We start from the raw sequence: 506,960 nt of genomic DNA, 5'->3' as shown, positions 1-506,960 counted from the left end.
CACTTTTGTCAGTTTTCCCAACACTTTTGAAAGTGAGAAAATTGTGTCTAAGAAAAGAAAAACAAATATATATGTGTATGTATACATCCACACACATAGTTATATACACTCATTATTTATGGCAAAGTTTGAATTGTTAACAGAAAAATCACTTTTTTTTTTGGGGGGGGGGGAAGAGCAGACAGGGGAGAGGGGCAAAGGAACAGAAAGAATCTTGAGCAGGCTCCGTGCTCCGCGCAGAGCCCCACACAGGGTTCGATCCCATGACCTTGGGATCGTGACCTGAGCTGAAATCAAGAATCAGACACTCAACTGACTGAGCCACACGGGTGCCCCCCAAAATAACAGTTTTAAAGTGCTTTAGCAAATTGCCATCATCACTAAAATAAGTCAGAAGATGTTATTTAAGCTAGAAACATGAGCACAGAATAGTTGTTAAATATTGAAATAGAAGCAGAAAAAGTTGTTAAGTGTCTGAAAATTATTGATTAGAACAACAGATCTAGGAAGTTCAGAAGTTTCTGGGCTGCCTAAGTTAACTCAAAGAAATGGACATGCCAGTATTCTGAAAAATTCACCCGATTCTGAGAGCAGGAATCGGGAAGTATTTCCACCTTTCCTCCTGGTTTCTTACATTCTGTGCCATTTTCTCGTTATTACCTTGTAAGCCCCCACTGATGAATAATGAGATGGATTTCTTTGTAACTTCCATTTAAAGGGCTCTTTCTATGTCACAGGGCGCTATTCTTAGAACGTTTATTATTTAATCTGTCTTCCTCTAAATTACTGTTATCCCTATGTTAGAGGTGAATAAATGGAGGCTGAGTGTGGCTAGGTAGTTTGTCTGTGGCTGCCTGTCTAGCTATGCTGTGCTGCTGCTTTTTTTTTTTTTTCCTCATTGGAATTCCTGTCTTTGTATTTGGATCTTATAGCTAACAACTGTTTTTTCTACAAAAATCAGATCTCTCCAAGGAAATAATCATTTCCTTTATGGTTCATTGATTGATTGACATATCAGGGTATCCTTTGCCTCATATCTTTGGAATCAGGAAGAGTTGTAACTGATTATTTTCTCTAGCAGTTCAAGGTAATACCATGGGGGGGGGGGGGATTTGTAGCCCAGTAGCTCAAACCAGTGGCGGATGTTACCTGCTGAAGCCCAGGAGGACTGTCACCCAGAAAAGGACCAGAGGTAATGGCTTGCACTGCCATCTGGAAAAGTTGCCAGATGGAAAAGTTGCACTGCCATCTGTTGGTGTCCAGGGACCTGAGCCTCAGGGACATGTAGTGTTCCTGGTCCTGACGGCAGCCCTTCCCTTCTGTGTCTCTTCAGATTGTGTCTAGCCAGCCAGTGGGGAAACTGGTAAGCAGAAGGTTCCTAAGGTCACCGGCCCACTATTTCAGCAGCTGTCTTGGTGCTAAGTTGGGGAGCCCTGAGCATCGGAATCCCCAAAACTTGTTGAAATGCGGATTCCGGGACCCACTGAAGCGGAGTCTCAGGCCAACGTCCGGGAGTATTGTTAGTGACGTCCCCAGGTGATCTTTACACTGACCACAGTTTGAGAACCAACAATCCCCTTCTTTTATAGAAAACTGCCTAGAACTTGAAAATGATTGGACATTATTAGTCAGCTACTTACTAATGAAATAGGACTTGAGTTTGGGTGTCTTGAATGCTAGTCAAGTGTTTTTTCTATCACCCATCTCTGGTTTAGGCAAAGATTCAGCAAATAGGTGTCAGGGACTAGTTCATGCCTCATGGTCTCCAAATTTCCCATCTCCTGGCCTTTTTGGTTGGTTGGGTTAGTATTGCATGTGCTGTGAATGCACACGAAGCCTGTACCGTTTCCACCATGATGCTCAGACATTGATACAGAGGCTCTGAATTTAGGACCTTGAGCAGATTGTGGGAAGAGGCAGCCTTTCGTTTTGAAAACAGGAAAAAGTAGAATGCTTAGGAGACCTAGATGGAGCCTTTCCTACTCTTCCTAAAATCACTTTCAAAAATGAGTAACTGGCTGTATTTTTCTTTGTTCTGTAAAGAATGGAGTGAAAAATAGAATTGCCCAGTTAACTGCAGGTTGTCAACTTCCCTTTGTAGTATTAAGAACACTCATCATCTGTAGTAATCTTACATCATTAGTCTTTGGGGCTGCACCTTGTCTCTTCCCATTTCCTGAGATCTGCTTGACTCATGATGTTCCTCAAATTTGGCAGCCTGATGGGTAGGAACAATGATCAGCGTTCCTGCTGTTGCCATAGCCAGGCATGCATACAAGCTCTCTTACGGAATGAGAGAGCATAACCACGTGGTTAAGGGACCTGGGCTCCGGAGCCACGCGGACCTGGTGTCAGCTGTGGCTTCATCTGTACACGGCGATGGCGGCCCTGGAGCAGCCTCGGGGCCATTTCTGCTGCTGTAAGTGGGGATGAGGACACCTGCCTTGTAAAGTTGGGGAGAGGTTCGAGTGCCCAGCATAGTACCTGGTACATAGTTGATTGTCCCTTGGATGTTATTAGTGATTAATTATTCTCGTATAGTTCTCACAAACTTGGCTCTTTCTCATTAAAACATTAAATCCTTTGTGCCCTTGCAACCCTTCTATTTATTGGGGGGTGGGGTAGGCTGAGAGACGAGTTATGTTGTCAAAACTGAGGTTTCAGCATTCCAAAAGGATTGTCAGTTTCTGGTGGGGACGTGTTCACAGTCCTGAGGTTGCTGAGCTCATCAAGTTATCACAGAGAGCCTGAGTTTTGGAAAGCACGGTGTAGAGGTGTTAGGCGCAGCTAGGTAGACTTGGTACATTTTATCCTGCTTGTCAGGTTGTTCAGATTGACTGTGAGTTGGTGAAATATTGCTCTTTCGCAATTTGATTTAAAAATGCAGGAAATAAAAACATAGCATCCAAAAGAAAACCTCAGCTTAAAGAATCCATCAGTTTGAGGGTAGCCATTTTCCTCCATCAGTCTGTTGCTGACCTGCTGTGGTCCAGAGAGTCAACGGGATCGGATGATTAAATGCTATTGTTCCTGTGAATGGGCAACTTAGAGTTTATTCTTCCTGTTAGAAACTATTCCTCATGGGAAATTCCTTATAAAATTTTAAATAGTAAGTCAGCTAGGACTGGGTGAGAGGATGCTGGGCCCCAAAGCTCAGGATGTACGAAAGACTATGCCAAGACCCCAGGATTCTGAGATTTGGCAGCAAGATGTGATGAGCTCAGCGTGATCCTGTTTTAAATGTTCCCAACAACGTTCATCTTTGCATTTCATTTGCTCCTTCTGCACTTGAGAAATCTGCTTCAGAAAAAAGTTATGCTCTTTTAAAATAATGTTTCACAGAAGATCTACAAGGTAGCATTCAATAAATTTCTCTTTTAACTAATTTCGCCTGAAAGCCAAGAGAAAAATATGTGTTTTAATGTAGACTCCACGACATGAATTCTTTCATGCATTTTTCCTTTGTGAATAATGTCTTTCTCTGTGGTTTTACTTCTACCCACGGCTGTGCCTTGGGAACGTCTGCGTCCCATTTGGTTCATCTGGGCGGTGATACTGAGCATTCTGTCCAGATTGCTTGCAGTTCTGGACAAATTCTGAGAACATGCTTTCCTCAGATACTCTATTAGAACATTCTTCCCTTGGCTTGCCATGGAAAGAGATTATAAAAATGCAGATTATAAAGTGGAGAACTACTTTTAATCATTTTCTGGTGATATTTATCGTAAAGACTGGATTGTCATGTATCAGTTTATAGATATGATACCTGGTTTACAGTTTGTTAGGAAAAGCCATGATTTGCAGAGCAGAAAATTGAAAATAACTATGGCTTTAGTAAAAGAGAAGTTTCTTCTTTTTTCTGTTGTAGTGTCTTTTCTTACATGTAGGAAGCCCCCAACGGGCCGTTCCTTCGCTAACAGGGTCCTCAGGGGCTCAAGTGTCCATCCTTCTGCTCTCCCATCTTTGATAGCACGTCTTGGAAAGCACGCCTTGTTCAGGTAGTCGTCTCATGGATGTCTAGAAGGAAAAGGAGAGGAAAAGATGTCCCCGCTTTTTTAGGGATCCTTCCTGTAAGACCACTCCCAACAACTTGGCTCACATCTTCTTGGACAGAACACAGGCACACTCATGGTCACTCTCAGCTGCAAGGGAGGTGAAAGAGTGGAGCCCTTCAGCTGGGCTCACCGCCATATCTAGTGACGCAGTCCTCTGCTGGTCAGTGGTTAGGCAGCCACCAGTCTCTGCCCCACAGATCAATGTTCTAGTTAAGAGAAAAGTGTGATATAATTAGAGGTAAAAGTATTAGCCTCCCAATGAAAAATTGCAAAGCTTATAAGATGCTTATTGAATTTATTCAATCTCCATTTAGACTTTGTGATTATTTCTAGTTACAATCAGAACCAGAAGTATTAATGTCAGAAAACAAAACTAAGATGACTTTCCAGTGTGAAGCCATATGTCCTGTGTGGAGTTTATCCCCATGACACAGAAGCCTTAACTATCAGAATCCACCTGCTTATCATGGAGAAACTTGGAGTAATTGGGCCAAACAGAATCTGGCATCCTCAAGATAGGAGCTAAAAATTGGTTAATTGAAAAAAATACATATTTTATTTCAAAAATGAGAATATTCACTTTCCGATCTCTTCATTAAGGGCTGAGGCCTCTTTTGAGGGTGGTTCCTTCATTGGTGTTAACACTGTTTTGGGGCATTAATCGTATCAAATGCACTGGACAGTTTCCAATTTTGGTTTTTAGAAATGGAACAAGAACTAAGACATTTATTAAGCAGTCTAAACCCCAGCTTCTTCCTGAAAAAAATTTTTTTTTTTTACTGTTTTATCCAGGAATTCTTCCGGATGTTTTACTAATTTTATTTTTGCTAATTATTACTATTGGCTGTTTTTTTTTTTTTGTAATTACCTCCCCACCCTAGATTCAATAGCCCTTTCTTTGTAAGGGACTACTTGCTACCAGTTCTTTGCAAAACATTCAACTTAGTCCTTACAGAAATAAATATTTTTCATCTCACCTCTGTCATTACTATTTAACCAAATTCTATAATTCCAGTAATGAGTCTAAGTGGTTCAAATTGTTTAGGAACAAGTAGAGTCAGATCTCAGTCAGCTTGAAAGTTGCCTACCGGAAGCCAGAGCTGTGCTGGAGGGTCGTGCTGCTGGCCTCGGTGCACATGGGCTCCACTGTCAGCCACTGTGTTTATTGGGAGAATGGGGAGACTTGTTAAATCTTAGGAAATCTGTTCTGTGGGGGCCAGTTAAGAGAGGTTCTATTACACTATAAGTTTGTAAGATTTCTTGAAACTTTGAACTCCCTCCTGTTTGTTGACTGGTGAATCCTTGCCAGGCTCCTTACATTCAGAAAAAGGTTGCACAGGTTAGAGAATATGGGTACTGTCTCGACTTATTCTCAATTCACCTTTTACCCCCTCACATTCTCTAGCTTGCTTCCCCTTTCTCTCCTACCTCCGTGACTTAATTCTTCAACTTTCCTCCATCAGGTGCCTCCACCCACCCTCGCACTTCATTTCTGCTATTTTAAAAGGTCAAGATCAAATGTCACCTTTCCCGCGAAGCTGTGTCAGATTCCCTAGCTGGGAGGAAATTCTTTACTCTTTGAGTTTCCATACTGGTTTTGGTTTAGCTTTTTTTTTTTTTCTTTTCAGCTTTTGTATTAGTTACTTTTTCCTTCTTGTATTATTCTGATTTGCATACAGTCATTCCCACCATCTGCTTAGATATGGCTTCTAGATTGAGCATTAATTTTCTGCTTCTCACAATGCCTTGCATGAAGGAGATACGCATTTTATATTTATTTGAATGACTGAATGAATATGGAAAACATTAGTAAAAGCTTCAGAATTTCACAGTGTAAATTAGGGTGAAAATTCTGTTGACTCTCAAACTATACACAACCGTATGTTTCTTTCATGAAAATAGATTTTTAAGTTCTAAAAATGAAGAAAAGAAAAAGCACTGTTTACAAATACTATAAACTCTTAGAATATCTTTTTAGTTCAGTAGAGAAAGAGCAAAAAAAAAAAACCCAGTATTTTAGAAATGATTTGAAAATATACCTAGCACCAACGTGAATCAGAGACACTAATCTAAACTTTCAAGATCCATTGCTTCCTAGGAATCTTACTTGGGATATTCTTTTTGGGCACTAGAGTGTAGGTGTCAGCTTTTTGAAGATAGAACCGTGAATTCTGAGAATCATACAAGCTGTGACTCCAGCAAGTGTGGAAGAACCAAAAGAACCCAGTTCATGTCACCCATGCTGCGTGAGAAGCACAAATCAACAGGTAACCTGTCAGCTTCCTTCCAGTTCTTGTTTCTTGGTACCCACATTGAGCAGCAGCAGGCACTGAAGAATCTGACTTCAACTGAAATAAACAAGGCACTGCTTTGCACAAAAAGAAAGCAGGGGGCAGTGGTAAAGGCTGAAAAGAAACGTAATAGTTTGCCTTAATGAGGACTGGGGAAAATGCTTTTTCTACTGGGGGATGAAGTCTGTAACTGCAACGCTTTAAATGTCTTATACCTGTATCTTGTCCACAGCTGATAACGCACACCTCCATCTGCAAGGTGAGGACACCACAGCTCCCGTGCAGTGTTTTGAGTTTTGACCCAAATGGGGAAACTGGAAGTGTAGAGTGTGAAACAAAACTGATAGAGCCAATGTGTATAGCATTTGCTCTGTGTGATTTAAAGATTGGAAATTGTTTAGAATATGGGGGCCGGGACTAGCCAATGTGCTGAACAGTCGGGACAGCTGATCCTCCCCCCTGATTGACTCCTGGGAGGGAAGAGAGAGTGGTGGGAGAGCCGTGGCGTCACAGGGAGCTCATGGAACTGTCGTGTGTAGTGGTCGGGTCACTTGTGGTCAGTGGCAGGAGACAGCTCAGCAAGGCTTGTGAGGCAAAGCAGAAGATCTTGGGGATTTTCTCCCCCGCTTCTCCCAGCGGTCGCCTTGGGAACAGCAGTTCCTGCCCTTGCTTGTTGGGCTCTCTGGCCCTGGGGTGCTCCCTGGCAAGCTCTAGACAGCACAGAACTCCGTACTTGTGAGGGGCTGCGAAAACGGGTGAGCGTGCTGACCCCCCGCAGGTCCCTCTGCTTTCTGCCACTTCAGACCCCCAGGCCAACGCTCTGCAGTCTCAAAGACGTCTCTTCCTAACGCTGCCTCTCTGACCAGGGCTTGTTTTTGCAGTGCAGAGTGAGTGACTATGATCACTCCTCACTGCAAAATTTAGGAATATTAAAGGCAAAAAAAAAAAAAAAAGGCCCAAGAGAAATGGGCTGGAAACAGCCCAAAATGCCCAACAATAAGAGAATAGGTTAAAACATTGTGGTTTATTTAGGCAATGAAATGTTGCTAAGCAATAAAAAGTAACAGAATGCTGATAAATACAACAACAACATCATGAATAAATGTCAAAAACATTAAATTGGCATACTGGACGATTGTACTTATATGAAGTTATGAAGTTCAATACCAGGCAAAACTCATCTCCAGTGACAGAAGTCCATAATGTTAATCTTTTAGAGTGTTCACTGGCTTATCTTGATCTAGGCTGTGGTAACAAGTGTGTGCATATGGAAAACGTCTTAAAAATTATGTTATATGTATATCATATAAAACATGTTAAGTTTACGTAATATCAATATGATGGACATTAGCGAGAGGAAGAATAAAGAATGTAAAAAATGATATATTGTTATTGAGGTGGGGAATGCAGACATTTTTTTTTCCTTTTAGGTAAGAAAGGATAAAAAGGAAACAAAAAAAGGGGACAAATTGGAAGAATAAATTAAGATGACAGAAATGCATCCAAATAATATCAATAAAAGTAAATGCACTAAACTCACAAGTGAAGGATAAACTTGAAAGGTTAAATTAAAAAAATCCAATATATGTGGTTTAAAGTTTTAAATGAAAGGATGAAAAATGAATATGATTAAAATAAAACCGATTAATGTAGAATAAAATTGACTTTAAGAAAAAAAAATTTAGAGATGAAATAGGTCACCACAATGATAGAGGATTAAACTCGTCAAGATGTGGTAATTTTAAACATCCGTGCACCTAATAAAATACCCTCAAAATGTTTGAAGTCCAAAGGGGCAGAACTACAAGGATAAATTGATAAAAACGACATCGCAGGAGTAGTTTTTAAGACATGCTCTTGATTTTTGATAGATTAAGCTGCCAACTCAAAAAGATACAGGAAATCTGAATAGCGATTGATAGCCTTGATCTAATGGATATATACAGAATTCTGCAGCCAAGAATTAGAGAAGGGAAGCCTGGTGGCTCAGTCGGTTTAAGCGTCTGGCTCTTGGTTTCGGCTCAGGTCATGATCTCGCGGTTTCCTGAGTTCAAGTGGCGCATCAGGCTCTGAGCCTGCTTGAGATTCTCTCTCTCTCCCTCTCTCCCTGCCCCTTCCCCACTCGAGCTGTCTCTGTCTCTCTCAAAATAAATAAACTTTAAAAATAAGAAAGAATTAGAGAAAGCACATTTCCCCCTCAATCCACACGAAGGATTCACATTTGGTGAAGTATTAGGCAACCAAGAAAGCTTCAATAAATTTCAAAGATCAATCCACGTAGACCAATAACTCATACTACTCTATAATTGAACTGAAGTTTAAAAACAAAAAGATATCTTTGTATGTTAAAAGACACACTTCTAAAAAACCCACAAGTTAAAGTGGGCACCGCAGTGGAAATTTGCTGAATGATAATGAAAGTTCTACACATAAAGACTGGTAGGCTGCAGCAAAAGTGAAAGTTCTCTTACGTTTTATCTTTGGGAGAAATTTTTAGCTTTAAATTGTCCAAAAGAGGAAGACTTCACAATTAATGAGTCGTGCCTCTCCTTTAAGAAGTTAAAAAATAACGACAGAATAAACCAAAATTAAGTTTGAAGAGAAAATAAAAAACAAGAGCAGGAGTCAATGAAATAGAATCAAAGGTGTTACAATATAGAATATCAACAAAGCAAAAATTGTGGGGTTTTTTTGGAAAATAATGGCAGCAACTTTCTGCCAAAAATGATCAACTGAAAAAGCAAAAGGACACAAATGCTGTAACGAATGTGGAGGGGATTTAAGTAGATCTAAAACAGAAATGAAAGGAATACTACTAAATACTATCAACCATTCTAGACTAGCAAATTTGAAAGCATAAATAAAATGGACAAATTCTTGGAAAAATATAATTTATTAGAACTGACCTCAAAAGTAATCAACTTCAATAGCTATTAAAGAAATTGAAGAAGTGATTATAATCTTCCTACAAAGAAAACACAAGACAGATGGCTTTATAGGCAATCTAACAGACATTTCAAGGATAATCCCAGTTTTATTCAAACTCTTGTAATTATATTACAAGAGGGAAGAATAGCAATTCATTCTATGAGGCAAGTATAACCATGGCACCAAAACCAAAGCAAGCCAGTATGAGAAGGGAAAAGTTCATTTCTCTCATGAACATAGGCAAAAGTTCTAAATGACGTTATTAGCAAATCAGACAGTGTATTAAAAAAACTATGTGCTTATCTTAGTAGATGTAGAAAATGTCCTTAAAGTATTCTATTACAACTAATGTTAAAATCTCTTGGTGCGTTAGAAGGGAAATTCCTTAACTGGTAAGGCATATGTGTAAAAAATCTGGAGCACCATCATTCTAAATGGGGAAACACGTATATATTCCCTTACAATTAAGGAATGCCACGGGGAGCCCTGCTGTTACCACTTGTATTCCAGTTTTATTACAGATCTATATGGGGGCGCCTGCATGGCTCAGTCCGTTGTGCTTGACTCTTGAGTTTAGCACAGGTCATGATCTCACAGTTTGTGAGTTCCACCCCTGCATTGGGCTCTGCGCTGACAGTGCAGAGCCTGCTTGGGATTCTCTCTCTCCCTTTCTCTCTGCCCCTCTGCTGCTCCCTCTTCCTCTCTCTCTCTCTCTCTCTCTCTCTCTCTCTCTCTCATTCTCTCACTGTCAAAAATAAACTTTAAAAAATATATACCAAAAATATATATTAAATATATATATTTTTAAAAAGATCCTGTATAGTGCAGGGGTACCTGGGTTGAGTGTCCGACTCTTGATTTCAGTTCAGGTCATGACTTTAGGGTTGTGGTATTGAGCTCCTTGTTGGGCTCCATGCTGAGTGTGGAGCCTGCTTAGGGTTCTCTCTCCATCTCTGTCTCTCTCTTTCTCTGCCCCTCTTCCCTGCTTGCTTGCTCGCTCTTTCTCGTTCTCAAAAAAAAAAAAAAAAAAGATGCTATGTAGTGCAATAAGAAAAATATACTAGAACCCTAGAGATTAGAAAGGAGAAATAAAAGTATTATTTGCAGTGTTTAGCAAGGTGGCTGGATTCAAAATCAGTTGCATTTCTTTACATTACAAGCAACTAAAAATGCATTTAAAGAGAAGACCTAATTGACAATAGTGATGGAAAATATAATGTACTGAGTAGTAAATCTAACTAAAAACCTATGCTATCTCCACAGGGAAAATCAAAAATGTTTATTATGAAGGCATATTTTTAAGGACATAAAAGTGTAGAGGAATACCATGTGAATAGATAAGGAGACTTACGTGGCAGATTGTATTTTCCAAAGATAGCCCTAGTAGTATCTCCTAGCCTACTTTTTTCTTTTTTTCATAAAAAGTGAATTTGATATTTCTCCCCTGTGAACCTGGGTCTATGATTCTGCGGTAGAAGTGATACAATACATAATAACTTCCAAGATTAGTGTCACTTCTTTTCACACTGATGGATAGGTTTAATAAATAATTCTAGTCAAAATTTCAACAGGGTGATTCTGATAGGATTTGACGAAGTTATTCTGAAGTAAGTCTCTATGGAAGAATAAATATCTGAGATAGCCAGAACATTTTTGAAGAGGAATATAGCAGGAAGAGAGGATTTATCTTACCCAGGCATCAGAACTTAATATGAAATTATGATAATTAAAACTGCCTGATATTGGTTCAGGGATAATCAAAGTATATTTATAGATGTTTGATATCTGACTAAAGTGGCATGGGGGATCATGGAAAAAGGAGGGACAGTGTGATTATAGGACTTAAAAAAGTTATCCATATGGGAAAAAGTGAAGTTGGATTCCTTCTTCACAACTTATGTAGAGGTAAGTTCCAAATGGTTAGAGACTGATATGCCAAAGACAAAATGTTAACACTCTTAGTAGAAAAAATTGATGTATCTTAGACCTTGGGCTAGGAAAGCTTTCTTCAAAAAAAATTTTTTTAAAGAAAAAGCATTGACTGTAATAGACAAGATTGACAAATTTTAGTATATAAAAAATCAAGAAATCTGTTAACAACAAAAACAAACACCATAAAGAAATTGAAAAGATAACTTATAAACTGGGGGGAAATATTTGCATCATATGATACTGATATGGATTAATATCAATCATATATATATACATATATATATATATTTACAATTCAATAAATAAAACAATCCATTGGAAAAATAGGCAAGATTCATGAGCAGCCATTTCAAAGAAAAGGAAACTCCTGTGGCCAATACACGCATTAAAATGTTTTCAATATCATTTTCATTTAGGGAGATAGAAGTCAAGAATACAACCAGACTGATGAAAAGTAAAAGGTCTGACAAAAACAAATGTCATAGAGGCTATAAATCCACAGGAGTGTTTTATACATTGCTGGGGAAGTGTAATTAATCACAGTCACTTTGCAAAAATAATTTGGCATTGCTTCGTAGGGTTGGACATTAACAAATAAAAACCTAGCAGTTTTACTCCAAGGTATGTACCCAAGAAATAGTCTTGAATATGGGCATTAAGAGATGTGTAAAAAGTGTTAGTAGCAGTGTTCTTTACAATAATAAAAACCTGGAGACCTTCCAGAGTCCATCAATGGGACAGTCAATGAATAAACAGTTCACAAAATTCCATTTACACAATGAACTGTTATGCAGCAGTGGAAGTGAATGAACAATAATATCCAGCAATCTGGATGGGTCTGAGTAGTAGCATTTTTTTTCAGTTGTGGTAAAAAAGCACATAATATGAGATCTAACAAATTTTTAAATGTAAAATACAGTTTTGTTAAATATAAGCTCCGTTGTACAGCAGATCTCCAGGACCATTTCATCTTGAAACTTCATTACCATTAGACAGCAACTCCCCGTTGCCCTCTTCCCCCCAGACCCTGGCAGCCACCATTTTGCTTTCTGCTTCTGTGTGTTTGACTATTCTAGATACTTCAGTTACGTGAATCATGCAGTATTTGTTCTGTGATGGGCTTATTTTCCTTAGAACAATGTTCTCAAGTGCATCCATGTTGTCTCATAGTGCTGTTCTAAGAGGTGTGAGGTGATGTCTCATTGTGGTTTTGATTTGTATTTTTCTGGTGATGAGTGATGTTGAGCATCTTTTCATGTAATTGTTGGCCATTTGTATGTCTTCTTTAGGAAAATATCTAATCATGTCCTCTGCCCATTTTATAATCAGTGTTTGCTATTGAGTTGTATGAGCTCCTTAGATGTTTTGGATATAGACCCCTTATCAGGTATATGTTTACAAATATTTTCTCCTAGTAGGTAAGGTGTGTTTTCATCTTGCTGATGATTGTTTATTTTACTGTGCAGAAGCTTTTTACTTGGATGCAGTCCCACTTACTGAATTTTGCTTTTGTTGCTTGTACTTGTGATGTCATTTCCAAAAAATTTCCAGGACCAAGGTTGAGGAGCTTTCTCTAAGAGCTTTATGGTTTCAGGTCTTACATTTAAGTCTTTAATCCATTTTGAGTTAGTTTTTGCGAGTGGTACAAAGTAGGAGACCAACTTAATTCTTTTGCACGTGGTTATCCAGTTTTCCCGTCACCATGTGTTGAAATCATATTTATTCTAGTGTCTATGACGGGCATGACCCAAACTTTGCTGATCGTGCACCCTTCCCCTTGTCCACAGGGACTGGCCAGGGGTTTGGGGTGAAATTTGATATTTGATATGTGTCCTGAGAGTGGAGGTTTCTCTTTTCATTTTGAACTATAAACTGCAAACGTAGTCACTAGTCACTGGGAACATTTTATTTCATTGACTCTGTGCAATCTGTTCTTTTAGGTTACCTTTTAAACTGTATAATGTCGTGTGGTGAGTTTTAAAGTTCACATGTTACAAATGCACAGAATGAAACTTGGTAATACATGTTCATATGGTTTGTAAGTCTCTGATATACTATTCAGTTGAAGGCCAGTTTCATTTCAGTCTCCTGAGTAGCACAGGAGAAAAGCATTATTTAATGTAAAGCTTGAAAACAAACTGAGAAATAGTTTGGTAGAAGAAGAAAGATGGAAATTGTATGCTTCTTAAAAAAAAAAAGGTTCCCACTGCCAACATGTTTTTAATTGAAAAAATAAAAAATAAAAAGCCTGCTGTCATAATTGAAAAAGAACCTCTCAGATTCCATTGTTCTTGGAGCATACCTGGAATCCTGAGCACCATTGCCTCAAATGTCAATAAAAAAAATTGCCGCGCACTAGGCTGCTGCGCATTTTCGCAGGCTTAGGTGTTTATCAGTGCAACACACATTCATGAGACACTTACTGTGCTCTGGGCCTGGGCCATCCAGGTGTGAAACACGGAGCTCCCGGTGAAGCAGCTCACAGCCCTCAGGGCACAGACACATACACACAGGAATTGCCAGTTGATACGGCAAATAGAACAGCTGTGGGCTCTGAGGATCCAGTGGAAGAAGTGCTGAACTTTACCTGGCTCTCGACCTCTAATGCTGCAAATGGCACTTACTGGGTAGTTAATGTTGACTCCAGCAGGGATCTTAAAGCTAGCTCAGCTCACCATTGCATTTGGGTTATTTCTGAAATTAGAAAGTAGTACTATTTGAACTTATATTCAGACAAAGCCACAGGAGATAGAAAAGTACCTAAATCTCAAAGAGGAGGAGTAGACAAGAAAGAGGTTTCGCCTGGATGGCCTTGGGACTTGGAATTCTGTGGATTTGAACCCCAGGACCCTCTAGAGTAGGAGAAAGTGGACCCCCCCTCGCACAAAATACACACACACACACATCATGCAAATATATACATACACATATACATATACATATACATATACATATACATATACATATACGTATACATATACGAGTTTAGAGAAGATGCCTAGAGACAGAAGGATTGACACCAAGCCACATACACCTTCAAACGGATCACTTAGCACCGTTCAGGCTCCACCATGCTTGGACTCTGATGCCCTGTGCTGGACCAGGCCATGCTCTTGTACACAATCTCCGCCACGTGACTCAGGCTCCAGGGCCACACGCAGATGCCCTTACCTGGACCCCATCATCTTGCCCTGGGCCATGACACCCACCCCAGATTGAATGTCCACTGGCCCCCACAAGTAGGCTATTTCCGATTATGCAGGGATCCTTGAACTCGTTTTACCGTTGGGGGCCATTCTATCACAGCCTCACTCTCTGAGAAGTTTGAGTCGTGTGTTATCGTTCTATGGCCCCAGTGAAAGCTAAAGGTCTGTCTCCCCTCTGAGTAGAGCTGATAAGAGCACAGATCAAATTAATGTGACTATTGAATTAAACAGAAAATGGCTATCCGTTTCTATTCCATATTCAGAGAACTGTAGATCTCAAGTACTCAGACAACAGTCACTAATTTCCTTCCTTCTGCTTGATTTATTGGGTGAGACATTTCATATATTTGAATTTGGTATGTGTATGTGTGTGTGTTTCATGGAGACTTCGTATGTTCTAGCATTTTAGGATGGCTAAATGTTTATTCTTCAGTCTCGGATCTTTTTTTTTTTTTTTTAGCATATCTTGTTGGTACTTTATAGAGGATAATGAAGAATAAATATTTCTCACCTGGATACCATTCTAAAATGACAGAAAACATTCGTGGCAAGGGTTTCACTTTTACTTCCGCTCACTGAGGAGCTACTTCTCATTTCTGAGAATTTGAACCCACCTTAAGATCTGTCTTCTGAACTTTCAAGGACCCTTTAGAATTTGGGGTTTGCATTTTGATTTGGTGTTATATCTGGTTTAGTTTTGGCATAAACATTCTTCAGTCCTTTGTCCTCTGTGTACTTTCCCCAAGATGTCATATCACCTCCTCTGACTTCACTTATTACCTCTAGTGGGAAGACCCAGGTCAACTTGTAAACTGGGGCTCTCATTCCTACTGTTGCTTCCTGCCATCCATTTGCCTCCATCAAGGCCTGATTTCTCACATCCTTTTTATTTTTTTAAGCTTATTTATTTATTGATGGGGAAGCAGGGAGAGCAGGGAGAGAGAAGAGAGAATCCCAAGCAGGACCTGAGCTGTCAGTGTGGATCCCAACATGGGGCTTGATCCCACACACCATGAGATCATGATCTGAGCGGAAATCAAGAGCCGGACATTTAACTGACTGAGTCACCCAGGGATCCGTCACATCCTTTTAAAGCTAAGTAGCTGCCTCTCCCAGATGCGTTATTCCTCCAGATTCCATGCCATCCTGTAACTGGTTTGCTAAAGTTGACAGCCTCAGTCACTGACAAATAGTCACAGCAGGATGTGCAGAAACCACAGAGAATCACTAAATGGAATTTACAGAGTTGTTAGGTCATCTTGCCCACAGATTATTTTACAGACGTTATGCAAATTGAAAAATAATGAACAGAAAAAAAGATGGAGTTGGAAAAGGAATGAAATATGCTTCTAGAAGTTCATGTTTGTCTCCTCTTCTAAAATGTTTCCACATCTTCAGGAGACAACAATTTTGTGCTCTCATATCCACCGACCTTGTCAAAATTGCCGCATCACTGAGTGTGTTTCGTAACAGCTAGCTCCCAGAACACTCTCCAGAATGGGCCCTTCTTCACTCTCTACGTCCACTTCTTCAAGGACCTCAGATCATTAGATTCAGAAAGCTAACCCGACCTCATTCTGTGGGTCACTAAAGTAAAAGGTGCCTCAGTACCTGGTTATATAATCAAATATATAATGATGCTAAGTATTTCAAGCTCTCCAAAATGAGGACCAAACTGTATCCACCTAGCTCTCATAAAAATGGTGTAATCCCTTTTCTTTCGTTCAGTGATAATGCACGGAGGAAGGAATTCATGTCATCTCTAATGCCAGATTTGCGTAAACAGTGAGGCTGGATCATTTAAATTCAGCTTCTCTTCGACTGATCCACTGAACACAGATGAGTGTGTGAGATGAACATTTCAACCAGACTGAAACTTAGGCTGCCTTCGGTCAGTCTGCAGAGAATCTGTGGTAGGCTGTGTGGGTACCACCACGATCCCTGCTCATCAGCAGAGGCTCCTCGCATCGCAGTGGTGGGACATGACTGCAGAACCACGTTGGAATGTTTTCAGGAGGACTCAAGAGCATGATGCTTCACAGGGAGGGTGCAGTGGTCCAGAAAAGAGGCTTTTCCACATTTGAGAAAGGATAGGGTGGCACTTGGTGAAAGACATTGTTCAAGAAAGGAATGATCAGCATTTTCCTTGTCATAATGATGTCAATACCGATGACCAATTTTTAAAAACTCATTATTATCGTATGTTGGGAAGACGGGAGGAGGAAGTGAATATGGATGGACGTGTGTGAAGGAAAACAGCATCAGCTGTGGATTGCTGATCGAGTATTTTGTGAACAATGTAAAGTCACATTCCCCAGGAGTGTCAGAGGAGGGTCATACAGATTGATGAGAAAATGCTTTAGCATTTCAAAACAACTCAAGCAGTTGTCATTTTCTTTGCCTCTGAGTTTGAATAATTTTTTTTTCCTTCACGTGTACAAGACAGACAGCACGCTGTAGAAAGGTAAGAGATAATGTTTGAAATAGGTGAATCCAGAAGTAACAGAATAGGCGTATTATTTAGGAATATGGCTTAAGAAAAACAGCCAGAAGATTTGAGAATGATTGTTTCTGGGGACCAGCAAAGCCAGGGGAGGAGGCACAGGGTAGAGGAAGTTTCTGAAATGCCTTTCTGGCCGTAGTGTATAATTACGGAAAAAGGTTTAGAGATGCGTTCCATCATCGACAAAGGTGCTTGCCCACGTATGTCCCGTGGGTGGCTTTATGTCCCGTGGGTGGGCGGGAGGTACTGAGAGCCCTTCCAGGGGCGAGAAGCACAGCCTCCAGTGCAGCAGGGAGGCCACAGACACCGTGGTGACCGGGGGCGGGGGGGGGGGGGGCCTGCAGGCACAGGTGTTAACAGGGCCTGACTGTGGGAATTTAACTTGTGTCAGGAGACAGGGCTGTGTCCGTGAAGTGGGCCTTTGCCCTGGATGGGGTGCTGGGGACTTCGTGACAGGAGGAGGGACGGTGGAGAGAAGCTGAGTTGGTGCAGAAGCCGCAGCCGCTTGTGTTACCTGGAAGAAGCGTTTGGCGATTGTTGTGGTTTGTGCAGACGCTCGGTTTCGTCTGCGCCTGGAGAGGACTCCAGCGTGGCCTTGTATGTCTGTGTCCCAGGCTGCTCTCAGCAGTTTCTTGAGGATCCCTGGTTTCTTTATAGGGAACGAGATCTAGAAACAAGTCGTGGGGGTGGATAGGTTTATGCACAGCTGTTGGCCTGTCACTGCCTCCAGACCCTTTCAGTGGACAGAGCCAGGGAACATTTTTATTTTATTTTATTTTATTTTATTTTATTTTATTTTATTTTATTTTATTTTATTTTATTTTATTTTATTTTACTTTATTTTATTTTACTTTACTTTACTTTATTTTATTTTATTTTATTTTATTTTATATTTTTTCATTTCATTTCATTTATTTTACTGTACCTTTTTACTTTTTATTTAAATTTTAGTTAACATACAGCACAATATTGGTTTCAAGAGTAGAATTCAGTGATTCATCCCTTACATACAACACCCAGTGCTCATCACAACACCTGTCCTCCTTTTTGGAAAAAAAAAAGTTTATTTATTTATTTGGAGAGAGAAAGAGAGAGAGAGAGAGTGTGAGAGTGGGGGAAAGGCAGAGAGAGGGAGAGAATCCCAAGCAGGCTCTGAGCTGTCAGCACAGAGCCCAATCCCGGGCTCAAACTCACAAGTCGTGAGATCATGACCTGAGCCATAACCCAGTCTGAAGCTTAACTGACTGAGCCACCCAGGTGCTCCATAAGTGCCCTCCTTAATCCCCATCGCCCATCTTGCCCCCCCCCACCCACCTCCCTCCATCAACCCTCAGATTGTTCTCTATTGTTAAAGGTCTCTTGTGGTTTGTTTCCCTCTCTCATCCCCCACCCCCCATATGTTGATCTGTTTTGTTTCTTAAATTTTACATATGAGTGGAATCATATGGTGTTTGTCTTTCTCTGATTGACTTATTTTGCTTAGCATAATACATTCTAGCTACATCCACGTCATAGCAATGGTAAGATTTCATTCTTTTTGATGGCTGAGTAATGTTCCTGTGTGTGTGTGTGTGTGTGTGTGTGTGTGTGTGTGTGTGTGTGTATACCTTCTTTATCCATTCATCAGTCAGTGGACATTTGGGCTCTCTCCATAGTTTGGCTATTGTCGATAATGTTGATTATGCTGCTGTAAACATCAGGTTGCATGTACCCTTTTGAATCTATATTTTTGTATCCTTTGGGTAAATACCTAGTAGTGCAATTGCTGGATTTTAGGATGGTTCTATTTTTAGTTTTTGGAGGAAACTCCATACTATTCTCCAGAGTGGCTGCACCAGTTTGCATTTAGGGAACATATATTTTAAGTTCATGAGTTTACACTGACAACTTTACTATTAGCTTAGGAACACAGAGTTCTTCTCCTTTCCCCATTCCTGATTTGTATTTCTCTTCTTCATCGTGAGAACCCTGGTTCCCTACAACATCAGAGTAAATATATCTACTTACTTCCTCTGTCTTACAACTTGAACAAAGTTTCAGAATAATGTGAGTGCCATGACCAATAATAAATTGATCCTACTTTACTATGAAGTTCGATTTTTTTTTTGCAATTATTTTGGGGTTTATAATAATAGCCCTAGTATCAAAGTTTACAGTCAGGTTATATATTTAATGTACACTTAGGTTAATTTTTTTGTTTGTAGTAGTTTTTGATATTTTTCATCCTTTTAATTTTTTCCTTTGAATATGTAAAAATACACACAACTCAAAAGTCAAAGTCAAAGAAGTACGTAGACTCAAAGAAGTTTCCTTCCTCTCCATACACCCCCACCCACTTTCTTACCAACTCCACATATACATATTGTCATTGGTTTACAATTTATCTCTCCTATTTCTGCAAAAAAGGAAATATATATACATATATATTTTATATACATACATATGTATATTTAAATTATCCCTTCTCTCTTAACAGAAAGGGCAGTATGTTGTACATACTCTTTTATACTTTTTTCATTTAAAATATTTCCTGGGAGTGACTGGGTGGCTTAATCAGTTAAGTGTCTGACTCTTGATTTCTGTTCAGGTCATGATCTCATGGTTTGTAAGTTCACACCCCACGTTAAGCTCTGCACTGACAGTGCAGACCCTGATTGGGGTTCTCTCTCTCTGCCCCTCATGCTCTCTCTCTCTTTCTCTCTCTCTCTCTCTCTCTCTCTCTCTCTCTCTCTCTCTCTCAATAAATAAACTTTAAAATAAAATAATAAAATAAAATATGTCCTGGAAGTCACCATATGAGTTCAGAGGGATATTCCTCATTCTTTTTAGTACTCCATTATATGGATGTATGGATGTACCATAGTGTATTCACTCAGTGTCTCATGGATAAGTACTAAGTTAATTGCAATGTTTTGCTGTTGCAAATAATGCCACCACTATTACAAATCTGTTCCTATGTTGATTTGTACTTGTAGAGGTATATGTTCAGAGTAGATTCCTAGAAGTATAATTACTGGGTCAAAGGGTAAATGCATATGTAGTTAGCTCCTTCCAAATTCCTTTGTTGGGGCATTGCCTTACCCTTCCCCCTATGGCATCCATCCTGGGAGTGTAGGGGAGGCCTATCTCCCCATCAGTGCTGTAGGAGGGGCTGCTAGGTTGTGGTCTATCTTGTCCCAGCCTCCCTGAGTTCTTCTGCAGCTGCAAGACTGTTCCTACACCTCCATCCTCTGTGTCTGTCCTCATCAGGAAGGAAATAAATAGGAGTTCACAAGACTAGAGGGGTTGCCCATTTTAATGTTAAAAGAGAATCATTTGGAGAACAGCTTGAAATGCTCTGCCTTGAATGTGACTGGAATGTGTACTCTGGGAACCCATAAAGATCTACTATAGACAAATTGTGAAGGGCCTCTATGCCGTTTGCAAAACACAAACTCAGATAAGAGTGTCTGCTCTGTGTGGGACCTGTATTCAGAGTCACATGGTTTAAATGAAGTGCTCTGAATTATACACAGCGTTATCTCCCTGAAATTGACTTTAGCAATGACTCTATCTTGCTAAGAGTCAAGTACATTCACATATATTTAATGCTCGCCTACCTTCATTCAGAACCTGATCAGGTCAATCAGTACTTACTGAAGAGTTTGTATTTTCATGGATCATGCTACAGAGTAGGCTGTACAAGATTTGGCGTGGGCACTTACCAATCCATACGATAAATAATTATCCACTTCCTTTTCCATTGAAAACTTTCTTGTCTGATTGTAAAAATAACACATTTTTCTGTGAAACGTGTACAATAAAGAGATTCATGAATATAAATACAAAGATTGCCTTTTAGGGCCAACCCAGATGTAATCACCATCTTGGTATCATTTTGATTTGCTTAATCCCCCAACAAAGTAATTCTCTAGAGGCAGGAAAAATGTCAGATTCATTTTTTTTTAATGTTTACTTATTTTTGAGAGAGACGGAGTGGGGGATGTGAGTGGGGGAGGGGCAGAGAGAGAGGGAGACAGGGAATCTGAAGCAGACTCCAGGCTCTGAGCTGTCAGGACAGAGCCCGACGCGGGGCTCGAACCCACAAACCCACAAACTGTGAGAGTATGACCTGAGCTTAAGTTGGCTGCTTAACTGACTGAGCCACCCAGGTGCCCCCAGATTCATTTTTTAAAAATGTATCCTTTATCAAACGAAAGCATACTTATTATAGAGAAAAAAGAAAATGCCACTCGTGTTCTTCCACCTAAAGACAATTCGCTGTGCTTCTTCCCAGTCTTTCTATGAATATATTTAAACTTTTATGTTCTAATCCACCGTTGATACTGTTTTAGTGACTGCATAATATTTCAAGTGTGTATGTAATAAATAAGTACTTGTGCAATGAATTGATAAATGACACTCTCAAAATCTAAAACTTAAATTTCTTTAATGTTTATTTATTTTTGAGAGAGAAAGAGTGTGAGTGGGGGAGGGAAAGAGAGAGAGGGAGACAGAGGATCCGAAGAAGGCTCCACGCTGACAGCACAGAGTCTAAGGCGGGGTTCAAATCCATACACCATGAGATCATGACCTGAGCTGAAGTCTGATGTTGAACCGACTGAGCCACCCAGGCGCCCCGTTACATGCTTTTTAAATTTGGTTCGAGAAGCAGGACTCCCCCAGCATGTAACAAGTGTAACTTTGCCAAGCAGAGCATATCTGTAGAATGAGATTGGGTAAGACTGAAGTCAGACCTCAGACCCTGGCCAGTGAGGGGAGACGACCAGACCCTGACCGCTGTTCTACAGCTGGGATGGCGTTTGCTTCACATGATCTAATCAGGCATCACCTAACCTCCTGGATGCAGCCTAGGCAATTTTCCAGCTTTTCTTAAGGTTGTGGAGAAGAGGGTATGGCAATGTTTAGTAAATGCTTTGCTACTTTATATCATAGTCTCTTTTCTGTGGCAGAATAACAGGCATTGCAGGAATTAGAACTCTCAAAAGCCCTAGTTAAATACCCCTCTCAATGGCGACTGAAAGGTGAGCGAGGCCCCCGTTCTGACTCTTGGCAGGCAGGAGATGCCTGGCAGCAGAGAATCAAAGAACTGTGAAAGTTACGGTATGTTACCGCCTTCTCTTTTTTGTTTTAATTGAAATTTTTGTTGAGAAATTGTAGATTCAAATGCAGTTGTAAGAAATTATACAGAGGGGCGCCTGGGTGGCTCAGTGGATTAAGCGTCCGACTCTTGGTTTCAGCTCAGGTCATGATCTCAGGGGTTGGTGAGTTCAGCCCCACCTTGGGCTGTGCGCTGACAGCACAGAGCCTGCTTGGGATATTCTCTCTGTCTCAAAATAAATAAATAAATTAAAAAAAAAAAGATAGTACGGAGAAATTTCATATATTCTTTACCCAGTTTCCCCCCATGGTAACATCTTACACCATATAGTACAGTAACACAACCAGGATATTGACATTGGTATAATTTACTACATCATTCAGCTTTTCCCAGTTTTACTGGTACTCATTTGTGTGGGGAGTGCACATGTGTATCGTTCTATTGTACTAAGCTGTATAAGATGCGTGAGTATATATTAATGCAAGAATATTGCATTAGGTTCTACACAACTTTATCATCTATGTGGGTTTTCATAATACCATGACGGTCAACATACTACACAGTTCGACGTGATGAGGAACCTTCCCATTGCCTGTTACAACCTACAGAGCCACTTTCTCCCACATTGCTTCCTATTTTTAACCCCTGGCAACCTCTAACCTATTTTAAAGTTTCTGAATTTCTTATATTTTGTCATTTCAAGAATGTTATATAAATGGAATATGTTCATTATGTAACTTTTGGGATTGGATATTTTTTTTTACTCAGAATGATTTCCTGAAAATTCACCCAAGTTTTTTTTTTTTTTTAATGTTTATTTCTGAGACAGAGCATGAGTGAGGGAGAGGCAGAGAGAGAAAGAGGGAGACACAGAATGCAAAGCAGGCTCCAGGCTCTGAACTGTCAGCACAGACCCCAATGCAGGGCTCAAACTCGTCAACCGCGAGATCGTGACCCCAGCCAAAGTCGGACGCTCAACCAACTGAGCCACCCAGGCACCCTTTCACCCAAGTTTTAAAGTGTCATTTATGTAGTTTTATCCTTTTTATTGCTGAGTAATGTTCCATGACAGGGATGTATCAGCTACCTAGGTCTCTTATTTTATTTGGACTGATCATAAATGATATGATGTTCTAAATTTTGGGTTCCCTATTTTATTGTTAGCATATGGAAGTGCTGTTAGTTTTAAAGTGTTGGTCTTATTTATTGCAAGCTTGCTGAACTCACTTATTCTAGAAAAATTGGTAGGTTTTGGGGGGTTTGCTACATAGACAATCATGTCATCTGCAGTTAGCAATAGTTTTATTTCTTCCTTTCTAATCTCTATGCCCTCTGATTTTTTTCTCTTACCGTATTGCAGTGGTTAGAACATCTAGTATTATGCTGTCTAGCAGCATAGGGAGCAGACTTCCTCAGATTTTCCCCAAGTTTAGGGGAAAACATTCAGTTCTTCTAGCTACAGGTTTTTGCAGATGATCTTTATTACTGAGGTAATTTCCCTTTATTCCTTCTTTTTTAATTTTTTAATGTTTATTTACTTTTGAGAGAGAGAGAGAGAGAGAGAGAGAGCAGGGGAGAGTTAGAGAGAGAGGGAGACACAGAATCTGAAGCAGGCTCCAGGCTCTGAGTTGTCAGCAGAGAGCCTGATGTGGGGCTTGAACCCACAAACTGTGAGATCATGACGTGAGCCGAAGTTGGATGCTCAACCAACTGATCCACCGAGGTGCCCTATTTCCTTTTATTCCTAGCTTGCTAAGGACTTTTATTGTGAGTGGGTGTTAAATTTTGTCGAATGCTTTTTCTGTGTCAATCAATATGATCGCATGATTTTCCTCCTTTAACTTGTTGATACATTGAGCTATATGGATTTGATTTTCAAATAAGAAGCAACTTTGGACAAGTAAGGGAGTAGACTATGGAAGACTTAGCCAAGTCTCATAAATGAAAGCCAGGGTGTTTAGATTTGAGTCTAGTGCATAGCATTTTTCAAAGTATGTTCTGTGACATATGGTAATAGAGGAGACATAGAAATGTAATTTCATGGTCCATACTGGTTTGAGAAACTAGGTTAAACTAAATTTAATAGGCTTCTTTATTTTTGGACTTGTCAAAGCCTTTACTATGCTGCATTGAGTGATTTCTGTGTTTCAAAAAGGGGAATAAAGTGTGTAAAGTTTCCCAATCCAGTTTATCCACAAAATCCACATTTTCTGTAATGTCTGTGATAATTGGAGGTTGCACTTTGGGAAACATTGCCATAGGAAATAATTTTTCCAATGAAAGTTCCTGACCTGGGGAAGAAAGTCAGTATGCTGTGGTGGCTCTTACACATGGAATTTTAGGCAGGTTTCCTAGAAGCTGAAGGATCAGTTCATTATCTGTTGAGGGGGGAAATAATCGGAGTTCCACCTGGTTGGGGGAAGGGTTGGGGTGGACACTGAGATGTGGAGGTGAAGACCATGGGCTCTATAGTCAAGGATCTTGGTTCAAATCCTGGTTTTGCTCACCTAGAAGGAACAGGAACCATTGGACCAGTTACTTGCCCACTTTGTGCCTCAGTTTTCTCAAATACAATATGAGAATAGTAACAATTCCTATTGAGGATTTTAGAAAGGTTTTATGATGAAACATGTAAAGTGTTAGAGAAGTAGCAGGGACATCGTCACCATCCAATAGTTGTTACCTGTGATGTTTGTAGTTGGAGGATTAAGTGAGATGATCAGAAAAGCACCATTACTCACAAAGTTGTTGTTAGGAAGGTAGGCTCAAGGGCAGCTGTCAGGTGAGTTAGGGGCGGGTGAGTCCGTGGTCCCACATTGGATGCTTTGAGGACCAGCATGGTGAGAATATTTAAAATTTAAAAATATTTTCTTGGACTGTTCATTATTTGGTGACTGAATATGAGGGATTAAAAAAGAAGACTCAAAGGTGACATCAAGGCTGAGCCTTGGTGATAGGGAAGTGCATTCTGTAGTTGCCGGGAATTAAGTATGTTTTAAATATTAATGGGTATGAGCACTGGGTGTTGTATGGAAACCAATTTGACAATAAATTTCATATTAAAAAAATAAATATTAATGGGTAAGCCAGATGATTTTGGCATTCTAGTTAAAAAATAATAGATATTTTAATATTCGTTTTAACACGTACAGGAAAATAAAGAGTTGCAGTCTGTTTATGCAAAAATCTGGTATCTAATCAATGTTGTTAGGAGCTATCTGATTACACAGTTACACTACAAGGAGAATTATGTCCATGATGCAACTTTGGACTTTGAGAACATCTCAGCTTTTTATTTAGGGCACGGAAGTGGTAGAATGGCTCCTCAGAGGAAATTAAGAGAGAGAAAGGCATGCTGGTGCACAAAATGAAGGAGAAAAACAATGCAAGAAGGAAGAATTGAAAAGGTCCTTAGAGAAATCAATAAGCATAACTTAAAGAATGGAAGAATAGGAAAATGTGGTTGCAATAGCAGAGAGTTAAGCCAATGGGCAGCTTGGTAAAATGACTTAAAATAAGCCAAATATATAAGATTTAACACACTGTACACATAATTATGGACTTGACTCTGAGTTAGAATATAGCCCAAATTTGTTTTCATTTTATTTCGCATTTTTTGGTATAGTGCCTTTGGATCCTAACCTTTGGGAACCAAAGAGCCTAGAATACCATTACCAGAAGGTAGCAAGTCTAAAAACATTTGAACAGGAAATATTTTAATGAATTAATGTTTTAGTTAGTAAATTAAATGTGTGTGTATGCATTTGTGTATTGCTTAGCTTTAATTAAAAATTTCCCTTATTTCTATATCTGCTTTTTCATTCTTTCCCCCAAAATCTTCTTTTCCATTAGCCCTCAGGATATCACAGCACTCAACACCATGAGTGAATTTTCTGAGATAATACTGTTTATTTTCTGTGCCAAATACTAAGGCTTGGAATAAACCAGAGTCACTGCTTTTGGGAAGAAAAAAGAAAATCAGTTAATTTGTATTTGGCTGTTGTGGTCAACAGAATAATGAGTCCTCAAAGATGTCCCTGTCCTAATCCCTGGAACCTGTGAGTATGTTTTGTTTTGTTTTGTTTTGGTTTGTTTTGTTTTGGTTTGGTTTGGTTTGGTTTTTCATGGCAAAAGGGACTTGGCAGATATGATTAAAGTCAAGGACTCTGAGTTAGGGAGATTGTTCTGAATTGTACAGGTAGTCTCAGTACAATCCCAGGCTCCTTAAAGTGGAAGAGGAAGGCAGAGAGGTGAGTGGGAGGAGGTGAGACTAGGGAAGAGGTCAGAGGTGTGGTGTTGCTGCCTGTGAAGACGGAGCTGGGGCTCTGCTGGCCCATTCACGGCTGCCTCCGGCACAGACATGTCAGACTTCCAGACAGACTCTGGCAGGGAGGCTGCTTCACACCTCCCGCCTACAAAGCCCTCACACCTGCCCACCACTGCCGGAGGATAACAATAAACATAAATTTAGAGACAGTGCGACGTCAGTGGGTAGATATGAAATCCTACTTCTCTTTTGATTTCCAGATCTCATGCAAGTGCCTTTCATTGGCAAAATTGAACTTGGAATCCTGTTGGCATGGGTCTGGTAGATGCAGTCCTGGTGTTCCAGCCCCTGAAAGAGAAGGGGTAATATGGAAGAAGACTGTGGTGCTGCTTGACCAGGACATGAGCTGGCACATGTGGTCAACCACAGCATCCTGTCTCCTCCCAGGTCAGAATGAGAGCCCGGTGGGGAGGACACTCATAATATCAAGGTCCTGATGGCCATCTTGGCACTTTTCTTCCCTCTTTAAATTCTGAAAACAAACTTTCAGCGTAAGAGTTGATCTGATTACAGTTATGATTGTTGTTTGTTGAACACATGCTACATGCTAGGTGTTGCCCTCAGACCGGGGATACAGCTAGGCTGAATGAATACCCAGCTTTGCCTGAGACTGTTCTGGTCTTAGCACTGGAAGTCTGGTGTCCTGGGAAACTGCTTGGTCCTGGACAAACCAGGAGGGCTGGGCACCTTGGACACAACAGTGAACCAGGTAGTCTTTGTGCTCAAGGAACTCACATTCAAGCTGGGAGGTCCAGAGACAGACACAAAGCTGAAAAAAAATAAACAAGAGGCACAATTTGACATACAGAGTGGCATCAATTTAGAAGGAATGTGAAATATTTATTTATATACTGGTTCATCTGCTCATTTTGAAAAAGGAGATGGCTTCTTCTTTATCTAGAGGATGAAAGAGAGGGCCACCCCAGGACATCATTTTGCTTCCAGAAGGATCACTGCTTACCTCCTTAGAGTGGGTATGCATAAAGCGGAGAGGTTCCCATTGCTCTGAGGTAAAAGAATGGAAGGACTGTCCGTCTGGCTTACCTAGCCTGCCCTTCACAGAACCTGGTGGCCTCGGGGACAGGGTTTTCAACCTTCCAAAGAGGCCACATGGACCAGGAAGAAGTGGATGGTGACTCTAGCCCTGCCCCTTTGAGAGTCAGCAGGGTCAGAAGCTTTCTGATGGGTAGGGGTAATCCTGGTTGAGGGCTGAGTAGAAAAGACAACACAGCTTCCCAAGTGAGCTGACCAGGAGCGATGGTGGGCTAGACCCAGCCCCAGGACCTGGGAGCTCTCGCACTCGGTGGTCTTGGTCACTGCTGGGTCAATGGTAACCAGCTTGTCCAAGACTGAAGCGATCCGGGACATGAGACTTTAAACCCACAGCCAACTAGGGTGGCTTTCCAGATGAACATAGAGTTTATCATCCAAACTAAGACACTGGAAAGTGAAATGGAAGGCTATTGATAAGGTGTATGTTGGAGACATCCAGGGAGCCTGAGAGGTGCAGTCCCATCCACGTTAGACTATATCTGTTCCTGGTTCCAATTCCAGAAACTGTGGTGTATTGTGTGGCCAAGGCAGGAGACCTTCCCTTATCCAGGACCCTGCGATGGTGACGAACTAAGGGGACAATGATTGTGCTGAAAATGCTAACTAAACAGCTCAAATATAAGCTACATTACCCAACTACAGACAAAACCTTCCTCGGGGCACCAGCAATGGAGGAGACAGCTATCATGACCATAAGAAAAGTTAGAAATTTGCAACAGAAATATCCAGCAAGTATCTATTTTAATTTAGGCACATATATGTTTTGCGCTGTTTGGGAAAGTAAAAATTCCTTTAAATGAGTTTGGATGTAGCTGATACCAACAGTGCAAGAAGCCAAACAAGCTTTTCAACACTTTGTGTCTTGGAGGGGCCCCAGTTGGGCCCCGCTAAGGGTGGGGTGCACTTGGCCCTGTAACACGAGGTTGGTGTTTGTTTGCCTGTCTGGGTGTCCCACTGAGGCTCGGCAGTCTGTGCTGCCACCAACGTGCTTGTGACTGTGGGCCCCGCAGCTAGTCCGGGATGGATTGGGGTTTGAACGCAAGTCCTCTGCAAAGCCCATACTCTTTTGTTAATGGGGGTAATTCTCACGCTCTCTCACTAACCATAATGCAGAGAGAACGTTATCAAAAAGGAAATAGAGGAGAAAGGAATGGAGTCTGTCCGGATGGCTGGAGGGCAGAGATAGTAGATGCGTACAAGTCCTTGTCCATCCACGGAGCATGGTTGTCTGCCACTTCCTGGGGTCACTTAGAACGGATTCCCAAAGAGGAACTCGGTTGTTAGCAGGCTCTAATGCTTGAGGTCAGGAGTCCTGAAAATGTTTGTGCAAGTATTTATTGCCTTGAAACCTTGAGACCGTCAGCAGAGGGAAGGATATAAATGGAGCAGGAAGATAGAGGACAGTAGACAAAGGAGCCCCGAGTTCAGCCCGCTGAGCCCCTGCTGGTGCTAAAACCAGCTGAGAAGCACGGTGCACGCTCTTGCTCCAGGTACTGTTTTTCAGAATGACTCATTTATTGGCTTCTTTTTATGGGCATATGTGTGTTGAAAAAAGTTCTCTACTTAGGTTACCATAGGTATTTTACATGTCAGAATATAGATCTGGATAGCCATGGGAGAGCAGCAGTGTCCCTCCTATGGAGTCACCACAGTTCATTAATTGAACCAGTCTGCTGGAGATGGCAATATTGATGTTTCTCAACTTATATTAAGAAAAATAATGCTACAATAAACACTTATACATTTAAAAGCCAGATCTTTGCTAGATTGGCTGAATTTTTCATCCTTAGGATAAATATCTTGAGGAAGCTTGGCTGGGTCAGAGGATTTAACAAGTCAAATTTTTTATATACGCTGCTTAACTCTTGCCTATAGAAAATGCTTACCCGTTTACACTGACCCAACAGCATCTGGCTATCAGTGTTTCCTCTCACTCTTGTTAACAACAGTCACTATCGTTCCCTTCATTTATGTTTGCACATGTGATGTGCAAAAATTAGTATGCCATTGTTTACTGTTTGTTGATCATAACTGGTGAGATTAAATACTTTTTTACATTTTTCTGTTTGTATCTGCTCTTGTGTGCATTGATGTTTAATGTCTATTGCCTGTTTTTCTATGGGTATTTGTGGGCTTTTCTTGGTCACTGATATGTAAGCACTTTACACTTAGAAAATATTACTGTTGTGTCTCATTAGTGTATAATGTTTACCATGTCGGAGTTGTAAATTTTTATGTAGAAAAAATTTCCCTGACTTTGGTATAAGATATATACACCTTAATATGTATGTATCTTGATATATTTTATATGTATGTGTGTGATGTCCAACTCAAGAATCCATCTCTGTCCTCAGGCTTATAAAATATATCCTCTACTTTTTAGAATATTTTTCTTTCTTTTTCTTATTTATTTATTTATTTATTTATTTATTTATTTATTTATTTTTGAGAGAGAGAGAGAGAGAGCGAGTGAGTGCACAAGCCAGAGAGGTGCAGAGAGTGGGAAAGAGAATCCCAAGCAGGCTCCATTCTCTCAGTGCAGAACCAACATGGGGCTCAACTCAGGAACCATGAGATCATGACTGAAATCAAGAGTCAGTCACCTGACTGACCCACCCAGGCACCCCTAGAATAATTTTCTTATTCAAATTATTAATAGATTTGAAATGTATTCTGCTGTAACAGGTGAGCAAATTGATCAGGGTTCTTAGTTGTAACTTCCCCAAGGACTTCCTTCTAAGCTGAGAAGGAAGCAACTTACTGAAAGGGTATAGGACTCAGAGCAGGCCGCAGAATGAATGGGGCAGGGGAGAAGCTTGCTGAGCGCCCCTGGGCTTACCGCACTTCCTCCAGGGCCACCCACCAGACCTGGTGAGCACCTCCATCCCTGCAGCAGATGCTTGGGCTGGGGTCCTGTTCCCTGCTAGTGTGCACACCAGCACACCCGCTCCACTGTGTGCAGCTGGCTCTGGATTGGTGGGGCCCCGAGCCTGCAGACCTCGGGCCAGAATGGACCTCGTAGCCCTGGTGCTTTCTTGTTGCAACTCCCCAGGCTTCAGATTGGAATTCTTTTTATTTTTATTTCTTGAGAGAGAGAGAGAGAGAGAGAGAGAGAGAGAGAAATTATATGTGCACATGCACACATGTGCACACAGATGCATGCACACAAGCAGGGGAAGAACAAAGGGAGAGAGAGAGAGAAAGGGAGAATCCCAAGCAGGCTTCATGCACAGCCCCGAACGAGTAGGAAGAAACCATAGGGCTCGAACCCATGAACTGTGAGATCATGACCTGAGCAGAAATCAAGAGTCCCATGGTTAGCTGACTGAGCCACCCAGGTGCCCCAAATTTGAGTTCTTAGGGTATAAATGTAGTTGGCAGAGCGTAGGTCCTACACCCAGATGCAAGCGGTAGGACTCTCAAGCGGGTGTATACAGGTTGTGCAGCCCAGGGAAGGACCAAAGTCTACAAGGAGCTGACTTCAGCTTTTCCCACTGGTAAGTCAGTTTCTCTAATAGCATCTGGTAGACAATCCATTCTTTCTCTGATGAGCTGAAATGTCGTCGTTATCGTATGCTGAAAACCTGTACTTCTTTTTTTAACCTGCAGTTAACTCCGGGTTTATAAGAAAGAGGCTGACAGCATGACTTACAGAACAACCATTCACTCTCTGTTCATTGCTGAAAAATCTTTTGCCATGTGACCTAATTACACTTTACTTAATGCAACTTTAATTAATTATGAGAAAACATTTTTACACATACATGAAATATCTACCCAATCCTCATCAACTAGAACACTGGGTGACATAGGAAATTAGATGTTAATGTTGAAAAGAAGATAAAACATTCACAGGAGACAAAGCCAGTTTAAGGAAGAGAGTATTTTATATTCTGTAATTATTTGAAGCATCCAAGAGAGTGAGGTTTCTTCTTTTCCATAAGTATGTACGCGCCTCTTCCTTTGCTTGGTAGTACTCTCGATATTCTTCCTGAATGAGGCTTCCTCTGGCTTCTTGGGCAAGCTGACTTTCTGCCACAGATATAATTACTTCTTTCACTAGCTCACCCTTTAGCAGGAGAGAATTCAGATGAAAAAGTACTGTATTTGTGGTATGTATGATTTCCTGCTTCTTATTTCAAGCCCGATTGTATTAGACTGGCGACGTGGTTTCTACAGATAGTCTTCCTGTAATGTGGCCAAATACAGGAACGTAACAGATTCCCTCCTGTCCTGTAGAGGTAAACTTGTTTTGAAATCGTTGAAGGGATCCTGGTTTCCATTCAGATCGGCCATCTGGGCCACATAAGGTCACTAAGCCGTATTTATTTTTTAGGTCAGCAACACCTTTAATTCCTAACATTTGTATAAATGCAAGCATGCCATTTGTTCTAGTTGAATAAGTACCAACATTCTCCAGTGACAGGGTCTTTGGCTAGAGGTGCTCAGTGGGATGCCTTGCAGAGTGTTGTGTTTCTGGGTTTGTTCATGGCATCTGCCTTATTCCCAGGATCTATGTTGGTGAACACATTTTCCTTATTTTCCATTTTCTTATGGTTTGACGTGGCTGCCATTTACGACCATGGCAATAATGTCTTCTTAGTGGAGAAGTAAAGGGGGGAGATTTTCCAATGTGTAGACCATGATGAATTCATGGCCCACAGGTGATTAATCCACTGGAGAAATACAGGGCGTTAGAGGTGGTGTGGAGGAGGGTGTTGGCCCAACAAGGCCCCAAGAGGAAAATTCTCTCAGATTTTCTTAGCTTCCCAGCATTTGGCCAGGACCATGCATTCAGCCACCGTTTCACGGCATCAGTGTTCTTCGTTCGTCTAGTCACATTCGAATCTCTACCCCTGAAAATCTGTCATTCTTTGGGTCTGCTTTCGAACTATCAATTCTTACAGGATAAAACACTTTGTTTTAACATTGTAAGCTTTATCATACATTTTAATACCTGGTATGCAAAGTGCCTTGCTTCATTTTTCTTATTGCTAAAAATGCAATTTGCTCTTATGCATTTAAAGCTTTTGCTCATCAAGATCACCTTTATTCTGTGAACACTCATACACACAGACCATGCTAGATGCTGAGGAAAAGCACCTCACTGCCTCCACGGCCTCCACAATCTCTTGTAGAGTGGGGTCTCTTTCACAGACTGACCTACTCAGAGATGGAAGAGATTAGAAAACTTCAGGTTAATTGACATTGTTTTTTCAATGTGTTTTCCCCAAATTGGATCTCGTTATACAGGAACATAATATATTACCTTTTATTCAAGACTTATGTTACTTCATTAGATATGATATATAGATTTTGTATAATTGCTACGTATTCTTGAGGCACACTCATATATATATATATATATATATACACACACATATACATATGTACATATATGTGTACTTTTTGCTAGACAAAATAAAGCTGTTGAGTCTTATAAAACGATTTTGCTAGACCCTTTATTTATTGTTTTATCAGTTTTTGATTCTTTTGTATTCTCTAGGTTGACCATCTACAAGTAATAATAAAGTCAAAATAATTCCTCAGTATTTACAATTCTTATTCTTTTTTTTCAACCTATAATATCAGTTGGAACTTCCAGGACAATGTTAGATATTGGCAGTGACGGTGGTCATTCTTGTCGTACTTAGGAATTGAACTGAGCTGCTTCTAGGGTTTTACCATCAACTCTGGCATTAGTTTCTAACCAGTTTTCCTTATTATGCTAATTAAATTCTAAAACTGCTCTGAGTTTTGCTTTGTTTTGTTTTGTTTTTAATCAGGAAAGGATATTTAAAGCTATCAAGCACCTTTTGGCATTTGCTGGATTAAGTTATATTTTCTTATGTTAATCATAATTGCCATTTGTTTATTGAGAACCCAAGACATTGTTCTGTAGTATCTCTTGCTTCCTCATGGTGCTTTTAACTCATTCTTCTCTTCCCTGTATTTCCTAGACACTACTAACTCCTTCTAGAGGCTGGGCTGGATTCAGGTTCAGCTGCTTTGGTGAGACATCTTTTCAGGTGGTGCTGTTTTCTTCTTGCTTTATCCCCAAATCCCCTGCTATCTATCTGGTTATACCACTTTAGTGAGGTTAGGGCTGATCAGGTATTATTAATCAGCAGTATATTTTATTATAAAAAGTTCCCATTAACTTTTCACCCAATGGCTTTAGTATCCAGTAACAATTGTCGCAATCTATTATTTTAATAGGAGTGACAAAATAGCAATTAAAAATAATATCTATTATTGTTTTTTCCACTTAGTAGCTGACATTTTTCTATAAAAAGAAACTTAGGTCGCCCTGAAATGCAATTTGTGCAGGAAAAGAAGGATAAACGCTTGCTTTTCCCTTTACTTACCATGTGTTAGAATAATGAGTTGGCGCCCTGGTGACCTCAGACAGGCAGGAGGTAGTTAATGTAATACTCCATCCAGTGATGTGATGACTTTAGCTGTGTTTCCTATTTCTGTCAACAAATGGTAATGTTAAAGAGTATTTTTACTCTTAAACTGTTGAAAGCTCCTTAATAAGGGTCACTAGAAACCACTGCAGGGAGGAATTTTGTTCATCTCTGTGAGCAGTAGATAATCTTCATTCTGTCCCACAAATTTGCCCTGTCTTCACCTCCATTTGTTCTCCTGGTTGGAACACTTAGGACAGCTGTTCTCTGGAGGTGTAAGCAGTTTCGTTTGTCCCAGGATGTTTTTATTGCTTATTTTGGGATTCATTGTTGATCATGTGGTCTTTTAACATCTCCCCTAATTGCTCAGTAAGATTATGTAGCTTCACATCAAGGAGGGCAATATTGCATTCCTGGTGCCAAGATACTGGGATGCCTATATACCCCAGGAGCAGATACAAGGCTAATTCTTAGGTTCTTTATGTTACAAAATTCCAAGATCCCCAAGAAGGATAAAGAAACCAGAAGTGATGGACCCTACAGAGAAACAAGAAAAGCTGCCTCCATTTTTACTTTCTTAATAATAGCAGTAACTTTATGATGGGATATGGGTGAAAGTGAGGATGATGATGGTGATAATGATGCTGGTGATGATGATGGTGTGTGCGTGTTTGCACGTGGGTGATGAATTAGGAAGCAATTATAAAAGATAGAGAAATTTAGGAAAAGTACCTAGCCTGTATAAATCTGGATTTATATGTCTGGGTGTAGGCAAAACCAATTTTCAAGCCCATATGTGTAAGTGGTGTCCAATGTTGCAGTGAGCTCTGACATTCGGTGTGATGTGAATCATTTGGGTAGACAGTGACTGTTTTAGCTGATATGTTTGAGGTTCCGTTCAGGGCCCATTGAATCATTTTGAGAAAGAGTTGGCCCCAGTCAGGAACATTTATCTTTGAGTTTGTCCTGCGAACATCTTTGTGCCCTTTGGATCAAGGCTTCTTTTTGTCTTATTAATTGGAGAAATAGATGAGGCAAAAGAAAAGACCACACACTGGAAACAGGATGGCTTCTGGATTGTGATCAGTGTAGAGACCACGTACTATGAAATTTCATAGGTAGAGTCCATTGCTTCACCTGCTTTCAACAAATATTGATCTAACAGATATGTGCCAGGCACCATGCAAGGCTCAATGCTTAGGCTCAACAACACCTCATCCTCAACTTGAAGGGCCTTATTAGGCTCTCAGAAGAAATGCAGCAAATAAATGGACAGTTACAAAGGATGTGATGAGTGCTTCAGTAAGGATTATCTGTGAACTCACAGAAGGAAGACTTACCCCGGCATGGTCAACCCCGTAAGGGATGTCTGATCTGAGGCCTCCCTGTGGGAGGGGGTAAGAGAAGTCAAAGCAAAGGTACCCCATGTGCAAAGCCCCTGCCCTGTCAGAAGGTGTTCCCCAAAATGTACGATACTAGGTGGGTCTGGAGTGGAGGATAGGGGTAAGCGAAGTGTAAGACATGAGGTTGGAAAGATGATAGAGATCAATCTTATCCAGCCTGGTAAGTCAGTAAGAAGTTTGGATATTCTTTTGAGGATGGTGAGGTATCCAAGAGAGTGACACGAGTCGGGTGTTTTAGAGGGATTCGTCTGTCCCACAGTACACGCTCAAAAATCATTTGTGCAATGACAGGCAGCTGTATTTTCTTCTTCCATGCTTTCAGACATGCGTGTGGTCCACAGAAGAGGCCAGCCCTGCATGTGTGATGCACAGGGAGACGTGCGGGGCTGGCTGGCCCCCAGGAGTGCCTTTTCCTCTGCAGACGCCAGCCTCCCTGCCCAGTATTTCTGGGAATTACACGAACTCCAGTCCAACCACAGTCCCTTGTGGTGGTTTAACCAACAGGAAATCTCCATCACTTAGCAAATCAGAAGAGCAAATAAAACTCACCCTGTTTCCCTCTGGAACAACTTAGAACCAACTGCATTTTGAAGTCAGAGAAGCTGTTAAACTTGCAGGAAGAGTTGTTAGCAAATGCCAACTTGTGCGGTTTCTGTGTCAGAGTGGGAGATTCAAACACAAAACCAAAAAGAGTATCTAGAAGGTAGGATGGAAACACACCTAGATAGGGGCAGCGATAAGAAGCCTCCTGCACTTCAGAGGCTTCTGAATATGAAGTGCTTTGATTGGCAGGAAAACAAATGGGGAAGAAAAGGCAAAGTAATTAACTGAAAGTTTTCGTGTGTAGTTTCAGGTTAGAACAGAGGATGAGAAACACATCGTTCCCCACGGTAGAAGTTTAGGGGGGTGGGGAGGAGAAGGACAGAACTCCACCCGAGTGTGGAGTCAACCTGAGGAGCTGCAATGGTAAGGATGCTTCCGGAAGCAGGTGCACTTCTTGGCTAGTTTTAATCCTTCAAAAAGCACTGCTTGGTGAGATAATTAATGCTTTGCTTCAGCCACACCTGAAGGAGCTTTGGCGAAGAGAAGAGGCCAAGAGCTCTGGGCCCAGGGACAGAGCCCCAGCTGTTTCTCCAGTGCCCACCACTCGAGGAGAGCAGCAGACTGCCAGTGGAGAGCAGGGGCGAGGCAAGGAGGGCACGACAAACAGGAAGCCCTTAACCAGAGACACGTCGGGAAAGGAGAGTTAGAGCGAGCAGAACTCACATCTCAAGGTAAGTAACCTCCTAGAAACAAGAGTCGCTGTGGCCGAGTTCACACTTTCAAGGTTAATCTTGTGCAGCGGAACGGAGGCCGTGGGTGACATGATGTAAGTAGCTTCGGCAGGAAAGGAGCTACGGAAAAAGCTGTAATTGGCTAGATGGCTGATGCTCCATGAACCTGTAAATTCAATGATGGGCACAGTGCAGGACGAGGGTGTCATTGAGGTCCTTTCTCTCAGTGTGTTTCTAGAAGAATTGTATTTGTAGTAGGTTCTGATAGCATGGTTCTTGAGAATCAGAAAATTGAGCTACTTTTACCGATGTCTGCACCATTGGGCTTAACCTTCCTTCCTTCAAGCAAGACTAAACAAGGATGAACTTAAGCAATCAATGCTGCTCTCTAAGTATTTATTACCCTCGGTAGGGGTTGGTGAACTTGTTCCGTCAAGGGTCACATAGTTACTATTTTCAGCTTCGTAGGCCACGCGGTCTCTTTGCAGCTACTCATCAGAGCGCAAAAACGGCCATGGACGATGTGTAAGCAAGTGAGCAAGGCCAAGTCCAACCAGACTATTGATAAAGGTCAGACAGTAGGCTGGACTCAGCCCCTGAGCCATAGTCGGCAGAACCCTGCCCTGGAGGGTCTCTACTGAAGGCAACCAGAGGTCTCTGCTTTGAATGGAAGTGAGTCCTTAACAGACGGTCCCTCGACAGTGACTAACTCCTGGGGCGGCTCTGTGACTTGCCGAAGTCCTAAGGGCATGGTGGGCTGAGGAAGCCACGCGTCCCTTGTTGGAAAGATTCTCTTACGGAGATGCTTTGAGGCAGGGAGCGGAGCCCTAGACTATAACACTCCTGTCGAAATCTTGTCGGCACTCTGGGCCTCCCGACAACAAGAACATCCCAACATCTCAGCCAGAGACGCACAAACCTCACATCCGGGAACAAAAGGGAGGGAACAAAGGACCCCACATGCTCAAAACTCTTCTGAGCCTCAGTCCCTTCTTCTCAAAGTCTGGCACAGGCTTTGTGTTGGGCAGACCCCTTGCTCTCCAGCATTGTCAGTAGGTGTCCAAGCAAGTGTGGAATGACAGCAGAGGGGAGCGGCTTCCCCGCCACCCACGTCAGGTGTTCCTGCAGGAGATGGGGTGGGTTACCTGCGTGGGGAGTTGAGGAGAGACTAGAATCCTCCCAATGATCAGAAAAGGCACAGACGTCGGCGAAAGCAGAACATACTGCAGATGGCGGAAGCAACGAGGCTGCGGAGACAGAGAAGCATCTGCCCCTGTCGACAGTCTGAGAGAAGGAAACCACATTATCTGAAGGTGGTCACCCCGCCCGGGTCACCCAGGAGCATGCAGTGGAAGGCGGACTTGTGAGATGAACTCATACTTATGTGGTTAGCTGGGACATGTGCGACAGGGGAGGAATCTGGTAATATTTTGATTAATGACTTCCTTGAGGATGAAGCTCTTTTATACAGAACAGCTCTATTAGAAAGAAAACCTCAAGCCAAAATTCCTTCATAAATCATGCAAAAAATGGCTCGCTACACCACAAAAATAGCTCAAGCACAGTCTCTATTTGTCTTTGGTTAGATGCTGATGAATAGGGCTCGTCCTTAGCCAGCTTGTAACGGCCGAACTCGGCCACAGGTCTTTCTGCGCCTTTCATTCGGATCCGTAGCCTCCGGGCCCCCGACTTTAGTCACCTCAGAGTGCAAGCGCCCGTCCGCTCTCTCCGCCTCTTGACCAAGTTGGCTTTGGACGCCTTGGGAACGAAGGGGTTACTGCAGGCTATTGTCAGTTCATCCCCCTTTTCTCCTAATGCTCCCAAAGCCCTGATTCTTTGCTGCCGGGGGGCAGGGGGTGGGTGGGGGTGGAATTCACTGAGGGTTGTAGGAGCCCGTGAGGGTGGATGATGCTATGTTACATCTAATGTCTCGTAGGATCCCCGGTCAGTAGGTTGTTGCACACATCTGCTGTGTCCCTTTGTCCCTCTTACCTCTCTACCTGCTCCTGTACTAACCTTACCCAATCCTGACCACACACACACCATGTATGTATGTGTATATGTATATAGATAGCATTAATACAAATAATGTTTTGACATTTGGTTAATAAGCACTTAGTGATTCCTTACATCATAAATCACGTATCTGACCACTGGACTACATTCTGTATCATCTATTTCCACCTGTTGGAAAGTTCTGGCACAGGTGTGCGACAGGGCTCTATTCTCAGCATGTCCCGTGAGGCTCAGTGTGCGTTTGTGGCCCAGGGTGGTTGAGGGGCCACGTGATTTCAATGAATGCAAGGCCAACAGCAAAATGTGGTGGTTTCTGTAACTGGAAAGACCTGAGGTGAATCTGGATTCTTGCTGTTCTTATTGAAGTGAAATCCGTACAACATAAAATTTAAGGGCACAATTGAGTGGCATTTAGTACATTCACCATGTGCTGCAAATACTGTCTTTATCAAGTTCTAACACATTTTTATCATCCCTGAAGAAAACCCCATACCTTACGCCGTCACTCCCCATTTCCTCTCCTTTAAGCCCCAGACAATCATCAATCTGGTTTCTTTCTTTACAAATCTACCTATTCTGGGTATTTTATATAAATGTAATCTTATAATTTGAGCCTCTTTGTATCTGCCTTCTTTCACTTAGCATGATGTTCTCAAGGTTCATTCATGTCACAACAGGAGTCAGTATTTCATTCCTTTTCATGACTGGGTAATATTCCATTGTGTGGATATACCACAATTAGCTTATCCATTCTTCTGTTGAGGGACATTTGGGTCGTTTCCACTTTCCAGCTTTTGTGAATAGAGTTGCTATGAAGTTTGGTGTACAAGTATTTGAGTACTTGTTTTCTGTTTTTTGGGGGGCATAAACCCAGGCGTGAAATTGCTGGGTCGTACGGTTATTGTGTTTTAACTTTTTGAGGAACAGCCAAACTGTTTTCCACGGCAGCTGCGCCATTTTACATGCCTACCAGCTGTGCACAGGGAGCTCACAGCTCTACATCCTTGTCGACACTATTATTTTCCTTAGTTTTGATTATAACCATCCTAGTGGGTGGAATGTGGTATCTCTGCGGTTTTCATCTGCATTTTTCTAATGACTTGTGACGCTGAGCATCTTTTCATGTGTTTGTCATCCGCTTCTGTATCCTCTTTGGAGAAATGTGTATTCAAGTTTTTGCCTGTTCTTAAATTGGGTTCTTTGTCTTTTTGTTGTTGAGTTGTAAGAGTCTTTTATATATTCTGGATCCTAGACCCTCATCAGAAGTATGATTTGCAGAATTTTTTCCCATTCTTTAGGTTGTCTTTTCACGTTATTAATAGTAAGAGATACTAAGTATTTTGAACGGGATAGACCATGCAGTGCCTGTCGCGAGATCATTCTAGGTACTGTGTGTGTGTGTGAAGGGACACAGGTCTGTGGCAGCACTTGGTGGGTGCAAGAGGGGAGCAGTTAGGAGGACACTTTCTTGAGGGCTTCGGGAATTCTCGGGACTGGGTCTAACTTAGGTTTTATAGCTTTATTTTCTGTCAGTACCTATCAAGAGGAAGTTCTGTAATTAATATTTGATAGATGGAATTAATTTTCTTGACTCAGATATAAATCCTCAATGCTCTTGCCATCTCAATCCATTCTCCACAGGCATCCGGGCTATCTTTCAAAAATGCAAAACTGTCCACATCACTTCCCTCTACGAGATATTTAGTGACTCTGTGTTGCTGTCAGAGTTGTGATTATTTATGCCTTAGACATGCGTCCCAGGGACTGTGCTTGGTGCTGGAGTTACAGATGTAAGCTGGATGCCGTGGCTTCTGATGGCCAGGTTTGAACTCCTCCCTGGGTGTCCAAGATACGTTCAATCTAGACCTGACATAGTTTTTGTCCCTTTCCCACCCCCTAGACCACAGTCACACCATTTCCTGAAAATGTCCTATGTTGTCACACCTTTATCTCCTTCTCTTCCTTCTCTACTTGTAAAGTGTGAGGTTGGAAAGCCCAGAACTGGTGCTTTTTTTTTTTTTTTTCCTATGAAACCTTTCTGAATCTATTAGAATGAATTGTTCCCTCTCTGGGCTGTCATAAAACTTGTTCAAATTTGACTTCTATAGAATTATCAGGTTTTATTATAATAGACTACCTCTGCAATCTGTCTGAGCCAATATATTACTGTGTGACTTGAGGGCAGAGACCAAGTCTTTCTCATACTTGCATTTCCAGGGTCTAAGCAGGGTACCTGTCACAGCTCACTAATATTTTGGACAGATTGGTTTCTCTTTTTTTTAATTACTTGCAAAACAGAGATACCTCATCTGACTTCATCGCACAGCTGTTATGGGTGCAAATAATACCGTAGATGTGAAAGGTTTTGGGAAATAGAACGCTATGTAAATATAAGGTGGCAGTACACAGTACTATATGTATTCAGCAGAGTTTTGTGCTGCTGATTTCTTGCTTCTTGAAAAAGTTCCCACGTGAGATACTCATGCTGAGCAGTGGACACCTACTGATAGACTTTGGGACTGAATCCAGAGGTTCAGAGTTGACCTTAGGCAACATGGTCTTTAGTGATTCATGCTCCCCCTTCTTGCCAATTCTTACCCACCTTCTATTTTGACCCTCATCAGGGGCCAAATGCATTCATATAATTCCTCTCATTATAGAGGCAATAATGCATTTTTTTTGATACTGACATGGTGATAGGTTCCTAACAAGTTCTTAAGAAACCAAACTGATATTTTACATGAAAGGGAAGGGAACAATGATGAACTTAAAAACTCAGTCACATTTTGATATTGTACAGAATTCTATAAGATGTAACCCTTGGGGAAAACTGGGTCAAGCCTACCTGGATCCTCTCTGTACTATCTTTGCAAATTACTGTGACTCTATAACGATTTGAAAATAAAAAGTTAAAAAAAACACCCACAGTGGTAGATTTGTGTCTCTCCTGAGCCACGATACTTTTGTATCTTTAGGGCCTTCCGTGGTCCCTTGGTGACCTCCAAAGCAAATGCCCGAGGTCAAAGAAGAGGTAGAAGTGAAGGGAAGGCCAAACCCAGCAGCAGTCCACACGGGTGGAGCCTTCTAGCTTTGGGAGCCCGAGGGCCCTCCCCCTGCCCGCAGTCTCTGCTCCAATGTCAAGTTCTCAGTAAAGACTTCCTGGGCCTTCCTGTCTAAAAGGGTAACGCTCCCACCCGCCTTGCCTTATCCCCACTTTCCTGCTTTGTTTTCCCTCAAGCACTCGCCACCTATAACTTACATATTCTACTTTTTTATTTCAGTTTCTGTCTCCTCCCACTAGAATGTAAGTTCCATGATGGCAAGGACTTTATTTTTTTATTTATTTATTTTTTTAAATTTACTGTTGTATCCTTATTGCCTAGAGCAGAGTTTGGCAAAGAGAAAGCCCTCAGCCACTCTCTGATTTGTTCAATGAATGAATCTTTGTACAAATTAAAAGCTTGAAAATAAGCTATTTCCCCGAGAGAGAAGTGATTCAAATCTGCTCATCCCTTGTACGAGAGCAAACCTGACTTTGAAGCTAAGACCTTTTTCCTGTGTTAACACTTCAGAAAAAGAAGACACTAGTGATAATATCTGAGAGGAAGGAAGCAGTGTATCGTGCTGGGCCTCTGCATGTAACATTATAAAAATTGTCTTTTTTTTTTAATAGACCAGCCTCCCAAACGGTTTCCAGAGATGGATTATCTTGCTTTCTTCTTGGCTATTGTTCACATATACAGAGGTAAAGATAATGTCTTCATTTAAAAAATTTACTTCTTTTTTAGTCTTATAGCATGACATGTTTAGAATTTATAATGCTCTTTATTCGGCTCAGATAATTTCTCACTTGGTTCAGGAAACCTACAAGTTACAAATACCTCTTATCAGTGGTGGAAACCTTTTTAGACTAAGTTAGAAACTGTTAGCCTTTAGAAACTGTTAGCCATTTGCTATCTTGCTAGGTCTTAGAAAGCTTAGAATAAGCTTTAGGGATCTATTTGGTGTTTTAATCATCAAGCCTAACTGAATAAATGTGATGTTGTGTGTTTCAGCTCTATGTGAAGAGATGTTCTGGGACACGACTGTTAAACTGGCTGAGAATATGAGTCTAGAATGCGTGTACTCATCACTGGACACCTTAACCCAGATGGAGTGGTTCAAGATCAATACCACGGACAGAGAGTCCATAGCCATATTCAGCCCTGCCTATGGTGTGATTATAAGGACACCCTATGCTGATAGGGTTTACTTCTTAAATTCTACCATGGCTCCTAATGATATGACCTTGACCTTCCATAATGTCTCTGAGGCTGATGTTGGGTACTACTCCTGTTTACTTCATACTTTCCCATATGGCCATTGGGAAAAGGTGATCCGGGTGGTTGCATCAGGTAAGTGGGCATTTTATTTACCCGTTTACCCATCTACAGCATTTGATTCCTAAAGCCCAAGTAGAAGCTATGAAATGCTTTATCATGTTTTCATGGTATTTTCCAATTTCACTTCTAGATCTTATGATATCGTTGCTCTAAAGAAATTCTGTGAATTAATTTCATCTTTGTTCATGTGCTATCATTTCTGAGTAGAATAAAACCTCACAGATTTGGGTGTATTCGGGGAAAAGCTCAGGTTTTGTACTGTCTCAGCCATGACTCAAGCCTAGATTTAACTGATGTTGGCAACGTTTGGGTTCGGCAGCCGGGCACCTCCCCTTCTGCACTTCTTTCCAGCAATGGGATGCGGCTTCCTTCCACCAGGCACTCCAAGGTGGCTTCAAACCCTTTCTGTAACACCAAATCTAGACTTGTTAGTGAATCTGAGCAGAGTTCATACGCTGGCGTCATTTTGAGCTTCATGCAAATTCCACAAGAGAGGACCCGTCAGAAATTGTGAAGTGTCATTTCAGAAAGAATCGAGCGATCTCTTGGATATTTTCTGCTGTGTCTGTCAGGGTCTGTGGCTTGGTGCATGGTGAGTTGATCCTTCGAGTAATAGCCACATGGATTGGGTGTGCTATATGAGAAAAACGTGGGTTTCATAGCCTTTGCTTTCTCTATGACCTTATGTTAGCTGTTCGATCCCTCTGAATCTCAGGCTTCTGAATAGCAAACTGAGTTCATAATACCATTCTCTTTGTTGAGTGCCTTAGGGTTCATATGGTTAAAGAACTTGGCCTATGGTAGTCAGGGAATGGTAGGTATTATTATTGTAACTATGATTATTTCCTGTGTTTTTGATACAAAATAACTATGAAATTTTCAGATGCCAGCAATAGTCTAGGGAAGGAAATAGTTTGGAACTGTGTGTTTCTTGTCTGGGGTCTCTAAAATTATATCCCAAGTGGACATTCAGCAGAACACATTATGTGACATCTGCTAGAGTGCTTTCTTTTTAAGGGATGCATATTACAAAAGAACAATTTATGATATTGTGTAAGGGATAGCAAATGGTCGGAAGGTAAGAAAGTTTCCCATGTGATAGTTTTTTTTCTCTGTAGCTGTAGCTAAGCTTAAAAATGGTTTCGTGTGCACGAGTGAAGCTTACAGAGTGTCTATTAGCAAAATCTCTTTAGTGAAAGACTTGCCACTGAACTCCTCATTCGCTTAGCAGTCGGGTGTGAAGTCCTGCCGGCCAGTTTTTAGTGCATCCACCACTTTTGATTAGCCGTGCAATGAGAGAGTTGGAGTAGCTCTACTCTCAAAGGAAAGGGAGCTACTGGGTACCCGTCTGGAGCCACCGAGGCCAGAACGAGATGGGATCCCCCCACCCTGCGTGTGGCAAGCTTTTGCAGTTCGGGTCCCAGATCAGGTATTCCAATTTCTGTCAAGGAATCATCAATGCAAAACAGGTAGACTAGAGGCGCCCGGGTGGCTCAACGGTTAAGTGTCTGACTTTGGCTCAGGTGGTGATCTCAGGGTTTGTGAGTTCGAGCCCCACATCGGGCTCACTGCTGTCAGCACAGAGCCTGCTTCGAATCCTCTGTCTCTCCCTCTCTCTCTCTCTCTCTCTAAGTAAATAAACATTAAAAAAGAAAAAGGTAGAACAATCGTCACCAAGCACGGGGAGGTGGGGAAATAGGGAGCAGTTGTCAGAGGATACAAAGTTGCAGGTACGTAGGACAACTCCACCTAGAGATCTAAGGTGCCCATGAAGATGGCAGTTAATAATATTGGACTGAATACTGGACATTTCCTAAGACAGTAGATTTCAGATGCTCTCACCACAGAAAATGGTAACTGTGTGAGAAGATACGTAAATTAGTTTGATTATAGCAGTCGTTGCATGCTGTTCACATATGTTCATCCAATCACTGTGTCGCGTGCCTTAAATATATAGAATAGTAATTTGAAAAGAAAAACACCAACAGCCAGTTTGGCCTCTTCTGAAAGTTGAGGACAGAGGCCAGAGCTCAGATGTGGAGAACTAAGTTGTGATTGCCAGACCAAGATAGGGTTTTTAGTGTCTGTCATGTGTGAACAGTTTTGGCAATACTTTCCCACTTTTATCATCCAGATATATCGCTCCTGTTATTTTTGCGAGGTTAGGAAAAGGCAAGTCTTTGCCTTCTCGGGCTTTTTCAAACATAATGCTAGGATTCTCAGTCAATCACTGGTGAAAGAAAGGAGTGCCCACCTATCCACCTGGTTGAATTCTTCATGATGGTTTCCTTTTTTTTTTTTTTTTTAATGTTTATTTATTTTGAGAGAGAGAAACAGGGAGGGAGGGAGAGAGAGAATGACAGAGAATGAGGGATAGAGAGAGAGAGAGAGAGAGAGAGAGAGAAGCACAAGCAGGGAAAGGGCAGAGAGAGAGAGAATCCTGAGCAGGCCGTCAGCATGGAACTCAACACAGGGCTTGAACTCATGAATCATGAGATTCATGACCTGAGCTGACATCAAGAGTCGGATGCTTAACCGACTGAGCCACCCAGGCGCCTCTTCACTTTTTTTAAACTAAAAATGATAGTGAATTTAAAAAATATAGTAGCCGTATTTCAAAGTTAACCTTATATGTACTTAAAGTCTTCCGTGTGCGTTTTATTAACATCATATCAGGAACTACAAGTATTGCACGCATGTGTAATATAAAGAGAGAGTTGTTGATCTACCTAACAATACAAGGTTGGACTTGGAATCCAGAAATCCCAACTTGTATAATAGGTTGTAAGAACTTCAGAAGGATAAAGGAATTGAACCACATGCTTTCTTTAAAAATTTTTTTTAATGTTTGTTTATTTATTATTATTTTTTTCAACGTTTATTTATTTTTGGGACAGAGAGAGACAGAGCATGAACGGGGGAGGGGCAGAGAGAGAGGGAGACACAGAATCGGAAACAGGCTCCAGGCTCCGAGCCATCAGCCCGGAGCCTGATGCGGGGCTCGAACTCACGGACCGTGAGATCGTGACCTGGCTGAAGTCAGACGCTTAACCGACTGTGCCACCCAGGCGCCCCTGTTTATTTTTGAGAGAGGCAGACAGAGTGCAGCAGGGGAGGGGCAGAGAGAGAGGGAGACACAGAACTGGAAGCAGGCTCCAGGCTCTGAGCTGTCAGCACAGAGCCCGACGCAGGGCTCGAACTCAGAAGCTTCGATATCATGACCTGAGCGGAAGTCGGATGCTTAACCAACCAACTGAGCCATCCAGGCGCCCCGAACCACATGCTTTGTGTATATACTAATTTCTTCTCTTTGCTGATCGCTTGCTGTCTATGAGGAATTTGGCCGATATCTTCTCATTTAACCCCACTGCATACTTGGATGTGGACATAACCTTGATTTTACAGGCGAGGACTTGAAAGGTGGTGAGGTCTAATATCTGCCCAAGTTCTCAGACTTTGTAGTGTCCCACTGGATAAAGTTGTAGTGAGAGGACAGAAGATGATGGTTTGGGGGGTCATGGAGCCCTCTGGGCCCTCCAATGAGGAGACATCAACCATGGTACATCCTTGCTGCCCCAGCCCCCACCTGGGGCTTTCAGCCCAGAGCTGAAGAGCAAATTGGACATCTTATCTGGATAAATGGTACTGTTAATGCCAATTTGTGTTAAAATGTGTGTTAACTTCACAACCAGCATTTCTCAACTGGTAACTGACTTAGAGAATTTAATGGTAAGAATGGCTGTATTTATTTTACTGCTTCAAGGGAAAAGATGCTGAGGCGGCTGGGGAGGTAACCTTTCGAAGGCATCCCTTTCATAGCAGAGTTGGTGGTGGAGGTGGGATCAAGCAGAAAATCGCTGCACGCTGTGTGTCTCTGGCCTTGCTGGTCCATTCAAGAGAATGTAGTTACCTTTATGGAAATGCCCCCCCCACCGAAAGGGTGGCCCTCCCCCAGTACTCCACCACCTAACTTGCATTGGGTGCTTCCTGGGTAGAAAGCAAATGCCCTCTGCTTTAATGCTCATGAGACACCATGGCAGAGGTCGTGTGTTCCCGTCATGCAGCCGGAGAAAGTGTGGCTCCGGGTCACTCACCACCTCGAGGTTGCTGAGCATCAGGTGGAAGCAGCTGATGTCTGTGAGGTGCCAGGAATGAGATGAAAAGGAGCTTGAGTCCAGCAGGGTGATGAGGAGGCTCAAGAATCAAGTGCCGGGCCCTGACGACTTGGAAGGATTTTTTGTAAGAGGGAGAGACGGGTGAGGGAAGGAGGAAAAACGGAGAGGGGGGTATCTTAGGAGTACTGACAGCACGGAGATGGCACCAGGGGAGTTGAACACCCAGGTAGGAAGAAGGCAGGCCCCTGTTTGACCAAGTACAGAGCCCCAGCGGGAGGTGGCTCCCGCCCTGGGCTGGCCACCCCTCACTGCTAGAGGAAGAAACAGGGATGCCCGCACCAGCAAAGGGGCTCAGTGTGTGATGCGCTGGGGTCCCAAGTAAGGTTTTGTCTCATAGGTTCTAAGTTGAAAAAGAGACTTGAAGCCCCCGGAGCAGCAGAATGTCAGGCAGAGCCCAGGAAGTTTGGTCAGCCCAGGTCTTGCTGTGCCTAATGGAGTCTGAACTTCATTCTGTAATGTAGACCATGGGAAGCTACTGAACATTTTTCACAGGGAGACACATAATAAACCAGTTCTTTTTTTTTTTTCACCACCTGCAAGATTAAGTTAGTTGTAGCTTCTAGGAGGGGAGGAGTGTAAGGTCAGGTGAACAAGTAGTATTCTACTGATTGGAACACTTACCCATTGCCCGTAGGAGTGTGGATTAGTATATCTATTGTATTATGAGTGTTGGTAATATTCAGGTTCTCCTGAGAAACAGAACCTACAGGATGCATATGTAGATAGAGATTTTTTGACATGGAATTGGCTCCTGTGATTATGGAGACTGGCAAGACGGAGTCCGCAGGGTGGGCCAGCAGGCTGGGGCACCAGGAGAGAGAATGGTTTGGGTGAAGTCAGAAGGCAGTCTGCTGGAGATTTCCCTCTTACCTGGGGAAGTGAGTCTTTATGTTCTATTCAGGCCTTCAACTGATTGGATGATGCCCACCCACATTATAAAAGGGAATCTGTTTACTCAGAGTTCACCAATTTAAACGTTAATCTCATCCCAAAACACCCTACAAATTGACGCATGAAATGTACTATCACATCTACTTCAGAAAATGATACAGCATTAGCTAAAGAATCCCATGTCCTATGATCTGATAATTCCACTCTGTTAGATGTCCTAGGGATTGTCCACATACAGGAGAGATGCCTGCAATGTTTGTAGTGGCAGTGATTGTAATAGCAAAAAAAGTGCATGATCACTATACTAAACTCACCAACGGAGATGAATCTTGGGAATATCTTGTTGAAAAAACAAGCAAGTAACAGCAAGTTACATAAGATACGATTTCTTTCCTGTAAAGTTTAGAAACATGCAAAAATGAACAAAATGTTACTTACAGATATAAACATGCATGGTAGTGCTGTAAGGAAAAGCAGACCTCAAAAACATGGACAGCAAGGGGCAGAACTGGTAAGGGCCACACACGTCCTCAAAATTCAGAGTTAAGAGGTTTTTCTTACACAGGTGTTTTATTTCGCACTTCTCTCAAAAATTTTTTTGGAAATTTCTTTATATCTATTGAATTTCTAATATAAACAGTAGAAAAGGATGCGACAGCAATTTTTGAACAGTTCAAAGATAATTAAGTTACGGAGGAGATCCTCATTCTGTTTGGTATGGAGGTCAGGAAGAGGGAAAACAATGTTTCCAAATTTTTATGATTGAGGGACTGAAAAATAATCATTTCTTTAAAAAGATGGGGAATTAGGAGACCGACTTTGCTTGGAAGAGGGGGAAAAGGTCTGGTTTCAGATGCACAGAGTTGTAAAGTAGGCTGTGACCAGCTAACAGTTGAAATCATGGAATGGCAAACCAGAAGGAAGCTTCGGATTGAAAATACCAATTTTGGAGTCATTTGGATGCTCAGCCGGCACATGTGAAGAAGACGGTGACTGAAGCAAGTCCTAATGGTTGCCATGGCTTTCAGGGCTGACTACGTTGAAGTGAGGGGAAGCATTCATGCTAAGAATAGAGTGGCCATGGGGAGAGGAAGGAAAGGAGGGGCAGGGAGAAGGGAGATGCCAGGTAGGTGAGTTATTGTGCAAGCACAGCACAGGTTTAACTGCCTTCATTCGCATTTATAGGCAGGGTTCATTTTCTAGTGCTTAGTGTTGGCTGTATCCCCTGGTTTTCGCTCTGACTTCCCACGCTCCAGCCCCTATCTCAACTTGGGCACAGTGATGTGCCTTACTCTCTCCTTTTAAGGGTTACATTTTTTCCTGGGCTATGGAGACTCTCTGTGTGTCGCCCACGCTGTCTTCAAAGGCTCTGTCTCTGTTCCCTTCAAGGCCAGGTGTCCACTCAGGACCTCGAAGCGGACAGAACAGCCACACTTGTCTTGCATTCTCACACAATGTTTCGGCTAGCGGCGCTAGAGGGGAGAAGGGGCTCTTTTAATAATGGGGACCCCAGAACCCATGGCAGTAACAAGAAATTCCTAATGTGAGAGATTCTAAAGACTGTGCCAGCCTCTATTCCGATTGGCCTTAGGCCAACCCAGAATCATCATCAATATATCTTTCCTCTGGCTACTTGTCTGTTTTCTAACGTTGGGGTGGTGTCAGGATTTAATTGTATTTACAGCTGGAAAGGGGAAGTGTCCCAGACTTGGCTTGTGTGAATGTGTGTGCTGACTTGTGGGACTGAGTTTATTTATTCTTTAGCTCACGCATCAAGTCTTTATTGAGAACCTACCATACTCGTGTTAATGTCTGTGGTTTAGAAGCTAGAAAGACATGGAACTTAGCTCTAAGTAGTATGCAGAGTACTAGGGGAGATAAAAGCTATGTTTGGCAAATTAAAGAGTGAGTGCCAATGTAGTTCAGAAGATAGAATTTACTTTTTGCCAGGAAATTCAGGATAGAGTCCCTGAAAAGGGAGCATCTGAAGTTAACCTTGAAGGCGTTAAGTTAGAACATTTGAACATGGAGGTAGGAGGAATAACATTTCAGGAAAACTGTTTTAAATATTATCTACAAAATAGATATCTTTGGCTCTACTTTGACTACTTTGCAAGGTAGTTTTCATTTTCTGAAAAAGACTCTAACAGCAATACCAGCAACAATAACAGTAACAGCCAAACCTTTCAAATTGAGCCAACATGATCGACTCTGATCAATAATTAGCACAGTTTATTCTGATTTACAATTTGTGGCTTGGTTTATTTCCACATGTTGACTTAATGCTTCGAAAGGCTTAGGAACCTACATATACGATGCAATTATATTTTATAGCCTATCCTAAGATATTTGCACACTTGGATTTCAGCTTTGGTTTTATCGATCCCAAATTCAGGAGGCAGGACGAAAATGTATGAAAGCAGCACTAGCTTGTTTATTAGTGACAGGTGCAGAGTGGTAGAGGGAAGGCTTGGTCTGAAGGTTACTTTTGCTTGTCAAAGAAGGTTCCAGACAGGGCTGAGCAGGCCACGGGAGGAGAGGCTTTCTTGCTCTCCTGTGACAAGGGTCACCAGGGCTTGCCAGCATGTTTTGTCCTAGAGTGGACTGTGAATTCTCCCAGAGAGCTTTGCCCATCAAATGCATGTCTATCACTTTGAAGCTGGTGGTTTTGTTTTTTTAATGGGATAGAGAAATTAAAAAAAAAAAGTTTCAAATCTACTCCTTAAAGAATTAAGACATGAAGTCTCTCTTAAGGTCCATTCTTACAAGCTCAGAAATAAATTATCGAAGTTTTCTTGGATACATGTACACACACACACACACACACACATAGGGAATAAAAAATGTTTCTATAAACTGTTACATTTCAGCAGTTTTTCAGTTAGGAAAGAAAAAAAAATATTCAATAGTACCTGTAAGAAATAGTCAACTGATGAAACAGAAACATTTTAAAGGCTTAGAAATCTCCCTCCTTAATAAAATAAAATAAAATAAAATAAAATAAAATAAAATAAAATAAAATATAGAGAAGCAGATGATAAAGAACATTTTTAAGACTCGCAAAAGCAAGTTATGGTCACTGAACTTCTCAAGGGTGAAATTAATGGGAATCTGAAAGTGGAATACTTACCGGAACCCATGCCGACGTTGCTTTTGTTGATTTTCTTTCCATTTGTTAAGCCAGGGAAGACCATGCTTGGGAGCACATATCACCATCCGATGCAACTTGGGCTTCTGGGGAAAAGCTTTGTATCAAAAATCAAAAAGAGAGGGGTGGGGGGAAAGGTAGGGTGGAAGAAAAGCCAAACCCTGAAAACAAGACAATGCTGGATTGATAAACAATTAGATTTGACAATTGAATGGCTGAAAAAGTGTAAGATACAGGCCCAGGCGCACGTTTGGGATTTGTGAGAACACTGTCTTCTGTTTGTCCATCTCAACGCAGAGGCCTCTCTCCTCCTCTGCCCAGTCTTTTAATTTTATTTTTATCTTAGAGAGTGAGAGCATGCGAGAGAGCACCTGAGTGAGGGAGAAGGGCAGAGAGAAGGGGAGAGAGAATCGCAAGCAAGGCTTCATGCTCAGTACAGAGCCTGACACGGCGCTCGATCCCATGACCCTGGGATCATGACCTGAGCCAAAATCAAGAGTCGGGCACCCCCTGTATGCCGGGTCTTTGACACGTGTCCTCTGTAGCAACGTCCAGAAGAAAACTGTTACTTTAGGCGTACTGGAAAATGTACTCAGGCAATCCAGAGCAGGGGAGTGAAACTGGCTGTGATCTTCGCAGCTGTTTATGACATCAACTCCACCCTTCTTTGGGTAGATATTTTTATTTCCAAGATGACCGTAGGGCAGGGGCGGGTATTTGGCTGAACTGCCTGAAGGGAATGAGCTACAGCTGAAGTTTAGGAACAACTTTGCCCCGCGGCTCTCGAAGACTTTATTAGTGGAGGCGGAGGTTGTTGAGGGCTCTGGTTCCCCTTCTTTAACTTCCAGCGATCTGGACAGCTCTCCCCTGTCTACCACCGCTGCTGGCTCCCCAGCACCGAAGGCGGTAACACTGCAGAATCTGGACTGCGTTTCCTCTTCAGAGTGGGTGCCGGTGGGTGTGGGTGCCGGCGTCGGGCGGGGACTGTGGTTCATGTGTGAGTAAGAGCTGTCCAAGTAACTGGAACACTTTCAGCCCACACATGTCGGTCGAGACTCGTCCCCTGCCCTGAACCATCTCAGCTTCTGTATTCTTTCTTAAAATTCCTCTCATCGAAGGTTGAAGGCCATAGAAATCAAGCCTTGTTCTCCAGCACTTTCTCCCCGAAACTTCTCTAGGATTAGCGGGTTTGTGTCAGTGAACCTTCCAAGAGACCTTACGGGAATTTGCCCGTTGACAGATCACAGTACGTACCGACTGAGAGGAAAATGATATTTTTGCATCTCGTAAGATAAAAATGTTGGATTTTTAGATATTTAAAAGCAAAACAAAAAGAAAAGAGGTCCGGGAAGAGGAAGAAGAGTAAAACTCTGAGCTGAGCAGAGGCTTGGGGGCTCCTCTGTCTTTCCCTGTGAGCGAATGCTAACCTGTGCCAGGTTTTTTGTTTTGTTTTGTTTTGTTTTGTTTTGTTTTTTTGAGCATTGAGAAAAGAACACTGGGTTTCCAAGCTATGCTCTCTGTTGCAGGTTTTTGTTTTTGTTTGGTTTTATAGGATTGGAGGTTGCAGGCAAGATGGCTTTTCCTTTCTTAAGAGAAAATTTGTGAAGACGTTTAAGGTTTTGAAACCATTAAGAATTTTAAGACTATCAAGTCAATCCTTCAGGGATCAGTGCAAAATTACTCCCCCAGGCAATCTCTCTTCCACTTACCCACCAGAGTTTTAATTAAATAACTCAGCTGATGGGGCTTTAGGCACTTCCCATGAGAGATCATTCACATTCCAATAAATCACTGTGAGAAAATTTCCCCTGACTTCAGCTATTTAACCAACTCACATTTTCAAAAGCAGTCTTCTTCACAGTGTGCCCAGAGAGAAAGGCCCCTGTCCCATTGAAGATTCTTACAAAAAGTTTTCTAAGGATGGAGCTCTGATATGTAATATTCACATTTAATAGTGCTGTAAATAGCTCGCATGCGTCATACCTGCTGATTTTAGTTGGATGATGATTGTGGCCAATACGAATGAAGTCTGGGCATGAGTTCTGTGAGCATTTATGTGCACTACTTAGCTGGGAGAATACTTAAGAAACGTAATGTTCTCATTTCAGCAGACCAGCTCTTAAGAACACGTTTGTCCCCTTTCTTGGCAGGCAACATGAAATGCTGCATGCTACCAACACTGACATCTCCAGAATAGTTTAGGGAAGGAGTGTGTGTGTGTGTGTGTGTGTGTGTGTGTGTGTGTGTGTGTGTATTCTTTGTGTATAGGACAGTTTCCTTCCTGGCATATAAAGAACCCAGACCTTCAGAAAGTTTTAGGTCATCCACTTAATTCATTCCACTAATGGATAGAGTACATTTACTTCTTTTTAAACTGGATGCTACAATTGGAAGGATATCATTTTTAATCTGAAGAATAGCCAAGGAATTCAACTAGTATCTCTGAGACAGAGCTTGGGGACATTAGAGTGTGTCCCCAGATGAGACCATTATGTCTGTCCCATTGGCTTATGACATCATAGGTCTCAAAATATCTCTTTATCGTATTACAAGAAACACAGTTGCTCATGTAAATAAGTAAATAAAGAACATTTATTTAACAGTTAAATACTATGTTACTTCTATTTTTCTTAAATCCTAGAAATGGTTCCTAAAAAAATAAACATTAAATGAGATGGAAAAATTTATAGTCACTGGCATTGTGTTTGAGTTGATACCGTTTTTGAATTTTTATTCTTAACACCAATCTGACTTACGTTTTCAGTGAAAATAGCAGAGTTGAAGCAAAGGGCAAATTATTAAAATTTGTTGCTCATATGACACTTTGAGATATTAAAATCTCTGTTATTGGATGAATATTTGATGATGGTAATTTTAAAAATTGTGTAAACCCTTTCTAAATCTATTAAATAGAGATTTACTGTATGCTATGAGGAGAAGAAATGAGTAAGGTCTTTGTTTTCGAGACACTTATAATCTAACAGGGGACGTATGTATATACATTATGGTGACTCAGTCACCCTAATGCAATGTGGAACTTGTTAAGTGGCATAGAACAATATTTAGGGAGTTGAGAGGTGGCAGAGATGACTGCCAATTTGGGGGTACCATGAAAGCATCCGCACCAGACTGGAAATCCAGGTATGATTCTAGAAGGATAATGTGCCATAAAAATCATCACATAATGAAAATGGTCTTTGCATTTGGAGCATACGAAAAATGCTTTTGGCCACAGGCTTAGGGCAAGGAAAGTTCAGGTTTTGGACTTCACTTGGTGGCTAGTAAAGTTTTCAAGTAGTGGAAGGCATATGTCAGTCATGATTGCAGTCATGATTTGGAACCATTACTCTGGCAACTGCATATGGGATGATTTAGAGGCAGGAAAAAAGCAAAAGGAAAGACTAGAAAATAGGCAAGACAGAGAGAAAGGGATCCTGCGGTCCTGACATAAAGCAGGGGCACCACCAGCAGTGTATGGCCAACCAATGAAATCTTCACAACCACCCCCCGCCCCCATGCCTCAAGTTCCGTCTTCCCACGGCCTGTCTCTTTCATTCAATAAATATTTATTGGATGTCCACTATGTGCTGGGGGCTGTGTGGGATTGAGGGGACATAGGGGGAATGTTCTAGTCTCTGAAATCAAGGCTCATGTAGAATGCCACGTGATGCTTCCTACAAGGCAGGTGCATAGGACAGGTGTTGGTGATGTCAGGATGGTGGTGGAGCTGTTATGTGTGTGTTAGAAGATGGCAGTTGACAGGGAAAGGGGGTCCTTCAGGAGGCTTCAGAGGGCAAAAGATGCTCGAGCTTACTCATGAGGGAAGATGAGAAACTTCTAGGTTGATGAATGGTTGTGCTGTTAGCAGGGTGGCATTCTTGCTTGAGGGAAACCGTGCTAATGGCTCCAAAAAAAAGTGAGACTGGTGTGCTAGGGAACTGCAGGATGCTGAGTAAAATGGGTGTGTAAATTCGTTGAAATGGGCAGTGGAGCCAGGTGGTGAGTTAGGAGGGACAGATAGCAGAGACAGAGAATTTCACGTATGATCAGCCAGGGCTCCAGATTGTGGCTGACTTGGAATTATATTTGCCTAACGAGACCTCATTATTATTCAGGATGAATTTTCCTTGAAGTGGGGTTGGGGTGAGAGCTAAAGTCCCCTAGTTGCATTTTGATGTCACTACTGCCACCATTTTAAGGTGTTTTGACTTTATTCTTTAGGTAATGGGGAGCCATTAGGTGAATGGTTTGCAATCTAGCAAGAGAACTCCAGAGGATTCTAAGGGGGGACTGGAAGCAAGGCAAAAGAGAGGAGAGACTAGTAGGGAGGCTGTTATGGGCTGAGCTGTGTCCCCCCAGATTCATATGTTGAAGTCCAGACTCTCAGTGCCTCAGAATGTGACTATATTTGGAAATGGGGTCTTCAAAGAGGTAACTGAATTAAAATGAAGTCATTAGAATGGGTCCCAACCTAATGTGACTGGTATCCTTGGAAGGAGAGAAGATTAGGAGACAGACACACCCAGAGGCAAGAGCATGTGAAGACACAGGGAGAAAAGGGCCATCTGCAGGCAAGGAGAGCAGCCTCACGGAATCAACCCTGCCAACATCTTGGTCTTGGACTTCCAGATGCATGTTGCTGAAGCCCCCCAGTCTGTGAGCAAACAAATACAGAGGCCGTAGTAATAGGTCAGACCATAGAGGAAGAGGAATTCAACTAAGGCAGTGGTATTGGGGATGAAGCAGAGAGGGGATATATTCTTCCAATGCAGTTTTCATTATTCTCATTGACCCCCTCCCAAAGATTCAGAATTTATATTTAAAAACTACTACAGTGGCCAGGACTTTGGCTCAGAAATTGCTGGAGCCCTGTTCCCCTTGCCTGCTTGGTTTATTAGGACTTTGTTCATTAGCCACTCCTGGTTCTCGCAGTCTTTCCACACTCATTTGTTCTTCTCGATACACACCCTTATCATCTCCTCCAGGATCGGCACACGTAGTTTTTCTATCATCTATGCCTGATATTCTAATATCAAAGTGGCTCTATTTCTACCATTTGTTTTTTTCCTGCTGCCTATTATCCATCTCATCCCTTTACATTCTTATGCTCTTGGTTCGCTTTGACTATGTGCTGCTCATAGCTCTTTATACACCATTTCTGGGAGTTCTCTGAGACTAGAATGAAGGGGTCTTCATTCACAGAGGAGGTGAGTCCTGGTGTTAGAGTAGGCAGTTAGGTTCTAACAGGGTACCTAGAGGTCAGCAACGAGGAAGTCATGGTCAGCTATCAGGAAAGTCAGAGACCTACCCTGGCAGCATACTGCAAGAAGCTGGATCAAACCAGATAGGCCCAAGATGGCGGGTTCTCTGACAGGAAATCCCTGACCAAATCAGAAGAACAAGCTAGGAACTCTGCTTCTCACCCCGAGGATTAAATCTTCCACCCCCTAGTTAACAACCGTCAATAAAAGATAGAAACCCAACCCCCTGGGCATGCAGTTCGCTCCTTCTCCTGAGCTCACCTGCTCTCATATCCCACGAGTGTACTTTTCACTTTAATCAACTTCTCCTGCTTGTGTGACTCATCCGCTGTGCTGTGTATCTGTCCTTGAATTCCTTCTCATGACAAGACCAAACACCTTCAGTGACTCCTTTGACTCTGGCTAGGTTGAGGCCCCAGAGGCCAGGGTCTTCACAGGTCATCCAAGGACACTGGATTGCTTTAAATTTGGGCTCTTTGGAGAACCAATGCTCTAGGAACTAAGACTAAAGATCCACATGGGAACTGACTTTGTTTACAGCTCTACTCAAGGATTTTCCTTCTTTGTTTTCATCTCCCCGAGGTGCAGGTGGGGTCAGGTTTACTTCTAGTTCATTTGTGCCCTGAGACATCTCAACAGGAGGAGGGGCTTCTCTTCACTTCCCCACCTCAGGTAGACCCTGTGCTGTATTGTGGGAGGCTCGATATCAGAGTTCAAGTTTGCTTAGCTTGACAAAGTGTGTCCAGGGCAAAAGTGGCTTGCTTCCAGGTTCTTATTTCTCACTGAAGTTTTTCCTATTGATTCCTATGTTGTCAGATATTTGATGCTTGTAATATTTTTCAAATAGTTCATCCTACATAGTTGTTTTTAATAGGAATTTTAGTGTTAATAATGGAGCCTGATATTTCATTAGAAATGGAAGTATCCACATTTCTAAAACATAAATCTACTCTTTCCCATCTGGAAAGATCACCAAATCTGCCTCTCATTTGAGTCAATAATCCCACTTCTCAAAAATATGAGTCATCCTTTATACTTTCTTTTCTCTCATTTGTGTATTATTAAGTACTATAAAGTATTATAAAGTACTATTATCTCTCACCTCTCTCTATGTTTTTAAAAAAATTATTCATCATCTAGGTGTTTTTACCTGAAAGTCTGATCTGAGTAACGCAGCCCATCATCTTCCTAGAAATACAATATCTGTTGCCCTAGTTTTTTGGACTCTCTTCTGGACCTGGCAGAACTGTGCTTCCAGTTGTCTGGTGCTTTGAGTGCAGTGAAGAGGTGCCTGACCTCCTTCCTTCCTACCTCCAGATGCAGAGGGAGTCAGTCTTCTCAGGCTCCAGGTTCTGGGAATTGGCTCAGACGACAGACTGTAGAGCAGGAGAGTTGAGAACTGGATAGGATTTCATTATAGACTGGGAGTTGCGTATGAAGTAGAAGAAGGATTCAAGAATGGTACCAAGTTTTTACTTGGGGTCCTGGGTGGCTAGTGATGTCACTTACTGAATGGGGGAGAATGAGGTGAGAAAAAGGTCTGGAGTGACATCCTAGGGGGCTCTCTAGTAGACAGAAGGGTTTTTGAGCCAGAGCCCAAGAGAGCAACTGTGTTGGAGATGTAAACATGGTGAAGTCGTGGGTGTACGTGAGTGTGCTCGGAGAGTGTCGGCTAATGATCTTTCACATACATGACCAGTGATCGTTGAATGCTCATTACTTGGCAGCTCTGGGCAGGGGTCTAAAGGCTTTACATGGATTCTTTCATTTACTCCTCACAGTACCTTTATTGAGTACAGAGTGATATTAAGACAGAATCATAAAAATAAAACAAAGTGAGGGACAAACCATGGCGAGTGTAAGGAGGCAAAGCACTTAGCACATAAGGGTGACTTGGTAACATGGCCTTATGTGTACGTGAGAAATGAGGGGTGGAAGGGGCATTATTAGACCCCGAGATGCCTCACTGTCCACACCAGAGTTTGCAAATTAGTGGCCCCAGAGACTCATCCCATCTGACCAGGAGGTTTTCTGTAAATTGAAAATACTCATAAACATCTGGATGGACCATCAATATTGACCTGAATTTTCTGTGCAGCAGCATTTTCTAGGCTGAGTCGCAGCTGCCTTTTGGCGGCTCCTGCATTCTCGAGTTCCTCACAATCCCCACTCTTCCCTACTGTTATACCTTCTGGCTTCAGGAGTTTCCGTTGTCTTCCTGGACGCTGCAAATTTGCAACCCTCATCTACTCCTTACTCCGATTAAAAATGCTATTCAGGGCCGTCTAAACTCTGGTCCTGGCACACATTCCAAACTTGTCCCTTTGTGTATTCTTCTTTCAGCCAAACTGGGTTAAGTTTTAGTTCCGTCGGCATCTTCCGCATTCCTGAACCTCGTGTCTCTGCTTGTGCCTTTTCTTCCGTTAAGTGCTCTCTCACTCCATACACTGCTTATTCTTCAAGGATCAGCTAAAGAAACCTTGTCTCATGCCTAAAATGAGAAACAGTGTCTCCCTCTCTACTCTCCCAGAAGTGTGTGTGGCTACCTTTTAAGTGGAGATAAGTTGTTCTTCTTGTATTCCGCCTGGTGGTTGCCATGTCAGTTTCTCCACTGACCACCCTCCCTCCCCAGACCCTCAGTTGAAGACAGGTCATATGCCATTACCCTCCCCATGATCCCAACGGTATTGGGCATTAAGTGCTCTGCTGTAAGAGACTTGGCACCATAAGAGAGCAAAAGAACAGGGATAAAGGGAGGGAAGTGATACTTTCATAAAAAAATCATCAGCATTAACCACCAATTAGTATTTGGAAAGCAACTAATTCCAGATACAATTAGGTGAAACAGAACAACCCCTTATGAGTACCTTCCAGGAAGTGTAAAGTCCTTTCCTGACTAGTAACAGATGTATAGCCCATCACATGTAAAGCATAGCTTGAAGTATTTGGGGGGGTGTAGGTTTATTTCTCTAGATAGTTTAATTATTTATATGTAACTTCATTCTAAAAAATAAGTATAGCAGGACTTTTTCCCTAAATATACTCTTCCCATGGGGCATTAATTGAAATGTAGCTACCACTTTTCCTCATAGTTCATAGCTTATTGGGACACCTTGGTCATTGATCCCACTCATTTGTTACTTCATCACCCAGGATGTGGTTTGAAAGGTTTTGTTGTGAATACGTTTGCCCAGTATTTACGAATATTCAGAGTATAGCACATCCATGTTTATGGAAACATAAATCACAAGAGCCCGAAGGTGGAAACAACCCAGGTTTCCACCAAGGGATGAATGGGTCCACAAAATGTTGTACATAACATAGTGGACTGTGATCTAGCTTCAAAAAGGAATGAACAGTCCTACACATGTGACAACATGGATGAGCCTTGAGGACATTATTCTAAGTGAAATAAGCCAGTCACAGAAGTACAAATACTGTATGATTCCTTTTATATGAGGCACCGAGAGTCATCAGATTCATAGAAACAGAAAGCAGAAGGGTGGTGGTCAGGAAGTTGGGGCCGGGGAATGGAGAGTTGTGTGATGGACATAGAATTTCTATTTCCCAAGATGAAAAGAGTTCTGGAGATTGGTTGTGCAATGATATGCACAGACTTAACACTACCGAGGGGTGCACTTAAAAATGGCTAAAATGGTAAATTTTATGTTATGTATATTGTGCCAAAAATAAAAATTTGACATCTATATAAATATGTATAAAATAGTGACTTTAGTCACAGGCTTAATTCATGGGAGATTTCACTGTTAACAATTTTCTATTTAGAGAAATTCCTGCTATCAATTTGTCTTCATGGCAGTAAGAAAAAAGATGTTTTTTGTTGACAGAGAACTTTGAGTTCTGGTTCTGCCCTTCTAACTAGTCTTGAACCATTTGGAAAGTCCCTTCATTGTCTGAGCTTCAGTTTACTCATATATAGAGTGGGAATAATAATACACCCCTTGGGGGCAGGCTTGAGAATGAATGGGGTAATGTATGCAAGGGCCGATGTATGTGCCTAGCACATAGCAGGGACTCAGGATGTGGTGGTCCTCTTGAGTTCCCTTTCCACCTTCCTTAAGGCACTGGACATTCTCAACTCAGTGTGAAACTTGAGGAGTATTTCCACAAACACATATTAAGCAGCTACCACTTGCCAGGCACTCCATTAGGAACTGGCGAGTGAGATGATATTTCTCCTGCCCGTGTCTCTCATATAAACTAGTAGGGGGAGAGAAGTAGATATTACATCACAGTATGAAAAATGCTCTGATGGGGAGACTTGCCCACAGGAGGCTATTAGAGCCCTTGGGATGAGCATTGTCGTCCTCATTGTTCAACTTGGAGAAGGAGGCAGGGCATCTGACACTAAAGGAGGAACAGGAATTGGCCCCAGAAGTAGGGTAGGCATGTCCTCTCCCTCAGGAATAGCATGCTGCATGGGTCCAGAGCAAAGAGAGTGCATGGCGTATCTGAAATGGGAGGCTGTTATCCTGAAAGGTAAGGTACAACGGGTGAAAGTGGAGAGGCAAGCAGGGGCCAAACACTGAGTGGTGTTCTGCCAGGGACTGCAAGATATTGGCAGGTTTGATAGGAGAGAGAGATCAGACTGATTGCACAAGGAAAGTGGTTGGTATGGAGCAAGACTGGAGGGAGGTTGGGCGGAGGTGCTTTTACTAGAGCAAGCAGGAGCAACTGTCATTGGACTAGGATAGGGCACTGGGGACGGGTGGCACATGTTTGAGAGATACTGAGAAGGTAGAATTGACAAGATTCAGCAACTGACTGGATGAGTGGGTAAGGGAAGACAAGTTAAAAACGGCACTGGTTTCTAAAGAGTGGGGAGAATGGGAAGGAGCCACTTTGGAGAAGGGAAGATGGCCCTGGGGTGTGTGTGACTAAGAAGTGAAGAAAAAGTATTGAACACCTAAATAAGTTATGTCCATTCGTTCTCCTTTGCCACAAGATGTATCTACTTAGGATATTCTAGGAGGTGAGTTCTTTTTCTTTGCATTGCCCATCCTAGTCTACACCTGGTGACGCACCAGGTGCTTGTATCGGTACCTGCCCCCCGTTTTCTAGACAGGAGCGAGTCTCAGTGACTTTCATTGCTTTACCTACCTAGGGCCCCCTTTTTGGGGGTGCCATTGGACAGATACCTGTCCTGAAGGAGAGCAGCCATTTGTAAATAGCAGATGCACATTTTGTCAAACAAGTGGGCTTGTGGTTACCTGCACAGCAACTTGGGTACAGCTTCCTCTTCCTCATGAGATAATTTTGTCCAGGTCCGGGTTAAGTATTCATCATTTCTTCAAAGTCACATGTTGCCTGTCTATTCTAATAGAAACATTTGGAAATTCCCTCATAGTTTCCTTCCTAAAGATAGAGCCAAATCACTCCTTAGATGTCCTTGTCATTCGCTCTTTTCATTCTCTGAAACACTTTTGTTGTGGATGCTGTTTCCAAATGCTGTAAGTTTCTCTCACTTGCTTTCTCTCTTTGATGTATTTAAAAACTTTTCAGCATTTATTTTGGAGTCCTTTGCAAGATGTTTTTCAAATACTCTTTTGGCCTAGTTACTTATTTGTACCTCTGGGCTTTCTCACTCTCCCCAGCTGAAGGGTCCTTTGTGGTTTTTTTTGGTGATACCTTCATCCGACCCTGGCCCTTTGACTTTGCCAGCGTAGCCATGAGGGTTTTATTTTAAGCACCTAGCCTTTTAGATCTGCAGCATATATTTTCCCTGGACTTTCAAAAAGGTGTTTTTCAGAAGTCTTGGGGTTTCTTTTGGGATTTTTACCTTTTCAACTGTATCTTTTATTTTTTTAACCAGAATATTTGCATTTTATTATCGTTTCCATTTGTAATTATGCAAGATTTCCAACGATTTTTTTTTGACATTGCTTTCTAGTTAGAATCGCCTTTAGTTATTTTGCTCATGAAAGGTGCCTCAAAGTGCATACCATATGTGTCTATCTATGCCATTCTACAGTGCAATCATTTCAACACAGTTTTATTTCTTGGGGGACTCAAGAACCAGTTGTATGTGCAATCCAAATGTAGCGGGTCCACAGCTTTTTTAGAGGGGGAATTCACGATTGAGTACAGACAAATTTAAGGAGTGCACCGGTTTAATTTTTCAGTCTGCTCCATTTTACATGTTTCCCTCTTAATTTTACAGTATTTGCCAGAAGGTCTCCAGAGCAACCCAAGATGCTAGTGTCCACCTTATACAAACCTGAAATACCTGTAGCAGTTGTGTCTTTAGACATGATTTCTGTGTATGCCGTCCTTTATAAATGATAGTGTATCTACCCTCTAGAAATACATGTTTTTAGTCTGATGGCACAATACTCCATTGGTTTTTATTGATGAGTCTCTTTCCACCCTGAATCAGATGTGTCACTTCTATCAAGCTTGTCCCTTTCTTGCATGTTTTCCATCAATCTACTTAATTTTTTAGGCCTCTAGGATTTGTGGGGGTGCAGTTACAGATTTCTGTTGGTCAGTTCCCACATACGGAGTGTGAGAGAGACTTCACTAGGAAAGAGCAAATTTTTGAAGGGCAGAGCTGATGGGGCAAGATGGCATAAAAGATAATCACTTCTTTCTTAAGTTAATTATTTATTTTGAGAAAGGCAGAGATAGCATAAGTGAGGCAGAGAGAGAGAGGGAGAGAGAGAATCCCAAGCAGGTTCTGTGCTGCCAGCACATAGCCCAGTGTGGGGCTTACACTCACGAAAGCACGAGATCATGACCTGAGCCAAAACCAAGAGTCAGACGCTTAACCAAGAGTCAGACGTTCAACCAACGCCACCCGGGCGCCCCAAAGGAAGATACTTTGTAGCAATTGGCTGAGAGGAGACTTGGGCTGGGGTTCTCATCAGTCAAAACCACGTTCCCCTGATTTACCTGCCCTGCCTCCTCCAGCCTCGTTTTCCATAGCCCAACCCTTCTCTCCAACACGATGCTTTATTGTGCTCTCTCATGACCATATTTCCTCCTCGGTGACACTCAGTTGGATTCTGCTTTCACCACTTTAAACCTGTGTGGGGTGGACTTGGGTGGGCCGTGGGGGGCTCTGCTCACAGGCATGTTTTAGCACTACATGGCCTCCAAATGGCCTGGGTCTGTTTCCTGGCTTTATTCCTTGGATTAGTAGAGAGAGGACTCTAAGATTCTGTTGAATCGAACAGTGGTCACTTCAGCACGAATTGTTCCTTTTACCCTACTCTGGGTTTAGTAAGGCCTTTCTTCTTGACACTGAAATTATCTTTTATCCCTTGATATGTCTCTGTCCTGTAGTGAAAAATACAATTCATCGTTCTTACTTAGACTAAACATTTTGCACCAGATTTGCTGTATCTCCAGTGCTCTTGCAAAAACCTCTGAACATTTATTTTTCCAGCTTTATATATGCCTTCGTGCTCCAGTTAGTAAGTAGTAACTGGCCATTTATTATGGGGAATTTCTGATGTTTGACATAATTGGTCATAATGGGTAATAAAAACCGAGGGTTCTCAGTCTTCCCTTACGTGTTTATACAAAGACAGAGATGGGATCTTGTTTTTCAGTTACACATACGCACACATACACTCACAAAAACATGCCACCCCATCCAAATGAAAACAAAAAACCTGGAGAAAAGGAGTCTCTAGGGTAATAAGGGAATAATAGGGAACACCGTGGAAGCAGATTATGCCAAAAAGCACTGGATAAAGTTTGGAGCGTGAGGGTCCAATAACGTTTGTGTCTTAAACTGTGATTGACAATTACTTAAATTGACTAATGAGCAGACAGGTCACATAAGGTCATATTCAAAAGATAAGGTAAAGCGAGGAAGGCTTCATGAGTCTCCCCACCAGGCACACGTTATGTCTGATGGGTCCACAGTGGCTCAGCCTGGAGGGGGCATTGCCGGCTTCTTAATGAAGTTGGGGTGGGAAGGTGAAAGGCTCGGTGTCCTCCTATATAATATGCTAAGAAGCCTCCCTGCCCCAGAGATGCTCACAATCCAGGGGCACAGCAAGACGTGTGACTTCTCACAGAGACGTCCGGAGTGGAGAACAACAAGGTGAAAACTGGACCTTTGCGGCCAAGTTGGAGAAGGCTTCAGAAGATCGCCTTCCCGGAGGTCTTCAGGGTGAATACGAGTTTCAGGGATCCCAGCAGGCAGAACAGTCCACACAAAGACACGGAGGAGGGGATGTGAGTGGGGAACACATGGGGCCTTGAGTGGCCCGGTGAGGGTGGAGATCACAGGTGGTGGATGGACGTGGTGATGGGGTGATGAGGGCAGAGAGAGGTTGCAGCAGCGTGTGTTTGCGAGAAGCCCACGGAGCTGGACGGCTAGTGGCGCAGAGGGTCACGGTCAGACTTACAGCTCCAATTCCCATAACTCTCTGCACGAAGGCTGAATGCATTTTAAGACAGCGGCGACTGGTTGTATGTGTTTGGAGAAAGGAAGGGCAAGCACACACAGCTGGTTTTCCCTGCAAGGGAGACGACGCTTTCGTGCAAAGGGCTCCGGAATTAGCAGCTGGGAGCGGTCAGGGAAGCAGCCGTGAGGTGCTGGAGGGTGTATGGCTACTGCTCGGGAGCGGAGCAGGCTTTGGTTCTTCAGTTCAGAAACTGAATCACGTTTCTGGGTTCAAATACTGACTCTGTTTTCTCTACCATGACCTTTGTTACCTTCTCTTTAAAATGAGAGGGGCGCCTGGGTGGCTCAGTTGGTTAAGCGTCTGACTCTTTAGTTCTGGTTCAGGTCACGGTCTCCCGGTTCGTGAGTTTGAGCCCCGCATCAGCACAGAGCCTGCCTGGGATTCTCTCTCTCTTTTTCTCTCTGTCCCTCCCCCACTCATGCGCGAGCTCACTCTTTCTCTCTCTCAAAATAAATAAATAAACTTAAAAATAAATAAATAAATAAAATGAGAATAATAGTAGTGCCTAAAATATAGGGTAATTTTGAGATTCAGTGACACCTTTTCTGGCAAGTGTTTGTCACATCTCATATCAAACTATAAATGCCTAGTGTGTATTAAATATTATTATTGTTAATTGGCCAAAATAACCACGTAAGGAAGAATGAACCAAAGTTGTTTTCTTTTGAAGAATTAGAAGTAATACTATATACTATATATATATAGTTATATATATATACTATATATATTACTATATATATATTACTATATATATATTACTATATATATATTATATAGTAATTATATAGTAATATATATTATATAGTAATTTTATAGTAATACATATATAGTAATACCATATATAGAGAGAGAGAGAGAGAGAAAGAGAGAGAGAGGGAGAAATATGGATGACATATCATTAAGAAAGTAAAAAGGAGAACAGTGAAGATTTTTCAGTTCTGAAAATGAAGAAAGGAGAAGCATCAGTGGGGACAGGAAGTGATTCTGCGTTATGAAACGGGCTGGGGCCTTCTTTTATCTTGTATCTGAGAGGACAGGCGAAAGTAACAGGAAGTATGTCTTCTCTGGAAAACTCCCAAGTTGCAGAACACTTTCACAGAACCACTGGAGGGAGATCATTTGTGGTGGATCTTCTGAGAGAGGCAAAACAGTTACAATCCCTTCAGTTCTGCCCATTTCCTGTGCTGGGTTGGAACCAATGCGGAGGGGCTGAGAACAAAAGCGGATGAAGGTAAGGGAGGAGTTCATGTTCCTCAAGGAAACGAATGGAGTCTTTTGTGAAAAAACTTAATTTTTAAAATCCTTCCAGTGCGGTGTCCGGAACCATTCAGCAGACTACCTGTCTTCTTACCAGTACTTACGCATCAGTCATGATAAACAATTCTTTTTGTTAGACTGAATAATCCTGCCCTGAATTGTTCGGTAAAAAGAGACGAAAATATGCTTTGCTGACTGCCACTTATTTCGCACAGAGATAATACGCTTTTGTCTTTTCGGAGTTTATTCTTAAAACTTAGATAATCTTCTTGCCCTGTGTTCTTTCAAACAGTGGAGTCATTAGCTTTCTTTTGCTACCAGACATTGTTTGAAGGGTTTTATCTCCCTTCCAGACGATCCTTTAAATATTGTGCTAAAAATGAAATGTTTTGTCTGATGTGATAAAATTCCCTGGCTCACGGTTTCTTTTGCAGTATTTTAGATATTCTTTGTTGCCGTGTAAAAGGTCAATTTTTTTCTCCTATGTTTGAGAAAAACACTCCCCAACAGCTTTTCTGGAATGTTCAAATTGCTCGGGTTTCTCCCACATTCTTCCTCACCTTGAGCATAGTGGAAACCGAGAGGCCTCAGCCAGTTCTTGGTTGTCCTTGAGAACCGAAGCGGCTAATTAGCTGAGATGATATCCAACGCTCATTCGAGGCATTGAGCCCCTCCGCCAAAACATTTACCAGTTCAAGTTTTAACCCTTCTCTGTGTTTCACATTTTCTCTCGCTTTTGCTCTCTTCTCCGGTTTTGGATCCTCCGGCAGCTACACGATTTCTCAAATGCGCCTTCACTTTTCACTTTCAAGGCTTTGGGCAGACTTTCCGTTTCCTCCCGCCTGGCCCGCCTCCCCCCCCCCCCCCCCCATGTTTGCTTGTGTGTCCCTGCAGAGTGCAGCATACAGTGTCACCGCCCTGCCCCAAACATCCAGTCTACAAAACCTAGCATAAGCGAATGGGCCCACGTTCCAGGCCTTCCAGTCTCCATTTCTGTCTCCAGTGAGTTCCCTGCTCCCATCAGGTGCCCTCAGGGGTACTAGATGGTTGCGCATCTCCGTGGCTCCGCCCCACATCCAAGTAAGACGTGGCTTCTCTGCCTGAAGGTAGCTTCTCAGGCTGTGTCCTCTCCCAGAGGTCACAGCCCCCTGCACATTGTCATGATCTGCCCCACCCACGGCTTCCTTGCTGGTTCCTAAGCTCTGTGAGGAGAGGGACACATCTGTCTTACTTCCCTCTGTATCCCACATCTTTTCCAGTCCCTCTCATAGATTAGACCCTTACTATTTTTATGTGGAATTAGTGATCAAAGCAAGTGAGTTTTTGTAAGTTCCTTCAGGGCAGGGATAGGTCTTTTTATTTATTTTTTATTTCTTAAGAGAGAGAGAGAGAAAACAGGGAAGGGGGAGAGGGAGAGGGAGAGAGAGAATCTCAGGCAGGCTCCGCGCCCAACAGAGCTGATGTGGGGCTCTATCTCATGACCCTTAGATCATGACCTGAGCGGACATTGAGTCAGATGCTTAACCGACTGAGCCACCCAGGCGCCCCAGGGCAGTCATAGGGCTTGCTCACCTTTATATCTCGTAAATATTGCTTCACAAATCTTTTTACAGTAGACTCTTAAGTGTTGCTTTGCTTAATAAACTCACCTCGGTGTTTAAAACTGTCTTGGAAAGTTGTTTAAGGATTATCGTTAAGTTGAAAAAAATGTATTTTGTGAAAGTGACTGATACCCCCTTAGTCAGAAAAAAATGCCATTATGGTATGACTGAGTGGATAAAATTTAAAATATATACTGTGATATTTTGGAGGTTGGAATTATGAGTAATTTTTCTTTTCTTCCTTTGGCTTACCTGAATTTCCTAAATTTTCCACACTGGAAAAAAAAAACAATCTGCAAATACTCTGTAATGTATGGGACTTTCTTGGGGTGCCCTTCTTTCCCTGTGTGTGGTTTGGTCTGGTGCAGTGTAGACCCCATCTGATATTGCCTTGGACAGTCAGGCTTAGTGAGGGGTTGACTCACTCTCAAGGTTTGAATTCAGGGACTCTTGGCAATGATGGCATTCGTTTTCTTCTTTTCTGAGCGAATTCAAGCCACCCATATTTTCCCTTGTCAAACCTTCCTCCTGTTATCTCAAAGCATACGAATCAATGGATCGATTGAGTAGAACCCAAGACTGATCATTTTCTTTTTTTTTTTTTTTATTTTTTTTTCAACGTTTATTTATTTTTGGGACAGAGAGAGACAGAGCATGAACGGGGGAGGGCAGAAAGAGAGGGAGACACAGAATCGGAAACAGGCTCCAGGCTCTGAGCCATCAGCCCAGAGCCTGACGCGGGGCTCGAACTCCCGGACCGCGAGATCATGACCTGGCTGAAGTCGGACGCTTAACCGACTGCTCCACCCAGGCGCCCCAAGACTGATCATTTTCAATAACGCTTTTCCCCAACAAGTTGGACGAGGAATTAAAGCTATGTTTGTATACAAAACCCAGAACGTAGCCATGTTCCGGGTGATGAGAGATGAAAGTGACCATTTGGGAAAGTGAACTCAAAATTACCAAGACATATTGGGTGAGAAAACACATAAATCCTTCTGTTCTACTTTTTAAAAATCAATAGCCATATGATGGTGTGTCTTAGGAGTGGCCCTATGAATGAAGAGGAAAATACAGATTAAAATATGGGAATAAAGTGAGGGGGGTCTAACCTAGTCTGAGAAGAAGTTATCTGGAAAATCTTAGTAGAAGAATCCACACCTGACTCCAAAGGTCAGGGCAGTGGGCAGCAGGGATGGAAGGAGGGATGGTGGTGAGAGAGAGAGAAAGAGACAGAGAGACAGAGAAACAGAGAGACAGAGAGAGAGAGAGAGGGAGAGAGGAAAGAGAGAGAAACCCAGTCTAGAGCTCAGAGGCAAGTCCGAGGGTGTCATAAGAGGAAGCTCAGTATGGAGGCAAGCAGTGCACCAAGTTGAAGCCTGGTGAAACTGGGAAGGAGTTTGAATGTTATCACGAAGGATTTGGGGGTGCATTCAAGAATTTTCAGCTAGGGACTTACAGGGCCGGATATGTGTTTTACAAAGACTGCTCTGGCTTTATGACAGGGAGGAATAGAAGTGAGGTGGGAATGAGTAGGGAGAACTATTTCCAGGCTGTTGCTTCAATCCAGGGGAGAGGTGACAATAAGAACCTGCAGAGGGGAGTGCAGAGAAGTGGGCAGATGTAAGGCGTTCGGGGGAAAGGGTGACCGACCCTGGAGGCGAGTGAGATGAGAGGGGTGGGCGGTGGAGGAAGTGAAGCCTGGCATCTGATCACCATGAGGGAGCACGTGGGGATGGGTGTACCGGGCAGAGGTCCTCAGAAGGCTCCCACGTTGCAGAGGCTCGGCATTCGCATGCACAAAGTCATACTGTCCTATTTCAGCATCTCTCCGAGCAAAATGGATGAGAACGTAGTGAATGCTTATTGGGTACCCATATTGACTAGAAAAATCTTCTCTGGTATTCTCATGTACAAAAGGCACTAAAAGCATGGTCCATGCCCTTGGGTATGTTTATACTTCAGTTGATGAACTCTTTACTCATTATGGAAGATGAAGCGAGGTCTCAGTAGAAAATATTATTTTGTGGTTCGATTCTTATCTAGAAGTCAAGAAAATACACTCTAGTGTTAGTCTATGAATCAAACATATCATTGTTTCTAGTTGAGATGATAAATGTTTTCAGTTATAGCTTTCTGGAAAACATTTGATTTCATGCAGATAACTCTGACAGCCTATTTTTTTGCCTTTTATTTTTAACTTTTAAAGAAGATAGATTTCATTTTCAGAGTTGAAATAATATTTGGGGAGAGGGAAAGCTGGGATGGATGAGTGGTCAACGTCATATTAAATTTTTCTCTAGAGCTAAAGTATTCTTACATTCTTTTAAGTTTATTCATTTATTTTATTAAAAATTTTCAAATGTTTTATTTATTTTTCAGAGAGAGACAGAGAGAGACAGAGAGAGGATGAGTGGGGGAAGGGCAGAGAGAGAGGGGAGACACAGAATCTGAAGCAGTTTCCAGGCTCCAAGTTTTCAGCACAGAGCCTGATGTGGGGCTCAAACCCACAAACTGCTGAGATCATGACCTGAGCTGAAGTCTGACGCTTAACTGACTGAGCCACCCAGGAGCCCTTATTATTTATTTTTGAGAGAGAGTGCATGCACGTGCACAGGGAAGGGACAGAGAGAGAGAGAGGGAGGCAGAGAATCCCAAGCAGCCTCCGCACTGTCAGCACAGAGCCCAACGGGGGGCTCAACTCGTGAACCGTGAGATTGTGACCTGAGCCGAAATCAAGAATCAGATGCCCAAAGACCTGACCCACCCAGGTGCCCCTAGAGGATTCTTAGATCCTACTCACAATTGGTTTTGTTTTATCTTACATGATTTTATAATAACTATGTACTAAATTAATGTTTTCCTGAAATAGGCAGTGAGGTTTTTGGTTTTATTTGTGATGTGTCATAAGCAACTCACCGATTACCGTTTTGGTGGTTCTCTGTGGTTGCTCAAGGCACCAGTGATTTATTTATATGCATCACTTAGATGCCTCATTTAAGCTTGAGAGTAAATTATTTTTGCTGTTGAATACAATGGAACCCATTGGCAGGCAGAAAAGATGCTTTATTTTCCTGTTCGTCCACACAATATACCTCTGAATTGAAATAGTTGAAGTGTGATAAACCTCCCCTTGATTAAAGCATATTAGGACATATTAGTAATCGCCACCACTGCCTCTGACACATCCTGTGATTAGACCCAGATCCCCAAATTTTATGGCTTTTTGTTTTGTTTTCTTTTAAGAGGCAAACCCATAAATGTGATAAATGTAATTCCAAGATAATGGAGTTAGGAAGCCATTACGGAAGGCAATTTTAGAGGAAAATGGAGAGTGTAAAATGATGACTTTAAAATATTTAAAATTATGGGGGTGGAAATTAAATTGCAGACTTTGGAGAGAAGTGTGTACTGTGCAGGGGAAATGGAAATCATCCCTAATTTAGAGAAAGGATTTACAGCAAGATAAAAAGCCAGAGAGAATGGCAACTGTGGAGTTTAAATATTTTTAAAGTAACCATTGCAATTAGTCTCTGCATTAAAAAAATGGCAGCAGCAATAGGACATACAAATTCCTAAGAAGCATATTTATCTGAGTTCTTTCTGACCTTGCTTCAAACCACGTATTTGGGAACTAAGCATAATCTGAAAAAGAATTTTCTTTTTTTCTATTTCATCTTTGCTTTTAGTGTTTACATGTTTAATGTTGTCCTCAGATGAATTCTGGCAAGTGGAGATCTCCAGCACAAGAGAAAGCACCCAGGGGTCTCTGGTCGGTGACGTTAACATTGGATTCATTTGTTAGATTAAAATACATCATATAGGCTCTTTGGCCATTTACTGAGATGTCTACACATTTCTGTATATTTGTACTCACTCCACTACTAATATATTAAACAAGTAGCAGTGATTCTGAATCCCATCAGATCCAGTGTTCTCTTTCGTAATAAGTACTTTATAAATCTGACTATTTTGAAATTCTATTCATAGATGAGGAAAACTACCTACAGAGACAATTTCAAAACATAAATATAATGCTCTAAGTGTAACTTAAGGGACAAATAGCAAGAAAGCACTTTACAGTAAGGTAGCCTGTATTTTAATTTATAAATGTTGAAGCACCAGTATGTGAGAGGACAAATGTGTTCGCCTCCATTTAGGAGTCACCATGAAGCATGAGTCCACATTTCTTGAAGACTTGGTCACCCGGAGTAGCCTTGTCAAAAATGATACCATATTCAAAATGAACAGCTACTAGTGAAGTTCTAATACCTCAAAGTGAAATCTTCCCTCGATTTAAACTGAACAAGAATAGAATTCCTAAAAAGGTCAGGCTAAGCTAAAATAGTTCAGAAATATTTTGTGCACATTTTCTTATACCGATTTACTTTCAGGTGAGGCAGAACCTCTTGAATTATTAATTGTAATTCCTTTGAGGATAATTAGGTTTTGGCCCAGGACTCAAAACATTGTCTTACATATAGTAGGTCATCAGCTGATAGTTATTTGTGTATTAGTTTCTTCAGGGCATTTCCGTTTTATTGGGGGTCACAGAATAACAGCTGAATGCATCTGAAATGGTCTCGGTTGTCATTCTCAATTAGAAGAAGGGCCAAAAGTCGAATCTGTCTTGCCCTTCCTTCTTTTTCCAATTTCTTTCAGTAGAAATGCTTTTCTAAAAGAGCGATATACAGGACCCGGCAGCACTACTGAAATCTGACGCCCCTCAGCGAGGAAACGAGACCGAGAGAGCTCTTACCAGAAATTGTCAACCACAGGTTCAACTCAAAATCAGAAAAGAAATGTTTTTCCCTGGGTCCAGGAACACCAATATATTGATGTAGGGTGTACATTGTGAGCTTCATTTCTTGTAGTAACAATGAACTTGAATTAAGCTCCCCTGGTTATTCCCGTCATTGACAATGGCATTAATATGAGGTGGAAGGAGACCTCATCAGACTCCCCGGCTGTCTAGGGGACACAGTTGCTCTCAAGGCTTATTAGCAGGTGCACACATAGCACACCAAGAGCCTCATGGCATGTATTGGATGGAATATTGTTGTAGAAAGGCAGGATTTCAGAACCAGAGGACTCTCACCTCCTGCCCTGATATTTATAGATCAAACTCTTGGACAGTTTTATAAATAATGGACACTTTTGATCGTTGTTCTGAAATAATGCCAAGAAAATATAGTCACAATGAGGCTGCTTTCCCAAGTTGGGAAGTGTCTCTAACAGCAGTGAGGTGTTTCCCTCAACTCACTTCATTTCCAAAAACTTCATTAAGAGTGATACGAATTCATTGGCATTGGTAGACAATGCCAATTTCTTCTTCCTACACTTTGATGAGAGACCTTCCTTCTTCCCCTTCTCTTCCTGTCTATAATCTGCCAGCTCTCTTAGCTTGTCTGAGATTTCTTCTCTTTCCCTTGGGCCAGTCCCTTGTGTGATGATGTATAGGCTGAGCATTTGACTAGGACACCTGAGCCCTGGGAGAAGCACTCTGTTCACAGCATCTCCGCCTGCCCATGAGATCTGTGCTGGCAAAGGCACCAAGACCACGTCTTTCTCAACTGCTGATGGCACTCATCCCATGCTTGAAATTTAATAGTAAATGACAGATCACTGTAAGAGCTAGATACTGGTTTACCAATTCTGCTGTGAGGTGTTCTAGTTTTTTAAAAATATTTGCACTGTAATACATAAACATAAATTAATGAGATTCTTCGTTAATTGCTTTCTAAAGTTTTCTACTTTAGAAGATAAAGTTTGTTTCCTTTTCTAGTTGTGGCCAAGCTAGTCCTTTTCCTATTTTGAGAAATGAGAAACTTCAAATGGCAAAATGATCCGATCTATGACCTGTGACAATAATAAATCCTTTAAGCATATTTATCTCCTCAATCAAGGACTTGTTTTGTTTTCAAAGCTCTGCCAATCTATTCTCTAAAATGTTCCAAGTCCCTTTTTCTTTCTACAATATCCTTGATATTCTCCAGATCTCTCCTTTTTCCCCACGGAGGGGGGGCTTGGGTGGAGGGCCAGCTCCCCCATCATAGGGTGTAGGCAGTTGGGCTGGGTCCAGAAGAGAGAACGATGCCCTGGGGCTCCAGGAACAGGTAGGATAGGCTCCTGGGACACATTGTAGACAATCTGCAGCTGCGGAGGAGCAACCCAGGATGTGTGCTGGAGCTGCATGATCAGGTTGCTGTGGCCTTGGACCTCGGCAGACATTGACTGGGGCTTCAGATTCCTTGAGGGAAGTGCACGTCACTGCCACAGGGCCCCGATGGGATGTACCACCATGCTGTGACTCTGAGGGGTGGGGTGTTAGAGGCGTGTGGGGAATTGGGCTTTGTTTAATAGGTGGCTTGTGGCCTGAACCAGACGTCTTGCTGACGAGTCTGGGGTGAGGCGCTTCCAGGACTCAGGGCAGGTGGGCGTTTCTCTCCCAGAGCTCCCTGTCCCCCTCAGAATTCCTGAGATCCGGCTCATGGCAGTGGCCACAGCAGCAGCGTCTGGGGCCTGATTCAGGTGTTCTCTGACCCACCCCTGATGCTCAGTGACTCCGAGTTCATCTTCTCCCTGCCCCTCCATCAGGATACACCTGTACTCCCCACACACTGGAAGCCACCAACTGCACCCTGCTGTCTTCCTGGGAAATTCCCCACTACACGCGCACACACACACACACACATACACACACACACACACACACACACAAATTGCTTTTGGAAAGGTCATGGGGTGGAGGCAAGGAGGGTGCCCTAACGGACCCAGGTCAGATGTTGCAGGAGGATGCTGGGCCAGCCACGATGGCACATCCCCAGAGGAGCACGCACCAGCACCTGGTTGCTAGTGCTAAAGGTCTCTGCCCCCCGAGGTGAGTGTCATTTAGGTCTGGCAGTATCTTATTCTAGTTGTAAGAAACCAGCGAATTTAACTGTTAAAAAATTATTGTTTTCTAGGATTAATCTGTATGCATTTCCTCTGACTTGGAGCACCCACCAGGGGCACCTGGGTGGCTCAGTTGGTTGAATGCCTGACTTCGGCTCAGGTCATGATCTCACAGTTTGTGGGTTCAAGCCCCACACCAGGCTCTGTGCTGACAGCTCAGAGCCTGGAGCCTGCTTCAGATTCTGTGTCTCCCTCTCTCTGCCTCTTCCCTACTTGTGTGTGCTCTGTCTCTTAAAAATAAATAAACATTAAATTTTTTTTTTTAAAAAGAGCACACACTGAATGCTAAATGAATACATTATTATCTCCTTCTGTCGCCATACCTATTTTTTATTTGTATGCCCCAAATTTTCTTTTCTTTTATTATTTTTAAAAAATATTTATTTATTTTGAGGGAGAGGGAGAAGAGAGAGAAAGAGGGAGAGAGAGAGAGCAAGCAGGGGAGGGGCAAGAGAGAGGGAGAGAGAATCCTAAGCAGGCTCCACGCTGTCAGCACAGAGTCTGATGTGGGGCTTGAGCTCATAAACTGTGAGATCATGATCTGAGCCTAAATCAAGAGTTGGACGCTCAACTGACTGAGCTACCCAGGCACCCCCCAAATGCCTCTTAAATCACAATAAATTGGGGCACCTGGGTAGCCCAATCAGTTAAGTGTCCAACTTCAGCTCAGGTCATGATCTCACAGTTCATGAGTTCAAGCCCTGTGTTGGGCTCTGGGCTGATAGCTTGGAGCCTGGATCCTGCTTAGGATTCTGGGTCTCCCTCTCTCTCTGCCCTCCCTCCCTGACTCATGCCTCATCTGTCTTTCTTGCTTTCAAAAATAAATAAACGTTAAAAAAGTTAAAAAAGAAAAACAAAGAAATCCCAGCAAACTGACATGGGCACTATGTGTTCCCTCCCTCATTCTACCAGCTCTTTGTGTCTCTGTTCTGGACTGTTTGCTTATCTGGCAAATCCCATGATTATAGCAATCCCTGTCAAGAGCCACATACACACTGGTTTTTCGGTACTGTCCCATTTTTCACTTTAACTTCATTATAGTTTGAACTAAAAAATTTCAGCCTCTCCTACCTTAGAGGTTGGGAGAAATATTGTTGATCTTGCTGTGGTGTGAAAAGCACCTGGAGCTCTTTGGAGAGAAGATATTAAAGCCGTAAATATTGCAGTGCTGGCTGGTGCTCAAGGCTTGTGCCCGGAGGAACAGGTCCTGGGGGTGCTTGTGTTTGGCAAACGTGGGAATAAAGACCCAAACTCATGTAGAATCTGGACTGGAAAATATGACTTTTAGGCTCCTGGAATCATCCACTGAATTTATAATATGGTATCATCTTCAGAGACAGGTTCTCAATTTCTTCCACAGTATTTATTGAGCAGCTGAAGGTACCTGGCTTTGTGCTGAGATCAGATGTATTGAAGACATGCCATCTTCAAGGCATTGAGAGTTTCCCAGGGCAGGGAGAAATGACAGCAAATAAAAGACAACACAATAGAAGGTATAGAGGTAAAACAGAAGAGGGAGTGGTTAGCCTACCTTAGGATGGGTCAGAAAATATTTCCTCCAAGGAAGTGGTGTCACAGTTGAGTTTTATGGGATAAGTCGTGATTTTCCTGGACTGGAGTGAAAGGAGTATATTAGGCAATCCAGAAGAGGAGATGGCTGATGTAAGATCATAAATGTGAGTCCTGTTTTGAGGGACACTAGAGTATATAGTAGATTCTAGTAGGAGATGAGACTGGGGGCAAAGGCAGGGGTAAAATCATAAAGGATTTAAGTGAAGAATGTGGAGTTTGTCCTATAGCGGCAATGGGAAACCTCTGAACCTTTTAAAGCAGAGATGTGGCATGACCAGAGTTGAATTGTAGCTCCATAGTTTTGGATGCAGTGTGCGTTGGTGGGAGAAAGGGCAAGAATCAGAGTTGGGCAGCTATTTTGATGGCCCAGATAAAGAAACATAGGGAAATACATAGTGAGTGAGTCTTGTATTTTCATTCTATTTGGTTTCAAAGTCATTCTGGGGGCACCTGGGTGGCTCAGTCGGTTAAGCATCTGACTTCGGCCCAGGTCATGATCTCACGGTCCGTGAGTTCCAGCCCCATATCAGGCTCTGTGCGGACAGCTCAGAGCCTAGAGCCTGCTTCGGATTCTATGTCTCCCTCTCTCTCTCTCTGCCTCTCCCCAAGTCGCTCTCTGTCTCTCTCTCAAAAAATAAATAAACATTCAAAGTCATTCTGTTGTGCAGATTTCTCTGCTACAATTCTTAACCTCCTACAGATGAGATAAATGTATCAGCAAATATTTATTGATCATCGAATATGTGCAAGATATAATTTAAGGTGTTTCCAGAGATTAAACAGTTCATGACATGGTACAATTACCTTGAGAACTTTTGGAGCATGGGGGACTAACAAGCTACAAATGAATATTTTAAAAATTATTTCTGCCTCCAAGGAGCTCGGCATAATTGAGAGAAGCAAGATAGAAAACACGGCAGTTCCTATTTTGTGAGTGTAGTGATTTGTTATGCACAGTTAGACGTGGGAAGAGTAAGAGCTGTGGGACCCGTGGCCTAGGGCTGCTGTGGGCTGGTGGGGCAGATGCTGTGAGACAGGCTGGCCAGCAGGGCCTTGAAGGAAAGATGGAGTAAGAGAGAGCACTGTTACCACAGAAGTTCTGGACGCCACCTCCGGGTGCTCTGGTATAAGTTCAAATTCTAGGTTCCAAGTAACATCGGTAAATTTCCGGAACTGTGTCTGCTTTAGGTTGTGTTCCTCAGGAGTCCCGGAGAGGAGGATAAATGTGAAAGGGATGTGTTGGGAAGTGTTCCCAGGAAAGTCCATTAGGGGAGCCGGAACTGGACAGAAAGGAGACCAGGCAAAGTCCAGGGATGTTAACTTGAGCTCACCGGGCAGAGGCTCTGAAGACCCCCACCCCTGTCAATCACTGGGCAAGGGCCCCTCTGGGTATGTAGGTCCCAGGCCTGCACTGAGCCTCACCAAGCATAGCAGCAGGTGATAGCTCTTCAGGAGGCAGCGTTGGTGTGCCCCCAAAGCAGAGGAATCCCAGGGGGTGTACATGGAACCCTGAAAGCATTTGTCAGTGTCCATGCCAAGTACCCCCGCTCTCAACCTCCCAGAGTGCCCTACATTGTGGGGCTATTGCTCAGAGAGACTCAAGCAAAGGACCTGGTCTTTCAGTTCTCCCCATTCATCACTGGCCTTTATCCCTTAACAGGCACAACAACACATCGGTTGCCTGAGAGTATAAGCCCCTCTCCCCCAGAAATCCTAGCCTTTCTTAACCACAGTCAGGACAGCATAAGATATTTTGGTAAGTAAAATCGGGCTCATATTCAGATGTTTTCAAAAGAGAACTGTAAGAGTGAATTTTGAGCTCACTTTCTCTGAATGCTGTCGCTATTGAGATTTCTGAAATGTGGGGACTAGGGTGTCACACCTTCCCCTTTCCTTATATAGAACGTCTTCTGTCTCATAGGTCATGTCTTTGTCTGCAGAACTGACAGAAATTGCTTTCCAGTGTTTTAGAGTAATTTTAATTGGTTAGGAATCACAGTGGTAAAAATTATGAAACCCAATTTTGCGAGCAGTGTGTTTAAAAGCTTGTTTTTGCAATTCACTTAATTTTATCATATCTTTCCTTTCTGTGGAGGTTGAAGCAGGTATGTTCTCATATATGTGTTTCTGTAATGTGTCTATGATGCGTGGTGGGGGTTCCCCCCATTTTTAGCATTTTTAGCCTTGTATCAATTGCTTCGTAGTCATTTTTCGTATGTCATTCATCAGAAATCCTGCTTACGTGTTCTCCACAAAACCAACCGGACCAACCGGAAATATAAATGAAACGTAATGAGGGCGATACTGTAAGAAACAGTGACATGGGCAGAAAGCGTAGAAAGAAGGAAGTCGGACATGGAGTCGATGCTTTAAATGCACAAAGCTCATTTAGCTACTCGAATATCTTGTGTTTGGTCTTCCCTGCAGATTTTCTTTGGGCAAATAACTGTATTTGGTTGAGACCCTTTGACAAACCTCGCTGAGCCCAGAGTCAGCCAACAGCACGGCTTTTATTTAGTTGGCTGGGAACCAAACTCACACCTTTCCATCCCAGAGTTTCTGGGGACGTGGGGCTCTGTTCGTGCAATGACTTGGTTATGTGTCTCTCCACCAACTCGGACCTTCACCTTCTTTGTCTTTACATCAATAGGATTTTTGTTGAAGAAGTGAATGAGTGAGTGAATGAGTGAACGAGTGAATGGCCAAAGAGGTAACATTTCATTGCCTCCTGTGTGTAATCTGTCTTCCTGCTCAAGTCTCCCACCCACCCCTGCCCTTGAAGACACCGCCCCTGCTCCTGTGCTCCTGGGGAGCATGGTGGCCTGTGACAAGGCTGGCTCCCGGCGCCTCTCAGTCATTTCTGCCACAGCCGGTCTGTTCCTGGCCACTCGCCTGTGGGAACCTGCTTCCTTTCCTTTCACTCGGAAAGCAATCTAATGGACGATTTCACACTAATGTGCCGGTGCCTGCCAGGAGCTGAGGTTGTTATGTGCATTTTAACAAGGACAAGTAAAGAAATTGATTTCTAATTATAGGACTGAAGGCATCATAAAATAAGATATTTAGGAACAAGGGTTTCCAGGGCGGCTCTTTCGACTCTGTGGAATCCTGCCCGGTTGCAGGTAGGAGGGAAGGCTCCATCAGGTGGAGCACCTCATCGGGACAGGGGTAGGGTGGCCGCCGTGGTTTAGGGGCAGGTGCCTGAGCCTCCTCCCAGGAAGGGCTCCCTTCTCTGCCCCCTGCCGCCGGGCGACCTACCTCGGGGTCCTCGGCTTTGGGGACTAACTGTGTCAGCACATGTCATGCCTTCAATGCTGGCACACAGTAAAGTCTCATTTGAGGTATATATTTTGCCTTTAAAATATGTTGAAGGGGCACCTGGATGGCTCAGTTGGTTAATCATGTGACAGTTGGTTTCGGCTCAGCGTGGTGGGTTCGAGCCCCTCACTGGGCTCTGCACTGACATGGCAGAGCATGCTTGGGACTCTCTGTCTCCCTCTCTCTGCCCCTCTCCTGCTTACTCTGTATCTCTCTCTCAAAAATAAAATAAAATAAAATAAAATAAAATAAAATAAAATAAAATACTTTAAAAAATATGTTGAAAATGTTCCAAGTATGTGAAACAAAATGCTTAATGTAGTCCTTAGTGACAATTCACTAACACAATCTATTCTCTATCTAGCAGGACATGATTAGGGTTGATGTTAATCTTTTGATTCTTTTCCTGTAAAACTCTGCCGTGCAGAAAGTCTTACATTAAATTTCCAAGTCAGTGAGGTCACCTGCTAACCTTTTGGTAGAAAACAAGCCAATGCTCCTGGGCTGTATTGTCATCTTTTGGTTTTAAAAGACCTCCGAACTATACTGTTTAAAATTCTTATACACCCATGAGTCATTTATTTTTCTGCTTGGGAGGAACTGCGGAGATGCTCAGAAGTAAAACTTTTTCGTGTACTTCAACAAACCTCATGGCAGTGACTTCAAAAAAGCGTAGTTCTCATGGTGTCATGACAGAGAGATTGAAATTTACTTTTTCATGATTAAAGCCTGTGAGCAAAATTTACATATGAGGGTCCATGGTGACCCTTTAGACAGACATTCTCAATCTTCAGGTTGGTGGTGGGGGGTGGTTTCCATGAAGCTACTGGGGGGATAGCCTGAGGTCGGGCGGCAGGTGGGGTGGTGCTTTGGCTTCAGCAGGTGCTTTGAATCCCAAAGGGATTTGAATCCCAAATCCATCCAGGCTGGAGTTGCAAGTGTTTCTTTCTTTGGTGCCCAGACAGGGGCCTCACAGCTTCCCTTTGGACGCCCTGCAAACCCGCCCTCAATATGTATCTTCTGGGCTGAATCTCTGATTTGCCGCCCAGGACATGTTTGCCCAATTCTAGTTCCTTCTTTCGTTGAAACAATTAGCCTTGCTTGGCCTGACTCCAGGACAGGTTTGTCAGGTTGTGTTTTTATCTCTCAGCACAGCTTTCATTCTTTATCGGTGCTTTTCAGCCAAGCAATCTCTTAGCTTATTTTTATCTCCTTCGCTTCCTCTACCTTTTATCTGCACTTTAAATGAAGGACAGGAAATGGCAATAGTGTGGAGGGGGCTTGTGAAGATCGCGAATTTCCCTCACTGGGTGGCCTTGCTGCTTCTGATAGGTCCTGGTAAGATCCAGATGATTGTATCGGAAATGCCAGCCTGATGAAGTCATTTCCCCCCTCCCCACCTCGCCCCACCCCCGTGTTAGTTTGCTAGAACTGTCCAGACAAGAGACTGCAGGCTGGGTGGTTTGAGCAGCAGAAGTGGTCTGGAGCTGGAAGCCGGAGACCGTGTTGTCTGCAGCGGTGGCTCCTTCTGAGGCTGGCGGGGGGTGGGGAGTCTGCCCCGGGCCTCTCTCCTCACTTCTGGGGGTCTCCTGCCATCGTTGGCATTCCTCAGTTTGTGGACACCGTACCTTGATCTCCGCCTTCATCTCCAAACGATATTCTCCCTGTGTGCATGCCCATGTGCAATCGGCCCTTTTAGAAGGACACCTGTCATGTGGAACGAGGGGCCCGCCCCGCTGTGGTGTGACCTCATCTTAACTAATTACCTCTGCAGTGACCCCGTTCCCAAATAAGATCACATGCTGAGGTGCTGCAGTCAGGATGGCAATCTATGAATTTTTTCTGGGGGTGGGGTGGGGGGAGACACAGTTCAACCCTTCCCCCCGCCCCGCCCCAAACATCACCTGGGTGCATTTCCAGCTTTTTAGAGAAATGCCATCCCCACGACTCTCGTTGCCGTCTGCACTTGAAACGATCGCGGGGCGGGGAGTTTCGGGGCGGTCAGGGGTGTCCTGGGCCAGCCTGGTCCAGGCTGATGGCTCCTGTTTCTTTTCTGCCTGGAGCTGCTCGACAGGGCAGCTCAACGCCCACCACGTCTGCCTTTGCGGGTTTTTGTCTGTCACGGGGCAGAGCTGTGAGGGGGGCAGAGCCCCACTTGGGAACCTCAGCCCCTCTCCTGCCCCGCCTGCCCCGTGAGCTGCCAAAGTGCCATTTCTCTGCTCTCCGGACCTCTCTGCCTGCTTCAGCTGGGACTTTGCGTGTCTATTTCTTTTGCCAATTTCCCCCCACCCCCAATTTTTCTTTATTTAAAAAAATGTATTTATGTATTATTGAGGTAAAATATAACACGCTATTCATTTCAGGTGTACGACCCAGCGATTTGATAGATATATGAAGAAATGATGACTTCAGTAAGTCTAGTTAGCAGCTGTCACCCTACACAGTAATAAAATTTTATATTTTCTTTGAGGAGAACTTTGAGGATGTAATCCCTTAACGAGTGCTTGCAGATTTTTTAGATCTTTGTCTCAGATCACTTTAAATACTTCCTTAGTCATCAAGTAGTAGACATTTTACTTTGCACCTAATTTTTTTTTTAAGTTTATATATTTTGAGAGAGAGAGAGAGAGAGAGACAGAGAACACAAGCAGGGGAAGAACAGAGAGAGCGGGAGAGAGAGAGGATCCCAAGCAGGCTCCACACTGTCGGCACAGCGTCCAATGTGGGTTTCAACCTCACAAACTGAGATCGTGATCTGAGCAGAAATCAAGAGTTGGACGCTTAGCCTACTGAGCCACCCAGGCGCCCCTTATGTTGCATTTAAATGGATCCTTTATATTTGAGAGTTTGTAGAAAACTTCTCTATTGAGGACATGCGTGGTCTAGGCACAGTTGGGAATATGTGAAGCTACCACTGTTACCACTTCTAATTAGCTCAAGTAATGGTAGTGCTCCTGCAGATAGCTTGGGGCAATTCTGGCTGTTTAATTTTTAGCCTATTTTAAACATCATAAGAGCAAGTTATTGTCTTGTGCTTTAGAACCCTGGAGAGAGGTCTGACGGAGAGCAGGGGCTGTGGATTTGGACTCTGCACATACGACGCGGTTGAAAATTGCAAGGAGGGGGATCACCAGGGGCAGAGAGTGGAGGGGGACAAGTGTTGGAATCTTGGGGGAGAACAACGTTTTAAAAGGCCAGCAGAGAAAAAAGGACCCTGAATAAGTCTATGGAGGAAGGTCAGAAAGGAGAGAGGACAACAGAAATGTGCAGGGTCACAGAAGGCAAAGAGTGTCCAGGAGGACATAGCATCTAGGACTCAGGGTCAGGAACAGGCGTGGCTTGCACTGTTGGAGGATGTGGCTTGATGTGTGGAACCAGGAGAAATGAGGCAGAGTCGGGAGCAGTGAATTCCTTCCGGAAATTTGAATGAATACAGGTGAAGAGAGGAGGATTGGACAGCACCACAGTTTCCAAACTTGGTTTTCAGGGATCGGGGAGATCCTATTGGGAGCTGAGGAGTTTCGTGTTTGTCCTCTTTCCATGGATTGCTTGCCAAGGGGTCATTTGACATGTTTCTCTGCTCTTTGTAGTTCTGTAAATTGGTGGTTAGGTGTAGAGGCTTGAGCAGAGTCAGACTGGATTATTTGGGGGAGGCGACTGCCCCCAGTGCGGCATCATGGAGACATGAATGGTCTTTTGTGAATTTGCAGACATTGATGGTCATTGCCTGGAACAGTTAATTCATTCAGGGATTACACATATGATTTCGAGCACATTTCTCACTATGAGAGGTTTTATGGAGGTAACTTCCCCTCCCCCCAGTCAGTAGGTACACCCTGCATATCGGCTGCAAGATGAAATTATAAGTCAGTTTCTTTATTCAAAAATTATATACCGACTTCTCTGCTCTATGCTAAGTACTGTTCTAGGTCCCAAGTATAGAGTGGTGTATAAAGGTCTATACCAAAGGTCTGGGCTTCTGAAGCTTATAGTGAACAGAGTAAGGGTCTTGTGAAATTGATGAGTGATATTGTAGTGCTGTTCAAACTGCACACAGGGCCACTACCTACTGAGGGTGGTGAAGGAGAAGAGATTAGCGGCCGCAGATGTGATGGTGGCCTGGGGCAGTCGTACGAGGCACCAGCATACCCTGAAGTATCTGGGTACCCAGGCATCGAGTGGTACTTGGAAAAGGTGATGAAGCACTGAGATAAATTGAAAAATAATCTATCCTGTCAGAAAAATCATATACACAGTACAGAGAATCTCTCATCATATTATTTTGTGATTAAATCACATAAAAACAACACACAGATCAATTTATTAGAACAGACGAAATCCTGTGCCCTGATAACAGCCAGCGCTGGTGAGAGTGTGACAGGAAGGGAGGTCTCATTCGTTGCTGGTGGGCATGTAAGATGGGGCAGCCACATTGGAAGTCAGCTTGTCAGTGTCTTACCATACAATCCAGCAATCAGGCTTCTTGACATTTGCCCAGAGGAATTTAAAACTGATGTCCACACAAACTCCTGCACATGGTTGTTTACAGCAGCTTTATTCATAGTTGCCCAAACTCAGAAGCAACTAAGATGTCCTTCAGGAGGTGAATGGATAAGTAAACTGTGGGCCCTCCAGACGATGGAATAGTCTTCAATCCCAAAAGGAAATGAGCTATCAAACCATGAAAACACATGGAAGAATCTTAACTTTTTTTTTAATATCCATTTATTTTTGAGAGAGAGAGAGAGAGAGAGAGCAAGAGTAAGGGATGGGTGGAGAGAGAGGGAGACACAGAATCCAGAATCTGAAGCAGGTTTCAGGTTCTGACCTGTCAGTACAGAGCCCAATGCCAGGCTCGAACCCACAAACCGTGAGGTCATGACCTGAGCCGAAGTTGGATGCTTAAAGGACTGAGCCACCCAGGTGCCCCAGCATGTGGGGAAATCTTAAATGCTTATTACTCTGTGAAAGAAACCAATCTGAAAAGGCTACATTCCATATGGTTCCAACTATATGACATTCTAGAAAAGGCTAAACTATGGAGGCAGTAAAACGATCAGTGGTAGCCAAAGGTTGAGGGGAGGGAGGGTTAAATAGAGCACAGAGGATTTTTAGAGATGTGAAAATACTCCAGATGACATAATGGTGGACATGTGTCCTTATACATTTGTCCAAACTCACAGGATGTACAACACCGAAAGTGAACTCCAGTATAAACTATGGACTCTAGGTGATTATGATGTGACAACATAGGTTCATATTTGGTAAAAAATGTATCATTCTGGTAGGGGATGTTGATAATGGGGATGTGGCGTGTGGGAGGAGGGAGGAAGTATATTGGAAATCTCTACCTTTCTCTCAGTTTTATTGTAACCCTAACCCTGCTCTAAAAAGTAATCTTTTAAACAGAACAAACTGTGGTCTATTCTCGGTTTATGCTGAGAATTAATACATAACCAAATAGAAATATAAAGTTAACTGGTGTTCATTATTTTCATTTCTATTATTAAGATTTGAATCTTCCCTATTAACGACAGCATTTTGATCCCTATTTCAAGTAGACGTGCTTTCTACTTCCAAGCACATCAGGACACCAGGGTCCTCTTGTGTGCGGGGTTTTCGGGTAATTGTTTTCAGGGTCATTTCCTGTCACCTTACATGTGCCATGCTGGAAGATTAGGTGACAAGCAGCAAAGAGCACAGGAGACAAGGGGAGTTCTGCAGACCTCTTGTGAGTCTCAGTTTTCACCTGCCACCAACCAGCGACTCCGGTGGCCAGGACAGGTTAGCTGGAGGTTACTCGGTGCTTCAGCACCACCTGCCTCTGAGCAGGGCCTGTGAGACTGAGCCCCGTCCATGTCTACTGACAGGTGGGTCTTTACATAGAGCCTGGGCTCTGGAAACTTCCGGGCTCCTTCAATGACAGCTCCACCAGCCCCTGAGACCTGGCTAGTCAACAGCGGAGATGGCCTTCATTGCTCTGTGGATTTGTCCTTTGTACAAGTGTAGACACCCCTCAGGGCGGATCCCCCTTTGTACCCAAGTCAGCATTACAAGGGTCGCTTCCTGAGAACAGCTGTGGTCACACGGGCAGATGAAGCTCCCGAGATGGGTGGAGGGAGGTGCCACAAAGGAAGACAACCAGATGGCAGGCGTGTCTGCACGGAAGACAGATAATATAAGAGCTCAGGGCTGGCCTGCCTCTGTTTCCCCATGGTCTCGCACGCCTCACAGAAAAATGTGTCCCTTTTTCTTTCTTTTCATTTCTTTTATGTTCTTGACATTTTCCAGCACCATGTGCTTGTCCGTTTATTTATATTATCTCTCATTTCTTTCTCTTTTCTCGTCACTTCTTGTCCATCTTAATTTCATTTTAGTTTCTCGTTTGTTTGCTTTAAGCTTTTATTTCCTTATTTTTCCCATTTCTTTTTTTAAAAACTAAAAAAAAACTTTTTTAACGTTTACTCAGTTTTGAGAGAGTGCAAGCAGGGGAGGGGCAGAGAGCTAGGGGGACACAGAATCCGAAGCAGCTCCAGGCTCTGAGCTGTCAGTACAGGGCCCGATGCGGGGCTCGAACTCACGGACTGTGAGATCATGACCCGAGCCAAACTCGGATGCTTAACCAACTGTACCACCCAGGCGCCCCTTGTTTTTCCCATTGCTTGTGAATTTTCTCCCATTTCTTCTGCCCCGCCCCCCCCCCCCCATTCTTGTGGTGGCTTTTTACTTAGAGATAACATGCTTCTTACTGTGTGCTTATTATGTGGGTAAAGTGTTAACTTTGATAAACAGTTGTATGATTACAAATTGAAAAACTGGAATGCTGTGTGGTTTTCTCTTTTCAACAACATTTTGACACATGGAACCACTTGTTGAAGAAAAGAAGCTGCCTTTTGGTGGAAATGAAACTGTTATAGACATAGTATTCTAGTTTCATATGGACAGCAAATCTTGCTGTGTTTTAGATTCAGTATCTTCTTTCAAGTGTGGTTTCTCCTCTCCTTTCCTGTTCCTCTTCTTTTCTTTTGTTTCTTTTTTGAGAGAGAGTGAGGGCAAGTGAGGGAGAGGGGCAGAGGGAGAGAGAGAGAACCCTAAGCAGGCTCCACACTCTGTGTGGAGCCCAATATGGGGCTCAATCCCATGACCTGGGATTAGAAATCAAAAATCAAGAGTCAGATGCTCAAGCAACTGAGCCACCCAGGTGCCCCCACTTCCTTTTCTTCCTCCCCTCCCCTCCCTTCTCCCCTCTCCTCTCTCCTCCTCTCCTCCCCTCCCCTCCCTTCCCCTCCCCTCCCCTCTCCTCCCCTCTCCTCTCCTCTCCTTTCCTCTCGTCTCTTACAACTGGTAGTCAAGAAGGTGGCCCAGAACTACTGATTTGGATATCTGGTGAATATTTGCTGAGTGCTCTGCTGGGTTTTTCAGCTGTGGTGGAAGGAAGAAATATTGAAGGACTTCCTTGGTACCCAGGAATCTAAATAACATGTGGACCCTTACTCTATGTATGCATAAGACATATCTGGAAAATATATATATTATATTTATATATCTGAAAAAAAACTTTATGCATGTATTTATTCAATGGTCATCTTTTCAATGACCATTAAAAATCTTAGCATGACTACAATCTGGATACAATGTTTGAGTCAGCAGCCCAGCATTTCTGCAGAATAGTCTTGTGAAATTCAGCCTCTTGATAAGATCGCTGCCGAGGAAAGCACTAGTGGTTTTTATTATGTTTCTTGTTATATGGTTAACCATGTAAAACTTAAGGGACTATGTGTGAACAAGAATATCCTCCTTTTTATTTATTTACTAGCCTCTTTCAAAAGTCTTTTTCTTACAAAAAATGTGTCCTAAAGATATCATTTATAGCTGATGAACCTGTTAAATAACATCGCCATTCCTTCCGATAGAACTTTAAGGGTAGGTTGCACCTTCACACCCCAAAATCTGAGGTCCTAAGTGTAATCATTTGCTTCTTGTTTTCAGATGATTTCGAGATAGCTGTGCCCTCAGATAGCCACATGGTCTCAGAACCTGGAAAAAATATCACACTCTCCTGTGAGCTTCCAACAAAGTGGCCAGTACAACAAATTACCTGGGAAAAGATCCAGCCCCACCAGATTGACCTCTTGACCAGCTGCAACTTGTCCCAAGGGAAAATCTATGCTTCAAAGTGCCAAAGATGGGTGTCGAGTGACTGTAGTCCGGGAATGACCAGCACCTTCATCACCATGCCCCAGGCCGTGGTCTCTGACTCAGGGCTCTACCGCTGTGGTTTCAGTGCCGGAACGGGAGAAAATGAAACCTTTGTGAGGAGGTTGACTGTAACTGATGGTAAGTACGTGATGCATGTCTTCGAGTGTTAAAACTGGAGAAGGCCAACCACTGGATTGGTTTCTGTTGTCTTTGTCATGACTGTTGTTCAAAATATTAAAAAAAAAATTTTTTTTGCATTTATTCATGTTTGAGAGACAGAGATAGAGCATGAGTGGGAGAGGAGAGCTAGAGAGGGAGACACAGAATCCGAAGCAGGCTCCAGGCTCTGAGCGGTCAGCACAGAGCCCGACGCGGGGCTCGAACTCACGGACCGTGAGACCATGACCTGAGCCGAAGTCGGACACTCAACTGACTGAGCCACCCAGTCGCCCCCAAAATATTTTTTAATGATTGAGTTTCGGTAAATGTCAGTTTTTGAATCTTAGTATTTGCTTCTTCTTTACCTTGTGAATCCATCAATTACATATTTAACGATTACAAACCTTTCCAATTTCTCGATCTGCCACATTCCTGACATTAAAAGAAAAATTTAGTAAGTCTGAAAAGTACTGCAAGTCTCAGTTTGTATAACTTTTATGTTTTTCCAACTGCATTACAACTTCATAATGGTGGTGACTACGTTTCTAAATCCTCGTGTGTCCTCCACAGTAAGAAAATGGTGTTGGATTGGTATTTGCTGAGTCAGTGTTGAGTGGAATTTAATAAATGTTTGACAATGTTACTACTTTGCCAGCTCAGGGCTTTAATTCCTTCCGTTGTTTTCAGCCCCCAGAGCAGCAACAGACTAGCCTTAGGACCTCTTCCTCTAAATCGTATTTCTTTTGTATTAGTAATTTGTCTCCTGTGTCGTAATGAGGCCCTCATTTTTTAAGCTGCAGGCCCCACAAAACCTGTGTGAGAGTAAGAAAAAGTGACTTTTCACTTCCTGAAGTACAAATACAGAGAGGCCTACATAGAAGTCTGGATGGAGGGCAGCGTTTACCTCCTCTCAGGCTCTCTCAGTTATGCCTCTGGGCGAGTTTCATAGCAGAGGAACATGTCAGAAAAAATTATTTTTGCTGGTGACAGAAATTGTATTTCACCTTTCCTTTCCTTTCCTTCCTCCCTCCCTCCTTCCTTTCCTTCCTTCCTTTCCCTTCCTTCCTTCCTTCCTTCCTTCCTTCCTTCTTCCCTCCCTGCCTCCTTCCTTCCCTCCCCTTCCCTTCCCTTCCCTTCCCTTCCCTTCCCTTCCCTTCCCTTCCCTTCCCACTCCCTTTCTTTCATGTGCTTCCAGCCAGCTCATGTGCCTTGGCTTGTGTGGAGACTTTTAGAGCCAAGGTTCCCTGGGATTTATTTGGCTGTCCCTTTATAGACTCTGCTTATACTGCAGACTGCTGTTTATTCCTGCGTTGGAAAAGAAGAAGAACAGAGTTTGTACACACAGCAGCCTCCAGTGCTGCCACTACAGCAGCTGTGTGTGCCGAGGAGGACATTTGCCAAAGGACAGCACTTTCTCATAATCACCTTGGACCACGTGGAAACTTCTTTGCTTCTCTGATGACAGTGAGGGCTGTGGGCAAGGCAGAGCTTGTTCTTAGAACCTCATGCAGGAGCACCTGGGTGGCTCTGTCTGTTGAGCGTCTGACTCTTGATTTCTGGTCGGGTCATGATCTCACCATCCGTGAGATCGAGCCCTGTGTCAGGCTCTGTGTTGGTAATGCTGAGTCTGCTTGGGATTCTGTCCCACTTTCTCTCTCTGTGCCTCACCATCGCCCCGTCCCCCACCCCCTCTCTCAAAAGAAACATTAACAAAAGAGAACTTGATGCAAAAGAGGGTTGATGGAATATGTGGGGGAGAAATGTTAACAGTTTCTTCATTTTAAATGTTGACTCCATTCCTTCAGGCACAAATACAAAATATTTCTTACCTTAAAAAAACTTGTATTACAGAAATGTTTTTTAAACCTGAAGAAGAAACACACACACACACACACACACACACACACACACACAATCATTACTCTTCTCTCAGAGACTAAGGCAAGGAAAAGTTCTATTCAGAAAAATATCATAAAGAACATTTCTCAAACACATAGGAAATAAGATCTTCTCTGCCATATGTTGAAAAAAATAATTATAAACATCTTAAATCATAGAAAAAATAGAGGTAATACACTTTAGGAGATACAGTTATTTCACTTTTACTAATTAATAAAAATGTCTTTCACTCATCCAAACATGACTAAGTTTCTTGCACAGAACAATAACATAAGCGATCAACGGTGTTGAAAATGAAGGTGACTGAAAGTCATGGCCAATATTGTTAGTGTCCACGTGTTTTGAACACTTGCAAAATGGCTGTTTGACATTCACTTGGCAGGTTAAAAGAATATCAACAGGGCTCATTAGTAAAAAGTTAAAATTGATGGAAAATGCCAGCTGATGACCCTATATTTTGGTTTAATTTGATTTTAAAATAAATGTAAGTAAAGATTGAAAATTTTAAAAAAATCGGATGGAAAGCCAAATAGCTCACTTACATCTGCTCTGATGTGATTTGATTATTTCAAGTCTTGAGGCTGTTTGGTCAAAAATCAATGTAGGGATTAAAGCAGAGAGACAGGTATAAGATGTGGTGCAGATTTAATTTATTTCAACTGTCAAGGGAAAGGTGATTGTGACACAAATTTTATAAACTGCTATGCATCCTTTTGTTGGCTCCCATCAACTTCTTTTATAGGATGCAAAGGAGAGATTTTCATGACTGTCATATTCTACACACACACACGCACACACACACACGCAGGGCTCTCCCCTGATTTTCGTGTGTGTGTGTTCATCTTCAGACAAGCACCGAGTACTCAGAGGTCAGACACAATGCCAGCCAGTGTGCCATATATACAGTTCTTTTTTAAGTTTTTTTTTATTTTGTAAGTTTTTATTTATTATTTTTTTTAACTTGTTTTATTTTTTATTTTTAAAAATTTACATCCAAATTAGCTAGCATATAGTGCACCAATGATTTCAGGAGTAGATTCCTTAATGCCCCTTCCCTATTTAGCCCATCCCCCCTCCCACACCCGCTCTAGTAACCCTGTTTGTTCTTCATATTTATGAGTCTCTTGTGTTTTGTCCCCCTCCCTGTTTTTATATTATTTTTGTTTCCCTTCCCTTATGTTCATCTGTTTTGTCTCTTAAAGTCCTCATATGAGTGAAGTCATATGATTTTTGTCTTTCTCTGACTGACTAATTTCACTTAGCATAATACCCTCCAGTTCCATCCATGTAGTTGCCAGTGGCAAAATTTCCTTCTTTTCAATTGACAAGTAATACTCCATTGTGTATATATACCACATCTTCTTTATCCATTCATCCATCAATGGACATTTGGGCTCTTTCCATAATTCTGCTATTGTCGATAGTGCTGCTATAAACATGGGGGTGCATGTGCCCCTTTGAAACAGCACACCTGTATCCCTTGGATAAATACCTGGGAGTGCAATTGCTGGGTCGTAGGGTAGTTGTATTTTTAATTTTGGGGGGAACCTCCATACTGTGTTCCAGAGTGGCTGCACCAGCTTTCATTCCCACAGTTCTTTTTCTAAATGCCCATTTATTTATTTTTTGAGAGAGAGAGAGAGAGAGAGAGAGAGAGAGAGAAAGGGAGAGAGTCCCAAGTAGGCTCTGCAGCAGCTGCACAGAGCCTGACACGGGGCTCAACCTCACAAACCATGAGATCATGATCTGGGCTGAAATCAAGAGTCAGATGCTTAACCGACTGAGTCATGCTGATGTCCCATCCAGTTCTTGATATATTTTGAACAGAGGGAGAACATGGCAGAAGCATGGGCTGAACCCGAATTTCCTATTGACTATTCTTTACTAAGTGGAAATAAATGTTTGTGTCCTGTCCTTTGCACTCAGGACCTGGGAAGTAGTTTGAAATATCTCCAGACTGGCTTTTCTGAATTTAAAACTTGTCTAGAGCATGGGGCAAGGAACAGGAGGAAATGTGTGTTTACTGATGGTGACCAAGATTATTTTGGGCCCTTTATATCTTCTAGATTGTCATTAGTCACGAGAAAAGCATTTTAGTTTCACCAAAAGAATTTGTGAAGCTGTTTAATATTAACCAAGTGATGTTCAGCCTACTATTGTTTCAGCCGAGCTTATTGGTTATAAAAAGAATGAGGATCAAAGAAATGACATGAGCTCTCTCAGAAGGTTTCCGGAGGAGACAAGTTTTGAACAAACTTCTGTTCGCCACTGCCGAACAGTGTTGTTACTCGTGGGTTTGTCCAATCCTCCTCTGCCAATGAGGCCACTCAGCGGAACCACCAAGTTTCAACTGATGATCAGAGCAGAGAACAGAGACAAAACAGGGTATAGGAAGTAACACAAAATATGCACAGGAACGGGGGAGGAGGGACGAGGAAGTTGTGTGTGCGTGACTGCAACCAAGTGACTAGGTTGGTACAGAGATTTTGAGTTGGGGGTTAATATCATTAGTATCAATTAGGTGATAACTTGGTGTGATTCTGGGTCTCATGTAAGAGCAATGACAGCCATTATTGATTCTTGACCAAAATAGCAAAAAATGATATTCAAGGAAGTGTAAGTGAAATCACTGAGTACAGAATCAAAAAGAGAAATGTGAGACAGAGGAAACCAGCTGCCACTCAGGGCACGAATATTTACGTTCTCGTACTGAGCTACCACAAGCTGGGTCTTTGGGCACAAAAAGGAGCCCACTCCAAGCAGACAGATTTCAAATGGTGCCTCTCTGGGCAGGCAAATTAGGAAAAGGTACCCCTTCCTCCAGGCTGGTTAAGACCCCAAAGCTGGTACGCAGGCTTGGTGGGGGGCCACAGGCCCCTTATGCTTCTTGGCTGGGACAAGGCGGCCTGGACAAGGGCAGAGGGCTAGTCTGGTTGGAATGTCAGCTTGTACCTTCCATGGCCTTGCTAGTCATTCACACTTTCTTACTTTCCCTCTTCCCAACCAACCTACTAATTTTCACCTCATTTACCTCCTTTCCGTTAGGATTTCTGTCAGATCTCTTCCATGTTCACAACTTTTCCACATTAGCCCCAAATGGCTTCCCTGCTGTTGAACTATGAAACATTTTGAATTTCTCAAACTTTTATAACTCTGGAATTTATACCTTTGAGTCACTCAATAATTGCACCTGTTTGCGACGGGTCCAGACACTTAGGTTAGGAAATTACTTGAGGTTTGGGATTATGGCATCTTTGTCAAAATATCTTTCCAGAAGATTTTCAATAAATGTTCTTGACTGATTCTTTGTATGTTAATATTTTTATATATTCTAGTATATGTCTCTATATTTTAACATATTCTAAAACATGTCCATTTTATTTTCAAGTTTTGTAGCTAGATTATTTCTAGCTACACTGAATCATTTGAGGTTTAATTGCTGATCAGAGAAACCTAAACTCTGAGGAGATCCGTTGCAATACTCGAGGAGAAAACTTGCATGAAATTTGTTTACATTTATGTCTTTCAAAAAATCTATTTCCTTTAATAGGAAAGTTTAGTTTTCTTGTTTTGCATGTTTTGTATAAATGGCGCATAATTGCGTCACTGGACCTGGTGGGTGTGGCTTGCAAATGAAAATGACAGAAACGTTCACTGGGAAATCATGGGGCCACAGCCAAGGGAATCCTCCCACGTTTCTTCAGTGAGGTGGAGGGTTGACAAAGAGGCAGGAGCATAGAGGAATAGGTACTGTAGGTTACAAATCTTGCCTGCACACAGCTTGGTGGAGTTTCCTGACTGTGGGACTCTGTTCCCAAGTTGGCTGCAAGAACAAGGAGGAAGAGAAATAAACTTGGTTTATTTCTTTGGCCTTTACTTTCTGCTAAAAGACAACCAGTTTGCTCCCAGGTGATTTGATTCCTGAACAGTTTCGGCTTGTAGACAAGAGAATTTTTTTTTAGGGGTCCATTTATCCAGAACCTTCTGTCCATCCCTGTGAATTCATGATAGATGTGAATACTGTAGGCACGGGGGTTGTCTGAGCCGAGATGTCCTGGAATGCCAGATACGTTTATTTCCATGACATAGTGTTATGAACTTCAGCTTTTGAATATCTTCACCTACATAGAAAATAACATTTCTGACAGTTCCTTTATATAATTAGAACCACAGCAAAAGAATTCAAGAGCACTGGTGTCACTGCTCACAAGTTAAAATAGCCTCTGCTGAAATGGATCAACTCCAATTTTCAGCTCAGTTAAGTTTTTAAAATTCTGGATGATAGCTGGATATCCAGACAAGACATACTGTTTCCAGCATCACAAGTGAGATGATTGCTCAATCATGGCCTATTATGTCTCTGTGTCTTTATGGATACCTCTGCCCAAGTCAGTTCTTTTAGGAGACATTGCATTAAAAAAAAAAAAAGGTAGATAACAAGTTAGTTTGTTTTGTAAACCCCAGGTATTGATTTATTCATCATTCCTAATGCACAAAATCCTGGAATGTTTGCCTGCAGTCGTTTTTTTGTATACATACCATATTTGTATAGATAAACAAGATAGCAAATTTGAATAATAATAATGACAAGTTAGCATCAGAGAGAAAGAAATGCCGAAAGACCTCATGTTAAGTTGATCTGATGACACTGTTACACAGAAGCATTGTTGGGTGTATGCTCCTACCTCATGCACGTTTACTTGCTTTACACGACTATAAACAATGTAAATTAGAAAGTACCTAATCCTAGGAACTACTTTTCTTTAAGTGATCTTTATCCTCACCTGAATTTCAAGCAATTTTCACAAAGTTTCCCTCTCCCTAGCAACTTAGAGCACAGAGAAGAATTCAAGTTCAGACAAACGTACTGATTTTCTTCCTACTTAAAATCCCTGTCCAGAGACCTGCCTAATGACTCTTAACTGCAAAACAGCCATTTATACACTTATGTCACGCGTGGGATTTTTTTTTTTTTTAAGCATCTGGGAATTGTGAACAGCTTGTGGTTGTCCCTGAGAGCCTTATTAGGGACTGAACATAGATGATTGTGTGAAGTTTTCCCCAAAGGCAAATGGAAAATTACTTAAAATTTAAAAAATAAATAAATAAAGGTCTTCATGTGAGACCAATGGCATTTCATTCGTAATAGTGATTCCAGCTTTAAGTGTTATGATTCAATTAGTCAGGTAACTACTAGCAACTTCCACTGAAGTATTTCAAAGATGCACTGAGCTGACTCTTGACAAATATTGACATACACTAGGTGACCGAATAGGTTTGCAGAGGACTGTGTTATTTGAAAGGCCAGGAAATGGAGAATACACATAGATCTGTCATTTGTAGAGACACATCTTTGATCCTCAACTGATATCTTAGAAGTTATTTACACTCCAGTGATTCAGAGACTTTTTAAAATTGAAATATAGTAGACATACAGCATTCTATTAGTTTCAGGTGTACATCATATTGGTCCAACGATTATACACATTATGAAATGCTCATGACAGTAAGTGTAGGTACCCTCAGTCACCATGCAAAATTATTATATTATTATTGACTATATTCCCTATGCTGCACATTTCTTTGCATGACATTTATTTTATAATTGGAAGTTTGTACCTCTTAATCCCTTTCACCTATTTCACTCATCCCCCACCAACCTTCCCTCCGGTAACCACCAGTTTGTTCTCTGTATTTATCTATTTCTGTTGTTTGTTTGTTTTGTGTTTTAGATTCCACATGTAAGTAGAATCATATGGTATTAATCTTTTTCTGATTCATGCATATAAATATATATATAGTTTTATATATATATATATATATATATATATATAGTTTTGTTTTGAGTTTATTTATTTTGAGAGAGAGAGAACGCCAGTAGGGTAGGGACAGAGACAAAAGGGAGAGAGAATCCTAAGCAGGCTCCACGCTGTCAGCAGAGAGTCTGATGCAGGGCTCAAACTCGTGAACCGCGAGATCATGACCTGAGCCCAAATCAAGAGTCAGACACTCAACCGACTGAGCCATCCAGGCACCCCTGATTCAGGAATTTTTAAGAGGAATGTTTCCAACAGAGATATTTTTGGATACCTTTTTAAAAATAAATATATTGCAGTATCATTGACTACTCTAAAATTTATTTCTGGAGTTAATTCAAAATAGTTCACTTTCACTAGAACTCAAAAGTAACTGCAATGTTCAAAATCTTTTAAATGTAGGAGTAGCATTTTATTTGATTAACCCAGAAGAAGAGATTCTGCCTTTCGTGGATACAAGGTTGAAATGTTAATGCTCTCAATTGGATTGATGGGGACTGAGAAATGGCTTTAGAGGAGATGAATAGTGAGTGAACTGAAAAATCCTTATTATCACTATGACAGACATGGCAAGTCCCGAGGAGATACTGAGACGAGGAGACCACATTAACAAAAGGTGGGATGTTTTCTGTGGCTTCCAGCTGAAGAAGTTCAAGGATACAATGCATTTGCACATGACCCTCAAATGGGTACCACATAGGAGACAAGTTCACAAATACAGAAAAATACAGGCTTGCAAAGTATAATTATTGTTTGTTATGAATAATAATGATGTTAATGTGCCTTTAGTTTTTCATGACTTAGAGCACTGGATAAATCCTTCACTTTTTAAGTCTGTGTGTGCATGTACATTTGTAAGTTAAGGTGTCTATGAGCATTTGGCAGCCGGAACAGTGTGCAATCTGCCATCTGTAAACATTCAGTAAATACATGTGATGTGTGGGCAGTTTTACACTCATGAAACACACACACACACACACACACACACACACACACACGCCAAGTCCCAAGTACTTTAATCAGAACAGGTGGTTTTGGTTTTATGTTGACTACTGTCTTCTCTTCCTGATTCAGTAAAGGTTATCAGTTGTGCCATCCAGGCATGCAATTCCTACTTTAATCAATGGCTATTTTTTAAAAAAGAGGGATCAGAGGGGTAATGAAACTAGATCATAAAGCTGCAGGTTTTTAAATTATTACTATAGCTTTTGTTTCTTATAGCCAAGCATTGGCTTTCATATATTTGTAGAGTGCCTACTAAACATTTTCATCTTATTTACTTTTATTTTTTAAGTTTATTTATTTATTTTGAGAGAGAGAGCAGGTGTGTGCCCATGAGCAGGGGGAAGGGTAGAGAGAGAGGCAGAGAATCCCATAGAGGCACCATGCTGTCAGCGCAGAGCTCAACACAGACTCATACGCCGTGAGCTCTCACAAGCCATGAGATCATGACCTGAGCCAAAATCAAGAGTCAGATGCTCAACCCAGGCACCTCAATAAACATTTTTTTAAAATAAAATGAGTTAAAATTGAATATTTGGAGGTAAATATTCAGCCCAAAGCTTGCAGTCTCTTTTGTATTCTGAAAAGATCTGTACAACATTTATAACACATTTATATATAGGTCTTTATAAATACCATATAGTTTGAATTTTAAAGATTTCTGAAGATCCAAGGGAAAAATTGTAGCAGTTATAGGAATTAAATGTGACAGGCTTGTCTTGGCTACTATATGACAAACTCATGGAGGTGCTTATATGTGTCATTCTAAGAATTTACTGGTAATTATTCATTCAGTTGCCACAACAACTCTGTTGTTATCTGCATTTTACGATTGAGGAAAGTGACGCATGGCGAGATTGAGTAACTTATTCAAAGCTCCAGAGCTAGTGAGCAGAGGGGCTAGGGTCCGGAGCTGGGGAGGAGGACTTCAGAGTTCTTGTAGTTAACAGCAGCGCTATATCATTGCCCCAAGTGAAAGAAAAAAGTCAGCACTGTCATCAAAAGACGCATCACAGAAGAAGCTGCCCATGGAGAGTTCCACAGCCTTGTCTCCCCCACGCCCCCTGTTACCTACAATAGATTTCAAACTGAACCAACATATAGAGTGAGTGTAGGCAAAGGAATGGGAGTCTGGTCTCCCACAATGTTGTTCCAGCTCTGTGTGCTTAGTTAGTCTGGCACAGGTGCTATGTGGGGTTCTCTACTGACTTGTCCCCTCTTCTGAGGCCTGTGGGTGTTAGGGAATGGTGTGAGGGAGGGTTCCTGCACAGTCACATGAGGGACGAGCAAAGTCAGGTAGCGGGTATTTGGGTCTGGAGGGGAGTGCTAGTGTCTGCTGAAGTCAGGTGCACACCAGGAACAGATGAGGGCGACTTGAGGAGTAACCTCTGGACGAAGGAGAGTCAGGGTTCTTGCTGGAGAGAGGTGGTGGCAGCTCAGCTCTCACGTGGCTTCTTGGCTTTGGCAGAGCGACTGCCCCCGAGGTCTATACCAGAGCTGCCCACTAGACTCTCCCCTTGTGGGGAAGCACGCTCCCTTGAGCAGCTTCCTGGGAATCTGCTCTACATTTTCAAGGGCAAACTTCTTCCATTTTACCCTCCTCCCTCCTGTTCCTTCCTCTCGAATCCTCCTCTCGCTCTTGTTCTTGTAAAGACCATTGAACCCAGAGCTGGAGTTATAAGGCATCAGAATTCTAGTTCCTCACCCTCAAGGACAGAGAAGGCTTAATCTCCAAAACCCCCCAAGAAAATCAAAAGTTTATTTTATATATTAAAATATTCCAAATAGTTGCATTCGCTCATATTTATGGACCTTAATATCAAACAGCCAAATATGTAAAACATTGAAATGGTATATCTACTGTGTTTACTGCATGACAGAAATGTTTATCTGGATTTCAATAGAGCATTTGAAAACTTTCCTGTTCTATCCTTGTGGATACACATAATAGTGACACTGTAATATAGAGTTACACTTGGTTAAACAACAGTAATAACGACAGTGTGCTGGGGAATTATAATTAAAAGCAAAATATCTTCACTCCCCAGAAAACAAAGGTAGAAGAGAAAGAAAACAATTTTGTTATTAAATAAGCATTATACCAGAATTGTGATGTGCATCTCAGGCAATCTGCCAAGAGAGTGCAGAGACAGAAATCTCACCTTTCATGGGCCCCACAGATACGACCCGTTACAGATGTGCTTTCAAGGTAAACAGTAACTAGTCCTCAGTTAAAAGGACCTGACAGCACCATTTGTCACACACAGTTCAACCTAAATTCACCTGGTAAGTGGGGTGACCATCTTTGTTGGCTAATTGGTTTTATCCAAAGGAAAAATGAACTTCTTACACCAGTACACGAGAAGGTACTTGTGCACCTTGGAGAAAGGTGTCTGTGGAATGTAGGCTCCTACCCTCCCACAGAATTAGGAGGTAAGAGCACTGTCTTCCTTGATGATTGCATTCCGAAGCCATGGCTTTGAGTTACCACAGCAGAAGAACGCAGAGCCAGATCAGGAAAAGTAAAAGGCACATGGGGCAAAGTCAGAATGACTAACTGATTTCCCAGAGAGAAAAAGCAGGTGTTTGACATAAGCCACATTGTTTGTATAAATAATTCAGACACAGTAAACCACCCTAACCACAGTCAGGGAATGGTAGAAACCCTCCAAAACTCCGAGTCCCCACACACTAGCCAATGGCCAACCTTGTACACAAGCCTTTCTAAGGATAGCGGTCTCTGGCCCGCTCCATTAACTCTTTTCTGTACACTTAATTCACTAAGAAAGTGAGCAAGATTGGTGCAGTTCTTGACATTATGACTTATGACACATCAACACAGTCTTCTTTAAATAATATGTGTCCACGAAAATTGAGGTTCATGAAATACAAGAAACGTAACATAAGACTAAGAAACATTTGGGTGAAAGGATGAGACATCTAATATGATAGAGTAAGCCATGAAAGTTTTCCCAGTAAGTGTCCCAAACCAAAGATGTTCGCCATCCCTATGCCTCGCATGCTGACTTAGATTCCCTTGCCATACACCAATCACTGTAGAGTGCTATGGTCCTCAGTACATATGGCGTCATGCACATAAAGACACCAGATAATGGAGCTAATGCAGTCATCCTATCTCGATTAGGTAAACTTTACGGCCCATCTTAGACTATGTGTATCTCAACTGATGTAAAAAGTTTAAGTTCTTGAGTCATTTGGGAACTATTTTCCATCAAAAGAGGCAAACTCAGTCTAGTATAGCAAAAATTGTACATTGGGTTGGAAACTTGCTTCTCTTGTTCGTTTGCTCCAGGACAATGATTTAGATTCTCTTACATTTCTGTTTGTGTTCTCTTATGTTTCTGTTTCTTATGTTGATTTTTTAGATTTTCTTTATGTGCTATAAGTCTCTCAGTTAAAATCTGATAATGCTTTTATTTTGAGAAAGAGTCATTACTCTTCACTCAGAAGAAGGATTAGAGGCTGATGTCATGGTTCTTCAGTCCTCTGAAAATAATTTATTCGCTAGGATCTTCCTGCTATAAAACAGGGGAAGGCTTCTGAAATGCGAAGAGTATAAAATTGATTTGCACAAAGAAAGTTGACCTTTGAAAACTTGGAATAATATTACCATATCAGTATCCACTCGATGTATATTTCAGCCATACAAGAAAGTTCAACAAACTTTGGGCCGCCATTAAATCCAGTGGTCCTCCAAAGCTATAATTATCTTGTACATGTTTATCAATGCTACCTCTGCCTTTTCCAAGGAAGGTGCATCTAGCTGCAGGAGCAAGCATCCTGCTCCACATGACTAGTTCAACATGAAAAGAATACAAGTGAGTTATTTTTTAAACCCTAATTTGAATGGACATATACAAAATATATTATTAATAATTTATATATTATGTAGTACTTAAATATATAAAGCTCGTCTATATGTTTTATTGAAGCCCCATAGCCACCCTTGGGGTTGATTTTATCATCACTTTGCAATTGCCAAAAATGTGCCTGCGAGATTGTCTTATGATGAGGTCTTCCAGGCAAAAGAATTAGCAGGTAGGACTAGGCCCCAAGTCTTCCTTCCTCGATGCGTTTTTGCAACAAATCAATGTAAGTTGGGTACTTACATTATATGGTGATTACGAATTAGGATTGACCTTATAATAGTGTCAGCTCACATATATCTACCCAGTGAGAATTCACCCATGATGTATCCTCATGTCTACACAGAATGAAGTCTAATAGTTTTGCTTTTCTTTTTAATGAGGTTAGAAAGCAGAATAACTTTTTTGTTTGTTTTAATTTTTATTCATTTATTTTGCGAAAGAGGAAGAGAGAACGCCCATGCGTGTGTGAGTGGGGGAGGGGCAGCGAGAGATTCTCAAGCAAGCTCCATGCTGGCAGCACAGAGGCCAATGTGGGGCTTGAACTCACGTATCATGAGATCATGACCGAAGCTGAAACCAAGAGTCGACGCTTAATCGACTGAGCCACCCAGGTGCTCCAGAAAGCAAGAATAACTTTAACTGGTGTCTACCATGACCTACCCCAGGCTGGCTAGAGGCTCAGGGTCTGTGAGTTTTTCCTAGCAGGTTGTTTAGTCCAGATATTTAGGTTCTGAGTCACTTGGCTTCCTCACTTCCTAACCCACCTCAAACTGTAATAAAAGATAAACAATAGACATTAATGCCTGCTCTTGCCGCCTGGCTCTAAGGGAAGGACCTGGCGTCATTTCTACCATGAGCCTTTCTAAAGGTTTATAACTCAGCCATAAATACTTGTCATTGGCAGGAACGTAGCCTGGAGGGTGGCAGTCTCGGAGTAAATTATTCATTTATATATCTCGCTGACATGCTTTAAATTGTTTTAACTGTATTTATCTTTTTTGATGGGAGGGAAAATAATGGCTTTATGGTTCACGACACTTTTGTCCTCCTATGAATCAAGACAGCATTGGGATGAAAATGAAAAAAAAAATCAGCAAAACAGTGGCTGCTGAGAATACACATAATTCTTTCTTTAAGAGAGGGGCTTGAGGGCTGACATTACTCAGCCCAACATCTATTAGCAGAATTTAGGCAAAAGTGAATGTTATGAACTATTGATTGATTCCCTGAAGCATCCACACCCATTGCTTTTCCTTTTTGTTTTGGTTTTTAGTCACTCAGGGCCCAGCAAGTCGTGTGGCTATACCGGCCTGGTTCCAAGTACTGGGTGTTCATGTTAGCACAGCAGCGGGTCAGGGAAAGAAGTAAAAAGCAGGGTTGACTACAGGCGGGGAGGCTCTACACTGCAGCGTCTCTGGATCTCTGGAGCGTGAGTGAGTTTGCACCTGGCTCCCATGCTCTTACCCTTGTTTCGTACAGGGAAATCTTCATTCTGGTGTGTTTTTTAATTGTCCAGGGCCTTCCAAAACAATATAAGCTCCATCAATCAAGTATGTGGTATAATAAGAAATGTGGTCTCTGCCCCTGGTTCTTTTCACAGAACTCCCAAACTCTTGTTAATTTCCTAAGTGATACGGGTACCAGGAACATCTTTTGCTATAACACTTGGTCACTGTCCCCAATTCCTGACACAAGAGCTTCTTGAATCTCCAGAGCAATGAGTGTCCATTTGCAAGTTAATGAGGCTACTGGTGGCTGGAAACACAGAACGACCTTCGGCATGGAGGGTTGGAGCCAGAGGGATCAGCCACATGATTGGAGGGTTGGAATTTAAAGCCCTTTTCCCCCTGAAAAAGTGAAGCGGTGCTGGGGGTTGGATTAATCACCAATGATCAATGATTTAATTGCTTATGCCTGTCCAGTGGAACCTCCATCAAATCCCTAAATGACAGGGTTCAGAGAGCTTCTGAGTTAGCGAACACATGCAGGGTCCCGGGAGGGTGGTCCATCCCTAGAGGCATGGAAGTTCTATCTGTATTCCAGTAACTTGCCTTGTTCGTCTCTTCCATTTGGCCATCTCTAAGTTGTATCTTTTCTAATAAACCAGTAGTAGGAAATAAAGTGCTTCTCTGAGTTCTGTGAGTCGTTACAGCAAATTGTCCAACCTAAGGAGGGGATCACGGGAATCTTGGATTCATGGCTGGTTGGTCCATCAGAAGTAGGGAGACCTGGATTTGTGGTTGGAGACTGAAGCGGGAAGCTGGGGGCAGTGAGGTTCTGTGGGGTCTGTGCCAACTCAGGGAAAATTAGTGTCAGCAGTGCTGTGAGCAGAGATACAGTTTTGTTCTCGTTGATGTTTTCCCTTTAGGAACCAAATCCCTTTTTACACACCATTTCATCTGTCATGCCAAGTGTATACTCTGGCTTGAGATACTGTGTGTGAAAAGATGGAGTAAACAGATCTGACTCCAACACGTCAAGCACTACTAGAAGAGGTTAAAAGGAGGTAACATATTTCACATTAAAGGATGCATTTGAAGTTTAGATTTATAATTGAATGGTGTGAAACACATGACTAGTACCTTTCAATGGTTTCTACTTAATTCATTTAATTGGAGTTTAATAAGGAATGCCATCTTAATTCTGAGGATTCTGAATACGCTTCTACAAAAAAAGTTCTCCACATCTTATACTTTAAATATCACCAGTGGGGTGCCTGGGTGGCTCAGCTGGTTAAGCGTCAGACTCTTGGTTTCAGCTCAGGTCATGATCTCACTGTGAGTTCAAGCCCTGTGTCGAACTCTATGCTGACAGCAGAGGGCCTGGTTGGGATTCTCTCTCCCTCTCTCTCTCTGCCCCTTCCCAGCACTCTCTCTCTCTCAAAGTAAATAAATAAAAAAAGGTTAAAAATAATATCATCACTAAAATTTGTCTGATGATTTTTGTTTTCAGCATGCAGACATTTACATTTTTCTACTATTTTTTTTTCCGTTTAATAAAAGCAATACATCACTTAGAAAGTTTGGAAAATGCCAAAAAACCTAAAGAAATAATTGCTTTTTTAAAAATATGAGTTACCGTCAAATTGGCTAACATACAGTGTGTATAGTGTGCTCTTGGTTTTGAAGGTAGGTTCCCATGGTTCATCGCTTATGTACAACACCCAGTGCTCATCCCAACAAGTGCCCTCCTCAATGCCCATCACCCATTTCCCCTTTTCTCCCACCCCCTCATCAACCCTCAGTTTGTTCTCTGTATTTAAGAGTCTCTTATGGTTTGCCTCCCTCCCTCTCTGTTTGTAACTATATTTTTTTCCCCTTCCCTTCCCCCATGGTCTTCTGTTAAGTTTCTCAAGATCCACATATGAATGAAAACATATGGTATCTGTCTTTAGGAAATAATTGCTTTTAATGCCACTCCCTGGAGATCATCACTTAAAAAAATTTTTTTTAACGTTTTTTATTTATTTTTGAGACAGAGAGAGACAGAGCATGAACGGGGGAGGGGCAGAGAGAGAGAGAGAGACACAGAATCAGAAGCAGGCTCCAGGCTCTGAGCCATCAGCCAGGAGCCCGACGCAGGGCTTGAACTCACGGACCGCGAGATCATGACCTGAGCTGAAGTCGGACGCTTAACCGACTGAGCCACCCAGGTGCCCCTAAAATTTTGGCATTTGTAACTTTGCAGACCTTTTCCCCCTAAGTCCTACACTTGGCCGAGAGAGTTTAACATGCATCATTGTGAATTATGGTTTTGAAATTTTACTTAACTTTATACCCCTAGTCAGCAGTTTTCCATTTCATTCAAATTTCTCACACACATCATCCGAATGTCTGTAGCCGAGCTTTACAGGGTGGGCTCCAGATCAGAAACACGGGCATCACAGGAGAGCTGCATCTGCGAGGACCCACCCAGACCCACTGGGGCAGAGTTTTGGAGGGGGGATGCCCAGTCATCTGCGGGTTAGCAAGCCCCCAAATGATGCCCATGCAGAAGGAGTTTGAGGACTGCAGTTGTGTGGTCTGGCTCTCAGTCTACTTGGGGGAAATGAGGATTTTCTTTTGGCAGTTGTAAATGTTTTACAGAACGCTTTGTTCACATTTCAGAGCATTTCTTTAGAATACAGTAATTAATCAGATGTGTAAGCACCTAGTGAAAGGGCGTGACACATGCAGACCGAATTCCTTCTGGATGCAGGTTGTGGTAGTTCCCCGTCCTCCAAATAGAGCTTGAGATGTTCTATCTGACCACAGTTTTCCTCTTACACAAACTTGTTCTTTTAGTGCTTTTTCTTAGTTATTTGTATCTTTCGTATTGTCTTCTATAGCTTTTCATTTTTTTTAAATGTTTATTTATTTTTGAGAGAGACAGAGACAGAATGTGAGTGGCTTAGGGGCAGAGAGAGAGGGAGACACAGAATCTGAAGCAGGCTCTGAGCTGTCAGCGCAGAGCCCGATGCGGGGCTCGAAGTCACGAAATGCAAGGTCATGACCTGAGCTGAAGTCGGACTGAGCCACCCAGGTGCCCCTAAATAGCATTGTCAAAGTGGTTACACAGTTTTCCCACAATCCTGTCCGTGAATATTTTAATCATAACTTTCGTTTTCTCACCGCGATTGCCTATTTGATTTAACCTTAGCACCTGTGATACTCAAATTACGTCAGTACAGCGGGTGTAATCCCTTTATAGTCCTGTGTTACAATGCAAAATAATTTCAGGTATTTTGTTCATTTGGTTTTTATAATGTACCAAGAACTGAAAAAGCTCTTAAAAATTTATTTGACGGGGAGAACATGTCATTGTTCCTTTCGTGAGGGCGGTTCAATGTATTTTTGTTCTGAATAAATTTAGCTTTTCCTCTTTCCATCATAGTTGGACAAAAGCCATTCTTAGACTGGGTGTATGTGCAAAGTCTGTAAGGTTCACACAGTTTGCTACTTTTATTCACCTTACGGTTTCATGAAAATAATATTTATGAGTTGACTTGGTTTCTCTTTGCAGGAAAGCTTACAAAAGAATGTGTGGATGTGGACTCTGAGCCCCTATCATGAAAAAATTGCAGCTACATAGTGGGTCAGGAAGGAAGAAATAATCCGAGGGAAAGATCAGGAAGACTCTAATGAAAAGCATGATTTGCAGGTTGGCATAGGATGGCAGATGGCACGGAGTCTCGGGTGGAGCACCGGGCTTTACTTTCAAGGTTGGAGGGAAGTCGTGCTGTTTGCCAGAGCTGGCCCCTTCCTGCAAGAAGGGAGACCGGCAGGTGCGCTGTCCCAAAGAGACGTGGCGGTGAGGACAGCTCCCGGGTTCCGATTCACTCCCATTCTGGGCAACAGCAGATATTGATGGGGTTTCTTCTCCTGGGAAGGAGCTCTGTGGGAGGCAGTGGGTGAGATGTATTATGGGCAGGAGAACATTTTAAAGATAAGATGCTCTCTGACCTCGTTGGAGATCTTGCTCCAGAGTGACGTTTCTCTAGTGGTTTATTGCTTAGTTGAATGCGACCTCATTAGAGTCTCACCACAGTTCTGGGATGTGATTAGAACTGTTGTCATTGTCATGGCTTGACAAATGAGGAAAGGCAAACACAGAAGGTTAAGGAATTGGCTGGAGGTCACACAGCTGAGGAGTAGCAGAGCCAGGAAGAGAGCTGCAGGTTCCTGGACCGTGTTGTCTGTGCTTAACACTGAGCTGGAGTAACATAGTTTTTCAGAGTACTTCTTATCATTAACTCCAACTGAATGAAACTATTTCTTAAATTCTGCTTATAAAATGACACTGTCGTGTGAATGTACTTAATATATCAGTCTTAAGAAGTATCTTCATTTGTGTACTCTTTTGATAGTTTTCTTTTTCTACAGAAGATTTTGTGTTTGTGACTGGGAGCGCATTAGACTGAAGTGATATCTGTCTCAAACATACACTCTTTCTATTCTCATTCTTTTTTTAGTTTTTATTTTTAATTGAAGTATGGTTGACATACAATATTACATGAGTTTCAGGTATATGGTAGAGTGATTCAATAATTATGTACCTTAGGAAATGGTCATCATAACAAGTCTGATTACCACCTGTCACCATTGAGAGTTATGAAATATTATTAACTATATTACATACACTGTACTTTTCATCCTTGTGACTTACTTATTTTATAACCCGAAGTCTGTAACTCTTAAATCCCATCACCTTATTTATTCTTGTTCTTCTTAAGGTGCTAAACTCAGCTGAAACAAGGAACTAATAAAACTCTGTGAGGAGCCAGAAATATTTAGGAGACTCTAAAATAAAATTGTCTCTTCCTCTTATCTCATACTGCTTTTTCATTGGACTCTTTGTTCTGAATTGTTACTCTATTTGATTAATGGACCCTTTCCTCATTTTCCCACCTTCCTTTTTTTTTTCTGACTTGAGCTGAATTCCTAATTCCTACTGTATATATTTTTTTTCCTCCTAGGTAAAATGGATAACCAATATACCCTCTTTGTGGCTGGAGGAACAGTTTTATCATTGCTGTTTGTAATCCTAATGACCGCCGTCATTGTCATTTCTTATAGAAGGTGAGTATTGCAACCCATCTGGAATCCAGTTTCCCCTGAGTAATTCTGATCTAAGGGGCTCTCTGTTAATAACCCAGTAGTTGGCCAAGCTGTCTTAGCCCTCACATACACAAGTATTTTTCTTACACAGAGGAGGAGAAGTAGTTGTGGGTAATATCAGGGGAGAAAGCTAGAATAGTTCACTTAAGAATTAGTAGGAGCTGCTCCCATATTAACAAGGCCTTCATATCCTGGGGAGGCAATTGCCTGGTGCCTCTGCTCTGTCTCCCGTGCCATCTATCTTACTCCTCCTGCAAGGAAAAGAGGCTGTGGGGCAAGGGGTGCTGCGTGTGTGCGTGAACGCACGTGTGTTATGGAGAGGGGAGAGGAAGAGAAGGAGCGATTCTGAGAAGGGGAGGAACAAGGTTGCGCAGCAATGATACCTTCGTGTATTCATTCATCAAGCAGCTATTTCGACAGTGGCAAACAAGACATGACGGGGTGCACACTCCAATAAACAGACAACATAGTTTTAGATGGTTGTAAATTCTCTGAAACGAGCAATGTAGATACTATTCCTGAAAAATTATTGAAGAAGAGAGGTGTTGGAAGGGGCTAACTTAGAGAGAGTATTTGGCCATTGACCTCGACTAAAGTTTCCTACCTTTTACTGTCTTGCAGCACACCTGGGGGTTTTCTAGGATATTCTTGGTTGACGCTTTCTTCCTTTTCTTGCTATCTTACGTTCACCAACTCACTTGTCTATGTGTTTGTTGCAATCTTAGCTGTAATCATATTGAGTTGGAATTACTCTTAATTCTTACGTTCCAACTAAAGTGTTCTCTTCTTAGGGGAGGGAAGGAATACATCTATCTCCGCTCTTCTCCTCTACCCCAGCAATATTACCAAGCACACACACACGCACACATGCTTGCACATGCGTGTGTATTAGTAGGATGTCAGGTAGGTTTCTCTGTCTCGGCTCCATATCCCGGCCTTACCTCTTTGGAGGGTTGTATCACTGCTCACTTGATATTAGTGAATGCTCTCTGGCTGCTCCCTGGCTCCGGGTGTGTCCTGTCTTTCTAACACATCTTTTCCTGGTTGCTCTTCTAACAGCTGGACTGATCATGTCTTTCCTGTTTAAAAGTCACTAACCCTGTATCAGAGGTACCTGTTTTTCTGATCCCCATCTAATTAGTGGGACTCCAACCTAATGTTCATTCATATTTTCTACTTTACTACCCCTGATGTTGACAAATTTTGTCAAAACTGCAAGTCTTGAAAAAAATTAAAAAAAAATTTTTTTAAATGTTTATTTACTTTTGAGAGAGAGAGAAAGAGACAGAGGCATGAGCAGGGTAGGAACAGAGAGAGAGAGGGAGAAACAGAATGTGAAGCAGGCTTCAGGCTCCGAGCTGTCAGCACAGAGCCCGACGCGGGGCTCGAACTCACGGACTGCAAGATCATGACCTGAGCCAAAGTCAGATGCTTAACCGACTGAGCCACCCAGGCGTCCCTAAAAAATATTTTTAGAGACAGAGCATGTGTGAGTGAGGGGGAGGTGGGCAGAGAGGAAGGGGGAGAGAGAATCTTAAATAGGCTCCGTGCTCGGCATGGAGCCCAACTCGGGGCTGGGGATCACGACCTGAGCCAAAATCAAGAGTCAGATGCTAAACCGGCTGAGTCACCCAGACTCTCCAAACTGCAAGTCTCATTATGTGAACGCACCTGACGCTCTTTCTATTTGATATGCCAACAAAATGCTGTTTCCCCATGTTTGGCCTTACCCCTGTGGATCATTCCAGGCATGGGACACATGTCTCCTTTGGGAGGTCTGTCCTGGCTCTCCCTCCCTGCAAAGAGACATGATGTCACCATGCGGAATCACATTATATTCTTCTCTGCTGCACCTCACAGCCTGCTTTGTAGCTTAATCAATTTTGTGTCTGTCCTCCCTTCTGTTCATAATGACAGGGACTGCGTTTTGTTCATTTCTTAGCGTTTGATAGCAGTTAGCACTAATCTTTCCAAATAGTGGGTGGTCAATATGTGTTTGTCTAATTAAATTGAATCATGAAACTGCCATTTTCCCTTTCTCTCCATCATGGGCTGCCCTCAAGTCTTTTTCCCTGGCCAGAAATTAGCAAATTGAGGGAAGGAACCCAGGATGTCAGTGACACTGAGGATTTTTCTAGTGCTTCACCCTGGTTGATGAAAAATGCGCTGAGGGCCGCTCTGACAGCAGGAGCATCCGGGAACACGGGCCACATGGTAGGACAGAGTGAGTGACAGCATGGATCTCCGGAGGGTCACAGATGTTGGACATGATGGATTTAGCTTCATGAAAATGCATCACTTTTACATGAATAGCTAAATTGAACTGTAGAATATATTGTCCCACTTGGTCAAATGTGATAAAAAGATTAGTGGGCTTGAATGCATTATCATGGTCGCACATCACAAAGGAAAATGTATGTATTCTTTCTACCTTGTTGCCCGTACCTGTGGTTGTTACTTGGAATGGAAAGGTTTTGAAAAATGCCCCAAGGGCTTAAACAATGGCCTTCAGAACTCTGTCTTAGTGACCGTTTAAAATAATCCTGCCGCTCCAGATGTGCTGACCTGGGGAGAAGCCAGAGGAAATCGCAGTGTGCCTGAACGAAACTGAGTCCTTCCCCCGCACCCAGCACCTTGTAGCCTGTGTGTATGGGGGTACGGGGGCTTTTCCCACACCTCTCTGCTCCCAGTTTGTGTTGCTTCCAGTTAGAGATCAGAATGGTAACATTACAAAGTGAATGTGTTTGGTGGCTGTGCACAGCACTGGTTAGGCTGGGCAGGAGCCAAAAGATAGTCTATACATCGACACCTGTGTTTACAGGAAGAAATTTAGTGTTCAGTGAGCAAAACGTTAGACACTTGTTTTTACTTTTGTTGTCCACTTTGATGTTCCCGACAAATAGGCTACTTCGCTTTGCCTGAGACTCTCCTGGTTTCAGCGCTGAAAATCCCTCATCCCAGGGAAATTCTTTAGCGTCAAGCCAACTAGAATGGTTGGTCATCCTAGAACAAACCACAGTGTTTACTGCCTTTATTTCACACAAGAGGGGACTGAACTTTATAGATGCAAACAATTAGTGAATTGCTGAGCACGAGTTAAACACAGACCATCTGACTCTAAGCTTCGTGTTCTCTCTCCTTCATGATATTGTATACTCTAGGCTTATGTCAACAACATATATATTTGGACCTCTTTGGGAAAATTAACTCTGTATTATGATATAGCAAGCCTTGTGAAGCATGATTTAACAAAATATCCAAGGTGATAGCTTTGTTCCCTTATTTGTAAAAAGAGGGTAGTAATAGCATCTGTATCACAGGTTTCTTTTGAGGAGTAAGTGACTTATATGAAAGACCCAGAAACATGACTTTCACATAATAAACTTACACATCAAAAAATTAAATAAATTAATTGTATAAAAGAGACTTCATAAGTAAGCAAATGCACACAGACTAAGATAAGTTTGTGATTACATTGACACATTAGGAGGATTTCATAGCAGCTAGGAGAGAACAACATCCGTCATCTGAACAACCTTTCCTTGGAGAGAGACTAGCTTGGCTGGTTTTTAAACTTTCCATGAAGGCATTACAACTTCATCTTTTTGCATAAAGGTGAAAAGCCGTCCTTTTTTGCATCTGAGCCACCTCCTTTATGGTCTGATAAGAATTTTTTCTTTAGGGAGATGAAAAAAAAGATAGTCTTCATCTCCCCATAGTAACTATTTTCATACAGTTGGATAGAGTAATTTCAGGCACTGCATTCAATTATAGTAGCCTTCTTTTCTTCTTCTCTTGAATTTTCTCTTCAAAGACTCCTCCTGAAGTTAGGTTTTTATAGTTTTCATTGGAACGGTGGAGAGTTTATGGACTGGCATGGCTCCAGATGGCCCGCTGAAGTGCAGTGACACGATTCCAGAAACACCAGAGCCTAATAGTCATGAGGGAAGCCTGTTGGATTCGAATTCTAACACTACCACTAACCAACCATGTGATTTGGTTCAAACTGCCTCAGTTTCCCACTCTGTTACATATAGGGTTTTTGGTGAAAGCTAAATAAAATAATCCATAGAGGAGGCTTAGTAAAACACCTGGAAGTTTCTATAAAGCTTAACTCGATTATCCCTGGCATCTGAGAAGTTACGCTGTTGGCATTTAAAATAAAGTTTTTAATTGTGGGAAATCTCTAAGCCCAGGATTATTTGGAGGAGTCAGTAAGCTATTTGTGTAATAATTCCCTATGAACCATTCTTTAGTAAGCTCAGTGAGATTAATTACAAATGCATACTGGCTGGATATGCATTTAGATGCCCTCACCATCTGTGGAAGATAAAAAATGAAAAATTGGGTCAAGGAAATTTTGAGTAGGTATGTGTAAACCAACCATAGATGCTGCTTCAACATATTAATAAGGGCATGTGGGCTGGGCTACGGGTAAGGTATAATACTCTACTGTATGCAATAATACTTGTGTTGGAGTATAATATGTTAATGCTTCTATTGAATATGTATTTTCAGGAGAAGGAGACAGAAAAGAGGACTGTTTAAAGAGCACAGAAATAAGGATGCACAGAACAAGGTACGTTTTCTCAGAACTGTCATTTCCCCTGCTTTTGTGCATCATAAATGTCCTGTAGAGTCAGTCCGTTTTGCAGTCAACAACCTTGTTGTGCTTTCAGTACCCTGGCCATGGACTTGCCTGTAATTCCAGTATCAACCCTTTGAAGAGACACTTGTTTTCTGACCTATTTTCCTATTATTAATGCCCTTTGAAACAGTTTGTTTTATATCAGTACAAATAAAGGTACAATCACAGCGATATCATAAGAACCAACAGTGTGCATTACCAATATCTGCTATTAGTTTCCTAAGGCTGCCACAGCATAATTATCCCAGAGGAGGCTACTTAACCAACAGAAATCTATTCTCTTGTGGTTTGGGGGGTTTGAAGTCCAAAATCGAGGTCTCTGCAGGATCTGTTCCCTCTGGGGATGAGAGTCTGTTCCACGCTTCTCTCCTGGCTTCTGGTGGTTGTTGGCAGCCCTCGGCATTCCTTGGCTTATGGACTCATCACTTCAATCTCTGCTTCTGTCTTCACGTGATATTCTTCAATGCATGTGCGTGCACATGCGTATCTGTCTTCCCTTTTATAAGGACATCGGTGGTATTGGACTAAGGGCCCAGCTTACTTCAGTATGACTTCGTCTTAACTAATCACATCCTCCACAACCCTACTTCCAAATAAGGTCACATTTATGAAGGCCTGGGAAGGGCATAAACTTTGGGGGGATACCATCTGACCTAGCATAGGGCATAATAATATTTTTATATTGTAAGGTTATTGTGAGGATTACATTATACCATGTAAAATACCTGAGGCGTAGAAAGCACATTAGAAAGATGCAGTGCTATGGTTTTCATTATCATTATTATGGTTTTTATTGATTTACTAACTGAAGGATGCTCAGATTTCTGACAGGCTGCAGAATTTTCACTCCACCTTCCCCTACAGATAAAAGGGATGCTTATTTTCATGTTCATTGTCTCCACTACTTGTCAGATATTCTCTTTAACATATATTATTCTGCTTACAAAATTTTACACTAAAACATTTCTCCAAGTGTTATCTGAAATTACATCCCTTTCTCTTTAATTTAATTATTTGCCATTGAATTCTACATGGCCAAAACATCAAGTAATGAAAAGTTTCTGACAATCTAATATGTGTGCTTCCGATTTCTTCGTTACCTATTTATCTATTGGTTGAAATTTTCCTCTTAGTTACTCTCTGCACAACAAAAAATGTTTCTGGATAATTCATGGCCGCCTTTTTGACACTAAGTGGAAAGACTGAGGAAGTCCTGTCTTGTGTCATCTGCCACTCTAGCAAGCAATTAAATAGTGCTCTGTCATACACAATTGCGGAGTCCCTCCTTTGTCCTTAGCTGATGTCCACTCAAGCCAACTTAAAGCCAAATTTATTGCTGTGAATTTCAGAGGAGCAAAAGAGCTTTGCAACTTCCTGCATTAAGTGTTCAACTTGTTCAGACTTCTGTAGAGTAATGATATTTTGAACGATGGTTAGGAAGATAATAAGTTGGATTGTGATCGAGGAAAAAGCTAGACCTGCCTGATTGTTTTGGGCCTGTAGGCATGCTATGTAAGGAACAATCGCACTGCAACATTCCCTCTGCTTTCTCCTTGCACCCGTTGGAACCAGTCTCAATTTCCAAACTTCTCACCAAAAGACCGCTCGTTCTTCTCTTCCTTCTCTTTCTCTCAATTTCTCTCTCTTACCCATGCCTACATATTTTCTGCCAAGTCAAAGTGACTTGATTAGGGTAGAGAATATTAATGATTATATAACATCATTTTGGAAGTAATGCCACTTTATTTTGTTAATTTCTTATATTGCGTTTAGTTGCTTATTTTCAAGACATGACACTGTGTACTTTAAAAGTATTGTTTATTAAAGCGTTGATTCAACAGAAATTATTGAGTGTCCACTATGGGAGATGCTATATTAGACTTCACATAAAAATGAGAATAATTGTTCTTATCAAAACAGCCTAGGACACTGAGAAAGAGCTCTAAGTCTAAACGGGTATTTCATAATCTATAAAATATAGCAAATGATGATCTAGATTAGTCTCCTGTTGCCTTTCACTCTGAGCCATGCAGGTCAAGAATGTGATTTCTCATAGAAGTTCAGTACAAGGAAGAGACTGCTTTATGAAGTTAATCATAATAGATATTTGACTTAAATTGTGGTTGATTTAAGAGATTTGTTTTGGGTATCTTTGTCAGCTGCTGAAATGCCGTGAATCATTGACATTCTGTCTGTCTTTCTAGGCAACCAACAACTACAGAAATCCCATCTCTACCAATCAGTCATCGGATTGTGCAAGAGAAGATATTTATGTCAACTACCCAGCCTTCTCTCATAGACCGAAGACTAGAATCTAAGCTTTTTCCTGGATCTGAGCAAAACTTATGGTGACTGTTACGTACATGGATCTTAATATAATTTCTTCCCACTACTCAGTGCCTATCCAGGATACCAGTTAGCTACATTTATTTAACTTGATAGGAAAGATACTTTATTACCTAGAGAACATTCTTAACAGAAATGTTTCAGAAAACCTGACTCTAATTAGCTTAGACATGAAGGGAAACTTACTGAATCATCTAATGGAACCATCCAGGGGAGATGAAGCTTCAGGCAAGGGTTATTCACCAAGGTTTAAATGTCTTGTCTAGAATTAAGTATGGGCATACACCTGCTTCTGGATTCCCTTTTGTGGTATTGGATCCACTTTATTGGTGTTAGCCTCTTATTCAGGCATTTCCCTTGTGTTTCTAAAAATCCTTGGCAATTCACAATCCTTGTTTCTGCCTGGTGGAGAGGTTACTTCTCTGATAGAGCAAACAGATTTGGTTATTTGTGCAGCATTAAACAGGCAACATGGCCAAAAGAGATGGAATCAAGGGTTTAAGTCAAGGGTTCACCTCTAGACCCAGGAGTGAGGCCAAAGCACATTACTGGGAAATTCAGAGTATCATTAGACGAGGGAGACAGGGCCCGGAAGCTGAACTGGTTACCAACAAATGTGAACAGCAGTGCCGTTCTGAGACATCTCTTGTTAACCTACTAAAAAGAGAATATGTGGATGGGTGTGAGTTAGCTCTCCCTCTCCTCACTTTAAAATCTGCTATATCAGCAGAGTTCAGAGGAGTACTTGGTAGCAGAACAGATGAATGGTCAAGAGGAAGATAAATGTGACAGGGAAATCTCTTCCCTTTGTATTATCAAATAAAGTAATCTCTGATCCTGCATAGAATTCTTGCCCCTCTCCCTGGCCTAGCTTTAAGAGCAAGTGTAGCAGAAAGTCCAATAGTAACTTAATGTTTTTGAATTTTTCCACTGTTGAGAATTATTTTAAAAAAATTTTTTTAAATGTCCACTTATTTTTGAGAGGTGAGGGGAGGGGCAGAGAGAGGGAGGCACAGAATCTGAAGCAGCCTCCAGGCTCTGAGCTGTCAGCACAGAGCCCCATGCAAGGCTCAAACTCACAGGATGTGAGATCATGACCAGAGCCACCCAGGTGCCCCAAGAATTATTTTTAATATGTATATCCTCTCAGAAGAGTCAGGCATCTAGGCATGATTGATTTTTTTAAATAACTATGTGAAATCTGAATATGAGAAAAAGAATGTTAGCTGAGTGTGGTTTGGGTTGTAGGGTAGAAACGTGGGGGGAGGAAATACTAGAGTGCTATAAGGAAGGAGGAACAGGGAACAAAGAATGGAAACATACAGACAGAAACTTGTCTTGCTTCATAGTTTGGCCAAAGACAACCCTAGTGATGTCACTACAGAGCCATTAGTGGCCTTATGCCATTGTCCAAATTCTAGGCGAAGGCCAACAATGAAAAGTATTTATGAAACTAAATAATGATCATGGCCACCTTGAAAGCGCAATGGTCGTTACCAAAGACACCGATCACTCATGTCTCAAATGTATTTATTACTCATCTCTAAAAGATTCGTCACAAAACTGCATCGAAGGATCAAAGTTGTAGACTTTTTTGTGATAATTTTAAGTGAACCCAAACCAAACTCTCTCTGTTATCTAGGCAGATTCTAAACTGTAATTTACAGTTTTAAGCAAGTCAGTCGGTGTTTTATGATTATACCTTAACTCCTCTGCATGCTAGATAGTGCAATAACTCTGTGAATTACAGAAATTGAGTGCTCTAACTGTTTCAGAAGGGAAGAAGTAAAAATGACTGCTTCTCAATTGTACTTACATCCATGTATTTAGCTGTTATTTTTATTTTGTTTGCTTAAAGATCTTTATATCTAGATTCATGAGGTATTTCCAGAAATATATAACACAGTCGGAAGGAAGTTTACAAGGAGACAATTCTACTATTTTGTTAACTATATCAGATGTATAAACGTTTCCATGGCTGAATCTGTCAGTTTGCATGGTGAAGAAAACTTAGCATCATTTAAAAGATAAACGATTTCTTTTTCCTAAAAGTCAAAGACAATCAAAATTACTTTCTGGAAGATTCTGATGACCAAATTCTCAATGACAGATATGAGTGAGAAGTAAAACATTTATACCATTGCAATATGAAATGTGAATGGAAATGTGAATCCCACTTTAACAGAGAAAATGATCACGGGGGTGTTAGGTGCACAGTTCAGCCAGAGACAGCCGTCCTGGTGGTTTCACTCATGGAAGACTTTTGTAGTAGGGCTTCTAGAACATTTGCAACCTGTTTTCCCATGGATGTTTTACTTTCTCCTTAATCTGTCACTCAAAATATTTATGAGGACTATATACTCTGCCCTTCTTCTTCCTGTATTCTTCCTCTGCAGAGCTCGGGATCTTTCAGGGATTTGGAACCCTTCTAAGTCCTCCTGGAATTTCTCTGGACCCCTTGCTGGTCCTGTTACACTCTTAGCTGTTCATGCCGATGAAATTCTACTCACTGATTTTCTTTCTCTGGACATCTTTACTTATTAGCAAAGCACTTTCATGGTTATCTGTTTAATAGTATTCCTAATTTGCTAGAGTTTTGTAACTCTATGTAATAAATATATAACTATACCTACTATACATATACTACATGGTATATATATAGTATACTGTGCGTGTGTGTGTGTGTACACAATGTATATATATGGTGTGTGTATGTGTATGTATGTGTGTGTGTGTGTGTGTGTATTTCCCCCTAATCTGTTGTACCTACTATTATGGTTGTCACTAAGGAAACAGATCAAAACAGATCCGCAGAATAAAAGGTCAGAATTGAATTAAATTATGTTTTAAATCTTTTTTGAAAGGTGCTACTTAGGAAGGAAAATGCTTCCTAAGATTCTTTTTTACATATATAATTTATGATATGTAATATGTTACATAAAAATCTGTGTTTCCTTTGAATGCCATTATTTGAATATTTACATGAAAGAAACTGATTAAAGGGAAGTGCTGTGTGATGACGAGGTAGGTAAGTTTGTTAAATGTCATTAGAGTAAACAGTTTGGTCAGGGTTGGGCAGGGAAAGAATGCATGCCATTAACTTACAATGACTAGGTATTGATTATATTATCATCAGAGAGACCTTGAGACATTATTTAAAAGACTTTATGCACACTGAGAAAATAGCATTGAAATTTCATTAGCTTGTAATTATGCTTATGGATGGAAGACAATGGATGAAGCTACATTCTTTAGTTATTAAATATCAAATTCATAGGATATTTTAAGTAATTCCATTTATTACTAAAATATACATATAACTTTAAAATGCATTGGTTATCAGTTTACAAGGCAGAGAAAGATAAAAATAACTTCAATAAGTTTACTTTCACTGTAAACATTCAAGTGATATTGGTTTATATAGAACTATGTTAAATAACACCTACAGTTATATTATAGTAATTTGTAGAGTCTACACTGTAATTAGAAATTGCTGTAATCAAAATGCTTCTCCTGGATTTATAATAATGTGCTATATATTCTCTGCTGCTTGTGTGAGATTTCAGCAAGATTGGAGGTATTGTACAAGTGGATGTTTATAAAGTTCAGGTCGAGGCACTAAAACTGTGAGTGCGGTATTCAGCTACTTTACACAATAGTGTAAAATGACACAAACCTGTAACACTATTATTTATCAACATTAGTTTGGCCACTAGTAGAATGTGGTGCCTAGAAAGTGTTGACCTTCACATTCAGGCTTTTGCAGAAATTAATATATTTTTCCACTAGTCTTTTCACTGGAATTATTCTCCGCCAAGTTTCTAGGCTCTTATACATTTATCTGAAAAATAAAAACCAGTGTTTTTAAAAAACTTTTCTATTGCTAGTGACCCGTATGCAGAACGGTGGCTTCTAGATTTCATCACAAAGCTTTCTAAGGGAATTTTATAAATCTTCAGGGTTGGTTTACATATTACATAGTATTCCAGATTCAAAGCACTAACTGTGTTGTAAGATGTTGTAATAAAAGACCTAATCTGGGGACGTGTGTGATAAGTGTCTGGAATCATTTCCATTTATTGACTGTTGTCCCCGTTTGAATGAAGTTAGGTCAGTCACCGTCGTTAGAACATTTGGCCCAGTGGTATGTGTAATTTCAGATTCTCTGCTTTTGTAGGGAGTGCAGTGTCCTTGACTTACTGTATTCTGTTGTTTGAAGGGATAAAGCGCCGTGTTGCACCATCATTTTTATTTTCCATCAAAGGATATTAGGGAGAAAATCCCACGGGGTAATAGAAACATGAGGAGTTAAGTGCAGAACAAATTCAGAGCACCAAGTATTGAAATAATCCCGTATTAATGCAAATATTCTGGAAGGATGGGCTCGTGGGAAATGTATGCACGTGAGGTGAGTTTGTGGAAAGGAAGGCATCTGCATCAATAAACAACGTCTAAAATTGAAAAAAAAAGATCTAGTAGTGATGGAAGCATGCTCCTCAGAAAAGTAGAGATAAAGTCATCGGTGGAAGTGAAATGTGTTGTCTCAATGGAGGGAAAATGGGAAGGGCAGGAAACAACTTGTTTTGCAAAAAACCCTCACTTTGAACCACATGCACTTAGAAAATGCACCGAATGTTGCATTGAGATAGAAGTTACATTCGTCCAGCTCACCATTTAAGTGTTCCTACCAGTTTACGGCTCCAGGGCTTTGGCTCTGGGTGAGGAGATCCTGGTGGTTGCAGCTTTCTGGATGTGTCTGTCTCTGCAGATTTGGGGGTGATGGTTTGCCTTGAAACCTCAATTCTCTGATAGATCCAAGAGAAGTCACTGGTTTGTAATCTGTCCAGCTCTTTCTTGTTGTAATCAAGGCCATTACATCTCCCAAGCCCTTTACGTGTTAGCATTAAACCCGGAAGTCCTTCACCATGTCCTTTTAATACGTGTGTTTTCTGGTGCCTTGGCTTCTGACCTGTTTCTTTGTGCTGACATTATGAGGCCTCACTAGGCTGGTCTGACACTGGAACTGGATTCAGAATCATCTGACTTTGCTCCATGTTTCTCTTTGGCCCATTTTCATAAACCACAGATCCACCTGACACAATATTTATGGAATATGCAAATTTGGCACAAATGTAGAACACAATCTGAAGATTAGTAGGAGATTATGCTCAGTTTCCTGACTATGTCCAGATCCACATCAGGCCTCATAAAAATTTTCGTTCAAAAAAAGCAAAAGGTAATAGAGAGAAATTCCATCTCAAACCATAAGAAGACAGTGACGGGTTAAGTCCTCCATCTGCAAAAATTAAGTCAAAGGAACTGTCAGTAAGACCCGTACATCACAGAATGTAGTGTGAGGCACCAGAATGAATGAGCTGTTTGGGATTCTAGAATGAATGAATAGAATGAAATGCAAATCACAGGGAAGTGTTTCCCTGGTCATGTGTATCAATATTAATTTAGGTTTTAGTCACATAAAAGATAAATGAGAATTAGAAAAATCTAAGGATAAGAGAACCCAAGGAAGGCATTAACAGCACGATCAAGAAATATGTATACATCTATATGTTCTATGTGTTGTATTTTATGTATATAATCAATCGATCGATTAATGTTTGGCTTCTACAGAAGAAAACACAACGGAAAGAAAGATAACCAAGATAAACAAAAACGGAAAGGCACCTTGAGAAGGAAGGTGCACACATCCTTACACAATGTGGACTCTTACACAATGGTCATTAGTGGAGTGTTCTCACGAATGTGTGGACGAGTAAAAGTTACAGAGAGGGAAGGAGGCAAACCTTTAAGGCAAACTCTTAAAAGCTGAGAATAAACTGAGGGTTGACGGGGAGTGGGAGGACAGGGAAAGTGGGTGATGGGCCTTGAGGAGGGCACCTGTTGGGATGAGCACTGGGTGTTGTATGGAAACCAATTGACAATAAATTTCATATTTAAAAAAAATAAAAATTAAAAAATAAAATATTTGCCAACAAAACAAAACAGAAAAAACCCAGAAACCCAAGGCAGGGCCCGTTGTTTCTTCGCTACATAGGGCCATCAATTAAAAGACTGCAAAGCTTTTCAAAGAGATCACTCAAAAGCTTCTTCTCAGATTCAGCCCTGTTTGTTTTTACATGTTAATGGAAGTAGCGTGGAACACTTCTATTAAGTTAGACTAATATCAAGCAAACAACCCCACACCCGGCTACCATCTCCTTCAGGCTAGGGAAAAGCATTAGTAAGAACCACTGGTTATTGTATGAATCACATGTTGTTTAAGCTTCAGGGAAAAGACACTATCTAGATAGGAACCAAAAAGGATGAACGTAATCTCTTTACGCAAGAGTTATCAGCAGTGACCTGAACTATTTGAGAGATCATAAAGCTCCAAATCCCACTCATAGATACAACATGAACACACACAGTTAAATATAACATATAAATATGGGGGGTGGGGAATGTGAGCTGGGGAGGAGCAGAGAGGGAGAGAGAGAATCCTAAGCAGGCTTTGTGCTTTCAGCGTGGAATCTGAAAAGGAGGCTCGATCCCACACACCATGAGATCATGACCTGATCTGAAATCAAGAGTCAGATGCTTAACTGACTGAGCCACCTAGGCGCCCAGCATTTTTTTCTTTATATTGCTGAGAGTGAGGGTTGCTTCTGGCTAGCAGCTTTAGTATTTATTGCTTTGGACACCAAGTTCTGTCTATATTTAGCTCTCTGAAATATAATTGTTAAAAAACTATAAACTTCAAAATCAGCAGGCTAACTAAAACGTTTTTGAATGGATAGTGGAACAAGAAAGGGTTTCTTAAGGGATTGGCTGACTGATTGTACCTGCTTCATGACTTGAAATGCATACTTCTTCCCTAAATAGTGAGCACCTTAAAGGAAGCCTCAACTCTTGCTCACTTTTGAATTCTTAGCTCTTAGAAGACTCAGTGAATGTTTTTTAAAGAGAATTTTGAGCTAGCGTTTTCTCTTTGGGCTACCTTATATCCCAAGCTTGCAAATATTCAGAAGAGTGTCAGGTATACAGAACACATCTGTGTTGTTCACACACATAAAGTGGGTGACTGAATATTCGTCTTCTGCTCAAGTTTGTGTCAAGGGAGGAATTGGGAATTTTAGAGAATGTGATCTAAAACATTTCTTGGGGGGGCGCCTGGGTGGCTCAGTCGGTTGAGCGGCCGACTTTGGCTCAGGTCATGATCTCACGGTCTGTGAGTTCGAGCCCCGTGTTGGGCTCTGAGCTGTCAGCACAGAGCCTGGAGCCTGTTTCAGATTCTGTGTCTCCCTCTCTCTGCCCATCCCCCATTCATGCTCTGTCTCTCTCTGTCTCAAAAATAAATAAACGTTAAAAAAAAAAGTTTTAAAACATTTCTTCGAATAGCGGAAGCTAATTTGGGAGTTATGTCAGACTACTCTGATAATTTCCTGTGATTAAAAAAAAGCAGGGTCTAACTACTGAGAGAAGAGAGACAGAGAGAAAGAGAGAGAGAGAAAGGAGGAGAAAAAGGTGGGGAAGGAGGAGAGGGGGAAGAGGGAGAGAGAAATCCAGAGATAGCTTTGAGAAAGGTATTTAGGAAGTGAGGGAGGCTGGCTTCTCTCGCCTTTCCCAACTCCCTCATTTCTTGTCATCTCATGTCTTCTGTGGACGCCAAATACCCATGTGCTGTGGCTTCCTCCTGACACTGATGTGCCTCGTGAGTAATTAAAAGTAGGCAAGAACCAAGACCCAGGCGATACTGCATACCCTTTACTCCTGTTGTGTAAATGGTAAACCCTCAGTGAGCATTTAGTGACTGACTAGCTTTCCCGATCGTATAAAGCAGCAGCCTGAAACACCTAGATATTAGGATAATTCATATTTTCATGAATGTTCAGATATTCCACCTAGGTCTTGCTCAAACATTTATGTTGATAATTTACCATATGGATATAAAAATTCGGTAAGTTTATCTAACGTTTTTCATGAGTAACTTAGAAATAAGGATAGCAGTTTTGCCATTTGGGGGGATTATTTGATTTTTTTTACATTTATTTATTTAGTTTCGGCGGGGGGAGCAAAGAGAGAGGGAGAGAGTGAATTCCAAGCAGGCTCCACACTGTCAGCAAAGAGCTGGACACGGGGCTTGAACTCATGAACCACAAGATCATGACCTGAGTTGAAATCAAGAGTCAGATGCTCAACCAACTGAGCCACCCAAGCACCCCTGGTTTTGTTCTTCTTAGTACATTACAAATATAGTGGAGTTACTATTCGTGGGCTGTGCCCTGTCACATGAATTTATTAAATATCTTCTTGGATGTCTGCTCCAAGATATACACACCTTTGCACTTTTCATGAAGACTTTCCCCAGCAAATATAGTCCTCATGATTTCAATAGTGAGAAAAAAGAGGAAGATAAATCCATCAAATTCACATCACCACCTTGTTATGAAAGTGGCACCAAAAATCCATATCTGGCTATGTTTTGTTCAGCATTCAGAAAGAAGGGGCATTTTTGTTATCACTGCCCCGCCCAAACATGTTCCAAACTTGTACTGGCTGCAGAGAACTGAGAGCTCTCCTACGGTTTTCATTGTTTCTTCAAAGGCATGACTTTGGCCAGATCCACCCCGTTTTAGCATTATGACTGCTCGATCCAGGCTTCCTCTCTCACTCTGGTGTCTCTGACCATCAAAGACAGAAGGAAGGCTTGGTACTCTCTTTAAAGACAGGACTCTACAAAAGGAAGAATACTACTAATGAATCTAGTGAACTAACAACAAATGCCTGGCTAATATTTAAAGATTAAGCTTGAGAAATAGATTCTGTAAATGTATTTCCAGACAGGTTTAAATCCAAGGGACAAAGGATTCAATATCATGGCATGGAAAAGAATAAAGCCATCAATATGGAGTGTGGTCATGACTCTACACATTTCATCTCTGACGTGAAATCTTTGTCTACCAAATGTTCATTTTCAGTAATTTTCTTTGGTTGTTAAAGGGTGAGCCCAGCGCTGGAGGTAAAGTTGTTTTCTAGCTTTGTGACACCGTGAAAGCCACTTAAAAACTCTGGATATCACTTCACTAGAAGATAAAAGTATTGATCACCAATGCCATTGTCATATTAATATTCTATGATTCCAACAAACCACGGTCGAACTAATAAAAATTATATGTTATTATAACATAAGATTAGGAAAACACTGGGAATGCATAAGTTCTCAGTAATCTTTCATTTAATAAAGGGCCTTCTTTTACTTTATTTTGAAAATAACAAACCAATGAATGAAGGAATAAGTGACATTTTAAAGGTTAGGAAACTATGATTGTCAAAATTCTGTTTAATTACATAGTTACAGTTCATCACATGATAATAAAAATGTAAGGAAATCATATAATATTATAGTGCTAACAATATTAAGTAACACATGGGTAAAAACCATTAATTTAGATGTTTAAAATCTCAATCATGCAAAGCTGTGATGTAAAGTAGTATTTTTCACCTGTTTTTTGTAGAGATGGAGGACATTTTAATATTGCACAACTGTAAGTTACCCTCCTTGTAGCCATATCAGTTGTCAATTTCTTAGAATTATGAGTAAGACATTCATAACGATTGATTGGGGTGTCTATTCAGGATTGAGATATGGAAACTATGAATTCAGAAGGAGATAATTCTTGAACTATGTATTTCATTTTACCAAGGGGAAAAATCACGCAGACAGATTTAAAAATAATGTAATTTCCTAATTTTATTATTGCCTCATTATTGTAACATTTTCTGTTCTGCCAGAAATTCACATTTAGGTTTCAGGGACAGCTATTCCTTTGCATTCGGTTCCAAAGGTGGCTCAACTAGTATTTAAGTACAGACGCCCCCAACCTATTATTTATCTGGAATAAATTGCGACCAAAAGTAAGGTATGCCAACTCATATAATTTCCAATAGAAGCAAATTTGTAATGGATATTTTATTCCTTAACAAGGGCCTAAACGTCCAAAGTTATTTTTTTATCAAAATAATCATAAACATTATATTTAATCAATGACAAATGACATCTCTTTACAGTATAAGACCTCACACAGTATATATAAGCTAATTTAAAAGAATTTATAGAAAGAAAACATAGAACACATAATTTAATATATTGTGAAGATTCATAAGGATAAGGATTTCGAAAGATGGGATAATTCTGGGTGGATCCAGGAAAAATATAACAAGTGTGGCACATGTAGAGTAGGTCAAAAGTAAAAAAAGTGCCTGTGTGTGTATGTGTGTGTGTGTATGTGCGTGTGTGTGTGTGTGTGTGCGTGTTAGGGTTTGTGTGGAGAAGGTCCAAGGGGCCTCTGCAGGTCCTGGGAGTTCTGTTTTCTGTAGTAAGGATGATACTGGCCTTTACGCTCATTTATTGTCAGGGAGTAGGTGGACTCGTTGTTGTGATTTATATACTGCCCGCTGTTACCAAAATAATATAGAGTGCATTATAACTGGAAAGAATCCGTATTCTCTACTTCAGGTCTTCACAAAAATTTAGAGCCTTCTTCCCACTGAACCCGCTGATAATAATAAGCATTGTTCTTTGAATTACGCAATAGATATGTAAATCTGAATTTGATTAACCAAATTATTTCATATTGACCTATATCATGCTAATTTTTGATTTATATTTAACATCAAGATGCTGTTGTCATTTTATTCTTCACGTTCCTTGCCTTTCAGTCCACTTGGCAGACAGTTAACGATACTGAAACACCCCAGGAGCCCTCTCACGTTGTTTTCTTTGAGAGAAAGTCTGCAGCGACTTTTGAAAGAAAATAATTGAGTCATCATCTCAATTCACCTTATTTTAGTGAATTTAGACTTTTAAATTTCAGATTCCCCAAAATAAGCAAGTCTTAAGAGGTTGTGGATCTTGAGGGTATTAGGGAAGCAATCCGATCCCAATGTGCACACAACTGCCAGGTCAGGGTAGATCCTTGCCCTACTGTGCACGATTCTGTGCACACAAAAAGGGCTGGTTTTATGCTCTCTTTAAGTGGAAAATCATCCTAAAAGCAAAGAACAGATGGAAAAAGTTCATTGTATCAACAACTAAAACTAGCCCCAAATAACTATTAAAAAATTTAAGTTTATTCATTGTTTTTAAAATTAGAATAGGGGATATAGTGTCGTAGGCATAGAAGAGAAGGTAAAATACAAACTTATTAAACAGAATTATTAGAAGGAAGCTGTAATATTTCTATTACAGATGTACTTTCCCTCGCCTTTAAATGCTTACAAGCTATTAAAATCTCAAACTAGGGAAAAGTGTATGAAAATCATGAGTAAAGTGTGGTTTTCATATTACTTAGTAATTTTAACCTAGTTCTCATTTCTCTAGACTTCAGTTAAATAGTTGTCTAATGAAGTGTATAAAGAAAAACTTGATATGCAAGCTATTTTATTATAAAAAGAGTCATTTTCCAACTTCAGTTGCGAATGGAAGATTTTTGAAGTTCACATGAAACAAAATGTAGCCCCGATGTTATCTAACAACATTGTGACAAATGCCATAAATAATTAAGCCAAAGTGCTACAGAGAGATAAAGATCCCCAAAATAATAATCACGATTACAATATGATGAATTAGTAGGAATACAAAACATATACACTTAATTAATTTATTTTTTTACTTTGACTATCACTTTAGAATAAATAAGTTTGAATCTCCAACAAGAACTGGGTGACAATGTAAGAGTCATAGAATTTATACCAATCATTCATGACCTACAAGACTAATGATTTGCCTCATAAAGCCTCTCTATTGACATTGTTGGTGATGAGTCCAAGAAGGGTTAGGAACGTCTGAAACAATTGAGGAGACACTTTAATGTTCCAGGGCCTATTTATTTAGAGGCCATGTGGCATTTCTCAACTCCCACTATGTCTAAACGGGAGACAAGATAGAGACAAGGAAACAGTGCTGGACCAGGAGCCCGGAAGCGGGCAAAACTACTCCTGTTTCTTTGCCTTTGAATAAGTGACAACATCCAGGTTTCCTCCTGAGTAGAGCGTAAACTGGGACCTTTATTCTACATGATTGATTCCAGAAACCAGCTAGCATCCTGCCCATCTAGAAAATGTGCCCAACATCTCACGATACTTCCATGAGAGTCTGTAAACTAGCTACTGCCTCAACAAGTTGTAATAATTGTAGAAATGATACACCAAAGGTTCACATTCTCAAGCAAGAAAGTAAGGATCTGTGGTAGTTTCAGGGAGAAAAAGGTGGGTTAATCTTTCAAACACATTCATGGGGAATGCACACATGTTGCTCTCCTCAGACATATTTAGCCCCCAGCCAGTGTCACTGATAACATACTTTCATTTGGAAACCCTAATGACGTTGGCCATACAAAAACGATCCTCAGGTTACTGAAGAGACATCTCAGTGTGGGGATTTTGTTACGCATTCTTTCACGTTCAATAATTTTCACTAAACCTAAGGAAGCATAGTTGGTGGTTATACGTTGTCTTTCTGTGGTCACTTCAAACATGGTGCAACTGACGTCCTCTTTCAATTGCATGCTCAGTACTGGGTGAAGCTAGTCAAAGAAGGCCAAGTCTGTGGTATGGAACCGGGGTTAGAATGTTCAGAGAGTAGAGTCTTAGTGTTACTTTGGACATTTCATTGGAGTCTTTATAATTTTATCTAAATTGCTGCCCTCCTAAACTGGTCCTGTCCTCCTCTTCCCCCTTCATGGGAAATTGCACTCTATACATTTCATAGGCTAGGAATTCATCCATGTGGCACATCACCTCGTATTATAATTATTACTGCAAATCTAGTGACCGATTTGTATCTATTTGGAGAAGACCAAGGTTGGGGGATAGTAACGTACAGTTAGTGATTGATAAAGTAATTTGAAATTGCAAGATATTGATCGACAAATGTTAATAGAATTGGAGAAAAATGTATCATTTTCACTTTGAGCAGTTTTAAGTATAATATTTGTTATAAGACCTAACGTGTTCAAGGCCTAAAGCTCAGCCCCACTGATTGTATATTGCCCTTTTATTGTGCTGTGTTATAATCATCAAAACTGGACTACAATTTTTTATAAGAATATAATTTGCTTAGCTTGTTTTCACATAGCATTAATGGTTGATTTTAGGAAGTGGCTCAAATCATCTAGGGAGTAGGGTACTCATGCTTTTTTACAAAGTTTTCTGAGATATTGGCCAAAGAATGAGGGGCAGACATCAATTTTTATGATGTGTTTTAAATATCTACTCTAAAGATACCACATGCAATAAATAAATTGGATCTGTAAAAAGTATTAACAGTGTAACATTATTTATCAGTCCACTGCTTCTATATTGGACAGAAAGTATTAGTGGTTGACCACTTTATAGGTGATAAATGATTTTCAAACATAATTGCCCAACGAAGACAGAGAAAAATTGTACAAGCTACTAGGATTAGTACTCTAGTTACTACTTGGTGAAAAAAAGTGAGGTTTATTTTTTATAAATATGTTTCACTTTATTTCACATGCTCTATCAAACAGCATCTTCCCTAGTACATAAGTAAATATACATTTCTTATTTCTTTAAGTTCAAATTGTGGCAGTGGCCAGAACTTATTGATTCATAAGTATATGCAATCTGCATAAATAACTTAGTTCTGAGTGCCTATTACTCATTCGATGAATAAGTGAAAGATGTGTTTCCCACTCCCCTCCCCCCACCAGTGTGGTCAACTATTGGGTCAAGGTTATTTTACACTTTTCCACACTTTAAATACAATGGGTGCAATAATTAAGATTTTCAGGAGAAAACTTGGGGACATAAAAACTGAATCCCCCTGTGTCATCTTTCCATGAACCGTGTGGACCCTCAGGGCTTTCTCTGCTCTCAGAAGAGCCTCGATCACTCGTGTCAAGTTCCTTCACCACTGGTCTCTTCCAACCTGATGCGGAAACTGTGATCGTCTTCATTCATGTGCCTAAGTCTGGTTGGAACCCCAGTGGGGTCGCTCTCAGAAAGAGCCAAAGGATGTCTTTGGTTCACAGCAACCCCAATTACAGGAGAGGTATAATACAATTTCTGAAGGGAGAAAAATGACTCACAAAGTAGAGAGGCCTCTTCAGTCAAAAACCTGTGAGCTCAAGTGAGTCGAATACATGTTTACGACCATTGTAATTGCTCCCGTGAAATTGGCTTCATGAAGTTCCAGGAGAGGAGAATGGTACAGTAACTTTTCTTTCATCTTTGGTTTTTGTAGAGGATTTATCTGCTTGTCATTTTTATTACAATGCACACTGCCATATGTCAAGAACAGTAGGCTAACATAAATTCTCCTCTCTGTTCATTTAGCAATTTTAACTTAGCTATGATTATAAGTATAGATGGAGGAGTACAGATGCTAGAATAAATCTCCAGAAATGTACCGTGAGAGACTTTATAGCATTATTCTCATTGTGATACGATTGGGTTAAAGGCTTGGGAAGAAGATTTCTCTCACACATGCTTTTGATGACATTATTTTCAGAATGAACTGGCCCAAGATGAGCCTGATCTTTGGTATCTCCTCAGTTAAGCTCACTGGTAACGATCCCAAGGAAATGGTGTTCTCGAAGCAATTCCATGCAGGTATTGTGTCTTCCACCAAATAGACACAAGAGCAGACTCATCTGATTAGCAGAATCCCCCCCCACCCTCGGACTCCCTGTCTGTGCTTTTCTTGCACATGAATGAAGCTGAGACATGAACCAGGACCCCAGAGGGCCTTTCCCCACAAGTCTCATGTAGTGACTGTGGTCTCTAAGCAACAGCTCAACTGAGTGAGCGGGCGAGAGGCTTGCTCTGAATGTGGCACCACTAGGAGCTGTGCTCAAATGGTCTCAGCGGGGAGTTGCTCTGGTGTGTTTTACTAAGGGCATTTCAGAAGCAAATGCCACGTGCTAAGTGATTCGGAGGCGCTTAACCCCGAAAGCTGGGATTTTAGGGAAGGCTGTATCACCAGCATGAGGAACCAGTCATCCGCTTTTCTGCTGGGTCAGCAAAATTCATGGTGCAGAGAGTTTGAGTAACTTTCTTTTTATCCCTGAAAGCTTAAGATAATTATTTTTCACAGCCACATTAACTCTTATGATTAGCATCTTGATGGGGTTTTCATACTTATCTGAGAGATTCAGAGTCTAGGTAGTTGCTCTAGGTGTAAATTTATCTAGGAGGGACCTAGAACCATTTCTATTCAATAGTCATTCTCTGAAATAGGTTGTCAATAGGCACTCAAGCTACGGAGAGAGATTTAAAAAAAAAGAAAGTCTTATTACAGACCAGCAAAACAAGTACCCCTTCAAAAGACCAACTTTAACAGTTTAAAGAATTTTGCCATTAGGAAAAAAAATGAAGTTTTTATCTTACATGATCTGGGCTCACTATTCTTTAAACTTGCCTTGGAGTATTTACAAGCTGACCATTTAGGCATGTGGCATCAGATACTTCTAGGTAGGATAAGTTTTATTTTTACTCGAGTGAACTTCAAAATTAAGGGCAAAGTATCTTTGTTGACACTAATTAAATTAGCCAAATTCTTCAGTTCCCTTTAAACCTTGTAGGTTTGTCATTAATGTCAGAGATGAAAAAAAAATTATATTTGCTCCATTTTCTCTTATAATCCCAGCCAACTCATGTCCATTAAAAAGAAAGTAAAGCCTAGCAAATTCTGCTGACATAGCACATTACAAGGGACCAATGGCTCTTTGAGAACAGCATCTATAAAATTTTAAATAATTGATATCTATAATCCTGTGCCCATTGTTCTTCTGACTGCAAACTAGCTGAGTTCTTTTTAGGTTTATATATATATATATATATATATATATATATATATTTTTTTTTTTTTTTCCCCTTCCTTGAAAAACAGTTTCTCATTTAGAGTCTTTCTTTTTCTTGAGATTAAATGGAGGCCAGTAGGTGATCACACCCAATCCTTCTCACGTAGTTCAGAGGGATGGCCAGAGAGAGAAACATCGTCAACAACAAGGGAGTACGAGGCAAAAAGACAGCGTGGTAACATGGCATGTGGGACAGCTAGACTGCTTCCTTTGTTTTCCAGGGTCCCTCCTTCTCACATATCCGTTTATACTTGTCACAGGAGCAGACTTGACTACGTAAATACTTTTGCTAATAAAAAGCCTTTTTTTTACAGCACTATTTTAAAAATAGCTATTCAACATAACAATCTTAATTTTAATGCACCAAATTACAGTTTTCAACAATGTAAGTGAGCATATCCTGTCACCCTCAGCACACATTTGATATATACTTGTTAGATATACATGGATATAGCCATATCCATATCTATGTTTGTCTACAGATGCACACACACACACACACACACCCACACAGAGTAGAGCTACAAGGCCCTGCTTAACAGTGTGTTCTAAATCTCATTTTCCCTTAATTGTCACCGGGCTTATTTATATGGAGAGTTATGATGCCATTAGTAGACCTTGCTGGATTTGTCCCCATCAAAACCTTCCAAGCCACGTAGCTTGTGGTGGGTGACATTATGTCTAGGGACAGACCCTGTCATCAGGTGGGAGGGCTGAGCCATGAGGACAGGGGTAATGCCCACCACCCAGGTACAACCCAGTGTGGGCAACTTCTCATGGTGCCCAGGCTTCTGCTACTGCCAGAACCAGGAATTTTATTTAAAGGATGATTTGGATTCTATTTTTGTAAAACATAGATCCCCCCCCACCCCCGGGCCCCCCCGCCAAGAAATTCAATAAATAAAGGACTTAGCCACAGAGTCAAGGAAGCAGAACTCCAGTGTTTAACCTTCCACTGGGATTGGGCTACACCCGGCCCATGTCAATGTTACTGCGATCGGTCTTCCAGGAGGCAGAGGGTGCAGTGACCCTGCAAGCAGGTCCGGACAGACTGTGTCTCTGGTCAGCAGGCTCTCTGAGTGTCATTGAATGAGGCTGGAGCTGTAGCTGAACCCGTAGCTGCTCGACCGGGACAAAGACTGCTGTGTCTCTTCGCTCTGCTCCGAGGCGTAGCTGGGAAACGTCTGTGCGCGTGACATCTTGGACGAACCAAAGCCGTGACCTGAAAGGAAGGAAGGAAGGAAGGGGGGTGCTTAGAAACCCGTTCAGAGAAGCCAAGGGATATACCAAAAACAGATACACACACACACACGGAGCGCCGAAGCCCGCAAATCCTCCAAAGAGAGCTCCAGGTAAGCATGCAGGTGTGGAAGACGGAGAAATGTGGTGCTGGACTCCTTTGTGGGTCACGAATGGGGTCGGTATTTGCCTCAAGTGCATCTTGTCAAAACTGCTGGAGGCCAGAGAGCTACGTAAATGTTCTAGGGATCTGAAACTTCTAGTATTCTTTAGCTATTGCAACAAAAGCAGAAAAGCTTTTCTGGAAAAAAAAAAAGAAGTTGGTTTTGATGGAGAGCCTGGAAGCTGCATGCTTTTCTTCTCTACTCACTTTCAGGATACAATAGCAAATTACACACTTTCCTAAAACCTTTTCGAGCAGGCAGATTACACTTTATCCTAACCAGTAACCATCCATTATCAGGAAAAGCCTTCCCCGTTGTAGAGTTTGGGGCCCTGGCTTATCCTGTTGGGTTTGGGAGTACCTGAACCCCCTCCGAGATACGATTAGCCTAAATGATAAGCCTTTAGGGTTACTAAAATAGCCTAAAAGTCGATTCTTCCAGAAAACATATTTAAAGAACATTCTATCCATGCTTTTGCTACTTCAGACGGGTCCAAAACAGAAATGGTTACTGAAAAGCTCATCAGAATGCTGACCATATAAGGAGAAAGTGTCTCTGGATGGCTTCAGATGGACTTTCCAGGGGCTTCTCCAACCTTTTTTCTTAACTGGGAATTAATTATTCTTCGTACTTGGGAATGACAGTTATCTAACGGATGTGCTTAGCGAGCAGAGAAGAAAACTAGATCTTGTGTGAAGGAAAAGACATATCTAGTTTGATTTGTAATGTTTCTGGTCTCTACCAGGAGGAGTCCAGAGAAGAGAGTCTGCTAACACAGAAATAGGGACCATCTCGTCTTGCTCCTCCGGAGGCACTGTCCTTTGTGAGGTCATGCACCTAATGCCAGTTTCGTCACCAGGCGTGTTTGGTGACTTGGAAAATATCCTTGCAGGTTCTGAAGCTTGGGATCCAGGGAGAAATGTAAATGAATTGGGTAATAAAAGACTAATTAAATTGGCAGAACCTCTTTGTTAAAAAATCGTGAGAGTAAAATCACTTTATTTTAAAAAATATTTTAAATTAATTTTTTAGTGCTTATTTATTCGAGAGAGAGAGAGAGAGAGAGAGCACAAGTTGGGGAGGGGCACAGACAAGGAGAGACAGAATCCCAAGCAGGCTCTGCACCATCAGAGCAGAGCCTGATGTGGGGCTCGAACTCACAAACTGTGAGATCGTGACATGAGCAGAGATCAAGAGTCGGACACTTAACTGACTGAGCCACCCAGGTGCCCCCATAAATGGCACTTTGGAGTCACCACTGGGTTGGCCTAGTTCTCTTGTAGACTGAGGCTCCCTGTGAACAGGTTGGGGTGGGGAGATGTGAGTGTTTCTTCTTGGTCTCTCCCTCTGGCCATGCCTGTGGTTCTGCCATCCAAGCCTCCTTCTGAGCTTCTGGACCTTTCTGCTCCCTCCCCCGACTCTCTCAGGGCCCCCTAACCACACTTCCTCTCTTTGTGCCCTTACACTGAGGGTGGTAATGCTGCCTGCTGTGGCCTGTCCCTCACAGTTCCTTGTTGGTTCTGTGACTTGCCTCCCAGCACCGTAAATAATAGTCCACTAAACTCTCCTAAAATCTCAGCTGGGCATGTCTTCTCTTTCCTGGAGGACCCTGATGCTGCAAAGAGGAGCACTGGATCTGGGGAGAGGCAGAAAAGGGGAGAAATTAAGGGATCTGGAGTACCCCTGGGGTACCATCAAGGGTGAGAACTCAGAGCTGAGACCAGATATGTATGCTGCTTCTGCTAACTGTGGGTGTGACCAACATAGTGAGTCTCACTGTGTCTCTTGGGTTCTCAGTTTCCTTCTCTGCAAACTCTGCATGACATTCATGGTACCATGTGGCTCAACTGATTATGAAATCAGTGAATAGTAATGGAATTCAAACATGTTAAGTGCTACCACCATAGTGAAATGATCAGATGTCACCACTGACTCCAGCGGGGTCACCTCTATTGAACAGTCAGAGAAGTTCTCCTGAAGAAGGTGGCATCTTGACATGATATTTATGCGGCAAAGTTATGGCAGAGTCATCGGATATGGAAAAAAAATCACTTAAAAGTTTTAACAATTTTGCCTCCTTATCTAACCATTGACTTATCGGATGATAATTCACAGGTCTTATGAGCGGAGATGCTGGCATTTATCAGCATAAACCAGCTGGATATTCTAATATTAATATAACATCCCTGGCCTTGGTTTTATCTCGTTATTAAAAAAAATAGAAATATTTGAAAGAGAGCAGTGCTGGAGAATACCTTTAATTCACATTACTTGTGGGCTAAAAGCTAAGGCTTAAGTTGTGAATTTGGAAGAGTCTTGGGCAAACGGCTTTTCACCCTAGAATCTTGAGCTGTAAAAATTCGATCGTGCAACTAATATTTGTGAAACATCTGCTACAACAGTTCAACACTCCAGAGGGGAGACGCGGCGATGGCAAGTGCAGTCCCTGACTTTACAAGGAGTCCACAAGCTGCTTTGGGAACGACGGCGTGGCCAAGGACAGACCACAATCAACACCACTGCCCTCTGCTCCCCGTGTTGTAAGGATTGAGTGGCACACCCCCTGGGAAAGCACCCGGGACTCAAGATACCCAGCAGATGCTAGTTTGCTCCCTTCTGTCTCCGCTGAACGGGAGCAGATTCGTGTTGGTGTTCTTGGCCAATGTCTGAGCTTTCTCCGCCACATCGGCATGCTGCCCCTCACGGTGACGGTTTTCAAATATTTCTCTCCTTCAAGGTCAATACTGCCTTCTTCATCTCTTCTATGAACAATTTCTAGTCTAATTGGAAATTAAATTGTGATTGTCTTTACTTCAACCATTTCTTTACACACACTTCACAAATGATGCTATTTAATGCTTATCACAAGAATAACATATCTCAATCAGAACCGTACATATGAAGGCTTAGTAAATGCTGTTTGATTATGGCAACAATGGGTATGAGAACAAAAGGGAGGAATGATTAAGCATTTTCTCAGTATTTATTTGAATTATGCCCTTTGGCACTGTTGATGAAAACAAAACAGAAATCAACTTTGTGGCTTAAATTAAACACTTGCTCGAATCGACTGTCCACAGCACTGAACAGAAACCCTATTTAAATGCTTCCGACACTTTCTCTCCAGATCATCCCCTGAAGACAAATAAGGTGAATATGTACCCTGGGGATGTGGGGAATTCTTTAACTTAAAAGCAACAAATATGTTAACGGTTGTTAGTCTATCCTAAAAGTCTTCCTGATTGATTGATTGATTGATGTTTATTTATTTTTGAGAGAGAGAGAGAGAAAGAGAGAGGGGAGGGGCAGACAGAGAGGGAGGCACAGAATCCTAGGTGGGCTCCAGGCTCCGAGCCATCAGCATAGAGCCCAATGCGGGGCTTGAACCCACAAACCGCAAGATGATGACCAGAGCTGAAGCTGGATGCCTAACTGACTGAGACACCCGGGTGCCCCACAAAAGTCTTTTTAAATTTTTGTTCCTATTCCATTTTATATTCATGTTTGTTTTAATAGAAAGTAATATTTTCTACCCTTATTTTCAGGTAAACTGACTATCTGGGGAAAAACAGGTATTTCCCTGACAACTGGAACTATACTCTGAGATGACAGTTCATAACATTCCCCTGCTTCCTTCTTCTGATGGTCTGTGCACAATCCCCACACTGAAAACCACTGTTCCTTCCATAATGACAGAAATATACTGGATGTTGAGACATTGAAAACATTCACTTATGGGGCGCCTGGGTGGCTCAGTCGGTTAAGTTTCCAACTTCAGCTCAGTTCATCATCTCGCGGTTCGTGGGTTTGAGACCTGTGTTGGGCTCTGTGCTGACAGCTCAGAGCCTGGCACCTGCTTCGGATTCTGTGTCCCCCCCTCTCTCTGCCCCTCTCCTGCTCAGGCTCTCTCACTCTCTCTCTCTCTCTCAAAAATAAGTAAACATTAAAAAAAAATTTTTTTTTAAAAGAAAACTTTTGCTTACTCTCACAAGCCTATATGACTTCTCCCAACTCCGGAAACTCAAGCAGCACAGGACAAGGGGGCAAGATCACTCTAGCCGTAAAAAGAAAGCTTCCCTCGAGGCCTCCTGAAAGATTCAATCCAGTAAAGGACTAGAAGGAACACAGACATAATGGAAAATGACAACTGAACCAGGGTGTGAGACCAGACTCACGTCACATCAGAGGGCAAAACAGAACGACAGCATGTTATCAATCACCTCCCCTTCCTGAGGGGGTGAGAAGTACGTTGTTGCCCGCACAGTTTCCGCTGCCGTTCCCTTTCTGGAAGCTCCTGGTTTTCTGTGCTAACGCTGACTGTATTCTTTACATAAACCATAAAGGAAATTGTTTCTTTGGGAAGTCAGAAGGGTCCCAAACATAACACTCATGCTTATTAATTGGTAAGAAATAACGGATACTTGATTTGAATTTATGTGTTTTATTGGTGTGCTGGGATCTGGGAAAGATGGAAGGGTGTTGTCCATTAAAATAAGAAAACATGGGGCGCCTGGGTGGCTCAGTCAGTTAAGTGTCCGACCTCAGCTCAGGTCACAATCTCGCGGTCCGTGAGTTCAAGCCCCGTGTTGGGCTCTGGGCTGATGGCTCAGGGCCTGGAGCCTGCTTCCGATTCTGTGTCTCCCTCTCTCTCTGCCCCTCCCCCGTTCATGCTGTGTCTCTCTCTGTCTCAAAAATAAATAAACGTTAAAAAAATTAAAAAAATAAAATAAGAAAACATTTTTTTTTTAAGGCAGAAAAATAAAAAATAAAGCAGTTGCTTCATGAGAAACAGGACAGCCCAGAGTCAAGGCATCAACAACGGGGCCCAAGTAGACACCGAGGAGATGCCATCTTCAACAAGGGGTTTCTAACCACCAGAAGGAAAAGGAGAGGACAGATGGTAGGTCAGGCCTGGACGCTGAAGGACAGAATGGAAGAATGGCTGGGGACGGGGGGGGGGTTGCAGAACAGAGGTCACTAAGAGCTCTCCCTGCAGAGAATCATGGGCCCAAAGGGTTTTTTTTTTTTTTAATGTTTATTTATTTTTGAGAGAGAGCGAGTGAGCAGAGGAGGGGCAAAGAGGGAGAGAGAGAAAGAGAGACAGAGAATCCGAAGCAGGCTCCAGGCTCCCAGCTGTCAGCACAGAGCCTGACTCAGGGCTCCTACTCACGAACCATGAGATCATGACCTGAGTCGAAGTGGGACGCTCAACTGACTAGCCACCCAGGTGCCCTGGGCCAGAAGGTTTTCATAGGTGTCTAATATCTGTATGTTCACCTGGAACTAGGCAGGAGTGGAAGCCAGACTAGAGGCAAAAGTGGTCTGGAGCTGTCGGCTAGTATCTCAATAACGACTTAGCTTATAGTAGTTATGCTTCGAAATGCCAGGGACTCACTACCAACATCTTTTCTCTTAGCTGTATTTGAATTTTACTCAATTCATTCTAATTACGGTTCAAACCAGCTTATGTTTTAGTTTAATCTTTGTGCTCTCCTGGAGGGCACTTCTGAAATTTCTGTGCAGATTCCAGGATCCTAGTACCTTCATGACCCTTGAATAGATTTGCTGGGGGTATTGAGGCTCGGGTTTGGTACATTTGAGCCAACGGGGGAATAAAAATCATGAGTTTCAGCCCATAAAGAACGTGATGTGTAGGGTGTCTGGGTGGCTCATTGGTTAAAGGTCCAACTCTTGGTTTTGGTTCGGGTCATGATCTCACAGCTTGTGGAATTGAGCCCTATGGCGGGCTCTGTGCTGACAGTGTGGAGCCTGCTTGGGATTCTCTCTTGCCCTCTCTGCCCCTCCCCCACTTGTGCCGTCTCTGTGTCTCTGTCTCTCTCAAGATAAATAAATTTAGAAAAGTGACTTGTACAAGCCATGATATAATCACCACTGTTCATTAAGTGCGTATTTCATGCAGATGTTAGAAATATTATTTTTAAAAATCCTCACATCGATTCTATAACGTGAAGTTGCATAGCCTCATTCTACCTGTGGAAAAAAACAAAACTGAAGCCTACCGGTGTCTAACGACTTGCAAAGCTGACCACTGGTAGAGCACAGAGTCAGATCAGATCTGGTAGGTAGAAACTGAAGCCAAAGCCCTGGCGACACTTTGATACATTTCCTCACAGAACTCTTTTTTTTTTTTTTTTCATTTTTTTGTCTCTCTCTCTTTTTTTTTTTAGACAGATGGATTTTTCTGTTTTTATTATTTCGTACTTTTTATTTTTTATTAAAATTTTTGAAAAACATTTCATTTGTTTTTGAGAGACAGAGAGAGAGTGTGAGCAGGGGGAGAGGCAGAGAGAGAGGGAGAGACAGAATCCGAAGCAGGTTCCAGGCTCTGAGCTGTCAGCACAGAGCCCGACGTGAGGCTCGAACTCACGAACCACAAGATCATGACCCGAGCCGAAGTCTGATGCTTAACTGACTGAGCCACCCCCACTTTTTAGTTTTAAAAATTGAGGCATGATTGAAAAATGTAGTTGCATGTATTTCAAGGGTCCAACGTGGTGCTTTGATATATGTGTGTGTCATGGAATGACCATCAAGATAGTTAACACACCCATCACCTTACACGGTTAACTCCTTGTTTGTGTGTGTGGGGAGAATGTTTAAGATTTATGTTCAGATGATGTCTTAAGGAGAAAATGGAAATTTTTATTTGCTATAATTCTTTTCTAAAACATTTAAACTAATGCAAGGAAACATTTATCCATGAGAATGAGACTTCCCTACATAATACACAGTTAGAGATTTGAGTTACAACAGAAATATTACAGAGAAAATTGCTGAATGTTACACAAGTTTACTTTGGAGGAAGTTTGCAAAATGCTTAGACTAACTATGAGGAATGTGAATGAAACTTTAAAATTTACTATCAGGTTTTCATGTCATGTAGCACAGTTTTATTCTGCAATAGACACAAGGTGAAGCTTGCATTGAATCTGAGGACTTCTGAAATGAGTTTGAGGAGATGTGTCAAAAAATTTGCTCAGCACTTGACGAAGATTTCATTTTTATTTATTTACGTTTTTGTTTAAATTCCAGTTAGTTAACATAGTTTCAGATGTACACGATAGTGACTCAACACTTCCTACAACACCCAGTGCTCATCACAGCAAGCACCCTCCTTAATCCCCATCACCTATTTAACACAGCGTCCCCCACCTCCATTCTGGTGACTGTAACTTTGTTCTCTATAGTTAACAGTCTGTTTCTTGGTTTGCCCCTCTCTCTCTCTCTTTCTTCCCCGTTGCTCATTTGTTTTGTTTCTTAAATCCCACATATGAGTTCAATCATGTGGTGTCTGTCTTTCACTGACTTTTTTGCTCAACATCATACTCTCTAGCTCCATCCATGTCATTGTAAATGTCAAGATCTCATTCTTTTTCATCTCCGAATAATATTCCGTTGTGTATGTATGTATGAATGTGTGTGTATGTGTCTATATACATATATATAGATACTATTTATATATATACACATGTGTACATGTATATATATGTACATGTGTACATATGTATATATGTATATATACACATACCACATCTCCTTCATCTATTTATTAACCAATAGACACTTGGGCTATTTCCATTATTTGGCTATTGTAGATAATTCTGCTATAAACATTGAGGTACATGTATCCCTTTGAATTAGTATTTTTGTATTCTCTGGGTAAATACCTACTAGTGTGATTACTGCATCACAGAGTTGTTCTATTTTAAACTTTTTGAGGAACCTTCATACTGTTTTCCAGAGTGACTGCACCAATTTGCATTTCCACCAAAAGTGCAAGAGGGTTCCTTTTTTTCTCCACATCCTCGCCAACATCTGTTGTTTCTTGCATTGTTGATTTTAGCCATTCTGACAGGTGTGAGGTGATAGTTCACTGTGGTTTTGATTTGTATTTCTCTGATGATGAGTGGTGTTGAGTATTTTTTCATGTATCTCTTGGTCATCTGTATGGACAAAGGTCTGATTTTTAATCGTGTTCTCTGTAGAAGTTTGCCTACAGCTTTTCTTTCTAATAACTGATCAGGTTGATTTTCCGGAGATCTGGGAAACATTCCAATAATCACAAACAGAATTTTGTCTTCTTGTATTTGTAAATATCTTCTTTGTGAGTATAAGACCACAACACCCAAATGGTCTTGGCTTTCAAACTCTTTATATCTCACCATTATGAATTATGGCCCTCATGATGCTGATATAAAAATCCAAATGGCAAATGATAGTTGATGAGATTGGGAGATGGAGAGGGGGCACGTCATGGACTGTTATACCCTATACTAAGCAGATTGGATATTTTTTTCTATAGGTGACAAGAAACTTCTGAATAATTTTAATAAGGTGAGTGATTGGATCAGGTATGTGGTTCAAAATCTCACTCGGTGGGACTGTGGAGTAGCTGTTCTCAACCCTTTTTGCACCCTAACATGTTTGATGGGTAAAATGTAGCCCTTTTCTCATAGAAAATTTCTCATGGAACGCTACTGCAAAGATAAAATGATGCTTCTGGTTTTATGTACATTTCCTAGGATTTCCTTCTAATCCTTCCCCAGTTTCTCCAACTGATCAGTATCCCTCCAGGTCCAGTAGGAGAGCTGAAAATTGCTGGTGCTGATGTAGATAAAAAAGACTGAGGCCGGAATAGTTGGGTGTGCTCAGGCGTTGATAAAATTCACTCTTATTGACAAAGATCGACACAAGTACTGGTGAGTGTAATTAAAGTCAACATTCTAAATTCTGAATTACACAATCAATAAACCATGCAGTAATTTCAGAAGTTGGAAATCTGCAACCTACACCATTGGTTAGTAGCACTTCCTGGAGAGTAGTTATTGCAATATGTCTGTCCTAGTAGCATAAATATCTGGATAAATAGTGAATAAGAGACCTGAGGTTCACAAAAACAGAGTCAAGAAGCATAGGACAAAGGAAGGATTCTGCTGACTTTTCTTATGTTTTACGAGAAACTGCTGCAAAGAAATCCGGATTACTTTTCTAGGCAGATTGAGCAATCCTTATGAGGATAACGGTGCGTTATCATTGCACCCAACAGCCAGCAACAAAAGTCATCATCTTAACCTCTTGTTAGTTTTCAATTTTTTATGAATTATTTTTATTTTACTCTCACTGTATGGGAGATGGAAATCTATTTTTATCAGCTGTTTTTCACATGAAGTTCTAATGTCAAAAGGTTAAAAAAAATGTCTGCTTAGAATAATTGCCATTTTACAGTGTCATGTGGCCCGCAGTAATTTCACTGAAAACAGGCAGAGCAGGGCAGTGATGGACAGCATAGCCTCCAAGGAGGGTCCTGACACCCACACTCAGCAGATGACATTGCGTTGGACATAGTTACACATCAGATAAGAGCGTGCCAGGCTCTGGGTGATTCTGGTCATTGAAATTTATTGAGCACGAACAATGTACCAGGAAGTGTAAGACGTTTGGCTTATGCTGATGCATTTAATCCACCTGGCGACCCTGCAGGTTCGTGCTCTTCTCACTTAGGGACACAGACACTGAGGTTGGAACTCAAGCTGCCTGGCTCAAAACTCTACATGGACCCCAGAAGGTTAACTCTACCCATAGGTAGCACAGCGGTCAAGGTAAAAGGCATGGTTTTGCAAACAAAAATGTATCAGAAAGGCAAGAGTGCAAGCAAGTCTCATAACTTTTTATTCTTTTAATTCCACTTATCTTGGCTTTCAGAAGAGCACAGGATAATCTGATATGTATTTCATATTACTTAACTGTAAGAACTGGATGGACACTGGTTTTTCCAAGGGTCTGTATCTCTTTGCACGTTTGACTTCTATTTCATAATCGTGAAACGAGAAACACTAGTTTTTCTCATTTGTTTGTTTCTATACCTAACAAGCACTTAATTGAATAGGATGCTAACTTTTAGAAAGTTATGATCAATAGACCATCTGGACTGTTCTTGGATTACATTCACGACAGTGAGTTGGCTAGTGTTACCAAGTTCACTTTACGTTCACTACTGCCTTAGGACGTAAGAATATTTTAGCGCAAACCCTTTATGTTTACATGGCGAATAACCCTAACTTCATGTAAATTAGTAAATCATGTAACAATTAAGTTTTTCTGAATCTTAGCTGAGTCAAAGACAGAAGTTTTAGGTTTGCCTAAGTCTTTATGCCTCTCTACCTGCAAGTGTCTATCATTCTATCAGATTTGGGGGAAAAATGGGTATTGGAAAATTTGACTAGTTCTTTGGAGAAACATCTTAGTTCATATTCTTATCTACACTATGTATGAAAAGAAAGATCCTGAGAGTGACAAAATAGAAAGAAATTTAGAAAAATAGTTTGAACTGGAAGATTTTTCTAAGTACAAAAGCAGCTGAAGTTAAAATAAAATAAAATAAAAGTTAAAATAAAGGTGTCATTTTTGACACCAAGACTATAAGAATCCAAGTCTGAGTTTAACTCCTTTAAAACTTGACAACATCCAGTCCTTGTGGAATCTCAATTTTAACGAGACTCAATTTTAACGAGGAAAAGGTGGTACCAATCCCTTCAATTAGTTTCATGTTAGTTAACACACCAGCCTGGATTCACACTGAGGGGTCATGGCAGGGGTGGGGGGGTGAGCTTGAAGGGGTCAGAAACTATTTCTGCCAAGAATTTTAAAGGAAATTTTATTGTTCCTTAAGACAGATCTTCCCAATGTGAGTCCATTTGCCGTTTGCTTTGGTTGGATATAGATACCAGCAGTCCGGGTTGGTAGCACTGTCATCAACAGACAGCAACTTTTCATCTTCAGGCATATATGTTTCGATCTAGAAACATCCTTTTTTTCCAGACAGCCTATTCCAAACGTAAATCCAATGAAATGATAATGCGAGACTGTCGTAGCGGGGAAGAGTGCGGCAGTGGAGACAGACAGCAGGTGTCTCGTGAGAGTTGAAGTTTGGAGTTAGAGAAGGAAGGTACTCGGAGGACACTGACAAAAGGGAAGGAGAACACTCCTGCTTCACAATTCCTTCCTTCCTTTTCTTCTTCTCCTTTTCTTCCCTCTTTCATAGCACTTTTCAAACAAATGGAAGAGAACCAACTGTTGGCACCCAAGATGAAAAGCCTCTGCCATCATTTTATTTTCAAGTTTTCAAGGTTCTTGCTTGTTATATTTTCAAGTATATGTGTAATTTCTGAGGAAAAATGATGCTGAGTTGTAAGTCATTATGAGTAGCCCTCATGAGTGGCTACAGAGTCAGAGAAGCTTGGTTTGAATGCAGACTCCGTCACCTTCCAGCCGAGTGCGCCCTGGCATGTCCCTTAGCCACGTTAGACTTTAGTTTCGTCACCTATTCGATGAGGTCATGACACCTGGCATGTAAGCATTTAATGAGATGGTGTGTTTAAAGTGATTAGCACAGGGTATCACATGTAGGGACGACACAATGAAATAGGGTATTCGTGTCACACAAATTTGGCCCTAGGAAGTTGTTACTAGGCCCTTTTATTTCCTTGAATAAAGAGGGAATGAGAAAAGTAATCTTAGAAAGTTGAAAAAGAAGTTTGGATGCATAAGAAGCGCATTCCTCCCAGTTGTGAAAGAAACGTCTGGCAGACCAGAGATGTGACACAGTACTGCTGATGCCACCAGACTTCACAAGACTTAAGACTTGAGCCCACTTACAAAAATTTAAGTGATTCCAGCAGGTTTAGGAATAAGACCGGGATGGCAAAATACTCTGCCCTTTAGAAATTTGGTGGAGAGATTGTATGGAGAACATGACCTAGGGCGTGACAGACCCCAGTCTGAATCCTGACTCTGTAACTTAAGCTTTATCTGTAAAATGGGAATAATACTGGTGACTAACTACCCCCATGTTGTGAAGACAAGGTAACTACACTAATGGGTAGACTAAATCCCAATATACTGTATTAACTTTCAATTTGCTTGCCTTTTATTTAAAATGAATTTCTGGATATTGTTTAATTTACTAAACAATTAATGGGGCACCTGGGTGGCTCAGTGACTTCGGCTCACGTCATGAACTCACGGATCGTGAGTTCCAGCCCCGCTTTGGGTTCAGTGCTGACAGCTCAGAGCCTAGAGCCTGCTTTGGATCCTGTCTCTCCCTCTCTCTGTTGCTCCCCCCACTTTCTCTCTCTGTCTCTCAGAAATAAAGATTAAAAAAATTTAAAAAAATGTATTAAACAATTGAGTTCTGATAAATACAAGAGATTTTTTTCCCCCAGAAAATGGAGGGGGGTAAGTGTGAGTTGCTCAGGGGTTCTCGGTTGGGTGAGCCCAACAGTCAGAAATCTGAGAGCTGCAGTGTTCTCTATTACCTGTAGACAGAGAGTGAGAGGAGTTGAGGAGGTAGAAAACATTTGTGCCTCTCCACCGTGGTATGTCATTGGTTGAAGAGGAGAGCATGACCCAGAAGCCAAAACTTGCCTGTGACTGAGAAGCAGTATTTCAAAACTGCACCCATCCTTGTTCCCCACACAATTTCCCTTTCCTTCTGTACTCGGGAAACGGCACCCATCAACCTAACAGCCCAGGTCAAAGCACTGGGAACCATTCCGTTCTCTTTGTTTTTCATCCTATCCTCTCCCTCCCGGTCAGTCAGCAAGTTCTGTTGCTTCTACCTCCTTGAAACCTCTTGAATCCACTCACTTCCTTCATGCTCACTCTCTCTCCCTTGAATTCGTCACCAGGTGTATGTAGCTAGCCACGCAACTGGTCTTCCTTACAATGCTGTCACCTTCCCTGACTGTGTTCTCCACCAAAGTGATTATGAACATGTGATCTCTCTCCCACATACTTTTTTAGGACAAATGCAACCCTCTAACATAGTACTCAAGGACATCAATGGGGATGACAAAGGTATGATTTGGGGGTTCTTTAATTAACTGCCACGTATAAAATCCATCAGTTCCACTGCTCCGGTAGAAATCTGTGTAAAGACGTTGTTTTTGCCTATACACATGGTTTCAAGACAAACCTTCCAGGGCTTTCTTTTAACCAGACTGTTACCCTTAAACTCTTTCTATAGACAAGTGCGAATGTATTGGAGCTTCCCCTAAGACTGTTTGTAATGTGAGCTCTGCTTCCTTCTCCAGCTTCATGTTTTCCTAGTCTCCCTTACACCCTCTGTTCTTTCTAATCCACTGCAGTTCCCTAAAAGAGCAGGTTTTCCATACCACGACGTGGGCTTCTTCCTCTACGGGAATGCCCGCTCTTACTGTCATTATCAACTCTTACTTAACAGGCTAATTCCTGTTTCTAGTTTGGAATTCATCGAAGAAGGCTTACACATTTCTCTTCACCGCCTCACCTGCCTGAGTCGGGAGCCACTCCACGGTGTTTCCTTAGCTCCACCTGCATACCTCTGTCTCCTCTCTTACGTCTATCTTTATGTCTCCTCCATGAACTTACGCTGAACTTGAGGAAAGGAGGCTTATTTACCTTTGTGTCTTTGGGGCCTTATAAAATGCCAGCTCACAGCAGGCACTCAATAAATATTAATGAATAAAACCGTGAAAAATGCACACAGCAGCTCACTCCTTGCACAGAGTAGAACACAGCAGTGTAGATAGGTCAGATACTGCCTGCACATCTTTGGTGACCAATAACTATCTGTTGAATCACAATAATTTAATTATATGGCCTGGTCCTAGCTAATGGGGAGGAAATTACAATTCTTTTTAAAATGAAAATTTAAATAGTAATAATAATAATAATATAAGGTGAAATGTGATTGTCAAATATATGCTATGGGTATAAACATGACAATAAGGAAATGATTGTTTTTGGCCGCATTGGAATGCACTGACCCCAACAAATGGACTACTTGATGAGGAAAGAAGTCCTACGCGGTGGAAGTTTGTTGCTAGACAACTGTCCGTGAATCTCTTGTAGCTTTGAATGTTTTGTAGCAGAGACACTGATAGTCTTTATTCTGGACTATCTTTTCAGGGAGATTTGTTGAGCAAACAGCTTTGAAAGCATCTCCCTCTGGAGGAAAGGGGGGGATTTATTTATCTGCAGTGAAAAAAAGATATTTCACTGTGAGATAAAGTTCAGGCTGTATTATTGCCCATTATAAAACATTGGGGTTCCCTAAACTTGTGGTTCTTCTCCTATGATGCAACCTACTTCATGTGTAGGTGCCAGCTGACCTGCTTTGTGTCTCCGTGTCAGAAGTGGGACTCAGCAAACCACCATAAATGCTGATACCCTGGCTAATGCTATTGCTGTGAATAATAAAACACCCTTAGTCTTGGACTCAGGAGTTTCACCTCTTCTGCCAACATCCACGATGCTACGGCAGGCTGACTCGCTAGCTTGCACATAGGGTAAAATATCCGACACTTCACAGTTCTTGACAATGTTAATAAATAGTGATATGTAATGATTACCATACTAAGGGTAGTGCCTTTGAATTTTTGTTGGATTTTACATTGACTCATTATTTAGTAAGATTCTGCTAAGTTTCAGTAAAATCCTTCCTTATCTGAAATATATAACATGTCTTAATGAAATAATTTATGTGATAGTGACCAAGAGGATAGTTTCATAGAGTGAGTTGAATAACTCCATCATATATGAAAAAGAAAGTGAATATGGACAATGCTGTTTTCTCTAGAGAATAGGAAATTAGATGGCCTTCTTACCACTCAAATTCTTAGGATTGAAATAATTACTAATGGAAATTTATTTCCAGTAAAGACAGTCTAGTCACCTGAGAATTGTCCAAATTATTTCTTTAAAAGGCTTATACATTTTTGCTGTTATTGTTTGGATGGGGAGGGTCTTTTCTTTAGATGACTTTTTTTTTCTTTTAAACAATTGCACCCTGTCAACTAAAGATGAAGTGGGGGAAAAAAATCAGAGAGCTAATTTGGTTTTCACAAGGAAGAAAGAAACATTTATTTTAGGACAAACACAAAGCAGAGAAAATGAATGATTCCTGTGGTTTTAGAATGAAGCTTTTATCCTGTTAGAGCCTTTGTTAAAAACAGTGAAGCATGTTTTAATTCTGAATATGGAGAATTGTTCTCAAAGATTTTCTGCCCCTTAAAATTGCTCTAAAAGACTATTGCTCCACCACAATAGGATACTTTAAAGATAGAAACTAAAGAGATTACAGGGTAAATAGCTTGCAAGCTGTGATGGTTAACATTCAGGGGATGACTCACTGGTGACTATATCTCTTATCAGAGTTCTTTTGTTAAGATAGTTTCTTTTTGTCCTCTGTGACAGCCAGTTGAACTGAACCAAGAAGATGCAGTGACAGTGTATTTTAGAATACCCCATTACTGGCTGTTGGAACGTGTGATGGAAAGCACGGAAATGGGGCCCACATAGGAAGTGTGGTGCAGGGGTTTTGAGAAGCAAGGTGAGAATCATACATGCTCTGTCTTATTGATAACTTTCAATGGCTGGCTTGCCTCATGATTCTAGAACATTCTAACTAGGATGTGTAATTCTCACGGGGTGGTTGATATGCTTCTATTGACAAAAATGTGATAATATAATAAATAAAATGCCAATGATTATGTTATTCTGATATTTACAAGCTTTTGCATGATTGGCCTCTTTAGTTTAATAACAATAATTTCCAGTGATGTTTATATATTGTATTGTATCTGTATGTTCAAATTTATGATTTAGCACAACTTTAAATCTCTGCATGGAAAAGAAATATGATATAAAAATAGCAAATTTAAGGTTCAACATCATTCCTACTCTTCATTCTTCGTGCCAATCTATGCACCCTATGGAGCTAATCCATGCACAGAGGCAGTCTGATTCTTGATTGGCGTGCACTGAGGTGTGTATTATTGGGACAATTCATCAATGGCTTGCATAATTACGCATTCTATCTGGCCTTTTGCTTTCTACAGGCAATGTCTACCTTTGAAGAACGTTCATTAGGTCTGCATATATACAAAAATATATAGTATATTTTTAAAACTATTGTCAAATATTACATGTATGTTTCTGAGCAAAAACTATAAAGCATAATAACTTGTGTTCATTCAGACACTTGACATTTGGGGTGTCGGTGTGGGGATTCACGAAGGGTACTAGCTGGTGGTTAAGATCTTTGCCTGAAATCCCATTCAGTCTCTGCGGTTGTATACGCTGGAATAAAAATGGATCTTGGACAGGTTGCAGTGAGTTCCTGAGGAAGAGGCAATTCACGCTTTCTCACAGCCAGGATCACAGAACGTAAGGGGCTGCTTGCTTTTTGATGAGAAGCAGCAACATTTTAGGTGCTTTGAAAATCCACGTCGATGAAATACTTTTGTCTAGACCTTTTTCTTCATTTCATGCATACTCTTCACCCATCGAGAAACACACATGCTGAAATAGACGGTCATTATCCTGAGGCTAAGATAACGGGCATGGACCAGATTGCGAGACCCTGGTTAAAATGAAGAAATATGTGGAACCCAACAAAAGCAGCAGAGACAGGGGGGTTTACTCACGGTGACATGAGGCCGCCTAATGCCCTATTTGTGAGAATATCATTGGCTTCTAGAATAACAGGCATTCTCTGACACCGACACTACTGCTGGTGAAACCAGAAACTCCCTTACCTGAGTGTAAAACTTCTGTCTTTTGGGGATTTTTAAACACACTTCTACTGAGCCCTTCCAACAGTCTCTCGAGGGGAGGCCAGATGGGAATTAGCACTCCCATTGCCCTGGTGACGCCTGCGGCGGGTGGGACTACCGGTGATTTCTCCCCCTGGAAGGGTCGTGACTCTTCCAGTGTTTCCTCGGGCAGTGACCACGGAGCTTTTCACGGCGTGGCCTCAAGGCGGCCTGGCAGGCCTCTCCAAGCCCAGGGGATGCCTGCAGGCCGGGATTGTCCTTCCGTGCGTAAACCCGGCTACAGCGCCCCCTGTTCACTCAAACGCTAATCCACGTGCTGCCCTGAGGTGTTTCGTGGCTATGATCCGAGTCCGCAGGAAGGAAGCGGATCTGGGTGGGCCTCGGTCAATCAGCCGAAGCGCTGAGGACTTCCTCGGGAGGACGTTTTGCTGGCGGACGCGGTCCCCAGTCCTGTCCTGGAGCCCCAGCTGCTCTTCCCGCCACGGGCTTGGGACTTGCTGAGCCTCCACGGTCACGGCAGCCGGTCCTTCGCCGCGTCTCTTCAGGCCTTTCATCCACGGACAAACCCACCCGCCTTGCGCGCGCGGCCACCCCTCTCTCCTGCTTCAGGTGTCTCGGGACACAGCGCAGCTGCTTTGCGAGCAGTCCTGCCAACCACAGCCCTTCCGGGGAAAGCGGCGGCTGCAAAAACGGCCGGTCCACTGGCTTGGGACGCACGGCCCGTGGCGGAACCTCAGGACTCGGAGGCCTCGAGGTCCCCCGGGTTCACGGTCCTCAGCACGAAGGGGAGGGTGGCCTCAGGAGGCACTTGTGTGGGACGGGCGTGGGTAGTGTTTGGTTTTGGGCCTCAGTGACTCTTCTGAGTTCTCGGTCCTGGAAAAAACGCTCCGACCTTCAGAATTCTGATTTCAGCGGGCTTGCTTAGCTCGAATATGCCTTCGTCTTAGCCTGGATCCGGAGCTCGTCATGGACTTCAGGGCACCCGGGGCGTTTCCCTGAGATGCCCATGTTGGCCGAAGACCTGCGACCGAAGCCCTGTTGCATCCAGCCCACGGCGCCTGGGGTCCTGGGCCGAACTCAGCTGTTACGGACCGGCCTGGACCGGGCTGGACCGAAGTGCGGCCCCACATTCTCTTGCTGAAACCCTAGCCCTCAGCGTGGCAGATCTGGAGTAAGGGCTTTCAGGGTGCAGTTAAGGTTGAATAAAACCATAAGGGTGAGGTCTTAAGACAGGATCGGTGCCTTTAGAAGAGGAAGAGAAGTTTCTCTGTCTCCCCACAGGCTCTGAGGACAGTCCAGGCAGCAAGAAGGGGGCCATTTGCAAACCAGGAAAACTTTCACCAAAATCCAACCATGCCGACACCTCGACCTTGGACTTCCAGCCAGTTCTGGAGGAATTCCTCCAGTTCTGGAGGAAAACTCCAGAATTTCTCTTGTTTAAACCAGTCAGTCTGTGGTATTCTGTTATGGCAGCCTGCACTAACCGAGACAAGACTGTGATCAATTTTCGAGCCATTGATTTTAGGGACAAAGAGCCTAAAGGATCATTTTATTATTATTATTATTTTCTTATCTAAGAAGAGAAATGGGTGCCTGGGTGGCTCAGTCGGTTAAGCATCTGAATTTGGCTCAGGTCACGATCTCACGGCTCATGGGTTCAAGCCCCGCACGGGGCTCTGTGCTGACAGCTCAGAGCCTCGAGCCTGCTTCACATTCTCTGTCTCTCTCTGCCCCTCCCTCACTTGTGTGAGCACGCACACTCTCTCTCTTTCCCTCAAAAATAAGTAAATAAACATTAAAAAATTTGAAATAAATAAGAATGAGTTTTTCACTAAATGAAATGGAACACACCCAAAATGATCAGCAGTACTTATCGCCGAGGGACAGTCAGTTCAAGACATAAAGGTTTGCTGAACGGCTGTACCAGCTGTATAACGGGTTTCGTGAAATAAGAAATGAGGGTGGCTCAGCTGGTTGCATGTCTGACTCCTGATTTTGGCTCAGGTCCTGATTGCAAGGTCATGGGATCGAGCCCCACGTCAGGCTGTGCCCTGAGCGTGGAACCTGCTTAAGATTTTCTCTCTCTGTCCCTCTGCTCCTCTACCCTGCTCACTTGCACTCTGTCTCTTTCTCTCAAAAAAAAAAAAAATCAATGGATTGGACCCTATAATCACTGAAATACAACCTACTGTGCAAAAACAGTTAAAATGTAACACCTTTAAATTTAATTTGAACATCCTTTGGTGTTTATCGAAGTTGTGAGTCTACTTACTGCTTCCTGGGCAAAAAGGAAGGTGTGAGAATTCTGCTGTCTGTGAATAAAGCACTGAATGCGGAATGTTTTCCCTTTGGGGTTTTCTTTATGTTCCTACTGGTCGCCATTGCTGTAACTTTTGCTCAGATACCATCCTGCGGTCTCGCTGATGGACTCTGTGTACCCCTGGCCTTCTTGTCTCCTGCTGTGTCTTATTCGTGCAGCATTCAGTGGTCAGGGACCGTTCCCACACCAGCAGCTCCGAAACAGACCTCCTCGAGAGTTGACGATTCTAAGTTAGAGTACAGGGTCTGCATGTAGACTGATCTGGCTTTCAATCCTATTCGTCTTTAACTGGCAGTCATTTGAGGGCCCCAGGGTTTGCATTTTTCAAACAGAGATAATAACAGTTATGTCAGGGCTTAGGCTAAATAGAAAGTATTTTACAAAGGGTAACACAGGGGATGTCTAGGTGGCTCCGTTGGCTCTTGGTTTCAACTCAGGTGATGATCTCATGGTTCGTGAGTTCAAGCTCCGCGTTGGGCTCCCACTGTAAGTTCGGGGTCTGCGTGGGATTTTCTCTCTCCCTCTCCCTACCCCTCCCTCGCTCTCTATCAAAATAAATATATAAACTTTAAAAGAAATTTCAACAAAGGGTAACACATGTAGAGTTCTTTGCATGATACCTCCTCCTGTAAATATCCCACACATATTAAATGCTTGTGTTTATTACTACGGAGGAAGATGCCCCGACATAACAAATCTCCAACCTTTCTGGTCACAAACCATAATCCATCCACTGCAAATCTGCTTCAAGGCTGTGTAGTAAATTCACTCATTTGCTCATGGGGATAATTTATAATGATATGTGTGGTCACAATTTTCATTGTGCACAGTTCCTATTTTTTGGAAGAGGAACATATCGCCCATGAGATATAAAGGGTAAATTCTATTGGCAGAGAGATGTATAAGAGAAGCTGCTGTCATTTGATGTCCGTATATCGGATTGGAAAGGGGTCTGGCCATGCCATATGCCTTTGGTGTCTGGAATTTGATTCTTCAATGATACAAGTAAGAAACAGTGGGTTTGGGGAACATCTCCTCATGGGTTTAGGAGCTTGTTTTATGGATTTAAAAAATCACTAAATAGAGGATGAATTAAGATGTTTGATCTGTTTCAAAAACTGGTATTACAATCAACATATTCGGCTCTGCTCTTTTTCTCTTCTGAAGTCATAGTGTTTTATTTTTGGATAGAAACGAGTATAATCATATCCATAGAAACGAGTATTTCTCATATATCCTAGGGGACATAAAATGTAGGCTAGAAAATACAATTGGGTAAGCTTTTGGCTGTGAGGATTATATTTAGTCAACAAAATAGATAAGACCAAAATAAAATTTTAACCAAATACCGAAAAGTCTTAAATTACATATGTATCTATACGTGTGTGTGTATATCTGTCTGTCTGTCTAGGTAGAAAGACTCAACCCTATGAAATTTCAGGTTTTAGGTCACTAACTATAAAATATCAGAAGTTTCAGAGTTCGACCTAACTACATGCATACAGAAGAAAAGTGTGATTATTATAAGATTTTGTCACCCGTCACTTTATTTGCTTTTATTTTTGTCTTTAAAGTTTATTTATTTATTTTGAGAGACAGGGAGAGCAAGCGGGGGAGGAGGGCAGGTAAGGGAGCGAGAACCCCAGGCAGGCTCCGAGCTGTGAGCACAGAGTCCTATGTGGCGCTCGAACCCACAAACTGCGAGATCGTGACCTGAGCTGAAACCTGGAGTGGGATGCTTAACCGACTGAGCCACCCAGCGCCCCCGTTTGCTCTTATTTCAATGATGTATTCTTGCCACTGTATTCTTGTGTCCAAGCATGACCTTAGTAGAAAGACAGTCGCAGCACCAATCGCATGAACACTACGCATGTCAGACCTCATTCCTAGCCCCAGTTCACGGCTTCAAGGCCATTTCTGGCACTTGCCTCTATCATATATTACCGTGCGTTTAAAAATCTAAATCTTTTGCTTTGAGGAGTTTCAGCTGGTAGAAGGAATGCATGTTTGTGGCCACGGGGGAACAACACAGCATGGGGGCGAATAAAAGCCAGGCTTGTCCCCTCTCCCTGCCCCCTTCCTTCAAGCCAAGGCCGAGGCATCTCTGTATTTCTGTGTGGTTTCCCGTCAGGGCACCGGATCTCACATGCTGACCGCGTGCTGATGGGTGGCCTCCCTCCCTCCCTTCTGCCTTTATTTTCTGGTTGTCTTGCTGTCCCAGGTGCCGGGACGCCCGTGGTCTGCTGCAGAGCTAGGTCTGTCCAGGTGGCCAAGGGAGCAGGGTGGGCCAGCTCACTTCCCCCTTGCATTCTTGTGGCGTCACACTTGACTACGGTGTTTGCAGAAGCGTGACTAGATGAGAGGAATCCCACTCCCCATCCCCATGCTACCTTTTTTTCCCCCGAATCGGGCCACTCTATCTCTGGCCTTCCTGTCCAGCAGTTGTGTCTTCTCGTCACTCACGAAACTGGACAAAATCAGGCCGAGCTGCTTGGAATTCAATCATTCATCGGAATCACCCAACGGACTTCCTAAACACTGACTCCTGGGCTCCACCCCTAGAATTTCTCAGTCAGTAGGTCGGGGGGCTGGGGGGATGCCCAAGAATTTGTATTTCTAACAGTTTCCCCGGTGATGCTGGTGTTGCTACTTGGGGACCACACTTTAGGTCTACGTAATTTCTAAGTTTCCTTAGGTTTTGACCATTTGTGATTGGGAACAGCAATCGTGGTCACGGTCAGTAAACTGCCAATAAAACTATGTAGTTTGGCACTTAAAATTTTTTTAATGTTTATATTTATTTTTGGGACAGAGAGAGACAGAGCATGAGTGGGGGGTGGGGGGTGCAGAGAGAGAGAGGGAGACACAGAACCAGAAGCAGGCACCAGGCTCTGAGCTGTCGGCACAGAGCCCGACACGGGGCTCGAACCCATGAACCGTGAGATCATGACCTGAGCCGAAGTCGGACGCCCAACCGACTGAGCCCCCCAGGAGCCTCGTTTGGCACTTTTGACAATGACTAAGGTGGAGGATGTTCATACTATATCCATCAGCATTCTGAGCAGTCTGCCGGGAGCTTGATGTGACTCCAATGTTGGTTCTATTTTCCATTTAAGTATATGCTGAACTTGAATGGCTAGTGTTTACATTTTAGAAATTGGTAGAGACATAAAAGCCAATTCTCATGCAATCCGATTCCTGAGTGAGCTTGTCATTCAACAAAATAATGTTATATAATAGCCTGCCTAGTGATGTGAGTCTCCAATTACCTACCTTGCCTTGTAAAATATTGATCCTTAAGGTTGAGGATAATGGGACTACAGTGATTGATAAATAGGATTTACACTGTAATTCTGGATCTCAGAGAATTCAACCAAAAAGGAATTTATTTGGGCTATGATGCCTGTTTCTAGTCAGGGCATCAGGCGCAAAATTTATGTTTCTTATCCATCATTCTGCTAGGTTCATGGGCTCTGAGGGAAATAATCCTATTTTCCTGCTTAATAAATACAGGGTAAGCTCATTAATTACACTGAGATTAATGTGGCATTTAGCGCAGATACGAAAAAGTGCACTGCATTGAGTATTTGACCTTTTACATTATTAAACCTTAAAATGGGCTAAAATTTAACATGCAGAACAAATCCAGAAATAGAATTAGCATACTTCTGAAAGTTTTTATATTTTATTCTGCTGCCTTCCAATAAGAACTTAACGGCAGCAAAATCACCTAAGAAAATACAAATAAAACTAATTTTTAAAAACTGTATGGATACCGTTAAATGCATCCTTTATTACACTAATTATAATAGAACAAGTAATTCTCTTTGTCTGCAGCTCTACTAGGTTAGAGGAGTAAAGACAGACTAGATAAAAAGCACATTTAAATGAGATTATAGATTTCAGTTAAAAATTTTGAAATACGCCCAATACATCTTGAAGGAAAAGCAAAGAATAAAGTACAGAACCTAGTATTTCTTTTTAGTGTGTACACACACACACACACACACACACACCATAGTTTCAAAAGCAAATAATTTGGGGCACCTGGGTGGCCCAGCCAGTTAAGCACCTGACTCTTGATTTTGGCTCAAGTCATGATCTCATGGTCCTGAGATTAAGCCCTCGTGGGGCTCCGCACTGGGCATGGGGCTTGTTAGGGATTCTTTCTCTTTCCCTCTGCTCCTCCCCCACTCGCACACACACCCTCTCCCTCCCTCTCTCTCTCTCTCTCAAAAGCTAAATAAATAATAATTAAGGAAAATTACTATGCAATCCTTTCTCTTAATAATAAAACGGAAAAGCCTATTTGAAAGGACAGACACAGTTCAAGTTACTTTTCTTACTGGTTTCTTCATATATTTGTATCCTAAGAAGTTTCAATTAAGCCTGCACACCCTTAGTCAAAGCTTCAGGAAAACGCGTATTGCTTGCTAACTCACCATTCTCATACATTATCATATATATGCTTTATGTTAAATCAGGATTTATTTGAGATCACCGTGGCCTACTTGGCATCTTTCTTTTGTTTCCCTATGTGTGTATGAGAGGTCTCTTAACGGTGCTATGGTTTTATGTAGTATTGAATTAAGCCTACTGAGCTGTAGAAAAAGGTTCAATCAAAATTATGGTACAACCTATTTTGCATGTGGTCCTATGTATTTTTTTTAAACTTTTTTTAATGTTTATTTATTGAGAGAGAGAGAGAGAGACAGAGTGTGAGTGGGGGGGAAGGGGGGCAGAGAGAGAGGGAGACACAGAATCCAAAGCAGGCTCCAGGCTCTGAGCTGTCAGCACAGAGCCCGATACGGGGCTCAAACTCATGAACCATGAGATCATGACCTGAGCCCAAGTTGGATGCTTAACCAACTGAGCCACCCAGATGCCTCTGGCCATGTGTATTTTTAAAGGGGCTACATCTGTTTTATTTCTCATGGATTATGCCCTCAATATCATCTCTTGGATCATCACTTCTCATCCCTTGCTTCTTTCGCGGACACCTCTCAATGACTCTGAAGAGCACCTCCATACCGTTGTCGTCCTCTCTGCATCCTCTATAAAGGACAAACTGGTGACATGAAACCACCTGTGTAAGTGCTCATGAACTTTTGTCCTCTGAGAAGAAAATACTTTCTTCGGTGATGAGTTTATAATCTCTCACCGGTATGTATACCCCTGTTAGATACACTCCAAGTACAGGAACTGCGTCTCCACTTGTGCTGTACAAATTTTGACTTCTTGATAGCACTTCATCATAATAATCATGAAATGAGTGGGTTGCAAACTGCTCTGCCCAGAGCCTCCATTTTGACAGTAAAAGGAAATTCAGCACGGCTTGCTCCAGAGTGATTCCCTGGTTTCACCTTACTTTTGGAGAAGAAATTCATTGTGCCCTTATCCTGTTGTTAAACTTCTCCATTCTTTATTTTCATCCAACCCTGCGGTTACTCCCTTTGGTAGATACCATGCACCAGAGTCAAGGTTAGAGAAAATTTATGACCCATACGTACCACCAATACCAACTGGTGAGCTGTGTTAATGTTTGAGATGGTAGAGTGTTACTGTGAACATGAAAAACCTTGGCTTGAGATTTCCTGGGGAACCTTAAGAAGTCGCTTTGCTTCTAGTTACAAGTTCTGAGGATGTAATATTACAGCATGGTGACCACAGTTACTATTGTACTCTGGAAAGTTGCTCAGAGTAGATCTTACCAAAAAATTGTGGTGTTTAATAGCAAGACAAACAAAACAAAACAAAAAACACAAATAAGAAACAGTCTAAATGTGTGACAATGGGAGTTGATTAGATCTGTTATGCTACAGACAAACTGCCTAAAACAGTATATATCGATTAAAAATGATTGTACAAGGATATTTATGATGTGGGAAATACTCATGACATATTGCTAAGGAAAGGCTGTTTAAAAAGGTAGTACGAAAGGTAGGATTCACTGAGGGGCACCTGGGTCGCTCAGTTGGTTAAGCATCCGACTTTGGCTCAGGTCACGATTTCGAGGTTCATGGGTTTAAGCCCCGCATCGGGCTCTGTGCTGGCAGCTCAGAGCCTGGAGCCTGCTTCGGATTCTGTGTCTCCTTCTCTCTCTGCCCCTCCCCTGCTCATGCTCTGTCTCTGTCTCTCTCTCAAAAATAAATAAAGTTAAAAAAAAAAAAAGGTAGGATTCACTGAATAAAAAAAAAAAAGTCAAAATAAACAAAACTAAACAAAAAGATTTGACATACCTTTATACCTGATTACCAACACAGTTATCTCTGGGAAATGAATTTAACATTTTTTTATTCTCATTTTTCATTTTATTCTTAGTGATCTTTTCTTTTTCCAAATTTCCTTCAATTCATATATTATTTTAACCAGAAGTATATGTCAATTTAAAATGTAGGTTGCTTGAATATTCTAATTATAATATTCTAATTATATAGTTCTTGGGTGATTTATAATATTCTAATTATACAGTTCAATGTATGCCAGATGCGGTTTATTGCTGAAGGAACCCTCCCCCTGCCCTTTTGTCCTTGTGGTAAGAATCCCACAAGGGACGGGAATCTTTTGATCCCAAGGGCGTTAGGATTCTCCCTTACCCAAGAAGATGAATAACGATTAATCAAATCATAGCAATTTCCTTTCTCTTTGCCACCTACTTATTTTTCCAGCCTCCCCTGCAGACAGGGATGCCCACATGTTAAAATTTCTGGCCCATGAAATAGAAGAAGTTTGCGTGGAAATTCTGGAAAGATTTCCTTCACTGTTTAAAAAATTAATAGGCCTCACCCTGAAAACATGTTTTCTCTGTTCTTCCTGCTGCATGTCTTGAAAGGGAACGTGACGCTCAGAGCTACAGCCGCCATGTTGTGAGCACGGGGTACAAGGATAGAGGTAGAAAGGAAACATGCCGAGGACAGTCGAACAGAGAGGTTTTCTTCCTCTTCTGGAGCCAAATCCTTTCTCCCTATTACAGGCATGCTGTGATTACATTTAAGGCTTGCCTGGATAGACCAGGGTAGTCTTACCCTCTCAAGATCCTTAACTTAGTCACACCTGCAAGTCACACCCTTTTGCCATGTAAGGTTGACACATTCTGTAGATTTGCATGCAACGGAGACATTTTTGGGGAGCCACTCTTCAGCCTCTCACAATAGCCTTAGACAATTAAGTGAAAATAATACCTCTGCTAATCGAATCCATATTGTGTTCCGTGGACTATCCTAAAACAAGAGTGAGTGTTTAGGAGAAGAAATATTTACTCACTCAATACTTGTATCCTTACCTGATAAATACCATAGACATTCTCACTGGACAAGTGCAGGTAACTCAGTACAGAGAAGTCAAACACGTTACCTGATCTCGTAATGCGTGCATGTGGCAGAACAGTTATTTGATCCTAAGCAAAGCCCCTAATCTTCCTCTATGCCACAGGCCACACCCACATTTTGGGACTGCAATTTCATGGGCTGCTGGGAGGGTATAATTGATCTAGATGCTTTCTGTATTCCAAGTTCTGAAGTGTGGGGTTCTTTGCAACTCCAGTATGGAAATATTTTGCCCAACGAGAAAAATTCCAAAGGCATGTCTGTTGTACCAATAAAACCATTAAAACAAACGTTTCAAAAGTCATCTATCATGTTCTTTGGAAAGAGTGTAGTGTAGGAAACAGTCGCACACCTGACTACCAGCTTCAACATATATCACCACTGTCCAGGATGAACGAACTGTTTGGATGTTAAGTCCAAGGGGCCAGGTTAAGTAACAGACTCGTGACAACGGGCCACTGTAGAAAAAGAGGGCCCCTGTTTTCTCAGAGGCCATTTTCATAAATACATTTTAAAAACCCAGCATTCTGACACTGCCATGAACCTAAAATAGAAAATGTCTGAAGAAGACAAATGAACACATGAAGCTTTCCCTCCAAATTATCAATTCCGACAAAATAAAGTAACACAGCTTTTTGTGTTACAGCAAGCTTATAAGACATGTGTACAGATAAAGGACATTGGATGAGTCATGTTTAATAATAGCACTTAATATCTTTCCCAGAAACAATGGGCAATTTCTGAAGCATAAGTGATTTCTGAAAAGAGGAACACCGCAGAGGCGAAATAAATGCGGAAATGATTTAGTTTCTTTGTTATAAGCAATTTGCAAACATAACGTGTAAGAGCAGAAACTAAATGTAATATAGAATATATTTTAAAATCTCATTTAATGAGAAGCCGCTTGGTAAGTACCTCAAGAAAAATGTGAAAATGCTTTGAAATTAAAGAAATTCGTAGATTAGGGGCTTTAGATATCATTTACTGCTTCAGTGCCAGAGAAAGGGAAAGCCAAATTGAATGGCTCCAAGTTTTGTGTTTTTATAGCACGTACAGAAATAAAGAAAAACTAAAAATAGTCAAAATAACTCCATGAAGATAAGCTGCAGTGAAAACGTTTCCTTCCTGCTGATTTCAATTTGATGCCTTAAAATTGTATGCACTGGGAACGGACTCCCGCCCCTTGAAAGACAGCTATTATAATTACTTTTATTTGCTTTTATATTAAAGTCAAATGGCTTGGAGAATCATGTTGTGTGGTTTAGAGGGGTTCCCAGCTGATGGCAGCTGAGCCTGGGAGCACTGAAGTGTGTGATAGGAGGCTTGGTCGTTAAGGGCGCCACAGAAATGATGGACATTCAGGATAGAGCCACACCTCAGATTTATGATGCTGTACCTCCCACAAATGACTGAAGCAGCCCGATTATTCAAGACATTGATTCCGCACGATAAAACCATTCCATTTAAATCTCATGGCCAAAGCTTGTTGCTAGTTTTACTTGGGCAGCTTATGGACTTGTGGGGGACACTTCCTGATCTTGGATGCCAGTGAGGAGAATATCGGACATATTGAAGCAACGCTCAAGAAGTATGTGTTCTCTCTTTTTCTATGGAGGTTGATGGAGAAACACTTTGTGCCTTTTTTTGCTTTTTTTCCAGAATGGACACTTTCAGTGATTTCAGAAAGAGAAGTGCTTTTCAAAGCCCATTCATTGCCTTTTGGGTCATAGGTCAAGTCAGAGTTAATGACTTCATTTATTTACAAAGCAAGGCTAGGTGTTCTCAGATTTAAGATATGCAATCTTCTTTCTCAGCTAGTTTCAGAATATCGCTATTGGCAAAAACGAAAACAAAAACAATTCAAAAAAGTAAGTATTTCTAATTTCGTGACAACCGAATGGATTGTGGGAAAAAAATAGAAAAGTGTATAAATGTCAAGTGAAGGAGGGTTTTTGTTTAGTTCACAACTCCAATCAATATCAATCTTGCTTACAGGTCAGTATATAATAGTAATAATTATTGTAACTATGTACTTGGATTCATGATTTTGTTTTTTAAAGTAGGCTCCACACTCAGCATAGAGTCGAACACAAGGCTTGAACTCACAACCCTGAGATCAAGACCTGAGCTGAGATCAAGAGTCAGACGCTTAACTGACTGAGCCACTCCTGCATCCCAGTGGGGTTCATGATTTTTAACATCATATTCAGTGTATAAGCCAATGACTTGCTAAAAAGGTGCTTCATTCTATTTTGCACATTAGAGAACAGAGACAATTAGTTTTCTGTCCATGACTGCATAGCTACTATTCCAACGAAGGTGGTCTGGCCTCAAAACTCATGCTCTCACCTCTTTAGCTATCAACAGTAGCAACAGGAAGGGGAAGAAGCTAAATAATAAAGAGCCTAAACATTTAGAAATGACCATAAGCAGAAATTTTCTGTCAAGCTGCATATTAATAATATCAATGAAGTAACATATGATTGTATTGTTTTGATTTATCGAAGAGATTCCAAAATTATACAAAACAGAAAACAAAAATTTTCCTGTCTCACAAAATCTGTAAGATCAACTTCCAGCATTTTAGACAACCTGAATTTTCACAGAGATTTGAAAACATAATCTAATGTGCAAAAGCTATCTATATAAATAATACAGCTATTTTTTCCCAAAGAGCTAATTTTAACTCTCATTTAGTTGTTTTTCTACAAGTAACTACATTTGCTACTCATGACCAGTCATTATGTTACAGCCTTTCTGATCATTATAATTGTCTAAATCTTGTCTAATAGGTTCCTTAGTAAAAGCTTACAAAAACAATATTCCCTGATTTTTTAAGATGTGTGTGCCATTTACAAGTGAATGTCAACTTTTCTGGGTATAAAAATTTAGTTTGTAATTTATTACTTTGAGTATCTTAACGATGTTAATTCATTTTTTTCTAAAATAAGATATTGCTGTCTAAAGTCAAATAATCTAATTCTTTTTCACATAACAACGATTTTACAAGCAAGTCATATGCTTTTTTTTTTTCCTGTCTAGAAATCCAAAGGATTTTTTCTTTTTATTTTAAGTTTAGTAATTTTAATAGAACATGGTATTGTGGGTTGATTTCTCTTTATTTCAAATTTAATTTCAAACAAATAAAATAAAAATTATTATTACTATTTCAAAATATTTGTTTCAATTTTTGGGGTCTGACCAGATAAAAAATAACATACAGTGTCTGATTGTAGTTGCAGAATTCCGAGAACAAGTTAAACGTTTAGATTTTGTGATGACAGAGATCAGGAAGTTATTGTCTGGGGGTGGTGAAATTTGACTGGAAAGATACACAAGTGAGTTTTATGAGGTGATGGGAATGTCCTGTATCTTGTTTTAGGTGGTGGTTATTTGAGTGTAATCTCAAACCTTAAAGATCTTAACATACTACCTAGGCATTTTATTGTACATAAATTATAACTCAATAAGAAATAAATTGTATGGGAAAACAAACAAAAATTAAAAAGTCAATCAATTTGTTTTATTACACGAATCTATCTAACACTTCAGAGTATAAACTGTGCTGAAAATCTAAGTCAAGAATCATCATATTTAAAAAGGAAAATTTCATGGGGGCAACAACGGCCTTATTCTATTTCACTACTGTCTGTTTTAATAAATATTTGATGAAAGAATTAACAGGAAGAAGAAATGAATATGAGATCATGAGGAGACAGTGAGGAAGTAAAAAGATACTCCACCCCCACTACGAGAGAATAAACTGTATGTAATATCATTTGTAACAAAACTAGAAAACAGTGAGACATACAAAAAGAAAGAAATATTACAGTAGTCCAAAAAAGAAATAACCTCCAGCTGGGGAACTGGGGATACAAATAGTCTTAGTAGAAGAAGTAAGGACCTCATTTACAGAGATCTGCACTAACAATTAACTCTAGTTCACTGTGGGGAATGTCAATTGGTGCAGCCACTATGGTAAGCGGCATGGAAATTCCCCCCAAAATTAAAAATAAAACTATCATAGGATTCTGCAATTCTACTTCTGAGTATTTATCTGAAGGAAACAAAACCCCTAACTCCAAAAGATAACTGCATCCCCATATCTATCACCATATTATTCGGAATAGCCAAAACATGGTGGCAACCTAAGTGTCCAGTGATAGATGAATAAAGAAGAGGTGAGATATATATATATATATATATATATATATATACACACACACAATGGAATATTATCCAGCCATCAAAAGAAAGAAATCTTGCCATTTGCAACAGCATGGATGGACCTTGAGGGTGTGACGCTAAGGGACATAAGTGATACAGAGAAAGACAAATACCATATGGTCTCACTGATATGTGGAATCTAAAGTTAAAAACTGAATACGAGCACTGGGTGTTGTATGTAAGCCAATTTGACAGTAAATTGTATTAAGAAAAATAAAAACTGAATACATACATATAAAGAACAAATTGGTGGTGGAAGGTGGGGCAAAATGTCTGAAGGTGGTCAAAACATACCAAATTCCAGTTCTAAATAAATGAGCTGTGGGACATAATGCACGGCATGGTGACTACAGTTAATAATACTGTATTATATATTTGAAAGTTGCTGGAGAGTAGCTCTTAAAGGTTCTCATCACAAGAAAACACAAATTTGTACCTATGTGTGGTTATGGATGTTAACTAGACTTATTTTGGTGATCATTGTACAGTATATATAACTATCACCTGAAACTAATATTATGTCACATGTCAACTATATCTCAATAAACAAACCAAAAAGTTTATTCATTATATTCTTTTAAAGATGAGTATATTTAAAAAGTTGAGTTATTTTTTCCTCTAGGACTGACAAACTAGAAGATTCCTACCTCTTTTTGTTTGCCTTAATGTATAATGTATAATTTTAAAGGACAATATCATTTCAAGATATTAACACCCTGAAAATACATTTTGACAACTTCACAGTTTCCTGAATGAAAATTAGAAAGCTACATTTAAGAGGAAACTCAGTAAATGAGACATAGCTGATGTTAAATGTGGTAGTTTACAGATAAATGGAACAAAAACATAAAACAAGTGATGATACATATTTTCCAAGTTATCTGTTTTATTTTTTTCACATTTGATATGGGGTCAGTGGGTAACATTATCTGACTATAGTGATGGTGGAATTTCGTTCTCATAAAAAGGATACAACTCTTTTCTCAAAGAATCTTAGAAGAATTATACCAGAGCAATGCTGATAGTTAATTTTTAAATCATGTGTCTTCTTCCTCTACATTGCTGAGAAGACCTGTTGCTTGGGGTAGGTTTTGTGCAGGTATAAATCATTCGTTTCTAACTCTTTTCTGATGAACACAAGCAATTATGCCTATCAGGAGGTAAATTAAGAATTGGAAATAATAGACTAATCTTTATGAAATGACCGAATCAACAGGTGCAATTTCCATAGCCCAGGTGAGTCAGGTCATCGCTAAGAAGAGTGGTTTCCAAGAATTTTACTAAAAAAATCCACAGGGACTCCATGATGCTTTTAATCTAAACTACTCTCTGCTCAGGATATCACCCTCAGGAAGAGTCCTGCAACCTCAAGCAGCTTAATATTCTAGGTTGCTGAAAAACAGGGTAATGAGAATAACAAGCCACTGTGACTCAGTCTCGTAGCTGGCTTGACAGCCTGGGGTTCCGGAGGTGTCTCCCTTCTCTGGAATAGTGGTTAGTCCTTAATTTGACATGGACACTTTCTAAATTCATTCATGATAGGGAATTTCCACAAGTTGCCAGGGATTTTAATCCTCCTATAAACTTTATTTCAGGAGCAAGACTGGTGTCTTTTGAAATTGATTTCTGTCATGTGTTGGGCAGAGCATGCTCTACGTTGAGGGACGTGTGCATTGACGTTCGTCAGAGCCTCTCAGGCTGACAACGTTCCGTCGAAGATGGTGCAGCCTTATGTTCTTAGAAGGCTCATATACAGGTGAAAGCCAGACAGGAATTGCTGTCATTTTTGCCAGATCCATGCGTTAGACTTACACATCTTAAAAGAAATTAATTAGAATTGAGGGGGAAGGAGAGCACTCGGCAAATGTCATCACAGACAAATTCACAGCAACAGTTTTTCCTTACGTGCTGTAGCAGAATTTGGATTAGAGAAACCGTGAATGTGGATCCCAACACTCCTAGAAAGTCAGCCATGCTTCCTCGTGAGTTTCCAGGACCTTTCACTGCAATTCTTCCATGCCTCCTATCATCCTGTTCCCAGGATCCTCTCGAAGTGACAAGAGTTGTTGGGATTCATCTCTGCCTAATCCAGTAATTGGGACTCCGGCCACAGCCAGCTTTCCCTACACTGTCCGTTGCCCAGATAATTGCTGTGACATTTCATTTCTCTTCTCTCTGAAGGAAACACTCGGGCAGAAAGCTCGTTCTTCTAGAAAGTGCCTCAGGCCCTCAGTTACAGGATGATTGTGGCTCACGGTTCGCCGGCTAGCTCCTTTCCCTACACGGTCCAAGCCAGCTTTCCACAGTTTGATTACTCAGTGAAAAAATTAGCTTGAGCAGATACATAGAGTTGTTTCTCTCTTCTTTCCCACTTGTTAGGAGGTGGTTAAAAGTAGATAAAGCTTCTCATTAAAGACCTTTACTTTGAGTGAAGCAAGACCTTCTATTTATCCTGCCTGCCAAATGGGTGAAATTCCCAAACGTGCTGTCATTGAGTGAATCCGTCTGTATAATGAACGAACTTCGTTATGCAGAAAACCTGGCACTTTGCCTAGCACACAGTCGGTGCTCTGTAAACATTTGTTCAATGAATACAAGCATTAGAGAATTGGACTCTTGTTCTCACATTAAGCAATCCCGTTCCGAGATTTTTGCCTTTATTTCCTCTTTCTCTGGCAATCGGGCAGGCTATCGTTCGTGTATCACTACTAAATTCTGCAAAATGTTTGTACATTCTGTTTCATAGTTCAAAATAAATTCTTAGCTCTATAGAAATATCCTTATATCCTCTCGCACATGTTTTAGGAGACTGAAGAATTTCTACAACCATTGTAAAACATATTCTGAATGATGTACGTGGAAGGGCTAAGATTTTTTAGGCTTAGATGACCTTGGCTATCATATGGTATGTATTTTACAAGAAAGATCTACAGTCCAGAGAGGGGAATCAACTTGTCCAAGGTTATAAAAGCAGTTAATGCCAGAACTGGAATGAAAACCCAGGTTTCTCGACACCTGGAATAATGCGATCTAACACCATATCCATCAATATGATGAATGTAGCGAGGAAGAATAAAATGTTCTTCTAGTTACTTGGCATATCTGCTCTGAAATTGAGAATAGAAGTTTCAGTCCATAATGTATGACGTCACTACTTCTGCCAATAATTCTAAACCAGAGGGGCACTTCATTTAAAGAAATGGTAAGATTGGATTTTAGAGCTGAAAAATCACAATGATGATGAAACCATATTTTACTGGATTTGAAAACAGACATCCATTTCCATATAATGACTTTCTCTTTTGCCTAATGACATTGATGGGCACCTATGCTAGGGAGATAGTGCTTACCCAGAGCACCACAAAAAATAGATACTTTTGCAGAAAGCAAGCTAAAATACACTTAGATATTTGATAGAACTATTTACAACTGAATAGTACTGGCCGCATTTGGCGGCCACTTGTAAATGAGACCCAGCTAATAGGAAAAGTGGGTAGGATCCAAGTGACCTAGAGACTTTGATTATTTTCTTAATATGTCACACTAATTTTCTTGTTTTTCTATAATTCGTATCATTTTTTATTATTTCCTGAAGGATTATTTACCAAAATGATCAAGGACCAGCAAAACCCGGCTGACCAAGTAACATGTAATTATAAGGCTCGGAAAACTGGGTGTTCTTATTCCTGATGGGGGAGATTCTCTTGCGTACCACGATCTGGCCCACAAAAGCAATGGAAGACAGCATTACTGCACATATTGCTACATGCAGACGACCAAGATCCAAATGTCCCTACAGTTTTTTAAAGGGATTTATTTATTTATTTATTAAGATGTTTATTTATTTACTTTGAAAGGAGTGGGGGGGTGGAGCAGAAGAGAGGGAGAGAGAGAATCCCAAGCAGGCTTTGTGCTATTAGGACGGAGCCCTCGCAGGACTCGATCACAAGAACTGGGAGATCATGCCTTGGGCAGAAATTTTTTAATTTTTTAATTAATTAATTTACTTTTGAATAGAGTATTTATTTATTTACTTTTAAATAGAGTGCTTTTTTAAAATGTTTATTCATTCGGAGAGAGAGAAAGAGACTCAGTGTGAGTTGGGGGGGGGGGGCAGAGAGACAGGGAAACACAGAATCCGAAGCAGGTTCCATGCTCTGAGCTGTCAGCACAGAGAACCATGTGGAGCTCAAACCCACAAACCACAAGATAGGGACCTGAGCTGAAATTATAATTATAATGTGTTAATTAAAACATACTCACTTGGGGTGTAACCTGTAGTGTGTTCGACTCTGAGGACACCTGCCCATCTAGTAAATCCACCATTGTAACAAAAGAAAGTCAGTGCTGCTCCTTCAATAACTTGCATGTGAAGTCAGAGGAGATGAGGCGTGCCTTTGCATTTTAAAAATGGCGAGTCCCTCGGACTCATATTGTGGCTCTCCTGATGTGCCCACAGCTGTGTAGGGACCTTAGTGGCACAATATCTACTGGATATTCAAGGTAAGAAGAGAAATGTTTCAAAATTTATTCTGCATGTGAAATTCAAACACGTCTTAACTGAAATGTGTGTGGTTAGCCACAGCTAGATTTGGAAAAAAACTAGTTTCAATATATTTAATCCGGTTAAACGTGACTAGTAAATTGCTACAGGTTTTGTTAAAAGAGATATTGCAAAGTACGTTTTGTGTAAAGTTTTCTTGAAATGTGATTTTTGGCAACTTTTCCAAAGCGTGTTCAGTTGCTTACCACTACAAGCACCACAATACCAAACAGATGCACAGTTAAACGTTGTTATAAAAGGGTAACTTTGGGGGATTTAATATACAGCATTGTGGCTGTGGTTAAGAATACTGTACTATATACTTGAAAGTTGTGAAGAGAATAGTCTGAAATGTTCTCACCACAAGAAAGAAAGGGTAATTGAGCGAGGTGATGGAGGCGGTAGCTAATGCTACAGTGGTAATCATTTCTCAGTGTACGTGTATCAGATCACCATGCACACCTTATAAGCACGTGCCCACTGTGCGTTACAAACACAATGTTATATCTCAATAAAAAATTTTAAAAATAAAATAAATAAGATGAAAACACGTGTACAGTTAAACTGATGGTTTCTTATCTAATATTGAGTTATTGTAAAATACAGGTAGAGTAATTTAGTTGTCTTCTTTTATTGAAGAATAATTGACATAAAATATTGTATTAATTTCAGGTGTACAACATAATGATTTGCTATTTATGTACATTATGAAGTGGTCACCACAATAAGTCCAGTCACCATCTGTCACCAACCAAAGTTGTTATAATACTATTGACTACATTCCCTATGCTGCACAGTATATCCTCATGCCATATTTATTTTATAACTGGAAGATTGTACCTCTTAATCCCTTTCGTCTATTTCTTCCATCTCCCATCCCCTCCTCTTTGGCAATCATCAGTTTGTTCTCTGTATTTATGACTCTATTTCTGTTCATTTATTTTGTTTTTTAGAGTCGACATATCAGTGAGGTCATACAGTATTTGTCTTTGTGTGACTTATTTCACTTAGTATAGCACCCTTGTGGTCCACCTAGGTTGTCACAAATATCAAGATGTCACTCGATTCTAGAGAAGGTCGGCGGCAAGATGGCGGCTTAGGAGGACGCTGGGCTCACCGCACGTCCTGCTGATCACTTAGATTCCATCTACATCTGCCTAAATAACCCAGAAAACCGCCAGAGGATTAGCAGAACGGAGTCGCCGGAGCCAAACGCAGACGAGAGGCCCACGGAAGAGGGTAGGAAGGGCGGCGAGGCGGTGCGCGCTCCACGGACTGGCGGGAGGGAGCCGGGGCGGAGGGGCGGCTCGCCGGCCAAGCACAGCCACCGAATCTGGCTTGCAAAAGCGGAGGGGCCTGACGGACTGTGTTCCCACAACAAGTGCGACTTAGCGTCTGGGAGGTCATAAGTTAACAGCTCTGCTCGGAAAGCGGGAAGGCTGGAGGACAAAGGGAGGGAGAGCTGCTGAGCCCCCTGACAACAGAGCTCAGTTTGGTGGGGAACAAAGGCGCTCGCCAGCGCCATCTCCCCCGCCCATCCCCCAGCCGAAATCCCAAAGGGAACTGGTTCCTGCCAGGGAACTTGGTCGCTCCGCGCAAACACCCAACTCTGCGCTTCTGCGGAGCCAAACCTCCGGCAGCGGATCTGACTCCCTCCCGCTGCCACAGGGCCCCTCCTGAAGTGGATCACCTAAGGAGAAGCGATCTAAGCCTGCCCCTCCTGCCCCCGAGCACCTTGCCTACCCACCCCAGCTAATACGCCAGATCCCCAGCATCACAAGCCTGGCACGGTGCAAGTAGCCCAGACGAGCCACACCACCCCACAGTGAATCCCGCCCCTAGGAGAGGGGAAGAGAAGGCACACACCAGTCTGACTGTGGCCCCAGCGGTGGGCTGGGGGCAGACATCCGGTCTGACTGCGGCCCCGCCCACCAACTCCAGTTATACACCACAGCACAGGGGAAGTGCCCTGCAGGTCCTCACCACGCCAGGGACTATCCAAAATGACCAAGCGGAAGAATTCCCCTCAGAAGAATCTCCAGGAAATAACAACAGCTAATGAGCTGATCAAAAAGGACTTAAATAACATAACAGAAAGTGAATTTAGAATAATAGTCATAAAATTAATCGCTGGGCTTGAAAACAGTATACAGGACAGCAGAGAATCTCTTGCTACAGAGATCAAGGGACTAAGGAACAGTCACGAGGAGCTGAAAAACGCTTTAAACGAAATGCATAACAAAATGGAAACCACCACAGCTCGGCTTGAAGAGGCAGAGGAGAGAATAGGTGAACTAGAAGATAAAGTTATGGAAAAAGAGGAAGCTGAGAAAAAGAGAGATAAAAAAATCCAGGAGTATGAGGGGAAAATTAGAGAATTAAGTGATACACTAAAAAGAAATAATATACGCATAATTGGTATCCCAGAGGAGGAAGAGAGAGGGAGAGGTGCTGAAGGGGTACTTGAAGAAATAATAGCTGAGAACTTCCCTGAACTGGGGAAGGAAAAAGGCATTGAAATCCAAGAGGCACAGAGAACTCCCTTCAGACGTCACTTGAATCGATCTTCTGCACGACATATCATAGTGAAACTGGCAAAATACAAGGATAAAGAGAAAATTCTGAAAGCAGCAAGGGGTAAACGTGCCCTCACATATAAAGGGAGACCTATAAGACTCGTGACTGATCTCTCTTTTGAAACTTGGCAGGCCAGAAAGAATTGGCACGAGATTTTCAGGGTGCTAGACAGAAAAAATATGCAGCCGAGAATCCTTTATCCAGCAAGTCTGTCATTTAGAATAGAAGGAGAGATAAAGGTCTTCCCAAACAAACAAAAACTGAAGGAATTTGTCACCACTAAACCAGCCCTACAAGAGATCCTAAGGGGGACCCTGTGAGACAAAGTCCCAGAGACATCACTATAAGCATCAAACATACAGACATCACAATGACTCTAAACCCGTATCTTTCTATAATAACACTGAATGTAAATGGATTAAATGCACCAACCAAAAGACATAGGTTATCAGAATGGATAAAAAAACAAGACCCATCTATTTGCTGTCTACAAGAGACTCATTTTAGACCTGAGGACACCTTTAGATTGAGAGTGAGGGGATGGAGAACTATTTATCATGCGACTGGAAGCCAAAAGAAAGCTGGAGTAGCCATACTTATATCAGACAAACTAGACTTTAAATTATAGGCTGTAACAAGAGATGAAGAAGGACATTATATAATAGTTACAGGGTCTATCCATCAGGAAGAGCTAACAATTATAAATGTCTATGCACCGAATACCGGAGCCCCCAAATATATAAAACAATTACTCATAAACATAAGCAACCTTATTGATAAGAATGTGGTAATTGCAGGGGACTTTAATACACCACTTACAGAAATAGATAGATCATCTAGACACACGGTCAATAAAGAAACAAGGGCCCTGAATGAGACATTGGATCAGATGGACTTGACAGATATATTTAGAACTCTGCATCCCAAAGCAACAGAATATACTTTCTTCTCGAGTGCACATGGAACATTCTCCAAGATAGATCATATACTGGGTCACAAAACAGCCCTTCATAAGTTTACAAGAATTGAAATTATACCATGCTTACTTTCAGACCACAATGCTATGAAGCTTGAAATCAACCACAGAAAAAAGTCTGGAAAACCTCCAAAAGCATGGAGGTTAAAGAACACCCTACTAACGAATGAGTGGGTCAACCAGGCAATTAGAGAAGAAATTAAAAAATATATGGAAACAAATGAAAATGAAAATACAACAATCCAAACGCTTTGGGACGCAGCAAAGGCAGTCCTGAGAGGAAAATACATTGCAATCCAGGCCTATCTCAAGAAACAAGAAAAATCCCAAATACAAAATCTAACAGCACACCTAAAGGAACTAGAAGCAGAACAGCAAAGGCAGCCTAAGCCCAGCAGAAGAAGAGAAATAATAAAGATCAGGGCAGAAATAAACAATATAGAAACTAAAAAAACTGTAGAGCAGATCAACGAAACCAAGAGTTGGTTTTTTGAAAAAATAAACAAAATTGACAAACCTCTAGCCAGGCTTCTCAAAAAGAAAAGGGAGATGACCCAAATAGATAAAATCATGAATGAAAATGGAATTATTACAACCAATCCCTCAGAGATACAAACAATTATCAGGGAATACTATGAAAAATTATATGCCAACAAACTGGACAACCTGGAAGAAATGGACAAATTCCTGAACAACCACACTCTTCCAAAACTCAATCAGGAGGAAATAGAAAGCTTGAACAGACCCATAACCAGCGAAGAAATTGAATCGGTTATCAAAAATCTCCCAACAAATAAGAGTCCAGGACCAGATGGCTTCCCAGGGGAGTTCTACCAGACGTTTAAAGCAGAGATAATACCTATCCTTCTCAAGCTATTCCAAGAAATAGAAAGGGAAGGAAAACTTCCAGACTCATTCTATGAAGCCAGTATTACTTTGATTCCTAAACCAGACAGAGACCCAGTAAAAAAAGAGAACTACAGGCCAATATCCCTGATGAATATGGATGCAAAAATTCTCAATAAGGTACTAGCAAATCGAATTCAACGGCATATAAAAAGAATTATTCACCATGATCAAGTGGGATTCATTCCTGGGATGCAGGGCTGGTTCAACATTCGCAAATCAATCAACGTGATACATCACATTAACAAAAAAAGAGAGAAGAACCATATGATCCTGTCAATCGATGCAGAAAAGGCCTTCGACAAAATCCAGCACCCTTTCTTAATAAAAACCCTTGAGAAAGTCGGGATAGAAGGAACATACTTAAAGATCATAAAAGCCATTTATGAAAAGCCCACAGCTAACATCATCCTCAACGGGGAAAAACTGAGAGCTTTTTCCCTGAGATCAGGAACACGACAAGGATGCCCACTCTCACCGCTGCTGTTTAACATAGTGCTGGAAGTTCTAGCATCAGCAATCAGACAACAAAAGGAAATCAAAGGCATCAAAATTGGCAAAGATGAAGTCAAGCTTTCGCTTTTTGCAGATGACATGATATTATACATGGAAAATCCGATAGACTCCACCAAAAGTCTGCTAGAACTGATACAGGAATTCAGCAAAGTTGCAGGATACAAAATCAATGTACAGAAATCAGTTGCATTCTTATACACTAACAATGAAGCAACAGAAAGACAAATAAAGAAACTGATCCCATTCACAATTGCACCAAGAAGCATAAAATACCTAGGAATAAATCTAACCAAAGATGTAAAGGATCTGTATGCTGAAAATTATAGAAAGCTTCTGAAGGAAATTGAAGAAGATTTAAAGAAATGGAAAGACATTCCCTGCTCATGGATTGGAAAAATAAATATTGTCAAAATGTCAATACTACCCAAAGCTATCTACACATTCAATGCAATCCCAATCAAAATTGCACCAGCATTCTTCTCGAAACTAGAACAAGCAATCCTAAAATTCATATGGAACCACAAAAGGCCCCGAATAGCCAAAGGAATTTTGAAGAAGAAGACCAAAGCAGGAGGCATCACAATCCCAGACTTTAGCCTCTACTACAAAGCTGTCATCATCAAGACAGCATGGTATTGGCACCAAAACAGACACATAGACCAATGGAATAGAATAGAAACCCCAGAACTAGACCCACAAACGTATGGCCAACTCATCTTTGACAAAGCAGGAAAGAACATCCAATGGAAAAAAGACAGCCTCTTTAACAAATGGTGCTGGGAGAACTGGACAGCAACATGCAGAAGGTTGAAACTAGACCACTTTCTCACACCATTCACAAAAATAAACTCAAAATGGATAAAGGACCTAAATGTGAGACAGGAAACCATCAAAACCTTAGAGGAGAAAGCAGGAAAAGACCTCTCTGACCTCAGCCGTAGCAATCTCTTACTCGACACATCCCCAAAGGCAAGGGAATTAAAAGCAAAAGTGAATTACTGGGACCTTATGAAGATAAAAAGCTTCTGCACAGCCAAGGAAACAACCAACAAAACTAAAAGGCAACCAACGGAATGGGAAAAGATATTCGCAAATGACATATCGGACAAAGGGCTAGTATCCAAAATCTATAAAGAGCTCACCAAACTCCACACCCGAAAAACAAATAACCCAGTGAAGAAATGGGCAGAAAACATGAATAGACACTTCTCTAAAGAAGACATCCGGATGGCCAACAGGCACATGAAAAGATGTTCAGCGTCGCTCCTTATCAGGGAAATACAAATCAAAACCACACTCAGGTATCACCTCACGCCAGTCAGAGTGGCCAAAATGAACAAATCAGGAGACTATAGATGCTGGAGAGGATGTGGAGAAACGGGAACCCTCTTGCACTGTTGGTGGGAATGCAAATTGGTGCAGCCGCTCTGGAAAGCAGTGTGGAGGTTCCTCAGAAAATTAAAAATAGACCTACCCTATGACCCAGCAATAGCACTGCTAGGAATTTATCCAAGGGATACAGGAGCACTGATGCATAGGGGCACTTGTACCCCAATGTTCATAGCAGCACTCTCAACAATAGCCAAATTATGGAAAGAGCCTAAATGTCCATCAACTGATGAATGGATAAAGAAATTGTGGTTTATATACACAATGGAATATTACGTGGCAATGAGAAAAAATGAAATATGGCCTTTCGTAGCAACGTGGATGGAACTGGAGAGTGTGATGCTAAGTGAAATAAGCCATACAGAGAAAGACAGATACCATATGGTTTCACTCTTATGTGGATCCTGAGAAACTTCACAGGAACCCATGGGGGAGGGGAAGGAAAAAAAAAAAAAAAAAAAAGAGGTTAGAATGGGAGAGAGCCAAAGCATAGGAGACTTAAAAACTGAGAACAAACTGAGGGTTGATGGGGGGTGGGAGGGAGGAGAGGGTGGGTGATGGGTATTGAGGAGGGCACCTTTTGGGATGAGCACTGGGTGTTGTATGGAAACCAATTTGTCAATAAATTTCATAAAAAAAAAAAAAAAAAGATGTCACTCATTCTTATGGCTGAATAATACTCATACACGCGCACACACACACACACACACACACACACACACATATATCAGTGGACATTTAGGTTGCTTCCATATTGTGGCTATTTTAAATAATGCTGGAATGAACATAGGGGCACATGTATTTTTTCCAAATTAGTATTTTGTTTTCTTCAGATAAATACTTAGAAGTAGAATTGCTGGATCGTATGTATTTCTGTTTTTAAGTATTTGAGGAACCTCCATCCTATTCTCCATCATGGCTGCACCAATTTACCACTCCCGTCAACAGTTTTTAAAAGTTCTCTTTTCTCCACATCCTTGCCCATACTTGTTATTTCTTGTCTTTTTGGTAGTAGCCATTTTGACAGTTGTGAGCTGATGTCTCATTGTGATCTTGATTTGCATTTCTCTAATGCTTAGTGATATACAGCATTTTCATGTGATTTTGGCCATCCATATGTATCCTTTGGAAAAATGTCTATTCAGGTCCTTTGCTCATTTTTAAATTGAGTTGTTTGTTTGTTTGTTCATTTATTTATTTATTTGACATTGAATTGTAGGTGTTCTTTATGTATTTTGGATGTTAACACTTATTAGATTATCATTTGCAATTGTCTTCTCCCATTCAGTGGGTTGCCTTTTCTTATTGTTGATGGTTTTCTTCACTGTATAAAAGCTTTTTAGTTTGATGTAGTCCCATTTCTTTGTTTTTGCTTTTGTTGTCCTTGCCTGAGAAGACAGATCCAAAAAACTATTGCTAAGACTAATGTCCAAGAGTTTACTGCCTGTGTTTTCTTCTCGGAGTTTTAGGTCTTATATTTAACTATTTAATCCATTTTGAGTTTATTTTTGTATATGGTGTAAGGGAGTGGTTCAGTTTCATTTTTTGCATGTAACTGTCCAATTTTCCCAACATCATTTATTGCAGAGACTGCCGTTTCCCTATTGTACATTCTTGCTTCCTTTACAGTGGATTAATTGACTATATAAGCATGGGTTTATTTCTGGACACTCTATTTTCTTTTGTTCCATTGTCTAGAATTTGTGTCAGTTTTAGTGCCAGTATTTGTTTTTGTGCCAGTACCATACTGCTTTGATTACTAAAGCTCAGTAATAGAGTTTGAAGTCTGGGAGTGTGATACCCGCAGCTTTAATCTTCTTTCTCAATATTGCTATGGCTCTTTGGGATCTTTTGTGGCTCCACACAAATTTTATGATTATTTGGTCTAGTTCTGTGAAAAATGCCATTGGTATTTTGATAGGGATTACATTGACTCTATAGATTGCTTTGGGAAGTATAGATATTTTAACAATATTAATTCTTTCAATCCATGAACATGGTATATCTTTCCATTTATTTGTATCATCACAAAATAAATGGAAATGAAATAAAATAAAATAACAACTGGTGTACAATTAAAATTGGTAACAAGTTAAAACTTATCTTGTGTTTGGTTATTACAAGATATACAGATCATAATTTAGTTTTTCTTTGTTTTTGATTCTAGTTATATCACACACACACACACACACACACACACACACACACACTTGACCAAATATAATGGTTGTATAACCACTCGGTTTAGAATGTGATTTGTAAAAATTTATGAAGCTGTACCAATTCAACGTACTCATTTTTAGGATAGAAAGATCAAAATGGAATAAAAGATAATTAAAAGAAGGGTCCTATAAGATACATAGTCTCCTTATAAAACCAGATTTCACACACACACACATATACACACATGCATACATACACACATATATGCTATGTATTATTTCCTTGACAAATATCTAACAATTTACATAAAGCCTATGGGTTAGTATGAACTACTCTAGGGAAAGAGGGATTTAGGATATGAAAGGTAAGAATTTTACCAACTTCACTGCTCACAATTGTCATATGTATTTGGACTTCTATGATCATGTTTGTAGACCAAATATCCTGGTCTTGGTTTTTATCTGACAGAATTTTCAAAAAATAGAAAAACGTTATTTATCTTTAAAGAATTAAAATAAATGTCATTACTCTCACATTCTAAGAAAATGTTTATTGGAAATGCTGTCCCTATTGAAATGAACTGAAGTAATGAGCTCTATTGTATTCTAATGAGTTGCATTATCTCTGTACTTCAGTTATCCACAGGAAAACATTTCCATTATTTTATGAGGTAGCCTTGCTAACAGTGAAAACACAGGAAAGTAGAACCATTTTTTTATGCCCCTAATTTACAAATTGGGACATATTACAGAAGAAAATGAGATAGCTACTTCTGATCAAGTAGTCTGCCTTCATTACCTGGTAGCGATTCTGTTACTGACATGGGTATGTTTAAGAGGCATTATGATCACGATTTACACATTCTGATTGCACTACTGCATATTGTTTCATGCCAACCGCTTTTGCCAGGGTTCCAAATGATCAGTTAGGACTCCTTGGATAGCTCTACTCACTGTTTAAGTGCCAAGTTTAAATGGATCATATGCTTAACATTACTTTAGCGTTGGAATCTCCACCTACTCCTTAATTTTTATTTATTACATACTGGCAGAAACTTCCATTTTATTCTTCTATTCCTCTACACAATGTAAATGGAACTGAGCCCTCTAATTTCTTCTCATTACAAGGAGTCCATTTATGCTTATAAGTTGTGACTATACTTGGTAGGAAATTACTTATGTGTCATTACTGGTGTCCGGGGTATACTATTGTTTGGGTGGGTGAGGAGAGAGGTTAGGAGATTTCTGGATTTCCGGTGATCCTGGCAAACAGACTGGCAGTGTGTGGTTCTACTACCTTGCTGCTTAACTTGTTTTGTGAAGAGAATTTCAGGGCACTCAGTGCAGCCCAGGAGAGACCCAGATTACCTTAATTTATTCTAAAAGACTGTTAGCACTTTGGAGTAGAAAAAATAGAAGAGCTAGACAAAAATACAGATTTTTTTTGAGAGTTGAGGGTTCCAAGTTTAACCCACGTTCCTTCAGTGGTTCCCGGAGGGCAGTGTCATTGGAAGGTTTCAAAATATCTTAGAGGTGACTGATGCTTCAGCAACTTCTTCAGAAACACTCTTGTGGATGCTAAGCAAAGCATCCATTAGCTCAAAAAATGAACTAGAACAAGGGTAATAGATACCCTACAAAGCAAGTTTAGCATTCAGGCTGAATATATTCAGTCTAAAATGTACATGGATGGAGCAAGGAGAATAGGGATTAATTATAACTTTTTAAGAGAAGATTTTAAAGATACTTTGATTTTTGGGGGACTGATTTGGGCTTCTCCATGCCCCCAGACACTTTAGGAACATATATTCCCTCACTTCTGCTCGTAAGGCTACCTTATGCCACAAAGTTTGAAAAAAACAGGCACTGTATCATTAGATACACAACGAAGGGTATATATACATATTTTCAGGAAATCTAAGGAAATGTCACAGGAGAAAACATCAAGCATTCAAGATTATCAACTAAAAGCTCTACGTGCTTCACTATTCCTTTGTAAAAAACTTCTTATTTTTATAGCCCTAAAGAAAAAAAAATCTCTCATATAAGAGTGCAAATTATTGTCAAGGAAGACGACCTTCTGACATCTCCTTTGAACATTATCAAGAAGACAAGCAGATGACCAGCTGGAATTTGGAAACTGCTTTCAACGTATCCTCTCTTAGTAGTTGAAAATGTTTGTAGGTATTGCAAAGACATAGTATACGCCATAATCTTTCCAACAAATGGCCACTTGTCACTCAGTGAACAGAGAAATCAGTGGAGACCTCACTAGGCTAAGAAATCCCATAGTTACTGCATATGGGTCTACAGTAGGCAGCCCATAAACATTCACATCTTTGCCCACGGACAAACAAGTAGACCTGAACACAAGAGCTTTTCCCATCCTGCACATTTCTGGAAATCTAAAACATGATCACATGGTTTTCACTTAAAATCTCAGATCTATTTTATAATTTGTCCCTACCATGGATTCAACTACATAATAAACTCTTATACGTAGCAAAAGATGTTAATTGTTTAATGGTCTATGCTGAATGTAGAGCAAGATTGGGTCCACCCAAACTTATTAATTCCTATTTATGAAACATAATCTTAATTCCTAATTATAATTTCAGAATTATATGTATTCTGCAATTATCATATTTTGTTTTCTTCAAAAGTAAAGATGTGTCCAGGTTTTCATCCTATTATTTATATAAATATACAGTCATTTATACAATTCATAATAAGATAATATATTTTCTTTTTCTAGTAATAGCACCATAAAAAAGGATGCTATCATTGGATTCAGATTATTTTTCACAAAAATGTGAAAATACGAAAAATATGTCGAACATAGATTCACAAGACAGAGGAGGTAAAGTCCAGGATTAAAGAACACTGCAGGACTTAGTATCATTTACCAAGAAGAAAACCATGAAGAACTCCCTAAATACGAATTCAAATGAACTGATACAGGGGCACATTAAACACACATGAGTACACACACACATGCACACACACACACACAACCTGTCCTATTGCTACTGCTGAATCAACTTTCACGTTTAAGCACAGATAATATTTTTTTGTTGTTGTCATCTTACAAATTAAGAACAACATAAATTGGGATGCATCTTACTTCCATGGAACAATTTCTATCACCCCAAGGCACCATAATTACAGGAATTTAATAAATGGCAGCATAGCAAAACTGAAATTTCTTCCCAGAAACATAATGCTTTTTGCACAGACGGTATCAGTTCTACAAGTGTGTGTAAGGCACTTTGTCAAATCGGTACTGGGAAGGCAAAAATACTGTCTATTTTGACGATCTAGTGAGCAAGTAAGGGTCTATATGGAAAAGATAAGATTTATTTGTTTTTGTCTGGACCTCAAAGTATTTGCAGTAAAATCCCAAGTAGAGATGGGGAAAAGACAGGGGTAGAAACAATAGCATAAAAAGAGGATAGAAGTAGGGAAATACATTCTCCTTTGGGACAGTTACATGTCTGGCATAGGATTTTTTTAGGAAGATGTGGTGAGGACTGATAGGTGAGGCCAGAGAATGATACCGTCATTCAAGAAAAGCCTGGAGATTATTTCAGAAGCAGGAAGCATCTAGTGCTTTCTCTCTTTTGACGTTTGCATTTAAACATTTCCTAAACCACCAATGATACATGACTTTTGCAAAGCATTCAAACAGAGCAGAAAGGAGCCAGTAAAATTCTTTGATCCAGGTTGCTCCCCCCCAAGATCCCTTCACTAGGGGGTGGGATTGGAAGTCCCGTCTAAAACAAAGACAATATAATATTAAAGGCAGTACTATCGGTATCCCCAGAGGGAAGCAGTCACAGTCTGTAGGCTATTTCTTCTGATATTTGCCTATATAATCCTAAATAAAAATTTTTTTCTTTTAAGCTGGCATTTATTGACTTTTCGCTTTCGGACATTACAGATATCCTTCCTATTATGGAGGATGGAGACTGAGTTCTCGTGAGTTCTCTTAACACGGATCCCCACCACTCTCCTCTCAGAAGTGTTATTTGCATTTTTGGAGCACTATTTGCTGAATGCACTGCACCCACCACCCATCCAGTTACTACTCGGGTCAGTCACGTGACTGCAGATCTGGTCTTCTCCAACTTCTGACTTAGAGTTTATCGCCTGGTTTGTAAGTTTGCTTGTCTGCAGGGTTGTAGTATGCTCTCTGCACCACCTGTTTCTTCTGGGATCTTTTTCATGCAATTTATTTGCTATGGCCTCTGTGTTTTGTTCCATGATTTCCTCAGATATCTGGGAATCACCCTGTAGTTAACTCTTGTACACATCAACCCATCCCGGCATAGAACCTGAGCTAAGTCCCAAGCCTTCCTTTATTTCAGCAAAAATTTTTTACATACACCTTGTCTTTATTTGCCATTTTAGGAAGACCTGTCCTTTCAGTTCTGTACTTGGCATATATACTCTGCAAACTATTGTTTATATGTTGGTATATATGCCAAATAACTATGTCATACACGTATTCTATTATTTTCCCTTTCTAATTGCACCCGTTTCTTTGTTACTCTATCCATAAGTTGTTAAAGGCTTTTTCAACTATAAAGACTGGACTCCTAAGTGTTTAGCAGATAGTTTCATTTGTGAGAAAGATTATTCGTTATTTTCAATTTACTTTGTTGAGGGGTCTAACTCACTCTATATCCTTTCTATTGTCTTATCTATTCTTGGATTTCTTGCAACTCTTTTGAACTGTTCTTCCAAGAATGCACACTTTCATTACTTTCTAAATGTACAGAGAAGTTATTTTTAAGAATAGTTCTTCATTTTCCCTTGGTTAATTTCCTTTCTCCTTTAATCTACCCGCACTGTCTACTTACAGATACGATGTTGAAGCATTCCTGCTTTGGCTTGTTAGTGAATGAGGCATTGGTCTCTAGAGCTTATCCTGGTTCTGAAGTGGGGGGGGGGGGCAGGGGAGGAGGAGAGATGAGGGGTAGGAAGTCATTTTGTTTGGATTTACCATCTCACACTCTCTCTGACCAAATTGGGTGGTCCTTGCTGCTTGGTTGCTTGGTTCAGGTTTTGCCTTGACTGGAAAGCTGGACAAGCCTGGAGGTTGGCTGTTCTGTAAAGCGCACCCCCCCCCCCCACCTTCCTGTTTCAGTGATGAGTGGCATTCATTCAACTGTCTCTGCTGGACCACCGCAAAGCTTGTTGTCTTTGTTTTTCTTTCTGACTCACCCCAGGGGTTTCAGCTGGCTAGTAATCTGAGACTCCAAGAAAATTAGCATAGTGTGTCAATGCACTGACCCCAGTAGCCCTACCTGCTAGGCTACTGCTGTGTCACCTGTAGGGAGGGGCCCTGACCCTCATTTTTTTTTTTTTTTTTGTGGCCCAGAGTGCACCATTTGAGGAGACACTCCGTCTCAGGACGTGTATGTTCAGGGTCGCCCCTATGACCGAAGGCCACATTTAAAAAAAAAATTAATCCCAGTATAGTTTAACATTCAGTGATATTAACATTCAGTGATATCTTAGTCCCAGGTGTACAACATAGTGATTCAACGATTCCAAAAGTTCCTCACGGCTCATGGTGATAAATACTCTTAACCCCCTTCCCCCATTTCTCTCTCCCACTTCTTGACTAGAGGAACACAGGACAGCGGTGCTTGGGGCTACCATGTCCTGACAATGACCGCAGGCCTTTAGCCTCCTAAATCTCAGTGCCGCTCCTCAGTCTACTCTTTCCCGAAGCCTGTTTGCTCAGTACCTCTCCTGTGTGAGCTGTCACGTGTCCTTAAAAGAAAATCCCACTGATGAGAGTCTTCAGGTGCATTTCAGGGAAGTCAGACCCTGTCCACAGGCTGGAAAGGTTGTCCCTGTTTTTAGTATCCTTCATCACAGTTTGGTATAAATTTTACCGTGTTTAGCACAAATTTTTAATAGCCTGAGAATTAAGGTTCTGTTTCTCATTATTACCAAAGGGAAATTTTTATTCCCTTGTTTTAATGTTGATCCTTCGTTTTAGTAGATTCTAGGCTGGGGAAATAGTCTAGGTTTTAGCCCACCCTTTTTTTTTATTGTGGTTGGGATTCTCCAACTGAATTTTTTTATATATACAATTTTTTCAATAGTCTCTTTAAAAATATTTATTTATTTTTGAGAGAGAGAAGAATGAGAGAGCAAGGGGGGGGGGCAGAGAGTGGGGACAGAAAGAGTGAAGTGGGCTCTGTGCTGAGGGCAGAGACCCCAATGTGGGGCTCAAACTTCAGGAACTGCTGAAATTTTTTTAGTGGAAGAAAAATAGGGTCAGAATTGGCCTTTACAAAAGTCACTTTGACTCTGAAGTGAAGGATACGGGGAGAATACTAGAATAGAGCAGACAAGAGAGAGACCAAGAGAAGATAGAAAGGGGCTGGGATTGGTTGGGCTGAACCTAGATGACTGAAAATGGCCAGCAGAGGATAGAATCAAAAGAAATGTGGAGGTCGATAAAGTATCGGGCAAATGCACATGGCAGTGAGCTCTTCCCAGGCAGGAATAGTATCTGGGTTGGCTTTGTATCTCCAGAGCCTAGCTGAGGTCTGGCATTCAGTTGGCATTTAATGCTTATTAAACAGTACCGAATCAACTGATTGCTGGGTAAGAAAGAACTGAACATCATTTTGCAAGGTTGGTTAAAGAGAGGGCGGTGATGTCAGAAACTTCACTAAGGATTTATAGGTGAAACAGTGCTTTGCTAAGTACTTTATGTACACAGAAATCAAAAGGTAACTTCAGCATAAATAATAGGACTTAGTGAGAATATTAGATCTCAAATTAATATAATTAATAAAAATTTTACTTCTATGAAATAAATCTGAGAATTTAAGAATGGATAATTTATTAAAAAAAATCTCTAACTCTAGAGTCTGTTAAGACTTTTTTCTTACTATTTATAAAAATAATTGTTAAGAAAAATTCATTTACAGAATAGTGATTAATATATAAGGTTACTGCTAGAATATTTCCCCTCTTTTTATTAATTTTTTTAAATGTTTATTTATTTTTAAATAAATAAGAGAGACAGAGTGTGAGTGGGGAAGGGGCAGAGAGAGAGGGAGACACAGGACCTGAAGCAGGTTCCAGGCTAACAGCAAAGAGTCAGACGCAGGGCTTGAACTCATGAACCAGTGAGATCATGACCTGAGCCGAAGTTGGCCACTTAACCAACTGAGCCACCCAGGCACCCGAATTTCCCCCTCTTTTTAAAGTACTATGAGAATTACAGTTGGAGTGAAGGACATTGATATCGTGTCTTATCGTAGATTTTATGTGAGTACATTTCTTCTGCATGGTTTGTTCACACACTTTTCTGGATCCCATACCCTTAATACTGGCTTCTGCAAGCACTGTAACTGTAGTTTTGTCTTTTCTAGAATTTCACATTAATGGAATCACATGTGGCCACTTTCCCTTAGCAAATGCCTTTGAAATTCCCATGTGTTGTGCTTATCCACTTGTGCTTATTTCTTACTTTCATTCCTTTAGTAAAAATAACGTACAGCTTCATTTTGGTGGGGATGCCATAATTTGTGGTTCATCTTGGATTTTTTTGACAAAAGATATTATCTTCAAATAATTTATCTTTTACTATCCAATGTTCATGTTTTTAAAATCTATATTTCTGTTCTGATCATGATAGAGTGCATTCTTGACTTGTTCTTAAATTTTTGGAAATGTGTTTTGTAGTCAATTTTTGGTAAAGGCTAGTTTTTAGGTGGAAAAGATTACCTGCTATCTGTAAAATACAGTTTTTCTTTTTTTTTTAATGTTTATTTTTGAGAGAGAGAGAGAGAGAGAGACAGACAGATAGAGTGCCAGCAGGGTAGGAGCAGAGAGACAGGGGGACACAGAATCCAAAGCAGACTCTAGGCTCTGAGATGTTAGCACAGAGCCCGATTTGGGGCTTAAACCCATGAACCGCAAGATCATGACCTGAGCTAAGTTGGATGCTTAACTGACCGAGCCACCCAGGTACCCCATCTTTTTTTTTTTTTTATGAAAAAGTACTGAATTTTATCAAACATTTTTCTACACATATTGAGGGCATCACATAGATTTTTGTTTCAAATTCTTAATATGAAATCATTTACTAATACTTTATTGTTAAATGATCCTTACACCTCGGGGATAAATACAATTAGGCCAAGCTGATGCATTTTGTACCCATGCTTATAAGTGAGATTGGTGAATTTTTTTCTGTTTGGCACTATCTTCATCAAAGCAATACAGTTGAGTGCTTAGCTTATTAAGTTTCCATCCCTATTCTCTTCTAAATATTTAAGGCTATCAAATTTCCTACCAACTTAGCTATGCCTCCTAAGTTTTGATGTAATGTTTTTATTATCTTACAGTTTCAATATTTTCTATGTTCCCTAATTGTGTCTTTTTTCATTCAAGATCATATAGATGGGTTTTTAAATTCCAAAAGTATAGGGTTTTTTGGCTTTTAATTATTGATTTCTATTTTTATTTCATTAAGACTGGAAAACATGAGCACACGATATAAGTATAGGCTTATGATTATTCTGTACGTGTGGTGACACGTTTGTGACCTCACATAGAGTCAGTTTTTCATTACTGTTCCATGGGCGTTTAAAAGTGATATGTTTTCTCTGAATTTTTGTTTTTGCTCAAGCTTGTTTTATGTTGCTCATTTTTCTATTTCTTCAGAAGCTTTTTCTCACATAACCTAACAATTTTTATCAAATGTCTTTTCTCAAAAAATATCATCATGACCATCAAGTTTTCCATTTATTTTGTTGTGTCGGGTTGAGCCACATGAAGTTACTATTATTTGAATGTAACTTATGAAATGGCTTACAATAGTGGTGGTTCCAATTGGTTCTACCTAATAAACAATGTGAAACCACTCTGGAGGAATATTTTCATTCCTGGTGCAACTAGATGCTCACAGAAATGCAATTCTTACTGAAGACGAGTTCGTAATCAGATATTAAAACACGCCCAATGGAATGTCTCTTCAAGACTCAGAGTCAGCAGTCACGATAAGAGAATGAACAGTGGCCATAAAACAATTCCACAGGGACTAAAATAAGTATATTCTACAAGACTAAAGACACTCTTGTGGTATGAAAGGAAAAAAATATATATAGTTAAGAGAAACTTAAGTCACAAGAAAAGAATAAGTCAGTGTGAAAAAGAGAATAGATGATATTTACAAAATAATTACAGTATTTAGATATTAAAGGCAGCAATGAATGATGGAGGTGGTAACATGGACACAACTGCAGAGTGAATCCAGAGTGAATTGTATGGTAGGAGGAAATCGCTCCAATGTAGCCCAAAGATATTATAGAGATGAAAACGTGTCTACTATTGTTAATCACACACAACATGAATATCAAGCAGAGATTAGTCATTCCTAAAGGAGATGATAGAGCAAATGAGGGTGAGGCAATATTTAAATAAATAAGTCATAATAGTCTTTCAGAACAAATGAAGGTAGGACTTGTCAGGTTGAAGAAATATATTGTGATCCAATGAGAAAAATCAAAGAGAAATCCATAGTTTGAGTCATGAGGGTAAGCTTCTTAATTCCAAATGCAAGAAGAAATTTCTAAAAGCAGAGAGAAAAGACAATTCTCTACGAAAGATGAACAGCTAGACTGACAGTTCAACAGTAATCTGATGGCTCAGGAAGGGCTGGGACAAAAGACTCTCCAGGTGGCTGAGAATTTCACCACTAGCTGGGGTGTCATTCAAGAGATGAAGCCAGAGGCAATCAGTGAAGTGAGAAAATAGTGAAACTGTCCTCAAATGGCTAAGGACTCCATAACCAACTGAAATATCATGCGAGAATAAAGATGAAATTAATTCATCTTCACAAAACATCGCGTTCTCACTAAAGATAAAAGTTCACTAAAGGAAACGAATAATGTATTGATAAAAAGAAGCATTTGAACTCAGGAAGAAGGGTTGAAGTGCAATCAGTGAAGCAGATGCGTAGATCCAATGTGCACTAGCTGTAAAAATAATAGTATTAATTATTAAATTTGAAATGTTTTCAAAAGAGGAGAGAAATAAAATAATAGATAACAGAAGCATGAAATCTGAAAGGTATTAAAAAGAGAAGTGTAGCTACATTTATACTTATACATCTGTTTTTACTTTTTGGTCAAGTGACCATATGAACAGTTTCAGTTAACTACTGAGAGAATATCCATAATTCCAAAGAAGGGGATGGAGGGACAATAAAAAAAATGTGGTTAAAAGTAGATAATGGACGCCTGGGTGGCTCAGTCGGTTGAGCCTCCGACTTCGGCTCAGGTCATGATCTCAGCGTCCCTGAGTTCAAGTCCTGCATTGAGCTCTGTGCTGACAGCTCAGAGCCTGGAGCCTCTTCACATTCTGTGTCTCCTTCTCTCTCTCTCTGCCCCTCCCTCACTTATGCGCTTTCTCTCTCTCTCTTTCTCTCTCACAAAAACAAACTTTTAAAAAAGTAGATAAGATAAGGAAGGGCAAAGAAGTAAATAATGTTACAAACCAAAATTATAAAATTAGAAAGTGGAAAAACATAATATGTACAATCAAAACAAATAAAGGTGATTGAATTTTGCTATAAAGGAACAAAAGCATACTTTAATTTGAGTTTTAAAGTCCAACCTATTTCGACCAGGAAACATCTAAAGTATAAAGACACAGAAACACTGAAAATAAATGGAAAACATGGCAAAACGGAATTTAGATAAAGAACTGCACTGCATTTGTTAATTATAAAAAAGTGATACAGCGGGAAGACGCAATATACCTGAACCCTTGATGAAACATTCCTTTGGGTATATTCTGCGATTATACTAGAATTATTAGGCTGAGCCAATAACTGCCATTGTTGTAGCTCACTATCGGGTCCTTCTTATCTAGTCCTGCTTGCCCACTACTGCCCATGGGGGCCATTTTCCCTGTGCTCCACCCACTCCAGAGGTACCTGTCTTCCTTCTGATACACCAGACTTGCTTCTGCCTGACCATGTTGTCTATGTCTGCAATTTCTTTTTCAAACTTTTACAGGCTGATCTGCTTTTGACATCTGAATCCTGAATTCAAATAACACTTCTTAAAGAGATTTAGTGGCCAAATGACTTTCTTGTCACGATTCTGATATAGCTTCTTCATAATGCTCATCAATGTCTGCAATTACCTTGCTTATTATTTTCTTTACTAGGTTATTATTGGCATATACTTTCATGTGAATAAGTGTCTTGCGTCTCTTCTGCATCTTTGTGTCCCAAACCACATAGAAATAACATAGAAAAGCAACTCAATGCATAATCGTTGAATAAGTGAACAACTTAATATCTACGCTATTATGGAATGTATTTTTTATGAGACTGGATGTATATTAGGGATGGAAACCACATCTGATTTGTTCTCTGTAAACGGGATACATCCCCAAGGCCTAGGCACAGTATGACAAACACCGATTGAACAAAATATATAAATCCCACTTCTGGAAATATTATTGTAATCAAAGATTACATACAAATGGAGACACCTGGGTGGTCAGTCCATTAAGTGTCTGACTCTTGATTTCACCTCAGGTCATGATCTCATGAGCCCCAGTAGGGCTCTGTGCTGATGGTGCAGAGTCTGCTTGGGATTCTCTCTCTCCCTCTGCCTCTGTCCCTCCCTTGCTGATGCTCTCTCTCAAAAATAAATAGATAAACATTAAAAAAAATATTACATACAAATGTGTTTACTACGGCATTGTTTAGAATAGCAAAAACACATAATGTACATGCTGAACAAGAGATCTATTGTTAAATAAATAAGAGTTTTTCAATGGAATATTACTCAGTCCTTATGTGTCACATATAGATTCTGTTCTCAGTAAAATATACAACTTAAAGATATAACAAATGAGTTAATATAAAATGCGATCTTAATTTTATAAATATATAGGTATCTTATCTTAATTTCTATTTTTCTCTATCTTGCCATCCTTATATTCTAACAAGCTAGTGGTGGCTTTCAAATTTTTTTTCAACGTTTTTATTTTATTTTTGGGACAGAGAGAGACAGAGCATGAACGGGGGAGGGGCAGAGAGAGAGGGAGACACAGAATCGGAAACAGGCTCCAGGCTCCGAGCCATCAGCCCAGAGCCTGACGCGGGGCTCGAACTCCCGGACCGCGAGATCGTGACCTGGCTGAAGTCGGACGCTTAACCGACTGCGCCACCCAGGCGCCCCGCTAGTGGTGGCTTTTAACCTTGCATCCATGTATTTCTTTGTGTCTTCAGTTTTTTCAGTAAGGATGTATTCATTTTGCAATCAAATTTTTGAATATTTATTTCAGTTATATTTTAAGTATTCATTCCTTAGAATTTTGGCAAGTTTTCAGAAATAATCCTGTCATAAGTTAAAAAAAACACTTTTCAAAGGAAGACACAAAAATAGCTTATATAAAGGAAATGAAGCTTGATTAAGAAGACATTTTACACTTTCGTGATGGAAACCACATGAACTAACAGCACAACAAGACAACTGTGCATGTCAGCATTAATGCCTGAAGAAAAGAGCTGGAAATATTCAGGAGGGAGGAAAGGGTATGAAATAAAAGAGATTTACTACTGGGAAAGTGATTTTGAAATCTCCAAAAGAAGACATATCTAAAGAAATTAAAATTGAGGGAGACACATTTGAACTTGCTGTAAAACTTAGTTAAAAAGCTTGAAAAGTAATAATGAAAAGTAATAGCAACTCTCAGGAGTTAAACCAACTAATTTACATACACAGTGTGCTTTAAATTGTTCCACGAAAGAAGCAAAGCTGTTATATGAAATTTTTAAAAGCAGTGCCCAAGCCATATACAACTTGACTTTGAACACTGTGGATTTTCCACAAATTGCTTCGATGCCTTCCATCTGGGTTGTCTCATTTAAAGCACATTTGAGAATAGCTGTTGCCCGCTTTTCAGAGGCATAATTCTTGTTAACCTTGATTATGGTTCAAAGAGAATGTAACTGGGCAGAAGGGTAGAGTTTCCGAATGTTTTATTCCACCTTGCCTTAAACTCTGTTACCCTGGGGCAGTTATGTAACTTTCCTATCCTGGTGGCACTCCAGCTAGAAAAATAAGACTGGATGGGTTGATAATCCCACTTTTGTCCTTTAGGGAAGTTATTTTTGTATTTCAGAGTCCTTATCTGCAAAATGGAACAACAATAGTACCTACTTCAGACGGTTGTTGGGAAGGTCATATATTGTGACATGGTACAAAGTGCTCAATAAATAAGTTGACAGTGATACTGCCTTTCTCCCTCTATAAAAACTGCATCCATAACAATCTACCTTCTCTAGAGTGTGTGGTTTATATGAGGTTATATATATTTATATATATATATGTACATATATATATATATATATATATATATATTTAATCCAGGTTAGTTAACACTATATGTTAACTAACTTGGGTTTATTTTTTGTTTTATTATTTTATTTTACTTTTTAAATATAATTTAGTCTCAAGTTGGTTAACATACAGTGCATACAATGTGCTCTTGGTTTCGGGGATAGATTCCGTGATTCATCGCTTACATACAACAGGTTCATCCCAACAAGTGCCTTCCTCACTGCCCATCATCCATTTTCCCCTCCCCTCGCCCCTCCCCCTATCAACCCTCAGTTTGTATTCTGTATTTAAGAGTCTATATGAGGTTATATTTGTCATACTATGTAGCATAATATCTTGTTGGTAGCAGACTATGCAATCAAATATCCCTCTTCTTCCTATAAAGAATTTTCAAACGTGCTACACTTCCTCATTTGTGCTTCAGGCCATGCATATCTCTGTTGACACCAGTGAAATGGTCTACCCCCCGTCCATTTGTTGAATGGGGGATTACAAGTGGTTACACACAGCTGAGTGCCGATGAGTTACTCAGTTAGGATGAGATCTTCAATTTCCTGACTCTTAGTGTCTCATTAACTTCAGAAGGATGGATTTAATGGTGAGACCAGGAAACAGGAATGAATGAATGAATAGCATGTTGTGATTTTCATTGTACATACTTCAGTTTATTTGACGTGCCCCTAAAGAAGCTGTAACATTAACATAGAAGCATGCTGTAAAATAAAATGGATTGTACTCTAGGACGTGTTTCATTTGGTTTTTTTTTTGGAAAAAATGTGAGGTGTGTGTGTGTGTGTGTGTGCACTTATGAATAATGTTAAACTTTATTGTCAAAAATTTAGACAACTTTAAAATATTTTACAAATGAATTCATGAATGATAAACTGTATCTCAGAGAAAAGCTTCCCCATTAATCAGGATGGTGATAATTAGAGTTCCAGATACAATCACAGGGTGTTCTGAGCCAACATCTTTTTTTGAGCAAGGACAGAATTCCACAATGGGAATGACAGGGCCCCAGACAATGGCTAGTCCTCAACTTTATATAGGAGAAGTAACTTCTGAAATTCATTGGGAAGAATGGGATTTTCTGGTGAATAAAAGAATAAGAACAATTTCTGTCATAGAATTGTGTAAGAACTCTATGAGTAAGAAAATTCTGTTTGAAAGTCATGTATCTTTTATCTTCGAGCATATATGTAAAAGACATTATCACTTCAAGTTTGGCATTGAACTTCTCCTTGTGTTGTGAATAGTTTTACGAAAATAAAAGGGAGGTTCTAAACTTCCTGTCAAACCAATTTAAGAAACCAATGCCAAAGAAAGATTTCTAAGAGACCTTCCAAACTATGCTACTCTTCCTGTATTAAGTACCGACAATGCTTATGCACAGGGCTTCAATTCTTAACGTAAATTTCTCTTATATAACCATGCTCCTAAGTTTTAGATATTGGATGTTTTAAGTTTGCAGCAGCAGACTTTCTATGAGCATCTATTCTTTGTAGGGCAGTAGGGTGAGTCTTAGAACTTCACTGAAGGTCACATGTAGGATTAAATCTACATTAACTTTGCAGTTTATTCTGTATCAAGTATCAGTTCAGTGATGCTAATTCCTGATGTTCCTCACATTTTTAAATCCTCTGATCATTATCAAATCTCAGAATACTGTAGTCTTTCTTTGGAAGATCAAGAACAATAGAGGGAAAAATGGACAAAATACGACTATTAAGCCTATAACGAGGGATAGGGTGCATTTAGTTGAAGGGCCAGAGATAGAGATGTGGTTTAAAAATACAACAGGAAACAGAGGTCTTGGAGAAAAATATATTTGAACATTTTCCCCCTATATGTTCTCCTATGTATTTCATAATTTGTGATGTGTAGCTTAATAGGTACAGTTTTCAGGAAGGCAACATATGGTGAGACAGTACTGAGCACATATGGTTGTGTGTGTGTGTGTGTGTGCGCACGCATATCTGTGTATGTGTGTACACACATGTGCGCACGCACACATATACATGACAAAGACAGCTGGGCTTCAGTCATGGTTGTATTAACCTTTCCCTGAATTAGTATTATGTGCTATGTTTATTTCCTCCTGAATAAAATGGAATATATATTTTCCCTTAATAGTCTGATTAATATTGACCTTAATATGTTGCCTCCTATATTTTAAAAATTAGTTAGGGGGTGAAGCTTGAGGGAGAAAAATCAAGTATAGAGACCAGGTTTCGGGTTTAATTTCAATTTCAATTTCAGGTTTGAATTAAAGAGAGAGAAGCAATTTATTTTAGTAAAGCCACTGGCAGATTACACTAATCCAGCATAACATCTGGTAACTCTTGAGTCTTTTATCTTTATCTATCTTTATCTACTACTTTTACGTTTCTGGTAAACAATGATTAAATGGCTGACTTGTTATACTTTACCCTGGGCGCCCTCTTTAGATTCTGTGTTGTGCTATGCCAGGAGAACTTAATTAACAGCCTAAATCTTTCCTTTCACCTTTATTCCACCCAGTAGAGTACATCCCAGGAGAGAATAAATTGAGGCATAACTGGCTTAGGCAGCCTGGTCTACCTTAGTGGGGGAAGACGTTTCTCAGAAAGGCTTCTCAGCAGTCAGGGTAGGCTAATCAGCAAGAGTAGATCTTGAGGGGGACTGGGGTGAGTGGGGAGGAGCAGGGGCACTTCCTGTGCACTGAGCTGAATAAATTCCTTCCAGGAATTTGCAATGCCTTGGCCTGAAACACAGGGTCTAATTTCCCTTGGGCTACCTGGACTGAGCCATGTGAGGCTTGGGAGAAGGGGGGCATCTGTTTGAGGGGAGATGTCTTGTTTAAACTCACTGATGGGAAGAAAAAAAATAAGTAAAGACTTAAGCCCGACATTTTATTTGTATCTCGCATTAAAAATTTAGGGTTAGGTTGAGAGATTTGGTTTTTCTAGAACTATAAGAGCTATAAAGCATTTCTTAAAGCTAGACTTTTAGAAAGTCTTTAGAACAAAACAAAATTCCTCATGCATAGCAGAAAAACTGCAATAATATTTTAAATTTTTTTTTCAACGTTTGTTTATTTTTGGGACAGAGAGAGACAGAGCATGAACGGGGGAGGGGCAGAGAGAGAGGGAGACACAGAATCAGAAACAGGCTCCAGGCTCTGAGCCATCAGCCCAGAGCCCGACGCGGGGCTCGAACTCCCGGACCGCGAGATCGTGACCTGGCTGAAGTCGGACGCTTAACCGACTGCACCACCCAGGCGCCCCTGCAATAATATTTTAAAGTAAATACTAGAATAAATTGGAGTAGGATAGCATACTTCCCTTCATCAGAGGAACTTCTTAATGGAAATTTAATTTACTTCAATATACAGACAATGGTTAATAATTATTGAATGTTTATACCTAATGTGGATTATCTCATTTAAGTGCCATGATAGAAACCATTATCCTCATTTTAGACGTGAAGAAAAAGAAGCTTAAAAAGATTAACTAAATTGCCCAAAGTCATACAACTCAGCAGTGGCAAAGCTAATATTCAAAGTCAGGTTTATTTAACTCCAAAACTCAGTATTTTAACCTACAGACAGCACTCCTTCACAATGAGCTCTAAATTTGGCTGAGCCATAGGGATAAAAATCATTTGAAGTTTCTACCTCACAAATGAACGGAGGAAGAGGGTTTATAAACAAATACATTGGTATATTAGGGTCATCTATAAGTGTCTGGGGGCACAGAAGAGGGAGTGATTGTGGCTCTAGCATTTGAGGAACATTTCACAGTGAGAACACTTTGAGCATTTTTATGGTGTCTATTTTGGGAAGCAATCACTCCATGTATCTCTAAAAACTGGTATCTAGAGGTATCTGGGTGGTTCAGTCACTTAAGTGCCTGACTCTGGATTTTGGCTCAGGTCACAATCTCATGGTTCATGGGATCAAGCCCCACATGGGGCTCTGTGCTGACAGCGTGGAGCCTGCTTGGGATTCTCTCTCTCTCCTCTCTCTCTGTCCCTCCCTGTCTTGTGTGCTCTCTCTCTCTTTCTCTCAAAATAAATAAATAAACATTTATAAAAAAAAATAAAACAAAAAAAGCCCCAAACTGATGTCTAGGGAGGCATTGGCTGTCTTTGACTTACTCTTCTAAGATAAAGGTATTCACTAAATGTTCATAAAAAAGATTTACCAGAAAGGGTTGATTCTGGAAAATGGCTCACATTTTGGGGTTGCTGCTACATCTCCACCAGTGGACTTGGGCCCCATGCGGGATGTGCGACGCACTTGGCTGCTACCAGTCGCCATGACTGCCTCACCTGCCAGTGCACACGTGGAGCACTGAACATATGCAGGCTCCTTCGTACCATTGGTGCAATTTTCTTTTCTCTTTCCTTTTTTTTCTTTTTTAACTTGCTATACAAAGCTTTTATTAACTTTGCAATTCGGAAAACCTCATATGATGAAAATTTGAACAGAAGGTCTCCGTGGAAACGATTTATAAACAACGTGAACTTGAAACTGAATGGGCAGGAAAGACAGCGGGTCATAGTCGAGTGAAGAGTGACTAAATCCTTCGATTTACCTTCCTAATCTATGTCAGAATTCTATTTACTGTTTTCTGAAGGTTATCTCTAATTCTAATTGCCTGTTTGCATCCTGTCCTTCCGAGAAATAGAAGCCGCCCATGCCCTTTCGGCGAGAGTAACATGCCTTCTGTGTAATCAGGTGCGCCACTGTGCTGATGTGGGCAGTCTGCAGCTTAATTACAGATGTAGAGAGGGCAGAGGGAGGTGGACGATTCAGAGCCGGCAGCGAATATTAATCAGTGTTAATGAAAGCACAGCTCCCAAAGTTACCGCTTTTGCAAACGGCACCCCCATCATCCTTGATGCAAACAGTGAGGGTGTTCGAGCTGCTCAAAAACGAGTCACAATATATCCCCATAGGGTTTTGTGTCCAAATAAGTGATGAAATGGATCAGGGGAGGGTTCAGGTTGGCACACGGTCCCGAAGCCCACTCCCCGGGGACCGTTTTCAGCCCACGTTCTTGACCCCACTTCCCATCAGCGTGGCTGGTGGAAAAACTTCTCCAGATGGAAAGCAGCAGGTGAAGAGACACAAACCTAGCTGCCAGGTTATGGGGACAGAGCCACCAGCCTCTCACAGCCTGTCCTGTGCTCACCAGACGAAGACCAGTGGTAGCAAGTGTCTGTGGACTCAGGGCCGTCCTAAAGCAGGAAGCGGTCAAGCCCACCATGACTTAAGCGCGCGCAAGGGGAAGAGGGGGTCCAGGATGGGCTGGCGTGGCACCCGACATGACGGTTCCTTCTGTGGAACTGTTGAGGAATGTCCTCAGAGAGGGCATGTGGGAGCCGTGCTGTCCCCTCCGTGTGTCCTCTCCAATGCGTTTCTACATTCATTGTTTTTGCATTCAACAAAGACTCAGTGCGAGCCTGCGGTGAGCCTCGTACCATCAGTGGTTTCTACCAGATTGATCTGTCATTTTCAATAAATGCTTAGCCATCTCCACAAATCCCGATTTAAAGACCTGGCTACACAGTCTGTCCTATAGATATGCGAATGGTGACTACAAGTCAAGGTGACGGCCTTTCCAAGGAAAAAAGAACCGTGACCTCCTGGTAGGGTTTTGTTTCTTTCTTTTTCCTTTTTCCTCCCTAACCCCCCTTCATCTTTAAAAAAAATTTTTTTTAACGTTTATTCATTTTTTGAGAGACAGAGAGAGACACGACATGAGTGGGAAAGGGGCAGAGAGAGGGAGACACAGAATCCCAAGCAGGCTCCAGGCTCCGAGCTGTCAGCACAGAGCCCGACGTGGGGCTCGAACTCACAAACTGTGAGATCATGACCTGAGCCGAAGTCGGACGCTCAACCGACTGTGCCACCCAGGCGCCCCTCATCCTTTTTAAATTTTTTTTTTTTTAGTGTTCCTCGTGCTCTTAATACATCTGCTAATGGCCTTAGAGCAAAAATCTTAAGTCTAGCAATATTAAACAAATGGTATTTTTTTAAGCATTGACTTTTTTAAAGTTTATTTTGAGTGGGGGGGGGGAGCAGGGGAGGGGCAGAGAGAGAGGGAGACAATCCCACAAACTGTTAGCTTATGACCTAAGCTCAAGTCAAGACTTGCATACTTAAGTGACTGAGTCACCCAGGCACCCCTTAAGCATTTACTTTTGAGTCAAGAGTTCAAAATCATGTTTCCTTCCCTGGAAGTGTATGGTCTGCCTAAGTCTAGAGACAGCATCCCTAGAATGCGTCGTGGCCCAAAAATTTTTCATTAACGCGTAAGTCAGAGAAATACAAACAGAAACTTACTTTCTAATACAAACTAATCATCCTGATTATCTGGACAAAATCAAGAACAGGAAAAGTCTTTACTCACACCCTCTGCAAGAAGACGTGACGTGACCCAACCTCTTACCAGCCATTTAGGCGTAGAGATTTTGCATAGTAGTGCCTCGTCCTTAGCTAACTTGTACTTGTTAAAGTAAGTTACTCTTTTTTCCCAAATATTAAAGTAAATGCAGGATGCCAGTATTGACATGTTGGTCTTTTTCAGTGTCTCTCGCTACTATAGTTATAGAACAGGTGACAGAAATGAAGCCAATAAAATAGAGCAAGTGAAGTTTTGAGGGTGACCGGCCATCAAAGTTATAGGTACGTCTTAACAGAATAGATTTGTTTGCACACCATGAATATTTTTTCAGTTCTAGAACATGCAGTGCTTATTAATGAATCCCAATCTACTAAGGTTTAGAGATATAAAGCTTTTCCCCCTTTGCCTTCTGAATGAAAGCCTGCTGAATTTAATTCATATTGATCTCAGCTTCACAGTTAGAATGTAGGAAATATGATGAAAAATTCTAACGGTACATTTTTATTTCTCATTGCTACCTGCAGGTTATTTGACAATGTAACACCCACCATCGTCAGATTTTTCCCTTGACTCTGGAAGATCAGACTGTATTTTCCCCTTTGTAAAGAAGTGATGCCCTTCATGGAGCACCACCAAGGAAGTGAGACACAAAATAACTACACTTTCAAATGTGGTTTATTGAAAAAAAAAATGTAGATGTGTATGAAGGGGTGCTAAGGTTCACTTTTCTATTTTTCTTTCTTGTTTCGGTAGTTTTATCCTGCCCTGAATCCATGAGCACGAAGCCTGTGTAGATTCCACACCAATAAAAAGCTATGGTCAAAAGACTCTTGTCCTTTGCTTAACTTGACTGCCTCAACAGAACAAAAGGAGAATAAAATATATCAGCTTTGTCAAAGCATCTCTAACAATTTACCTCTGTATCTATTTAGATATCATCTACTCACCTAGGATCTAGCTATCCATCTAGATGTTTATATCTCTCCGTATATGATATAACTATAAAATAAGGAGTATGTAAAATATAAAATGTATTGCTCTAAGAAGCATACAATACAAAAGTAAACCCGCAATATAGTGAAACGTAATTTACATCAAATACATTCTGTATTTATTGGACTTGCGGTAATCACCTTAGTCGACACATATTTCTTTGTTACACAAAAATGACAAACAACCAAGGAAGAATGTGGTCTTGAGACCATACAAGCAAACTACTCATCATAATTGATAAAGCATTTAAGTCCTTACCTTGCTGGAAATTAAGATCAGTGAGATAGATCCTAGAGTGTTCTAATCAGTTACTGACTGTTATATTGTAAGTCAACACTGTCCGTTGGCAAGTCTTCAGCAGCGTTTTGAGAAATTTAAATGCATTCTGGCATTGTTTTGTTGGATGCATATGAAATTATTTCTGATATTGTGTATCAGTCTCAATGTCAGCTCTTCCTTTGGAGAAAAATTCCCCACACACTACCATGCAAACAACAATCTTTCATTTGCTGGATTTATAGACCAAACTCTTGTCAAAACCCAAAGGTATCACGACATTGGCTCCAACCTTTTTCCAACTTATTTGTAGTAACATCTCACTTTCTTTTTGCTTAGAAATGTGGCCATTTGTATTTTTGCATGAAAAATACAAAAATACATGTATTTTTTATTTTACATAATAAAGTTATTATTTTACAAAAATATTTTTATTATTTTATTAAACATCAGTATTGTTAAAAACAAGACAGTAGACTCAATATGGAGTCACTTAGGCTAAACCTCATGATGCCTACCCAAGACTTAACACATAATTAGAGTTTCTGCTCTCCCAGAAACAGACTCTTAAACCAGTCAATGGGGAACTATGTGGTCAATGCTAGTGAGGGATTCTATCTTATAGACCTCTGTGGTCCCCTTAAGGAGATGACTTTGCTACACCCAGTTCATTCTTGTCCAGTATAATTTCCTTGTCCCGCTCTGTCTCCCTATAAAAGTCTTTCATTACATATAGCTCCTCAGACCTCCTTCCCAACTGCTATATGGCATGCTTTTCATTCATGAATAACTGAATAAAGCCAACACGATTTGTAAAATTTACTCGGTTGAATTTTGTTTTTTAACAATAATTACACCCATCTGTTTAGGTTTAAATAAAAATAACCTTACACTAAAAGCATATTTTCTAATTATTTCTAATCATAGGAGCAAGCAAGATTAATCTCCCAAGATCACAACTTAGCATTTGAGCAGAAGCAAAAAAGCAAGATGTGGTCTCCTCTTTGTGATCCACAAGACATTCAAGAGTCTCCTCGACCCTCTACTCCTTATCCTGTTAAAGGTTTTCTCATACAAAGAAATAACACAAAAAGATAATAACTCTCCATAAGAGGGTTCATTTAAAATATAAAATGCAAGTACCAGCAACAAATGACTAAAATTGTTCTGACAGCTTTTCCTTGCAGAACGAATCTTTCATCATTAATTCCCACTGACCAAATTCCATTAGTCTAGGTTTGAAATGCTGGAAAGCAGATATTGCTTTAAAAATGCACCATTTCAGTTTCCGCATCGCCAAAACATTTTGCTGTTGTTGTTGAAAGACTTCGTGTTATCGATAGGAGCAAAAGTTAAAGTATGAATGGAAAAACAGTCTGAATGTCCAACTATGCTGAAGGTCATACCGGTCATTTCTTCACCAGGGATTTACTGGGTGCCTATTACGTTCAAACCCATTGTGCTCAAAAACTCTTTGTTGGATGAGCTGTTTTTTAGCTGTGTTTTGTTAGCCTTATTTTTCTAAGTTCCCACTTCCTTCAGTCTTGGTAAGCTGTAAGTCAATTGCTTATAGCTGAATATTTTATCTGAAGGATAAGACTATTCATTTTAAGACAACAGGGAAAGAATAGGAAAAAAAAAAAAAGAACGCCAAATCTGAGGTTTGTGCTGCAGTCGATCAAATATCTGCTGTCTATGAATCTGATTCATCTGGTGAACCATTCCCAATCATTAGGAAAAGTACAGAAGCAAAGTATTCACACTTATCTCCTGCCTTGCACCCTCCAGAATTATTTCTGTGCCAAGGCTCTGGCTACACTTGAAGACTTTTGAGAATCGGTTTGTGTAGTGTTTTATTACAGAGCCTGAAATCAGCCCCCTGAACTGATATTCAATCCTATTAAAAAAGGATGCTAAGGAAAAAATCCTTTATAAAACAGCATGAAACAGACCCTAGGATCAGCTACTTTAAGCTTCTGATAATGTTTTGTATAATGTTCCAGTCAAGTTCCAGTTTTTATGTACAATGTTCTAGTCAGGTGCCAAATACAGTCCTCAGCCCTCAGCGACTTTTTGGAATAATTTCTACCATGAGACTGTGCAATGATAGCTTTAGAAACGCCACTATAAATCTCAGAGCCCCCACTGTGGCCAGTGACAGCTGATAAATGAAAAATGGAGGAAACGGAAGCAAGGCAATTTGCATGCCTCCTGGCCCACCTGTAGGAAGCTAATGGAGGTGCCGCTTGATTATTTTCAAGTTACTTGCCTTGCAAACTGTAGATTTCTCCAACACTGTTCTGACGGGTGATGTGATGCCAGTAGGCGCTACGAGGAAGAGATATCGATTTGGATAACGTCATTGGCTCAGTCAAGCTTGTCTGAAGCTAAAAGAAAAAGGAAATGTGTCAGGATTGATGCAAAATATTAGACTGAAATCTGCCCTTTCAGAAGTTGAGGGTTAAATGTGGGCATTATGTGACCAAATCTGTTATAGATACCTGTCTGATTTGCTGTTTAAGGTTAGCTTTTTTTAAAAAAGGTAAATGAATGACTCCAAACATATATGAAGCGAACACTTATAGGCAATTGGATCTCATTCATTGATTTAGAAGGAACAAATAGATGGTACAACCGATTCCAGGGAGAATTCAAAGGGCATACAGTTAACCAGGAGCGCAGGGAAACAGCCAGAAATAACCAGGTGTACCCACCACCAGACAAGTTTGTGTGCATTTATTGAACAAGAATTATGTGCATTACTATCAGCTTTCTGCAATTTACTGAACTATAAAATAGTTCAGCTTGGGGGCGGGGGCAAGCCCTTTCACAAACACATACTCCCAAATGGCACCAAACACAGGATACCATTAATCCTTTTCACCCATTTCTGTTTACAATTTTTCCAGACACCTCCTCTCACCCTTGCCCAAGGGATCTTTTCTCCAATGGATGTTTTTCTGCGCTCCTGCGATAGGATCTTTTACATATTAAAAACGTGTTTTCCCTGAGAAGTTCTGTGATAAAAATGTGGCAATTATGTTCTCACTTGAAACATAAATTTTAAGGGTAGCCCCAGAGATCGACACAACGTCACTCAGGTGCTCAAGCGTAGGATTTGTTCCAAGAGAATGAAACTTTACATTGCATTTTCAAGAAATAAATTCACTTTGATTGATTCACTCTAGGTTTTTAAAAACCTCCAGAAATTGTTTTATTTGTTCTTAGTGCACATTTCCCTGACACAATCTGAGCAAATGTTCGCTTTCTGATGGGCAACGGGAAATCCTCTAATCAATAAAACCTCACATTTCCTCCTGATTGAATATCTGACTCTTGGCAGAAGGGGGAGCTGCGAAGATCACGTCTGTCGGGTGTGAGCTTAGAGACCTGTTTGCTCCGTGTGGGTGCCCTTTCCCACCGCACCGCCCCGCCTCTGGCCCTTCCCATACTTTGCATCCAGGTTCCCACCCTCCACTGAAGACGTGGTCAGGAAAGGACCTGATAGGCTGTAACAGGCTCTTTAAAGCCATATAAAGCTGAGAGGTTTCTCCATTTTAATGGAAGATGAAGCCAAAGGGCGTGAACGTTTTGATGTGATTCCACATTTCAGCAGTGAGGCATTTCTACAACCGCTATGACTTGCCACCCAAGTGCCCTACTCAGTGAACTTGAAAGTCTGGCCCTGTTAAAGGTTATTTTTTTTAAAGATGGCTTTCAGTGGCAACATCGTAACCAATTTATAGAGTTTTCAAATTGTGGGATAGTTCGAAATTTTCCTTCCTATCGTGAAAACAGATATGCTAACCACACCAACAGCCTATGGTTGGTAGGTGGAGGGAGTGGGGGAGAAGCCAGGTTTCTGGGTTATAATAGGGTGGTGCTTTCTAGAACCTTTGGGATGTTTGTTGACCACACACACTTCTGGATTTTCCCCAGACCTAGCATTTGGAGAATCTCTGTGTGTGGGGCTATGACCGTTAACAAGTATCAGGATACATACTAAATATCCACTCCTGCAAGGAATAGAGGCAAAGCTCATTTTATGAAATTAGCACTGGGACAAAAGGGCTTTCACCTTTAAAGCCAATTTCTCAGTGAGGTATAAACTGAATTCCAACACATAACGTCTTTAGTTAGTGTGAGCAATGTCCATTAATAAACATCAATTAATTCATAAAGCCAATCTCATATTAATCACACTTCTGTCTACACTTTATTGTTCTAATATATTGTGATCTGTTTATTAGTATACAATACACCATCCGTGGTCAATTCACCTTCCCCAAATTACTTTTCCTTCTATTTTTTAATTCTGGGAAACATATTTCTTCCTAAATGGTCAGTCTTAAGCACCATGGAAACACAGTGAACATATTTTTCTCCTGGAAACAAGTAAGTTGAGAATTTCCTCCATAAGATTCTCATCCGAATCACCAATTGTTTCTTCACCTCATTTCTCTCCTTCTTGGTCTTCACGGTTTTCAAATCACAGGTAACCTTTAACCTTCTAGTTCTTCACTTGTTTCTTTAGTTTCTTTTTATTCTACTTCAATATCTAATTCAGAAAAGTGAAAAATCTGTGTTTGAAAACCTGAATGTCTACGTTCTCCCGATCTCTGCCAAAGGTACCTATCTTGTCCATCATACCTCAGATTTTTAATCTTCTACACATCAGAGAATCCATTCCTCAGTTGTTCTTCAAAACCAGGTATTGAGTACGCTCATGAACTATCAAGCCATTCTGGGCAATGTCTTTCAATGGAATCGTATCCCAGGTGGTATTCCATATGCATTATTTGTGTGGAGGATTGAAGATGGCTGCATTCAGATACAGGGTGATGGGCTCCCTCCTCTTAAATCTCGGCTGACCAGTGACTGATTTGATGAATAAGGCAACGCAGACATGACATTATGTCTGTTTTGGCTATGCCTTAGATGGCCTCTACCTGTCTTCTTCCCTCCACCTGTCCTGAGTTACTCTGGAAGTCTGACTACTCTGAACTGCCATGTTTGGACAAAGCCCAGGCTTACCATGCGGGCGGGCCACGTAATTCAACGTTTGAACCCTTCTTAGAGGATCCAGCCGTTCACTTTTTACAGATGGAAAAATCACAACCCCCAAAACTCAGGGATTTGCTCACGGTAAAATCCCAACTATAGACCCTCTAATAGGAAACAGTTCTCTTGATTTCTTAGTCCACTGCTTTTTGGACTTTGATGTTGATCTCTGGGGGAAAATGAGCTTCCTCTCCAACATGTTACAATATATAAGATACAGCTCTGTACTTTCAAAGCACCCACCCTGCCAAAAAGAAGCTGGTGGGTCCTGGAAACTTTGGGATTCCGGTACTGGCCACAACACCTTTTCCTGCTTTTGCCAAAATAATTATCCAGGTTACCTGATTGCCTTTTGCAATCTCCCTTTGCTATTTTGAGATTCTGCCTCCCCCTGTGATAAACATTAATGCTAATTTGTGTCCCCCTACATAAATTCATCTGTCTATTAAAAAAAACCTGCTAACCAACTTTACTTTTGGTCTGTATCTGCCCAATAATTGACTAGAAAATTTAAAGCCTTATTAGCACTCGAGGTATAGATCTCAACAATTGTGGGAGGAAAAAGGTAGCATTTATAGGTTAACATTTATGAGTCATTCCCTGTGTGCCTGGCAACGTGCAAACTGATTTCAGATGTTGTTTAATATCCACATAAATTGTCAATAATCACGCCATCTGAACTTTACAGTCAAGGAAAATGAGACTCAGAGGGATAATACAATTTTTTCATGGTGCCATAGGCAGTGAATGATGTCTCTGAGACTTCAAAGACCATGATGTTGAAGAGAAGAAAAGATGCCTTCCCTACCTTTCGAGGTCTTCTAGCTGGACTAAGAGTTAAATTTACCTGAGACAGATTTGCAGGTAAAAAACCCCAAAGTTTTATTATGTGTGCACAGAGGCCCAATAATGAAACTGAGACCCAACGAGATGATCAAGGCAGGTAGATTTTATACTTTTTAGACAAAGACACAATAAATCTGTGAGGAACTGATGGGACAAAGAGACGTTAACTTAGGAAGCTTCAATTAGTAAGGACTTCTGGGGGTGCCTGGGTGGCTCAGCCAGTTAAGCATAAGACTCTTGGTTTCAGCTCAGGTCATGATGTCACAGTTTGTGAGTTCAAGCCCTGCATCGGGCTCTGCACTGATAGTGTGGATCCTGTTTGAGATTTCTCTTTCCTTCTCTCTCTGACCCTCCCGGCTTGCTCTCTCTCTGTCTCTCTCAATAAATAAATAAATAAAATTTAAAAAAGTAAGGAATTCCAAACCAAATTTGGGCTAAGGCAGTAAATGAGTAAAAAGTAATCAGGGGGTGTTTATGCGGCCTTCTCAGCTCCCAATTTCCCATCTCTGGTGACAAGAAGGTGCCATTCTTTCCTGGAGCAGGGAGGGCGCCTTTCACACAGGAGATTTACTTCCTGCTTTCAGTGGGACAGAGGAGGGTCTGAGTGCCCTTCTTGCACAGGCTGATTTTAAGTAGCTTTAATTCAAAATCGTCAATATGCCAGAGTGGCACATTTTGGGGCAGCCTGCCCCTGGCCCCTAAATCTTGGCAGACACAAATCACTGTGAAATAAATGACAGGATCCTTTCTCCTCAGGGAGCAGATGTGAGGAGAATTGCACCAACCAGGTCAACCGCATGGCCCAGAGGCAGGGACGAGTGTGCCTCTCTCTAACGTTGAGGAGAGGGCATTACAACCAGAGCCGCTCAATCCGGAGTTGTTAGGCACACATGCTTGGCTGTCAGCACACCTGTTCTCACCCATGGACTCCACCTCTGCCTTGTCATTTGACCTCAGGCGACACGCTTAAAACATTTTTTTTTAAGATTCAAGTTTTCCTTCTCTGCGAACTGAAGTTAATATAATCTACCTCAAGTGTCGTTGTTAATATTTCATAATGTGATGCTTTTAGAGGGAAGAACACAATGTTTGCCCCATCTGAAGGGCTTGGTAGAAACTCCTGGCTCACTCTTGCCTCTACTACATGGGAGAGGTGGCTTACAACAGACGCATCTATGCGATACGTGATCAAGACGTGGAAAGATGTCCAAAATGAGCTATCAAACGAGTAACAGTGAAGACCGTCGGGTTCTTAGACAAAAGTCTGAGAGCTTAATCGAAGTACAAAATTCAAGAAATAGGAATATGTGGCACAGATGTTCAGTATGGGCAGGTGTGAGAGGCAGGACACAGGCGAGACCCAGGGGAGCAGCGCTGGTAGCAGGGTGTGGGCTGCGTGTGTGCGTGTGGGTTTGCACACATGCGTAACATAAGCCGGGAAAAGACATTGTTTTTAAATGATTATGGGTCTCCTGAGTGGCTATGTCGACATGTTCCCTGGTATGGCTGAGACCAGAGGAACTGGGTAGGGAACGACACTGTAGAGAAGAAGCACTCCAAAGCTCTGAGAGGTCAGGGGACATGAAAAGGTAACACGCGAGATCCATGTCAGAGGTCACCAAAACACGTCATGCTGCTTAACAAGGAAATGGTGAACCCAAGTGCAGTCCCAGTCGGGAACATTTAGTTTATTTGTTCTTGGAAAAGAGCTCATGAAACTTGAAAACTGTAGAGAAAAAGAAACCCCAGAGAGCTCTAGCCAGCCAAGCTCAGCACTGTTTGGATTTACTCAAACAGTCCTCTGAAGTTTGAAGGTTTACGGGCAATTGGTTTTTCACAGACTTGACTTAATTTTCAATAGGGGACAACTCACACTTAATCTTCCATTTTATTCAAGATAAATGAAAAGGAATTAGAAGATACCTTGCTGAGTTGGCACAAGACTAACAAACACGATGTCATTTAGTCATTTAATGGAAGTTGCTAGATGTCATTTAGAATTGGACTTTGCAGAATGTTATTCTGGTTATTTTGGTTTAAACTTGAACCAAAATGTATGTCATCATTATATGTTTTAAACCATGTATTGATCAAAGTACTTTCATAGAATGTAAAAAAGCCGAGCTTTAGAATAACATCAGAAATGATTACAAACATATACATAAATACTTTGAACACCATTCTTATCTGTAACCAGTAATGTCTTTAAGAATATATATATTCTTTCCTTATCTATCAATTATCTATGAATCTCTTATTTGTAAGTAGACGCATTTAGGGAGCTACTCTCTGAATATAAGAAACGTGATGTCTACATATTGAAAGATGACATTTCATGTGTAAATAAAATGTTCACTGTCTTGATTTTGTAATATCTAAATTATCTAGAGACTGTATTAAAGTTTATATAAACAATTTCCAAAGTCTGCACATAATGAAAGCTGGGATGAACTTTTAACAGCGGTTATAAAATTTTACCCACTTAAAAATAAAGCTCAGCGTTTTTCTTTTGCCACCCATCTCATGACTTAGCTAATACCTGGGCTTTTACTGCAGACCAGCTGGTATCCTAACAGTCTGAGTAGATATTATTCTTGCTCCTTCCTTCCCTCTTTCATGAAAAGGTAACTAAGACACAGCAAAGGTAAATGCCTCATACGAGGTCACACAGCTCTTTCTTTCTCTAACGTCTACCTGAATAGCCACTGTGCTGCTCTGCTTCAGCGAATACATCCATTGAATAAATAATAATTCACTGGATACTCCCAGAAATTGACAATTATGCTCACACTCCTTGCAAGTAAGCTTACGTATCTCCCCACACAATTCTTACATCCGTCTGGTGGATTCTGATTGGCCCAATACTGGCCGGCATTTTTTTCTTGCCATTTTATCCAAAGAAAAGACACTCAGATTCTTTGTGTTGTCTGTGTACATTCCATAATTATGTGTTTATACTCGGAGTCATCTCGATTGACCTTTGAAATCTATTGCTCTTCTTTAAGGAGCTCATTCTCATAATTGGCATGAGCAGATTGTATGCCCATGAAGAAATAAGGCTATCTGAGTTAAGAGAGAGAGAGAGAGAGAGAGAGAGAATCATCCTTATAGTCTCCCCATTATTCTTTGATTCTAGCAATACAAATAACAAAATTGTTTTTTTAACATGAAAATTGTACTCTTTTCTGTCAGCCAGTCATTTTCCTCACACATTATCAACTCTAATCAAGTTGATTAAATATAAAAGACTATATATATACAAGATGCATTTTCTGAACTGGCATCTAGAGCATCTACAACAAATTTTAAGGAAAAAACACGGTATAAATAAAATCTATACTATTATAATTGTTACAGCACCACTTGCTAGAAAAATTACACATTGACCCCTTACCATTTCTACCTCATTTGTGCCTTTATGCACAAATGAGTATTTTTCTGTGTCTGTGTGTTTAGAGACTGCATTTTAGTGTTTCCATTTAGTGTTCTGAGCACTGGAACAATAGTAAGTAAATGGATTAATTAGGATCACAGGTCCACTTTAGTTATCAACTATAATAATTTGTTCTAATTGGGCTTGTGTTGGTTCATTATAATCAGTGTCTGTGATCAATCAGTAAAAGAAAATTTCACATATATGCAAATGGTATTTCCCAGCAGGGAATCAGCCACTGTCAGTAATAATGAAGGCTCTTGTCTTATGATTAATAACTGACAATACTGAGCAATGGAATCATGAGTAGAACTTTGAAGAATGAATTTATTAGCCCATCTTCCTATATATTAGATATCGCACATCACTTGTGATCCCAAATCGCACTTTCAAACTTTTCCTACAATTTCTTAAACTTCAACGAATATACCTAGAAAAGAAGTTGCAAAAAGTGTTAAAATTTTTCTGTGCTCTCCTCATCAGAATATTATGCTTCCAAATTCTTCAAATTTTTCCACGTAGGAAGACGAGTTCTTTATTTTTTCACAGCAGGTAGAGATTCCTGTAAACTGTGATAAGAAGAATGCCTTCACTAGAAGGGGAACCAAACTGTCTAGGATAGAGCCCAGGCTTTGTCATTCCTTCACAAATTATAAATCAGCCCATGGTACTTATGGTCTTGAAAGATAGATGTACTTGAATTGAAGGATATATTATTTGGCGACAGCTGGGAATAACAATGGGGGGGTCTTTGCGACACTGCTTGAAACGAGTACTACGGTATTTCGCACGCTCTAACACGCCATCGGCTGAAAGACAAGACACTGTTTTAGGTAGCACCATGAAAGAATAGGTCTACCAGTTAAACTCTGACTCATATTTGACCTGAGAGATGTTGAAATATGAAAAAAGACACGTGCATCTTGGAATTGATGGAATGCAATAGTATTTCCCTATTCATGCAACTATTTAGGACAAAAAATAACCATTTCAGGGCTGGAGGTAGTCAACACTTGGGTAAGTTTTGTGACAAATCATAACTCTAAGAGGGCAGATTCCTTAATTCCTCGTCGCTATTGGAATTAGTTTTCTATGAAGCCAGCTTCGTTATCTCTCCCGGGCTCCGCACTTTGCCTTTCCCTGAGATGCCTTTGCCCTTGGTAAGATGACAGCGTCGCAAAATCTCCATCAAACACCCCCAAGCCACCCTGGGTCTTGTACATAGGTAGTGTACACAATGGGTAGTGTAACCCAATGGGTGGCGTACCCTGGCGTACCCTGCTGCTCCGGCAGAAATGTCTTTTCATCTGACAGTAGAAAAGGAAACAGGAGAATTTGTTTTTAAATGATTATTGTTCAAAAGGTTTACTGTCTTGGAACAGTCAGGTTGTTTAGTTTGTTAAGTCTGTGAGTTTAACGTGCTTCTATTCCTTATGTTTCTAGTGACAAGAGCATGTAAAATGACAAATAACAGAGAAGGAAAACCCTTTGTTTTCTAAGCAAGAAGTTTTATGTAAGACTCTATTATTCTTTTCTTTTCTATCCACCAGAGCTTAGGATGGCAGGGCTGATAGCTTTGGACAGCAGCGCACTCGGCCAGCCCTGCCCGTGGCGTCTGGGGCCTTGGAATAGGGTTGCTGTCGTGCTGGTATTTTAATAATATTGATGCTATTTGTCCTTAACACAGAGCTCTTCTGGTGACCAGGTGGCAAAAACTATTGGAAATAGGAATATTCCAGACACTTTTTTAAAGGATACACTGTAATTCTTATTATGGAAGGCTGTTCATCTACAAATAGGCTTGTAAATCACTCTCAATGTTGCAAGGTTAGAAGTTACTAATGACAATGCCCCTTTCCTTTCACTTACTCATTTTTTTGTAAGATATCAGGAAAATTCAATAAAGAAAATTATTCATGTCTTCTCAATTGCTCCTTACCTATGGGATTTTATAACACATGTAAAGCTTATGAACACAAAAACCAAATGGAAAAAAGGACTTCTTTTCATATTGTGTGTGTGTATGTGTGTGTGTGTGTGTGTGTGTGTGCGTGCACATGTGTAACAGATCTATGAAAATTAAATTATTTCAGGGCATTTGAGGCCTTGTCATTTTGGATGATTTCAGCCTCACCAGGCTGAATCACAAGGGCACATTTGTGATATGGTTTCTGATGGATGGCTTCTATCACAAAGACAAGAAAAATTTCCCTGATAATGTTGCACATGTGGGGTAGAGCACCTATAAATGCTTTTAGTAATAGCATTTCAAGAACTCTGGTAGTTCTAAGAACAAGAATGATCTCCAAGAAATGGAAACAAATTGTAGAGGTGCCATTTACTTAAACATCCAGGTTTAATAATTACCTCGGATATGTGAATCTTGGTGAATCCTTCAGAAATAGCCCTAGTTCAAAATTAGTAGTACCATGGCTCAAATATCCCAAGCACCCCCAAAAACCAAAACTGTCTTCTGAAATAAAACTGTTTGGGGGGTTAACAAGTAAAGAAGATACAGAGGATTGCTACCTCCTTGTATGACCACTTTCTGATCCCCACTTGGACAGAAGAGCGAGAAGCAGAAGGTCCACATCTAAATGCAAAAGGGGAAGTGTGTCTTCTTGTAGTGCAGAAATCATTCTTCATGGCGGCTTACCTCAGGGCCTCCCAATAAGTTGGTGATCTAAGAAATCAGTCAGGGTCCGCTGTCATGACCATACGAATGAGCTCAAGAGGTGTTTAAAGTAACGGTGACCAAAATTTTGTGATGGTGTCATCTTGTCAATCTATCTAGAAAAATTTCGATGGCATGGAAAGGCATGGAAAATGTGTGCTATTTCAAGGAGTAAAAGTAATGAGATAATCTTACTTGGGCAGTGTAAATTACTTGGTCCCACAAACTACTGGGTCACTTGAGAGAAAACTTTCTTGCTCTTCTCTTGTATTCCAGATACGTCCAAGCAACATTCTGAGCAGAGTAACCCGTTTACAAAGCTGTGAGTGGGTATTTGATGGCTAAAGTCTACTTAAAAACTTCTTGGATCTGGTTAACCGTCATTAACTCTTTCGTTACCTTTCTCAGTGAAGGAAATACAAATATACTAAAAAAATTGCTTTAATGTTTATTTTTGAGAGACAGAGAGACAGAACACGAGCTGGGGAGAGGCAGAGAGAGAGGAAGACACAGAAACTGAAACAGGCTGCAGGCTCTGGTCTATCAGCACAGAGCCAGACATGGGGCTCGAACCCACAGACCGTGAGCTCATGACCTGGGCCAAAGTCAGACACTTCACCAACTGAGTCACCCAGGTGCCCCTAAATAAAAATATTTTTTAATAACCTTACCAATTTAATGATTCTTGTTATCCAGTATTCTGGAGTGCAAATGTACTATTTTGTTCACAGTGCTGGGAAAATCTAGATATACGACTAAACAAGAATAGAAATGCTGCCTAACTTAGATTATGGAGATAGGTCAAAACATGTTTATTCTTGTGTCCCCACCAAGAAGGTAATAAACAAGGGCAAACCAAGGTTTTATACATGTGATGCCAAATGATTATATTGAATTCCCTCTGTTTCAGTTAAGAAATGGTTGTTGAGACATCATTTCTCATTCAAATGTTTTATCTATAAAACAGTAACACTGTTAAATCATCTCTCTTTGAAAGGATGGAAATGAATGCATCAGTAGCCTGAATAACAATGTTTGGGGCATTTATTGCTTATATAGCTGGTGAGCAATTTGATTTTGTAAAATCTCTTAAATTACATTAAAAATCTGTAAACATTTTCTATGTGCTCAATAATAAGCTCACATGGGCCATTTTTAGAACCGGAAGCCAATGAGGAGTGTCATCTTCCTACTTTGTGCTAGATACATAATAAATAAAGTGCATCATTTTTACAGCTGAGGTTTTGGGGTACCTTTCCAACTCCTAGGTTACACTTTTGCCTAGTTTATAGCATAGGCCTTCATTTAATTTAAATAAGCAAATGAAGAGTTAGAGGGTATTTAAGTACTATTTCAGAGTTGTTGGAACTTCTTTTTTCAAAGAGATGTGTGCATGCAGGGGCGCCCGTGTGGCTCATAGGTTAAGTGACTGACTCCTGATTTCGGCTCAGGCATGATCTCGCAGTTTGTGAGTTCCAGCCTTGCGTTGGGCTCTGTGCTGACAGCACGGAGCCTGCTTGGGATTCTCTCTCTCCCTCTCTCTCTGTTCCTCCCCTGCTAGTGCTGTCTCTATCTCTCTCAGAGTAAACAAACAAACAAACAAACATTAAAAAAAAAGAGATTTGTGCATATAAAGGCAGTCTCTTAAAATAAAAAGTAAAAATGATGCCCGGGATACCTGGCGATCTTTACATATGGTCCCAGAATTTGAGGAATCTGGGCAGTTGAGTTGTGATAGCATGCCTTCTGAAAATCACCAGCTGGGTTTACCTTGAAAAATGGACTAGATATGGAAGAGTCTTATTAGCATGAACCTTCAGAGAAAAGCATAGCTGTGCAATTGTTTTTGAAATTAAACCAAATGCTCCATTCGCATGTGTGCACCAAACTGACGGAGTCTCTGATTTTGTGATTTCTAGAAATAGTTAGTTTCTTTGGTGGAGCCGTACTGAGCCTGCAGTTTAACTCCTGTCCCACTTGTCCTTCCATCTCCAAGCACCAAGGTCCACGGTGCACCCCTCCAGCTGGAGACAGCCTGAGATCTTAGTAAGTGGACTGCTGGGTTCTAACCCCTTGACAGCAATCGCGTGGCTCCGCTCTGGGGATTTGCCTCTCAGCTGCACGGGACATTATCATGTTTATCACATACCACAGCATCAAGAGCAAATGTGAATTCAATTTTGTTTTGCAAATTTTTTGGCACAAGATCGTTAGACATACTCAGAAGGGATTTGAAAGATATTATTTAGCTATGGTTGGGAACAACAATTTAGTGTCTTCACAAACATTGCAAGTCTTATAATTATTCAAAATCACTCCTACAGATGGATCGCTGTTATAATAATGAAGCTTTCGTGGCACTTGCCGTGTGCCAGATCTGTTCTCAGCACTTTGCAGATTTTAATGCAGATACCTCATAGCGGCCAAATCAGTAGAACTGTTACGCCCTCATTTTACAGATAAAGGCAAATGAAACATTTGGAAGTTAATAACCCAGGATGCCCAAGATGGCATAGCCGGTAAAGGGTGGAATTGGGATGTGAACCCAGGACACACACTGAGTGCTTTCCCTGATAGTCAACAGTAGGGTGGTGTGAAAGAGCTCTTGGAATTTCCTTTAAGACAAAACCATTCAATGACTTTACCTGAGAGCATTTTGCCTGTTCAGAACAGCTCTACGTAAAGAACTACGACTGTTAAGTGTAGCTAACTGCTAACTGTTAACTAATAGCAAGTGACATCACAACCGTTAATTTTGGTTGCAAGCACCAGATTCGGAAATAATTTGAAATCTGGTAGTTCTAATTGCTCAGTGATTTAAGCCACTGGAAAAATGTCACATTAATTAGATAACTGTTACAATGGCTTAAATGTAACCCAAAACTTTCTACAAGACTAAATGATACCAACGTCTTATTAATGCTTCTTCAATTAAACACACAATCCTATTAATAATCCTACTAGTGTTCAAGCCTTAATGTTCATCAAGGGATGAAGTGGTGTAATTCACCCCTGTGAAAGACCAAATGTCCCGTGTAAGCCTGGTTTTCACTTGCTACACTTAGGTATTAGGAAAGTTCTTTAGAGCATATTCTAGATGAAGAGATAAAAATGTGTATGTAGCATTGAGAAAAATTAGAAATGCGCTAAGAATAACATAAGATTATACATTAAATCACTTTTTTGTTTTCTTATATTTAAAAGGTAGTTTTCTATGTGTCAAAATACTGTGTAATGGAGAATTTAAAAAATCACAATAAATATAATACTACATATAGAACTCTGTAATCTTTAACCTGGGACAGAAGTATGAGTGTTCTTCTGGTGAGTGACCCACTTGCTTCCCCAAACTCTGCCTGTCCTCTCCCAAATGAAATTTAATGCATCTCTGTAAATCCTGAAGAAAGACAGAATCGCCAACTCTTAAGATTATGGCCAACAGTCATTCCGTTGTTTGCTTTTCAGAGAAGTTGGTAGTAAAGCTTACAATTTTTTCTGTCACTTGTACGAGTTACTATTTCAGATTCTGTACTAAATTGCTCCCTAGCTAGACCAAAAACTCTAGCATGGTTCCAGAACAGGGTAACAGACAAATCATTCTGTTGGTAAACAGTGTAAGTTCCTTCTGCAAGTATTTTATTATTGGCTCTGAAACAGAGAAAGAGCTAGAAGCTTCAGAGAATCTAGGACAAATACAAAGACAAAAAGAAAGTGGAGTCCTTTCTTGTAGTAACTTAATTTTGCTGGTTATTTTGGGCCCACATCTGAATCTCTGATTGTCCAACTGTGTGCGGCAATATGCAGACAGCATTGCTTTGTATTTCATTCTCTAGGCACCGCACCCCTCCTTGAGAGAAGCATGGAGTGTAGGACTCCCTGCTAGTGGCCACAAATAACTCCTTTTTTGGCATATGCTGAATAGGGCATTAGAGGGATGAGATTCGGTAGCTGGGGTGAGCTCGGGCCTGGGTGGGGTGGACACAGGGGTGCTGATGTGAATGGGCCCACATAGACACAATGTGTATCAGACCTCAGCGACATTCAACTGTTAGGTTACCGAGGAAGGAGCCTTACCCGGGCTTTCTGTTCCATTTCTAGCATTAATCTTTCATGCTGCTCAGCTATGGCCAGTGTCGCAGAATGGACCTTCTGATAGATCATTTCTCCTTCCCTTGTTTGAAAAGTGAATAGTCCTTCTCCTGTGTCACACATTCTGTGAGAACAGAGATAGGGAAAGAGATGGGTCTTCATGTGTTCAAGTGCGTAACAGTTCTCCATGTAAAAGATGCCCTCGCCCTGCGGTTACCCTCCTCCTTGACTTTCATGGCCATTAGTGAAGCGGATTCATCCTTGACCAAAACAACCAACCAACAAGCACCCCTTTAAATGGTACATGAGATGGAACTAAGGGTAAAAACTCATGTCTAGCTGGATTTTGAAGGATGAAGTGTTCACGACACTGCACAGAAACAGACACCAAAGGCTTCAGTTACTGAAGTTCACCTGTTACCAGTTCTTACTAATGAAAGCAAATAGTCGTTTTCTTTGAGGATTTTCACATTTGTGTTATCATAACGCTGTTTCCAAGCTGTGATGGCTCTTGACATTTAAAGAACTTAAGAAAAGTCTGCAATTTTATACTCGCTGTAGTAGGAACCGAGAAGACTATACATTTTATAGTTTATGGACTTGCATACATAGGCTGAAGCTGTTATTTACACTGAGTAACCCTTAGGTAAATCTTGTGCATCTTAAGAAACAACATGGCATAAAGGAGACCCTATTTGGATATGAGAATTTTTGGTTTCAATTTTGACTGCCACTTACCAGCACTGTGAACTTGGGCAAGTTAAATAACTTGCCTATACCTCGTTTCCACAGCTCTAACATAGGAGAAATAATAGAGGCCGTCTCATAAGATCCTTATGATAGTTGGAAGACTAATCTACTATCCACCGTAGACAAATGAGTGGAGTAATTTTAGTATTTTTCTCTGATGGGCTGTTACACAGCAATTACTATGTCATTTCCGAGAGGATGTAACAACATTAAAAATTCTTATTATGAACATTCATGAGGAAAAATCAGAATTAAAATTTTCAATTACTTAATTGTAATTACCTTTCTAAAACATAACTTTATTGGAATAAAGCCACTGACACTTTATTAAGGCAATAGGATTACAGGTAAATTTTATTAACAGAGACCAATTCTAAAATGAAAAATATTTCTAATTCATATTTTAAGCCAGCTTTTAAAGATAATTGGAGGCCTCCAGAAAGACCCACTCAATATCCATATGATGTTACTACCGAGATACGGGATATTAACTGAACTGCTGTGTCGTTGGTTTTCAGATTGTAACATCAAAAGATTTGCACGAGATGCTCTCGAGGCCAAACTCTGTCTTCCAGCACCACAAAGATTTTGGATTCTTCCCTATGATTCCCCAAGGAGTTTTCAGTAGAAAAGAAATGTCTCAAGAGGCTCCAGACATTACAGAGGCTGCGAATGCCATCCCTTAGGGCCCCATAGAGCCAGCACTTAGCTTCTGTGAAAAAGATCTTAATAAAATTCACACAGCGTGAAATGGAAAGTCTGGGGGGAAAATGAAGCATTTTCACAAAGTGAAACAAATGAGCTTTCTTTGTTGATTCAGAGGAGTATACAAGTCCAACAGCCCGAGCAGGGCCACGATGGACAAGTAGTGAGCGCAGCCTGTTGGAGGGGGAGTTTTGTTCATTGTCATCTGAAAAGCAGTGCTTAGTAGCCTTCGGAAACGAGATAATGAAGACACAAACTGTCATTCCCTACTCAGTCACCGAGATGCAAAGGTCTAACACTTACCCCCTTCCTGGGACTTAACTGCCCAGTAAGAGGGTTTGAAAGCTTGCAGGTTTTCTTCAGCCTCTGAAATACAGACTCCTGTAACCTTCAGCCTTTGATCAGCAAACAAAGAATTAAAACATGCTAGCATTAAAGAGTGAAGACATTTTAGGGAAAGGTGTTCTTTCTTCAGCCTAGGTACCTAAAGCCAAGCTGGTCAAACTTCAGTAAAATTAGCTCATACTTTTGGCTTTCATCTGCAGTATCAGAATAAATAGTTTAGGTTGCCCAGGTTATTGTTTAGAACATGTTCTCTTGGGGCTGGTAAGAAACAGATATGGAGTTGTTTTTTGTTTTTGTTTTTTTTTTCGTATGTGTCTGAATAGTTTTGTGGGAGCAAGCCAGTACTGGAGAAGATGGGGCAACAGACGGAGTCATTTTGTTGGCTATTGCCTTGCTAGTGAACATGTAGGTCCACGGACCAGCATCACTGGTCTCCTTGAGAACCTGTCCAGACTACTGGATCAGAACCTGCATTTCACAGTGTCCCGGGTGACTCCTATGCATCTCATAGTTCGAGAACACCGGCCTGCAAAACTCCTTCTACAGGTCACCTGGGACCCAAACGAGAACAATTTAGAAGCCATGTTTGTGCAGCTTCAGACCATAACATGTGAGACTGAAGTTCAGAAAGGAAGCCCCATGATGAAAAGGACAGAAAACCTGAAAGAATCATTTCCTTAACTTGGGAAGAGCTAATACAGAGGTGCTCCATGCATTTGAGTATCATAACACACTCCTTAATTGCATTTATTTGGAGAAACAGTGAAAATCTGGGCAATATGTGTTTGTCTTGACTCCAAACTGATTTTGATCGAAATTATAGACAATCACAACTGTTACCTCTTTTTATACTTAACAAGGTATTTTCACAAAATGAATACTTATTCTTATCTAAAACTGAATGTTAAAGAATATCATCTCTAAGGTCCCTTTCAGCTTGAAAACAATTTTAAAATTCTAAGTATGGCTAACACACTAATTTCCAGGGTGGTGGTTTTTTTTTTTTTTTTTTCGACATTTTGACATCGTGACATAAGGGACATTATAATAGTATAGGATCCAAAAGACTAAGGGCACAAATGTCAACAGTGTGTCATTGCCTGTCATGTTCATTTATCACACATTTATCAAGTAGGTACTGTAAGTCAGGTGCCGCCCTGAGTCTGAGGATAAAAAGGATGGAAACGTATACATGGCCCATCGTCTCTGAGGCTCTACAAATAGTGGGGAAGATAAGCATTGTTTGAGGAAAACACGCTTTGGTAGGTGGTAGCAGGAAGTAATGGGCCAACAGGAAGTAATAGGGGGACCTGAACATGTTATTTTACCAAATTAGTCCTTACGTATTAAATGGGCATTAGGGCGCCTGGGTGGCTCAGTTGGTTAAGCGTCTGACTCTTGATTTCAGCTCAGGTCAAGATCTCACAGTTCATGAGTTCAAGCCCCATGTTGGGCTCTGTGCTGACAGTGCAGAACCTGCTTGGGATTCTTTCTCTCCCTCTCTCTTTCTGCCCCTCCCCCACTTGCGCTCTCTCTCTTTTTCTCTCTCAAAATAAATACACCTAAAAAAAATAAAATACAATGGGGGCAACAAGACTTGGTCACAAGATTGTTTCCATTTGCCTTTTAATTAAGTCAAACACTGCATGTAACAGTGGTCAGGAAGAAATGAATTCAGCAGGCCTGGGGTCTCTAAACCCCGCACCTTCCAAAGAAAGGCCTGTGTCAGGGTGGTCCCTTGGCCAGTTTCTGGACTGTAACCTCTGAGCCTTTGGAATATTCAGCCTGGTAAGAGTGAATTTTTATGTGCCTGAGGCCTTGGGCCAAGCTGTACCACTCTGGCCAGATGAGTTAATCCTAATAATATGCCTGTTTTGCTCTGGTGGAGGCTGGAGTCTGAGCGGCTCACATTGAACCAGTAGACTCTGCCTGCCTGTATGATGGATCCTCAGTAAAACCCTTGCACGCCAAGGCTTGCGATAGCGTCCCAGGTTAACACCGCTGCCCATGTCTTTTCCCACATCGTCACGGGGCAAACAAGCATCTGCCATGTGATGGCCCTGGACGGCGTCCTGGGAGCCTGTGCCTGGTTCCTCCTGGACTTCCTTCGTTGGTTTTAATCTGCACTTTCATTGCAGTAACCACAACTGTGAGTAGCATCGCTTTTTCTGAGTCTTGGGTCTATCTAGAGAAACGCTGAGCCCGAGGGTGGTATTGGGGACCCCTCCACTCAAGGCACCACAGGCTTCGGGTTGTCAATAGGGTTTGATGCAGTAGGGGTCTAAGAAAATCCTAGAATTTTCCCTCAATGGCTCTTCCTGAAATTCCATTTGTCCTTTCCTTATTCATCCCACCTCACCACTCACGTCCAGAATCATTTGAAATAAGGCTACTCCTGGTCTAGTCTCTGCTGTGTTAATAAATAAGGAGCAAGCAGAGCTCATGAGAATGTCTGTGTTCACAGGAAATGGGACTCTAAATGAGGTGCTCCACTATGGAAAGGTTCTCTCAATACCCCTCAAGGGGAGAAACAGCCCTAAAAGCGGGGGCCCTAGAGGCAACTGCATGTGAGAACAGGCTCACCTTGTAAGCTATTCAATGACTGCCCTCCTTTTCCTGCTTTTAAGTCTCAAAGTTAACTCTTTATGAAGGGGTGGCTTCACATTTCCAGCCCTTTTCCAAATGACAAACACAAGACATTCACCACAAGTTATTTTTGAGAGGGAGAGAGAGAGAGAGAGAGAGCATGAGCAGGGGAGGGCAGAGAGAGAGGGAGACAGAATCTGCAGCAGGTTCCAGGCTCTGAGCTGTCGGCACAAAGCACGATGTGGGGCTCGAACTCATGAACCGTGAGACCATGAACCGAACTGAAGTCAGATGCTTAACCAACCGAGCCACCCAGGCACCCCAACGTGTTAGTTTTTAAAACCGAACCCAGATACTTTAAAATACTTATCTGTGGGTCTCTAGGTAAAATATTACTACAGATGAATCTGTAAACCTCTGGCAATGTTGTCCATCTTGGCAGCCGTATGACTTTGTTCTCGCTGTAAGCTGTGCAGTATTGTAGACACATTTCATGACCAGATATTTACCCTCTGTGCACACAAAAATTTTAAACTCTCAGCAATGGAGGAGAAGAGCAAGGGCCCTTTCCTGAAAACCCCATGGTGTATCTATTCAGTATTTAAAATTTAATGTTTAATTATAGAAAGTAATGAAATTCTTCAAAGCACAGCTTTTCTGAAGAGCGGTTAAAACCAATTAACACTTTTATTCCATTAACAGTTTAATCTTTATTGTCATTTAACAATGCCAGCATTCGGCTTTTCTTTTAGCAGCTATGAAAAGGCTGAAGTTTCTCTCTAGGAGCTCTGGTGAGTCAGATGTGGATCTGTGGTAAGAAACGGCAAGTCAAATGGACACACAAAAGCAAGTCCAGAAATAGACCCAATTCATCTGGGAGGTAAATACGTGATGAACGTGATATCTCGAGTTTATGAGGGAAGCTGGACTCTCCAAGAAACTGTGTTTGGACACTTATCAGGAGGAAAAATGTTGGGTCCGTGTTTCTACCTCCACTGATGCAGGTTGCAGAGAAAGCAAGTGAAAAAAGTTAGTAGAAGAAAATGAGGAAGAATTCATATATAAAGTCAAAAGGAGGTAGGAGTTTCAGGCTATGATCCAAGCCGAAAGGTGACAAAAGAAAAAAAAAAAAAAGGATGAATCTGCCTGAAAAAAAAGTTTTCTTTTTTTCTTTTTTTATGTTTATTTTTGAGAGAGATAGCAAGTCAGAGCGTGAGCAGGAGAGGAGCAGAGACAGAGGGAGACACAGAATCCGAAGCAGGCTCCAGGCTCCGAGATGTCAGCACAGGGCCCAACGTGGGACTCTAACTCATGAACCACAAGATCATGACCTGAGCTGACGTTGGACCCTTAACTGACTGAGCCACCCAGATGCCCCCAAAAATTTTTTCCCAAAAATAAAAAAGAAATCATAAGATATCAGCAGGCAAAAAAAATAGTAGGAAATTATTTGAAACTCTCAACACTTGATAACCTCTTATCTATAAAGAAGGGATATAATGTCAGTACATTTTTCAGAGGGTTGTTTGAGCATGAAATGAATTAACATGTGTTAATCTTAAAAACAGTGTCTGTGAGTTTTTATTACCCCTTAAATAGTAGTATTATTTTCACTACTACCACCAAATACCAAAATCGATACCTAAAACATAACACTAAATGGGAAAAAAAGTGACAGCAATATGCACAGTGCAGTAACATTTTTGTAAAAGAAAGCATGTGTGTGAAGAATTTATATACACCTTCGTTTGCATATACATGAAACTCTGGATGAACGCACAAGAGAGTAACTGTGCTATTTGTTGGGGGTGAAGTGGGCGCGGTAAGTGAGGCTGTAAGTATAGGAGGACATTTTTTCACAAATGCTTCTTGACGGAAATGGTCAAATGAAAAAAAAAGTAGTGCCATTAGTTTATTGATTGGATTTAATGAGTGAAAACTAAGTTGACATTAAATTTTAAAGCAAGGGTCGGAGGACTCTCACAGGGTTTTTGTGAAGATGTTATGTTTATAACGTGCCTAGCTCAGTCTCTGTCATATAGCAAAAACACACACACGTACACACACAATCTCTTCCCAGTGTAGCACAGACATCTACATCTAATTTTCAAGACACCCAGGTTTGCAGAGTTCTGGTTTGTAATGAATTGAAATAACAGCAACAGTCACAGCCACGGTGGGAACAGTGGTGGTTAGCACTTACGGAGCACTGACTCAGGCCGGGCTTGGTGTTAAACACAGTATGTGGTTGCCTCATTGAGCCTCGACATCTCCAAGGCCCTCACTGCTTCCCATTACAGAAAACACCGACCTGAGAAAACTCAGCCCAAGGTCACTGAAATTTAAGTGGCTGAGCTGTGGTCTGAACCTAGACCTGTCATTTTGGAGGGAAGCTTATGATCATTAAGCTAGGTTTTGTTCATTCAAGATGAGAAGCAGAAAAGTGTGCATAATTCTTCATTATGAAAATTTCTGCAGTTGGAGAGAAAGAGAGAGCTCAGAATAGAACCTGGGCTAGAACATTCTGAAGGTGCTCTCTCCCCGTTTGCCTCTGTTCCTCTTCTGTCAAATCAGGTTCCCAAGAATATTTCTCAACGGTGCTCCAGTAGAATGCATGTTGAGGTAAATCAGTCCAATAATCAATAAAACAGCTGAAGTGCAGTCAAACCCGCTCTGCACTCCCAACTTCATGTCAAGTCCTTTGTAAGGAGGAAGGTATGCTAGAACATTTGCCATCCTCTCTGCCTCTTGACTGGATTACTGGCCGGCTCCAAACATTTAATGCATGTGGTGGCTGTTGGTTGATTTCACTGCTGGTACCTTAGGGATACAACGCTTTCCCTTAAACAAGCTGAAATACCCAAGACTGCAAGATCTTGATTTTAGTTCAGGATCTGTTGAAAATTAGCTTGGTGAAACACCATTTTGATCCTTTATAAAACTACGTTTTTTAAAATTTATTTAATTTTTTAAGTTTATTTTTGTCTATTTTGATAGAGATATGGAGAGCAAGAGGGAGAGAGGCAGAGAGAGAGGCAGAATCCCAAGCAGACTCTTCCCTGTCAGCACAGAGCCCGATGCAGGGCTTGAACTCACGAACCGTGAGATTATGACCTGAGTCAAAATCAAGAGTCAGATGCTTAAGTGACTGAGGCACCCAGGTGCCCCAAAACTAAATTGTTGTTGTTTTTTTTAAATGAAAGAGTTGATCTAAATGATCTCTAAGGCACAAATTTGTTAGAAAATTCTCTAAGTCCTCCACTCGTGACTGCCGCTTCTCAATCACTTTCATTAAAATATCTCCATCTTTTCACATATTTTCAAAGTTTTAATTTTATTCCATTCTGTTTACTTTTTTTACTTTCAGATTTTCTCCTTTGGTTTCTCAACGCAATACAAAAGTCAGTCGAGTGTCCCTGAAATTTTGGCTTTAGCAAATCCTTGGAAGGAGATACATATAAGATGTTCCTCCACGTCCCTTCCCTTCCCTTCTGCCTCCAAAATTTAGAAATGAACAATCCACCACGTGAAGATGATCACAATTGCTACCATTACCATTATTCTACTGTAATATGTTTATAAGATTTAGGGAAAATTTTTTTTTAAAGGTTTACAGCTAATTTTATATCCATCCTGTACACATATCTCCTGATGGCTTTAGTGGAAGTTTAACATTCTTAACCTCCAAGTGTCAATCACAAAAAGCATCCGATGAATTCCATATGCTTTGTTGACTGAAATGACTTGAAAGTGATCAATGTGATGGCTACCTGACAAGTATTGATTTTGTAGTCCCTGATAGTAAAAAATAAAGCAAAATAAAATATAAAAGAGAATAGTTCTTTTTTTAAAGGACAATCCCATGGCATTAATGTATTCTTCTGAAGGGAGTAGACCAAATTGTCAACAGGAAAAGCAAGAACTGATACCTTCTTATGTTCTCTGCTGTTGTACACTTGTTCTATTTTAAAACTCTTTTGGGGAGGCTATGGGTGTATCATCTGAAACAGCTACCAATATATACTCAAACCTATTTGTCTGGGAAAGAGCTAATAACAAAGCAAGTCAAGCAAAAACTTAAATTCTGTCATTCAGAAATTATACTTCCTTTTGAAAGTGAATTGGACTGCCAAGTGATGGTTGGGAAATTTTTACAGTTTAACATGCAAGTTACTAATATTTACTCACTGAATTAGAAGAGCTATGCTTCTTTCCACCATTTTGAGAGGTCCCAAAAATGAGATCATTATATTCCCTCAGAGCCAAACAGCCTGCAATCAGGGGTTACAAATTACATTTTTATTCTTTTTTTTGTCCCAAACATACTTAATGAAGGTAAATTTTTAATCAAATGAAAGATAATTCAGTGTCTCAAGTGACCACAGAGGAAAGTGTTTAAACCAGATAGCCAAAATAGAAAAGAAATTCAAGCCTATACCTGATTTTACATTGAGTATGTCTTGCCTTGTCTTCTTAGGTTATTTTTATGCATTCATTGACATTTTTTTGGACATCAACCAACCACATGTCAGGCACTTTATTAATTTTTGGACAATATTTTTAAAAAGCATGTTTTAAAAAAATGAGTAAATAAACATTAATTCAGGAACTGCGTTTACTCTCATTATATATATATATTTACCTTTTCATTTAAAAATGCAGCAAATGAGTAGGTGATGAAATGAAATTTATAACATACTAACACATTTTGGAGATTAAGAGCTAGTGAATTGGTTATCTTTATTGCGTTAAAATTTTCTCTAGAGGTTTTTAGTTGACAGATCACCGGTAGAGTACAATTTTTAGTCTTTTATTGTCATTATCAAAATAAGCCACCCCGTAAAATGACACAGTCATTCTAATATACCAAGGGAAAATACTGATTGGTATTACAAAAGATGTGTGTACAGGCTTAAGTTACAGCTTTTTCACTCGTATTGAAATAGAAATGAAAATTTAATATCTTGGTGAAAATGTGAATTTACTTAAATTTCAAAAATTGAAGAATTTCAAATGTAACTATGTAGATTTTTATAATAATGTCAAATGTCATCATTACAGGTTAATAAATCTTAAACCATAACCTTAACTTTAATTTTTTAATGTTTATTGGTTTATTTTGAGAGAGAGAGAGAGAGAGAGAGAGAGAGAGAAAATCCCAAGCAGGCTCCATGCTGTCAGCACACTGCCTGATGTGGAGCTAGAACTCATGAACTTTGAGATCATGACCTGAGCCAAAAGCGAGAGTGAGACGATTAGCTGACTAAGCCACCCAGGCACCCCTTAAATGTTAATTTTTAAACCACATTTAAACTTTAAAGTCAATCTCTTTAAATATCTGAACCGGGAATATAGACAATGCTATTGTAATAGTGTTGTATGGTGACAGATGGTAGCTAAATTTGTGATGAGTATAGCATAATGTAGAGAGATGTTGAATTACTAACTTGTACGCCTGAAACTAATGTAACATTGTGTGTCAACTGTACTCAAGTAAAAAAAATTAAAATAAAAAATAAATAAAAACATGAATTGAAAATATGGTGAACAGATAATCTGAATCACCTTTAAAGTAGAAGCTAAGAAATGGAACCAGTATTTCCCCATCATAAATAAAAGTATCAATCATTTTATGTTATCCCCTGGTATCTGTGACCTTCTCAGGCATAAGAATTTGGGGCTCATCAGGGTTCATACTGACGTATTCTACTTAAGAACTAACCAATCATCTCTGTGTTTCCCCTGATAAATCAGGTATAAACTTGTATTAGAGCACTTCTAACATCTCACCACTTTTATTTTTACATGCCTTCTTCCCTACTAGACTCCTAATACAAGACATGAAGTGAAAGAAAATCACATTCACTCAAAAATCTTAAAAATCTAGAGACAAAGAGAATATAATTCCTTTCACTGTTGAAATAAGTTTTCCATCTCTACCCCTGATGATCCACCTTTACCTCCGATCTACCTCAAATGGTTTCTAGATTCCTACATACATCAAGTCATGGAACAAAGCAAACCACAAAAGAGATACTGAGGGGCGCCCGGGTGGCTCAGTCGGTTGAGCGTCCCACTCTTGATTTCATCTCAGGTCATGATACCAGGGCTGTGGGAGCAAGCCTCTCGTCCAGTTCCATGTTGAGTGTGGAGCCTGCTTAGGATTCTCTTTCTCTCCCTGTGCCCCTCTCCCTCACTCATGGTTTCTCTCTCTAAGAAAAAAAAAAGTGTGTGTGTATGTGTGGGGGGATACTGATGTTGAATAGTCTAAAAAAGAGGTAAAAGAATGGAACTTCCAAAAATGAAAAAAAATACTACTTATCCTATTCTTACCCAATTTTGGTTCTCATTATTCCTGTTTTTATTTTATTTTACTTAAAAAAATTTTTTTAACATTTATTCATTTTTGAGAGTGAGAGAGACAGAGCATGAGCAGGGAAGGGGCAGAGAGAGAGGGAGACACAGAATCCTAAGTAGACTCCAGGCTCTGAGCTGTCAGCACAGGGCCCGACGTGGGGTTGAACTCATGGACTGAGAGATCATGACCTGAGTTGAAGTCGGACGCTTAACCGACTGAGCCACCCAGGCGCCCTTCAGTATTCCTGTTTTTAAAGTTAGATGGTTTGGCTATATGATTAATAAAGTTTCTTTCAAAAGTTCCTAAGCTTTGACTTAGTTCTATTTAAGGGGTAGTTTGCTTTAAACTCCATCTAGTAATAGCTGTGTCTCAAGAGATGGTTAACACCATTAAAATGTGATTTCTTATGTTGCGTTTCTTTATAATTGACTTGGGCAGTTTTACTTTCCCTGATTAGTAACTTCCATGTAAGGGTTAAGAGAGTGGAGGTGAATGGAGTCATCTTACTGCCCAGGTGTTCACAGAAGTAAAGGACGTGGACTCCAGAAGGAACCTGCAGGCCATACCAAGGTTCATTTATGTCCACTCAGATCAGTACAACTTATCATTTATTGAGCTTCAATAGTCAAAAGGCTCCTACTGGAAATTCTCAAACTGCCTCACATCCTGATCACCACTACAGAGCCAAGAGCCCACTGGTCATGGCAGGTGTATTGGAGAATTTTATGTGTCGACCTGACTAGGCTACAGGGTCCCAGGGCATTTAGTTAAACAGTATTCTGGGTCTGTGTGTGTGTGTGTGTGTGTGTGTGTGTGTGTGCGCGTGTGAGGGGGTTTATGGATGAGATTGACATTTGAATAAGTAGACTAAGGAAAACAGATTGTTCTCTCCATGGTGGGTGGGTTCGTCCAATCCATTGGAAGCCTGAGCAGAAGAAAAGGGGATAAGGGAGAATTCACTCTTTTTGCCTATTTTTGAACTGGGACATTAGTCTTCTTCTGTGCTTGGACTCGAATTTACACCACCAGCTCTCCTGAGTCCTCAGCCTACTGATTGCAGACGGCGAGACTTCCCAGCTCGACTAATACAGCAGGCATATCTCTGTCTTCTAACTGCGCCAGAGCTTCTTGTGCCTGTGGAAATCCGACATCCTGTCTCTGGGTGTTTGCAAGCGGTGAGTGGGATGCAGGCAGTTGTCCCTGATGTGTCAAAAATCATGTGGGTGGTGGAGTGAGCAAAGAATAGAGAAAACCGGACTTTTTGAGAGGAATGTATTTCTGTTTTTGTTTTTGCTTCACAACGGACGTAGCGTTTCCAATTCTTACTGCTGAGATCTGCACAGACTTTTGCTTTCTGAGTCAGTACAGAGCGAAAAGAGAAGAGAACCACTGCCCACCAGACCCAAGGTGCCACTTTCTGTTCCTCAAACACAGCCCTAGACTTAGCTAGACTTGCGTAACAAGGGCACTTTCTCCCTAATCAGCCAAGAGTTTTTATCTGCTTTGAGTACTATTATTACAGCAAAAGAAATGTGAAGTCAGTAGTCTGCTTCTGAACTTAAAGTAAGATTTGACTCTCTCTGGCATGCTTTTATAAATTTTCAAATGTCAGGTCTAGATGAGTAAGTCAGAGTTTTACTATAAATCCTGGCTAGAGAGAAACTGAGACATGACTTAAGAGGTGACCCCGTTCCTTCTGGACCTGGGTGAGGGTGGGGAAGAGAGAATAAAAAGAGGTAGAGAAAGCAGTGGGTGATGCTTCCATATCCTGATGTTGCTCATCTGAGTGGAAATCTGGAGAAGGCAGGAATTAATAAATTGGTACCTAGTTTGAGCCAACAGCCCTACACCTCTGACTCCCCACATGCCTCAGTTTGGATGCAGAACATCTAGAAAGTCTTGTGCAGAGGATTGGGGCTGAAGAAGGGGATATAAAAATCCTAAGATTAAGGAAATGCTTTGATCAGTGGATGCAGTGAAAAGTGCCAGCACATCCCCCCCAAAGGCCAAACGGATACACTTCAGCAGGTGCCAACGTGGGGCAGACCAGACCAGATGGCGCTTGATCTGAGGTTTCTTTATGACCTAAGGCCACATAAGTCTGTTGTGTGTTCCAACAGCATATACTACATAAAACAGAAGAAAGGAGAGGAAACCAGTATGTTGCCAAGATGACATAGCCAAAAATGACAAGTTCAAATGGCAAGTTCAAATGACATCCTTCTCATTGAGAAGGGGCTTATGAACAATCTTAGATAGAATATAAAAAATATGCATTGTCTTTGCTCAACTAAGTTATATTACATTCCAGAGGCAGCTATAGTTGTGAAATAGCTGCCATTGCAAATAGTGACAGCCTCACTCCCTTGTCAGAGAAATTCACTGCAAAGCTTTTCATTTCCTTTGACCTCACATTCACATAGTCTTCCGGTCAGCTCTACAGTCTCTCCGTACATTCGAGGGGAAACAACTTTCCAGGTTTCTGCCCACACCTTTTTCCAATCCCTCCGCCATATTGTTCCTGGCTTTTACAACCATTTGAGGGATGGAGTAAATTGAATGCATTTTATTTTGATAGGTGTTAATACTGAAGAGGTTCTTGTCCTTGACAGAAAATCATAAGAGCCCAAACCAAAAAAAAAATGTATTCTTAGAGGTTGAGCACGTAGGATGATTTGTGCTAGAACAGGCTCCAGTGACCCAAATGTCAGAAGATGCCAGCTGAAGAGGGGGTCACGAGGGAAGGCACATGTGAGCACCGGAATCCTTTCTAATGTTACTGTTTGCAACTGGAGTTAGGAGAGTATGAGTGAGTGAGCCAAAAGCAACCTTTCAGGCGACATGAATGCTAGGTAAGAAAGGGGAGAAAGTCTATGGGGTGCGAGAGAGGAGTGGGGAGAGAAGCAGTGAGTCAGATGGTGACAAAAATCAACAAGGATTAGGTTGAGGAAATGCTTATTCAAACGGGAGCATCTTTCAGTGGATGAGCTGGCTGTCTGTATCCTAAGGACAGAAAAGGTCCCAGGAACCAGAAAGGAAAGAGTGACGATCAGAGCAAGCAGAGGAAACAAAGCCGACTTTAAAATGTAAAAATTATTCTCAGAGTCTCATCCTCGGAGAATATTCTAGACAGACCTCTCCTTGCTCATTCTGCCCATAGTCCTGGCTGAGCGGACTGACTGCATTTCCCTGGTAACTTAAGCCTCGGGTGGGTGAGGCTCTCACATTCTCCCATTCGGTGACATAAGCTAGGAGACACGGGGGTGTGCCTCAGTGTTAGCCAGTCAATTGTGAAGTAGAGACTCAGGAGAAGGTGAGCAGATCTTGGCAAGGGTGTGTAGCCTTTTCCTGAGTTTTTATCTTGCTGTTCCCTTTTATCTAATGTTAGGTATACTTTATTTCATGTGATGGATTCCATAAAGCTTCAGACAATAGGGGCTGATTCTATACTTTATTTCTTAATTGTTAATTTATTATTTTGAGAGACAGAGAGAGACAGAGAGAGAGAGAGAGAGAGAGAGAGAGAGGGAGAGAGAGGCAGATAGAATCCTGAGCAGGCTCTGCCCTGTCAGTGTGGTGCCTGACGTGGGGCTCGATCTCACGAACCGTGAGATCGTGACCTGAGCTGAAATCAAGAGTTGGACGCTTAACCGAATAAGCCACCCGGGCGCCCCTGATTCTGTATTTTAAATAAACACTTTAGGTTGTGACTTCTGCACATCTAAGTTTGAAACTAGTGCTTTTAGAGCAAGCCCAGGGTGGTTTCTGCTCCTTCCAATGCAGGAGAGGACTACACCCGCACAGACCCTTCTCACAGGATCAGATTCTCATTAGCTCTTTCATTCATTCCACGTTTATCTATCGTTCACTGTGTGCAGTCGCTTGGCCCAGCCCAGGACAGGCTGCACAGGTGGTGGTCTGGAAAACTACACGAGTGAGATTCTGGTGCTTTTTGTTAAGTAGTTCACACTCTCTCTACACCACATCTCCACGCCTGGACCCAAATCCATTCCTTTCATATTTCCAGAAATATCTCCAATCGTTAATTCAGCACCTTCAAGAGACAGGAGCGGCTGGTGGTAGGATGGAATTAATTACTTATGTAACTGAGAGGTATTTATAGAAATAGAGTTTTGCTTTTCTGGAGGGGGCACTTTCAAGTCTGTAGAAGTGGAAGCCATGACCACGTTGATCTTGCCAGCCAGATGGCTGCCGGGGGATACTGGCTTCCTGGTGTGTCAGGAAGAGAAAAGGAGATAAGGAAATCCTAACTTGTAGACACGCCAACTGAACATTCCTTACAACTGTGGCAAGAGCTGGTCAAGACACCTGATGCAGCTAATTTAAGAACTGGCCCCTCTCCAGGCTCTTCAGCTTCTCTCCAAGAGTGGCCAGGCAGAGAGAGGGGGAAGACAGATGAGCTGGCCGCCCAGCATCTTCTCCGGGCCGCCTTCCCAGCTAGGATGAGAGGCCGTGGGAGCCCCAGGGAGACAGGACTTTACGGGAATCTTTCCTACCAGTCTCAGTCTGGCACCAACTGTTGTAAAGAATGGAATAAAAATGCCATAAGGAAAGTAGTTGAGGGAAATTTACTCTTTTACCCTTGAGACCTAATGGGAATTCAAGCAGTATGCATTTTATTTTATTTTTCTTAATAGTCAAAGCCCTTGGCTGCATACTGTAAATACCTATCATGGATCAAAGCAATCTTAGTGAAAAATATTCCTTCCAGCTTAGCTAGTTGTTAAAGCTCCATGAAGTGCTCGTTTTAAATGCCATCTTCTCCATGAACAAAAAGATCATTTGTTGCCAAGTTAGATGTGTATGATTTCATTTTTTCTTATTGCATATAAGGATGTTTATAGAATCTCAATTACATAACGTTTTGCATTGCTCTGTTATCTACCATTCTGAATGCGTGAACTGTAAAGTTATGTTTATATAATTCATACTATTTTTTTTTCCATCTAGGGATTGATTACTCCTTTCAGTTCCCAACGGTAATTTCTCTTGCAACTTTTCGTTAGGTTTTCCTGCAAATTGAAGGGGAGAAGAAATAAGCAAGGTAGAAAACAAGAGAACTGAAAAGCAATTCTCCTGTGCCTTTCCAATTTATGCCAAGGGAAGTGGTAAAGGTTTTGAGACCATGGTTAAGGGATGGAGTGGGACTAGGCTGCACATGACGGTGGGAAGGAGAACATGGAGAGATAAGAGGATGCCTTGGGAGGTACATGGCACATTGGGAAATACACCGATGAGGAGCCCAAGGGCTTGGGCTCACCTTGGATGCTTTGGAAAAGTCATCGGATCTCCGAGTCTCAGCTGCTCATCTATAAAACTATTTGCCTCATACACTTTATAAGATTGCTATGAAGAACAAATGTGAAGCTGGAACTGTCAAGCACATTGAAATGAAAAGTCTTAGCGTGATTAGGAGCGATGGTTTTACAAGAGAGCTATGATAGTTGGAGCCTGACGCTAAAACAACCTCCTTAGCCAATGTCCTCTTGTTGTGCTTCTGAGTATCCTTGGGATGCTGCTGCGTTTTCTGTTTGGAGACGGTGTTTCCTGTTCTCAAACTGTGACCCACAAGGCCCGTGACAGGCCAATCACACCCTACTGCGTGCTCTGTCAATCCGGCAATTGTCTCCAGGAGAGAATTTGCCTGTGAAAAACTGCCTCCCCTGATAAAGTGGCAGCTTTCCACGGGGGAAATCTACCTTCTGCTTCCACCAACACAGACAATATTTGAGAAGGGAGCAGAAACCGCTCTGCTATTTCACCAGCTCATGTAAAGGTCATTTTTCACCCTGCTTCTCCTGCAGTGGAAGGTTTTGATTGTATAGCTCTAGTAATGTTGCCTTTTTTGAAATTCATTTTTGTTCTCAGGGGCTGTGCTATCTTCCCCCTATACAAGTTTCATTATATTTAGTGCAGTGGAGCGTGTAGATGATGTAGTTAGAATGGCAGGCAAAACAACCCATTACTATACCTATTGTCAGCTTTCTGCATATTTAGTAGAAAATGCAAAAAAATATTTATGGTTGATCAGGATTGGAATAAATGGACAGGCTTAGCTACCGATTTCTGATTTCGGTGACTTTACGTATTTTTCTCTGGGGTGTTATTTAAAACATGGTAATTAATTTACCTTGGTGCAAGGGGTAAGAAAACAGCTTCCTTTTTTTTTTCCAGTGAAAATTTCTTATTTCTTTAGAGTTTCTGTGTTTACGCAGGGCTCATTTGAACCACTTTTACTAGTAAATAGAGCGATGATATATATATTTTGTCAGGATACTGTGTCGTCATTGTAGATGTTTTTACTGAATATTTGTTATTAATATTTTAAATTAACATAAATTTGAATTTAACTTTAGAGATATGAATGAAGTATTTTGCTGTTAATGCAAACACATGCCAAAGCAAATAATCTAATAATTCACTACCCAAATCTAGCTGAAAGAAGAGTTCTGGATTCAGGCAGGGATTTTTTTTTCAGGATGTGCTAACAATGACTTGTGTGACCTTGAATGTATTGATTTCTCTCTATTTGTACCGATATCTATTCTCTGCCCTTTGCTGATGTGTATGTCTGGCATTGTGCCCTGGGAAGCTGACTTCTACAGGCCCAGGCTTGCTTGTCTTCTGGTTTTGCCAAAGGAGGGCACTCACAGAAGAGAGTTCGAGTGAGCCTGAGGTACTTTTCCCCACCCTGCCCTTCCTGTCTTAGCACTGTGGTTTGGGCATGCTTCCATCCTCCAAGGGTCCGAGCTCTCTCTGGGGTCCGGTTTCCTTGCTCCCTCAGGTGCGAAGTAGGTAAAAGCTTCTCCCTGTTGCTCGTCTTGGGCTCCCCACCACCCCATGTTTGTTCCATAGTCATACCTACACCTCTTTAAAGAGTTCCTACACTGAATTCCCCCCAAACTCTTTGAGTGGGTAATTTCTGTATTGGGGAGTCCACACTTAATTCCTAACAAGTTATTTAATCTCTCAGGCTCTCAGTTTTTTCATTTATAAAATAAGGAAAATAATGGCAGTTCATCTAAGAAGGTTGCTATGATGAGCAATACTAAGGATGGTGACAATAATAATAATAATAATAATAAATGTAATGTTGGCATGCATCATGTACCTACTCCAAAGCTCAGTCTCTATCCACGTTATCATAACTTCTGGAATGCAAAAGTGGTCACCAACTACTTCCCATCCTATATTCACACCCTTGCCATGCGCCTTTAAAGGCCCCCCCCACCAATACTTGAGCATTGGATGTTAAGCAAGGGGAAATTTTTTACCATATAAGTTTTCAAAGGTATGCTGGCCAGGTGTGTCAACAGACGATCTTGCATGTTGCATATTAGTTAAAAGTAGAAATTAAAAAATATATTACATAATAAGAACCTAAAGAGAGGGAACTAGATAGCAGAAGAAAAATGTTTTGTGGACTATAATCTTAAGAGAAAGATAGCACAGCATTTAAACACAGCAGGCTCTGCCTGAGAAAACTTCTCAAGTCAGGTCATGGAGTGTATCTAGATGAAAGCTAGTGCCATATAATCTTGTGTTTGGGGCAGGAGGGTTAGCTCGTAGCTAAATCAAACAGAATATAACAACAGATGCTACCCAAATATTTTCTATCCTGAGCCATGAATACTTCAGGAGAATGAGCTTATGCAATAATCACGAGGCAGGGAAATTAAAGAGCTATACTTTTTCTTAAAAAAAATTTTTTTTAATGTTTATTTGTTACTGAGACAGAGAAAGACAGAGCATGAGTATGGGAGGGGCAGAGAGAGGGGGAGACACAGAATCCGAAGCAGGCTCCAGGCTCAGAGCTGTCAGTGAAGAGCTGGACGCAGGACCTGAACCCACAAACCGCAAGATCATGACATGAGCCTGAGTCGGACGCTTAACCGACTGAGCCACCCAGGCGCCCCAAGAGCTATACTTTTTTAATTGGATGTTAGATACATTCAAAAGATCAGGCTGGTCCAGTCCATGCGAAGACTCTGAGAGAAGTACTAGGAGATGGACATTTTGGGGAGAAGACATCATATGGTCATTAATGTTCTTCTACCTTTAGATCAAAAGGAAAATATGTCTAGGCTAAGACATGACGCTCACACTCAATGCTGCTGTCCTCTACATCAATGAGGAGTTGCTAGGCTGTTCGAAGACACTCATGTGAAGGTAAGAATAATAGCTTACTTAGATAATACCTTCTTTTATAAATATGGACCCAAAATTCAAAGGTGTAGGTGTGAATGGTGAAAAGCATCATTTTCTTCTCTGAAGAACATATTAAAAATGTCAATACTCTTCAGTAGTGACCCAAAGTGACACAGAGACCCAAACATGATCTCATTTTATGAGATCGAATTAAATTAAGATGTCCATTTACAAGAGGTTTGAAATAACACCATACCTTTTTTGAGGAAGCTTTCAATTCCCCCCCCACCCCCGAGTTACCATTGTATTCCAAATTCATACACACCCTTGAACTGACCCTTGCAGTCTAAAAATTCTCGCATAAATTAAGCCTTTGTGTTTAAAGACAGATCAAACAGTTTTTATCCAGGATACACATAGTTCTTACTATAGAGAATAAACCTTCAATGATCCTTTAACTTCATTCCATTCAAAAACACAGCGCGGTTTACATTATTCTTAAAACATTTTTAGGTTGTCTTTTTACACACAAGAAAAATAACTCTTTGGTGTTAATTTTTTCTATTTTTTTTTATTCTCATCAATAAATGTATGAAATTCATACTTTAAGTAAATTCATAATAATGCTTCCACTGCATTTTAAAAACTCCTTCCAAGGGAGCCAGCTTAGGGAAAGAACTAATATAATTAGCATTTTTTGATGGATGACTAGTGTCAAGACAGAGAGATGAAAATGCTTATTGCAGTTCGAGAATACACCTGCACGTGCACTTCATGCAATAAACAGCGCAGTGCGACTGGGGAACGTAACTTACCCTAGCTTTTTGGTCTTAGGCAACCAAAGCATTATTTTTCCCATTTTTATCATTTATATTGTCATAAACACATTTTTATGGGAAACCTTATGTCTATTTCTACTTTACTGTTGGCCAGATCTACAGCTAGCTAGCTACCTTGGAATGTTTGGTGAGTACTTCATCAAGGCCCTGCTACTTGAAGAGAAGAGAAGCCAAAAACAAAACAAAACAAAACAAAACAAAACAAATAAAAAAACTCTCATTCTTCAAGTAAGTATTTGACTTAGGCTACAAACATCTTCAAATAATTAAGCAGATATTTTTTTGTGTGCCTACTATGTTCCAGAAATACATATGCTTGCTGGAGACAGGAATTTCCTGACAAGGACTTTCCGTATGTATTCTACAACACTTATCGAAGTGATCTTCTGACAATGACACAGGAGGGGACACTCTTGTGTGATATCTTGGATATGTGAGCATAGGCTCTTCTTATGTATGTATGGTATGATAAAGACAAGTTTGGGAATTTGTGTGCACTCTTTGGGCTAGTGGACACAAATGATATCGAGAACAAAAACTGTGAGAAAGCCAAGGTTGAGTCTACAAGTATACTTTTGGGGCAGGTTGAATACAGGGCATTTCTTTTTATTTATTTATTTATTTATTTATTTATTTATTTATTTATTAAAAAAAAATTTTTTTCAACGTTTATTTATTTTTGGGACAGAGAGAGACAGAGCATGAAGGGGGGAGGGGCAGAGAGACAGGGAGACACAGAATCGGAAACAGGTTCCAGGCTCTGAGCCATCAGCCCAGAGCCTGACACGGGGCTCGAACTCACGGACCGCGAGATCGTGACCTGGCTGAAGTCGGACGCTTAACCGACTGTGCCACCCAGGCGCCCCAATACAGGGCATTTCTGAGAACAACAGAAAAATCCCTCCTTTCTGGCTGTTTGTCCTCTAGAGAGGAATTCACTTATCCCCCCTCTTTAGATTTTAAAGTGTTCATGTGATCAAAATTGTTATTTTTGATGAACTGCTTCACAGGAAATCTTTTGCAGCTTTGGTTTTGATTTGGAGAAATAGTGTTTTAAGGGACCATAAAAATAAAATCACCATGCTCATTTATTTCCTTCAAAAAACGTAACCCGACCACTGTGAAATCTTGTGACTATGTGAAGAAATAAATGAACTGATGAGCATTATGTCCATGTAAATTGTGGTGAAAGATGAGTGGGAGACTTTCAAGTATATGAACACATATCTGCCTATCCTTCAACTTTGATATTCTGTGCCAATGGTAATCCAGATTTAACTGATTTTAAATCTGCATTTTGTATTAACATTTGCTATTTTTCAGACACATTTAAATTTAGAAGTAACATGTAGGATCAAAGGGGAAATGTAAACATCAAATTGTTCCTGACTTAAGCACTTGTCATAATCTTACTACCTAGGAAAGTGTCGTTTCCAGTAAGAAAGCGAGAGGTAAGGATAATGAATTAAAAATTGGCCTAATATCATAATTACAAAATATTTGAACAGATCTGCACTATATAGCTATCATGGGTTCTACCTTTCAATATTCTGAAAGAGGATTCAGCATATTTTGATGTCTGAAAACAAATTTCTTAAATATAATTTTCATATTTTTCACATTGTTATTTCCACAACTCTAGTTGTAAAAGAAATATGTGTACAGGGACGCCTGGGTGGTTTAGTCAGTTGAATATCTGACTTCGGCTTAGGTCATGATCTCGCAATTGGCGTGTTCGAGTCCCACATCGGGCTCTGTGCTGACAGCTCAGTGCCTGGAGCCTGCTTCCGATTCTGTGTCTCCCACTCTCTCTGCCCCTCCCCCGCTCATGCTCTGTCTCTCTCTGTCTCAAAAATAAATAAACTTTAAAAAAGTAAAAGGAAAAGAAACATGTATACAAAACATGAGATAAAATACAAATGTAGACCTCAATGACGTATCAGAAAGCAAACACAAGTAAAACTGTCACTTAATCAAAACTTAGAACACAGTTAGCATCTTAACATTTTGCGTTCCCCAATTCCTACTACCTCCCATTCTAGACTCTGATTTAACTAGAGGTTTATGGCAATGGTTTCCTGGGTTTGTTTGTTTTTTGGTGTGTTTTTTTTAGTTTTTCCGCTAATTATGCACCCATAAACATTGTAGTTTAGTCTTGCTTATTCTCCAACTTTATTCTTTTGTGTTTGGCTGCTTTTGTTCCCTCAAAATGATATTTATTCATCCATGTAGTTGTTTATAATGTAGGCCATTCATTGTTACTGAAGTGTTCTACTATGTGATTATGCTAAATTATTTTTCCATTCTACTGCTGAATCACATTCAGGTTATTTCTATTTGGGCTCTTACCAAATATATAAATACTTGAGTCCCTGTCTCTTGATAGACACATGCAGCACTTCTGTAGAGCATATATCTGGAACTAGAATTGCCTGGTTATGGAGTGTGTGCATATTCCGATTTACCAGGTAATGACAAACTAGTGATTGTACAAATTTCCACTCCTACTATAATGGATGAGAGTTTCAGTTGCTTCACATTCTCACCAACACTTGGTATTGTCAGTCATTTAAATTTTAGCCATTATTTTCCGTGCTGAGCAGGAGTCTGCTTCAGATTCTCTCTGTCTCTCTCCCCCTCCCTCCAACCCTTTGCCCCTCATGTTCTGTCCCGCCCTCTAATATAATAAAATAAAATAAAAATTTAGCTATGGGGCACCTGGGTGGCTCAGTAGGTTAAACGTCCAACTTCAGCCCAGGTCATGATCTTGCAGTTCGTGAGTTCGAGCCCTGTGTCGGCTGGGGTCTGTGCTGATCTGTGCTGACAGTTGAGAGTCTGGAGCCTGCTTTGGATTCTGTGTCTCCCTCTCTCTCTGCCCCTCTTCTGCACTGTCTCTCTGTCTCTTTCTCTCAAAAATAAATAAACATTAAAAAAAAAGACTGACTATTCCTCAATGCTCTCCATTACCCCCTCTGATGTAAAGAAAATACATGTTTCTTCCAATGGCTAGAGATCTAGTCTTGTGCTGATGTTACACTGTCTTAAATAGTTTCGCTTTGTAATATGCCTAAATATCTGGAAAGTCATGTCTTCTCAGCCTGTTCTTCAACAATGATTTGGTTAATTCATATGAGTTTTTCCATTTTGATTTCCATATAACTTTTAGAATTAGCTTCTTAAATTTCAGATCTTACCATTTTCATTTATCTTTATTCAATACTGCATTTCTAATATATCTGGGAACAGTTTCTCTTTTCATAAAAGTTATCTTTTAGCACTTTTGTATTCTCTTTGATGAAGGTCTGCTGGGAGGAATTATCAGATTTTGGTCTGTATACAATATTTTAACTTAATATTTAATCCTAAAGAATATATTCACTAAGTGTGGATTTTTTTTAATGTTTGTTTATTTTTGAGAGAAAGAGAGAGAGAGAGAGAGAGAGAGAGAGAGAGAGAGAATGAGCGGGGAGGGGCAGATAGAGAGGGAGACACAGAATTTGAAGCATGCTCCAGGCTCTGAGCCATCAGCAAAGAGGCCGGTGTGGGGCTCAAACCCATGAACCGTGAGATCGTAACCTGAGCCAAAGTCGGATGCTTAACCCACTGAGCCACCCAGGTGCCCTACTAAGTGTGGGAATTTAAGTAGATAGTTATTTCCCTTTAGCACTTTATAGGTATTATACCATTTTTTTCTCTGGCTTTCATAATTTCTATTGAGCTATTAGCTCTAGGTTACACTGTAATCTCTGAAAACAGCTGTTTCTTTCAAGAGCAGCTTTCTTTTTATTTATCATTCTTACGTTTAGCAGAGATTCCCGACTGTATGGTATGATGTCTTCTGTTATTTTTGAAAATTCTCAGCCAATATATCTTGAAATTTTGCATCTGTCTACTTTTCTCTCTTCTTTTCTTCTAGGATTCCCAGTAAACAAAGGAATCCTATATGTTTCTCAAGTTCTCGTCAGGCTTTTGCCTCTCTGCGTTTATTTTTTCCCAGATCTTTTCTTCTGATCTTTTCGCCTATGGGTTACTAATTTTTAAAAGTATGTCTAATCTGTAGTTACACACATCTAAATAGTTCATGTTAGTTGTTGTATGAACCTGTAATTTTTTTGACGTGGCTGCCATCAAAAGTAATACTCCACGGTCCTTCAGTCTAGGTCAGAAAAGCCAGCTCCCATCTGACTCCCTCGTTTTTGAGATGTTCGCTCTTGGAACTCAGTCATCATGCTCCATGGAAGCCCATGCCACGCTGAGAAGGCTATGAGTAGGTAGTCCAGCTTACTCCTCAGAAAAGATCAAGATCCAGATGACATCAACCTCTAGACATGTGAGTGAAGAAGCCTTGGAGATGATTCCATCCTTGGCCTCTATCTGATTGCAAACGCTTGAGAGAACTGAACGAGGTGACCCCAGTCGACTCAGAATCGTGAGAGAGAGAGATGATGATAATATTAATAATACTAATGATGATAAATAATCATGACTTTTGCTGTTTTACCCCACTGTTTCAGATAGAAGAAAAGTAACTGGAACTTGGTGTTTATTAGCTCTGAAATTCTCATTTGTTCCCTTTTAAAGTAGCGTCCAGTTTAAATTCTCAACCTTGTCCTTCATCCCTTGAGGTAGTGTAAGCATCTGCGTCTTGAAGCCTGTCTAGGGTAACTTCAGGATTTGGGATCTCTTTGGGTTGGTTATTGTCCACCCTGTTCCTCCCGATTTTTCTTCATCTCTAGTTGTTGTCTCATCTCAGTCTTGTTCTGATTATTTTTTATTGTGCAATAGGCATTTTATTAAAATAACTTGAGGCCCTAAAATGCATACATAGCATCTTCCTCTTGAGAGGATTTATGTTTGTCTTCTCCAAGATCCTACTTTTGTAAACTCTGCACTTTGAATTAGAATTGTTGACAGAATGACTCGGTAGGTGAAGGGCATCTTAGCGAATGATAGTGTCACAACTTTTAGCCTAAAATAAAAACAGTCACTTAAATCTTCTGAGAAATAAATGCAATGTAAATTAACGCTTAGTTCCTGTAATTAAAATATCATAGTACTTTGAAAATCCATTAACTCTCGAATCAATTTATATGTACATGCACTAGAAGACACAGAGACGAAGGTTATAGCACCAGCGTTCCAGAGCTTCCTCAATAGAAGAGGAAGTGACTTAATTAATTAACTATAAAAATAATCTAAAATAATAAGTGCTGTAATAGAGACAGCATGCTGCACCAGAAGAGTGTGGAAACTGGTAGGCAAAGCTTTGGGCCGCAACATTGGGTTGACTGTAGAAGGAATCACCTGTACAAAGGTGTGGTCCTTGCCCCACCTCTATAAACAAAAATTTTAAAAAAGCATATATATAAATAGAGAGAGGGAGAGAGAGCGAGCGAGAGAGAGCGAGATAAATCACTCAAAAGCATAATTAAAACACTATAGCATACTGGGGAGCCAGTAGCTATTATTACTCTTAATACTTACGTCCGGCTTTAAATGATATATAAACACCATCAGTACAAGTCTTGTGCTTCCTGAGTCATGGCTCCAAAGCATGCTTTGTTGGCAAGAATTAATGCTAACATAACCACTCCTCAATGGCATGAAGCTTAAACTTTAGGTTTTGGTTACCTTCTGCTTTCAACAATTTAATTATAGTTTTCCTCTTCAAAGATTATGGAATTATTAAGACCTATGATATACTAAACCTTTATGTGTACTCCCAATGTCTTAGCTATGTCGATTTTGAGCAGACTTCAGTTTTCGTTTTTTGTCAGAGTGTAGTATATTCACACATCAGTTTGGATGGTCTTCCAGTATTCACCCAGATCAGTGTCACCTCTGGCCACACTGAACAATGAGGGGCAAACGGAGGACCAACAGATTGGATATGAAGTAAATGTGCACAGCGCATCCTACTGGGCTTATGTGAGTGGTAGAATTCATGACGAGTGCAAAAACACCAGGCAAGTTCTCCTCTATTTATGAGAGGTAAAGCTATTAACACAATAGAAACCGATTACTCACTCTTGACGTCCAGGCATAAACTATGCTTCCTTTTAAAAACTAAATAGGGGCCTCATCCCAATAGTAGAGAAACAGTTTTTTCTAACAGTTTTACTACCTTGTTATTTCCAAACCCTGTCCCATAGTTCCTTTCTTGATAAAATGTGCTCTATTGTGACTTGCAACGCACACAAGAGTTCCTGCTTTCTGAATAGAGGATTAAACAACTCAGCACCTCTCGCTGTGTGGATATTACTGATTTCCCTCAACTTTTAATCAGCCGCTGTGGGCTCTTACGGCTATACTCTTTCCGCCCATCCACCCCAACCCACTTCAGATGGCACGGAGATGTAAAAATCTGCTTCTCAGTGTCTCCAGACTCAGCGTGGACACCACGGATTCCTCTGCCCTTATTCCCATTAGCTGTACTCACGTGGATTTCTGCGACATTAGGTTGAGCAAGGCAACTTCCTACTGATTTTAAAGAGCATTGACAAAGTTATATTTCTTAAAAAACATATACTTAGGAAACATATTACTGCATAAACAATGTCTTTAGTTTTCTGTGTTCTGTGTTCTGCTCTTCCCAGAATTAGCCAATTCGTAGCTATGGTAAACAACTCACCTGCAAACATGCTTTTCAAATGCAAACCAACCAATCCAGAGCCCAGAACTCCAACAACCTCCTTTACTGGGCTCTCATACTCTGGACTCTTAGACGAATCCCTCCGGGGCTGGGTACTAGACCACATGGACAGCCCCTGTGTCTCAGAGCGCACTGACATTATTCAAATAGCCACTCCTGGTCCTCTAGGCCTGTAGGTCCCCACCTCCCTCTGCCTCCTGACCACTCCTGGTACTTCCCCATGTGCCCCCTCCCCATGCCGTGGCATGCTCCCTCCTCTTGGGAACCCTCAGTGATAAACTACCCTTACTAGGGCAATCGTCTCCTGATCTGTTGGCCCTACCATACTTAAAAATAATAAAACCTATCAAAACAATTACCATTGTAATTAATAATACAATTACCTAAGTAACTATTTTTGATGTTTACAAGTACTTATTAGGTACAATGTGAAATACATTTCCCATTTTTTCTATCACTGTGATAACATACTTTTTTATTTTTCAAAGCTTATGTTTTATTCACAGAGAAATAGATTTTAAATGGGGCTCGGTGAATACTTTTACATATTAATGTTTGTATTGCAAAAGTTTTTTGTCGTGGACTGTTACATTGTATAGGGATGAATATTCAAAAATATTACGTCAAAAATGTATTATCTACATTGGATCCCAGAAATTCTTGGAATAAAATGCCTGTGGTGCAGAAAGAGTAAGAGACAATTTTCCTTAAAATCAGAACTCGCAAGTTTATGTGAAGCAAGAAACTGAAGTTTGTTTACAATTCGCAGCTGAGAAATGGATAAAGAAGTTGTAGCAAATTCACACCACCATAAAAAGGAATGAACTCCTGGGGCACCTGGGTGGCTCGGTCAGTTAAGCATCTGACTTCAGCTTGGGTCATGATCTCATGACTTGTGGGTTCAAGCTCCAAGCTGGCTCTGTGCTGACAGCTCAGAGACGGGAGCCCGCTTCCAATTCTGTCTCCTCTCTCTCTGCTCCTCCCCCACTCACGCCCTGTCTCCCAAAAATGAATAAACGTCTAAAAAAAATGAAAAAAAAAAAAAAGAAGGCATGAACTCCTTGATATGAAACACCACAGAAGAATCTAAAGGCCATTATGCTAAGTAAAAGTAGCCAGACATCTATTTAAATGACACTGGGGAGAAAAGCACAACTACAGGGATAGAAATCAGAAGTGTTTCCGTGGGCTGGGGGTTGGGTGGATGATTTTGCTCACTTGGTATCCATTTGGAAATCAGAAATAATTCCCAAATTACTCTTAGTAAAAGGAGCAAAGTTCAAAACACTGTTCTAGGGCAGGAGTTATACATAACCAGAGAAAGACATTTTTGTCAGTTTTTCAGAGTCCGTTATCTAAAGCAACTTTGAGCAACTTGACGGTACAATCTGAGAATTTTCTTTAAATGGCAGTAAGGGTCCTGAGACAATGTAGGGACATTCCAAGGTAGACGCGTATAGGAAAGGAACAGTGTAGACACAGTGGAGTCAGCAGAAATTGTACAATTAAAGACATAAAACAAAATAAACCCTAGCTATTTGGGGTTAAGGTTTTCACCATTTCCATAGCAAAGAGGACATAGAAACATCCATATCAGAACTTGACTGTGACACACTTAAAGTCTGTCATTTATACTTATAATTAACGTTAGTTGCAAATGATCGGCCCCATAGTGCTCATCATATAGGGCCATTCTCAGCTAAATTTTTCTAGTTAATTCCTCCATGTGGAGCTTTACAGAGTAATACGGACCAGGTGGGCTTCAAACAGCAAATTCCCTCAATGATCTCATAGGTAGGAAAGAATGTTTCCTCAAGGAGGTACAGTTTCATCCGGGTGGGGCGGGGCTCGGAGGGTTGTGTATTACACTCTAATTTCCCCATAAGAGAGAAATTAGGTTTTAGCCTGCTCAGCAAAGCAGAAGGAAACAGAAACAAATCCATTTGAATAGAACTCGGATTTAGCAGCTGAAATGACTTGCTAAAGCATTCCTTTTTCTTTTGGTTAGACTTTATATTTACAAATGAATTAGTTAATTCCAGCAGAATTACTAATGGTTTTGTTTTCTAGCTCTCTGTGGAAATAAACTAGCTTCTGCCAATTGTCCTAATAGTAATACAATGAATGCAAATATAGTAGCCCCCAAAATCACCATGCACAAGTAGAACGGGCTGAGTCTTAACCCGAAAGCAAACGGAAGAAAGTCCATGGGGAATTTCAACGACAGCATGACCGGTGCAAACCCTGATTTGACTTGTTTCAAATACAATTCCTTTACAGAGCAATGAAGCATGGGTCTTTCAAGTTTAACTGTAGAGAAAGTCCTTTATTTCAAAGCTGTAAGGTTGGAAGGATTCATTCATCTGTAAAGCCAAATGCCAGAAGTTGTGTTTCCCATTCCTCATCAGGCCTGTGGTTTACCAGGTGCCCGATGGATAGTTCTGCCACGGCAAACAGGGCAAGAGGCAGGGAAATGATGCCTCCAGTGCGAACAGGTGTCAGGCCGTGTGCTGCCTTGTTTTGTAGCACCCTGGGATCTGATTTCTCATTTCTCTTTTAAAATAGAGAATTTGACTTCAGATACTGCCTTAAGGTAAAAAAAAAAAAAAAAAGACATCTCTGGGTCTAATGAATAACCGTGGCTCCCATTCACCATGTGCCCCCTGCATGGCAGATGCTGTGATAATTCCTTCATATACACATCATCTCATTTAATTCTAAAAACAACCCCATGGGCTGGACAAAATTAATCTCCAGTTTTCAGATGAGGCAACTAGTGCTCAAAGGAGTGCTCAAAGGAGTGCTTGCACAAGGGAATTTGCACAAGAGTCAATTGCCTGTGATTTCATATTCCAGTCTAAACCGCTTCATTACATGACCCTGATATGAGAAATGTGTAATGTCATAATGCCAAATTTGGTCAGATAAAAAAAGGCTTTTTCATTCTAGTGCCTTTTCCTAAGGAATAACTTTTTTCCCCCAAATTACATTTATTACACCAAAAACAACAAATAAAAACAAATAGACAAACTGAGTTTCTGTGGGACGATCTGATTAATACATACATATATTATTCATATCAAATCCTTCCTGACTCATGTACTCTTGGAGTAATTCTGTGAGCCAGTGAAAACATAATTCAACTTACCTAAGTTCTTTATATATTGACAAATATACTCATCACGTTTTGGGGGATGCCACTGCATACATAAAATATTTACATATGAAAATATTGCTAAATATTTAATGGTCAAGATGAATTACCCTGCAAAATCTACTTCTCAGCTCTTTTTATCCAACTAGGTGGTATATTGGTGTTAATAAACATCTATTTGAAACCCCCATTTTATTTTTATTTTTTCATCTGACCCAAATATATTGCTAAAAAAAACTTACATTTAGGGATTATGCATTTATGAGAAACATTAATTGACCGTAACTTCTGTTCTGAATTGGTTTTAGTTAGTTCCTGTGAAACATTTTTGAGCCTACTGGGGGTGAGCCAACCCAGAAGGTCAGGTTGTCAAGAGACTTTCCCAAGAATCGGATTATATAACAGTCAAGAGCAGGAAGAGGTCTGGGGCGTCCAAGGAAGCTCCTCAGATCCTTCTTCTGACATTGGATACGCACCATCTGCCCCAGATGTAGGAGGTTTCTGAGTGAAGAACATGACAAGCACACCTGGCATGGAGTATCAGGTTAGGAAATATCTTTATATCCCAAATATTTCATTTCTACAGTGGCATTCTCTTGGGAGCTCTGTCTCCTAAATCCATAGGTTGTAGTTTTGTTTGTCAATGGCAATGCTAAACTATGAGCATCCGGCTAAGAGATTTGGTACAGATGGAATCACTCTCCAGCAATATAATTAGTCTACTTACCGACAGGTCATTTGGCCTATTTACAAGATCAGACAGGGTGGCTTCTTTTCTTTCTGTTTCCCTGGAGGTTCCCTTGTGTTACCCAGGAAAGACTTGGACCAGGTGTTTAACTCCCTTACCTATGGTGGGATACATTGAGTCTATAAATTATTTTTATTGCTTTGCTTGGAGTATTGAGGAAGTTTAGAGGCCAGATCAGGAGTGTAATCCCTAGGTGATCCACATAGCACCGTTTCATGGTGGGTGGGTACCACGACACCGAGGCAGGCCACCATCTTGACAGCAAGATGTTATCGATTCCATTTGGAAGGTATGGGGTGTGAAAAAGGTAAATCGATTTATACAAATCCAGCACCCTCTGTGGGGAAATAATTCAACAGATACAAGAGTAGACACATGCAAATCCAGGTTTTTGTGGAGTCCAAAGTCTATATAATTTTGGAGGCCCTTTTACTTTTTTAAGAAGAACAGAAAAATATTCTACATGTGCAAAGTGACAAAAATGTCAATTACATATGTGAACGTATGTTGTGTATCCCTCCCTTTTAACAGGTCCTGAGGCCACAGTTCATTAGGTCTGTGTGAAATCTGCCCCTTAGTGAATTTACCTGTGCCAAAAGAATTGCCTTCAATGGTAACAAAGCTCTGGAAAACACATAAAATAAATAGAAGAAATGATTGTGTCTCCCAACTGTTTTTAGAGGTAAAACAGAAATAAAAATATACAAAGGTAGGTAGAGAATAAAACAAAGCATTTGTACAAGGTCTACTGCTGGCTGTTAATTATGAAAATATCTCATATGTCTGGAGCTTTTTAATTGTCACAATAACACAAATGTAGATATTATAGCTTCTGTCTAGCAAATACACGAATTAGAGCATAAAACAGTAGTGTTTCCCCCAAATTACAAACTTAATATGTGATGGGAACAAACTTTTATTTAGCTCCTGTCCCTCTCCTTCCAGTTCCCTACCTGCCACCTTCCATAGCATTGGTTTTCCGAAGTTACTGTTTTATATTGACAGAAATAAACATTTTCCGACCTCTCAGTTGCTTGCACACTTTTCTTCCCTGGCGAGGCGAAACTATTTATGAAGTTTAGATCTTATTATATTATAGTCACGGTGAATTCTGATTTTTCTTTCTTTGTCATGCTTTTCCCAAAACCAGATTAATCATGCTACATTGTTAGCTGGGTCAGTAACCACTCATGAGGCACGGACCGACACGTTTCACCCTATGTAACCTGGCATGCAAAGTGTTTCTAAATTTCTAAATTATAATTTCAATTTGAAGGTGAATGTTGTGTCTTTGGAAAGCAGTGTTTCTTAGCGTCTTTCCAATGCGTGTCATTGAGTCACGAAAAATACAATGTCGTGCTTTACAGTTAATAGGCATGCCCAAAAGGCCTTATAAAATAAGGTATATAACATTTGGCTTAATATTAATCTTACTCATATTATGCTATTGTATACCACTAATAATAGTGTTATATTAGTACACCTTATAAAATTTAGCTCAATACATTTTAAATTAAGCAGGAAAAACAAAACAAAGCAAAACATCCACTTCTCTGAGAAAACACGAAGTAGGGGATGATGGTTTCGGTATCTGTCTCCACTGGGGATTACGATAGACATGTTTAAGTGCGTCCACGGGGCAACCAATGCTGTCCGTAAGGCCTCCCTACTGGCCAAGTTCTCCATCGTCCTCATGCTGCCAGGCAACTGGAGGAACAAGATGGGCGAGCCCCACACCCTTCCTGGCAAGGTGACCTGTGCTGCGTCTCTGTTTTCGTGCCTCGTGTCTGCCCTGGGGATGCTGGCATCTCTTAGCCCCTGGGACCAAGAAGCTGCTGCTGATGTTTGGTATAGATGATGCCAGACCTTGACCTGGGGCTGCGCTGCAATGTCATTCTGCCAACTTGCCAAAGTCACCTTTGATGCCATCTTTGAGACCTATAGCTGTTCCCCCTCCCCCGGCTCCACAAGAAGGACAGAGATATGCTCTCCAAGACTCCCTACCGGGAAATCACTGACCATCTTGTAAGACCCACACCAGAGCCTCCCTGCACGGGCTCCAGGCCCCAGCCGTGCCCAGCACATAGTTTTTAATACGAGAAAAATAAAGTGAGACAAGCCTGTTATAAAAGTTAGAAAAAAAACCCATATAATTTACTAGTACTGAACTAACATATACTTTGGTAGACTGTATATATAAATACATATATAACATATTTATATATGTATTTATATTTGTATACTGGCCGGGTAATCCTTTCACCTGGAAAATCAGTTAAAAAAAAAAAGTTTGAAGGAAGAGTTAAAAATTAGTACCTTCCCATTATATTCTGCGTTGTAACTTGCATTCCTTCAAAATAGACACCATAATGTTCACTGCCTTTTTAAAAAAAGTGTTCCGACATTACATTGTTCTTTTAATAAATATGACTTAGAAGTTGCGTTTTATATAAATATTCAGAAATATGATATGCAATCATATGTAATCGTAAATATGATTTTCTCTGCTGGCAGAAAGAATGAGTAACAATTACTTGTTTGGTTCCTTTGAATTTTTCAGGATAACTTGAAAAGTAAGTACTTGAAACTAGCAGAAAACGGGTATCAGGGGCTAGTCTACACGATCCACAAAGGACTAAAAGTCAAGAAAGCCTTTTTCTTTCAGTACTTCTGAGATGAAATGATATGGTATCTTCTTTACTACTTGATTTGACAATAACGTCTGTAAAACTGGATGAAATTAATTGATATTGGGCACTACCGGTGAATGACTAAAACACATTAGGTAAATCCAAAACAGAGACAATGGCAAATGCGGACGAGAAAAAGGAGCCACAGGAATTTTCGTTCACTGCTGCTGGGAGTGCAGAATGGTACAGACACTTTGGAAGACAGTTTGGCAGTTTCTTACAAAACTAAATATACTTTTACAACATGATCCAGTGATCATGCTTCTTGGTATTTAACCAAAGGAGGTAAAAACTTACGTTCACCAAAAAATCTGCACATGGCTATTTATAGCAGATTTATTTGTAATTGCCCAAACTTGGAATCAATCAAGACGTCTCTGAGTCACTGAAAAGATAAACAAGCTGTGGTTCCTCGAGACAATGGGATATGACTCAGCACTAAAAAGAAACGAACTGTCAAGCCATGAAAAGACATGAAGGAATCTTAACTGCATATAAGATTGGGTATGGGATGGGATGAATAAGGAGAACACGGAACATTTCTAGGGTGAGGAAAACACTCTGGATGACCCCATAATGATGGATACATGTCATTACATGTTGTCCAATCCCACAGGATAATCACTATTAAGAATGAATCTTAGTGTGAACGGTGGGCTTTGGGTGATTATGATGTCTCAGTATAGACGCATCAATTGTAACAGACGTCCCCCCGGTGTTGGTGGCTGATAACAAGGAGGTTATGCACATGTGGGGGAATCTGTACCACACCTTCAGGTTTTCTATGAACCGAAAATAGCTCTAAAAATTAATATCTTTAATAAAAATGGCTAAGATAGTACATTTTATGTAATGTGCACTGTACCACAATACAAAGTAGTTGGGGGAAAAAAAGAAAGTGAATTTTTTCTGAGAGTCTTTTTTCTTAAAGACACTGGAATTAAATTTAAATTTAGGGCCCTGTGGCTTCCTACTTAAATAGATGTTATAAATTTTTCTGCTTCAGGGCTCTGAGACACTGAATTTTTAGGGAGATCACTTTACATGAAATTTTAATAAGTTTTAGAAAGAAAGCTTTCAGAAAGCTTGACATTTTGGAGGGACTAGATTAGGCTTTGTCAGGTGGAAGGAAATAAGGACAAGACAGATCCCCAAGTAGATACCATCTATTAAAAAGAGGGAAACAGAGGGGTGTCTGGATGGCTCAGTCAGTTAAGTATGTGACCCTTGGTTTCAGCTCAGGTCATGATCTCACGGTTTGTGAGTTTGAGCCTTGCACTGGGCTCCACGCTGACAGTGCAGAGCCAGCTTGGGATTCTCTCTCTCTCCCTCTCTCTCTGACCCTTCCCTGCTGGTGCACATGTACTCTCTCTCAAAATAAACAAAAACACTTAAAAAAAAAATAAAACAAAGGGGTGAAAGGGGACCAGCAAAGGAAGAGAGGAGAGTAGACAAATGGGGAGGAGAGGGGAGGGGAGAGGGAGAAGGGTGGAGGGTAGGAGGTGGGGAGGAGTGGAGGGGAACAGTGAGGGGAGCAGAGCAGGGTAATGGGGATGGGAAGAGGGCGGAGAAGAGGATGGGAGGGGAGAAGGGAGGGTGAAGTGAGGAGAGCAGAACAGAGGCATTGGAAGGGGAGGGGAGAAAGGAGTGGTAGGGAGGGAGGGGGGGCAGGAAAGTGAGGGAAGCAGAGCAGAGGCATGGGGAGGGGAGAAGAGGGATGGGGAGAGGGAGGAAGGAGAGAAGAGGAGGGAAGGAGGGAGAAGGGAAGGAGAGGAGGGGAGGAGGGGGAAGGGGAGGAGAGAAGGGAGGGGAAGGGAGGGAGCCAGGGGCAGGGAAGTGAGAACAGAGGCATGGGGAGGGGATGCGGAAGAAGGGGGCGGGGAAGGAGAGGGAGGGGAGGTTCTGGAAACTCGCTGTCGTGTGTGGGCACAATCTCACACAGGGTGGAAGACAGTTATAAGGGGTGACGCTAGGAGCAGGTGTCATTTGTGCCACATTCACACTCACCTAAGGGAACAGTATTGTTTCGATCGTATCCGGAGATGAATACACTTGTGTTTTAAGTCTTTAGACGGAAAGAAATGAAAATAATACTATTTTATCTGTTTAACTTTTCTTGTGATGTATTGTGCTGTCTCATCTTCAGAAGCTGTTGTATTATGACCCTGAACTGAGCCCCTTCACTCCTGGTAAGTGAAGAGAATATCTGACAGTTGAAAATAATACGTGAGGTTTTTGTTCTCAACTTCTCTGCCTCATCAAGTGGCATAATTGTCAGTATTATCTACGCTGTCTCATTAGTGCAGAAGCGGCGTGTCTAACAGACTTTATTTTCTGCCCTACCTGGGCACGGAGGGGATCTTACAGCTGGGGTGCTTCCCATGGGCCACCTGACACGGCCGGGCACTGTCCTTGAGCGCGGCAGGTGTGTGTTCCCAGTGCTGTGGTGAAGGGGGAGTATTCCAGGGGAACGAGGTGACAGGATTGCAGCAGGCCTACAATGACTGGGGCCGCCATGCGTGTTTGGGTAGGGCGTTACTTTGGAGATGTTTAGGTGTCTTGGGGACCCTGAGAACATTCTACATGGGAGCACACCGGAGGGAGGCGGCAGCCTGCCGGAAGAACCCTCATGATCTGCACAAGTAGCCACTCCGGAAACACAGCGGAAGTGGGTGTTCAAATTTCACATGGCTGTGAGTGTGGACACCCTGTGGGGTGTAGGGAGGCCGGGAGCCCTGTTGATTATCAACTGAAGACCCCAAGGGCAGAAGCTAGGGCTAGTCTGAGCCCGAGACCAGAGGCAAATATGTGAGGCCACAGGGTTCCCTGGTGGTTACAAGAACTCTGCTTGGATGCTGACTGGCCTTCTCACTTTTTCCTTGGCGGATGTACTCAGTCTCTTGAACAACCACATCACACCTTCTCCTGCATCGAATCCTGAATCTCTCGTTCCTCTGGCTTCATGGCCAGTTAGCCTACTTCCCATTTCATCAAGGGAAGAAACTATCAGAAGAGAGCTTCCACATGCTTCTATCATGACCCCCCAAAGGTTACCTCCATTTATACCTCCAATATCTCCATCATACCCCCCATTACACTTTCCTCTTCTTTCCCCGTGTTCACCAGATACCGTCTCTTCCCATGAACTCAAAGATACTGATTTGGAGATGTTTCCCTCCTCCTTCTGCTTCACCATTTTTTTTTTCTCTGTGTAGTATGATTCTCATCAGCATACAAATGTTTTTCATATATCCATCTTTAAAAAAAATCCCCCTTTAACCTAATAGTCTCTTCTACCTACTCTCTTATCTTCACACAGCAACTTCTGAAATCACCTGTCCTTGCTAACCCCACTTTCTCTCCAGGTCTCTGGAACCCATTCCTATCTTTTGTCCCCACTACTCCACTGAAACAGCTATTCCCAAGGCCATCAATGACCTCTGATTTGCAAAACCCACGTGTTACTTCTCAAGCTTCATTTCACTCATTCTCTCTTGCAGCATTTAACACGGTCTTAACATCATCTACTTCTGGAAGCACTTTTGCCCCAGGAGTAAGTAATGGACCCAGGTGCATGACTTTAAAAGAAATCTAGATGCCGGCGACTCCCAAATTTCTATCTTCATTCTAGGACTCTGCCCCATATCCAGGTACGTATATGCAGTCATCTTCTGAAATTCCACGTGGATGTCTGTAAGGTATCTCAAACTTTCTATGCCAAAAAACAAACTGCTGATTTTTAACCCATCTTCTACCCTTCCAAATGTATTATATGTTACAGTAAATGGCAACTATGTTTTCCTGGTTGCTTGGACCAATTCTTGAAGTCATATATGATTAGTACATTTTTCTCACTTTCCACATCTATTTGGACTAACTTCAAATCTGGCAGCTCCCCCTTTTCTTCTCTGCTAAACCTTTGGTCTATTATCTCTCATCTGGTTTCTTGTTCTAGAAACCTAATTGTTCTCCTTGCTTCTACCCTTACCTCCCTAGTCTCCATACAACACTGGGAGTAATCTCTTTTATAATATAAGTGAGATTGTGCCATGCTTGAGTACCCCAGTGCCTTCCAATTCCATCGAAAGTGAAACCAAACTCCTTAAGATGATCCAAAAGGTAGCGATAAAATATAGTGATATGTAGCCTGGCCCATAGCACTTGTCTGATATCTCCTAAAACTCTTTCACTCTGTGCTGGCCACACTTTCTGTCCCTTAAACATGCAAGTACAACACTGTCTCTGGCCAGGTTTTAAGGCCCTCAGCCAAGAATTTTATTTCTCAACAAACAAACAAAAACCCAAACAAACAAACAAAACAACAACAACAAAAACCACCTACAAAGCTTCTTCCTCACTTCCTTTGGGTATTTCCTGGAATATCACCTTATAAGAGGACTTGTTGGACCATTCTACCAAATAACACCCAACCACAGCATGCCTATCCCTTTACTATGCTTTTTATTTCTACATAACACTCACCAACACCTGATATGTTTATGCTAACTTGCTTATTTTGTTACGGTCCTGCCTAAATAGCCTATAAATGTCACGAAGACAGGGACCTTTGTTCCCGGAACTATCTCGAGCACCTAGAACAATGCCTGGCATATAATATAAACTCAATAACGACCACATTCTGTCAAATATAAAACACTAAAGATTATAAGACCCACTCTCACTTTATGTTTCATTATGGGGAAAACATGCCAATTATACTATCATGCAAAGTTTTTTTTTTCTTTAATCACTTAAAATTTCTTGTATGTGTTGAAAGAGTTGGTCTCAGTTGTGATGGATTATTGTATATTGCTGTTATACATGCATAAATAGAAAACATAAGTAAAATAAGTTAGCTAAGGGATTGCTAAAACTTTTGCACATACAGAGTTGAACTCTTATGAATCAATCCAGAGTTATCAATGCCCTTTGTTTTTTTGTTTTTTGTTTTTTCCTTTTTCACAAAAGATCATTTCATGTGCCATCAGTAGTATTAGTGATATACATTTCTTCATTAAAGGGTAAGCTGTTTTTGACTTGAAGACTTTCTTCTAAACCAAGGACACCTGTTCTACACGCTGGCTGGCGTGGACTCTATCTTCCAGAAGGTGTTCACGGCAAGTTTTCATACATCACCAAAGACTCATGTTCCTTTTTCCAATAGTCCTAAAAGGTTTCTTGACTGACTCTTTGAAGACTTGCAATTAAACTCAAGGAGTGGAACACTAACAATGCACATAACTCAAGTAGAAGTGAGGAAAACACGAGCATTTATGACCAAAGCTGTGGGCATGCAGGCCACGGCAACTACATCACCACCACGACTTGGCTGCAACGGGTGAACGATGAATTCATTCATTCATTCATTCATTCATTCACTATAAGATGTCACCATAGTAACAAAATATACCCCAATTTAAAAAAGGTGAAAATATGTGCATCTTCTGAATCAATAGATCAATAATTAATAAGCAAATCATTCAATCGTTCTAATAAAGCCTGCAGGAAAGTAGTCTCCAGTGAAATGCAAGTCTCATTGGTAGAGGTGCCTACCTACCATCAATCTGAGAAAGAGATCAAACCACAACTTCACATCTCTCTCCACTGATTTTTATCCCTTTGATTCTAGAAATAATTCCTTGATTTAATGGCTATTACTAAAGTTTAGGAACTTTCTGAAGGAGAATGAAAAAACCTAAAAGGAAGGCCAAAACTGTCATTGGGATCCCCACAGACCAATTAATGAAAAGCAATTCACACTAAGTATGTGTGGGTTCAATAAAAATGTATTGAACTTTAAAGTTAATGGAGCAAAAATTAAGATCAGAGCCTCCATTTCTTGATAAGAACAGTTTCCTAAGTCATTTAATTAATGCTTTCTCCTAGGGGAAAAAATGAGTCCCGGTATTATAGTAGCAAGAGATTTACTAAATTAGACACAGGAAAAAAAAAAAAAAAAGGCAGTTAGTTCCTAAAAAGCTTTGTCTTAGCTTTACTTCTTTGGAATTAAAGGCAGAATTTATGCAGAGATATGATTTTTAAATATCACATAAATCCCTGACACAAATTTTTAAAGAGGAGGCCTTCTTTATTCCTTATACCATGTAACTGAAACTCAATATAACATTATGATTTAAATCTTTTTATGACATCAAAAACCTCACTTATTCTCTGGGATTCTTTCAATTATTTTTCAGATACCTGATAAGAACTCTAGAAATAGAGATGGCTAAAACATAATCTCTGTCCTTAATGAGCTCACAGGGTATGAGAGACAGATCAACCAACGATTACAATATAATGTAAGAAAAGATTTAGTGAGTAGGTACTGAAATCACACAAGGGTTTTGTATTAGGAAGACAGGTTAATTTATGTTGCTTAATTTAAATAATAATAATAATACTAACTCCAAATCTCAGTGGCTTAACACAACAAAGACAGATTTTTTCACTCAAGCTATGCCTTGCGGCTCAGACATCTCAACAGTAGACTACTGAAGTTGCCATAGTACATAAAAGGCCTGGAAAATTCTCTAACAGTCACGCTGTGGACTGAAATGTGTCCCCCCATAAATTTATATGTGGAAGCCTCAACCCCCAATGTGGATGTATTTGAACTAGGACCTTTCTGGAGGTAACTGGGTTAAAAGAAAATCATAAAAGCGGGGCTCTGATCCAATAGGATGAGTGTCCTTATAAGAAGAGACACCAGAGAACTTGTTTCTTCTCCCTATCTCTCCACAGTGTGAGGACCCAGTGAGAAGGCAGCTGTCCACAAGGCACCAAATCTGCTGTCGCCTTGATCTTGGACTTCTCAAGCCTCCAGAACTGCGAGAGATAAATTTCTGTTGTTCAAGCCACCCAGTCGATTGCATTTTGTTATGGCCGCTCAAATTGACTAGTACAAGGCATCTAAATGGTTTGGCACAGAGGCATTGCATGTTGCTTCTCTTAGCAGCCCATGGTCCACAATACTATCTCACGTAGCTGCACCTAACTGCAAAGAGGCAGGTAAATAGAGGAGGGTAGGTGGATATTTGCTAAGCACGATCAGATCGTCTGCCACAGTCATCGCCTCTGGTCAGCAAAGATCCCTTTTCTCCCGTCTTCCTACACATTCAATCCTTCCCTAAGGGCGACAAACCAAAAAGCAACGCACCCAGCCATTGATTCTAGCTCTAAGTCGAGAATCTGTAGGTGATATGCAGCAGTGGCTACATCGGTTCCAGATGTGACTTCTCTTGGTTCCCAAAGAATGACCTAAAAAGAATTTTTCTGCCTCTACCCACTCTGTCCCAATGAACGGTGGTTCAAGAGGAACAGGAAGCCTACCATTGCAAACACTCCCAGTCAATAAAGAAAGAAGACCAGACAGGGAGGCTAGGTGGAACTGGCCCAGGTAATTCTGAAATGCAGTTTAGCGGATAACCTGAGAATCCTTACCCTATGGGCTCACATTGACCCTTGACCCTCATTCTGCTCTCTGTGAGGGGAGCTGGCTTCTCCTTTGTTCTCCTAGGCTCTCCTGTCTGCCCTGGGACAATGTTCCTCTTTCACTATTCTCCTTGGCCACATCAGAATTAGACACTGGGAGAATGTTCCCCTTGAGGCTTTCCATGTTCGCAGCCCTCTTCCTGCCCTGTGAGACATCTGATTATTATAAGTCTTAAAAAGTCATACATATTCTTAGTTTGGGGTGTTTTCCTCCCCTGTAAAACTCTGTCAAAATATTCCTAGGTTGACTGTATATTTAATTCTAGTTGATCACATGTACCAAGGGCAATACCCACTATTCCTGGAGTGTTTTCTGAGACCAACTTCTCAGATTTGTCATATTTTGTTTCTTCTTCCCTAAAACTCTTTCGATTTAAAGGTGCAACCTTGGCCATATCAAGTTCTTTAAGAATACCACCCACTTAATCCATTCTTTACCCTGAGCCATTCTTTTTTCTAATTAAAAGATTATACTAGGCACTGTACCCTTAAGCGGTTTTCTACCCTGACGTACCTTAATCAATGGAAAGGTTTTAGCAAAAGGTGTGGAGACTACACGCTTAATCTGCTTTTCCTTGAGGCTGTTTTAACTTGCTTTTGTCACTTAAAGACTTTCTTAGTTTTATCTCCTATTCTCCGGTAACTCAACATAATTATCTTTTCCAATTTTGCGAGGTTTTGAATTTTTCAAATCCCTTTCAATTACGCTCGCAAGTTCTCAATTTCTTCCCAAGATCCTTTCTTTACAGTACCTTGCCAGCCAGCCAACTCCATTAACATTTTGTTTTCTAACTTCTCCCCCTAGATGCTGGGAAATAGAATTAAAACGGAAATCGACTCTCAATCCAGAAATCCTCTCCACAGACACAACAGAGAAAGAAAACACTTCTTATTTGACACGCATTACACCAGAACGTGATACACATCACAGGCAGTTTGCTGAGAGACTGCAAAGCTGGAAAAACACCTGACCCTCTCTACACTCAGGCAGGGATAACCCATCACCTGCACGTTCTCAAGGTAAACAATAACTCGTTTTAAATGAGGGGACCTGCCAGCACCATTTGTCACACACAGCTCATACTACATTCGCTTGGTAATTGGAGTGACCGTCTATGTCAGCTAATTGGCTTTATCCAGAGGAAAAACAAAACCTCTCACGGCTGTATGACACCAAGTAGTTTTGCAATTGGGAGCCTGGTGCCCACTGTAGGTTCCTGCCCTTCCGTACAGGCGCTCTCTCCTTTGATGTTGACATTTCAAAGACTTGGTTCTCGAGTCCTTAAGAAAGGCACTCCTGGGTCTTAAAGCTGACAAAAGACCTATTTAGATTTCAAAAGAATTTATATATATATTTCAAAGAGAGAAAGAAGTACTGACAATGATAAGTTTTCTAAAGTAAATGCTCCAGGAAAAAGGCAGGGAGAAGAAGCTTCTCCCCATGTTTAACAGAGAGAATTAAGCGTCTTATTTCTAATTTGTATTTGTCCTTACCAATTTGGGTCTTGTTTAGAAGCTCATTAGACACGCAATCAGCTTACCAGGCAATCACAAGCTCTTCCAAGAGGCAAGAGTTTCACCAAATGGCTAGCCCTGTGTGGTTTCATTCTCCCAGTGGTCATACCATTTCCCTCTCCCCCTGCCCAACCGCCCTTTCAGTGCTACATATTTTAGGGCTATTCATTACTGCCACGCTCCTCCTGCTATCCGCTTCTATTAGGATCAAATTGACTTATCCTTAAATAACAAACAAAATCTCAGTGGTTTAACGCAACAGGAACTTCTCACTCATGCCCATCCTCTTTGGTTCCGAACTGTCCTGGGTACCCTGGGCAACACCTGCATCCAAAAATGAAGCATACATCACTCTGCTCATAGCCCTTTGTTGGAACTGGTCTTATGGATCCCCAGACTGCACTGGATGTTGAAAAATGGAGGGGAGCGTGGAATATTTGGAGAACAGTACTATCCAGGCAAAAGGTGAGCGGAACTTCAAAAAGGTTTTTGGAAAGAAAGGAGCTGGAATTTCTCAAGCTGCAGCGGAAGAGTGACGGGAGGTGGCTGACACTCAGGACGGATGGATAGCATGAGCAAAGCATAGAGGTTCTTTATTAGTTTTTTGTTTGTTTTTTTCTTTTCTTTTCTTTTTTTTTTTTTTTTTTTTTTTTGCTGCTGGAGTTGAGTAAGAAGCAGAAAGTAGGCAGAAATTTTGTTGGAAAGGCAGACACTCAAAGCTAGAAGTGATTTTTAGGCCATGCCAAGACAAAAAACAAAAAAAAAAAGGTCTTTATCTTATAGGCAGTGAGGAGTCGCTTTTAACACAGGCAAGTAAACACAGATGTAAGCTTTAGATATATCTATCTAGTGATGTTGTGGGATATCTTAATAATCAATCCTTTAACTTGCTAAATAATTTCAACGTTTATTTGTTTTTTGGCTTGCTAAATAATTTCAAACAAATAGAACAGCCAGGTGTCTTAGCCCATTTGGGGGCTCTAACAGCATAGCATCTACCGGGTGACTTATAAGCGAAAGAATTGTTTTTTTTCTCACAGTCCTGGTGACTGTAAGTTTAAGATCATGGCACAGGTGGATCTGGTGTCTGGAGAAACTTAATGGTTCATAAATGGCCATCTTCTCACTCTGTCCTCACATGGCAGAAGAGAGCTCTCTTGGGTCTCTTTTATAAGGGCAGTAATCCCATTCAGGAGGGCTCCATTCCATGAAAATTTGATAAAAATGTTTTCTGTTAGGTCCACCTTCAGTGCTGATACGGGCATGAAATGAAATAATGGACTTTGAAACAAGGACTTTGAAAGCTATCAGATGAAATACATATTATAAGGCATGATCAAATTCAACACAGCACTGTCCAAGGCAATGTAGGAAGAGTCGAAAAGGGTCCCTTCCTTTGAAGAAATCAACATTCTTCCATGAAAAATGCTAAAGCACCAGACCATGATTTTATAGTTGAGCTGCAGAGTGTAATTAAAAAACAGAGATTGTATTTTAACAAATGTGCTGAATATAAATGATTCTATCTGGGAAAGTGATCACCTCTGGGGGCAATGCACTTATCACTGTTTTGTTCAAGGTATTTTGACTGATTTCCAAAACCCTATTTAAGAGGAAATTTCAAAGTGAGTTAAGGTGTCACTTGGGATCAGTCTTGTGATTCTGGGTTCCTTTATTTTAATGACTGTGATAGACACTCCACAAGGCTCACACCACTGGGAGGCTGGTAGACTGGGAGGAAGGAAGGGCTAAAATGGTCGTTTTTCTTTTCCTTCCTTCCTTCTTTCCTCCCTCTCTCTTTCCTCTTTCTTTCTTTCTTTCTTTCTTTCTTTCTTTCTTTCTTTCTTTCGTATTTTTCAGTTTTGTTGTTGTTGTTTTTCAATTAAATAGCCACAGTCCTGTCAAAATCCCATACAAATGATAATATTTTAGCTCGTCATTAGTCAAATGAGTAAACTTACCACTGATTTGAACGTTAATTTTTTCACTTTTTAAAAATTGAGTTCACTCGTTAAAATAAAATGACCAGACTGATACATGGCCAGTCAAGGCCTCTAGTTTTTTTGGACAGATGTTAAGCCTCTGACAACAAAAGTCTGGGAAGAGAATCAAAATTATAGCTCCACTGACATATTCAAGGTAGTGTTTTCCTTGGTGTTGAATAAATTCTACATAAAGACTCTGGAGTCATCAGTATCTTTATCTGTCACAGTCACACAGTATATTATATACGTGTGATCATGGTAGTAATTAATTCATGAGGTGCATTTTAAGCTAGACCTGTATGTATTTCACTAAACTTTAAAGATTTAGAATTTTTTTTGGTTTGTTTGTTTTTTTAGCACCAGCAAGAGACTAAAGAAAAAAAAAGCAAAATTTTCATGTTGTGAAGAAAATTGAAATTGTGTCAAAATCAGATGTTTTGCAGTAGTTGTTTCTCTATTCCCTTTTAAAGTTTTAAAAAATTATAAATTTACTAAATTAAATAATTTTAATTATCATAAATAAAAGAGAACAGAGTAAACAAAGATTAAAAGGGGGGGGAAGACCTAAATATTTTTAGCAATTTATGTATTCCAAACACTTCTTACAGACATCACAAAATGCTACAATATAGGTATTCTGGTCCTTATTGTCACAAAATAAGGGTGTAAAACCCAGAGACGAAAGTCAATTTGCCACATACATAGAAGAATCCGTATTTTAACGCAAATCTAACAGTTCTATAAAAAGACATGTTCTTCCATTATAATATAACTTTACTAACACATTTCAGGTTTCATGATGCAAATCAAAAGAAATACTTCGGTGGTGAATGTTCCTTGTTTCTAGCAGCAATTACCAATAGATGTTGGAAATTTATCCTACCTTTTGGCACAATATGATTTTAGATTCTTAGAAAAGACTTTAGTGTAAAATGTAGAAAATATATCTCAACACTACCAGATATGAGATTTCTTTTTCCTCCCAACTTCACTGAGGTATAATAGACAAATAAAAAAGGTATATATTTAAGGTATACGATGCACCTCTTTTTTACTAAAACAAATTTTTCGAGCAGTTTTAGGTTCACAGCAAAAATGAGGGAAAGGTACGGATTTCCCATAATACTTCCTGCACCCGCACATGAATAGTCTCCTCCATTATCAACTCCATCACCAGAGTGGTACATTTGCTACAAGTGATGAACTCACACTGAAACCTCATAATCACCCAAAGCCCATAGTTTGCACTAGGGTTTACTTCTGGTGTTGTAGTTTCTTTTGGTTTAGACAAATGTATAATAACATGAATCCATCAATACGGTATCATCCAGAGGATTTTTAATACTTTAAAAAAGTGTTCAGCCTGTTCATCCCCTAAACCCTGGCAACCACCACTCTTTTTTACTGTGTCATTGTTCTGCTTTTCCAGAATGTCATATAGTTGGAATTATATGGTATGCAGTTTTTCAAATTAAATTTCACTTACTAATGTGCGATTTAAGGTCTCTCCATGTCTTTTCATTGCTTCTTAGTTCATTTCTTGTCAGTTCTGAAAAGTCTTCCATTGTTTGGATGTACTGCATATTTTTTAATCCATTCACCTACTGAAAGGACGTCCTGGTTGCTTCCAAGTTTTGGAAATCATGAATCAGGCTGCTTTCAACATCATGTGCAGGGTTGTGACCAGACCTCCATTTTCAACTCCTTTGGATAGTTGAAGTCAACCAAGGAGTTGACTTGTGGGTTGTACAGTAAGGGTATGTTTGGTTTTATAAGATGCAGCCCAATTGGCCTCTAACATGGTTGTACCATTTTGCTTTCCCGTCAGCAACGAAAGAGAGCTCCTGTTGCTTCACATCCTTGCCAGCATTCAGGATTTTGGTCATTTTAACAGGTGTGTAGTGATAGGTAATTGTTTTAATTTGCATGCTCCTGAGGACATATGATATGGAGCACCTTTCCAAACGCTTATTTGCCATCTGTATGTTTTTATATCTTCTTTAATGAAGTGTCTGTTAAGGTCTTTGTGTCTATTTTTCAACTGGGTTTTGTTTTCTTCTTATTAACCTTTAACAGTTCTTTGGATAACATAGTCCTTTATCAGATGTGTCCTTTGCAAATGGGTTCTCTCAGTTTGTGGCTTGTCTTCTCATTCTCTTGACATCATCTCTTGAAGAGTATAAATTTTTAGTTTTCATGAGGTCTAGCTTATCATTGTTTCTTTCATGGATCCTGCTTTTGGTGTTGTGCTTACGATGTGATATGTAATTGGGCCTACAATGTGCCTACAATGACCCAAGATCATTGAGGCGTTCTCCTATGTTATCTTCTAGGAGTTGCATGGTTTTGCATTTTATGTTTAGGTCTATGATCCATTTTTGAGTTAATTTTTTTAAAGTGTATAAATTCCATTTCTATTGTCTTGTCATGTCCATTGTCACAGATCAGTTGACTATACTTATGTGGGTCAATTTCTGAGCTATCCACTCTGATCCATTGATTTTTTTTGTACTTTTTCATTAAAATCGCAGTGTCTTAATTACTTTAGCTTTATAGGAAGTCCTGAAGCTGGGCAGTGTCAGTATGCCAACTTTGTTCTTTTTCTTCAATATTGTGTTGGCTATTGTAACTATTTTTAGGTATCTGCCTAGTGGTGGTAAACATTCATAATATTCTGCAACCATCACCACAAATGCATTCTTATAACTCTTTTCATTCTGTAATTTGAAACTCTATATCCCTTAAGCAATAACTCCCCATTCCTTCTCCCCCAGCTCCTGGCAACCACTATTCAATTTTCTGCCTCTATGATTTTGGCTACTCTAAGTACCTCATATAAGTGGAATCATATAGTAATTATCTTTTAGTGACTGGCTTAATCCACTTAGCATAATTTGCTCAAGGTTCACTTACATTGGAATAGATATCAGATTTTCTTCCTTTTTAAGGCTGAATAATACTCCATTGCATGTATATACCACATTTTTAAAATCCATATATCCATCACTGAGTAGTGGGTTGCTTCCAGATTTTAGCTGTTATGAATAATGCCCCTATCACCATACATGTACAAATATCTCTTTGACATCCTACTATCAATTCTTTTGGGTATAGACTCAGAAGTATAATTGCTGGATCATATGGTAGTTATATTTTCAATATTTTGAGGAACCTCCATACAGTTCTGTATAGCTGCTCTACCATTTTCCATTCCTATCAACAGTGCACAAGCGTTCCAATTTGTTTTTGTTTTGTTTTGTTTTGATTGGTTTGATATAGCACCCCTGATGGGTGTGAGGTGATATCTTACTGCAGTTTTCATTTGCATTTCCTAAAGACTAGTGATATTGAGTATTTTTTCATGTACTTATTGGTCATTTATATATATTCTTTGGAGAAATGTCTGTTCAAGTCTTTTGCCCATTTTAACAATTGGCTTGTTTTGTTGTTGAGTTTTAGAAGTTCTCCATATATTCTGGATTATATAATCCCTCATTGGAGGTATGATTTGTAATTATTTTCTCTCATTCTGTGAGCTGCCTTTTATTCTGTTTATATTGTCTTTTTATACACAAATTCTTCAAATTTTCATTAAATCCAATTTGTCTCTCAGAGCCCGACCTGGAGCTTGAAATCACGAGCTGTGAGATCATGATCTGAGCTGAAGTTGGATGCCTAACAGACTGAGCCACCCAGGCATCCCTCAGATGCAGGGCTTTTTAATGAACATATATTTTTATTTTTCTTGAGGAAATAACTCAGGAGCAGGATTGCTTGGTCATATGTGAAGTATATGTTTAATTTTACATAAAAATACGCCCAAATTGCTTTCCTAAATGGGTATATCATTTTACATTCCCACCAACACATATATGAGGACCTTCTTGTTAACACTTGGTATTAGCAGATTTTTTTTTAAATTTTAGCCATTATAATAAGTAGATATTTGTATCTCATTGTGGGTTTTATTTGTATTTCCCTAATGACTAATTAGGTTTGGCAACTTTTAGTGTGATTATTGGTCAAACAAATACCTCCTTTGACAAAATGTCTGCGCAAATCTTTTGCCGATTTTTTAAATTACAGGTTGTATGTTTGCTTATTACTAAATTTCGAAGTTCTCTATATTCTGGATACAAATTCTTTGTCAAATATGTGACTTCTAAATCTTTCTCTAGAACTATGTCTTATCTTTTCATTCCCTTAAAAGTGTCTTTTGCAGAGCCAAGTTTTAAATTTTGATACAGTTCAGGGGTGGCTGGGTGGCTTAGTCATTTAAGTGTCAGACTTTGGCTCAGGTCATGATCTCAGGGTTCATGGGTCTGAGCCCCACATCAGTCTCTGTGCTGGCAGCTCAGAGACTGGAGCCTGCTTCAGATTCTGGGTCTCCCTCTCTCTCTCTCTGCCTTCCCCTGCTCATGCTCTGTGTCTGAAAAATAAATAAATGTTAAAAGAAATTTTTTAGGAGCGCTGGGTGGGTCAGTTGGTTGAGCATCTAACTTCAGCTCAGGTCATGATCTCACAGTTCATGAGTGTGAGCCCCACATCGGGCTCTGTGCTGACAGCTCAGAGCCTGGAGCCTGCTTCAGATTCTGTGTCTCCCTTTCTCTCTGCCCCTCCCCAACTTATGCGTGCGTGCATCCACGCTCTCTCTCTCTCTCTCAGAAATAAACATTAATAGATAAATACATAAATAAAAAAAGATTTTTTTAAAAATTTTATACAGTTCATGGGGCGCCTGGGTGGCGCAGTCGGTTAAGCGTCCGACTTCAGCCAGGTCACGATCTCGCGGTCCGTGAGTTCGAGCCCCGCGTCAGGCTCTGGGCTGATGGCGCAGAGCCTGGAGCCTGTTTCCGATTCTGTGTCTCCCTCTCTCTCTGCCCCTCCCCCGTTCATGCTCTCTCTCTGTCCAAAAAATAAATAAACGTTGAAAAAAAAAGTTAAAAAAAATTTTTTATACAGTTCAGTTTATATATATATATATATTTATCTTATTTATATATATTATATGTTATATATATTTTATATATTTTTATATATAACATTTATATATATATTTATATTTATACATATATATATTTTTTTTAGGTCATGGTTTGGTGTTATATTGAAGAGCTCTCTGTCTTATCTTTCCTTTTAACTAATTGGTCATGCATTAGAGAAGGAAGGACCTCTCTCTGCATTCATGAACAAAATGGTTTAGGAATAAATTATGTCTACCTGTGACATCACAGAATCCTTGCTTATAGCACACATAACTGCTTCCATTAACCATCTTACCAAAGGAGTCACATTACCATAAGTATTGTTTTACATTTTTAATTGTTAAAATCTGTAACCAGATTTTCCCTAAGCTTCCAAATAAAGACAATGTTATCAAAGTTAGTTAAGACATATATTTTAAGCACCAGTTTTGTTATAGTAAGCATTATGCTGAAGAGGGAGGTTATGTTTTGAACAATAATTTTCTAAAAAAGGATTTGGGGCTTCACTTGAATTTCGTTATGCAGCCATTTGAACTCATTCTGATGTTTGCTTGTAATATTTATGAGGTTATATGAAGTGCAGATGCCACATCAGCAGTTAAAAACATAATTTTGCCTTCCACAGGATAAAATGGCACACAATCCTGAATCCTATGACTTCCTCTGCAGGTCTGGATGTCTTTTCTGGGTTTTTTTTTTTTTTTTTTGAGAAAAATAAGCTGCATGGTAAATTGGTGGTTTTTTACTCTCAAAATGCAAACTTATAATCATTATGGTACAAGAGCAATTGCTCTAAGCTGGCATGACACTGTGAATGCATCTCCCAAACGCCATGCTTCTCCAGGAACAATTCGCACCGAAAGCTTCCTGGTCTTTGTTCTCCTGTTCCCATGCCTGCCATGTACTCCCTCAAGTTCACGGTGTAGGATCATAATCATGAGGATGTGTGAGGTATGTTCCCCCAGAAAGAATGATCTAGCTCCTCTCCTGTTTATTTTTATATTTTGTTGGTACAGAAGAATTTAACAATGCATTTGAAAAAAGTCTGTCAGTGAAAAAAAGGTATATTTTGGCATATCCAATTTATTACTTTCCAGTACATGCAGTAGTATAAATAAATGGCTAAAAATGGCTACCAAATAATATGCTTTATGCAAAAAAAGCCAATAAAATAAAACCCAGAAAATGCAGATCTTCAAGGTTTGCTGGGATGACTGGCTAGGTCTCACCTGCCAATCTGTCCTTTAAATTGCCTTCATCACCCACTCTCCCTCTCCCCTCCACCCCCCCCCCCCACCCCACCCTGGGTCCTGACTCAGGGAACACAATGTCCTGCTTTTATTTCCCTGGATCAAGCATGGCCAGACTTTCTGTCCTTGGCTTTCTTTCACAAGAGTGGGATTGTCTGAAATTTACAAAATAGATGCCTAGAATAATGGTCAATAGTCCAATTATTAAAGGGCAAAGGACACCCAAATTTAGAGAAGGAAAAAAGTACAAATGAACACTATATACAAGGACAGACCTCCAATCATAAAGATAAAGACCAAAATGAAAAGAACAAAGAGAGATGTCAAAGTCCTTGATTGAAATAGAAACATCTTAAATCATCATTTTAGTGCTTGTGGTTATAGGGTCAAAAAGAGCCGTCTCTTTGCCCCATTAGAGGATGTATGAATTGATATGACTTTCCTTGAAAGCAATTTGCTCTTTTGTGAAGACGTTGAAAACATTCACGTCCTTTGACCCAGTAGGACTTTAAAAAGGCTTTGCTAAGGAAATAATCAGAGATTTGCACAACTTTTCACAGATGGTCAGTGGGGCTTTATTTAGAATAGTTTATTTTGGAAACATCTTAATGTTACATTAATGATGGCATAGCCATATGTGCAGAGGCCACACAGCCATTAGAATCTTGATTTTAAAGGACTCAGAGATGACTTCTCAGTATCATATTAGGTGAAAATGAAGGACAAACATCTTTAGTTACATCAATTTTAAAATATACTGGAAAGAAGTACATCAAGATATTCAAAGCAGTTATCTTAGGATGGAGAAACTATGAGTGAGTTTTAAGCTTTTCTTTCCAACATCTCCTTCAAGTCTGTATTAACTTTTTAATCAGACAATATAGGTATCAAAAAGAATTCTCGATATGAAGGAAAAATGGAGACTGACATAGAGAATATAGAAAGCGTACCACCTGAACAGGTTACAAAAACAGATTTCTGATCTTGTAGTACCTCTCTAGGAATAAAGGCCTAGTTGTACCTCACAGTTTCAAGACTCCCTGTCCAGAGAGTGCCTGAGGCTCTTTTTCCTTCCTTGGCCCCATTCCTTCCAGAGGAAGTATTTTATTATAAAAGTAACAAATGCTTGTTGCCAAACATCCAAACGGCATGAAAGAATATAACATAGACCGATCATAGGCTGGTTAATGTTCTATTTTCTTTTCCCACAATTTGTTTCACATGGAAAACACTGGAGCATAACTTGCAGATAATAATACCAACATTAAAAAAATAAGAATGCCAATATTTCGTAAACAATTCTGTGTGTTTTGACACACGTCAGGATATAGGACATTTTTCGTCACCCCCCCTAGATTTCCTTAGTTGCAGTCCATTCTCTCCCAACCTCAACCTCAGTGCCAGGCAACCACTGATCTGCTTTCTGTCCCTATAAATTAAGTTTTGCCTCTTGTAGGGTTTTCTGGAAATGAAAACATACATATTGCTTAGAATGTTTTTGAGATCCACCTACATTGAGTGTCCCGGGTAGGTGGTATTCTGTTGTGTAACTACATTATAATTTGTCTGTCCACTTATTGGTGGACATTTAAATTGTTTCCAGTTTTGGACTGTTACACATGAAGTTGCTCTGACCCTCCCAACACAAGTATTCATGTGTTGTTTGGGGGCAGTTGGTAGGTAACTATCAGACAAGATTGGGCATGTTCAGGGTGGTATGGCCGCAGACAGTTGATAGGTAAGTATCTAGGAGTAAAATTGCTCTGTCATATGGTGTACGTAAAAAACTGCCAAACTCGTACTTGAAGTGATGTTCTACCTTCCATTCGTATCGGCCATGACACCGAGTCAAGAGCTGTTCCTTCTCGAGTTGACAGTGTCAGGGTTTTGTCATGTTTTCTCTTTTGCTAGAGGGGAGAATATACTGGTGTCTTCTTGTGGTTTTAACCCATATTTCCTCGGGACTCATGATGATAATAAGCATCCTTTCTTGTTTGTACTGTTTATCGGCGTATCTTCTTTTATAACTGGTCCAACATTTTTTTGCCTACTTTATGAATGGATTATTTGCTTCTTATTTTGGGTTGAGAGTTCTTTAAGGATCACAAATATAAACATCGTCAGACACATGATTTATGAATTTTTTTCCCTGTCTAGTGCTTGCTTTTTCATTTTCTATAAGATGTCTTTTAAAGAGTAGATGTTAATTTTGATGAGATTATAAATATTTTTTCTTTGGATTGTGGTTTTGGTTCAGTATTTAAGAAATGTTTGCCTCTTTCCAATCAAAAAGAATGAAATCTTGCCATTTGCAACTACGTGGATGGAACTGGAGGGTATTATGCTAAGTGAAATTAGTCAGTCAGAGAAAGACAAAAATCATATGACTTCACTCATATGAGGACTTTAAGAAAACATAAGGGAAGGGAAACAAAAAGAATATAAAAACAGGGAGGGGGACAAAACAGAAGAGACTCATAAATATGGAGAACAAACTGAGGGTTGCTGGAGGGGTTGTGGGAGGAGGGATGAGCTAAATGGGTAAGGGGCACTAAGGAATCTACTCCCGAAATCATTGTTTCACTATATGCTAACTAATTTGGATGTAAATTAAAAAAAATAATAATAAAATAAAATAAAAGAAATGTTTGCCTATTTCAAGGTTACAAATATTTTCCTCTGTTTTCTGTTATAGATTTTATAATTTTAGTTTTGTTATGTAAATATATATGCATTTGGAGTTTGGTGGAGTGTATTAGCTTGAGCTGCCATAACAAATAACCATGGACAAGGGAGCTTAAAGAATAGACATTTATTTTCACATAATTCTGGAAGCTGGAAGTCCAAGATCAAGGTGTCACTATGGTCAATTTCTGGTGAGGATTCTCTTTGTTTCTTGTAGATGGCCACCTCACATGGCAGGACAGAGAAAGCAGCTTTCTGGTATCTCTTCTTATAAGGACCTTAATCTTACCATGATGCCCCACCCTCATGGTCTCATTTAAACTGAATTGTCTTCCAAAGGCCCCAAAATCTCAGCTCCAAATACCATCACACTTGGGATTAGGGCTTCAATATATGAATATTGCTGTGGGGACGGGGGAGGGGAGCACAATTCAGAATTCAGTCCATGCAAGTGAGGTAAGAGCTGAGGTTCATGTTTCTCCTAATGGGTATCTGGTTGTTCCCACCCCATTTGTTTCTTTTTCACATTAAATTAACACAGCAGATTAGCAAATAAATAAATCGGCCATATATGTAGGTGTCCATTTTGAACTCTTCATTCTTTTCTGGTGATTGTTAGGTCTATTCTTATGTCACTATCACATAGTCTTGATTATTGTGGCTTCATAACAAGGATAAAATAGGGTAGTAGAAATCCATCAGATAGGTTCTTTTCCAAATTGCTTTTGCTACTCTAGGTCTTTTGTAATTCGAAATACCTTTTAGAATCAACTTGACATTTGATTTAGAAAAGTCATTTGGGATTGTTGACATTAAAATGAATGTGCCCATTGATTTGGAGAGGACTGTTATCTTATGAATACAGCGTTTTCCAATTCACAAATGTGGTATATACCTTCATTTATTTTGGTCTTCTTTAATTTCTCTTAGTCATATTTTGTGGTTTTCAATGTATAGGTCTTGCACATATTTCGTTAAAATAACCTATACATATTTCATATTTTTATGAGATTAGAAGAGATATTTAAGACATTTCCCCTTCCAATTATGCATTGCTTATATATAAAATAAAATTGATTTTTGTATATTGACCTTATAGGCTGCAACCATGCTAAATTCACTTCTTAGTTCTAGTAGCTTTTTGTCTAGATTCCTTTAGGTTTTTTCCCTTAATGTACTTAAGGGTAAGGAAGTTTGATTTTCATTGCTCTACACTCTGATTTTCCCGCAGGCAATACTATTGGAGTGTAACTCATTCCAAAGAATTACACACGGTAAATGAGAGAGTTCTTGTATATCTGCTGACTCTTCAATGAAATAGGCACCTAGTAACCCATAAAATTATGCTCCAAGCACCAGTTAGCACAAAGACAGCCGTTCGGTATTTTCCCCTTATTTGTACTCTGAAGTCTTGCTGTACCAGACCCATTTCCGCCTCAAATTCCTGACTCATGACAGGTAACACTGATTTTTATTCTCAGACACTGAGTTTCTAATGATTTTTCCAGCATTTGAATGCCGGCTTCTCCCAAGCTTTTTGCTTGGCTCATCTCTCCCCACATTTCCAGTTTTGGCTAAGGATGTGCCTTAGCAGAGTTCTCTAAGAATAGAGATCTTCAGAGATAAGTAGAAGCTTCGTTCAGAAAGTGGAAAATAAATACATAATTTCTGACAAGCGTACGTAATCATGGTTTCTTAAATGCCCATTGCGTGACAGTACTGTGCTGTGTGCTGCTTTCCGATCACAAACTCACTCAATCTCTACAAATTTATGTAGGAGGTAGAGATGATACTACTTCTAATGCAAAGAAGAAAACTGGAAGCTGTTGACAAGTGACAGAGAACGAGAGCATCTAGTTCTCTCCGATTCCCAGGCACGGAGGAGCTTGGGTGTCAAGATGATTATTAAATATTATTATTTATTAAGAAGTTATTCTGATAAAAAGTGTAGAAAAAAAATTATCTCCTAAACCAACAAAACTAAACAAACAAGAAAACAAAAATAAAACATAAAAGCCTTGAAAACTGTGGTCCTTACCTACTCTGATATGTTTTATTTTTTGATGTATCTTAAAATTATTAAAATTATTAAAATTACATTATTAAAATGTATCTTTTAATGTATCTTAAAATTATTAAATGCCCATCGCGTGACAGTACTGTGCTGTGTGCTGCTTTCCGATCACAAACTCACTCAATCTCTACAAATTTATGTAGGAGGTAGAGATGATACTACTTCTAATGCAAAGAAGAAAACTGGAGCTGTTGACAAGTGACAGAGAACGAGAGCATCTAGTTCTCTCCGATTCCCAGGCACGGAGGAGCTTGGGTGTCAAGATGATTTTTAAATATTATTATTTATTAAGAAGTTATTCTGATAAAAAGTGTAGAAAAAAATTATCTCCTAAACCAACAAAACTAAACAAACAAGAAAACAAAAATAAAACATAAAAGCCTTGAAAACTGTGGTCCTTACCTACTCTGATATGTTTTATTTTTTAATGTATCTTAAAATTATTAAAAATTACCAAGATCATAGAAGACCAATTAATAGTGACTGTCAGATAAACCAAGTTGCACATCAGGTAGTTGGATGTTTTGGTTGAGAATATCAACTTAAACACTGTTGGAAAGCCAGTCTGTTCCCCTTAAAGACTTTGAAGAATCAAGAAAGAAACTGGCAAAAACTAATGTGAACATTTATAAATGGAGTGAAAATTCTCCATAACCGCCATAAAAGAAAAAGAAACCTTACTGTTATTCAAAATCCTGAGAAGATGCCTTCTGAAATGAGGGGATAGACAGGTAACAGTATAGAGGCTCCTCAAAAATTAAAAATGGAAATACCATATGATCTAGTAATCACACCACTGGGTATTTCCAAAGAAAATGAAACCACGAATTCAAAAAGATGTATACACCCCTATATTTAAAACACCATTACTCATAATAGCCAACATGTAGAAGCAACCAAAATGCCCATTCACAGATGAGTGGATAAAGAAGATGTGGTATGTTCCCACCTCCTGCACACTCATATATACACGATAGACTTAGCCTTTATTTATTTTTTTTTTAATTTTTTTTTCAACATTTTTTATTTATTTTTGGGACAGAGAGAGGCAGAGCACGAACAGGGGAGGGGCAGAGAGAGAGGGAGACACAGAATCCGAAACAGGCTCCAGGCTCCGGGCCATCAGCCCAGAGCCTGACGCGGGGCTCGAACTCACGGACCACGAGATCGTGACCTGGCTGAAGTCGGACGCTTAACCGACTGCGCCACCCAGGCGCCCCTAGACTTAGCCTTTAAAAAGAATGAAGTTTTGCCATTTGCAACAAGAATGGACCTAGAGGGTGTTATGCTAAGTGAAATAAGTCAGACAGAAAAAGACAAATGCCATATTATTTCTCTTATATGTGGAATCTAAAAAACAAAACAAAACAAATGAGCAAACACACAAACAAACAAACACCAAACAGACACACAAATACAGAGAACAAACTGGTGGTTGCCAGAAAGCCGTGGGACAGGGAGAATGGAAACAGATGAAGATTAACTTCTGGTTATGAAATAAAGTAAGTGAGTCATGGAAGAAAAGTACAGCACAGGGCATATAGTCAGTAACATTGTAATAACACTATATGATGACAGATGGTGACATGGTGACACCCTTATCATGGTGAGCACTGAGAATGCATGGAATTATCAAATCATTATGTTGTAACCCTGAAACCAATATAACATTGCATGTCAACTATATGTTAATAATAAATAATAAAAAAAAAAAGAAAATAGGAAAATAGGAACACCTAGGAGAAAAATCCAGAGGAGGGAATTTTGGGGGTAATGTTATTAAGTAATGAAAATAAACCATCACTTTTTTTCTATACATACATTAACTTTTATGACCAGTAAAAAAAAGTGTATCGGAAACCTTAGGTCAGTGAGTAAGTTATAATCCCTTTTTCATAACCCTATAAATTTTAAAATAGTATACATGCCCCAAAATATTCATTTTCTTAAGAGAATTATTTCCTAACAGTTATCTAAAATGTGATTACTCTTATTACTGTCAATATCTAGGCAGATTGGAAATGGACAGTTGAGTGAACTCATAACCACTAAGTAACCACAGGATTGGAGCCTCTTAGAGAAATCAGTGTGGTAGAGGGCTTAATATAACCTAGTGCAAAACTGAGTGGTAGAATTACTTCAGCTCAGCTCAGCTTATTTTCTCCTCTCCGCTTAAAATTCTAAAAAATATATGGCCTTGACCTAACCTAGATGGATATTGTCAGAACCTGACCTTGAATAAGTATTTAGTAGTTTTGTAAGAACAAAGTTATGAAATTAAGATTGCTGTATCAAGTACAATAAAACTTTGCTAAAATTATCTTATAATGTCACAGATTCATTTTCAGAATGTGATAAATCATGTCCCCAGTGTGAAGACTGATACGTTAAACATCTCTTATACAGAATCCCCAAATCTAAGTAGGTCTTGTCTTGTATATGTGACAACAATATCACAAAGGGGTAGGGGTCATTGCACAAAGATATTCACTTAGCTGGTTGAAGCTCATGTCTAAACTTCTGTCTGTAAATTGTGATTATGAAACAACCACTCATTTAAAACATTTATGGATTCCAATCATATGCTATAATTAAGAAACCAACATACTTGCTTTTGACACACTGTATTTAAAATCTGTGTTATACATTTCATATGTTACATATTTGAAAATATTTCTTCAGTCACTCTGAATTAACATTTACACTTAATTAATGTTAACATAAAAATCTGGATAAATGAGTACTGGATTAATTTATTGGCAATAATAATATCGGCAATATTAAAATGTAATATTTAAACAATTTAATATAAAACTCCTTTCAAAATTTTTTTTGCTTATAAAGAACTCACAAAAATAAGGCTAGTAGGGACATGTTGAATTTTATGGGAATCCTATTGTACTGATAATATTATTGGATACACTAAAAATATAGTATTGTAATAATATTGCAAACTATATGGCATGATAGAAATAATTATGAAATCAGTTTGAGGCCAGTGTAAAAGACTGAAATTTTTAGAATGGGGTAATTAACCTGTCATAGAATGAACACACTTTATTTAGATTATCAACACGAATCTGAGGAGGGCACCTCCTCTGAGGTTGGAATGACCACTGGGTGTTGTATGGAAACCAATTTGACAATAAATTTCATATTAAAAAAAACAAAAAAGGATCTGGAGAAATTATATATTTGGTCATTTCTACCCTTTCTAAACAGAGTGGTCATGCTGGGCAGATGGACAGAACCTTTCCTTCAGGAGTTTATTTTTCACCCACCCCCTGCTTGTGACACTTAGAGCTTACCTTCCTGACTCAAAGGTGAACCACGTTGAGTCCCGTCCATATCTCCTCAGTGAGCTGAGAGGCCACATCACCAGTTTGACCTTAGCATTGTGGATATCCCAGAGATAGATATTCTCATGAGTGATCTGCATTGTGCATTCGCCATAAATATCCAGATTTGGTGTAGGCATAAGGTATACATTGAATCTCTCTGCAGAGAAACAAAGAATGGTGCAAATTAAGTGAAAACGGGTATGAGTCTTTATGGTCGCACTGTATTAATTTGTGGAACTACCTACAGCCTTCAGAAAACATTACTGTGTCCCTTGGGAACACTGGTACATGGTGCGAAACACTACCTTTTTCCATGTGATGTGTGAGAAAATGAGTTAATTATAATATTTTTTTTCTTTTTAGAGAGAGAATGTGCAATATGGGGAGACGGATGGGGAGAGAGAGAGAGAGAGACAGAGACAGAGACAGAGACAGAGAATCCAAAGCAGGCTCCACACTCAGCACAGAGCCTGATGTAGGGCTCAATCCCATGACCCTGGGATCATGACCTGAGCCAAAATCAAGAGTTGGATGCTCAACAGACAGGGCCACCCAAGCACCCCAGTTAAACTATTCTTAATCAATAATTCATTCACTCACTCATTCTACACTTTGTGTTGCGTTGTGTTCTCTGTGGTGAGGATGAAATGGTGAAATTGTACAATGGAAACATAAGGCTAAAAGCTAAGTGAGGTCTCTGCCAAAATGATGCTTAGTGTCTGCTACTTCACACAATCTTAAATGCAAGCCATATATATAACTCCTGCGAGGAATGTCTTATTTAATTGAAGGAAGAATTTACTCAATTTTACCTTCGTGTTATGAAGCTTTTAATGCACACCTAGACTGACTCTCAAAACACATTGTATTCACAGTCACATTCAGCATATGATAATTGCAGATAGCCATTATTTACTTCTGCAGGACTTCAGATATTGTTTTGTTAAGCAAAACAAACATATATAGCCACTTTCATTCTTGGGTATTCTACAGTTGAAAATCTGACTATCAGGCAACAATCCCAAACCTTGCTTTATAACTTGTGTATCTCAAAGGCTACTGCAAAGTTCCACAGCCCTTGATCCCCATTTAAATGCATCAGATGCACTTTATAAAAAATAAGCTTAGTTCATAAGTTCCAGGCAGCAAAGAACTTGGTATGACCTATAAAATATCCCCAATTCCAAGCACCACATTCTTGGTTTATAGCAAGCAATCAATAAATAAGCATTGGTTAACTTATAGGAATGAAATAAATATATCCCATGACAAATATGCACCACAAGAATTGAGGAATTATAAAAAGAATAATGTCATGATAATAAAAAGTTTAAGAACTGCTGGCAGATACATCTTTGTGAGTTTGAATTTAATTGTGAATTGTGCTTGAAAGGCAGTGCTGTTGAATTAATGATTTTGAGAGGCATAATGGTGCAGCTGCAGTTGAGAAAGGATTGATATGTTTAAGAATGTGCCATCATCCATCATAATGCCACCATTTGAAATACTGAGTGTTTATTGGTACTGAGCTGGAATTGTCTATATAATAGAAAGAATCTTTTCTGTGGCAGGTACTTTGCAGAGAATTGCTTTGCTGATGCCAAAAAACAAAACAAAAAATTCAGATTCCAAATGGGTTAAATTTAATTTAAGCATGATAGCTTGAAATGTAGTAACCAAATGGACCATATTTATATTCAAGTGTCTAGATATTTTTGACCAGAATAATCTAATTCAATTTTTTACTTGGATTATTGACCCATAAAACTAATATGTATATGGATTTCACATTCATATCCTCCAGAAAAGAAAAACAAGATAAATTACATAGCTGAAGCAATGAAGAAAGATCATTGCCCCATTAATTATCTGCAATAAAAAGTATATATATATATATATATATATTCCATAAATCTTAAAATTCTTGTGTACAATCAAAGTCTCAATATTTTGCATTAAAATACATCAGTCACATTGCCACCACATTTCACACACCAATGGGATTACAAGTAGCAGATCAAAGGGGCCTGATCTCATGTAAGAGTATAAATGAAAGTTGGACCCAACAGAATGACTCATGCATACAGATAATGCGTGAATAGAAATCTTTTCTTTGGCCAAGACCCTTTTGATGTTCAGCTTTTACATTTGGAAGTAATCGTATGTCAGTGGCATCTGTTGAGCAGAGGTAAAATACTTTTGTTATAAAAGTGGAATGTAAAACATTCTTCTAAATTCCTTCCTTTCTATCAATTACAGAGTCTGAAGATAGCAACCAAAGAATCATTGCCAACATGCCAAGAAATAACACTTCTTGTAAAATATTGAAATAAACATCATTAACCAATTTTAGTGTTGCTTAAGGCTGCATTGACCCTTGATATTCACACCCATAGTTTGATATCTGAAAAAAAAATCATGTAAAAAAAATAACCCTGACATCATGTGTCCTCGAAATGGATGACACATGAAAAATCACCTATAACCCATGGAGTATTACAGAGGACCCAAAGAACCATTGGATTTTCACCGAAATATCTGTGTGCTCTAATGTAAGCAGATAAAACCTAGAAAAAATAAACAGAGAAAGGGTACAATCATCACAATGGACATTAAAGAAATATGGAACTGGAAAACTGAAAAATAATGAATAATTGAATTTCATACGATTCACATGATATAGGGCTCTAGATGTCAAAATTGGTGAGGTACATTTACAAAAAAATACATAGATATCAGATAACCTGCCCCAAGGGACTCCTTCCTGGGCCAGCTGTAGGTGATATCAAGCAGGTAAAATGTATTGCTGTGACCTTCTTGTCTGCCTTCCACTCCCCCAGGCTTCACACACTTTGCTACCTAGCAACTCATGGTAAGCCCTTCTTGTTAATGTCTAGAATGTGCCAACCTTCCTTTTGATACTATTTCTTTCATCCCACAAAAAGGATTATTCTAAGAAATTTTATTTTTGGTTTTTAAATATTCAAAATCTATTTCATCCTAATGGGTAATTTCCAAGGATTTGAGATTCAATTAAAAAGTATACTAATTTAATCCAGCAGAGAATGAAGGCAGCTCAAGTTATCTAGTAAATTCTTCTTCTTTGATTCCATTTTCATGGAAAAAATCTTCCCACATTTACAAGGAGTAAATCATTTTGTGTCCTTAGTAATGTAAAATATGCTGCTTCACTAAAATTTGTGATGGTTTCCACTGGAAAGACCATTTCAATGTGAAATAGCTAAAATTGCCCCCCCCCCAAAGTGACTTTTTAAACTATTTAACTTTGTGAAATAATTGTATGAGGCAGGTGTTTTAACCACCCTCTTATCATGTCACCTTCTCACATAAGAGCCTACCTTTAGGTTTTACTGCTGAGAGCGCTGGTTTTCAGACATTAAAGTGCATCAAAATTACCTGAAGGGCTTGCTTGAACATAGATTGCGGGGCACACTCCACCCTTCTCATTATTGATACAGTAGGTCCAGGCCGGGCCGTTCAATTTGCATTTCTACTTGTTTCCAGAGGATGTTGATGCCGCTGCCCTGGGGACCACACTATGAGAAATGCTGATGTGAAGAACCCATTTTAGAGTATTGCCAAGGAAGTAGTGGCATCAGAGGAACTACGAGGGATGCTTTGAAAGTGATACTATGTTCCAGTAGAACAAACCAGCACACTTAGTTCAAAGCTGTTCTTTAATTTCTGCTCAAATAGACTAATCCCATCTCTACTGACTCATGACCGATCTGGCAGGAAAGAGTTCTTATGCCAACTGGAACAAAAGAAGTGCGAAGCATAGGAAGAAAGGAGGTCTAGGAGAGTTTTCAATTCATCAAGGTATGTAAGTATATTCCAATTATTTTATTTATTATTATTATTATTATTTTTATTTGAGAGAGAGTATGTGGGGGAGGGGCAGAGGGAGAGAGAGAGAGAATCTTAAGCAGGCTCCACACTCAGCATGAAGCCTGACACAGGGCTAGGTCCCATGATCTTGGGATCATGACCTGAGCTGAAATCAAGAGTTGGATGCCCAACTGACTGAGCCACCCAGGCGCCCCTCTGACTATTTTCTTTTAAGGTAATCAACAATAACAGAACACTGTTAAGACACACTAAACAACACATTTCCAAGCACCCAAAAGAATTAGGAAATAAACTAAGCTGTTTAGTGTATGTGCTGCCGAAGCAGACACAGAAACTAGCTGTTTAAATGCAATATCCTAAACCATGGATAAAAATTCTACCAACATTAAGTCTTGTGAAGACTGCTGAATATGTGAAGAGAGAAATATTTGAAAAGGTTAAATAAAAAAAATATTAGATTAAAATGTACTCAGACATATGGAACTATAGAATTCTAGAGTGGAAAAAAAAATCCCAAACGGTGCCCATGAGATTGTATTTTGAGAAAATTTTGGTTTATATAATGGCCAACATATGAGAAAGCATAATTTAATTTTAAATGGCCCAAAACAATAGCAAGGTGAAGTATTTACAAAACGATTTGTTATGTCCAACAAAGATGCTTCTTACTATTATTGAATCTGCTATTGCATTTACAAGAGCATTTCTACTCTAGGGGTGGATTAAGAGGTCCAAAGGAATAGACTACACCCCAAAAGGCCTGGGACCAGAGTCCAGGTGGGAACCACAAGAACAGTCCAAGGGGACTACAAAACAAGGTTTGGTCGAATTGAATTGGACAAGGTCTGGCAAGAAAGGGTAGCTACACTCAGGAGAAATGGTTCTGGAAAAGGCATAGTGAGACCTCGGGTGATGTGTGAAGACTGAATGGGTCATCAGCTCTGAGAAAGACAGAAACCTTTCTTTCTCAGCCGATGAGGTTTTAAATGGATCTGGTTTGAGGCAGGAACATTCCAACTATAGCTATTAGCTTGAGCCTGACAGGTGGAAAAGAGTGGAGCATGCAGGGGCTGTAGGAAACAGAGCATCAGAGTTACATTTTGTTTTTTTAGCGTTTTATTTATTTTTATTTTTTAAATTATTTTTTTAAGTTTATTTATTTATTTTGAGAGAGAGAGAGAGAGAGAGAGAGAGAGAGAGAGAGAGCGCCTGAGTGAGTGTATGCAGGGGAGGGGCAGAGAGAGAGAATCCCAAGTAGGCTCTGGGCCATCTACATGGATTTGGATGCAGGCCTCGATTCCATGACCCTGGGATTATGACCAGAGCCCAAATCAAGATTCAGATGCTCAACTGACTGAGCCACCCAGGCACCCCAGATCAGAGATGCAAGTTTCTAACATGAAGCAAAACATCATCTAGTGAGTAATAGAATACGACAGGATGATGAACTCTTTGACCAGTTTCTTGATAATTTCCATCTCATAACATTGCAAATGGAAAATTGGTTTTAAAGGAAGAACCATACTGACAACAAACACATGTGCTCCCTTATAATTAATTGGAGTATTTTTTAAATGTTTATTTATTTTTGAGAGCAAGTACAGGTAGGGGAGGGGCAGAGAGAGAGGGGGTCAGAGGATCCAAAGCGGGCTCTGAGCTGACAGCAGAGAACCCAATGTGGGGCTTGAACTCATGAACCCAACCAAGAGATCCTGACCTGAGCTTAAGTCGGATGCTCAACCGCCGAGCCACCCAGGTGCCCTTGGAGTATTCTTTAAAATATAGGCTTTTGGAATGTAGGTATTAAATAATTTTGTGCGTCTAGCACATAGTGAACATTCAGCTCATTGTGGCTGCCCGAACACAAAATCCATCTTTTGCATGTTAGTTACTTAGACTAAATTTGGGAAATGTCTATCGGATGTCAATTCATTCCTTTTTTTTCAAAGAAGGATTCTGATAAGTTTTAATTGTTAGCTGATTGCAGGACACTCATATCCTTTCTATCCATCCCACTTCTCCTGATACTTCAGAAGGTTGGGTCAAAAAAAGGATGGAACATGGAACTAAGTACTATGCCTAAATGTTTGGAAACCAAGAAATCTGTAAATATTAACACCCACCTGGTGTTCCACAGGGAGATGTTAAATTTTACAGGAACTTCAGCGAAGCAGGTGAGTGTGAGCTCCTAATCTTTTACCTTCTCTTCCTTTTAAATTCCAAGCATAGCTCAAAAGGAGAAGCCCCGCAAAGAGAAAAGAATTCTTTAGCTCTTTGGCGACATCCCTAATTTTCTGAATTTCATTTCCAGGATCTTCCAGAGAGTAGAGGCTTATATATTTGTTGAAGTTCATTAGCGAAAATGTGTAGGTATTATTTTAATTAAATAGCTTAAAGAAAATTAATAATTACATCTAATATACATATAAAATAATTACATATATGTAAAAACTGATTTTGTCATGATTAGCAATAGCTATAAATAATTGGTTAATTCATTTATAATTCTGGATTTCACTTAGTTGTTTGTATGAGCCAGTGATTCCTCAAAGTAACACTCACTCTATATGCAACTTACTGCTCACGATAACTTTAAATATTTAAGGGAGAGAGAATTAAATTGTTTTTTTCCAAAATGTCACATGATCAGAAAGGTCACTGTTTATGGAAAGCATTTGTTTAAATTAAATTTATTACTGAAGCTGGTTCATTAAAAGATCCAAACTTTGTTGTCTCATCAAATGCGGAAACGGATCTTGTCTTGTTGGTGACCTTTATCTTCCTTCTCACATGGCCATCATGAACAGCTGTAACCCACATCTTGCAACCTGTCCTCAGACTTATCGTGGTGAGTTTGCATCTCCAAAGTCTTGTCCCCCGAACTCTCTTGAGCACTGGTACCAGCCTGGGTGGGACGACCAGATTCTACAGCTCCATCACCACAGGCAAGTTGGGGGGGTCCTTGTCCCAATCTGGCAAGCAATCCAAATTCTGTGAGTAGTTCTTTTGCTTCTCTGGTGCTTGAAGGGAGATGTGTTCCTCCTTGCTGCCCTCCTCCTGTGAAAGACCTTCAAAGACTCCTCTTCAATTAATCTTCCAGCCTGATCTTTAGAATTTCATGGTACTGTTCACCCATCAGCCACTGCTCTGGGGCTACAGAACATTTCTGAGACAGCAAGAAAGCCCCATTCTCTGCTCTATAGTTAACAATTGTTACATAACAATTCAAAGCATGAAATTTTAATATTAGCACTAAATTAATAAGCAGTTCACTAAATATTATTTAGTCCCAGGACCAGAGCCATTGGTCTAATATTAAGCATCAATGAATAAATTCATTCAGAATCTGGTATCTGAGAAACTGACCATATGCTCTGGAGTGCGGAATTTATCACTACTCATCTCAGTTTGAAATCTAGGTTCACACCATTGTTTGAGGTAGTCTGCCTTGTTTTTAACAGTTATATGAAGTGTTAAGGAATTAAACAGAACTAGATATTACCCAGAAAATAATGAGATTTTTCAATATCATTCTGAATTTCATATTCTTGTCTCCAACTTTCTGTAATATTGGGATATTGCAGTGGTCAGCCTTCAATTTCAGCAGCTTTAGAAATGGAGCCACACTGAGAAGGCAGATATCTGCACATTTAGACACATCCTGATATCTGTATAATGCAGATACACCAGGAATGAAACAAAGCATGATTTATACTCATCGAGATGTGAAGAACTCTTCAGAAATTGTGACTTCATTTTTACCACAGTGCTGAAATTTGTCAAAATGTATTTTATTACAATGTGGCAACAGTAATAAATTCAGTTGCCAGATGCCATCTGCTCAATGGCCACTGTGAATTGGAACCTCTGTATTTCTTCAATCAATTGGCAGGACTTAAAACAACAGCCGTATTTTTAAATTCCCCAGCAATTAATTTAATTCCTTCTCCCCTTCCTTCCTTCCTTCCTTCCTTCCTTCCTTCTTTCCTTCTCTCCTCTCTTCTCCTCTCCTCCCTTCTCCTCTCCTTCCTCCCCCCTCCCCTCCTCTCTTTTTCTCTTTTCACAAAAAAATGACTGTTGACTGAATATTATCTACATTTCTGAGTAAATTATGTTCACTCTAATAAATACAGTAAGTCATTTTAAAAATAAAATAAATTCAACTGCTATTATACCTTCCAGAGGTCATCTCTGTTAAAGTAATAGCGTATCTTAACATAAAAATAAATTCACATACAATTGTAATTATACTGAATATAAAGTATTGAACCCTTTGAATTGTACTCACTAGTATAAGAATTTTCAGATGCTATTAAATATTCCTTGGGGACATAGTTTTTAATGAATACATAATATTCCATTGTATGACTATGCCATATTTTATTTAAAATGATATACTTGATGAATATTAAATTTATGCCAACTTTTTACTAATATAAATTAGGCTACAGTAAAATAATCAACTTTTAGCTCAATTTGCTGAATGATTCAGTCATTTCATATTGAGTCATAGAGTTTACTTTATTCTTATATATAAATTTTGAGTCACTTTAATATCCTTAATTATTAACTTACATCAGGCCCTAACATCTGAATCATTATATTAAATGTCATAAACTCTTTCAAGAATGACCGTGCCAAATTGATTTCCAGAATTTCCTTACCGATATATATTCCAATTAAAATATCTATTTTATACATTCATTAATGTAAGTGTCCTTTGCCAGAATTTCTTAAAATTGAGTTTACTGTTACTCACGTTGGTTGTGATGATTCTACATACTAGAAATTTTCTCTACCATGTTTGCGATAACAACTTCATCTTCAGGTTTTCATTCATCTTGTTTATAATATTTATGTAAGCCCAGAAAGTGGAAAGTAGTTTTCTTTAAGTTTTCTAAAAAGTCCTTTGTTATTGAAAGAAACTTAATATTCTCCTACATTTTTCGTAGCAATTTTAGCATTTTATTTTTTATATTAACTGGTATACCGAAACATAATGAAATGTTCATATGTCACTTATGATGTCCTTTCAGTTTTGACAAAAGCACATTAAGGCATACAACTTTTCTGCTCTCCAGAATGTTCCCTTATGCCATGCCCCAGAAGCTACCACCAGTCTGATTTCTAACACTGTAGGTTATTTTGGCCTGTTCTGGTAGGTTTTTGCGAGCTAGGAACACCCAGCTTCAGCATATCACTAATTTATTCCCAGTTCGTGGCTTTCCATTTTTATTATTTCCTTTTTAATTATTTTCAGAGTTTATTTATTTATTTTAAGAGAGAGAGAGACAGAGAGAGTGAACCGGGGAGGGGTAGAGAAAGAGGGAGAGAGAAAGAATCCCAAGCAGGTCCCACAGAATCAGTGCAGAGCCCAACACAGGGCTTGAACCCACAAACCATAAGATCATGACCTGAGTCAAAATGGAGAGTGGGATGATTAACTGACTGAGCCACCCAGGTGCCCCATCTTTTTAAATTTTTTGACAATACTTTTTTGGTGACCATAGGTTTAAATTTTGATGAAGCCCAAATTATTTCTTTTTACAGTTTGCTTTCATTGTTTTATTTAAGAAATCTTGGCCTATCTCAAAGTTCCATTCATCTTAAATTGATATTTGAGTATAGTGTGAGGTGGGGGTTGAGGTTCATGATTTCCCATAGGGATATCCAGTCACTTCACTTATTAAGGAAATTTTCCTTTTCTCATTGCAATGAGCAATGAGCTTGGGAGAAAGGACTTTGGTGTCCTTGTAAAAAATTACTAATCCATATATGTATGGATCATTGTCTTTCTATTCTGTTCCATAGACTTCTTTGTCTATTGTCTGTCTTCATTGCTGTCAGTTGTAGTAAATCCCAAAATTTTCTAGAAAGGGTATCCATTCCAACTTGGTTTTGTCTTTTCAAGACAGTTTGGCTAGTCTTAGACCTTTCTGTTCCAAATGTATTTTGAAACTGTCCCATCAAGTTCTAAGAAAAATGCCTGGCTTCTAGGATTTTTACTGGCATTGTGTCAAATCTATAGGCTAATTTGGAGAGAACTGACATCTTGACAATACTGACTATTGCAATCATAAACACAGTTTACCATCCCACTTATTTATTTAGATATCTTTTAATTTCTCCCAGCAATATTTAATTTTCAGTGTAGAGGTCTGTTATATACTTTGCCAATTTTATCTCTGAGTATGTGATGGTTTTTGATGATACTGTAAATGATATTTTTCTTTTCATTTTGTAATTGCTCATTACTAATATATATGGGTGTATACATATATAATCTCTCTGTAATATTCATACATATACTCATATATACAAATTTTTGCATATTAATTTTTTATCCTGAAACATCACCGAGTTCACTTGGTTATAGCTGTTTTTCTCATCGATTCCTTAGGATTTTCCAGGTACACGACTTTAGCTCCTTATTCTTTGCCAATTTTTATGATTTTACTTTATTTTCTTGTCATATTACACAAGTCAGAACTTTAAGTAGAATATGTAGAATACTGAAAACAATTGGTGAGAGAGGATATCTTTGTCTTATTCTCAATCTTATGAGGAAAGCATTCAATATCTTTATCTTAAAAATTATATTTTCTGAATGATTTCATTGATGTCCTTCATCAGTTTGAGAAAGTCCCCTTCTATTCCTACATTTTCTGAGAGTTGTTTTCACAAATGAATATTGTATTTTATCAAATGCTTTTTAAGCATCAATTATAATAATCATATAATTTATTAATATAGTGAAACATATTGATTGATTTTGGGAAATGTTTGCATTTCTGGCACATACCAATTTTGATCACAGTGTATTATCTTATAACACTTTAGTCTTCCTTTTCTAATTTTTAGAAGGATTTTGTACTTATATGCATGAAAGATACTTGTCTGCAATTTTCTTTTCTTATATTGACTTTGCCTGGTTTTAGCATCTGGGTTACAGTAGCCTCATAAAATGAGTTGTGGAATAATCACTCCTCTGTTTTCTGAAGAAGTCTTCATAGGACTGGTATTTCTTCTCCATTAAATGCTGAATAGACTTCAACATTGCAACTATGTGGGACTAGGGGTTGTGTATAGGAAGTTGTATAATAATAACTTTAATTCTTTAATTGATGTAAGGCTCTTTAGATTTTCTATTTTTTCTTGAGTCAGTTTGGAAATTTGAATCTTTGTTAAGTGGTTCAAAATTAGATTATTTTTAACCCAACATGAGAAAGGCTACATTTTATCTAATTTTATTTTTAAAGTTTTTTAAAAATATCCATTTATTTATTTATTTGAGACAAATAAAGAGAGAGAGAGGGAGAGAGGGTGTGAGTGGGGGAGGGGCAGAGAGAAAGGGAGACACAGAATCTGAAACAGGCTCCAAGCTCTGAGCTGTCAGCATAGAGCTGGAAATGGGGCTTGAACCCACCAATTGCAAGATCTTGACCTGAGCCAAAGTCGGACAATCAACCAACTGAGCCACCCAGGTGCGCCTCTTGTTAAAGTTTTTATTTATTTATTTTTAGAGGGAGAGAGTGAGAGTGAGTGGGAAGGAGCAGAGAGAGAGACAGAGAAAGAGAGAGAGACAGAGAGAGAATCCTAAGCAGGCTCCCCACTGCCAGCATGGAGCCCAAGGTGAGGCTCAAACTCATGAGTTGTGAGATCATGACCACAGCTGAAATCAAGAGTCAGATACTTAACTGACTGAGTCACCCAGATGCCCCAAAAGGCTACATTTTAATAAAAAATAACTTGTTAAAATTTATTATCAACTTATTGTCAAATTATTAATGCTTTATTTATATGGCCTTGTTTTATTTTGTATCGTTCCTAACCATTTCCTTTATTATTTTAAAAATATTTTTATCCAGTGATGTTCAAAGATTTAAATTATATATTAGATTTTATTTATGAATGCTATAATCAGAGATAATATTATTTTTTTACTTATGGCAGATGGAAATGAAAAACATTTCCCACAACACTTTTCCCTCCAATTTTAACATCTGTTTTAATCTGAGCATTGGGAAAGATACTGTGACTACTGGAATTTTAAGTTGTGCTCAAAGAAAAATGTAGAGCTTTACAAAATCTATTAAGAAAGCAAAAAGCTGAAAATTAATGATCAAATATCCATTTCAAGAGATTTGAAAAAGAAGCTGCAAATAAACCCCAAACTGTGGAGCAACTCCTATGGCATGAGAGCAGAGATTAATACAATTTAAAACAATGAAAAGAGGTCTACCAAATAGGTACATCTCTGATGATGCCGATTAAGAAAAAAAAAAAAAAGCCAAACGTAACTTATATGAAGTAAAAAGGGACTATCATTACAGTGTGGGCAGGTATTAAGAAGATGATTTAAGGATGTTGTGATTCAACTTATTCCAATAATTCTGAAACTTTGCAAGGAATGACTAAATCATAAAATCACTGGTAGATTCTTTTGAAGCTAATTATAATCAAGTTTATACCCAAGTTTTCAAATTTTAATGCACATTAGGGTCACTGAGTTTGTTAAAATACAGACATGGGGCCAACATACCTTTGTCGGTATGGGTGGGGACCCAGAATTTTCTTACTTACAATCCACCTGATATGAATGTGATGGAGATGCTCACTGGTGTCCCAGATACATACTGAGTTTCCTGCCAAGCACCTGGTTCCCATGCTGGGTTTTACTTAACCCTCACAACAATCCTATGAGACACATACTATCATGATCATTTTCAAGAGTAGGAGGCTGAGATTTAGAGAATTTCTGTAACTTGATCCTGGCCCCAGAACTTAGAAGTGGACTAGAACTCAATGATACACTGAATTTTCTTGGCTACTTTTGTTGATCAGGTTCCATGTTGGACTTTCACACTCTATGCTACTTTGTTTTACTGTGACAGGAAAAAGAAATGGTTCATTAAAACTTGACTCTATAAAAAAGTGAAAACCTTGATTTACTCAAGGTTGAGTATATCAAGGTTTTCTTTTCTTTTGGGTGTGTACGGTTGTGTTTGTTTCCTGTCAAAGGAAGATTCATTTAATCTAATCTGTGGTCAAAGTTCAATCTTGGAGTGTCCTTGCCTCTTCATCTAGGCTGGATTGACAGTCACAGGAGTCCACAGAGGAAATGGGAGTCCCCTTATCTGGTTTGTATATATCCACATGCGCGTGAAGTTCCATCACTCTACTTTCCTGTGATATGGCAACTTCTGCTCCCAGATCCTGTCAGAAGTCCAGTGTGGGCCCACGGGAACTCGGGCACCCCTCCAGGCCACAATGAGTTTTGAGACAAGACCCTCTCTGTCTTCTTACACCTCTCTGGGCTCTGCTGACATCTCCCCACTATTCTTCCCATGCTTCTCATGAAGCCTAATATGGAAAATCAAATCCTAGCATTTACTCTTGAAGAAATATCCAGTTGATATGAGAGACATAAACATGTATCTCTGTCCACCCACACTCCCATGGAAAGGGGGCAGGTAAGGCATTTACTTCTTCCTCACCATAAAACTTATTTTCAAAGTCACAAAACTTATTTTCTTCTGGCCGGCAGCTGGGAGATACCAGTAATTCTGGACTCATCCTTCTCCCCTCAAAAGCTTCCTCTGTCACGTAACTACAAATGTTTTTGAAATTTGCATCTTTGTTCTCTGTGTGTACAGGGAATGTTTCCAGGGCCTAGGAAACAGGACAGAACTATCTTGGTGTCTCCACAGAGCAAGCATCTCACTTTGCAATGACATGGTTATGATCTGACAAATGGATCATTGTGCTGAGGCAATGTGGTGCAGAAGCACCATAGAGCATCCTTAGTTCCCCTGAAGCACTTATTGCAAAACGAGGCAGAAACACATATGGCGTTGGCCTTTATTCCCTTGTAGCGCATGTCGAGGACCGCCAAATGGGGAAAGTGGTAGTTGTAACCAGGCTTGTTAATTATATACAGTGTCTCTATCCATCTGATAGTGAAATTAAAGCAATGCAGCATAAGGCTAGGCAAACAGCGTAGCCACTGCCGGATTTGGTATCGCATTCGGGAATGTCGTCTTATCCCTTCTGGGGTGGCTCTTCCCATCACATTCGCCTTTCAGTTATAGATCGATAGTCACCTCTGCTGGCTATACTGGCATTTTCAAATGTATTTAATTTGTTGTAAGTTCCGCATGTTACACGTAGAAAGAGACACATAGGTAAACCGAGCTTGGGAAATGTTACAATATACAAAGTCAAACAAGATCTTTATTATAGAGCATCTCAAGCTTTGCTCCGTGAATGTATATTGTGACCATCATACAGACTTGGTATTAGTTTCCCTGGGCTGCCGTAGCAAAGTACCAGAAACTGGGTGGCTTAAGACATAAATTTAATATCTCATAGTTGTGGAGGCTATAAATCTGAAATCAAGGTGTTGGCAGCTCTGGGGGGGAGAATCCTTCTCACTTCCAGCTCCTGGTGTTTTGTGGCAATCTTTGACCTCCCTTGGCTTGTGGATGCATCATGACGGTTACATGACTGTCTTCTTGTGTCTTCGCATCATCTTCCCTCTGTGCACATCTGTCCTCATCCAAATTTCATCTTTTTATAAGGATATATCGTAGGTCCTATGGGATTAGGGTTTATTTTAATGACCTCATCTGAATTCGGTTATCTTTGTAAAGTCCCTGTTCCTAATAAGGTCACGTTATGAGGTACTGAGGGCTAGGACTTCGATATATCTTATTTAGGGGAGAGGGCAATTCAATCCACAACAGTGTTATACAGTAGTAGAATTTCCTGGAACTCATTTTGGGAAATACTAGGGTATGTGGATGGCATTTTAGAAGTTCAAACATAAGTATGTCCAGGTTCTTTTCCCCACGCAAAAGTTGGTTTTGCTCAGGGTTATTCTATGGACAAAAAAATAAAATAAAATAAACTTGGAAAACTTTTCATTGCTGGTTATAAATAATATGTATAAGAGTGAATATGATATTCCAGATCACTTTTTAAAAATTTTTTTAATGTTTATTTATTTCTGAGACAGAGAGAGACAGAGCATGAGCAACAGAGGGGCAGAGAGAGAGAGGGAGACACAGAACCCCAAGCAGGCTCCAGGCTCTGAGCTGTCAGCACAGAGCCCGATGTGGGGCTCGAACTCACAGACTGCGAGATTATGACCTGAGCCGAAGTCAGTTGCTCAACCAACTGAGCCACCCAGGCACCCCCCAGATAACTTTTGAAAAATTGGGGAAAGACTCTTAAAATAGGGAGAAGTGTATTGTTACTGTGGTCATTGCTTTATCATTAACTGGTCGTTTTCCACACGAGAAAAGTCCTATAAATAAATATTGGCTTTAACGATTGATGGGCATTAAGAATTTCAGACTTGCCTGGTTGATAAAGCTTCTCTGGGGGTATAAAAAATTAGTTAAAAAAAAAGAAGGTATGATCATACCTATACCACAGCATTTTCCTTTATTTTTATTTTAGCATGTACTTACTATACTTCAGGTGGAAGATTGGATAATTTTTTTCTCAGTTTACTTCCTCTCCATATTAGATCGTAGGTTCTAACTCATGGCACGGCCTCGCAGGTGGAGTGTCCTGCTGGCCTCCTGACTTGGGTTGAGCCACAGGACTTGCTCTGGCCAGTGGAATATCAGTGGACATGACACGTTCAGAGGCCTAATTCGTGTGGCAGCTTTCGGCTTTCTTTCCTGCCCTATTGTTTTTTGTTTTGAGAACGTGCCTTGGGTCGCCATTAGTGTAAGGAGGATAAGAGACATATGGAAAAGACACGGACACCGCATGAAGCCTGGAACCGATCTCAGCAGCAGCCCGCCTAAGTCAGCACAATCCTAGCCAACCCACCTGTACGTGAACGATAAAGATACACTTCCAGGTCCATGCTATTGAGATTCTGCACAACCAGTAACAGTATTATTTTGAAAAACAATTATCGATGCACCTTGTTTATAGGTTTGTCCCCCTCACTACTCTGTGAGCTTCTTAAAATTAATGACCATATTTTATATAATTCTACATTTCCTCAGCTTGGTTCTTGCATTTCATAGCCTCTGAAATGTTTGATGGGTGAATACTGAATGACTGAGTGACATACAAGCATGTCTGAGTGGAATATAAGAAGCACAGTCACTATGGCAACCCAGGTAAATAATTTAGCAACAACACTGGAATACTGCTTTGGTTCTGGGGGAAGGTTATACATATTCTTAGGCTAGAAGTAAAAGTTTGTACCAATTCTGGTCCATTCGTAAGCAGGAACCCTAGTTTCTACATAAAATCGAACCTTCAGATCTGACTCCACATTAATAGATGGCAAAGTCTAAGGTTGCTCTTCCATTTTATTCCTGATGGCGATCTCTTGCCTCAACAGCAAATGGGACATACCCTCTGAGTCCACTTTCAACAACAACTGCAGGAATTTCCCACAAGTGTGTTGCTTCTTGTTTATGATGCTTACTTCTGCTATAAAGGATGAATACATAACATCTGTTTTCTAGAATTGCTATTATGTATAGCGAATCCTTTATAAATAACAATTATTGTAACACCATACATTCTAAGGTCAGTGGAGGCAATCTTAAATAGAACCAAAAGACACGAAGATTCTAGAAGTCATAAGAATTTAAGGCTCAAAATGTCTACTTAATATGGACTTTCTTGAGGCAGTGTTATCTGAAATCTGAGAATGAGTGTGTGTGTGTGTGTGTGTGTGTGTGTGTGTGTGTGTTTACTTTCCCCTACACCACGTGGGATTCTGAGTCGATATGAAAACAGCTGACAGCACTAGATAAAGATGATTATAGCAAAGAATTTAATCAATAACCACTTTTATCTCCTCAACACACATTACACCTTTAAAAATTATTTGCACAAATGTTTATTCTTAGCTAGTCTCAGAGTAAATAAGGCTGTGCTGGGTGAAAAGTCAGAAAAACATTAGAGGAGAAGAAGCAGTTCTGAGTGTCAAAAGAAAAATGCTGTGGTCAAGACTGAGGAGTGAATCTTTCCTTGATGATAGGGTACCACAGGATCACCACCGGCCACAATAATGTCATTTCTGACATCGATTCTGGAGGCATATGTATCTCATCTCTTTGGAGACATTTCAAGTTAAATCCAAGCACATCATTGATAAAATAGTAAAATGATGTTTCTGATGAAAAATAAATTGTATAATTTAGTACTAAAATGCCTTAGGAAGAAAACCTGAATCTTTAATGACAAATCGTTCAAATCTGTACATATTAATGTCCTCAAACATGTATTAGGAAAGGAAGGATTTTGTTTATTTTAGGAAGTGTTAAATGCTTGAAGAGTCTGGAATAGGGATTGTAAGCCATGAAAGGACATTTTTTTAAAGTTTATTTATTTTGAGAGAAAGAGATAGCATGTGTGTGCAAGCAAGCAGGGGAGAGGGGTGGCAGAGAGTGAGAAAGGGAGAGAGAGAGAAAGAAAGAAAGAGAGAGAGAGAGAGAGAGAGAGAGAGAGAGAGAATCCCAAGCAGTCTCCATGCTGTCAGCACAGAGCCCAACATGGGGCTCAAAGTCACAATCTGTGAGATCATGATCTGAGCTGAATTCTAGAGTCGGATGCTTATCGACTGAGCCAACCAGGTGCCCTGAAAGGACATTTTTATTTTATTTGTTTTATGTTTGTTTGTTTGTTTGTTTATTTAGAGAGAGAGAGAGAGGATGAGAATGAGCCGGGAGGGACAGAGACAGAGCAGGGACAGAGGATCCGAAGCAGGCTCTGTGCTGTCAGTGCAGGGCTCAATGTGGGGCTCCAACTCATAAACCATGAGACGGTGACCTGAGCCTAAGTCAGACGCTTAATCAACTGAGCCACTGAGACACCCCCCGAAAGGGCAGTTTTAAAAAAGATTATTTTAAAAAGACTTTATTAGCTAGCTAAAACAATAAATACTTCCCCACACATAGTGAAATAAACACATGCATTGTCTTAAGAATACGTGTGTCCTGAACAATCTTGGGGCCCAAGGGAGGGGGTTGAAGTTGGCTGAGGAGCATTCTTTGTCTTTACCATGACAACTAGTGGTATTTATTTCAAGGGGATCCTAAAATGGAATTAGCATATCAGCATATTTGTAGGAAAGTCTGTTGATTAGGAAGTGAGAAAATCAGGGTATTCAAGTAACGAACTGTGAATCTGTGTGTGTGTGCGTGTGTGCGTGTGTGTGTGTGTTTCTCTCCCAGGCAGCAAGTGTGTGTGTACGTGTGTGTATGCATGTGTGTCTCCTGGAATTTTTTGAGCTAGCAATAGTAGAGCCTGTAATCCTGATATTCTGTCAAGATTTATGCTTTTCATCTTCTCTTGTGGCATGAATGACTATTTTAAAAAGTTTTAGCTAGCCCTCAATGGGCCAAGAGCAGAGGAAAGGTGTTATTATCTAAACTTGAGACACTTTAAAGGAAGGACATGCAGACTTGAGCCTAGAGCAGTGGCCATGTCTATGGCCTTGGGACTCAAAAAGAAAGTCATCCACGTGGAAGGTGATTTCTAGAAAAAGAAGACCTTTCCATCCATGAAGCTTCCTTTTAGCGTTGAACCCTAAAGAGTCTCAGTGACCATGAGAGTGTGTGTGTGTGTGTGTGTGTGTGTGTGTGTGTATGCTTAAGGAAGATTGCCGATTTTCTTATAGGGTATCACGTACTTAGGAGGTCACTTAAAAGAACCAAATACTACCCTCGCTAACTAAATAATTGCTCATAAATTTCTAAAATGTATTTTTAAAAGCACATATTTCCCTTTGTGTGAAGTTCGGCTTATTGAACAAAATAAAACTAAGAAACCCACTTAAGGCATTGAATGTTATTATAATTTCAATTCTTCAGTAAACACAGGAATTCTTTTTGATTTCTTTGTTTTTACTTGTACTTAAAAATACTTGTGCCTCTTTAAAATCGGATTAAGAATGAGAGTTAGTCTTTGTTTTACATCACCTCGTTAAACCATCATGATTTCATTTTCACTCATTAGGAAACTAAAATCAGAAGTGTTAGTAACCTGTCTGAGCTCAGTAAAGGGTGTAGCCCGCATTCGACCATGGCCTGAGAAGTACACTTGGAAAGCTGTGACTGCTTGTGCTATATCTCTCTGCAAATTACTCTGACATTATCATGAAATTAACAGTAAAATCATAATAAGCCAAAGAAGCACATATCCATTATCCCCAATGGAAACCATATACAACCCCAAATCTTTATTTTAAATTTTTTTAACGTTTTATTTATTTTTGAGACAGAGAGAGACAGAGCATGAACGGGGGAGGGGCAGAGAGAGAGAGGGAGACACAGAATCGGAAGCAGGCTCCAGGCTCTGAGCCATCAGCCCAGAGCCCGACGCGGGGCTCGAACTCACGGACCGCGAGATCGTGACCTGGCTGAAGTCGGACGCCTAACCGACTGCGCCACCCAGGCACCCCTCCTCTTTCTTCATTTCTAAAAATAATTATAATCATCACTAGATGACCTCATAGTGTGAAAATAGAAACTTTTCAATGTTGCTAATTTTTGATAGTGTTTTTGAAAAAGCTTGAGAGACTTGGTGAAACGTGACGCTAATTATTAAAAAGAAATTCTGTAGAGGCACCCAGGTGGCTCAGTCGGTTGAGCATCTGACTCTTGATTTCGGCTCAGGTCATGATCTCATGTTTGTGAGATCAAGCGCCCGTGTCAGACTCTGCGGGCTTTCCCTCTCTCTCTGCCCCTCCCACCCAAAATAAATAAATAAACCTTAGAAAAAAGAAATTCTGGAATGATCTGTGGTTTATAAATTAGGTAGCACAGGTACAAGTGCACAGGATACACTTAGTGATTGTGATCTTATGACTGATCATGTGCTCACAGCCATCACTGTCTTTGCAGCCCATTAAAAACCATTATTTATTGTTTGTTGCTAACCTGAAAAGATGGATTTCCCCTGTTAATTGGCCAAGAACATATGTGGGCACAACACTTTTGCCTGTGCTGGTGGTTTTCTGGAAGCTACAGAGGCGTTTCTGCAGCCCCTCTTCCAGCTTCCAATTCATATTCCAGTTTCTCTCCCACACTATCTTGGATTTATTTCGTCTCCCTGATCGGTTTCCCGAGAACTTGAGCTACATACACAACATCCACACTGTGCTACTTAAAGCATGGTGTCCATCCACCATTTAAGGAAAGAAAGAAAAAATTCTTACTAATAAACATTCATCAAGTACTACATAAAGGAACTATGGAGAAAGCGACTAAATTAGGCCCTGTGGGTGGGAGCACCACTGGTGGTTCATTTCGTGTGAGTTGCATGCTTTTACTTTAAAGATTTGGGGTTGGGGGCGCCTGGGTGGCTCAGTCGGTTAAGCGTCCGACTTCAGCTCAGGTCACGATCTCGCGGTCCGTGAGTTTGAGCCCCGCGTCGGGCTCTGTGCTGATGGCTCGGAGCCTGGAGCCTGTTTCCGATTCTGTGTCTCCCTCTCTCTCTGCCCCTCCCCCGTTCATGCTCTGTCTCTCTCTGTCCCAAAAATAAATAAACGTTGAAAAAAAATTACAAAAAAAAAGAAATGAAGAAAGAGGAGATCATTACATTATCCCAATTTCATTATTTAGAGGTGGTAGTCAAGAACATGCAGGGGGCACCTGGTTGGGTCAGTTGGTTGAGAGCCGACTTTGGCTTGGGTCATGATTTCACAGTTTGTAAGTTCGAGCCCTGGGTCAGGCTCGCTGCTGTCAGCACAAAGCCCGATTCAGATCCTCTGTTCCCCTCTTCCTCTGCCCCTCCCCCCATCCTCTCTCAAAAATAAATAAATCTCTCAAAAATAAATAAAGAGTTAAAAAAAAAAAGAACATGCAGTATAGATTCTTAAGAGACATCAAGAAATGCCTGTTAGGTTAGAGAACAGTGTAGTTAAGTAAGCAATGTGTATCACATAAACCTCAATTTTGTTATGCCTCATATTTCATCCACTGTACCTGCACATTTTCAGTATGCTATGGACTGAATTGTGCGTCCCTAAAATTCCTGTTGAAGCTCTAACCTCCAAGATGAGAGTATTTAGAGACGGAATCTTTAGAAGTAATTAAGTTTGGATGAGCTCATGAGGGAGCCCCCCACGATGAGATTAGTACCCTGATAAGAAAAGTCCTGAGAGACCTTTCTCTTTCTCTCCCCCTTAGCCATAAGGGGGCACAGCAAGAAGATGGCTGTCTGCAAGTCTAACATAGGATCCTCACAGGAAACTGACCCTTCATCTTGGATTTCTAGCCTCCAGAACTCTAATTAGTTCCTGTCGTTGAAGCCACCCAGTCTATGGCAGCCTCAGCTGAGACATGGTGTTAGCCAAAGTCCCTACAATCTATTGATAAGTAGCAAGATAAACCCATTTGTTAACAGACTCAAAACCTACAACAACTCTCAGAGGAGATAATATGGAAATGTTGTACATTCAAAAGCTAACATATATTGAGTTATTTATTAGTTACTTATTTCGATACATCACAATGGCACAGAGCCACAAGTCAGGACGCCTGGGTTGTGCCTTACTATTTTCTCCCAGTTGCCAGGCAACTTGGGAAAGCCTCTTACCAGCTCAGATGGATCAGTGTCCTTTCCTCGCATAATGATTGGTCTGAAAGATTCCTGAGGCCCCTTCCAGTCTCAGAGCTTGACAACCATGAGTGTACTTTAAATAAGGGAAGGCCACTCACACTTACCATTCTGCTCTCTCTGTACTCCAGCTGCCAGAAGGTCGGGCTCCCCAAGGCTGATGTCGTTCAGCCGTGTCCCCAGACACTCCATGCAGAGATGTTTGCACCATTCTTCAGCCTCCAGCTCTGAAAATGAGCACACGCCATCAAAGTCAGAGAGCGCTTCACAGGGACGACACAAGAAGGCTATTTCCTGAACCATTTCCCTGGGTAGGTGGGAAGAGTTCAAACTCTGCCTTAAGAAGGCAAAACAAAAGCTATATTCAAGGAGTGAAAAAAAAAATCCCCACAGTTATTTCCCATGGGCTGACATGACAACATTATAAAGTGATTTTAAATTATTTCAATGTACTTTCTCTTACTTATGAATAACAGTCAGAATAGTTATTATCTATCATATATACATATGTATATATATAAATTTTATTAAAATCTAAGCTAGTTAACATACAGTGCAGTAATGGTTTCAGGAGTAGAATTTAGTGATTCACTACTTATATATAACCTCCAGGGCTCATCCCAACAAGTGCCTTCCTTAATGTCCATCCCCCATTTAGTCCATTCCCCCACTCTGCTCCCCTCCAGCAGCCCTCAAGTTTGTTCTCTGTGTTTAAGAGTCTCTTACGGTTTGCCTCCCTGTCTGTTGTTATCTTATTTTTCCTTCCCTTCCCTTATGTTCATCTGTTTTGTTTCTTAAATTCCACATATGAGTGAAATCATAGGATATTTATCTTTAAGATCGATTTAGTTTTTGGAGGGGGAGTACTTAGAAAACTTAATTAAATATAAAATAAAAATATATAAATGAATCTTTGAAAAATGTCAGATTAAAATAAACAAGAAGATGCTTTCCTGAAAGTGACTTAGATCTGCATGGGTTGAAGGTCTGATCCTTCATTCTGAACTGCAATGAATCAAAGATCAGCACAAGAATGCGACAGCTTCTCTTTTGTAGACATCAAAAATTGTCCATCTTTGAAACAAAAATGGGATAGGATATTCAAAGTAACTTTCCCTTTTGGAAAACTCCAATTTATCTAAGATACTGGTTATCTTCCAACTTCTTTATATTTGCAAGCTTCTTCTTTGCTTGAAACATTAGAACATCTTACACCTACACAGAATCTTATAGTATCTAACACTTTCACAAACATCAGTGAATTTGATTCTTATATAAGCCCTGTGTGGGTGAGGTGGGTAAGGGTTAGTGTCGCACCTGGGTCCCATATCACTGGTTGGCACCAAGATAGAACTAAATCCCGGATCTTGTAGATACTATAATATGAAGAACTTGAGAACGGCTATGAGATTTAAGATTTGGGGCCAAGCCCGAAAATCGCTGCGCAGAAATTGGGTGGGAACTTTCCATCGACACCTGCCCGGAGAAATTTCTGACTTTTCCATGTAGCATAAATCTGCAATACAGCAGTTTAATATAGATTGCCTTCAAATCTGTTAGTCTCCGCAGATGACATTCCAACCTTTGCCTTGGCATTTTAAACTCCCCATAAAAAGTTACCTGTGACAGGTTTTCTTGACTCCAGGGGTTTGAATACCAACTGCTATGCTCAACGGTCAACCCCATCAAACCTGGGTGATGTTTCCTTCCTGTGCTTAGTCACTCTGTCTTAGCATCACAAACAGGTTTGATCAATGAGATGTCAGGCCAAATTTGTCATTTAGTTTTAGCTTTATCAAGACCACAAAATATTGTTAGAAAATAAAAAAGAGCATGTAGTCTTGCACAGGGTACCGTTCTGATGAAAATAACAGTTCCCATGCTCTAGTCATGAAAGGTGTTTTCTTTTTTTATTTTTTTTCAAGTGTATTTATTTATTCTGGGAGAAAGAGAGAGAAGACAGGGGGAGGGGCAGAGAGAGAGAGGGAGAGAGAATATCCCAAGCAGGCTCTGCACTGTCAGTGTGGAGCCCGATGTGGGGCTTGAACTCATGAAGCTGTAAGATCATGACCTGAGCTGAAATCAAGAGTTGGACGCTTAACCCCCTGAGCCACGCAGACACCCCAGGTGTTTTCTTTACATAAGGTATGCTTTGCATATGTCAGGGACCATCCTCTCAGCAGTTCTACATGCCATCTACTAAGTCACAGAGGAAGTAGATCCTCCTGTGACCCTGGCCTCTTGCTCAGGTGGAATTCAGAGGCTGGGTCTTGCTGTTTAGGCATCTCCTCAGGAACCTAGAAAATAATCCTTCCCAGTCACAAGGTTGCTAATAAAAAAAAAAAAAGGGCACTTGCTGAAGCTCATAGCTTTCCAAAAACAAAGTTTTTTTTCTAGTGAGGGAATTGCCAGCATTCCTGAGGAAAAAAAAATATAGAAGCAGCAACAGCATGTACTGGAAATGATTTTCATCAGACAGATGAGATTTGATTTATAAAGTTTATAAATGTTTTGAAAACTTTTCTAACAACAAACCAAAATCTTAAGCCAATTTCTCTATGTCTCTAGAAATCCTTAACATTTCTGTTAAGGGAGACAATATGACTATTTTCTTTTCCTTTTTACACTTTTATATCTTGAATATATCCCAGGACTCCACAATTTTAATTCATCAGTAAAATCACATGCAATTAACATCGGCATGATTCTACCTGATCCTATCTCCGGTACTCCACAGATGGAGTTGAGGATACCTAGTATGCTGTTTGGGATAAAAATAAAAATGTTAAATATGACAGACATCTTTGTGCCAGTGTTCCCTTTGAATACTAAGTCAGTGCATGCCCAGAGGTTAAAGAAATGTGTTATTCATTTCTGTTAGCTTTTTTTTCTTTGTCCTAGGATTTAATAAGACAAAGAAAACAACCATAGAGTAAAGGGCTTCTATGAAGCTAAAACTCTTCTCTCAAGTAGAACTCAATGTGGCATCTCTCTAAGAACCAGGGAGGTCTTGCAGGACAGAAATGGGAGGCATTCATGGGCTTCTGCCAGCAGGTAAAGATGTCTTTTGTGTCGAATCCTAAGAATTGCAATGCTTCAGCATTTTATTTTATTAAAAAAAATTTTTTTGTAATGTTTATTTTTGAGAGAGAGAGACAGAGTGTGAGCAGGGGAGGGGCAGAGAGAGAGGGAGACACAGAATCTGAAGCAGGTTCCAGGCTCTGAGCTGTCAGCACAGAGCCCAACACGGGGCTTGAACTTACGGACCGCGAGATCATGACCTGAGCCAAAGTTGACGCTCAACCAACTGAGCCACCCAGGCGCCCCTGCTTCAGCATTTTCATAGTGTAGTAGCATATAAAAGTAGAAACAATAAAAGTAATAGAGTACATATAGTCACATTAAAAACAACTATAAACCATTTCAGAAAGAAAGAGAGAAAACAGAGAGAGGGAGAGGGAAGGAGAGAGAGAGAGAGAGAGAGAGAGACCCTTGAAATTCAGGTATCAGGAAAAGTTCACTTTTTTTTCTAACAGACATTTACTATGAACTCACTAGAAGCCCGGCACGGTGCTGGGGTTGCATGAAAAACACAGTCTCTGTTGTGTGTGATTCTAGAGTCTGGAAGGGGGGGGGGGGGGCAGGTGCATCCAGTACGCAGGGCCCCGCAGGGCTGCAGGGCTGCTGGCTTGGCCTGTAGGACCCAAGAGCCGTGGCAAAGGCTGAGCAACTTGGCAATAATCTGATCAGGGACCTGCAGATCTAGCACGAAGAAGGGGAGGGCGTGTGTGCATGTCAGTGTGTGTGTCAGTGTGTGTGTGATGGTGTATGTGTGAATGTGTGTTTGCCGGTGTGGGGTATCTGTGAGTACATATCTGTGTGTGTCAGCGGGTGTGAGTCTGTGACTGCATTCGAGTGTGTGTGTTTCACGGTGTGTTAGTGTGGAGGGGATTTGTGACAGTAAGTGAGTGTGAAGGTGTGTCAGTGTATGCGTGAAGCTACGTGTCTGCACGTGAGGTTGTGTGCCAGCGCGCGTGTGAGTGTGTGAACGTGTTTGGGGAGTGTGCTGGAGGAACCGGGCTGGGCTGAGGAGGGTGGCCAGGGGCGGAGATGGAAAGGAGTCTCTGGGCCGTGGGAGTGACATCTCAGACGGCCCTGAGGTCACGCGGAAACGCTGAGAGACAGCGCTCTGTCGCCTCTCTTCATGCTTTGGTAGTACAGGAGCGCCCCCCAGAGGCATGGGTTCAGTTACCCAAACATGGCCGAGAGCAGATGGCCCTCCTCTGACACAGCGCCAGAAAGTCAGTGTGGCCTAGCACCGCGTCCCAACGCCTACGGTCACTCACTGCCATTTTATCATCTCACATCATCACAAGAAGGGCGAATACAGGACAAGGTCCTGGGCGAGAGACCCCATGCCCATGACTTTTATTGCAGTATATTGTTCTAATGGTTCTACTTTATTATTAGTTATTGTTGTTAATCTTGTAGTGTGCCTAATTTGTAAAGAAAACCTTATCATGGGTATGATTGTACAGGACAAAACACAGTCTAATAGGGTTTCGTTCTATTCCTGGTTTTAGGCATCCACTGGCCTCTTAGACGTACCCGCCCCCCCCCCCCCAATGGATTGTTGGGGGGGACTACTGTGGTATTTAATTCAATTAGATCAGCCCCAAACCTTTATCTCAAACATATTAAGCCTTAGAGTCTGCACACTTGATCTAATAGTTTTGCTCCAGATAAGCTGAATTTAAGTATTATACAAGCCTTTATTATTTTTTTAATCTGTTTTTGATAGTCACCTTTCAAATAATTACACCTATACTTTTTATTTGTTTGTTCTTAGGAAAACTATGTATTGATGTCCTTTAATCTTCTACGGTGTGTTAGTTTCTTTCATCCCATTATTATTTAACTAGTGTTTTCCTCTGAATTATCTTCCATTTTTTACCGTCCTCTATTTTACTTTTGTGGAACAGAGGCGATTAAATCAAATGCAATAATCTGAACCCACTGCATTTTAAAATATTTATTTTCCCACAGACTCAGGGCCTTTTGTCTTCCGTTTCATCTTCCAAACTTCCACCCGCCCATAGTGTGTAAATAATTAAGTTTCTTTATAAAGGAATAAAGGCACAGGAATGTTTTACAATCTTTTCTATGTTTTCTCTTCATGAGAGAAATGTTTGTTCCAGACAATGTCTTTTTCAGACAGCTTGCAGCTATGCTCATATTTTTAATTCAGGTAAGTAACTTTTCCTCTAGAACTGACACCCAAATCATTTTTTCATTATGATTCATGAAATGGAGATTTCCCATTAGTGAAATGAAATTAGGTAACTTCCAAAAGAAAAAAACAGAAAGATGTTTGGGGATAACCAGTCAAATGGAGAAGGGAGACTGAACTAAATGAGTGAGTTATGAGACAAATGAGTTTACTGATGGCAGGGAAAAGATCAGGGAAAGTGCAAAATGGAAATACAGTCAAGGGCGGATGTCCCTTCCCCAAGTATCTTTCCGTCCCTCCTCCAGAATTTTGGGGACAGAATAGCTGTGTATCCCTTTGAATCGGAAGTGGTCTTACCAAAGCAGACCCTTAATTAATGCCTACTGAATAAATGATTAAGAGTCAGCTTTATTACTTTCCTTAAATTTGAGCCTTAGGATAATGACTTGAAAGTTGAATGATCCAAAATAGGCTGTATTTGAAAACAGTGAAAAAATTTCCATCACATATGTGGAAAATGGCCATCAGCCAAAATCATACAGCACTAAACAAAATGAAACTTAAAAATAACACCAAATCAGTTTCATGTTAATTTACTATAAGATGCAAGGCTAGTTTTGTGTGGAAATAATAAACCACTGCACGTAGTTCTCACTGGGTTTAGCTTTGGTTAATAATCTTGGAAAAACGTAGGTAAAATAATCCTCATGTCTTTACCAAAACTAGCAATTCTTAAGTATAGCCAGTGCTTATCTTCTGTGCAGATTTGGTGTGATTGGTGATAAATGTTGTTTTTATATTTATTAAAATTTATTGTAGTTTTTATTTTATTTATTAAAGTCTTTTTTTATTTTTTTACACGCTTTGGTTGAAGCGAAGAAAAACGTCTCCCCATGCAGACTTGTGCTTAAGGAATACAAAGATCTCTTGTACTGCTATAGGAAATTTATAGACCTATTAAGATATGCAATGCTTTGTTGAGGATTTTCATTCTTGGAAATTGGCACCTACTTGTTACTTAACTGGCCTTGTTGATATTTTATGGACTTTTCCTTTCACTTTTTCTGTAATAGGAAGACAAGAAACCGGTTAAAATCTAAACACTTGTTTCAACAAATACGTGTCTCTGTTTTCAGGTCACAGTAAAGAGCTTGATTCATTGAAGTCAGATTGCTAGGATGGGTTGGTTTCAAGACTGAAGAACCTTCTAGTGTTCTTTTTCTGAGTAGAAACTGCGTGTATTTCCTTTCCCCGGAGGGGCCTCGTTTGCCCCATTCCGCATTCCCTCACACCCAATAATCTTTTAAAACTTGTTTCAAATCTGGGATCCTCAGCTCAGCCCCTTCAGATCCATGTTTGGATTGGGCACCCTTCCTCTATATTTGCACTCTGGACATACTTTCCCCAGGGCCCCTGTATATCATGACTCATCCGTCTGCCTTTCCCAATTAGCATATTTACGATATTGGAACGTGGGAGACATTGATTCAGTCCCTCTAGATCCTGGCACGACACCTGGGTATGGAAACCAATTAACAAATGTGGAATAAGTAAATAGATGTGATTTGCAGTTAATTCCCAGAAATTTCAGACAGATTCTAGAACCAAATGCAGCAGATAATTTGGGCAGTAGTCATTTGTTGCTTGTTCTGAAGTCTCTATTCATCACCACTTAAGTGAAGATTATAACTTTTGTTATTCACAGCTGGCTAATCTAGATAAAAAAGACATCTTTGATTAGGGAGGAGAAGGGAGAAATACCAAATATGGTTCTCTATTGAACTTCAATAATTCTAAAATATGTCCCATTCAAAACGTGTCTTATTTTATTAGGCTGTCTTTTTCTTTTACTGTATTAGTGGTATTTATGTCAAAATGGCAGTCTTGCATAAAGTCCTCTGATTCTGTATGTGATAAACACTTGATCAAATTTTTAGACTGAACTTAGTAAAGGTCAACTTAGAACCAAAGAAAAGGAATTATTACCTGTTTATTCCATCTTTGATGCCCACAATCATAACTTATTTTCCTTCAAATTTTTAAAAGTTTTATTTTATTTTATTATTTACTTTGAGAGAAAAAGAGAAAGAGAGCGAGAAAGAGAGAAAGAGAGAGAGAATGAGCAGAGGAGGGGCAGAGAAAGAGAATCGGAAGGAGGCTCCACACTGTCAGTGCGGAGCCCGATGCGGAGCTCAAACTCACGAACCGCGAGAACCTGAGCCCAAACCAAGAGTCTGATGCCCAACCGACTGAGCCACCCAGGTGCTCCTTATTTTCCTTAGTTTAACAGCATTTTGATACATCAGATTTCTGAATTCAGAATCGCTATTTCTCTCCTTTTGTGAACTGGGGGGAGTCAGGTGAGACTTTCAGATGCTACCAAACAGAAAATTGCTCCTGCCTATCCTTCAAAGTAACAAATGACAAATAGTGGCAAATGGCAGAATCACCAAATGGGCTGCTTTTTAGCCTGGCAGGAAGTTGTTGCAAAATGGTTTAATATGGAAGCCAGTAAATGCCATAATTCAGAGAAAATAAGAAAGAGCGGAAATTGAGACTCACAAATAGTCTGAAAATGACGATATGCCGTGTGTGTGTGTGTGTGTGTGTGTGTGTGTTGTAAAGATGGAAACAGGATGTTAAACATTCCGAGAAAGCAAGATTAGAAAGGACCTTTTGCAGCAATACTGAAGGCCAGCTTAGGAATAAGTGCATTTCTGGGATGGAAAGCCAGCATCCGGATGGAATACTTTCCAATCTGCAGAAATCTTAATGGATACCAAAAGAGTATTCGATGCACACACTTTAAGCTTCTCACAAGAACAATTAGGAAGCAGAGAACTTTTTGAGGGAGAGATGCTGTCAAGAGCTTTCATCGTACTCATGTTCTCATAAGGCCTAAAATTAATTCCCTTCTATGCAACAATCCTGAGGTGTTTGGGAAGGGTAAGCAAAACAAGAAAGAGGAGAGCTATGTGCTAGAAGATGGAAATGTTGCCAGTGCCATGGTTTTCTAAGACTACAGTCTAAACTCACATAGGGATCTAAAACTTTCTATCTACACAGCCAAATTTATTACAAAAGCATTTGGCAATAGCTCATACTGAGTATGGAACTGAATTTGGCCAGTAATCTCAATGAGCCTACAAGTGGAGTCATCCCCAGAGCTTCTAGAAAGGAACACAGCCTTGCTGACACCTTACGTTTTGCCAAGTGAGAGTGTGTTGCACTTCTGCTCTTCAGAAATGTAAGATGGTACATTTGTACTGTTTTAAGCTGCTGTGTGTGGTGATTTGTTATGTTAGCCATTGAACACCAAAACCAATACAAAGTCCAAACAGTCTATTTCTCTCTATTAAGAACACCTTCAAGCAGACAAATTAATTGAACAGGATTTTAGCCATAAAAAATGAGAAATACACACACACACACACACACACACACACACATAAATGGAAGGAACACATTGTGATTAAATCTTCTTGAAGCTTAGGAAATTGAGGATTTCTTGATTATTAAAATTGGGGTAAAGAAGTTCCAAGACAGAGAACAGAGATACCACAAGAACTAAGCAAGAAGGCAGCAGGGCAAATCATCAAGAGGGTCCAAGGGAGACTTGGAGCCACCACCAGAGAGAGGAGATCCACTTTGGATCCACAGACACTGAGAGAGGACTGGGTAGATGGGTACCTGATCTACAGGGAAGGGACGTGAAAGGGTGTGTGAGGTAAGGGAACAGAGGCCACACAGAAGGCAAACATGAGTTCAGGGCACACACTGGGTTGAGAGGGATCAGAGTAATTTTCAGGGTCAGTCTTCCAGTTTCACAGCTTCTGAGGTTCTGAGGAAGAACAAAGGTAAAAGGAAAGAGAAAGTATCGTTTAGCAACTGGGTAGTTAAGAGAAAAAGAAGTTAAGTAGAAAATGTCGGGTCTTATAAGACAAAAAGTTGCCACCACCTCAGAGAACTCACAATCCCTCCTCCTTCACCAAAGCAAACAAGCAAAATCCTTGAAACCTGCCTGGACTAACAGAGAAGAGTTGAATTAAACCAGGACTGTTAAAAAAACACCCAGTCCTAAGAACCAGCAAAGGACATACATAAGTCCATGGAGAAGGACTGCGGATTTTGAGACATGAAAATTCACACAAGTTGCAGTCACGTTAGGAAAAGCACCTCTCACCTCACACACAGAAGAAAACTGTGGGTATACACTCCAAAAAAATGGAATATATTCAAACAAGCATTTGTAGCTATAAAAAATCAGCTTGAATTAGAAATTCAAAAACAAAGCATAGAAATGAATAAAAGATAAGAGAAATAAAGAGTGGAATGAATCTAGAAAAGATGTGGAAGAAGCACTAACTCACAGGTGAAAAACAAAAGACAGAGTACTTAAGGGAGAAGAGACTCAAATAAGAATTTATTTGGAGGTGTTGACCAGAGTTAGAGAATATAACCGTCATCAAGAAAGGGGTAAAAAGAATCAGAGAGAAGTAGGGGCCATGGATAACAGGCAAAGGAACTCCCAGTGTTCCAAGAGAGTGGACACGGCGGGAAGGGGGGGGGGGGATGAGGACTGTGTAGATTTAGGACTTATTCATGAGAACCTATGATGTTTGCAAGTTTGCAGAAGTTGGAGTATGAGGGAAAGGGAGAAATTAAAATGAACACAACATTTTTTTTGGCCCATGCAACGGGGAGAATGGAGCTGTCTTCTGGTGAGACAGCGAAGATTGTGGGAGAGGCACATTTGGAAGAAAGCAAGGGCTCAGTTGTAGAAATAAGTTGAGATGCTTATAAGACATAGAAGTGGATAGATGAATGGGTGGCTGGATATACAGCCCCGGCGTTCAGAATGGAGTTCAGATCGGACGTATAAATGTGGACTGAAAGCATGTAGGTATTACTTAAAGCCATATGCCCATGTGAGACCAACAACTGTCTTGTTTGCATAGACAAAACAAGAAGCCACTTAAGGACTAAGACTTGGGCTCTCCCACGATGAGAGATCTGGGATAAGAGGAGAGAAGGAGGGTTAGAAGTAACAGACATTTAAGGAAGAAGACATGAAAAATAGCATAATATGCCGAAGCAAGGACAAAAAGGGTTTCAAGAAGCCAAGGACTTTTTAATTTTGTTGTGTTTTTAGCTTTATTGAGGTATAACTGACAAATAAAATTGTAATATATGTAAAGCGTGCAACACGATCTTTTGATATGTGTCTACATTGTGAAAAGATCCCCACAATCAAGTTAATTAATGTATCCATCCTTTTTAATTAATATATTTAATTTTGTGTGTGTGTAAGCACACTGAAGTTCTATTCTGTCAAAGAATTTCAAATATACAATATGGTATTATCAACTATGGTCACCATGCTGTACGTTAGATCCCAGAACTTATTTATCTTGTAACTGAAAATCTGTACCCTTTTAACCAACCTTCTCATTTCTCCCACTCCCCAACCCTTCGCAACCACTGTTCCACTTTATTTCTATGAGAACTTGACTTTTATTTGTTTTTAATTCCACATATAATTATGCCATGTGGGATTTGTCTTTCTTTGTCTGATTTCATTTAGCACAATACCCTCAAAGTTCATGCATGTTGTCGCAAATGGCATGATTTGCTTCTTTTTAAAGGCGAAATAATACTCCACTGTGTGTGTGTGTGTGTATGTGTGTGTGTGTGTGTGTGTGTGTGTGTGTGTGACATCTTATTTATCCATTAATCCCTTGATGGACACTTAAGTTTTTTCCATATCTTGGTTACTATGAGTAACATTGCAGTGAACATGGGAGTATAGCTATGTCTTCAAGATCATGATTTCTTTTCCTTTAGATATACAACCAGAAGTGAAATTGCTGGATCATATGGTAGTTCTACTTTTAATGTCTTGAGGAACCTTCATACTGTTTTCCATAGTGGTTGTACCAATTTACATTCCCACCAACAGTGTACAAAGGTTCCCTTTGCTCCACATCCTGGCCAGCCAGCATTTGTTATCTTTTGCCAACTGTATATATGGCCAATTAGTTTTCTTTTTTTTTTTTTTTTTTTTTTTTTTAAATTTTTTTTTTTCAACGTTTATTTATTTTTGGGACAGAGAGACAGAGCATGAACAGGCGAGGGGCAGAGAGAGAGGGAGACACAGAATCGGAAACAGGCTCCAGGCTCTGAGCCATCAGCCCAGAGCCCGACGCGGGGCTCGAACTCCCGGACCGCGAGATCGTGACCTGGCTGAAGTCGGACGCTTAACCGACTGCGCCACCCAGGCGCCCCTGGCCAATTAGTTTTCTACAAAGGTGCCAAAAATATACAATGGGGAAAAGATAGTCTCTTCAATAAATGGTGTTAGGAAAACTGGTTATCCACATGCAAACAATGAAAATGGATCCCAATCTTACACTGCACACAAAATTCAATTCCAAATGGATTCCAATTCCATTGGAATGTAAAGCCTGAGACCATGAAGCACCTAGAAGAAAACATAGAGGGTAAGCTCCTTGACATTGGTTTTGGCAATGATTTTCTGGATTTGACATCAAAAGCACAGGCAACAAAAGATAAATAAACAAGTGGAATCACATCAAACTAAAACGCTTCTGAACAGCAAACAAAACCATCAACAAAATGAAAAGGTAACCTATGGAATGGGAAAAAAATATTCACCAACCACCTATCCTATAAGGGGTTAATAGCCAAAATATCCAGGGAACTCATACAAATCAAGAGCAGCCAAACAAATAACCCAATCAAAAGATGAGCAAAGGACCTGAATGGGCATTTTTCCAAAGAAGACATCCTACAAGCCCGTGGGTACATGAAACGGTGCTCCACATCACTTCCCGTAAGAGAAATGCAAGTTAAAACCACAATAAGGTATCACATGGCCAGCTGTTTTAAATACTAGCAAAACTCAAATAAAATGAAGTTTAAAAACTGAGCACAAGATTTACCAATGTGGAGGGCATTGATTACCTTAACAAGAAGCGTTCCTGTTAGACTGATAGAAAAGAATCCTGAATAGGTACAAGAGAAAATAGCAGAGATGGGACACAGACTGGAGTCAGAGCACAGGTGGATACAGAACTCTATTCACAGGGTTTGGGTTTGTTTTTTTATAAAGGGAAGACGAGAAATGGCGTAGTAGCTGAAGGGGGAAGTGAGATCAAGAATTTTGTTTGATAACTGGTTATAGTGGCATAAAGATAGGGTATTAGTGTTTGTGCGGGTGTGTGAGAAGTTAGTAGTGCTATAGACAAGAGCTCCATGGGGATCAGATTCTGGAGGGAGGAGATGACCTAGCAGTATGAGCTTCTCGTGGTACCTTATGTGACAAGGATAAAGGGCATGTTGACATTAGTCCTGAAGGCTCCATGCTGATAGTATGGTGCACAGATAGTGCTAAAGGGAGACAGGGATGGAAGGTCTTTCTAGGGAGCACAGAATGTGCTTCTGGGCTTCCTGGTAGCTCCTGGTGATGAAGGTGGAGTCTGCGGAAAGATATACTTATTCCCAAATCAGCGAGATACTTCCTCATTACTGCAAAGTAAGGCCTACATATATGGTCTCAGGCTGAGTTCACAGACAGTCTCCTAATCCCTACTGACTGCACACTGCAGAGGGCTGTCTTCTTGATTTTTACAGGAGACTGGGCCATCAGAAGGAAGTTATTTCTTACTCAACCAGTCTAACAAAAGTTGGAGTCTTCTTCGACTTCTGTCATCTAACTCATTCCATACCTTCCATCTCATGCCATACGATCCAATCAAGCAATCAATAACTTTTGATACGTATTATGTGCAAAACACCATTTAATGTCCTGGGGATAAAGTCTCTGTTTCTCTCTGTCTTGCTCACACTTCTAGTGCAAATAGTCAACGCAGCAGCAGAAAGGATTAATTTAGGTAGTGACGGAGTCAGGCATTTGTGGTAGCTTTTTTAGCGTGGTCAATGCTTTCTTATCTATAGAGATGACATCATCAAATGGAACATTAAAGTATTTCTCACAAATGACTTCTCCCCATTTCCACTGCTACAGTTCTTTGTTTCCTTGTCACTGCTGGACTAAGATAAAAGCTTCTTCATGGACCTTCTTATAGCAATCATGTCCACATCTAATCCATATGATACACTTGGGTACATTTAACAGATGCTATCATTCTATTTCCCATCTTAAGTCTCTTCATACTTCCTAATATTTATGTATTTTATTACCCTATCTTTTTTGGAGTATGCAAAACAGCATTCTAACATGTTTCCATTGTCTCCAGCTGCTCCCTCTGTAACAATTATTAGTGCTAGTCAACAAATTCTTTCGTTCTTTTCCCTTGGGGCTTATGGTATGATGGCACCTCCTTGCATTGACATCTGGTTTAGTCGTTGGTTTGGCCAATGAATTGTGAGTAGATATTCCTTGTGACATTACTGTACGAAAGTTGTAAGAGCTAGGTGCACAATTCTTTGTTTTCTTCCCACTGATGCAATGATATAAAAGCAAGTAACAAAACAGGGCTTGCACAAGTCTAGATTCCTGATGTGCATGATTAACAGAGCCATTCTACAGATCCACAGGGTAAGTGGAAAAAGGTTTAAAGGGCGAAGGCGCTAAGATTTGGGGATTGCTATGGCTGCATACCTCACATTTCCTAATTTAAAAAAAAGGAAAGAAAGAAATAGAAGTGAGGTGATGCTATCACAAAAAAATTAAATGGTATCATTGTCTTGATGGTCAGTCTGCAAGGGATAATGAAACTGTCAAGGAATATCGGAAAGATGCTGATCCATACTATGCAGTGGTAAACTGTTTGGCTAAAATATCACCTGTGATAACTTGGTGATGACATTAGAAAATTCAGTGAAGTAGGGAGAGGACTTGGAAATAGAATATTGGCAGCAGGTGTTAATGGCTGTAGCTGCATTTGGCAAGGAATTAAGGAAATGAATTGGTCATTCTGTACATAAAAGGACTAAAAGGAAATAGACTGTATCCAAGAAACTGGAGCCTTTCCAGGTTGAAAAAGGCAATGGCTTCTCAACTCCAAGTCAACTCCAATAAGAATAAACAGTGTAAGACTTCGAGTTATATATTCTTTCTTGGAACCTCTGAATGGCTGAAAAGTCTTTGGAGTAAAGGTCTGGCCAAGAGTGTGATGTCCAGTGTATCTGTTCATTTGGAGAAATAGCTTTGGGAGAAGATACCAAGGGGCTGGTTCTTCTACCAAACCTGGCTGCTCCAGGTCTGAATGAGAAACAGCAGGAGGCCTAGAATTCAAGGGAAGCACTTCTAGAAAAGAAATGTGGACAGAAATATGGGCACATGGAACAAAGTAAGATCAAACAAATTAAAAATGGGTTATGCTTTTAAAAAGAGTTACACTATGAAAGAGATAGTAAGCTGCTCTCACAACAGTTGAGGAAAGGCGTTTGGAGCTTGTATACAACACTTGAGTTTTTAGGGCAGAAAGCTGTCTGAGAAAACTTCTTAGCTCCTAGACAGGTTATATACTACCATGTTCGCTTCAGATGTCAAGTCAAGGCAGAAAAACAGAAGTCAGGAAACTCCCAGAAAGTGAGATCATGGGTTTTGGGTAATCATGTACCGGTGATTCCCCCCAGGGAGAAACATGGGTTCCTAATCAAGTAAAAGGCCCATCCACACAGCAGTGGCCTCCGTACCTGTCTCATGCCACAGTACGCATTGGTATGGAGGCCACTGGTTTCCACCATGAAGACCGACATCTGGACCCACTGTAGGGAAAACTGTGCATCCAACTGGATGTCGGGATTGGAGGAAGCACTGGGGCTGTGTCTTTTGGGGAGGAGTGAATGCGTTTTGTTTTTAGGAAGAAAAATTCAATGGGTTTTTGGTGACCAGAAACATGAATAGTGGGATTCCTTTGCATAGTTTATTTGGTAAGCCACTTCTTTCAGGCACATAATAAAATGGCATTTTCTCCCTTTGGAGGTAGTCACCGAGTGAATTAGAAAGATTAAAATATTTTATGTAATGTTCCCTTCAAAGGCACAGAGCTTGAGCCACTCTGAGAGCATACGAAGCAAGCACTGCCTGCAATTAGGAGATGAGATGAATGTGAGGAGTATTTATGCTTACCTCTAAGAAGAGCAAGCTAGAAGTTTTGACCATTATATAACCTGGAAGTCTCATTTCATTCTAACCATACGTTCATAAAAGAAGAAAGCATGAGGGCCACTTATGTTGAAATCTAAATAATTAATGAGGCGCAGAAAAGTGATAATTGTTCCATCATTATGATTTACATGTTCTATTGATACAACCATAAGTACTCTACAGCTTATAAAGACAGCTTTTGAAAAGCCAGAGTCAAAATGACAGCATACAATAAATATTATATTGAAATTAATTCATTGAAATTAATTCATTGGGAATAAAGATAATATGTTATTCACAGAAGAGTACTTACAGAGGTGTGAAAAATTACTTTGTAGTGAAAAATTATTTAGTCGTAATGATTGGAAAACAAAATGCAGAAATCATGAAAAAAACCCAATGATTAGTTATAGTTAAAAAAACACTACAAGAATTTCAAATATTAGATCCTGTTATTAAGTAACATACCTTTTTGATGCAGAGATTTTAAATTTCGATCTTTATTTTTATATCACTTTTGTGACCTGATCCAAACATTACATTATAATTTATTGAAAAATGTGTTTGTTCACCAGTCACCCTTCAAATTAATGGGGCTTCTGAAAGGATATAAATCGGAAATAAATTTTTCACATATTGAAGAAAAAATTTTATTACATTTTTAATATAGTTGAATGGGATCTGTCCTCTTGTGTTCGGATCCCGCTAAAGCTACCACCCGAAAACAATTAAATATTCCACATTCTGATAACATTCTAAAGAGAGCTACCGTATGCATTTATACAGTGCCTAAAATTAGAGGTCTGAAAACAGGCTAGTTTCCTTCACTTGGTACAATCTCTTCCCACGGATGTGTTGCATGAAAAATAACAAGCAAAAAAATAATCTGAGCACTGATATGGCTGCCGAGAAGAGTACGATGGCAATTTCTACCATTCCATCCCTTAAGCCAAGGGAGAGGGTGTTTTTATGCATCTCTGAGTGTGTGTGTGTGGGGGGGGCAGGGTGGTAAGAGAACTTCCTAGACACTTGGGAATATCTCTAGGACACACAAGAAGTGAAGACTGCTATTTTCACTCCCAAGCTGGCAATCTGCTTAGGCACTAGATTTGCTCTTTTGCATTATTATCAATTTGATAATGGGGGAAGGGAAACTGGAAAGAGACTCAAAGTCTACACTGGTGGGAGGCCTGCATTCTCATGCCCTGGATGGCAGAAATAAAAGAATTCAGTATATCCCAAGTGGTCCCTGCTGAAGCCCAAAAGGGCTGTCTTCTGGGCGAGGGCTGGAGAATAGACCCCAGGAATAGAAAGCTCTGAATAGGGGGTGCCTAGGTGGCTCAGTGCTTAAGCATCCGACTTTGGCTCAGGTCATGATCTGGCAGTTTGTGGGTTCCATCCCCGTGTCGGGCTCTGTGCTGACAGCTCAGAGCCTGGAGCCTGCTTCAGATTCCATGTCTCCCTCTGTCTCTGCCCCTCCTCTGCTCATGCCCTGTCTCTCTCTCAAAATAAATAGACATTGAAAAAATTTAAAAATGAAAAAGTTCTGATTAGACTGCAGTGGTAGGTGCTGGGCAGAAGTCAATAGAGATGAGCGCAGGTTGGGTAGGTGACGTCTATCTGCACACACCAGGGTCTGTGAGGTGAGAAGGCCATCTTCGGGACTTCCAAAAGACCTCACGATTCCCAAGTGAGGAGAACTTGCCACACAGAAACCGTGGGCATTCAAGACAAAATGGCAGTTCTGGCAGCTAACTAAAGAGGTGTTGGTGGCTCCTCCTCTTTCCTTTTTTGCAGGACTCAACACAGCAGTGAAGTCAGAATTTGGCAGGGCGAGGAGACTATAGAACAATTACGCCCCCATCTCTCCTGAGGCTTCATGTAGGGACAGGGAAACTACCAACTGGATCTGTGTTCAAGTTTGATAGGTTTGGACTTTAAATGAGAAAGTGAATAGGCAATCACGATTTGGTGAAGGAACAGAAAAGGGCAATCTGACGAGGCACTACTGAAGGCAACACTTGGAAAGAAAATACCAAACCCCAAATTACAGACCCTTTACTATTTCTGGTTCCATACTTTGTTATCACCTTCTGGTAAAAAATGAAATGTCCTTGCTTAAAAGGATTTATTAGGGTGCCCGGGTGGCTCAGTTGGTTGAATGTCTGACTCTTGATTTCAGCTCAGGTCCTAGGGTTGATCCCAGGGTTGCGGGATCGAGCCCCATGTTGGGCTCCGCACTGAGCATGGAGCCTGCTTGGGATTCTCTCTCTCTCTCTCTCTCTCTCTCTCTCTTTCTGCCCCCTCTCCCATTACCACTCTCTCTCTAAAATAAAATTGAAAAAGGATTTAACATATAACCTATGAAGATGATTAAATGATGTTTTAAATTACTAAGAAGTTTTAGGAGATTATATATAAGAATAAATGGGATTTACCAGACAATATTATTAGGGAAATATGGTCCAATATTCAGGTATGATTTTATAAATACTCCTCTGCAGTCAATAGAAAATATATTACTGTTCCCGGGGAGAAAGGGTAGAAAAATCCCCCAATTCTTTTTAGAATTACATATCTCCAAAATTTCTCAAGTTCTATTTTTTACAATTAGCGGTGCTTCACAATGTGTTTTTGCTATCTTAATCAACCTGAAGATTATACATGGGCGATGGGATTATTATGTCTCATTGGGACCCATTTTCATATTCCAGCTGCATTTTAGGCTAGATTTTAGTCCTTAAAGACTACTGTACTCAACTGACCTGTGATTTTTAACTTCTCTTGTGGGATCTTAAAATAACTTGTAGATGTCATGGACCTGGAACAGAGCAGAACTTGCAGGATGGGATGAATGTAAAATTACTTCAGAGTTCAGCAAGATTTAGGGATTTCCCTAGGACCAAAAGAGTCAGTCAGTCCATTCAGGTTCTTAACTATGTCCCTACGGGTGAGCTGTTGTCTTCTGGAACCTGCCGGTAAAAGATGGGTTTCACCTTCATTTTTATGTTGTTAATAACTGCAGTATTTTTTTAAGTTTATTTATTTTGAGAGAGAAACAGAGAAAGAGAGAACAGGGGAGGAACAGAAAGAGGGGGAGAGAGAATCCCAAGCAGGCTCTGTGCCATCAGTGCAGAGCCCAATGCAGGGCTCAAACCCATGCAACACGAGATCATGACCTGAGCCGAAACCAAAAGTCAGAAGCCTAACCAACTGAGCCACGCAGGCACCCCAAACTGAAATATCATTTAAGGGACCTGAGAACCAAAACACTGTTCCAAAAAGATAACATGAAATCATTTCCAAATGGCTTAATTTTCTTAAAGAAAAAAAAGCATTCTTTGGTTTTCTTCATTGGCTTTGGCACTAAGATGATCATGTCACCTTGAGGGCTGGATCCATCCTACTACTTAAATTCATTTGTCTTTTCTAAGTATTTCCATGAAAGTAACTATCTTTTTTTTTTTTTTCTTAAATTTTTTTTTCAACGTTTATTTTTATTTTTGGGACAGAGAGAGACAGAGCATGAACGCGGGAGGGGCAGAGAGAGAGGGAGACACAGAATCGGAAACAGGCTCCAGGCTCTGAGCCATCAGCCCAGAGCCCGACGCGGGGCTCGAACTCACAGACCGCGAGATTGTGACCTGGCTGAAGTCGGACGCTTAACCGACTGCGCCACCCAGGCGCCCCGAAAGTAACTATCTTAACTTGAAGATCAGTTTTGTACCACTAGATTTAGCATGGCTGTTAAATCAGTATAGACTCAGCAATAGGACAGTATCATCTTGGCATGGCACCAGAGATTAATCCGCAAATCATTACCATTTTACTTATTCATGGGTCACAATGGATTTTCTTTTCTGAAGTTAAGATTGAAACTGAGTATAAAAAGTTTCACTGGAACTCTACTGCTGTAAAGTTTGCCATGCAAAGTCTAGTTTGATTAAAATGGATCAATGTGAAACCCTGTTCAAATATTTTCTACTTGTTCAATGACAATATCCATCTCAAAGCAAAGACATTAAGAGCCCCAAATAAACAAAAAGAGGCTAGAACTTGGAGAATATTATAGTTAGGATAGGAGAAAAACATTTTCAAGCAAAGAGCCCTCTTGATAAAAAAAAATGGAAATAAAGCAGTGAATTATAACAGGGGCAGGCTTTCTAGAAGTATCTAAGATACATGCACATCCCTCATTAAAATGTGAGAGTCTCAAGACAGAAGCGTGGAAGAAACAAGCATGGAGACAGAGACGAAAATACGGTCTTAGAATTCTGAACCAAAATGCCGATGAGGAGATTAAATTCTGGATTTATTTAGAAGAACTGAGGTGGAAAATAGGTTTGCCACCCCCCTTTTGATGACGATTTGTGTGTTTTTTTGGTTTTTAAGTACGCTTCATGCCCAGTGTGGAGCCCAAGTGAGGGGTTGATATCAAGACCCTGAGATCAAGACCTGAGGTAAGATCAAGAACCAAATGCTTAACCAACTGAGCCATCCCGGTGCCTCAGTTATGATTTGTTTCTGTTCCAAGTCCAAAAGCACAGCTTCTCAGAGTGGGTATAACTGAGATTTCTGATTTGGGATGGAGAAGTAAAAAAATGTCTGTAATGTTATTTACAGTGAGGAGTGATTGGGGACACTCTGTGTCACATATTTCATGTAAGCTTTCGATTTTTCCTTTCCTTTTCGGTTGTATCTGTGTTTACATTCAATGTAGAAATTAATTCAGTAAATTAAAGTTAAGTTGTCATAAACACTTTTTTAGATAGGAAAAAGTAAACCGGATGATCATTAATTATGTTACATTTTGACACTCTGTGACAAAGGTGAGCTAAATTTTAGAGCTGTTACAATTTTAGAGCAGTACCAACTGCACATAAGGGAAACTTAAATTGCTATTACGGCATGTAATGGAAAGGGGACATCACTACTTTCCACATGTGCTCCTGAGCAAGTCACTTAGGATTTCTGAACATCAATTTCTTATTTAGGAGATGCCAACAGCATCTTCTTTTCTGCTTCTTAATTAAGTCCTTATCCATATAACTGAATAAATTTTGAGATGCCATCCCTACCTCTTGGAACATTCCGCATCAACTTTGTCCCCAGTGGAATGTATAGCTCAAACATAGGAAATATCAAAGTATGGACTAATAATAAGATGTCTCCATGACAAACAGGAAAAAGAATGGATCGCTCTTCAGAATCAAGGTGAAAACTCCACAATTTGCTCAATTGTGGTTATGGGAGGGATCCTTCATAAAATTTTAGTCCCGATGAACTGATCATTTGAGAGACAAACATGAAATTATTTCCGTGATTGCGTTAAAACCAGTCTGAAAAAAAGGTCAATATCCCACCTGAGCGCACACCATCATAACACAAACAATGAGAGAATGGTCAGCCTCTTCGAGATTCACGTTAGAGTCAAAATTTACAAGGTGGTGGAAATTTTACATTTGTTAACTTCCATGTGAATGAATACTCAAAGAGACACTTGCATCGGACTCCTCTTCATATAAAAGATAGCACATCTAACAACTGATTAAAGTCTATGTCCCCAAATACAAACAACCGACACACGGCATTTGCTTCAGAAGTGCAGGAACCATGTGCAAGAGTTCACAGTGGCCTCTAAGAAGGAGGCTGGAGCCAGTGGAGGTGCCCCTTCCCGCAAAGCCACGACTCACCCACATCACTGGCACCGATGTTCTGTTGTCGCTGCTGACAAGGTTACACCAGGTTTCTGACTGCTCATCTAACAATACCTAAAATCTAGCATCTGTTCAATGGTCTCTTAGATTACAGGTCCACTAAGATTAAGGTCCCTTTTAGCCATTTTCCAAGACACTCCAAAATGCATCCCGACCGTAAAACGCCAGCAGTGTGCAAGGTCGCCATCGGGACACTCAGCCAGTCGTGGCATCTAACCACCTGCTAGCTCACGTCCATGGTGCCCTCGACTTTACCCAGGCGGCTTAACTGACCAAATGCCACTGGCAAATGTGAGCGATGTCCAGTTTCTCTGGGAATTAATTCCTAAATAAAAATGCAGAGAAATATATTGCATAGAAACACAGAACACGTTATTACGTGACATTCTTCTTTGGTAAAATGACAGCATGTGGCCTTCTTTTAAATGTGTTCCTGGTCACTTTAAATCTCTTTCTTTTTTTAATTTTTTTATTTTTTTATTTATTTTTTTTTTTTTAAGAAAGTAAGTCAACTTAGGAGGATTTTTTTTAACATTTATTTATTTTTGAGACAGAGCATGAACGAGGGAGGGTCAGAGAGAGGGAGACACAGAATCTGAAATAGGCTCCAGGCTCTGAGCGGTCAGCACAGAGCCCTACGCGGGGCTCAAACTCACGGACCACGAGATCATGACCTGAGCTGAAGTCGGCCGCCCAACCGACTGAGCCACCCAGGCGCCCCACTTTAAATCTCTTTCTTATGGGTACCTTTCACTTACTGCTTTGTGCCTCCATGGGAAGATCGCACGCATGCGGATGTGGAGAGCGATGACTGTTTTGTAAATCACCTTACACAACAGGAAAGATGGTTTCTTCTGAGGAACAGGTCAGAGAGCCCAGAGTGCACGTGGACCAGGGGGGGTGGAGGCGGGACACCAGGAGCTCAGGCTGACAGACAGCCTTCACCTCTGGGATTCAGGGGCCACGGAAGCAGACCCAGTGATTTACATGTTTACATCGTTCCACTATTCTATTGCAGGGCGAAGGAAGTTTTCCGACTGGGTGTATTTGGTTGTAATGTGTTTTCAAATGTCCATTCCAGACAAAATACCTCCCTTAAGAAAATGGGTCAGGACCATGTCGTAACCTCTAGGGGCTAGTCTTTGCCATGCACAGTGTGTTGAGGGGTAGTGTTTAATGATTGCATGCAGGCTTATTTCCATAGCTGCTGTAAAAGCAACAAACCAGGAATATTGAGAAGAACAAATTATTGGAAACCCAGTTGCCACTTAACTTTTTTCTTTATTGGAAAAAGAAAGTTATGTGTGCAAAAATTAAGCATTCTGAATCTCTCTGAACAAGCTTGTGCTATATTGTGGAATATTGGAAAAAGACAGCAGAAAAACATTTGTTTCCACCTGTATTCACAAAGAGCTGCTCCTGGGACGTCTAAGGAGCAGAGCCAAGGAGGCCGAGGGACGCCTTTATTCTGACCCGGAAATCAGTAAATAAAAGGCAACTTGGCTGAGGTGTCTTTTCCATACTGTTCTGCAGTGGGAAGAGTGTGTGCTGTAATCATAACAGCAAGAGTGCAGTGTCGTCATTGTTCCCACCATGAAAATAATATCTGTACAATATTTGCTGTGTGACCGATATTGTCCTAGGATGCCTGTATTGACTCACGTAAGCATCCCTTCATCGCCGTGAGCTAGTCTCTGCTAGTTTCCCAAATGTACAGACGGCGTAGCAGAGGCCGAAGACTTTAAGACACCTCCTGGCCACAGAGCTTGCCTGGGAAGTCCTGGAGGTAAACCCCGCAGTTCAGCCCCAGGCTACGCTTTGATGCAGAATGAGAGCACGGTTAATATTTGTTTTAGGTCTGATACACTCCCATACGTCATTCCAGAAGTATGAGATTGTAGTGAAAATCTCTCATCCTGCTGGTGGATTTATCGTTTCCCTCACGGATCGGGTCGGCTTCCCCCTTGTGATGTAACCAACATGGACCTCCTATGCTGTGACCTTTTGGTTGGGTTCATAGGGGCTGAGGACTATTCGATTCTATTTCTAATAAGTATTTTAACTTCAGAAACCTCATGACATTTATTAAACCAGCTTCCTTTGGTTGGCATTTTTCCGTTATGTTTTTCTGTACCAACCAACTTTGGCTTAGATTGTGCTGTGGTGAGAAACAACCTGCTTGCTATCTCAGAAGATTTCTAGAACAGAAATGCTTATTTCTCATTCCCGACCTTGTCGGATACAGGTCAGCCTCAGCTCTGCTCCAGGTTTTCTCCTTCTGGGACCAGGCTGGAAGGGGCAGCCTTTATCCTGGTCTCAAGGTAGCAAGGATAAAAACGGAGACAGAATCATGCAATGCTGTTAAAATTCAGATGGGGTGTATGTCACTACTCCCACGTTCCATTGACGGAGAAAGTTAATGGAAAAGGTTTAATATTCTAACAGAGAAAGGCAGGCAATAATTGGAAACAGTAACACAATCTATAACATGGCGATTCAGCCTTGCCATTTTTTTTTTTTTTTTTACCTTCTGTCACTCTGGGTCCTGACTTTTATGCGTTTATCTTGTAAGAAGTATATAACTAAATGTTAAAATCTTTGAGATTTAAAAAAAAATCAGTTTGAGATCTTAAAAAAAAACAACAGGTGGCTATTTGTATTCACTTGCAGTTTTATTGACCATTCTGTGTTTTCTATTTGTCATGACTTTTTTCTCACCTCTTTCTTTGTTCTGTTCTCTTCTAGAGACTTTCCAGACTTTATCGTGCTTCAGAATCACCTGGAGAGCTTGTTAAAGTGGATTCTTGGACTTCCATACAGAGTTTCTGACTCAGCAGGTCTGAGGTAGGACCTGAGAATTTGCATTTCTTACAAGATTCTGGAAGCTGATGCTGCTGGTCCAAAGACCACACTGTTCTGTGGTATTAATTGCATTTTCTTTATTTTCCCTCTTACCCGGGTATAAGAAGAAATATAATGATCTTAAGATGCTATAGTAATTTTTCTAGTGTTTGCACTGTATTATTTTCCCACATTCCATTTGCAACTTATTTTAAGTCTGTTTTTCAAGTCTTAAGGCAGTTATTGTTCTTAGCATTTTATATCAATGCTACTTCAAATTTACCCACTTATTTACTTATTTTTTTTAAGTTAACACTTAACTGAATTTGCCTTATGTGCCAAGGCTTTCGAAGTATTGACTTGCTTACCTCCCACAAAAGCCTCTGATGTAACTGCTGTTACTTAAAAAGTTTTCATTTTACGTGTGGAAATGGGCACAGAGAGGTGAAGTAATTTACTCTGAGTTACACAGCATGGCTGACTCCAGCACCAATGTCCTTAACCAATCCACCATATTGCCTCATCATGGCGATTTGCATCCGCCCCTTCCTGTTTTCAGTTTCCTTCTTCCTAAAGAATGTATGTATAGCACTTTCTGTGGAAGCTTAGGTTAGTAAATTTCCTTAGTTTTTTATTTCTGAAAATATCTATTTTCACTCTTGAATGAGAATGTATCTTGACAGTCCTTTTTCTCCAGAATTTTGAAGATATTTTTCTAGCATCTTCTGCCTGTTGTCGCTAATACTGAGTCATCTATTCATCCATCGTTTCTTTCTAAAAGGAGTCTGAATTTCTTTGGCCTTGCTATTAAGATTTTTTTTTTACTTCATATTTAATTTGGATATTTGCCACAATGTGTCTTTTGTTGGCTTGATGGAACTCGAGAAGACACATGTCTTTTTCATTTCTGGGATTCTTTCAAATATTATCATTTTCAGTTTGCATCTCTCCTATTAACTCGTCCTGTCACTTGGACATCCTGTCAGTATATGTTGCACATATTCTGGACATTCTGTCTTTCATATCTTAGTATCATATCTCAATAGTTTTCTCTCTTCGTATTTTGTGCTGCATTCTCGATTTCTTCAGACTTCTAATTAACTAGCAATTTCTTCAGATAACCTAATTTTATTCAATTCTTTCCATTTCAATGGCTTTTAAAGCATCTAGAAGTGCTAGCGGTTTATTTTGCATATATTCTGTTTTTATATTATGATGCGCTTCTAATGTGATACCTATTTCTTTCTTGTATTTTTTTACTTTAAATATAATTATCTCATACTTTGTAAAACTTTGTTTGCAGTTGTTGGGGTGTGAATTCGCCTTTCTTAGAATCAGCTGATTTTCCTCTTCGCGTGATTCTCCTCTTCATGTGTTTTGCACTGCTTTGTTGTAAGCTCCCCTTCAGAAAGAGTTTCTGTCCTCTGGAAATCTTGGAAGCCTGAAATTCTTAAATCTTCTCAACAAAACTACTTCAACGTTGCCTCCTTCAAAGCCATACAGCAATGAGCAATTCTGGATGAATTCTGAGTGTAGTATCAGTGTGGAATTCTTTCCTGATCCGAGTAGTTTATATTCATTCAATAAGTGTTGACTAAAAAATCTGTAAATAATTCTACATTATAGCTGTGTGGGGCGAGTCTTTGTTTGGATAACTATTCTCCACCTACATCAGACACAGCACATCTCAGTCACTGCTTTCTCAGGGCGTCACATCTGGTGCCACTCCTTTCCTCAAGGAGACAGCACTTGGGAAGCAAGATTTTTACGACGGGAATTCAAGTCTAGGGGCAGAAGGTATCCTGATTTCTCTTACCACTTCTTCAAGCTCAGAGATTGGAACTCTCATTTATGAGTATATTAAGGTCTCCGACCCACCCAGAAGTAGTAGTCCTTGTATTTTCTTGACATATACATAAAATCAACTATACATTTTTTTTAACAAGAAGGGATTTAAGAAATTTTCAGAAATTGTGTGTCCAACATGCCACTTGTCACAATGGCCAACAACAGGTAACAGGCACAGAAATGTTAATCCTATGTTCCTATTCTTGAAAAGGAAACTCATTACATGATGGTTTCTGCGTATCTAAGCTTCATGTAAGGGTCTCTCCAAAGCGGTGTCCCATGAAAGAATTCTAGGATTAGTTGTCAGGTTTTATTATTTTTAAAAATTCTAATTATTGGAGTTATACTGTACAACTAGATGCACATGGGAAGATAAGCCATCTTTTATATTGGATAAAGCTTTATATATTTTTTATTTAGGTCCTGCACATTTCTTAGGTTGTCCGCTCTTAGCAATTTTATGAGAATTTTTGTCACTGAAAATAACTTGTTTCATTTCCTTTTCAAGATATGTGTTGTTTCTAAGTGAGTCCTTAATTTCTACAGATTGATCTTTTATCAAGCCACTTTACTGAACTCATTAATTCAAATCCATTTTCAATTGATTTATTTTTGCATTTTCTAATTATACAACCATAGAGTTTGCCATGACTCAACTATTTAACAAAACAGTTATGCAGAAACATTTCCTCACTGCAATCTAAATGAATTGCCAAGTGCTGCAAATATCTACGGAGGCTGATAACTTAAGTTTCTTTGTCCTAAAAGAAGTGGGCAGTGAAAGAATGCAATGGATTTCCATGGATTTGTGGAAATCCAGTCCATGCAATGGAGGGTATCTGTCACTTTTTAGAGGAGACTTTGTTAAATGGCCATGCATTACTCCTCTTTGATAGGACATTTTTATTGTAGAAAAAAATGGCTTTGAGGAAAGCCTTGTTGTAACTACTTTTTAAATGGAATAGAGATTTATTATTTTGCTTCTCTATGATTAGATAAGCCTCTTAGGTTTCATGAGTAATAGGTGTTGAAAGAAATATCAGTGTCCTTCTCATGCCTGGGATTTGCATGGGTTTTTAGAGAGGGACATAGTCACAGACATCTCAAATGGTAGGTTGTATCACTTATAGGAAGAGAAGTCAGGCAAACTTCCTTAGAAATGATTAGGACTCAAGCATATGCCGTCCGGATGTTATGCTCTAATAATATCATATCCAGTGGGATTATGTGCTTACTAGTACAAACTGTCTCTCTCTCTTTTGGTAAAATGCATCTCATGTTCTCTCTCTTAATTTTTATATTTTTAAGATAATGTACATCTGAAATTGGCCAGGGGGTTGAAATAAAAAAAAATTTACCACTGTTCCCAAATGCATGAATAACCATTTTACTGCACATGGGAACAGAGACTGTTCTGATTATTTTCTGTAAACTATAGGTAGACACACACAGAAAATGTATCGGTGTTTAGCCAAAGACAACTTGAGTGTTCAGGATTGCTGAGTCCCCGGCACTGAGGTTAACGATGGATAATCAGCTGACACGTTTTCATACCCTCACCTCTTCTAGTTCTAGTCCTTAGTCTAGAGATATTCACAAGCCATTTATCTGCTAGACGGTCATTTATGTAAACTCTCAATAATGGATGATGAACACCTCCTTTCACTCCTCCACTGGAAAAGAGAAAGGCAAAGTACCTTTGTTTGTTTGGTTGGTAAAGAGCAAATACATCATAACCCTGGTTTGCTCCCAACTTACAAATTTCCTAAAATTCAACACAATAACATTTTGAATGCATTTCTTTTTTTTTTTTTTTCAATGTTTATTTATTTTTGGGACAGGGAGAGACAGAGCATGAATGGGGGAGGGGCAGAGAGAGGGAGACACAGAATCGGAAACAGGCTCCAGGCTCTGAGCCATCAGCCCAGAGCCCGACGCGGGGCTCGAACTCACGGACCGCGAGATCGTGACCTGGCTGAAGTCGGACGCTCAACCGACTGCGCCACCCAGGCGCCCCTGAATGTATTTCTTTTTAATAGTCATGTCACTTGTACCTATGAGGAACTAAAATGTTTATGAAGAACTGAATGTGACCATGGTTGCCCTTTCTAGGTATGTTGAGTGAAAAACAAAAGGTAAATTTTGAAAAATACTTTTCAACAAGAAAAAGAGAAAAAAAGGAGGTGCCAACTTTCATGATGAATTTAAACCTAAGCAAGTATTTGATAACCTCTTAGTCACTGTAAATCAACTCTAAAATAAGGCAGTAGATAAACAAATGAATAAAGATAAATTCATTCTGATAAAAAGTACAGCCTTCTCTAGCAGGGTCCTTTTGACATGTCCCTTCCTATGGTCAAATAAAGGACTTTCTCATCCAATTTCCACTTCATCCATTCCAATTGTCATCTCTTCTCATCCTGATGGCATGCAGTTGATCTATGGGACTTCAATTTTCAGAACAGTCTTTAAACATAGTTTATTTTTATTTAATATTTTTTTCTAAATACAGAGTCTTTAAAAGTCTATTTATTTTGAGAGATGGAGCACACAAGCGAGGGAAGAACAGTTAGGGAGAGAGAAAGAGAATCACAAAAAGGTTCTGCACTGTCAGTGAGGAGAGCTGGAGGTGGGGCTCAGACTCATGAAACTGTGAGATCACGACCCGACCTGAAGTCACGAGCCTGAGGCTTAACCGACTGAGCCACCCAGGTGCCCCTTTAAACCATGTCACTGAGGACTCTCTAATGCTTTTCATGTCTCCTTCTCATACATTCACTGCTGGGAATTCCGTGGGTGTCCTGGGAGTGCGTGGTACTTCAGCAGAGGCAGGGGGAGTACCATGTTGAAGAAACAAGGACCCAGTGTGTCTCACACACACGCAATTATAATTATCTCTCTCTCCAGTCTGAGGAGTCTAATTCAGCCTGGTGGCATCCATCCACCTTCAGATCTCATGGCTCTGTTTGCATGTTCACATAATCATGCTGTCATTTACTGGAAGGCTGCGCTTTGGGATTTCCAGTTTCCCGTAAGATAATGATGGCTGCCTTACTTCTCCACAATCTGCAACATCATGTCCCTCAACCAGGACAACAAATAAAGCCATATGTTTACAACATAACCAGGAAACAGTGATGACTATAAACTTCACTTTACAACTACATAAAAAAAAGAAGAAAAAGGACCACAGAAAAACAGGGGAAGCTTCGGAAAATCAGCTGAGAAGCTGCAGGACTGCAGGAGCCACACCTGGGGAAACCCCGTCCCTGGGGAGCGGGAAGCAGCCCTCGAGGTTTGATGATAAAGAAAAAGAAGCAAGCAAGGGTGAAGAGTAATATTCCTAAAGAAGCAATGGAAGTTAAACTTAGCAGATGGCCACGTTCAGCCCACCTCCGCCAAGTGCGGACCCAGGGCAGAAGCCCTGAACAGCCAAGCCAAGTAAGCCAGTATATTGCCCTATCCCTCCTTTCACCTGGATTTTTTTTTTTTTTTGGAAAATGCAGTATTTAAAATAAATAAAAAGCAAAGCAACACCCACACAGAGGTACTGAAGGAAGAAATTAGGAAAAGAGGTGAAATATATCAGCTGGTAAAAATGACTTTCTTAAAAAAACCTGAAAGCAGAGGAAAACTGAAACACAGTACACATATGTGCATCAAGTACCCCCAAACGGGTGACTGAACGCATAAGAAAACAAACATCTAATATCAGAATGTCAAATCTGGGAACAGATGTGGAAAAATAGACACACATGTACAATAAGAAAAATGAGTAAAATATGTATAATTGGAAATCCTGGAGAAGAAAAACAACACTATGGAACAGGGCTAATATTTATCTATGAAAACTTTTCTGGTTAAGGAAATCAGAATCTACGTATTGAAAGAACCTATTGTGTACTGGGGGAATTTGAAGAAATGATCGATTCTTAGGTATATTCTAGTAAAACTATGGATTTTAACAATAAATAGAAATTTCTTTCAGCTGTCAGGTAAAAAGACTAAGTCACTTAAAAAGGAAAGAAAGACAGCCTGGGATTAGATTTCTCAGCCACAAAACAGAAAATAAGATAATAATGGAACATTCCCAGAAGAATCAAGAAAAGAAAGTGTGAAGGGGTCTTTAAACTCCAAAGGCCCTAGAAATCCTTTTAACATTAAAAAAAAAAAAACCCAAAAAACAAAAAACAAAAAAAAAACTCAAAAAAATATTGTTCTCAGAAATCTCCTAGAGGAAAAACTTTACCCAATAAAGATAAATATCAGCAAAGAACTGACTTTGAGAATTTAGAATATTTAGTTGTATAACTATAATATAAATTCAAACTTTTCTAGTTACTCCCCAATAAGACACCCGCCTGCCAAAAATAAAGAGAAGGAAAGGACTTGTATCACAAAGAGAAAGAAACATGACCAATATAATATACACAGCGAACAAAATATAACATAATATGACCAAGTAGAGACTGATTGCATTAGACATAGCAATTATTTTAAACAATTTATTCAAAAAAAATTTAAAGTGGTTTTGTAAATGTTTATTTATTTATTTTTGAGAGAGAGAAAGAGAGAATGAGCAGAGAGAGAGAGGGAGAGAGAGAATCCCAAGCAGGCTCTGCACTGTTAGCATGTAGAGCCCGATGTGGGGCTCTATCTCATAAACCATGAGATCATGACCTGAGCTGAAATCAAGAGTTGGACGCTTAACTGACTGAGCCACCCAGGTGCCCCTAAAGAATTCATTTCATATATTAAGAGAAAAAATATTTTCAGATTTATTTGCAAAGCAGCATATGTGATAACAGGAATGTAAAACTTTACAGACACTCTGGAAAACACTCTGACAGTTTCTTAGTCCTAAGAAACCAAATACATGCTCACCATATGATTCAGAAATGGAATTCTGAGCCTTTATCCCCAGAGAAATGAAAATCTATGTTCTCATAAAACCTGCACATCATTGCTTATAACATCTTTATTTCCCATGCCCCAGAATTAAAAACAACCAAGTTGTCCTTCAATAAGTACATGGTAAACAAAAGAAAACAAACTCTGATACGTCCAAGCCATGGAATACTGCTCAGCAATAAAAAGGAATAAACTACTGATACACCAAACAACTTGAATAAATATCCAGAGAATTAAATCTTGATACATGTGGCTAATCTGGATGTGAGTATCTTTAACATCATGCTGAATGTGAATATCTACAGAATGGTGCTATTCTCAAAAGGTCACATGATTCCACTTATATAATATTCTGGAAGTGACTGATTGATATAACTGTACAGCTGGAAAACAAATGAGTGGCCACCAGTAGCTGGAGACGGTCAAGGGATATTGGTGACTGTGACTATGCAAGAGTAGCACAGAGAGGTCTTGTGCTGAAGGGCAGTTCTGTATGTAGACTGCAGTGATGATTACATGTGATAAATGACACAGAATTATATATATACACACACTGTACTCATATTAAATTCTCGTTTTGATGTTCTGTGTTTATGTAAAATATAACCATTGGGAGAAACTGGGTGACCAGTACATAGGAGCTCTCTGTATGATATTTGTAACTTCCTATAAATCTGTAATTATTTATAAATAAAAAGTTTAAAACACTATTTTAACATTGGTCCTTCCAAAGCATCCTTTTCATGTTTTCTAGGAAAAGGAAATATGTGTCAAGGATCATAAAAGAGCTGATTTTGCTTTACTTAGAAGCTGGCAATTCTACATGTTGTTCTTACATGGATCCTGGAAGATGACAAGAGATGCCTGGGTCAGAGAAAAAAAAGATTTTTACTCCAGACATAGCAATCAACATAAGCAGGTTTTGAATCGCTAGAAAATTCAGACAAAGAGTGACACCATGGGAGGAATCACATTACTCAATATTAAAGCATATGATACAGCTGCAGTAATCAATGGTGTGGTTTTAGTGGGGGAAAGATATATAAATCAAGGAAATGGAATAGAGAACACAGAAACACATGCACTTACATATGCCAAACTGATTTTTTGACAAAAATGCCCAAACAATTCAATGGAGGAAGGATAACCTTTTCCTTAAATGGTGCTGGAGCAATTAGCATCCAGAGGCAAGAAAACTTCATCCTGAGCTCCATAAAGAAGTTAGTCCAAAATGGTTCATGGACTTAAGTATAAAAAAGAAAACTACTAAGCTTACTAAAAAGTAGGAGAAAAGTCTTGAGGAATGAAGACCAAGCAAAGAGTTCTTAGATTTGACACCAAAAAAAGGACTCATAAAAGGAAAATTTTATAAATTGAACCTCAGCAAAATGCAAAACTTTTAAAGTCTATGTAAAAGTCTATGTAAAGAAGATGAAAATACAAGCCATTGGCTGGGAGAAATTTTCTGCAAACCTAGTGTCTGACAAAGGACTAATATCTAAAGTATGTAAAGAACTCTTACAACTCAACTGTTAAAAGATTTTTAAAAATTCCAGTTAGAAAGTGGGCAAAAGACATGAACAGACATTTGAACGAAGAGCAGATATGGAAGACAAAGAAGCACATAGAGGATGTGCAACATCCACTTGCCATCACAGAAGCACAAACTAAGACCACGAGGAGATAGCACTACACCCCTATCAGAATGGCTAAAATTAAAAAAAAATGGCAATAGTAAATGATGGCAAAGATGTGGAAAACCTTGACTACTTATAACTTGCTGGTGGGAATATAAAATGATACAAGACTCTGGAAAAACTCTGGCACTCCTTAGAAATCTACCATTTGAACCAGGAATCGACCTCTTGAGCATTCACCTACAATAAATAAAAATTTATGTTCACACAAAAACCTGTACATGAATATCTATAGCAACTTTATCTGCAAAGGGCCTAAATTGGAACCAAGCCCTGTGTCCTTCAGTGGCCAAATGGCTAAACATATTGTGATAAAGCCACACCATGGCATACTCAGCAGTGAAAAAGAACAAACCGTTGATACATACGTGGATGTTATCATTCTGCCCTTTTCATGAACGTATGTATATTTGAAGGAATTATGTTGAGTGAAAAAAGACAATTCTAAAAGATCACATACTGTATGATTCCATTTATGTAACAAATTGAAAGGGCAAAAGTTTAGAAATGGAGGGCAGACACCAAAAGTTAGAACAGGAATGGGATGCAGTGGGATGGAGTAGGTGTTGATACAAACATTGTCGATGGAAACACAGTTGCATGACTATGCTGGTACAGACACATGCAAAAACACATAGATGTGCACACGCACACATACACACACATGCACACACAAGTGAAAACAGTAAGAAAGTCTGAAAATTGGTGAACTGTAACAGTGTCAATATCCTGGAGGTGATAACTGTCATTTTGCAAAATATTACTACTGAGATCTGTTATTTCTTACAACTCTATATGAATGCACGTCAATAAAAATCTCAAAAAAGAATAACATTAACAGTTTACAACACACTGAGTATAAAAGAACCCATGAGTATAGTGATTACTGATACTAGAATCAGAAAACAAAGAAAATATACATACACAATGAAGAAAACTCTTGTTGAAATACTAAAGCCATCTAAAAAAAATGGAAGAATGAGAGAATCTCTGTTTTTCAGTCATAAAAATCTCTGTTTTTCAGTATAGTGATTACTGATACTAGAATCAGAAAACAAAGAAAATATACATACACAATGAAGAAAACTCTTGTTGAAATACTAAAGCCATCTAAAAAAAATGGAAGAATGAGAGAATCTCTGTTTTTCAGTTATAAAAATGATATTTGATGCAGGCAATGATCATCAATGGATTCTTAATTTATTAGGCTAATGTTTGTGAGGAAAAGAATATTAATTTTAAACAAAAACAACTTTTACAAGAGGGAAATCTGGCAAAATCCACTATATCCAAGTGATTGAAGTTATCAATCCCCACAAGGGGATAAACCCACATTGTACTTTGTAATGTGAGGCTGTGACCAACACATATCACTTATGCAGTTGTTCTTGAAAAAATGTTTAACCTGAGGAACAAAAATGCCAAATCCAGATTGGGGGCATATTGCAAATAACAAGTTCCTGTACTCTTCCAAAATGTTGACAACTTGGAAGACAAAAAACAAAAGACAAAAAAAAGAGACAGAGAGAGGCAGAAAGAAAGAATGGAAAAAGGCACGTGAAGTAGTATATATTAAAGGAGACTAACGATGAAAAACAAATGCAGTGAGTAATTGAGTGAAATCTGGAGCAAAAAATAAAACTAGCTATAGGTCCATTTGGGGAGAAGGAAACATGGAATACAGATTGTGTTACTTTATCAGTATTGAATGTGATCATGCACTATTTACATAAAAGAAGATTAATTAGGACATAAATATCAAATTATGGTATCTGCAACTTAATTTCACAAATTTAGTTAAAAGTACAGAGAGGTGAATAGAGAGGGAGAGGGAAAGAAAAATAAATATTGCAAAATATTAACCGCTGAGTTGACCTGTAAATGGGTCTTTATATTTCGATTTCTTCAACTTTTTTGAAGTTTGCAATTTTCAAAATAAAAGAATTTAGGGGTTATTAAATGCTCCCAAAGTAATAAAAAAATAGGCTGAATTTTTGCTTTCAACAGTCTGGGTGAGGGTGGTGGTAAGGGAGGAGTAAAAACATGCAGTTTCACACCTCAAATAACTGTTCTGCAGATTGTTCTGCACGTCTTCCATGTTCTTGCTTGTACACGGCAAGATGGAGGTGGCGGCTGTTGGTTGTTTGCGGATTTAGTATCCTATGTCTTTAAACACTGTTACCTTTTTTTTAAATATTTGTTTTACATTTATTTATTTTTGAGAGACAGAGAGAGACAGAGCACAAGTGGGGGAGGGGCAGAGAGAGAGGGAGACACAGAATCCGAAGCAGGCTCCAGTCTCTGAGCAGTCAGCACAGAGCCCTGTGCAGGGCTCACACTCACAAACCTTGAGATCATGACCTGAGCTGAAGTCGGACACCCAACCGACTGAGCCACCCAGGCGTCCCTAAACACTGTTATCTTTAAGGTGCTAGTTGAAATTTCAAGTCGAGAGACCACGTTTTAAAATAACAGTCATTTGGGGGTACACACACACATATGCATGCACACATTACCAAGCAATATAATTAGCATGGGCAGCGGAAATCTAGCTCACAAGGCAAATAATGATCATGATAGGTGTGAAGAAACACAATAATATATGCTTGAGTTATTGTCATGGTTTCAGCATCTCCTTCTCTGAAAATGTTGACTCCTAGGCCTTATTTCAGACTTAATGAATTTAAAACTCTGGGGGTGGCTCCAGAGTCTAAATTTCTACCTAATTCTTCCAATAATGTTAATCAGCTAAGGTCTGTGGACAACTGGCATAGGGTGTTATTGCTACTGTTCAAATCTAAAAATAAATGCAATTAAATTTCCTCATTAAATAGTTTCCTAACTGGTCTAGACAATGATTACGTGGAAAGTGTGAAACAGTCAGCACTACTTCCTACGTATTTTGTCATAAAGGCAGAGCTCAGTTTTTATAAAGATAAGCAGAAAACCTGTAGAAAGCAAGTAGCTACCATACAAGTATAAATCTGTTCCCGGGAGGCCGGCAATTATAGAAACAGGTGTAGCATCCACGGTTACGAAAGAAAGAATAACGAAGAGCATCTTGAAAGAGATGTCTGATTGCTAAATGGTTGTATTTCTTTATGCATTCTTGGAATAAGGATATAATCTGTGGTGTCTTGCTAGCCATAACAGTAAATAAAGATACTCTGTCATTTCTTTTAGCGAAGTTTAAATGTCATGATTCTACAGAGGCAGAAGCCCACCTATGATCCAGCTGCCCCTCCCTCACTCCTCGGCCCCTGCATCTTGGCTCCCAATTTGATGTTATTGCTTCTGTCACTTGGCAAGCAGGTGGTTAAGCTTCTGCTACAAGAGGGGCAGTTTTTCAGTTGCTGCTGTTCATGCAAAAGTGAACGAAGGCACTGCTCCCGGGAATCACTCTGCAGCTTTGGAAACAGAGACCCGGATGGCTCGGCAACTTGTCCAATGGCACTGAGCTGAATGCAGTGAAGAGTTCACATCTTTCTCACTCCAAAGTGCTCTTCTTACACAACTGCGCCTCTCGTGAGACAAGGATGAGATCAAAATTGCTTAACGGGGAGTCACAAACAGGTAAGAAAGCTTCAAGGCAGTGGGATTCTCTCCAGGACAGCATTTGAGAACCCATTTTGAAAAACAAATAGAGAACTGACAAGGAAAAGAGAGGGAATGCCAAACGGAGGGAATATTTTGGGCATGTGTGTGAACAGCAATTTCTCAGTCAGTTGGCAACAAGAGGACAGCACTGGGTAAGTCTAGAAAGTGTGTCTAGCAAAGGTTATTTGGATTTTATGAGGTGACACTCAAGATGGAAACACGGAATGCTTTTGAAATTTATTAGAACTATGTTGTAGGTTAATCCAGCATTTGCCCACGAAACAAACTGAGCAGAGAGGTGGGAGTCAGAAGGACCAGTTGAAATGGTCCCCTAGGGCACCTGGGTAGCTCAGTCAGTTGAGCATCCTACTTTTGATTTTGGCTCAGGTCATGATCCCAGGGTCGTGGAATCAAGCCCTGCCTCTGGCTGAGCGTGGAGTCCGCTTGGCATTCTCTCTCTCCCTCTGTTCCTCTCCCCTGCTAGCTCTTTTTCTCTCTAAAATTAAAAAAGAAAACAATCCCTACGAAAGGCCAAGGTGTTCATGGTTACTGGGAAACAGGCACGGACCTTCATCATCAACGAATGGGGTTGTGATCCAGCCACAAAAATCAGAAGAGGACAAGGGATATTGGGAGAAGGAATTTTACTCTCTCTTAGTGTAGGGACAGGAAAGAAATAGGAATATAACGAGTAGACATATTTAAGGAGATACTTCTTGGCTGCTTAGTAATGCTGATTTGTTTCATGCTTTGATGACATTCACCTTTTTTAAAAAAATTATTTCCTCTGTGTGTGTGTGTGTGTGTGTGTGTGTGTGTGTCTTCTCCCCCTCTCTCCACCCCTCCTCTCTTTCTTCCTTCTTTCATACTATGACAGCAAAGCTGAGTTGTTTCAACAGAGATTTTGTGACCTGCAAAGGCTAAAATATCTACTATCTGGCTTTTACAGAAACAGTTTGCCAACCTCTACTCTAGAGAAACATCAAAGGCAATGGGATGATTATCGATCAGGAAACTGGGAACTCTGAGTTAGTTCCTCTTCTACCAAATAGCAGTGGGCCTTAGGTAAACCATTCAACCTCTTTGAGACCAAAGCATGTGGTCAGTAAGTAACTGAATATGAGAAAAGTACAGGTCTCCTATCCTTAGAAGATCATGGAAATAAGAATTAAAAAAAAGATATTAAGATCCTTTGATATTTTGCTGAATATCTTGTTAACCCACCAAAATAAATATGTAACTTACTTTATTTATCTCCCTTTGCTAAATAGGGAGAAATCATTGTCATTTACCAAATGATTGGTGGATTCCTTCTTTTAAAACTTGTGTGTATGGGGAGAAGTTAACAAATAAAATGTTTTTTTTGTGGGGGATAAAATGTTTGTGAATCACTGTATAGTCTCTAAGGTCCCCTTAAATTTCAGAATTCTGTGAACACCAATGGACCACAGGGCTACCAAGACTGTGATCACATCTCTCTTTTGCTCACTGAATGATGACACAGTGAGAAAACATCTGGGGTGGGGCAAGTGGTTAATACGAAGATAAAATGAAGTTATGCAGGCCCATACATTTGGTACCTGCTGAACTGAATAAGGATAAAATTGTCTTTTCATTGCTTTTTAACTCTTTTTAAAAGCCTTTAATATGTAAATGTTCCTGATGAATTTTCAAAAGGGGAGACATACTCCATTGTATTTCCCAAACTCATATGACCATGAAAATTCATTTTCCTGAACATCTTATAATAATCTCTTTTCTACAGAAAATACTGCTATAAATAATGACGATATGTTAGGTAGATTTATGACAGCATCACCGTGAATGTGAAGAGTAACTTAGTTATGAGACAGATCAGGAGGGTAGACTGGGGGCAAGTTTGGGGGTGCTTTCTCCTGCAGGCTCCAGGTAACGATCTGGCCGCCGAACAGCAGATGCATGGTTTGGAGGTGAGGAGGGAGCTCTGCCATTCGAGACTTAAAAAAAACTGGTTTAAGGCCCACACATACACAAAATCTCTCCCTCTCCCCACTCTCCCAAAACTAAATCATCCCAGAACGGGACTAGCTACTACACCAAAGTTGTTTTTTTTTTTTTTTTTTTTTAACATTTTTTGAAGTTTACTTATTTATTTTGAGAAAGAGAGAGAGAGAGAGAGAGAGAGCGAGAGCGTGAGCTTGAGCAGGGGTGGGGCAGAGAGAAAGAGACAGAATCCCAAGCAGGCTCTGCACTGACAGTTCCATGCGGGGCTTGAACCTACGAACCATGAGGTCATGACCTGAGCCGAAACCAAGAGTTGGACGCTTAACCCACTAAGCTGCCCAGAAGCCCAACCACACCAAATTAAGTCACTTCACCTACTTACACCCTCACTTCTCAGGCTATGTTTTTGCCTTTTCAACCTTTTTTTTTTTTTTTTTTTTTTTTTGCCTTGATATGACTTTGAACTTCATTTAACCAGACTTCATTTGCATAAATGTATGTGCTTTACAGTTCCCGGAGCATAAAATGTGACTTACAAGTACAGCATCTTGCAGCCCTGATTGCAGGTTTCGGAAGATACTGACACTTGCAAAGAGTGACTAGGTCCCTTTAGTTTGTAGCGGTCAGTGGGCCGATGACGAGGGTGTGCACATCTTGGACGGTGGCAAGGAAGTGTCTTAGTCTGTGTTATCCCAGAAAGCAGAGCCTGAGGTGAACAACGTTGGTTAATGAGAAGACTTTTCTTTACCTTGTCCTTCAGGACACCATGGGTGAGGCTGGAATGTGGCCGAAGTGCACCTCTGGCTAGCATAGGTGTATCTTGCTAACGAGTTTGTGAACCAGGCCTGGATTGTTTCCTTCTTTAGCTGGTCGTAGGGAATCCCGCATAAGGCCACAGGTGTGGGATGAAAGAAACTACCAGAGCAAGAAAGATATATGATGTGCGGGTCTGTGCCACCCGTTCTTGTAATACCTAGTGTCATTGGTACCTGTTAGGACTTGTTCCAGAGTATTTCCATTGTAAAGTGCATTGCTGCTGTGTCCACCTCACCTTAAGATTTGGTAGATTTACTAATATGTAGCTCACGGAAGGTGGCACCTGTCCCCTAGGCACTGGGTGCCCCATGGTCCGATAATTATTCCCTACTAAGACCAGGATCATGCAAAGGGCAATTTAAAATGGAGAGCAGTTCTCCCTGAAGGTCATGAACATGTTCTACATCACTAGGTCTTTGCACTGCAGGATTCCTACTGGGGTGTGCTAGACCCCAAGCAGCATTCTTATATAACACAGACACTGACAGAATGATCAGATCTCCTGGGTCAAACAGGTCCACAGTCAGGAACGTCTACAACACAGCCGGACCCTACTCAAGAGTCCTTTCTGCTCTGGACTCCCCTGAAAACTGGCAACCTTCCAAGCAAACCAAGAAATGGCTTGGAAAAATATTCCCGAACGTGATATATATTATTTCCCCAATCCAAAGAAACCCCCCAAATACGGAACCTCTTCCTTAGTTGCTGGGGTGCTAAGTGTAACATCAGGTCCTCTGTTTCGGACTCTCTGCTGCCCCTGAGAATCTCACTGCCTTTACTTCCATCTGTATCTCATCTTAGTTAACCACAAGTGAAAGTGTGGGTAACTGCAATGCTGCCGTGTGCCACGAGTAATCCCTATGTGTTTATAGCCAGAAATCTGATCCTCCATGTTGTCAGCCAGCTGCCAGCTGGCTAAAGCCAACATAAAGATGTAATACTGAGCTGACCACAGCTATGTGCGAGTAAGTTCTCGATGTGGCAGAGCTGTCTTCTGAACTGTCAGTAGACCTGTCTTAGGCCAATCCATATGGAAAGAAACAGAGCAACAGTCAATTCCTGGTTCCCATCTCTCACTGGGGGAAGGTGGACACCATGAGCTTTCAGCACCGCCGACAATCTTTAGTACCAATCAGGATCCCATAGTATTTGAAGGCTTGATGTCAACAGGAAAGCTGTGGAACAGAGTGAGAGCCACACAGTGTGTGCACTGTAGGTTTGCACCAGGGTGACGTCAACTGCAGTCCACCTCGTACTGCAGCTACAGTCACAACTAGATCAAGAAACTGATGTCCCCGAACTGGTAGAGCCATGAAAAAGCCAAATGAGCATGCAGAAAATAGAGAAGATAACGAGGAACAGAACTGAGTATGTGGGTGGAGGTAGGTTACTTAGAAGGGAAGACATTTTAAGGAAATAAAAAATTAGCAAAAGATACATAATTGTATCAGTAATGCATGAAGCGAAGTGGTCTATTATGAATTGGGTAAGGGTGGTTAGTTTAAGCATTAAGAGCATTGGGAGCACCCAACGGGGAGATTGTGTTAGGAAGCCAGTACAAAAGGAATCGAACGAATGCAAAAGAGCCATGAGGATCTGGTTAAAGGTAGAGTCACTCTGGTACTATGCGTTGACTCTTCTCAGCATTCTGCCCTCGGAAGAGAATAAGGACAGGTGTAGCTGTGGCCAACTTAGGTTTTACTGCTGGTACAGACGCACCGTGCCAGGCCAACGGGAGAACAAAGCTGGAGAGTATGCACCTTTAACCCTGGTGGTTAGATAAGACCAAGAAAAGCCAAAGCAACTTTAAAAAGAAAAGAACGTTAGAGGGATTACCCTACCCAATTTCAAGACGTACTATAAATACAGCTCTAAGTAATTAAGACAGAGTGGTTTTGGTGTAGACAGACACAGAGATCAAGGAGGCAGAATAGACAGAATAGACATGAAAGGGCCTGGACACGGATGATGGATTTTTTTTTAAGCACTAATACATATTTCAAAAAGTAGGATAGACTATTTAACACATGGAATTAGGGGTGCCTGGGTGGCTCATCAGGTAGACATCTGACTCTCAGTTTCGGCTCAGGTCATGATCTCATGGTTCGTGAGTTCTAGCCCCACTTGGGGCTCCATGCTGATAGTGCTAATCCTGCTCGAGATGCTCTCTCTTCCTCTCTCTCTGCCCCTCCCCTGCTCACTCTCTCCATCTCTCTCAAAATAAATAAATAAGCTTAAAACACGGTATTGGAACTGCATATCTTTATGGAAAAAGTGCACCATGACTTCTTCCTCACTCCATACACAAAGGTTCCTTGAAATGGATTCTAGACCCCCCACCCTGCATACCTCCAACTACTCTTCCCCCACTCCTCTCCAGCCACACCAACCATCTTGCTGTTACCTGTCTTGTTATGAAAGACTTTCAATCCGATTCTCTCATGTTTATTCTTTTCTTGTTCTTCTAAAGCCTAAAACCACTGGTGAGCCAATGATAGCCATTTTAAATTCTCTTCTCCCTATTTAATATTTATAGTACAGGACACTTTTGTTTTCAGTAAAATAGTGGTCAAATTGTCTCATAATCATCTCTCCAACATCAACTACTCATTGTGACATATCTTCAGTTAGTATTTTTTTTTGCCAGAATTCAAGTGTGAAAATGGAACCCTGGATAGCATGGGGTGGCTAGTTAGGTGGCTTTCTCTAATCCAGCAGGGGGATGACTGTGTTTTACTGGCTAAAACATATTTAGATAGTTTCTGCTTAATTTAAAATACATTTGGAAGGATAAAAATGGAAATTTTGAGGAGTTAATTTTACTGTTTAAAACTCCCCATTCAATAAAAATTTGGGGGGTGCCTGGGTGACTCAGTTGGTTAAGTGTCTGACTTTGGCTCAGGTCATGATCTTGTGGTTCATGAGTTCAAGCCCCGCGTATGGCTCTGTGCTGACAGCTCAGAGCCTGGAGCCTGCTTCAGATTCTGTGTCCCCCTCTCTCTGCCCCATCCCTGCTTGTGCTCTGTCTCTCTCTGTTGTTCAGAAATGAATGAACATTACAAAAATTTTTTTAATAAAATAAAATAAAAATTTGGTATATAATTCTGAATAGTAGCCAAAATAACTCACAAGCTAGAAGCTGGTTGCAGGATCTGTGATCTGGGAGAAGACAGATGGAAACTCATAGGTAAAACTATATTCTGTAAGACAGAACAAACTGTATTTTCAGCAAGTCTAACTTCATGGTTAACAGTATAGGCTTTGCATAGAAACCTTTGGGTTTAAATTCTAGTTCGGTCACTTCCTAGATGTACAAACTTGGCTAACTTCTTAAACTCTCTCACCATCATTTTCTCACCGACAAAAGGGGAGTGTTTACTGCCTATGACTATTGTGAGAAAATCAAGTTAATTCAAGCCAAAGGTACAGGGATAATGACAAATAGCATGTGTCTAATACTTGTTAGTTAGCTAGTATTATTCTTGTGAGGGTGTAACACCTACACTGGGAAGAAGATCATTGATGAAAACATTCGTTCTTAACCAATCAATGAAAGCCAGAGAAACAAGAACCAGAAAGAAAGGTCAGGGTATTCATGGATTCTCTGAAGTTCATACATGGACCATGTATGGAGAATCTCCGATTTAAATCAGTCAACTTAGAAACTGCTGTTGAAGGCAGGACAGACATGGCTGAAATCAATGTAAACTGTGGTGCTCCCCAAAACTTCCAAATTGAGGGCGAGAGAAAATGGTATCTGACCAGAACAACATATATGGTTAGTCATGTCTTATAAGTAGTACTAGAACATGGGAAATATTAGATTACTCTTGCTCCTTGAATTAGCTGCATTCCAGGATTTATTTTCTTTTGCTCCAGGTGATGCTTCTTTTTGTATCTGCTGTATGGAAATGTGTAGCATGTATATAGTTATAAATTCATTGACAATATTTTTTTAAATAAATACTAAAAGGTGGCTTACTGAAATTGTACATTTTTAAATACTGAGAACCATGTCTGGAGATTTTACTTTTGAATATCCTGCTACCACATAAGAGGATGGCACCTTGTACAAGTAAAATCATTTTAGCTGTCAGAAGCTACAAGGTGACATGCCTATGAGAGCATGTGGCCCCAGGTTCCATCCCATATACAGTATTCTGACACAAGGATTTTTCAACAAGGTAACAGAATACCATAATCTTAGAATCTAGAAGGTTATTTTGGTAAATTTTAAAGGAAAAAAAAACCCACTGAACACAGGACTTTTGGAAATTTTAAAATAATCACTTTTAGGGGCGCCTGGATGGCTCAGTCGGTGGACTGACAGACTCTTGATTTCGGCTCATGTCATCATCCCAGGGTCGTGGGATTGAGCCCCCTGTCGGGCTCTGCACTGAGTGGGAAGCCTGCCTAAGATTTGCTCTCTCTTTCCCTCTGCCCTTCAACTCCACTTGTGCTCCCTCTCTCTCTCTCAAATAATACAAATTTTAAAAAATTAAAATAATCACTTTTAAAGTTCTCAAAAAGGAAATTCAGAACACAAAAAGAGTTATATATATAGAAAATATGTGAATGATTCCCAACGCCACACACCAGAACACCTAAGTGTCACCTTGTACATTACAGTTTCCCATTGTCATATGCTCACCATCAACTGGCTGGGATAATATGTTCTCCTAAAAGAAATGAACCAAATCTGGTTTTAGTGATAGAGTGTACAAGTTTTTATACTTTATTACAAGATCATCAAGGGAAATGAACATTCATTGATTAAATTACCCAATATGTAAAAGGGGTATTTAACCTCAAGGTATATATTAAATGATATATAATAATTTTAATGTATATAACTATATGTAACATACACATTATACATTTATATTTAATATAGATTATATACAGTACATATCATATGTAAAGTATATGATATACAGTGTATATTTATAGGAATATACTAATTACTTATACAATTATTTTATATTTATATATGCTTATATCTAATGTATAAGATATACTATATTATATATAATACATTCATATCACATAGTTTTATAAAATATATATAATTTACAATTATATACAATAATATATAACTTAGAAGATATATAAACATGTACTAAAAATAAATATTTGAGGGTTGTGGACAACAGCATTTACTCAATAATCATGTAGTCCAGAGAATGCTGAAGACATCAAACAAATCAACCAGCCAACGTAATGATTAAGTCATGCAACCAACATAATGATTTTCAAGCTGAGTAAATATTAGTGAGTTGTGAGAAAAAGAATTAGAGGTAAATAAGGGGTTTATACACACAAGAATGCTTTCAAGAAAGAGGCACATAGAATCTAGAAGATAACGCTGTGGTTTCTGGACGATGTGTCTGTGTGTATGCACACACTTACATTTGTTAGGGGTAGCTTTCAAGCCAGAAGGGAGGATGAAGCATTCTCCCTTCCTGTGGGTGTGGTCTAGTATCAAACACCTGATACTGTGAAGAACTGCATCTGAATAGTCTGCAATGTATCATCACCACACCGACTACTAACATGGTAGGGTGGGTCCTTCACTCAGGGATGAGACCAGCCTGAGGGGGAGGCTCCGGGATGATCTGGGTGACTCAGTGCTTGGTCTGTGCGCAAGATGATGTAGTACACATGACTCAAATGGCCAAACTAAGTCTTAGCAGTGACAGAAGATGATGGAAGCTGGTGTTTCCAGGGAAGTGCAGAAAGTTGCCATGTTATTCATTGAAGATCTCCTGGGCTCAGTCAATCATACACTGTCTACCGGTGTCTCAAACTCTAATTATAAATTATCATCAGGGGACACCTGGATGGCTCGGTCAGTTGAGTGTCAGACTTTGGTTCAGGTCATGATCTCACAGTCCATGAGTTCAAGTCCCACATCGGGCTCTGTGCTGACAGCTCACAGCCTGGAGCCTGCTTCGGATTCTGTGTCTCCCTTTCTCTCTGCCCCTTCTCCACTCATGCTGTCTCCCTCTCTCAAAATTAAATAAACATTGAAAAAAAAATTAAAATAAAATAAAATAAAATAAATTATCATCAGGATTTTCTTAGCTGGCATTTTTCTAGGGAATCCAGCAGTCTCACAGGACACTGGCTTTACTTGTTAATAACTGTATGTTCTCCAAACTCCTAGTGATCAAACTTTCTCAATCAAAGAGACAGTTAGCAAATATTTTTCCTCAGATAGTCTTTGTTTTCTGTATATTTCTTTGCTGGTGCTTGATCTAAAAGGGACACTGTCAAATGTGCTTAAATACAAAAGCTGTTTTTTCAAAGTAGACACAGCTAAAGACACCTCATTAGAACAGGAATAATCTCCCAGCAAAGAAATTCATCCAAATTCAACAATGGATGTAATATCCTAAAGGTCGAATATTTAACAATTTGGGTTAACTCCTCCAGGGTGCCAAGCTACCCAACAGTTACTTACATTTTTAAATGTTGAAAGTTACTTTGGGATATCTACTTCTTATAGTCTTAAGAAACCATCTTAAGAAAAGGCCTATAAATCTATATTTTTCCAAATAACACAAAAGTGTGCAGTAATACCCAAAGCATTTTACAGAACCATTTCACGGGAATTCAATAAGCATTTGTAATATACGATGCAATACACGCAGTCAGAGTATAAGTTGACCACTCAACAGAGAACAAAGAAATCCAAAATAATGCCTGGAGCTTTTAAAATAGAAACAAATATGATGATTAATGCTTTGTGAGACTTGGGGGACATTTCCTTGGGAGGAACTATATATCTACCCCCCCATTACTATGATTTCAATTTTTCATAGCACTTTACATGGTAACAGCAAGCCCCTTAGTCTAAATTCAGCCCTTTGGCTATATTCTAACAGTCTATTTGTGTTCTGATTTCATGAATAATAAATGACTGAATGTGAAGAAATATATAGCTTTACTCACTCATGCAAAAAGTTTTAAAGTAAAATACATTTTAACATAAATGCTACTAAAGATTTCAAAAAAAGTCTTAAAGAATTAAAACTTGACAAGGAGAGGCCATTCCTTTGTTGTTGTTGGCACTTTCATTCCAAAGAAGCATGATACACTAAAGAGAACAAGGGAGTCAAGAAACCCAGGATCCATCTTCCAGTTGCTTTTAAAACCATCTCCTCTAAAAGGATCAGGGTTTGGTTGAATTTTTCCAGCCTTTCCTGAGTCCTCACTGTTTGCATGTAGATATATGCCAGGCGGGTAGTGTGCAGCGTAAACTTGCATTACCTACTAGGTTTTCCTTAGGAATTAACACATTGCTAAATATCACTATGAAATGCAGAGCGAACTGTATATTGTGATTTCTCCCGGAAATGTGCTTAAGAGCTGGAGGTAGACTGAAGATTCAGTGCTGAAGGAGGGTGTGAGCTGGGATGCAGAGTCCTGAGGACTGGTGCGCCTCCTGGGATCAGTCCTTGAAGATGGGAATGGTGGACACTGACCCCTAATTCTACAGGGATGGGATATCAACAACCTCCTTTTTATCTATCTATCTATCTATCTATCTATCTATCTATCTATCTTAGAAAGAGAGAGACGGATGGGGGAAAGGGACAGAAGAGAGGGAGAGAGAATCTCAGGCAGGCTCCATGTTGAGCATGGGGCTGGGGCTGGATCCCACGACCCTGGGATCATGACCTGAGCTGAAATCAAGAGTTGGACACTCAACCAATTGAGCCACCCAGGCGCCCCAGCAACCTCCTTTTAACTGTATGCCTTTCTCTTTCTGCCGTGTTGACATGACATGTCTAGTTTCATTGCCACTCTCAATGCAGTCTCCCAAGAGACAGGAAGAATGCCGTCACCATTGGGCCATCCCAAACAGAAGGTGGCATAGGACAAGGAGTCTGTTGCACTTGGTGATATAAAAGAAAGATACCAACTAGTTCCTCAAGGCCAAGTCCTGATAATGTTTTTTATTCCACTTCTAAAGAAATTAATACTAAATTAAGTTTATATTGCAAATTTTTTTCAAAAAAGAATGACAGATGCATGAAGCAAAGAAAGAATGCAGGAAAAGGGCCTGTCAGACTGCCACTCTATTAATTAGATACAGTATGTGGGATGTGAAGTATGTCAGTAACAAGTTTAATATATGACCATCTAGTAGGATTAAAGAAAAAGCAACAATCATTTTTGATATCTTACTCTAAACCTCAGCAAACCATCTGAGCTCTTGTACACTGAGCAAATTACAGAAATACTGCCACTTGCTCTGTCTCTGAAGTCCACAACAGTCTTCTGTATTGCTCTAGGGGAGCCAGGCTATAAAAACCGTAAAGACGAAGCCACTGCATAGATTTGGAGCTGCCTGAATACTCTCAGAACAGCTGCTGGATTAATTTGGCAGGAACCAGGATCCTCAAACTGGCAGAACCCCAACATTCCCTCTGATTGGTAAGGAGACCTTAGAACATTTTCGCCTTTGTGAATAAATCGGAACAGAGAATCATCCTTCCAGCCAAGGGCTAGGTGCCCTCTAGTAGCTTGGATGAGCACTTAACCTTGATGTCTGTGGCTTGCATATTACTCCATGATAGCCCCAGCTGACCTGAGCCTTCCATCAACACTCACATGAAGTCTGGCTCCAGCCCACCTGAGACACTTTCCACGCGAAGGTGTGAATTACTCTCAGACCAACATCTAAGGGTCTCTCAAACCAACAAATGTAATCATTGTTTCTATATGTCTCTACAGAATTCCAATTCAGAGATACAGCCAGAGATTTAAAAGTAAAAGGGAGCCATCGTCAAAAATATGTTTAGAAAGGTTTCATTCCATAACCCTCTCGTAAAGAGGCACAACTTACCATAACATAATCAATGCACTAAAGAGTTCTGTAGTAAATAAACTTGTGCAACTTTGTTCAATCCAGCATTCTTCAGACATCTGATCATGCAATCATTTAATTATTAACCTTGAAAAAAAATTAATGGTCTACAGAAGACCATTTGGGGAAACACTACTATAATGAAAATAAATTTCTTCAAGTATTATTTATAAAGGAATGGAAGTTAAAAATTAAACCCATAGGAATCATTTCAGGAAACAGCTTTTTTTGGTATACTATGTATAAAGTTCTTTTAAAGGCGCAGAAATGATCATCGTAAATGTTCCCATTTTATGCAGTTTAAGACGTGACAGCTCTATATTTTGCATACAAATGACGGTTGTGGATAATTACCCTGAGGAGTGCTGTCCCAAGGATAAATTCCATTAAGTTACCAAGATTGCTACTTTTGCTGAGTCTCTTTATCCTCACATGCAACTGATTGGACACCCACGGTATTTGTGCTTGAAGACCACGGAAAAGTTTAGGAAGCTTAATTATTTACGAAACATCTCACAAGTATCTCACTGGGCAGTGGAAACCCCCCTCCAAAGCACCATCCATATGGCTCCAGTTTCTGGGTTAGCTGTGTCTGAAAACATTTCTTCGGTGCTTCTATCCACTTCTCTGGGTTGTCATCAGGGCTGGATCCATTCACAGTCTTTGGCTTGTTGTGCACTGAGGCTTCCTCCCTTGTCCACCCACAGCTGTCGTAGAGCTTTACTTCAGTTTGTCTCTCCCCTTCTCTGTCTCCCGTTTTGCTCCTGTGCCCTGCTTTTCTCTGTTGCTGAAATGTGAACCAGATCTTGACTTTGTGGGGCTCGACACCCTCCTGTACCTGCCCATCTCACCGCCCACGGTCGGTGGGGCTGTAAGGTGACCAACCATCTTACCATCTCCTCGGCTTGACTCTAAGCCCCTGACCTCCTCCTGCTCACCCCTGCGATTATCACAGTAACTAGACAGACCAACCTTCCTGCCTTTTCTTGGAGCATTTACCTTGCCTCTTGGGGTTGTAAATCTTTTTAAGAGCCCCATTGCTAGTTTGACACCCAAAGATAACCTGGGAGCCTCCTTTGAAATATAGCCATCAAGGAAGATAATGCCTCGTCTCCCAGTCTCTGTGGGAGAATAAAGCCCAATTTCCATGGGTGTCTTGTTCCAAGTTGTAAAATTATCTTCTGCCATGAAGATATGAGCAAGTTGACTTTTTCTTTGGTGAAGGTCAACTTTTTTCTGCTTTCTGTTCATTTTCTTGGTAGCATTTATCACCAGGTTATTAAATATTTTACTTATTTGTTGTGTTTAGTTTTAGTTTCCTCCCACTAGATTATAAGCTCTTTGTGGATTTTTCTCTGCTTGTTCATAGCTATGCCCTTAATGTCTTAAACCAAGCTTTTACCTGGTTAACACTTAACATTAAAAAAAAAGATGAATAAAGAAAGGAAGAAATGCAGAAAGGTGAATATGTTCTTTTCTCTGGTAATTATCATCAACAAAAGTAAATGTGGGTGGATTGAGTGGGAGTTTTAAGGGGAGAGGCAAAAGGACACAGATAATACCAATGTCTTTCTACTCAGAAGTGAGCGGTGGAATCAGGTGTTACCTGGTCAAGTGTGTTATTAGCTGCATCTCTGGAGCGAATCTTAACATAGGGCCGATTTTCACTTTGTCCAGGAACGGAGGGATGGTGCTGCATCTCCCTACTCCATATCTCAAAATTCACTTAGTTTTCCCCCTGAAAACACTGCTTTACCCCTGCCCTTTCAGTGAATTCATTTTCATAGAGATGATAATTATACATTAAGGTTTGGAAACAAAAATTAAACAGGTTTCAAAGTAACTGAGGCTGAGTCTATGAACATTTTCTCATTAATGTTTCAATATTGTACCTGAATACTGAGTCCTGGGCCTGGTCCAAAGGAAGCATACAATAAATGATAATAATGCTGCTAACATAGGGAGAGTTAACCTATTTGCATTTTTTTTCTGAAGCAATTACGATATTTGCTTAAAAAAATACTTGAGAAGTCTTGACCACCTTTTCCTAGCTTCAGGATTTGAACTACACATGTAGCATGCCCATTTGGCCTCACACTTATGGATAAATATTTATTGTTAATAATGCCTATAGTGAATCTCATTGCAGGGTTAGCTCGATATAGATGGGCTCCTGTGAAATTTATTCTCAAAAGCAGAGGTATCAACCAAAGCAATTTAAGGTGAGTTACCCTTCCAAGATGTGTAACCTGAGAACTTGATCAAGCCATAGATTTTATTTTCCTGACAAATTAGAAAACAAACTTACTCTCTGGCCGTAAAGCATGCTCCTCTTAGGATTTTGACTCATGAAAAATGTAATAAAGCAACTCCAACTTGTGACCTTAAAGTGAATTCTAATTTGGTCCTGACACTAATAAAGAGTTTACTGCGTTCTTAGGTCACCTACTGCACTGCTTTATAGCCTTTCAAATGGCATTTGGGGGCATTTACCAATGTGATAAGGACACAGAAAATGCTAGAAAAAAACTGAAGAAAACTAGTTTGCAGATATTGTCTAGAGTTGCCTAGCCAAATTGTTCTAAAATTTATTTCAGCCTTTAGTGTATTTTAATAATGACTTTGATAGCATTAAAAAATAAAAATTTATAAGTGATACCAAGTAGAATAGGATGCAGAAGGAGATTTAAACAGCATTGATCTTCAAAAATGTTCAGAAAGGCAGATGCGGGAAAAACCGTATTTAATAAGATTAGGTATAATCCGTGTAGCATAAAGCAAAAGAATGCGCAGAACACTATCTTCTACATCCGAGTTGGGAAGAAATTGGCTTCTAGTATGTATGATAAAATTATTCAGAAGCCAGGATTCTTATAAACTGAATAACAACTAAAGTGACATTGTGAAGGAGAAACAAACACAGTTAGGAATCAGTTAATTAAATTGAAAATATAGCCCCTAAAAAGAATCCGAGAGTAAATCTTTCATAAAAGTCATCTCTGGCAAAGCTTGGTTAATTGCATGCGGCTTAGAAATCTAACAGGATGGTCCAGTGATTAAAGGGACAGATCTCGTATTCATGAAAAGTGACACCAAACAACTTTTTGCAGAAGGATTATGATTACTTTGACATTTTCTCTGATTGCAGAAAAGCTATCTGATTTTAGATTACAAAGGCCTGAAACTTGAAAGTTTTTATCTCTTTGCTGCTAGGATTTGATATACAAGTGGCTACAAAGGCTTGTTGTATTTAGGAAATATATCAGGCAGTTGTCTTTCTCAACTAGTAGGAAACAGAAGTGGAAATTATGATGATTTACTAAATCTTTTGGTATCGGGAGAGGATGAGTGTCGGGTGGTGAAGGTGGTGAATATCTTTGCACTAATCTCTTTACGTAAGGATAGGTTCAGGAAAGGGGGAGAGAGTTTCAGAGACCAACAAATAAAACAGACTCATTTCTGAACCGTTTCAGATGAATTCACATAAGAACTTCCCAAATAATGAAATGGCATTGTTCTTTACCCTACATCAAGAATTGATAAAAAACAGGTAGCTATTGAAGGCAAAACATTACTGGTTACCATTCACTCGGGGTTTACTCTGTGCCACAGTACCCATCACATCTAATTGTCAATGGCACTATAAGTTATTTCCTTTTTCAGATGAAAACAGTAAGACTAAAATACATGTAGGATAGTAGTTAGGAGTGCAGGAGTTCTGACTCACACCCGGGCTCTAACACTTGCCAATTATGGGCATCACAACCTCTCTGTGCCTTCATTTCATGACCTCTACGATGGGAATAATAAGCCTTCTAAGAGTTTTCTGAGAATTACTAGGAGATTTAAATGAGCGCATCGTGTAAAGCACAGCGCCAGAGGCACAGCAGTATTTGCTAAATATTAGCAGCCATCATTTAGACAGACTTAGTATTTTGCCTAGTCGCAGAGCTAACGATCAACTGAATTTTGGATTCCTGTATTTCCATTGGTCTACACTGCTTTACTTTCTTAGAAGACAAAGACCTCTCCTTGGAAATACGATTATGCCCAGCCAAGTCAATATCATCTAGGCAACACAGATGTTCAATAAATTATTTAGACCTGAGTTGAACTGTACTTTCCCAGTTATGTTTTAGGTAGATTTTATCATCTGCTCCATACACTGAAACACTTCCCTGGATACAGCACATGGAAGATCCACAATCATCATCAGAGTGTATAAACAAAGTATTGTGGGAACAGGAAAACAGTGTTTCTAGCTCAGATGGGTTTATTCCACTTTCATATGGTTCAGCAGTGGACACGAGTAATTATTTTTCAGTCTTCCCACTCAGGTACATTCCTATAAATTCTAATTTTCCTGAAATTCCTAAATGAGAACTGGTCTCGAGGTTAATATATTTTTTTTTTTTAGTTCTTACATCTGTATCCCTTAAACAATAATAATTGTTGCCCCTACCAATTGTTCAAATCTCTGAATCTCAATTTTCCTTGCTCATTCTGCAAGTGCCATTCAGTGCCTGCAAGTTCCTTATCTAAGGAGGCCTTGGTGACCTGCATTAAGTCTAATTTGCCAGTGACCTCTGCCTCGCTATTTATAAACAAATTCAGTACAATTTAGTGAACCGCAGCTATGTTGTTAGAAGGAGTACATTTAAAGACAGGAGAATACAGCTCGAAGCAAATGGCAACAGGGAACTTAAACACAAAATCCTACTGCTTATTTCATAACATTTTTAGTGACACACTACAGAAAAATGCTTTTGGCTGCAGACATTAAGAGGCAGCTTTGTGATACATTCTGTCCAAGAAATTATAGTTATCAAAACAAGTCCTGCAGATGTCAATGCGATGTGCTTCCATAACACGAAGCTCGAATGCACAAGAGACAAAGGTTATCAGACTGTAGACTTAAATATAATTCTCTGGTCTCTATTTTCTCTCCTTATAGAGCTGGAGAAAGTCATAAAAATAAGGTGTGGGCTTATAAGCTAATAAGAGGGTGCATGCCTGGAAAACACAATAAGCAGACAGGACTTATTTAAACAATTCAATGAGATTTCCTATGTGGGATATTCTCAGGTACTACATGTTTCTAGCATCTAAATCTGTTGAAACTGAAAGATTCAAAAGGAAAATGAACACAAAATCTGTTACTGCATTTTGAATATTTGTATGTCATAAAATTAGATTAATATATTTCTTTGTAAATGAAATCCTCCCAAGAAGCCAGCCCAGAAAGTAGAACAGGATGAGCTTTTACTCACATTATTTTAAAGATACTTTAAGGTCACTTTCTCTCTTTCAAAATACACGGTCGGCAACAACTTCTATATTATGTGCAAGGCATCATCTTGTATTATTGAGGAATTAACTATTTCCCATCAGGAAATTTTCCAAATAATTGAAGTTCACATCCTTCACTGAAACTATTTTCATACATTTCAACCTCAGACCAGCACCTCTTAGGTTTCCAATTTACTCCGGTAACTATCTCAGTTCTAACATGTTTGAACTCCATCAAGACCACAAGTCCACTGTTGCTCCTACCCTGTTTTCACACTCAGTCACCTCCCTCACGCCCTCAGTCCCCTCCGTATCTAGTTTAACTTCTACCGTCAACCATTACAACTCTTGGGCACACAAGTCCATTTCCCTGACTCTCCCCCTTGCCTCCTCACATTGACCTGCCAAAGCAAGACAGGAAAATGCATACATTTTTTTTAACATTTATTTATTTTTGAGAGACAGAGAGAGGCAGAGCATGAGCAGGGGAGGGGGAGAGAGAGAGATGCAGAATCTGAAGCAGGCTCCAGGCTCTGAGCTGTTTGTTAGCACAGAGCCTGATGCAGGGCTTGAACTCACAAACCGCGAGACCATGACCCGAGCTGAAGTCGAACACTCAACCGACTGAGCCACCCAGGCACCCCAAAATGCATACATTTCCAAACATTGTAGATAAAGAGAAAGAGAGAAAAGAGAAGACCACACACGTACACAATATTACTAATGAGAAGAGACGTGTATACAAATGAAAGGAAATCAGAATAAGCCATATAGTAATGATAGCTAACACTGACAAGCAAGATCCAGTCACCATGTTAGGTGATTAACCATTTTACTACTTTCTAAAATTATCTGGAAGATGTCAAGGCCAAGGTTTATGGAAGGAAAGGCACTTTCTTCCAAACACATCACTAGAACATGGGGAGTCAGCATTTGAACCCAGGCACTTAAGGCCAGAGACTGTGGACTTGCCAGGTCAGATACAAAGAAATCTGAAATTCAAAGGGAGAGTACTCCAGGAAAATCAAATTGCCTGAATGCATTCAGGGAGATACATAAAGCCTGAGTGGCCATGAAGTTTGTAAACAAAATATACCTCAAAAATGTACTAAGCTAAGATGGTTTCAAAAGCAACACGGACGTAAGATTTCATTTGCTATTTAAGTTGCTCTAAAGCTTAAAAACAGAAACACTTAAAAACAAGACATTCTTTTTATGAGCACTGACAATATCCTGATGCCAAACTCTGTCTAGGAAAGTACAGGAAATTCACAGAACTGTTTCAGATTGTGAACATCCTATGTGCCACAGAACACTGAAATAAAAAGTTTATGAAGATAATGTTTCAATATGCCCAGCTGGGATTGACTCTTGAAATATAAAGATGAAGACATTAACTACTATTTGTCAAATCATTCATATGTTCCAAGCCTAGTTCTTTTGATATTAAATCTTTATTACAAACCCACGATGTCAAATTGCCATTGGCCGTCTCATTTCCCAAGGAGGAATCGGAGCATTGGGAGGATCTGAGCTCAGATAGTCTGGTTCCAGAGTATGTTCTTGACCATGGCTTTGCAGGGAATATATTAATACAGTTCATCCTATTAATTGTTTAAGGGAAAAGAGCCATGTAGTTATATTGATGGCTGCCAACCTTGAATGAATGGACATATTTTAAGAATATAACTTAGCTATCAGAAACACAGCAGACTATAACCCCGTAATAGGATAAAATGAAAAACTGGGGCCATGTTTCTCAAAGTAAATGTTTATAAATATAACAATGAGAAAAAATGGCAGTTTGCCAAAGAATATAGTGTAATTTATATAAATTTCAAAAGTATGTAAAATAATAAACCATGATTTCTAGAAATAAATATAAACACCATAAAAGTATAAATCACAAATGTTTAGTAAATGAAATATGCAAACCATTATAATAAAATTTGGGGGACTATATAATCGTAACAAAAGCACATATGACATATTTATACTGCATTTCATTCATTTATTTCTAAGTTGGTTGACACGCTCACAGGTGATTGTAATACTATTATTTATATTATCTATGTATGATATTTTAATAATACATAAAATAATAAAATCAGTGCCTACTAACCAGACAACTGTTAGAGTACAAAGATATAAAAGGAACATTTTTCATCTCTGAGAGTCCCTCACCAAGGCAAAGTCATTGATGTGAATTTTCGGTACTTTATGCTTTATCGCACTGATATATTTGTGTATGTATGTGCGTGTGTGTGTATATGTGTGTGTGTGTTTACATACATGTTCAAAATGTTGGGCTCACTTTCTGGCACACTTTGCAAACTGATCTGCATCTTTTCAAGTCAATGGACTCAAATTTACATCATCAGCTTTAATTGCTGTAAATTATCTTTTTTTTAAAATCGATGACAAACTGGTGAACAGTTAGTTCATTATTTTTTCTATTTTGTAAAAAGCACCACAGTGGGGGCGCCTGGGTGGCGCAGTCGGTTAAGCGACCGACTTCAGCCAGGTCACGATCTCGCGGTCCGTGAGTTCGAGCCCCGCGTCAGGCTCTGGGCTGATGGCTCAGAGCCTGGAGCCTGTTTCCGATTCTGTGTCTCCCTCTCTCTCTGCCCCTCCCCCGTTCATGCTCTGTCTCTCTCTGTCCCAAAAATAAATAAATGTTGAAAAAAAAATTAAAAAAAAAAAAAGCACCACAGTGATTGTTTTTATACATAGATGTATCTATTTTCCAACTTTTACCCATAGTGCTTATGATGTTGATCATCTTTGATGGTATGTCCCTGTTTCAAAGGTTACACATGGCAATCCTGAGAGGCACTCTGGCTCATTTTGATAAATTCCTGGGCTAGTGGTGCCACGATCATGACGGTGGTGTCATGGCAGGGAAATGGCAGCCAGGTCAGCCGTGGACTGACACAGGAGCTGAGCTCAGACCAGGAAGTCTTCTTAGTCATTTTCTTTGCTGGCATTTGCATGTTGTTTTCTTAATCACTTCTTAAGTGATTCCAGTTGTGTTTCTGTAACTTGTGGAAGCCAAGGTACTTTCTCTTGCCCCCGCAGCCGCAACGGTGAAGATGCTCGCATATTCCATGTTCATTACAAGACGAACAAAGTCTCCCTGGTCCAATTGACTCCTCTGGAAAACTCTCTCTTTATTTTAGCTTTTTGTGGCACCTCCTGTGTCTTTCTTATAAGCTGAGCTGTGCATTTAAGTGTTACATTGGGGCACCGGGTGGCTCAGTCGGTTAGGTGTCCGATTTTGGCTCAGGTCATGATCTCACAGTTGGTGAATTTGAGCCCCGCATCAGGCTCTGTGGTGACAGCTCAGAGCCTGGAGCCTGCTTCAGATTCTGTGTCTCTCTCTGCCCCTCCCCTGCTTGTGTTTTCTCTCTCTCTCTCTCTCTCTCTCTCTCTCTCTCTCTCAAAAATAAGTATACATTGAAAAATAAATGTTATGTTTTACTTAGTACTTACTTCTAAGTATTTTCAATACATAAAGCCAGCCTTATTTTTCAGACAGAAAGCTTATATCCCTTTGATAATCAGAAAGAAAAAAGAAATCTGAAGCTTAGAAAGAAAGAACTTTAATTTGCCCCATTTGTGTTCAAAACAAAGTCCAAACTCTCAAACTCTTCTCAGATATTTCTACTCTTCTTCCTCTGCTCCCAAACCTACTTAAAAACATGGCTGAATTTCATCATTTCTAATTTGCATTTATATACAGAATTCTTTTTTTTCTCTCCACCTACTTGTTTTAACCCATTCAAAGCCTTTCACAAATGGCATATTTTTTTTTAAGCCCAATTTGAAAGAGCTGGGTGCTAGTACCGGACTGGCATCGTAAATGATCACAGACTTGTGGTTTAAAACAACAGAAATGTGTTTTCTCACAGTTGAGAGAGGCTGAGGAAGAACCTAGGACATGCCTGATCCCTGGTTTCTGGTCCTGTTAGCAATCCCGGCATTCCCCGCATTGCTTGGTCGTGGGTGCGTCTTTTGAATCTCTGCCTTTGTCTTCGCATGACCTGCTTCTGTGTTTCCTCTGTATCTCTGTAGCCAAATATTACTCTCTTTTCTCTAATAAAAACACCTGTCATTTGGATGTAGCACCAACTCTAACCAAGTATGACCTCACCTTGACATGGTCATGTCTGCAAACACACTATCTCCAAGTAAAGTAACAAGAGCTGGGACCTGAACATATCTCTTTGGGGGACATAACTGAACCCATTACAAGCTCTTTTTATTATATCATTCTGTTTTTACGCTACCAGAGCATTTTGTATTAATACCTCTTCCTGACATGTTTATAGTAAATCTTTTACAAACGTATGGATATACAAGGGACAAGTTGGTAAAAATAAATTCAGTCTTGAGGTGTATTGCACTATTGAATATTAATCGTTTAAAGCATTTTCTAGAAAGCTGAAACAAAAAAAAACTTACATATTTTTGTTAGTTTACTGAGTGGCCACTTTAAGAAACATACTCTGTTTTTAAGTCCTTATTCAACATTTCAAATTAAAAGGTTTTGTTTTTCCTACATAAAAATATACAAACTGTTTTTCTGCTTCAAAGATTTCAAAAAGTCTGGCACCCAATTATAGATGGTTTGATTTCTTAGAAAAGAACAGTTCTGTATAACAGAGTAGCATATGGTACAATTTTAGAGTGACACATCAAAGGTAATATTCTTTATGTAAATCCTGAAAACAAAGCCAGACCACATTTTCTTAATGTACAGGAATCAGGAATGACAATGACACCTCCTTCTCTGACTCTTTTCCAGCTGACACTCTATGTTAATTGTTCATAAAACTTGGAAAGTATTTTGTCAATTCTTGCATAGACAGTAATTAGTTCTAGAAGTACTTTCCAGGGGCGCCTGGGTGGCTCAGGCGGTTAAACGTCCGACTCTCGGTTTCAGCTCAGGTCATGATCTCATGGTCTGGGAGATCGAGCCCCGCATCTGGCTCTGTGCTGCCAGCATGCAACCTGCTCGGGATTCTCTCTCTCTCTCCCTCTCTCTGTCACTCAAAATAAATAAATTAACTTAAAAAAATTAAAGTACTTCTGGAGCCTGACTGACTTCTGGGGAAATCTCCTGGGTTGGCTCATAGAAGGGAGTTAGCTAGCTCTTCATTGTGTGAAATGACGGGCAGAAAGCCACACTGAGGCAGCAGGCAGGAAGGGTAGCACGCAGGGTGCGAGAATGGAGTGACCATGTGACAGAGTGCGGGCACAGCAGACGGCCCGTGAGCTGTAGTTCCTTCCACTGTCCACAGAGTTCAAAGGTAGGCATCTAAAGGGTGACCGGTCAAACTGAAAGAGCAAACCATTGGAATCGGGGCAGAAAGAGGTACTCTAGGATTTGTATTAGATTTTATTCTCCAGACATCAATTTCCAGAGTTTATCAGTCTTAACGAGCGAGTAAACCAGGATTCATCAGTATTACACACATTACATTTAATGGCATACACTCCAATTAAACGTTAATTAGCTTATGCATTTTTCTTTCACAGTGAACCAATTCCTCTGTGTTTTCAGTGCCCTAAATCAGAGGACCTCTTTCAGGTTTGGTGTACTGGCCACATTTCATCCTAAGACGAACTCACTTCAGCCATGATTTTGGTGGCTAGGCAGGGACTGCCTTCCACTGAATCTACAGACCATTTCACTCACCTGCATTACACATTAGTGCCTGGACAGTGCAGGGAATGAAGTCATAAGATGCTGGTCGGATCACTTCTGTCTCTGACTTGTTTATCACGTCAACGTTATAACACCATGCCCACATTTTACCGAATTAATTTAGCCTTTTTATGAGAGGGTGCAACTTAAGGTTTGGTATTTTTATTCAATGTGAGTTGACAAAGAACACTAAGAATTTAGTCCCATTACACTGTCAGTGCTACACAGCATTTCTCTCTCCCTAAAGAAATAACTTCAAAATCCCAACACATTTCAGATCACATAAGGCCACTAGATTCTGTTTTTTAATGATTTCTTCCAAATCTCTTAGCAGGATAGCTAAGGACCAGATGGTTATAAACCAGCCATTCTTTTCCACAGTGACTGAGTCAGCTAGAAATAGAAGTTGTTCCAAATTCATTCAAGTTGTCATTGGTATTGAACAATCAGTAAACAGAAATGTCTCCCATTATCCCCAAAGTAAATGGACTGCTCGTAAGATGTGCTGGGCTGACATCACTTGAAACTTAAAACTGAAGGATTATGTTTATCCACAGACCATGTAACTCTGAGCAGCAGTGCTTACTATTTTTCTAATACCACACCCAAATTTCACTTCTTAAATGCAATAAAATTGATTTTATCCTTTGTACTGGATATATACCAGCTGTTACTTTGAGTTCTATAAACTATGCTTTAACAATTTAAAGTCATATTTGACAATACAACTCAACGATTATCAAAACCTACTAGGTGTTTTCCTGGCTTACTTCTATTAAGTTAGTTTTATTGCCACAAATGTGGAAAGTTGTACAACCAGCAGTGAGTACCTGAAGTAACAGAACCTTTATATGGGGACCTTCCCCTCATTCATGAGCATAAGTTGAACCCTTCCAAAATTAAATAATCTACATGGTTCAAAGGATCTCTTAATTGGGAAATAGAAATGCTTTTTAAAAATAAAAAAAAAATACTTTTGGTGAAATCATGTACACACATTGTATTTATTACATTGTATTTATAATATTGGGCTACATTTGTAGTGAGTTCCATTCATCTAACTCCAAAAACGGTATCTTTGTCTAGCATGTAAAGCTGTAACACAAAGGCATAAGTTTATTTCTGTTTACAGGTTCTGTGCCACAGGTGAGAACCAACATAGGTTTTGTAATTGCGTATATAACAAAAGTGCTAATCAAAGTAAAGACTTCGATGCATGCCTATTACCTTTCATTTTGATTTGAAGAATAATTTTTGACTGTATCCTTTTTGAACTTATTTGTGGTAAGAAGGATTATGTGAAGTGTGAGAAGCAGAAAACCACAGAGAATCCTCTGGATTAAAAATGCTTTGTTAGGGGCGCCTGGGTGGCTCAATCGGTTGAGCGTCCGACTTTGGCTCAGGCCATGACCTCATGGCTTGTCAGTGCTGACAGCTCAGAGCCTGGAGCCTGCTTCAGATTCTGAGTCTCCCTCTCTCTCTGCCCCTCCCCCACTCATAGTCTCTCTCTCTCTCTCTCTCTCTCTCTCTCTCTCAAAAATAAACATTAAAAAAAACAAAAGCTTTGTTAAAACAATCAACAATAATAATGTAAGACCCAAATGTATCTTACTGACTAATACAAACAGGTATGGGGAAAAGATATTATTTTAGAAAATAAGATTCTCTTAGAAGTAAGGATATAGAATTTGGATAATATAATGTAGACAAACTGACATCCAGGTATTTTGGGTACAAAGTAATACTTACGCAAAATTTTTAAAAATTAATTATAAGTATATGGATATATGGGGACTTGGGATTTACTCAAATATTTTTCATTTTTAATATGGGGGAATTTATTCAATTCATGGATATTTCATTATATATTTTGGATGGAAGAAATTATAAAAATAACTTCATCATATTATGGATAAATTCAGTGCTTCAAATAATTATTTTGGAAATTAACCAGGTTGTTCAGACGCTAAATACAAGTCGCCTTAAATTAGTTGGAGATAAGTTTCCAGATTCCACATACGGGCATACCACGTTTTAGTATGTTTCGCTTTACTAGCACTTTGTGTGCTAAGCTGATGTCAAGGTGTTTACAAATGGAAGGGTCATGGCAACCCTACATCATAAAGTCTACTGACATCATCTTCCCAACAGCATTTGCTCATTTTGTGTCACATTTTGGTAATTCTGGCAACATTTCCCACTTTTTTGTGATACTGTATTTGTTATGGTAACTGTGATCAGTGATCTTTGATGATATTATTGTCATTGTTCTGGAATGGCGCAAACTGTGCCCATACCAGATGGCGAAATTAACTAACAAATGCTGCGTGTGTTTCTGACTGTTCCACTGTCCCCATCTCTCTCCTTCTCCTCAGGCCTCCTCATTCCCTGAGAAACAACAGTACTGAAATTAGGCCTATTAATACACCTATAATGGCCCCTCAGTGTTCAAGTGAAAGCAGGAGTCACACATCTCTCATTTTAAATCAAAAGCTAGAAATGATTAAGCTTAGTGAGGAAAGTATATCAAAAGCTGAGACAGGCACAAGTTGTGACATTAGCCATGTTGTGAATGCAAAGGAGAAGTTCTTGAGAGAAATTAAAAGTGCTACTCTTGTGAAGCCAGGGCTAATAAAATGTAACAGTCTTCTTGCTGATACAAAGAAAGTAGTGGCGGTCTGGACAGAAGATCAAACCAGCCATGACATTCCCTTCACCCAAAGCCTAACCCAGAGCAAGGCCCAAACTCTCTTCAGTTGTTTGCAGAGAGGTGAGGAAGCTGCAGAAGAAGTTTGAAGCTAGTAGAGGTTGGCGCATAAGATTTAAAGGGAAGAAGCCATCTCTGTTATATAAAAATACAGGGTGAAACAGAAAGAGCTGATGTAGAGGCTACAGCAAGTTATTTAGGAAACTGAGTTAAGATATTTCATGAAAGTGGTGGCATGAAACAACAGGTTTTCAGTATAGATGGAAACAGCCTTCCGTTGGAAGAAGATGGCATCTAGGATTTTCATAGCTAGAGAGGAAAAGTCAATGTTTGGCTTCAAAGCTTCAAGGGACGGGCTGACTTGTTAGGAACTAATGCAGGTGATGACTTTATGTTGAAGCCAGTGCTCACCTACCATTCTGAAAATGCTAGGAACTGAAGAATTATGCTAAATCTACTCTGCCCGTGCTCTGTAAATGGAATACCAAAGCCTGGATGATGGCACCTCTGTTTACAACATGGCTTCCTGAATACTTCAAGCCCACGGTTGAGACATGTTTCTCAGAAAATAAGGTTTCTTTCAAAATAGGACTGCTCGTTGACCATGCATCTGGTCACTCAAGAGCTGTGACCAAGATGTACAGCAAGAGGAATGCTGTTTTCATGCCTGCTAACACAACATCCATTCTACAGCTGATGGATCAAGGAGTAATTTCAGCTACAGCCGCCACCGATAGCGATTCCTCTGATGGATCTGGGCAAAGTCAACTGCACACCTCTGGAAAGCATCCACCGTTCTAGATGCCAGTGAGAACATTCGTGATTCGTGGGAAGAGGCCAAAGTATGAACACAACAGGACTCTGGAAGAAGTTGACTCCAACCCATGTGGACGACTTTGAGGAGTTCAAGACGTCTGTGAGGGAAATGACTACCCATGTGGTGGACACAGCAAGAAAACTAGAATCAGAAGTGGAGCCTGAAGATGTGACTGGATTGCTACAATCTCATGGTAAAATTTCAATGGATGAGGAGTGACTGCGTATGTGTGACCAAGGAACATGGTTTATTGATATGGAATCTGCTCCTGCTGAAGATGCTGTAAAGATTGTTGAAATGACATCAAAGATTGAGAATATTCCCCATAAACTTAGTTGATAAAGCAGACGCAGGTGTTGAGAGGACTGGATCCAATTTTGAAAGAAGTTCTACTGTGGGTGAACTGCTATCAAACAGCATTGCTTGCTACAGAGAAATTGTTCATGAAAGGAAGAGTCAGCCGATATGGCAAACTTCACTGTCTTATTTTAAGAAACTGCCACAGTCACCCCAACCTTCATCAACTACCACCCTGATCCGTTGACACTGAGGCTAGACGCTCCCTCAGCAAAAAGATTACTGTACTTGCTGAAAGCTCAGATGACGGTCAGCATTTTTTGGCAAAGAAGTCTTTTTAAATTAAGGTATGTGCAATTTTTTTTAATGTGAAAGGTTGCATTTTATTTGAGTATGTTGAAGGTATGTGCATTTTTTTAGTCATAATGCTATTGCGCACTTAATAGACTACAGTTTTAGTATAAACATAGCTTTTATATGCCCTGGGAAACTAAAAAATTCATTTGACTCACTTTATTGCAACATTCACTTTATTGTGGTGGTCTGGGACCAAACCCGCAATATCCCTTAGGTATTCCTATACTGGCATAGTTGAGCTCTTTTCCCTTCTTTCTCTTTTCCTTAATGACGATAAGCAGAATCTCTTAGCCAGATACTGGGTTTCCAACATCTAAGCCATCTGCTCCTTCATTTAGTAGGCATTGACTTGAGAGTGAACATGTCCAAAAAAAAAAAAAAACAAGGATCAAGGGGTCTCTTCAAGTAATAGGCAAGCTCCAGAAATTGTTATTTGTGTTCCACAACATTCCACTCATAGAGTTATCGCAGCGGGTCTGGTGGGCCATGGCAATTCACACACACAAACACACACACACAGCACAATGATCACTTACTCCCTCTCAGGCTATCACAAACACACAACGATCTGTCATCTGGCAACTTAAACAATTTTCCCCATGGGGCTGCCAAATTAGTTTCAAAAAGTTGTTTTGAAAAAAAAATATCTCTTGGGAAAAGCTGAATGATAAATACATCATTATCACAAGACTTACATACAAATTTTGCTCATTTATTACTTCATTAATGCAACACATTTGCATTAGCACCGTGATGCTGGTGAGTCTAAGGTGAGAAGGAAAACATGGTCATGTCCTCATTGAGCTTATATAAGATGGAGAGATGGTGAACAGGGTAAGTGAAAGCCAAGGTCAGGGTGCTGTGGATGTGGAGAGCATAGGCACTGATGTGAAGGGCATGAGACACCAGTGCCAAAATGAAAGCACACGTGGAAACGTCCAGGAGAAACGGTGCGCAGGGGGCATCGTAGGCTGGGGAGGGGCTCACGCAAGGAGTCCCGTTAGAAGGAACAACACACACATGTGTCCCCTTGTCCATGTTTCTTTGTGTTCACAAAACATACAGAAGCTACATAGGCACACACTTAGGATTATTTTTGTTGTTTGTCATTACTGTTGTCAGTTACTTTTTACCGTATTAGAATATACCAAACATTTTTTTTTCCCCTCCAAGTCCCCCCTAGCCTGTCATTAACTTAAAAATATATCACAGATGACCTTAGAGATAGTATAGAGATATTTTCTACTGCAAAGATTTTTGAGGTAAGTACAGTAGTAATAAAAATATTATAGAGAGATTCTGTGTAAACTTTGCCCACTTTCCCCCAATGGTAATGTTTTGCAAAATTATAGTATAATATCACAGCCAAGATAATGACATTGATTGTGCACTGATCTTATTCAGATTTCCCCAGTTCTACTTGTACTTACTTGTGTGTGTGTAAGTTCTGTACATAATTTGCCACCTGTGTGGGTGTGTTTATGCACCATTATAATCAGGATAACTGCTCAGTGCCAACGCAAGTTCATGTTACTTTTACGACCCTTCATCCCCTTGGGCCCCCACACCTCCGATCCCATTCTTAACCTCTGACAAGGACTCTGTTCTCCATTTCTAAAATTTGTCATTTCACAGATGTTACACAAATGGATTCACAAAATACGTAATCTTTTCGGATTGACGTTCTTTCGCTTGGTTGGCATAATTCACTCAAGACTCATCCAGGTTGCTGCATTTATCAATAGTGTGTTCCTTTTTGTCGCTGAGGGGTGTTTCATGGTGTGAATGCACCACAGTTTGTTAAAAGACCTCTGGCTTCTTTCCGGCTTTTGGCTATTGTGAGCAATGCTATTATGAATATTTTTTTGTATGTGTATATGTATGTGCATGAACATAAATTTCCATTTTTTTCCCGAGATAAATGTCCAAGAAGGCAATTGCTGCATTGTGGAATCATTACATGGTTAATTTTATAAGAAGCTGCTCGCCATTTTCCGAAGTGGCTTTACCGTTTTATAATCCTGCCAACAATGGATGAGGGATCTAGTTTCTCTGCATCCTCACAAACATTTGGTGGTGTTACTTTAAAAAAAAAAAAACTTTTAGCCATTCTGACAGGGGCATAGTGACAGCTTATTGTGGTTTTATGGTTTTTGTTTTTTTCTCACTGTAGTTTTAATTTGCATTTCCCTAGTGACTAACTTACTTTATTTTTTTTTTTTTAATTTTTTTTCTCAACGTTTATTCATTTTTGGGACAGAGAGAGACAGAGCATGAACGGGGGAGGGGCAGAGAGAGAGGGAGACACAGAATCGGAAACAGGCTCCAGGCTCTGAGCCGTCAGCCCAGAGCCCGACGCGGGGCTCGAACTCACGGACCGCAAGATCGTGACCTGGCTGAAGTCGGACGCTTAACCGACTGCGCCACCCAGGCGCCCCTAGTGACTAACTTACTCTAAACACTGGATGCATGCATTCACACCTTCACCTGTTCATTTCATATAAATGAGATAGTTCTATGCTGGGTATTTTCTTCTTTTCCCTTTTTTGCTTGCATTTTTCCCCATCTTCCTTTTCCAACCACTTCATTACTATCTCTTCTCACCCCAGGTAACACGTGTTAAAACACACACTATCTCTCTCATTGTTTCTTTTACAAATGCCATTATTCAGTACGCACTTCTCTGATGACATGTTTTGCTTGAGGTACTAAAATTCATACAAGTGTCTTCAAGTTAATTGGCTTACTCAGAATTCTTCCTAGTGATTGCATAATATCTTGTGATGAGGATATACCGCAATTCGTTCAAGTATTTTCTTGATAGCCATTCATTTGTTTCTGATTTTGTTGTAATTACACATAATTTGCTTAAACCTACGACCTCACGTACTGGTGCATATATTCATACAGGATATGTTCCCAAAGAGGCTCACTGAGTCAAGGGTATGCATATTATTTAATAGCAGTTGTTGGTTTTCTCGAAAGAAAAAATTGAGGCAATTCACATTCTCAGTAGCCATCATGAGAATATACTTTTACATGCATTCGCATTAGAAATAAATCTGAGAGCTCCTTTTCATTTTGGCTTCAACCATATTGCTATTTTGATTTTCACATCTGTGACTGCTTTACCGTTGGGCTCTTTTTTTCCCCAAATAATTTTGCCATTTTATCAACAGACATGGACTACTGATCTTAATTAACATTGATCTAAAAAATAAAATCTGCTAGAAAAGATACTCAAATTCCCTGTTTATGTGTTTCAAGCAGTTTCTTTGTTTTCCACTGTCATGTGCCATGAAGTTAAGAAAATTTAAGAAGCTTGTGCCAAAGTTTCTTAAATACTTTCACTACCAGCAAGTGAAAGCCGTCAAGCAGACCGCTCTATCTACATACAAAAAAGTGATTTAAAAAACAAATAATTCAAATAAGTCATAATTTAAACTAGTTGAAAACTCCGTGCTAGGAATCCAAATAAAACCATTCTTTTAGTTTTACACTTGGATCTATCTTCAGCCTCGATGTCTGCAAATTCCTCTCCTGGATATTAAGGCCATTTCGTTCTAACGAGGGACCCTGCATCTGTCAAAACTCTTACATGAGCCATGAAACCACCACTGCCACAAAGAAAATACAAATAAAAATAATCTTAAAAAGCTTCCAGTGTCAGACTTGTGGGTTATGACTCTTGAGTCCGAATTTCAGAAACATAATTCGATATCATTCTTCATTGAAATAACAGACTTCAGCGTTGCCTAAGCATACACACAACATGGCCCAGTATAATTTCAAAAATGTAAAGCAGCACAAACATACAAACAATAGTGAAAATTATCTTTTATCTTTTCTGGAAAACCAATTTTCTGGTTGTTAGTTTCAATAGGAGACAAGAGCTAAGGGCTCAGAGAAAAGTGAACCGGTTAGACAGGAAACATGAAGGCACACGCACTTTTAGATGTGAATAACGGCAAGGTTGGGACAGGTTCCGTTATAAAATGGAATTGATATCACCAGTTACCGGACTTCTATGCGATGCCAAAAGTCAATTTTAAGTGATGAAATGAGTCCAGATGACGGGCGGAGAGAAGGATGGCAAAAGGGATTAAAAGCATCCAAGGAGAGAGAAACACTTTGATAAGTCCCAATTCACTTCAGCAAAACCGAGAGAAGCGTAGGTGAGGAGGTGTGAACCATTTTATTCGGACAAGGCGAATAAAGAATAAGAGAACCTGGTATGAATGACACCTAGAAACTTCGTAACTCCAGAAGCTTTATTTCCTTTTCAAAAAATAGTAAGGCTTCTGCTAAAGACCTATTACTTTAAATTCACGTCTTTTGAACGCTTACTGTCTTTTGCTTCCATCCACTGTAAAAGGAATGCACTCCTCCACTGAGCAAAATCTTTAAAAAGCTGTAATAAGCCAACTAATACGTTACTTAGCACAGGGATTTCAAAATGAAAAATACTGCAAGTTCGAACCATAAACTGCCTTGTGTCTCAATGATGTCAGAGTGCTTTATGAGCTGGGATGCCAAAATTCAATCTGAAATGTATTCCCCTGTAGTATTGAGAAGCCATGAAAGCAACCAATTGCTCAAGTTCTGTTCTGGAATGTCTGGGGACTTCGGCTGTGCTCTGCCACACTTTCGTGGCAGCGCAATTATTTTCCCACTGAGTGCCTACAGCCGCACCCGGCAAGGACCAGAGTACGAGTCACAAGCTTGCCCTGACAACAGCTCCCAGGCACCGTTTACTTAATTCTTCAAGCTCGCATGGAAACCTCCAGAGTCCTCTGACCACCTGGGAGCAAAATCCAGACACAGACAGATGACAAACAAGCACCCAAAACATCTGTAGAAATCAATATGTTGAGCTTCCTCCTAAAGTCTTCTACAGCCCAGTCTTACCACAAAACGCCTTCCTAGTCAGTGGTGTAACTTCATCCATCTGGGCCATTGTCTCGGGCACAGTTCAATTTCCACAAACTGTAGACAGAGGCTGCAATTGCTTACCTGACTCACAGGCAAATGTCTTGGACGTTTCATCATGAAAGATAATTGCTACTGCATGCTTCTTTGTCTCTCGAGGCAGTCTGGTTATATTTTTGATGTTGTGCAGTTCAGTTACCTTGAAAGAAAAATATTTTTCACTTAGTGTATAATGGAGGCTGTATACCAGAGTGCTGAAACAGAATAATCCGTTATTACTCTCTTAAACCAATCTCCACTGAACATTTGTACTCATTTCCAAAGAACTGTAGCCAAAAACAATACAGAATGAAAAAAAAACAAAACAAAAGATGGCTTCTCTTGCGCCCTCAGTTTTGATCTTTGCTGAATTTCATTACTCCATGAAAGCAAGGACTCTGTCTTCTTATGAAAATTGTATCTTCTGCCAACAATAGCTGGCGTGGCATATAGAAGATTCTCAGTAAATTTTTGTTAAACACTGATTGGATTTAATAACTCACCCCTCTCCTAACTCTTGACCATGGTGCAAGTTCCTGGTAAGACCATAGTGACGATGCAAATGGCACCGGTCAACTGGTAGAAAAAGTGGCTTGAAAATTTGAGGTCCTTAAATATAAGCAATGGACTCGCTTCCCTGAAAAATGCACCTGGCGTTCATAACTTCATGTACCCACTGCTACCTCACCACATTCTCTCATTAAGGCCCACCCACGATTCATGCACCCAAGTTAGCAATTCCTTATTCATTTGGCAATTAGTAAACATTAAACACACTTATTTACTCTAGCTCCAAACTTTTTATGGAGCACAAGGTCTCCTGCTACAACCTGTGCACCTTTTATTTTTCTCCACAGTCCACAGAAATGGGAAATGTCTATTCTCCCAATTGCTCTGCAGACACATGGCAATAATACTGTTGTATGAGGTAAATTTTTTAATTTGCTTCTCAGCATGCTGCATGTTGTTACTTCTTCTAACACAAAAGGTCTGACTGGTTTGTTCTCATTTTCACTTAGTTCAAATATTGAAAAATTTCCCTCGAGGTTCCTTATTTGACCCATGTATCGATTAGAAGTGTGTCGTTTAACTCCATACATCTTAGGATTCTCCAGCTATCTTGCCATTATTGATTTTTAGTTTATTGATTGATTGATCGATTTTTTGATTTTTAGTTTAACTCCACTGTGATCTGAAAGCAGATATTGTACAATTTCTATTCTTTTAAATTTGTTCAGGTATGTTTGGTGGCCCTGAATGTGGTGTCCTTTGGTGAATGTCCTGTGAGAGCAGGGAAGAATGTGTTCTGCTGTTTGATGATACTGTCTGTAGATGTCTATTATATCTAGTCGACTGATGGTGCTGCTGAGTTTAACTCTGTCCTTACTGAATTTCTGCCTGCTGGATCTGTCCATTTGTGATGGAGGGATATCGAAGACTCCAACTATGATAGTTGATGCATCTATTTCTCTTTGTAGTTCTATCAACTTTTGCCTCTGTTGTTAGGTGCACCCACATTAAAGATCTTTATGTCTTCTTGTAGGATTGACCAATTTACAATATGTAATGACCTTCTTTATTCCTGATAACTTTCCTTTTGAAGTCTTCTTTGTCTGAAATTAAAAAACTACCTCCCCTTTTCAAATTAATGTTAGCACGGCATATTTTAACGAAACTTTTAATTATATTTTTTACTAATGTTAGCCTGATATATTTTTCTATACTCATTTACTGTTAATCTATGTGTGTCTTTATATTTAAGGTGGGTTCCTTTTTGAAAACATGTTGTTAGATCTTGTTTTTGGATCCACTCTGACAATCTCTGTCTTTTAATTGGTGCATTTAAGGGCGCCTGGGTGGCTCAGTTGGTTGAGCATGTGACTCTTGATTTTGGCTCAGGTCATGATCCCAGGGTCATGGGATCGAGCCCCACATCAGGTTCCATGCTGAGCGTGATGCCTGCTGGAGAGTCTTTCTCTCTCTGCCCCTTTCCCCCTGCTTGCATGTGCTTGCTCTTTTTCAAATAAGTAAGTAAGTAAGTAAGTAAGTAAGTAAATAAGTAAATAAATAAATAAATGAAATAAAATTGGTGCATTTAGACTGTTGATGTTTAAAGTGATCATTGATGTAGTTGTAGCATCTACCATATTTGCTGCTGTTTTCTCTTTGTTGCCCTTGTTCTTTTTTCCTATTTTTGTCTTGTACTCTTTTTCTGCATTTTATTATTTTAATTGTGCATTTTATATGGTTCTATTTTTTCTCCGTTCTTATAATTTTGTCTTCATAGCCAGACATGTGTGTTGGGTAAAAAAAGGTAGGCCGTGGCTGGCCTGGTGGTGAGGTGTGGGGGGGGGGGGGGGGGGGGGCGGGGCAAGCATTCGCTAGTTCTAGGGTAAGGTCTCAGTTGTTGTTTTTTTTTTAAGGTCTCAGTTTTGGACTTAACAGGTGGACTTCACAAGTGGGTCTCAGTCCTTCCCGCCTTAGGTGGGAAGGGATGGCTAGAGTGGACAGGAACTGGGTATTTCCCTGGTCTTTGAGAAGGGTACCAGCTTTGACTTGCTTGATCAATGTTCAGTGCTTGTTTTTTTAATCACACATGCTTTAATCGCAAATGCAGGATGTTGCTGAAAAGATTTAATTCCATCCATGACTCGCAACGCCATCCTAGAAGCACTAACAATCACCAGCTAGTGTCTGAGGTGGAGAAACACGTACAGATATATTTCATGTATTTTTAAATTTTTAGTCCTCCAACTTTGAAGATGCTACCTTTGATGCTCATGAGGACATGATAGCAACAAAATAATTAAAAGCATCAATTCAAGACCAAAAATTGTACCCATGCCATGGAAACTAATGTCTGTGAAATAAAACTGTGAGGAAAGCCTGGTTATTTGTCATGTTCCCTTCTAAAACCTATAGTGACCTAGACTCAGCCTCATAAAATAACAAACCCATTTCTCAGGGTTGCTGGGTAGGCTGTCCAGAGAAGCCTTTTTATTCTCTGTCCCAATGATTTTACAGTTCTGTCACACTGCTGAAAAGTTCATTTTAAGGCATCTTTTTTAGATGTTTGTTTTTCTATTTGTAATTATCTCATTAACATTAACATGCAAAATTGGGGCACCTGGGTGGCTCAGTCAGTTAAGCGTCTGACTTCGGCTCAGGTCATGATCTCACAGTCTGTGAGTTCGAGCCCCACGTCGGGCTCTGTGCTGGGAGCCTGGAGCCTGCTTCGGATTCTGTGTCTCCCTCTCTCCTTGCCCCTTCCCCACTCATGCTCTGTTTCTGTCTCTTTCTCTCAAAAAAATAAATAAACATTGAGAAAATAAAAAAAAGTTAACATGCAAAATTAAAATCGGTAAAATAAGTGATTTTAAGCAAAATAACTGAAAAAAGATTTGCTTCATATACATGCACATACACAAAAATACATATACTATGTATGTTTTTGTATATCTACTTATATATCTATGTATCTGAAAATACTCATTTCCTCTTCCAAGAAAGAGAAATTAGACACCAATATCTCACAGTTTCAGAGGATCAATACCTTGGGGAGAAGAGTAAAAATGCTTTTATTAGAACAATGACTCACATATTATATTTAAAGTACCTTAAAGCATATTCTCAAATAAAGTTAAATTCTTGAATTTTTAAATGACTTGTTAAGTGACTCAAATAATATTTAACTTGATTTTTATCCTAACTTAGCAAATTGAAGTTATGTTTGAAAAAGATTATTTTCAAGTGCTATTAATTTTAAGTAAACAAAGGATCTTACCCAAATTAAGTAGAATCTAAAAGCAATGAAGATTATGTGTTGTCCAAGAATTCATGCAATTTCTGACAGGTGAACTTAAAAGTTATACGCTGCTATGTAAGCTACATCATGTGTAATATCTAGTTGTACAAAACAGTATCATACAAGCATTTACTATTCTGCTCAAGGGTCATCCCCAAATATTTTACTTACAAACATAAAAGAATATTAGAACAGACATCCTGAGTTCCATCTTTTTTGTCCTCTCATAGCAAAAATCAACAAAACAAATTAATGGATAGCTTAGCAAAATGCAGCCAGCACTGGGGATTCTCCAACTTCTGTGCCTTAGGCAATCTGACAGATGATGTAGTGTGAACACTGTGTTTGCTCTTCTGTAAAATTTACGTTTAGAAATTTAGAAACGTAGACAACATCCTTAAGCAGACATTGCTACAGTGGTTTCCAGAATAGTGCAAGGCTCTTGGTTGCTGACCAAGAGTGTGATGCCATGCACTTCAGCATGTGCTCTAAGACATTAAAGACAGGCCAGGAGAGCAAAATATTCATGAAGGGGATAAAATTCTGCTTCTCAGGTTGTCTTGGTTAGGAAATGCAAATATTATACTAAATTATAAAATGTTATAAAATCGTACCAGAAGGCTTTCTAAGAAGTTGGCATATCTCCAGAACTGTTCCTTTAAAACTTTTTTTAAAAATGTTTGTTTATTCTTGAGAGAGAGAGACAGAGAGACAGAGCACGAGCAGGGGAGGGGCAGAGAGAAAGAGACACAGAATCCAGAGTAGGCTCCAAGCTCTGAGCTGCCAGCACAGAGCCCAATGGGGGGCTTGAACTCATGAACTTTGAGATCATGACCTGAGCCAAAGTCAGACGATTAACCAGCTGAGCCACCCAGGCACCCCCAGAACTGTTCCTTTTTAATAAAAATACATCTTTTTTTTTTCAACGTTTATTTATTTTTGGGACAGAGAGAGACAGAGCATGAATGGGGGAGGGGCAGAGAGAGAGGGAGACACAGAATCAGAAACAGGCTCCAGGCTCTGAGCCATCAGCCCAGCGCCTGACGCGGGGCTCGAACTCCCGGACCGCGAGATCGTGACCTGGCTGAAGTCGGACGCTTAACCGACTGCGCCACCCAGGCGCCCCTTAATACATCTTAAAAAATATTTTTGAATCATAACAATTCAGGTCAAGATCTAATATATCTGCATCCCCTATCTTTACATCTCCCTCTTGGTACTGTATGGATTTACCATTCAGTGGGAACTTGGTATTTTCTGAGATAAGAACTACTTTTAAAATAATATTTTTTAATTTTTAAAAATAAAAATGTTTTTATTAGTCTAAAACCTGTCAATGTGACATAAAAATAAGCAACACATTAAAATTGTGAAATTCTAGAGTATTTCAATAATATACATCAATAAATTATTGCATCATTTAACAATATATATTTGTAAATACTGCTTATTCACATGGCTATAGAAGTACAAAATATAATTAAAGTTTAATAAAAGAGTTAATTACTTCAAATAAATATGAAATTAGCAGAATTTAACGGAAGGAAAGTTACTTCAAAAGGATTCAGGCAGTTCAGGTCTAAGTCCATAAATGACATGGTCAACAATTTAAAGGTGTTATTAAGTGATACAATTAAAACCCAAATACAAACATACATAAGTGGTGACTTTGCTTATCAGAGCTATTTCATCTTCATGTCAAGGAGTAATCCCTAAGGAATTCACAGTGATTGAGTCAGAAGGTTCAAAGATGAAACACATAACTTTTTTCTGTAGGAAAAAATTACTTTTAATTTTCTGTAGAAAAAAATTACACTTAATTTCTGTAGGAAAAAATTTATATTTTGAGTTGATTTTTGTGTATGGTGTAGAAAAGAATTCAATTTCATTCCTCTGCATGTGGATATCCAGTTTTCCTAGCATTTATTAAAGACACTGTCCTTTCCCCCTTGTGTGTTCTTGGCATTCTTCTCGAAACATAGTTGACCAGGTACCCATTATTATATACATATATATATACACACACATATGTGTGAGTATATGTATTTCTGGGCTCTCTCTGTTCTGTTCTATTGGTCTATGTGTCTGCTTCTATGCCATTACCACACTGTTGTAATTACTAAGCTTTTAATTACCATATTTTCTAATATAATTGGAAATAAATAAATACAATGTCTAAAGTTTTGTTCCTTCTCAAGACCGCTTTGGCTATTCAGGGTTTTTGTGGTTCCATATAAATTTTAGAATTTTTTTTTTCTGTTTCTGTGAAGAATGTCTTTGAAATTTTGATAGGGATTGTATTGAATCCATGTATCACTATGGATAGTATGGGCATTTTAACAATATGAATTCTTCCAACCCACGAACACAGGATATTTCCATTTGTGTCTTTTCAATTTCTTTTGTCAATGTTTTATACCTTTTAGCAACAGATCTTTCACCTATTCAGTTAAACTTATTCCCAAGTGTTTTATTCTTTTCGATGGTACTTTAAATGGGATTGTTTTCTTGATTTCCTTCCTGGAGAGATCACTGTTGCTATAAAGAAATGCAACTGATTTTTTTATGTAGATTTTGTACTCTGCAACTTAATTCATTAGTTCTTTTTTTTTTTTAATTTTTTAACGTTTATTTATTTTTGAGAGAGACAAGGGTGCCAGCAGGGGAGGGGCAGAGAGAGAGGGAGACACAGAATACAAAGCAGGCTCCAGTCTCTGAGCTGTCAGCACAGAGCCTGACGCGGGGCTCGAACTTATACACTGTAATATCATGACCTGAGCAGAAGTCAGACGCTTAACCAACTGAGCCACCCAGGCACCCCAATTCATTTATTAGCTCTAAGAGGGTTTTACTTTTTTTAAGAAAAGAGTCTTTATGATTTTATACATATAAGATCATGTCATCTGCAAACAGAAATAATTTCACTCCTTTCTTTCTGATTTTGATGCTTTTTATTTCGTTTCTTGCCTAATTGCTCATTCTAGTACTTAATAGTATGTTGAATAGAAGTGGGCATCCCAACCTTGTACTGGATCTTAGAGTAAAAGCTTTCAGTTTCCCCCCACTGATTATGATGTTAGCTGTGAGCTTTTCATAGACATCTTTATTTTGTTAAAGAAATTTCCTTCTCTACATATTTAATTGAGAGGTTTTTTAAATCGTGATTGGACGTTACACTTTGTCAAATGTTTTTTCTGCATCTATTGAGATGATTATGTTTTTGATCTTTCACTCTGTTAATGTGAGGTATCACACTGCTTGATTTGCATATATTAAACCAAATTTGTATCTTAGGGATAAATCCCACTAGGACATAGTGTGTAGTCTTTTTGATGTGTTGTTGAATTTGGTTTGCTAGTATTTTATTGAGGAGTTTTACATCTATGTTCATCAGCCTGTATCTTCCTTCCTTGTGATGTCTTTGTCTGGCTTTGGTATCATGGTGATGTTGGACTTATAAAGTGAGTTTGAAAGTATTATTTTTAATTCTGTTTATTTGTTAATTTGAGTATAGTTGACACACAACGTTACACTAGTTTCAGGTATTCAACATGGTGATTCAACAACTTTATACACTATGCTGTGCTCACTAGAAGTAGAACTACCATTTGTGAGCATACAATGCTATTACAATACGATGGCTTCTGTTCCCTACACCGTACCTTTATTCCTGTGAATGGGCATTCATTCCAAGCAGGAAGTCTGTATCTCCCACTCCCCTTCACCCATTTTTCCCATCTTCACACTCATCTCCCCTCTGGCAACCATCAATTTGTTCTCTGTATTAATATGTCTGATTCGACTTTTTGTTTGATTGTTTATTCATTTGTTTTATTTTTTAGATTCCACATGTAAATGAAATCATTATGGTCCTCACAAAAAAAGCTTCTGCACACCAAAGGAAACAATCAACAAAATGAAAAGGCAATCTACAGATTGAGAGAAAATATTTGCAAACCATGTATCATGCAAATTACCATAAGAGATTATTATCCAAAATGTACAAGGGACTCATGTAACTCAATAGCAAAACAACCCCCCAAACAATCTAATTAAAACATGTGTAAAGGATCAAGGTGAAAGAAACATACATAATGAGATTACTCTGAATTTTAAAGTATCTTTTATAGGTTTGCTGTCATGACAATTGAGATTAGATACCTGCCTATATTTAAGTGCTCAATTTCTTTCTATAAACCTAACTACATTTTGAAAAGTGAAAAAAGTTAACATTTAGACTTTTAAAAAGTAGACCAAAATGAATTAGAACATAAATTGCACTCTCCTTTTTTATTAATTTACTAATACTTCTTTTAATCCTGGTATTTTACTAATTTCCTATGGTTGTTTTAATTAAGTCATAGATGTTATTTTTGAGAATAAAATGGTACATTTTAGGAACTGGTTTAATAAAATGTCACTTTATTAAAATAGAGAATATTGATCTTTCTAGTAAGAAAAGAAGATGACGATTTTACTATTTTTAAAAAATTATTACAATTAATAAATCTCAATCTTTCCATGCTTAAATCCTCAGCTTTCATAATAAGAATTTAAATACTGGTGTCACCCTATACATTGTACGCTCCAATACCTGGGTGACAATATTTGCATAGGAATTTTACAATGGTGTCTTTCTAGTAAAATTTACATCAATTTTCCAGTAGCTATTTTCTTTGTATTTGTCTCTTGTCACTGAAAAACATGAATGCATAACACTAAAAAAATCAATGTAATTCATTTTCTAAGCTCTTCATGTCTCTGTGCTCTGATATTATGTGCTGTGATAGAGTCCTCCAATGTTTAATATTTGACCACCCCAGCATGTATATAATCAGTAATTAAAAGCTTAGTTTATGTCTTTGAAACATTTAAGGTCTCTCAAATATTAAACCACCTTATGAAATGCATCATTTAGAAAAGAGTGCTTATAGATAAAATTATACGAGAACTGGAATTTTCTATAATAGTCACGACTGGCTGTGTACACAGCATCTGATTCCAGCTCCTTCATTCTTACCAGAACCTAATTTTGTTCAGCTAGCTACCCCTGCATTCTACAGCTCAAGTGCCCTGGTGGGAGTCTCTCACCTCAAGTATCATGGTGGAACTTGCTCTTCTTGGGCTGATGGTCTATTTGCTCATGATCGGTTTAGGAAAGAGGCTATAACCTAAGTATGAGAAATAAGATGTGAACAAAAGTTTTCTGGTTGCTTCAGATTAATGTTTTCTGATACGGAGATAGCCTTGGGCTAAAATCATCCCTCTTCCCCAATGGATGCTGTCTGGATGTCATCATTCAGAAATGCTGCAGCTATCATTCTACTAGGTTAAAGATGAAGGCAATCCTAAGGCGGCAGAGCAGTGATGGGGGCAGAACAGATCCTTAATTTTCATTCTTGAACACAGGTTACTGAATCAACTAACCTTGAAGCCAGTTCCTTTTTCTGGCTCTTCTCGATATGCTCATATGCGATAATGCTCTTCTGTAAGTTGTTTGATTTGAATTTTCTGTTACTTGCAGCCAAAAACATTCTAACTAATAAAGCAGACCTACTCCTGAGCTTCCTTCATTGAACAATGGGAAATGGCCACCCCTGTCTGGTTGGCCATCACACAGTTAGTCAAAGTGATGACCAGAATCAGGGCCATGCCTCCTGTTTCTCAAAGTAGTGTGCTCTTTTCATCAATTCATGCAATAGCTATTGCTTTGAGCATCATGCCATTTATTAATGGCAAATAATTGTTAATCAAGAAGTTATTGCAAGAAGGTGAAGTCAATGACAAAAAAAGACTCAAATTGTAAGGATGACAAAAGGAATAACAGGAAAACTCATTACTTTATTACCCTTAAAGTATTTTGAGGTAGTCTATTATAAAGTGTAGAGATAATCTATTTTTAGGTCTAAGAAATGCAGAAAATCAATCCATAAGAAAATATGTACTAAAGCAGGAAAACTATGTACTTCTTTCTGTCCTCCCTTTCTCCTCCCTGCCCTCTTCCTCTCCCCCCGCCCCCAACTTCCTCCCCTTTCAACCTCTCCTCTCTCTCCCCAGGATAAATTTAGCATGTCTCATAATATGTATCACCGACTCCAAGGAACAAAAAGGCATGAAACAGCCCAGTCAGCTAGAATACCATTCTTATTGTGAGAACTGACGTTTTACAACACAGACATAACAGCAACTATACAGATCCTGTAACTTCTCTTAGCAGATGTACAAAATGAAATCTTCATTATTGCATCGGGTTGAACAGTGGCCCCTAAAAGGTATTTCCAAGTCCTAAGCCCTAGATCCTTTGAATGATCCTTGTTCGTTTCCGGAAAGAGCTCTTTGCAGAAGTAATTGAATTAGAGATTTTGGAGGAGATCATCTTGGATTCGGTGTGGGCCCTAAATCCAATGAAGTGTTCTTACACGAGAAGAGCGGAGGGGGCTTGGAAGCAAGGGCAAAGTGGCGACAGCCATGGGAAGGTGACTGATGTGACGCTGCCACAGGCAAAGAACACCTGGAGCCACCAGAGGCTGGAGAAGGCAAGCGAAGCCGCCCCCAGAGGTTTTGTTAGAGCGCAGCCTTACTGACACCTTGCTATCTGACTTCTAGCAGCCAGGACCATGAGACGATAAATTTCTGTGACTTTCACTACCAAGTTTGTGGCAGTTTGGTAGACCAGCCCTAGGAAATGAATACAACTGCACACAATTATTTGATGATAGCTACCCCTGTTTGTTATAAAGTGAGTAGTCTTAAAGATAAAAATGACTCAAAAAAAATCACAAAACATTTTGTATATACTCCAATTTCTCTAATAAGAAAATAGTTTATGTTTTTTCACATTTTTATTTATTTAGAGAGACAGAGTGGGGGAGGAACAGACAGAGAGGGAGAGAGAGAATCCTAACATGGGGCTCGATCTTGCAAACCATGAGATCATGACCTGAGCCAAAGTCGAGTTGGACGCTTCACAGACTGAGCCTGATAGTTTCTTAAAAAGCAAGGATACTAGGTCAAGATCTCACAGTTCATGGGTTCGGGCCCTGTGTGAGGCTCAGTGCTGACAGCTCAGAGCCTGGAGCCTGCTTCCAATTCTGTGTCTCCCTCTCTCTCTGCTCTTCCCCCACTGGTGCTCTGTCGAAAATAAATAAATGTTTAAAAAAATTTACAAAGCAAGGATAACTCTGCTTATCACGACCCGTCTAAAAGCATTAAATATGTGTTTTTTTTCTTTTTTTTATCGGTGCTTAATCAAATGATCATGCAGCTCCATGACGTGGCTCCCCCAGAGGTCAAGCAGATGGGAGGCGGAGGACATTCACACAAGTGCTCTTTGCCACTGAGGTCTGCCAGTGTCGGGGTCCTGGGGCAAATGCAGTGATACGGTAATAAAACATGAAAAACCATTATTTTCTAGAAAAATCATTTATTGATTTCTGAGGGGGGACCACCACTGAGGCTGACCTGATACGGAGCTGGTGAGATCCTCAACTTTCAGGTTGTTATTCCCTTTAAACTAGGGTATCAGTGAGTAGGCGTGGAGAAAATCATGCCAAAAGAGACAACTGAAAGGTCCAGATGAAAAGTTCTGACAGCTCCAGAGATTTTTGGCTTCTTCTGTGCTTGATTATAGTCTCTATGTAGCCAATAATAACTTAACTTCACTGGTTTGAACACATTATCAGGGAACAGAAAAGCATCACCATAGGGAGCCTACCATCAGCCTGAAAAATCAGTACAAATAGCATTGAAAAGACTGTTGGTGGGACTCGCTCTCTTCCTTATAGCAGAGTTAGGAGGAATCTCCTATCTGACCTTTTCAAACAAATCAAACATCTCTTTGCAGAAACTTCCTCTGTGGTCTCTAATCATAGATTTGTCAGTAATTGTCACAAAGATCTGAAAATTCACTAATATCTGAGCAAGAGGTTATATGAATTGTGCATTTTGGAACTCTGCTCTTGTTGGTGTTTTTTGGAACCAAAACATAGGAAAAGGTACCTGTTGATCAAAGAAGTTCAATGTTAGCTGTGTACATCTGACAGCTAGGAAGAGCTACCACGAATTGACCAAGACTGCGGACCTTCCGTTACGCAGCAGCAGATGGAAAGTAGTACATTACGGAGGTCCAGCACTGGTGGCATGAAAAACAACTGACAACAGCCCTGGAGGCCCTTGCTGTAAAAAAGCTGTTGCAGCTGTTCAAAGACACAAAGCCGTGTTTATGCACAAAATCTGCAGGGGCACGTCAGTCACCCTTTACAAGCGTCACAAGCTGGGATCCTCCTGAAAACAAGACTGGAAAAGTGCAAGAGAACCTGCCTGCAGGTTAAGACCCTGGATGAATAGTTGAAATTATGGCTGTCTGGATATCCCATCAAATCTGGTTCTCAGGCAAGATAATACGGATGCCAAAAGCAGTGCGATGCATCCTTATAGCCTGTCCTAAGTGGTTTTGGAATCCATAGATACATACGTAGCATAGCAAAAATTTTTTTAAAAAGGACAAATTATAATCACAGGTGACAAAATTATCTGACAGTTCACAAGGAAGTTAAATGGTAAATCTGTCCCACTCATAAGCAAAGATGTGGAAGTTCTGCCAGATAAGATTAAGAGTCGAGTTACTTTACATTGTCCGTACAGACCTACACTTTCATATCTACTATCAACAACAAAACAAGTATATGGGTTTTTCTAGTCCGTCTGTATTATTTATAAAACTTGAACAGGTATCAAACGATAAAATAGGATAAGTAAACTCAAAAGACCCAAATTATACCAATTACATTATACCCCCATAATACAACATAACTAAAATTTATAATAAATGGATGATGAAATATTCCACACTTATAAAAGTAAATAACATATTTCTAAGAACATCTGAGTTAAAAGGAAACTATCGGTTAAGTTACAAAATACATTTTAATGAAAATGGGACAGTACACATTAAAATTTGAGACACTAAAAAAGAAATACATGAAAAACATGGGCTGAAAAATACTTTTCATGAATAAAAAAGGTTAAAAACAAAGAACTCAGGCATTCAGTTTAAGAAGTTAAAAAGAGAAAGAGCATTTCAATAAATAAGGAAATAAAAAAAATAATGGCAGAAATCACTGACATGAAGAAAAAAATGACAAGTTTCACAAAAGCAAAAATAACAAGTTTCCATATGGAAAGATTAATAAAAGGGATTTGTGACAAGTTAGACGAAAGAAAAAAGAAAGAAGGTGGAGATAAGTACAGCATTGAAAAGGGAAAAACTGAACAAACAAAACATCTAAATATTAATAAGCTTGCAAACAAATGAATACTAATTTGAAAACCTAGATGAAAAGATATATATTTAGAAAAATACTAAATGTCAAAAGGTGGCAGCAAAAAAATTAGAAAACTTAAACAAAACAATACATTCATCTCCTAACAGTTCATTTCTAGACTATTTCATAATTGAGTTTTACTAAACTTGCAAGATATGATTAATCAATATCTTCTGCAAGATATTCTAGAAAAAAAAAAGCAAACATGTTTTAGCTTTCTGAGCCTGGTCTAATATTGATCCTAACATAAGATATGAAAAATTAAAGTTATTTTACTTATTAATGAAAAAAAATCCCAACATGCAAGTAAGGTTTATTTCAGGAGTAAAAGTATAATTCACATCAGAATGTACCCAAATGAATTTCTCAAAATTACAGATTATATGAGAAAAATCACATAATTATCTCAGCAGATAAAAAAATCAAACCACTGATAAAGTTCAACACATTTTATGAGAAAGTAACTCATACACTATCAAGAATAGAAAGGAATTTTCTTTGTTTAAAACATTAAAGAAGAAAAAATACTTCCTGCACAAGCATTAGACACATTCCATTTATTAGTAGAAACTTGGCAGGTATGCTTCTATCGCTGCTTTAAGGTAAATATGTCCTGGAGAATAAGGAAAGAAGAAAAAAAAAAAGAAAGAAAAAGACTAGGAAAGAAATAAATGAAACTATCAATATTTGCAGGCAATGATCACTGACATACAGATGCTAACAGAGTCAACGGAAAAACTATTAGAGACAACAAAAGCTTTCAGCAATATTGTCAATTACAGTAAACACAAAAAAACAATGCAATTTCTCTACACTAGTAATTATTAATCAGAAAATAAAATAAAATACAACAAAATACAACAAAATACAATACAATACAATACAATACAATACAATACTACCTTCACAATAACAAAAAAAAAAACCCTATGAAGTATCTAGGAATTTTTTTTTTTGAGAAAAATTTAAACCTTGAAGAGAAGCTGAGTAAAAAGAGGGCATTATATACATGTTCTTAGACAACTGCTAAAGCAACTTTAAGAAATGAGAACCAAATGTGTTGTGGAAGAAATAGCCTACCAAATGTCCCAGCAGAGCGTGATAGCACGGTAACTGTTTAAAACAAGAGGCATGTTAGGGCTACAAGAACAAATGAGTAGACAGCACAGAATAGAGAAATCGGAGAAAACTGTGTGTGTTGTGTGTAATATATGTCACCTTAGTAACTATAAAGATAAAAAAAAGTTTAATAAATGGGCGAGTGAAAACTGACCCCTGAATGTTTAAAAAAAAATGAAATTCCTAATTCCATATACAAATCTGAACACCAGATAGATGAAAGGCAAAAATACTATAATGTTAACTGAATAAAATGTAGGATAATATCTTTCACGATGTGTGGGGTGGGTTAGTATTTCTTAAGGAACGACTAAAGCCGAACTCGCGAAAAATTTGAAAACATCCAAATTTGCAAATTTCTGTTTAATGAAAGACTCCACAAAGTTATAGACAGATGACAGAGGTGAGAAATTATTTACTGTGTCTAACCCTGAAGTAATCTAATATTTAGAAGAGACAAAGAAACCTTACAAGACAGCAAGAAAAATGCAGGAACTCTGGTAGGAAAGTGGACAAACGATATGATTGGGGAATTCCTGGAAGAATAAACATCGAAAGCAAACAGGCGTGGGGAGAATTTTTCAAATTAATTGGGAATAGAAAAACACATGGTAAAACACAACTTCATATCGATTTACACGCATCAGACTCAGAGAAGTCAGTAAATAATGGAAAGTGTCCATGGGAATGCGAGAGTACAGAACCCTCACACACCCAGTAGATGTGAAGAATGGAGAGGCATTCTGGAAAGTCACAGGTAGTACATATTTAAGTATTCATATAGCCTTAACACAATGATCTCATTCTTTTTATATGTCTCAGAAAATTTCTCATGTTGGGTCATAAAAACACAGTACAAAAATCTTAGTTATGGTATTGTTTGGGATAATGAGAAGTTCTAGCAACCTAGTTTCTGTTACTAGGAGAATGGAAAAGTAAAATATAATGAGTGGAAACTATAGGGTATCACATAACAGAAGCAAGTGGCAAAATGGACACATAGAAATGCAAATGGATCTTAAAAGCCACAACGCAGCATGAATAAAAATAAGAAACACAGTTAGAATAGAATAGTACTTAAGTGAATTAACAATGTAGTACATGTTCAAGAAATCAACAGTATACATTTGTAAGAATCCCACAGTTTCCCATGAAACTTATTATAATTATAATGATGATCTTTAGAGGAGGGGAGATAAATGGGGTTAAGGATGGGAATAAAACAGATTGATCAAATATTGCAGAAAAGGATGATGATAGCAGCCATCAAGTAATACAATGAACTCAATCTGCAGCTGAGTCTTATTATACCTGAAACAGAAAGAGGAAGGAGGGAGGGAAGAAAATCCACTTCCCTCAAAAAGAAGTCAACTGAATGATGATGTGTGAAATTCTAGCAAGTCAACCGCTATTAACAATTATATGCCTATTACAATTTACCCGGGCTCTGATTTGTCTTCAGCCTGGCTGTCTATGGCTTGGTATATGATACCACTTAACATAACTAATGGGTACAATTATGTTCCTCTAGTAAAGGACACAGAGTGGAAAAGAGTATTGGTATGATCATTAATATATATCCGTCCCAAAGAATACAAAAAAGCTGAAGAACACTATGGTTATTTTTCTAAGCTTATGAGACCAGTTCTAGGTGTGCCCTATTAGTTAACTACCAATCATGTTTAGCTAAGGTTTACCTATACACCTATAGCATCTAGACATGATATCCAGCATTATTTACTCTTTTTTATTTAAAATAAAAAAAATATAGTTTCAAGTACTGAAGAACTCAATTAACAATGACTGAAATCTTGCGGATGCAAACTGTGGCCTATGGGCCAAATCTGGTCTACCGTGTATTTTTGTAAGTAGAGTCTTATCAGAACACAGCCACAGCCATTTGTTTATATATTGTCTCTGGCAGTTGGATATACTCTAAGTGCAGAGTTGAAGAATGGCAACAGAGATCTTAGAATCTGTAAAGTTTAAAATTTTTACCATCTGGCCCTTTACAAATAAAGGTTTGCTAGACACTGATTTGAACAAACAGTTCAAACTTTTCACATAAGAACTCTGAAGTAGGCAGTTATTGGTGTTGGTCCAGTGGTTTGATGATATTAGAAGAAGCATCTCAGGGCCAAATATTTGTCCTACCCTTCTCTGTTCTCTTATGCTCATTTCCTCATGGGTGCAAAATGGTGGCTGCATTTCCAGCCATCATGTTTTCAATTTAGGAGAAAGGAATAAGGGACATCGCTGGCCATAGCAGAAAATAAAATCTCTTCTGTACCTTTTATCAGGCTTAAATTTGTATTTCATTAGCCAGAAAGGGACCTTTCTAACCACAGGAAGTATGAAAAAGTGACCATCCAGTTTTCCCTATCTCTATGATGGAGATGGGAAAGGAAGAAGTGAGTTACAAATGGGTGTTGAATTAGTTAAACCCCATGCCTGAAATGTCAAGGTTTCATCATGTTTCATTTCAAATACAATGTCTTTAATGTTTATACTTCCTACACATTATGAGGGAACAGTAGCTCTCTCACTTTGCCAACCGAAAAATTCTTTCCCAAATTAAAAATACAATGAAAATGTACATGATACACTGAAGTTAGATCACAACACAGCTACTCCAGGTGTACCTGACCTATCACTGGAACTTGTTAAAAGCAGTGTTTTCTCCAGCTGGTCACAGAGGAGAAGTCTGAGAGTTAAAGCTTCAAAGAATTCGTTGTGCCACTGCTGTGTTGGGGAGGGAAAGAACCACATGTCAAGGATTTCAGGTAGTCTCTAGCACTGAGAGTGGTCCCTTCTTGACCAGCCAACAGGGTAACGGGGGCATCAGTCATGCAGCTGAAGGAAACTAAAATCACCAACCATATTAGGCACTTGGAAGCAGACTTTTCTCTAGAACCACAAGACAACTCGGTCCAACTGACTTCAGTGCCCATGAAACCCTCAACAGAAACACCAGCCATGCTACACCTGTGCCCTACAGAACTGGGGGCTCATAAATAGGTGTTTTTTCAACCACTGAATTTGTGGTAACTTGTTACGCAACAATAGAAAATGAAAACTGTGCTATAATTATTGTTAGTGATTGTACTGCAAACTTTGGGGATAATGATGAGTCCAACTATATTGGTTTTTGCAAAATGGAACTGGAATAAAAGATATAAAGGTTGACTTTTTCGACCACTATCAGAGTTGGCTGTACCAGCTGTAAGCCTAGGAGAATATCATGGCCGCCCCGAGCTTAGGGGGACAGCTTCCACTACCCCCAGACAAACCTTTTACAAAAAGATAGAAAGAATCTGGAAATTTCCAGGTATGGCAAATCATGTTAAAATATAATCTAGTACACTGGACATGTAAATCTGATTAACCTGATTAAAACAGATTCTGGAAAAGGAGAAGTAGGAGAAAATAGATGCATTTGTAAGCAAACATCATCTCTCTCATTCTCTCTGAGAACAAAAACAAATAAACAAAAAAACAACAAAACAAGGAAGCAAAAAATAGAATTTCCCTGGACACTGGTTAGCAAGAATTCAACCATTTCTTCAGGAGGTCAAGTTATGTGTGACAATGATTGTGAGTAGAGCAAATGCAACTGTTCTCATCAAGACAAGCAATTTCACCACATTTCAAAACCCACCGTTCCCTAAATGAAGAACCTGTTCTCTAATCAATAAAATCAGTTTAGTGACTGCTACTGATTCGTAATCTTGGGTTGTTAGTGGAATCTTCAAATTCTGACTTTGTTTTTTGTACAAGTGTTACATGTAAAAAGGCTTTAATATTTCTAAATATTATGCGTATTAAACTAAATACGAAACACCATTGCTACTAATAAAAGTTTCTAGGTAGACATTTATAGTGAGGTACAATATATTAATTCAAGAATGAATCCTCACTGAAATATTTTTCAACTTGTAAGCTATAAATGAATATGCATTCATTACTTGTGGTATAATATGTGATTTTCCATGAATGGCAGAAAAACAATTTGCCTTCAGTGACCATTACGCATTAAGCGTGTCTCCTGTTACATCTGTCAGATACTGCACAATTAACCAGACTCTGGGTAAAAAAAGAGATGTTTCAAAACCAAAAATGCATTGATGATATTCCGAAATAATAAAGAGAATTGGATCTAATCCATTAAATAAATGTAAAAATGCTTCAGAAATGATGGAGATAATGTCATCACAGAGTTGTGCTATTGAATATTCTTCCTCAAATTACTATCTGATTTACCACATAAAATGACTGGTTTGAAGTTACAAGTTACGTTATCAGGCAAATTAGTCTCAAAATTTTTCTAAAGTTGGTATGAATTATTTCCCTGGCTTCAAAGATACAAAATCTGAGGCAGAAATGACTGGCACAATCATAGTTATTTTACAAGTTACATAGTGTCTTACATGAAATTATCATCTCACTTTGTGAGCTATGGTATGACTTGCATTTTACGCATAGTAGAGTGAGGGAAAGATATTATTTAAGTCATCTTATGTGTTTTTTTTTTTTTAGGTGTAGTACCATTGTGGATGACTGCCTCACACACAAACGGATAGTTTTAAAAAGTCAAATAAAGACAGTAATTTTGCTAACATAAATCATATTTCTGTATACTCTAAGTCAAGTCCAGATCAGTCTTATGGATATTTTCTGAGTCTGATTCCTTCTCAGTGAACCGATATCTGTTGTGGAGTAATGAGTTATAAACAAAAACCCTGATTACTGAGTGATCTAGTTTCCATGGCATCCTTCAACTGCCCAAAGTGATACTTATTGGAGATATCTTAGATGTTGTAAAATTTTAATTGAACTTGATTCAATATAACAAAGATTAAGTTTAACTCTGAGAGTTCCCTATTAGTATTCTGAGATCACAACTTTGCTGATGCCCTCCACGTGAAGCTCTTACCACCTGGTCTCTCTTGCTAAGTTTAGAGCTGTCCATTCACGACCCACCCATCTCTGTCAGAGACAAAAATTACACAGGGGGTGCATCATGTCTTGGGCATTTCCACCTTTCTTTTCCTCCTACATAAAATGCCACGTTTCATATTCCATTTCTTTAAGTCATCTTTCAATGACTAACATGTGATCAGATAATATGAATAAACCAATAAATAAATGATCAGGGGTTCATGTGTGACTGTGTCAAGAATCAATGTGTATGTTAATAGCTTAGTCAAAAAAATTGAGACTTCTTCAAGATAAGAGATTACAGATGGATGAATGAATGAATGGATGAATAGATGAATGAACAACTGGGTAAGATGCCCTAACGCGATCAAATGATTACCACTCTGGGAACTTCCAACAGGCATTGATTTTCTGGAATCACGTAGTCCTCATCACTGGAAATTCACATAGTTCTATCTTCATTCATTCTTGTCAGGAATTTTATTTATACTTTCCTCCCTACAGACAGCACTCATATTTATTTTATTAAAATTTCTATGAACTGTTTCTTTTTCATCTGCTTAGAAAATTAAGGAAAATTTATTAGCTGATTCTATGTAAATTGCTTTAGTTCAGTTTTCTTTGAGGATAAATTTGTTTTGAATATCTGTTATGACAATTATATACAGCTACATTTCCAATCCTAATGCATTTTTAATAACTTCCTTCAGCAGCCAGTGATTTGAATTTCAAATTTCTTTCTAGCAAGAAGTAAAAAAAAGTATATACCATTTTATAGCAGTTTCATATAAAAATTGATTTATGCAGCAAGATCTCTCTCACAGTAAACATATCAAAAGTCTAAATGGGACCATTAATACTCATAAGCTTTATAATATGTATGTTCCAGATAGAGTATAGGACAAAGTTAAAGTTGGGGAAGAAGTAATTCTGTCCTTAGCTATTTTTCATAAAGCCCCTCACTAAGGTTGGAAATATATCACTCATTTGATTACTTTGATTTAGTGCTATTGAGCACTGTCGCAGATTTTGGGGCCTATCAAAATAACTGACCAAGCACAAGTTTAAAGTATTTAATAATTAACAAATAGAGCAATTGGGGAATCCATATTAGTCTACTTTAAACTATCTTGAAAATGAAGATTTTGTTTTACAATTCTGGAGATCTAATATTTGAATTGACCATTAATTACTCAAAGGAAAACAAAGATTTTTAAAGTGTCAGCCTTTTACATAAAGAGATCTCCCTTTATTTAACCAGACCATGAGAGGGAACTGAGAAGTTCACAGCTCTCCAAAAAAAGGATTCATAATTCTTCTCAGGGAAAAAACCATGGGAAGGGATGGTTCAGTTTTTGATTTTGCAGAAACAAAAGTATAGGTCAGGATAAAAATATCATGAATATGTATTTGTAACTGCTCATTTGCCTTGATGGCTAGTTGTTCGGGGCTTGGACAAATTAACACCGTCTAACCTCTGGGGTGGTGTTTTCAGGAACAGCAGGATGGTAGTTTTCACAGTTTTCTTGTCGGGAAAATAAACAATTCTTTCTTTAGAATTGTTAAAACTTTCAGTTGGGAAGTTCCAGTTAAACAGTCTTGATAATCACTATAAAGGACTTAAATACTCTTCAGGATTTTAACATTTCTTTTACTAGCATTTCCTCCTTCAAGGGCCACTTTACATAATTTTCTATCATTTTTTGAATTAGTCGTTTTTTTTTTTCCCATCAAGTGTCAACTTTTTTGATTTGTTAACTCTTGATGAACTTAGATTTGAAATCCCTGTAAAATACCCTGAATGTCACAAGACTGGTACCCAAGTCCACGTCTTTCAGAGGAAAGAGTTTCGTTTCAACTGATCAAGCTTTCACAGACACACATTAGTACACACCCACCTTAACGTCACCATCCAGTAGCTCTCCTGGGCATTTTCAGTGTAATCTGCCTGCAGTTCTAACTGTTTAAGGAAAAATATCTATCTGAATGTGCCGTAGAGACACCTAATCTAACAGGCCAAGAAGGCCTTCTCTTCACCACTGAAAACTGCTCCTGTGCACAGGGTTCCTGTCTCTGTCACAGCATGACCACTCATCTGTCGCCCAGTCTGGAAAAGACAGCAACTCGTACTCCCCTCCCGTTTCTCCTATAGCCAGTCAGTGAAGGCTTGTGATTTTTACTCAAAGTCTGCTCTTTTAGTCTTCCCCATCTTCATGAATTTCACCATCCTCTTGTCTGTTGCTCAAACCCAAACTCAGGAATCTCCACGAGTCCTAACCTTTCACGAAGACCCAACATGGAGTCCCAAAGCACATCCTGTCAGTGTCCACACATCATATCCAGAATGCATCCTTCCATCTCCAGCTCCAACAGTGACACCTGTACCCGAGTCACCGTCACATCTAGCCTAGACTGAAAGGGCTAACACCAGAGCGCCTGGGTGGCTCGGTCGTTTAAGGTTCTGACTTCAGTTTGGGAGTTTGAGCCCCAAATTGGGCTCTCTGCTGTATCACACAGTCTGCTTCAGAGCCTCCCTCTCCCTCTGCCCCTTCTCCACTCCCTATCAAAAATAAATAAACATTAAAAAATGGCTTGGGGCGCCTGGGTGGCGCAGTCGGTTAAGCGTCCGACTTCAGCCAGGTCACGATCTCGCAGTCCGGGAGTTCGAGCCCCGCGTCGGGCTCTGGGCTGATGGCTCAGAGCCTGGAGCCTGTTTCCGATTCTGTGTCTCCCTCTCTCTCTGCCCCTCGCCCATTCATGCTCTGTCTCTCTCTGTCCCAAAAATAAAATAAAAACGTTGAAAAAAAAAATTAAAAAAAAATGGCTAACATTTACTAAAACTTACTATATGCCAAGTAACTAGTTGTATACTTAGCTATAAAATTTAATTTGTTAATAATATCTTATTATACTTAATCTCATTTTATGCCTATAGTACCACTTTTTTCCTTACAATAACCCTTCTTTGGGTTATAATTGGTTATACTATTATAATCTGAATCTAAAAGAGGAGACAAATTAAGTGCGTAAACAGTTTATGCAATTTCCCACAACTGTTGAATATGCAAGCTAGATTCTAGAGTCTACAATCTTACCCAGTGCGTAATGTGGTTAAGTGGTTTTTATTCCAGCTTGATTATTGAGATATAATTGGCATATCACATTGTATACGTTTAAGGTATACAATGTGGTCCTTTGATACATGTGTACATTGTGAAATGATTACCAAAATAAGGCTAGTCAGCATCTCCCTTCCCCTCTGGTCAGAGGATAAGATGAATAAGTTCTGGAAATTTAATGTGCAGCATGGTGATAACAGTTAACGATACTGTATTATACACTTGAAAGTTGATAAAAGAGCAGATCTTAATGTTCTCATCACACACACACACACACACACACACACACACACACACACACACGAGATTAAGATTCTTGATCTTTCTCAACAATTTATTTCCCAGGGTGATCTTTCTCCTTCTTGAGGATTCTGCCTGAGTCTTGAGTGCATGGACTCTGGGTTCGCTGGCTGAAGAGCATCCTGCATTGACCAGTGGACAGGGGTTCTGACCAGGAATCCAGAGTATAGACTTTGCTCAGCCTTTCAAAATTTTATTCAAAAACTAAAGGTCACAGACTCACGTTTCACAACTTTGCAGTTTTTCACAAAGTCAGGTTTAAAAATATTGCCATGATCACAACCTTAATACAAAATACCAGTGTAACTTTAGACTCCAGATAATTTTTCACGTAGAAAGAATATGCACACTATCTTTGATACTCTATCTCCAGTAGTCTTCAAAAAAGGCATGTAAAGAACACGTACACATGAGAAAACCAAACTCCCGTGAGCTAGTAAGTGGTTGGGCAGGAACGTGAGCTTGGATTCTCTGACAGTAAATCTATACTAATATTTAGAATACCTCATAGAGAGTTAAAGAAATTCAAATGTTACGTTCTCTGATACAGTTTCAAATAGAGTAGAAATTGCTGCTAGTTACTTGTGTAACAGAGTTGGTTAGTCCATTAGTGTAGAATAATCCATTTTTAAAAGGACTTTATCGTTTAGAGAATTTTTAAGTTCACAGCAATACTGAACTCAAGGTACAGAGATTTCCCTATTCCCTCCCCCTTTAATAACATCTCACCCCAAAGTGGTACATTTGTTACAAGTGATGAATTTACTTCGATGCAACATAATCACCCCAGGTCCATACTTTATGGGAAGATTCATCCTCAGCATTGTACATTGAGTTTGGACAAATTTCTGATGACATACATCCTGCATTATGGTATCATAGAGGACAGTTTCTGTGCTAGGTCTATTTATCCCCTGCCAAGTCCTGGCAAGCACCCTATTTTTAATAAAAGGAGGAATTAGACCATATATCACATAAAATAAATTCCACAGAATCATTACATCATTCAGGGTAACTACTCTGTACTACCAACCATGAGAAATTAGATGTTTTACGGGGCTTATTGAAGCATTTCGGCAACAAACAAAACTGCTTCACAGTTCTGAGTTCTGACCGGGAATTCTGACCATCTAATTATCAAGTACTTACCTGTGTTTTGATGTTATCACCAAACACAACGCTAGGTAGCAATTTTAGTATCATTCTAGGGTTGTTTCCTACATACTTTTAATTCTTGGTAAATGGATATTTCATTCATGGAATGTGTGGCTACATCTCTACACATCAACATATTCGATGATCCTTTCCTGTTAAAGCCATCTAACAGCAAATACTATGTACATTAGCAGAGCCATTACACTGTTAATGCCAGCCTCGAAAGTTTTATCTCCTAAATATTGCCCACAGTGTAAATCAAAGTAACAAATGCACAATTAACCTGAACAGAGGGAAAATGCCTACTCAGCACCTTGGGAAATGATATGGTTGAATTATGAGTCATCTCATTTTGCAAAGTAGCAATAAAAATGAGTCTTTCATTTTGCAGAGGAACCACTGGCATTTACAGCAGATGATTAAAATAAAGGAGAAAAATAACTTTTGCATTTTATCTGAACAGGGACATTTTATCCTGGTTGTGCATTCTGCCTCTGCAGATTTCATCTATCAAAAGAAACGTCTCCATGAGTCGTTGCCAAGGGGTCCCAGTTATTCCCCAGCGATTCCAAACACAGTGACTTACCTTATGGAAGTTTCTGAAATACGCTGCCTTTTCATCTGGAAATTTCTCCAGCCTTCTGGGTCCTTTACTAGAAGCTTTCTTGAAAACCAACCAGCATCGTCTGAAAATCTGAAAGCAAATGAAGGAATCTTATTATCTACCTTTCCGCATGAGTTTTGTAATGTCAGGAATTTACCTATTCAGTTAACCCGTTGGAAATAATTTTTGTTAAATGTACTGATAGAACATTTTTTGAGTCTAAACCAGGTTATTCATCAATATCACAGCAAACTTTTAAAAACACAATATTTAATTTAAAAATGATATTTTGTGAAAAGATTTTATGGTTTGAGGTTTTCAATGCGCTGGCTTCAATCGTTTTTAATCTAATAAAATCAAATGGTGTCAATATCGCATAAAATATTTATCTCAGCGTGCCAGTGACAAACAATTTTGTTTTCCATGAGTCACGATTCATGAGATCAATGCACTTTCCTAATGCTCTATTTTCTATCTTTCAAATATCAGCACATTTAAAACTGCTTATCTTGTAGGATTCGTTTGTTTTAAAAGCCCAAACACTCATATATTAATTTAGAAAGCAGGAAGATAGGTGTTTTTATAATGGAAGCATCTGTTTTACTCTTTTATACCAGAGAGTAACCGGTATCTGTTAAATGCTTATTATGTGCAATGCATCTAAAAATTTATATACACATGTAATCCTCATTTCTACTACATGAGGTAGGTTTTCTTCATTTTAGGATAAAGACAGTGACAGTGTCAGGATTTGAACACACCTCTGTCAGAACACACATCTCTTCAGCTTTGGTAAAAAAGCAGGACTAGTAATTACACACCTACAAACCATCATTCCTAGGCTTTGCCCTTGTTTCATAGGACTAATTAATATCGGACTGTTAGCCTGTCACCTGATGCCCACTCTGTCACCCTCCCTCCCCAGGTATGTTTAAAGCAAAGTAATAAAATGAGTCTCCTTTCAGTGACTGGAGAGTTCTAGCAAGGCAAATGGGCCACAATTTTATTTTTTAGTTTTTTTAAGTTTATCTATTATTTATTTTTGAGAGAGAGAGAGAGAGAGCACAAGCGGGGGAGCGGCAGAGAGAGGGAGACACAGAATCCGAAGCAGGCTCCAGGCTCTGAGCTGTCGGTGCAAAGACCAAACGTGTGGCTTGAACTCACGTTTGATCTCACTGTGAGATCATGACCTGAGCCGAAGTAGGACGCTTAACCGACTGAGTCACCCAGGTGCCAATGGCCACAATTTTAAATTTCAACATTTAGCACAGTTTTGCTGGAGTATACATTCTCTATAGCCCTAAAGAAATGCACAGAAGAGGGGAGCCTTGGTGACTCACTTGGTTGGACATCTGACTTCGACTCAGGTCATGATCTCATGGTTCATGGGTTCGAGCCCTGCATCGGGCTCTGAGCTGACAACTCAGAGCCTCGAGCCTGCTTTGGATTCTGTGTCTCCTCTCTCTCTGCCCCTCCCCCACTCATGCTCACACACTCGTTCTCGCTCTCAAAAATGAATAAATGTTGGAAAGAGAGAAAGGAGAAAGAAAGAAATGCACAGAAGGAAGCATCAGAGACTTAGATCACTGTATTTCTCTTCTATTTTTTTATTCAAACTGTAAAGTTGCTACACTATGCTTTTCTTCTTTTTCTTCTATTCTTTTCTTTTCTTCTTCTTCTTCTTTTTTTTTTTTTAACTAATACTGGCCAGATAATATAATATTTTTTGGAGCGTGCGTTGTTCATTACTGGCTAGAAGACAGTGTTTCCCATGTTACAAGGTACTCTTTGACCAATCGTGCGGAAGATCTCTCCTCAAAACAGAATAAACAGAATATCAAGGCTCACACTTCCACTTGACTCTTGCTACCTTTTTAGCTCCTTCCTAGTAGCTTCAAAAAGCATCTGAAGGACACTCCTGAGCTTCGGCACATGTGCACGCATCTCTCCTTCTCAACCTGCCTGAGATACACCTCCTGTGTCACAGGATTTCTACCCACATACCTGGAAATAAGATGTCACATCACCCCCCTCAGATCTCCTCATATTCTTCTTACACACTTGGGGTTAGCACATTGTGTTTTAGTTACCTATGTATTTGGTGGCCCCTTACTGATCTCCACCCTCACAGTAAAATACTATAAAGCAATTGTGAATATTGATTATAATATAATATCAACATGTGGTTTATTTAGCTTCAACTCAGTTCTCCATGGGTTTATTCAGCATTATAGATTCTGTTCTTTAAACTTTAGAAAGGTCTTTATATTTTAAGTAAATTTAAGGTAATGAATTTAGAAAACACGAACATACAAGAAAAGGCAGCTTGGTATCGTGGAAGATAAGTAAAACTTTGTGTTAGTTTGCACACTTGGGAGTTCCCTGGGTGAAATCTGGTCAAGGAGAGACCCAAGAAAGAGGCAGGCCACCCCAGGTCGGTAGGTGGCAGGTTTACTGAGCAAGGGAGCTCATATACTAGGCTTATCTTGGGTGGCCACAAGGTGCTGAATCTTAAAAAGTACACAGAGAAGCCTTAATGGGGTTCAGTCACATATTCAGTCCAGATGGTCTCAACAACACATTGCCTGTTCAAGACTGTGCTTGAAATGCTTCTGCTTACAGGTACGGTGGAAGGTGCCCTCCAAGGACAGGGTAAGGTGAGGAACCTCTGACTGCTCCGGTCCAGCCCTCAGGTCAACTGGTGGTAGCATCCTCACAATGACCTCTCCCAACATGTTGGAATCCAACAGATGGATTCACATCATGGCTCTGCCATTTACTAGCTGTGCAACCTTAGACTAATCATTCCATGTCTCATAAAGAAGGGACCTCATAGGACAGAGGGAAGAGTCAACAAGATGAGCCCACATCCTAGTGCACAGTAGTTTCCTAACAAGGTCAGCTCCTTTAACTTACAAAGTAAGTGCAATTTGCCACAGAGGACAAAGCCACACATAGGGACACTTTCTTTTACTAACGACACATAGTTCTAACAAAATGCAGAATCAGAATATTCAGATCCAAATATTCTGTGGTCAGAACAATTAGAGCACCATATACAAATTTTTAAAAAATAAAAATAAACACGTTAATGATCTCTGAATCTCGGAATGCGGAACCATAACGACTGGACTTGGAATTCCAACTCGATCCCTTTTGAGAGCCATTGTAACTTCTGGGCAAGTCACTGAACCCTCTAAGCACGTATCCTTCTCTTGGCTGGTGGAAAATAATGCCTATAACATATGATTAATGTGACAGTGAACAGAAACAAAATATACAAAGTTCACGCCTCTGTAAGGCTACAGAGGAGTCATGAACTAACAGAGGGTAGTATAATGCAAAACTGATAAAAATACCCTTAGCAGCAGACTTCGTTCAGCACATCCATAACCATTATGGATATTTATATACATTATAAAAAGCATTGCTTGTAACAACATCCTTTTAAAGGTCTCAAATAATTCCAATAATTATGGTTATTATATTATATATAATATTAACAGACAAACTAAATTCTCTGTTGAGTGCAAGTGAGTTCCTGTTAATTTCACAATAGTTTGAATACTATTAACCTATATGGCTATTTACATTTATTATTACACAGCTGAATGAAAGAGGAAAAAAATGCATTCATTTACTCTCTTCCTAAAATTACTCCTTCCACAATACAGTGTGAATTTTTGCCCAGAATGAATCATTTCCCTCAGTCATTAGTATAAGTCCCACACATTTGTATTGGGATTGAGGGTATTTTACTGCAATGCCCAAGAATATCATTCTTTAGCCAGAACATCTTGATTTTAGTGCATATACTGCTATTTTTTAAATGCCTGTCTTGCAGAAGTTATTTTAACTTCTCTAGTATCTAACTTCCTTATCTATAAATTAAGACCAATATATCTCATGAAGTTGCTATTTGAGGATTTACAAAGATAACCTGCAGAAACTGTCTAGAATACGAGTTTGTCACATTGTCCACACTCTTATCTGAAACTCTTGGGTTTTGAACACCGCTACGAATTAAATTGCATCTCTCCTAAACTCTCACGTTGGATTTCACACCCTCAACGCGACGGTATTTGGAGATGGGGCCTCTGAGACGTAATCAGGTTTAGATGAGGTCATGAGGGTGGGCCCCTCAGGAGGGGGTAAGTGCTCTTATAAGAAGAAACCCCACAGAGCTTGCTTTGTCTCTCTCTCTCTCTGTGCTCCCACATACAAAGAAGGAAGTCATGTGAGCACACAGAGAACTGGTGACCATCTGAAAGATAGGGAGAGGGCTCCCCAAGAACCTGACCATGCTGGCACCTTGATTTTGGACTTCTAATCTCCAGAAGGATGGGAAAATAAGTGTCTGTTGTTTAAGCCACTCAGTCTATGGTATTTTGTCATGGCAGTCCAAGCTGACCAAGACAGATACTTTAAGATTTTGTTTTTATGAGCAGAAATGGTGGTGGTTGGTTGGTTGTGGAGGTATCTGTAGGAGTAGTGATATTGTGGAAACGAAAAAAAAGTTACATGAATCTGAGTAGAAATTTGAGGGATTAGAGCAGATCAATAAAAATATAATTGGCAAAATGAGATGTATATAGAGTTTCAATATGATTTCTATTTATTAATAGATTTAGAATCTTAGTGAGGCAGGAAACTCTCTTTGAAAGGAATTGAGACCAGATCCCTGGTAACATGGTTTCTGTTCCTTCCTATGGAACAATGCTTTCCCCTGTACCCTTTGCACTTTATTGCTCATAGCTCTCAAGCCATGATGACGTCAAATAAAGCTTTATGATATTCATGGAAATACACAAACACACTCACTGACTGCAATGCCCATCTTGTGTGACTACAGTTATTTTCCATTAAAATGTCAAAACGAGTTAAATATGAGTTGGAAAGCGTAAGTGTTTCCATTTTGGCACTCTGTATTGCTATAGAATAAATCTGGTAATGAATAATAAAAAGAGTGGATATTTTCAGTAGTATCTTGTCTATCTGCTATTACATTAAGAGATACAACCACATAAAGCTAAAAATTATTGTTAAAGACTTGATTTAATAAACTGTTTACCAAGCAGAGGCCCTTAAATTATCATTTTCTTATTTTGGAATAATTTTAGATTTACTGTTGAAAAAATGGTACAGAGAATTCCTAAAAAGACTTTACCCAGCTATCCCTAATATTCACATCCTAAATAACCATGGAATGTTTTTCAAAACTAAGAAATTAACATTGGTAAAGTACTATTACCTAAATGACAGAGTCTATTGAAAAATCACCTGTGTTTCCACCAATATCTTATTCCGTTTGGGGATCCAATCCAGGACACCACATTGCATTTAGTTGTCCTATCTCCTCAGATCCCTCTGATCTTTGATAATTTTTCAGTCTTTTTCTTTTTTTTTTTTTTTTTTTGGTTTTCATGGTCTCAAGAGTTTTGAAGACTATTGGTCAGGTATTTTGCAGTGTTAAAATTAATACACAAAAGTCTCATTTAAAATGGAGTCAGGAGGAGGGCACCTGTTGGGATGAGCGCTGGGTGTTGTATGGAAACCAATTTGACAATAAATTATATTTAATATAAAAAATAAAAATAACAATAAAAAATTCTTCCCTAAAAAAAAAAAATAAGTACATAAAATGGAGTCAGGAGGCCAGAAGGGGGAGCACTCACTCACCACCACTCTCAGTCACACACCTCTCCGGGAAGAGATGCCCCTTGCAAATGCAATACTGCTTTCACATTCCAATAGGAAGAGGAACATTTCCTTCCTTGCCAGGCAACCCAGCCCACGAGAAGTTGGTACCACCCTGGACCCTCGCTTTCCTTCAGTGGACCTTTGTCTCCCTCCCAACGTCCTCCATTTTCTTTATAAAATAATGTCTCTCTCCTTTGCTTATCGGACTTGCCTGGGGCTTTTGCTATAGCTTGCTTACTCTGAATTGCAAATCCTCTGCTATTCCCAAATAAACCCATTTGCTGGTAAAATAACTGACTGTTTTGTTTTTAAAGTGGGCAGGGAAATATCCACGTAGATCAGTGTCTGCCATGAAATAAAAGAATAAAACGAATAAAAGAACCTCTTTTAAAATGAAGTCAAAGACCAGAAGGGGGGGCTCTCACACCCTGCCACTCAGCCACCCTTCCAGGACTCCACAAAAAGAAAAGTATCTTGCATCCCCAAAGGAAGAGTCCTACACTAGCCTCCAGCAGCAGAGGAAAGGAAGATTTTCTCCTTGCCTGGCAACAACCCAGCCAGGGAGAGGCTGTCACAAGTCAGCCAATGAGGAGCCACTATACTCTGAACCCTGTTTATTCCCAGGGACTTTTTTTTATTATAACAGCCCCAGCCATTCTTCTCCTTTGTTCTCTAGACTTGCCTGGGGTTCACTCTCAAATTACAATTCCTCTGCTATTCCCCCAATAAACCCATTTTGCTGCTAAAAATAACTGGCTGTTTCATTTTCCGGGTCAACATTACAAAGTTCCTCAATTTAGTCTGTCTCAATAAGTTCTTTTTTTATATTTCAAAAGTCTAATGAAAATCTCACCGTAAAGTGATGAAAACACATAGTGTATTGGGGAAAATGATATAAATGCATCACAGCTCTTTGGACTATTTATACTTTGACTAGAGGTCTAGTTGAACCCTTAAACTTAAATCAGTAAAAGAATAATTTAATAAATGCTAATGAATGCCGAGGTTTTCCGTTTTGCTTTCTTTTCTTGTTTGATGCAGTTTTCCAAAACGTTTTGCTTTGTCATCAGAGTAAAATAATAAAAAGGGCTCCGGTGCTGAGACTTGGGAAGTATTCTGTGTCAATGTAAAGTCAAATTCAGCATGAATCAGCGTTCTAAAAACAACCTTCATGCTAGCAGCATAAATAAGCCAAAGCATGAAGAAATCACTTCTTTGTTACTCTTCATCAAACACGATTTTAATAGTGCACTGTGTTCTGCTTTAAGCCCTAGAAGTAGTGTCTTATATAATAAGTATGCTGGAGAAATTCCAGAGATGAGCAGTAAAATGATTGCTTGAGACCAGGGAATCACTCCTCTGAGGAACAAATAAATAAATAAATAAATAAAGGAGTAGGCTTTATTTTGCTTATAAATGAAAGATACTAATTCTTCAAGTACATGAAAGAGAACCACAGAAATGGAATTAGATACCTTGTTTTTATTTTTGTCCCAGGACACAAAATAGTAATAAATGCCTTTTGTTAGCAGTATGCGGGAGGGGCTGGTACAGTCTCCTTTGTCTGGTTCTTCAAGGGCATCGAAGATGCAGGGACCATTTGGCTGGTTAGCAACAGATCTCAGTGCTTGCAGGAAGATGCACTTTCCTCCTGTGTTCTGTCCCTTAGCTGATGACAGTCTTGCCTGTCCCATCATAGCTCAGGATGCTGTTTCACTCTCTCAGGGATTGGCAGATCTCACCTTCTCTTTCAGAGTTATCTCCCAAACATGCCAGTTGTCTCACCAAGCAGGCTCCTGAGGACTCTTCAGATTTTCCTTCTAGAAAATTCCATACTGTTGCCAGGACTCCACAGACCCCCAGGATCCCCAGATGTTCCATGGGCTCAGTTTTCCACTGCATTAGGCAGCTAGCCAGCTTGCCACAATTAAATACCCTCTTAATTCCTTTCTATCTGATGAAAACCCTTTTACCTCATAGCAATCTCTTTTCCTTAGTGTTTTCTCTTTCCAAGGTGATTTTACACAAAGGACATCCCTTTTCCATTTAAGACTCACTGTGAAGTAAATGGTGATTTCTTGGCTTTATTTCACAGCCATAATTATGTGTTTTTAGCTGGGACTCGTTCACAAGCGTACCTTCACCAAAAGTCGGATATAATGGACCTTTTCCACCATGTTGACCTAGTGAACTCTTCACTTCAAATAGGATTTGGTCAGAAACTCAGAAGAATTTCTGATTATAGGAACTGTCAAACCCGAGGGTCCACTGGACTAAAGGGAGTCACGGAAACTTCATCTCTAGAGATTTTAAAGCCTACAGAAGAAAGTGGCCTATGTGGGAGTGGCTTTTATTTGTATTCCCTTCGGAAAGTAAGATAAGATATGAATGATAACTTGGGGTACAGGACTCAATTACTTATTTATAACTGTGTATCAGATAAACAAATCAGCAAAACCAAATAAGCAAAGCCCATCCAGGAACAGACACTGCAACTAGAGAACTTGTAGTTCTGAGCAACTCCAAGTGGTAGTCCAGGGTCCTGGTCCTCTCGCAACATATGTACGGTACTAGCGAGAGGCACAGTTTTGTGAAAAGTGGTTAATACGTAGGATTCAGTTTAATGCACTGATAAGGTTATCTTTGGCTATCACTTCAGTATAGATATGAACTTTGGTATCTTTCAATGCTGGCCTATATTTAATTGCTGTTAAACATATACCAACACCAGAATCACTCCCAAACACTCATTCAAAAACTATTTGAGAATTTTATATTTTGTGGACATAGTAGAAAAAGGAAAGGAAGGAAGGAAGGAAGGAAGGAAGGAAGGAAGGAAGAGAGAGAGAGAGAGAGAGAGAGAGAGAAAGGATAACAACCACCAAAATTCTATTCTTAAGGAAATAAAGTTCCTGCTTTGTGCAGGATTTCTTTTTCCTATCCCAGTGGATAGACAGGTGATAGCAGATAATTACGTGAATTCGTAAGTAGTCTTTTCAATAGTGCTAAGCCCTGTGGAGGGAATCACAGCACAAGGATGGGGAGGGGAGGGGAGGCTACTCATTCAGCACTACAGAAAGAGACAGGAGTGATGCGGACATCTGGGGACTGAGCCCTGCAGTCAGATTTGTGCACGCACAAACCCCAGATGTGAGCCCTGCATCATTCGTGTTATCTAATGCAACATAAAAACATTGCTGTATACTAACATTGAGATAATGCTTAAAGAACAATATGTAAACCTCAATTTCTCTCATTTCATGTAGTTGGGATGAGCAAAGTGAATGTGCTAGTCTTTTCCGTTTCTATTATCTTGCTTCCACTTTGTCTTAATTACGCCGAAAAACAATTGTGAAATTCACAAGGGCAAAGGATGATTTCCCCAGTTCTCACCAATAGCAATTTGTGAGGAGGCCAAGTGTTTTGTCTTTTTTCTCGCCTGAATACATACAGTTCTCTTGACTGCGTTTGTCTACCAGGCCATCAATGAAATACTGGGTGAGAATACACACGTGGCTTAGAGTCACAGCCAGACATGAAATGCTTCACTGCGGTAGCAAGTTTTAGGTTGAGAGTGTGAAATTGTCATCATTATCATGAGAATGAAAGCTAGTTGTACAGCAGGCCTGCTGAGCGGTACCCCAAGCAGGTGGTGGTTTTTGGAAACAATCACAGCACTGGAAGGAATCTCACAATGATACTCTTTCAGCTTCTGCTTTCAGACAGGCCAACACTGGCACAACAGAGAACAAAAATCCTCTCCCTTTGCTCAAGATCACCGGGAAAGAACCATGTCTTCCGAGCTGTAGTTTCTCTCAAGTCAGAATATCCCTTGGCTGTATACTAACGTGTGATTTTGAAATTCATGGTCTTTTACCTTCATCCATCAGTCGTACAGGTGGAATTCAATCATCAGGAAAAACAGCATTCCATTAACAAATCCAGTTTGTATTTATTTTATGAATCCAGTTAGTACCGTGTTCAATCATGCCAAGAGGTTCAGGATCACAGAAGAGTTTTGGGATCACAATTTCAAACGGATATTTTGACCAGTAAGTAAAAGTCAAATGTCCAAATCAAAGCGCAAAATATTTCCTCTTCATCTTACTTCCCCTCCTGGGTTTCGTATTTCTTCCATTTTTAAAGCATATTTTTAGTCACACAAGCTTCAAATCTTGGTGTTGCTATTGATTCTCCCCTTCCCTTATCTAAACCGTCCCCAAATCCATCGGTAAAACCCAGAAGAGACGCCACTGTGATATTGTGAAATGACTTGAATTGAGAAAAAAAAAACACCTAGGAAAGAGAAAAGACTAAAAATAAACATGGTAGAGGACCTTAAAAATCAGAGAGAGCTTTCATTTGCTGCAGCAGGAGTCAATGACCAATTTATTAAGAGAGGGATGCAACGGAAATCATATTGAAAGGATACCAGACCAGCCTCAGGGTTAAAATGGCTATGACCATACAGAAATGTCCTCGGGTAATTAGCACATTGACACCACAGAAAGAGAGTCAGTGGAAACAAAGAAGATGAGCCCAAGATGAAAACCATTACTGGGGAAATTTACAACTTCACAATCAACTAGACAGGAGTGAAGCCACAGATGGATTCGAGCTACATCTAAGTTTTCATACCTTCGTAACTAAATGAATGATGGCATTTACGCAATTGTCAAAACACCGGAGAAATGTGTTTAGTCGTAGGTGTACTGAGTTCGATATGACATATAAACATTCGCATTAAGAAAACTGCTCTTGACAAAGTTATAAACTGCAGGCTTCCTGTAAAATGGATGCTTTCTAATCTACCTCTTAGAATAATTCCTATTAACTATATCTTCCTCATGAAAATATTATCTTCCTCCAGCCCCTTGATACAAATTTGCAGACTCATCCAATGTTGATTCCTCGCCTGCTACTCAATATTTAGTGCTTTTTCGCTTTAAAACTATAAAGTTGCTTATTCTTCAAAATATCAAATCAGCAAACAGGTTTCCACTACTTCTTTCAAACTGGTTTATCAAGTTGGTTTAAGTCTACAAACCTTCTGAATTGTCTTAAATGAAAGCTATCAACTTAAAATAAAATTATTCAATGCCCCTAATAATCCACTGTTCTTTAAAGTATCTTAAAGTTAATGTGCATCCCGGGGTGCCTGGGTGGCTGAGTCAGTTAAACATCTGATTCTTGGTTTTGACTCAGGTCATGACCTTGTGGTTCATGAGTTCGAGCCCCACATCAGGCTCTGAGCTGACAGCGTGGAGCCTCCTTGGGATTCTCTCCCTTCCTCTCTCTCTACCCCTCCCATGTCCTGTCGCTGGCTCTCTCTCTCAAAATAAGTAAATAAACTTATAAAAAAAAGTTAAGGTGCATCTTTCCAATCAAAGACTTTAACGTGCTTAATGCATGTTTATGCCTGCATTAGCAATATCTGTTAATTTTCAAATTTTAAATTTTGCATTGATAACATAAAACATCATGTATAACACATTACAAAACCTATTTTTCACTCCAATTACACGATTAAACTTTATCCATGTTGATATGCTGTATTTTTTTCCTTTTTGTTTATTTGTAGGAATTTAAAAATATATTTAATTTTAAATCCTTTATTAGGTAAATGTGTTGGAAACACATTTTGTAGCTTGGCTTTTCACTTTTTTATAGTTCCGTTTTTCACACAAGTTTTTGACATAGTCAAATTTGTCAGTTATTTCCTTTATGGCAGTATGTTTATGACTTATGCTTATTGAAAGAAATGCATAATGTTACATTTATGTGGTTACTGATTTGACTTTTATCACCCTCTCATTTTTTTGTTTCCCGTTTTAATATTTTACTATTTTCCTACTTTGTAATGGCTTAACACAATTTCTTAGAGCACCTCCCCTTTTTTGCTTTAGCAACCTCGGAAACTCTTTCCATCCCATGCCATACAAATATCCATTTAGTTGACAAAAACATTTAATCACTCATGCATAACATTTCTCCCTTAGTTTTCATCTTCTCTACTAAAAAGTAATGGAATCTTACTATAATAAGCTCTATTCTATTAGCATCCCATCTGATCCCTGCCTTCACATTGTTTTATTCCACTACAATTCCTGAATTATCCCATGATAAATGTCCCAAAGCACCGCTCTGGCCATGTTATCTCTTTGGACCAAAAAACAAATACAAATACCAAAAACAAATCTTCCAATGCTTCACCAGAGCCCATTGCTTACAAGAGAGATCTTGAATTCTGAAGCTTGCCATCCAAGAACCTTCATGAGCTAGTCACAAAGTCCAATCAAACAACTGTCAATTTTACCACTAAAATCCTCTCCTCAAACTGCCCTGGTTTACTCATTACCCCCTTGAGTAGATTTGTTTCAGTTCCTGTTTCAATCATATTCTTAATCTCAAATCCCTTAATTTTTCGATTCACACCCTTGAGAATCCTGGCTACCTCTGAATCCTATCTTGTCCTACCTTCCCCATGGAGGTTTCCTAGATCAAACCGGTGAAAAGGGATGTCCCTTTACCCCATTTTCCTTTATCATCTGTTCTTTGGTGTCTTTTGAGAATTAATCTCCCTTATTAGATTATAATCTCCTTCAGAGAAGGGGCCGTGCCTTATATATCCCTGCATTCCTCTCCCGTCCCTAAACTCATTCGGAGCAAGGTAATTACTTAAAAGTTGCTGGATTAGTAAGTCAATACCCTAAGTGGTCTCCCTTATCGATGGTTTTGCCTTCTGTGATTTGAGTTACCCAACCACAGTCCAGATGCAGGTGATCCCCTTTATGACAGACATATCATCAGGAGGTCAACAGTGGCCTAAGCAATGTCACAGTGCCTACATCGTTCACCTGACTTCAGCTCAACATGCAGGCATTTTATCATCTCACATCATCACGAGAAGAAGGGGGAGTATGTTACAATAAGGTATTTTGAGAAAGACCATATTCACATACCTTTTATTACAGTGGTTGGTTGCAATTGTTTTATTTTATTAGTTCTTGTGACTCTCTTACTGAGCCCCTTTATAAATTAAACTTTATCACAGGTGTGTTACATAAGCGAAAAAACTGGGTATATATATAGGGTTAGGTACTATCTGTGGTTTCAGCATCCACTGGGGGGGGTCTTAGAACATGTCCTTCATGGATAAGGGGGATGCCCATGGTCTTTTAAAAATTCCAAAGTGGGAACTTACTCTAGACCACACATTGGTCTAAATATTTAAAATGGATTCACTCATTTCATCCACAAAACAACACTTTTTGGCTCCACCATTACATGTGTTACACGTGATGAGGCACAGAAATGTTAAAAAGAAGAAAGACACTAACTGAGATACAGGACCAAATCCTGATACTCTCGTTTCAGAGCCTCTTTTTGTAATGACTACATTCCCTCCTCATGCATCGTGTCCTTGAGTCTTAAGCAAGGTATCAATGTATTGATTTTAAAGATGGGAAAACTGACACCAACATATGAAGACAGGTAGAATTTCTCCAGGCATAAAAGCCTGAAGGGGAGGTGGGGGGGGGGGGAAGGTTGCTAAAAACAAAGAAATGGGCTAAAAGAGAGGTGCTATACAGACACAAAATATACAGCCCAGAAATGGGCTAAAAGAGAGGTGCTATACAGAAACAAATGTCTGTTTCTATTGTTTTTGTTTGTTTGTTTGTTTTTGAAGTCACTCATGTGTGGGAAATGCCTCTTCCTCAATCTTCACTCAAACACCCCTTCCCATTGTTTTCTGTTCACCTAAATCAGAGAGAAACATATTCTAAATATCTACAAGAAAGCCTTGTTTCTCAAGAATTGGAAACCAGGCGGGGAAGGAGAATTACCCATTTATTCTGATACAATGAAAATTTCAACACACTGCATGTGTGAAAACCCAGGAGACAGTCTCTTGTCTACCAAAAAAGAAAAGAGTGAAAAGAGAGAGTTTGCAACTTTACTTTCCTCCTTCTGAAACCTCAGAAACCTAAGGTCAATACTGGGCTTGTTGGTGATCAAACACACCAAGAGATCTTTCTTCCACGTGCTTAGTTATAAATAAATTCTTAACCCCAAACAGGTCCCAAACAGGGCCCCAGAACACCCTTTTAAACAAAATGTGTACCCTTTCTTTTTAAGTACCCAAATCTTGTTTAGTAATAAAAATCAGGAGTGAAAGAAAATGTCAAGGTCTAAACTAAATGGCATTTGCTAGCATGGGCACCTTGAAGCCTGAGCCCCTAATCCCCGCTCAGTAGGGGAACAGAGGTATCTCACCTCCTGCAGAAGCTTCTCACCTCTTGGCAGGAAAAAGACTTAAAAGCTCCAAGAATTCCAAAGGCCAGGAGGAACTAGCTTAAAGGGTGACTGCTTTCAAACATCTAAAGCTGCCTTAAAATGCATGGTCTTCAGCAAGAGTTTTTACTCCGAAAGTTAATTTCATTGCAAAAAGTACACAGTTTTTCTTATTCACTTCACCTTGTTGCTGCTCTCGTTTTCTCCCAATTTGATTTTGGCCGCTGGTTCAAAAATGTATTGGCTTTCTGTTTTAAGCCACAGAATTTGATTTGGGTGTTTTGTTTAAGTATCACGTTAGTTTTATTGTTTAACCTGCCTCTCCTTTCCAGTCAACGTTCTGGACATTGTTTCAATCAGGTAACAGCAGCAATCGTAACTTTCAGTAATAATAAATAGCACCTTAAGTTCTTATTATGTTCCCCACTATTCTGAGGGACTTATAAATACTAACATAATTTAAACAAAACCAAAACCCAATGAGATAGGCAATATAATTATCCCTCCTTACAGAATGGGACGCTCAGGCAGAAAAGTTACGTAACTTAATGAAAGTTTGGCATGACACTAAATTATTGCTATTTTTTGCTAAATTGACTTCCTACCTCTGCTGTCCCTCTAAACTATTCTGTACAATGGCATAAAAATAATCGTACTAACAATTTCTTGGGGTGCCTGCGTGGTTCGTTGTGTCAAACATCTGATCTTAATTATGGCTCAGGTCATGATCTCAGGCACAGAGTCTACTTGGGATCCTCTCTCCCTCTCTCTCTCTCTCTCAAAATACATTAATAAACTTAAAAAAATTCTCAATTTCATGACACATTTGAAGGATTCTATTTGCATACTGGTAAATTCTTACTGTGCAGGCTAACAACATACAAAGCCCTTCACGCAATCCCTACCCCAGCCTCTCCAACTGTCCCTACTTCTTTTTATTCAAACCAAGCCCTCTAGGGACTCTCAACTACTTGCCAACATTCTTTAAAAAAAAAAAAAAAGCTTTACTAAGGTATCACTAACAAATAAAAAATTTTTCATTGAAGGTGTCCAACTTCATGCTTTGATCTATATGTATAAACTGTGACATGATGGTCATAATCAAGATAATTAATATACCCATCACCTCACAGTAATCGTTTTCTTCTTGTATCTTGTTGCTGTTGTGACAATACTTAAGATCTATCAGCTTCACAAATTTCAAGTATACAATGCAGTATCCTTAACTCGAGTCACTATGCTGCGCGTACAAATTTTTTTCTTTGTGCTTTCCAGATGTACTGACATCTGGACAACCTGATAACCTTTCCCATCAATGCAAGACTTAGTTTTCAAGGAAGAAGATTTTGAGCGGATCAAGCTTATCTGCTCATCATAAGGCCTTGGCTTCAAATTACATAATATGACCCATCATTCCCACATTCTAAAATGTGTACCACAGATACACCTGGCATTCATAATAACGCTACGTGCATGTGTTCTATACGGCACGAGTGCTGACAGTAACAAAATATTGGAAGTAATACCAACACCTGTTGGTGAGGAAATTATTAAACTATGACACATCTACACACTGGAATGAAACAGGTGTCTGGGTCCTGATACGAAGATATCTGTAGGAGTATGTTTAGTGTGATAAAGAAAAAAAGTAAAAATATATAGCCATATTTTCTTGGATCTCCATAAGAAACACTAGAACTCCAAAAAAAAAAAGAACTTTAAAAATTGGTTTCCACCACAGGATTGAGGAGTAGGGTCTACCAAGATGAGGACAGAAGAGAAGTTTCTCAATTTAAAAATTATGGGCCAGTAATATTCCTTTCCTCTCTGTCAAGGAATATTAAAATGTGATCCACAAGTATGAATGTTTTACAGAGATGTTTTTGCCTTTAAAAGAAAATGTATATGGACAGCCATTAAATATTTGTGGTCCCATTTGTGTTTTAAAATAGTTAACTCTGGGGGCACCTGAGTGGCTCAGTTGGTTGAGTGTCTGACTTTGGCTCAAGTCATGATCTCCAGGTCTGTGAGTTGGAGCCCCATCTTGGAGCCCTGTACTGACAGCTCAGAGCCTGGAGCCCGTTTCGGATTCTGTGTCTCCCTCTCTCTCTGCCCCTCCCCTGTTTGCACTCTGTTTCTCACAAAAATTAATAAACATTAATAAAATAAAATAAAATAAAATAAAATAAAATAGCTAACTCCGGGGGCACCTGGGTGACTCAGTTGGTTAAGTGTCGAACTCTTGGTTTTGGCTCAAGTCATGATCTCACCGTTTCCGGGATCAAGCCCCGCATCAGGCTCTGTGCTGACAACACAGAGCCTGCTTGGGATTTTCTCTCTCCCTCTTCCTGTGCCCTTCTCTCTCTTTCTCTCTCTCTCTCTCTCAAAATAAATAAACTTAAAAAAAAATAAAAAAGAATGGTTAACTCTGGCAGTGGGGTGTAGAGTAGTTTGATGAGGAAAAGCCTGAGGCAGGGTGATCCCTTAGCAGTCTTTGCTTTATTTTTTTTCAATATATGAAGTTTATTGTCAAATTGGTTTCCATACAACACCCAGTGCTCATCCCAAAAGGTGCCCTCCTCAATACCTATCACCCACCCTCCCCTCCCTCCCACCCCCCATCAACCCTCAGTTTGTTCTCAGTTTTTAAGAGTCTCTTATGCTTTGGTTCTCTTCCACTCTAACCTCTTTTTTTTTTTCCCTTCCCCTCCCCCATGGTCTTCTGTTAAGTTTCTCAGGATCCACATAAGAGTGAAACCATATGGTATCTGTCTTTCTCTGGATGGCTTATTTCACTTAGCAAAACACTCTCCAGTTCCATCCATGTTGCTACAAAGGGCCGTATTTCATTCTTTCTCATTGCCACGTAGTACTCCATTGTGTATATAAACCACAATTTCTTTATCCATTCATCAGTTGATGGATATTTAGGCTCTTTCCATAATTTGGCTATTGTTGAGAGTGCTGCTATAAACATTGGGGTACAAGTGCCCCTATGCATCAGTACTCCCGTATCCCTTGGGTAAATTCTTAGCAGTGCTATTGCTGGGTCATAGGGTAGGTCTATTTTTAATTTTTTGAGGAACCTCCACACTGTTTTCCAGAGTGGCTGCACCAATTTGCATTCCCACCAACAGTGCAAGAGGGTTCCTGTTTCTCCACATCCTCTCTAGCATCTATAGTCTCCTGATTTGTTCATTTTGGCCACTCTGAAGCAGTCTTTGCTTTAAATAACAGTTGATACACATTACGAAACTTTGAATGTCACACCGTCTCACTTAACTCTCACATCAACGCTTTGTGGTGGCTACTCCTATTATTTCCGTTTTACAGAGGATGCAACTGAGACTCAAGGAAACTACTAGTCTAGCAGGACCAAGGACAGCATTCTGTGTGGGGGAAGGGAGGGTGCCGGGGCAGAAGGAAGGAGGGGGAGGGTTGACATTTAAAAGGAAATGGAGGTGCCCAAGTCTTCCTTTCGGTTCAGGCCGTGATCTTGCGGTTTGTAGGTTCGAACCCCAAGTCAAGTTCTGTCCTGGAAGCTCAGAGCCTGCTTGGGATCCTCTCTCTCTCCCTCTCTTTCTGCCCCTCCCCTGCTTGCTCCCTCTCTCTCTCTCTCTGTGTGTCTCAAAATAAATAAACTTAAAAAAATTAAAAAGAAATGGAGAGAAGGATTTCTAAGGAGACAATAAGAAAGGTAAGAGGGTAACTAGAGAGTGAAGCATTCAATGATTGAGAGAGTAGGAACATCAAGAATGGCCTAGAAAGGGGCACATGAATCATCTAAGAATGCAGATTTTAACTACTCCTATGGAGGAAAATTAAAGATACTGTGTAGCTTGCTTAAGAGAAATGACACTAAAAATTAGACAGGTCCATGGCAATTTCTGTTGTGATCTAGATGCCATGGGACTTGCGAGAAGGCTTCTGTTTCTCCCCATTCTTTTCATATTTATCGTCCATGTGGGTTCTCATATCTCAAGATAACATTTCAATTCTCAAAATGCATTCTTCTGACGAAGAAGATACACGGGAAAAGAGACTATTTACCTAGTATCCCAATAAAATAATGACAGCCCTGTAACTTGACGGTATTTTTCATATGTCACAATCATAAAACGTCAAATTGAACATGACAGTTTTATTTTAAAATCTCTGCTTAGATACAAGTCCTTTTCAAAAATCCTTCAATCATGCCTTTGGAAAAACATAATCATACGGAAAGCTATCTAAGGAGCTTATTTTTACCAGAAGCCCTATCTCTGATACATCTTGAGCATGTTAGACTATACTGTCAATACACTTTTAAGACATATTCCTGTAAAAATCATATAAACGCAGAGAGAATTCCCTCCGCAAAGGAGATTTTTATTGGCAGCTTGGCCAGGTAATATTGACGGTGTCTTTGAAATGTGTTTACCATATAGAGGTCATAAATTATTCCTTGTTCAAAAACATAAAATCAGAACAGTCGAAGTTTCCACATTTGTGTAAAATTCACACACTCTTCTAGACATAGAGGAATAATCCAGCTCTTTTCAAAATGTGTTGCTCATAGTAAGTGCTCAATAATTAGTGGGCTGCAGATTCCTAAATTCAATTCAATCAGCTCGGGGCATTTTCACAGAGCACTTAATACACCCACTGTGCTAAGCACTGGAAAATATGATAATGTGTTAATCCTGACTTGAAGGAACTTGTAGTGTAGTGGGGCAGACCAGCATGCTTTCTCTGAAGAAAGTGCCGTGACAGTGATGCTCTCAGGGTGGTCTGTGACAACGCGGGTCACCGGACAGTCTGTAGAGGACTGGCTGAATGAAGGAAGGGAGACCCCGAGTTAACGAGGCAGTGGCAGTGGCAGAAACAGCGGTACGTCGGACATTCCGAAGTCTTCCATACGTTCAAAGTGGAATATCCCTTACGGATCATTTTATCTGTTATTACTTGAATGGGATTTAAATGCTTCTCTCTTGTATGTTAATGTGCACATTCTTTTGTCTGCACATATTTTTGATGAATTAACTGAGGATATGTGAAATGAATCCCTTGTTCATTCAATCCCCAACCAGCCAACTGATGCTGGACTGCTTTCTGAACCACCTGGTCTTTCTTATTGTCTCCTGTAAAATGAGAGAATTGAGGGGTGCCTGGGTGGCTCAGTTGGTTAAACATCCGACTTCGGCTCAGGTCATGATCTCTCAGTTGACGGGTTGGGGTCCCGCATCTGGCCGTGTGCTGACAGCTCAGAGCCTGGAACCTGCTTCAGATTCTGTGTCTCCTTCTCTCTCTGCCCTACTCCCCACTCACGCTCTCTCTCTGTCTCTCAAAAATAAATAAATATTTAATATAAAATAAAATAAAATAAAATAAAATGAGGGAATTGAGCTAAATCACTATCAAGGGTCCTTTTAAAAGTTTTTTTTTTTTTTAATGTTTATTTTTGAGAGGGAGAGAGACAGAGCATGAGCAGGGGTGGGGCAGAGAGAGAGGGAGACACAGAATCCGAAGCAGGCTCCGGGCTCTGAGCTGTCAGCATGGAGCCCGACGCAGGGTTTGAACTCACAAGCCGTGAGATCATGACCTGAGCTGAAGTCGGATGCTTAACCGACTGAGCCACCCAGGTGACCCTCAAGAGTCCTTTTAAAACAAAAACATCCTAATGTATTGTGGATACGTTTGAATACACAGGCCTCATCTCTGCCTCTTGTTCAAATTTAAGAATAAGAATAACGATGTGATAGGATTTGTAAACATAATGGCATCTGTAGTAGTTACAAAAATTTCAGATACTATAAAGGTGCAAAGAAGAAAGTTTTGCACCAACTGGAAATATTTAAATAACCAACTCTGTAGATTCTCTCTTCACGTCCATGGACAAGCAGATGGGTAGTTAGAGTTCATCTTATAAAAATGAGACATAGTGAATCTTTATTGAATAAGAGCAAAATATTCATTTTAGTCTTCTGTTTTAACAATGTATGTTTGGCAGTTTGTTAGCTGTATGTAGTCATACATATCAACGTCCATGGCATTTAGTTGGCATTCTGCTCGTAACTGACTAAATTATCTCAAGATCAACAGATTCGATGCTTACCAGATCCTTTTAGCCCAGATTCTCTCTTCCTGAGGTTATCATACCCACATGTGTTACAGCGGGCCAGATTTCGGTGCCAAGTTATTTAAGAAGCATTGGTAGTGTATTCCTTGAGTCCTCACATCCCTGAGTAGGGCCACATGTCTTCTCTAGATTCATTGACTATTTGGCTGAATTCAATTTCATGGCAAATGCTCGATTCTGTGAGACCTGTAGACACGGTGCTAATTACGCAGATACCGAGTCTGGCGCTGGTCCTTTCCCGTCTTCCCCTTGATTTTTTGGCAGCATTTAGTATTTCATCAGTATTTCTCAAGAATTCTTTCTAGGTGTTAGAATTCCTAAGATCTTTCATGTCTATGAAGGGGTATCTGTTGCATGGACATTTGGGTAATAATGTGGCCAAGCATGATGTTTTTGGGGTAACATTTCCTATCACTCGGAACTCTGTAAGTATCGATATATTATTTTCTGGAATCTAACGTTTTATAAAAAACAAAACAAAACAAAAAAACGTGAGGCTTATCTGAATGACCTCATTCTAAGTCATTTTCTTTTCTGTTTGGAAATCAGAAGCACTCCAAATATTTATTTTTAAGTATTATTTAAGACAAATTGAAATATTATGTTTAATAACAAATCATAGAAGTAATGCTCTTAAAATCAGCAACATGATGAGAATATTTATTATGTATGAAATATATATAAAATTCCTAGGAAGTTCATTAATCCAAAAGCAAAGAAAAAGTATGTAACAGTTAAAAAGATGTAAAAGAAACCAAGAAACCCACCATTATTTATGGAAATATTACTGTCTACATTTAAAAAGCCAAATGAATCCTATCAAATTATTACAATATAGAGATTTCAGCAGGTCAACCAACCATAAAATGAATAAACAGTAATCAACTGCCTTCCAATTCACCAGAAACAAGATGTAGAAAATGTAAAAATAAAATATATGTTTTATAATGGCACTGAAAATGTAAAACAGGAATTAATCTAAGAAAAGGAATTAAGACTATTATGGGGAAAATATCTAACTTTTTGGAAATACATTAAAGTCCTAAGGAAATGAGATATATGAGAAATTTAAGGATTCCTCACACTAATCTATAAATGTAATTTCAACCGAAACCCTACATGGTATTTTGCACAACTCTGCAAATCCAAAATTGTAGCAGATGCTAAAGAAGAATGAAGTAAAGGTTTTTCCCTTTTATTATTTTTTTTAATGTTTATTTATGAGAGAGAGACAGAGCACAAGAAGGGGAGGAACAGAGAGAGAGAGAGAGAGAGAGAGAGAAAGAGAGAGAGAGAGGAGAGAGACAGAATCTGAAGCAGAATCCAGGTTCTGAGCTGTTAGCACAGAGCCGGAAGCGGGGCTCTAACTCACAGACCATGAGATCAAGACCTGAGCCAAAGTCCAACGCTTAACTGACTGAGCCACCTAGGTGCCCCAGGTTTTTCCCTTTCTGATATGAAGACTTATAGGAGTGCCTGGGTGGCTCAGCTAGTTAAGTGGTTAAGTGTCCTACTTTTGACTTCAGCTCAGGTCATGATCTCACAGTTGGTGAGTTCAAACCCCGCATCAGGCTCTGTGCTGACAGCATAGAGCTTGCTTGGGATTCTCTCTCTCCCTCTCTCTCTGTGCCACCCCACTCATGCCCTCCCACCCTCAAAATAAATAAATAAACATAAAAAAAAAGACTTGTGCGGTACCCAGGTAGTGACAGATAAAGGAACAAGTAGAAGCTAGTGCGGAGATCCCAAGCTCGAATACACGCGTGTGGATTACAGCTATATGACTGAGTTGGAATTTAGAACAATGGAATAAAAACTACTCAATAAATGGTATTAGGAAAACTGGTTACTCATATGGAAAACAAAAGAACAAGTTTTATTCCAACCTCTCACGGGTCCCCCCATCCTCCTCCAGTCTCCAAGCATCTGCTGGCAATCCCACATTTCTATCAAAGTACAAAAACCAATGATTTAGGGATGCCTGGGTGGCACAGTTAGTTCAGCAACCAGAGCTTGATTTCAGCTCAGGTCATGATCTCACTGGTTTGTGAGTTCAAGCCCTGAGTTGGGCTCTGCACTGACAGCATGGATCCTGCTTGGGATTCTCTCTCTCTCTCTCTCTCTCTCTCTCTCTCTCTCTCTCTCTCTGCCCCTCCCTGCTCACTTGCACATGTGAGCAAAATAAATAAACATTTTTTAAAAAACAATAATTCAGGAATTATAAAAGGAAGATAATTTCCTTGACTTTCAAACCAAGGAAGAAATGAAGGATACAAATAGGGCAGTTTATTTTATAAGACTCTAAATTTAGCAAGGTTAGAATTCATTAGGACTTTAAGTGCTTTACTTTTCTATTAGGTACTAAAAACAAAATTATCTTGCCCATATGGAATGTATTCTTTTTTTAATTTTTTTAAATGTTTATTTATTTTTGAGAGAGAGAGACAGAGAACAAGTGGGGAAGGGGCAGAGAGACAGGGAGAGACAGAATCCAAAGCAGGCTCCAGGCTCTGAGCTGTCAGCACAGAGCCTGACATGGGGCTCGAACTCATGAACTGTGAGATCATGACCTGAGCTAAGGTCGGATGCCCAACCGACTGAGCCACCCAGATGCCCCGAAATTTGATTTTTAAAACAATTTTATTTCCATGAATATCTTAAAGCTAGAACAGTGAATGCTCATTTAAGAAAATATTGCCTAAATCATTAAGAGAACTATTACCTTCTTAGATTAGACTTTTGTATGGTTAAATACTGACCAACACAGGGAAAATTTTTTCACTTTTTTATAAAATAAAAAAATGCCCTTTTTTGATTCATCGATATTGCCTCATGTGGAATCATGAAAGTATTGCTTTCTGGACTGAAATCATGTTAAGAACTCCACCAATGCATCTTGATAAATGCTCTCCTTCCTTACGGGATTGACCATGAAGCCAGAAGAAGGGACCAGAGCTCATTGTCCAAACACAAAAGTGTGTTTTCAAGTATTACCGAATTTTAATGGAAATCTAAGAGATGTACTTTTATTTATTTATTTTTTTCAATGTTTATTTTATTTTTGGGACAGAGAGAGACAGAGCATGAACGGGGGAGGGGTAGAGAGAGGGAGACACAGAATTGGAAACAGGCTCCAGGCTCCGAGCCATCAGCCCAGAGCCTGACGCGGGGCTCGAACTCCCGGACCGAGAGATCGTGACCTGGCTGAAGTCGGACGCTTAACCGACTGCGCCACCCAGGCGCCCCAGAGATGTACTTTTAAAAGAAACAACTAAATGTGTTCCACATAGTGACAATATTTGACTGAGAATGGAAATCCTACGATACGAGTGAAAAAGGGGTGAGGGAAACGTATCAATGGCTGATGTCTCCACGAAATAGTGGAGGGAGTCCCTGAGAACAAAAGGGATGAGAGTAACATTGGGATGACAGGGAAAGATGGAGAACCAAAATGATCTGGATGTGCTGGACATCATGAGGTCGATTTGCTACTGAAAACACATATGTAATACAAGAAGTAAACAGGGAGCGAGAGAATGCCGAACTCATTACTGTGATGAGAAATTACTTCCTCTTCTACCAATGAGAAAAGTGACCAGCACAAGCAGAGGAAACATTAAATTCTCCATTTCTATTTTATCATATAATACTCTCCATTATATGATACTCTCCATTTCTATTTTATCATAAACCAAAACTCTGAATTGGAAATGACTGCGTGATTAATCTCAAATCATCGAAGATAAATTTCCACGTAATTTCTATCGACTAACTGCTTAGTAGATGATACTACAGCTTAACATATGTAAGTCTGGGACAAACAGTAGGGCCTGGATAAAAATCACATAACAAATTTTCATGTATCTATATCGCAAACAAAAAAAAATATTTCCTTACCAACTATGGTTGGAACAAAAGTACTGAGTTTATTAGTGGCCAACTAAAAAACTAAATTTGGCATCCACTTCAAAGACCTCAGCTTAAATTAATATTAAACTATGAAATCGGCAGGTTAGTCATCTTTTGTTTGTTTCAAGTTTTTATTTAAATTCTGGTTAGGTAACATATAGTGTAGAGGAGTAGAATTTAGTGATTCATCACTTACATATAACAACTGGTACTCATCAAAACTAGTGCCCTCCTTAATACCCATCCCCCTGCCCACCTCCCTCCACCAACACTCAGTTTGTTGTGTGTAGCTAAGAGTCTGTTTTATGGTTTGCTTCTCTCTTTTCACCCTCACGGTCACACATTTTGTTTCTTAAATTCCACATGTGAATGAAACCATATGGTATTTGTCTTTCTCCGACTTATTTCACTTAGCAGAGTGCACTCTAGCTCCATCCGTATCATTGCAAATGGGAAGATTGCACTCTTTTTTATGGCTGAGTAATATTCCAGTGTGTGTGTGTATGTGTGTGTGTGTGTGTGTGTGTGTGTGTGTACCTATGGTGGTATATATAATCTTCTTTATCCATTCATCAGTTGATGGACGTTTGGGCTCTGTCCATAATTTGGCTATTGTTGATAATGCTTCTATAGACATTGGGGTGCATGTGCCCCTTCTTATCAAACTCAACACCCAAAATACAAATAATCCAGTTAAGACACGTGCAGAAGGCACGAATAGACATTTTTCCAAAGAAGACACCCAGATGGCTAACAGATACATGAAAAGATGCTCAATGTCAATCATCATCAGGGAAATGCAAGTCAAAACTACAATGAGATATCACCTCATACCTGTCAAGATGGCTAAAATTAATGACACAGGAACCAACAGAGGTTGGTGAGGATGTGGAAAAAGGGGAACCTCCCTTTTATACTGTTAGTGGCAATGCAAACGAGTGCAGCCACTCTGGACGACAGCAGAGTTTCCTCAAAGAGTTAAAAATAGAACTACCCTACCATCCAGCAACCTCTTTGACATTGGCCATACCAACTCCTTAGTAAGTACATTTCCGGAGACAAGGGAAACAAAAACAAAAATGAGCTGCTGGAACTTCGTCAAGATAAAAAGCTGCACAGCAAACAAAACTAAAAGGCAACCTTCGGGATGGGCAAAGGTATTTACAAATGACATATCTGATAAAGGGTTAGTAGCCAAAATCTGTAAAGAAAACTTATCAGTAGCTTAATCCTGATAAGCACCACTGGCCTACAAAAGTACTGCCTGACAAAACTTGGCTTTCCAATGAAAATTAATCTGTGAATAACTGTGTAAGCTCTAACAGTCTAGATGGAATCTCTCTGAGCTCCCTCACAGTGACTGTAAGCTAAGAACCAACGCTCATGACCCACAACCTTCTAGAGCTGTAGTTCTCCAAGTACGGTGCACAGACCAGCAGGTTCAGAAACATTTGGGAACAAATTATAAATGAGAATCTTTGTGGGATGAAGGTCCAGCAAGATGTGTTTCAAAAAGTCCTCCAGTTGATTCTGAAGCAAATGGTTTAAGGATGTATTTTGGACTAGAGCAGATTTCTGACCAAATGGACTTAACATTCCCCTCAGCTTGACTAAACGTCAGACAGTTATCTTTTTAACTATAGACCGCCAACCTCCATTTTTAAAGAGCATTTGCTTAGAAAACTTTCAACTGAAAATTCTCTCTCAACCTCTTTGAATCATAGATCTTCTCCTAGTTTCCTGACTGCTTTACAACCAGGAGTCTTTCTCAAGGACCTGGGAGCCATCCATTTGAAATGTGGTCTTTAAGAAAGAGAGGGCCCCTATATTTAATCTCCATGGGAGGGCAGGGATCTAAGTTCATAAGCACCAATTAGCAAACACGAGTCCAACCACACCGACCAAATGCGTCTCTAACACCTTGAGTGCTTTTCTTCTAGCCCTCCCAGTGCTTAAAAATCCTTCTGTTTCTGTACCAGAGGGAAATTCAATCTCTCTCACCTCTTGAAATGATCTGGAATAACGTCTTCCTTTGTTGTTAATTCTGTCCAGTGTAATTTTTTTCTGATGCTTCTCACCCTTCCGGTTCCTGCAATCTTTAGTGACTCACTTATAGCAGCATCTGCTGTCCTGATTATCCTCTGACGACCACACCTCACCTGTTCAAGCCTAAGCACAGCTTCAGATCCAGAATCCAGACAGATTTAGATGTCGTCTTGGGCTACGTGATATTACTCAAAACAAAGTCTACCGGTCACACAAAGTGTTACTGCCACTAAGATGCAGTTAGTGTCTGCCCAACTCCTGTAATACCAAATATAATTCTTTAGTCACAAGGAACTGGGATGTACAAGAGGCAACATGCCATAGTACTTAGAAGCCAAGTGCTTTGGAATCAGAGAACGGAGCTCTGCTATTTATTAATGGTGTGATCTTTCAGTTTACTGCCTTAATTTAGTGCTCTGTGAAGTGGTAATCATATTAATAATAGCAATCAAAATGTTGAGTGCCTTTTATATGATCACATGCATAACCTTATTTTATCCTCAAAAATACCGTTATGAGGCACCATAATAATTCCAATTGGATAAATGAGTAACGGGTAATGGACTTACCCAAAGCTACTCAGCTAGAAAATACCAGAGACAAGATACAGACTTGAACCTCTGTGATTACAAATTTGGTATACTGGAGCTGCAACAATGAGATAATATATCTAAAGTGTTTAGAAAATTTTTATTACACAAAATCTTAGAGAATTGTGACATGTAAAGATAGGAGTGCCAAAACGAAATATTACCGAAGTTTAAGAGTAAGAGTTCAGTTTGGATTGTCACTGCAGAGTCCCAGGCACAGAGGAACATTAATACTAAATCTGAAAGGTTGGATATGTTGGCTTTTAAAAAACCAAGTAGCAAAAAGAGGTCTTCCCCCCTTACTAAATGTGTGCAAAAATGTAATGAAAGAAAACTTCAGGAGCACTTGGGGCAGCGAGCGTGTTTATTAGGTTGTGAAATACTCATCATGAACCCTTGCAATTATTGCTTTACACAACAGGAGCTAAGACTTGGCAAATATTTGTAGTCCTCTGCAAGTCAACATCGAATGCCTTAAATTAATGGTAGTTGAATAAATAAATGAAGATTGCAGAGGCTACCAACAGGGAACCTTCTTTGGAGAACACAATTTGGAGTCCATGGAGCCATGAAATCAATGTCTGCGATAAACGTATAAAACAGCGCTGACCAAGGGGATTAACAAGAAGAAGTCAGTACAAAAAGTCATAAGGCAATGAAAATAATCCTTGGTGGGTTGGAGAGAGGAGTAAGGGGAAAGAAACCAAGGAGGAATTCCCATTATCAAATAAAGACGAGAATGGGATTTCTGGAGCTTTCAATAATGCCCAGTGTGTTACTACAATTCAGTGTAGGCAAGAAGGAATACAATTTACTATATAATTTTCTTTCATTACAGATGGCAAGGAGAATATGCACACATGTGCACCCACACACACAAACTATGAGAGAGAGAGAGAGAGAGACAGAGAGAAAAGGGTACTAAACCAATACACCATACTCACTGAAAGATCTGACTACAAAAGAGCCAAAAACCCAGAAATGCAGGTGGCTGAAATTCCTGTCAGGTGATATGACCTTTTGATCCCTTTTATGCTGCTAGAATCATACCATTTTGCTCTTTGGACCTGTAAGGGCATCAAGAATTCACTTCTGTCTTCTCCTTTCCTGGAAAGAGGTGATATCCTTTCCTGGAAAGAGATGATAGCAAATAATATAATGTAAGCACTGCCTGGTGCTCTAAAGTGATGCTGGGTTGTTTTGTTTTGTTTTTTTGTTTTTGAAGTTTATTCATTTTTTAGAGAGAGAGAGAGAGAGATTGAGAGAGAGAGAGAGCGAGTGAGAGAGGGGCAGACAGAGGGAGACACAGAACCCGAAGCAGGCTCCAGGCTCCAAGCTGTCAGCACAGAGCCCGACGCAGGGCTCAAACTCACAAACCGTGACATCATGACCTGAGCTGAAGTCGGAAGCTCAACCGACTGAGCCACCCAGGCACCCCTGGGACAGGTATTCTTACCAGCAGTGAGAGTCAGGCTATACTTCAGGGAATCTCCTGAACAAAGGCCAAACACAGAAATCAAAAATTTTTGCACTAACTCACCTTGACTCAGAAGTTTCATATGCTATTAAGACCTACTGGGGAGTTAAGTACTTGTTTATTTCAGTTATTTCCCTCCTTATCTTCACACTAAGTATTTTAGAAAAAGTATTAGCGTTATGTTTATGATAATTGTATCTGAGAGAATATGGAAGAATGGTAAAAAGAACACCCTTCTTAGAGTAGCCTGAATGCTGGTCTGTGATATTAATAATTTCCTTTCTGTATCACAGTCTTAGTTTATGCACCTGTAAGATGAACCACTTGTCCTCGAAAAGAACTTTTATGATTTTGCCTATAACCAAGCATAAAGACCATTAATGGTGACTGTTATTTAGGTATATTAAACAGTCAGAATCACTAGTTTTTATTAGTAGAAAGTCAAGCTTAAAAAGCTCAGCATTTTTCCTTTTGAGAGTAGACTCACTTTTTATACAAATAATAGCAGCCAATGACTTTCAGTCAAGAGTATGTCTATCAAAGAAGGACTAGAGAATGTGACTCACTAGGCTAACTCTATTACAAATGCATGAAATAACCCCACTGAATGGGTGAGGGAACAGGTGTTGAATTAAGTAACTCTGGAAATGAGTGGAGACTATGAAACTAACAACAAAAAATAACTATGCATGTGCACTAAATCCAATTGATGAAGATGTTTCCCACAAGAGTACAGGTTAATTCTTTTTTTTTTTAATTTTTTTAACGTTTATTTATTTTTGAGACAGAGAGAGACAGAGCATGAACAGGGGAGGGTCAGAGAGAGGGAGACACAGAATCTGAAACAGGCTCCAGACTCTGAGCTGTCAGCACAGAGTCCAACGCGGGGCTCGAACTCACGGACTGCTGAGCCGAAGTCAGCCACTTAACCGACTGAGCCACCCAGGTGCTCCTAATTCTGAAACCATTATACATGCATACTGGAAATAAACAACGAAGTCATAGATGGTGGATGGTGGGAACCAGGTTTCTAATTATTGGAGGCTACAGATAAATGAGGACAGGAAGCTAAAACAATCCATCTGATCATGGATGAGATCTGGAGACATCAGTAGGAACTCAATTTTAGCTCAAGACAGACATAAATGGTTACATGTAGAATAATTTATAGGCAGGCATATATATGTGGGTTAGTATAGACATATATATTTTCTTGCTCTGTTAGCAACTTATTATACACATATTTCTCCACTGCATGTAAAACATTCTCCAGGATAGACCATCTACAGAGTCATAAAACAAATCATCATAAGTCTAAAAGAATTAAAATCATACAAAGTATGTTCTAAGACTACTGTGGAATGAAATTGGAAATCACTAACAAAAGAAATTCGGCAATTTCTATTATGACTCCGCAATTCCACTCATTTTTTTTAAGCTTATTTATTTTCAGAGAGAGAGCAGGAGAGGCAGAGAGAGGGAGAGGGATAATCCCAAGTAGGCTCTTTGCATGGGGCTTGATCTAGTGAACCGTGAGATCATGACCTGAGCTGAAACCAAGAGTCTGACACTTAGCTGACTGAGCCACCAGGCACCCCAGCAATTCCACTCTTAAGGATGTACCCAAGAAAAATGAAAACATATGTATCCACACAAACACTTGTCATGAATGTTGACAGTAGCATTACTCATAGTTGCCAAAAATGTGGAAACAATCCAAATGCCCATCACTTGATAAATGGATAATTAAAATATTGGATATGTATAAATGGAATATCATTCAGCAATACAAAGGAACAGAATACAGATATATGCTACAACACTGATGAACCTTGAGAACATTATGGTAAGTGAAAAAACATATCACATGAAAGAATGTTTAATAGAACACACTTTCTGGGGGCGCCTGGGTGGCGCAGTCGGTTAAGCGTCCGACTTCAGCCAGGTCACGATCTCGCGGTCCGTGAGTTCGAGCCCCGCGTCGGGCTCTGGGCTGATGGCTCAGAGCCTGGAGCTTGTTTCTGATTCTGTGTCTCCCTCTCTCTCTGCCCCTCCCCCGTTCATGCTCTGTCTCTCTCTGTCCCAAAAATAAATAAACGTTGAAAAAAAAAAATTTTTAAAAGAACACACTTTCTGCTAAAGGGTTACAATACCCAAATAGTTGGAAAGTCTGGTCTGTTTCATTGTTTTATGTTTAGTTTGCTTAATCTAACAGAATTTTCAAGTTCTCAATTTTCAATAACTAATTAACTCCATCACTTCGATTCTTATGCAGACTTGTCCAAAGTGGCTAAAATAGTAACAAAGCCACAAAATTAATGTGTTTCTCAAACACAAAGCATCTTTGGCACTCGAGGACACACACATCACTATGAGGGCTCACAGGCATGGATAAAATTTCTCATCATAGAAGTAGGTTTCTGCTCTTACACATTTGTAGACATCATCCCAATTGCTGAGAAATCAAAATGGATGTTGGAAAAACAATTGGGAGAGTAAACATGGGAACTCCATTTCCAAGTCAATATTTTGCTTTTAGGTCATGTTCACTTAATGTGTTTGCAGATTAAGTTCATGTATTTCCTACAGGTCAGATGATTGTAACCATTACTGTAAGAAAAAGAGATTTCATAGGGTTATCAGCAGCACAGATGTTATTGGTGCTGACAAAGCAGTATTTTCTTGGCTCAGTTAAAAAAACACATAAACAAAACCAAGGAAACCAAAGAGACGGGGGCAAAGACTTCAGGCAGAGAAAAAAAATGTTTTTCTTTGGTGGCAGATCAATATCTAGTGTCTGAAAAAAAAAACACATTAAAAATATTTTTAACCACGGGGCACCTGGGTGGCTCAGTCGGTTAAGCGTCCGACTTCGGCTCAGGTCATGATCTCACGGTTCTTGGGTTCAAGCCCCGCGTCGGGCTCTGTGCTGACAGCTCAGAGCCTGGAGCCTTCTTTGGATTCCTTGTCTCCCTCTCTCTCTCTCTGCCCCTCCCCCGCTCGTACTCTGCCTCTCTCTCTCTCACTCTCTCTCAAAAGTAAATAAAACATTAAAAAAATTTTTTACAATATTTTTAACCATCAAATAAAACATTTGTTTTGAAATCAAAATAGATGAGCTTGGATGAACCCACTAGATTATTTCTATGACATGTATGACACTAAACTAATGTTAGAGAGTTTAAATTTAGACTTGTTTCTTCAGATGGTAAGGCAATACATTACTTGTCAAATGAGATGTATGTTTTGTTTATTGTTTTATTTTTTACAAAATAATTGAGACCCACTTATAGCACATACATGTTAAAACATACCAATATAAAAATTCCAATATAATATTTCAATTACTATAACTTTATCTCATTCCTATCCACATTTCATAAAATAATTCTTTTAGATCAAGATGTTGGCCCTCTCCACGTACCGCTTCTGCTGTTTCTTCTGTGTCCTCGGTGGAAGATGCAGAACTTTACTGAACTAATACTCGGGATTTTATCTGTATCTGTGTCATAAAATGATAGTCATGTCTTTGCATGTCTGCTATTTTTACTAGACTAGGTCCTATTTTCAATTCAGAAAAGGTAGCTTTTTCTTGAACATGAAGGTTGATAGTAGCATTACTCATAGTTGCCAAAAATGTGGAAACAACCCAAATGCCCATCGCTTGATAAATGGATAATTAAAATGTGGATAATCCCCAGCATGCTGTGCAATGCCTAGCATGTAAAACTTTCTCTGCTGAAGTGCACTTTGTAAAACACAATGGGCACACCAAGATGCAGGAGACATAGCCCTGGCTCCTAGTACGTTTGCAAATTCCTTGCACAATTCTCTGGAATAGAAATTTAAATCATGTTGGGAACTGCTAAACTACAGAAAAGTAAGAAGTGATCAGCTTTTTCTAAAGAAGGAAACCAAAACAGTGTATACTAAAGTGAGTGTTGATGAAAATTAATCTGCGGTCTAAAGAGTTTAGAAATGCAGAACCATATATCTGTTTGTGAACCTTATGATTTGCATTAGCATGCTTGGAGATGCTGGGAAGCATTACGGTAATGAAACATCCCCTCAGTTGGAAGCCTTCCCAAACTTACTTGATCATAGATTGAGAGACTAGAAGGGGAGAGAGAGAGAGAATCTATTATTATTCTATGAAGCTAGTCTTACACAAAAGAGTTTCATTCCCACCCCCCAAATGCCAACACAGGGTAAAGTTATTTAATCAGGGTGAAGGTGAAATGAATGACATTAATACATTCCTCACTTTCAAGTTATTTCTCCATAGATTTCTCTTTGTTTCTTTTTTAGACATGTGTTTATTTTTTCAAACCCATTCTATTTTTGTGTCATCTGAGCTGTAGCAGAAACAAAGAATATTAAAAATACCTTTTATGTATTTTAGCTCATGCCTGGATCCCTCATTTATTCAGTATGTCACCGCCTTTGTGGTAATGACACCCTGAGATGGTTCAAGAAAAAAGGGAAATAAGACAAATGATTGACCAAAGCAATAAGAAAAAAGGAGGTTATCTAGCGCTATCAGAAAGCATAAGATGACAGGCTGCTGAATTTATTACCAAGTTCACCTTAGAAAATCAGAAAAAAAATGTTTATCATTCTTTTTGTATGCATTAAAAAGGTTATCTGACCACAAACATATGGGAAATTTCTCTTTAGTTACACATATTTACACAATGTTGCCATTCTAGCCTCTGTGGTCTAAAAGAAATCTAGGAAGAAATGAGAGACACAATAAATTGTACACAACTAAGCATGCTGGATGAAATAATTCCAATGTAAAAATATGTCTTATCTCATGCGTTTAAAATATTAAAATAAGGTAAGCACTTCAAAAAAAAATAGAAGACTGACATCATCCTAACCATAACAAGAGCATCCCACATACAAACAGCTGATCCGAGGGCATTAACGATTCACCATCAGTCATTTTAGCAATTTTCCACCATGTCAGCTTATTAACTGAGCAGAACTTCTAATTAGTTGGAGATTATGGACAGAAGACAAAGCTGTGTGTTGGGTTGAATGGCCTTGCCTACAAAGCCCAAAGGCAACCATTGATGATCTGCCTCTTCCAAGAAAATGAGAACTCTGGCCCTGAGTGGTTCACAGAGAGGGGGGAAACCTAGTGCATAATTACATGGTGTTGGTGGGGGGGGGGGATGTCTCCCTGCCAGCAAGAACAATGACCTGATTTTGAAATAGAAATGGACTCCAAAAAACACTAACTTAGTTCTTTGAGATGAGAGATGTGTGATAATTAAATATAACTTGCTGATCAAAAGATGTCAATCATGATTTTGTCCACAATATAAATTAATAAACTGAAATCTGTTTATTATCAACAAAGGCATCTACATGAGTTACATGGACTCTGTGTTTTCTTTTATTTATTTATTTTGAGAGAGAGAGAGCACGCACACGCACGTGCACACACATTAGCGGGGGAGGGGCAGAAAGAGAGGGAGAGAGAATCCCAAGCAGGTGCCCCATTACTCTGTGTTTTCATTTTAAATTTTCTGCATATATTACATGCTTTATTCGTTACATTTCAGGATTCACTCAACTAATTTGGATAGCAAACAAGTTTACAACACAGTAACTTGCTAAAAATTCAGAACCATCACTTTCTTCCATGTTGCAAATTTGGCACATAGAGATGTGAAAATAGATACAGCACATAAGGCAATTATTATTATTAATTTTTCAAATTAATTAATTAATTATTAATTGAATTTCTTTAGCAAAGGAAGAAGCTGCTGTAAAATATTCCCTTTTGTGGCACCTGGGTGGCTCAGTTGGTTAACTCTTCCCCTCTTGCTCAAAATAAATAAGCATTTAAATTAAAGAAAATATTCCCTCTTTTCTTTCTTCCCTCCCTCACTGTTTCCTTACTTGCCCTTTTTACTCTTTTGTATTCTTATCATATATCTGAATCAGTATTTTGATCTCAAAGTGATCAATAAAAAATATGCATAGATAAATCAATGCCAAAATAATGCATACATACGTACTTCAAGTATTTACATAGAGGAAGTAATCAGATAATTGCAAAAAGATTTCAACAAGAAAAATCTAAATTAAAAAGGATCTCTGTCTCAAAAATAAATAAAAACATTAAAATTTTTCAAAAAAAAAGGGGAGGTGTCTGTGTGGGTCAGTCGGTTAAGTGTCCAATTTCGGCTCAGGTCATGATCTCGCGGTTCGTGGGTTAGAGCCCCGTTTCGGACTCTGTGGTGACAGCTCAGAGCCTGGAGCCTGCTTTGGATTCTGTGTCTTCCTATCTCTCTGCCCCTCCCAGGCTCATGCTCTGACTCTCTCTGTTTCAAAAATAAATAAAAACATTAAAATTTTTTTTAATTAAAATCATCCTTTTTGCATATACTGACTCTTGAATGACTTTTACATAAAGCTTTAAATGTATATTCAGTAAGCTATACGCACTGACAGAGTTCAAATAAAATTAATCAGAGATAATATGTATTTTAAATCTTAAAATGGATTTAACATTTATGAAATTTAAATCTGTCAATTATTAATGTGCAATCAGAAGTAGATTTTATTAAAGAGAGTTTAGTTTTCAGGAAACAACACATGATTAACATTTTACTTACACATTGAATTTTCACTGGTTTAGTGTTTTTTTTTTTGATAAGACGATAATATTGTAGCTTTATAATACCAAGAAATATGTGGACCCTTTGGCAAGTAAGAACTGGTTTTTTAATTAATGTATTCATTTTTGAGAGAGAGAGTGCATGCTTGTGAGCAGGGGAGGAGCAGAAAGGGAGGAGAGAGAGAGAATCCCAAGCAGGCTCCATGCTGTTAGCACAGAGCCTCACCCGGGGACTGAACCCATAAACCATGAGATGAGGACCTGAGCCAAAATAAAGAGTTGGGTGTTCAACCGACTGAGCCACCCAGGCATCCCCTAGTAAGAACTGTTTATTCATTTCATTTATTCATTACTAAGCAATTTGCCCAACTAAAATCTCATTATAATGAACTCTACACTAACTTTACATTGCTTTCCTGCCCCCAGAACTTTACCATAATGTACAAATTGACAAAAATCTGTCATATTATGGTAAGATTTTCAAATTGTAGAAAAGTCTCTATGTATTTCATCAAAGAGTAATATGTAGTTTGGAACTCAAAAGGAAGTACTTGCTTCACCAACGATGGTATGGTTAGAAAAGAAAGGGTTTTTCTCTTTCTTTAGAGACTACTGATTGCTGGAAATTCCCATTTTCTGGGGTGTCGGGAACTTCCCGTTGGCACAGTATAGCAAGATGCACCAGGGAAGACTGTACCTGGAGTGTCTGTATGTACATGTGTAGTTGTGTGTCTATGTGTATACAAGTATATGTGTCTGACAAAGCTACCTATTAGCAGTCGTGCTAGAAACTGATAATAACTTTAAACTTTTGACAAAAGGACGGAAATATAGTTGCTGCCTAAAACAAGGCAACGTTCATTAAATCTTAAGAACTTGTTCTTTCTTTTAGAGACATAGTCAAAAATATTTTTTGCCATCATGTTTTCAACACAGACAAATGAAAAAAATGAGTAAATCTCTTGTTGAAATACAAAGTTTTAAAACTACAACATGCATTAAATTTTGTGAAGAACTTTTATTGCTGTATTTTAATTATAGTTATAAAAATGAAAAAATAGATCTCAAAATTCAAGTCGCTAATGCCACATACTTTACTTCACATATGTAACAAAATCGGGTGTTTGTGACGTAGGGTGAAAACAAGGTTAAAAATACACCTAGCTTTACCTTCAGGGATATATATTTACACTGGAAAATAATAAGAGATATAACACATGTAAAATACAAAACAACAAAAAGTTGGAAAGTTGGAGGAAAGTTGGGAGACACATACCAGTTCTTTAAAAAAAAATAGCCATTTTTAAGGGATAATAATCATAGCAACTATCGATTTAGACCAAATTCTCAACTTCTCAAATGGGTGCGGAGTCACAGAGAAATTGGGTGGCTTATCAAAGATGGTATCCATTGTTAATACAATAAGGACTCAGTTTAATGTTCATTACATTACAGTTTTCTTTTCCCCCAAATATCAAAACAAACTCTTCTTTGATGGCTCAAGGAGCAAAGCCTTTGGGGAGACTAGCCCAAGGCTAGGACTAAATACACTAGAAATAACTACTATGCCTAAGAAAGGGAATAACTTGGTAGGCAAGGCTTGACAGTCATGTCCTATCTTCATATGCAGAGTGAGGTTCCCGGAGCATTGAGCAAAAGCAGACCTATCTGAAAATACGGAATGCGATTTCTATAAAACAGAATGCTTTTTAAGCCAAAAGACTGTGAGTGTGTGTTGTGGGAATGGGGATGGGGGCAAGTAAAACAGTTCGTATCTACAAAAAGCAGCTTTACCGTCATTGTCAGGATCAACTCAAACATGTGACAAGTAAAACCCAACTGATATTACCAAACAAATCCCTCTTCTACTATACACCCATGCCATGCCAACCCAGCCTATTTCTTACTTTCTTAGTGTGTGTTACTATAGCTCCAGGAATTGTAGTCTACTGGACTAAAGTCCATTGAAATGCAAGTTAACAGACCAGATTCTCGTAGAGCTTTATAATTAAAGAGCTACAGTTTCAATGGTGATATTAAGGTACTTGCTCGTATATTATAATTAACACAAATTGTTTAATATTTTGCAAGGCATATTGCTAACTGTAATGTTAAATTTGAGGAAATCAGTCTGTGGTAACCATTAATGGGATCAACAGATGAAAAACCTTTAGTATGTCTGTAATATTACCATGCACCTTATCCATCGATCACTATTTCCTGTGCTATTAAATAGTAATAATGCACTAGAAAAATGACGATATGTCTATGTGTATGACTCTACCTCTCTTAATGAATATCTGCATCAGACTGAAAATCAAAGTTTTTGTGAATTTTGAAGATCTCTTACTATTTTCTCCTTGAGTACTACCTGAGGCCTTCGAGTGCTTGTTCCTAATTCTGAGGCAAGTAGCTATTAGGTCTCACCTCCCAAATGAAAGTAAGATTGACAGAGAATTGAAAAGAAAGTCGTACAGTCACAGCATTACAGATCTGTAACTTGTTCTTGATTTGGTAGAATGCATTCCAAGAAGAAAAAAAAAAAAAAGAAATATCCTAATGTGTGAGAGCAACTTGCCAAGATATGAAAGAAAATGATATGGGGGAAAGGTGGCTCAAGCCTGTCAAGAGTTATACAGACTATAAACAGATGACGCTGTAATGACAGGATATGGAAGATATGAGCGAAGTGATTTTTAATGTAAAGAAAGGAGCAAGGATGGAGTCATCGGTTTGTTCAAATCATCACATTTCTTTGATAGCAAGTTTAATTTTCCTTTTTACCTTTTTCTTTGCAAATAAGGCAGTGGTGCCAGAATTACTTGTACTCTTCCTCAGCTCACTTCCTTAACTTCACCTATGATTTGGTGACATTTATAATTTTGTCAAAATGCAAAATAATTTGAATTATCCCCAGGACAGGGGGGGAAGAAGGAGAGAAGAGGAAGACCAAAAAAAAAAAAAAAAAAAAAGGAGAGAGAAAGAGAAGAAAAAAAGCAAAACTAAACAAATTAAAACTAAAATAATCTTGGGGGTCCTGGGTGGCTCAGTTGTTAAGCGATCGGCTCTCGATTTCAGCTCAGGTTATGATCTCACGATTCGTGAGTTTGAGCCCCACATCTCAAATTCTCTCTTTCTCTCTCTTTCCTCCCCCCTCCCCGCCCCTCCACCCCCCCCCCCAAAATAAATAAGTAAACATTTAAAAAACTGAAGTAATCTTTTTTTTTTTTTTAATTTTTTAACGTTTACTTATTTTTGAGACAGAGAGAGACAGAGCGTGAGCGGGGGAGGGTCAGAGAGAGAGGGAGACACAGAATCTTAAACAGGCTCCAGGCTCTGAGCTGTCAGCACAGAGCCCGACGCGGGGCTCAAACTCACGGACTGTGAGATCCTGACCTGAGCTGAAGTCGGATGCTTAACCGACTGAGTCACTCAGGCGCCCCTGAAGTAATCTTTTAAATTACTAAAATAATGTAACTTCTGGAGTCAGAATTAGCTGTTAAGTACGTTTTTCCCAAATGGCTGACCAAACGAAGTAAATGAATCTGGCTTCCTTTCTCTTCTTTGCCAACTTAGAATCACGACACTTTTCATATGGTGCAATAAAGACAATTTCAAACATGCTCATGCCTTGTATTGTGGCCAATGTATACATATACAGATCACTTTGGGTAGAATACAAATAGTGACATTCACTTTGGTAATTTCCATTCAGAAAACCAGAGACGAATGTAAAAATAATTGGCTCAGGTTTTGTATTTAAATGTAATAGGCTAAACAGGAAAACTCCAGCTCTTTTCATTCATTAAAAAAAAAAATGCAAAAAACAAAATTTGACATGAATGTTTTAAAAGCAATTAGCGAAGAAGTTAATATAAAAACAGTAGTCCATATTCACAAAATTGATGGTACTATCAGGGAGAGGTAAGGTATTCTGCCAAGTGATTGAAGATGTTTTCATTATTTAATGGTTGATATTACCTAAAAGCAATAGTGTACAATTCCAACAGCACCAAAAAGAAATACACAAGTAATAAAGAGATAAACAGACAATACCCAGCGGCTCCGATTCAGTGTAATAAATTTACATTTTATTGCTTTCTGTGCTTAATAAGAAGTCTGGGATTCATTTGTTTCAAAGAATTTTCAAATTTTAGCCAAAATGATTCTAAAATAATAATAAGCTCGTGAAACACAAATTAAAGTCTTAATCTCCTAGGAGAGTAATCGTAGGGTAAGATTTATACCGAGCCACCATTTTTCATCAGACTTGTGTGCCGCAACACTGATTTAATAAAACTACCATCCAGACAGAGCAGTTCGATCAACTTGAACACTGTGAGCAAAAACCTGCTGTGCTACTATTTCTGTTTTGAAGCTTGGAAATAATGCCAACATTTCACGTCCGTTTGGTGTTGCATAAATACACCGCGCCCTGAGCATCTCAACAATGGCATCATTGCAATTTGGATGTGTTCACCCATGAACGGAATTCTGTAGGGACTGTTTTATTCAAATATGAGCAGTCATATTTTATTTAAATATGAGTTTACATATTAAGTGAAAGATTTGTTTGGGAATGTGTGATTGGGGAAAAGGAGAATTAGAATACGCTTTAATCAAGCATTTCTATGTGAAAATATGAACACGTTTTGTTTCAGTCTCCATTATGTAACTTTATATTCAAAGTCTTCAACTTTTTAGTGTAATAAAATTGAGATATGGGTGGGAAAATGGGGAAAAGATTTAAATATTCCTCATGTGGAATCTCAAAAGCCCAAGATTATAAGATTTATAAATAACAGGAAAATGTGTCTTAATTACTTCTGTATCTTGACAGCATATGGTAGATAAACCATCAAAAAATATTTCATATACTAAATATACATTTGAAAAGATAAGTCACTCTTATTTAAGAAAGGAAAAATGCATTTCTTAATAGGCCATTAAAGAATATGCACTTTCAAGTATATAAATACATTTTTTTTTTTTAATTTTTTTTTTCAACGTTTATTTATTTTTGGGACAGAGAGAGACAGAGCATGAACGGGGGAGGGGCAGAGAGAGAGGGAGACACAGAAGCGGAAACAGGCTCCAGGCTCCGAGCCATCAGCCCAGAGCCTGACGCGGGGCTTGAACCCATGGACTGTGAGATCGTGACCTGGCTGAAGTTGGACGCTTAACCGACTGCGCCACCCAGGCGCCCCTATAAATACATTTTTATATGTGACTATTATTCATTCTATCCTCTTTCCATTGAACATACTCAATGGAAGCAAAATGTTTACCAGTGTGTCTAGTAAGTCCCTTGCTCGGGGTATAGAAATATAACAGGAGACACTAAAATAATCACTAACCACAAGCCAAGATCAGATAGTTATCAGGCACAAATTTCAATATGAAACTACTGATATACTTTCTTTACGTTAATTTCATGAAAATTTCTGTTTGTGAGGAAAGAGTTGGTGTTCTGTGATGTCATCTCCTTGCTCATGGCTTGGTAGAGAAAATAGGGTAATTTGGACAGTTTCAATTAAAGCTTAGAGACTTAAGGGGTGCCTGGGTGGCTCAGTTGGTTAAGCAACTGACTTCGGCTCAGGTCATGATCTCACGGTTCGTGGGTTTGAGCCCCGCGTCGGGCTCTGTGCTGACAGCTCGGAGTCTGGAGCCTGCTTCGGATTCGGTGTCTCCCTCTCGCTGCCCCTCCCCCACTCGTGCATGTGCGCTCTCTCTCTCTCTCAAAAATAGATAAAATGTAAGAAAAAATTTTTAAAAAAACTTAGAGACTTAATAATCTTTTTGACCTCTTGTATTTCTAAAAGACTTTGGGGGGAATGTCTACACATTGAGAATTCTCTGTATTACACTTACCCTCATTAGCTCTCAGAGCAGACAGGTGACTATCACCTAGATTGGTAATTAGCTTAATATTTGACATGGAAACCTATTGTATTATAATTTTCCATTGTGAATGCATGTGGAAGATGTGACTAAAGATCTATTATAAACAATTATCTGAGTCACTGAGCACCTTCAGCAGTTCTTTAGTTTTCTAAAGGTCTTTCTCTTGAAACAATGTTTTAGACGTGTGAATACAGCATTTCTTCCATTGTTCCCGAAGAATAATGACTGCATTGACTCTGTTTTTCTGTCTCTGAATAAAAGATACATGGGTTTGAAAAAATGTTATTCAATACAAAATGACATTTGGCAAATGATATTTTAAAATTATTTTTCATAATTGAAATTAAAACATTATTATATTCTTTGTTAAAGTGATAACACTTTTATTGAGACGGATGGAAACCAAGAGAAAAGGAATTCTTCTTCTCAAAGGTACCACATATATTGAACTGGAAAACAAATACTTGTGCCATTTTAAGACACAGCCTAACAATTTTACTCTTTTATATTTTATGACTCTAAGTACTTTGCCTTCTTCAACGTTACAATGAAGAAAACTTCAAACATACCTATAGTTATCAAAATAGAGAATACGGGGGGGGGGGCGGTCATGGGAATAGGGGCTTTGTGAGGTTAGGTATTCTTCATACTTTCTGACTACTCATTTTCTCCCCAGTAGATTGCAAGTAGATTGATGCTTCCATTAAACACCGAAACTTCCCTGGCACAGATCAACAACAGCATCCAAACAGAAAATTCCAATGGCTTGTTTGGGCCTCAGCTCACTGGGTCTCCATCCAGAACTGGGAACCCTTCGGTGATGCACAGCTCTTTGTTTCCTTGCAGAAGATAACTGCCTCTGCTTTCATGTCTGAGGTCCCTATAACCATACTTCTAGATTAAATAAAAGAATATCTCAGATCAAAATCTATGGCACACATATTTATTATACAGATTATTTAGCAAACGGACATACACAAAAAAATCATAAAAATTACTTCACAGATTCAAGGGAATTCCAGGAATCCGTGAACTATAGCTTGTTCAAAAGGTTCATCTAAGAAAAATTTGACAATATGCTTCGGTCAAGATTTAGTTAAAACTAACTAGCAAGCCAAATCCTTGATATTCACAGCCGGACACAGGGCAATTTTAGAGATCAATTCGTTGGTTCAACCTACAAGCCTGCATACTGCAGAACCATCTATAGTCTTATACTCTATAAAGGATTACATTTAAGATATTTTAGCCAGTCTAACATCTCTTGAAAACCATTAGGTTCACTAATGAAAACTAATTTATATTATTAATAGCACTTTATAAAGTCTATGTTTTGACTGATAAATGGTCAGGTCAACCACATGTAGCTGCTGTCTTCAGAGTGTGGGGTTCATCTTTTCACACTAAATAATGTGGAATTTGAGGCTGCAATGGGACTACTGTTCCACTATGACAGTTGTAGTTTAAGGTAACCACGGCGGAGTATCACATGTCAGTGCTTTAGTATTTTGTAGTAAATTAAAGATGCTATAACAGCCTCTCCTTTGCATTTTATACTGCTGACCATTCACCTCCCATTGGAATCCTTGACTATACCCTCTTCTGAGATTCTTTGTACTTCTTTGCTATTTATCTCCATCTTCTTAAATTACTTCTCCATTCCCAACTTTTTAAATGCTAACGACTGCTTCATTCTGCCTTTGGCCCACAGTTTTTCTCTCAATAACCTTTCCTTGGATTATCTCCTCCTCTTTCATAGTTTTCTTGGGTTGAGTCCTGAGTCTTCATCTGCTGGATACATCCCACTAAATTTCCCAAAGGCATTCGAATTCAACGTCTTTGCTAATGCAATAATCTTCTCCCAACAAAACAGATCTGACAAATGACAATGTTATGGATGAGGGAGCATAAGTGGAGCTGAGACCCCGGCAAACCTCCTCTGCGCCCTGTGGTGGGATACTTGGGACATTCCTCAGGCATTCTTGGTTGCCCCAAAGCTAAAAGAAGGAGAAAACAATGGATGAACTAATAGGATCTCAGTCATTCAGGACCTGAGACTCCATCAGTTTACAAATGTCTTAGTAAATTACAACAAAAAGGCAATCTTATTAATAGCCTAACCTCCAGAAACCTAAAGAATAGACTCAGTTTCCAGAGCCCCAACATCACCCTCCCCTCTATAGTGATGTGGGGAACAAAGGCAGGGAAACGGTTGGTAAAATTAAATTTCTTTATCACCTGCAGCCCACTGACAAGGCTGAGTAGAGCATTTCCCCAGGAACTCCCTACTCTCTTATTGTTAATGCTTTGGTAGAGAAAAAACAAAAAAAAAACAAACAATCAAGAAAACACCTTAGCTTGACAATAGCTAGTATCTTAGAAATCCTCTTTAGCATATCAAAGTCCTTTTGGGAACCGCCCTCTTCCCTTACTGCCCCATCCCAACTCCAGAGTCTATAACTACTCACTCCTCACAACCCCTAGGCAGCTCTTTCTGCCCCTGGGTCCTCTCCCTTTGCTTAATAAAAGCACCTTTTTGCACCAAAGACCTCAAGAATTCTTTCTTGGCCTTCAGCTCCAGACCCCTTCACCACTCCAAAACTGCATCATTAGGACTTCAAAGAATTTAGCCAATAACACAGCTTTTTATACATTACCAATCCAAAGTAAGCACACTTTACCCCTAGAAAAGTCAGTCTGACGACATTATTTTAGTAAAACAAACTATTTTAAAAATAAGCAATTGCTTCTGAAATAATAGCTCTCTCGGTTCTTTCGAAGATATCAGGGGAAAAATATTACTCCAATGTTTTAGACAGTTATTCCAAATCTCCTGTTTCTTGTCCCCTTCCCCCCCACACAATAAATACAATGGGGATTTGATTATAGTAACAGTGAACCCAGAGTTTCATAATTTTTGTATTTATTAAAGCCTGGGTTGCAGTTCTAATATTCTAACATTTATAAAAACATATAAAAACATCTAAAAACATACAAAACATATATATGTGTGTGTGTGTGTGTGTGTGTGTGTGTGTGTAATGTTTATTTATTTACTTTTGAGAGAGAGAGAGAGAGAGAGAGAGAGAGCATGAGTGGGGGAGGGGCAGAGAGAGAGGGAGACACAGAATCTGAAGGAGGCTCCAGGCTCTGAGCTGTCAGCACAGAGCCCCACGTGAGGCTCAAATACATGAACCACAAGATCATGACCAGAGCTGGTCAGACCATCTGAGCCACCCAGGTGCCCATAAAACATATTTTAAGAATCCAATAGAAGTATAAAGCATCCCGTGTTTCAGTGGGGAATTTTTTAAATTAGTCATAACATCAACTGACATAAATTTCTTTTTCATCTTATGATGATGTGCACGCTTACAAACCTGTCAGAAAAGCTAAAGAGGTACCATGTGTCCCAACTGTAATCAGGCATTTTGCAGCAACTCTTACACATTAATTATGCAAATTCAAGGTGGGGGTTGCTACTAAACTACCCATTATCTGACACACAAGTGCATGGAAACCCAAGATTATGGGGTGAGAGTAAGGAATCCTAGTAAGTACCATTCATGGAGAGGAAACAACATTGATTCGGTCTTGATGCGGGTCCTGGATTAGAAAATGCACACTTGAGATTACACCCTTAGGTGGGAAATAATTTGAGGATATGTTGTTCTTGTTTGAACCGCAATACACATTTTGAAAAATAGCCTTTTCTCTTCTAAGCTTGACTATCTAGTGAGCAATTGTTACAGATCAGGGCCCTCTACCAGTTAAATCAGTAGACTAACATTAGCATGACATACACATTTTTCAAGATCATTCGATAGTGATAAATTTTTAAATTCTCAAATTCTACTGTGAAATTAGTTCTAAAAAATAGAGTGAGACAAGTCTGAAGTACTGTTCAATTCTGTTATTAGTAAATATTGCATTTTGGATATTATATAGAAGTACTATTGACCACAATTATTTCAACTTCTTTTTTTCATCTTGGTTGAGTATCTTATTTTTTAAAGCTGTTTTGCTCTCTTGAGGATCTTTTTCTTAAAAAATACAGTGAATACAGGGGCGCCTGGGTGGCGCAGTTGGTTAAGCGTCCGACTTCAGCCAGGTCACGATCTCGCGGTCCGTGAGTTCGAGCCCCGCGTCAGGCTCTGGGCTGATGGCTCGGAGCCTGGAGCCTGTTTCCGATTCTGTGTCTCCCTCTCTCTCTGTCCCTCCCCCGTTCATGCTCTGTCTCTCTCTGTCCCAAAAAAAAATAAAATAAAATAAAACGTTGAAAAAAAAATTAAAAAAAAATACAGTGAATACAGCACATTAACACACTTCGACACATACCCTGCAAACCAAAATGTTTTGAACATTTCAAATTTTACAAACGAATTCTGAAGCACATATATGAAAATAATCACATCACAAGTCTGGAAGGAGATGAGTAGATTTATGAACAAGGTGGTTTCCTATTACACAGACCTTAAATATTAAATTATACCTTATTATACTTGTCAAACTATATTTGCCAATATTAATTTACATCCTAGAGTGTACAACATTTACATATTATTAATAATGGTGAATGCATTTATCTATATAGCTATATCTATTTTAAAATTAATTGATGTTAAATGTTTAGTTAAATTATTGAACTCTCAGCAATTTATTCATCCAATAAATATTAAATTACATTCTATGTATTAGGCACTGTCTTGGATGTTGGGGTAACAGGCAGTAAACAGAGAAGACAGAGTTCTTGCTCTTTTCTAAAGTATATTCTAGAGGCAGTATTCATCAGATACTGATGGCTAGGACACATAAGGCAGGGTGAGTTGAGCATCAGTAAAATGGATCTACATCATGGATTTGACAAAACTGATCATTATGAATTGGTTCCTGTGCATATTTTAACAATTAACCTTGGTGCTTTGTCTAGTGCAGTGGTTCTTAAATTTTAGTGTGCATTAAAACCACCTAGAGTTCTTACGGAAAAACAGATTTTAGTGCTCCACTCCCAGAGTTTTTTCATTCAGTAGGTTTGGGTGGGGTTGGAAATTTGCATTTCTAACAAGTTCTCATTGGGATGCTAATGTTGCCATTCTGGCATCATTACTGCTCTTGGCTATTGAAAGAAGTAACTTGTATAACACTATTTTCCATTGGGTATGATACCAGTTAAGTTTAAAATCAACAGCTGTAGGTCACCACACTCTCATGCAAACAATATTGCGATTTTTACAGTTCCAATCGTATATTTTCAATAAGGGAAGTGTATTATTCTTTTTCATGCTGCATTTTTCTCCAAATAAGAAAATTAGAATCAGATGCACACCATTCCTCTCTCCAGTTTTCTATCTGCTGGTGGCATATGTTTATCTCTGCAAAAAAGACAGATCTGGGAATGAACACTTTCTAACAAATATAGCCATAATCAACCTATCTAAGCTCTCAGTTTGGAGATGCCCATACTTAACATGTCCTTGGTTCTCTGTGCACTGATTGCTATATATAGTGGTAATGTCTAGCCAGTTGGCAAAAAAATATGATTTATAGAGAGAGAGACACTGGTTAAATTTCTGAATCATGCCTGAGCAACCTATTCTATACAAACTCAAACTTAACAGATACAATAAACAACCTCCACGTCCAAAGTCTTATGCAGAATAATAGCGTGTGGAATGATGACCACAACTTAGAAAATTCTCAGTCATGACTGCAATTAATATTCAAGCACAAGTTCTCAGTTTTTCTTCAGAAAGTGCCCTGATAACAGGCGAAACATTTTGCCAATGCGTGATCATTATTGTCAGAACTAAGCCCACTGACCCAATCAAAGGAGGGACACGGAGGCTCAGAGCACAGTGAAGCCAGGCTTTAACCAATGTTCTTGCAAGAGCAGGTGTCAGATGGACAGGCTCACTTGGGGCAGTGACAGCAGGCAATTTATCCCCTTGAGTGCAAGTCCCTCCCCTGGTTCCTCATTGGCTGAGTGCCACAGAGGTTACAGCCTTACCCAGAACCGCCTATGCCCACTTAAGGCAAAAAGGAGTCTGACTGGAGCAAATGTACATTTCCGGAGGTGACGCAGACCTTCAGTCCCTCCTGTGTTCTTTGGCACATGCTTATTGCAAACCCCGTGAAAATAAGCAGATGAAATGGAGAAGAAAGAACCAGAAGTGAAGTGTCTCAGGATTTGGGAGTCCACTGTGTGTGTGGGGCCGGCGGTGGGGTGGGGGGGGTGGGGGGGGAGGGGGGAGGGGGGGTGGGGGTGGGGAGAGGGGTTAGTACATATATCCCAGAGGTTGTAAACTTACAGTTAACTAGACAGCACAGCTTTTATTTGGTATTTCTGAAACGGAATCATCTCACTTCTCAAAATTATGTCACACAAAGAACATATAATAATGTGATCACTGACATGACCTTTCAGAATCTGGAATTTAGCTCTCTGTAGTTTTACTGAATTTTTAGAAAACACTTTCTGTGCCTAAATCTGTTGTCTCAAGAAGAATTAACCCCACATAAAAAAAACCTATTGTGTAATGTATGCAAAGCATGCATTTGCTATGTTAGAAAATGGTGAGAAATATAGTTGGCTTTCCCTCTGCTCTGAAGGGCATTTGAACCAATCAAGAGAGCCAAGTACAAAAATTGTGCATTTTATCTAGAAATCAGTCAAGAAAAATATTTAGTAATGATCCAAATAAACTCTGTGGCTGTTCTGCACTGGTAACATTAATTAGCTAGTTTAAATAATTTCTGTTTCCTTATGCTTACTGTTAGTATTAAGAGCTAACGTTTACTGGGTGCTTGGCCTCTGCCAAGCCTTTCGTGAATATAATTTGGGCAAACCAACTAAATGGTATTTGTCATTTGGTAAATTGTTTCACTTCCTAATTGAGTTTTTCTAGCAAAGGATTCCCTATTTTCTTCAAAACCCTAATGTTGAGAACCCTCTCAGTCACGTCAGAAATGTTGACAATAAGAGGCCCCTGACCGCCTCTTGATTTCAGCTCAGGTCACGATGTCAGGGTTACCAAGATCAAGCCCCGCGTCAGGCTCTGTCCTGCCAATGCTGTGAAGCCTGATTGGGATTCTCTCTCTCTCTGTCTTTCTGCCCCTCCCCTGCTCACGCATGCACACACAGCAGCATGCTCTCTCTCTAAACGAGAGAAGAAAAAGAAGAAGAAGGAAATGTTGACAGCAAATTAATAGCAGTAAGCCCTCCGATCCATTTTCACTTCCAAGGCTCTCTGAATCACCTTTACTCCCAAACCTCTGTCCCTCCTTCACTCAACTTTTGTCTTGAAGGAGAAATATTTGGCTTTGTTGCCAAGAATGTTTACTCCAGGTCTTGTTTCATCGAACTTTCTAGAATCTTCAGCCACATTTTCTCTTGACTGGCCATTTCTAATCTGTCTACGGAATGTAACAAGTTTTCTTATCCCTCCTTGAAACTACCCTCTGATTCTCTTTCACCTTCAAATTTTCATCCTATCTCATTTTTAATGTTGCTAAATGTCAGGAAAAATGAAACTACCCCAGCTGTTTCCTCTTACTCCTAACTCACTAGCTGGTCTTCATCCCCACCACCTTGATCTCTACTCTGTGTTAAGTCCAGTTCACTGCTCTCAGGATTTCCAAACCCCATGGTCCTCAGACTCCACGAAGTCCCTCAAAAACTGGTACTGTGTACAAAATAATCACTCCTATGTGATTTCTGTTAGTGGCCATTAGTGAATTAAATTAAATTTTGTGTTCTACAGAAGAAAACGTTAGTCAAATTTGTCACAGATGGGCTGTGGCCTAAGTTTATACTCAATCACCAACAATTAACAACAGCCAGTTATTTGCAAACTAAAGAATATGGGGCACCTGGGTGGCTTGGTCAGTTAAGTGTCTGATCCTTGATTTCGGCCCAGGTCACAATCTCAGGGTTTGTGAGTTCGAGCCCCACATCAGGCCCTGTGCTGACAATGCAGAGCCTGCTCGGGATTCTCTCTTTGTCTCTCTCGCTTGGCCGCTCATGCTCTCATGTGCTCTCTCTTTCAAAATAAATAAATAAACTTAAAAAAAAAAGAATATGAAATGTGCTGACTATATTCTCAGCCACATTCATTTTTGTCGGCCATGTTTACATGCTGCAAGCCTAAACATAAATTCCCTAGCTTCAGGCACGTCCAAACATCGGCCTATTAAATAATAACATCCAAGAAAACTGTGTTACCAATCAGGCTTTGCTGCTCACCATTTGAGGAGAAGAGGAGTGGGATGCTGCAGCATTAAGTTCTTAGGAATTCTGCTAAATTCCTGTGTCAGTTCAAAAACACTGAAGACTTGAAATTGGCCATGGTAAAAGCACTGGGTGTTTTGGCTTGCTGGATAAACAAAAAAGCCCGCATCTGTGACATTTGTCACTTCCCATGGTGTAAATACTTTCACCACCACAACTGATTTCAAGCAATGGAGGTCAAGTTGGCAGAGTAGGCAGTTAGGTTCTAACAAGACACCTGGAAGGCAGCAATGAAGAAGTCATGACCGGCTACTGGGAAAGGCAGAGGACTGTCCTGGCAGCAGTCCACAAGAAGCCAGATCAAACCAGACAGGCCCAAGATGCTGGGTGCCATGATAGGAAACCCCTGACCAAATTCAGAGGAAAAAGCTAGAAAGCCTGCTTCCGGCCCAAGTAATAAATATTTGGCCCCTAATTAATAAACCACAACAGAAGGTGAAAACTCAACCCCCAGGATGTACAGCTCATTCTCTCTCCCGAGTTCATCCACCCCCATATCTCAAGAGTGTACTTTTCGCTTTAATAAACTTTCCCACTTGTGTTAACTCATCTGCTGTGCTTCGTCGTCTGCTCTTGAATTGCTTCTCCTGACAAGATCAAGAACGTCTGTCGACTCCTTTGGATCTGGCTGGGCCCAGGGCCCAGAGCCTAGGGATTCCCCAGTTCACCTGGTGACAGGGTCCCTGGAAAGCTCACGGCATGGTGGAAGTGGCTGGGACTGATCTTCACGCCCCTGTCCTGAGCCAGCTGAGCATAATGTTACTAAAGTGGATCACCTACCCCTTCTGTAAGATGGGGATAAACTGAAAGACCCTCAGGATCGATGCTGACTAATTTCTACAGAGTCTGAGAAGCCTTATGAAGAATATTTTGAAAACCTGGGGTTCAGAACCACGTAACTCTTTAAGCTGCACAGAGTGGACGGTGCACTAACACACAACCAAATAACGAAAGGCATCGTGATGATTTTAGAGGCACCAACCTACTGAATTTGTGTTTCCGAGTCCAGTGGTGGTTCTTTACTGAATCGCTTTCAATACACTCACCTTGGCAGTCTGTGTTGTGTTTAGTAGAAAAGTTGTATGTGTATAAACCTTAAAAAGCTATAGCCCCTTGGACCTCATGGACCCCGTGGATAAGAGCTGAACAAAGACCTAGGCCCAATTCTCTACTGCTTTTACTGCAGATCAGTCAGCAGCAGTCTGACTATGGTTGTGCAGGTAGCAGTGATACTGGCATGAAGGGAGGTGATACGGGAGAAGGGCACAAGGGAATCACAACCAGCAAGGTTAAGACAGCAACACTGAGACCTAAACGACATGGAGGCGTTGGTGGTGAGGCTGGTTGCCGAAGCAGAAACATGGTGACAGGGACTGAACGTTATTGTCCCTCTACCAAACGATGCATTGAAAACCCCAACTCCCAGTGAGATGGTATTTGGAGACGGGACCTTTGGGAGGTAATCGGGGTTAGATGAGATCATGAGGGTGGGGGTTCTCATGATAGGATTAGTGCCCTTTTAACACAAGACACCAGACAGCTTGATCCCTCTCTCTCTCTCCCTCTCTCTCTGCACGCACAGAAGTCAGGTGAACACACAGGAAGATGGCAGAAAGACTTCAGGATGAAGCCTACCTTGCCAACACCATCTTCCCAGTCTCCATAACTGTGAGAAATAAATTTCAGTCGTTGAAGCCACCCAGTCTGTGGTGTTTGTTATGGCAGCCCAAGCTGACTCAGACACAGGGGCTCTAAATGAACGGAACATGAGGCAGTTTCTGGACCGAAGGTTGTAGAGAGTGTGCCTCAACCAGAGGGAATTTTGGTGAAAGCATCTGGGGAGTAGGCTAGGAGGTGAGAAGCAGGGGTCGCAAGTTCTACCTGGGCCGGCTTAATTAAAGCAGAGCCAACACAATACATAGGTAATAGGCCCCTGAAGTGAGTTAAGGAAAAACCTTGGCTAGTGACTCAAAAAATGGATGGAACTGGTAAATACAGTGAATGCTTCCTTAAGCCCTATAAGTTGCCAGGCAGGGTAGAGACCTTTAAAGTGGGGAGAGACTGAGACTTCCTCACTCTCCAAAGTTCTAGAGGCCTGGGGACATTCAGATGATGAGACAGAAATTCCATTACCTCCATCTCATGGCTTCTCTCCTGACTCTATCCATCCAGAAGTTCTCTTGTGTAACTCCTACAAACATTTATCCATGTTTTGCAACAGAAGAGGTAAATATCTAAAGTCGTTGCAAATCAGGCACAAGAAATATCTCACACTCTGCAAAATAACTCTCGATTTATTATTGGAACTCAAATCTTCTTTATACCTATGAGATATCCTATTTTCCCTGCTTTACATTTGTTTTTCATCCAAGACATAACATTAAAGACCAAGAGAGGATGAGTAAATATTTACAGACAAGGCATATTTTAAGAAGAGAACATATATTAAGGAAAACTTACATAGGTTTAGGTGACATTGGTATGTTTATGTGAGCTTAAATATTTGAAGTTTGCGATGAGACAGGTAACTACATCCAAAGCAGTTTGATGACTTATTAGGGAGAACTGGCCACACTAGAGGAAATGCTAGGCTAAAATTCTTCCTAGAAAAACCTGTTCTCATAATTTCCTACTAATGTGCATTTCAGCACTTCATTCTAGAGTCTATTAGACTTAAATATCATCTCTCCTCAAATCAAGACGCACATTTGAGTGGTTTTTTTTAATTAAAAACATATAAAATTTTTTTTAATTTTATTTTAGAGACTGAAAGAGAGAGTGCAGGGGAGAGGGAGAAAGGGTGAGAGAGAATCTTAAGGAGGGTCCATGCTCAGTATGGAGCCAGACACGGGGCTCGATCACATGACCCTGGCAACAGGACTTGAGCCGAAATCAAGAATCAGACACTCGGGGTGCCTGGGTGGCTCAGTGGGTTGAGCATCTGATTTCGGCTCAGGTCATGATCTCATGTTCATGAGTTCGAGCCCTGCATCAGGCTCTGTGCTGACAGCTCACTCTCTCTCTCAAGAATAAATAAACATTTAAAAAAATAAAAAAAAAATACACAAAGAAAAGAATCAGACACTCAACCTACTGAGCCACCCAGGCACCCCGGACACTGGAGTGTTTTAATCCCATCTTCTAATCGTAATTTCAAGCCTATTTCTAGTGTCTGCACTTTTAATGATAAGCACACGTCTCCAAAACTACATTGAAAAACATATACGGTAGTTAGTCAAGTTTTAATAAGTCTTATTAGTAGTTATTTGCTTCTTTTCTTCTCAACAGATATGACTTGACATGTCTTTCTGGAGAATTTCAATTTCTAAGATATTCATTTTCTCAGATGAAGAATTGTGGCAGATTTTATTTATTTCACAACGTCCGTGGCAGTAACCTCCCGCATCCCATATGCTCTTCTGCAATGTGACCTTCTTCTCTCCCGTGAAGGGGAGAAGTCTGTTTCTTCTCCTCTTTGAGTCTGGGCAGACCCTCGGACTGCTGTGACTAACAGCCTAGCATGGAATGAAGCCATCCCAGGCCTCGGCACGGCAATTCATTGGGCTGAAAACCACTTCCACTCCTGTAACTTGAGAGCCAGCTGGCGTATGAAGGTGTGACTATACCGGGAAACTAAGCTGTGAGGAGGCTAAGCCATGGGGTGAAACTCTGGAGAATAAGGCTGTATCAGGAGAGAACAAGAGACCCGGAGTCACAAAGGACCTGAATTGTAAGGGAAGAAACCAAACATCTTGGAAATAGATCCGTCGGCCTCCACCAGTCCTGTAGACATCCCACTGTTCAGGGACAAGCCACCCAGCAAAACTCTACCCAACCTTGGCAAAATTTGAATAAAATAAAATCACTGTTTCTAGCCTCTAAGTTGTGGGGTGATTTATGCCATACCAATATATAAGGAAAGCAAACATTAGTGTTTTTACTTTGTTTCTAACGATTTTATGATGAGGCTCTCTTAATTTCCAAAGGTTTGATTTGTCTGGGCATGAAATTCTTATAAACGGCTCATTGTGGGTTAGCTTTGCTAGTTGCCAAAAGGTTGTCTGTCCTAGGCTCAAAGGAGCCTGGCAGGGTAAAGAAAAGACATTGAGAAGAAGAAAAACATTTAAAAATCTGAATATTTATTCTACTGTCTTCCACACAATTTCTATTTATAATAGTATACTTTGAGTTTATTTCTAAACGTTTTTGTGGTTCAACAGATTCAATGCATACTTGGGAAAAAGATTTCTAATAGATATTGAATGCGTATTTTCCTCAAAGGCCAGAGGCAGTTTTATTTATTTATCAAATGATTTTCACCCACATTTAGACTTTTAATCTGGAGTGTATCTTAAATATTAAAGAAAGGAAACAAATGTGTTTCACAAGGAAAATGAAATGTCAAAGGCTCAAACAATATGACAGTAATTTGTGTCAGTGACTTCACTGCCAAATATTTACATAAACGTAGTTTAAATGCAAGTAAAAATCATGCATTTGGTATAAATGAAGTAGCATTTTTCAAAAGGGTAATTCTCTTTAAGAGCTTGTCTAGGGGCGCCTGGGTGGCGCAGTCGGTTAAGCGTCCGACTTCAGCCAGGTCACGATCTCGCGGTCCATGGGTTCGAGCCCCGCGTCGGGCTCTGGGCTGATGGCTCAGAGCCTGGAGCCTGTTTCCGATTCTGTGTCTCCCTCTCTCTCTGCCCCTCCCCCGTTCATGCTCTGTCTCTCTCTGTCCCAAAAATAAATAAAAAAAGTTGGAAAAAAAAATAATAAGAGCTTGTCCAAAATGTTTTATAGATGCTTTCATAAGATTTTGTTATTTCAACTCTTTTGATCCATGCTACTGAAAGACATTTCCACATTTTTATAATTCCTTTATTAACTAATATTTTATATGATAAAATTTATATTTTCTGTATTCACTACAGTTATATATTACTCTCTACAATACTATTACTATGAAACTGTTCAAAGAACAATTTACGCTCTTTCAGTGATTAAGACTTTTATTTGTCACCATTGATTTCATGAAAAATCCAACTCATGTATATAGATAAAAGCATATGACATTATAAATTAGCAAGCTTATTTTAAGACCAGAATTATATGATTAAAATACTCAAACCTCAAGTAAACAAGAAGACATTTATCATCATAAGTGGATTTAATTGCTAAGAATAGCCCTTCAAATATGTATGTTCTTATAGTCTGTCGACATTCAGAGAGGTTATTTGTCAAGAACCTCAAATTCCATCTTTTTATACTATAGATTTTAAAACCAATTCTGTAATAAATGTGAAGTGGTTTTCTATAACATATCATTGGTTTTCAAGTGATTCCTCAGTAGGAGTTTTTTTGTTTTTTTGTTTTTTCTTCTTGGTAGTAAAACGTTCCTCACAATTTTGTAATGGAGGAAACAGATGAAGATATGTCTTTTCTAGGGGACTGTGGCCGTGGATTGGCCATGATCCCGCCCACTTGATCTTTCCCTTTCCTGCCGAGATCACTCCTGAAGCACTTCTGTAGACACTTAGGATTCCAAGCACACCATTAAAAGTCATCCAAAAAAAGGCATCCACACTTGCCCACTGTCTGCAAGCAAGTTGCAGGCGCATATGCTGACCTAAGGACTAGTTGCCAAAGATTTTTAGCTTATGAACAGTGTCCAGTCCCCATCACCTCTCCTTTGACGTGGGAGAAGTAGTTCACCGAGCATTCCAGTAACATGACTAATCAGTAATGGCAACTTAGGTCACCTTCAGCTCAGTTAGTGTAAAGCCCACGCAAGACCCTTCAATCTCTTAATATTCTGTGATGAACCAATGAGATAACTTCTTTCAGAGGGTACAGTCATAACATGGTACCTTGTATCCGCTGTCTCCCATATAGACACAGGGAGCAGAACCCCTAACCAAGGAGATGTTTGCACTACATATGAGCTTTGATTCTTCACACAGAGAATGATCTTCCCTTCTAATTACATTCTCCTATTGTTTAACTCCTTTTTGGCAAAGTGACATGTAGACGGATAATGCGCCATCGACCTGGTAGAACTTTTCAAGAATGTGCCTTACCTAATCATTTTTGGAGTCATCCTATCTCCTCCTCCAGGTGCTGCACAAATTCTCTTATTTTTCAATATTTATACACTGATATATATTTCTATTTTGACTATAATCCTTAATAGAAATTGATTTTTTTAATTTAAAAAGTAAATTTAAATTTAAATTTAAAAGTGAATAGGCACTTCTCTAAAGAAGACATCCAGATGGCCAACAGGCACATGAAAAGATGCTCAACGTCGCTCCTCATCAGGGAAATACAAATCAAAACCACACTCAGATACCACCTCACGCCAGTCAGAGTGGCCAAAATGAACAAATCAGGAGACTATAGATGCTGGAGAGGATGTGGAGATGGGGCACTTGTTGATGGGGCACTTGTACCCCAATGTTTATAGCAGCACTTTCAACAATAGTCAAATTATGGAAAGAGCCTAAATGTCCATCCACTGACGAATGGATAAAGAAACTGTGGTTTATATACACAATGGAATACTACTTGGCAATGAGAAAGAATGAAATCTGGCCTTTTGTAGCAACGTGAATGGAACTGGAGTGTGATGCTAAGTGAAATAAGTCATGCAGAGAAAGGCAGATACCGTATGTTTTCACTCTTACGTGGATTCTAAGAAACTTAACAGAAGACCATGGGGGAGGGGAAGGAAAAAAAAAGTTAGAGAGGGAGGGAGCCAAACCATAAGAGACTCTTAAAAACTGAGAACAGGGGCGCCTGGGTGGCGCAGTCGGTTAAGCGTCCGACTTCAGCCAGGTCACGATCTCACGGTCTGGGAGTTCGAGCCCCACGTCAGGCTCTGGGCTGATGGCTCAGAGCCTGGAGCCTGTTTCCGATTCTGTGTCTCCCTCTCTCTCTGCCCCTCCCCCGTTCATGCTCTGTCTCTTTCTGTCCCCAAAATAAATAAACGTTGAAAAAAAAATTTTTTTTAAAAATAAAAAATAAAAAAAAAAACTGAGAACAAACTGAGGGTTGATGGGGGGGTGGGAGGGAGGGGAGGGTGGGTGATGGGTATTGAGGAGGGCACCTGTTGGGATGAGCACTGGGTGTTGTACGGAAACCAATTTGACAATAAATTTTATATTTAAAAAAAAAGTAGCTTTGAAGAATCGGGGCCCCTGGGTGGCTCAGCTGGTTAAGCCTCTAACTTTTGATTCTGGCTTAGGTCATGATCTCACAGTTAGCGAGATCAAACCCCAAGTATGTTGCAGGGCTTTGCTCTGAGAGCACGGAGTCTGCCCAGGATTCCCCTCTCTCTCTATCCCCCCTGCCTCCATGCATGCTCTCTCCCAAAATAAACACACACATTATTAAAAATAAAAAAATAAAAAGTAGCTTTGAAGAATCATTGATTAACAAAACCATTCAACAAGTATGTATTGAACAATTCCTGAAACACAGAAAGTGGTCATGAAATATCGCAAATTAATAGTAGTGCTTGTAAGGTGACTTGGGGTTTATGAATATATACATATATACAAAATACATATGTATGTATGTAAAATAACATTTGCAATCATTTCACACTAAAGGTCAAGATAAAGAACAAGTCAGAGACTTTTAATGGGAATATTTGTAAAAATTGTATTACTAGAATTTTGTGGTAGAAAAGGTGGAGGAAAAAAACAATTATAATTATATCATTTGATGTTCAAGGCAAGATATGTTTTGGTCTAAAATTTTCAGTAGAATCAGAACATGCTGGCTTGTTACTTAAACCAGAGCAGAAAAATATTCTCATTTCTACAGCATTACCAATTCTACGTTCCTAAGAAGGACACAGCTGAGGAGCCAGTAGCCAACCAGGCCTTTCTTCACTCTTCTGAAGGGTCATAGTTTGCATATAATGCCAAAAAGTACAGACGTGGAAGAGGGACCACTGGGGGCTGCCAGACATTGAGGCAAATAGACCACAGGACACATACATACTGTCACGTCTGCTCCAGAGTCCGGAACCATAGGACAGCATTAACCATGATGCCATGCCTCTCCAACTACCTGGGGAAAGGGTTAATTTTTTCTTTCTCTGTTTTTATTGCCTGTCCATTAAGAAACTTTATAAAGTACATTAAAAAAGAATCTCCTGGGGCGCCTGGGTGGCTCAGTTGGATAAGCATCTAACTCTTGACTTTGGCTCAGGTCACAATGAGTTTGAGTCCAGCATCAGGCTCTGAGCAGACAGTGTGGAGCCTACTTGGGATTTTCTCTCTCTCTCTTTCTCTCTCTCTCTCTCTCCACTTACACACACACACACACACACACACACACACACACACACAGAAATCCATTTTTTAAAATGTAATTAAACTCAACAGATCTAAAAATTCACTACATCAAATCACTGCAAAAGCTTCACGCCTAGATTCTTACTTTTGGCCCTCACTTATCTGGATTGGGAATCTGGGCAGCCCCACTGGACATCGTATGCTGAAGAGCTGATTTAGACAGTCCTACATCGAATCTCAAAAGGACGTGAAAAGGATACATAGGATGCCCAGTTGATCCTCATTATTCATGGATTCTGCATTTGTGAATTCATCTACTCATTACGACCTTCTTTAAACCCTGAGATAAATTTCAGTCACCCGGTGTGTACACTTCCAGCTGAGGCCCTGCAAGCAATGCACCACCTTCAGGTTTCTGCTCTCTTGCTTTCGGTCTATTTATTAGCCGCATTTGCCACATTGTTGTGCTTTTTGTTGGTAGTGTCACTGGTTAAAATGGCCCCAAGCATAGTGTCGAAGTGCTGTCTAGTGCTCTTAAGTACAAGAAGGCTGTGATGTGCCTTAGGAAGATAAGATCTGTGGTGGGTAAGCTTAGCTCAGTCACGAGGTACAGGGATGTTGGTCCTGAGTTCAACGTTAATGAATTGACAAGATATATTGCAAACAGTGTCTTTAAGCAGAAATACACTTCAAACACGTTTATGTATTGATTGGTTGAAAAAAATGGGAGTTGAGGCAGGCCGGACCCAACTTTGTGTTTCTAAGACCGCAGTTCAGCATTAGCTAATACAATGTTCGTGGTGACCTCAGAATGTAACTACCACAAATAATGAGAATCAACTACATATACCATTTTTCCCTCACAGGAGTGTGATAAAATCATTCCCCCCGCCCCCCCCACCTCAAGTAATCCTAGAAACTGTTTGAATGTGTATTTTAGAAAGCAACATGCAGAAAAATGAACCTGGACCACTTTCTTACACCACACACAAAAATAAACTCAAAATGGATGAAAGACCTAAATGTAAGACAGGAAGCCATCAAAATACTCGAGGAGAAAGCAGGCAAAAACCTCTTTGATCTTGGTCACAGCAACTTCTTACTTAACATGTCTCTGGAGACAAGGGAAACAAAAGCAAAAATGAACCATTGGGACCTCATCAAAACAAAAACCTTCTGCACAGCAAAGGAAACAATCAGCAAAACTAAAAGGCAACCGATGGAATAGGAGAAGATACTTGAAAATGACATACCAGATAGGGGGTTAGTATCCAAAATCTATAAAGAACTTATCAAATTCAGCACCCAAAACACAAATAATCCAGTGAAGAAACGGGCAAAAGACATGAACAGACACTTCTCCAAAGAAGACATCCAGATGGCCAACAGACACATGAAAAAGTGCTCAGCATCACTCATCATCAGGAAAACACAAATCAAAACCACAATGAGATACCACCTTACAGCTGTCAGAATGGCTAACCTTAACACCTCAGGCAATGACACATGTTGGGAAGGATGCGGAGAAAGAGGATCTCTTTTGCACTGCTGGTGGGAATGCAAACTGGTGCAGCCACTCTGGAAAACAGTATGGAGGTTCCTCAAAAAATTAAAACTAGAACTACCCTACAACCCAGCAAGCGCACTACTAGGTATTTACCCAAGGGATACAGGTGTGCTGTTTTGAAGGGGCACATGCACACCAACGTTTATAGCAGTGCTATCAATAATAGCAAAAGTATGGAAAGAGCCCAAGTGCCCATCGATGGATGAATGGATAAAAAGATGTGGTATATATATATATATATACACACACACACACACACGCACACACACACACACACACACACACACACACACACACAATGGAGTATTACTCAGCAATAAAAAAAGAATGAAATCTTGCCATTTGCAACTATGTGGATGGAGGAGCTGGAAGGTATTATGCTAAGCGAACTTAGAGAAAGACAAATATCATATGACTTCACTCATATGATGAATTTAAGATACTAAACAGATGCACACAAGGGAAGGGAAGCAAAAAGAATATAAAAACAAGGAGGGGGGACAAAATATAAGAGGCTCTAAAATATAGACATCAAACAGAGGGTTCCTGGAGGGGTTGTGGGAGGGGGATGGGCTAAATGGGTAAGGGGCATTAAGGGATATACTCCTGAAATCATTGTTGCACTATATGCTACCTAACTTGGATGTAAATTAAACAACAAATAAATTTAGAAAATAAATAAACATCAAAATTAAAATAAAAATGTATTTTAAAAATACACTTAAAATTTTTTTAATGTTTATTTTTGAAAGAGAGAGAGAGCGAGAGAGAGAGAGAGAGAGAGAAAGGGAGCGAGAGCGAGAGAGCACTCAAGTGGGAGGGGGCAGAGAAAGAGGGAGACACAGAACCTGAAGCAGGCTCCAGACTCCCAAGCTGTCAGCACAGGGCCCGACACAGGGCTCGAACCCATGAACCATGAGATCACGACATAAGCTGAAGTGGGACGCTTAACTGAATAAACCACCCAGGCACCCCTTAAAAATACACTTCTTATGTGTTTAGTTTTTAATGGGTCAGGAAGAAACAAAAATATTTAAAATTATATTATCCAATGATGGACAAAGGCTAAAATCTTTCTACATCTGCCTGTATTAATTCTTCGATTCATAGAACAAAAACAAAATACAGAAACCAAAAATGTCTGGAAGTATTTTAGGGCTGTACTGTAAAAGAAAGATAGCTTCTAAATTTAGGTTTTGTTCCCGTCACCAAAAATAAATCAACCGAGTATCTCTATGCATACTTATGAAGCTGCGACATTTATTTGGACTCCTTCTATAAAATAAATATTTCAGTTGCTTAGAGCAGCGACTGATTCTTTGTTTAAAAAAGCATACACATATGACATAGAAATCAGATCATCAATATTTTAGCCAGTCCTGGTTTTAGGGGCCTATTGGACATTTACTCACCTTTTGAGGTAAGCTTCAGGTCTTAGGGTTTATAAGTTAAGCAAACAGCAATTCTATATATATTAAGGTCACAGGATGTCAACAAAGAGCCGAAACCAACAGGTTTCTCATATTGTAGATGAAGAAAACGTTACGATTAATTCTTATGTAGTTAAATATGCTTATTTGAAAAATAAAAAATGGTTAAATACTTAAATTAATCAAATAAATAAGCCCAATTTGGCATGCAGATTATTGGACAGAAAAGTTATTTTCATCATTATAGGAAAGTAATCAACTTTGAAAAGGAGGTTCTACAAGAACAAATACAACACAAAGGCTGGTACCTTTTTAACATCTTTGTTTCCTAAGTTTTGTTTAGTGAAGTATGAGTGAAGCCTACTTCTTGCTAAGGCACTATTTTCACTAAGCAAGTTTATCCTGGGGCGCCTGGGTGGCTCAGTCTATTGAGCGTCAGACTTCGGCTCAAGTCACTATCTCATGGTTCTATAGGTTCGAGCCCCGCATCAGGCTGTGTGCGGACAGCTCAGAGCCTGGACCCTGCCTCAGATTCTGTGTCCCTCCCTCTCTGCCCCTCCCCGCTTGCACTCTCTCTCTCTCTCAAAAATAAACACTAAAAACAATTTCAAAAATAAAGCAAGTCTATCCTGCATAATTTGGGATTGGGATCTGGAGGTAAGAGTTTCCTGAGGTTTGAATGTCACCTGTAGTTACTGAGGAGAAAGGGCCTGCAGGGACTTTCGTGGTACAAAGGTTCTGAAGACAAGAGCACCCAACAGAAGCAAAGATCAGAAGAAATCAGCGGGAAAGTGACTGCTCCATGGTCTGCTAAAATTCTATGGAAGGTTAGAAGCCCTTTCCACCCCAGAATACTGTGGTCACTCTGGAGATTCCATTTTGTAAACAGGGTTCTCCTAAGATAGAGGGCGCCTCAGGACTACTTGATTGTAATGCATCATTAGAGGACAGCAGTTAGTAAATACATGTTAAAAGGTCCTTTTACGTTATTCATGTTTCTTTATTTTAAGTTTATTTATTTTGGGGGGGGGGTTGGACGGGTTGAGAGAGAGAGAGAGAGAGAAAGAGAGAGAGAGAAAGAGAGAGAGAGAGAGAGAGAGAATCGCAAGCAGGTTCTGTGCCATCAGCACAGAGCCTGATGTGGGGTTCAGTCTCACCAACTATAAGATAAGAAACCAAGCCAAAATCAAGAGTTGGATGCTTAACCAACTGAGCCACCCAAGTGCCCCTCAATTATTCATATTTCTTTTTTTTTTATGTTCATTTATTTAGAGAGAGAGAGAGCACATGCACAGAAGCTAGGGAGGGGCAAAGGGAGAGTGACAGAGACAGAGAGAGAATCCCAAACACGCTGCATGCTGTTAGCACAGAGCCGACCGGAGGCTCAAACTCACAAACTGTGAGATCATGACCTGAGCCAAAACCAAGAGTTGGATGCTCAACCAACTGAGCCTTCATATTTCTTATGCAATTCCTTGATTTCATCCTTTTTCATAATGTTCCCTATCTTTCAGCATGAATTTTAAAAGTGAAAGAGCCTAGATAGCAAAGAGATGCATAATGCTAAGCAAACCAAAACTTTTCAAATGGATTCTTTTCATACCACTTTGAGTATTAATCTGTTCTGTCATTTTCATGCCATGTCACCTGGGCATCCCTCTTCAGCAGCGGGAGTGCTTTTCACTTTGGCCCAGGAACAGAATCCTCCTTCCCTTCATGTCATGACATACATGATATGTACAATGATATACATAAATGTACATACACATGTATGTGATGAATGTACTGAATGTTCTCAGTTCCATAAGTGAATTTAATTTTTCTCCAATATCTCCCCCTAAACGTAATATATTAAAATTTTTGAATCCCATTCCACTTACGACACTTGGGTGGACCACCAAATTTCAGATAATTTTTAGCTGTGAAAAGTCAATCAAGCACAGTCGAAAATCTTCATCTCACGTTTGATGGCCACACCATCTCCCCTCTCTACTCTCCAGCGGGAGCCTCCAGGGAGGCGAAGGAGGAGTTGGCCACTTCCTTTCTTGTCTTTCAAACCTGGTAGGTGGAGGTGTGTTCCAGTGTGGGCTGGGCCCTCCCAGTTGTCTCCCGGGGCCTCATCCCTCTGGTGCTGAACATCAGGAGGGAATGCTGGAGAAGAGGGACGAATGTCTCTTCCCTCCACTTTGCACTCGGACGCACAGAAGTTGTGCTTCTCTGGCTGAGGTCGACTGGCCATCCAACTGTCTTGGGCCCAAGAGTGTGCCCTTCAGTGGATCCTGCAGCCTTCCCCATGCACAGTTCCCTACCTGAGACAGCCTCTCCCCAACTCAACTGCTTGAAAACAACACGCCTGCCATAACCTGTATCACATCCCTAGATTATTATCGTCCCTTCGTCCATAATCCTGTGCCTATTTTAAAATCCTCACGCTGTGCCATAACCTCAGTTATAGCAAAGTCATATCTCCTTCTCCACATGTGTTCTGTGTGAAAGACATTTCTTAACCACAACAAGATGCTCTCAAACAGAACAATACAAAGGTACTGTCCAGTACAACAACAACGTGTTTGAGGACAAGAATCCAAAAAAAGAGCATTTGCTTACCTATGAAGTTGTTTATTGAGCTCTTCGGTTACCTTGATGCCATTTGCCTGTTTATAAGCACCAATATTTCACATCCCAGATTTTAAAGCCTCTGAAGTTAAAGATCATATCTGTTTACCTTGATACGTGTACCTCGTATCACGCATTTGTAAATAAAACTGATAGGTATATCTTAACTAACTCAAACAGATTAGATACATTACTAGCTTGAGTTTGTTGAGATAAACTCAGAGAATTATATTAATTATAAGAGGCTGCAGAAATATTTTAGATAAGCTACCTCATTTCCATAAAATAATTTAGTCAAGAATGTATAATTAACAAAGAAAGATGTGTTAGATTCTTGTCACTATTGTAGTCTATTAATATTCATATATTTGACACTCATTTTTACCATCTCAAAAGTTAGATAAAATGAGAAAAAAAAGAAACAGTTTCCCATGAGTATTACTAGCTTTAACCTTATAAATGTCACATCAATAAGCATATTTTAAATTATAGTACCGTCCATAAGCTATTATTTAAAAACTGAACTGTATAATTTATTTTCAAATTAGTTAAAATTATTTTGAGGTAAATTATCACTACTATTTAAAATATATTTTCCCATTCCAGGTGTTGCATATTTGACTAACAGCAACACATTCAGCTATCTTAATATGTAAGCAAATAGACTGTAACATCTCATTAGTTTAGATGCTGAAGAATTAAATAAGTTTGGAGTGTGCCAATTTATTAATACTCTTGAAACTGACCCGTTCCCTCTTGATTTATGTCTAAGTTTATTAGTGGTTTTGATAATTAAATTAAAATCGGGTCACTACCACATACTCACAGGAGACTGAACAGATGCAAAAGAAATGTTTAATCACGTTAGTGTCCTCCACCATTCACAATACTTTATGGATTATCAGCATTTCCTTATATTATATTTATATCTCTACTTAAAAGAGTGTTAAATAAATTATAATTCCATTCTAACTGAGACCATATGTGACAAGGGCATTTCCTTTTTATGTAAAAATGTGCCAAAGTTAATGAATAAATTACTTGGAGGAGAATGTTTTAAATTACATACATTAACTTGTATTAATAGACCACTTTTATTCCAAAGACCTCACAATTAAATCTCCAAAAATTTATTACCATGGCCATATTACAGAAAACATATCCATAGCAAAATAAAAGTGGAGGAAAAAAATGTAGTCCTATAATCCCATAGCCTTTCAAAATTTGCTTCTATATTTACTGCCATCTATCAATTGGCTCAACATCCCTTACATGTTGAGGGTAAGGTAGGGGATTCACAGTCCATACCTACTCCGACTCATCGTATTAATGTACTATCTGTTGTTACCTTGTATTATCTACCTATGTTATCCAATCCTCTCTGGGTTATTCCAGAACTCTCTGTTGAATTTCATTCTCACATTTTTAGCTTTTAAGTGGAACCCTTCTGGACCAAAGGAAGCTAAAATTTAAAATTTTAGATCTGGGTGAAACTTAGGGACCATTAAGCCCACAGTGTTTTAAGACATTACCTCCAGGGTCTTTACTCACCTGTGAAGCTGACTGGCACTAGAAATTTCCAAAAAGTTGAAAGTTCCTCTTACTTTATTTTCAAACTTGCAATTTACATTTCAAACAGCACTGTCACTGTAGGGTTATCATGAACTCTACGAAACACACAGCAATACACAGAGATGTCACTCCCCCATGCTACAACTAGCCCACTTATGAAGCCTGCTGTGCAAATAAGTTCAGGGATGGGGTGTTTAATGGAATTTGCATAATCAAACCCAACTAATAAATCCAAATAATCTCTTATCGTGTTGATAAAAATGGGAATTATGATACATGTTCCACTGGCCCCTCCGGATTCTCTCACACTCAGTGTTCTCTGCTGTGTCCCAGAGGCTGATCTGTAAGGACCTACATCCAGTTCCAGCTGGATTCTGACAAAGGAAAGTTCCAGTGAGCTATGGGAGGGTTAAGAAGTGGATTGCATTGCTTGGTCCCTCACTTCCTCTCCCTGGCCTCTGCGGTCACCGCTACTCCTCTCTCCAGGCCAACACCACTGGGTTGGCCAATCCCTCTGTCAACTTCAGCCCCAGTGCTGGTCACCATTGCTCCTCTTGTCCTTCACACCTAGGGCTGGCAGAGGCTGACTCTTGCTTTCTCCTGTCTTTTGCTGGTTTCCCTGAACCCATCCATTACCTGCCTTGTCTGCAGTAAGATTTCTCTATCACTCCTTTTGAGAGAGCTGTTTCCTCCTGAAACCCTCACTGACAAAGTAACAGTTATGTGTGTCTTCCAAGAATCTCTCAGATTGCTGGCCCACTCTTGAGAAAATACAAACAAAAATCATGAGTTCTCAGGTGTTTATATTCATTATGAGACAAAGAGTTTAGGAATACCTAGAAAATTTCTTGCTCATATATATAGCCTATATATGAAAAACTCATATATGTGCTAAAGAAAAATAATTCAAAAGATGGTAACTCTCTTTTACAATCGACAAATGGATCAACTCAGTAATAATAAAGTCTCAAACAACTGTCTGTGGAGAACTGCATTTAAAAACACTAGGTAATTACAATAAGTGGCTCATATTGTTTAGTAGGATGAGAAGATCCTCATGTATAAGAGAGAATGGAGAAAAATCCAGTTTTTCAATCGAAAAGCAAGACAGGGATAGCTGTTACATATTTATGAGAAGAGGTGATAAGTTTAAAGGAAAACAGTGAATCTTCAAGCAGATAGATAACTCAGCACAATGCCGGTAACAATCAAGCTTCCTCATTTTCAGGAACACAATTTCAGGTAAAGCCAGGACAACCGAGGTGAGGGCTCCTTAGAGGAGTGTTGAAGGCAATGTTCAACAGGACGCAAAATGCAGAATTTCTCTCTTCAAAATATAAAACTATGTGCCAATTCTGTGATAAATGTTTCCTTCCCCCCCCCCCTCTAGTTTTGTACTTCTAATTTCAAAGTGCTTTATCTTTTACCATCGCATTACGGGCAAATCACGAAACACTAAGGAGGTATTTGTAATCAATATAAGGGCATTTCCACAGGGCTTGACCTTAATGCTTAGTTTTACTTTATGCCTTATAAACTACTCACTCCTGATACGATCAATACTTTTGTTTTTCTGTCTTTCCCAGTGAAAATAAGATTCCAATATTATCTTCTACTTAGCTAGTTTCTTTCTTTTTTATAAAACGGTTGCATATGTTATACGAATGATTCTCCTGTTGTGCCAAAGTAGATTAAACCATTAAGGTACAGCATCGCTATTAACCACATTATTTATTCACTGGTGATGTGCTGAACTTTTCCTTAATATGTAAAGATCGATACAAATGTTCCCACCTGGAGCTCCAAAGTGAACTATCTACCTAGTTCAGGTTTATATGGGAACTTTTACAATACTTAAATTTTACCTAGGATGCACATTTAAAAAAATGTATCTGGAATGGATACATTGGTGTTTAATAAAGGATTACATTCTGTCACACCATTTGATTTGGTTCAAGTTTTTACTTCGAGATTATTTACTTTTGCAATCGACAAGAGCTCCAAGACCATACTGGTTTTTGTTTTTGACAAAAATTACCCTTAGATCTGAAAAGGCCGATTGTAAAATACTGCATTGAGAAACCTTTGGAACTACTTTAGTTACGCTATGACCAAAGACTTTCTTGCCAAAGGGGCATAGACAGTTCCCCAGGAATTTGTATACACGTTGGTTCCAAAATGAAAAATGTCACTGAACATTTTCAACACATTTTCTAATGAACAGGCCCTTGGAATGTATTCAATCCTATAGAAGAGTCACATTCCAATTCTTGTAGGTAAAACTTTATTTTTAAGATCTAAGCCTATATTTTCTGATGAGTCTAAATAAAATGAACATTTTTTGTTCATATCAGAATAGAGCAGCCTGAATTTGCCTTGTATCCCAAAATTCAGCATCAGGGTTGTTCACTCTTCCAGATGACTGTCTGTTCCTCCAATATTCAGGGGACCGTGCTGCTTTTAAAATTATGCATGCACAAATGTTTCAAAAAAAGAAAGGAGAGAGAAGGCACATGTACACACACGAGAGAGAAAGAAAGAGGGAGAGAGGGAGACAGAGAAAGAGAAGGAAGAACATCTTCCCCCACCCACACTCACATCATAAAGGCTGTATTATGGAGGATTTTAAAAATAATTTTGCAATATGCTCTCAATTCCTGAAAATCCTATTGTAATGAAGCCTTCTCCATGGTTTTCATCCCTTCAACAGGAAGAATAATACTACCTGAAATAAAGGGGTCATTGAGTCTGAAAGCTGGCTTTTCTTGAATCTCTACTGAGTCTTAAAAGCCTGGGTATGTTGGAAAAGAAAAAATAGTCCTCATTTTTAGAAGCCCATTTCACACTCAGGACCAAAGCATGAAGCCAATGTCAGAGAACACGGAGGCCACAATGGAAGGGCTATATTACTACTGACAGGAAGGTGCCCTGTGCGTTGGGAGGAAGACAGAGAAAGCAGAGAGAGAAAACTAAGGGCAGATTCCAGAAGTCCGCAACCTTGTTTCCCTGATCCTCCATTAGGTTTGTACTTTGGAGGGGGAGGTGTAGAAAAATTCAGAAGGGGTGAGCAGGCGCTAAGAGCAAGGGGACAGGCACGACTCCGGATCCGTTTGTAACTGTAGGAGGAGGTGCCCCTCCCAAGCCCGCACAGCAAGCTGGGTGGCCAAGCAACTGAAGATAGTTCCAGTAACTGCTGAGATGCAGAGCGGGCCCGGAACGGTAGTCCAAGGCTTCTTCCCTCAGCAAGCTGGCGAGGGGAAAGGAGCCCCAAATCCCCGTATGTCACCCAGCAAGGACACAGGAGGGTCTGCCACAAAGCCACTTCGGTGAGGGCTGAGTTGACCCCAGAGCAGAGACTCACAGCGGCGGGTGGAGGCCAGAGGCCCGATGCCAAACAGGGTGATACGGACGGGTCCTCAGTGGTGGCCAGGACCTAGGTGAGCCCGTGTTCGCAGCGACCAGGATGTGGCCATGACAGGAACCACTCTATCTGCAGGGACTGTGGCAGGGAACATCATTTCTTTACCGTGATGATGTAGAGTAATTCGGAACATGTTAACACCTTTTTGTGATGTGGCTTTTTAACTTTTAACTAAAAATAGTTTTTTTGTATACGAGGTTATAATGAGGGTTGCCAGATTTAGTAAATAAAAATACGAACACTGCATGGGGGAATTACTCATACCGAGAAAGTATTCACACTGTGTATCTGACATTCAAATTGAACCGTGTAGCCCGTATTCCCTCAGACAAGCCTAGTTGTAATTAAGTGGCAGGTTTGAACTTTTTCTCAAACTTAGGAAGCACGATTTTATTAGTGACATAAAATAAGGAATATGAATTTTTCCCTACCCAAGTCTTTACTTGTTAAATTTTTATTCTTCTACGTGAGGTAAACATAAAATGTGCTTTTCCCTCTGATTTAAATGTTACATTGCTATGAAATAAAAGAAGTAAATGCCAGCACACTTCTCTTTGAACGGGTTTCAAATACTATGTGATTCTCCCACACAGGTAAGAACAGGCTGAAAACAACACGATGTGAATAACCCGTGCGTAAACTCTTTGTTTCTTATGAAGAAGAAATTCTTGAATTGGAGAATGTATGTGTCTCTAGGACAGACTCTGTGGATAAATGGGGGGGAAAAGTTTCTTTGAAGGAACATAGTGGGATCAGATGCACGTGGATTTTTTCCCCCAAATATTTCTTTTGATGAAGAACTGCAGGAGAAGACAAAGAAAAAGTTATATCTCAAAATAAATGGAGAAGCTTAAAAAAAAAAGAAGTTTCTAGAAACAACTGGAAAATCTTTCTCCTCCTGGGTAAATGTGAGTACTGGAGATGAGCAGACAGAACAGGTACCGACAACGAGCAAAAGCAAATTTCAAAGTAACGTGGTCCAGGGGCACCCAGCCTGCTTCTCCGTAGAAACCTTACACCCTCGGGCAGGAATGTCATCCACCACCTTTTCTTCTAAGGACTCTAAGTCTCTGGGAATATTCTCAGTATGGGGAGACTCGGGAGAGTTCAGCACACATGGAGTGAGGGAGCAGCATCCTGTGGGCGTGTGGCTTCCCCGGGCTGAGTGTCCCCCTCAGAATCTGACCTTTGATAACTACATAGGCTCTACCTGCGTCTGCTATGTCCCCTTGGCCTCAGGTGAAGGTTGGTTTTCTGATGGTTTTCTGGCTTTTCCCAAAAGGAATTGGAGGAGCATTTCTTAGATGTGGTTCTGCCTCAGGTTCCTTACATGAAAAATGGGGACATTTATGCTGTCTAATAGGATTCTTTGGGAAAATGATATGATCCATGTAAAACACCAATCACAGTCCCTGCTCAACAAATAAATGTAAACTAATAACCTTATTACTATTTATTATTTCATAATCAACACTGTAAGGTAAGGATCATGATGAATTGGAGGCAACACGGGGATAAGAAACCAGGTTGCATGAAACTGGCCGTGAAAAATGGGGTACAACCATTCATCAGAAAGAACATAGGCAAATGGAAAGTTTCTCTATACTCCCTGCTTAGCGAAGAACTAGTCTCTATTTGAGATACCAGAAGCAAAAGATCACTCATTCGTACAATATTTATTGACAAGAATTTTCTTTCAGATATGATAATGTTGCAAAAGCATCTTCAATGGTCTCTTCTAATTTTTTCTCTCTCCTGTTCCTCAATCCACCACCCACCTTTAACCTAACAGCCAGAGTGATATTTAATAAATATAGATTAGTAAGAACAAATTCCTGCTTAAAAACTGTCCAATGTCTGGGGCGCCTGGGTGGCTCGGTCGGTTGAGCGTACGATTTCGGCTCAGGTCATGATCTCATGGTTCATGAGTTTGAGCTCGCGTCTGTCTTTGTGCTGACAGCTCAGATCCTGGAGCCTGCTTTGGATTCTGTGTCTCCCTCTCTCTGTGCCCCTCCCCTGCTCACGCCCTGTCTCTCTCTGTCTCTCTCTTTCTCAAAATAAATAAACATTAAAAAAGAAAAAAGAAGACAAGGAGTGCCTGAGTTGCTCAGTCAGCTAAGCATCCACCTCTTGATTTCGGGTCAGGTCATGATTTCACAGTTGGTGAGTTTGAGTCCTGCATCCGGGCTGAAAGCACAGAGCCTGCTTGGGATTCTCTCTCTCTGCATCTCCACACTCATGCTGTCTTTCTCCCTCGCTCAAAATAAATAAATAAACTTTTAAAAAATAAAAAGAAAAGAATCCTTAGGTAGCATTTGTCTTCACCTATTTCTTTATTTGGTAAGTATTTATTTGGGGTCTCCACCCTCTTCGATGAAACCTCCATAAGACGAGAACTCAAATGCTCCACCCCAGCACCTAAGTCAAAATCAACAACTAGTAGTTCAGTGAATGAAAAAGGACTTAAACTTTGTCTTCCACTCCTTTACTAACATCTTATCTATGCAAGTTTCTGGACTCATTCATACATTATATGAATTTATATGTATTTTTAAAAAAATAACCCCCAAACTGGATTACCATGTCTACTAGTTTTTTTATCCTCACCCTCCTTCAAAGTAGACACACAAATTAAAAGGATTTTACTTTAAAACAGCGTATTACTTAAACTAAGGGTAATGACAAAAATGCTTTGTAACTTAAACTTATATAAAACTAAGAATAAAATAAGCAAGCTACTAAAGCAAATGAAGTAAAATCTACTTGGTTTATGAAATTTCCAGCACTCAGCAGATACCGGAGATTTATGCATCCATATTTTGAGCTCTGACTCATTGGGGTCGTGTCCCACAATTTCTGGGTGCTGCCCACACTGCTTTTCTCGTTTCAGTGGAAGTCAGTAGAAACAATACCCAACTCCTTGAGTCCTTACACAAACCCATGTTTCCCTCAGTGGCCTCATCACTACCCTCAGACATATCAGACATAAAAGATGTTGTCTTCAAAGACAACTGCTCAGCCACCTTGCTTTGTCCCAAATCCCTGTATAGTTATACAATCCCAAGGTGGCTGGCTCTGAAGGATGTCACAGGTTCTGCCTTGGCTTTTGTTTCAAAACACAAAGTCCCCATGTTCGCCCAGACTGCGTCTGTCTGACTGCATTCCTGCTAGCATCCGTTCTCCACCTTTCCAGTCCACCATTCATGAACTATTCCAGAAAGTGCTTCAGCCCATCTTGTAAGCGGCGGCAATTTAATCTTTCAACCGATGGCTGTTTCGTACCATTATCTAAGTCTGAAACCTAAAAGGGCCCCCAATCATATTGTATATCAGATGAAACACGAGACATTTAATGTCTTTCAGCTTCTACTTCTCCATCCAGCTTGATCTCTGCTTCTCAGATCACAGAAAGCGGAGGACAGACAAAGTGACAGAAATAGGAGGGTGTTTTGTGTTTCTTTATGAGACTGCCAGGTGTGGCACCAGAGGAGACTGAGGAGAGGCTGAGGAGGATCAATATACTCCTAGGACCTGGAGGCAGCAGGCATGGCACGCGTATGTCACATGGGAAAGGAGGCAGAGGAAGCATCGGGCCAGAGCCTTCACTGTGGCTTCTGCAGGAAAGGCCAGGCCAGGCAGGGTGCACAGTTTAGGACTGGCTTATGTGAATAATTTTTCTGGGCTCTGGGCTGTGGGCTCTAGGGGTGGTCGCTATTTGCCCGGCCCCTGGCCCTGAGATAAATGAAGCATAGAAATTTTGCCTCCTGGGGTGCACAGGTCAGATGGAGGAGGTAAGGCATCCCCCAGGCTAGTCCTTTGCTATCTCTGGCAAGTGATTAGCCAGGTAGGTGTAGTCTATCCAAGCCAGGAAGGTTTTTTACCTGTCAAAACAATGCAATATACAGAAAAAAATACATATACACACACATGTATATATATAGACAATTATATTGATATATAAAATAATATATACTATACATAGTATATACATATATACACAAAATAATTATATCTACATAGCATATACAGTGTGTGTGTGTGTATATGCACACACACACACACACACATATACAATTTCTACTGCATTCTACTATATACAAACTGCACACACACACACACATACACACACACACACACACACTGCCTATGACCTTTCATAGGACCTGGTGCATACTAGGCGATGAAATTAATTGCATGTGTTATCAATGTGTTGAGTTGAACCAGATTTCACGTTCTAAGTGGAACAGAATTTAACGGGAGAATATGCTCAATGACAGGTCTCTATTTGTTAAGTAAGTATTCATAATTTGCCTCCTGAAATACAGACACCTCCTTCACTGTATACAAGGACAGTAATTCCATTGTAATGAGAAACATCAAATTATCAAATTGCCACCTTTATATAATGGCAACTGTGTATATGATACAAGCCAAGGAATGATACATGAATCAGGATAATCACCTAAGGAGGATAAATTATGAATTAATAATGAGACACAGTAAGAAACAAGGGGGATTTTCATTTCATCTGAAAATGTAATAAAACAACTGCAAAATTACATCACTGCCTATTGCATGGCATAATGCTTTTCAGGACTGCAAGCTCTTATTCACAATACAATTAGGAAACTATCAAAATTCTCTTTAAATCCTTCTGGTAACGATTGTTACTATGTCACCCATCACTTCTGACACAGACACCACAACAAAAATAGTAGCTGCAAATACCAATACTAACAGTTAATGTGTAACTCATATAGAATAATTAATACATATGATACAGAAAACTGCACATTTACATGGACTTTTGGGGTATTTCTGGTATAGTAAGTGTTTGATTATCTGGTGGCACACGAAGAATTTTTTTCTGTAAAAAGCACCAATTTTGGGGCGCCTGGGTGGCGCAGTCGGTTAAGCGTCCGACTTCAGCCAGGTCACAATCTCGCGGTCCGGGAGTTCGAGCCCCGCGTCAGGCTCTGGGCTGATGGCTCAGAGCCTGGAGCCTGTTTCCGATTCTGTGTCTCCCTGTCTCTCTGCCCCTCCCCCGTTCATGCTCTGTCTCTCTCTGTCCCAAAAATAAATAAACGTTGAAAAAAATTTTTTTTTAAAAAAGCACCAATTTTGTCATAATGTGAGATATAAGAAAATAGCTGATGTGATAATATCTAGCTTTACAGGAAACACATGCAAAAGTATTAATCTATACACTTTTATGAGTCAAATACAAATTTGTTGGATATAGGCTAAGAAAGGCAACTCTGGATTTCCTTAAAAAACAATGAAATGGTGTTTTAATGTATTTTACATCTTAAAGAACGGGACACTTCATATTCCTGATTCAAAACAAATTTTTACTTAGCTTATATTAGCATTTTTTTACTCATGTTAAAGTAAACACTTGCTTTTTTGTTTTCATTACGTTTCTTTTGAACATGGTCTTCTGCTCTTATCTATGAATTATCAATAACGGTATAAATTACTCTATTGCCACGACCTCTTCTCTTTTAGCAGCTATAACAGAATATGGTGTATTTTAATCATTCTTTCAAACATTTATGAATCGCATCCTCCTCTTAATTTATAACATTATTAAATAAGATACTGGGCTGGCTAACATCTGCCTGTATTACATTACACAAACGGGAGGGGGGGGTCCTTGCCCACCCCCTCCCCCCCCCAAATCAGTAAGGTTAAAATTAGTCTTGACCTCTTTGATGATGTTAGCTATCCTAGCCACTGAATGCCTTCATGATATTTCCTTCTTCCTACTTAAGAACAAAAGCAAAGGAAATCCATATTTCCCTGGTATCAACATAAAAGTAACTTGGATCAATACTGTATTCATTAGAAAAGGATATTTCACTATGGACAGAAGAAAAAAGGCCTTTCTTCTTCCCCTTCTCCTTCTGTCTTCTCTCTCTCCCTCCTTCCCCTTCTCTCCCTCTCTTCCTTCTTCTGTCTATGCACCCACCCCCCAACCTTGGATCTTTGAGATCTTTGTTCATTTGAAATTATATGATCATATTACATATGTTCTTAACTAACCATTGAGTAATTTGAGGATTCTTCATTCTTCTTCCTGCTTTATTTGTCTTTGAAAACCTTTCAAGGCAGGAAAAATGCATGCAATTTTATATTAAATTTAAACTTAAGAGCTAATAGACTAATTTGAGAGACAGCGCATGCTCACAGACACAAACAGAAGCACACGCAAGCAGGGGAGGGGCAGAGGGAGGGGAGAGAGAGAATCTTAAGCAGGCTCCATGCCCAGTGCAGGCCCAACGTGGGGCTTGATCTCACAACTGTGAGATTGTGACCTGAGCCGAAATCAACAGTTGGATGCTTAACTGACTGACCCACCCAGGCGCCCCACCAAAAGAATAATTTTATTAGGAATTTTGCTTAGTCTTTTATAGCTATATCACAAAAGTACAAAAAGTAAACTCATGTTCTTCAGTCTTAAATGAAGATATAAACCCATCAATATTTACTTTCCATTATTTTAATTTTTTAATGTTTATTTATTATTTTTGAGAGAGGTGCAGAGCATGAGTGGCAGAGGGGCAGAGAGGAGAGAGACACAGAATCAGAAACAGGCTCCAGGCTCTGAGCCATCAGCACGGAGCCTGATGTGGGACTTGAACTCATGAACCATGAGATCATGAGCTGAACTGAAGTCGGACACTTAACTGACTGAGCCACCCATATTAATTTAATATTTTAAAATAAAATATTATTTTAATATTATTAGAAAATTAAGGTCCTCCAAACCAGAATAGAAATAAAATATGCCAAATAAAAAGACCAATGAATTGGTTTTGCTATGAGTGTGTGTGTGTGTGTGCGTGTGTGTGTTTACAATCTTTTTTTCCCATGTTTGGGTTTAACAAATTTTAGATTTCAGAAACACGGGACCACACTGAATGTAGTCAAGTTAACTTCTTTAGTGAGCAAAAATCCTTAATAGCCAATTAAGTTACATAAAGATGCTACAAGGAAACAATTTTCAGTGAAAGTTAACTTGAAGTATATCTGAAGAGCATTTAGTTTAACACATGTGATCTGAAATTTAAAAATGGGTTTTGTTTGTGTTTTTTTTATTGTTCTGTTGTTGCTGGTCCCTCGGGCCCGAATTAATTTTCTGTAATATATTCTACATCTTTAATGGCATTCCATAGTTTATACTGTTTATTGATTCAGGGTGGTTCTGCTCACAATAAACCCAAACTGTAAAACTTTTGACAAACGTAAATTTTCTGGAGTGTTTCTGAGCTACCGAATTATCCACAATATCTCACGGATATTGATGAGGAAATAAAGGCATGATTATGTACTAGCTTCAGGTTCTCATAATCTAATATAAAGTCTCATTTAAACACAAAATGTCGGGGCGCCTGGGTGGCGCAGTCGGTTAAGCGTCCGACTTCAGCCAGGTCACGATCTCGCGGTCCGGGAGTTCGAGCCCCTTGTCGGGCTCTGGGCTGATGGCTCGGAGCCTGGAGCCTGTTTCCGATTCTGTGTCTCCCTGTCTCTCTGCCCCTCCCCCGTTCATGCTCTGTCTCTCTCTGTCCCAAAAATAAATAAACATTGAAAAAAAAATTAAAAAAAAAATAAACACAAAATGTCAAACTGTTGTCACCAAACTGAAAGCACATCTCGAGATGAAGCTGGAGACACTGCTGGGAATAGGTTTTTCCTTAAAGAATAGGAAAGTGGACCGTAATAACTGAAATAAAAAGAGCCCAAACAAACATCCCCTCCGCTGTAACGCACATCTCGTATACAATCCCCTGAGACAAGCTTTCGACTAAACAGGTTTTTAGAGAATGTCAATCCCGCATCAGGATATGTGACAAATTACCGGAATTCACATTGATTAGCCGATTTCTTTTCAGATGTGAGTCTATCATTATGCAAACGTGTTTATGGAAACAACACTCACGCTGTTAGGTTATTATACTCATTAAGTGTGCTACAATTTACAATTACATTCGAAGCCCAGGACTCAACTGTGCACTTTAACAACTGCCAAATCTTTAGATGGCCCAGATCTTTATGCTTTTAGGTCCAAAGTTCAGAATGCTAGAAACGCAGGAGGAAGCGATTTAAATCACAAAATATTGACACAAGTCTACAGTGAAGATTATTTTCAAATAAAAGCAGGTGTAATTACAATGATTACAGTCGAAGCTTTATTTGGTGTCAGTAGGATGGTAAGCACTCTCCTGCTGACACAGACACAGAAGCATGATATTTAAATAAGAGAGGACACAATTAAGATTCAAACACACACACAGGCACACACGAGACAGTGAAAGGCAATCTACTTATAGCATGTAAAACTGAAACTTCTTTGTCAACAGTCTTATTCAGGAACAAGTTAAATGTTTCAGTTATTCTGATGCCAAAACTTTAGTGTTTCAATAACAGAACACATTCCTGAGGGGCAGAGGGAACAGGAGTGGCCAACAAGAGGCAGAATCCGGTTGTCTGAATGCCTAGTGCAGCTGTAACCTCCGGAGGAAAAGAAGAGCCAGCGCAAGTGGGCGTGGCCACAAGGATTCCATAATGTTTAGACCCAGACTGAGTTCCAAGAATCAGGCTGAAAAGAAACCACTGGTGAAAGGTAATGAAACTCAGGTAGAACTGCCAGTTATCCCTCCTGGCTCAGAGAATTTAAAAGGCAGGACAGCTCTTAATGGCTTGAGTTACTTGGGCATAAAGTTGAAATAATTGCTCACGCTCCCAAGAGAAACCACCTTTCCAATGCTTAAATGCTATTAATCTGGATTTGTTGAATTGTGCACAGATTTGAGGGTTTTGTAATCTTCTAGGAGAAGGATTAATCAGTTAATACCCTACATGAAGGCTGTATAAAAACATTTTTTAAAGCCAAAGCAATTCACTGAAGCTTCTAATAAAAATAAAGACCAAAAACTCTAGCACAAATAGGACAGGGTTTTATTATGTGTTGAATAAATATATCTTTAAATACCCATGACATTTAGAATTTTTAATGCCAGAATGGAAAGAAGAAATTAATGCAATAAAAATATTCATGGAAAGCTGATGTCTGAGGATACATTTTGTAAATATTTTTAACCATCATAGCCCAAGGGGAGATTTGAGGACACGGACACACACACACACACACACACACACACACACACACACACTAGTTTATAAAGAGGCCAGCAATTAGCATTTCATTTACAGATAGTTAGTGAATGACTTCCATCTTCCAGGACTTGTGTGAGTACTTGAGAACACATGGTTAAAAAACTCAGATGATACTTGCTCTCACAAACCAAATGGTTAGTAGGAAATGCCAACAAAGAGGCAATTAATACAATAATTAATATAACATTTACTATAGTATACCACAATACATAGTATAACAAAATATCAGTGATATAGGAGCAAACAGGGGAGATGAGACTCCCCTCAGAATGCTAAGGAAGGCAATCTAGAAGAAGAGGTATCTTACCTACCTGAAAAACGATTAGCAGGTAAAACATGACTAGCACATAACCAGACAAGAGAAGGATGCAAAGAAAAGTTTTCTAGATGGAGCAAAGAGCAGGTATAGGTGTCTAGAGTGAGGGACAGCAAGGAACAAGGGGAAACAATGAGCTCATTGTGTCTGGAACTGCGCTACGTGGGAGGCAGATCTGAGAAGACGTTACAGGTCTCAGTAAGGATTAAGGTTCTTGAACGGCTCCTGAAGGATTTAAGAGAGAAGGCAGACCTGTGTTTAACAGAATGACTTACTCTGCCAGATGGAAGATGGTCAGAGAGGAGGACAGGAGATAATGATGAACCACTTGGCCATTTCTACCTCAGATTCTTGGGACATCTACACACCAAGCACAGACAATTGCGAAATTCTTTGACAACTCTGCATGAGATAAAAAATGTTTTTAATTTTGTTTTTAAAAGGTTTCGAAAAGATGTTTATGGCAGTGGAAATAAAAATAGGGACAGAGAGAGAGATCATTTAAGGAGTGGAGAGGAAAACAATTGTGGGAAAGCATAACAACGGATTAAATCTCCAAAAGCGGATGTTATTCAGAGGAAAGTTGGAAAGAATTTAGACCAGAGTGGGGGTATGTGCTCCACTGTAATCAAACGGGATGAGTAAAGACTTATTCTGATACCAATTGTTAAGCAGTTAGCAGGATGCTGAGAAGGTGAGAAGTAGGTGAGAAGATAAAGGAAATAGAAGACTGAAAATAAGAGAAAACAAACTAGTAAAATATAAAAGTAATTCTGGGAGGCATTTCTGGGTCAGAGGAGTTTGAAAATGTTTCCAATAAAATATTTATAAATGGGCACTATGTGTGTGTGTGTGTGTGTGTGTGTGTGTGAAAGAGAGAGAGAGAGAGAGAGAGAGAGAGAGAGAGAAGTATCATCAAAGCCAAGACAGACAGTGTCTGCACCAGCAATAAACACCACCTTTACTGGCAATAATAGTAATAATAATAGTAATAATAATAATAATAGTAATAATAATAATAGCTACAAGGAAGGCAGTTTGGGATGTATAAGTCAATTTAAAAGACTTCTCCTTGCTTTCCTCAAACACAACATTTCCTTTTGTGCACATGTGCGTGCGCGCGCGCACACACACACACACACACACACACAAATAAGACAAATTTAAAAAAGAACCAAATGCAAAGCAGAAAGTTTTGCGGTTCTATCAATTTGAAAGTGAGCATGGTCTGGCTTGAGATGAAACTTCAAGACAGACAGAAGTGAGCTTTCAAAACAATGCTGATGAAATACAGAAAGAAAACAATACAGTTTGGGAATAGGTGCCACAATGTTGCCAGTTCTGCACAAGTTAAAAAATAATAGATTCGTTGGCTTAAGCTGGAAAATAATAAATTCACAAAAGTGTCAATTAATATAAAATTTTCATACCAATGAGCTTGCCAGATATCTATGAGTTTGCTAAAATTTCTTCACTGCCCATGGAAAGGTAAAAATGACTTCACATTTAATCACTGTTTCAAAATATGTAATATGTACGTGGAAACAAAACATATAAACATACATCCATATATCGATCATGCCCATCCACTACATTATCTTTTTTTTTAAGTTTTATTTATTTATTTTGAGAGAGACAGAGAGTGTGAACAGAAGAGGGGCAGAGAAAGAGGGAGAGAATACTAAGGAGACCTCACACGCTATCAGCACACAGCAAGTTGTGGGGCTTGATCTCACGAACCCGTGAGATCATGACCTAAGCCAAAATCAAGAGTCAGATGCTTAATTGACTTAGCCACTCAGGTGCTCCATCCACTACTTTACCTAAAGCATAAATGTATCTTTAGTTTTCTGTGCACAGAAACTCATTGGTATCTTTCTTAATAGTGCATATATATAATATATGAATATATTATGTCAATATATTATTTTTTACTAACATATTATATTATGTTATTGATATATTGGTATTACCATTTATATCTCCTTGTCACTGCATCATATCAGGATATAATAATATCATTTGACCCATTATTGGTGATATTAACTTTTGCCATTAAGTTGTGAATACCTGCTTTCCTGTTTTCATCCAATGATTGAGGATGCCTGAGGGACTCAATTATTACTTTAGTGACTGTAAAAGAATACTTGTTTTTCTATCAGTCATTTTGCAGTTTTATTGGTCATTCCTTTTACTCATCTTTACGATGAGTTTTCTCCCCTACCCAACAGCCCTTTTATATTGCACCAGAAAGTAAGGAAACTAGTTGAAAGAGGACTCAATGGCCCCACTAGTGACAATTTAACATCAAAATGAATAAGAAGAATTCATTATATCTAGATATAGATATAGATATAGATATAGATATAGATTTTTTTTTGTTTAAGAGTCTAGGGGGTGCCTGGGTGGCTCAGTTCCTTGAGCGTTTGGCTTTGGCTCGGGTCATGATCTTACAGTTTATGGATCTGAGCCCTGCATAGGGCTCTGTGCTGAGTTCAGAGCCTGAAGCCTGCTTTAGATTCTGTCTGTCTGTCTGTCTGTCTGTCTCTCTCCGCCCCTCCCCGCTCACTCTCTGTCTCTGTGTCTCTCAAAAATGATAAAAGTTAAAAAAAACATTTTTTTTAAAAAGAGTCCAGAAATGATATTGAAGAAATAAGCAAAATTCATTTTTAAACACAAATAACATACTAACAAGAAGCCAGCTTCCTCATTTTAGTGACTTTTACCTGTAAATACATCAAAAGAGTGTTACATTCTTCAGCAAAAATTATCTGAAAGTTATATCTTCATATCAATTATATACATTTAAGCCAAGTAAGTACCAGTGGTAACGAGTATACTGCTTTCGTATTTCTTGTTGAGATTTTCTTCCTGAATGTGAGATAGGAAGTATCATTCATTTATGCTCAAATGACAGGGTAGTTCTGGCTTAGTCCTGGAGAATGTAAATACAGAAATAGAAGCCAGCACCCCTGCAGTCATCACCATCAAAAGCAGCAAACAAAACAGTTCTGAGCAGCGGTTCTGGAGAAAAGGGGACATTGGCTTTAATCTCGTTTCAGAATTTTCTAGTCCCTAACCAGATGCCTGAGTCTCCTCAAATGGAAGAGGTGAGTATTAAATTATTTATAAAGCAAAATGCCAAGAACAATGACACATGTTCAGTACTCAATAAAAGCTGTCCATTAATTATTATTGATGTTATAAACTCGATAATGTGAGGACCGACTGAGAAGGCAAGAAGAAACTTGGGAGTAGATATAAAATAAGAGAAAAGGCACCATTCAGAAAAACCAACGAGCCCTAGAAAGTATAAAAAGGCAAAATTTTAGCTGTTACTGAACTTTCATTTATTGAGCTTGGAATTTAACAAATTAAAGTGTACTTTAATAATTTATTTTTGAGGGGCGCCTGGGTGGCTCAGTCAGTTGAGTGTCCGACTTCGGCTCAGGCCATGATCTTGCGGTTTGTGAGTTCGAGCCCCACGTCGGGCTCTGTGCTGACCGCTCAGAGCCTGGAGCCTGTTTCGGATTCTGTGTCTCCCTTTCTTTCTGACCCTCCCCCATTCATGCTCTGTCTCTCTCTGTCTCAAAAATAAATAAACGTTAAAAAATTAATAATTTATTTTTGAAATGGATTCCTGAATAAAAACAATGCTGCAGTATCATTTTTTAGAAAGCACACTTGATATAGTTGATATGGTTCATGCTGTAATGCTTGAGTGACAAATGTTTATTTTTATATGGTAGAAACAAATTTGAAATCTCAGGTCTCCTCTATTTCAAACAAATTTGAAGTCCTTAATCCCTCCTTTAAATTCTGGTTTTTAATCTGGATACACTGTAATTGGTGGAAATCTCCTTAGAGAATTGGCATTTCAAACTAATTGTTCATTCTTTTGGAGAAAAAAAAAGATTAATGTTGTCATTATTTGCATGGATTTTAAAAAGATAAATGAGTTCAAATTGCCCATAATTTAGCTTTTTGAATATAAATGACAAGTCATTTGCCAATACAGCTGCAGGTAATTTTACTGAAAGAGAAGGATTGCCAATATTTTGCATTTTCTGCTGTGGCATTTACCCCCAAAATGTTCTATTCTTCCCATGTGCTATCAATTAAAATTTCAAGTCTCTATGGATGTTATTTCACATCTCTATGTAAAAACAAACTGCCACATAGGTCAAATACCTCCCAACATACAGTTGTGACTCCACACAGTTCTAATACATATACCACATACACCAAAAAAGAAAAAGTACCTGGAAAAGAACCCAACGAGATATTTTACAGTATGAATTATTAATACCTAAAAATAATATATGCATATATAATATATAATGTATATGAAAGACATGTTCACTGTATATATTAAAACACACACACACACACACACACACACACACATACACACACAATTATTTTACAGACCTTCAATGTAGCAAAAGTTTTCTGCTGACTAAAGGGAAAGGCAGATGAAGTGACTTTTGACCAGCAAGAATGGATGTCAAGGATCTGTTGGAATCCCATGAGGCATTACAATTCTTATTAGAAGCATAGCTCCTAGTTTCCCCAACATCATTTTTGGAGACAATCCTTTCTCTATTGTATATTCCTGACATCACTGTTGAAGATGAATTGACCACATATGTGTGGATTTATTTCTGTACTCTTTATTCTGTTCCATTTGGTCAATACGTCGGACTCTATGTCAGTATCATGATGTTTTGATTACTGCAGCCTCATAATATTATTTTGAAATCAGACTTGTTATGCCTCCAGCTTTGTTCTTCTTTCTCAGGACTGATTTGGCTATGTGTGGTCTTTTCTAGTTCCATATGAATTGTAGAATTGTTTTTTTTTCCTATTTCTATAAAAAATGTCTTTGGGATCTTGATAGGGATTGCAATGAATATGTATATTGTTTGGGGTCCTATGGACTTTTTAACAATCCATGAACATGGGATGTCTGTATATTTACACATACTTGTATACACTAGCAAGGAATAATCTGACAATAAAATTACGAAAACAATTCCGTTTATAATAGCATCAAAAATATAATACTTAGCAATAAATGTAACCAAGGAAGTACAAGGCTTATACACCAAAACTACAAAAAAAAAAATCACCAAAATAAATTAAAGAACCTAAATAAAAAGACTTCCCATGTTCATCAATCAGAAGACATAATAGGGTTAAAAAGGCAATATCCCACCCCTGCAAGTGATTTACATAATCAATTCAACGTCTATCAAAATCCCACTGGCCTCTTACAAAAATTCGTATGATTCAAAATTCATATGGAATTGTAAGTCACCTCAAATAGCCAAAATAGTCATGATAAAGAAGAACAAAGTTGAAGGACTCACTTCCCAATTTTAAAATTTACTAGAAAGCTACAATAATCACAACAGTGCAATGCTGTCATAAGCATAGATGAACATGTGAGCAATAGAATACAACAGACAACCCAGAAATAAACCCATACGTCTGTGGCCAACTGATTTCCAACAAGGGTGCCAAGACCATTCAAAGGAGAGAAAAAATAGTTTCTTCAATAAATGGTGCTTTGACAACTGGAAATTCACATTTAAAAGAATGAAGTTAATACCACATGAAAACATTAAGCTACGATGAATCAAAGACCTAAACCTAGAGTTAAAACTATAAAACTATTAAAAGAAAACACATGGGTAAATCTACATAACATTGGATTTGGCAGTGGATTCTTGCATGTGATACTGAAAGCACAAGAAACAAAAGGAAACATAAATAAAACTGAATTCCATTAGAATTAATTTTTTTTGTGCATCAAAGCATATTACCAAGGAAGTGGAAAGACAACTTACAGAATAGAGGAAAATACTGCAAGTCATAGATCTGACAAGGGTCTAGTGTCTAGAATATACAAGGAAAGTTCACAAGTTAACAACAACAGCAATAAACAACCACCTCTCCATAAATGGGCAAGGACTTGAGTAGGCATTTCTCCAAAGATACACAAATGGTCAACAAGTCCATGAAATGATGTTCAACATATCAGTCATCAGAGAAATGAAATCAGGGGCACCTGGATGGTTCGATCAGTAAGCTTCCAACTCTTGATTCTGGCTCAGTCATGATCTCATGGTTGGGATTCTCTCTCTCCCTCTCTGTGCCTCTCCCCTGCATGCACATGCAATCTCTCTCTCTCTCTCTCTCTCTCTCTCTCTCTCTCTCTCTCTCAAAAGAAATAAATAAACTAAAAAAAAAAAAAAAAAAAAGAGAAAGGAAATCAAGACCACAATGAGATACCACAGAAAGCAAACTGGGAATTGCCAGGGGCTAGAAGAGTGTGAAATGGGTGGGGGACTTAGCACAGGACAGGATTTTCCTTGGGATGATAAAACTGTCTTTGAACTAGATAGACACAATGGTTGCACAAACATTGTGAATATACTAAATCCCACTGAATGATACACTTTAAATGGTTAATTATATACTACATGGATTTTATCTCAAAAATATAATACATATATAATATAAAATAATATTTTTTCTTAAAAAAAAGACAATATGGCATTCAGCACTGAGGAGACAGCAATAAAGATGACAAATTCTTCCCTGTGAGGTCTTTAACCAAGTGAACCTCAGAGAAACAATGATAAAACAGGCATAGCTCATGTGGAGTTGAGTAGTTGGAAAATGCAGTCTTGGAAAATGACCACGAATTGAATCAACTCCCATGTGGTGTTCTTTTTGCATAGTTGATAAGATAATGAGATCCTGGTGTCATACATTCACAACTGTTCTTTGGTTCTCTTCAAATATCCAGCCATCGTGATACATCTCCAGTGATCACTTCTTGAGCTACAGTAATGAGTACGATGCTCTCCCAAACACTGTAACGTCTTTAAGAATTCCAAACTGCCTACTTGAACTTGATCCTCTGTTAGCTCAGGCATTTCCTTGAAGTCATCTAAAGCCATCTTAAAACTTACATTTTTAATACGCTGCCTGATACCCCTTCTTGGTTGCTTCATAAGTAGAGAGAGAGATAAATATATAAATATTATACAATTTATTTGTGTATGTATGCATATATGTGCTTATGTGTATAGGTGTGTGTTTATGGTGTATGTGTGTGTGTATGTGTGTGCGCATATGTACATGCGGAGAGAAAGAAAGAAAGAGGTCAGAACTAAACACCCCATGTTGTATGGATCATCTTACAGCAAGTTTACATGTAGAATCCACTAAGCACAAACACAGGATGTACACAGGAGGTTATGGGAGCACACAGACATGACCTCTACCCCGGGCTTGGGATCGCCAGCCTTTAAAAAGTGGCAAAATGCCATAGTAAGAATGCTGAGGGTCTATGTCTAGAGAGTAATACCAGCAACTCCTTGAAGCAAGAGAGTCCACAGCAGGTGATTTTGTGTGGCAGGAGCAAATAGTCCAAAGGACACGACGTGGCAGAGTACAATGCTGGGGAACAAAGCAAGGAACTGATCCCGAGTGGTCCTGAAATCACACTAAGGCATCTAGACTATCTCCAGCACAGTCAAGTCAAATAGAATCTGAAAACGGAACAAACATGGCCGCTAGTTACTCTCTTGTGGGATGCAGAAAGCAGATAGGGACTCAGATTTCTCCGCTTACCCTCTGCCCTAACCAGCCATTACCTGAGGAGTGGAGTCCCTAGTACCTATAACCATATAATAAGTATACTTTCATAGGACTTGACTTACATCATTTGTCTACATGATGTAACTAGTTTAATCATCCCCTGACACCACTCTGCTGAGGAGAAAGTGGAGAACAAAGAGGAGATACACTTCCCCAGGCTGCACTGCCAGTAAGTGCTGGCTCTGGGTTTCAGCGGAGACACTCTTGCTCTAGAATCCATACAATTAACTGCTAAGCTGTGATATTTCTCTTGGGGTGTCTGTCCCTAGGTGTCTGCTGAGAAAGCAGCTATGCATTTAGCAGGAAGTCAAATTTCATGTTTAGACACTAAAATCTTCCTATAAATATAGAGACTCTCTAAAATCAACATGTGAAATTTATGTTCAGAAGACTACAGCTCCAACATGAATACGATTTTTGACTATAAGTTAATTCAGGCCCTGAATCTACTGATGCATTGTGAGGTACACTACCCTCTATGTATCCTGTACCAAAAGAAAGTCACCTTCATAAAATGAGTGTGAGGCAACATTCATCCCCCCCCCATTTATTTGTGTATTAATTCAACAAACATTTATTAAGCACTTGCTATGCATCAGCTTTGTGCTATGAGGTTGTAGTGAGAAATGACGAAAGTGGTCCATGAGCTCATGCAAGTCACCATTAGTAGGACAGAGAAATACTGACATAATATTCCCATAGATAATTTAAAGTTGTCGTATTAGGGGAAAATACAAGTGGCTTCAAGACAATAACCAGCATATACAAAAGTATCAAGCAGAGATTAAATTTCTATTGCTAAAAAATAACTCGTACAGCATATTAAGAATGCTTAAAGATATAGAAAGCACATAAAAGATAATTCCAAATAATTTTGTTAATGCTCATAAGATGAGCAAATTTACCCTGTTTTAAGGAAAAAGAATAAGTTAAAAATAACATTAATGGTGAAATTTAAAAACATACAACACAAGGTAAAAGAAAGACTTATTAATTATGCAGGGTTTGTACACAGTTTAGGATTATCCAAATCCTCAGAATCCTTTATTTTGTTCTCTTACTCCATCTCAGCATATCCCAAGGTAACCATATTTTAATCCCCAGCTTAAACGTTATCTTTTCTCTAAAGTATTTTTCTGAACTCTGCCCTCCTTCCAGCCAGGACTATTTGTCCTTTCCCCTCAATATCCAAAATATTTTATTGTGTCTTTCTTAAGCCACTGCAACCTTTCCGTGCTACATTATGCATATCGCATTTTACTTCTACCTAGGTCATCTCTTTATACCACAGAACACCTGTGGTGCTTTTCACATGCAACAGCTGTTGAATGAACAATTACTCTGTGCATCCCTTGGCTGTTGATATTTCTATTATAAAAAAGAATAACAGATTGGTATCTACATTTATTGCTACACTGTCCAATGCATGCTCTGCTGGGCCAAAGAATATAATTCTCTGATTCAGAAATAACTTGTAAATTTAAGTTACCTAAGCTAGCTAGCCATGTTTGGATGAGTCATTGGGAGTAGGTTTGGTATGGCTTTGAAAAATTTTCTTTATAAGAAACAGTTGAAAACAATTCATGTTGACTTATACAGCAGTAGGTGTTATGTATAAAGATGTCGTATTACATTTATTTTTTCTTGTCTTCCAAGGTCTTCAGTTGCAAAAATGTTTCAAAAAGCAGGTAAGAATTGAGATTCTGGAAGAGAAATACTTACCACAAAATAGGAAGTTGGACAGAAAAGGAACAACGTAATTACTGAATTTCAAAAGTTTATCACTCTTATAGGAGAATCTTTGTCATTCTTATATACTATTTTGACAATAACTGTATTATAATAATACCCACAATGAAATATTACTGTAATTTCATCTCATTGATATAAAGGTGCTTTTTGTTAGCTATTAGGACTGATTTAATATGAATTCAAAACACACACAAAATATACCAGGAATAAGGAGTATAGAGAATTAATTTGAAAAGTTTAATTTTAGTATTTTTCTGTCTTCTATTGTAATATCAAAGCTTAAAGTAGTCAACTAATTTTTTAATTAGCCTATTGAGAATTGAACAGCGTGATGTGAAATACTTCAAGAAACTGCTGAATTTCACTACCCACTCAGTACATGTATATTAAAGTTTCAATTACACAACGTACATTTTTTTTCTCTTCAAGGACTGTAATCTTACATAAAGTCTATCTTTTTTGTATCATGTTCAATGTCCTTAAGAGTCTAGGCAAACAAAATATATTTTTTAATAAGAATGGAAGTCAAGGAAGAAAAAGGAATTTGTGAACAAAAAGTTAGATAACTGAAAGACCAAATTCTCCCCAGAACAGATCGATGCTGGAAGACAGCGGACACAATCTCTACGAGCTTCTCGGTGAAGAATACTGTAACCCAAAACAAATATTTGGGGCCCAGTTGTCGTTCAAGTATAAGAGCACCAGGCAGACATTTGCAAGTATGTAGTAAGTAAGTCAGAAAACATGTCATGACTATTCTCAATATCTGTTTGAAAACAACTATTTCATGATGAAATCTAGCCAATCTTTATGTATCAACATGAACTCAAGGGCAGGATGGCTATGATGGTGAACATCACATATATTTAAATATAGAACTAAGGTTTTAAGAGGTATTAGAACTGTAAGTAAAAGACAGGGTGAAAATATTAAAAACCCTAACAAGTTAGAGTAGGATGCAAAAATTAGGAAGAAGAGAAGAATTGTAAGTGTGCTAACTTTATCAATTTTCACAGCAGAGAAAAAAATATGATCTTAAATCATCTTAAGTAGTATCTCTATATATCTAAAGGAAAGCATAAAGAATACATATAGCCCAGGAGGATAAAACTGAAAATTGAGGGGAAAATACTCACTTAAAAATTTACCTATATAGGGGCACCTGGGTGGCTCGCTCCGTTGAGCGACAAACTTCGGCTCAGGTCAGGATTTCCCAGTACGGGAGTTCAAGCCCACATCAGGCTCTGCGCTGACAGCTCAGAGCCTGGAGCTGCTTCAGATTCTGTCTCCCTCTCTCTCTGCCCAACCCCCCCCCCCCCCCCCCCCACTCACTCACTCTCTCTTTCTCAAAAAGAAACATTATTTTTTTTTTTCAATTTATAACTATATAGCTTTCCTTGTATGCAAACGGCATGCAGTCTTTGAAAATAAAAAAATAATTGATTGGAAATAATGTGGCAAGCAAATAAAAATGTTTTAAATACATTCATTAAAGTGCAAAAATAATTCTTAATGCTCTTGTGAAACTTGAACTTCTGACCACGCGTCATTAATCCAGACAGAAGTCCAACAGTGCAAAATCCACATCTTCAAGGAATCCTTTCTCACTGCAGGTCCACAATCTACTAGAAACCCTCTTTTCTATGCCCCGCCCCCCAAGCATAGAAAACAGAGCTCTATTCTCATTATGAGCTCTACGAGATCCCATGAGAATTGTTAGTTTACTAGATCATCCCCATCGGTTCAGTGTGGGCTCCTTAATGGAAGAGTCCATGTGTTGTCTGTCTTTATATATCGCAGAAGGTGCAGATAAATATTTGATGAATGCATGATTGCATGGACTTAAAAATCACTGGCTGCTGGGGAGAGAGAGAGCCTGAGGCCAGTGACGGGTTCCTTTGCCGTAATGTGCAATCGCGCTGGAGCAACCCCAGGATCAGAGCCCACTGGGATCCGCTTCTCCTTAACCCCTCCTACCTTCCTCGTCGCTTTAGACGCGTATCCGCCCAGAGCGGGAACCTTCCGCATGCAAACCTCAGTGCCCACCCCACTCGGGAGGCACATGTGATTCCCCTTCATTTTACCTGAGCCTCACCACTGTTGCACGGGGAAGAATTTTTGTTTTTCTTACGAGGAGTTTCAAGTGCAGCGTTTAACAATTTGCCAGAGATCACACAGGGAGCACCCGGCGGAAGCATTAATGAAGAAGAATGCTGGGAGCACCAGAAGCCAGAAAGCACTTGTGCAATGGATGAAAAACTAGAAAACCTGTTTCAAACTCAGCTCTTCCTGGCTATGAACCTTGCTCTACTCTTTCCGGGAAGCCTCTCAGATCCTTCAAAATTTCCCCCATAACTGGACACAACCTCCCACGCTTCTGCTCTGAAAAGCAGCTCAAAAGTCAGCACTAAACACTGAGAAGACACAAATAAAGGAAAACTACCCCCAGAGGAAAAATCACGTGCAAACAGAAAATGTTGCCATATCATGTGCCAGCAGAAAAGTTGCTAAAAAAGTAACGCGCGTGGTATTCTTCTGACATTGGTCATGCTTTGGCAAAACCTCACAACATGTAGACAACCTGAGGTGAGACAGTATATAAGAATTAAGTGACAAAATCCCATATGAGAAATTCCTGCAGTTCTTTCCATCTTTGTGTTCTTTCTACTTATTTTAATGTCATAGAAGCAACTATATATTTAACCAGTTCCTGAAAAGAAACACCCCACATTTCTTTCCAAACTTGTTCTACCTAGGTCTTTAGAAAGGAAGGAGTATCTGTTTTTCTTCTCTCTCGAGCACAGAGAGAGAGCAAATCCCCAAAAACCATGTACACATTGAATGTTCCTCAGTCCTACTCACAGAGGAAGAAACCAGCATGGGACCTCTTCCCAGTAAATGTGACTTCACTGCTTTACATTTCCAAGTACAGCAGAGACTTGGATGGGTATGTAATTTATCTCTCTCTGGGGTAAATTGTGGCTGCTATTTTGGTGAACATATATTTTTATTACATTATAATTAACTTACAAAGTTTGATGCATTAAAAAAAAGTTGCTCGCTGAAAAGACATCTCTAACTTACCCTGACGTTTCTATTACAGGGTGCTGATGTTCTTGCAAAATATCTGAGTGAAGGCTCAGATGTCAAACCTATTATGTTTTGGCCATTCAATTACACAATAAAATATTTTATTTTTAATGTGTATTTATTTTATTTTGAGTGAGAGAGAGAGAGAGAGAGAGAGAGGCAGAGAGAAACGGAGAGAGAGAATCCCAAGCAGGCTCTGCACCGTGAGCACAGAGCCCGATGTGGGGCTTGATCTCATGAACCGTGAGATCATGACCTGAGCCGAAATCAAGAGTCAGACACTTAACCCACTAAGTCACCCAGGCACCCCTCACAATAAAATATTTTAAATACGTTATGAATCTCAAAACAAAAATTAAGGAGGAAAATTGAAACCCACTTTTTAAGAGTGTTTTACTACCTGTTCATCAAGCAGGAATGGTATTCAATCAGCATTAATAAACATAGTAGTAGCAAATCTCCTAGAAACCTTGGGTGAGTGCTATTTCAGTTTAGAAAGGACTTCGAATTGTATTAGCATATTGACAAACTAGATCCGAACCCACCGGGCACACAGCATCAAGCTCTTTAAATAAAACCCGGCGAGGTAGAGGACGGCATCTATGTTTTCACTTTAAACCAGGGTTTCTCTGCCTTTGCGATAATCACAGCCACCGGAACAAGGAGAGCACTGTGTTTGGAGGTCAGACATGTCCACAGCCTTAAAGCCTTGATTTAATAGCACTTACTTGGCCAGAAAACATAATGCCCACTCACTTTATCTTTAATTATGAAACCCTAAAGAACCACTCTTTAGCGTGATTAATTCATTTTATATTATTTCAAACACAACACAGATAAGTGTTTCTGAATGAAACATTTAAAAAATTGTATTAATTTATGTTTTCAATAAAATCTTATTTTCCTCCATTAGTCACTTTTCTTTGTCCTCTTTTGGTTTTGGAGGGGCTAGTTCACACTTGCAAACTTTGCACATTAATATGTAGGCATTAATACCAACAAATGTATTATTGTTGCTGGTAGTCAGTAATTAATTAATTTGATGAGCTAAACTGTGAACAAGATTAATTTTACACACTGAAACCTTGCTGAAATACAGAAATATGCATACTGATCTCCTCTGTTTTCTCAAAATAGTATTATGTGTGAACAATCAGCTTAAAGTAGTTTTCTCTTTTCATTCAGTTTAGCTACAGGTTTGGTTATCTTTCACTTCATTTTAGAAGAATTATAACAATAAGCTTGGTTGGTTAAATAATTTTTAGAGAAAATTTTCACAAATTAAAACTATATTATCGAACACCTCAGTGTTGAATTGTAATATATTTTCAAGTTCTCTTTTTGTGTTTCCTTTTCTTTGGTTATTATACCTTATGCAGGTTCCTACACAAATGGCTGTGGCTTTAAAGAAATGTGATGTTTAAATGTAGGATGCCATTTTTAATACATGGAGTGAAACAAAAAAATCAAGAGAGAATTATTCTATGCTATGTAAGATATTCCAGTAAAAGAAAGCTGGATGAAGGGTGTACAGAATTCTCTCCAATTTTTTTGTAACTTTTATTAAAGCCTTTTATGTAAAATTATCTCAAATTTTAAAATTACAAAACATAGAACTTTAACCCGACAATTCCCTTTGTAAGACATTATCTAAGGGGTAAGGGGAATCGAACAGTAGGAGATTCATTACACAAATTATATAATATCCACAAATTGTGCCCACTGAACACGGTGGGCACCTATACTTTACCGTAAGAAAGTAAAAATTATCTTGGAGTGTAACTATCAATCCTGCCGTTAATTGGGCTGGAATAAAAATCTGTTCTGTATTTATAATCTATATTCCCTTCTATACGTAAGTGGTGTTTTCTATACTTTATAATCTAATCACCAGTACAATACAAAGCAGACTAAGCTAAGGTCCATGAAGACGTGAAAACAAAGTGAAAACAGGTGTAAAAGTAAGGTAAATATATTAGACCAGAAAGGATTCAGAAAAGGGCATTAAATAGTCAAAATGTGAAATATCTTGTAATTTACAAAGTGAATACATTGGTATAAATGCTTATTAAAATTACAATCTTTGATGTTTTCAACAGTTCATGGTTCTCACTGCATATTTAATTTCCATGGATTTTCCTGTTTTCCATTTTATTATTTTTTAATAGTATTATCATGATCCACAGTGTTTAGTAACATGGTCCAAATTTTAGTCATTTAATCTTCCCAAGAAATTTGGGCTCAAAATGGTTTTTATAGGTGATCTGAATCGACTCCTTTGGGTTTCCATTTCCATATTTGTAACATTAAGAAGTTGAAACATGTGGGGCACCTGGGTGGCTCAGTAGGTTAAGCATCTGACTTGGGCTTGGGTCATGATCTCACAGTTAGTGCTGACAGCTCAGAGCCTGAAGCCTGCTTCAGATTGTGTCTCCTTCTCTCTCTGCCCCTCCCCTGCTCATGCTCTCTCTCTCTCTCTCAAAATAAATAAACATTAAAAATATATATTTTTTAGGGGCGCCTGGGTGGCGCAGTCGGTTAAGCGTCCGACTTCAGCCAGGTCACGATCTCGCGGTCCGTGAGTTCGAGCCCCACGTCGGGCTCTGGGCTGATGGCTCAGAGCCTGGAGCCTGTTTCTGATTCTGTGTCTCCCTCTCTCTCTGCCCCTCCCCCGTTCATGCTCTGTCTCTCTCTGTCCCAAAAATAAATAAACGTTGAAAAAAAAATTAAAAAAAATTATTAAAAAAAATGTATATTTTTTAAAAGAGATAAAAAAGAAGTTGAAGCATGTAATGTCTAAAACTCATTTCTGATTGCGTTTCTAATTTAAAAACTCAATTAAAAATTTCAGCATTTTTTGATGCAACTTAGTAACAGATCCTAAAATGCAAATGATAAAATAAAGGGTTCACAGATCCCAGACAATTCTAAGGAGGAAGGATAAAGCTGTTGGGGGCAGCAGGGGCGGGGAGGGGAGGCAGGGGTGATATCAAGGCTCATCATACCCAAAGGAAGAATAGGAAAGATTTGAGAGCCCAGATACAATCCCTACATACATAGCAGTTTGGCATCTGAAGAAAGTAGCTTTGAACAGACTATTTAACAAATAGTGATGCAAAAACTGCCTAAGGTAATTAGAAAATTATTTCACACTAACCAAGAATTATTCCAGATGAACTGAAAACCTAAGTAAGAAAGTTAAAATTTGAACTATCGGAATGAAATGCAGGGGAACATATTCATGATATTAACTCGGAAGAATTTCTTCAGAAAATAAACAATAAGCTACAGTTAAGATAACCTTAGACAGTCTTGCCTGATTCCTTAAGATGTGGACAGACAAAGGCAAGGGGGACAGAGAATCTGAAAATTAGGAGTATGTTTAATAGTTAAAAGATTTCTTTAATTGTAGTGCATAAACAGTTTTTAGACTTTTAAAACCAGAATCATTTTGATTTAAAACTGCAAATACCTGATTAGAGATTGTGCGAAGTACTGCATTTAAAAATATTCTTCTTTAAAAATAAAAAAATGCATTAATAATTAAGCAATGAATAATTATTTTAAAATAAATTCAAACTTGGGGCGCCTGGGTGGCCCCAGTCAGTTAAGCATCCCACCAGCTCAGGTCATGATCTCACAGTTCATGGGTTCAAGGCCCACGTCAGGCTTTGTACTGACAGCTCAGAGCCTGGAGCCTGCTTCCAGTTCTGTGTCTTCTTCTCTCTCTGCCCCTCCCCCTCATGCCCTGTCTCTCTCTCTCTCTTAAAAATAAATAAACATCAAACAAATTTTAAAATAAGGGTGCCTGGGTGGCTCAGTTGGTTAAGGGGCCAATTTCAGATCACGTCATGATATCCGCATAGGTCAGCCTGGAACCTGCTTCGGATTCTGTGTCTCCCTTGCTCTCTGCCCCTCCCCCGCTAGTGCTCTGTCTCTCTCACTCTCAAAAATAAACAAACATAAAATTTTGTTTTTAATTTTTTTAAATAAAACTCCATTTCTTTTTTGTTTGTTTCTTTATTTATTTTGAGAGAAAGAAAGAGCGAGTGGGAGCGGGGGGAGGACACAGAGAGGGGGAGAAGGAGTCCCCAGCAGGCTTCCTGCTGTGAGCACACAGAGACCCAAACAGGACTCAATCTCATGAAACCTGAGATCATGACCGGAGCCGAAATCAAGAGTCAGATGCGCAATCAACTGAGCCACCCACGTGCCCCTAAAACTCCTCTTCTAGAAACCCAGCGACTACACAATAAGGGTGTAACCTTCTGTGACCTTAAATGTCTCCTAAAATTTGACCCTACCCTGCAGACTTCACACACACAGTGCCGACTTACTTGGAGTTCACAGCCACGGACATCCCCTGAGCCCTGTGCCCTGCCCAGGTCACTCCCTGTCTCCACCCGGTCCTTCCTGTGCACCCACGTAATGAGCTCCAACTCCTCCATCAGAACTAACTCAAACACCTCCACCTTTCTGGGACTTCTTGGTTCTCTAGGTCACAGTTCTCTCACCCTCTCTCATCGCCTTCCCTTGCAAAGGGCGCTTGCACCTCTGTGCTGCAATTGTGTGTTTATCTTGTTGACCCCTTATCACATGTGCTCCCCGAAGGCAGCCTTCGTGCTCCTGGTTCCATGTATCCTGGGCACCTACAAAATGCCTGCCCTGAGCAAGCCCTCCATATATATTCCATATTCAATGAGTGAGTCAATGTTGGACACAAGATACACAAAACAACAGCTTTCCTATAAATAAACAGCAACCACTTAGAAAATCAAATTTAAAACCAAAAAGTGGGCCATTCAACGCAAGAGCAAAAATGTTAAAGTACACAAGAGTAAACCTAACAAAGTATTAGAAATACAGGAAAACATGAAGTGCTGACTTGAACAACCTTATGGATACAGATATTTAATAAATGGAGGTGAAAAACTGACTATACATGTGGAAACAAAGATTCCAAACTTAAATCCTAAAATAAGGATTAATTACAGGTTGATTAAAGATCCTAAGTGTATATAGACATACATGAAAACAATAGAACAAAATAAGAAATAGCAGCTTTATGTTATAGCATGGAGTGACTTCTTAAATAAGCCACAAAAGCTACAAGCCATAAAGAAAATAAATTTGATTTCATTAAAATTTAAATATCAGTAAGACACAGGAGACCGTAGCAAATTTAAAGGCAAACCATAACATGAGAGAAGATAGTTGCATAATTTATAACTACAAAGGAGTAGTATTCAAAATATAGATGGAACTCTTATAAATCACTTGGAAAACATATCACACGGGGTGCCTGGGTGGCTCAGTCGGTTGAGCGTCGGACTTCAGCCCAGGTGACGATCTCGTGGTTTGTGAGTTCGAGCCTCGCATCCGGCTCTCTGCTATTAGCACAGTACCTGCTTTGGATCCTCTGTCTCCCTCTCTCTCTGCCCCTCCCCTACTCACAGTCTATCTCTCAAAAATGAATAAACACTTAAAAAAAAAAGAAAATATATCACATAGAAAAACGGGCAGCGGGACTGAAGAGAGAATTCACAAACCAGGAAAATCAAATGATCAAAAACATATGAGAACGTGTTCAGACTGCAGAGAAACAGAACTTTAAAACACCCATTTCCCCAAGGGAGGAATAAGCGTCACCTAAAAATATCAGGTGATGGAGAGGAAGCAGAGCAAAGGGAACTCAAATTCAGTGAAAGGTCCATGTGGATACACCATCTGGGAAGCAATTAGGCAAGATGTAGCAAGTATGTGCCAACCTGTGCCCAGCAAATACCTCTAAGCATGGAACTAAACCATCCAACCGACAGACTAAGAAACCTCTTGCACATTTGTACTAGGAGATGCAAATTGTGGAGTATTTCTACAAAGCAACGGTACACAGAAGTAAAACGGACCCACTGGAACTGCACCAAAATGCTTCAACCTCAAAAACATCAGCTTGAGCAAAAACAACCACGTTTCAGGAAGTCGCAAAGTATACGACTCTAATTCTTTAAAGCTGAAACTAAGCAAAACGGTAAATGCAAAGCAACAGTCAACATTATGTAAATAAATATAAAGAGGTAATAAATGCAGAAAAACTATGCATAGAATTACAAGGATGAGTGAACTTTTGAAGTTAGCGCATTGGGAGACACAAAAGCTTCACTTCATCCATTTTATTTCTTTTCTAAAAATCTGAAGAAAATAGAGCAGAATGTGCTTTTCAAAGAAACTTTCATGTTCTCTGTGTGCTTGAAGTAGTTTATAATTTAAATAAATATAGCAGTATCAATTGCTGCTGAGGATGTCATAAAAGAAGTTCTTTTAGGTCATTGGTTCTGGGCTTTTAAGTTGAAACAACTGCTTGTTGGCAATCGGAAAACAGCTGGTAAAGAGAAGATGTACATGTGAAAAACCAGCAACTCCACTTGTACCCACGTGCCCTAGAGAAATTTGGATACATGAGGTCAGGGAGAATTACACGAACTTGTTTGCTGAAGCGTGGTCTATAACATCAAAACCAGAAAAACCTCACGGATGTCCATTAACGGAGGAAGGGTATCTTACCCACCCAACAGACAACACAAGCACTGAAATGAACAAACTAGATCTATGTAGTAACCGTTCAATACCGAACACAACGGCTGAGTGTCCTCATGTCCAGAGGTTCAAATATGTCTTCGCTGCTCCATGTTTTTCTATCTTAGAAAACTTAAAGCAGAAAGAAAAGTACTATCATGACATTGGTAAAATATGGGTAGCTCATATACGGTGGTTTGTAATATGATTCTACATAATCTCCAGGGTGCTTGCAATATTACATAATAAAAAAAAACACAATGAAACAATGGTAAGTATTATGGATAGCTTTGAATTACAAGTTTAATTATTACTCTAGGTAATGAGAGACCATGGGAAAATTTAAGAAGGGGAACTAGAGGCTTCAAACTGAAATTTAGAAAATCAATCTGGCAACAGTACAAGGATAATTGAGCAGGCAGGAAAAGGAACGGTTGGAAAGTCTTACCAACACTTCAGCTTAAAGTTACAGATGCCGAATTCCAACCATAGATAAGCCTTGTGAAAAGTTGGGATAAAACTATAGGGCTCAGGACTAACTAAGGATTCTAAGGGAACGAGGATAGCTTTTAAAACAGACCATCGAGAGAATTCTTGCAGTGGCGGGCACTGGGAGGGCATGAGGTGGAGGGGAAGCCAGGGAAAGGCTTCGCGGGAAAGACAGGGGGAGGCACCATCACGGGGGTCCCCTGCCTTCCGAGACGACAGGACAGCAGGCATCAGAAGCAGAGGATGTGCAGCAGGACTGGCAATTGCTAAAATATATCTATAACGAAAGGTCTAGAAGGTAGAGAGCTCCCCATCTGTATACTTCTGGTGGCTGACACAAATCGAACTACCATTTGAAAAAGGTTTTGCAAGACAGAGGAGAGAGGAGAGCTAGATGACAAAGGCCAGGAGGCCGAGCACCGGAGCTGAGAATGCAGGGCAAGCAGAACGCAGGTGAGGCCAAGATGGGATCATCTGGCAACCTCCGCCCTGGATCCCCGTGCCTTCCCTGACACGGGTCCGTGGGAGCCATTGTGCAGGCGTGTAGTCCACAGCAGCTTTCATCAGGTAACGGTTCTGATGTAAGTGCTACCATGCAGTCTCACTGTGTATCGAACAGAAAATCCAGCAAAGGGCTTTGCTCAAGGCAGACAAGTGCCCCAAAGAGGTCACATTAAATATAAAATACTCCAAAATGATAATGCGCCTTCATTGTGGCAAGTCAAATCAGTGCTTGCTGTTTACAAATGCCAATCCCAGGGCACCTGGGTGGCTCAGTCGGTTGAGCGGCCGACTTCGGCTCAGGTCATGATCTCATGGTCCGTGAGTTTAAGCCCCGTGTCGGGCTCTGTGCAGACAGCTCAGAGCCTGGAGCCGGCTTCAGATTCTGTCTTCCTCTCTCTCTGCTCCTCCCCTACTTGTGCTCTCTCTCTCTCTCTCTCTTTTTCTCTCTCTCTCAAAAATAAATAAACATTAAAAAAAAAAAGAATAAGTCAGAGAAAGTCAGGTATCATATGTTTTCACTCCTATGTGGAGCTTGAGAAACTTAACAGAAGACCATGCAGGAAGGGATAGGGAAAAAGTAGTTTCAAACAGAGAATGAGGCAAACCCATTACAGACTCTTAAATACACAGAACAACCTGAAGGCTGATGGGGGGTGGGGGTGGGGAAAACGGGTGATGGGCACTGAGGAGGGCACTTGTTGCGATGAGCTCACTGGGTGAGCAATGATTCATAGGAATCTATTCCCAAAACCAAGGGCACACTGTATACACTCTATGTTAGCCAACTTGACAGTAAATTATATTAAAAAAAAAAAACACCTTCCACCAAATCCCATTGTCCAGTAGTAAAAAAAAAAAAAAATGCCAAAGCCAATAAGTAAAAGAGTATGGGCCTGACATATGCCAGGCATGTGGCATTTTTCACTTCACTTACAGTTTACAATAATCCTACAGGGTAGCCTTTTGGCATTCGACAGTCAATTTACAGATGAGGTGCAGGGCTGGAAAGTCAACACATTCAACCAAAGGTCATTCTCTCCACTAAACTATGCTGATGCTCAGAGGTTGGAACCTTTGAGGTGAGACTTAGAGCACGTTAATCATCCGAAATACTAAACAAGGTCTGTGGAGAGTTGTTTCTGAGACAAAAATAACGTAATTGTTGGTAGAAGTGGGGATCCATCAGCTCCCTGTGGGCCATAAAATCACGTCATAAAACTCAACATCAATGAGACGGAAGAAAACCCATTTCAGAATTATACTTTTGCATATAAGACTACTTTTATAATGGTTTTACATGTGAAAAAATAAAGACAAGTGAGAAAAGTTCTTAGTTCTCAAAAGCATTTAAAGCGATGCATATATCTTAGGATTTCAAGGCTGGCAGATTGCACACATCACAGGGAAAGTGATAAAGAGATCTGAGGGACCATTCATGCATTACCTCTGAGATTAGGAATTGAGACACTCAGCAGAAACTAAGCACCGGAACAGAGATATTAAATGGCTCCAAATATATTGGGGGGAATAGGAGCTTCATAATTATTATAGGTTATTAAGAAAAAGAATACTATGTCCTAGTCAAGGGTGCCGTATCAGAGGAATACACTGTCATCAAAATGCGTGCAGTGATTAGAACAGGTATTCGGAGAAGGCACTAGATATCTGGGTAAAAGAACAGTCTTCAGACTCAGGGTGTGTTATCACACGTCCCTTAAAATCCCAGCCTTCCTATCAAAAATTAAGATGATATCGGACCTGCACACCAAGTATTATGCTCTTTGAATGGAGAGTTACATGTAAAAGCAGGCTTTACACCGTAAAATACTATAAAAACACAAGTCGTTGGCATGATTCTTCATGGAAACAGTAGGACAGTTGCCACAGGTTCTAATTCTGTACTATGTGAAATTACACAATCAATATTAAAAATAAATATGTACTGGGGAGCCCGGGTGGCTCAGTCAGTTAAGCACCAGAGTCTTAATGTTGGCTCAGGGCATGATCTCAGCAGTTCGTGGGTTCGAGCCCCACAGCGGGCTCTGTGCTGACGGTACGCAGCCTGCTTGGGATTCTGTCTCCCTCTCTCTCTGCCCCTCTCCTGCTCGCACTCTTTCTCTCTCTCTCTCTGTCTCAAAATAAATAAATAAACTTTAAAAATGAATAAATACATACATAAAAAATAGTCAAAATAGCAACTGAAATGAAACATCACAATATAAGAAATACATTCAAAGATAATGTTGCAGAGCCTTATGTTTTAAAATTTAGGTAAACTTAAAATTTTTTTTAATGTTGATTTATTTTTGAAGGAGTCAGAGAGAGAGAGAGACAGAGCATGAGTGGGGGAGGGGCAGAGAGAGAGAGGGAGACACGGAATCTGAAACAGGCTCCAGGCTCTGAGCTGTCCGAACAGAGCCTGATGCGGGGCTTGAACTCACAGACCTCGAGATCATGAGCTAAGCCGAAGTCAGACGCTCAACCGACTAAGCCACCCAGGTGCCCCTAAAATTTAGGTAACCTTTAAATCAAACCTTATTTCTTCCAAAAAGACTCAAGCACTTTGGGGTTTTTGTTGTTGTTATATAGATTCTTGCTTAAGAGGAAACTAAATTTCAGTGCTCCCTCAAAGAATGTTCAGAAAATATTTTTCAGTGAAGTTAAAAAATGTATTTTGTAAAAACGAAGCACTGAATCACATATTTTAGGTGGGGTATATAAGACGTTTTCTAAGTGATATATTTCCAATTACAGCTTTCATCCTGAAATTCAATTGGCTGCTATGGCTAATTACAAAGGGATAGATTACAAAGTGCCCGGGAAGGGACAGTATTCCTCAACATCACAATCATTACTAGGGTAGCACAGTTTGGAATGTGAACTTATTTAACCATTTAGCAAAGACTTACTGTCTGCCCTCTTTCTTGCCAGGCTGGACTAGTCTGGCACAGCATTTTATTTATCACTGTATCCCCTGTGTGTCAGTTCTTGTTACCACTTCACCCTGGATAGATTTCATGTTAATATCTCCTTAGTTACTACATCTTATTTTCAAATATATGCTTGGTATTTTGAATTGAAACCATGTGCCAAATATGTTACAGGTTCAAACTGTAAAGCAAAACAATTATTTCTTTCACCAGCGACTCTGAATCCTAGATGACTCATGGATCTCCAGCTGCTTCAGGTGTGGCTACGCTTACCTTTTTGTTGTTGTTGTTGTTCGGTCATTTTACTGCTCCCCCCTTCACGTTCTATTCAGGTATTGCAATTAACCTATCAGCAGAGAGCATGGGATCTGAAACTTCTCCTTAGATGCTTCATTTGGAACGTTATTTACTTTGTATTCTGGACGGTTTTATTATCATTTCAAAAGGAGCTGCAAGTTGGTATCACCTGCAGCATGAAAATGGCTAATGACATTTTTCAGATGGGAAGGTAGCCAGGTGATCTTTTTCTGGAGACACACAATGAAAGTTCGCTGAAATACTGCTGAATGTTATCTTTTCTAAGTAATGATGGTTTGTTTTTTTTTTAAATTTGGACAAGGTGGCTTATTTGGAGCTCAAAATCAAAGGCAGAGAAGTTTTTGCACTGTTGTTTGTTTCTGAAGTCAATGGAGTGTTCAAGCCACTTGGCTCCTAGTAATTAAGGTGTCCTGTGGGTAAATGTAGCTTATATAAACCTCATTTCACAGAGAACACTAAATCGCAACTGCAAAATTACCAACATTTATGTTCTTCACGATTCAAAGAGAGGAGGACTACGTCAAACAAAAGCTGCACAGCAAAAGAAACCATCAAACAAAATGAAAAGGCAACCTGTGGAACTGGAGAAAATATCTGCGAAACATAGATCTGACAAGGGGTTAATATCCAAAATACACAAAGAACTCGTACAATAGCAAAAAACCTAACAGCACAATTAAAAAACTGGGCAGAGAACGTAGGCAGTTTTGCAAACAAGACATACAAATGGCCAGTCTTCCACATCATAACCAGGGAAACGCCGTGAGATATCCCCTCACACTTTATACTTGTTCAATGGCTGTCCTCAATAAGACAAGATAACAGGCATTGGCATGGATGTGTTTTTATAGTTTTTATAGTGTTTTACAAGTATTTTACAAGATACACACGCGCTTTGGTTGACTTAACCATTCACCCAATGATGGACATCTGGTTTGTTTTCAGTCTGGGGGTGTTTCAAATAAAGCTGCTAAGAACATTTGTGTAGAGGTTTGTGTGGGAACAGAAAGTTTTCATTTCTCTGGGACAAATGTCTAAGACTGATGGGTTGTATGGCAGTTGTATAATTGGTTTGTTTATGAAACTGCCAAGTTAACCTTCTGTTCTCTCTACCCCTCCCCCACTTGTGCTCGCTCTCTCTCTCTCTCTCTCTCTCAAAAATAAATGATTAAATGGGGCACCTGGGTGGCTCAATCGGTTAAGCGCTCGACTTCGGCTCAGGTCATGATCTCACAGTCTGTGAGTTCAAGCCCCACGTCAGGTTCCGTGCTGACAGCTAGGAGGCTGGAGCCTGCTTCAGATTCTGTGTCTCCCTCTCTCTCTATGCCCCTCCACTGCCCACACTCTGTCTCTCTGTCTCTCTCAAAAAATAATAAAAAAAAAATTTAATAAATAAATAAACATTACAAAAAAAAAGAACTGCCAAATTGTTTTCAAGAGTATCTTAACCGTCTCTTCACACTCCCAACAGCAATGTGTGAGCGATCCAGTTTTTCTGCCTTCTTGCCAGCATTTGGGGTGATTTTCACCTTTCCAGTATGTGTGTACTGATAGCTTGTGGTGGTTTTAATCTGCATCCCCCTAACGGCTGATAATACTGAACATCTGTTCACGTGTTTATTTGCCATTTGCATGGCAACTTTTGTGAAGTGTCAGTTCATGTCTTTTGCCCATTTTCTGATTGAATTGTTGTTTTTTAAATCCTACCATAGAGTTTTAAGAGGTTTTTTTTTAATACTAGTTCTTTGTTAGAGTTATGTAATTTGTAAATATTTTCTCCCAGTCTATAGCATTTCTTTTCCATCCTCTTAGAGGCTCTTACAGAGAGCAAACACTTTTAATTTTGATGAGGTTAATTGATCAATTTTTCCTTTTACGGTTTATGCTTTTTGATCTCAAATCTAAGAAACCTGCCTAGGCCCGGTTTCCAGAGATTTTCTTATATGTCTTGTCACAATTTTATTGTTTTACTTCTTACATTTAAGTCCAGGATCTATTTTGAGTTACAAGGATCTATTGTGAGGTTTATGCTGAGATTCATTTACTTTGCCTCGGGTTCTCTAAGTGCCCCAGCAACATTTATTGAAAAGGTATAATCCTTCACCGATTTGCTTTTGTACTTCTGTCAAAGATTCATTGGGTATATTTGTGTGGGTCTCTTTTGTAAAAAAAAAGTTCTCTTAATCATATGCTCTGAATGTATGCTTTCATCAAAGCTCCTACACTTGTCCATGGGTGAGAACAGAATAATTCACTAATGGTGCGCTAAATGTGCAAACTAGGAGTGACTACAGTATAAAATGAATTCTCATATCTCCATATTATTAAGGAAAGCCATTTAATATTCATTACTTTAAAAATTAATTATTTTAGTGCATTCTAAAATTTAATTGGGTCACTTCCAATAATGCCATTTTATCTGTCAGAGGTATTAGTTGCTATTAGTTGTAATAGAAGTTGACACTAGCTGATTCACTTAGAAGGAAATTTATTAAATTTTTCATTACTTCAAATTAGGAATAGAGGACTGGAGAACCAGGTTCAAGCCGCAACAACCATAAGTGATCTCTTAAATCATTAAGTTTCTTGATGAGGCTATTGCCTTTGGGCAGTAGGTACAACCATGCACAATGCTTATACTTTTGCATCAATAAATCAGTGCAGTAGAAACAATTACTCTGTTGTCCCCCGTGAAGATCCCTATCCTGGGCTGCCTTCTTTTATCGCTGACTCAAAGTCTGGTCATGTAATTGGTAACACCTAGCTCGTTTCTCATGTCCTGGCAGCAGAAGAGATGAGGAAAGAATATTTTTGGCGTTTCATCTTCTAATAATGTGAGGTTTATTTGCTATCTTCAATAGCTATAATATTGATGATATCTATAATATTGATGACGGGGTGCTATCCAAATATATTGAAAAAGATGGAAATGCTGGGTGAGAAACCAAACGATGAATACCTGATTCACACTGTTAATTTGTTTAACTACTTATGAAGGCATACTACACCTAATTATCCTAGTTCAGTAGGGTTTTGTGGTAATATATAGTGAAAAACAACTTGTTTTGAATTCTTTTCTGGTGAAGAGGGTCAACTTGGGTAGACTGATACGAAACCAGACAAACACAAATGAACAAACAATTCTATTGCCCAGAGATCCACTAAGTAAGAAATCCCTGGAAGCAGAACTTGTCATTGTTATTTACACACACACACACACACACACACACACACACACACACACACACCCCAAAACTCAAAAACCGTTTCCTGTGATTGTAATGTATGTCCAGTGTTAAGAACCATTGTGAAAGAGGCAGAACAGTTCGGCCTTGTTCATGAAGTCGAATGCTAGAGCAGGCTTTTAACTGCTTTTTGCCTCATGTCCCCCCCACCATTTTTATGCACAGACAGGTTACACATAAACACTACTTGCAACAGTTGTGTTTAGTCCTATCACCCAAATGGCTTGGTCTTTTTTTTTTCTTCAATTTCACTATCACAAACCCTAGTTCTCCTACAAAGATGGATAACCCAGCTAAAAATATCTGAAGACAAAATTACCACAGAGTCTCGCTGCTAAGGAAGAGCTAAAGCCAACTTTCTTGGCTCTCAGCACAGTTCTGGAGGACCACAAAGCCCCTGTTTCCCCACGCAGAAATCTCTACCAAATTCAACCAGCTGAGAATTTCCCATTTCTGTTAGTGGCATCCTGGGTAACTCAGGCCAGCCTACTTGCTGACAATTAGGAAAGCTGGGAAAATACAAAAGTCATCTATTTGAAGGCATTGAAGCCCACCAAAGACAAAACTGAGAATTTATTTCTGTCGGAAATTCTAAAAAACAGGATCAAATGAAAATTGTATCCCTGAAAGAAATAACTTAAATTGAATACAATGAATAAATTCTACAGTAGATTATTCATAGTTGAATAGAAAATTAGTGAACTAGAAAATGTGTAAGAAAATATCCATCCTGAAGCTTTGAGTGACAAAAAAAAAATGAAATAGAAAAAGGCACAGAGGTACAGAAAATATGGTATAAATGATTTAGTACATGAGTCAGGAAGAAGAGAGAAGAGTGGACAGAATTGATAGGACAGAAGGGAAAACAGCAAATAACTTTTCAGAACAGAAGAAATATATCAAGCCATAAAATCCAGAAGCATTATAAACCCAGGAATAATAAATAGAATTAAAGCTACATTTATACCCAGCACGGCAATATTTCTGAAAACCAGAAAATGAGGGTATTAAATGCAGGCAGAGGGGGAAAGTCTAATCATTTTCGAAAGGTGACAATATGACAGCCAACTTTTCAAAGCAAACCGTGACAGGTAGAAGACTTATTTCTTCTCGGTGCTAGAAAAAAAGATTCTAGTGATTCTCCATCATGGCTAGCCACCAGAAGTAAAACATGCTTTTCTAGTGTACTCAACTTCACCCCTCGTTGCTCTCCTTCACCAAATACTACTTTACCACAATGCCTTCTCTACATTCAAGATTCGGGGATGTTGCTAAATTGAGAATGAACATTAACCTTTCCTATAAAATACATCGGTGACTTCTTGGGTTCTTAGAACATTGTAAGCCCTTTATTCTGGGCCTTTACTCAATGTTCCTCACCCATCCCGACACATGTTACCATTTAGGTATGCTATTTCTTCCGCATGGAACTCACAAAGCCTTCTCTATACATGATTTCTCAGCTTGGTATTACTTTCTCTATAAACCACAAAGCACATACTGTCTATGTGTACTCACTAGGTATTTGCCATATATTGTCTCAATTCTCTCTCTCCACCCATCCATTTATGCTCTGTCTCTTCAAATAGGAAACCAAACAACAAAGGCAAGAACAAAAGAAACCTCTGAGATACCAAGAATGAGGTGTGACACTGCAGTTAACTGCCTTGCAAAGCCATAAACCCAGACCTATGAAGAATATAAAATCGACTCTAAGCCTCAAGGTTTTTTTTTTCCTTTTCTTCTTCCTTTTTTTTTTTTAAATGTTTACTTAGTTTTGAGAGAGACAGACAGACAGAGCATGAGCAGGGGAAGGACAGAGAGAGAGAGGAAGAATCGGAAGCGGGGTCTAGGCTCCCAGCTGTCAGCACACAGCCCGACACAGGGCTCGAACCCACAAACTGTGAGATCATGACCTGAGCCAAAGTCAGATGCTTAACTGACTGAGCCACCCAGACACTCTTACAGGTGCTTGTCCTTAATAAAGTCTGAAGCATTGACTCTCCAATAGAGCATTATCAGAAGTTACTGAGTTTTAAAGAGCCATGGTATTGTAATCACTTACATTAGAACACACAATTTTACTTCTTTTACTGAAGGATGTCTTTTGTGAGTAACCATATTGCAGTGCCAGCCGTACATCAAGATGGCTCACAGAAAGAATGATTCAGAGTCTTTAGAAAATTTTAAGTTATGGGGCGCCTAGGTGGCTCAGTCGGTTGAGCGTCTGACTTGATTTTGGCTCAGGTCGTGATTCTAGGGTCCTGGGATCAAGTCCCGCGTTGGGTTCTGCACTGAGCATGGAGCCTGCTTGAGATTTTCTGTCCCTCCCTGTCTCTTTCTGCCCCTTCCCACTAACTTGTACATGCACTCTCTCTCAATAAAAGAAAGGAAAGGAAAGGAAAGGAAAGGAAAGGAAAGGAAAGGAAAGGAAAGGAAAGGAAAGGAAAGGGAAAGAAAAGAAAAGAAAGGAAAAGAAAAGAAAAGAAAAGAAAAGAAAAGAAAAGAAAAGAAAAGAAAAGAAAAGACAAATTTAAGTTATGTCCACCACATTGAGAAGTAAATTTCTGTTGGGGCGCCTGGGTGGCTCAGTTGGTTGAGTGCCCGACTTCGGCTCGTGTCATGATCTCACAGTTCGTGAGTTCAAGCCCCACGTGGGGCTCTGCGCTGACAGCTCAGAGCCTAGATCCTGCTTCAGATTCAGTGTCTCCCTCTCTCTCTGCCCCTTCCCTGCTCATGTTCTGTCTCTCTCTGTCTCTCAAAAATGAATAAACATTAAAAAAAATTTTAAAAAAGAAGTAAATTTCTGCCCCTCAAAGAAATTTCTACTTTATCATTTTTGTATTCACATCATAAAGCCTTATAGAATGCCCAGCATTATGTGACTGATTTATTGGATAACTATATATTTCGGAAATGACAATGTGTAAGTGTCAAGCACTAGTAACAGTGTTTTTGTTAGTTTATAGTCGTCTAATACGTCTCACATTTCCCTTATTTACCCCCAAATCCTCACTGTCAGGCAATGATTATCAACCCTAGCACCAGATCAGAAACCTCTGGGGAACTCCAAAAGCATATCCACGTTCAAAACCCAACCAGACCAAATCAATGAGGAAAAATCTGGGCTCTGTAGGTAACTTCAACATGCAGTCATGATTGAGAATTACTTTTTTTTTTAATATGAGTATTAACATGTCATGTGGAAATACTGTATATACATATTATATTTAATATATAACACACATATATGTATTTATGACACATACATATGTATACACATACATGAACATACATACGTACGTACATATCTTAAAGGCTAGTGAATGGTCAGAGAAAACCAACTGCATATTTACGAAGAAACAAATCATGAAGAGAAAAATGATTGTACATGTTTATACATGTACGATACCTTCTATAAAAATCTACACAGAGATGCCTGGGTGGCTCAGTCGGTTAAGTGTCCAGCTTCGGCTCAGGTCATGATCTTACGGTTGGTGACTCTCAGCCCCTCATCAAGCTATCTGCTGTCGGCATAGAGCCTGCTTGGGATCCTCCGTCCGCCCCCCTCTTTGCCTCTCCCCCACTCGTTCTCTCTCTCTCTCTCTCTCTCTCTCTCTCTCTCTCTCCAAATAAATAAATGAACTTAAAAATGTATCCAAAAAATCTACACGAGAATATATATTTCAATTCTTTTTTCTTAAAAGTAGCAAGCGACACAAGAAACTGTGAGGCCTGGCAGGAGCAGGTCACGGCTGTCACGGTGGATTCCGTCTTGCCCGAGGTGCAGGGATTTGGGTAACACTGTCACGTTCTTTGCTGCATGACCACCTCACTACATAACATCTTTTGATTTGCCAGGTCCCAGGAGAAACGTGTGATTTTTAAATTATGGTTTTTTTAGATGAACTCTTTTGCATTAAGTTAATTTAAATGTGATCTTTTATATAACTTTTTTTTTAATTTTTAAGTTTATTTATTTATTTTGAGAGAGAGAAAGAGCACAAGTGGGGAGAAACAGAGAGGGAGAGGGGGAGAGAGAATCCCAAGCGGGCTCCGCACTGTCCGTGCAGAGCCCAATGAAGGGGCTTGAACTCACGAACCAGAAGATCATGACCTGAGCCGAAATCAAGAGTCAGTCGCTTAACTCTCTGAGCCACCCAGGCGCCCCCTATATAACTGTTTTAATAAAAGATCATCTCTCATAAATAATGGTAATGCTAAAATAAAGAGATTTCAATATTTTTAAATATTTTAAATTCTACATAGACACGATCAGCTGCATTTTGGAGCCTGTTCTCCACTCCTACAAGAAGTTAGTCGGTTTTTAGATGGTATAATGAAAATGAAATCATGTCCATTTAAAGTGGTCTGGAAAAATACCTGCGTATTATGTCCGTATTGTGGTACCAATTCTCTTCCTAAATAGCACTTGTTTTTTCCGTTTTACTGAGATACAATTGATATATTACGTGGCAGAAGTTGAAGATGTACACCTTTATGATCTGATCTACGTACACATTGTGATGCAATTAGCACACTGAGGTTATTTAACATCCATCGCCTCATCCAGGTATGATTTTGTTTTCTTACGATGAGAACTTTGGAGATCTACTCTCCTAGCAACTTTAAGATACACTATACAGCACTGTTAGCTACAGTCACCGTGCTGTGCATTCCATCTCCAGAACTTACTGATCTTACAAGGGAAGTATCTTTGACCACCTTTTGCCAGTTCCTCCACCTCCCACCTGCCAGCAGCACTTTTGTCCGCAACGTCAATAACTTAAAGTTGAGTCAAGTGAATGATAACATTAGCTTTACACTATGTAGCCACCTGAAGAAAACACTTACTTTGAATAACGCGAATAGATGGGTTGCTACCTATGTATATTGCAAAGTGGAAGCTGTTGCCTTGTAGATGCGACACTGAACCTGAAGTTACCATACCTAGATTTGAGTATATACAGTCCCACACAAACCCAATCTGTGTCTCTGTCGCTCTGGCTGGTCCTTTACTTTTTCTGGATTCGAGTTTATGTACAAAAGGTAAAATTAAATGAGGGTAACATCAAATATAATTTCAAAAAGCATGCTGGGAAAATTATATAAGACAATATATGTGAAAATTCTTTAGGAGCTGTAAAATACATGGTACCCCACGAGGCAAAATGATTACATTACTTTTACGAAGCTTCAAATCAAAGCTCAAAGTGTCTGACCTCTCAGTCATTTTACTGTTAAGCCAAAATATTAGCCAAGCTTTTTATAATGAATTTAGTACAGTAACAGGAGAAATACTTTGCACATGTTCAAATATTACAACCACCATTTATTTCAAACAACATGAAAACATTCTTTATTAAATGAGTTTCTGTTCTCCACTAATAACAAAATATCATGCCTTGTTCCATTCAATTGGACTGACAGGTGTAATACTCTCACTGAGGGATAGTGTTGCAATATAAAAATGAAGTACTCAAAGGATAATGCTGCTCTCTATCTTAAAACTAATGAAGATTTATGCAGAAAGTTCAAGAAAAAGTCCTTTACCTACATTCTTGAACTCTTTGGACAATGCTACCAGAGCTTAAAGAAAAAGAAAATACCGTGACGAAAGTTAAGACAAAATCAGTAAAACTGAGGTAAAGAAATTATAGTATTCTCTCTTTTAATTAGTTTGTCCCATTTGATGGAAATTATTTCTTCCTTAAAACTAAAACTTCAAAATTCACAACATCTAGAGAAGATCAGTAGATGGTAGGAAAATAGGTAATTTTTGTTTGTACTGCTCACTTTTGACCTGTGTAGTTTCTAAAATGAAGTGGGTGTCAACAGAAACAGAGCAGAGTCATGAATACTTAATAGTCCTACCCAATATTATTCACATGGGTTGTTACAATCCAAATAGAACAACACATTACAACAAAAATACTTCAAACAACAAAAATGGATCACACCTATTTCAAATACATAGGCTTCAAATTAAACTGTGTGTGTGTGTGTGTGTGTGTGTGTGTGTGTGTATTTTAGACTGATCCTAGATATCAACCATTACTGAGCACTTTTGAAAGACATTTAAGGAAACTGGCAATTTTGTAAATTCTTACAAAGATATTTTACCACTGCATAATTACTCTACTCACAATTTATTTCAGTAAATTTGCAAGATTTCCCTAAGCACTGAGTATAATCTTTGTAATCTGAGGAAATGCCATCTTTTAAGATTCACCTTGCCAGCAGTCATGTGTAAATATATTAAGATAAAAACTGAGATGTGAACATTTATATCTCACTCCTGATTTAACAGCTGGCCCCAGGTAGCACACAGACATAATCATTTAATATCAATATCTAGCAAAACGTCTGGGCTTGGTGTTTACAGGTAGGCTTATTTTTATTTTCCTTGTTTTTGGCTTTAAGTTTTGAAAATCAAAGAACATCAGGCATGCCCATATGCATGCGTAGGGATTTTTTAAAAAGACAAAAATCTCACTAATATCTGAAAATACCAGAAATGCCATACGTACATATAATTGCAAACAAATTAATATACAGGGATTCTACAGAAGGTATACAAGATGTTTTTCAACTCTAAAATTGTAAGAACCAGTAATTCTTGTAGAGATAGGTAGATAAGTCCATAGAGACAGATATAGATACAGAAATTAAGTGGAACGTATACATAGTGTTAAACATATACATGATAGTCACCATGAATGAAAACCTAAAATAAAAACCGCTAAAATAATTAGAATTTTCATGTATTCTAAATCCATATTTTATGAGAAAGAGATAAATGATAAATAACCATGGATACAATGGGTCCTTTCCAGAAAGCAATGTCCAGGATACGCAATATTCCAGAATGAGTAAAGATTTAAATACACTGAAAGCAACTTCCATGTCTTAAAGCCATGGATGGAGAATTCATACCTGAAGTAACGATCCTGAAAGTTCTTTTAACTTCTGAATGGTCAAAGTGATTAAGTTATTTATAAATTTTATCTTAAATGTATTTATTGCATCTTATTCTTGGAAAACTGGTAATGTATTTCATATAAAATAAAATCACTCTTCATAAAATACTTTCTAGATATTTGGGAAACCAGAGACATTTTTAATTGCTCTAGTCAACCAAAATAATGCAAATGCACACATGAAAACTCCCATTTATATCAATAAATAAACTTCTACAAAGGGGTAAATTCTCATAAACGTCTCTCATGAAAAACAACTCTCTTCCATCATCAGAAGAAAGCTGTTTGTGGAAGAACAAGAAAACCCAAAGAACTTATAGGAAGCTCAATAATCATCAAGCCAGGGATGGAAGCATCTCAAGGTTTGAATCAAAGTGGTAGAGAAAGCAAGATGTGGATGAATCCACAGTAAGTTCTTGAAACAAAGGGAGACTATGCAAAAGAGAAAATCCTGAATAGATGTTCAGCTCGTAACGTTGGGGCTCATCACATACTCCAAATGTGTTGCTCTGACTTTCTCTGCTTCCCTTATATCCAGGTTGGGGTAAAGTGACTCTTACTGGCCTAACGTACTATGAGTAGTAGTGATGTAGGAGGTATTTTTTGCTAATAACCCTGACTTAATACAACATGACTCTGGAACAGTCTCTCCCCCCCCCCACCCCCCCCCCCACACACCATCTGATACACAGTAGATGCTTCATAATTATTTGATTATACGTTGAATGTGCAAACGCCAACCGTATTTCGAGATGTTCCTTTGATACCCACACAAACAGTAAAATCCCTGACCTGGCTTTGAGAAAGAAATAGAAAACGATTTTGTGTAAAATACTATTTATTTGTGCACAGTGTGCCTGTGAATAGCCTCACTGATGTATTTGAACAGAATTCCTTGAGAACAATGATGTGAGGGCTGAGTCTAGAATTAGTCAAACTGTGGCAGCCGGGATTTGTACAGTGATGTTAATGATAGTGATGATGACGTCCCTCTATAAGGCTGCATTTACTTTAGCTACAATATAGAGTCCACACGTCATGTGTAAAGTTATTTTAATGATTTCGGTGGTCGAGTTCTTAGTTTATCTGCAAACCAAGAACAGGCTGGATATTTTATAATAGATGCCTTGCGGACTAAATTTAATCTTTCAGTGGTCACAAGGAAACATTTAATTAATAAAGGCTAAGAGATAAACAATTTTGGCCAACATGCTTTTGCTTTGTTTTATTGTTGTTAGTCCTGTTAAGTAACTTTTTATTAAAAAAAATACTGACCACTATGGCACCTTGTGAATTATAATACCAGTTATGCAACACAGAAGAGGGCAAAAGAAACTGAACTACAGTAAGGGCTTTTAAATCATGCAAAAGGAAAATAATATATTCATACAAACTATGATGTCATAATGAAAAATTAACATAGACTATAAAGACATGACTCTAAGAGTCATGTCGTTTTATGTTTAATGATTTAATACCTTTAAATTTTTAATGATTGAATAAACATAATTTTCAAAGACAAGAGTAAAATTTGGGGCAATCATACTATTTTTTTTCAAAATTATTTTCCTGAATGGAAGATAAGCTGGTTAATGAGTCAAGACAAACTTCAAAGCAAACATTCAAAAAATTGTTCCACACTCACTACTTCACTCAAACAACTGGGTAAGGAAATATTCTCCACTGGGAGCACTAAATTCTGTAGGAAGACACAAGGCAAGGGCCCTTTCACCATTTCAATCTGGAAGGGCCTGGATCCTGGTTTTCCCCTAGCCCAAAAGGCAACTAGTGCTTTTCTGCCCTCATTCAGCACAATAGGGAACACTAACTAGTAAGGAGAAAAGAATCCTATAGAACATTTCATCTCAAAATATGCTTTTGTGTCATAATCTCGGATACCACTGGCCTCATGCCCAGGGGTCTATTTTCCCCTTTAGATTATTATAAAATTTGGTTTTTGCAAGTACGAGTTCAGTACCTCATAAATCAAATATCTGTGCATATTTCATCAGAATCCCTTTTATTTTAGTTCTAAACATAAACCATAAAAAGAATCGTTACGTATCATTTGAGTTCAAAATATTATTTTACTTGGAAAAGCCCATACTTCTGAGTCCATGACATTAGTAATATGTCTTATTAACTATGAAAATTCCATTTTAATGTTTAGATAAATTCTATTGCTATGCTTATGGCACACAACACTTGCTTAGAGTTTTACTATCTTATGAGACAAACTTAACTTACTAAGCTTCACAGAATCTATAGGTTTGTCACGTGAATTCACCCTTCTGAATACTAGAATATTCTCAATTTAAAGTCTCTATAGTTTTTTAAATAATATTCTTCAAAATAGTGAAGTTTCATTTAGTTTAACGTTTCGATTTAATATTAAAACAAAAGTGTTTCAACACCAAAGTCTGAAGTTTACATTTCTCAAGTAGAAATGGAAGACAAAAGCAATTAACCTATACATAAACATGCTTTTACTGTTTTCTCTGAAGGGCGTCTTTTACAAAGGCTTATCTCCAAGCAGTGAGTCTGGAAAGGGATGCTATGGGATTGCAAACACATTTGCACACACCTTAAAGAGGAATGGTGTTTTAAAAGGACATTTCAAAGGCTGTTAACACGCATGGTTCCCCCAAGAAGCAGTCAATGCTCTTTTCTTGGATCCTATATTTTAATTAAGTTGCATATCCCGTTTTTGTCGTAGCAAATCCTGGAAAGCTGGGAATGGAAGAGGAATCCTACAGACCCCCGGGGCCAAGAGCGCGAAGGCCGGGGTCCTCACGGTTATATTTCTTAGTCTCATCTCATGTACACAGTGACTCTGTGTTAGGAGATACACATCTACCCGGGGGACCTGAATCATCCGTTAGCTTATAACGTCTGAGGTGTCAGACACAATTGAGATTCCAAGAAGACGGAAGGCGCGAGAATGATGAGCAAGCACCCCGTGGGGGAGCAAAGGGCTTCAAAGGTCAAGTTCCTAAAATGGTTCTCCCCTCCAGCTCTCGCTTGCCGTGCAGCGCGTCCCGCCCGCGAGAAGCCGGCAGCCTCCTGGACAACTGCAGCTTTACACGTGGGTCCTTCCTATCTCCCGGGAAAGGAACAAGGCGCAATTAAATCTCCACCCGAGAGCGGCCCTTGCCACCAGAGGGGCTGCACCCCCCGCGCGCGCGCGCGCTCTGGCCCCGGAAGGGCGCGCGGCAGGCCACGGGAGCGCCTGGCTGCGCCGGGTGGGGGTGGGGGTGGGGGTGGGGGTGGGGGTGGGGGTGGGGGTGGGGGTGGGGGTGGGGGTGGGCGCTTTGTAGTCGCCCTGTTGTGTACGCCCCACTTCTACGGGTCTGCCCAAGTTCGGGAATGGGTCCCTCGTCTCCTCGGGGCACCGTCTGCATCTCCAACGAGAAAGCCAGCAGAAAGCAGCACCAAAACCCAAGTGTGCCCTTTTCCCTTCCCTGTGCCCCCCCACACCTGCGTCCACCAACTCCTGATAAAACGACTCCTGGGTGCGTAGTGATGCGTCCTCTTTTAGGGGTTTAGGGGTTCTGCCCTATCTTCGTTCAATTTTCTAACGGTATATTTAGAATTATTTTTCTTTCTTCCTTTTTAAGTGAGAGAATTAGTGAATTTCTCCCTCCTCTCTTCCCCTCTCTAAGTTGGAGGACTCTTCCAGTCAGCAGGGAACGCGGGGAATGTTCTGGTTCAAGGCCGCTTTGCCCCAGGATTCCGGAGCTTCGCAGAATTGGAACTTTGAGAACACCGAGGTAGAGAAACATCCAGGGAATCCGGGAAAGGGGCTCTTTCGCCCCCACACCGGTTTCCCTTCCTGCTCTGGACCGGCCCGCCAAGGTCGTTCTCGGTGGCCCATCTCGCGCCCATCGCGCGCTCCCCCACGGCCACCACCGGGACCCCCTGCGCGTAGTTCCCGCGGTCCCCCCACGCCCGCCAAGCCCAAAGGCCCGCTCCTCCCCTCCTGGCCTCGGGGCTCCACACCCAGGTCTTCTGGGACCATCCACGTGTCCCTCCTACCTCCTCGTCTGGTCACTAGAGAACTTCTGAACCCCCCGGGGCGGGGGGGGGGGGGTCTACACTGTTTCTCTCCCAAGTCAGGCACAACGTCTTGCACGGAAAAACTACGACAAGGTCTCCGTAAACTTTGCCGTCGCGAACCCTGCCGTGTCTGCGGCGGTGAGCACACACCTGCCCGCACACGGGCGCAGGTACACCTGTCCGGGCGCGCACACGGCCAGGGAGCCTGCCCCTGGGCAACCGCTCAGGGAGCCCGAAACTCGCTGGCAGTCGCCGGCGGGGCCGCGCGGCAATGCTTGGGCATCAAAGGAGAATTTCGAAAGGGGCTGGGGAAGCGGGGACTAGGACACGGGGCTTGTAAATACACACACGGGAGCGTCCGTCCGGCTCCCGCACAGCGAGCCATTCTCCCCGAAAGGCGCACTTTGGAGAACAGAGCACTGTGGGCTGCACCGTCCATAACCCCCCCTCCGAGGCGCATTCGTCTTCCAACCTGACCATCCCTTCCGTCTACATGACTTCTCAGTCTGGTCCAAGCCAGCAGCAGCGCGCGCATGAGGACGGGGACCGGGGCGCGCTCCGGGAACCCTCGGCCCGGTGTGCAGAGCCCCCCGAGGCAGGTGCGGGCCCCCACACCGGCCGAGCAACAAGCGGGCTGTCCGCGAAAGGGCCGGGTCCCTCTTCGCCCCTGTCCCCGCGCGGGTCACCTCTCCCCGCCCCCCTCCCTACAGCCGGCCGCGCCAAACGCGAGCCGGGGAAGGAGAAAGCCGAGCGAGCCACTCACCCCCAGCTTCCTGCTGCGGATTTTCACGTAGCCCTGCTTGACTATGTCGTTAAAGTTGGAGGCCATGGCCAGCGCGTTCGGGCTCGTCCCCTCCGCGATCGGCTTCCCCGAGTCGGGAGCCGCCGGCCGCCGCCGCCGCCGCCGCCGCCGCCCGGTCCGCGCAGGTCTCGCATCCAGCCAGCCGCCGCCACAGCCGCGCCGCCGCCCGGTCCCCCGAGCTCCCGCCGGCGGGGACGCGGGCCGGTGGCAGGGCGGCCGCGGACGGGGAACGCGGGCCCGGCGCCGCGAGCAGCGCCCGCCCTCCGCGTTCCGGTCCTCACCTCCGCCCCCCGCCGCGAGCCGAGCGCCGGGCCCGCGCCGCCGCCAGCTGCGGGCGCCCCCTCCGCGCCGCCGCCCCCGGCAGCACCCACGGGCTGGCGCCTCGCTCGGCGGCGCACAGCTGGCCGGAGCGCACCGGCGCGGGGGGAGGGGCGGGCCGACTGGGCGGCCGGGCTCCCTCCCCGCCCCCCACCCCACCCCACCCCACCCCACCCGGGCCCCGCGGGGTGGCTGCGCTCGGAGACGCTCGCTGGACGCGCTCCATCCTTGGCGGCTCCGGCGGGGAGCGCCTCCCGCCTCCCGCGCCCCGGGTCGCGCTCCCCGCCCCCGGCCCCCTCTGCCCGAGCCCGCGTCGCTCTCCCGGGTGCGGGATTCCTGAGGACACGGCTCCTCGTTCCGGGGCTCTCCGCGCCCCCTCCCCAGCTGGACTCGGGCAAAGGGCGGTGGGGACGCCCCCGAAGAGGGGAAGGCAAACGGGAGGCAGTGGTTTATTTCGATGGCCTTGTGTACGTGCATGTTTTGTTCCCGAGCACATGCTCGCGTTCCAGGTCTCTGCCCCACTGGGAAGAGTAAATCGACGCCGAGCCCTGCCCGGTGCACACAAAGAGACCGAGCGTGCGCATGTGTCTAATCCCTCTGCTGCTGGGGAGGCTGGAGCGAGATCACGCGCGGCAGCCCCCTCGCCGACGTCCTCGCGCGAAGAGGCAGCGAGGCTCGGGCTCTTTGGCAGGACCGGCGTGGACTGATGGATGCGCGCGTGTTCGTTAACTACGACTCAGAGTGGCTCGTGGCATTTCATCTTCCAGGGGAGATGGAGACCATAACTGTTACTGGTGGATGCAAATGATTTCTCGAAATGTTCAACTTGCAAACATCAAAAACAGTGGAGAACTTTCTCCCCTTTACGTAGGAACGCTTGGCGTTTAAAAGTAGGCTGCTCCCCGGTGTAAAGAAATTTTAATTTAAAAATTATATCCATTTTTATACGATGCAAGGAGAAATAAGCAGTATTGCATTCTGGCTGACGGCAAGGTATGGGCTTTTGCTATAGGGAAGACTATTTAGTACCTAGTCGCTCAGGGTGTTTCTCTTTAAGAAAAAAAAATGTAATAGGATTGAAAATTTTATAAATGACTCCTTCATTTATAGTCTATATTCGATAAAAGTTCAAAAGAGTATGTTTATTTCCACTTCCCATAGCGAGCAGTGTTTTCCCATGTTTTCAGTAAAAATGTCTTAGCCTTGTTGGGAACATACTAATTTTAAGACTGAAAGGAAACTACTTGATTGAAGGGAGGAAAACTATGAAACCTTAAAGGACCACGTACTATGTCCCTGACCCCAATCAAATAGGCACCGCAAAGGCGATTTTTGTGCCATCAGTAGCAAGAGTTTTCATCTAGAGCCTGTATATGGAAGTAGAAACTCTTACCAAGAGCATACTCTTCCTCTCCATTCGTTTATGTAGCAAACATTGGTTTGGGCTGTTAACCCTGGACCGCTCCAGATGCTGGGCAAATATTTAGAGTCACATGGACAGATCCCTTAGGCTGCCACTCAGATCACTTAGGTTGTCTGTTCCATTCACTTGTTGCTATTCCATATACCACGGGACTATGATTTTATATGAAGGCTGATTTAGATTTGCAGATGCCTTAAATACCATTCATTCAGTCCTCTCACAATGCTGTGTGTTAAGCAAAAAAAATACTTGCCATTTAATAGATGAGGAAACTGAGACTCTGAAACATTCGGTTGCAGAGACACAATTTACAGATTGGTTTTGGGTCTGCAGTAATTTCCATGACCACTAACGGTTCCCATCATTTATATTATAATCTGTTTCTACAGATCAGTTGTGAGGTATTTGAAGTCAGAGATTAGCTTTCCCAATAATAATCTCAGTGGTAATTTAAGCGTCAGGCATGTTTCATAAATCTGGCTTTTAATAATTATATAATGATGATGCTTTTTTTATATACTTATGTAGGTCTTTACGACACCCTAACTAATATGATTTAAATATTCTCCTACAGTTACTTTTGATTCTTAAATTTCTGGTAGAGCAGTGTGTGTGTGTGTGTGTGTGTGTGTGTGTGTGTGTGTGTGTGTATACAATTGATTGTATCCTCAGGGCATTATTTATTGTAGTCACCTAAGCCTCAGACTTCCTGATAACTAGCAACGTGACTTAGAAATCTGAGTACATTCTTCTTTTCTTTTTTTCAAGAATAATTCATAAGAGGTGCTGTATATATCTACCTAACTCACGTCAAGAAGAACAAAATGTTTCACTGCCCCATTGATTAGAGTGTTCAAGTATTGTCAGCCTGATGCATCCATTATAAAATTTTCCACCAAACTTCTACCTAATGTTTTTCTCAGCTATGTGGATGATGACTGCACTGATGCATTATTTCATTCAGGATTGCAAAATTGTGATTCTCTAATTTGATTTTATACCTGAATTTATAAGATATTATCTTACAAAACAAAACTTTCCTTTGCAAGATATAGGATTGTCCTCAAATAGATTCCTTATAAGAAAGGCAGGGAATACGCTTGATTCTTAACCCTTATAAATCATTTTTTAGAAATTTTACACAATTTTTAAACAATCTTTTAGAAATATTAAGTGTGTTTTAGCCAATACAAAAGGACACCCTCCTTCCTTAGGAATATCATAAAAATGGAGTTTTATGTACATGATGCAGTTCAATCCATCAGAGCCATTGTTCTTTTTGGTGTTTTAATTGCCCCATCTTTGACCAGAAGGAGCTGGCTTCAACTGATATTTTTGTGTTGTTATCAGGTACCCATGGACCTTAATAGCTTTGTTGTGATCAATCACAAGATATCCCAGATTCATCTTGTACATTTCCAACTCTAGACTTGGAGTCCATTATTTTCCCTAGGAACCATTGTTTGTTTAATGGGAAATGAAATTCAGTTTCCATAATCTGGTTTAGTAGGATGTTATTTTTGCTACAGATTCTAAGCTTTTCAGTTACAAAGACATAAAATGCTTTATTTTAGAAAGACATTTCAAAAGAGAAAAATTCTCAATTTTTATGGATATTTCCAATTTAATCACTGGGTTGGCTGATCCCATATTTAAGGATTGTTTCTTCTCTTTTGAGATTTTTATTATATAAAATAGTTACACGTTTCCAAAGTCAAACCTACAAAATAAGATATGTGGAGAAATATAGTTCTGATTTTTGTCCCTTCCTCTCTGTTCTCTCCCTCTCTTTTTAGGAAACCATTTTTATTAGTTTTAAGTTTATCCTTCCCTTGTTTCTTTGTGATGATATAAGGAAAGATGTAAATGTTTCTATTTCTGTTTTCTTACACACAAAAAAATAGTATACTATTCCTACTCTAATCATTATAGTAGACAGTCTCTAAAATGGGCCTCCAGAGATGCCCAGTTTTTGGTATAGTGTCCCCTTCTGAATGTGCTGGACTTTTTGACTAACTTCTAGTGAATAGAATGGCAGAAGTAATGGAGTGCCTTTCCTTAATTAGGTTATAAAAAGACTGTGACTTCGATTCAGGTGATCTTTATTGGCTTGCTCGCTCTGGGGGAAGCAAGCCGCCACAACATGAAACAATCTTGTGGAGACACCTATGTGAATGAGCCTGGAGAAAGATCATCTGAAGCTTTCCAACAAGAAGCCCAGAAAGGGATCCTCCCCCGTGAAGGCTTCAGGTGACCATTCGCTGCTCATCCCTGAGATACCCTGAGTCAGAACCGGCCGTCTAAGCTGCTACTCGTTGCTCAAACATAATAGATGCTGTCATATAACAAGAGTTTACTTTCGTCTTTCCATGTGCTAACTTTTGGGGTATTTTTAATGCATACATGGATAACTGAAATCCATTTTGGTATGTGGAAATAGGGTGCTTCCATGCCCAAAACTGTAAAATTGGGGCATGGCTTTGGAATCCATCGGTGGCCATGAGAAGGGGGTTAGTGAGGTCAAATTGCAAAGCTTTGCACATTGAGGACGCTGTGAGTGAGACCTTACAGTAAAGTGAGGAAATATCATTGGAAATTGGAGGAAGGGGTATTGTATGTGGTGGCAGGAAACTTAGCCGAACTGTTTCTGAAACTATGTGGAAATTAAAATATGTGCCCACTACTCCGTGCCATCTCATAGATTTCCAAGCAACATGTTGGCGATACAGCCTTCTTGTTGCTTAGTAAAACGAGGGAGGAGAAGGATAAATTGGAGGGGCGGAGCCATGAAACAAATAGGAGCCAAGAACTGATGATGGCTTTAAGTGTCCTCAGCCTCTCTAAACCACAACAATGCTAGAATGCAAGAAATGACTTCTGGGCAAACATTAATCCTGGGCACTGCTACGAAAATTTGGTCTGAAGATAAAAGCCAAGGGTATGACTATAAGATACATATATTTGTTAAGATTTCAGAAAATCAATTATTTTACGGTCACATCTTTGGCTGTATCTTTAGACCGAATTTTCACGACCGTGCTCTAGATTTAATCTAATAAAATAAAGAGGTTCACAGGAAGCCCACAAGGTTTTCAAAAGGTGTATATATGCAGAAACATTATCAGACCAAGACTCAGAATGAGGGGGTGTACTTGAACTCCCAGTCTTCGACTGGTAGGAAGCAGGAGGAGGGAACAGCCCAGCTGCAAGAAAATGTTCTCCCTTTAAAAGTAAGGATGGCTGTGTTCCTCAAGGAGGAACCAAGAGCCTAGAGAAAAGAACTAAGAATCTTAGGGAAGCATTCTTTGACCTTGAGAACTAATCCAGGAACTCCCCAAATTTCCCATCTGGATTTCGGAATTTTGGAGGACCCACGATTCTATGTGTCTTTTTGAATCCATTTTGGTTTTTTGTTTGTTTGCCTGCTTTTTGGGTTTTTTTGAGAGAGAGGGAGAGAGAGCGCGAGCATTCATGCAGGGGAGAGGGGGGAAGGAGAGAGACAGAATCTTAAGCAGCCTTCATGCTCAGTACAGAGCCCAACGTGGAGCTCAGTCTCATGACACTGGGATCATGACCCAAGCCAAAGTCAAGAGTGGGACACGCTCAACCAACTGAGAACCACCCAGGCACCCCTTGAGTCCGTTTTGAGGCAGAATGTGGTCAATGGTTGTACAGTGTTTCTTCCATCATTGCATGTTGGAATCATGGTGAGCAGATTGCTTGTCTGTTTAGATTCAAAGGTCTACAGTTTGAGAATAAGATTCACAGATGAAAAAAATTGTACCTAAAATACCACACTTGAAGACCCTCACTGACACCAGTGGCCCTAGTGTTTAGATATGTTTCTGTTTCTGGTCTCTTGTTCCTGTTTTTGGATAGTCTCTTAAATATTTTCCCAAAGTAGGTATGTAGATGATACAGTCTGCATTGGTCATGATATGGATTCTTGGGTTTCAATCCAATATCTCTGCGGTCTGTATGTGTTATTCCATAGTCCTTAATTTACATCATGCAGTTAAGAAATGCAAAGCCAAGTGGCGCCTGAGTGGCTCTGTCGTTTAAGCATCTGACTTCCCTCAGGTCATGATGTCAGTCTGTGAGTTCGAGCCCCACACCAGGCTCTGTGCTGACAGTTCAGAGCCTGGAGTCTGCTTTGGATTCTGTCTGTTCCTCCCCCACGCATGCTGTGTCTCTCTGTCTTTCCAAAACGAATAAACATTAAAAAAAATTTTTTAATATTTTTAGAAATACAAAGCCAATTTGACTTTTTCTTAATGTATAAGAAAACTTTCTTTCTACCTGAAGCTTGTAAAACTTTCCCTTCATCCTTAAATGAAGGAACATACTAGAATTGTGCCTTATGTGCACTTAAATTCAGGAACATACTAGGATTGTGCCTTATGTGTACTTTCTCAATATGTGGAATTTGCTAACATTGTTATTTTATTATTAATATAATAAAAATAGTTTCTATTATTATAACCATTATTTGTTTAATTTTTTCTACTTATATATTATGCTGTTTTTCCTTCTGGAATTTCTGTTATATCCTGGACCTAGGCTCTGGTTCTTTTTTTTTTTTTTGCCTTATTTTTTCCATTTCTTCATTTTTTGGCTCTCTCCTCTGAGACATTCTTTGAATTTGACCTTTCAGACTGTAAACTCATATGTAATCAGTAATATTGCTCTCTTTAAGTCATCTTCTAAATATTAAATTGGAAAATCATATTTATATCTCATGAAAGTCTTCTGTCGGAGTTCAGAAGGTTGTCCCTTAGATATTCTTAGGTGTTCTTGGTGTCCTTTATTCACATGCATGTTCTCCTCTAATAGTTGTGCTTCATTTGTTTTGTTCTCATTGCTTTCTTTGATCTCATAGACTTCTGGACACGTCCACTTTTCTTCAATCACTGCTCTCTAGATGTTGGAGACTGATAAGTGCTAACCCTCTTGTTCTAATAGAAAGCAACGTGTTCTCCTCCTTGTAGGCTAGATATGCAGAAGCAGGTTATTATTTCAAATATTTCAAAAGCATGTTGGCATGTATTTGAATAACTGAAGGAGATAAACTGAAGCACTACCCTTTGGGTTTTCTCCTACGTAACATAAAGTTTGACTTTTTACTAATTTCTGCCCTCTCTTAAATAGGGTTCAAAATATCAGTTGGGGTGAATTGGTTATTTCTATCACCTTTTTTTCTATTTCAAGAATCTTTTAAGTTTATTTATTTATTTATTTGTTTGTTTTGAGAGAGAGAGAGAGAAAGAGCTGGAGAGGAGCAGAGAGAGAAGGAGAATCCTAGGCAGTTTCCACACTGTTGGTGCAGAGCCTGACACAGGGCTGAATCTCACAAACCATAAGATCATGACCTGTGCTAAAACCAAGAGTCAGACCGACTGAGGTCTGACCAAGGGTCATGGACTGA

At 39.9% G+C, this 506,960-nt stretch overlaps 2 protein-coding genes across 8 annotated transcripts; one reads left to right on the top strand and one right to left on the bottom strand.

The window, feature by feature from the left end:
* The first annotated feature begins 26,668 nt into the window (after positions 1 to 26,668).
* CD226 (CD226 molecule) lies at positions 26,669 to 116,893 on the top strand. 7 transcript variants are annotated; one of them, XM_047828732.1, is made up of 7 exons: positions 26,669 to 26,730; positions 42,173 to 42,244; positions 42,555 to 42,893; positions 87,489 to 87,836; positions 106,919 to 107,021; positions 111,579 to 111,639; positions 113,913 to 116,893. In XM_047828732.1, the coding sequence occupies exons 1-7, from the start codon at positions 26,685 to 26,687 to the stop codon at positions 114,024 to 114,026; spliced, it is 1,083 nt and encodes a 360-aa protein (XP_047684688.1). In that variant the 5' UTR covers positions 26,669 to 26,684; the 3' UTR covers positions 114,027 to 116,893. The 7 variants fall into 7 exon arrangements, with proteins under 7 accessions (XP_047684688.1, XP_047684689.1, XP_047684690.1 ...); XM_047828733.1 differs by lacking the exon at positions 26,669 to 26,730 and adding an exon at positions 36,160 to 36,483; XM_047828734.1 differs by lacking the exon at positions 26,669 to 26,730 and adding an exon at positions 36,472 to 36,578.
* A 13,960-nt stretch (positions 116,894 to 130,853) lies between these two features.
* On the bottom strand, positions 130,854 to 499,963 carry DOK6 (docking protein 6). The gene is made up of 8 exons (XM_047828764.1): positions 499,756 to 499,963; positions 383,999 to 384,106; positions 359,699 to 359,813; positions 291,963 to 292,082; positions 270,352 to 270,541; positions 212,045 to 212,183; positions 198,226 to 198,343; positions 130,854 to 131,157 (listed from the first exon to the last, which is right to left on the bottom strand). Exons 1-8 carry the CDS (start codon positions 499,819 to 499,821, stop codon positions 131,018 to 131,020), a joined length of 996 nt encoding a protein of 331 aa, XP_047684720.1. The 5' UTR covers positions 499,822 to 499,963; the 3' UTR covers positions 130,854 to 131,017.
* Between the last annotated feature and the right edge of the window lie 6,997 nt (positions 499,964 to 506,960).

This window comes from Prionailurus viverrinus, chromosome D3 (genome assembly GCF_022837055.1).
Source record: "Prionailurus viverrinus isolate Anna chromosome D3, UM_Priviv_1.0, whole genome shotgun sequence".
NCBI lineage: Eukaryota > Metazoa > Chordata > Mammalia > Carnivora > Felidae > Prionailurus > Prionailurus viverrinus.
Note: the sequence above shows the minus strand (reverse complement) of the source record. Positions and strands in the feature narration are given on the sequence as shown.

Bases quoted from the DNA above. Each gene is read 5' to 3' on its own strand.
- CD226 (XM_047828732.1), top strand. From the start codon at position 26,685: ATGAGCTGGCACATGTGGTCAACCACAGCATCCTGTCTCCTCCCAG. The intron at 26,731-42,172 runs GTCAGAATGAGA...TTTTTTTAATAG, and splicing joins AGCATCCTGTCTCCTCCCAG to ACCAGCCTCCCAAACGGTTT. The intron at 111,640-113,912 runs GTACGTTTTCTC...CTGTCTTTCTAG, and splicing joins ATAAGGATGCACAGAACAAG to GCAACCAACAACTACAGAAA.
- DOK6 (XM_047828764.1), bottom strand. From the start codon at position 499,821: ATGGCCTCCAACTTTAACGACATAGTCAAGCAGGGCTACGTGAAAATC. The intron at 292,083-359,698 runs GTAAGCAATTGC...GCTCATTTTCAG, and splicing joins GACATTTGCCTGTGAGTCAG to AGCTGGAGGCTGAAGAATGG. The intron at 131,158-198,225 runs GCAAGTAACTTG...CCTTCCTTTCAG, and splicing joins AGAAATCTACAGTTTGCAAG to GTCACGGCTTTGGTTCGTCC.